The sequence below is a fragment of the Mauremys reevesii genome, linkage group 1 (assembly GCF_016161935.1).
Source record: "Mauremys reevesii isolate NIE-2019 linkage group 1, ASM1616193v1, whole genome shotgun sequence".
In the NCBI taxonomy this organism is placed as follows: Eukaryota; Metazoa; Chordata; order Testudines; family Geoemydidae; genus Mauremys; species Mauremys reevesii.
In genome coordinates, this window is record NC_052623.1 from 278892391 (window position 1) to 279379908 (window position 487518).

Below are 487518 nucleotides of genomic sequence, written 5' to 3' on the forward strand. Positions count from 1 at the left end.
AAGCACAATGTTCTTAGTGACAATGGCATAGAAAATGTGTGCCATTCATTCTAGTACATTTTGCTTACATTATTTGATGTTTTACTTGATGCTTTAAAACACAATCTTTCAGTTGTTTTTAAAAATTTGTCAGTAGACCTCATTAGGAAACACATTGATAATTTTGGTGTATTTAGTCTATTACTGAACGTTTGAAAAATCATGTTATATAACTGTACAGAAAAAATGGAACTAGCACTGACAAAACATGAATAGGCCAGGACAACAGTGTTTGTTTATATATATATATATATATATATATATATAAGGATGTATGTGTAGTCAGCCAGTTAATTGTTACGGTAGGTAAATTTGGTAATAGGATTAACAGCTGTTCATCTCCAGGTCAAAATGATTCAAGACCATGTTAATAGTGATTTGCTAGTTAATACTAACTATGGCCTTGCCTAGGAAAGAGACTGTCTTTCCCCAGACTTATCACTGGTTCCTCTGCTCTGGAGGCTTCTAGTGTTTTTACCATGGTGTTGATTAAGACTCTAGTTCAGGGGTGGGCAGACTACAGCCCACAGGCCACATCCGGCCCACCAGCTAACTTAATCCATCCCTCGAGCTGCGGCTAGGGAGCAGGGTCTGGGGCTTGCCCCACTCCCGTGCTCCAGCCAGGGAGCAGGGGCAGGGGCCACTCCACGCACACATGCCGCAGCTCCCGGAAGCAGCGTCATGACCCCCATCTGGCTCCTATGTTTAGGGGAAGCCGGGGGCTCCGTGTGCTGCCCCTACCACTCCCATTGGCCAGGAACTGCAGCCAATGGGAGCTGTGGGAGCGGTGCCTGCAGACAGGGCAGCGCGCAGAGCTGCCTGGCCATGCCTCCACTTAGGAGCCAGAGGGGGGACATGCCACTGCTTCCGGGAGTTGCTTGAGGTAAGTGCCACCCGGAGCCTGCACCTTGAGCCCCTCCCGTGCCCCAACCCCCTTCCCCAGCCCTGCCCTCCAAACCCCTCGATCTCAGCCTGGATTACCCTCCTGCACTCCAAACCTCTCATCACCAGCCCGGAGCCCCTTCCTGCACCCTGAACTCCTCGTTTCTGGCCCCACCCCAGAGCCCGCACCCTCAGCCAGAGCCTGCACCCCAACCCCAATTTCATGAGCATTCATAGCCCACCATACAATTTCCATACCCAGATGTGGCCCTCAGGCCACAAAGTTTGCCCACCCCTGCTCTAGTTCAACAAAGTGCTTCAAGATGTGCCTAATTTTAAGAATGTAAGCAACCCCATTGACATCAATGGTACTAATCAGATGCTTGAAGTTAGGCATATACCTGTGTATCTTGCTGAATCAAGGTCTTAACCAGGTTTGTCTGATACAATGTTAAAAATATTGGAAGCCTCGAAAGCCTTGCCTACACTCCGGGGCAGCTTTAGGCCATTTCGCCCGATTCCCTGGAATCGGGCCCCGCGCCGGTACCTTTTTAAATTTTTACTCACCCAGTGGTGCTCCAGGTCTTCGGTGGCATTTCGGCGGCGGGCCCTTCACTCGCTCCGGGTCTTCGGCGGCATTTCGGGGATGGGTCCTTGAGTGCTGCCGAAGACCCAGAGCGAGTGAAGAACCTGCTACCGAAGTGCCGCCAAAGACCCGAAGCGCCACCGGGTAAGTACGAATCGGGTCCCGCACTTGCTAAAGCCGGCCCTGCCTACACTACATCTCCTGCTTGGTGCAGATGAACTGAGGGTAGCACTGGTGGGATTTACACACACACACACACACACACACACACGTCCCACCCCCAAAAGATTCCCTAGTGTAAATACAGCCTATGATTTTTTGGTAGTCTCGCTCTAGTTCTGTGCATGGGCTAGCATTACAAAAAATACAACCAGAAGTAACACCCAATTATCTTGACAGAAGGGTCAAAGATGAACCTGGAAGCCAAAATACTCTTGCTTCTCAGAAGCAGTCTCTCAAGATATATTAATTGGGTAGTGTGAGAGAGCCTGCATTGTTCTGTTGGTAGAGGGTTTCAGGTACCAATTCAGCAAGGTACGTAAGCACTTGCCTAACAGAGTAATCCCACTGACTTCAATAGACTCAAGTTCTTAATGTTAAGCACGTGCTTGTCTACCCTGCTTAGGGCCTTAAATGATTAAACTCTTCAGTTGCACATGAAGGGGGTTAAGACTGAGGACCTGCTTCAATTAACTTTGAAGTTCAATGGGATTAAGGCCTTTATTTGGACAATTTTTAAAAGTTTTTTTAAATGAGAACTAAAAAATGGTTAATGTATTAAAATTTTCTTCTCTTGTCATACATAGGGGCTTTTACTTGGTAGTTTCTCAGCAATGCAGCTGTCAGCTGACGACTAAGTAAGTTATGTCTCTTGCAGGTAGTTTCCTAAACACTGTAAGTTTAGCATCACAGTCTTACTCAGGCTGACATACATAGGTGGTGTGGCTCTTCTGGTTGATGTCACAGCGAGGGAGATAATTAAAGCGTTCTATCAGGACAACCACTAAAAAGAAGGGATCAGCTGCACACAAAAATAAATCCATGCCAGGAGGCATTTTGTTAGTTTCATTTTGTTTTGGTGTCACTCCCTCTCTGCAAAATAGAGGTAGCCAGTGGTGCTTGAACAATTTTTATAGTAGGGGTGCTGAAGGGCATTGAACAAAACTAAATCCTGTTTATGATGGAAACCACTTCAAGCCAGGGGGTGCTCCTGCACTCTAGTTCCAGCTCCTGTGAAAGTAGCCTGATAAAAAGTTAATGCATGGCCCTCAGCTAGGGAAGGGGGACACACATTCAGCCTGATGTGGTTTTATGGCTGGCAGCAGAAAGTGACCTCCATCTCCTGATCCACTACACATCTCTGAATGACGGTGTAGAGTGAGAATTGTTTTGAAGTGTTAAAATGTCTTCCATGAGCCAGTTAACTTCTTGCTGTATCAGCTGATTGAATCCAGAATGGTTTCTGAGATACACATCTATTTATTTAAATAGAGCACTAAAAACAATTGTACAAATGAAGCTATCTGGTTATGAAATGAAATAGATGGGATTTTGACATTGTAAACACTAACTTGAATAGTAATTTCAACCTTTCCCAACATATTTGTGCTTTGTGTCATGTGCGAAGACAACTTCTGAGAAGTTCAACATAAGCAATTTGATAAGAGTCGTCAGCCAATCATATTATTTTTCCAAGTTACACTACCCTGTTTTCTCCTAACTTAAACTATCCTTAGCTTCATGGTAGTTTATGCGCAGCATTATTATTTTTAAAAAATGCTTTTAGGAAAACTTCCGTTATTAGGTAGTCTCTCATTATTTTTTAACAATGTCAGTGAAACCTTTTTTGTTTACATTTCTGTGCAGTGTTAGCTACCAAACTGTCCATTTCTGTGCTAGTATTGTAGACAATCAGAAAGTTAAATTGACTGTCTTGTTTTCATTGACCAAGCTAAACAGAACAATAAAAATGGCATAAATGGTTAATGTATTTTCATTTCAGTTTTAATAATTGGAACAATTGGTAACAGATTAGGATACTATATTTTCCATACTAATAACACAAGTTAAGATATTCCTTTTAAAAATATATTTTAACCTGTTTCCTGAAGAATTGTGTTCTAAGATCCATGGTAAAGTATTGATCTAGCATATCTTTAATTCAGTTCCATCAAAGATGCCACATTCACTTTTCATTTGACTATTGTACACCAATCAATTCATGAAGCAAGGGTTGCAAAACCAGCATGGTTTTAAAAACTGGCTATCTCTGCATAAGAGACCTAAGATAATAGATAAGATTGGTTAGAAAATCTTCAATGCCAGTTTTCGTCATGCATTGTACTAATGTATTATTTCTGGGCAAGTAGAGGTTTTTAGGCAGTCTAAGAAAACTTTGAGTTAAAAAATTATTTTAAAAACCATAAGAATGGCCATACTGGGTGAGAACAAAGGTCCATCTAACCCAGTATCTGTCTACCGACAGTGGCCAATGTCAGGTGTCCCAGAGGAAGTGAACCTAACAGGTAATGATCAAGTGATCCCTCTCCTGCCATCCATCTCCACCCTCTGACAAACAGAGGCTAGGGATTAACTTCTATGGATTTATCTAGTTCTCTTTTAAACCCTGTTATAGTCCAAGCCTTCACAACCTCCTCAGGCAAGGAGTTCCACAGGTTGATTGTGCACTGTGTGAAGAACTTCCTTTTATTTGTTTTAAACCTGCTGCCCATTAATTTCATTTGGTGACCCCTAGTTCTTATATTATGGGAACAAGTAAATCATTTCCTTATTCACTTTCTCCACACCCCTCATGATTTTATATACCTCTATCATATCCCCCTAGTCTCCTCTTTTCCAAGCTGAAAAGTCTTAGCCTCTTTAATCTCTCCTCATATGGGACCCGTTCCAAACCCCTAATCATTTTAGTTGCCCTTCTCTGAATCTTTTCTAATCCCAGTATATCTTTTCTGAGATGAGAAGACCACATCTGTACACAGTATTTAAGATGTGGGCATACCATGGCTTTATATAAGGGCAATAAGATACTCTGTCTTATTCTCTATCCCATTACAATACACTTATTAGGCAAGGATTGTTAGCATGTGAGTAACTTTTTAATGAACACTTAAAGAATACTGGGGGGACGGTTCCTGAAAAAGCGTACGTTATATCTCTTGAAATAGAGAAGTGTCGCAAGATTAAAGGCATTTAATGAATTTTTGCCATAACTGCTGTTTTATCATTATTTTCCAAATACACTTTATTTGGAGCCATCCTAATTTATCTGTGCTGTCTAAAAAGTATAAATAGTAGAACCTTTATTTTGTAAATTGAAACAGCTGAAATTCATTGTAAATAGATGTTGATATGCATCAAGTTTGTACAAAATAAATCTGCAATAGTTAAGAGTCTGCTTTTCCATTTTGAATATATATTTTTACAACTCTCTTATTACCAGGAGCTTATGTAGTCCATGATTCCTTGGCTGCAGAGTTGTCAGAATCTTTTATTTATTTAAATTATGTTTCTAGCCCTTATGGTTTCAGGCATCATCTTGCAAAGGTGAACTGAGCACAAACTGATATAGTGATGTGTGGCTGAGTTTTCTGACTGCTTGAAACAATATTTCTAACAGATGAGAATTGTATCATTCATGTAATTTAGGACACTATGGAATTCTTGTGTGTGTGTGTGTGTGAGAGAGAGAGAGAGAGAGAGATTTGGTATTTTTGTCACAGAATGTATTTTGTTGCAGCCAGATGCCCAACATTTTATTTTCTGTCTCCTCCCCTGTTGGAACCGCCTGCAGCTGCCTCCTGCCTTCCAGTTTCCCCACAAAGGTTTGTTACTTGGATCACAGTTCATGCTCCCTCCTATGTTCCATGGAGGAGAGGGCTGGTAAGCTAGTGCTGGAGTCCAGCTTGCAGACAGGGTGGGAATGGGATAAGCCAAAAGTATTGGCTGGTGAGCTGGCCTGCCAGGTAAGTGGAGAATGAACCCCTGAAGCAAGCTGCAAACTACCCCTTCTCTGGCACACAATGGGAGATGGAGAGTAGCAGTTCTGAGCTGGCTGCCTGGACAATGCTGCAGGAAGTGAGGCCTGAGGAATGAAGCCAGGCTACCTGGTGAACACAGTGAAGAAGAAAACATCTTCAGAAATCATATTAGAAAATCCATAATTGAAACATTGTACACCTATGAATTTCTTCAGCTATGAATCACAATTGTGTTTGCATAGGAGGGAGTGGGAGGTGGGAATGAAGGATTTAGTAAATTAACACTGTCACAGAATTTAGTCCTGTTGTGCTGCAGAGTACATGGTGTCCTAGCTATTATCAAAGCACAGCTATTAAAATCCTGTGAGTCTTTAGTGACCGTTTAGCTCTTACCATTGATCAATCCTACCCAAAACAATCTTTATTATAAGTATCTGGTTGATTATATCTGTCGAGTTTTACTGGAGTTACCTCTGTCCTTTAGAAAAAGGACATACACCCATGTCTGATTCCTGTAAATGTCAGGTATAGTAAACAGACTGCAACTAGCTTGTAAACTTTCAATAGTCTTAGGAGGAAAAAATGTGATATATAAATGTGCATTTAGCTTGAGACAATGTGTCTGATCAGAAAACAAGAAGTGATGATTGCAAAGATACAAAGCTAAGATTGTAGCAGTGGGGCATTGGGAGGGGATATTTTCAAGGTAAAGAAGGAAAGCTGAGGGGTTTTAATTCAAAGAATACAGGTAACAATTGCTCACTTTTCAATTACTTCATGCCTTTCTTTCCTGGATATTGATGCTGACTTTATCCAATGAGAAATTACATAAACTGATTTGAGTTTATATAATTTAATTTTATTTATCACAATAGTGACCTAGTCCTGAAGATCCCATTTCTCTATAAATATGGCTGCCCAATCTTGTTGAATTAGCAGGAGGTGGCTAGTGAAGAAAAGCAATAAAGCATGTTATTGAATTAATATTTTTTCTAGGGGTGTCGATTAATTGCAGTTAACTCACACGATTAACAAAAAAAATTAATCAAAAAAATGAATCCTGATTAATTGCAGTTTTAATTGCACTGTTAGAATTACAACTGAAATTTATTAAATGTTTTGGATGTTTTTCTACATTTTCAAATATATCGATTTCAATTACAACATATTATACAAAGTAGACAGTGCTTACTTAACATTTCTATTTTTATTACAAATATTTGCACTGTAAAAATGGCAAACTAAAGAAATCTTGTTTTTCAATTCTCCTCATACAAGTACTGTAGATCAATCTCTTTATGGTGAAAGTGTTACTTACAAATGTAGATCTTTTTATTACAATAACTGAACTCAAAAACAAAACAATGTAAAACTTTAGAGCCTACAAGTCCACTCTGTCCTACTTCTCATTCAACCAATTGCTAAGACAAACAAGTTTGTTTACATTTACAGAAGATAATGCTGCCCACTTCTTATTTACAGCGTCACCTGAAAGTGAGAACAAGCGTTTGCATGGGACTTTTGTAGCCAGCGTTGCAAGGTATTTATGTGCCAGATATGCTAAACATTCATATGCCCCTTCATGCTTCGGCCACCATTACAAAGGATGTGTTTCCAGGCTGATGATGCTCATTTAAAAAAAAAAAATAATTAAATTTGTGGCTGAACTCCTTGAGGGAGATTTGTATGTCTCCTACTCTGTTTTACCCATATTCTGCCATATATTTCATGTTATAGCTATCTCAGATGATGACCCCAGCACATGTTCATTTTAAAAACACTTTCACTGCAGATTTGACAAAACACAAAGAAGGTACCAATGTGAGATTTCTAAAGATAGTTACAGCACTTGACCCCAGGTTTGAGAATCTGAAATGCCTTCCAAAATCTGATCAGGATGAGGTGTAGAGCATGCTTTCAGAAGTCTTAAAAGAGCAACACTCCGACGCAGAAACTACAGAACCCAAACCACCAAAAAAGAAAATCAACCTTGTGCTGGTGCCATCTGACTCAGATGATGAAAATTAACATGTGTCAGTCCACACTGCTTTGGATGGTTATCAAGTTGAACCCGTTATCAGCATGGATGCATGTCCTCTGGAATGGTGGTTGAAGCAGGAAGGGACATATGAATATTTAGTGCATCTGGCACATAAATATCTTGCGATGCCAGCTACAACAGTGCCATGCGAACCCCTGTTCTCACTTTCAGGTGATATTGTAAACAAGAAACAGGCAGTATTATCTCCTGCAAATGTGAACAAACTTGTTTGAGCGATTGGTTGAAAAAGAAGTAGGACTGAGTGGACGTGTAGGCCTTAACATTTTACACTGTTTTATTTTTGAATGCAGTAATTTTTTGTACATAATTCTACATTTGTAAGTGCAACTTTCATGATAGATTGCACTACAGTACTTATATAAGGTGAACTGAAAAATTACTTTTTTACAGTGCAAATATTTGTAATAAAAATAAATATAAAGTGAGCACTGTACACTTTGTATTCGGGGTTGTAATTGAAATCAATATATTTGAAAATGTAGAAAATATCCACAACTATTTAAATAAATGGTATTGTTTAACAGTGATTAATCGTGATTAATTTTTTTAATCACTTGACAGCTTTAATTTTTTCACATAAAATTGTTCTATTAGGTATATCTACCTGGCAAAACAAAAACCTGCAGCAGCGAGTCTCAGAGTCTGGTTCACACTATGGCACTAAAAATACCATCTAGCCATTCAGCCTGGAGCTTGGGTTCTGAAACCTCCCTCCCTCCCTGGCCTGGGCTTCAGAGCCAAGCCTCAATCCAAATGTCTACACCACTATTTCTAGTAGTGTCGCACAAGCTAGAGGCTGTAGACCCAGACTCTGTGCCTCACTGCAATGGGATTTTTTTTCTGAGTAGACAGATCCTTACAGTTAAGGTTGCTGTAGCAATTAACATAAACCTTATCCAAACCATGCAACTGGTTGGGAAGGGGCATCAAAATCCTGGGAGTTATCTTGCCACAACTTTCTGATAGTTTTATCCAAGGATACAATATATTAATACAGCATAATACTTACCTAGATGATCAGTGTTAGGTGGTGGTTTCTTGAGTACCTGCTCTACAAATGCTTTCCCTCTAAGTGGAAGCACTGACAAGTTTAACCAGCAAAGTTATTTCACACTGGTCATCAGTAGCCAGGAACCAGTCCAAAGCACTGGTGGTTGGATGAGTTGTTCCTAGCACCTCTATGAGCAAAACTGGATGAAATTCAGACCACCTACCATTTATCTCTTCATGATATTGCAGATTGTTTGAATCTGCAAGGTAGTACATGTAGTCACAATGGTAGGGACTTAAGTGAGCCACTGAGCACTGACTGTCTGGATTAACCAAGCTATCCACATCTCAAAGCACATCCTTTGATGTTTTGCCCATGCTATAATCAAGGCAAAGATACTTTTGTACTTTTTGATATAACACTGGACTGAGGAGAACTGGATTATATTTACCCTTCTGCCACTAGCCTGCTAAGAGATCTTGCACAGTCATTTCATTGCTCTGTGTCTCAGTTTCACCATCTGTAAAATGGGGATAATGATCTGTCCCCTAAGAAAGCACTTTGAGATCTACTGATGAAAAGCTACTTGTTATTTTGTCTATTGCAGAGGTTCTCAAACTGTGGTCTGCAGACTTCATTCAGGTGGTCTACGAATAGTTCCCTCTAAGGTGAGCGCCTGGGTGGCCGCTCATGAGAGAATGAAGGGCCATCTGCCTAATTGGCTCCGCTAATTAGGTGCCTGGACCCTAGAGAAGACACACATGTAAGGTGAGGTGGTGGCCTTGGGAGGAATAGGGGGTAGGTGGGCAGGGCAGTGGGGTGAGAAAAGGGGGTGGGGGGGGAATTTGGGACGTGCAGGGCTGTGGCAGCCAGAGAAAGTGGTGACTTTCCCCAGCTCCAGAACTGTGGCTGCCAGGGAGAGAGACGTTCTTCCCAGACTCAGCTCTGTGGCTGCTGCGGTGGGGGAGATACCTCCCTCCTTTCCAGCCCCAGCGTCGGGGTTGCTGCAGCAGGGGAGAGAGGGAGATCCTCCTCCCCCCACTTCCCAGCCCCAGCTTGGGGGCTGTTGTGGGGAGGGAGAGAGGGCACATCCATTGCATTAGAAAGGTAAGACTACTGATATTAAAATGAGTTGTGTGCTTTTATTTCTAGAACAAAAAACTTATTAAGGGTTTTTGTTACATAATGCTTTTATCCAAACCGCTTTACAATAGTTAGCTAACGGTACCAACAACATTTGGAAAGATTACTAAGTGGTCTGCTGAGACCCTCAGCAATTTTCAAGTGGTACACGAAAAAAATAATTTCAGAACCACTGGTCTATTGCACAGCTTTGGTATGAGAATTCAAAATATATTTGAGGCAATCATACAGGTTCCCAATGAGATGACTGCCAGGGCCGTGAAGCCATCTTCCATCTTGCTTCACTTCAGACAGGTCAGTTGTAAATTAAGATGACTTGTGGGAATGAAGCTGGGGAAGAGGACACTTTGGGCCATTGCTCTGATGCCTGAGGACAAACCTATTACATCTGACTGATTGGGATGTTCATGTGTTTGGCTGCTCCTTGCACGGCTTCTGATTAGGAGCTGGTGTCTCCTGCTTTGGAGAGCTCTGAAACTGCCCTAGGCTGCATCTGTATATTTACGGCTGCTGTAGTAGAATCTCTATAATTATAAAAGCAACAAAGAATCCTGTGGCACCTTATAGACTAACAGACGTTTTGCAGCATGAGCTTTCGTGGGTGAATACCCACTTCTTCGGATGCAAGTCACCCACGAAAGCTCATGCTGCAAAACGTCTGTTAGTCTATAAGGTGCCACAGGATTCTTTGTTGCTTTTACAGATCCAGACTAACACGGCTACCCCTCTGATACTCTATAATTATAATCTTCCAGTATTTCAACGCTACAGTTCTTGGTGTGGTGCCTTTCACCAGAGGTCCAGCCTTGAGAGCATAGTTCATGAGCTATGGCTAAAGGGAGTCTTGGCAGTATTCTAGCCATCTCTTGGCCATAAGGACATGGGAACAGTGACTGGACAACATGAGCCTGGAAGCAGCAGCCGGAGACCAGACCAGCCCTCAAGCAAAGAGCTGCTCTATAAAGGAGCTAATTCACAATCAGTTAAATTGATAGGCAGCAGGTTTAAAACAAACCTATACTTCCTCACACCGTGCATAGTCAACCTGTGAAACTCGTTGCCAGGAGATATTGTGAAGGCCAAACTATAACTGGGTTCAAAAAAATAATTAGACCTGTCCTCCATGAACTTATCTATCAATGGCTATTAGTCAAGATGGTCAAGGATGCAGCCCTATCCTCTGGATGTCTCTACACTTCTGACTGCCAAAAGGTGGGACTGGATGACTAGGAATGGCTTACTCAATAAATTGCCCTGTTCTGTTCACTCCTTCTGAAGGATAGGACACTGGCCACTATCTGAAAACAGGATACTGGGCTAGATAGAGGCTGTATAGGTCTGACCCAGTATGGCTATTTTTATGTTCTTAATCACATTAAGCAAAACCCAGATTAGGACATGAAGCCATTTGCATACATTTGCCAATTTCTGGACCTTCAGTCCTAACAGGTACATTTGAGGATACACGCCCTACCAAACCAATGATAGAGCAGTCCGTTGGAACAACATTCTCCCTCAGAGCAAATTGGAAAAACCAGGTCAAAACAGGCACTGCATGCTAGCAGGAGCAGTGTGCACCAATCTGAAGCTCCATGGGTAATGATCAGTATAGACCTGGTTAGACCATCCAGTTGGTCGGTCCATGCTGGCTGCCCATGTGATGTTAGAAACAGCTGCAGCTGGAACAGCATTCACATGGCAGGAGGTGGGGTTTTACCTTGGATTGGGGGCTGTGGCCTAAGTACATATGCCACTCTTGAGGGAATTCTTCACACTACTTTAAAATTCTGCATATTTTATCTGTCAAAACAACACAATATAATCATGCCGTTTCAATTATTTGGGTAATTTATTTCAAAATACCTGTCAGCCAGTATGTCTGTAACAATACAAACAAAAAAGATTCAGGAAATGTTTTTTAACAAATAGATTTCTTACTAGGTGTATTAATACAGATCTCTGAATAATAATTCATTTAAACTACAATACAGAAATGTATTTCCCAAACCCCTTAAAACAGTGCAAAGGCTTGGGAGAGTTGGGTAACAGAGGCACTGAAGGAGAAGGAAGTAATTGCTGGGAAGGAGCATGGGAGTGAACCTGGAGCATTGTTGGGTGTGAGCAGGGCCAGATTAACCTTTTGTGGGCCCAGTGCCAAGCATATTTTTGAGACCCCATGGGGGCAGTGGAGCATGGCACGGGGATGGGAGGTTGGTCTCCAGAGCAAGGAGTTGGCCAGGGGCATGGCATGGCAGGGGCAGCCCCACTCTTCCCAGCCCAGTGCACTATTTACAAACCAGTAGTTGCCAGACCTATGCTGGCCCGTCCAGCCCTGTGCTACCAGCAGGGGCGGCTCTACGAATTCCGCTGCCCCAAGCAGGGCGGCGCGCTGCGCCGCTCGCGCTGCGCCGCTCGCGCTGCCGGGCGCCGGTTCCGCGCCTCCGCGGGACCTCTCGCAGACGTGCCGCTGGTCCCGTGCCTATGGTGGAGCTTCCGCAGGCATGCCTGCGGGAGGTCCACACGAGCCGCGGGACCAGCGCACCCGCCGCAGTCATGCCTGCGGGAGGTCCGGTCGTCCCGCAGCTCCGGTGGACCTCCCGCAGGCATTACTGCGGAAGGCCCGCCGGACCCGCCTGCCGCCCTCCCGTTAAAATGCCGCCCCATGCGCGTGCTTGGGTCTGGAGCCGGCCCTGGCTACCAGCGTGCTCCTTCCCCTCAGGGGTGGGTCCATGCCATGCCACACATCCTCCCCTCCGAGCCCAACACCGGAACACACCTCCACCCCCAATTCTCTATAGCCAGAGCCCCCCTAGACCCTACCACAAATGCACAGTGCCCTGCACACCACCACACCTACCAAATGGCCCCCTACCCATAGCCCCGCCACAACTGCCTAGCATCCCGCACAGAAACCTCACTCCCTAGTGACCCATCACACAGACCTTCCCTGCCCCCTCACAGCCAAGCACCCCCCTCAGGCCTACCAGAGACCCATTCTCACATGCCCTGCCTACTGGCCACACTCACTGGCCCTTTGGAGGTCTGGTCCCCAGGACTGGTCCCAGGGTGGGGAATCACTCCAGCCCCTCAGGAGTTGCACAATCAGCCAGGCCAGGGCCTGCCCAACACAGGCTCCAGCCAAGCCCCCCTGCATTGGCTGAGACTGGCCAGGCTTTTGCATCTGTGGTCCCAGGCAGCTCAGTTCCAGGGAGACAGGTGCAGACTCACAGGTGGTGGGAAGCAGCGACTGCCCAGAGCCAGAGGTGCACTGGGGTCAGACCAGGAGCCAGAGAGAAGCTGGCAAGTGGAACCAGGGGGCAGAGAGGATCTCTTGGCTGGCCAGTGGGCAGGCCCAGAAGAGCACGTGATGGTGGGGGAAGCCAGTGGGCTGGCAGGGGCTCAGTGCAGGCGGAGCAGGCTGGGGCCCCTTCTGAGCATGGGCCTGGCTCCATGGTGCCACTGGCACCATTGTAAACTCACTGGGTGTGAGTCATCCAGTACAGAGGGTTTATGGGGGGAGTAGGTGAGGCCTCTGGGAGGGTGTCAGGGTGCAGGAGGTGCTGACCGGAGCCGCTGGGGTCCCTTTTTGCTTGGTCATTCTGGTCAACAACTAGCCACCCGCTAAGCTCAGACCCCAGCAGCTCAGAGGTGAGCGGCACTGACTAATGGCCACTCGCCGGGGCGGCCGGTCACGGCGCTCTGCCCCGGGCTCCGCAAAGCAGGCGGCGCTGCGGGCGCCAGAGCCGCGCCCCTGTTCACGTGGTTTCCCGGCCGCCTGTAGAACCACACGTGTGGGGGACAGGCCCCGCCCAACGACCGCACGTGGCTCCCGGGGCCTCGCCCCTTCCATTGGAGTCCTCGCGCCGCCCGCTCCTCTCGCTCCGGCCTCTTCCCGCTCCCTCCCACCGCCGTCCGCGAGCGGCGCCTGCCTCACGCGCCCCTCCCGGCGGGCTCGCTGTGTGCGCAGGCGCGGGTCGGGGACAGGCGCGAGGAGGGCGGAGCGCCGCGCGGAGCGGAGGGGCGGGGTCACGAACTCTGACCTCCCGGAGCCGCCACCGACAAATAACCCCCCAGGAGAGGCCGCCGGGAGCTGGGCCCGCCAGGTGAGAGCGGCCGGGCCGGCCTGCAGCCGCGTTCCGCCCCTGGGCTCGGCAGCGGCTCCTGCTAGGCCTAGCGCGGAGGCGCTGCGCTGCCTGGGGGCGGCTCTCACCCCTCGTCCCGCGCCGCGACCCGGGGAAGCGGCCCCCTCTCTGTCTGTCCCCGGGCGGGCGGCTCCGTCCTGGCTTCCCCGGGCGGCGGCTCCGCGCCCTCCTGACCTTTCACCTGACAGGAAAAGCTTGTGTCTCCCTTCCCCGGATCCCGGCCGCGCCCCGGGGCCCGCTCCGCCCGCCCGCCCGCGAGTGGGGATGGGGGGCGGCTCCTGCGCCGGGCTCCTCAGCCCACCCGAGGGGGCGGCTGAGCTTCCCGCTTCCCCGCCGGGCGGGAGCCGCTGGGGAGGGCGGAGGTTGGGAGCGGGTCTGGCCCGTTGGGCTGTGAGAGCGTTAGCGCCCGGGTCTCCCCTACCCCGTTAGCGCACAGGCGGCCGCAGCAGCCATTTTGTGTGGGGCCGAGCGTCCCGTGCGGGTTTGACCGCGGCCGCTTGGGCGGAGGAGGAGGCTGGGCCCTGCCTCCGTCCCGTTGCTCCGTAGGGAGCTGTTTAGCTGCAAGCCGGCCTCAGGGGCGCTCCCGACCCGAGCTGCATGGGCCCCGTACTCCGCCCCGGCTTGTCTAACGCCACCTTTCAAGCGACAGGATTAAAGGCCGCGCCAACCACTTTCCCTGGCGGGGTGTGTGTGGGGAGGTGTCAGGCGAAAGCTGCCTCCGCCTCGCCTTTTGTATCCTTCATCACAGAGGAAAAAGCTACTCCCTTGGGTGGGCTGTGAAATGTGCGGGCTGAATATCAACTTTCTAATCGAAATAGAGGACACATTCACTTCTGGTAGCAGCCATTTTACTAGAAAGCGGCAGCGTCGGCCCAGGTGTGTGACTGTGAAATCAAGACTCCTTCAACTTGGAGACCTGTCAAATTGAATGCAATGTTTTTAAGCAAAAGGCTTGCGTGGGAAGGTCTTTGTTTTCTCTCAGCTCCTTTTCTCACTCGTCCCCCATGAACTTAACCTGGTGCTTGCTGAAGGTGCCTGCCTGACAATTCCACAGACTAAAAAGTTCTCTAAGTACAGTACAAGCCATTCACTGGCAGTACTCTTCCCTATTTTGTCCCACCACTGTATTAAACCTGATTTGAAGGCTCTTCATGGGTGCCATGGCAAGCTTCCTTGGTTGACATTCCCACTCAGTGTTTTGGTTAATACAATCAGGCTGCAAATTGATGTGGATGCCAGTGTGAGTTGGACAGACTATCCATTCCCTCCAGCTAAGACACAAGATGTTAAAGCATCGAGGGTTGGTTGATGTAAGTTGTTGGTTCAGATCTGTTCCAGACAAAATAGTAACCAAGATCTGGAGGGGGTAAGGCTTCATTCTATTGATAAATCCCCTGACTGTCCAGGTTTAGTGAAAATACCACCTCACCCACCTTGTTTTTCTATAATTCTGAAACCAACCTGCCTACAACTACACTGCATGCAGGTTTAGTGAAGACTGATATTATTCCTTTTTAATACAGTATGAAGGTAGAATCCTAGGACTGGAAGGGATCTCGAGAGGTCATCTAGTCCAGTCTCCTGCATTCATGGCAGGACTAAGTATTATCTAGACCATTCTTTTTTTTTTTTTCTTGTTCACAAGCTTTATCCACTCTGCATGTATATTGGTACTGCCTTTTCATGATCACAGAGTCAACAGAAGTGCTGATGGCCCTCTTCATCAGCAAGACATCCCATTCAGACAAGAAAATCTTCAGTCTCTCTGGCTCTTCATCCATTCCAGCTACAAGGAGGCCGGCTCCTTCATTTCCTGCTGCCATTGCAGAGATTAATAAGGTTCTGGACCATTCTTGCCAGGTGTTTGTCTAACCTGCTTTTGTGGAATCTCATGGAGATTCTACAACCTCCCCCCCCAGGCAACTTATTCCAGTGCTTAAACACTCCGACAGGAAATTTTTCATAATGTCCAACATTTACCTCTCTTGCTGCAATTTAAGCCCATTGCTTCTTGTCCTATCCTCAGAGGTTAAGAAAAATATTTTTTCTCCCTCCTCCTTGTAGCAACCTCTTACATACTTAAAAACTGTTGTTATGACCCCTCTCAGCCTTCACTTTTCCAGACTAAACAAACCCAGTTTTTTCAATCTTCCCTCTTAGGTTATGTTTTCCAGACCTTTAATCGTTTTTGTTGCTCTTCTCTGGAGTCTATCCAATTTGTCCACATCCTTCCTAAAATGTGGTACCGAGAAATGAACATAATACTGCAGTTGAGGTCTAATCAGTGCAGAGTAGAGTGGAAAAATTATTTCTTGTGTCTTGCTTACAACGCTCCTGCTTATACATCCCAGAATGATGTTTGCTTTTTTTCCCTGGAAATTGTCTTACAAATGTTGACAGGCTCCTGTATAATTGATATAGCAGACTTACTGTTTGCCACTCATTTTGCCCCAGTAGTTGTTTTTTTTCATTATTAGTTGTACCCATTAGTGCCCAAAATGTGCTAGGTGCTGGTCAAGTGCAAAAGGCACAGTCTGTAAAACACATGTATTTTGTAATAACTGTTTCATTTTTGCCAAAATACATTTGTTGAAGCGGACATTGACTTCAATACAGGGGAAGGCTAGCCAGACTTCTTGCCAAACACTAAGGTACTCATTGACTGCATTTTAAATCATGTGTTTGTATCTGGTAGTGGCTACTCTTGAAAGGAGTTATTAGTGCTAATATTGTAGGCAGTGGCACTATTCTTATTTATTTGCATTATTGAAGCATATAGGAGCCCTAATTGTGGACCTGGACCCCGTTGTGCTAATACTTATTTATTAAAAAAAACCAAAATTATAGCTCAACATTTTAGTTAGTTGGAACTGGGCAATTCTTCCACAGAAAATGTTGTTAAAAATGAAATGTGGAACCACTGCAGAGTCAGAAGAAATGACATAGTTCTGTGTTGTCTTTCTGTTTACACTTTTCTTTGTAGTTTTTCTGTTTTGGGGAAAGTCAATTTGGCCATTCTCTGTTGCATTTGCTACATCCTATAATTTGAAATAGCTTTCTGAAGGCAGTGTTTCCTGTCTGAAAAGAGTTGCTATGTATGATTCTTAGACTATTGGAAAGAGACATCATCTTAAATTGTCATCTGTCACCTTAATATCTGAATGTCTCCGGGAGAACAAAAATCCTGTTAGGCCAGTGATCTAACTATTCTCTGTTGTTTTTTTCCCCCCAAGACTCCTGGGGCTGTCTCTTAGCGGATTTATTTCTCTTCTTCTTTTTCTCATTCTTTACTGTTGTAGCTGTGAGAAAGCTAAATCAAAGAAATATGTTTTACTTTTCATTCGGAAGGCAGTGAGTTTTGTGGGCATTTTTATCTTCTCCTTTAATGAGTTCCATAGCTTTGGTCCTGGTGCCAAAAAAGCTGTTGCCTGCTCTTATAAGCTTCACCCTTGAGGTTGAACATCATGGTTTCTACAGAATAGAGCTTTGATGTATGATTCTAACTCATCTATCTTCAGTTAACTCTGATTTTTTCTGTAGATTACTGAAAAGGGGCTATTGGAACTGATGGCTCAATAATAATGGGACTGTAGTTGCTGTTGACAAAGTCTCTGTCACTATTGCTCGAATGTTAAATGTATTTACAGATTATTTAGATTCAAAGTTATCTGTTTCATTAATACCGATTTCCCTATGTAACATAAGATCTAGAGTATTTATAGTAACAAAATGCTGAATATTACATTGCTTAAATTTTGTATGTTGATGTATTTATTTTTTGTTGTTTTACTTACTAGTTTACTGTGCATGCATTGTATTGGTTAATGTGTAATAAACATACATTTTCTCCATCCGATAAAGTTGCTGTAGTTTTACTACGGTTTGTGAAGCAAAGTTGTCACATGGGAGAACAGATAAGCTATGGTCTATATTGATTATTTGATTCTGAAAAAGTAAGACCAATTTCCAAATATAGGGGACTCGTCTGTGTGTCAAGATTCTAAAATAGATTGTCAAGTATATACTTATTCTCCTGGCTTCTGAACCACAAGTAGTTGAGGTTTTGTCGTCTTGATTCTGCAAAGCTGAAAACAAATATTGTACGATTTCACAGCATCTTGTGTATATTTGGTGAAAGAATGGTATTGGTTCTCTCATGAGAGAGAATGAAAACTACAGCTAGTAAATGTGAGAAAAAGAATGCTTTGTACACTTACTGTATAGAATATTTGCCTAAGGAAAACTATAAATTGTCACTGTTTCTTAGCCATGATACTCAGTATATAGTTTTAGATGTCTTCATTTAATCCTACAATCCTGTTCCACCATGTTTACGAAGATTATGGGGGCATTCCACTATCTGCTAAAAATAGCAGTGAGAGATGGGAGGGCATGGCTTGGGCAAGTAGAGAGCCATGTAGGGTATGTACTCGTGCACATACCCCACCTTTCAGGTGTGTCTATACTATACTTGCCTAAACAGTGCCTCAGTGGTTATACTGCTATTTATACTCATGCTAGGGGCTCTCTGCTTTCAGCCCTGCCTGGGGTGGCTGGGTTCCAGGTTGTCAGACCCGCGCCTACATCACCTGTAGCACTTACATCACCTCATGGTGACAGCTCGGGCTTTCAAAGGGAACAACAGGGGATGTAAGCATAAATAAATAAAAAGATTTCGCAGTCCCTTCAAAAGCGTCTGGCCGTCTGGATTTGGCCTGCAGTCCATCTGTTGACTGTAAAGTATATAAGGACCTCTATTTTTTTTATCTTCTGCTTTGCATTAGAAATTCAGATCTAGTCTATCTAGGTTTGTTTGTTTTTCCCTGAAGCTCCATGGACAGCTAAAGAAACTAGTAAACTTGACATTAGACACAAGTGAAACGTGATTGAGGGGGAAATTATTTTTATTCAGGCTGTTTAAATCTTTTTCATTTCCTATTTAACCTGGGAATTACAGGCAAAAATATCTTTTAAATATTAAAAATGCTTGCTCCTTCAATCAAAGGTTGCAAAACCTCAAAATTCAGAGGATAACTGGAAAGATCATATTATGAGCTCTTTGGGACAAGTGGTGTGTGTGTCTTCCTTAATCTTTGTATACTACATTGTGGGCACTACTATAAATACCGACTATTTGTAAGGGAAAAATAGGCAGATATTTTTAGAAAAAACTTTCAATTTTTTTAATGCATAAGAAGCATAAAAAGCACACAGTTCATTAATTGTATATTTTCAAACTAAAAAGTAATTACTATACACATGGAATTAATGAAAATCTATATGGAAGATTTACTTTTTACATTGTTTAGAAAGGAGAAGGATGTCACTACGGAATATAGGGCTTTGAAGGCAGCAGGGAATAAGAGGTAATAGGTTACTTCCACTAGCTTGGAAAAATACTATATTTTAATTCACTGCTTCTAAATTTTTTTTCCAGAGGTGGATTCTTTCATCAATCACCTTCCCTAGCAGTCCTGTTCCCTTATCTGTCCTCCAACTGCAGTGTTTAATATGAAAAAATTAATATCAGGATAGCATTAAAGTTATGAGGAAAAGATGCTTTAATGTGACTGGTGCAGATATAAGCATGATTGCTTTTTCCTCCTCATTTTATACTTACGAGTATCAAATCTCCCCTTATTTCCTTGCAGACCCATCTATTTTAAATGTCCTTGGTTATTGCCATTGTCTGTCTTCATTTGTCTGACTCTCTTAAATGTTGATGTGTGCAAATATGATCATATAGAAATGATATACAAAAACATGAAGCACCGAGGAGAGGTGTGCATAGTTGCTTAAGGAATTTTTGTTAGACCAAAAAATCCCCAAACACCTCTGGTAGTCTTCAGAGTCCTGAATTGGGCTGCTGTTCATAGGAAGTATTACTTTGTGAAGACTCCTTTGCCATTGTGAGAAATGTGGCTCGTTGGACTACAGTTTGAGAACTGCTGGTTTAGATTTTAGTGCTCCTTGAACTTCCTGGTATTAAACTACTGAACTAAGTTTTGCAACTTTTTCAAGGAATGCTTCTGAGGCCACTGGTAAAGGAGATCTATTCTGCAGTGCTTTAGAAATAATAAAAATGAAGCAAAAAATGTAAAACTATATACAGTAAGGCTAAGTTGCATGGAAACACAATCAAGACGATGATGCAAGTGGTAAGAGAGGCTACCAGTGAACTGACAAATGCTGAAGAAGTGCTGGAAGGAGCATTCTGATGAAGTGCTGAACCCTGTAGTTCATCCAGATGCAAGCATTCTATGTACGCTAGATGGACAGGGCAGCTTGCAAGGCAGAATGGATATCAGCACTGAATCACCATCAGAAAAAGAAAGAGAGTAGTGAAGCAGTTAAAACAATGGGAAAGCTGCAGGAATAGACAATGTAATAGTTGAGCAGCTAAAACATGATGGGACAAGTGCTATCAAAGCATTAGGAAAAATACTTAAGAGTCCCGAAGAAAAGCAATCCTCCCAATCCAAATAATTATAGAGGAACAGGCTTCTTATTAGTACCAGGAAGAATGATGAAAGTAATTATTAACAAATTAAGGTCAGTTTTAGAGGATGTAGCAGGCAAGGAACAGTGCAGCTTTAGACCAGGTTGAAGTTGCATTGTTCAAATATACACACTCTGACAGTTATTTGGGGGAGGGTAAGAAAGGGAATTAAAGATGTTTGCTGTTTTCATTGACTTCACTAAGACATTTGATTTGGTTTGGAAGGATGCATTATGGAAAGGAGTAAAATCCTATGGAGTTCCACATAGGATAACTGAAGTTATAAAAGTTACGTATGAAAACTCTCATCGTGCCATAAGAATTGGTGGTAAAGTAAGCAGCTGGTTCAAGTCAAACTTTGGTATAAAATAAGAGGGCCTGAAATCACCATGGCCTTTCATCATGTTCTTCATTTGGATATTAAGAATGGTAGATGAATTCGAGGGTATGACATTGGGTGATCTAGAGTTAAGCTCTTCATCTTATGCAGATACATTTGAATTGATGATGGTACTCTTTCCTACCTTGGAAATGGGTGTAGTTGGCTTGGACTTACAATTACTTTCTTTTCTTGGTACTTATTGTGCCTTGGAAAAGGAACAATAGGTAGAAATGCAGCAGTGGTAAAGTCATAGAACAAATAATATCTTATGTGCACTTAGGAAGCTTCATCTGTGCTGATGGTTCCATCAAAGATGAGGTTAAAAGGAGATGTACTGATAAAAACATTGTTTGGTATGAAAGTGAAAAATCAAACCAATATAACAATGGTATTGTTTTGTGGTCCGGAAGCAGCACCCTTAAATGAAAAACACATCAGAAGGCTGGAGACAATAGAAATAAGAGTTTTTTGGAAGATGGCAGGTGTAAAGTGGAATGATTCTAAGACACATGATGTTAGGAGGAGAGTAGGATGTGAAACTAAGTACGGGATTGTCTGCAGTCAAAAGATTACAGTAGTGGGGATGCTGTATAAGACAAATAGATGATAGGATGCCAAAGAAAATAACGCAAACACAACCAGCATCAGTCAGACTTAGAGGCCAACCCCCAATAAGATGGCAGAACGTTGGATTTGATCAGGAATTTGACCAAGAACAATGGTCAAACCATGGAGGAACAAACCATGGACAGAAGTGAATTGTGATGCTGTACTGCTTGCTCCCTGTGTCTGCAAAGATGCTTTTGAGGGAGGGGAGAGGAGGAGGAGAAGAAACATGCTGCTTAAAAACAGCTTAGAAAAATAAGTACTTAAATCTCTACTTATTTAGCACATTTAATCATAGAGGATCTTAAAGTTCTTGACAAACTATGATGCCTATTTATATATAATCAGCAAATTCAGAGTAAATTATGCCACCCTTCTAATGAGCACATAGTAACACTGGGCACTAATTTAGGAGTGAAAATGAAGAGCAGTGTTTCCGTTTTCAACTGAATTAGGGGATTTAGGCAGAATGATCCATGTTAGAATAGCAAAAAATGTTTGGAGTTGTACCAGCTAGAAGTCAGAAGCTTTGTTTTACATCTCTCATGAAAGAAGGCAACATCCCATGTTGGGCAATTGTTTGATTACTGACTTGGAGTAAAGCAACCATCTACTGAATTGTCATCAGTTCCTGTAGTCCCCATGAGTTTTCCTTGGAAGTCTCTCATTTAAAGAATTGGCTCCATACACAGTTGGTTTCTGAGACCTAATGCAGTCCCATGGCGAGGTATTATGACAGTCCAGGGAAATGAAACAGTCTTTTCACCAAACTTTGCATAGTATTAGCTTTTTGTTGAATGGGTGATAAGCTTTCCTACAATGGTTTACAGATGTCCGAGGATACACAGAAGATTTTTCCAACCATACCTGGTATAGTTATACTGGTAGAACTCCAACTTATTCCACAATAAGAGTCACTTTTGTAGTTTGGCTTAAATCGCTTCTAATACAACATAAGCTAAACCAGAAAAAGACACTTTTATACTGGAATATGAGTGCCCAGACCGGGAGTTACACTGCTATAACTATAACAGTTTAAATTCACACCCTGCCTTATACCAGTATAACTCTATGCCACAAGTCCTAGTTGAAATACAGGTGTACATACAACACTATGATTATTATGTAATATTTACACATCCTCGTAAGTATGTTCCCAAATATTGTAAAACTTGAGCTGTTTAAAGCTTGTAATGTAAAATGATTTAGCTACAGAATGCTACAGATCTTAGGTGACATTCTAGTATAACCTGATGAAGTCTTGTGCGGACTTTGAAGCCATATAATAAATTAGAATTAAGAAAATATATTAATGTAAAAAATAGGTATAAAGACCCAGCTCTATGTGCATGGCTTACATTAATATCAATAGGCATTGAGGGCCTGGTGTTTAGTTTTCTACGGTGTGTTTCCCTCATGGTAAATTTTCATTTACATTGCCAATAATGGAGCATTGTAATGGAAATATTCATTAAACATAAAGCATGCATAAGTGTGTTAATTGTTTTTGAGTTAACTGGTGAATCTATCTTTTCTATCATAATTTTAGAAGTGGGTGTCAGTTGAATGAATAGTTTAAGAAACTCCTGACATACGAGTATCAGCATAGAGAAGGGCATGAGAGAATAAGGATGATTCTTAGAAAGATAGTTTACATTTCAAAAGTCAGACCATTGCATGGTAAGAACATGTGACCATGCTTATTTCTTTTAAGGTAATAGTTCTTTTTAGGTCTTTGCTATATGGCATTGACTGATTTGTAAAGATGGAGAGCCACTGATTTGAATTTTGCTCTTCAACAGCAGAATAAAGGCCCTGTGTCTGCTCAGAAAAATTGCACAATTTTAACTAAACTGAGATAAATGAAGGGTTACAACCCCCCAGTTGTGAATACAGTGATTCTAGTATAAATGTGTTACTACTGATCTAGCTTGTTTGTTTCCTTTCCTGTGTACAATCTATAGTGGTACAACTGCATCAATGCTAGAGGTTGTACCAGTGTAACTATATTGGCTTAAAAAAAAGAATGAACTAACATAGTTACACCACTATTAAAACTGCATGTAAGATTAGGCCTAATGTTATGTTCTCTGGAAGGAACGAACTACTACTGCAAAAGGGCGAAAAGAGGGTAATTTTTTTCAGTCATGTTAGGCTAACAGGGATTTTCAACCTTTTTTAAATCATGCCCCCAACTTTGTTTTGGTGAACAAAAGGGGATTTTCCAGGTAGTCTAGATGGAATTAGGCCATCTAATACATTGATTCCAATAAAGGGGATTCTTCTGTAAATAAATCAGTCCTTTGATCCTGCTGTCTAACTGTGTATAGGTTGGGAAACATTTTAAATGAGAACATACCATAGTATCCACAAAGTTTTCAGGGCAGTATTTCTTAATTTTGGCATTAAAGAGTGTTAATCCGAGGAACAGCCAGGCTAAATTTCAATGGGTGGCATTGCTGACTCCGTGTGCCAGGTTGCAAAGCCTCTCACTCAAATTTGGCAGTCGCACTGGAGGGGTGACTGGGCCAGATTTGAATGAGTGGCATTGCAACCCCATGATTGAATGCGAAAGGTCAGTATGCCCCCCTAAAGACTTTAGGGTCTCCCTCACAGTTAAGAACCGCAGAGCTAACACTTGAAAAACACTTTTAACAAGCATTAAGGGTTTGTATACACAGTAAAGTTATAACAGTTTAACTATAGCAGTATAATTATAGGATTTAGTTACCTTAATGTGTCTTTGAAAGTTCCCACCTTTTGATCATCATTAGTTACCCATAGAATTTGAGACATTAATTTCTTAACTATTTTTACTCTCAAATATAATTTGCTACACCAGTTTTAAACCACTGGTCATGGCCAAAAAAGGTACTATTTATTATTTGTGTTACCATATTGTCTTGCAGCCCTGGTTATAGATCAGAACCCAATTTTGCTAGGTGCTGTACAAACACAGGACAAAAAGATGATCCCTACCCCCTAAGAGTTTACAATGTAAGTGTAAGACGAGGCAACAGATGGATATATACGGTTGGGGTGTTACAAGGAAACACTGAGACAATATTGGTCAGTATGATAAGCAGTGGTCTCGCTGCATAGTCCTAGGAGAATTCTGTGCCAAAAAATTAAAAATTCTGTGCACAATATTTTAAAATTCTGCGTATTTCATTTGTCAAAATAACAGTATACTCATGCCAGTTTCAATTATTTTGGTAATTTGTTTCAAAATACCTGTCAGCAAGTATGTCTGTGGCAATACAGACAAAAAGAAAGATCCAGGAAATGTTTTTATTTGACAAATAGATTCCTTACTAATCATATTAATACAGAACTTTGAGTTTCATTTAAACTACAATACAAAAATGTATTTCCAGCACCCCTCAGAAGCAGTGCAAAGGCTTAGGGAATCGGGGGTAATGGAGAAGCTGAGGGAGAGGGAGAGAGCCTGTGAGTGAACCTGGAGGGTTGTTAGGTGTGAATGGGAGAAGGTATAGAACAGTGTCGAGAGCGGGGGGGGGAAGAGGAGGGATTGTTAGGGAGGTGGGGAGTCTCCCCCATGCAGACCCTGGCTGATCCTGAGCCTCTCCCATTCAGTCAGGCATATCTGTCCCTGTTTCTGTGTGTCCCTGCACCCCCTGACCCCATGTGGCCCTGGAGCCCTTTCTCATTCAGCCCCTGGCTCAATGCTGTCACTCCACTAGCACATGAGCCCATGCCCCAGTCTGTGCCCCACAGCCCTTCTGAACCCCAGTCTGTTAGACCCCCCAGCAGTCCCATGTGCCGTATTCTGTCTCCTAACCTGGCTACACTGGCAGGCCGCTGTGACTAATGCAGCTGGCTGCGAACTGTTACTGCGAGTCAGCCAGCTGTTCTGGCACCACAGCGTCCTATGGGGCGTGAAAGGTGGAACTGCAGCACTTCTTTGGCGGAATGTATTTTCGTTGCGGGGGGAGAGAATTCTGTGCTGGACATGAATTCTGCATGTGTACAGTGGTGCATACTTAATCCAGAAGTAAGTGCACCAGTGGTCTAACTTGTTTTTTGTAGGCATCTCTGCAAAGGAGAATTTTAATGAGGGATTGGAAGGAGGATAAAAAGGAGATATGGGGATGTTTAGGGGGAATTCTTTGCAATTGCGAGGGCCAGCATAGGAGAAAGTACAAAGGAGCTTGTTTGAAAATGCAATAAATGGACAATGGAAGCTGACATCACTGTTCCTTTTATCTGTGGCATTGTTTTAAAAGGCTGGTAGGGGGCAATATGCACATTCTGGAACAAGAAACAATCAGCTATCACTCTAATGTTTTTATTATTAATACAGAAAACAAAATATGTATAAGGCATGCTCTTCAGAGCAGGAAGTATGTCTTAGAAAGCACTTAGCATGTTGTGGGCATGCCTGGAATTAAATAATAGGAATAGGAATAAGAATATTACTGAAAACAAGGAAATTCAGAGTTTAGACTGAAACTTCTTAAGGAGTACATTCAAGTATTTAAGGCCAAAATTCAGATTGTGTAAAAATTCATATTTTGTAGATATTTCCCTTCAAAATACAATAAAGTAATGATTAAAAATACTTCTCTATTACTATTGCTTATTCTCTTGAGAATTTAAAATACTGCTTTCTTACAATGTCAACTGCTTACAGATGCAGTAGCAAAAAGCACAGTTTCTTTAGGGGTGGGAGGGAAGGTGGATGAGGGACAAAAATATCTGAATGATCTAGAAATCTGTCTGAGCAACAGGGTTTTACTTCTCAGTGTAGTGAGAACTCTTCAGGAGATAGGTAGAAAGATTTATTCATGTGAAAGAAAGAGGTGGGTGTTTACTGTATCTGCAGAAGTCATAAGGTTAGCAACAAAGCAGAATATATTTTCCAGTCACAGCGTTTATGTAAGAGAAGAGGCCAGAATCTATAGAAAATGTATGAGGTTATGTAAAGTTGCCTGGTTTAAATAAGGGAGGAAAATGGGTCACCATACACTTGGTAGGGCACCAAAGCTTTGCTGTTGAAAAGCATTTCTATTTGTTAGTTTCTCAGGAGTCTTTGATGGCTGGCTGTTGCTCCCATTGATGTTATAGTTCATGTGCTTGTTGGAAAATTTGACATGAGTTCAGTAGCTTGGGGGGCTTTCGAGGTGAAGTAGGGATCTTCCATTAAGTATTGATCCAGTATTGGCCTGATGCCCAGATTCGTGTATTATTTTCTGTATCAGTAGAGCAGCTGCCCAACAGTACATGTGAAGAAAGTAAAATGCTTTGGAGTGACATTTCATATGAGATAGGAAAGGCAACACTGAGGGTTTGTCTACACTATGCAGCTTTTAGCGACATGGCTGTGCCGCTACAGCCGTGCTGCTAAAACGCACGCGGTGTAACTGCTGTTTGTCAGCAGGAGAGAGCTCTCCTGTCGACAAAAAACTTCCACTCCCAACGAGCGGCGGTAGCTTTTTCAGCAGGAGAGTACTCTTGCCGACAAAGTGCTGTTCACACCGATGCTTTTCGTTAACAAAACTTTTGTCTTTTGGGAGAGTGTTTTTTTTTTTTTTAACATTTCTGAATGACAAAAGTTTTGTTGTTCAGTTGCCAGTGTAGACAAAGCCTCAATGTTTTGAGAACAGTATTTCCCATTTTCAGATAGAAGCTCAACTCGCGTTCAGAATTCATTCACATTGAAAAAATATTAAATTATTCAATAAAAAAATCAGCATTTTTACAAGTCTAATTCATGGATAAAAGTTTAAAAATGCAAAAGTATTATGCTTAATCTGTAAACCTGTATAATAACAGCTACAAAACTGAAATGGTGTGTCTTTTGTTTAATTTATCACAGGAGTCTCCACAGAGTAATTATGCATACGAGGTGTGAAGTCTAATCTAGGTACCATAGGTAAGTTAAAGATGAACTACAATGCTTTGTACATATGTATCCCAGATTTTTCTTCTTTCTTTACTTTCTCAGTACTTCTGGTAACATCTGGTAGCTTCAAAATTGTCTGAAATATTGCTCAGTGTTGCTTCAGGTGATGTTGATGTCACCAGTTGTTACAGGATAAATCTGGAACACTGAACCCAAGACTAAGGCTACCAGGTATACCAACATAGTTATACTGTTATAACCACTTGTGTAGACACTCTTACTTGGGCATAAGGATAGCTTTTTTTTTTTTGTTTTGCTTAAGCTCTTTTCCAATTGACACAAGCTAAACTGAAGAAACCCGCTCTTAGGATATGTCTACACAAGCACTTTTGTCGATCAAGGGTGTGAAGAAAACACCCTCCTGACCAATATAAGTTTCAAAGACAGAAGCACTGGTGTGGACAGTGTTATGTTGGCGGGAGATGCTCTCCTGCCAACATAGCTACCTCCTCTTGTTGGGGATGGTTTAATTATGCCAACAAGAGAGCTCTGCCACCAGCATAGAGCAGCTACATAGGAGACCTTAAAACAGTGCAGCTGCAGTGGTACAGCTTTGCCACTCTAAGGTCTGCAGTGTAGACATAGCCTTGTACTGAAATAAGAGTCTCTATGTGGGGGGTTATACTAGTGTAATTACATTGGTTTAAATTTGTATCTTAGGCTATAATTAAATTTTTCCCATGTAGGTAAGGCCGATCCTGTAAATGCTGATACACATGCATAACTTTATGTACAGCAAGTAGTCCTGTTGATTACAGTGGTACTATTCACAATGAGTAAAGTTAAACACATGTAAGTCTTTTGTTTTATTTGAGCCATAGAGGTGAGTGAACGAGGAATGGGTTTTAATAATTTTTATTTTAGAATATAGTTGAGTTTGTTTAACATCTATATATTTTAAGGGCATTGGGAGTCCCACTGAAGTCAATGGAACTAGAGATGTTCAGCATCTTTTGAAAATCAGGCCACTAATCTTTAGTTTTTTTAAAATTAATAAAATCTCCAATCTTCACCTTTTTAAGAATAGAGTTTCAGGTTTAACTCTGACTTTACTGATTTTTTGAGCCAAATTGTCATATAATTTACACAGCAAATGTACTCAGCCTTAAAATTGTTTTAATCTATCTGGGAATTTTTTGAATTAATTTTAAATTTACTATTTGGTCTCAAAACAGTAACAGTCACTTGTGCAAGATATGCACAGTACCCTTTGATGCATTTCTGTTGGTTGTACAGAAGAAGTTGCTACAATTGACTTGTTAACAAGAATAAAGCTAGGCTGGTGTGATTTTAAAAATGTTTTCTTTGATGTATATAGATGACCTACGGGTGTGGGGTTTGTTTTGTTTTATTTTTAAAAAGTTCAACTTGTTTTTTACATTCAAAATGCAGGTCTTCTGTGCTTTGTTTTTTCGGAATGGCAGAAGAATTAGTAGGGTTAAGACATCATTTACCAACAAAGGTTACATTTACACAGCTGAGGCCTTGTCTACACAAGTTGCTAGTGTAATTTAAATTAGTATAAAATCACACCTTTAGTTATATAAGTATATCTTTGTAGACTGGGCCTAACTAAAATCAGATTGAAAATGATTTTGTTAAACTAGTGCTAACCCCTGTTTAAAATTGGCTAAGAGCAGTTTAGTTTTGTGTAAGGGCTTGTTGACACACAGAAATTTAATTAAATGTGTGACGTTGTGCCAGTTTAGTTAAATGAGTGCAATTTTGTGTATAGAAAAGGACTACATTTACTTGTAAATGCAAACTAAACCAATTTAAATCAGTTTTCAACTAATGGTTGTACAGAGTTCTAGTCGGACTGTTTAAAACTTCCAATGCCTATTTAATTCAGACAGCTGGGAGAACAGATTTTTGTTCAACGTTTCATGTCCTCGCTCCTTCAGAAAGCTTTCATCTTATTCTGTGGTTCGCCAAGGAGAACAAAATGCAAGGACCAACATGACTTGATATTCCTCATATTTTTAAGGATTTTTTTTTCTAAACAAGTATTAAAAAAACCTTTTTGAAGAAAGGGAAAATGTTTCAGATGTTCGTTATAAATCTGAAAATAGCATAAGAAGGGATAGATGGCATGAGCAAGCTTTTTTTCCTTAGTTCACATAAATAATGTTGATACACTAACAAGGAAATTAACAAAAAGCAGTTCATTTCAATCTGTCAGATAGATGGCCGAGGTTGGGGATGTAGAAATGTGTCAGTGTTTGCCAACACCTGAACAATAACCAGAAGAAAAAGCAAATTTATTTTTAAGCTTCTGAGAGAGTGTATTAAAATAACAATGAAAACAAAGTATTAAAAGTTTATCAGTTCCCTCTCCCCCCCCCCCCAGTACTTCTGTTTAGGCATGAACCTTTTAATTTTATTTTCACACCTTTTATTATCCAGCATTGAAGAGAAGCTAATAGAGTCTTTTTTTTCTTAAGGGCAATTTTTTTTTTAACTCCATTGAGCTTTGTCAGTAAACGCCATATTTAAAGAGAGGCAGCTAGCTGCTATATTCTAAAACATTCATGAAAATGCTGAAGAGCTGACTGTAACCACGCGGTTTGCAATGTGTGCCTATATTTCCTCCCTCTTATATGAGACAAAACGATAAGGGTCCTGATGGACAATATTGTCCATCATGTTCTATATAAACTGCCAGGCTGGAGCACATTCCCACTCCTTATGCACAGAAGCCTTAAAACTATGGATCTGATGCATAAAACAGAACATCACTATGACAGCAGCATACCTCCCGGGTCGACTGAATATAATGGCGGACACATTAAGCAGACAGTTTTCCCAAGAGCATGAATGGGAACTGAATGACGAAATAACACATCATATTTTACACATGTGGGGATCCCTACATATAGACCTGTTTGTCACGTCAGCTCTATGTTCACCTGAAGTGGAGCACCCCCAGGGACAGCACTCGAAGAAGAAGAGAAGGTTACTCACCTTGTGCAGTAACTGAAGTTCTTCAAGATGAGTGTCCCTGTGGGTACTCCACTACCCACCCTCCTCCCCTCTACTTCGGAGTACGAGCTAAACACTCCACAGTAGAGAAGGGACTGAAGAGGTCGGGATGTGCACGCGCTAGATGAGGCACCAGCGACACCGTGAGACTGCTATTGTGCATGCACACCCCCGACAAGACACTGCTACTGAAAATCTCCAATCAATGGCACTGGGATGCACCGACACCTGAAGTGGAGCACCCACAGGGACACGCATCTCGAACCCAAGTTACTGCACACAGAGAGGATAACTCACCTCTTTTTTGTTAGGTGCTGTTCTGGCATTGTCATCTTCAAGTCAGCAGATTTATCTCCTTGGTTGGGAACCTCATGCATTTCTTGAAGTACCCTTTTCTTTCCATCCATTCCCATTATTTTTGTGGGACTTAGAGCCTTATTACTGCAGACCAGTGGGTGCTGGAGAGTTTATAGATAGGGTACTCCATCCAATTCCAGATGTTCCCCACTCCTTCTCCATCCCTATTTAAGGACTATTCTCATGATAGCATGCTGCATCAAGAAGGGAAGTCATTTTTAAGTCTCAGAGCTGTGGAAGAAATGCCTCAAGGGGTTTTTATTCCCATCTCTTTCTAATACCCAATTAAAAAGTGAGGCTGGTGTCCAGTTCTTCAGTTGAAACAATTGAATACCTTCATTCCCATGTTCAAGTTCAGAATGGTCTCTAATTTCCTCCCTGGATCCACAAGAGTGATGTGTAGCTCTCAGCCTTCAGAACATCTACTTTTATATAGCTAGCCATCTTGCCCACAGGAAGTACCTACAGTTTCAGGTGGGCAATTCCCATTACCAATAGAGGGTTCTTCCTTTCAGTCTATAAGTAGCACTGAGGGTATTTACCAAATGCCAGGTAGTAGTGGCACCACCTCTGCAAAGGCTTATCTGCCTAACAAAAGACTCAGCACTGTAATAGATCTGGTCATTCAGCTACCGATCCAACCAGACTTTGGTAAGAAGCTTGTGTCTGACTTCTAGGACACATGGCCTCCTGTTTATACGTAACTGAGGGTGCCAGGCTTCACTTTTGATGTATGCAAGAGTGATTGATGTCTGTGTCTTGGCCCATTGGTCATCATCTGGAGATGAAGATGCAGGTCCCACAGGAGTCCTGTCACCATTACACTGGTTGAAGGATCCTCTAAAAGTATGTAAAGGAGTACCCTTCTCTCCACCATGACCATCAGAGACACTGATGACAGGTGTCTTCACTTTACGGTGGGGAGTTCATGTACACCAAGGTCTCTGGATGGCACAAAAAGATCACTTATACAAATGTCCAAAGGCTATTCGTCAGGCTTGCACAGTATTGCTTCCAGTACTGAAAGGGTTAACTGCTCAGATTATGACAGACAAAACCACAGCAATGTTTCATATAAACAGGGAAGGCAGAGCAAGATCCAAGCCACCCCAACACATACATGCACACCTTTGTCAAGAAACTGTGCATCTATATAGAATTACGGCATATGACACAATTACTCTAGTAGCTCTTCATCACATGCCAGGCTTGCAAAATGTTCTGGCAGACCTTAGCAGGAAGCTCACAAGCAATCACAATGACAGGCCCCAACATACATGAAATATTCACCAGGGTGGGGTCAGTATTCCATCAAGGTGGATTGATTTAAATTAATGCAATTTAAATAACTGATTTTAATAAAGATTTAAATCCACAAGCGGGAAACATTAATTTAAATAATAGATTTTAATCATGTTTTTCATTGGTACGTAGTTATTTTCCTAAAGAAAGGTTGGTTCTCATTGGTTGGTAACAAGTAAAATGTGTGTATTTGCAACTAAATATAGCCTTTACACTAAATTTGGTACTTTGGGGGGGGGGCACTAACCAAGAGGATAACCGATCTGAATGCTGTTTGTACGGATTTATCTATGTAATTACATAGTATAATTGCCATGTATTCAGAGTCCTAATTTTTCCTACTTTATTTATGCTAGAAAATGGGGAATGATGCATTTCTTATTTAATAGAAGATGATTTGCTTGTGTTTTATGTTAAGCTCTATTTGGATGGAAATTCAAATTCATTTACAAATGTACAAACAGCATTTTCAGATTGATTTTTACTAGTTAATTAAAACTACCTTAAATGTGCTGGATACATCAGAAAGAAATTAGCAAAACATGTGTTTAATTTAACACTAACTGATTTATTAAACAAGAAAAGGTCTTATTTATTGTTAGTGAAATGAACTGATTGTTCAGTAATGTCCTTCAAGATTTTAGAACTAGGAGATCTCATCTTCTCACTCCTAATTTTTTTTATTCATAGATTGGAAAAGGAAAACAAGCTTTTCTGCTTTTTCAACTCCCAATTAGTGTCTTAATTTTGAATTAACTAATCATTGAACTGAGTCAGTTCAATAAATGGAAGTAAAGAAAATATTCGCTCTGCAGAAGAGGCTAATGCTTTCAAAAGCCAGTTTAGCACTTCAGCAAACTCTGGTTCAATATACTGTGTCAGTGACTTCCACCAGTTCAGTGGGTTGACTTTTTTAAAACCTTGGCAGCAAGCATTGGCTGCTTAACATTATTTTTGTTTTCTTTAAACAATTTTACTGTATTATAGTAAGTTTAGGTCTGTACATAGATTGTCATTATTTAAATTTTAATTTTAAATCGGTTTATTTTAAAAAAAATAAGTTTTAAAAAAAGTGTCAATTTTTATCCACTCTGGCCTCCATAGACCTGTTTGCAATGAAAGAGAACAAGAAGTGTCTCAGCTTTTGCTCCAGAGGCCACTAGTTCTAGGGTTCTCTATCAGATGTGTTTCTGATCCCTTTGGTTCTAGAACTCTTTTATGCTTACCTGCCTATTCCATTGATTCCCAGAGTCATCAGGAAACTCAGATAAGACTCAGCCAAGATGATCATATTGGCTCTGCCCGGGCCAATGCAGTTTGTTTTTCTCAGACCTGATCAATCTCTTTGTTAGATATCCAGTCCCATTATCTCCCAGCACAGATGTAATTTCCCAAAGAGAAGAGCTGATCGTCTGTCTGGATCCATCTTCCCTGTCCTTGTAAGCATCAGTATCGGCTGGTTAACAGCACTGGAGAGTAGCTGCTCTTCAGAGGTCCAGAATATACTTATACACAGTACAGAGAGACTAGAATGCAGTTACTCTTTTGTTCTCACAAAGGAAGACCTATTCAGGTGCATATAGTCCGTACTGATTAGCCGTTGTTCCTGATCTGGGTGAGACATGCTTAAAGGCATATCAGCAATGATGGATACAAGAGGGTAGAGATTTTCATACAATCAACTTTTTAATATCAACCAGAATTCATAAGTGTACAGCTAGGCTCCCTCAAAAGCTCACACATCCATTTCAGCAAACCATCCCTCCCATTCAGGGTCACTCAGTATTCTCACACCCTACAGTAGGTAGATGCCTGAAATGATTTACATGTGTGTACTGTTGAAACAGGGAGCCCCTCCTCTTCCTTGGGATCTCATCCAAGTGCCAATGGAGTTTGAGTAATCACCTTTGCATACATCTTCTCTTTTCTACCTATCCATCAAGGCAGTTTTTCTAGTAGCAGTATAATCTGCTAGAAGGGTCAAAGAAATACAGGCATTTGTGGTGGGACATCCATACACTGCATTTTGTAAGGACAGTATGACCTTGAAGCCTCACCCAAAGTTTTTTGCCAAATGTCGTCTCTGACTTCCATCTTAACCAAGTAATATACCTGCTTGTTGTCTTTCCCAAGGGAAATCTAAACTTTGCACATTTGATATGCTTAAGGTGCTATCTGTCTAGTTAGGACTGAGGTTTTTATGGTGGCCACTAGGTTATTTGTAGCTTATGCGGATAGGGTAAAAAGTCAGACAATGTCGACTCAGAGACTATCTATTTGTATTTCTATCAGTATTAAATTATGCTACAAAATAGCTATTTTACAGCCAATTCCACTAGGGCTCAAGCAGCTTCTTTGAGAAGTGTTCAAATCTTGGAAATTTGTAGGGCAATAACATGTGGTTTCAGAACATACTCTACCCAACATTACTCTGTAGTGGAAGCATCAAGATTTGATGCTAATTTTGGCAGAGTTGTCTTACAGTCATTGGTTAGGTAGATTCCAAGCACGCACCTCCAGTCACTTAAGTCATTCCTTGTGAGTCACCAAGAATGGAATATATGTAGACAAGAACTGAAAGAAAAAACAAGTTACTTGCATTGAATAATCAGCTACTGTAAAATATGTTTTCCATATATACCATAAGTATTCTTGCTAATATGGAGTCATATAACACCTGGATTCTGCATTGGTGAAGGAATTGATTACTGGTTACGGGGTGGGGGGGGTTGCCCTCCCCTTTATGCCTGTGGATGAGAGGCACAAAGACACTCAGGGTACAGGTGCAGCCCCAATGGACACTGCTGACCAAAAGATTCTCATCATGGGCATGTGCACCAAGAGTGGAATATAAATGGACAACACATCTCAAAGAAGCACACTTACTGTATTAGACAACCATTTCTTCTAGTGCACAAATACATGTTTTGTTCAGTACATCAAGAATTAATATGTGTAATGTGAGTGGGCAGTCATTCTGTAAAAAATTGTGAGGTGGATGTAAAAATCAACTGAAACTTTAAAGGGACAATGTCAGCTTAAACTCATATACATTTATTTGCCTGTGTGTTTCTAACAACATTTTAGGTTATTCAAAGGCGGGGTGGAAGGGATTGAAAAAGTAAAAAAATTATTTTTCACATTTATATACTGTTCAGTTCTTGGATTTTGTTGGGACACTAAAATCTCATCCAGTTTCACTTCTAAGTGTTGAAACATTGAGGTTATGTCTACACTATAGAGCTTACAGTGGTACAGATGCAGTTGCACTGCTGTAATATCTCTGGTGTAGCCACTCTATGGCAGCTGGAGAGAGTTCTCCCATCAACATAATTAAACTGCCCCCAATGAGCGGCAGTAGCTATGTCAGCGGGAGAAGCTCTTCTGCCGACAAAGTACTGTGCATACTACCACATATACCAGCATAATTTGTCAGTTGGGGGCGGGGGGGGGGGGGTTCACACCCCTGAGTGACTTTTAAGTTTGCCAACATGTTGTGTAGACCTGGCCTGAGTTGTGATCAGTCCGGGTGAATTTGTATTTGTTTAAAAACTGTTGTTACTGTTTTCTTTTCTTTTTAAGAAATCATAAACTTTTTTGATGGTCTTAGGTTTTATAGAAACTTGTGGGTTTTTTAATAAAATTTAACTTTTGGGCCAATTCTGAGTTAATATTATCCTTCTAAGTTGTTAGATCATTTATGGACTTACTGACTGACTTCATGTATCTGGGACATGAAGTATGCAAACATAAACTGTTTTTTCCCTCACCCCCAACTGAAACAGTACCCAAGGATATGGAAATAAATGTAAGTGAAGTGTATGAGGTGTTTCTTATAGAACTGCATCTGCAAAATAGTAGGGGCAAAAATTGTGTTGTAGTGTCACGCTATTACTAGTCCCATCTTATGTAGCACCATGAATTTATCTAGAACTTTGCAAAAGAGAGTAAGGCCTGCATAATATGTTCTGGCCGTGCACATTAGTAAGAAATTTTCATTGTATATTTATAACTATATTTCACAGCACCACTAATATATTGATCATTCTCATCTGAAGTCTGCAAGTCAAATAATGTTTAAATAGCAGGGCTTCATTTAGTAACATAGTCTCTTTCAAATTTCACACAAAATTCTTTTACGTATTTATACTCCAGAAATATAGGACTTATCCAGAGCACTTGAATTTTTTGTCATTTGCAAGTTCAGTATTTGACCGTAAGCCTTTGCAAAGACAAAAGAAGAACTGTCCACTTCCTTTTCATTGTGGGCTTGGCTACACTTGAGAATTGCAGCGCTGGTGGAGGCTTTCCAGCGCTGCAACTTAGTAACTCTCCACACCTGCAAGGCACATCTAGCGCTGCAACTCCCTGGCTGCAGCGCTGGCTGTACACCTGGTCTGCTTGGGGTGTAACGAGTGCAGCGCTGGTGATGCACCGCTGCTCGTCAGGTGTGGCCACACACCAGCGCTGTTATTGGCCTCCAGGGTATTAGGAGATATCCCAGAATGCTTTTAACTAAATTACTCTCTTTGTTTTGTTATGCAGCCTCTTTGTTTTGTTGTGAACTCGGGGCTCCGGGAGCTGCTTATCTAAAAAACAAACACAGCTCCTGTTTGCTGTGATCAATCTGTAACTGACTGTGAACAATCAAATGAGATAACCCCTGTGAATGAGGCAGGCAGCGGGATGAGTGTTTGCTTGATGAGAGAAACAGCTGCTTATCTGGTCTGCAGGCTGTTTGCAGTTAAGAGTAAGGGGTCGGGAAAATTTTCTGATTTTGCAAGGCAGGGAGCTGATACACAGTGTCAGCTCCAAAAATCCACTCTCTCTCTCTCCCCCGCTCCCTGTCACACTACACCCCACGCCTCTCTTTTGAAAAGCATGTTGCTGCCACTTGAATGCTGGGATAGCTGCCCATAATGCATCACTCCCAACAGCGCTGCAAATTCTGCAAATGTGGCCACACTGCAGCGCTGGTAGCTGTGAGTGTGGCCACACACCAGCGCTTTCTCTACACAGCTGTACGACCAGCGCTGTAACTCTCAAGTGTAGCCAAGCCCAGTGTTACATTGTCTGAGAACAAGTGCTGCTGAGTTGATGGAGGATAATTAGCAATTAGTATTCAGTGTTTGCATCAGAACGTGCCAGCACTGCAGGCCAAAACATCAAAAGGTTTAGAAGACATGTATAAAGTGAAGAAAGTTTGAGCAACTATAGCGTCGGTTTGTAAATATGACTGACATTATGCTTGTTATCCTGGAGGCGTCACTGTGGAAAGAAGGAAGTCAAAAGTCTTTCTGATGGAGGAATAGTGACCCTGGTTTACTCTAGATTTCTTTAAGAATAAGAATGCAGAAGATGTGATAGCTGGTAACCATGACATGGAAAATGTTGATCACTAAATAAAAAGTTTAGCTTTCAGGAAAAATGTATTCGCCACTTAATTTTACTAGGATAGTATCAGAGGAGTAGCCATGTTAGTCTGGATCTAGACTGATTCTTGCCTGCATATTTATACCTGCCTCTGGAAATTTCCACTACATTCATCTGACGAAGTGGGTATTCCCCCACGAAAGCTTATGCTCCAATACATCTGTTAGTCTATAAGGTGCCACAGGACTCTTTGTCGCTTTTTATTAGGATAGTTATAATTGATGTGTAAAAATTGCCTGAATGATTCAATATGAATTTTTCTAATATGCTGTTTTTTAAACTAGAAACTCAATGGAATAAAACTCTCATTTAAAATTATGTGCAATCTCTTGTTCACGTAAACTCTGCCCGCTTGATAATATCTATGTAGTAGGTATAGCATGCTAAAGCTTTTTTAGATATTTAAAATGGAACAGTTAATTTGAAAATCATATTTCTTTTAAAATTTTGTGCATTTCTACAAGTAACACCCAAGACAGTGGATTTCAGTGTGTTGACTCTGTGCATCTGACAGCAATTTGTGTAAAGTAAGTTTCAGATTTTTCCCGTGTATAGTCAGTTTTTCCCTTGAAGAAGACACCCTCAGCCAACAAGAAAAGAGATGGAAATAACTCCTATTTTTATAGGAAGGATTTTAAAAATCAAGGCAGACTGTATAAAAGTGCATTATGGAAGCCTGAATTTTTTGATATTCAATTATTTTAAAAAGTTCAAATTGAATGTTTATATCTTCAAATAGAATTTTGTCTACATTTTTTAAAGATTTTCCTCCTGTGCTACAGTTCCAATGTAATGCCATTTATCTGAGAGCAAAAACTTGACTTTTAAAATTGCAGTCTTATGGGAGTATTTTTCAGATTCTTAATAATGTATCATTCCTTAGAATATTACATATATATTATCTATCAGGAGAGATCCCAAAAGATTTACAGATTATGGATGTGGTTCAGGCACCAGAGCCCTTCATAGCAATTCCATTAACTTCAGTGGGAATTCATGCAAAAAAACTTCTTTGATTAGGTCCTTCTATATAAAGGACTCACTTTTTACACTGAAGTCTAGCCAAAGATGGGATGGCAAATTTGACTAATTTAAAAAAGAATCCAGTTTCTGATTGCCTTTTCAATAGTATGTTCTAATTTTTTTACATTAAAATCTTAAGGGTTCTCCAGCAGGGAAGAATCTGACTGAAAAGTGCAGTCAAATGCACAGTAAACAAACAGTTCTCTAATCTCAGTCCGGTGCATTGTTTTTTATTTGTGGAATCACTTACACCACTTATGGCAACTCATATACTATTTTATTATGGAGAATATTTTATTTAAAACAGAAAACGGCAATGTTTATATAAGACCTATCTTGAAAAACACTGGATTTTGTGATCCAGTTTCACTGTGTGTGTCCAGTTTCACACAGGAGCTGAGACAAGCTATTAATGTTTATAAAGTGAGTTTTGTTTTTTTTTAAATACACACCTGAAGAAGTTTGGATTTGTCTTCACTCTTCCCTCCTTTGAACCTAGTAAGTTTGCTCGTGGTTTAGAAGTGCTTTGCAAAGTGAAAACATGTTTCCATTTTCTTTATTCCCCTCTGCCAGCAGAGCTAGATATGCTAGAGTGCGTGCTGGTGGGGGTGGAGGTTCTCTCACTATTAAAAAAGGAACAGTCTGTTTAACTTCAGGAGTAGAGTTGGCTTGGTCATGATACAGTGCCTCTGGGACAGTGGATGTGATGTGGTGAGATTGCAGCAAGGATATAGGGGAAGTGAGAAGAAATAGCCTTCGTATCTTAAGCTTAGTCTATACACAGTTTTAGTACTGGTATAATTATTTGGTATGGGGTGTGATTTATTTATCTATCTAAACCAAAATAGTTAAACTGATACAATTCCTTGTATGGATGCAATTATACCAGTATAAAAGTACCTAATACTAGTGGTTCTTAACAAGGGGTATGCATACCCTTGGGGGTACACAGAGGTCTTCCAGGGGGGTACATAAGCTCATCTAGATATTTGCCTAGTTTTACAACAGGCTGCCTATAATGCATTAGCGAAGTCAGTACAAACTAAAATTTCATACAATGACTTGTTTATACTGCTCTATATACTATACACTGAAATGTAAGTACAATATTTTTATTCCAATTGATTTAGTTTATAATTTTATAGTAAAAATGAGAAAGTAAGCAATTTTTCAGTAATAGGGTGCTGTGACATGTTTGTACTTTTATATCTGATTTTGTAAGCAAGTAGTTTTTAAATGAGGTGAAACTTGGGGATACGCAGGACAAATCAGACTCCTGAAAGGGATACAGTAGCCTGGAAAAGTTGAGAACCACTGCCTTATACTGTGTATGTGCAGCTTATTTACTCTTCCTGTACAGCACTAGCTATAATGGTGTAAAACACCTCTATAGCGGGGCAACTGTATCCACTCTAGGGAGGTTATATTGTTAAACTATACTAATATTAGTTAGAGCAGTACAACTTTTGAATGTAGACGAGGCCTGTCAGTATAAGTGTATTGGCTCGGTACATAAAGCAGATTCAATTTCAAGTGCTCTATAGACTTTACTTTAGGTTTTGACATTAATTTAAACAAGTGGTTGTGATGCTTCATAACTCTTATGCACTGCACCCTTTTTACATATTGACTAATGTAAAGATATAGATACATGCCCAAACCACCTTTATATATGAACATTTAATATTACATAACAATGGTTTACACTATGTAATGATCTCAGTTTTGTCACTGGGACTACGTTGCACACTTCACACAGATGAGGAGAGCAGACTTGAATCTCAACCAAATTTCTGCTTTTTAAAGCATGCTGTGGCCACTAAAGCGAATATGATATTGGCATCATCTTGTTCCACAGATCTGTTTTCACCTAAGGAATGTCTTCTTTTAATGACACATATACATTTTTAATTACTCCTGTTAGTGCTGCTAAACCAATATAACTTCAGCAGAGGAAGCTGTACAAGTTGACTGGTACAGCAATGGAAACATTGGCTTAGTTCTAACTAAGTTCTTAATTAGACCTTCGGTGGATCAGAATTCATGGTAATGTAAAAGCCAAAGAGAACACATTAGTACTTTGAAATCTTGCTGTGAGCTGTAGTTCTGCTGTAATAAAAAAACAAAAGTAACCTAAGAAAGAAAAATTATATGAAAGCCATTGAAACACAAACATGGAATTCTATGATGCCATTTCTACAGAGTCATGTTTAGAGCATAACCACACTTTAAATTAGTTGCTGGGCTCACTTCAGCAACTGTGGCTATAATTTATTTATGTACATAATATTTTCCCCCAGATATTTTCATCTTTAAGGTTCTAGATGTTAAGAATCTTCTTCTTTCTTTGACAGGAAATTCTGGTGATTAAAGATCATGGCAACCATAGAGGAACTGGCCCATCAAATTATTGAACAACAAATGGGAGAGGTACATATACATATATATATATATATTTAGTCCTATTTGAGACAAGTTGGACAATAAAGCGTAATACTGATATGTAAAAATCAAAACCACAAGAGAGAATGGTCTCTAATGGTCCCAAAGCTCCAGAAGACCCTCCCATAGAAGATTAGCAGGAACCCTGTTCTTGCTATCTTCATGTCATGATGCAAGACTTGCATCTTTGTCAAAGCATCCCCCAAAGAAACTGAGCTAAAAAAAAGTAGCAGTATTTTCAAAGGTAGAAATCATTGACTAAACCAGTGGTTGTCTTCATAGAGCTGTTTAGTCATATGAGGCAGGCTTTCCTCTCTCCTAGATCAAAATTGCATTCTGCATACAGTGCCTGTATATTACAGTAATAGGTGCTTTTAGAAATGTATGAATAGATAGTAAAAATTAGTGTTGTCAGTGTGTGTGTATGTATGAATATAAAACACCTAAGGAATCATTACTATATGTCCTGTTCAAAATCAATACAAGTGTGGTTATAAGAAAAATATATAAAAATGGCACCTGTTTATTTGAAGTTTCTGCTCTTGCTTAATTTAGATTTGTCTTACTTTACAGTCAAGTGAAGTATTCCAGGTGATTTCAGGTTCAATTCATATCAGTTTTAATGTTGAATAGAAAGGTTTCCCTCTTGGATTGCTAATTTTATATATGTTCTTATGCTACCCTCATCTTTGTAGTATATGTGTGCCTTCCATTAAGTGGCATGACTAAAATCTGTTATGTGTGGTTTATCCTTTCTCTCATCCTCTTCCCAGAGGTAGGAGGGTGTGTATGTGAGAGAGATTTTGAGGGGTGTTGGCTTATTTTTGTTTGACGGTACACCCTGGCTACATGTTTATATTAGAAAAAGCAGGTTGATGAAACACATTACACTTTGGAGTGGAAGGTGATGAGGTTTGATCTTAGCAACTGTGGGAGTTTATTCCACAGTCTTGGACCAGCCCCTGAGAATGCTCCATCTCCTGAACAGACAGGCTTTATATGGTAGCAAGTTCCCTTGTGTCTGAGGGATGGAGACGTCGACCTTAGTCTTCATCCAGGTGCTTTAGTCAATCTTTAAGATATCCTGGGCCCAGGCCATTGAGCACCATGAATTGAAGGATTGAGACTTTGAATTTGACTCCAGAATTCAGTCTGTGAATTTTTAAAAATTTAAAAAAAAACTCTCATCCCTGAGTCATCCTTTTCACAGTAGCAATAGTTTATATCCAATTCAAAAACAGCAACAAAAGTCAAACTCATACTCAACAGATGGGGAGAGAGAAAGCCAGCGACGCTGCTTGTCTCTCTCCTTTTCTTCTTCTGTGGAGAGGCCACTTTAATTAGAATAACAGGCCCTATTTGCTCTTCCTGTGACAGAGTTCTGGCACGCTATTCTGTCAGTTCTTGTATTTTAGTTTGTTTAGTAAGAGCACACCTGTCTTCCTTTATCCCACAGTTAAAGTAGAGGAAGGGAAGCAATAGTGCTGTTTTTACCACAGCTAGTAACCTCTTTTCTTAAACTTGTGTGGGTTTGAGGTTTGATTGCTTTGGTGTGTGAAATAGGTGGAGCTTGTTTTTGACCCCTGATGTATTATCAGCACGTCCAAACAGGCTTATACATTGCTGCTACAGATTCCCTTTGTGAAGACAGACTTCTAGCATAGTAAGCAGGTGGTGCTGAAAACATTACTTTCTAGAGGATTTCCAGATACTAATAACTTAACCTTTATTGTCCAGTTTTTAACTACCACTGTTAAAGTTATTGAGAGAGTGGTATTCGTGCCAATATAAAAGAGCCTAGATCTACTGAAGAAGCTTCAATTATGTCTTGATCTCATAGGTATATCTTACCAGTCTGGTGTCTGATGTGACTGGTATGGAGACTGTGCTGTTATTTGTGGCTGACTACCCACTACCAGTGAATGACACAAGTAAAATTTTCTTATGCCCTTTTAGACGAATCATCAGTTTTGATGACATTGATCATAAAGTGATCTACGTGATTGATCATAAAGTGATCTACATGCAGAGTTTTGTGGTAGTTGATGGAAAGGATATTCTGTGGGTTGTTTCTCTGAGAGATCTCAAAGAGTAGCTGAGTATTTGCTCTTCCTCCTTAGGGTCACTTGCATATGAAACTCTATCTTGTTATCTTTCAATGTGTATTTATGGTTGCTAAGGGAAATAGTGAGACAGTTCATCCCTGTACAGATGACACTTGTGTATTTTCCTTTTGTTATATCCAGATGCAGAAATATCTGTTGTTTTTCCAGTGTCTGAAAGAGGTGGAGTAGATGGTAACAAACTGGCCTCAGAGTCAGTGCCAACAGGTGGAGGGAAATACCTTGATGAATGAACTGCGTGCCGAGTACACATTATATTTTTGTGTATGGTCATCTTTGCCAATATAGTTTGGAATTTGGGGATTATATAGAATCCAACGTTGTTCTTGGATTTTCAGGTAGCAGCCTTTTTCATCTATAGTTGAACTATAGGATGCAGCTATTCTCTCTGGTTATACTCATGCAAGCTTGTAACTTGCCCTTGGAAACCATATTTGAAGCTGCATGGAAGTTGAGCCAATATTTCCAATAGCACTTGTAATTCACATGACCATTGATGAAATAATTTTCACTGACTTCACAAGCAAAATCCAGTTTGGGGTATATATGCGCAAAAGAGACCTTTTCTCCCTACTTTTAAAGAATACTGAGGCTATTCACAGATCTGATATTTCATTAAGATACTGGAGTCACTAATAGCAGTTAGGGTAGTAACTAGATAGTAATTATTGTTCATAGAGCATTTTAGAAATGACAGACCTATTAAGAGCATGATCTTTGGAATAGATTGCAATGATGTATTTTGCAAAATCTATTAAATATATGCAGATTAGAAGCAAAAGAAAGTTTTTTTTATTTTTTAAAAAATTCCTAGCTACAATTTAAGATTACCTATGTGAAGCATTACATAGAGTGTACCATCCCATAAATCTTCTGCCCAATACTATCCACTTCCGACCAGGAATGAGGTAGTTCTTATCCCCAAACCATGGTCAGGCATTTCTGCTAGTCAAGAACTTGCAATAGCTCTCTCATAATCTTTGGAGCTGTAAAGTAATTGCATAGTCGTTTATCCATTTCCTCATGTGCTGCCAAATTCCAGTTTCATTTAACATCTGTGAAAGCAAATAAGTATCCACCACAAATATGTAAAACTTGATATTTAACAAATACACTGGTTACACTGTGACAAATAGTATTTGTTTTTGTTAATACATCCATGAACAATAAAAAGTTTCTTTCAAAGGTTTAAACTCATACTGCTGCATGTCAATAATTAGCAGTTTCATCTTCTATAAAGCGTATCTTTGAGAGCTTTAAAGAAACAACTATTTCAGTCCTGGAATAAATAAGTAATTCTGTAGCTACAGCATAGGAACCATCATTGCCAGTATAAGAGAACATAAGGAGAAGGACCACAGAACACTAAAAAGAAAAGTCTAGAGTCAGAAACCTCCACACAAGATATCAGCAAAGCACCATCTGCCTGTAGATTACCACCAGTACAGGTCATTTGGAGGGTATCTCAGAAAATTTTGCCTGAAAGGGGTCTTTTCTTTGCAATCATTATATAAGTCTAAAATATTATTTATTTGTATTCTATTATAGTACCAATAATGAGCCCTCTCATTTCTGCTTGAAATTTCTTCATTGTGGTCTTTAGGCAAAAAAGTATTTTGGGAAGTCTGAAATTAGAGAAAGTGTTTAATTTATTGGAGGCTATAAAGGGGTTTTCACTTTTGTAAAGTCTGACTTTTTTTGTAATGCAGTATTGCGAAAATGAGTTGGTTTAGAAACTTCATTTTTTATTTATGCAATAATCCTAGGAGAAATCTAGTGAATAGAGATATTTTTATTAGACTAGTTCAAATCTTGGGCATTGCTATTAACTATAGAAATGTGAACATCCAAGAGCTCCTGGCAGAGTAATAGACTCATTGATCAGTTTTATGGAGTTTACAAGCTCTGCAGACACACAATAGAATTTGTAAACTGTATCATTTAAATAATTGCAGTATGAAGAGTTTGGAAAATCAGTAGAAATTGTAAACTCCTTAAGACAAATAGTTGTATGCAGTGGTGTTGTGGTCATGTCAGATTTAGAATATTAGAGAGACAAGATAGATGAGGTGATATCTTTTATTGGACCAACTTCTGTTGGTGAGAGAGACAAGCTTTCAAGCTATACGGAACTTGACTCATCCCTTAGAATTTGTACTGACTACTTATGCTAAACCAAGGGTCAGCAACCTTTGGCACATGTGCCAAAGGCGGCACGCGAGAAGATTTTGAGTGGCACTCACACTGCCCGGGTCCCAGCCACTGGTCCCAGGGGCTCTGCTGCCATCCTGGGGTCCTGGATACTGGCCCCACTCAGCCCGCTGCCGGCCCCAGGTCCCGGTCCCCAGTCCCTGGGGCTCTGCTGCTGGCCTGGGGTCCTACCGCTGGCCCCCTGCCACTCAGGTCCTGGCCACTGGTCCTGGGGCCTCTGTTACCATCCTGGGGTCCTGGACGCTGGCCCGGGGCTCTGCAGCCACCCCCAGCTGTGGCCCACTGACCCCAGCCTGGGGCAGTGAGGGATGCAGACAGGGGCAAGAGGCAGCACTCCCACCTTAAAAATTGTTCCAGCGCCCACTGTACTGGGATATTTTAAAGTCCTGATTTGCTGCTTGCATTACTATCACATCACGTGGAACAGCACATTGCGTTTGACATTGTTCGTGCTGTCTGTCACGATTTTTTTTTTCCACTGTAAGTTGAGGGGTACATTTGACAAAACGTCAGCTCCTAAGAGAGCAAAGTTAGATGTCCGTTCATTTCAGCCTTCTTGGACAAACACATTTGGATTTATTCAAAAGAAGGACCGTGCTGTTTGTGCTTTCTGTTGTGAAAGTGTTGTTTGTTGCACATCAAGTGTTTGACGACATTTTCAAATGAAGCATGAGAAAACCTTTCTTGTCAAAGCAGACAAGAGTGAATTGAACAAAAAGGCAGTAGCAGGATATGAGAAGCAAAGCAGTGTTTTTAAAATTCTTAAGTGTAAGTAAAAATCAAGCCACAGAAGGAAGTTACAAGATTGCAAAAAACGGAAACCCATTTACAAATGGGGAATATAAAATAAGTTTTTCTCAGGCGTATGGGAGGTTTTGTTCAATGATTTGACAAATTAAATATGCATATGTAGAATAAAAGAACTGCCTGGCTCTGCCAGAACAGTTGAGAGACGCATAAACGAAATGGCAGGAAACATTTTGAAAAGCAGATGACTGCATTAAAAGATACAGCAGTTTTTAGCATTGCAGTTGATGAGAGCATGGATATAAATGACGTTCAATGTTTGGCAGTGGTTGCAAGATGCTTCCAATGAAATCCAAGAGGAGCTTTGTTGCCTAAAACCCCTGTATGGCACAACAAAGGGGGAAGATATAGAAGAAACTTTTGTAAACCATTTTGAAGAATGAGGAGTTGACATCAGAAAAATATATTGTGTGACAACAGATGGTGCTCCTGCCATTGTCGGAAAACAGAAGGAATTTATAAGGACATATGAATCTTCATCACATCTGTGATGTAAATATCTTATGATGCTAGCTGCAACAGTGCCATGCAAACTCCTATTCTCGCTTTCAGGTGACATTGTAAACAAGAAGCAGGCAGCATCTCCTGCAAATTGTAACCAAACTTGTTTCTCTGAACGATTGGCTGAAGTAGGACTGAGTGGACTTGTAAACTCTAAAGTTTTACATTGTTTTATTTTGAATGCATTTTTTTACATAATTCTACATTTGTAAGTTCAACTTTAATGATAAAGAGATTTCACTACAGTACTTGTATTAGATTAATTGAAAAATACGATTTCTTTTGTTTTTACTGTGAAAATATTTGTAATAAAAAATAAATATAAAGTGAGCACTGTATACTTTGTATTCTGTGTTGTAATTGAAATCAATATATTTGAATATGTAGAAAACTTACAAAAATATTTAAATAAATGGTATTCTGTTATTGTTTACAAGCACGATTAATCATGATTGTTTTAATTGCTTGACAGCCCTAATCATAATTGAATTGTGTCAAATAATTGTTTAAATCATCAAAAGTACTAGAAATAGTCAAAGCCCTGTGTTGTATACATTATACTTGACTTAGTGTATGTGGAACTCTCACCAGTCCAGTTACTGTTGTTTGTTCGTTTTTACTTTAAATTCAAATTATTTTACATTGCCTCCAAATTTTAAATTTGATGTGCTGCAGATTTTTATGCTGAAAATGAGTAAATGACTGGTAGAATTTGTCAGGGGAAAGCTGAGGATTATAACAGCTGAGAAGAGAACAATTGTCACCCAAGGAGATGTGCAAGATGGCTTTGATTTTTTTATTTCTGGGAGGCAGTTGAGGAAAATGGTATTGGAGAAGGGATGCATCATTTCTTTCTCTACTACTTTTGAGCAGAGGCAAGTGCCTTAAAATTTTGAGGGGAGGAGCTGAGTTTCCGTTTCTTAACTTCTTGAATTGTTGGAAGTAAAGAAACAGCAAATTTGGAGACCTGCATAGTACAGAGTGCACACATGAAGTAGGATATCAAAATTAAGATGGTGAAAGGTAAAATACCATTATTTTTTTCCCCTCTCTCTTTACTCTTCTTGTGGTGTCTCTCGATATCCTTCTCTTTTGTTCTTTCTTGTTGTTTCTCCTTTTCACTGCTTTAGCTGACAGCTGAACAGAAATGGACTAACACTGTGCTGCTGCATATAAGCGCTTTCATCAGTTCCACTGAGCCCTTAAGTTAAAAGTGCTTCCATGCAAGAGCATGCCCCTACTATAAAATCATATAGTACTGGAGGGGATTTCGAGAGGTCATCTAGTCCAGTGCCCTGCACTCACGGCAGGACTAAATTTTATCTAGACCATCCCTGACATAGAATGAATATAAACAAATAACACAAGTATGGAGGGACAAAATTAGAAAGGCCAAGGCACAAAACGAGATTAAACTAACTAGAGACATAAATGGTAACAAGAAAACATTCTACAAATACATTAGAAGCAAGAGGAAGACCAAGGACAGGGTAGGCCCATTACTCAATGAGGGGGAAAAACAATAACAGAAAATGTGGAAATGGCAGAAGTGCTAAATGACTATGATTCATTTATATCTGTCCATTCTTGCAGATACCAGCTGGAGCAAACAAAATAAGCAGCTTGATTAAAGTGTATTCCGTATGTGTTGATCGACAATTCAGTTCCCCCAGTCATGTTTTGCCATAAATATATTTCTGACTTTTGGATCCAAAACTGTGAAGTGGCTTTAAAACTATGGAACCAGTAGAACTTTCTAACATACAAAAGCTAGCTAGTAAAATTAGGTTGTACGCTGCTACATTCCCAAACAGTACCAGTGTCTCACTTTGAATAATATTTTGCTGACACATCTGAAGCTTGTCAAACCTTAATGTGGCACAGCAGTATTTTCACATAGCTGTCATTCCAATTATTTATTTGTTTGTTTCTAGATTGCGCATTCCCAAGGAACTGTTACTCAAACACTAATGGATGGGATAGCACAAAGAATACAAATTGTCCCAGCGGATTCAGGTCTCTCTTTACCACAACGCATACAAGTATGTTTAATCTAAAATATTTTGAAAGAATCTGTGAACTACTTTACTCTGCCTGTTTTTGTGCATCCTTTCTTTTGTGAACACTTAATGATCTTTTCTAAAATGTGAAAATTTTACCCAGAGGGAGACGACTCCTGTGTCTGATGGAGCTCAAGGACAATAGGGGTGGGGCTTCACATTGTTTCTTGCTTTCTAAGATGAAGAGTTGCATAAGAAGCACTTACACGAGTGCCTTGTGTGTCACTCTAATGGCTTAGCTACACTTGAGTTAGAGCGAATTAAAGCAGCCCCGGGCGCCCTAGTGGACTACCCGTCCACACTGGCAAGGCACGTATTGCGCTCTGACTCCAGGGCTAGAGTGCTGCTGGTACACCACCTCAGCGAGAAGATTAACACTTGATGCGCCTTGGCTGAAACGCCCGGGCGTCAGTGTGGATGACGTGTTGCATTACTGAGCTCTGATCAGCCTCCAGAAATGTCCCATAATCCCCTTAAGTCAAGTGGCCACTCTGGTCATTGTTTTGGAATCACTGCAGGAATGCAGATATGCCCTTTGAAAGCTCCGTTTCTGACAGCCAGCATGCTTATCTGCCCCGAGACAAAGCAACCATTACTGTGGAATGCTGTGTGTGTGAGAGAGAGGGTGGTGGGGAGGGGAGGTCTGCTGCTGTCTGAACTTACAAGACAGCATGCTGACATGCTCTCAGCCCCCCAAAAACCCCACACTCTCTCCCCCAACATACACACAACAAACTCCCTGTCACACTCCACGCCCCCTCCCCCCCATTTGAAAAGCACGTTGCAGCCACTTGAATGCTGGGATAGCTACCACAATGCACTGCTCTCTGTGGCCATTGCAAGAGCTGCTAATGTGGCCACGCCAGTGCCCTTGCAGCTGTCAGTGTGGACAGATTGCAGCGCTTTCCCTACTGTGCTCTACGAAGGCTGGTTTAACTTAAAGCGCTCTACATTTGCAACTGTAGCCATGCCCATAGCCTCCTTCAGCCAGTAATTGAAATGATGTGGTTGGAGTCCAAGCTGGCTACAAGGCCTCCTCTGTGTTTAAAAAAAGAAAAAAGGGTACCCAGTCTCTACTCCAAGAGTTTACCTGTTGAACACCAAAGAGGTGGTTCAAGCTGTTACAAGGCATAACATGGTAACATTGTTAAAAGGCTCAGTTATTTTTACATTTGGTAATTCAGCAGATACATTTGAAAGGCTCTGTGGTGTATCTTTGGACTTGTAGATCATAGCAAGAAATATATTTTTCTTTATATTATATTATCAATACACCGTGATTTGGCCGACTTTTTAAACCGTATTGGTAGGGAATTTTTTTATTGGTTACACTGAGAAAAATCCCCCACCCCAGTAGAATATCTGATAGTGTGTCCATATGACATGTTCCCCCCTCCTCCCTTTTCACCTTAAAACCCTTTTTGTAACAAATTTTCTCTGTAAGATGTGTCCTATCGCATTAAACACATTCAATTAAAAATGTGGCTGCTAGGGCCATTTTCCTTGCCTGTTGCTCTGACTGGAACGCTCTCTTCACATTCCTCCACTGGCCCTGCTTGTTCCACTGCATTTTGCTTTGTTTCTTGTCCTAATCCTTCAAGGCCATTCGCAGCTCAGTCCCTCTCTACTTGTCCTCTTTTGTCACTTATTACATCTGTTCTTGCTTCCTCTGCTCCACGAACAATACAAGCCTAACTACTCATCTTTCAGCTGTCTCTGTGCTATCTTCCATGCTAGCCCTTGTTCATGGAACACCTTTCTTAATTAATCCATAACCCTCTGCTTCTTTCCCTCTTTCCTCAAAACCTGCCTTTGTTTTTATGCTCATGTAACGTGATGTCCCTGACTTGGTTGTCAGCATTAGAAATTGAACCTGGGACAACCCCTGAACCTACTGCCTGATCTAAAAGACGAGTTCTGTTATCTCAAAGCCTGTAGCAGACTCATAAACCTCTGTTGGTATATGAACCTAGAGGGTCAAGTGGGCTTGGACTTGAGTGGCTAGCCTGAGGCACTGCCTGTGCAGCAATGTGCACAGTGCTGTTTTTAGCACAGTAGCTCAAGCAGAGCTAACATGAATCTGTCTACCCGTGCTCGGAGTCACACCTCCCATCTGTAGAGTAGTCATCCCTGTGTGGTTCATCCACTAGAGATAAGGCTCTGTGTTAGTCATGGAGATCACGGAAGTCATGGATTTTGTGACTTTCCCTGGCCTCCATGACTTCTACAGTGGCTGGTTGCCTGGCCTGGGGGCTGCCTCAGCATCTCGGGCAGCCCCTAGGCCAGGCTCACCAGCTGCTGCTGGGGCAGTCTTCCCCCCACCCCAGCAGCAGGAGTCGGAGGGGGGCCCCTCAGGGCTAGGGATTGGAGTGTGGAGCAGTGCTTACTGGGAGGGGGAGACTTCCCTCCCTCAGCTCCTAGCTCTACGTGTTGCCTCTGCTGGCAGGCACCACCCCCGCAGCTCCCATTGACTGCGGTTCCTAGCCAATGGGAGCTGCAGAACCGGGGCTTGGGGCAGAGCGGAGGCAGCATGTGGAGCTCAGGAGCCAGGCAGGGAGCCTGTCCCAGCCCCACCAACCCTCCCCCACAAGCACCTGCAGCGCCCATCCTAGCCATGCCCCTCAAGCACCTGTGGTGCCCCCTGAGCCGCACCCTGCCCCCCTTTCCCCCCGAGTTTTAGTCAGGGGTGTTTTGTAAAAGTCATGACAGGTCATGGGCTTTGAAGTTTTGTTTACTGCCCATGACCCATCCGTGACTTTTGACTAAAAATACCTGTGACTAAAACATAGCCTTAACTACAGAGGAACAGAGAGCCACACTTTGTAGGAGAGAGTTATGCCTCTAATAAATCAGTCAGCCAGTACAAGTTTGTGTGTCATGTTGGGGGCTTGGTGGCGGGGGGTGGGAAGAGGAGGATTGTGTTTAAAAAAAGTTAAGTATTTTCTGGAACCTTCAAATTATACAGTAGCTATTTAGTGTAGCTGGGTGATGTTCTTTTTCTGTCTCCCTCACCTCTTCCTTTCTCTGGTTTGTCACTCTCACTTGTTGCATCTTCTCTCTAATTAGACTGTAAATTCTTTGGAGCAAGAACTGTCTCTAGTATATGTTTGTAAAGCACCTAGCACACTGGAGTTTCTAGGCATTACAGCAGTACAAACAATAATTGGTAATAAGAAATAATTGGAGCTGGTTGAAAGTAGTTTTTTTCCATTGAGAAATGAAGTTTTGTTGAAATTGAAATGTTCTGCAGGAAAGTGTCAAATTTTGGTAAAATTGACAGGCAAAAGATCAGATGTTTTGTTTTGACTTTATCAGTTTGATTTGTTTTGGTTTTACTTTTATATTATATATATTTTATATAAAATAATGTAATACAATATTAAAAGCTAAATAATGTTTTTACACCCTCGAAACACCATAGAAATGAAATGTTTTGATTGTCCCAAACTGAAATTTTTCAGAATTTTCATTTTGTGAGAAACTTCAGAAATTGTTTTTTAATTGTCAAAATTTCCCATGGGATGGAAATTCTGGTTGCCAACCAGATCTGTAAATAATATGTCAAAATAAAATAAATTGTGTTGAAATAATCCTTTACATTTGAACACATTTATTTCCAAAACCAGGCACACTGAATGACTTATGTATGTCTCTAGTTTATTCATAGGGCAGTTTCACAGATGGGTTAAAGTACTGTCCAAATGGAATCCAAGGTCTCCAAAGAGAAAATATTGTTAAAAAGCAGCTTGAGGCTATAAAAAGCTGCCAAGAGAAATTTAGGCTGGAATACCAGAGAGCTGTGTAAATGAAACATTACATGAGAAAACATATATTCTTTTTCGAGTGATTGCTCATATCCATGCCATGTAGGTGTGCGCGCCGCGTGCACGTTCATCGGAAGACTTTTACCCTAGCAACCCTGGAGTGGCGCCACTATGGCGCCGGATATATATACCAGCCGACCCACCCACTCCTCAGTTCCTTCTTACCGCCCGTGTCGGTCGTTGGAACAGTGGAGCGCGGCTTAGCTGACCTCCACTTCCCTAGCTACTCGTAGTTTCTCTCGTTAAGTATATAGTTCAGATGTTTATAGTTGTAGTTAACTTATTTGTTTGTAGTATAGTATAGTGTATTTATTTCACAGGGGTTCGGGGTTTATCCCTTTCCCCTCACCCAGTGCCGGGTCCGATGCCCGGTCCACAGGGTTTTATAATGCCCGGCCGGCCACAAGCCGATGCCGACAAGAGATCCTCTCCCAAGTGCCTCGAGGAATCTCACCTCACAGATAAGTGCCGCATTTGTGAGGCCTTTAATCCGAGAACAAAGGGGAGCGGGACTTTCGTCTCAAACAGCTCCTGAGGCAGGCAGCTCTTCCTCCTCTGCTCTCGGCACCGAGCGCTGGTTAGTCTTCAAGGAGCGCTCCCTCGGCACCGGATCGCCGGTACCGCCAAGGCCTCTCGGCACCGGCCGTCGCTGGCTCCGACGTCCACTCGGCATGGATCCCTCTCCTGGAGGATGAAGAGGCACAATATCCTTGCTGCGTCCGAGCCGCCTGCTCCGCAGCCGAGCGCTATGCTCAGTCGGATCGCCCGGCACCAATGTCTGCCGTGGCACTGACAATATCCGCACCATTAACTCCGGCCAGGCAAGAGCCGTCGAGTCCGGTGCTGGAAAGCTCCCCGGTACGAACCGTGGTCGAGCTCGCTATGAAGCTGCGTCCGAGCCGCCTGCTCCGCAGCCGAGCGCTATGCTCAGTCGGATCGCCCGGCACCGATGTCTGCCGCGGCACCGACAATATCCGCACCGTTAACTCCGGCCAGGCAAGAGCCGTCGAGTCCGGTGCTGGAAAGCTCCCCGGTACGAACCGTGGTCGAGCTCACTATTAAGCTGCGTCAGAGCCGCCTGCTCCGCAGCCCGAGCGCTCTACTACGTCGCACTGCCCGGCACCTGTACCTGCTGCGGCACCGACAGTATCAGCACCGTCGACTCCGGCCACGCAAGAGCCGTCGAGTCCAGCACCTGAACGCTCCCCGGTGCGAGCTGTGGTTGAGCTCACTATTCCCTCCATGCCGGAAACATTTCCACAGCGAGGGAGTTGATGGCAAGGGCAGAGCCTGCACTGCTTTAACCCCCGGCACCGCCGGTGCGGGTCATATTGTCTATCGGCGAGCCTGTCTTGCTCACGCCACCCTGCGTCGGCATCACAGAGCGGCACCGTTCACGATCGCAGTCCCGCAGATGTTCTCGGTCCTGGTGCCGGCACCGTTCACGGTCCTGGCACCGTCCCCCATATCGGTACCGGTCGTACCCGCGGCACCGATCAGCGTCCCGTTCCCCGACCTGGTACACTCGGTGCCGATCCAGCTCCCGGCACCGCTCCAGGCACTGGACTCACGTAGCCACTCCCGGCGTCGAGCCTCGAGATCTCGGTCAGCCTCCCGGCATCGCTCCGGTCGCAGGTCCCATTCTCGCTCCCGGTACCAGTAGGCCTCACTGTACCGATCCCCGGTGCCACGTCGAGCGCCATGAGCTGGAGAGGGAGACTCTGCCCAGGGCTTAACTTCTCCATGGCCATCCATTCGGATGTGCACACCAGAGTCTTCCGGGTGCTCCAGGCCAGGACCCTGACCCCATCAGTGGCTGCCCTGTACATCTTGGGCGTGCCATCAGGCCAAAGGCCTACCTGTGATCCCATCGAGCTCTGTTCCGTCAGAGCACTGGGTACCAGGGGCGACAGTTAGCTGTCCCCCTCCGACCGGTACGGAGGAAGTCCAGTTCTGCCACCGGATTCCCACATCCCACCGGATCAGCAGGTCGTCCAGGAGCGTGAGCCCACACAGGACCCACTTGCCCCCGGCCTTTCTTCTCCCTCCTCCCCAGATGAGGCGGTGGCAGAAGCGTACTCCTTGGGCCCTCCCCTAATCGGCCTGGGGGCCCATCAGGACCTCCCGAGACGGGTGGCATTCACTATGAATCTCCAAGTGGCCACTATCCCGCCCGTAGGCACGGGAGTCGAATGCATGTGCATGGTATCCTCCAGGGGCGACAGGCACCTATATGTACATCTTTCCCCCTGCTGCCTTGTCATCTAGTCCGTCAATCAGACGCAACGCCATGGCCTACAGGTACCAGCCCCTATGTCCAAGGGGGCTAGGCGAATGAACTTCCTGGGCCATAAGATGTACTCGGCAGGCACCCTGCAACTTTGCGTAGCAAACCAGCAAGCCCTGCTTAGCCGTTACTATGGGCGGCGGTGAGAGAATTTACGGAGTCGGTTTCTTAAATCTCCCGTCAAGAGTTTGATGCCCTTCTGGAAAAAGGGCCGAAGTGGCGAAAGCTTCCCTCCAGACCTTGTTGGATGTAGCGGTCTCCACAGCCACGACTCTGGCCTCAGGTGTTGCCATGAGGCGCATTTCATGGCTCCAGTTATCGAGCCTTCCCTCGCAGCTGCTGCACGCTATACAGGACTTGTCTTTCAATGACAAAGGCCTGTTCTCAAAACTGACCCTAGGCTGCAAGGCCCAAAGGACAGCGAGGTCACTACGCACTCCCTCTCGGCATCTACATGCCGAGGTCTCAGTGCCGACCTCTCCGCCAGCCTCACCGCCCTCACCCTGCGCCTAGGCAAGGACACGGCTTTGCCAGCAGGCGACACTGAGGCAATCATAGGCGTTGATCGGGACCCCAAGGGGCCAAAATCAGGGTCCTCCTAACACCAATCGGGCAAAAGCCTATCCCTCCTCATCCCTCTTAGGGACCCCTCTCACGAGCAATTCCTCTTGCAAGAGGTGCGGGCGCTCCTCACCATCGGAGCTATAGAGGAGGTTCCAAGGACGAAGGGACAAAAGGTTCTAGCCCCACTAGTTCCTGATCCCCAAGGTGAAGGGAGGTCTCAGACCTATCCTACACCTGCGGGAGCTCAACAAGTAATGATATACCTGGAGTTCCGCATGGTATCCATGGGGACCGTCATCCCATCCTTGGATCTCGGAGACTGGTATGCCGCCCTCGATATAAACGGCGCGTATTTTCACGTCGCCACTTATTCTCCACGCAGAAGGTACCCCCGGTCTATGGCCAACTGTCATTCCAGTTTACGGTCCTCCCGGTCGGCCTCTATGCAGCCCCCTGTGTATTCACAGTGTCTAGCTGTAGTCGCCGCCCTCTCCGCCACCGTCGGATACACATGCTCCGTATCTGGACGATTGGCTCATTCCAGGGGCCACCGGGGCCCAAGTTACCTCTAGTGTGGGCGTCGACTAGGTCCTATTCCTGCGTTTAGGCCTGATGATCCATATAGTGAAATCCACCCTGATTCCCACTCAGGGAGTAGACTTAACTGAGGCCACCCTGGACTTCAGTATCGCACAGCCTGCTTACCTACGCCTTGATTTCACGCAATGGTAACCATTGTACAAGGTCTACAGACCTTCTCGGCAACTTTGCGTTGAACTTGCCTAGGTTTCCTGGGCCACATGGCTGCCTGCACGTGCGTAACTGAACATGCCAGGCTTCGCCTCCGTACACTTTAATCGCGACTTACATCGGTGTACCACCCGGCCAGAGACAGCATGGTCATGGTCGCCTCGATCCCCCCGAGCGTCCTAGGCTCCCCCGACTGGGGGTCGACGCCCTTCCTAATGTGTGCAGGGGTGCTGTTCCATCCACCTCACCCTCGGTGTCCCTCATGATGGACGCCCCCATCTCTTGGCTGGGGTGCTCACTTGGGTCAGTTTCCCACTCCAGACCTTTGGTTGGCTCAACAGCTGCCATTGCACATCAATGTCCGGGAGTTGGGAGCAGTCTGCCTTGTATACCAGGCATTTCAGCAGCACCTACAAGGCTGTTGTGTCTCGGTGTTCACAGACAACACAACGGACACCCGTTGCATAAACAAGCACAGAGGAGCACGGTCCTCCTCTCTTTCCAGGGAGCTATCCAGCTCCGGGACTCCTGCACAGCTCAATCAATGGACCTGGTAGCGTCCTTTCTCTTAGGGGTCCGGAACACTCTGGCGGATCGCCTCAGCAGTTCCTTCCTGTCTCTCAAGTGGTTGATTCCTCCGGATGTTATCCATTGCGTTTCCGGAACTTTGCTCTTGCGGGAACAGAACGAGAGAGAAGTTCTGCTCATGCCAAGGCCCCTCCCCGGGCTCGATCTTGGCTGCTTTTCTGATGCCGTGGACGAGCCGTCTGCCCTCCGCTTTCCCACCGCTCCCGCTGGTTCGCAAGGTCCTGCTAACACTCCGCAGGGACAGAGCGCATCTGATCATGATCGCTCCAGCGTGGTCCAGGCAGCACTGGTACACCATGTTGCTAGACCGGTCGGTAGCCAACCGATTCCACTGCCTCTTTGCCCAGACCTCATAACGCTGGATCACGGCAAGCTTTACCACCTAGACCTGCAATCCCTGCACATCTCTGCATGGCTGCTGCGGGCCTAAACCGATCCGAGTTACGTTGTTCTGCCTCGGTTCTACAGGATTCTCCTGGGTGGTAGGAAGCCTTCCACTCGGTTAACGTATCTGCCCAACTGGCAGTTTTCTTTTGCTGCTATGAAACACAAGGTTTCCCCCACAGAGGTTCCGATCCATTTCCTCTTGGATTGCCTATGATCTTCAAACAGCAGCGCCTGGCGCAGTTCATCATTAAGGGTGCACTTGGCAGCCGTCTCTACCTTCCTCCCAAGGGAGAGTGGCCGCTTCATATTCTCACCCTCTGTGGTTTCTAGGTTCCTCAAGGGCTTGGGGCATTTATGCCCCCAGGTTCGCCGCCCCACCAACTCCTGGGTTTTCAACCTGGTTATAAGCAGACTTATGCCTGCTCCATTCAAGCCACTGACAACATGCTCGCTAAGATACCTGTCCTGAGGGACAGTTTTTTCCTTGTAGCCTTTGCATCGGCTGGACAAGTCTCCGAGCTTCGGGCTCTCACAGTGGACCCACGGTACACTATGTTGCATAAGGACAAGGGGCGGTTGGGACCACGTCCGGCCTTCCTCCCTAAGGTGCTGTTGACCTTTCATATCATCCGGGATATCTTCCTTCCGGTCTTCTTTCCGAAGCCCCATTCATTGCGACAGGAGCACATTTGCCCTCCCTAGACGTCCGTAGGGTGCTCGCTTTTTATGTCGAGCGGACAAGCCTTTTTGTACGCCCCCAACTCTTCGTTGTATTGGCAGACCGGATGAAGGGCCTACCTGTCTCCTCCCAGAGGTTTTCATCTTGGGTGACGTCATGCATTTGCACCTCCTGTGACTTGGCCCATGTTCCGTCGAGCCACCTTACTGCTCGTTTCACCAGGGCTCAGGCTTCTTCTGCTGCCTTTCTGACTCACATACCCTTCCAGGGGCTATGTCATGTTAGTACCTGGTCCTCTATCCGGACCTTTGCTTCTTTGGTCTAACTGTCCAGAGATGATGCAGCCTTTGGCTCAGCAGTTTGCATTCTGCAACATCTCACTCCGACCCCACCGCCTACGTAAGGCTTGGGAATCACCTACATGGAATGGATATGAGCAATCACTCGAAGAAGAAAAGATGATTACTCACCGTTGTAACTGTTGTTCTTCGAGATGTGTTGCTCATATCCATTCCAAACCCACCCTCCTTCCCCACTGTCGGAGTAGCCGGCAAGAAGGAACTGAGGAGTGGGTGGGTCGGCTGGTGTATATATCCAGCGCCATGGTGGCGCCACTCCAGGGGGCGTCCAGCCGACCCACTGAGTTGCTAGGGTAAAAGTCTTCCGACGAACGTGCACGCGGCGCGCGCACACCTACATGGAATGGATATGAGCAACACATCTCGAAGAACAACAGTTACAACGGTGAGTAACCATCTTTTTTAAACATAAAACAATGAATAATTTCCATATTTAATGAAATGAATACAAGGGCAGTGTTCAGTCTCAAATTAAGAAATACGTTGTTATCGAACTCTGACAAATTTACAGTAGGGGACTACTGTGTTAAGGATGGACCCCTGCACCCAAGCAGAGCCTCATTGACTTCACTGGAGTTCTGTGCAGTTGCAAGGATCCCACTTGGAATAAGTTGTGGGAATGGCACTTTTCATTATTAAAATTGTCCTTTTGTATAATGCATTTTTCATTTGCCAAATGTTTAAGGAGTAGGGTTTGCAGAGGGGAGCTTTTGTCTAGACTTAGTGTTCTTGTGTAGACATTAAAGTAACATATGGTAGAAATCTATTAAAGTACTGATCATGCAGTGAGATCTGCCTGGACAGATCCTTGCACCCATGGGGAGCCCTGTTCAAGAATTGGGGCCATATTCACAATAACAAATAATTTGTGAGTTAGCAAGTTGGTAACAAAAATAGAGGAAAAAAGCAAACATGCATCATAAAATGCACTTCTGTTCATTTATTTTGTCAGCTGTAATTCTTTATGATGATACTTTATAGCAGTGGTTCTCAAACTAGGGCCACCGCTTGTTCAGGGAAAGCCCCTGGCAGGCCGGGCTGATTTGTTTACCTGCTGCCGTCCACAGGTTCGGCTAATTGCAGCTCCAACTGGCCGCGTGGTTCACCGCTCCAGGCCAATGGGGGCTGCAGGAAGGGCAGCCAGCACGTCCCTCGGCCCATGCCGCTTCCTGCAGCCCCCATTGGCCTGGAGCGGTGAATCGTGGCCAGTGGGAGCCGCGATCAGCCGAACCTGCGGATGCAGCCAGTAAACTGGCCCGGCCCACCAGGGGCTTTCCCTGAACTAGCAGCGGTCCTAGTTTGAGAACCACTGCTTTATAAGATACTGATAAACGTACTTAGTAATGTAAAGTGCCAACCACACCTTTGGGCACTACAGAAATAATGCTGTAGTATATTTTATAACAATAAAATCCTAGCAATAACAAGGCAGCTTTTGTAAATTTTAAGTTTATTACTGTGTGAGAATTGAGGAACATTGCAGATTTAGATAACAAAATGAAAACTTCCCCATTACCCACCACACCTCTCGCCCCCAAACACACATGCACCTTTTAAAAGTATGGAAATAAACTATAAAACTACAGTCAATAAATTCAAATACACTCAGTCTCTTAAATAAACATGATACGCATATTTGAAAAACAATATTAATCCTGCGCAGATTTATAAATGTGTTTGAACTTAATGGGTTGTTGAATTAGCTTTTTCTTTAGAATTCAGTGGTATTTTACTGTATCTAAAGTTTAACGGTTTACAGTCAAGCTGTGTTTAGCTAGATGTGTCTATGCAGGGACGGCTCCAGGCACCAGCACAGCAAGTGCATGCCTGAGGCGGCAAGCCGCGGGGAGCAGCCTGCTGGTCGCTGTGAGGGTGGCAGGCAGGCAGCTGTAGGCGGCATGCCTGCGAGAGGTCTGCTGGTCCCGTGGCTTCAGCGGCAATTCGGCGGCAGAGACGCCAATGGCATGGCACCAGCAGACCTCCCACAGGCATGTCGCCGAATCCGCGTGACCAGCGGACCGCCCGCAGGTGCGCCGCCAAAAGCCGCCTGACTGCCATGCTTGGGCCAGCAAAATACATAGAGCTACCCCTGTGTCTATGCATAGCCTTCATGTAGAAGGCTATAGATCAGGGAGCGCTTCTCTACTCCTGTGCACTCTACTCAATATTACATGGCACCAATGGATGTTCCCCAGCATCACATAGCGTTCTGAAGAGTGAAAAATGGGTACATATGAAAGTGTAAAAAAAAATATATATATATATATAAAAAATAAAAAAATGAAGAAAGTGTATTACCAAGTTTGTCAGAAGATGATAAACAGTACAGTTTAGTGAAGGGCAAGTCAGTGAGGCCCTACTTTATTTAAAAATAGGAAAGAAATGCCATAATGATGATGTTGATCTGTTCTTGATTGTCAAATGAAGAATAAAGCAAAAGAAGTTGTTTGTCAAACAAAGAAAAAAAGGTGGCAAAGAGAAGGGTTAGTGTTCAGTTCTCCTGCTTCAGTTGATTTTTCTGTTTGTGAGTGTGAAAGTGTTAAACTGAGGTATAGTAAATTGAAATAAGATTGTTCCTTGCCCTTATTATTCTAAATTAATGAAGCCAACACTGAAGTGTACAACGTGGGATTAAGCGATGAAGATAACTTATTAAGGACCTACACCTGTGAGGTGCTGAGTGTCACTTTGTGGTATGCTGTATTCTCAACTCCCATGGAATTAAGTGGGAGTGGAGGGAGCTCAGCACTTAACAGGACTGATGGACCCTTAACATTTATATCCATATTTTGAACACTTCATTATTCATAGCTGTTAGGATCTAAGGTTTTTGTTTGGCCCTCTGTAAAAATATGAGCCACTTGCAAAATTGGAATGTGTATTCAGGTTCAGAGTTCAAACACTGCTACAGTTTGGGGTTTTTTAGATTCAGGGTTTTGGCTTGAATTTAACTCATTAAGAAGCCCAGTCCTGTAACCACAAAAGTCAAAGGCAAAACTCCCATTGACTATGATGGTGCAAGATGGGGTGCTAAAAAAACATGAACTTGAAAGACCATAACAATTTGAGATGAATGTATTATCAGATTGTCACAGACCAGCAGACGGGCCAGAAGATTCAGATTGTTACTGCACTTGATCAGAGCACAGCAGGAAAGCAGTTCATCTTAACAAATCATGATGGCTCTACCCCAAGCAAGGTGATCCTTGCCAGACAAGATTCCACTCCAGGAAAGGTTTTCCTAACAACTCCAGATGCTGCAGGTGTCAACCAACTGTTTTTTGCATCCCCCGATTTATCTGCACAACACATCCAGGTAGAGAATCCACTTTATTTCATAATATTAATTCAGATGGGATAGGACAGGGGTTCTCAAACTGGGGGTCGGGACCCCTCAGGGGGTCCCAAGGTTATTACATGGGGGAGGGTCACGAGCTGTCAGCCTCCACCCGAAACCCCACTTTGTATTCAGCATTTATAATAGTGCTAAATATATTTAAAAGTATTCTTAATTTATAAGGGGGTCACACTCAGAGGCTTGCTATGTGAAGGGGGTCACCAATACAAAAGTTTGAGAACTATTGGAATAGGAAGAGATGTTTTTCTTTCCAAATATTTTCTGTGCTGGTTCTATATTTTTAGTCTTTTTGCTGTTTACAGTTCCCTGATAGCAAGACTTGGAGTTGTTGTTTAGAAACAATGAAGAAAATGATTTGTTCCTTGAAAGTTGTTATTTTTAAATTTGTATTTCATGAGTCAGGATATAAAAAAAATATAAATGTGTAGTTTTATTTTTACTTTTCAAGCCAGAACCTTCTTGTTTCAGCTCCTGGGATAGCCTTTTTGTATTTCTGCCTCATTGACTCTCCATCTGTTTTAAAATATCATTTGAATACCATTTTCTCCCTTGCCTTTACTTCTTAATATTTCACTCCTCTTGCTTTCATTTTATTTGGCATTGTAATTGTTATTTAACTGAGTAAACAATTGTTAACTTAGGCCTGGTCTACACTACAAGTTTATGTTGAATTTAGCAGCGTTAAATCAAATTAACCCTGCACCCGTCCACACAACAAAGACATTTTTGTCAACATAAAGGGCTCTTAAAATCAATTTCTGTACTCCTCCCCGATGAGGGGAGTAGCGCTGAAATTGACATTGCCATTTCGAATTAGGGTTAGTGTGGCCGCAATTCGATGGTATTGGCCTCCAGGAGCTATCCCACAGTGCACCATTGTGACCAGCCTGGACAGCAATCTGAACTCGGATGCACTGGCCAGGTAGACAGGAAAAGCCCTGCAAACTTTTGAATTTTATTTCCTGTTTGCCCAGCGTGGAGTGCTGATCAGCACCGGTGACCATGCAGTCCCAGAATCAAAAAAGAGCTCCAGCGTGGACCGTACAGGAGATACTGAATCTGATCTCTGTATGGGGAGATGAATCTGTTCCATCAGAACTCTGTTCCAAAAGATGAAATGCCAAAACATTTGAAAAAAATCTCCAAGGCCATGATGAGGAGCTGAGGCAAGTGTACCAGAAAGCCAAAGAATCAAATGGACGCTCACGGAGGGAGGGGCGACTGACAACTGTAGCCATCCCACAGTTCCCGCACTCTCTGAAAACCATTTGAATTCTGGGCTGAGCTCCCAATGCCTGAAGGATCAAAAACATTGTTGTGGGTGGTTCAGGTATATGTCATCAGTCCGTCCCCCCCCTTCCCCCCCCCCGGTGAAAGCAAAGGGAAAAAAATCATTTCTTGCCTTTTTTCAATGTCACTGTATGTCTACTTGATGCTGCTGGCAGATGCGGTACTGCAGCACTACACAGCAGCATCTCCTTGCCTTGCCTTGCCTTGCCTTGCGGACTGCAGACAGTACAGTATGACTGGTATCAGTCATCGTCGTCCTGTGGGTGCTCCTGGCTGGCCTCGGTGAGGTCGGTCGGGGGCTCCTGGGCAAAAATGGGAATGACTCCAGGTCATTCTCTTCTTTAAGTTTTGCCTAATGGAGATTCAGTCCTACCTGGAATATCATGGCAGCTAGGGGCTTCTGCCTCAGGCTGCTCTCCCAGTCAGCAGCACCGCGCCTACCTCAGCCTACCCCTTGCTAACAATCAGATACTTAGACTTCTACATTTTGCTGTAAATAAAAAAAATTAAGCTGCCGTTTAGAACTGTTCCCCAACATACATATCCTGGGACATTTTGTATTTTACCAGTGTCAACCAAAGGCCCACACACAAATGGAGATTCAGTCCTACCTGTGCTTCTATCCTAGTGCTTATCACAGATTCACATTTTCAGCTATAGGCTGAGCAAGTGCAGAATGGTGGTTCGCTCTACTTTGCTGTAAGCCAACCGCCCTCCCCTCCCCCCTTTGATCTCTGCTTGCAGAGGCAATCAAGTCAGTGTTGTTTCAAATTCATGCATTCATGCATTCTTTATTACTTCATCACACAAATGAGGGGATAACTGCCACGGTAGCCCAGGAGGGATGGGGGAGCAGGGAAGCAACGGGTGGGGTTGTTGCAGGGGCACCCCCTAAAATGGCATGCAGCTCATCATTTCTGCGGGATGTCTGGGGCTCTGACCCGGAGCGGCCATTTGCCTCTCTGGTTCTTTAGTAGGCTTGCCTGATATTCTAGGCAGGACTGACTCTCCATTAGACAAAACTTAAAGAAGAGAATGACGTGGGGAGTCATTCCCATTTTTGTCCAGTCGTCCCCGACCGAACTCACCGAGGCCGGCCAGGAGCACCCATGACAGCAGCAGACGGTACAGTGTGACTGATAATCGTCTTTGCTAACTTGCAAAGGCAAGGGGATGCTGCTGTGTAGCAGTACAGTAGCGCATCTGTCAGCAGCATCCAGTAGACATATGGTGACAATGAAAAAAGGCTGAACGGGCTCCATGGTTGCCGTGCTATGGCGTCTGCCCGGGCAATCCAGGGAAAAGGGTGCGAAATGATTGTCTGCCGTTGCTTTCATGGAGGGAGGATTGACTTACGACATTTACCCATAACCACTCACGACAAATTTTTGGCCCCATCATGCATTGGGATCTCAACCAAGAATTCCAATGGGCGGGGGAGACTGCGGGAACTATGGGATAGCTATGGGATAGCTACCCACAGTGCAACGCTCCAGAAATCGACTCTAGCCTCAGTACATGGACGCACACCGCCGAATTAATGTGCTTAGTGTGGTCGTGTGCACTCGACTCTATACAATCTGTTTCAAAAAATCGATTTTTGTAAAATCGGAATAATCCCGTAGTATAGACATACCCTTAGACAACATGTAGACAAAGGAGGTGGGAAGGACAGGAGAGAGCATCAATGAGATTAAGTGGTGAACTTCAGCGTGTGTTTTGTAGTGTCATTTTTTTTGTATTTTTTTTTTTAAGTAAAGCCCAACAAGGGTAAGTGTCAGTTAGATAAGGTTTAAAGTGCTTCCAGCATAAAACAATTTGAGAAGGGATTTCAGTGGCATAGCTACAGTGGTGTCAGTGGTGTAGTCACAGCCAGACCCATGAGGTTATGGGGTCTCAACCAGACAAGTGATGCTCCCACACTTTAGCTGATTCACAGGTTTGCAATGCCACTCGCTCAAATTTGGCTACACCAACCCTCCATGTGATGGAAGGGCAGCAAGACCAAATCTGATTGGCTTTGCAGTGTAGCACATGGGGACGCAGCACCACTCAGATTTGGTCTGGCCGCCCCCCTTCATGACAAAGGGGTGGCCAGGCCACATTTGAGTGGTGCTGTGAAATTGTGTACCAGGTTGTAATGCCACTCATTGTCCAAATTTGGCCTGTGCCGTGTGAATGCAGTGTGGGCAAACGGGAGCCAGCAGAGCTAATTGGTGGCTAGGATCCGGAGTAGCCTGGGATGGGAACAGACCACAGAGCTGGGGGTGGGGGGTGGTGAGTGGCCAGGAAGGTCACAGGAGTGAGGGGCTGGGGAGTGGGTTGCTTGTGGGGGCTTTGAGTGAGTGGGGAGTGTTAGGGAACTGCAGGGGGAAGGATTGGGGGTGAGTGGGGGATGTTGGTGGTAGTAGGTTGAGTTGTGGGAGGCAAAAGGGTAAGTTGGGGGCTGTGATGTTGGGGGTAAGCAAAATTTCCGATTTTAGAATCTGGAAGGGGGCCCCAACCTATTCTTGCGCCAGGGCCTTGCTTTGTTACACCACTGTGGGATTGAAAGGATAAGAAGGTGGAGGAATGTCAGACTGGGTTAGGGAGCATGGTCTAGTTGTATGAGTAGTATGGAAAGGGGACATAAAGATGGGATCTGGTTGTGTAGCTTATACAGACCAAAAGAATTACGGAGGCAGTGGAAAGAATATTTTACAATTTTTGTGCTTTCACAAACTAAGCATGTAAGGCCTATGAAGTATATACATTTCTCTGTCATTTTCTGTTTGGGCTTGTCTACATGGTACATTAGTGCATACCAACTGGGATGTAAATTCTAGTTGGCATCTGTGTGTCACACACTAATTGGACCATGTGGACCCTGCTGGCACACATTAGAAGTTCCCTAGTATGTGCTGATGTAGTCCTGTTTCAAACAATACTGCATCAGTGCACGCTATGGAACTTTTAGTGCATACCAGTAGGGTCCACGTGGGCCAATTACTGTGTGACAAGCGGTGCACAGTATAATTTACATCCTAGCTGGTACGTACTAATGCAACATATAGAAAAGCCGTTAGTGAAATGTGCAGTAACTACCATTTTAATGGAAAGCTAGCTTTTAATTTTCCATTCACTGGACACGGGGCTTTCATTTAATTCTATAAAAAGAACAGGAGTACTTGTGGCACCTTAGAGACCAACAAAATTTGTTAGCCTCTAAGGTGCCAGAAGTACTCCTGTTCTTTTTACGGATACAGATTAACACGGCTGCTACTCTGAAACCATTTAATTCTAGATACTCATCATGTTCTCTCATATCTTCTCTAACTGCTCTTCCCATTTGCAGTTTTGCACGTTCTTTTATTTTACACCTTCATTTGAAACAGGTTTCCCTTTCCTGTGCGCGCGCACACCATTCCTCTTTCAAATCCTTCCTTTAAATCCACATTTTGTGGAACACCTTTCTTGATTAATTGTTTCATCAATAGTGGCTCTGCATCTTCTTGAATGGCAACTCTTGTTCTGAGTGTCATGTTTGTCCAAGGTAAATTTTGAGCTCTTTGGAGCAGGGACTTTCCTTCCTCTTGGGCCAAATTCTGGAGTCCTTGCGTAAGCAAAACTCGTTATGACATAAATGCAAGTTTTGTCTGCGGAAGGACTTAAGGAATTTCTTGTATGTTATGTATAATACTATGCACAATTATAGCACTAAATAATAATTGCAGCTGAGGTGAAATGAGAAATTAAACTAGTGATGTTTTGTCACTGAGCCAACTTTTTCTTTAAGAATGTTAATGTTAAATTAAAAGAAACTTCAGTGATGTGTAATAGCAGTAAAAGATTAGAGGTAATATCTTAGATGCTGTTGCCAAATAAACATTTACTTACGGGGGTGTGAGAGAGAATTTTCAAAACACTTTTTAGACATTCATGTAACATTTTCATTATTTCTCTTCATAGAATAGGACAGGGGTAGGCAACCTATGGCACGTGTGCCGACGGCTGCACGTGAGCTGATTTTCAGTGGCACTCACACTGCCTGGGCCCTGACAACCAGTCCAGGGGGCTCTGCATTTTAATTTAATTTTAAATGAAGTTTCTTAACCATTTTAAAAACCTTATTTACTTTATAATATATAACTAAACTATTGTTGTATGTAGACTTATAGAAAAATCTTCTAAAAACATTAAAATGTATTACTGGCACGCGAAACCTTAAATCAGAGTGAATAAATTAAGACTCGGTGCCCCACTTCTAAAGGGTTGCTTACCCCTGGAATAGGACTATCGCCTTTCTCAGTAGAGCTTTTCTTAATTATATTTATCTTCAGAGCCCCTGTTTTGATTATGCGAAGCAGGACTGAAAGAATCAACATTCTTATCAGGAAATGGGAAGTTTCAAAAGTGCCTCTAATTTCCAGTGTTTTTAATGGGAATATCAATTCTTTCATTCCTGCTTTGCATTGTGAGATTGTTAGCTAGTTATGCAATCATATTATCCTTTTTAATTGCAAGCAGTGCTTTATTATTATTTATAACTTTTACAGTATCTCAGTGTGCAAGATCTTTTAAAGAACTAGAAAGCTATGATTCCTACCTGAAGTGTTGTTGCTATGAGTCTAATTTTAGACGTGACATAGTGAATGAGGGTAACAAACATCAGATGGGATTGGGGCGAAGCAAGGCAAGTTATAGTAATAACATCACAGTTACTCAGTTTAGGGGCATTTGTACCTCTTGATAATGAGTAATTCAATTAAATATATTGTGTTTTCAAAATATATTTATCATTGGTTCACTCTTCTGAGCATAGTGAAAGAAATGAATGCTAAGGAAAGATTTGAATGGCTGGATGACCAGAAGGCTTGATAAATGTAGTTTTCAAAATATAAGTGCTTTCTGCAAAAATCTTCTCTGGATAAGATTTGTTTTAATACTTTTAAAAGATTTTGATAGTTAAATTTAGGACCCATCCTGAATAGGGATCTGCATTGGTGCAGCAAACACCAACATGCAGTCAACTGCGAGGGCCATAAATGGTAATTGAGGGGACTTGGTGATTCAGAAGATTGGGCCCTTAGTTTAGAGAGAGGCATTTTAAGGATGAGATTAGCTTTTATTTTCCAATTTTTTGAGGTAGAGAGAGAGAAAAGTGAAATAATTTTGTACTTTCTTCCAGATTTTAACAGACAACACTTCCACTGAACAGACCCTAAATAAAGTATTTGATCTCTGTGTCGTATGTGGAGACAAAGCATCAGGTAAATTCTTCAGCAGGACCACTTTTTAAAAGCAGTTTCAAGTTATTCTTCAGAAACAAGTTTTCGCTTTTTTTTCACTGATTTAGTTACGTTTTAATAAAAAGTGGATACCTAATGTAGCTGGACTGTGAATAGATGGGATTTATTAATTTTAGCTTTAATAATTTGCATTTGTTTAAACGGTCCACTTAAAGCAATTTTCATATGTAGTTTAAGCCTGTCCAGGTCAGTATTATATTATACAACTACAGATGCTGACCAATCAAATTACTTGATTGGCTGCAAATGCATTCTTAATTGACTGGCCATTCTGGCATTTTTGTAAAAGAAATGTTGTACAATGGACTTGTTCATTGTTACTTTTAAGTGATTTTTTTTCTTATTATTATTTTAAACTTAAGATATCTGTGAAAAACCATGCTAGTAGTTTATAATACAAAACAGACAATCAGGGAAGACCATAGAAATGTATTATAAAGTGCTCTTAGGAGTTGTTTGCGCTAAGCCGTTTGAGTCATCATTTTTTAAATTGCCCAAACACTGAGGACGCTTTATAATTCCACTAAGGTGTGGGGGGGAGGGTGTGCGCGCGTGTGTGCACATGTATATGTTATCAAAATGGAATGTTAAGGTAAAAGGGGAAAAGCCAAAAAAAATGCCCTTTGCAACAGTGTTACGGGAGTGAACAGATGGAAGTGGGTAATGAAAGTAGGGAACCAAATGCCAAGAGAGCTGTGCTGCCTATCCCAACCTTGTGCCAGCTCTGTCTCTCCTCCCTATCCATGCCTCCTTCTGAGTCTCTGGTATGTGTTAAGCCTAGCAGCATGTTTTCCAGGGTCTTTCAGAGTTGGACTGCACTCAGGCAAACCTCCAAAGGCTCACTAAAGGGAGAAGCTTCCTCTTTAGTAGAGATGCAAGCCCTGATTCTCAAGTATGGTTTGGCTGCAAATTTCCCCCTCTCTCTGTGCACCCTGGAAGGGGACATGGAAAGGGAAGACTTTTAGCCTAACTGCTGTGAGAATTGGCTAGAATTAGTTCCATTAGGGAAGCTATTTCTCCATCTGGCAGTCTGTCTGATTTGTCAGAGCAGGGGAGGCTGAAGGAGGGTTGATAAGGACGGGGGTCATAGAGGCAGCTAGAGTGAAGAGGCTGATCAGGGCCTTAGCTTGGGAACCAGGGAAAGAGCGACAAGGCAGACTGTCTAGAGACTCAGAGAGACTGCATCAAATAATGGAAGTACTCTGCAAAAGAACAAAACTGTCACCCTCCAAAGTGAAAATAAAACTGTTATGGTAAACCATTTTATTTATAAGTATTTATTTTTAAAACAACCATATTTGTAGTGTGAAACTGTATGAAATTTCATGTGTGTGTGACATTTGAGATGGTTATGTTAGAGGGATCCGAAAGTAAGTTAGAATCTCTGGAAATCTCTTCCAGACATCTGAATGGAAGTCTCTCAAGAGTGAATAAAGTACCTATAAAATTAAAGTTTATCCTCTTTGAATTAGTCCACATTTGAGATTGATTTTGGTGAATTATCCTTCTTAATTAAAGGGGCAGCCATGATACTTTCATAATATGTATTTTTGAACATTTCTGTATGGCCTTGCTTTTTAGATTTTAGTTCTGGATTATAAAATTAACAGTATGTATAGTAGCTGTGTCTAAATGACCAAGACTGCCTTAATCTGTAAATGCAGTATTCTTGTAGCCATACTCAGGTTTTTATTTTTTCAGCTAAGCAGGTTTTAAATAATGATTTTAAAAGAAAAATAAAATCTGGATTGTAGGGACAGAATAGCACAATGAGAAAAACTGTGGAAATGTTGAATTTTTTATTGATTTAACACATTTTTTGTTTACTTGCATCACTGAATACTTCCATTATAAAAGATAATTATGGATTTATCTTTACTCCAATTTAAAAAAACAAAAATCGATAGTTTTGAAATGGTAACAGATAGTGTCATCAAGTGAATAAATTTATACTGTCTCCTCTTTACATATACAGTCTTTATGTCATCTTTAAATCATGCAGTTATGCTGCTAAAATGTATGATAGACAATAAAAGAACTTGATTAGAGGGTCACTGAGAAAAATTACTAAAGTATGTGTAATTCAGGTAACTAAGGTAGCTCATCCTAATGCTCTTGGGGAGTGGGGAAGCCAATTTTCGGGCCTGTCTGCTATTGCTAGCAACAAAGACGCTGGAGTCAAGGAGTTAATAAACTATTGGGAAATGGTCATCTTGCGTGAGTGGTTTAAACCAGAGATTTGGTTAGTTTGCTTGTCTGTGTGATTCTCTAGCCACTTGGTAGTATCTTCATATCTGTAACTCGTTTACATAGACAAGGCATGAATGTACTCTTTTAAAGTTATACTCTTTGACTTGTCTAAATATAATTTCTTTTTAAAAGAGGGAAAATGTTATTAACATTGTAAAATTAATGTCCTGACTTATGCTGTTCTTCAACTAGGACGTCATTATGGAGCAGTAACATGTGAGGGATGCAAGGGATTCTTTAAAAGAAGCATACGAAAGAATTTAGTTTATTCATGCCGAGGAGCAAAAGACTGTGTCATTAACAAACATCATCGAAACCGATGTCAGTACTGTAGGCTGCAGAGATGCATCGCATTTGGAATGAAACAGGACTGTAAGTATAAGTAAGATTTATAAATCTGGTAGGGTGTGTGTGTGTGTGTGTGTGTGTGTGTTTTAAAATCAGGCATATATATATATAAAATATAGCAGGCATTCATGACAAGGTTTGTGCTTTGGAGAATATACTGTTATATAGGCATGCAAATCAGGCTTTGCCTTCATTACTGTTATGAAATAGTTAGATCAGCTTCTCTTTAAAGAATTATTAGTCCAGTGTGACTCAAACTCTGAATTTTGGCAGTTTGTCAAAGATGAAATTACCTTAAAAACACACAGAACAGAGTAAATAAGAATAAAGTGTTGTTCCTAGGCAGCAGGCATCCATTTTCTATGATAAATTGTCTGGTTGTAAATTTAGCAGCTGAAGAAATTTTGAATAACTCCATCTTCCCGTCAGTTTGTCCATCAGTTGTGGTAGCAGCAGTTTCTGCACCTTACCTAGTTTGCCCAGCAGAGGAAGGTATCTCCCAGGCAGAGATTAGCAGGCATATATGACTTAATTCTTGCAGATCTTAGTTCCTTTTTAAAATTTCCTTGTGCTGGCAGATTTTAATTATGTACATGCTCAAAGACAATGTAATTTTAAAAGTTACGGATTAATGTGATCATGTTTATTTTTTAATCTTTCCTTTTTGTGACTTATGGTCTCACTACCCTAAAATAGTCACACAAATGGAATCTCAAACTTGTATTAAACATAATGTATTTATATGTAGCATGTAATGCTGTAGTCCGTAGGGGGTAAATGGCTTTAAAGTGGCCAGGTGCATTGGTGCCTATTTTAAATTATGCATTGGGTTGAACCTACAGTTTACTGGGCTGGGTCACCACACTCTTCCATTGTGTAACTCCCTTGAAGTAAATGGAGTTACACCATCTTAAAATTCATGTAACAGAGGGGAGAATAAGACCCTACATATTTTAAGGCATTCCATCTCGTAAACATTTTTAGTATGTGTTTTGATTTTGCAATGACCAAACTAAATTTGTTGTAAGTATATAAGTAGTTATTTCCTCATAAGGAGAAGTTCTCCCTTTGAGTTCTTAAAATGAAGTTGTGTAAGTAAGTTTCCAGTTGGCTTTGTTGTTTGGAGTCAGATTTCCCCATGTGGTAGAATATTTCCAGTTTATTTTAATGATGCCATATTTGTTTGCTTGGAACCAAGAGGTTGAGTAGTTGTGGATTAAATTTCCAGAGGGAGCATAAAAAAGAGACAGTATGACCACTTCCCTAACTGGGAGGGAACATGTGGGCTTAGCAGACAAAAGCTGATAGACTGAGACGATATGAAGCAAAAAAGCCTTCCCATGAGGATCCAGACAGGTGAAAACTCCCTAAGGACCACTTTTAAATGTAGGAAGAAATTAAAATTATTGGCCTTTATGTGTTTGACCTTCAGTCTTTGACTCCTTCAACATAAAAACAAGTGTGTTTATTTATCCAGAGTCATAGCTAATGATTTGTGTGCACTTTTGTTAGTCAATATAGTGTCTATATAAAAACACAAATATATTAAACTGCAAGCTTTTTTATCAGTAATTGGAAAAACAGGACACAATTTCTTAAATACTCTTGTTTGTGATATCTCCATCTGACTGTTCGTGAATTTTGGGTTGTCACCTAATAGTTACACACCATTTTGTTAGCTGTTCAGTGCGAGAGGAAACCAATTGAAGTATCACGAGAAAAATCTTCAAACTGTGCGGCTTCTACAGAAAAGATCTATATCCGAAAAGATCTGCGCAGCCCACTTGCTGCAACTCCAACTTTTGTAACCGACAATGAAACAGCAAGGTACTTAAATAGTGCTCGAGACTAATAGTTTCTAGATCTCAGAAACATCAGAAGACTAAAATTTATACCTTTTTTTCCTTCAGATCAACAGGACTGCTAGAGTCAGGAATGTTTGTAAATATTCATCAGTCCGGAATAAAAAGTGAGCCTACTGTGCTTATGACACAAGATAAGGTATGTGATGACATGAATAAAATACTAAGGCTACATCTACAGTACGAGCGAGAGGTATAATTCCCCAGCTTGCATAGACATACTTCTGCCTGCTTTCATTGAACTAACATAAGTGTAAACGGCAGTGTATGTGTAGTAGTACAAGTAGCAGCAGTGAAGGCCTGACCCAGCTGTGCCAAGTATGAACACACATTCCTGTAATTCTTACCTGTTTTAGAAAACCTGAGACATAAATGAAAAAGAAAATTGCTGGCTGTAGAAAGTCTTATTCCTCTTGCAAGAAGACTTTTTTTTCTAGTATTTTGGACTCTGAGCACAGCAGACTTTTTTCCTTTTTGTGCTGACTGGTTGGTGAACTTAGGCCAGCCACTTTCCTACTTGGACTCGCAGTATGTTAACAAATTTCTTACACACGTGTTTTTGGATAATGTCTCTGAATCATGCATCTTTAATTGCATTTCTGCATTCACGTGCTGATTATTTGAAAATATAAATAAGGTTGGGTGACCTGGAATCCCTTACCAAGGTAGCTATGGCTCTTATCTGAATGCATTTCACAAATACCTTTAGTAGTAGTATTCTCCCTGAACCATGTATACTCTCACAAAACTAAGTACTCTTTCAGAATTCACGACATAGTCTTTGGGGGTGGAAAAGGAACTATAGTTTCTTAAATTCATCTGGAGATGTTCACAGCACTGGACAATGTTGGGGTGTTGTGGTTAACGTGCCTTTTCACTCTTGTTGCGTGAAAGGCAGGTGCAATACCTCTGGACTAGCAAACCAGGGTGGTGATCCCGAAAGGAAACCAGAGGGTGTGTTCCAACTATAGGGGGATCACACTCCTCAGCCTCCCTGGCAAAGCCTGTGCCAGGGTGCTGGAGAGGAGATAACACCCATTAGTTGAACCTCAGATCCAGGAGGAACAATGTGGATTCTGTCCTGGTTGTGGAACAACAGACCAGCTTGTAGCTCTCTCGCAGATATTCGAGGGGTCATGGTAGTTTGCTAATCCAGTCTGTCTGTGTTTTATAGACCTGGAGAAGGCATATAATCACGTTCCCCAAGATGTCTTGTGGGAAATGCTGCAGGAGTGTGAGGTGCCAGTCCCTCTATTCTCAAAGTGAGAGTTGTGATCATATTCTTGGCATTAAGACGAGTTTGTTTAAGGGGAGCATTGGACTCCACCAAAGGTGCATCTTGTCCCCACTCCTGGTTATGATTTTCATGGACAGGATGTGAGGCACAGCCGAGCTGTGGAGTGTATCCACTACAGGTGGCATCTCTGCTGTTTGCAGGTGATGTCCATCTTGCTTCTTCAGACTGTGATCTCCGACGCACACTTGAACATTTTGCTGCTGAGTGTGAAATGGTTGGGATGAGAATCAGCACTCTCCAGATGTGTGTGAGGGGGAGCTGCCCTTAGTGGAAGAGTTAAAGTATCTAGGGGTTTTGTTCACGAGTGATGGTAAGTGGGAGCATGAGATCAACCAGAAGATTGGTGTGGCAGCTGCAGTGATGCAGACGCTGTACCAATCTGTGGTGGCGCAGCGAGAGCTGAGTTCTCGGATGAAGCTCTCGTTTACAGGTTGATCTACATCCCCATCCTCACTTACAGTCATTAACTTTGGGTAATGACTGAAAGGAGGACATTGCGGATACAAGTGGCAGAAATTAGGTTTCTCCTCAGGGAGGCTGGGCTTACTGTCCGAGACTGGGAGATCCTTGGAGTAGAGCCACTACTTCTCCAGATCAAGAGGAGCCAGCTGAGGTGGTTCAGACACCTGATAAGGATGCCCCGTGGGAAGCTTCCTTTGGAACTCTACCAGGCATGTCCCACTGGGAAGAGGCCCTGAGGCCGACCAGGGACACACTGGAGGGATTTTATCTTCTGGCTGTCCTGGGAACTCCTCAGGAGGAGCTGGAACCTGTTGCAGAAGAAAGAGAGGTCTAGTCCTCCCTACTCGCCATGCTGCCGCCATGACCCTCACCAGGAAAAGTGGCATAAAGGAAAAAGAAGTTGTTTCTTAAATTTAAACAAAAGACAGATCAGACAGCAATTCAAACCCATTACACACTCAGTTGTTAAGAGATAACTAAACAACATGCTTCTTCCTCATGGATTTTTTTAGCCTGATTTTTCTGTGTTCCCACTTTCATCTGAGTTCTGTTGGTTTCTTCATTTACTCTAACACTTTTTTCTTTCTTCAACTGATGTCCAATTTCCTTATTCTGTTCTCATGCACTTTACCCTGCTTGCTGCATCTGGCAAAGGTCTAGTCAAAAGACTTCCCTTAACAGACAGGTCAGTGAAAACGAGAGTATGAATAAGTAATTAAATAAAACGTGGCATACTTGAGAGGACAGCTTTGTTTTTGCCTGCAGGTGTGCATGCTCTTTTCTTAAAGTGATTTTTAATGGGGAAAAGGTTGCTTGCTGGCCGGCTGCCTACCTTAAGCTACTGGCTATCTTGTGGGCTATTTAACAGCAAAATCAAGAAGTAAAAAGAGAGTATATCTTGTTGTAGTGATATGGCTTCTCTGCATGCTTAGGCTGACATGACTTCTCATCCATTCCTTCTTCATAAACATCCTCCCTCTACTTCTGATTGGCTTACAAAACTGCAGAACATACCAGGGAGGTTTTACAAATGAAATGCAGAAAAGATCATATTCAGTTACATAGCCCAAGTGCCAATGGGTATTTGAACAGTGACTCATGGTGGTAGAGACAATAATTGTTATTTATTAGCTACACTTTTACAATTAATCTGTAATTTATCTAGAGGATCACAGTGATGGGCACAATACAAATAGAATAATAAATGAAACTACCCTGAATTGTGCACCCAATTTTCCGTTTACATTTTAATATATATTTGTGCCAGTTTCACCACTTTCCCCATATTTTTTCATCTTTTTCTGCGCTGTACATTCAATTTAGACTCTACACCATTCCAATGCTGTGTTGTACATCATACCAGATTCTATATATACGTACTATTTCTGTGTTGGTTACACCAAAGAAGAGTTTGCTGAAAGTAGCGTACTACTGCTTCGAATTATTCTCAGTAACTAGATGTAGTGTATGTAGAAAATGTGTTGATATAACATGTATGGAGGCCCTGTATACTATAGAAGAGTGACCCATTGTTGACCCCAGGAGGGTTAGTGGTTAACAAGATTGTTGTAATGAGCCATAAATCCAGAGGCTTTATTAAGTTCATGATTTTTAGTGTCTTGTTAAGTAATGCATATAAGCTCCCAGGTTCATCTTTGAAGGTGTTGTGCGGGTTTTCTTTGAGGTTGAGGACTGAGAGGTCAGATGTGGAGTGATCATTTTATGAGACATGTTCACCCACGGGAGATAAGAGTGTTCTTTGCTTTTCTCATTTTTCTGTGTGAGCTCATTTGAGAGCATAGCAATTGTCTCATTCTTCTTCGAGTGATGGTCCCTATTGTATTCCACTGATGGTTTACACATGCTCACCATGCATCTGGAGCCGGAGAATTTAAAAGTGGTAGTGTCCGTTGGTCTGCGCATGCACCCTTGCCTCACCTTAGGGTTTCGGTTGAGCTGTTCTGTGTGCGGAGGTAGCCAATCTATGGAATTGGTTCATCACCCACAAGATCCTGCTATCTGCAGCTTATCTTCTGGGGACTCAGAATGTGATTGCAGACTCTCTCAGCTGCAGATTTGTGTCTGATCATGAGTGGAAACTCCACAACACTGTAGTAAGCAACATCTTGGTTCCTACCAAGCCAAATAGAACCGCTTTACCTCCTGGGCCCAACAGAAAGAGCTTTCCCCAGAGGAAGTGGAGAGTCCTCTTCTTTTGGATTACCTCCCATTCTTAAAAACACTGGGGTTCACCCTCAAAGCCCACCTAGCAGCAATTAGTGCCTTCCACCCCATCCCCCTCCATGGAAAGGCACTGTGTATTTACACACTCATTGAGTGCTAGATTTTGGAAAGATCTCATCAGAACTTTCCCACATGCACAATCTATCACTCCCCAGTGGGACCTCAGCCTCGTTCTATCAACACTAATGAAACAACTCTTTGAGCCACTGGGTTTGCTTTATGTCCCTTTTTTCAATCCCAAGTTTCTACCAAAGGTTGTATCCCAGTTTCATCTGAATTAACCCATCCACTTACCTGCTTTCTTTCCGAAGCCTCATACCTCGGAAGAGGAATAATGACATCACTCCCTTGACCTCCAACAGGCTTTGACCTTCTAACTGCAGAGGTCAAGACTGATCAGGAAGTCTCTTAGATTGTTTATCAGTGTAGTGGAGAGATTTAAGGGGCATGCAGTCTCTACACAGAGAGTCTCCAGTGAATTCTGGGTGCATCGCACTGTGTTATGAGTTGTCAGGACTGCCTCCACCCATGGAGATGAGAGCCCATTTCACAAGAGCACCGGGTTCAACCACGGCCACTCTCCATGAAGTGCTGCTTGGAGACACATGTAGAGCAGCCACATGGAGTTCAATACATACCTTCGCTACACATTACACCATGGTGCAGAACTCTGTGAGGGATGCCTCATTTGGTGCGGCTGTCCTCCATTCAACCATCCCATCCTAATCCTTGCACCCTCCTCCAATTTAGGTACTGTTTATTAATCACTCTGCGTGGAATACAATAGGGACCATAACTCAAAGAAGAAGAGGTGGTTACTTACCTGTAATTGGAGATTCTTTGTGTGGTCCTTATCTGCATTCCACTTCCCGCCCTCCTTCCCCTCTGCTGCGGATCTCTTGGATTTGCGGTGGAGAAGGAACTGGAGACACGGTCGGTACACCCTACCCTTTATCACCTCGTATGAAGCCATAAGGTGAGGCAAGGGCGCATGCGTGGAACAACGGACACTACTACTTTCAGATTCTCTGGCTCAGGACACATGGTGCTCATGCATAAACCCTCAGTGGAATACAGATAGGGACCACACATCTTGAAGAACCTCCAGTTAAACGTAAGTAACCTCCTCTTTCACCCATATAGTTGTTGTTTAAGGTATTTAGTGCACTAGATGAGGTATACCACACATTGTGATAGGCATATGTAGGACCCATGGGTCTTGTAAGGAGTGTTGTGGGGAGTATTGTTCATCGTAGCAGTGTAGCTATGTATGAAGGTTGTGCATCTGTTGCTCTGGCGGGGTCTGGTGCCGCTTTGAATGTGTTCGTCCTTGTCTATTGGGAGCTTGCTTCTGATGATGAGCTTGGTGACATTTGGGAATTGTTTGAAGGCCAGAAGAGGGGGTTCAAGAAAGATTTATTTCAGGATGTGGTCCCTATTTAGTTATTGTTTAATGAAACCCTGTATGGGCTCCAGTGTGGGAGACAGGGGACAACTAGGGGTGTGTGGGCAGAGGGTGTCCCACCACCACAGATATTGAAGCAGATTCTCTTGGGGCATATCCCTAATATCCTGGGACCAACATGGCTGAGACAGCACGGCAAACAAACCAAATAGCAAGTCTCAAGAAAGCTTTCTGCAGTTGTGCTTTTATGAAAGACTATGAAAATGCAAATGCTGAGCAAGTTTAAAAAAATGTGTGACAGAAACAAATGGGATTTATAAAGCTGAGAAATCTTAGGCACTGTGCAGTTCAACAGTATGAAATACCAGTAATTTTGCCAAGTGAAGCAAGGTCTTACACTCAACTTGATGTTTGCTGTGTTGCTGAATCTGTGTTGTTCCCAGGATATACCTTGTCACTCAACTTGATTGTATTTCTCTGTTTGGATGCAACGCTGTAACTTTTGAATGTTGCATCCAGTCATTTTGGAGAATATACTAGGCATCAATGGGCAAAATCCTGTTGATTTTGGTGAAAACTGAGGAACTGAAAGAGGGAAATGGGGGGACACATAGAGCCCCTTGCATCTGGTTAGCAGACCCAGCAGCTTTACCACCTCTGTAATTGTCCAGGGATCAAAGAACTGGTTGATGGCAGCCATTAACACCTTCCAGCGTAACAATCTCAGCTCTTCCCATCCTCCCAGTACAGTTTAACATGTTGACACCCTTAATGACTTGTCTCCCAGACAGAATTTTTTTATATAATAGTGGGGATAGGGTGGGCAAAGAGGGGCACCCAGACACCCTGGCTGGTGGGAGGGGGGACAAGAGGCAGCGCAATGGGGGACCCTAGCATAGGGATGGTTACAAGGTCTTCCAGAAATAGGGGGAGCTGGGAGGATGGAACATCACAGGGAGCTTGGGGGGGGAATTGAAGGGATGCAAGGAGCCCCTAGTGTGTGCAATGAGCTTGGCCTAGAGAAACTAGTAAGTGTGCCTGTCCCCCATCCCCTCCCTCCCACAGTTAAGAATAATTTAAAAGCAGCAGGTCTTTCCATAATTATTGTTGCTTTTTGGAGTACTGTTCCCATAAAAATACATGTCAACTACTATTAAAAGTTCATTTTTGAAAAAATTGTTTCAAAATTCTTCATTTTAATTAATCTGTTACTGAAAGCAACTTAGTTTTCATGGGTTCTGTTTGCAATTCCATGTCTTCATTTGTTAGTGTGAAAGCTGAATTTTTCCTTTACAGAGTCAGGTTCTGTCAGTGTGAAAGGATTAAAGCTATCCTTTTTTTCCCTCCTAGGTTGAGGCCTGTCAAGGGGATTTAAGCACACTGGCAAATGTGGTAACATCATTAGCAAATCTCAGTAAGTCTAAAGACATGTCTCAAAGTAGTGCTGAGCTGTCTATGATCGAAAGTTTAAACAACGGAGATACATCATTGTCTGAACTTCATCAAGAAGAGCAAGCAAGTAGTGATGTTACCAGGTAAGGCATGCTACAGTATTTAAATTTTAAATATAATTCTTTTTGGTAATCTCACTCAAAGCTTACACAATCGAACAATGCAGACAGTTCTTCAGTAAAAATCATTACAATAACATACTGAACTTGTGATGAAGAATAACCATACAGAAGATGCTAATTGAGTTCTGAGTAAAATTTTGCAGTGAAGTTCCATTTAGAAATAAATATGAGTAAATTATATTTGTGTTTGGAAAGAATTTAAATGTAACCTTGGTGGCTGATTTATATTCCCATGATTGTCATAAGTAGTAGGCCTTGGCCATATAGTATATACGATATACTCTTTTAATACTTTGTTCCACATAGGAAAATGTATTGTTCTTAAGTCCCATCTACACAGGCAACTGAACATTGACAACTCCAGTTCAGTCACCTGGAATGCTCATAAAATACTTTCTGTCCATAGAGAAGTGCTTCATAGATCTTTTCAGTATTATTACAGTGGCATTCACTCAGAGTACGTCTTACAAATCCTTTGCCTGCATTGGTTTTAATTTGAACCTTTTCAGTACTAATGTAAGTAGGATAAGTGGGTAGTACAGCAGTACTGGTCCAGTTAATCCTTCCACCACAATCTTGCCCACCGTTTCAGCTCAAGCATTTACAGAACAGCAGCCAAGGTAGTATACATTCACTACATACTATCCATCCTGTACGCTCAGGGCCAAAAATTACTGTATTACACCAATGTAAATTTGGAGTAAATCCATTGGGATAAACTAGTTTAGCTCCAATTAATGCAGCTGAGGATCTGGCCCCTAGGCTTTAGTTTGCTTTACTCTGTATTTACTCTGTTGTTGCAAGCAGAATTTATGTACACCTACCTCTTTCAGTATCTTATCTAATTCCCATTGAAGTCAGTGTGTCTCTTTCCATTGACGTCAACAGGAACCTCATAGGACCCTCAATCTGTATACCATATGAGACAAGACTTTGGAGAATATAATAGTTTATGATGATGTACTTCAAGACTGTAATGTACAAATGCATGAGGGGATAGAAGTAAAATAGCACAGACAACCTTGACATTTCCTTACACTTTTCAGTGCCTAACTTTGCACCCTTTAATGTTATCGAACGTATTTTTTTTTTAATTGCAATCTATATAGTAAAAAGAACAGGAGTACTTGTGGCACCTTTTATTTTTTCTCCTGCTAATGATAGCTCATCTCAATTGATTAGACTCTTCCTGTTGGTATGCATACTTCCACCTTTTCATGTTCTCTGTATGTGTACATATCTCCTGTCTGTGTGTTCCATTCTATGCATCCAAAGAAGTGAGCTGTAGCCCACGAAAGCTTATGCTGAAATAAATTTGTTAGTCTCTAAGGTGCCACAAGTACTCCTGTTCTTTTTGCGGATACAGACTAACACGGCTGCTACTCTGAAACCAATCTATATAGTGTATATTAATGAGCAAGATGGGAGAGCTTTGACCTTACTTAATACATCATTCCGTCTCATAAGTCATCAAAAGGGAGTTTCCCTTCAGATAATGCATATTAGAGGAAAAATTGTTTCAAATGTAAAATTGAAACGTTGATCGAAAGCCATGTCTACACTAGAAAGCTTCACTTGGTAGCATTTCTGCTGACATACAGCTGCCAATGTGGCAATTTCCATAGAGCACTTGCGCACTTGACTGCCTTTAACGGTGCAGTGCATCCTCACAGTGAGAGATTGTATCAGCAAAAGTGCTTTGCATTATGAGTTAGCATCCAAATGTGTCCCATGCTACCATCAGCACATTGCCTTCTGGGATATTTTGGAAGGGTGTTGTGGGATACCAGCACTCCTCTAAAGGAATTGTGGGAGCTTGAGGCCAAGTTTCCACAGTTCCTTCTGTTCTATCCCATAGTTTTCTTGTTTCGTGCCATTATAAAAATACACTCAGTTCCTCATGCTGGTTTTCAGTCTTTCTGCCATCTTGCTGGCAGAAGCATGGATGCTGAACAGATCAGTAGAGTTTTCATGTCTATTTTAGAGACAGGTGCCTGATTCTTCTGTATTCTTCAACAACTACCACAGCAGCTGGCTGTGCAGCTATAAAAATGAGAAAACTGAGGGGAGGGATGATGCAGACAGTGAATGAAAATGTGTGTGCTGAAGGGATTTACTAACCAGCTGCATATGGTGAAGTGATGCTTCTGGGTCCATGAAATGAACACCGAGTGGTGGGATTGGATTGTCATGCAGATCTGGGTCAATCAGCAGTAGCTGCAGAGCTTTTGGATGCAGAAGGCCACATTCCTGGAGTTGTGTGTCAAGCTCATCCCAGCTTTGCAGCAAAGAGGAAAAACAGGGGCTGCCGCGCTATGGAAGCTTGCAACCTCAGATTGCTATCAGCTGGGAGGCTACCTGTTTACTGCTGGAAAGTCTATGGTGGGGGCTGTCATCTTCCAGGTGTATAAGGCCAGTAAGCATATTCTGCTGCCCGGGATTATGACTATGGGCAATGTACTGAAAATAATAGCTGGATTCAGTGCAATGGGCTTCTCAAACTGGTGAGGCAGTAATAGGACACACATCCTGATTCTGGGCACCCCGCCCTTACTTCTGAGTACATAAACAGAAAGAGATATTTTTCCCTGGTTATGGAAGCTCTAGTGGTTCACTGGGACATTAACATAGGATGGTTAGGGAAGGTGCATAATCCTCACGTTTTTAGGAATATAGTCTATGTGCAGAGACACTTTTTCCTGGACTAGCACATTCACGTTGGTGGGGTTGCAATGTCAACTGTGACTCTCAGAGACCCGTCCTCCTCTTTGCTTCCCTGGCTCATGAAAACATACACTGGGAACCTGGACAGCAACAAGGAAAGATTTAACTGTCGTCTGAGCTGGTGTAAGATGACTGTTGAGTGTGCATTTGGTAGATTGACAGGATGCTGGAGATGCCTTATGACTAGGTTGCATGTTGTGTTTTTCGTAGTATTTGTGAAGCAAAGGGAAACATTACCAGCAGGGTGGAGGGGAGAAGATTGAAAGACTGCTGATATTGAACAGCTAGACAATTACAAGAGCCCATCAAGGTTTTGTATGGCTAAGGGGGGGGTGTCTCAAAAGCGCATTTTAACTGCATCCCGTAATCCCAGCGTGGTGGTTTGTGTTAATTTGTCACTTAATGATTTAAAGTGTACTTGGCTTGTATATTAATTTTAAATGGATTCTGAATGAATTTTATGAATCCAGTGATGGAGGTCACAAAGCTGCTTTGCAAGACAACATAAATCTTGATTTTGGCAAAACAAAATTTTGAACAGTAATAAATAACAAACATGGTTCTAAGAACATTTAAAACCATTTAAAAAGAAAGTGCAAGGTGCTGACCGTTTTTGTATGAATCACAGACCAGTGTACATACAGTCATAGAAATACTCCTTATTTTCCACTGGGGTTGAAAGCAAGGGATTACTGTGACATACTATGCCGATGCCTTGGCGAGGGAGTATTTATGGGCCAAGCTGTGAAAACAGAATTGTCCATGTAGTGCAGTGGCTGGTGGGGTGTATAACACTTTATAGCATCTTCCTTTGCTGTCTCAGGAGCTGCATAATGTCTTTTGGTGGAGTTACCCATGCAGCTTCTCATACTTGTGCCTTTCCTCCAACATGCACTCCCTCCACTTTCTTGTCTTGTGGGCCACAGACTCTGGGCTCCTGAGGAGATCTGAGCATGTTCTCCCCTGTCTTTCTGATCAAGGTCAGTCTTTTAGCAGGTGTGAAGGGGGCCACTCTCAATGATACCCCAGCTGATGCTGCTGATAAACAAGACACTCAGACATTCTTAGAGTTAAAGGGTTAGCAGGTAGGAAATAAGTGAGAAAATTGCCTAAAATGTTGCCATAACGATATTCATGAAAGTATGAAAAGGGTCAGACTTGCTTTAGGGCAGCATGGTGAGTATATTGGGGGCACTTTTCAAACCTGTAGCCATGAAGGGTTGGGGGATGGTCTGTCCTATGTCTTGGGTAATACATGTAGGGATAGTGCAGTAAATATTGCTAAACTTATTACAGGCAGTGGTGATTCTGGCTGATGTATCACTCATGAGGGTACCAAAGGCCCCGAGGAGGCAACTGCTCAAGGTCCATATGCTGCCATCCTCTTCACACCAACACTGCTGCAGGAGCTTGTTATGGGGTGGCATGGAAAAGTTTCCTATCATGGTGGAAGAAACAAAGCATCCCTCCTGAGAAATGTTCAAGCAAAATTTAAATCCTACAGTACCTGAAAACGTTGTTGAGATTGTGCCAAATGATAAGAGATTTGTTCCAAGATCAACCAAAAACTCCAAAAGAGGAGAGGGTAGTCACTGCTGCCTAGCTTCTGCAAAAAGCCAGACCCCATAAGCCAGCAACAAACCATCTCTCCCTCTTTCTACCCTTGCATTCAAGCACCGCATGCAAATAATTGGTTTTTCATTTGAATTTTAAGATTGGAATACCACAGCACTGCATTTTTCTTGTTGATATTACCTGTTAACCATCCAGTTTTAGTCAGAAAAAATCATATAGTCTGAATAAATATTTACTGGATTGCTTCTAAGGATTATTTTAAATGTTCTGTGTATTTGAATTGAATGCTCACGTGTTGGTTTCACTACATTTTATTTTCCTGCTTGCAGTGCATCGATTTATATTACTAAAAATCTGTCCACCCTGGCAAAAGGATACATATGGGAAAGTTTTTGTGTTGCTTATTTTATAGTGTTCTCTCTTATTTTTTGCCTATGACTGCCAGTGCATGTTGTTCAAATAAACTGTTTACTTCAAAAGGCTTCCTTTGTTTCTTGCCCACATATGTTCAGCCACCAGTTTTAGAGGCGGGGATGAGGGAGGGGAGTTCCAAGACCGATTAATAAAGATTTTTTTTTTTTTTAAAGTGCAGTATACCTACCTGAGCTTTTTACCCCTTTCTCAGTGGGTTCCTCCTCTGAGTTAGGCAGGGTTAGGTTTAGCAGGCTCTTGAAGAGCTCCTTGTTCTATTCAGGGATTGCATCTTCCACATCCCCCTCCACTGTGAACTTTTCATCGCTGTGTATTGCTGGTGTTCTTTTTTCTGGCTCTTATGAGGTGTCCACTGTCACTCGAAGGATTGTCTGCCCAGTATGGCACCCAGAGCCACATATTTGCAGTAGGTGTGGGAGGGAGCTCCAGATTTTCCGTTGGCCTTCTTTGCCTATTGGTGGTAGGACTGCTGCAGTTCCTTCTTTGCCCACCATTGCTGCTTTTCCCTGTCATATCCCAGGTTTTGCATCCCTTCTGCAAATGTCTGAATAATATTTATTCCTGCAGCAGTTCCGCAGCTGGGTTTGCACTGCTTTTTCTTTCCATAGGTTGAGGAAGTCCAGGACTTCTTTCTTAGAACAGGCTGCAGTGCAAGCTTGCCTGATTCCCTGCCCTCATGCTCCCGTTAGCTGCAGCTTTACCATAGGCCTTACCTGTGTGTGAAGGCAGAAAAGGTGGGCCAGTAGGAAGAGAAACATTTCCAAAACATGCTGAAGATTTTAAAAGGGAGTGGACTTTGATCACTGTGACCTTCAGGCAGCAGAGTTCACAACTGGGACCAGAACAGTGACTGTGGCAGGGAAAGGGTCATTGTGGGATTGTTTCTGGAGGACTGTTTGTACCAGTACAGGTAATGCAGCATCCACACGGGCATTATACTCATAGAACTGTGCCAGTACAGGATTTATGTTGTTTTGTGGGACGTGATTTAACTTGACTAATAGAAAGCCGGGGTTTTATTGACAGGACTTAGAATTGAGCATGAATTCACCCAAACATGAGTTAACATAAGGCAAACTTTACTGGTAAAACTTAGTAGTGTAGATCAGGCCTAAATCTCACATAACTTCTTCCAAATATTACACAAACTTATTCTAAGAGACTCCTAAGTATTTACTAAAGAAAGTGAAGGTGAGGCATTTCAGGAAGGCAAACTGATTTTCTAGTCATTTGTTCTTTCTGTATCTTCTGTTGGGTATGGTACTCACAGATACAAAATATAATCTTTACTTTCCTGCAGTAAATTTAAGCCACACTTTAAATTGCCTTTGTCTAATTCCTTTCATGTTACAGTTTAGTCTATCACTTTTGTTTCCTAGCTGGATAATTGCCTAATTGTCCATAATCATTCTTCCCTACTGCTTGATTAGATCTATATAGCCATCCATGAGTGAGGGAGATGGAAAGGAACTGAAATTACTCAGTATAAAGGAAATCCATACTATGCGTAAACGACTCAGAACACATCTTGTCTTATTTAATGAGTTATGATTTCATTTTTTTTGTCCACACTAAAAATTTATTCTAGATGTTTCTTTGGAACTTTATCTTGCAGTCTTTACTCATGCTAGTAAATGTTGGAGATAATGAGACTTCCTTCATGAACAAGGGCTACAGGACTGGTCCTTAGGGCAGGGGTTCTCAAACTCAGGGTCGTGACCTCTCAGGGGATTGCGAGGTTATTACATGGGGGGGTCGCGAGCTGTTAGCCTCCATCCCAAACCCTGCTTCACCACTAGCATTTATAATAGTGTTAAATATTTTAAGAAGTGTTTTTAATTTATAAGATGGATTGCACTAAGAGGCTTGCTGTGTGAAAAGGGGCCACCAGTACAAAAGTTTGAGAACCACTGCCTTAAGGTATGTCTGCACTGTGATTAGACACCCGCGGCTGACCTGTGCCAGCTGACTCAGGGTTGAGGGCTGTGTAATTACAGTGTAGACATCCAGGCTCAGCCTGGAGCCTGGCCTCTAGGACCTTGTGAAGTAAGGGGGTCCCAGAGCTCAAGCTGGAACATCTACACCCGCAATTAAACAGCCCCACAGCTTGAGCATTGGAATCCTAATCAGCTGGCACAGGCAGCCACGAGTGTCTAATTGCTGTGTAGACATACCCTTAGGGAGTAAGGCTTGTAAAACTTGGCTTATTGTTGCAGAAGGAGTTGCAGTGTAGGAGGGATAAGGATTTCTTTGGAGATAAACATTTAATGTATGAATATTGAAGCCTTATTTCCTTTTCTAAAGAAGGGATGATGGGTGCACACTCTTCACCACTACGCAGCCCAAACTGAAGTGGGCAGGAGAGTTGAGGCAGATCAGAGAGCCCTCAGGACTGCTTTGGCTTGCTCTTCCTGACACCATGTCTGGCAGCAGTAGCATTATTTAGCTCCTTCATATAGACAGATGTTTTGATAGGACTCTGTCTCTGCCTTAACTCTCCTCTTTGTGGCAGCTGCTCCATCGCTTGCTAAGTATTTTGGATGGAGAGGTGAAGGCTAATTATTGTTGTGTTAGCTGCAAGGAGCCCTGAAAAGGATCCCAGTGGTGGCAGCCACTGGGCTACTGTTCCTCCCTCTTCTCTCTCTCCCTCCTCCTCCCCCCGTCCCCTGCCCGCTGCCAGGGGGAAGCCCCAGGGATCTGCTCCGTGGATGTTCTAGCAGGAGGCAAGGCTTAAGATTCCCAAGGATTCTGTGCCCACAAACCTTCTCCCTTAACTTCTCCACCCCCCAATATTTGTGTTTAAAATAAAGCTTGTAGCAGGCAAAGTAAGGTGTGGTGCTTTAGCGATTTTCAAATTATCACACTGGGGAGCAAAATGGAATATATTTGGAAGTACAAGCCTATACAGACTCTGTCTAGACTGAAGCCTACACTGAGCCAAGATTTTACATTTTCCTTGCTTTTGCTGTATAATTTGACTGAACTCATAGATAACAATGTCTTCTGATAGGGCATTTGATACTCTTGCGAAAGCACTAAACCCAGGAGAGAGTGCAGCATGTCAGAGCTCTGCAGAGACTGTTGAAGCCAATGTACATCTGATTGGTGGAGAAACAAGCATGAATATCGTTGAAATAGAGGGGCCGCTTCTCAGCGATGCACATGTAGCTTTCAGGGTATTTTATATGTTTTTAATGTTTTTAACTTATAACCATTAAAACTAATTCCTTAGCCATTTTAAAAGTTCAAGAATTTGGTATGTACTGTATTTGTTTATTTGTTTGAATTTCTTAAGGAATAACCATGTGTACTGAAACATTGTCATTCATGTTCTGAGGAATGCACTGCTTTTGTTCAATGGTTAGCTACTTCTTGTTCAGGAAAATTAACATCCCTCCTGAGTGTTTTTGCAGCACAGTTTATTATATAAACAGCACCATTTGCTGCGATCTTCCCTGTAGCTTATTTCCCTCAAAATCAGTTTGTAATCCATGCTAGGGGATGTCTTCTACGGCACTCTGTAGTTACAAAAAAACGGAGATTCGTAAGTATTACAGTGTGCCATACATATGAACTCTTGGCATATGAGCCAAGTAAGCAGGATTTAGAACTGAGGCTCTGGACCTCATTTGTGACAGGACTTCTCCTTTGCTTACCTATCTCACTGCTTTAGGATATTAATTGACTTTAACCAAGCTCAGTGGTTTGAGCATTGGCCTGCTAAACCCAGGGTTGTGAGTTCAATCCTTGAGAGGGCCATTTAGGGATTTGGAGATTGGTCCTTGTAAACGATCGTGCCGGGGCTCGACCCTCCTGAGGGCAGGAGGGGAGCCACACTGACTCACTACACATCCTCTGTTGATCGGGCTGAGCAACAGTACACGGCTGGAGGAGGCTCAGGCCCTCTGGTGCAGAGGCTGAGCAGCAATAAACAGTACAGGGAGCTCAGGCCCTTTGGTGCAGGGCTGAGCAGCAAACAGTACAAAGTGGCTCAGGCCCTCTGGTGCAGGGGCTGAGCAGCAAACAGCACAGGGAGCTCAGGCCCTTTGGTGGCAGGGGCTGAGCAGCAAACAGTATACAGGCCCAGATCCTTACACCTGAGCGTTGGGTGAAGGGGAAAACTGCCACTCGTGAGTGGGGTGGCAGGGGGGACGCAGGCCCACCCACTCCACTGCATCCCAGCCCGGGGCCCTAGCAGCGGCGATCACCGCTGCAAGTCGGTGGGGTCCTGACCGCAACACACCGACATGGGCTCGTGTGTGTCTGCAGCCTGATTGGGGTCGGCTACCCCCGGGCTACTTCCAGCTTCCCCCTCAGGGCCTACCTCGTACGTGGCACCAGGTCCAGGCCAGTCCACCAGCATAGGCTCCTCTCGACCAGGGCTTGGTGGCAGGTCCGGCAGTCCTCGGGGAAGTCCGGCCAGGCGTGCTCGGGCGGCTCCTCCGGGTAACAGCAGGGACAGGGAGGCTCAGACGGCTCCTCCTCGTAGCGGGCATGGGGGAGTTCCAGCGGCTCCTCCCAGTAACGGGTGTGGGGGGGCTCTGGCAGCTCCTCCTTGTAGCGGGCGCGGGGAAGCTCCAGCCAGTCAGGGCAACTGCCTCGAGTCCTGGAGGGTTCCCGGTCGAGAGCTCCTGCCGGCACGTCTGCTCCCTGCGGCGGCTGGGCCCTGACTGAGCTCTGGCGGCCGGCCTTTATACTTCCTGCCCCGCCCCTTGACTTCCGGGGGCCAGGAACAGGCGGCGGTGGCTCCACCCACTTGGGTGTCTGCAGGGGCGCTCCCTCTGCTGGGCAAGAGGGGAGCCACACCGACTCACTACAGCCCTGCTTTGAGCAGGGGGTTGGACTAGATGACCTCCTGAGGTCCCTTCCAACCCTAATAAATTATGATTCTATGATTGTAGTTCTTTTGCCATTTTCCACAACGTTTTTTGGGAGAGGAGCCAAATACTTCATATTTTTATTTCCACTTTATGAACCTATGGAATTTCCTCCATCTTTTCCCTCTTCAGTTCATAGCTACACTTGAGCAAATAAAAAGACTGCATATGTGAACATGTGAACAGAGCATTGCATTGGACTTTGTCAGCGCACTCTTTGGTCACGCTTGTAAATACAAATCTAATGCTAAACCTAGAACACAGTTTCTGCGTTTTAAAATGGTTATCTTAGTGAAAACTATTTTAATTCTATTAATTTTATTTATTTATATATATATATAGCCAATTAATCTCTGGAAATAGAACTACTGCATTATAATTAAATATCCATTTTGGGTCAAATCCTGCTGCCCTTACTCATGCAATAAACCTGTTGACTTCAATGGAACTATGTGTGAGAGTCACTTGGGAGGCGTGGCCATTTATGTTTAATATGAGCAGTGCTAGGATATCAGGCAGTTTATATATGGTGAATATCAGGTGTAGCATGTTAACATACTAAAATAGTATATTTATTTGTAAAATAGTCATTTTAAAAACTACAAACCAAAGAATTTTTGTAAATATTTCCCCCCCTAAAACTAATAAGTTTGGCAATTCCACTAATTTTTCTGGCCATTTATTCTACTCCTCTGGGGCAAGCTATGGAAAGGTATGCTACCTCCCAAATTTGTATTTTTTTTTATATGTATAGCTATAAGTGTAAGCAATTGCATCAAAATAATCCCGCTGACAGTGCTTCTTCTAAAGTATCAGTCTTCTCAAAAATGTCTCAGAAGATTGCAATGTAATTTACTTGGGATGTTCATACCTAAATTTTTCAAATATATGATCATCTTTATAAAATGTGGAATTGAAATGAATTTTCCCTGTTTCTTCAGTGCTCTGTAATTCTATACAAGTTTAACAATTGTGGCTAATATTGAACAAAGGCAGTCATGCAATTTATTTCAAGGCTGGATCTCATTCATATTATTTTAAAAATACACTACTTTCCTTTTTTCCTTGCAAGACATTATGTCAAAGACTAGTTTTTTCTAATTAAATTTTTTAACAAGAAATAAGATCACTAATTTTACAATTCCTTTTTGTATCAGCTCACCATGCCTTCTCCGATGCCTGAGTACCTGAATGTTCATTACATCTGTGAATCAGCCTCCAGACTACTCTTTTTGTCCATGCACTGGGCACGCTCCATTCCTTCCTTCCAAGCTCTAGGGTGAGTGTTCAAACATTCTTTGATATAATCAATGGACTAAATAGACCATTTGTCCTGGAATATACTCTGATATCAAGGGAATATTGAAAAACATAATCCCAACTATACATTCAAAATGATGGGGTCTAAATTAGCTGTTACCACGCAAGAAAGAGATCTTGGAGTCATCATGGATAGATCTCTGAAAACATCTACTCAATGTGCAGCAGCAGTCAAAAAAGCTAACAACGCTAGGAACAATTAGGAAGGGGATAGATAATAAGATTGAAGCTATCATGCCACCATATAAATCTGTGGTACACACATACCTAGAATACTACGTGCCGTTCCAGTCTCCCCATCTCAAAAAAGATATGCTATAATTGGAAAAAGTACAGAGAAGGGCAACAAAACTGATTAGTAGTATGGAACAGTTTTCATATGAGGAGAAGTTAAGAAGACTTATGTTAGAAAAGAAACAATACGAGGGGGGTTATGATAGAGGTCTGTAAAATCATGAATATTGTGGAGAAAGTGAATAAGGAAATGTTATTTACCCCTTCACATAACAGAAGAACCCGGGGTCACTGAATGAAATTAATAGGCAATAGGTTTAAAACAAACAAAAGGAAGTACTTCACCATTATAAAGCACAATAAACCTGTGGAATTCATTGCCAGGGATGTTGTGAAGGCCAGGGTTCAAAAAAGAATTAGCTATGTTCATGGATGATAGGTCCATCAATGGCTATTAGCAAAGATAGTCAGGGATGCAACCTTATGCTCTGGGTGTCCATAAACCTCTGACTGCTAGAAGCTGGGACTGGACGACAAGAGATAGATCACTGGATAAATTGCCCTGTTCTGTTCATTACCTCTGAAGCATCTGATACTGATCACCTTGTCAGAGGATAAGATACTGGGCTAGATGGACCATTGGTCTGACCCAGTATGATCAGTCTTACAGTCTTGTATTAGGTTTGGATTATTGTCAACTTGTACTATTGAAAAATCACATTTATATTGGTTTTTCAAAAATATCCCTGACAATATGTCTAAACAATTAAATTAATTTGTGGAATTGTTGAGTACTCTTCATTAGAAACATTAAGTGTAAAGTAGGCCTGTTGATTAATCGCAGTTAACTCATGCGATTAACTAAAAAAAATTAACCGCAATTAATCTTAGTTTTAATCGCACTGTTTATAGAATACCAATTGAAATGTATTAAATATTTTGGATGTTTTTCTACATTTTCATATGTACTGTATTCTGTGTTGTAATTGAAATCAAAGTATTTTTTTTTTATTGCAAATATTTGCACGGTAAAAATGATAAAAGGAATTTTTCAGTTCACCTCATACAAGTCCTATAGATCAATCTCTTTGTCGTGAAAGTGCAACATACAAATGTAGATTTTTTGTTGTTGTTGCATAACTGCACTCAAAACCAAAACAATGTAAAACTTAGAGCCTACAAGTCCACTCAGTCCTACTTCTTGTTCAGCCAATCGCTAAGACAAACAAGTTTGTTTACATTTACAGGAGATAATGCTACACTCTTCTTAAATTTACAGCGTCACCAGAAAGTGAGAACAGGCATTTGCATGGAACTTTTGTAGCTGGCATTGCAAGGTATTTACATGCCAGATACGCTAAACATTCGTATGTATGCCTCTTCATGCTTTGGCCACCATTCCAGAGGACATGCTTACATGCTGATGACACTCATTTTAAAAAAAAGTGCTAATTAAATTTGTGATTGAACTCCTTGGGGGAAAATTGTATATCCTCTGCTCTGTTTTACCTGAATTTTGCCATCTATTTCATGTTATAGCAGTCTTGGATGATCACCCAGCACATGTTGTTCATTTTAAGAACGCTTTCGGTGCAGATTTCACAAAACGCAAAGAAGATACCAATGTGAGATTTCTAAAGATAGCTACAGCACTCAACCCAAGGTTTAAGAATCTGAAGTGCCTTCCAAAATCTGAGAGGGATGAGGTGTAGAGCATGCTTTCAGAAATCTTAAAAGAGCAACTCTCTGATGCAGAAACTACAGGACCCAATGATGAAAATGAATATGTATTGGTCTGAACTGCTTTGGATTGTTATTGAGGAGAACCCGTCATCATCATGGACGCATGTCCCGTAGAATGGTATCTGAAGCATGAAGGGACATATGAATCTTTAGCACATCTGGCATGTAACATTGTGCAACACCGGCTACAACAGTGCCATGAGAACACCTGTTCTCACTTTCAGGTGACATTCTAAACAAGAAGCAGGCAGCATTATCTCCTTGAAAATGTAAACAAATGTGTTTGTCTGAGCAATTGGCTGAACAAGAAGTAGGACTGAGTGGACTTGCAGGGTCTAAAATTTTACATTTATTTTTGCAGGTTTTTTTACATAATTCTACCTTTGTAAGTTCAACTTTCATGATAAAGAGATTGCACTACAGTACTTGAAAGGTGAATTGAAAAATACTATTTATTTTGTTTTTTTACAGTGCAAATACTTGTAATAAAAATAAATGTAAAGTGAGCACTGTACACTTTGTATTCTGTGTTGTAATTGAAATCAATATATTTGAAAATGTAGAAAAACATCAAAAATATTTAAATAAGTGATATTCTATTATTGTTTAACAGTACGATTAATCACAATTAATTTTTTTAATTGCTTGACAGCCCTAGTAGAAGATCATTGCATTGCACTAGAAAATGAAAACCTATGTTTGGTTGTTGGCAGAGGACTGAACTTGTCTATGCATACCGTCATTTCTTGAATGAGTCACCTTTTAACATCTCATGATTTCCTCTGGTACATGAGTTGCGAGTAGTGAGATTGGGCTCAGCCTGCATTTGCAACTGGGATGCAATGGTGATGTGAATCACCAAAGAAAGGTAGAAAGAGGCTGATACACAGCTACCTGTGTGTCTTGGGCATCAGATATTGTTCTCCTTCTTTTGCAAATCAATTATTGGTAGTCACTGTACCATTATTAACCTATTCTGGAAGATAGTGAGAAGTATTAGTAACGTTTATCAAACATTGAGAAGGGTGGGCGGGGGTTATTGTAGGACATGGCAGTTACCAGAAATAAATTGTCTCTTGCCACTAAAAACAGTTTTTATCATGCTCTTTATATTTTCTTAAGAGCTTGCACTTTGTCCAGCAAAATCCATTAGCTTTCTATTTCTTAGCTCTGATATAGTTCATGTAGTTCTGCATGACATGAGGAAATGCATTTAATTCCAAGACAAAGAGAAACAGCTAGTGTGCACTCTGTAACTTTCCTGTCAGGTGTCATTTTATGAGACAGAGTAATTTCAGAACATGCTCTTATAAAAATAAATAAATAAAATAAAATGGTTAAAAATACTACAGCAACTATGGGAAAAAATAGAGAAAATGCAAGTTAACCTTTGCCCATACATAAGTCATATTGGTTTCTGCTCACATCTAAAATGCCTTGGATAAATTCTTTGTGATTAACTTGCATGATGTCTCCATTTCCCCTTTGTGACTAAATCAAATATTGAAACAGCTGTTGACTTTCAACTAAATTTATTTAAAAACATAACATGCCAGCTTTCAGGTTTTTTAAAAAAGGCCTTCAGCCTGCCATTCACCATCCTCAACACAGGAGCCATTTGAACTTCTGTCACTGCATGTAAATATTGTTTGAAAACTAGTGTAAACCCTGAGCAAATTAATGTGATAGGACATGCATTGAAAATTTATCTAATGATGTCTATCAGCTTGCTTGTGCTAGGGAGGTCTAGAGAGACAAGGTGGGTGAGATAATATCTTTCATTAGACTTGCACCGAGCTTTTCTTCACGTTTGGGAAATGTACTCAGAGTGTCATAGCTAACTATAAGGTGGAACAGATTGGTTAGCATAAGTAGTTAATTTCAAGGTGAAGTGGACCATTAACACTCTTCCACTCATGGGGGGCGGGGAGAAGGGAGGAGACATCAGGGGCAGTTGTTAGTGATTTATAGATTGTTGCAATAAGCCATAAATCCAGTATGTCTATTCAGTAGATGATTTTTAGTGTCTAGCAAAGTTATGAATTTAAGCTCCCAGGCTTGTCTTGAAAGTGTTGTGCAGGTTTCCTTTGAGGAGGAGGACTGATAAGTCAGGTATAGTGTGATCACTTGGTGAAAAGTGTTCACCCACAGGTGATACAATGTTTTTTCTTTTATTGTTTTCCTGTGTGAATTCATTCAAGAGTGTAGTGATTGTCTGGTTTCACTCTCATAGGTATAATTGGGGCATTTAGTGCACTGGATGAGGTACACCACATGTTGTGATAGGCATGTGTAGGACCCATGGATTTAGAAAGGTATGTGGGGGTGGGCGTTGGTCATTGTTGCAGGGGAGACATGTCTGCAGGTTTTGCATCTGTTCTGGCAGGGTCTGGTGCTACTTTGAGTTGGTTTGTCCTCTCCTGTCTTTGCTGCTGCTGCTGCTGAGCTTGGAGAGTTGGCAGGTTGTTTGAAGGCTAGAAGAGGGGTTCAGAAAAGATTTCTTTCAAAATGGGGGTCCCCATTGAGTATGGATTGTAGTTGTTTGATGAGGCCCCTTATGGGTTCTTGTGTGGAGAGGTAGTTGAGACTTACACAATTGGTGTGCAATTGGAGGGTGTTTTATTTCTGTATTGAAGCAAATTCTCTGAGTATTTGGGTGGCCTGTTCTGTAATGCAGACTATTAATTTTTAGTTCTTTAAAAATAAACCAACTTCTATACAAACCGGGGAATTTTAATTCTAACATGCAAATAAAAATATTTTTGATCTGGGTCTTCATTTGTTGGAAGTGGTAGTAATGGCTAAACTAGATTAATTGTTACTATTTGTACTGTGCTCTGCAGATGTGAAGCCCTCTTTAATTGCAAGTAAACAATTTCGTTAACGAAATTTTTTTGTTTCTTTAAATAGGCAAGATAACAGCATATCATTAGTAAAAGCCTGCTGGAATGAACTTTTTACACTTGGTCTTGCACAGTGTTCACAAGTGATGAATGTGGCAACTATATTAACTGCATTTGTTAATCACCTGCATGGTAGCTTACAGCAAGGTAAGATGCATCCTGCCATTTTTCAGGGTGTAGATGGGGAGTTAATTAACAGCATGAGTTAAATGTCAGTGCATAATTTTTATACTGTGCAGAAGTTTACTAGTTGTCTGTGAATTGTTAATGGGAATATATTGTGTACACAGTTGAATGGCCACTATTGAAATAATAATGTAAAGTCCATGAAAAATGGGGAAAATTTTAGCAAACCTACAGAAGTCAGTCACATTTAGTAATAATAAAAACTATTTTAATGTGTCCCCTTCCTTTTCATTTTCTCTCTCCCTCACAGAAAATGTTTATACAAATAATCTAATTAAAAATGCAAAGTTCAATAGGATATGCTCAACAACCTCAAGGAAAATATGTGCAGTCAAAATTGACGTGCGTCCTGCATTCGGTCATCAGTCTCTATAAAATTGGAAGTCTTGCTGTTTTGTATGGTATAAAGCAAGACTAAATTCTGAGTTTTAGTAGAATTAAGATTTCACAAACTAAACAAACTTAGTGGGCAGTGTGTAGCTTATATGATTTGAGAAGTGAAAGAGTAATAAGTTGCAAGTTTTTAGCAGTGAGGGCAATTAATCATTGGAACAGCTTACGAAGGGTTGTGGTTGATTCTCCATCACTGGAAATTTTTAAATCAAGATTGGATGTTTTTCTAACAGAAAAAAGGGAAATTCTTAAGGCTAGAGTTTTCAAAAATTAGTGCCTACTGTTAGGGTCCTAAATGAGAGGCCTGACTCTAAAAATTGCTGTGCATTCAGTGATCTTCATTGATTTCAGGGGAAGCTGCTAGATACTCAGGAATTTTGAAAATCAGGGTATTTACTCAGAAAACCAAATTTAGGCACCATTTTTTGAAAAATTTCCCCCCAAAAAACATTCTTCAAAAGAGATCTTTGCTTTACCTGCAAAAATCTTATATCCCTCAGGGCTGGTCTGCACTACACAGTTAGGTCAACATAAGGCAGCTTATGTTGGCCTAATTATATCAATGGGAGGAAGGCTGCAGTGTAGAAATTGACATAAGTGCTCTACTACACCAGCATAACAGTTCCACCTCCACGAGAGATGTAAGGTTGATGTCGGTGTAGTTTGGGCCATGCAGTATCTGTATAGACACTGCATCCCTTACATCGGCTTTCTTGTCAGTTTCAGGGCAGAATCTGTGTCCTGTAGTGAAATTGATAAGAAAGCACCTGCTGCCCTGGAGAGCTGGGTGGCTGGACCCTACTCCCAGCTAGGAGCTGGGGTGAGAAGCCCAGGTGAGCCATGAAATTGACAAGGTTGCCCAGCTCCAGGTGGGGAGAGGGCTGGACTCCACTCCCTGATGGCGAGAAGTCCTGGGCAGCTTTCCCCTGCTCCTGGTGGGGAATGGGACGGGGAGGGACAAGACGCTCCAGGTGACTTCAGGAGCAGGGAGCAAGGAGGGGGCTTCCCACAGGGAGCTTGTGGCTCAGTCAGGCTCATGGCAGGGAGCTGCCAGCAAAGCTGAGAGACCAGGCTCTCAGCTCCCCACACTGCCCCTCGTAGGTCAGTGGAAGCACTCCTGGTGAGGATGTGCACCACTGACCCAAGGAGGGTAGCGTGGACCTGCACCACCGCAGTAATTACACGGTGGGTTTGCAGTGTAGACGTACCCTCAGAGGTATCAGGTATAAGCCCCTTATATTGAAACGTCTTGTTCCATGGTACTTTGTTGTTCAACTCTACCAAAAAAAAAAAAAAACAGGGCTGTAATTGCTTGTGAGATACACATAGCATCTCAGTCTTTGATACTTTGTCCTTCATCACCATTCTATGATTTTTCTATATGTCTAAAAAGAAATAGATTTGCTTTAATAGTTTTAAAGTTATAATAGTTAGATTGGGGCTCAGGTTACTTTAATTGTTCTAGCATGGGCCAGGCTCTTGTGGTATTAAACTCATAGATCTCTCCAGAGATTTCCTTATATTCCTCCTAGTAGTGTTAGCTCTAATACCCCTAAATGGGCTAAGATTTTCTATCTAGATCTTGAATGTTTTGTATGTCTTCAACTAGCCGCTTGGTTTGGATTCCTAAAAATTAACTCATCTCACTTTTTAAAAGGGAAAGTAATTGTGCTACTATCCAAAAAACCTTCCCCAGTACAGTCATGTATTTAAAATGATAGTTTAGGAATACAGCTAAGACAGGCGTGGGGTGGATCCTTTTACAGACTTTGATTCTAGAACATTTGGATCCTAAAATGGAAGAAGTGCTCTTTAATAGATTTGGTGCTGCTAATGCTTCTGTGATGAGTGAGCATGGAACATGACTCTTATGGAGTACATCTGCAGGGGCGTAATACATTCAGGGAATTCCATTTACTAGTATGTAATCTTCTTCCCCCTTCTGGTGATTAATATTTCAGGTGCCAGTCCACCTCTGATCATTGGACTCTTTAGTAGGATTATCAGACTAATTATGAAGTGTGTTTAAATAAATAAATATAATATTCATTGGCCTGTAGTTTTTTCCTTCAGAAGAAGAATATGGATTCATATTACCAGCTGTATGAATCATTTAGAAATCAGGATTAAATTTATCCAGAAAATCCATTCTGCATTTTTTTGTACTAATCTAGATAAGCTGTCTACAGATAGAGGAAAACTAGTGATGGAGCATATCTTCAAACTGCAAGAGTTCTGTAACAGTATGGTTAAGCTTTGCCTAGATGGGTATGAATATGCTTATCTGAAAGCAATCGTCCTCTTCAGTCCTGGTATGTAATTATTTTTAACTTAAAATTTTCTTCTTTTCTGTGACAATTGAGATCTGAGTATTTACAGTGTATTTAAAAGTTATTGTATTTTCCAAAATCCAAGCTTTCAGTTAAGGTGTGGGAGAGAGTGATTTTGTATGCAAGTTCATAAATTTCTGACATTTTAGTTCTGTAGCTGCAACAAATGTGTGAACCTGTTTTTATTTTAATTAGGTGCTAATTTAAAATCTAAAGGACCTCTTTCTCCCAGTCTACCAAAGGTTCCATCTTCACTGAGAATTTTAGGCATTTCTCCCAAAGTTGCGGTAGCACCAGTGCAGCTCAGCAATTACTAGCAACACTAGAAATGATAAGGCAGATTGACCAATGGTTTTTACCATCATGTTCTCTAATTCTGCTTCTTGAGACTCAGTTGGAGAGGGGAGAGACTGGAAGGAAGGCTTAGGAGCACAGTTCGGGGATGACATCAGATAAGTAGGTGAGGGGCAGGCGGGACTAGGAGATTGGGACAAAAAGCCTTTGAGGGAGGGAGACTGAGACAGGATTGGGGGACATAGAGATCAGATGAGGAGCTTGGGGGCGAGGGTGAGGAGAGAGGGGTGTGTATTAAAAGAATGTTAAGGTTGCAAAGTCAAGTATTCAAAAGTTAGAAAATGTGAGAATCATGGTTGCCTGTGCAACCTTGATTTAGTTGCCTTGTGCATATGTATTATGATACAGTCTAATTATATGATCACATACCATTTTTTCCATAGGACACCTGCCGCATTCAGTGCACAGGGTGGACCTGCTCTGGAGATGATTCAGTGTTGTGTAGTAAAGGATACTGTTGTCTGTAGGACTCCTGCCTCATTTGTTGTGGAAGTTAGAATTGATGTAGTGAATGAAGCAGGGGATAGCAGGAAGAGAAAGGATAGTTTCATGGTTAAGGATGTTGTATGCTGTCCTAGAGAATGGGATTCTATCCCTGCCTCTGTTGGAGTTCCAGTGTGGTGGTAGACAGGTCACTTAAACCAAACTTTTCACAATTTGCCACTAATTGTGTGTTCCTTATTTTCTGGAGGCCCAAAATGAGACCATGGGGCCTGATTTGTGGAAGTATTGATCACTCTCAGCTGCCACATAAGACAATGGAAGGTGTTCTTTGAATGTATAAACTGCTATGTAATGCTTTGAAAAATCAGATTCTAGTTACGTCAAATGGGCATTCAAAATTAGTGGATACTTCTGACCTTAATCATTCTGTTCCTCAGTACCCCATGTGTAAAATAGGGGGTAACACCAATCCCTCATCTCGCAGGGAGGCAGTGAAATTAAATTAAATTAATGTTTGTGAAATACTCAGATAATATAATGATCAGCAACATAGAAAACCTCATGAAGAAATAAATAATTCTGTATTCAGAGCCAGGGTTTGAATAGTGTTCAGTAAGTAAGGAGCAGTGAGGAAGGAAGTGGCACACATTGAAAAATGAGGATGAAATAAAATATTGAGTAGCATGGTCTATCATATTCACTGTTTGAGGCAGAGGTCCTGTGGAAGTAATGTTTGATCAGGTAATTAAACACTGTATCATACTACATATACAGAAGGGGGGCAAATTAACCTTAATTCTGGCTTTTCCTAACTTTTGAGTGCTTGACTCTTCTACTTTAACATTCTTTTAATGTAGTCTTTTGTGTGCAATTTGATTTACACCAAGATATTATCTCTTGACCCCAGGATTTTCATCCATCGTTTACAGATCCAAAGATATGTAATAAAAAAGAAAATAACAAAAATTGCTATATGGAAACATGATCTGCCAGGTATTTTTCTGTATTTAGAGCAGTTTTTTTCTCTGATATTTGCTGAGCAAGTCTGCAGTCTGTTCATTTTCTCATAAATGTTCTAAAAGCAACAATAACAAGTACGTCTTCTCTTTGCTCTATCTTTCCTGAAGCTGATATCCGATAGAGCTGAATTTTAAAAAGTCACTAAATCCCCTTGGATACCGCTCTGTCAGTAGTATCATTATTTTAGCATCTATGCTAATAGCATTATAATTTGTATCCTCTATTTGCATACTATTTCTGTGATAGTGAAGGCTTTGTTTTATTTCAGTAGATTGTGAGTCTTGAGGAATAGATGGCAGCTGCTGTGTAGCCTTTACTATGCCGTATCTATGAACACAGACAATAAAGGCAACTAAAAATACAGTGATTGTATCTGTTATACAGTACCTCATTATATATTATTTAAACACCAGGAATTCATTATACTTAACCATTCATCATTCAGACTGGAAAACATCCTATTTTCATGTTAAGGTTTTTCCACTGTCTTCAGCCTATCACACCCAACACTACATACACACACAAACAGGAACTGGAACACTGAGTTCAGGAAACAAACAGGAACAGGAGGTAATAAACAGGAAGGCCCCCCACTACTTCCCTTCCACACCAATCATCATACTGTGCCTCTACATTCTTCATGATGTTACCTATACAGAGCCCCAGTGTAGGAGTCACATGCCTAATCATGGAAGCTTTTCAGACAGCAGATGGCAGTTATGGGATGCACTCAATTTCCTCAAGTCCAGCGTTCCACAGACAGCACATATAAATATCCTCCCTCTTCAAATTCCACAGTCTGCCACCTGGAGCAGTGACAGAACCAAACTCTTCCTTTTCTCTAATCTTACACGTGCAAATCTAGTTGTAAATAGTTGCACTGGTAGAGTTAGGTTTAAGGGGTTTTTTCACTTGTCATTTTATATATATATAAGGTCTCCTTCGGCCTTACTTACAATGGGAGACCCATCTCAAAGAATGGGATTTAAAAGAGATTCCTCTTATCTCACAAAGTTCTGTACTTCAGATAGGCATGAAAAGGTCCCAAAGTACCATAAGACTGGACTCTAGAATCTGCTGCTACAAAAGGCTTTGGTAATGCAAGAGTCTGATAGACCTTCCTTAGACAATAAGCCTTCCTTAGTGCTAATGCCTACCATAAAATCCCAGGCTAATGAAGCACGTTTTCCCAGCTAAAGACCTGAATTCTTCAGATGGAGCCAAAGTAGGCACATCTTCTGGCACTGGTCATTCTAAAAAGCTGTACTGTGAGAGAAAGAGATGCTCTGGCAAGGATCCCACAATGAATCTGCTCCAGGTTGTCATATGGAAGGGCCATTGTTGGATCCATGGTTCCAGCCTTTTCCAAGATTGGTGCTCTAGATTTCCCAGAACTGAGAAAACCAGGTACTTTCCCAATCTGCTGCAGCTCCACCTCAAAGGGAACTTGGTTTAGGTGCAGGAAAACTTTTAGAACCTTAGTTGTCAGCCTGGACAGTTCCAAAATTAAAATTTTACCCAGTTGTCATCCATACATGTATTGGGTACCTTGGGGCTTTTGATCCTGTGGTTCCCTTCCTCCTTAAGTGGCCTCTGTGATGAGATGATGGAAGACCAACATCTCCCCCCCCTCCCGCCCCCTGAGGGAAGCCTTCTCCTACAAAGAAGGTGACAGCCTCTTCAGAGATCCCTGGGATTCCTCTATTTTAAATCTTCAAGAGTGGTATTTGTACCTGATTTGAAATCAAATGCATTCTCTCTGAGGAGCAGGAACTGGTGAGGCAGTCCTAGGAATTCCTCTTCTGTGAGTTATGCCAAAGCGTTTCATGATTTGGTGGGTAGAATGGCTGTGATATTGGTATTCCACTGGCAGTTTTGTCTAACAAGCCACACACATTTTTTGAAATCCTGGAGTACAAAGAGAATAAAACAGTCCTCCTTGTCAATGAGCTGGTTAAAGAGGTCTGGAATCACTCTTCCTCTGCTGCTTCTGCCTCAAGGAAGCCAGATTCCTTATACCAGGTTACCAGTGTGGGTGTCAGTTATTTTTCCAATATTTTACTCTGGGCCAGTTGTGAATTCTGCTGTAAATGACAAATCTAGAGTTGGGACAGAGTCATCAAAACATGGGTACGGAGAGACCAAATTGCTAGAGTTATGGCAAAATAAGATGTTTTGGTCTAGTCCAGAGCTGTTACTTGAACCCAGTATGTTCCCCAAACCAAGGAATTTCTGGTCTTATACCAGAAAGGCTAGCTGTCCAAAAATTCTCTGGCGGCTTCATTTGATATCATGGACACTACAGCCAGGTGTTTGGCTATGGCTATCATGTTGAAGAGAGATTTCAGGCTCAGGAATGATGGTACCAGCAAACACAGAGACAATCTGGGAAGCACTTTTGTTTTCAGAAGAGAGAAAAGATGTTCTTTTCTGCCTCAATAGTTTCATCTACTGGTGGCACTGCATGTTAACAGCAAGTTTGGGGATGTGCCAGAGAGCCGCCTCTTACCCCAGTCTTTTAGGATTCTTTGTTCCGGTATTTACAGGCATGACAGACCATTTCTTCATGTAGCTGAGTCCTAAAGATCATTGAAAGGGGTACTCCTTGGAGTTCATAGCATGACAAAACTTGGTCTACCTTCCATTTCCTTTTCTTTTCTTTTCTTTTCTTTTTTTTAATTCCTCTCATGAAAAACTAGTGGGAGAAAAGGACATATTGGAAATGAAAACCACCCTGGAAGAAAGGTACCAGAAAGAAGTTCCAAAAGTAAAGGCCTACCCTGTTTTGAGCTCCTTATATTGAACAGGGGTACCGAAGGAAAATGACTGAAAGGTACCGAAGGAAAGTAAAATTATCTGTTTTCTCAAGGGAGCATAATCCTTGCTCTAGAATTTCAAGGCTGATTTGTGTCCTTGATATTTAGTATGCTTGCTTTTACATTCAGATAAGAACCACAAGAAGTACCTCAGTTTCGTGAGAGGTTCAGCAGTTGGCCCCATGGTATTCACCAAGTGCTTGATGGTATCTGCAACTCATCTGACTCATCAAAAGTCTTCCTGTGGGCACAGCTGGCTCATAAGAGCCTAGTCTTACAGAGGGGTAGTCCATGCCTTGTGGTACACTTGCTTCTCTGTCAGAAAATTATTTATTTACTCTCCCAGTGTTGATATATCTTGCTCCAACACAGCAACAAGGTGATGCAAACATGCCTCAACAGCTTTTACTTGACAGCATGACTGCTAGGTTTTAGGACAGGATGGTTTGTCCTTGTCTGAAGAGATCAAGGCAGTGGGAGTGTAGAAAACATTTCACTGGGAAGTTTTACACTGTCAAGTGGAACAGGTTTTAAACGTTTGCTCAAATGCCAAAGGCTTGACCTAGTTTCCTGTGTGTTTCCAGTTACTTTCTCCTGACACTTGTGTTGTCAGAAGTATCCCTGGAAGTCTTTTCTAACTGGAAAGGAATGTTCATCCAGTCAAGTTATGAACTAGCTGATGTTTGTGCCTTCAATGTCTCAAGGCTAACTGACCTAGTGGGATGGCAGCTTCAGTGGGAATGTATTACACTATGCCCCTATCTGAAATCTGTATGGCTACTACATGGAGTTCAATTCATATGTTCACAAATGGCTTTTCTTTCCACATGGTATCAAGAATACACGTTGGTATCAGAGGGCAGTGGTTTAGTCATTGATGAACCAGCAAAGTGCCTCAGCCTGCCTTTTTAGGGATATCATGACTAGCTAACCTCCTGTAGCTGGGCTCTGAAAGTAATGTCATGAAGGAGAAAAAAGAAGTTACTTCCATTAGTAACTCGTGTTCTCAAAACACGTTTCCTCTATGCAGTCACACTTGACCTTCCCTTCTGCTGTTTACTTTGGAACCATGCTTTATAGATGGCTTATGGAGTTAAGAAATTGAGGGATCATTAGACAGGACAGGATGTTTATACCATTGAGCTATGAAATGTTGGGTTTGAGGGAATTGTGGCACCTTCCAACCCAATCCGAACCTGATGGCACCTGATTACAAGTGTCGGGTTCAGACTGGGTATAAAAACAACTTGATGTTCTCTGGGTTGGCTCAGGTCATCTCCAATCACCTCTTCCTGCCTGTGGGATTGGTGCAGTGGTGGCTGTGTGTTGTGTTGGCTGCTGTCACCTCACTCCAGAGCACGCACAGGAGAGTCAGGCAACAGCGGCTGACAGGAGCGGGGCATGCAGCTGCCGCTGCACTGACCTCGTAGGCAGGAGGTAGCTGCAGATGAATTGCAGGCACCAGGGAAGGGGCGCAGACAGCGCACAGCATGCCAAGCTCACAGGACAAGGCATCAGCACTGACTCAGGTTCGGGGGGAACTGGCCACCCTTCAGGTGTGCAGAGATGAACCAGTGCGGGGAGCAGACAGTGGGCTGGGAGGAATTGGTCTGCAGGAGAGGGACTGGGGGGCAATTAGCTCCAGCAGTTCCAGAGAAGAAATAAAGTAAAGAAAATGGAGTCTGGGATGGCGGCTAGGCTCCCTGTAATGTTTAAGCACACAACTGTCCAATGAACTGTCAACATATCAAAATAAGGCTGCTATGTTCTGTTGCAACACAGTAACTGGAGCCAAGGTCAAATGTGAATGAGATTATGTACATAGTTTTACACATGGCAAGAACAGCATTTGCTTGGACTACTAGAGCAGTTTAATGTATTCATCTGAGCAACTTAAATAAAATAGATCTCTGTCATCTAAGAAAAGAATCCAAATAAGGGGAGGTGCCCAGCATCAGAATTGTCAGAAAACACCCAGAAGTTGCCACAGTAGCAAAGTAATTAATTGGATGGTTGCCCCAGATGGGCTTTGTTGTTTTTGTTTTGTGCATCAGAGGAGGTATAACAATATAAATTGTGTTTCAGATCACCCAGGTCTAGAAAATGTGATACAGATTGAAAAGTTTCAAGAAAAGGCTTACATGGAGTTCCAAGATTATGTAACAAAAGCATATCCAGATGATACTTACAGGTATGTAAATTATATACATCACATGCTTGATTTTTCTTTCATTTCTTCAGAGCTTCAGTTATTTTGATTTGAGAAGTATTTCATTTTAAGAAATGTGAGAATCAATCAAGTGAAAAGTGTTGAAAAACCTTAGTCCCACTCTTAGTCACTGTATGTGTATGACTTTGTTGTTACTTCCAATAATTTTCAAAATAACTTAGTGCATTATACATTTAAAAAGTTAAACTTTATGAAAATGTATTTAATGTTTTTAAATTGTACTTACCTGACTCTTTGAAGCCAGGTCTTCCATTTGTTTTCTTTTGCCTGCTGCAGGCCTTAGCAGGTTGTGCAAGCTACATATATTGAAATGCCTGTTGATATCTGTTTGCACTAATGTCAAAGATGTGACTGGTTATAAATTAAATACTGGATTAATTTAAAACTTGATCTGTCTTCCATACATACAAAAGCTTAATACTAGACCTCCTAAGAGCTGAGCTTTTATTGAACCATGACCAAAAGTGTAATCCTTTATAATTTTTTTCTTATTGATAACAGGCTAACATCAAAAGGAAGCCTCGCTTTGCCTATTAAACTGTAATTCTCTTTTGCCAAACCTGTTTTTCAGGCTATCTAGGCTTCTTCTCCGATTGCCTGCCCTCAGACTGATGAGTGCTACCATCACAGAAGAGTTGTTCTTTGCAGGACTGATTGGAAATGTTCAGATTGACAGCATCATCCCATATATCCTAAGAATGGAGACAGCAGACTACAACTCTCAAATTATTGGTCATTCTGTATAAAGATGGAAAACAAGGATTCTATGCTGTGGTGACGTAAATGTACATCACCATGGTAGTTATGGCATACTGTCTCCAAGAGATGGCAAGAAGCCTTCCCCAGCAACTTTTAAAAAATTAAAGAAGGCTAAAATTCCTCCTTTCCAGTACATTTGGGAAATGCTGCAGAGTGTCTTGAGGGATACAGGATGACTTCCTTTTTTCTTCTAGTTTTCAAGGACTTGTAAATTATCTGGCATTTAATGAAAATCAAAAATTATCCACCGTATTTTTGTAGATAGATGAACCTGGAATTTTGTTTATGAAGTCCAAAACGAATAAGAAAATCCAGCCTGGTGAAGAAGAGTGTTGACTGAATTAAGGTGTCACTAAATTTTAGAAAAAAATAAATTAACCTTCTTCTCTGAGTTGTGTTTTCAGTGTTTTGCTATAATTCATTCTCACTGATACAATGGAACATGATGGTCAGAAATCCTAAAAAGGTAAAAATATTTCAGTTGAAGTGAGACCTTTGTAATCAACTTCATTTTTCTTTCAGCTACTTTGTAAAGAGCTGAAGTTCTTGTTTTATGAAGTAGTTGGTACCATGAAAAGGGCAGGGAAATTATAGAGAACACACAGATTTTTTTTAAAAATATTCTGTTGATACCTCGATGCAGCGGATCATAGTCCACCTCCATTATTGGCAATAAGATTGATGCTATTCTGGATGTCAAGAGTTTAATATGTTCTAGTGTTGTATATTGGCAGATACTAGCTATTTGTATTATACAGTGGGAAACTGACTAAGAATAAACTATTTTCCAAAATAGTTTATTACTATATCAGATTTCTGTTGTATTTTTCTAACTAAATAAGTTTCTAGTACTGATTGAACCTAGAGTACACTTTGTTCTGTGCCTGGTGGGCATCATTCTTCTATTTATCATGACCTGAGGCCCTATAATGCAGGTTCTTCTATTCTCTCCACCACATTCTCTCTCTCCCTCAAGGTTTGAATAAATCTTTTCACTTCTTGTAATATAATGTCATGCTTCTGATCAGAAGCTGAGTTTTCTTAGTAGGAGTAATCTTAAACAATAAAACAGATAAATGAATAAAGGGATTTTTATTTTTATATTCATTTTGTTCATTTACCAGCATTTATTTTAACTGTTGCAGTTATTATTGCACTTTGGTGTCTTATGGGCTTTTTTAAGGAGTGAAGCTTGCTTTGAAGTTTACTGCCGCTCAGATAAATGTACCAGCTTTAATGAGTTTCAGTTCAAGTCCATAACTTTTTTGTCTAAATAGACACATTTTTCTGGTCAACAGTGTCCACAGATTCTCACATCATTGCCATTCTGATTGTTTTCGGTTTCATACTGTTGAATAGCTTCTGCTGTCTTCAGTTAAATTTTTCTGAGCTATGTTGATGTTGGATAGAAGGCTGGCCAATTTCTTTCCCATTTTGTTACAGTCCAGTAACATCAGTTGACCTACTACTGAAAATTAAACTCTGAAAATTACTATATCATGGGCATTAAAGGTATTTTTAAAAAATTCTCTAGCTTGACAAGTTTTTTGGGGATGTCCCCCACAACACATACTTTATTTATTTTCAGCATTCAGTCTTTATGCAATCTAACTAGTTTGCATCTAGTCAAGACTTGTCAACCTATGGTCTTTACCAGCCAATAAAGAATGGCCTCTTTGCCAGTTGAAGGATAACATTATTTGCAACAGATTTATAACTTTGATTTAAGGAAAAAAATTGATTTTTAGTATAAACCGTTTGAATGGAAAAGTGAATAGTTTTGTACATTTCAATTAAAGATGGGAGCACTGTTCTAAATAATGAACTGAGTAGTTCAAAATAATTTTTTCTTAAAAATATTTATTGTACAGTGTGCTAGATTATGTTTCTTACTGGTACATTTCCTGGTACAGCTTAAAGTTACATTTTGAATAGTTTCAAAAGAACTTCATTGTAATGTCAGCTGCATTACAAACCAATCCTGTCCTCTTAGTACATTTGTTCTGTGTCCTCTGTCTTTAGTGTCACTGAAAGTCATTTGTTTGTCATTCCATCCCCACATCTACATCTTACTGGTAGTTCAGTTTTAATATAAGCATAAGAATGTCACAGTGATTGTCTTGCTGTTGTATAAAAGCTACTGTAAATGTCTTGAAACCTGACTAAAATTGTAAATTCTATTTTGGCTGTATTTTTTAAAATAAATTGTAACTTTTTATTATAGAATAACAATTGCAATTACCTATCAATTTGTAGTATTTTATATGAATTGATAAATAGACTGTGACAGTGTATTCAATTTCTTATAGGGTGTCTGGGTACACTATTGTAGTGCAATGTAATATTGTCAATAAGAAGACATTGGGACAATGTTAGTAGTTTGGTATTTCTAACTTTGCCATTAACACTTAGTTTCTCTATCACTTAGCTGTTAGCTTATGAGTTTGCATACATAATATATCTGATAATTTATTGTAAAACTTTAAGCAGTATCCTTTGCTTTTAAAGCACTATACATTGATAATTATAGAAACGTGCCATTATGAGTTCTGATAATGGTTCATGTCACAAATTATAATTTATATTTCAGGATGTTTATTCAATGCCATCAGAACTAAAAGACCGGTGAATCAATTTTGGATAAGAAGTAGGACATTGCTGGATTGGAAGATTTTTTTGGTTTAAGACTGTATTACAAATTACAGCAGCAATTCTAATTTTGGTCTTGGTTTTATCTCAGTTTTAAGTGTTCAAGGACACAATAGTTCTTGGAGAAATCATTAAAAGGTCCCATATTTACCATTGTGGAATTGGCCTCTGGATCCATCTCTTGTTAAAGAATTTAGCTTCTCACTGGTAGCTAAAAAATTAAACGTCTTTTACATTGCAACCAAAAGACAGTCTTCTGAATGTAAACTAATGTGGTGTCCACCAGTGTGTGCTGGTAACCTGAAACAATAGCCCAAGGAAATAAATGGCAATTCGTTCCGAGGAGCGTTAAGTCTGAAATATAGTTATGACAATATAAGTGTCAGAGCTACCTGTTTCGCTGCCCATCATCTTTGCAGAAACATCCAGTTAACGTGTTTATTCCTCATTTGTTGGGAACAGTGGTGGATGTTGGCATTTGAGTGGGTTGCCTGATTGCAAGAGCAGGGAACAAGGAATCTTACCCCAAAAACAAAACTAAAGCTGTGGCTCACTCTGGCCCCAGTGCCCACCTGATCTCAACCCCTGCTGCCAGGTCCTGTTACCCATCCCTGCCTATCTCTATACCTTATCTTTCACCTCTGCTTCCTAATCCATTTTCCCTCACACAGCTTTGTGCTCACCTAAGAAGGGAAGATATGAGTCTGTCAAGGAGCTTTAGGGAAAAGAGTGAGCCTCTGGTGAATCATAGGAAGCTTGTTGGAGTGCAGCTTCTCTCCAGCTTTTTCTCCTCTGACATATTTCCTCCCTCAGCAGAAACTCCACAGTTTCTTCCATGAGATGGTCTGTGTCATACACATCCACTCTCCTTCTGTCCCTCCCCTGCTTATTCATACTCCCCCTAACACTTCCCAAAATATTTTCTACATCCTCCCCATCACATGCACCCTGCTTTCTCCATGGGCTCACTCCTGTTTCTCTAATACAATACACACACAGCCCACACCAAGCCATGAATGCCTCTGGACAACTCTCGTCCCCCCTCTGATCTTCCTCATACAGCCCTGCTTCCCTTATCCCCAAGCACTTAAATGCAAAGCCGTAGCTTCAACCTCATATTTGTTAATTTACAAATAACACATCACAGACTTTTTCACTACATGCATGCCCATAAGAAATATATCGTTGTCTGAAGACAGTTACGGTTTTGCGTTTCAATGTAATTGTTAGATATTGGATGTGTGCATTGTGGCGTGATTCTGTGGTGGAATTGAAAAAGAGTCTGTTGTACATCTCTGGAATTTGTTGTTATGCTTGAGTATTCTAATGTTTGGGTAACGTTAAAATTGAAGATGCTGTGGCTGTTGATACTGGCTTAACTAGCAATTGTTCTGATTTTTAGTGATTGGGTTGTTAGTAAAGGTTGCTCAGATTAAATTCCTAAATTAACTACGAGTGTGGGGATGGAGTGGGAGATAATACAGCTCATTTCATTTATAGCAGAACACATGAATTGGGTATAGGGATTCTCCTTGTTAAATATTCTGAAGCCTTCAGATAGTTGGAGTTTTGGATAATTGAGAGAGCCAAACTGCCAGGCCCGAAAGCCTATCTTCATACCAGCTTCCATAATTAGAAATTATTTGATGATACCATTAGATTAGCAAGATAATGTGATTGAGATAATACTTTTTATTGGACTTAATTCTATTGGAGAGAGAGAGAGAAGCTTTCAAGCCAGACAGAGCTCTTTTTCAGTTCTGGAAAAGATACTCTGAGCACCACAGGTAAATGCAGGGTGGAACAGATTGTTTTAGGATTGCCAGATTTCTAATGCCTGAAAACCAGACCCGCTGCCCTGCCTCTTCTCCCAAGGCCCTACCTCCTGCTCTGTCTCTTCCCTCGCTCACTCCTCTTCCTTCCCTCCTCCCCCTGTCATTTTCTGCTCTCCCTTTCTCCTTGCTGGAGCCTTTCCACCTCCCTCCCCCACCAGCTGGGCTCCCTCCAGTCAGCGCCTCCTGCTTGGGAGATGCAGGTATTAAGTGGCCCCAGCTGAGCAGGGGTAGTGCAGGTTTATGACTTGTTGCCTCTCTTTCCTGCAACTGAAGATGGGGGGGGCTTATGCCCTCCCCCTGAGTCCCTGGGCAGTGCAGAGAGGGGCCACTGCTTTGCCTCTTCCCCCATATCAGCCCAGGAGGCTGTCCTGGTTGTAGAAAAACCTGGTGGTCACATGCGGCCATGGTGGCTGCATTTGAGAAACGCATCTGTTCCACTCTGCATTTACCTGTGGTGCTCGGAGTATCTTTCCCAGACCTGAAGAAGAGCTCTGTGTGGCTTGAAAGCTTCTCTCTCTCTCTCTCTCTCCAACAGAATTTAGGCTATGTCTACACTGCACTTTTGTCGATCAGGGGTGTGAAAAAACCCACCCCAACCAACAAAAGTTTTACTGACGAAAAGTGCCGGTGTGGACAGCACTTTATCATCAGGAGGCGCTCTCCCTCCGACAAAGCCCCTCATTGGAGTTGGTTTTATTTTGTCGGCAGAAGAGCTCTCTCCTGCTGACAAAGAGCAGGTACACTGCATACCTTACAACAGCACAGTTGTCCCACTGAAAGTTGTGCAGTGTAGACATAGCCTTAGTATAATACAAAATATTTCCCCACCCATCTTGTCTCTTTAATATCCTGGGACAAACTTGGCAACAATTACACTGCATACAACATATTATTAGATTGGCAGGCAAACCCAAAACTGCTAACTCTGCAGCTTCTGTTGTGAAAAGGTTAGATGCTCCACAGGACTGAAGCTCATTCCCTGTGGAGCTGCTTAGAAATTGTGCCCTGCTAAACTGCACAAGAGCTCTGAGATCTAACCGTGAAAAACAGTGAAGCTGTGTGTCTCATGTTGTGGCTAGTGGAGTTCTCGTATTGGAAAGTGAGGGCAATGGGGCAGAGTTCTGTTTTGAATTGGAACCTTAAGAATTTCCAGACTACCTGACACATGATTTTAGAGCTATCAGTGAAGTATTAATTATAATTTTTCAAATGTTTATTTTTAACATCCGATCCAAAGTTTATGACTTTCAAACAATTGTTTGTTTAACTACAACATTCCAATTATGTTTCAAATTAATGACTGTATTAAACAACTATCTAAATGCAGTTTTTGGCATGGAAATAGATTTATGTTTAATGATGCCTACATATAAAGGGATTGTGTGGCTTTAATTCATGTTTGTAAAAGTACATTGAGATCTTTGGATTAAAGCTACTGTAATTTCAAAGTGTTACTTGTAGAGTTCTTTGAGTTCCTATCTCCCACAGGTGAACCCTTCTTTTAGATCTAATGTGCCAGCACATTTGTATAAAATAGATTTGGAAATACACCACTACCTCAATATAATGCCACACGATATAACACGAATTTGGATATAACGCAGTAAAGCAGTACTCCAGGGGAGTGGACTCCAGTGGATCAAAGCAAGTTAAATATAACACGGTAAGATTTTTTGGCTCCCAAGGACCGAGTTATATCAAGGTAGAGATGTATAATCAAAAGTGATCTGTTTTAATTTAAATTTGCATGTAAATTTGTTTAACCACTGCAACAAGTAAAAGATGCACAGTATATTTCTTTCATGTACTGGGCTCTTCCACCCTATTATTTTTGAGTGTTATTTGCTGAAATTGTTTCTAACCACCATAGCAGCAAGGGGCAAAGTGCTGTGTCTGCTAGCATCTGTGATGAGTTTAAAAACAATCCTGTCAGTTCCATTGTTAAACATTTATATAGAAATAAAGGGGTCACTTGTAAATATTTCTACAGTGACAACTGATTCTACCTCTCAGAAGCCTCAGATACAGGTTTATGAATAACACAGGGTTTGGGAAGACTTTGTCTTTCCAGAAATTTTTTTTTAGGTTTTTCCATTTTTTTTTTTTTTTACCTTCTGCGTCACTCAAATTCTTACATGAACATATTTGAAAGGTTTTTTTTAGATACTAGAAACATTAGACTTTAATTTCAATCTTTGAATAAATCCACTTCACTTTTTAAAACACAGACAAATGACAAGAACATCAAGGTTCTTCTTCGAGTGCTTGCTCATATCCATTCCATGTAGGTGTGTGCGTGCCGCGTGCACGTTCGTCAGAGACTTTTACCCTAGCAACTCAGTGGGTCGGCTGGGCACCCCCTGGAGTGGCGCCACCATGGCCGCGGATATATACCCCAGCCGACCCACCCACTCCTCAGTTCCTTCTTACCGCCCGTGTCGGTCGTTGGAACTGTGGAGTGAAGCGTAGCTGACCTCCACCTCCCTAGCATTCTCTCTATTCTCATTGTGTATATAGTTCTCTAAGTTGTTAATTTAGATAGAGTAGTTAGTTTTAGTTGATTAGTTACAGTTTAGTTAGTCGGGTTCTGGGCTTAGGCCCTCCCCACCCCGGGGCCGGAGCTCATGCCCGGCTCTCCGGGATTCAAGCCGTGCTCGGCTTGCCATCGCCCGATGCCGACTGGGGATCCACATTCCTCCTGCTTGAAGTGCCTGGGGGAGTCGCACTTAACAGCTAAGTGCCCAATTTGTAAGTCGTTCAAGCCTCGTACAAAGAAAGAGAGGGACATTAGACTTAAACAACTCCTCATGGAGGCGGCTCTAACCCCTCCGTCCTCGGCACCGAGCGCTCCCCCTTCGGAACCGAAAAGCGGCTCTTCGGCACCGGGCCGAACCGGTGCATCATCTACTCCTCGGCACCGGACGCCTGCTTCCAAGTAAGGCCACAGCCGCTCGCTCTCGCTTCAAGCGAGAAGGCCTAAGACCCCTGCCGACCCAGCACCGCCCGTGGTGCGGCACGAGGGCACGGCTCCAATGCACCGGCCTGTGCCTGCAGCCACGGCAGTGTCTGCTGAGGCGTTGCCGTTGACTCCGGTTCGCCAAGGGCCGTCGAGTCCGGCACCTATCTCCCCAGCACCCACCGCGGTTGAGTTGATCGTCCCATCCAAGCTGGAAGTCTGTGAAGTGGCGAGGGACTTGATCGCGATCTCGGATGCGGCAATGCCGCCACCCCCGGCACCGCCGGTGCGGGTAGTCCGATCGCTTGGGATCGCTCTGATCCGTCCACCTTCAGTCGGCGCCCCGGATCGGCACCACTCCCAATCACGGTCCCGTCGCTGTTCAAGATCTCGGCACCGTTCACGGTCATCCCGCCGCTCGCAGTCCCCTTGACACGACGCCGGTCGGACTCGTGGCACCGTTCCCGTTCACCGTCGTATTACTCTCGGCACCGTTCCAGGTCCCGGCACCGCTACCAGCACCATCCCACTCGGAGCCGCTCTCGACGCCAAAGCTCTCGGTCACGGTTGACCTCCCGGCACCGTCCAGGTCGCAGGTCCCAGACCAGATCACGGCACCGGAGTACCTCACGGCACCGTTCCCCAGTGCGCAAAAGCACCAGGTCGGTGGGAACATCTGCCCAAGGCCTATTTGCTCCACCATGGCCTTCTCGACACCCCTCAGCTTCGTCCCGGGCGGGTAGCCTCCACTCCCAAGATCGGGAAGCAGATGTGCTGGAGGCTTTATTCCAGGACTCCCACTCTGAATCTCAAGGAGTTCAGCAGTGGCCTTTTTGGACACCTTGGGCTTACCACCAGGCCCAAGGGGTTCCCATAGTTCCATCTCGGACGGTCCCTGCTGAACGTCGAGCCCCAGAGGCAACAGTGAGTCGCCCTCCGCCAGCTGGTACGGATGTTCAGCCGCCTCCTACCACCGCCTCGCCTGAACACCTGGAGCAGGAGCCCCAACAGGAGGAGCTCATCCAGGAGGTCCTCCGACCTGGTGGTTCCTCTTCTTCCTCACCGGATGAGGCGGTGGCGGGCGCGTCGTCCACGAGCCCGCCCCCACTGGACCTTGCTGCGCATCAAGACCTCCTCAGACGGGTGGCACTCAACATTCATATCGAGATGGAGGAGGTTGCAGAGGTCGACGACCCGGTCTGCAGCATTTTGTCAGCAGACGCCCCTACCAGGGTGGCTCTACCCTTTATCAAGACCATCCAGGCAAAAAAGGATAGGTTGTGGCAAACGCCAGCTTCTATTCCGCCGACGGCGAAAGGAGTCAAGCGGAAATACATGGTGCCATCCCAAGGGTATGAATACCTTTATATGCATCCGCCTCCTTCTCTGGTCGTTCAGTCGGTTAACGACAGGGAGCGTCATGGCCAGCCGGCCCCTGCGCCAAAATCTAAAGAGGCCAGGCGTATGGACCTTCTGGGCCGTAAGGTATACTCGGTGGGCACCCTCCAGCTGCGCGTAGCCAATCAGCATGCCCTGCTGAGTCGTTACGACTTCAACACCTGGACAGAAATGGACAAGTTTCAGGAATTGCTTCCTTCGGATTCCCGCCAGGAGTATAAAGCCTTCCTAGCAGAAGGGAAAAAGGTGGCAAGGACCTCCTTGCAGGCTTCCCTTGATGCGGCGGATTCCGCGGCCAGGTCTATAGCGACCGGAGTCACCATGCGGCGCATCGCCTGGCTCCAGGCCTCCACTCTTCCGCCCGAGCTTCAGTACACCTTGCAGGACTTGCCCTTCGAGGGCAGTGCCTTGTTCTCGGAGAAAACTGATTCTAGACTCCAGAACTTAAAAGATGGCAGAGTCACGATGCGCAACCTGGGTATGCACACTCCCGTAACCCAGCGACGCACCTACCGCCCTCAGCATTTCCGTCCGTACTTTGTACCCCGACGGGGTCAGGATTTCGATAGATGCCGAGGGCGAGGAGGCCGTAGGCAGTATTTGGGCCCTCAGTCCGGCCAGAATCGCAGCTCCTCTAAGCCGCAGTCGGACCCGAAGTCGTCCTTTTGAAGGCGCGCCCAGGGGCAGCATACCTTTTTCTGTCTTGGATCCTTCCCCCCCGTTCTCCAACCGCCTCTCTTATTTTTTCCCGGCGTGGTCCCTCTTGACCTCAGATGTCTGGGTTCTACGCACTGTAAAGCACGGATACCACCCCCGCCTTTCTGCCCTCCCTCCCAGTCCCTCTTTAGGGACCCCTCTCACGAGCACCTCCTCTTACAGGAGGGCCGAACGCTCCTCAATATCGGAGCGATAGAGGATGTTCCACGGAACGACTGGGGCAAAGGCTTTTACTCCCGTTATTTTCTCATTCCAAAGTTAAAAGAGGGTCTCAGGCCGATTCTCGACCTAAGAGGCCTCAACAAATTTCTAGTAAAGTTAAAGTTCCGCATGGTCTCCCTAGGGACCATTATCCCTTCCTTGGATCCCGGGGACTGGTATGCTGCCCTCGACATGAAAGACACTTACTTTCATATAGCCATCTTTCCTCCACACAGACGATACCTCCGCTTCGTGGCGGGCCATCGCCATTTCCAGTCTGCAGTCCTTCCCTTTGGCCTCTCCACAGCACCTCGAGTCTTCACGAAGTGCATGGTGGTGGTGGCCGCCCACCTCCGTTGCCAAGGGCTCCACGTGTTCCCCTACCTGGACAATTGGCTCCTCAAGGGGGCCTCTTGAGAGCAGACCGCGGAGCATGTGCGAGTGGCATCGGCCCTGTTCACGAACCTCGGCCTGTTGCTCAATACGGACAAATCCACCCTGGTTCCCACACAGAGGCTGGACTTCATAGGAGCGACCTTGGACTCCACTCTGGCCAAGGCCTGTCTCCCTCAGCCAAGGTTCCTGGCGTTGACGTCCGTTGTCCGCAGCCTTCAGGCTTTCCCTACGACCTCGGTCCGCACCTGCCTCTCTCTGATAGGACACATGGCGGCGTGTACGTTTGTCACCAAGTACGCCAGGCTTCAGCTCCGCCCGTTTCAAACATGGTTACACTCGGTGTACCGCCCGGCCAGAGACTCGCTGGACACCCTGGTCACCGTTCCATTGAGTGCGCTTCGTTCCCTCGACTGGTGGCTGAACCCCTCCACAGTCTGTGCGGGGCTGCCCTTTCACCCGCCCCAACCGACGCTGTCCTTGACGACGGACGCGTCTTCTCTCGGCTGGGGAGCCCACCTAGGTCATCTGCGCACCCAGGGCCTGTGGTCACCAGAGGAGCTCTCTCCCTCCACATAAACATGCGGGAGCTCAGAGCAGTTTGCCTAGCCTGCCAGGCGTTCCGCAGGCCTCTGTCCGGCCGTTGTGTCTCCGTCCTTACGGACAACACAACGGCCATGTACTATATACACAAACAGGGCGGGACTCGCTCCTCCCCTCCTTGTGCAGAGGCCATCCACTTGTGGGAATTTTGCCTGACTCATGCGATCGACCTGGTGGCCTCCTTTCTCCCGGGAGTTCGGAACGCTCTCGCAGATCGGTTGAGCAGATCCTTCCTGTGCCACGAGTGGTCCATAAGACCGGACATTATCCACGCGATCTTCCGCAAGTGGGGCTTTCCCCAGGTGGACCTCTTCGCGACACGCGCGAACAGGAAGTGCCAAACGTTCTGCTCGTTCCGGGGGCACTCCCCAGGGTCGATCTCGGACGCGTTCCTCATCCAGTGGACGCACCACCTGCTTTACGTGTTTCCCCCCTTCCCTCTAGTCCACAAAGTTTTGTTGAAGCTCCGGCAGGACAGGGCTCACCTGATCCTGATTGCCCCAGCATGGCCCAGGCAACCATGGTACTCCACGTTGCTCAGCCTCTCGGTATCCCCACCAATCCCCCTCCCCCTCTGCCCGGACCTCATAACACAGGAGCACGGGACTCTTCGCCACCCGGACCTCCCCGCTCTCCACCTCACGGCGTGGCTCCTGCGTGGCTAGACGCCTCTGAGCTACGTTGCTCCGCCCCTGTGCAACACGTCTTGCTCAGCAGCAGGAAACCTTCCACTCGGTCCACGTACTTGGCCAAGTGGAAGCGCTTCTCGTTATGGTGTGAGTCACGTACATTGGTACCCATGGAGGTTCCCGTTCCGGTCATTTTGGACTACCTGTGGTTCCTTAAGCAACAAGGCCTTGCTATTTCTTCCCTGAAAGTGCACTTAGTGGCCACATCCGCCTTCCACCCTGGCGAACGTGGACACTCGGTGTTCTCTCACCCAATGGTCATTAGATTCCGCAGGGGGCTGGAACACCTCTACCCTCCGGTCCGTCGCCCCGCCCCTACCTGGGACCTCAATCTGGTACTGAACAGGCTCATGGGGCCGCCCTTTGAGCCACTGGCAACCTGTTCTCTTCTCTACCTTTCGTGGAAGACGGTTTTTCTGGTTGCCATTACTTCAGCCCGCAGGGTCTCTGAGCTATGGGCCCTGACCGTAGACCCTCCTTACACGGTCTTTCATAAAGACAAGGTGCAGCTAAGGCCGCATCCCGCTTTTCTGCCTAAGGTGGTTTCGGCCTTTCATACCAATCAGGACATCTTCGTCCCGGTCTTCTGCCTAAAGCCTCACTCATCTCCCCAAGAGCAACGCTTACATTCCCTAGATGTCCTCAGGGCACTTGCCTTCTACATGGATCGCACAAGGCCCTTTCGTAAGTCCCCTCAGCTCTTTGTGGCAGTAGCTGACCGTATGAAAGGCCTTCCTATCTCCACTCAGAGGATTTCCTCGTGGCTGACAGCATGCATCCGCGCGTGCTATGACTTGGCCCATGTTCCGGTGGGCCACCTCACGGCCCATTCCACAAGAGCTCAGGCTTCCTCGGCCGCCTTCCTGGTGCACGTGCCGGTCCAGGAGATCTGCAGGGCAGCAACCTGGTCATCGGTACACACGTTTACCTCACACTACGCTCTGGTGCAGCAGTCTAGAGACGATGCCGCCTTCGGTTCGGCAGTTTTGCACTCGGCCACTTCTCACTCCGACCCCACCGCCTAGGTAAGGCTTGGGAATCACCTACATGGAATGGATATGAGCAAGCACTCTAAGAAGAAAAGACGGTTACTCACCGTTGTAACTGTTGTTCTTCGAGATGTGTTGCTCATATCCATTCCAAACCCACCCTCCTTCCCCACTGTCGGAGTAGCCGGCAAGAAGGAACTGAGGAGTGGGTGGTTCGGCTGGGGTATATATCCGCGGACCGCGGCCATGGTGGTGCCACTCCAGGGGGCGCCCAGCCGACCCACTGAGTTGCTAGGGTAAAAGTCTCCGACGAATGTGCACGCGGCGCGCACACACCTACATGGAATGGATATGAGCAACACATCTCGAAGAACAACAGTTACAACGGTGAGTAACCGTCTTTTCTTCTTGTGTCTGTTGGGAAACCATGTGAAAACTGCAGAACTGTCTTAAAACCCTAGAGGTAAAGTAGAATGGGTGGAGTCATTTGTTTGGAGAAATGGCCAAGGTTAATGAGTGGAATTAACTGTCATAAGATATTGAAGAGTGAAATGAGGAGAGTTGTGATGTTTATAAGGGACTTGGTTTGCTAGACTTATGAACGTTCAAGAGGGTGGGCAGGACATGTGATAATGTTTTATTTTTCAGTCTTCAGTGTGTTTGAAGATAGTTGTTTCTCAGTCTAGCCAGTAAATATTAAAGATTAATACTGCAAAAGAGACTTTAGTGATTGCCAGATATCACAGTGAGAATTTATCTGAGGGTATGTCTACACTACAAGAGTAGTTCGATTTAACTTAGGTCGAATTTGTGTATCCACACTAAGGACACTAATTCGACTTTGTGAGTCCACACTAACGGGGCAAGCGTCAACATTGGAAGCGGTGCATTCTGGGCAGCTATCCCACAGTTCCCGCAGTCCCCACTTCCCATTGGAATGCTGGGTAGAGCCCCCAATGCCTGCTGGGGGAAAAATGTGTCGAGGGTGGTTTTGGGTAACTGTTGTCATTCAACCGTCACTCCCGCCCTCCCTCCCTGAAAGCGCCGGCGGGAAATCTGTTAGCGCACTTTTCTGGTCAGTGACAGCGTGGATGCCACAGCACTGCGAGCATGGAGCCCGCTGCGATCATCGCTGCACTTATGGCCGTTGTCAACTCCTCGCACCTTATCGTCCACCTCTTCCACAGTCAGCTGCTGAGAAATCGGGCGAGGAGGCTCCGGCAGCATGGTGAGGACATGAAGTGTCAGAGTGGCACAGACCTCTCTCAAAGCACGGGATCCCGCGCCGCGGAGATCATGGTGGAAATGGGTCAAGTTCATGCTGTGGAACAGCGATTCTGGGCCCGGGAAACAAGCACGGACTGGTGGGACCGCATAGTGCTGCAGGTCTGGGATGAATCACAGTGGCTGCGAAACTTCAGGATGCATAAGGGCACTTTCCTTGAACTGTGTGACTTGCTGGCCCCTGCCCTGAAGCGCCAGGACACCCAGATGCGAGCAGCCCTGAGTGTGCAGAAGCGAGTAGCCATAGCCCTCTGGAAACTTGCCACGCCAGACAGCTACCAGTCAGTAGCGAACCACTTTGACATGGGCAAATCTACTGTGGGGGTTGCTGTGATGCAAGTAACCAACGCAATCGTTGACCTACTGCTCTCAAAGGTAGTGACCCTGGGAAACGTCCAGGTCGTCATAGATGGCTTCGCCGCGATGGGATTCCCAAACTGCGGTGGGGCTATAGATGGGACTCACATCCCTATCCTGGGACCAGCCCACCAGGCCAGCCAGTATATTAACAGAAAGGGCTACTTTTCAATGGTGCTGCAAGCACTGGTGGACCATAGGGGACGTTTTACCAACATCTACGTCGGGTGGCCGGGCAAGGTTCATGACGCACGTGTTTTCAGGAACTCTTGTCTGTTTAGACGCCTGCAGGAAGGTAGTTTCTTCCCGGATCACAAAATAACTGTTGGGGATGTGGAGATGCCTACAGTGATCCTCGGAGACCCAGCCTACCCGCTAATGCCCTGGCTCATGAAGCCCTATACAGGCGTCCTGGACAGTGACAAAGAACTCTTCAACTACCGGCTGAGCAAGCAACTACCGACTGGTGGTGGAGTGTGCTTTTGGACGTCTCAAGGGGAGATGGAGGACCTTACTGACTCGCTCAGATCTCAGCGAAACCAATATCCCCATTGTTATTGCAGCTTGCTGTGTGCTCCACAATCTCTGTGAGAGCAAGGGGGAGACCTTTATGGCGGGATGGGAGGTTGAGGCAAATCGCCTGGCTGCTGATTACGCTCAGCCAGACACCCGTGCCATTAGAAGAGCCCAGCGGGAAGCGCTGTGCATCCGGGAGGCTTTGAAAGCTAGGTTCCTCAGAGAGCAGGGTAACCTATGACTGTCCAGTTTCTTTACAGAGAAGCTGAACCTGCCCCTGTTTCAGTTACTGTTGACTTTTTTCTGTGGTTACATACCCCGTTCACCAGGTTTCCCCCCTTCCAATAGACGTTTAAAAATAAAGTTAATGGAACATTGTTAATTAACAAAGTTTTCTTTAATAATGAATTCACGTTAAAGGGTTCAAACAGGGACGCAGACTGTGGTGGGTACGGTGTGCAGTGATGTACAGACCGCTTCTACACTCGAGGAATGACAGGCTCCTGCTCCTACAGCGGTCTCTGGGGGGAGGACGGTTACAGGAGGGTGTGCAGGAAGGGGTGAGGGTGTGTGCAGGAAGGGTGAGGGGTGTGTAGGGTGAGTAGGGGATGAGGGCTCTGGCTGGGGCTCAGGGCATTGGAGAGGCTCATGGCTAGGGTGGAAGGGCATGGTAAGGGCAGCCTGCCTTGCCATTTGTGGATGGCAGGCGCTAGGACCCTGGGGCAGCATACACCTCCCAGACTGACCTGGGGCAGCAGACACCTCCCAGAGTGACCCGGGTGCCTAGTGACTGCACTCTGTGTGTGACCTGCTGTTGATCCTGCCCCCATGTCTGTACCCTGGTAATGGTGGCTGTCCTATGCAATTAACAAACCCCTCCCCCCCCCTTCACACAAAGTCTTCTGCAAAGAAACATGACGGAAACAGTACTTAACAGCAAACTATTTTTAATACTCAACTACACAGTTGGGGGATGAAACTGGGATTTGGGATTGGGTGAGCCAGGAAGGGAAGCACTTCTCAAAATTTAGGGAATGAGAGCTGTTTGGTACATGAGCGCTCTGCTGGGGTGGAGTGACAGTTTTCACGACCCCTAGTGCCCCTCCTTCTTGTTATTTTGGGTGAGGGAGGGACAGGACTTTGTGGCGGGGGAGGGCGGTTGCAGATACAGTGCAGGGGGGCTCTCTCCTCCTGCCTGCGGTCCTGCAGAACATCCACAAGGCGCCGGAGCATGTCCGTTTGCTCCCTCATTAGGCCAAGCAGCGTTTGAGTCGCCTGCTGGTCTTCCTGCCGCCAACTGTCCTCCCGTTCGCTGTGTGAGCGCTGGTACTGAGAGAGGGTCTCCCTCCACTGGCTCTGCTGGGCCGCCTCGGCTCTGGAGCAGGCCATCAGTTCAGCGAACATCTCGTCCGAGTCTTTTTCTTTCGCCGCCTAATCTGCGCCAGCCTCTGTGAGGGGGATGCCGGGGCAGGTCGGGAAACAGCCGCAGCTGTGTGATGGGAAAAAGGAAGTGATTTCCTTGCAAAGATACATGTTTGCGAACACTGAACACAGTCTAGTCTGTCTCTGTGAACAAGACCATACACGGCACCTATCTCATGCGCTCTCAGGACAAGTTCGAATTTTCGGCCTTCGCTTTCATTGCCTGGGGTCTTGCACTGGAGATCAGACAAGCGGGGCAGGACAGCAGAATCCGTGTAGCAGCCAGGCATGGTAAGCCGTAAACTTTAGGCTGCTTAAAAGTTAATGTATAGCAGTGCCCTCCTGCTGCAGGCAATCCGGAAAGCATAAACTCTGACCCTGTTCCACCCCCTCGCGGCTGTCCCCGGGAAAGATCCCTGTATGCTTCCCCTCTGCAGCCTCCACCACGTGGCTGTTAAACGACGCTTATTGTTATGCAAAGGAAAAGTAAAGCATTCCCAATAGTAACATTACACTAATTCCCCTAATTAGATGCAGCAGTCGCCGAGCGAGATCACCCTGAGGCGGGTCACTAAGACAGACAGAGAGCGCATGCTACGTGAAACCCTGCACAGACCAGGGCCCTATGCTGCCATGCTCGTGGAGGCAATGTTCCCACAGTACCTGAGGATAGCCTGGCACGGAAGAGTGTGCTTCCACGGAGCACCCAATAAGGCACCTCTCCCCAGGAACCTCCTGCGGAGGCTTTTCGAGTACCTCTACGAGAGCTTCGTGGAACTCTCCCAAGAGGATTTCTGTTCTATCGCCATATGCATTGACCTTCTTTTCATATAGTTTTTATTCCTGTTTTTAAAAAAATAAATGTTTACATGTTTATAGCACTTACCGACTAATCCTTCCCCTGATTCAGAGTCCGGGTTAACGGCCGGGGAGGGTTGGTAGGGGATCTCTGTGAGGGTGATGAAGAGATCCTGGCTGTCGGGGAAATCAGTATTGTAAGCGCTGTCGCCTGCCTCGTCCTCCACAAACCCTTCCTCATCTTCCCCATCCGCGAACATCGCCGAGAAACTGCCCGTCAACACTATCCCATCCTCAGAGTCGACGGTCACTGGTGGGGCAGTGGTGGCAGACCCACCGAGAATGGCATGCAGTGCCTCGTAGAAGCGGCATGTCTGGGGCTGGGCTCCGGAGCGTCCATTTGCCGCTTTGATTTTTTGGTAGCCTTGTCTCAGGTCCTTGATTTTCACGCGGCACTGCGTTGCATCCCGGCTGTATCCTCTGAGTGCCATGGCTTTGGAGACCTTCTCGTAAGTCTTTGCATTCCGTTTTTTGGAGCGCAGCTCCGAAAGCACAGACTGATCGCCCCACACAGCGATCAGATCCAAGACTTCCCGGTCAGTCCATGCTGGGGCCCTCTTTCTACTTTGAGATTGCATGGACCCCTCTGCTGGAGAGCTCTGCATCGTTGCCGGTGCTGGTGAGCTCGCCCCGATGTCCAACCAGGAATTGAGATTCAAACTGGCCAGACAGGAAAAGGAATTCAAATTTTCCCGGGGCTTTTCCTGTATGGCTGGTCAGAACATCTGAGCTCGGACTGCTGTCCAGAGCGTCAACACAGTGGTGCACTGTGGGATAGCTCCCGGAGCTACTAAGGTCGATTTCCGTCCACACATAGGCTAACTCGACATAGCCATGTCGAATTTAGCGCTACTCCCCTCGTCGGGGTGGAGTACCGAATTCGAACTAAGAGCCCTCTAGGTCGAACTAATTAGCTTCCTGGTGTGGACGGTTGCACGGTTAAATCGAATTAATGCTGCTAAATTCGACATAAACTCCTAGTGTAGACCAGGCCTGATTTAATGTGCCTAAAGTTAGTGAGTAGGAAGTAAATAATAGAATGTGCAGAAATAATAGCCCAAACAGATAATGCTAAAGTCACAGTCTCTAGAAATTTGATTTTGTATCCCAAATCTGGTTGTGAAGGAGGTTGTGTCACAGTTTGTTGTATCAAAATCATGGAGAACTGAAAACATAAAATTACAGAAGGTAGAACACTCCAGAATGTTAATTTTAACAAGACCAATTGTTAAGTTTACAATTAACTGAGCATACTTTTAATACATTCAGATTGTTTGATGAATGCTTCATAGGAGGCTTAAATCTAAAAATGCAAATAAATTGATATAAGTGTATTAGTTTCTGTGGGAACAAACAATATGGGTCTCTAGTTAGTGGAGTGGGCTCTTCAGTGCTGTGTTCATTTTTCAGAATTGGAAGCGTAAATTTTGACAATATTTCATCTTTTTGTTTCAGGAATCACTATGCTTATAAACTAAGGCTTTGTCTACACTAGCACTTTTGTTGGCAAAACATTTGTCGGTCAGGGGTATGAAAAAAACACACCCGACTGACATAAGTTTCACCAACAAGAGGGCCAGTGTGGACAGTGCTATGTCCAGCAGGAGACACTCTGCGACTAACTTAACTACCACCGCTTGTTGGGGGCTGGTTTAATTATGCTATCTCCCGCCAGCATAGAGCAGCTACACAGGAGAGCTTACAGCTGTGCAGCTGTAGAGGTACAACTGTGCCACTGTAAGTTCCATAGTGTAGACATAGATCTTGGATCTGCTGGCACGGTGGGGAGAGGAGGCTGTGCAGAACTTTGATACCTATGATCAAATTTCTGATGGCTTGTTGGATAAGGGATATGAATGGGACACACAGCAGTGTCATGTGAAAATAAAGGGGCTGAGGCAGGTGTACTGGAAGGCAAGGCAGGCAAACCATTGTTCTGGTGCTGCGCCAAAGACCTGCTGCTTCTATAAGGAACTGAACACCATCCTTGGCAGAAACACTCCCCTCCACTGCCAAGAGCCCCATGGATGCTTCTACAGGACTGGAGGTGGATGAGGAGGTCAAGTTGGAGGATGATGTGGAGCACATGGCAGAGTTGTCTGGTGGTGCAGCGAGTCAGGACCTTTTTTCCAGTCCGGAGGGATCTAGCCAGTACCAGCAGTCTGTCTCTGGCGCACATGATGCAGGAGAGGAGAGCTCTGGTAAATGATCTTTTTGAGTTGATGCTGCTTCGTTACATGAGGTAGAGCTGTCCTTTGCTTTGTATATTCTAGAAGTGGGTGAAGGAATAAAAATGTACAAAACTAGCTGTGTTTGAATGTGCTCCACATTCCCCTGTATAGCTAAGCAGTGGCGTGGAACAGTGTGTTAATGCACACCAAGATTTAATGGGAATCCTCCAGATAGATCTCTAGGAAACTTTCCTGGAGGTATTCGCCAATTCTCTGCTGAAGGTTCCTTGGTAGAGCTGCTTTGTTCCTTCCCTCATTGTAGGAAACTTCTTCGAGTGCTTGCTCATATCGATTCCAATTAGGTGTGTGCGCGCCGCGTGCACGCTCGTCAGAAGATTTTCCACGGCGAGGGAGCTGATCGCAATGACAGTCTGCGCTGCCTCAACCCCTGGCACCGCCGGTACGGGTCATACAGTCGGTCGGCAAGCCTGCCTTGATCAGACCACCATCTGTCGGCACCGCAGGGCAGCACTGTTCACGATCGCGGTCCCGCAGACGTTCTCGGTCCCGTCACCGATCCCGGTCCTGACGCCACTCGCAGTCCCAGCACCGTTCTCCTTCTCGGTACCGGTCGCACTTGCGGCACTGATGAGCGTCCCGTTCGCCGGCCTGGTACTCTCGGCACCGATCCAGCTCCCGGCACCTCTGCAGGCACCATGACTCTCGCAGCCACTCCCGTCGTCGAGCCTTGAGATCTCGGTCAACCTCCCAGCACTGTTCCGGTTGCAGGTCCCGATCTCGTTCCTGGTACCGGTATGGCTCCTGGTACCGATCCCCGGTGCCGAGCAGAGCGAGATTGGTCAGACAGGGAGACTCTGCCCAGGGCTTTTCAGCCCCTACATGGCCATCTCGACACACATCGGTGTCGTCTCATGCAGACAGTTCCTATGCTCAGGACCGTGATTCCGATGTGCCCACCAGACTCTTCCAGGAGACCCAGGCCCAAGACCAAGGCCGTCATCAGTGGTCATTCTGGACACCTTGGGCGTACCACCAGGCCCAAGGTGTACCGGTAGTTCCGTCTCGCTCTGTCGCATCAGAGCACCGAGTGCCAGAGGCTACTGTTAGCCGTCCCCCTCCAACCGGTACGGAGGAAGCTCCAGTTCAGCCACCAGACTCCCAGATCCACCTGGAGCAAGAGGCCGTCCAAGAACAAGAGCCCACACAGGACCCGCTTATCCCCGGCCTTTCCTCTTCCTCCTCTCCAGATGAGGCGGTGGCAGGAACATCCTCCTTGGGCCCTTCTCCAATCGACCTGAGGGCCCATCAGGACCTCCTGAGATGGGTGTCACTCAATATGAGCCTCCAGGTGGAGGAAGTCCCGGAGATAGAGGACCCGGTAGTAGATATCCTGTCGGCTGACGCACCCACAAGAGTGGCTTTACCGTTTATCCGGACAATCCAGGCCAATGTTGATACCATCTGGCAGTCTCCAGCCTCTATCCCGCCCGCTGCCAGGGGAGCTGAGCGCAAGTACATGGTGCCCTCTAAGGGGTACAAGTACTTGTATGTGCATCCTCCTCCCTGCTCCCTCGTAGTGCAGTCTGTCAATGAGCGGGAACGCCATGGCCAGCAAGCGCTGGCTCCAAAATCAAAGGAGGCTAGGTGTATGGACTTACTGGGCCATAAGGTGTACTCGGCAGGGGCCCTACAACTCTGGGTGGCAAACCAACAAGCCCTGCTTAGCCGCCACAATTATAACACCTGGGGGGCGGTGGGCAAATTTACAGAGGTAGTCCATCAAGACTCCCGTCAAGAGTTTGCCGCTCTCTGGGAGGAGGGGAAGAAAGTGGCGAGAACTTCCCTCCAGGCATCGTTGGATGCAGCCAGGACTCTGGCCTCGGGTGTTGCCATGAGACGCATTTCATGGCTTCAGGTGTCAGGCCTCCTGCCGGAACTACAGCATACCATACAGGACTTGCCCTTTGACGGTATAGGCCTGTTTTCTGAAAAGACTGACCCTAGGCTACAAAGCCTAAAGGACAACAGGGTCATTATGCGCTCTCTCGGCATGCACACGCCGGTGACTTAGCGCAGGCCTTTCCGTCCCCAGCCTCATCGCCCCTACCCTGCGCCTAGACAAAGACAGGACTTTGGCAGAAGGCGTGGCCGAGGCGGTCGTAGGCAACAGTCAGGACCCCAAGGGGGCCAAAATCAGGGTCCTGCCAAACCACTAGCGGGGCCAAAGCCAAACTTTTGAAGGCACACCCAAGGACGGCGTACCAGTTATTACCCAGGATCCGTTCCCTCCCTTTTACAACCACCTCTCCTTTTTCCTCCCTGCGTGGTCCCATCTAACCTCGGATCATTGGGTCCTACGCATGATGGAACTTGGGTACCACCTCCAGTTTATTTTGCCTCCCACCCTCCATCCTCGTCCCTCTTCAGGGACCCCTCTCACGAGCAATTCCTCTTGCAAAAGGTGCAGACGCTCCTCGCCATCGGAGCTATAGAGAACGTATTTTCACGTCGCCATTTATCCTCCACACAGAAGGTACCTCCAGTTTGTGGCCAACCGTCAACATTTCCAGTTTACGGTCCTTCCGTTTGGCCTCTCTACAGCCCCAAGAGTTTTCACAAAGTGCATGGCTGTAGTCACCGCCTCCCTCCGCTGCCGTCGGATACACGTTTTTCCGTATCTAGACGATTGGCTCATTCGAGGGACCTCCGAGGCCCAAGTCACCCATCATGTGGGCATCGTCAAGGATCTATTCCTGCGTCTAGGCCTGATGATCAATATAGAGAAATCCACTCTGATTCCCACACAGAGAATAGAATTCATTGGGGCCATCTCCAATCTTGCCAGAGCCTGCTTACCTCAGCCTCGGTTTCAGGCAATGGTAACAATTACACAAGGTCTACAGAACTTCCCAACAACTTCGGCTCGCACTTGCCTCGGTCTCCTGGGTCACATGGCTGCCTGCACGTTCGTGACCAAACATGCCAGGCTACACCTCCGTCCCCTCCAATCGTGGCTCACCTCGGTATACCACCCAAGCAGAGACAGCATAGACATGATCGTCACGATCCCCCCGAGCATCCTAGGCTTCCTCAACTGGTGGTCGACGCCCTTCCTGGTGTGTGGAGGGATGCTGTTCCATCCGCCTCACCCCTCGGTGTCCCTGATGACAGACACCTCATCTCTTGGCTGGGGTGCTGACCTTGGTCAGTTTCGTACTCAAGGCCTTTGGTCAGCTTAAGAGCTGGCCTTGCACAACAATGTCCGAGAGCTGAGAGCAGTCCGCCTTGTGTGCCAGGCATTTCAGCAGCACCTACAAGGCCGTTGTGTCTCAGTGTTCACAGACAACACAACGGCCATGTATTACATAAACAAGCAGGGAGGAGCACAGTCCTCCCCTCTTTGTCAGGAAGCCATCCAGCTCTGGGACTTCTGCATAGCCCAATCGATAGACCTGGTAGTGTCCTTTCTCCCAGGTGTTTGGAACACTCTGGCGGATCGCCTCAGCAGATCCTTCCTGTCTCACGAGTGGTCGATTCGTCCGGACATTATCCATTCTGTTTTCCAGAAGTGGGGCTTTCCCCACATAGACGTCTTCGCTTCTCGCGAGAACAGGAAGTGCCAAACGTTCTGCTCATTCCAAGGCCTCTCCCCGGGCTCAATCTCAGACGCTTTTCTGATGCCATGGATGAGCCATCCGCTGGCGGTACGCTTTTCCACCATTGCCGCTGGTTCACAGGGTCCTGCTAAAACTCCGCAGGGACAGAGCGCACCTGATCATGATCGCTTCAGCGTGGCCCAGGCAGCACTGGTACACCATGTTGCTAGACCTGTCGATAGCCAACCCGATTCCCCTGCCTCTTCGCCCAGATCTCATAACGCAGGATCACGGCAGACTTCACCACCTAGACCTGCAATTCCTGCACCTCCCAGCATGGCTGCTGTGTGATTAAACCGATCCGAGTTACGTTGCTCTGCCTCAGTACAAGTGCTCCTGGGTAGTAGGAAACCTTCCACTCGGTTAACATATCTGGCCAACTGGAAGCGTTTCTCCTGCTGGTGCGAAACGCACAATGTTACTCCCACCGAGGTCCCGATCCATTCCATCTTGGACTACCTCTGGTCTCCCAAACAGCAGGGCCTGGCGGTATCATCATTGAGGGTGCACTTGGCAGCCATCTCTACCTTCCACCCAGGAGAGAGTGGCCACTCCGTATTCTCGCATCGTATGGTTTCTAGGTTCCTCCAGGGCTTGGAGCGCTTATACCCCCAAGCTCACCGCCCTGCCCCAATCTGGGACCTCAACCTGGTTTTAACCAGACTTATGACTGCCCCATTCGAGCCGCTGGCAACCTGCTCGCTGCTATACCTGTCCTGGAAGACAGCTTTCCTCGTAGCCATTACATCGGCCAGATGAGTCTCCGAGCTTTGGGCTCTCACGGTGGACCCACCACCGTATACTATTTCACAAGGACAAGGTGCAGTTGCGGCCAAATCCGGCCTTCCTCCCTCAGGTGGTATTGGCCTTCCATATCAACCAGGATATCTTCCTTCCGGTCTTCTTTCCGAAGCCACACTCATCGCGAAGGGAGCAGCAATTGCACTCCCTAGACATCCGTAGGGCACTCACATTTTATATCGAGCGGACAAAGCCCTTTCGTAAAACGCCCCAACTCTTCGTCGCAGTGGCAGACCGAATGAAGGGCCTACCTGTCTTCTCCCAGAGGATTTCATCTTGGGTGACGTCGTGCATCCGTACCTGCTATGACTTGGCCCATGTTCCATCGAGCCACCTCACTGCACATTCCACCAGGGCTCAGGCTTCTTCTGCTGCCTTCCTGGCTCAAGTACCCATCCAGGAGATCTGTCGTGCAGCTACCTGGTCCACACCTTTGCCTCACATTATGCACTGGTCCAACAGTCCAGAGATGATGCAGCCTTTGGCTCAGCAGTTTTGCATTCTGCAACATCTCACTCCGACCCCACCGCCTAGGTAAGGCTTGGGAATCACCTAATTGGAATCGATATGAGCAAGCACTCAAAGAAGAAAAGACGATTACTCACCTTTGTAACTGTTGTTCTTCGAGATGTGTTGCTCATATCCATTCCAAACCCACCCTCCTTCCCCTCTTTCAGAGTAGCCGGCAAGAAGGAACTGAAGGGCCGTTGGGTCGGCAGGGGTATATATTTGGCACCATGGCGGTGCCACTCTAGGGGGTGACCCAGCCGACCCACCGAGTGTTGCTAAGGTAAAAATCTTCCGACGAGCGTGCATGCGGCGCTCACACATCTAATTGGAATGGATATGAGCAACACATCTCGAAGAACAACAGTTACAAAGGTGAGTAACCGTCTTTTTCTCTGTGCAACTCAACAATCATCTGTGTAGGGACCAAAGCGCACACAGGCAAGCAGCATATGTACTGGGTCTGAAGCTGCACGTGTGCAGGAAATGCACCCAGGAGTGAGATATCTGCTTCAGTGGCACCTGCCTGTGTATGGTGGCAGAATTTACTATATCATTCCTAGTTGCCTGCACTGATTCCCTGCGCCATCTTGAACACCCAACTCCCCACCTGAGCTGAACTCACCATGTTTAGGGTGTTCACTGAGGTGTGCTTGCCAAGGGACAGTGAGAAAGTGATTCATATATTAAAAGAGGTGTATTTTACCATAATGATTCAATGCGGCGTGTAAACTAGCAATCATGCTTCTGTGTATTGTTTCTTGTGCTTCTGCATATGTGGCCTTCAGGGGAACCTCCTACACACTAGTGGAGTGCTTCCACTAGATAAGGTAGTGATGAAGGCAGAGCAAGCAGGACATGTTCCAAGAGGTGCTCCAATCTTCAAAGGCTGAAAAAAGAGAACGGAGGGAGACCCTGAAGGACAAATTTAAAATAGAAAGGCAGGACAGAAAGAAGAGTGAGGGAGTGCATTGTAAAGGGCCAGGAGCAGATGATGATGGAGCAAACAGAGATGCTGAAGTCTCTAATCACACTCCAGGCAGAACACATGCGTGCTCACTCCCTGGCACCAGATAGCTGGATTTACACACAGCTATGAGAGCCCTGCATTGTTATCTCCCTTTCCACTAAGACTTTTGTGAGTGTTAATTGGTATTTAATAAAAACAAACTCTCTGGAAGATAATCAATCTTTGTCTCCTACATGTGGTGGTTGCTGCTGGTAGTAATACATAGTGGCAGTTTCATCATTTACTGACTACAAATCCTGGTCAGGACTCATAATTTTCATGCAAGCCTCATGTTAACAAAACATGGCAGAATGCTGTATAGAAAGACACATTACAGGTGCTCATTGTCAAAATGTTGCCTCAAAGCCTCCCCGATTCAAATAGCCCTCTGTGGTGCCCTCTAATAGCCCTGGTATCTGTCCTCTCAAATTCAGAAGTTGGGTGATCTGCCTCGGCACTTCACCCTGGGGGAAACTTTTCACCCTGAACCTCACAAATATTACGGAGCATGCAGCTGCTATGACCATGGGAATGTTTTCCTCATTTAGGTCTAACCTGCCATAAATACAGTGCCATCATGCTTTTAATCTGCCAAAGACACATTCTATGGTCATTCTGCATCTGCTCAACCTATTGTTGAAGAGCTCCTTGCTGCTGTCCAGGTTTCCTGTGTAAGGCTTCATGCACCGTGGTCGTAAGGGGTACAGTGAGTCTCCCAAGATCACCATGAGCATTTCAACATTTCCCACTGGAATCTTCTGGTATGGAAAGAAGGTCCCTGCTTGGAGCTTTCTGTACAGGTCTGTGTTCCCGAAGATGCATGTGTCATGCACTTTCCTGGACCACCCTGCGTTGTCAGTGAAATGCTCATGTTGATCCACAAGCACCTGCAATACCATAGAGAAGTACCCCTTTCTAGTGATGTACTCCACTGCAAGATGGTCAGGGGCCAAAACTGGAATATACGTTCAATCTAACCCCTCTGCAGTTAGGGAATCCCATTGTCACAAAGCCATCCACTATTTCAATCACATTGCCAAGAGTCACAGTCCTTCATAGCAGGATGTGATTAATGGCCCTGCACACTTCTTGTAACTCAGCCCCCAGCATTGACATCCTGACTCCATACTGATTTGCAACCAACTGATAGCAGTCTGGATTTGCCAACTTCTACACAGATACATGCTTCTCCACCAAGAGGACAGCTCTCATTTTGGTGTCCTTGCACTGCAGTGCTGGGTCGGCTCTGCATACAGTTCCAGGAAGGTGGCTTTCGGCATCTGAAAGTTCTGAGCCACTGCTTGTCATCTGATACCTGCATAATGATGCAATTCCAGCACTCAGTGCTTGCTTCCTGAGCCCAAAAGCAATGGTCCACACTGTTCAGCTGCTCTGGGAATGCCAAAAGTAATCTGGTGTTGTTTCTTTCCATAGTACACAGCAGGCCAGGCAACTCTGATTCCTGTTCAGATTGGGAGCTCATGATGTAATGCATGACCATCCGTGATGTGTTCATAAAAGTGACCACACCTACTAAGTAGAGAGCAGTGTGGGATCCATCCTTTGGAGATGGGCACATAATAAACAGAAGCCATTGGAAAATGTTGGGAAACACAGTCAAAAGCCCATAGAGTGCTGTGACGGAAAGAACTGTATCATGGGACTTTGAGCCCACCCCCATGATGCACTGTGATCCTCTCTACCTTCCCACAACTTCTAGCTGCCGAAGGTGGTGAGTAGCACAGTGGGGTAGCTACTCACAGTGCACTGCTCTCACTATCAATGCTAGAGCACCAGGGCTGGCTCCAGGCATCAGCTTATCAAGCAGGTGCTTGGGGCAGCAACTTGGGAGCAGGGCGCCACTTTCAGGTATTCAGCAGCAATTCAGCAGAGGGTCACTCACACCTGCTCCGAGCGAAGGATCTCCCGCTGAATTGCCGCAGATTGTGATAGTGGCTTTTTTTTTTTTTGGGCTGCTTGGGGTGGCAAAACCCCTGGAGCCGGCCCTGTAGTGCACTTCATGTGGACACGCTCTGCCAACAGAAGCATAGTGTGAAAATGCACAAGCAATATCATTATACTGCTTTTTGATTGTCGACTTAATTTGCGTTAACAAAATTCTGTAGTGCACACAAGGCCAATTCCTACATCACCTACTACCTTGTTCTTTCTCTCCCTAGCTGTAAAAATAAAGGGATTTCTCATGCTGAAGAAAGTCACACCAGTTTGTGATAGACATTTTAGCTCTGAACATCTGTCATTGTATGACACTGACTATGAATATTGCATTCTACTGGCATCATGCTCCAGGTCTAGGTAAGCTCTTCTGTGCCCTCTGCTTAAACTCTCCTTATTCTGGTTTCTAAACAAAGGCCGGGAGCGCGCAGGTGCGGTAAGCAGCTGAGATCAGCCCTTAGCATTGGCATCGTGTGGTTATAAATCATAGGGGCTGCAAAGTAAAAAAGCTCCTGGCGCTGGGGTGACGACAAAGCTGGATGCCCGGGGCAAAGGCAGCCCCACCACGGCCTGGTTGCGGATGGATAAAGATGAATCTAGGGACTGATACAAACATTACCGTGAGCAAAGAGAGGCCTCAGCGGGCTCCCAGAGCGCCCAGCGCTGACGGGACGGGAGGGCGTAACCCCACCGGCCTAGAGCTGGGCGGCCCCGGCACCAGTCGCACCCAGCTGAGTCCGCAGCCCCGCCCGCCCGGAGGCGAGGCCCCGCCCACCCGGTGAGCTGAGGGGCGGGCGGCGCTGTCTGTGCGAGCCGGAACTGCCGGTTGCGGCTGAGCCCGGCCCGGCGGCGGCCGCCAAGATGGCGGAGTACGTGCGTGTGCTGAGGCGGGCGCTGCAGGAGCTCTGGGGTCACGGCGGCCTCCGCGGCGCCTTCTGGAAGACAGTCAGGTACGGAGCGCCCCCCCTCCCCTCCCGCGCCTGGGGCCGGCACGTGACCCCCCCGCCCCCCGGGAACGGGAGTGACCTTGGGGCAGGGAGACCCCGACCTCTGGTGCCCAGGGAGCGGGGCTGTCACACCTCTGCGGGCGGGGGGACTAGAGCGTCCTCCTGGCTGCGGGGGGCCCGTCTGTCTGGGGCGGGGGCTTCCTCGCTTTGGCTTCAGGCTCTCCTCGCCGGGGGAGGCAGGTTTGGTTGTGTGGCTAGTCTCTCTGTTCCCGGGGGTGGGGTTTCTAGACTTGTTACCGAGCAGCCTTGAAGTACCTTTTCCCTCTCTCTGTCCCCCAGCCTGGGTGAGTAACTCCTTTGGACTGGTAAATGAATTGTCCTGGTAAGGGAGGGTAAGCGAGGTCTGTGTTGTTGCTACTATAGTTTCCTACTGACTGCAAAGCTTCTTTGTGGTGTTTCCTGCCTTGAGTGCCCCGTTTTCCTGCCTAGATGACCTATCGAGGTCCCTTCCAGTTCGACACTTCTTGGCTATGTCTGAGCGACAGCTTATGTCGCTCGGGGATGAGTAAATCATCCTCCCGAGTGACATAAGCGATACTGACATAAGCGCCAATGTGGACATAGCCATAGAAGTGTAGGACTGGATGGGACCTCAATAGGTCATCTAGGCTGGAAAATGGGGCACTCAAGGCATACTGTTGTAAGCATCAAGATAGGGTCCATTAGAGTCAATTGTCTTCTGTCAGGTATAACAGTACATTTTCTTTCTTCATGTGACTTCATAGAGGAGAGCACTGCTGTAAGAGTTGCCACATGGCCCCAGCACCTTTTAAACAGTAGTTGATAGATAGCAAGTGTGCACGATTCCCTTGAACCCAACACTTCACAGACCAAGTCTATAAAATGCTTTGATGAAACAAAACAGGAGTACTTGTGGCACCTTAAAGACTAACAAATTTATTTAAGCATGAGCTTTCGTGAGCTACAGCTCACTTCTTCGGATGCATAGAATGGAACACACAGACGGGATATTTATACATACAGAGAACATGAAAAGGTGGAAGTATGCATACCAACAGGCAGAGTCTAATCAATTGAGATGAGCTATCGTTAGCAGGAGGAAAAAAACTTTTTGAAGTGATAATTAAGATGGCCCATAGAAGGTGTGAGGAGAACTTAACATAGGGAAATAGATAATTGGTGTAATGACCAAACCATGGGTCATTTAAGCTCATGCTTAAATAAATTTGTTAGTCTGTAAGGTGGTCAAAAAAGCAAACAGGATGTTAGGAATCATTAAAAAGGGGATAGAGAATAAGACTGAGAATATATTATTGCCCTTATATAAGTCCATGGTACGCCCACATCTCGAATACTGTGTACAGATGTGGTCTCCTCACCTCAAAAAAGATATTCTAGCACTAGAAAAGGTTCAGAAAAGGGCAACTAAAATGATTAGGGGTTTAGAGAGGGTCCCATATGAGGAAAGATTAAAGAGGCTAGGACTCTTCAGTTTGGAAAAGAGAAGACTAAGGGGGGACATGATAGAGGTATATAAAATCATGAGTGATGTTGAGAAAGTGGATAAGGAAAAGTTATTTACTTATTCCCATAATACAAGAACTAGGGGTCACCAAATGAAATTAATAGGCAGCAGGTTTAAAACAAATAAAAGGAAGTTCTTCTTCACGCAGCGCACAGTCAACTTGTGGAACTCCTTACCTGAGGAGGTTGTGAGGAGTCCTGAGGAGGACTATAACAATGTTTAAAAGGGGACTGGATAAATTCATGGTGGCTAAGTCCATAAATGGCTATTAGCCAGGATGGGTAAGAATGGTGTCCCTAGCCTCTGTTTGTCAAAGGATGGAGATGGATGGCAGGAGAGAGATCACTTGATCATTGCCTGTTAGGTTCACTTCCTCAGGGGCACCTGGCATTGGCCACTGTTGGTAGACAGATACTGGGCTAGATGGACCTTTGGTCTGACCCGGTACGGCCTTTCTTATGTTCTTATGTAAGGTGCCACAAGTACTCCTGTTTTTTTTGCGGATACAGACTAACACGGCTGCTACTCTGTAACCTTTGATGAAACAGTTTTTAAAAGGCCTGACGGACATTCGCAAGTGGGAGCCTACTGATTCTCGAAACTTGAATTTGGTAACAAAACTAATAGGAGGTTCTTTCGGGTCTTGCTTTCTGTACCACCTCTTAACAGTATTCATTCTGTTAGCCATTACCCCTGCCAACATGATCAGAGAAAGGGTTCTGACAGCCAGCCTGCCTTATGCAATACTCCATAATGTTCAGGCCTCCAGCTTTCTGACTCAAATTGTATCTTTCTTAAAGGTTATCACTGTCTTCTTTCCTTCCTTCACAGGGCCTTAAACTTCCTGGGTGTTTTAGCTACTATTAAGACAGGACTAAGCTGTTTAGAAAGGCAAAAATGATTTGCGGCTTTTGGAGAAGTCTGTGTCCAGCCATTTCAGCTCAAAGATAAAGTGGCAAAATGAAGCATTCACTGCTGAGTACCTATTTAGTGTTTTTGTGCCTGAATATCTTAGGACTCATTCAACTAGGGGAATGGCAGTCAGTGGCATGCATCTGAAATGTTCCTTTATCTAAAACCTGTTGGCCTGCTACATGGAGTTTGGTTCCTATCTTTATGGATCATTATTTTCTTAATATTGCACCAAGAGCACAGTGTGTCAATTGCTATCTAACTAATAGGGCTCATCAGGAAAGGTGTAAGGATCTGTGGGGCTAGAACTTGGGACTGTTGGTCCCTGAGTGACAGCTGCATCCAGTCGATGGGCTGTGAGGCTGTTGGGGCCAAGCTCCACTAGATGTCATGCTCACAGACATCCTAACTGGCAGAGCCTACCATATTCCCTGATTGGCTTAGGCACACTATTTAAGGTCTTGAGGAAACACCTGCAGGCTATCTGGTCAACTAGGCAGATCTCCATTTTGCTGCTGCAAATGGACCCTGCTGTGTATTCCTGATACCTTGCCTTACTCATGGTTTTTGGCCCCAGTCCTGCTCTTGAAACCTGGTCCCACTTCTGATTCCTGGTCCCCTGCTCTGCTCCTGACATCTTGCCCTGCCTCTGTTCCATTAACCCTATTTTAAGCTGGCTCACTTAGCTCCGACCAGTGCAGCTCATTGACCTCAACTCCAACCTGATCTTATGGTGTGACATTTGAACACGTTGTTGTTTCTTGCCTTGATTCTCTAGACTGAATTTGGACCATGTCCCCTTTAACCCAGGCCCCGGCCTTGACCCGTGCTCTGTAGCTGGATCCTCACAGATGGTCACTGGTAGCTGGTGATCTGTAGCCGGTCTATATGCCATGGACAAGAAAACTGGATGATTTGCCCTCACTGAGCTACTCTGATGCTCCTCCTCCCTTCCTCTTTTTGGAAACTATCTTTAAATAAGGCTTCTGGAGGTGGAGAGGAACTAAGTCAATTAGAAGGGGCACCCAATAACTGCAGGCTGTTGCTCTAAAAAGGTTCCAAGGATGCCTGGTTGTGCCCTCCACTTTTACAGTGTTGTCTCCATGGATGCAGTCTATTCAGTGAACAGGGAAGTTGTGGAGATTGAGTCTTTTTGAGTTAAAGGTGAAAAGTATTGGAAAATGACTTCTAAGCTCCATTTTACCTAAAATAGATTTTCTATGCAGTGATGGGGTAATTATGTTCTGAGTAAAATACTCATGCCTGTCTCAAAGTAAAATAAAATTAAAACATGCAAATCTAAGCCTAATACAGTAATAAAACTGAATACAGATAAAATCTCACCCTCAGAGATGTTTCAATAAGTTTCTTTCACAGATTGGACGCCTTCCTAGTCTGGGCCCAATCCTTTCCCCTAGTACAGCCCTTGTTCCAGCTCAGGTGGTAGCTAGGGGATTTCTCATGATGGCCGCCACTTTGTTCCGTTATACCCACTTATATACCTTTTGCATAAGGCCGGAATCCTTTGTCCCTCTCTGGGTTCCCACCCCCTACTTCTCAATGGAAAAGCACTAGGTTAAAGATGGATTCCAGTTCAGGTGACATGATCACATGTCACTGTAAGACTTCATTACCCACCTGCCAGCACAGCAGTATACAGGAAGACTTACAAGTAAAACCGAGTCATCTACAGACAATTGCCCTGGTTAATGGGAGCCATCAAGATTCCAAACCACCATTAATGGCCCACCCTTTGCATAATTACAATAGGCCCTCAGAGTTATATTTTATATTTCTAGTTTCAGATACAAGAGTGGTACATTTATTCAAATAAGATGACCACACTCAGTAGATTATAAACTTTGTAATGATACCTTACAAGAGACCTTTAGCATGAAGCATATTCCTGTTACATTATATTCAGACTCATCAGCATACTTTTATAAAATCATATAAAGAGCAATGTCACAATGATTATCCTGTTTGTGTTCATGTATGATTTTTGTATCTGAAGTTATAAATATTGACTATGTATCTGTATTACAAATGTAATTACGTTTGGGTAACATCCACTATGCAAAAGGCTTCCAGTCTAGAGAGCTGGTTGTGAAGGGCCTATTCAGGGTAAAGGGCCTTTGGGGAAATAATAGGCCGTAGGAGAAGCTTATCCCCCACCTGGTGAGCCTTCCTGAGTATGCTCCTGACAGCCTATGAGTAATGGCTACTATGACTCAGCAGGGCATGCTAGGGAATGTGACCAGACCACATGACACTGAACTCCATTTTGGTACCTGTATTTTTCCACAAAATGGGCTGGGAACTGAGTTTGGAACAAAGGGTTCCTGCCATATTGAAAAGCTATATAAGGCAGGGAGTGGCGACATCTCTTGGCCTCGCTCCCCACACAAGAGAACTCCTGGAAATACCTGAGGAACAAAGACTGAACTAGGCGAAGTGCTGGTCCTAGGCTAAAGGGATTTCTAGCCTGTGTATGGAAACTTGGTGGACTGCTTGTATCATCAGTGAGGGTGAGAAATTGCTAATTCAAATTCTATCTATATAAGACTTAGTTTGTGGTTTTTATTTAATTTCCTAGGTAACCTGCTTTGATCTGTTTACTATCACTTACAATCACTTAAAATATATATTTCTGTAGTTAATAAACTTGTTTTATGTTTTATCTAAACCACTGTGCCTTTAAGTAAAGTGTCTGGGGAAAATCTCAGCTCTGTGAGCAAAGGCTTTTGCATATCTTTCCCACATCAAGGGGAAGGCAAACTTTATTGCGTTTCCATTGTACAGATCCCTGTGAAATGCAAGATGGTATAATTTGGGTTTATACTCACTCCAGTGGGAGGGTGGGGGGAAATTGGCTGTCTTTTGAGTGGCTTAGGTAAAGCACTCAGGTACCTCAGTTGGGTGTGTGGCACCATCTGCTGTTGGGTGATACAGTCAGGCTCTCTAGGCCGTTATCCCCAACAAAGTAGTTTGAGGAGGGGCAGCCCAGCTGGGTGGTTAGAGAGGCACAGCAGTTACCACAGCTCCCAGACTGCACCCAAGGCATGACAACCCATCACATATTGTTCCCAGCTTTTGTTGCAGGTTGCGATGCCTCCCCTCCACCTCCTCCCTTCAAGGGATAGCTATGGAAAGATGAGAGGACAGCAGCTCAGATTTGGGAAAAATGGCAAATAGTAAGGGGCCTCATGGACTACCATTTCTCTCTTTCTACTCCAATGTCTATTGGTTGCTCAGTGGATACCAGTCAAAACTTGAACCTGTTAGACATTTACCTTTGGCAGTGATATTTTTCCCAGTGGTCAGGGACTTGACATTTCTAAATGGGGGAAATTTTCACCTGGGAGAGTGGCCTCCTCACTATTACAGGCTCTTCTCAGGCAGCCAAGTCAGGGCAGGCATCATCTCAGCCCCCTCCTTTGGGCATAAAAACTCTCAGGTGGCATCAGGCCAACAAAAAGAAAACAGATCTGAACTGTCATCCAACATCCTTAGTGTTCACAAGCAATGCTAATGTAGATGGATAATATGGTCCCTCTCAAACTAAAAATTGCACAGCCTAAGGCACTGTCCATGAAGTACAACAGGAGAAGATACCTCTTTGCAGGTGATATCTAGTGTCATCGTTACAGAGCTGCTTCACTCCTGACCCCTCTCTGGTCTCTGAGTGCCTCCCTCAGGTCTTGGGCTTTGTCCCTTCACCTCAGGGGGCAGAATCCCACGTTTCTCCCACTCTTGAACAGAATCCTGGGCTACTGCACCCTAAACTATCATACTTATCCTGCAGGTCCAGCTGGGCTCAGGCACCTGCAGTTCCTCTCTTCAGGAGAGCCTATGGTTTGTGGAGTAGTGATCCAAAACATCCCTCTTAAAATAAAGTACTTTTTAATCTTGATGGAAAAAAAGCAAAGCATAGCATGACAGAGAGTTGATTTTAAAAAGGTTTAAACACCTGGAAAGTCAATCATAAGGTTGGATTAAGAATGAATACCATCAAACACAAGGTCTTGTCTTAGAATAACATCAATAGAAGGTAGCCAAAATGAAAACAAGTGGTGTTACAGAAACAAAAATCCAATTCTTACTGGAGCCTTTTAGGAATTCTGATCTCATACACAGGTATGCTTCAGTGATCCAGAGTTTGAGATACCTATCCAGTAATTCGAGGTACCTCCTCCACTTTACACCATCTCATCTATTGGCAGAGGTCTAGTTGCAGTTGTATAGTCTCCACTTCCACAACTGGTGAATGCACAGAATAAGATTTATTTATTTGGGGGGGGGGGGGGGGAAAGAGACATGATTTTCCCAGTTCAGTTAAGGGGGTCAGTACCAGAAAGAGAGAGCACATCAGCTAGAATACAATGATTTATTGAGGTTTCAAAGCACTGCTCCTGCCATGAGTACCAGACCTGTTCTGGTCGTGACAGTCATTGTCTGATAGGGTTTTCGTAACTGTGATCAACTTTACCTTAGCGAAGAATTCTCCAGTCTCAGGCAGAGCAAAATTTCCTGTCTCTGTGCAGTGCCACCAAGAGGGTGATGAATTCCAAGATTTACATGGAAGAAGTTAGATTAGCAGAGCGATTGCTGGACCCAGAAATATCTTACCATCATAAGTCAACTTGGGCTGGTGATCTATCTCATTGTCTCTGGAAACCAGTAAATAACACGCCTAGTGGCTTCTCTGTGTCAGGACATAGAATATGAGGTGGTGAATGGCAGCTCTCAGAACAAGAAAAAAATATGAGGGGCAAGCAGAAATTGTGTTGATGCCTTTCTGACTCTGGTCTCAGGCCTGATTAACCTGCCATTGGATCTTTGGATGCCTCTGAGTCACAGAGGTGGTGTTATTGCAAGATTAGTCCTCCATCCAGGACCACACAGGTTTAAATGTATACTTGAAGGAAGTGATTATTGTTCTTACATAACCTAAAAGAGAAGTCAACAAATAACTTATTCTACTGCCTGGTGCAAAGTCCATAGTTAATTACCACATATAACTAGTAAAATAATAGTTTTGATTCCCCTGGGAGGGCTTTATTGTGGGTGTATAAGAATACCCAAACAGGTCAAATCTCTGTAGTATAACGTTCTCAGCATGTTAAAGAAAAAGAAGCTTTTGTACAAATCCGTGCATTGAATACTTCCTCAAGTCATCAGCCATACTAAACCACCGCAAAATCATAGAGCATGACTTTAGAACCTCATTCTTCTCGCAGCACTACCCAGAAGGAACCTCTGCATTAAGTGGTGGTACACTTCCTATTCATTAGAGTAGACCGTCTAATGGCTACTATCTCCAGTCAGACACTTTTTTTTTTTAATTTGAAGTTGAGGAGCTTCTTCTGATGAGACCAATATTGTATTTTTAATTCTGATAGTAATTACACCTTAGTAACTAGGAGAAGATCAAAATTATATGTATATATTTAATATCCACATTTAAAGGTTCCTTCCTACCCTCGGAGACACATTGCTATAAAAATACTATTGAAATTGATCTATGGACCTTAGCATAAAGAATTGGAAACTTTATCTGTGCTTACCTTAAAATTTCCTTTCTTTGAGTAATAAGATCCACGGATCAAGCCAACTTGGAGGCAAATGGATCATCAGAACAGAGATGGAAATTGACATCCAAAGACTTGGATTTGTTGACAGGTGGAATTTACCATCCCCTGAAGCAGAAGAATTTTTTTCTCTCTCAAAGTATATTTAACACAATTTTTAATTGGGGAAAGTAGATTTGAATTATTCTGATTGTGAAAATTATCTCACCTGGAGGAAACTTCAGGGGCAGGGCATTCCCCTGTGCTAATAACTGACAGCTCTGCTTCTGCCACCAAGCTGCAAACAGGCTGAAGAACTGATTGTAACAGATTTGTGGATATTATTACTTCAAGAAAGGAATCTTTCAGATAACCACAGACAAATTTTCCTATTTTGTATGTGTATTAAAAGAAAGCTAATTTTTTTTCATCCGAATCCTGTGCTCTTAAGTGGAAGCATAACCTTAAATTTAAAGTACTAATTGATAGAGGCAGGCATTTAAATAGGTATTTTAGTCTGGTAAATTTGGTTCAGTTGTCTTGTAAAGCTTTCTGGAGAATATAGAAAGTGGCATACTTCGAACAGACATAGGAAACATTTAATTGCATAAAACTAACACTGAGTTTAGCAAACAACCCCCAATTGTTGGACATTGTTTCAACATGGACTGTGTGCTATAGAAAAATCAATTTGCCACGTAGGGTCCTATTGCTGACCTTCTTGCAGCATACTTTTATCCATCTGGCCTATATATTGGATCGGTAAATCAAAGGTGTAAATCTAGAAGATTAAAAACAAAAATTGTATCATGAAATTTTTCTCTTCTATGAACAAAAGGCTGAACTGAGTTAGGTGAAATATTTCAAAGATTTTTTTGAGGCAATTCAATACTAATTAAAAGAATTAAGCTGCTTCAGCATATGTCCTGCATGTCTGATTCTTGATGACACCTTATTAGTGTGTGGTGTTTTACAGCCTATAAACATGAAAGTTCTTTTTGTGATTCTATTTAGCAGCATTCAAAGATAAGGGGAAACTAAAAATGTTCAGTTTAAAGGGAGTGGTATGTCACTGCATGTGGGAAAACACATCATGGTATACTTCTATTAAACATGGAATTTGTTCCCTCTGGGTATGCCTGATCATCTGTTGAACTCTGAATGCCATTTTAGATATTGTTTCACTGCAATTTTCAGTTTTTGATGAAAAACGTAATAAAATGATAGTTTACCATTTTAAATCCAAAATTACTCCTTTCCACTCAGCAGTTAGTTGTATATTTCTATAATCTATCTGCTGATTTAAAAAAAAAATCTCACTAGGCTCCTGAAGCTTATTGTTCTGCTAAATAAAATGCAGGAAGTTCCTTAAAGTGATACTGTCCGTTTAAAAGCACACTTCCGTCTGAAATTTTATTTCCTGTGTTTTACAAGCACCACCTAAAACAGCTATAACAGAAAGCTTTGTTTGTGAATAAACTCTCAAATAGCACTGTACTATGCACAACACCATTTCTTTGAATTTGCTAATATAGTAGGTTAAAAAATTAACCAGATTAAATCAATCCTTCCATATTCCTTCAGTGTCAGCAACTACAACACAAAGCAAAATGACTGCATTCCCCAATTTTTTGAGAACAAAGCTTCGTATAAATCAAAACATTGCATATATATAAATAGGTACTCTAAAAATCTTAAAATGAAAACTAGGTGCCTTGAAATGTCACAGGATTAAATTGAAAATCTAATAGTGGATCTCCCTAATGGCAACTCCTGGCGGTCCTAGTAATGAATTGTATTAAACCTTTGGGATCCCTTTTTCACTGACTGCCATACATTTTCTCACTTCTTGGACAATACAGACTTCCAAGTATGTCAGATAGCAACTATTGTCATCTTGAAAAGGGCAAGAAACTTTTAGACAGAAAAATGAAATTGTCCCTTTAACCTGGGTTTAAAGTATTTAAGGACCCAATTCTGCCCTCACAGAGTTGCTGCTTCAGTTGAAGAGAAGGCTGAATAGGCTTGTGGCAATTACAACAAAAGTTGGTAATTGTAGCCCAGACTAATCCCAGACGTAATTCCACGTAAATCAATTAATTCTTATGTACTGCGTATGTAAAAAAAATTTCAGTGAACCAGTTCTGAAGATTTTCTTGTGTTAAAGGTGTGAAGTTTTTCAACAAAGTTATGGAAAAGGTGATAGTCACCATGTTTTCACATGTTCTGGAACAATACTGTGAACATGAAGATGGGACAAAACCTAATAACTAAACCATTTAACAGCAATTGGGAGTACCTAATTCTGACAATCATTGTCAGCACCAGTGCATTTTCTTACTGTGAATGGGTCCATTGAGGCTAAGATTGTTTTCAAGGCAGCACAATGAGACAGTGACAGAGATGGGACTAGAGTTTAGGAGCTTTTGGCTCCCAGTTCTGTGCTTGGTTCACTAGAACTCTCTGTTTCCATGATGGAACACATCAAGTTATAGTTCGATGCTAGTCATTCTTAACATGATACAACATTATCTCTGTTTTAACACACAACCAAATAAACAATTAAGAGTAGATGCACTTTCCTAAAACCAGGTCATATAATTTAATATAGAATATAAGTCACTTTATCTTCACTTGGAAGCCAACTACTTTCCATTGAAGTTTATATCAATACCTTTAACTTTTTTCCCACCATTTTGCATTTCATCATGTAATTAAAGATTGTATCATAGACCTACAGCACAGACTTCTGCTACTTCAGGTACCAGACTAACTGATAACGGTATATGTGGGGAAGCTAGTGGGGCGAGTTGAAGCAGACGTTTTTCCAATGGATTTCACAGCTATTTGCTGACAGCAGAAGAATTTTTAATCTTGGGTTCTATTCCACATTCTGAGGGGAGTGGTTCCTAGTGGTTATAGACATACTTGGCCACCCCTCACCTCACCCGCACACAGACACTTCTGCTTCTGGTCTCTCCAACCTGTGTTGTCTTGGTACCTCCTTCACCCTTGCCACCACTCCACGGACCTGGTTCTAGTTTCTTCTGTATTCCAGTCAGGCTGTTGCCTCCTCCTTGCTGCCTAGGTACCAGCACTGGGAGCAGTGAGAGCACTGGAGAGAATCTCCCTGTTCTCAGTTTCTGTACCTGTCGCCATAGTGGCTCCTGGCTGCAGGAAGCATTTACATAGAAAGTTCTGCTCAGCCTTTGGCTGTAGCATACTCCAAGCAAATGGAATCTTTTTGTAGAATTTAACTACCAAAGTTTAGCAAATCTCTACTGCACATGTGTGAACTTAAGATTTTTCAGAGGCTTACAACTTAACCAAAATTGGGTGGATATTCACTAGTATGGCAGAAGGCATATCCCTGCCAAATTTCAAGTCCCTGCTCCAAAGCATAGAGCTTCTCAATTAAACATTTGAGATGTTTTGAAATTGGGAAAATCCTATTTTTCCGTAATTCTTCCGAGAAATGCCTGAGCTGTTTTTACAGAATTTTTTGGAAAAATTCAGCAAGGCAGACTCCCTGCTTGGAAAACATCAGCCCATACAGTTAGTTTGACAGAGTTTTAAGCCACTGAGAGCCGGGTCTTATTATAGAAAGTGTCAGTGTAAGTGATTGTAGTAAAGAGGAAATAATCAGTGAAGGCATGTCCCAAACTATTTAACTAGTGTTTGTGATTTTGATCTGAACAGTATGCAAGCCCTGCATTCACTTAAGTATTACTATGCTGGTAAAATGTACTTATGTGATGAGATTTGAAACCAATGTCTTGGCTAGTTGTGGCTCTTAAAGATCACATGGTAGTTTTCATAAGACATGGAAAATGAACCCCTGGTGTCTTTGCTATATTCAAACTCTGCTACAACCCTTACAGATTCAGGTAGATACAGTATTTTTCATGTCCTCCTAAAATGTTGTGTAGTATTGCTCTTTGCTGTGTAACAGTGGCATTGTGTCAGAGTTGGCTGCACTCTAATGGATGGTAAAGTAATTCCTGCATTCTAACAGATGGTATAGTCCTGCAAAACCCTACTTACAGCTCTTCCTGTGGAAGTCAGTGGGATTATTCCTATGATTAAAGACTACTCATGAAATAGACTACAGGCCAGATCCTGCAAACCATCAGTCTGAGTTGCTGATGTGCTTTGGGATCATTCCATTTTAAAGGTACTTCACTGTATAAATAGGTGTTCTAAATTCACCTAATTGTAAACTATTTTTACTGTATTCTAATAAAAGATAATGTTATTTGTAATTCCTTCCAACTGAAATGACTGTCTTGGGAATTCACAGGGTCAACGATTTGAAGGTCGGTACTCTAGTAGGTGTTGACAAATATGGAAACAAATACTATGAAGACAAAAAGAATTTTTTTGGTAAGTATACTAAACTGAATATCCTAGTAACTTCATATGGTTTATCTAAATTCTGCTCGTGAAATGGAAATGAAATGCATTGCCTGGGTTCCTTATGCGTGATTTGCGTGTATTTAGGAGACCGCTCCCCTAATTCAAACACTTTGCAAAGAAGTTGAAGCTGACATCATAATTGGCAGATTTAAGCTAATTGGGATACCTTAACTGTGAGTTTCCATTGTTTTAAAATGATTGGGTTTCTTCTTTAATTTTAACTGTGAACGTTGTGTCTTTTTAATGTTTTCCCATTCCCTTAAGAATTTTTATCCTTAAGATACTGATATGTACACTCTCAACTTTGACTTCTCGTTAACCTTTTTAATTTGGGAATATTTTTATTTAAAAATAGTCATAATTTGGGATTGTGGGAAGGAGTAGTTTAGGGAGACATTCTCCTTTCCTCTTCATTTCTCTGAGATCTGCAGTAGGAGACCCAGGTGCCTGTGTACCTCCTAGGCTTCCCTTCTTCTGAGGGATTTTTATCTTTTGAGAATCTCTTGGAGAGGCATAGTAGTTAGGGCTCTGCTTAGGTAAGGTACATCCGAAGACTCACCAGGGTACTGAAGTTTGTGGGAGGAAGGGTAAAAGTCCACCTCTTGTAAGCATCAGTCTCCTAAACACCCAGGAGGTTTATGGAGACTCCTTGAGTGCAAACAGTCCAATTGTCTTCCCATGTACAGCCTCGGTAGAATCCTCTTCCCCAAAGAAGCCAAAATATGCTTTTTTAGGACTTATCTGCATATTGAGGTTTTTGGGAGAGGAGTGGCCTTTGATGAGCTCCCTAAGGGTTTCATATAGGCTGACCAGATAGCAAGTGTGAAAAATCAGGACAGGAGGGTGGGGGTAATAGGTGCCCATGTAAGAAAAAGCCCCAAATACCGGGACTGTCCCTATAAAATCTGGACATCTGATCACCCTTGTTTCAGATAGCTCTCTGGCCTCAGAAAACCCACAAGAAGGGGGGAAAATGCCCTGTCATCATCCCCACAGTTCCAGCCCACTGCTATGTTGAGAGCCCCCCCACCCCCAGGCCAAAAAAAAGAAAGCAGTAGCTAGCTTAGTCTCATGATGGTTGGGTTCACTTTTTGTGTATCATAGAGGTACAGGAGTGTGTAGGTTTGTCTACAGTAGAGTTCTTGAATTGGTGCCAGTTAGCTAATGTGTTTGTAAAGTGTCCTGACATTTACAAACACTTGTTCTAAGTGCAAATTCAGGTGGTTTACTCTGGGTGATTGACAATCAATTAATGTGAGTTAAAAACTCTAGTGTAGACAATTAGCAACCTCTCGTTTGCCAGCAAAGAATTGCCATTAGCTAGCAGGGGCTGCAGCCAGGGGTGTGCATTCCTTTGCTGGCTGCAGCCCTGCAAACTTGCCTGCATGAAGGCAGTAGCAGGGAGTAGTGCTGCAGCCCAGATGCTGGAGCTTTCTACAGGGAGTGGAGGCACCAGGGTCCCACAGAGCTGCACAATACTGCTCCCTGTACTCTCCTGAGTTTGGGGCTCAGCACATCCCAGCTCTTCCTTCCTTTGGTGCAGCCCAGTGAGCACAGGGAGAGTTACCATGCGGCTCCAGCACCTGGTCTGCAGCCCCGCTCCCCATTACTGTCCTCCCCACAGCCTCCCCTCCCAGCACGCAGTGCACTACCTCCTGTGCGGTCCCTGTGCACAGATAGGCTTCAGGGACTGTAGGCCGAGAAGGAAGCATTGGAAAGGCTGAGCACCAAGCACAGGCAGGTTTGTGGGACTGCAGCCAGGGAAGGCATGTTCTAGCACTTCCTTCCCTGGCAGCTGCAAAACCTGCCTGTGGTTCGTCCTAACCAGCTCAGAGGACCTGCATTCACTTTTTTAGTATGTGTTGGTGGGGCCAAAAATATTCCTGCTTTAGGGCCCACAGTGGGCTAGCCCCACCTCTGGTCCTAGTGCTTCCTTCTCTGGCAGCAGCCCTGCAAAGCTGGGGCCTTTCTTCCAAAGAATGTTCTTAATAAGCAACATGTCATTGCCAACATCTGAATCACATTAACATTAAAAGCAGCAAAGAATCCTGTGGCACCTTATAGACTAACAGACGTTTTGCAGCATGAGCTTTCGGGGGTGAATACCCACTTCGTTGGATGCAAGAAGTGGGTATTCACCCACGAAAGCTCATGCTGCAAAACGTCTGTTAGTCTATAAGGTGCCACAGGATTCTTTGCTGCTTTTACAGATCGAGACTGAGGGTATGGCTACACTTATGGTTTGCAGCGCTGGTAGTTCGCAGCGCTGGTCATCCAGCTGTGTAGGAGCAGCGCTGGGGTGTGGCCACATTTGCAGCATTAGCAGCGTTGCTGGGAGTGATGCATTATGGGCAGCTATCCCAGCATTCAAATGGCCACAACGTGCTTTTCAAAAGAGGGGGATGGAGTGGGGTCTAGTGTGACAGGGAGCGGGGGGAGAGAGAGAGTGGATTTTTGGAGCCAACACTGTGTGTTTAGCTTCCTGACTTGAAAAATCAGAACATGTTTCCAACTCCTTAGTCTTAACTCTTAATTGCAAACAGCCTGCAGCCAACACGACTCCCCGCTGTTTCATTCCCTCCCTGCCTGCAATCTCATGTGATTGTTTACAGCCAGGTACAGATGATCACAGCAAACAGGAGTTCTGTTTGTTTTTTAGATAAGCGGCAACTGCAACGGCACCGGAGCTCCTCCGCACGGAGCTCGTTCACAACAAAACAAAGAGAGGCTGCATAACAAAACAGAGAGAGTAATTTATAAAAGCATTCTGGGATACACCTTATACCCTGGAGGCCAATCACAGTGCTGGTGTGTGGCCACACTTGATGACCAGCGCTGCAGCACCAGCGCTGGAATCCTTATTCCCCATGCTGAGTGAGGTGTACGGCCAGCGCTGCAGCCAGGGAGTTGCAGCGCTGGAAGTGCCCTGCAGGTGTGGCCACTTACTAATTGCAGCGCTGGTGGAGGCTTTCCAGCGCTGCAAATCGCCAGTGTAGCCATACCCTAACACGGCTACCCCTCCGATGATTAACATTAAAGTCAATGCAACTGGATTGGTTCTCACAAAATGTTGTTAATAGAAGGTTAAGATCTGATTTGCTATTAACCAGAATCTACTGTGCCTTGTGTGAGTGATTGGAAAGAGAGCAAGGCCTTGAGAGGGGTGCAACACAGAAGGAAGGATTCTCCTCCTTGGGGTCTGTGCAGGAGACCTGGGAAAAGAACAATTTGGCTCCTTGTCCTTCCCAGTCCTACATTTAGAGTTGCTAACCAGCAAATCTATTTCCGTTTTGAGATCACTAACTGGAGTATCTCTTCTAGAAGGAAGAGTATGATGAAATAAATACATCACTTCTTAACGATAGAACGATCTGAGTAACCTAGTTTACTTTGCATTGGCTCCTGATACCATTAAAGTGTTTTTTCTTTTTACTGAAAAATATTCATCAGTTGTTAAAGTTAATGACTACCTTGCCCTGTAGGTTTGTAGATGTTTACTGAAATTTTTGAAGTAAAATTTTAATTTTTTAAGTCACGTTAGAAACACCCAATAGCTAGAATCTCTCTTAGTTTTAGTAGCAATTTTTAAAAAAAAAATTTGTTGCTGTGCTTTTGACAGTGGTAGGTTAACAAGTCTTCCCTGTGTTTTGTCATTGTTTTATTGGTAGTGTACTATATGTGTTCTATCCAGATTGTCACTGTATAGGATAATAGGAGTCAATTGTAGATATTTTGTTCATGTACAAAATAGATGTGTATTTTGATTTATGTATTCTGGCTTATTTTTTTATCCTGTTTTAATAGGAGAGCAGTGGCCAGGAGCTTACCTCTGAAGACAGAGCTGCCGCCAGCAGCAGTGCAGAAGTAAAGATGGCATGGTATCGTATTGCCACCCTTACTTCTATGCTGCCGCCTGCAGAGCTGGGCCCTCAGTCAGCAGTCATCACTCTCTGACTGCCCAGCTCTGAAGGCGGCAGCAGCACAGAAGTAAGGGTGGCATGGTATGGTATTGCCACCCTTACTTCTGTGCTGCTGCTGCTGCTGGCAGGGCGCTGCCTTCAGAGCTGGGTGCCCGGCTAACAGTTGCTGCTCTTCAGACATCCAGAGCTGAAGGCAGCGCAGAAGTAAGGGTGGCAATACTGACGCCCCAAAATAACTTGTGACTCCTCTGCAACTCCTTTTTGGGTCAGGACCCCCAATTTGAGAAATGCTGGTCTCCCCTGTGAAATCTGTGTAGTATAGGGTAAAAACACACACAAGACCAGATTTCACGGTCCATGACGCATTTTTCGTGGCCGTGAATTTGGTAGGGCCCTAGCAATTAGTCATTCACTTGTAAGAGTTCCAGATTCACCCATTTAAAAATAAATTGGAAATAAATACAGTATCAGTGGAAATAACCCTTATGTGCAGAAAATCCAGAAAAATAAAAGGTTAATATGGTTGTGTAAAAATATACATCTATACTAATCCCAGAACGTGTGTTCATAATGGTAAATAATGTTTGTTAGCAAAAATAAGCAAATAATAAACAGAAATGATGCTCACGCTGAAACAATAGGCAGTTAGCAGCTCTATGTAGGTTGCTCTCTGGCAGAAGCTACAACCTCTGTGTCACTGAATGTCCAGACTCACTGTGACCTTTGGTTTCTGGCTCTGGTCTAAAGGGGACATGTCTATGGCAGCCTCCACTCCTCCATAACTTTGCTTAGGTGTATGCGCTGAAGGTCTTGGCAAGATGGTCTCAGGGATCTGAGAGAGACATAAAGGCCCTGGAGCAGCTACCAAGATTTCCAAGCAGCTCTGTTTAAGGATGGCCTGCTTGTCTCATGTGAGAGTGGCTCTAGAAAAGGTGAGGTGAATGAGCCCTACCTCATTGTTTGCATCCTGGCTCAGCTGTTTTTATAAACAGAATTGCTTGCCAGAATATTTGGACTTTGAGCCCTGGATTTGACTTTGATTTGAATTCTGATTTGAGGAAAATGGCCGTGTTGAGTAATGAGTTTGCATGTTTCAGAATTGATATTGCAGCTCTTCTGGAAACTTGGCTCTTACACACAGGCTTTATAAGGGAGAAGAACTATGCTATTTCCTGGCATGGCAAACCTGAAGGAGTAAGGAGAGAGTATGGTGTAGGTTTTGCTATCAGAAATGAACTTAGGTTATTATGTGAAGGTCAGATTGCAGTGTCCATGTGTATCATGACACTTTGCATTAATCTAGATTTCATCTGTGCATACACCATGCTCTGTAAAGAGTGATGGTGCCATTGAGCAAAAATAAAATATTGCCACTGGTGAATTGGGGTTATGTCTGTACAACATGCTATTGAACTTTTAACTATAATTATCTTTCATTTTTTTATTTTGGGAATAATTATTTTTAGCTAATTCAGTGTTTGTCAAATTTAAGGTCGACATAGATGGGTTGACTATACTACTGAAATGAATGGCAAAAATACATACTGGGAAGTGGATGGAAGCATGGTGCCACCGGAATGGTAAACCAACTAGTCTAATAATATTCTTTTTGTGTGTGTTGTATGATTGCGTATTGCAAATTCTTCGTGAAAGTCCTTCTGGCCAGATTTTTATTTTTAGTTAGAAAACTTCTTAGTTTATGGGTTTGAGAGCACAAAGAGAGTGACACTACTGAGTTCCCAGGAGACTGTTTCTTTAGAAAAAGGGTCTCCCTTCATGAACCCAGCCATGTCCCCAGTCGTCTTAGCCCTCCAGAACTATGGATCCCCAAACATGCAAGGTTATGGCTCTTACAGGAACCAGGAGTATCAAGGGGGCACATGTGATTGCAACTGAAATAACTGGTGCAGGGGTGGCCAACCTGAGCCTGAGAAGGAGCTGAAATTTACCAATGTACATTGCCAAAGAGCCATAGTAATACGTCAGCAGCCCCCCATCAGCACACCACCGTGTCTCACCCTGCCCCGCTCCCAGAACCTCCCAGCCACTAGCAGCCTCGCCGATCAGCACCTCCCTCTCCCTCCCCGCACCTCCCAATCAGCTGTTTTGTGGCGTGCAGGAGGCTTGGGGGCGGGAGGAGCAAGGGCATGGCAGGCTCAGGGGAGGGGGTAAGAAGGGATGGAGTGGGGGCAGGGCCTGTGGCAGAGCCAGGGGTTGAGCAGTGAGCACCCCCCAGCACATTGGAAAGTTGGTGCCTGTAGCTCCGGCTCTGGAGTTGGTGCCTATACAAGGAGCCGCATATTAACTTCTGAAGAGCCATAGGTTGGCCACTCTTGAACTAGTGATAACTGAAGTGACATAGAAGAGTGGATACTACTACTGGGTGTACTAAGACTCAGGTTAAGGCCCCAATCCTCAAGCCGGTCCATACAGTCAGACCCTTATGCACATGTTAAGGCCCCGGTCCTGCAGGTTGCCTCATAAGACAGACCCCTGTGCCCACACAGAACTCCACTGAATTCCAGGGGGGTCTGCTTAGGTAAAGGAGGCTTCCCATGTGGGAGAGCTTAGAGGTTCAGGGCTCAACTTGTTAAATGCCTTCTGGGACATGTAGGAGCTTCTGAAAGTCAGAGGGGGCAAGAATGGCTCTTTTACTCTGGGAGCACTTAACACAATATGTACCCTATTACTGATTGGGGCCTATAGGCAAATAACTTAAGCTTTAAACTTAATCTCCCCTCTCTCCAGGCTTCCATCTTCTTTCATCCCCTTTTCAGTCAAAAGCTGAGGAGAATTTATGTATGCATGGAGAGTCCAAACTGATTTTTAAAAAGTTGTGCATATGCTAGTGCTTGAGTCCTTAAAAAAGTAAAAAGAAAAAAAAAATAAAGTGACTGAACTCAGGGCAGTGGAAGGCCTCAAAGTGGCATTGGGGGAGTTGGGAGTAAGATTGGGGCAGTAGGGTAGCTGGGTCAGGACCCAGAGAGCTGGGGGTGATTCCCCATAGAGCCTGTCCCATCCCCACCTCCTTCCTACCTGTGCCTAGCTCCTACTCCCGGGAACTCTGCTGTCCAGGCATCCCTGCTGCACAGCTATATATCTGCCCCAGGCTCATAGTGGCTCCAGCCCTTGCTCCCCTGTCTTGTCCTGGCTGCAGTATCCCTGGTGTGCCCTCCATTCTCTTGCCACTGAGCGCCCCATCCTAGCTCCGGCACCATCATCTGATGGCTCATAAAATGCTCTGGAGCTAGCGAGCCCAGGACCAGCAAAAGTACCAGTATGCTGTACTAGCTCACCCCAAAAATCCCAGAACACTGTTCCGGAGTGTTCTGGCATGATTTGAGTTTTGTGTATGTGGTTAACCTCCTGAGGAATAGCTGCATTAAAATTTTGTAGGGTGGGGAAAGCTGGATGAAAAAACTCATTTCCCATGTACACAGTGTAAATTTTTTATTAGGTTTCAGTTGGGTAATTGTATTTTGTGTATATATCAAGTAAAACAGCTTTAAACCTTATTGAAGTAATGGAAAACACAGTCGTACAGCTAAACGCCATAATGTCACTGCTATTTTTTTCTTCTATCTTAAAATAAAATTTCAGAAGAGTTAAATGCAAGAACTTACACAGTGCAGTTTTACGTTTTCAAATTTGAACATGCAAATTTGGGAAAAGTGAAAATTCAGATAGCAACATTAATTCAGTCAGTGTGTATGGAGTATTTTAAAATACTAGTAAGAATATTTAAATTGTATACTTAACATATTATGTCCAATGTGTTTTGAGTTAATGTTTCTATCGGAACCTTAACACAAGTCTGGAAATACAAATGTGCACCATAAAATTGTACAGTATTAATGTAGGGTTTTGCATTTAATACAAAACAATTAAACCAACATTTCAGGCTAGATCATTTAGTCCATAATCTGCGACATTTCTGATCAGCTACATCACAAATGGAAGATAATGTTCTGGGATTTGCAAACATGAGGGCAATTTTTCTGCAAATAGAAGTCATCTATTTCAGATCCTATAGTTGGTTTTGAAAAATGGGCCAAAAGTAGTTTTTTTGTTAGCGCATAAATCAGTTGTTGGCCACTCTTGATAATCTGTTTAATAAATAATTTGCTGCGAGCAAAAGTTTTGGTATATCTCACTTTTGTATTTACTGATGTGTACTTTACCTTGTTGGGTATACTGATCCTTTTGGTTATGAAGGCAGCTTTGCTGAAGTCTCTTTCCCATCTCTCCCCCACAAAAGGAAAAAGGATCCTGCATCCCTGCCCTTGCTGGTTAAGGCACTGTACCACCAGTCACCAGTTCACTGCCTCTTATTGAGTGCAATGATTACCTTCATTTCTCTCACTTAGGCCATGATTCTGCATCGTGCTCTGTGTAGAATCGGTGAACTGCCCTTGCAGATCACAATACAGGATCAGGGCTGTAGCTCTCTATTCTACTGGGAAATACAATGCTCAGAAGAATATTATTTGAGCCAAATCTCTGCGTTGCCTGGGAATCCCTATAATCCCCAGGTCTGAACCAGCACTGGACTGAGCAACCTGGCCTGGACCCAGCATTTTACTGCTATGTCTGACCCTGGCATTCACAAAGGCATTCATCTTTACTCTCACCAAATTGACCTTATCGTGAGCACCTGTGCAAGGAAGGGGAAACTGGTGCTAACTTTGTTCGCTGTGGGCTAAGTAGTGCCTCTGCATCTTGTCATAGTAATACGGGTGAGACTTGTAAGGAGAACAGGACTGAGAAATTCATTGCTGACTTTTCTGGGACTGTTAGTGCTGCTCTGTGTTGGACTTCATCTGTTTCATTTGCAGCAGAGCAAAATATATATGTCTGCTTCATATGCAGAGAGTGATGAGAACTAAATTGTTTTGAATAAAATAAAGATGATCTGGAATGTAGGTTTTCCCCTCACTAGCAATTTCCCCCATATATAATGGTACCACCAGGCTGAATAATCTTTCTTCTTAAATATTCAGCTTCCTAACCTATTCGTAATGTGGTCTGCCTGAGAAGGGTCATCCTCGTGCTTACATGACTTTCAGTTTTCTGTTTTTCTTATTCCTTCAGTACTGTTATTCAATACTAAAATAAGTATCATGCACTGTTGCCAACATACTAAAGAGTACAAAGAACCAATGTTTGTAGTTTAGTCTAAAATGAGATGTTGTCTGAATAGAGATTAGTGACGACACCAAGGTTGCTCTCAACTGGTACCTCTTATGATGACTAGAACTGAACATGTTATTTTTATGGATTCCTATTAGACAAACCTGAAAATTAAATTTATTCTGGCAGTTGTTTCCAATGGGCATATAAGTATAAATGTCTTAGTTGCTTCCATGATATCTGCTCTGAAACTTCTCATTATGGTTCTATAGCTGTGTAGAACTTGTATTGGTACAGCCACTTTGAAGTTTTATGCTTGTATTAAATCTGCCCTGAAATGAGAACTTTTTGTGTCGGGGGCTAGATTGCACAATGGGTTGGGTGATGGGTCATGAGAAAATGAGTTTGATGGTCTTGCCCCAGTCGCCATTTGTGCATGTCACAAAAACTACTGCTTTCTTAATTAGGCACGATTGTCAGCCTTTGTTGAAAGAAATGCCTGTGAGTGGGTAACTAGAGAATTGCAGACAAGGACTAAAGTGTAGTGGCAGAGCGGTGTAGGCAATTTTGCCGAGTACATGCTGATACCAAGCTGGTTTGAAGTCTGTGCCATCTGTTGCTCACTTTCACAAGCACTAACTTCACTCATAATTTTATTGTTTTGGTTTTCTTTTGTAAAAAAAATTACTTTCAATGGAGGGCACATTTTGATATGCTGAACATTCTGTGGGTTTCTGAATAAAAGTAATAGAAGATACTTTTTTACTGTCTCTTGATATATAAATTCTTTTTTTCATTGCATTGGATTGCCTGGTATTATTGCCTAGTGTTTTCCTCATCCACAGTCCTAATCTTTATATACATTTTTTTTGAGGGTGTGGAAATCATCTTGCTGAGTTTTAGGCTTTCCATCTACTCCTTCATCCTGGGCCACTCCATTCAGTTTGCCTTTTCATTAGCTGTAATTGCATCTTCTGAAGGCAAAAAAGTTTACAGTAGTGTATTGCTGCCTCATGTAGTCTATACATCTCTATTTCTAGATACAGGAAGCATGATTTAAAGATTGCTTGTCCTGGAATGGTCAGTGGTATTATCTGAACCTAACCACTGATGTGGTAGAGCAACATATTTCCAGTTCCTCAGCTACTGTCAGCATATTTAACTTAACCTTGTACACTTTGCCTTTCATATATTTAAAGAATATCACAGAGCTATGGTATTGCCTGTATTTAATGTTTACCACTACTTGAATGATTTATTTATTTATATATGAAGTTTTATACTTTAATTGTACAAAAGATTGTTGCTGTTCATGTATTAGTGTGTATAAACTGTAATTACAACCAAAATGGGGATTCTGATGCTAATATAAATTACCCCCTTGGGATTAATCAAATAATTTTACTTTAGCGCTGATAACAGGCACCTCTGATTATCACAGATTTACCAGCAAAGCAAAATATAACCAGCAAATTAAAATAGGCTAAATACATTCCAGAAATGGGCCAATTAAGAAAATAGGCTAGGCACATACATCTGACTCATTTCTAAATGTGATTTAAATTATTTAGTTTAGATGTGTTAGAGTTTTTCTTAATTAAATATTACACCTACCCTGTGAATGCCTGAATGTCAGTTAATATATCTGGCTTATTTTAAAAACTGTATCTGAATGTCAGTTGACTGTTTGATTTCTTCACTGAGTTATGGAATTGCTTTCTGCAAATCACCAGAAGACCTTAAAGCTTGCTGGTTTTTAGCTGCTAAAGCACAGTGCTTCCATTTTAATAGGACATCACTGGCATTCTACCTTTTCTAGTGTGCTTTCACTTGCTGCAGCAAAAGTCCCTAAATTGAGTAATGCTGTATCAGTTTCAGTGCATTGCTGGCATAATATACTTGGAGTAGAATAAGATTTTGAAAATTTCAAGGGATCTGAATATAGGGAGAGACATGGTGAACCAAGATGGGTATCTTTCTGGATTGTCATTTATTACTGTGCAAGGGCTATGAACACACCAAATAGAATGTAAAGAGATGATTGTCATTTTAGTTGCTTTGTTCCCCAGCTATTTGAGAGGTAATCTCTGCCAGATGCTTGAGAAAACAAATACCACTTCAGGCATAGGGAAATAGGAATGTGGTGGGGGTTCATGGTATTTGGCTGGAATAAAGTCAGAAAGTTCAAACAATATTTATTTCCTCTTGGGATGGTTTTGGAGTTGAGACTGAGGTTAATTATGGATTTGTATGGACTTTAAAATGGAGTGTCTTAAATTATGGTGGTTGTTTTATGCACATTTTAGAGAAGGGTGGGTAGGCGAAAGTTATCTATGTAGTTAATGTATGTTTGTTACTAACCCTGCACAGTGTCATGCTGCGTTTTCCTGTGCAGACATAGTCTAATTTGAATAGACTTTCTTTTGCTGTTTGAGATCATAATCTGAATTTTTCTCCAACTATTCGAGTTTTGCTGATTTTTAGAAGGAATGATGTGCTAGTCTAAAATTAGAAAGGGTCTCTCCCAATGCAGAATTGTCCCTATTGTGTATGCAATAGAACTGTCATATAGGTGTCAGGTTCCTTCCCCGATCTACTGAAGTTTATCAATTTCAAGATTAATCTGAGTTTGGAACCCTACTGGATTTTTATTTACTGTTTCCTCAATCTGAGGAAACTAGGTTTATCCTAGTCATTTGGTAGAAAAATAATATTTTCTTAGGATACAATAGTTCCATAGATCAGAGTTGCAGTCTTGTGTTTAGGTAGAATTTATATGTCATCTAAACCAACAATAGACAAGCTAGTAGTCCTGCTATTGCAGAATTGTTTTCTTTTACTACATATTTTAGTTCACTGTACAATCTAATATAAAATATTATAAGCAGTGATGCTCTTATTGTTTCTCTGTGGAAATAGTTTCCCCAAATATGATAGATTCCTGTTAGGAAACTTGTATGTAACAGATTTTTCTCTTGTGCTGTTTCTGATGAGAGACCCTGTGGCTTGAACTTAGTCTGCCGGAAGATTCCTCTATTTTGTGGTACTTCAGTGACTCACTCAGAATTCCATACCATTTTAGGTACATTTTTAAAAACTGAAGTTTCATAACTAAATATGAGTGATTTATTTTGTTGTTCAGTTCAATTTTACTGAGTCCCTAAATTTTCAGTATGTTAGTACAAAAGTCTGTGGCAATAAGCAGCACTGGGCCTTTTGGTATCCAGGAATGTGTGGAAGGTGGTTTAGGATTATGCAATAGGCATATTCTATCTCTCTATCTAAGGTACTTATGTTGTCCCCACTACTACAGTGAACCTCCTCATAGCCCTCCCTAAGTGTCCATATTGTCTTTGGTTCACAGACCTCCTCCGGCTCTCCACTCACGCTCTGCTCTGCCTCTGCATGCACCCAAGCCTCCTCGGGGCCACTCCAACACCCCAAACCCAGGCCCGCTCCGCCTCACAGCTTGGTATTTAGATGGGCCAAACACATAGACATGGCTTGCTCCTCCCCAGTGTGTAATATCCTCACACAAAGCAGGCAAGCCTCCACCAGGGACTGTTACCAAGCAAAATGGAAATGATTCACCTCCTGGGCTCACTGCCACCAATATTCCCTGGACACTATATCCATTCCTATCATACTGGACTACTTCCTCCAACTCAGAGTGTTGGGCCTCTCCCGCAGCTCCATACCAGTCCACTTGGCAGTGCTCAGTGCTTTCCTCCCCCCAATAGATGGTGCCTCCATCTTCACACGCACAGCCACTTTGTTGTCTTCTTTCTTCTTCTTTTTCTTTTATGCCACGTTTCCTGGTGAGGGTCGCGGCAGCAGCATGGAGAGTAGGGAGGACCAGACCTCCCTTTTCTCCACAGCAGGTTCCAGCTCCTCCTCAGGGATTCCCAGGCCAGCTGGGAGATATCATCCCTCCAGTGTATCCTTGGTCAGCTTGGGGCCTCCTCCCAGTGGGACGTGCCCGGTAGAGTTCCAAAGGAAGCCTCACACAGAGCATCCTTATCAGGTGCCTGAACTGCCTCAGCTGGCTCCTCTTGATCTGGAGAAGTAGCAGCTCTACTCTGAGGCTCTCCCGGATAGCCGAGCCTCTCACTCTGTCTCGGAGAGTAAGCCTTGCCCCCTGTGGAGAAACTTCATTTCCGTCGCTTGTACCCGCGATCTCGTCTTTTCGGTCATTTCCCAAAGTTCATGACCATAGGTGAGGACAGAGACGTAGATTGACCTGTAAACTGAGAGCTTTGTCTGAAAACTCAGCTCCCACTTCATCACCGTGGCTTGGTACAGCATCCGCATCGCTGCAGCAATGCGCGGGTCAGTCTCATGCTTCTGCTTACCATCACTTGTGAGCAAGACCCATAGATACCTGAACTCTTCCCCTAGATACTTGAACTGAATCTCGCCTGGATTAGGGATACCAGGACCCACCCCTGGAGCCAGGCCTGGAGATGGTGTTAGGTGAGTGTCTGGTGTCCAGGCCACGCATATAACCTGGGTAGGCCAAACCCGAAAAGATTACATGGATCTGCTCCATTGGCTCACCACCCACGAGGTGAAGGGTAAGGGTCGGGTGCAATGCCAGGATGACAGCAGGAAGGATGGACCACGAAGGATTGGCCCTCTGCAATGGAAATCCAACCACTGTATACTTCCTAAAAGGTCTGCTCCACATCTTTCCACCAGTACCTACCCCATCTTGGGACCTTAACATAGTTCTTTTCTGCCCTCACGAAACCACCCTTTGAACCCCCTCAGTGAGACAAGTTAGTGAACTGGCAGCCATGATGGCCGATCCCCTTACACCATCTTCCACAAAGACCAAGTCTCCTTGCGACGGCAGCCAATATTCATTCCTAAAGTGGTGTCTGAATTCCACTTCAACCAGTGCATCCACCTCCCCGTCTTCTATCCCAAACCCCATACCTCCCACAGGCACAAAATGTGACACACTCTCTCTTGACTTCTGGTATGCACTAGCTTTCTAACTCCAGCCTTTTATGTCTCACCCAAGCTCTTTGTCGCTATTGTCAACTGTTGCAAGGGCCAAGCCCCCTCCTTGCAGCAGATCTCCAAGTGGGTCTCCCATTGCATTCACAAATGCTTCATGGTCATCAAATGCCTCTGCCTCCTGGAGTCACAGCACATTCCACGTGGGCACATGTATCCACATCAGCCTGCCTCATGGACATGCCATGGCAGGACATTTGCTGGGCATCATCCTGGAGCTCCGTCCATACCTTAATGTCTCACTATCCCATCACCTGACAGCGGCTGCAGATGCGGCCATAGGCCACTCCGTACTACAGACTATACTTTCTCATGAGTCCTCGCACCCAGCTCCACACTGATTGCTGCTCATTACTCACCCACATTTGGAATCCATATAGGGACCATCATTCAAAGAAGAAGAGAAGGGTACCTACCTGTAACTGGAGGTTTTTTGAGATGCGTAGTCCCTATTTGGATTCCAATACCCGCCCTCCAACCCCTGCTCTGCTGTGGACTACACTGCTTAGCGATAAGAGGGATACTGGAGCAGTGTCCACCCATACAGCCTCTCATAGCCTCGGCTGCGGACACAAGGGTGACACAACACACATATGGGTCAACGGACACTGCTACAAAATTGCTCTGGTGCATGGCGTGCACTTTTTGTGTGCATTTTGGAATCTAAATAGGGACCACACATCTCAAAGTCCCTCCAGTTACCTCCTCTTTTCCCACTTTCTCTCCCATTGCCCCTCCTCCCCCCCGAATTAATTCTTCATAATATACACACAGTATGAACCTATCTGTACTCTTGCTCTGCTTCTCAAACTTCTGATGAAAGAACCCTTCAGAAACATGAGGAATTGCTACTTTGCTGTAAAACAGCTGTTGCTGCTGGAGTCTTCCAGAAAACAATGATAAAACAAGGGATGGGAGAGAGATGTCAAAGAATGAAAAATATTTTTTTTCCAAAATAGGAACTGTGGAGTTTCATCCATTCACTAGCTCCACAAAAAAAACCATGTTTTGTGACTGAATCTGACCCTACCGCAGTCCTATTAGCTGCCATGGTTACCACCTTATTATGGTACAATAGAATAGTAGATTCTACTAGCACAACAGAAGTGAAAGGAAAATGGAAACAAGGAGGGGGGAAAATGGTAAATGCAGACAGAAGCCATCATCAGTTAATCCTAACAGAAATAAGTGTGGTGTCAGTTTCATTTCTCTCTGTTCTCCTCACCCATAATTGTGCAAAAACAGGAAAGAGTAATTGGAGATGATCTCTTTTCTATCCCCTTTCACAATAGTCAAAAATTAAAGCCCTGATTTCCCTCCATTACAATATTTAAGTTTTATTAATGCATTGTAAATATGATTCACACATTAGCTTTAATAAACAGCTAGCTGCTCTTTTATCTTAATGCAGAATTGCATTAAATGCCCTATCATTGTTAATTTTATTTAATTTCTTGAGAAAAATGGCATGGTCTTTTGAACCCATGCAGGGTGGTATCTCAGCCTTGCAGTCACAAGTACTATATTAACAGTGTTATGTAGTCTTAATTCCTGTTTGACCACTTGTATGTTGCATACTTGGCTCTTACCTCTTGTGGCTTCACTTAGAATAAATATTTAAAATTAAGGATAGTTCAATGTTCTTTTAAAATTTAAAAGAAATGCTACCTGATATTGGAGAAACTTGACTGTTTTTAGCTCTTCAAATATCTGTTTCTCTTTCATCCTTAATTAATCTAAGCAGAGGTCTAGAGGCTTGACTAGCCCTAGGCTGCTCTGCAGTATGCTGCTTCTCTTCTAGTATGTTTCAAGGAACTGTCTCAGCTTTTTAAAGCTTCTGTTTTCCCTCTTGAATCTCCCTCTGTCCCTTAACTTATCCATTTCTAATGCAGGTTTAAAGTGATTAGTCATTTCTAGGTCCTTTTATATTGTTTCATGTAGAAAACCCATCAGGAAAGAATTTGCACAGATATCTGGCTACATCTGGGGTACGTTGTCCATTGTAGTTCATAAAGAGTTTTCCTTGAGCTTCTGGAAATAGTGTGTGCAAGACTTTTGTATTTCAAAAGATTATTTGAGGAGAGGTCTTCCCAAAGTAAACAGGGTGAGTTATTTTCCACTTTTTCCACAGATTAGCCTAAGGGATTCCATTAAAGTAAAAGCCTTGCTTGAGACAACAAAATTAGTCATCTAAACATAAGATAGTGTGTCATTTTGGACTTACTTGTATAGGTTTCATGACTGGGCTTTCAAAGGAAAACTGCAGTGATTGGTTATAATACCTTTAAACACTTAAACAAAAATGTACTGAATAAGATAATTGAGCTTTCAAAACAGCTTGTAGAAATAACTGTTTGTGCTTCAGTTCTTCTATAACTGCACAATGCTGGTGTCTTTTTGAGGGCTAATGTTTTTCTTTATACTTCCAAGCAGAAAGTCCGTTATGGTGTGGGTTTTTAAATCATTGAACTTAAGTGTTAAATTTGAACTGTAAAAGTTTCATGTTGAGCTTCCAATATTTCCAAATATCCAGGTAGCCTAGTAGAGATTTAATTATTTTTAAATATATTTAATATATTTTTAAAAGACTTTACTGATTTACTCCTTGATTAAAGGAACACTGCAGTAAAGTGAAGCTCAGGAATAGGGCAAAAAACAGGTTTTCCAGTTTTCTGTGGACTGAGTTAATAGACTATTCCATGAGTTTATCAGACTATTAAAAAGTATGCTTATCTCTCACACACACAAATGCAGATGTTAGACACTATGCAACTTTTAAGTGACACTGTCAGCTTGAAATCTAGTCACTTTAAAATGAGCTAAAGTAGGTTTCTTGTATTCCACCTGTCCAAGGCTCTCTGCCAATATTTGTGGTTTTACAACCACATTCCAATCACTTTTTTCACCTGTGGCTATGCAAAATTCCCACAAAGATGTTCAAGAAAAGGAAAGTGACACACAACACTGTTAGATGCAAAGTAAATAAACTGAAAAATATTTTTTAATTATAATATTCTTAGGGGTTATTACTCATCACATTAGGTTAAAAACAGTGTGACTTCTATGATGACTGTACACTTACCATTGTCAGCAGAGCTGAAAAAATGAAAATATTCTGAAAGGTACTGATATTGGAGAGCTTTCAGATGAAAACTTGACAGTTCCTTTCCTGTGACATAATTCAGGAACTGCCAGACCTGGACTCAATTATTTTGCTTGTGATTCCAGAAAGAATGATGGAGTCCTTTTATTTTTTTTTCTTCCCCTCTTTATCTGACCATGATAGAGTACTGAAATAATAATGTGGTGTTTTATTCAATACAACCTAATTAACTGTGTCCACAAGTTCATATACATTAAATATGGCAGTAAGGAGAAAAAAAAACATGAAACGAAGTTCAGCACCTCGCTTGTTTATCCTACTGTCTAATTCACTATATGGACAACCAGCAAATTAGAGTTTGCTTAAAGCTGTGAGGCAAACCCACAGCCAGACCAGGGCTGCTCACTCAGCTGCCCACGGGGGGATACTAGTTGTCAGCTCCTTCACGGAGCCATGAGCACAGGTGTGTACCTGGTGCAGTTCACAACCTCCTCTGACACCTGCCCTACATCTGCATCGGGTGTACCAGGTTGAAGCCCTTTTTCCGACTCCTCCAAAACCACCTCCTCGGGTCTGGCTGCACGTCTCCGTACACCACCTGATCCATGCACACCCCATCCATGACCCCATAAAGGCATGAGACCTCCTCGTCAACCTCCTTGTGGCCAAGGTGGCATCCACCATAACAGGAAGCAGAAACTGGATGGGGAGGTGCTCTGTGACTGCGAGGCCTATTTCCGATCCTCCCTGAAGTCTCCTCTCCAGGCAGAGTTCCTCTGGGCCATGTCCACTGGCTCCCTAGACACCTTCGAGGAGCAATGAGTGCCGTCTGGGGTTCTCTGCTTGGTGTTCCCCCTCTGGCTCCCTCCTTTTAAACCTGTGACCCTCACTCCCATCCCTGTTTTCTCATTTGTTGTCTCCCAAATTCACTTAAGACCTGAGTCCGGTAGCTCCTCCCCTTAGGTTGTGAAGGGCGGGCTTGTGCCCGCCCATTCCCCCGGAACTTCAATAGGTACCATGACTTGCCCTCCAACAGAGCCTGCAGTGACTCATCTCTCTGGCATGCAGCAGCCTATCCCCGGGCAGGGCCTGGATCAGATGATCCCCAGGCACTGGTATTTCTCTGACCTCACCAGAGCTGCAAGTTAGTCTGTGCAACAGCACTTCTTAGCCAGGAACCCTCTTGCTGACTCGTAGTGTTAAACTCCCTAGGCTTCCAACCCGCCCTTGATCCAGTTCTAGCCCAAAACTTATTCAGTCTTGCCCATTCCATACTCAGACCAGGGCCGCCCAGAGGATTCCGGGGGCCCAGGGTCTTCGGCGGCGGGGGGCCCTTCCGTTCCGGGACCCGCCGCCAAAGTGCCCCGACCCCTGGGCCCCGCCACCGAAGACCGGGCTGCGCTTCGGGCGGGTCCCGCCGGCGGTAATTCGGTGGCTGGGGCTCGCCGCGGCGCCGGGCACTTCGGCGGGTCCCGAACAGAAGGCCCCGCCGCCAAGACCGGGCTGCGCTCGATGGCGGCGGGTCCCGCTTCTCCCCGCCCGTCCCGCCCGCCCCGCCGCCGCTTCTCCATCCCCCCCCGGCCGCCGCTTCTCCATCCCCCTGGCCCCGGCCGCCGCTTCTCCATCCCCGCCTGGCCCCGGCCCCGGCTTCTCCCCGGCCCCGCTTCCCCCGGCCCCGGCTTTCTCCCCGGCCCCGGCCTCGGCCTCTTACCGAGCGCGTCGCCGGCAGGGCCTGAGCTCCGTCCCGCTCAGAGCCGCGTGGTGAGGGGGCGGGGCTGTGAGCTCCACGCCGAGCGGAGGCAGCTGCCCCGCCCTCTCCCCACGGCGCTCGGAGCGGGGCTCAGGGGCTCGGTCGGAGTCTCGGCGCTTGATGCGCGGAGGCTCCTGGAGAGGGGCGGAGGCGGGAGCCTCCGCTCTTCTCTTGGGGGCCCCTGCGGAGCCTGGGGCAAATTGCCCCCCCCTCTGGGCGGCCCTGACTCAGACCATGCACCAGCCCTGTTATTAATCTGCTGTAGCCCTTCACCCTGCTGCTGACCCCTCAGACTGACTCCCACACAACTTTGATCCTGATTTGGCTTGTCTATGGACTGTGATCTCGGTTCTGACCCATGGCCTCTCTCTGACCTCAGTTTCCACACAGCGCTCAGCCCAGTCCCGACTTTACAGTCAGCTTCAATCTCTGAACCTATTCTTGACTACAGCTCTAACCACCAAGCCTGACTGCCTTGAACCCAGAGCCTGGCAGTAGCCATCTCAAATTCACAAACTAGAAAAAAAGGATTTTTCTCTGGTTGTTATAGTAATAATAGGTGTCAGTTAACTCTAGAGCATACAGAACTTTCAGTCAGAAGTATAACTTTCAAGTGGATGGTTTTCCCTTAGGAGCCATTGTCTATATTTAAAATAGGCTATTACTTGCCCTTGTTTAACATCTTGTTACAAAACTGGAGGGAAGACTAATTTTATTTTTATTCCATTAGCAAGGGCATTTAGAAATGAGGGCACTGTTTACTGTACCTTTACTAGAAATTTAAAGAATTTTCCAATCAAATTCCAGCCATTTATTCATATTGCAATTTTTAATCTCAATTTGGACTCTTTAGTTAAGAGTATGACTCTGACATTTTAGATAAGTTTAACCAATTTTTCTAAAAAATAGATTTTAATATCTTGTATTAAAGAGAGAGGAGTTTATTTTAAATACATTGGCTAAGAGCAATTTGGCTGAAAAAAGTCTCTTAGCTGAGAAGCATTCCCCAAAGCTGCAAATCACTACAGGGGGATGAACTCAATTATATAAATATTACTTTTTCCATTCCCTCCTAGTTTGATCCTTTTTGTGATGCTGCATAAAGAGAAATGGCAGAGACTCAGGTTTGACTGCTAAATATTAGTAGTGTGACAGAGATCCGTAGCTTTTTGAACAACTGGAACAGAAGACATTTCATATTTAGGTCAAGTGACAGCTGCCTGGCAAAAATCTCATTAATTCCACATCAGAAAGCTTGCCAGCATGACTGATAATACTAAATGTAATATCTACAGTTATGACAAAATTCAGTATGAAAATATATGTTCAGAATTAAAGATTTTGGGGGGACAGGAATAGGGACAGAATAAAAAACAAATGTTTATACACTTCTGTCTTTTTCCAGTAGGTTACTGCTGAAAATTTTTCACTTGCTTAGATTAACTTAATTTGCACAAAGGAGGCTTGGTTTTATAGGCCGGGCCCAGGGATAAACGCTAATAACTTCATAGTTACTCAACAATAATTTTTCTTTGAGAATCCATATACATATTCCACAGCTAGTGATCATGTGTCCAGTGTGCACACATCTGAGAACTTTCAAGTTAGCAATGCCTGTGGGGGCAGTGCATGTGCTCTTCAATCCCTCATGTGCTCAGTAATGCTCTAAAAGGCAGAGCCACCACCCCTACCTTCAGTACTTTCTTGCCATGATGGTGTGTGTCGGAGCAGCTCCATTTAGATCCACTTGCCTCTTTTAATTGGCCGTGTGAGTTAGTCTTTTGGGGACTGTCGAGACCCCCATTCGTCTACAGAACTGGGATCATCGTCAGTTCTTCATGGCAGACAAGAAGTCCCCAGGCTTAGAGCACTGCCCATCTTGTGAGGCTGTTATGCCTCTCCACGACAGCCACACGAGGTGTCTCTTCTGCCTCAACGAGAGACCTATATTTTGAACCAGTGCAAGATCCGCAGATCCTTTTTAAAGTGGACCCAGAGTTCAAGGGAATCTCACTTGAGGCCCTTTCTGCTGGAGCAGTCCATGCATCCAGATTCATCTTCTCAGATTCAAGCTCTCACCTGAGGCTTCTTTGAAACGGCCCAAGGCACCCTTTGATTCTCCCTCCGTACTGAGGAAACACTGGGACCAGCCGGACACTGATGAGAAGTCCTCAGGAGAGAAGAAGCACAGAATACCTTCCCTAAGTTCGGATGTTAATCACGAGATTGTCCTATATCAAAGGTGCTTCAAAGCTGAGAAGAAGCTCTCTAAGCACAGGAGCCACCATGACCTGAGATGACCCAGACATGCTGCAGGTCTCACCTACCATTGTATCAGCCAGACTGGCATCACTGGTGCCAGCTTCACTTTGCAAGGCACTGACAATAGCACAAGCAGGACACAGCCTCTGCCTGCCTCCATGGCCCAGGGTCGGAGTCTCCCCCTGCATACATATGGAGGCCTCCTGGTCCCTTCCATGGTCCTAGCACTATTGCCAATGCCACTATCCAGATTCCTGGCTCCATTTTCACCTTCAGGAAGATCTTCGTTCCCTCAGTGTCACCACTGCTAGGGAGACAGCTTCCTGGGCAATGACAGTTGCATTTGATGATAGTTTTCGTCATGGCTGTTCTAGGCAATTTTGAGGGAGGCACAGACCACAAGCAAGGACCTGCCCTTGAAGGATTGCTTTTTGACCGGACAGGTGAGGTATGAGGTTGCTTAAAGACTGTAGGGCCATACTCAGATCCTTGGGGGTCTATACTCCAGCCATCAAGAGACAGCACTTCAGGTCTCAACAGTTTTACAGGCAGGCCCACTGCTATAACTATAGACCACCTGAGTATGCCAAAAGAGGCAGAAGGCTTCAAGGAAAAATCCCTCAGAAGGGGCCACCACATCCCACTGTCCCTCCTCTGTGTTAAGGCAGCAGATTTGACTCCATGCTCAAGGACAGCATACCACTCTCTACCCGTCCCTGGCCTCTCCCTTTTTTTTGACAACCATCTGGTGCATTTCCACCACATTTGGTCCAGCATCACTTCAGACAGGTTTAACATTGGACACTGTAGAGAGAGGCTACACAATTCAGTTCCTCTCCTGTCCCTATTTGGGGATCTATCTCACAAGAGTTCTTTACACAAGCACTTCCTGAGATTTGCAATAAAAGATTATCATTACCAGTACCAGGCGTTGCTGTTTGGGCTCTCAGCAGCACCCAGAATGTTTATGAAATGCGTGGCAGCAGTGGCAGCCTACCTCAGAAGGACAGGTGCCCAGGTATTTCCCTACCTCGATGACAGGCTAGTCAGAGGTCACTTTGAGCCCCTGGTTCAGGCCTTTACTCTCTCACTGAGAGGAGGAGGGAGCGACGGTCTCATGTGCTGCCCCCACAGGCACTGCTAACTAGAAAGTTCTCTCTCTGTGCACTGGACAATGTGATCTCCAGATGTGGAATATGTATACAGACAGCACACCTCAAAGAACATCCGTTACTGTACAGTAAGTAGTCTTTTTACATTAATCATATTATGCAGTCAGCAAGCATTTGTGAGGAAAGGTTGTGTTTACGTCAAATCATTATCCTGTTACCGCAAAACTACTTATTATTGTACTTGAAAAATAAAGGAGGCTTTGTAAATGGCATTGTAAACGGTTATGCAAGTACAGTAGTTTGTACACAGTCTTTTGATATTATTTGAGCCCTGTAAAATCTCCTCCAAATAGAAAGCTTTTGGGTTTTTTTTATTTGTACTGCCTGCCTAGAAGCAAGTGTTAGGCATGTACAAACCTATAACAAAAATGTTTTTTACCCAAAAGAGCTTATAATCTAAATTTTGAAATGAGACAACAGATGAAGGGAGCACAAGGGAACATTGAAACAGTTATGGACAGTGGAGTAAGCAGCTGACACTGCACCCCATCTCCTTAATCAAGAGTTTTGTAGGCATCATAACACAGGTGGGTTTTAAGTAGAGATTTAAAGGAAGAAAACTGATGATGTAATTCTGCTTTTAAATGCTATTTCATCCAGACATTTATTATTTTTAGTTTCTATTTATATTAAAACTAATAAGGATGTCCAAAAATAGTTTGATAAATGAATTGTAATAGAAGGTACTTCAAAATGCTGTTCAGAAAATATCTATATAGCCTCACAAAGGATACTTATTTTAATTCTAAAAACCTCAGTTATCACTGGTTTTTAAATGTAGTGGAATCAGTTCTTTCTAATCCAAATGTGATCTGAAGTCTGTCCTGCATTTTAACTGGTGGAAACTAGAAGGTAAACTAACAGAAATCAAATTATTAAAAATATATTCTGAATGACCACTTACTACAGCATGGTGTAATATTTCAAAGTGGATTTAAAATCTAGTATATTCTCAGTTGTTCTGTAATGAACTCTTATCCATCTAATTGACTATTTGATAGGAGTCTTTAGCTGAATACCATGAAATATGCCTTTTTGAATATATTAGAATAGATTAAAGTTGTAAGGCCTGAGTTCTAAAAATAAAAGCCAGATATTAAAAAGCTTCAGAGAAAAACTTTCAAATAAGGAAGAGGATTTATTATAGGAGATCATATAGAAACTTTTTAATAACCAGTATTTATTTTTTTTCCTCTTCAGGCATCGTTGGCTTCACTGCATGACTGAAGACCCTCCAACTACTCATCCACCAGAGGCTCGTAAATTCATTTGGAAGAACCACAAATTCAATCAGAGTGGCACTCCTGAGCAGTATGTCCCTTTCTCTACAACACGTAAAAAGATACAGGAGTGGATCCCACCTACAACCGCTAACAAATAATTGAAAAGCCTGACTTGCCTAAAACTAGGTTCTCAATGTAAACTGTACCTTCATTGTTTGGTTGGTTTAAAATAAAAGCCTCTGACAAAAGTAAAAGTTTGTTTTTATTGGGATTGAAGAACATTTTTACAAACAAAAATAGGAAGTGTTAAAAAAAAATGTGGGTAAGAGGACAAGTAAAGAATACAGTGTTACCTTTATTCAAATATTTTTATCAGATATGTTCATGTGCTTTTTTCCTCTCTGTGGTTTTTAAATAAACCTTACTTTTCTAGTATTTATTACATCTCACTGTAGCTGGGACAGTCATGCCTCATCTTTATAATATCCAGATAGATTTGAAATACAGTAATGTTCCTATGAGGCTGAACGTACAAATAATGCAATGGGGCAGGATAAGTAATAATGGACCATTTCCAAAACTATACCTAAGTAGTGCTCCCAGGACTCATTTCTAGGAAGCCATCTCTTAAAAAATAATAATAATTATATTGCAAGTGAGAAAGGAGTGCCAATAAAGGATCTTAGCCTTTTCTTTACAAATACTTTTGGTATTCTACATATATGTACACGTGTGTGTATACACACACATTATGCTATAGCATGTAATGTAACAATATAAAATATTTTAAAACTTCCACAGTAATCTATATGGTGGAAGTTCATCAGGAGGAGAAAGAAAGGGCTGAATTAATGGGACAAATTTTCATATGCAGACACTTAGGCTGTAATTTACATGTATGTATCCACAAATGTGCATGCAATGCAGGATTTTTGGACTAAGCCTTTACTGACTGCTTTTGAAAATTTGTTCCAATATATCTACATACATTAGTGGTCATTACATAGATGTCCCAGGGTATTGTCTGCTTATACATGGAATATTGTTTGCAGTGTTGTAGCTGTGTTGGTCCCAGGATATGAGCGAAACAGGGGTGGGTGAGTTCATATCCCTTATTGGACCAACTTTGTGAAAGAGACAAGTTTTTGAGCTCCACAGAGCTCGTCTTCAGATCTGGGAAAGGTAATCATAGTATCACAGCTAAAGGCAAGGTGGAACAGATTTTTAAGCATAAGGAGTTAATACATTGCAAGAAAATATTCAAAATGAAATGGTCAGTTAACACATTTGTAGTCATAGGATGGGTGTGTGTGTGTGTCTGTGTGTGTTTATATATCTTCCTAGTGTATTTTCCACTGCATGCATCTGATGAAGTGGGTTTTAGTCTACAAGAGCTTATGCCCAAATAAATTTATTAGTCTCTAAGGTGCCACAAGTACTCCTCGTTGTTTTTTTTTGTTGTTTTTTTTTAAGATGGACTATGAAATCCTTAAGACATCCACCACTGCGGGGACAACTATACAGTCCCCGAAATCCAAACACCAAATAGTGATCAAATCAGCAGACAAAAAGGCTGCCATCATAGTTCTCAACTGTGATGACTGTCAGTGAGGCAAACCAACAACTTGGACACCACCTACTATAAAGAACTCAAAGAAGACACCACACCACAATTCACCCAGGAGTTTAAGGATATCACTGATTACAAGCCCCTAGTTGTTACCTACCACCCAATACTGGAACCCACACTCATCAAACAATTACAACCATATGTGAGGGGGACCACATCCTGAAAGAAGTGTTTCTTGAAAACCCTCTTTTGGCCTTCAAACAACCCCCTCCCCCACTCCCACCAAGCTGATTATCAGAAGCAAGCTCCCCACAGTCCAGGACATGCATTCAAAGCAACCATAGGCACCAACTCCATGTGTGCTTTGGGACTGGAGCACCCACAGGGAAAAATTAGCAGGTGCTCTGCACACATTGGCAGCCAAGCTCCCACCCTTCCCCGAGTGTGTCATGTCCCCACTTCTCCCCTTCCCCCTCCCAGTGCTTCCACCCCCCTTAGGACTTTCTGGGAGGGAGGGGGACGTGGCGTGCTTAGGGGAGGAGGCGAAGAAGGGGCAGGGGTGAGGACTTGGGGGAAGGGGGCGGGGCTGAGGAGGGAAAAGGCAGGGTGGGGCAGGGACTTTGGGGACGGGGTAAAATTGGAGTGGGGCAAGGGCGGGGCAGGGCAGGGGCAGATGAAGGTCCAGAACCCACTGGGCAGAGGGGAAATCGGCACCTATGAAAGTGGTGCAAAATCTTTAGCCATATCTCCACTGCTATGATGATAGATACACACACATGCACACCTTTCAAGATCCATGGATCGTACACAAGCTTATCACAACATGTGTTGTACCTCATCCAGTGCATCAAATGCCCCAACAACTATGTGGGTGACACTACACAATCATCACACTCTTGAATGAACTCTCAGAAAAATGAGAGGGTGTTTATCACCTATGAGTGAACACTTTTCACTCTACATCTGAACTCTTCGTCCTCATCCTCAAAGAAAACCTGCACAACACCTTCACAAGACAAGCCTCTGAGTTTAAATTCATAACTCTGCTAGACACAAAAAATTGTGGATTCAGTAAAGACACTGATTTTATGTCTGATTACAATAATTTGTAACTCACTAACTCTTTGTTCTATGACTGCAGAGGTGTTAATTGCCCACTTCATTTTTAATGGTTTCCTGCAACATATTTTAACTCCTCATGCTTAACTATCTGTTCCACATTGCATTTAGCTGGGACACTGAGGGTATGGCTACACTGGCGAGTTGCAGCGCTGGAAAGCCTCCACCAGCACTGCAATTAGTAAGTGGCCACACCTGCAGGGCACTTCCAGCGCTGCAACTCCCTGGCTGCAGCGCTGGCCGTACACCTCACTCAGCATGGGGAATAAGGATTCCAGCGCTGGTCATCAAGTGTGGCCACACACCAGCGCTGTGATTGGCCTCCAGGGTATAAGGATGTATCCCAGAATGCTTTTATAAATTACTCTCTTTGTTTTGTTATGCAGCCTCTCTTTGTTTTGTTATGAACAAGCTCCACGCGGAGCTCCGTTGCCGCTGCTGCTTATCTAAAAAACAAACAGAACTGTTTGCTGTGATCATCTGTACCTGGCTGTAAACAATCAAATGAGAGGCAGTCAGGGAGTGAATGAAACAGCGGGGAGTCGTGTTGGTTGCAGGCTGTTTGCAATTAAGAGTTAAGACCAAGGGGTCGGAAACATGTTCTGATTTTTCAAGGCAGGAAGCTAAACACACAGTGTTGGCTCCAAAAATCCCCTCCCTCTCTCCCCCCGCTCCCTGTCACACTAGACCCCACTCCACCCCCCTCTTTTGAAAAGCACGTTGCGGCCACTAGAACGCTGGGATAGCTGCCCATAATGCATCACTCCCAACAGCGCTGCAAATGTGGCCACACACCAGCGCTGGCCCTGCACAGCTGGATGACCAGCGCTGCAAACTACCAGCGCTGGAAACCGTAAGTGTAGCCACAGAAGTTAGTCCAGTAAATGATAGTACCTCACCCACTTTACCTCAGTAAATGGCATAAGCAAACTCATATCCTGGCACCCTCTTCTCCCCAAAAAGGAAACGTTTCTCCTAACCCACAGCTGGTACGTTAGATGGTGGTAATGAATAACCAAGAGAACCATTTTAAACCCAAAGGCGTAACAAACTCAGAAGAACCTAAACTAATTGAAAAGGAGGATATAGACACTGTCCATGTAGAGTGGTGCTGCTCAGCTAGTGCGGCATGACCCAAAAATGGGCCACAAGGGAGTTCCTACTGGGTCATATCCAGCTGTTGAGAGTAGTAAAATATCTGGATCACTAGAAGCCCAGGCAAGGGACTGAAGGAGCATGACCCAAGTCCCACTATTCTTTGTACTTTCAAAGGATTGTGGAATATGGTGAGTCTTGGGCCATCTTCTTACCCTTTTTTTTTAAGTCACAGATAAAAACACTAAACACTGAGTGCAAGTGTTAATGAATTTGAGGTGTCAAAATGAAGAACTGGTCACAGAAGAGACTTACTGGGATTCTAGAGATGAAGGAGCCAGCATGGGGAAGATGTGTGCATGAGTGGGTACCCTGTATTCCTGGATGTCTCCTCAACCTGAGCCCTCTTTCCTGCTCTCAAAAGCATATACTAAAGTACAGGTTTGCAGGACTGCAAATAGATTTCTGACCATTTTTATTAATTGTGAGAGGGTAATGGCACCAAATGGAAGGAAGACTGACAGGAGCACATTATCCTCCCAGCTGGTTCCATGAGGGAGTACCACTCATCCTACAGTATGAATATTTGTGCCCTCCTTTTATTGTCCATTGCATCAATTTGGGCTGTGAGGTTTTAATTTTCCTTGGCTAAGCTTGCTCTTGGAGTGCTGTTGCTTAGTGTAAATTCCAAATCAGATTGTTTCTTGTGCACATGTAAGGTATTCAACGGTACTGTGTCTTATAATGAGTCAAATCTTTGTGTAATTAGCTCTGCTTTTTGCTGTCCTACTGGAGCTTTTAAAAGCTCAAATCTTTATCGGGGTTAAGAGCTGAAACACAGGTCACAGGTGATGTAACAGCTTGTCCTAGTGCAAGTGTAAACTGAAAAGCTTGCTGCTCCATAACCAGCTGGCTTATTCTGTTCCTTAAGTGTTGTGGGTTAGATTCACTGTCTTGTACCTTGTGTTCTAATTTTCTGAAGTGTGCTCCACCTATTTTGCACTGTTGTAAATGATTGTACTAGGTGCCGGCTCAGTTCCCTGCTGCTTCATGTGTGACCTTGGCAAGTCACATAGTATGCCTGTGCCTCAGTTCCTCCTCTGTGAGATGGGGGATACTAGTACTTCTCTGGCTCAGAGGAGTGTTCCGGGGGGCTCAGGTGCTACATTAATAGGCGCAATATAGGCATTTAGACAGGGCAAAGATGAATCAGGCCCTGTAAATTGTTCAAAGGAGAAATCAGGAGAGTGAAATGTTCATTTTGGTACCTAATACTAAATTCTGATGGGGGGGATAGGGAAATCTTTTGTGCTGTACTTCAGCTTCTCACTGCTGGGATAAAAAAGAATGACAGTTACCAGGCTGGGAGATAAAAACAACACTTACAAAGCTAGGGGCTCTTTGCGCTGGTACATTAACAAGGTGTCTCCAATACCCTGGATAGCTGATATTTCAAGAAAAGGAGCGAGTCTCTAAATAGTACTTCAGTTACTCACCCAGATAATGTATTAAGTATGGCTTTATGCCTTGGGGAGCCAACTACATGGGAGAGATCAAAGTAACAAATGCCAGCAGACGCATACTCACCAGAGCTTTCCGTCTGCTGAACTGTCAAGCCTCAAACTGCCATCCTCCAACTCTGTAAGTATACCAAAGAGGTGAGAGTAGCTCCTTCACACGTACGAGGCAATACTAGCTCCAGATTCCAAAGCAGCCTCCAAAGAAGAGATCTTGCTGGGACAGCTGCTTGCGTGTGACCTTTCCACATGAGCTCTTACCATGTGACATGTTCATTTAGATCCAGGGTTCTCAAACTGGGGGTTGTGACCCCGCAAGGGGTCATGAGGTTATTACATTGGGGTCACAAGCTGTCACCCCCAAACCCTGCTTCACTTCCAGAATTTCTAATAGTGTTAAGTATAAAAAAAAATGTGTTTTTAATTTATAAGGGGGTGGTCACACTCAAGGCTTGCTGTGTGAAAGGGATCATCAGTACAAAAGTTTGAGAACCACTGATTTAGATGGACAGTGGTCAGGAGTTCTTTTTCAATACAGTGGCTGGTAATGGGAACGGCCATGAAGATTCTCCTGTGTTAGAGAGGCCAAAGAAAGGAAGTTCTGATTACTTCCTTATTGATTATAAAGCACTCTCATTGGTTGAGACTAAATACAGTCCATGTACAGTATTTAAAGTTTCATAACCACAAACCTATTTAAGAACCAGTCAACACCACTCCTCAGACTGCCTCAGTGACATAAGGCATTCCTCTATCTGGTAAGGCAGAAAAGAGAGACTTTATCATAACATAAGAATTATCATTCACTGGCTGAAAAGAAGGCATAGGCTTACCTAGCATATAGAAAATCAGGTAATCAGAGCAGGAGCAATCCTTCTAGGGATAGATGTAACAAGTTATTTTGTATCTCCAAAATATTTTAACACTAGTTCTGCATAAGAAAGCTATGCAAAAGCCTTTCACATTTTACACATTCATAAAATGAACAAATTTTATAGGGTAATTTATTACATTATTAATCTAAGCAGATTGCCTTCAAAAACACCTGCTAAATTTTTAAGTGCATTCTGTAAGGAGTTCATATTAAGAATTTTACTACAAAATCTGCTGTTTAAGTTAAACTAGCACAAATATTTAACTGCATTTAAGCAAAAAAACACATGTGAAGGGACTTCTGTTTTGCATTAATCTGTAATGCCTAGATCAAAGCATCTGTGTATTTTATTCTTCTTCTGTGCACCAACTTCATGGTCATTCAACTAATTTACTCTTTCCCTTCACCGTTATATGTATTTGCATATTGGTTTCAGGCCTGGTTACTGTAATGCTGTTATCATACTTCCATAACTCAAGAGATTTTTAGTTCAAGAAATAATGATCCATCAAAACACAGCTTATATATAACAGAATTGAAATTTCATGCAGTATACCATTCAGATACAAGACTATTAAGAATAGTGATCCACCAAAACACAGGATGTATGTAATAGAGCTGAAATTTCATGCAATATCCCATTCAGACACAGGCCTATTGATACAGTGTAGCTTTTCAAATAGGCTAACCATCCTTATAAAGTCAATGAGGCAACAACAACAACAACAAAATCAGCATTAACTCTGCCCTTGGTGTGCTTCCCTTGTGTCCTACAGCAAAATGAGGGCCAGAGCGTGCCATACGATCTTAGCAATTTTTAATTAGAAGTAGCACTGCTTCAGAACCATTGGTTGCTATAATATTGATGTTTGTACCTTTGCAATTCACTGAACTGTTTCGCTTCTTCATTCTTTTCCCTTTGAGAGTAAAATGCCAGTGCTTGACAAGCGTGAGCTCTCTCTTGTTTGGGGATGAATGCCAGAGAGGTTCTTCCCTCCATGAAGCAATGATGCTCCAGACAAATGTTGGTCCTACTAGGATGTTTTTATTGTTTGGTATCCCTTCATCTGGAGCCTCTGAGCATTCCCATTATAATCCAGACTTTGTTCTTTCTGATTCTGCCTTGATTGTGCCAGTAGCACCTGCTGACAGCCACTGAGCAAAACACATGAACACTGGGCCTTCTGTCCCCACAATTCTATAGTGCCTTCATGATGCTGCTAGCCCCTGCCAGCACGAGAAACTAGAATTCAGAGTTGGCTTCTGAATCTGGATAACCAGTAGAATAGTGCTTTGCGGGGCCAAGTTTGAATAACTAGTATGATGCTGTGCCCCATGTTCTTCATAGAGATATTATGATATTATTATGGCATGACTATGATGTACTTTATGCAATATAGGTCACATGAGATATCATTGAAAAGGTTATGATTTACTGAATATGAGTATCCTATTTGTATGTATGTATCATTTTGGTATCTGAAGTTAGGAATATTGTCTATGCATCTATTACAAATGTGTTTACACCTGGGTAACACCCACTAGACAGAATGCAATCAGTCTACTTGGCTGGCTGGGAAGGGCCATTAGGGAGAACAATAGGTCTTAGAAGATGCTAATCTCCCACCAGGGAGCCTTCTTGAGGATGCTACAAACAGCCTCTGAATCCTGGCTGCTATGGCCCTACAGAGACATGTGACCAAGTCACCTTGTACTGGACTTCATCATAGAATACTAGTGTTTTTCCACTGACTGGGCCTGGGACTCAAACTGGGAGACAAACAGTTCCCGCCATATGCAAAAGCTACTTAGAGCAGGGGAGTGACATCATTGTGCTGCTTCTTCACTGACTCCCTGCCCAAGATGACTGCTGAAAACACCTGAGAAACAAGGACTGAACTGGGGGAGAGGGTTGAACGCAGGCTAGAGGGATTTCTAGTCTGTCAAAGGAACACCGGGAGTTTTAAGCTGCAAGCAAGTGCAGCTTGCCCTCAAGAATCTCTGCAAACTGCCTAAACCAACAATTAGGGTGAGAACTTGCTACTCATATCTGATTTCTTTAGTATATTAAGCTTAGACTGTGTTTTTATTTGCTAGGTAATCTGCTTTGATCTGTTTGCTGTCCCTTATAATCACTTAAAATCTATCTTTTGTAGTTAATAAACTTGCTTTGTTTTATCTAAAACCAGTGTGTGGAAATTATAACTGGGGGCAAAAAGCTGTTGCATATCTCTCTCCCCAATGAGGGAGGGGGTGAATTTAATGAGCTTATGCTGTACAGTCCCCTGTGCAGCACAAGACGGTATCATTTTGGGTTTACCCTATACAACTCCTTCCCACCTTGTGTTTCAGTGGCTTCCAACTAGCATTTGTCTAGTTGACAGGTAGAAAGAGGATACATTGCAATGTAAACCCAGGGTTAGTAGAACTCAAGTTAGCAAACTTTGGGTTTGTTGGTCTAGGGCTTGAGCGGCTATACTCATTTGTAACCCCAGGTTAGGAATTATTGAACCCTGGGCTCCAGCATCTACACTGCATTATGCGGGCTCAAGTCCAACCACCCATATTCCAGACTTCCTATTGCCCTTCCAAAATATGGCTAGGCTAGCCCATTTTTCGCGAGCCAGTGTGAACAAACTTGGCTGTCCACAGGACAAAGAAAGTCGGCCCCTGGAATTGTGGGGTACTTTTGTTGGACTCCCGGAGCTAGGGTGACCAGATGTCCCGATAAAATCGGGACCATCTCAATATTTAAGTGTTTGTCCCGCGTCCCAACCGATCTTTGGTCGGGACGCAATCGCTCTGCTGGCAGCACTCGCCTTTTTTTTTTTTTCCCCTCACTGCTCTGCCGGCAGCACTCGGTGTTTTTTTTTTTTCTTTGCCAGTGGACTTCCCCCTTCCCCCCCCATGTGTCCCGATATTTTCTCCCTCTCATCTGGTCACCTACCCGGAGCCCAAGTCTAGTGGGGATGGTGTGGCTCTGGGAACCTGGCTTAGCACAATTTGTGTGTAGATGGAAGGGGAGTTTAGGCATGAGCCTGACTTTGAATCCTGGACTTACATGCAGTGTAGACACAGCCAGAAGAGACTTTCTAACTGTCAGTTATCACACTCTGTCCAGGATATGAAAGAAGAGATGTTTTCTTTAGCCTGCACATCATAGCGATTCTGCAATTGGAACTTGTTAAACAAGTCAGAGTCAGAAAATAATGCAGTTCTCTCACCACACTTAAATCTGCTGTTCACTGCCAATAGGTATAAAAAAGTCAAAACTTACTTTTGTCACTAAAGTAAGCCGATATGATGTAGAACATGTATAGTGAGCATATCCATTGTGCAATATGCTGCCATTTGTATAACTAGCAGAGTTAAATAGGTACTTTAAAGCTTCTTAATGATCTCATTTCTGACAAATACATAGGAAATCTGGATTCAGTTTTCTAATATAAAGGCTCTGTCAAAATCTCTTAAACATTCAGTTTTTGAGGAAAAAAATTAAGGCTTTGAAAAGGCAGTCTCTACTGGCTCAATCTGGTTTGCTCTGAGAATTAGAACCCTAAGGAGTATTAGAAAATACATCTAACAAGTCCATCTGTATTCTATCCTGTCATCAAGTCAGAGACCATGTTAAATTAAAAATTATGGGCTACTGGGGTTGCAAGTTAGCAAAATTTGACAGTGTATTTAAAAACAAAAATTAACAGTATTACAAATATTCCTTATCTGCTAGCTGAATATCTTACTTTGTCTCAATTTCTGCTGTTTACTCTTTGCATTTTCCTCAAGCTGAATAACTTTCCCCTTTGAATATAGTCAGTTGCAATATCAGGCTCTCCATGCTGCAATATATTAGTTGCAAATACCACAGGGGGATGTGAATTTGTTGCATTCGTATTTTATTTTAAATGGTTTCCAATGGAATTTTTTTTATTTAGAAAAATCTCTAGGAAGCATTTCTATTACTCTGAGGATTTAATGTGGATAAATGTAAAGTAATGCACATTGGAAAAAATAACCCCAACTGTACATACAACATGATGGGGGCTAATTTAGCTACAACGAGTCAGGAAAAAGATCTTGGCATCATCGTGGATAGTTCTCTAAAGATGTCCACGCAGTGTGCAGAGGCGGTCAAAAAAGCAAACAGGATGTTAGGAATCATTAAAAAGGGGATAGAGAATAAGACTGAGAATATATTATTGCCCTTATATAAATCCATGGTACGCCCACAACTCGAATACTGTGTACAGATGTGGTCTCCTCACCTCAAAAAAGATATTCTAGCACTAGAAAAGGTTCAGAAAAGGGCAACTAAAATGATTAGGGGTTTAGAGAGGGTCCCATACGAGGAAAGATTAAAGAGGCTAGGACTCTTCAGCTTGGAAAAGAGAAGACTAAGGGGGGACATGATAGAGATATATAAAATCATGAGTGATGTTGAGAAAGTGGATAAGGAAAAGTTATTTACTTATTCCCATAATACAAGAACTAGGGGTCACCAAATGAAATTAATAGGCAGCAGGTTTAAAACAAATAAAAGGAAGTTCTTCTTCACGCAGCGCACAGTCAACTTGTGGAACTCCTTACCTGAGGAGGTTGTGAAGGCTAGGACTATAACAATGTTTAAAAGGGGACTGGATAAATTCATGGTGGCTAAGTCCATAAATGGCTATTAGCCAGGATGGGTAAGAATGGTGTCCCTAGCCTCTGTTCGTCAGAGGATGGAGATGGATGGCAGGAGAGAGATCATTTGATCAATGCCTGTTAGGTTCACTCCCTCTGGGGCACCTGGCATTGGCCACTGTCGGTAGACAGATACTGGGCTAGATGGACCTTTGGTCTGACCCGGTACGGCCTTTCTTATGTTCTTATGTAGGATTTATAAAAGCTCAGTTTTTTAAAATGTAATTTTTTCACAAATGCAAATTTGATCTAATAGCATCACTTTAAATTGTGCAGTAGGTACCTTACATCTCTTCAAATGGGGTTGTTTAAAAAAAAATAAAAAAATAGAGGGCAAAAAAAATCATTCAGCATATAGTAAATAACAAGAACAGTTAATACTTTTATTAACTGAATGAAGAGTTAAGCCACAGATATTTTTTAATTTAGACCTGATCCAAAGCTCATTGAAATTAATCAAAAGACTCCCTTTGACTTCAGTGGACTTAAAATCAGACTCTTATTTTCTAGTGCCTATGTGGGTAGAAGTTAGATCTGGTAGCCCCCGTGGGACTGGGGGCAGGGGCAGCAACGAGCATTCTTGGTCTCTTGTTTATTATTCATTGTCTCAGAAAATAGATTCCAATGTTTAATCTATTTTAGCTACTTCGATGACTGCCTTTACCATGTCTGAGCTCCTCACAATCTGCAGTGTATTTATCCTCACAACTCCTCTCTGAGATAAGGAGTATTACCCCTATTTTATAGTCAGGTAACTGAAGCACAGAGAGGCTAGGTGACTTACCTAAGATCACATAAAAAGTCTGTGGCAGAGCAGGGAATTAATCTCCTGTTTTAAGAGAGAGAAGCTAGCACCCTCATCTCTTGATCCTTTTTCCTCTCAAATGTAGTGAGTTACTCCTGAGTTTGTAGTAGCTGTAGGGGTTTGATACAAAATCACGGCCCCTACCATATTTACATGTATTTAAATGTGCAATGCATTAGTTGTGTAACATCTATAATCAAAATAACTGCATCTGTCTCCAAAATTGATTTAGACTTATTTATTTGGGTCTTAATGCCTAAAAAGGAATGCACAGACCTAGGCCTGAGTCTCTTAGTCTAGAACCAGGTGTTATTCTTAGAAGATGACTGTCATAATTCTTAGTACCTAATAGTCCACAGTATTTCTATTAGTTCTGCATTGCAGAATTACAGACTGCAGTTTCAAGGCTGAGAAATAATAATCATAGCAGTTGATTATCTCTGCTGTTTTTAGATGCTGTCATGGCTACAGAATAGAGGACAAGAAGTAATGACATAATTCAGCCATATGTAATGGTACAATACTTGCTGCTTTGTTAGTATATGCTGCTTTTATTTTCTTCAGATTACATTGGTGTCCTATAAATTACATTTTTGGTTCTGATTATGGAAGAGAAGTGCAACCTGGCTTTCAAAAATCTCACACCAAAATAACTAGTGTTTCCACTATACCAGTAGAGTAGTTGGCTTCTCCATCTCTCTCGTGTGTATACGGAATCATTTACCATTTGTTTTCTTTAATTTTTACTGTAGATTCATTTATAAAATGGGCAAAATAAATTGAGTAAACTTACTGGCTAATCATCTAAACAAGCAGCAACATAATATTGTATATAAATATAATTGTATTATGTAAAAAAGTTGTAAACGATGGTGTATCAATACAAGCCTAATTTCAATGACAGCCTTTTACCCATCTGTCTGACACCACACTGGGCAAAATTAATGCACCATTATTCACACCCTCTTGTCATGCTGCTTAATTACAGAGTATAATTAACTTTATACTTTGTGCAATTAACAAAAGAAGGAAGCAAACAACTTTCATTATCCACCATTTGCCGCCTAGGATCGGACGTCTAGAAGATACAGTAATTTAGGCATTTTCATGCATTATAACTCAGATAGGGCCATTGGTGTGTATGGCAATTTATAGATAGATACAGCATGGTCTCTTTCACGAGGCACTTACCACTATGAATATATAAACTCTCAGATATCAGAGGGGTAGCCGTGTTAGTCTGGATCTGTAAAAGCAGCAAAGAGTCCTGTGGCACCTTATAGACTAACAGATGCATTGGAGCATGAGCTTTCGTGGGTGAATACCCACTTCGTCCGATGCATGCTGCAACATAATATATTATAATATATTATATAGTGGGTATATTATAATACCCACTATATAATATAAACTCTGTGTTAATTTGTAATGAGATTCTGCATCTCACTCTCTCTTCCCCCATCCTCTTCCCTGTACCCAATATAGTAATGTTGCAATACCAGAGAAGTCCCAAGTCTGTGCAGGTACAAAGTAAAGTTCAGAGGGATATACACATTGGACATCGATATCATAAAGACACCATTGTTCTCCCACAGAGAATGTGTATCACTGCCCCCTCCTTGATAGAATGCCTGATCTGCTTAAGCATCTGGTTGTCTTTCAATAGCTGCACCCTACAGTGGATATATGCCTTAATATTACTATATAAGGCCATTGTCTCACCTCTGTCTTTGCATAGAACACTCACTGCTGTTAATGTATCCCAGAAATCCTTTGCTATAGGATGTGGCAAATCAATAGGAATAAAGGCCCAGCAGTGTGTAAATGTTGAGTTTTTACATTTTACTATTTCATTCAGCTTTGTCACAGCTTTTTATATGACGTTACTTGCTGTTGCAGGCATCCTGCATCTTTCAATTCTAATCAAATCTGATCTGAGAGAATGTGAAAAGTGGAAAACTCTGTAGTAGGATTTGTAAGATCCTGAAGACAATGAAGGGAAACTGCATTACAATATATTTTCTCCATCGAGGGGAAGGAATATCTTACAGAACCTGCAGAAGGTTCCACAAAATACTAAAATATTTCATCAGTGAAGACTATAGCAGACAATGGGTAGAAAATAAAATGCAGATTAGACCCAATGGCTCTGTACTGATTTCATATTTTAATGGCTTACTGAAGCAGGGGAGGGGAATCCTTTCCAGCCATTTTTTGCTCAATCTTCATTTCCTCTGTCCTAAATAGGATCTGCAATAACCTGGGTAATTTCACTTCCCCACTCCCCATCTCATAACGACCTCAGTATTTTTGTTGAAATCCTATTTTATAATTATTTACAACTATACTCCAGTGAATCACAACCTAGTGAGCCTCACTAAATCCCATTAGGGGCTAGGATACTCACTGTGACTTACTGAATCATGCAAGTTTACTTTTCTAGGTACTCATGCAGTGCTCCTTGCTGTGGTATCTGAGCACCTTACGTACTTGCAGGGAGAAAGGTCGGTAAGGTAATCTTTTTTCATTGGACCAACTTCTGTTGGTGGAAGATACAAGCTTTCAAGCTTCACAGAGCTCTTCTTCAGGTCACTTGCATGTACTTTGCCCTTGCACAGCTTGTCTAATTAAGGCTGATCTGATCTCTGGTTCTCTTCCCCCTACATCCTGAGCTCCTGGGAGGTTGTATTATTATTAATTAGCATTAGGGGGCTAAGAGGAAGAAGTGAGATTTACATTTTGTCTTGCTGCCATGAGACTGGTGACCATTCTAATTTCTTGTATAAATGAGTTCTGCTGCTGGACCACAGCTGGAGAAAAGATTCTATCTCCCATCCTCACTAGTTTCACTGGCACCCACTGTATTGAGCAGAGTACTGGGGTAACTTACTCTTGTCAACATGTGTTAGTTTATAGGGAGGCAACTGTGTACTGAACCACCTAGAGTTCTCCCATGGTCTGTCAGCCTACATTCTTGGGTACAGTACACAAACCCCAAATCTACATGTGAAAATGGCACTTGCGCAGCACTTTCAGTTGAATCAGAAGCCTAACTATCAGACAAGTACAACTGCCATGTGCATGTTCAAATGATGATGTGTGCAAGATCATAGGCACAGATTTAGAGTGTTCAGACATTTGCCACTTAAACTGTGTAACCCACTCAGAGCAATACTCTATCTCTGTGTAATGATGGTTGGACCACAGCTAGAGGTTGATGAGCCTGCTACCTTCTTGGCCAACAGAGCTGGGTCTGCTAGCTCAGACAGCAGAAGCTCATTATTTAGGTACAGAGGTGCGAAGTTAGGTCCCTGTTGATCACCCACCCAGGAGTACTGGGTTACAAGTGCAAAACAAAAAACGGTGTGGAAATTACAATGTGTATGTGATTCTAAGAGCCCCTCAGTGCTGCTGGCACTGTTCTATTCTGTAACAGCAACACCTATCAGGTCTGACAAATTCACTACACCTCACACACTGCTTTCACAGGATTTACACAAAACAGGTTGTGTCAGGTGTCTAATAAAAGCTTGTGTCTCACTAATCCTCATAATCATTGCGAGAAGTATGTACGGATATTTAAGGAGTTGCGTATATGCCCTGAAAATACATTTTAGAGTCTGTGTCCTACACAGAATTGACAAAAAGGTTGTGCCAGACAGAAGTGATGTATGTTCACTTGGCTGCCTACATTCATATGTAGATAAAGCATTGTAAGTCAGCATAATGGAAGCCCATTTTGCATGCAGAATCAACATGAGTATGTGAAAGCAACATGGAGCCAGCACACTAGGAAAGAAACCACAGGGGTCATCCTGACTCTGGGACAAACCAAGGAGAAGCAAAAGGACACATCTATATCTTTCACTGAGGAAGCAAAAAGGACAGTGTTTTTTGCATTCATGAAAGTTGGATCCCAGCCATGTCGGTTGGTGATGCTGGGAGATTGCTTTAGGTGAGAATTACTTTAGACAAGGATTATAGCCTTTTAAAGTTGCATTTAGATTCTAAGAAGCATGTTATATTTGGTGTTTAATGTAACCATTTATGTTTTCATCATTATCCTTATTCACTATTTCCTAATTCTTAGCCTTTGATGATAAATTTAGGATTGTTTTCACTATAAATGTATCTCAGTGCTGTGATGTTATAAAGGACCTGATCCTGAGTTGTACCAGTCATGCAGTGTGTCTATTGTTCCCTTTGAGACAGCAAACCTGGTAATTTCTGTGAGTGTTCAGTGACAGGGCTGGATACTACAGGGGACAATTTCAGAGGGGTTCAGAGGGTGGGGCACACCTATTGTTACCAGCAAGGCCAAATAAGGGCTGGCAGAACCGTGAGGAGATTAGGTGGCTAACAGACAGATGGTGCCAGGGAGCTGATATCCTGCAAAGCACAAACAGGTCTCTTACTGAGGCAGTGGGATAACAAGACAACTCACAGTCTGTGTAACTGGGGGCACCATTTCTAAACTTGCTAAGCAGATCCTGGAGATATCACCAGACACAGCAGAAGTATTGGTATCAAGGTAGTCAGAGAAGCTGCCAGTTTGATGTGAGAGGAGATTGCTTTCAAGGGATTAAAGCTATTGACTTTTCTCTTTAACTCTGTAATGTGCCTGAGAATGCCTCATCTAGTTTAGCTTATGAGAGGTATCTAGAAGTGTCTAGAAATGTTAAATGAACAATTTCTTTAGTTTAAATTACATTGTCTTTTTTTTTAATAAATCTTCTTTTTGTTAAGATACCGTGATTCATGGAGTTTAAAGTCTGAAGGGACCATTAGATCATTAGTCTGGCTTCCTGTATATATCACAGACCATTAAATTTCATCCAATTACCTGTAACATCCTCCTCAGTTACTAATGGACTGGTAAGTACTTCATCATCCTCATATGACACAAGCATATCACCATACTGCTTTCCAAATACATGACAGAAATATTTATTGAACACTTCTGCCTTTTTGTCATCATCATTAATAATTTTACCATATCTCTCGAGGAATGGGTCTATACCACTGCTAGGATTTATTTTGTTCCTAATATACTTAAGAAACTCCTTCTTATTGTCCTTAGCCCTGCCAGCTGCCATGCAGACATTCCCAAAGAGCAGAGAACCCCATTACCTCTCAGGAGAGGTGCTGAAGGGTAAAGTGTTTATAGGCCCTGTACCACCCACTCAGTCTTGGTGAGGGGGCATGGACAGAAGAGTCCACTCCCTGTGATTTGTGTTGCCTTCAGGCTGCAGTAGGCACATGTAACTAAGGAGGAAACAAGAATTGGAGCAAGTAGGATTCACATATAGGCTTCTATTTACCATCAATCTTTAATTTTTTGTGAGGTGGATCTGCAGCACCCTGCCTCAGTTCCCCCTTCACTTGGGGCTCTTCAGTAACTCCACAGAGCATTATTTGCCCAATAACAACACCCCTTCTTGGGGATCCAGTTTTATTAACAGAGTTTTCCAAATAAAACACAGTCTCCCCCCAAGGCCTGTCTGTCGTCAAGTTTCCAAGTTGGGTACAGCTTTTCAGCCCTTCCCTTCTGCTCAGTCTCTCCCCTTAGCCCACCCTGGGCTCCTCCACCAGTCCCTGCTCTCTTCTGAGCATTCATTGTCAGACCTTCCTACCTTCCCTCAGTAGAAGTTCTCCTGCAGGGGTCTCCTGTTCATGGCAGCCTCTGCCCCAGCTTCCTCTTTCTGTTTCTTCTTCTTCTTTGGTTTTGTAGCATAGCAGACTCACGTCCTGTGTCTATGACCGCCATGCAGTACTGCCCTAGCCCTTCCACACAGGGTCTCCTCCGTCTGTACAGCAGCCCCGCTGGAGGACAGGGCTGGCGGTGGTACAGCCGCACCAGAGGATTATATCAACATCTTCAACTGTTGGGCATACTTGGAATTTTCCCCCTTTTGTTTTGTTTGCCCACATATGACGCCATTCCTTTCTTAGCTCATTTTTTATTAGGTCTTTAAATTCCGGTTTGCTAAAGGGGATTGCTAGGTTAACTCGTTAATGATTAATAGCACTTTTTGTCTGTTTGTCCTCCAGTTCGTTGCCTGCTATCCCTACATGTGCTGGGATCCATGCTAGTATTATGGTTATATCCAATTGCACCAGTTCGGTTGTTAGCAGTAATATTTTATTCAGAATGTAATTTCTGCTGTCAGACTTACCATTGTAAATTGCCTGAAATTTTGATAAGGAATCAGACAGGATGGTCACAGCAGCTGGCTGCACACCTAAAGCCGAATTTAGTGCTAGCATAATTCCTGTCAGCCAGAGACAACCTATGTCTGCGAATAGTGGAGGGGCAGAGTGAGGGCAGCAGCCAGCTTCAACAGTGTTACTGAGCATGCTCAGTCCGTGTGAGTATGTTCAGTACAAGCCAAGCAGCAAATCTGGGGTGGCACATGAAACCAGCATTCTCCCCCGCACACACACATACACACACCTCGCCTCTGCTGTCAGCTCAGCTGTAAAGACTGAAAAAAATTTGTTAGTCTTATGGCTTTGTTGAGTCCAACTGAAGGCATGCAGAAAGCTGTTCCTGCTCTTCCTGTTCCTTCCTCTTTGAAGCAGTCTGTATATCTTTGGCAATAGTATCACCACTTCTCACAAATGTCCTGATTTGCTATCTCGTATATTTATCATTCTTCTCCTTTTATTTATGTCATTATTCCATGTCTATCTTGGGGGGGAGGGGTTTCCAGTGATAGAGTATTTTCCGATAGCTATAGATTTTGGTTTCTTTCAATCCTTTCTTTCCATTAAGATCTTTTACCCACTTCTGTACCCTATTTACATGAGGAGTTTTGAGTTTTTGTCCTACCCCAGCTCAAAAGGTTAATTCTACACGCTTCATTCTATGAGTAATGGGCATTTCACTGGGTGCTATCTGTAGTACACACAGAGGTGTTGTAATGAAGACACCCCTGCAATACGCAATGCCTGTGCTTAGATATAGTCTAGTTTTCTTAGATTTGTGTTCGCTGCTGACCTAAAGGCCTAATTGGTCTAATTAGCACTTTGTATAGCATTACACCATTTTCTTGTCTGCTCCACAGGATGTTTCAGAGATACTTTCAAGTAAATTAATTCTCCCTTTGCACTTTATCCTTATTTTCAGTGTGGTCCCACCAAGTGAGCATGTTATCAAATATCACATCTAAGAATTTGTAATTTTTCACTGTGGTCTTCCTGTTCCCATCTGACTCTTTATAGAGACCAACTGCTCTCTATCAAGCCCATCAAGAGGCTGTTAACGAGGCAAAGGTGGGCGGGACCAGTTCCTTCTTAAAAGGCCACGTCCACCTTGTGACACTACACAAAAGCATATGGAAACTGGTACAAATGTGAGTCCAGAATAATTTAATGTGCTATGGGAAAAAATTTAAATGGGCCAAAACCCACATTCCTTAAATTTTAACTTTATTTAAATCTTGATTCTCAGTCAACTGGGAATAGTATACAATAATTCGGGCTATTCTCCACTAGGATTTTAGACTTTTAGTTCATGGACAACTTTTTAATTACCTTAGTGCAATCAAGCTACCTGTAGTTTAATGTTTGTTAGTGCAGCTCATTTGATTGGCACTCATATGACTATCTCAAAGCACTATGTAATGCACAAAGTAGTTAAAATGAGAAAATTACTTAGACCAAGGGCATCCAAACTTAGCAGCTCCCAGGGTGGTATTGTTGGGGAGCTACACCCAATTAGCACATTGTGGGGACCACTGTGGCTGCTCTCACCTTTCAATAGGGAGGCATGATGCACAAAGACTGAAGTTCCTAGCATGTGATGTTCCATCTTGACCCAAGCAGAATCCAGGAGGCAAATGCATGACCAATGGAGTTCTTCAATGCATTCTTAGGACTGCCTTTGGCAAAGTCATCTCAGATCAAAATGGAACACTGCATTCTGGGACTTGCAGTCTCTATCAACCACACTTCCCTAGTAAAGACAAGACAGGACATGAGTTTATTTGACTCAGGCCACCCGTGCCTATAATCTAACCATGATATTAAATGTGTCCCCTCTGCAGGAATTTGTTTAGGAATGACAAAAACTGTCCCCCACTTTTGGCCTTTCAGTCTTCTCAGTGCTTTCCAGCAGCTCCTGACTGTCAGCTTCGGCAGGATCACATACTCTGTATTTCAATGACTTCTAGAATAATTTATTTCACCATTAATTCCAAATAAAAAGAACAATATATTTACAAGCTGACACAGCCAACTCTTAAATACCAATGCAGTTAACACAAAAAAGAGCTGATATTTGAACTTTGGGGTGGTCATAGCCATCGATAAGGACTGATGCCATTGGATTGTTTTGGAGGAAACATGAAAAAAGTTACAAGCAAATGGAAACCTCACTTCATGGTCTCTGGCTGTCTGCTTAAGTTTATATCAGAACTTAAAGGGACATGGTCAAGCTAAAAAACACTTTTTCATCTAAAGTATTTTTCCTACTATTGCTTTACTCCCCCAAAGATCATTATAATTAAAAGAGATTAGAGGGGAGACTGTTCTTTTTCTCTTCACACCTCCCCCCCAACAAGCTGCTGTTTGTGTGTTTGACAGCACTTTGTGTGTAGTCAGTTTCATTGTTTTGTTGAAGGTCAGTTGCACTTCTGGTCTCATATTCTAGCCTGATGACATCATTCTTGTGCGCACCTGGGGGGGGTGCGGGGGAAGGAGGTGGAACCTTACACTCACACTCATCCCCAGTGCATGCAAGAGGGAGTTCACCAGTGCCATCAGACAGTACACCACTACCTCGATATAATGCGACCCGATGTAACACAAATTCGGATATAACACGGTAAAGCAGTGCTCCGGGAGGGCGGGGCTGCACACTCCAGTGGATCAAAGCAAGTTCAATATAATGCAGTTTCATCTATAATGCAGTAAGATTTTTTGGCTCCCAAGGACAGCGTTATATCGAGGTAGAGGTGTACCTGCAAACAAGCATGTGCACAAAGAGGCAGGAAATGGGCCTGAGCATATTTGATGTTGCCGCTTTCAGGCCCACTTAAAAGACTTTTAAAATAAGCAGAGATGCAAAGATACCCTTATTTTTTTTTAAGGGATTTTTCTAAAAAATGCCAGGACATATTGTTTGACTGATGCTGTATCTGAAACATGCTTTTTAAAAAAATGGAGAAGCAGCAAAGAATCCTGTGGCACCTTATAGACTAACAGACGTTTTGCAGCATGAGCTTTCGTGGGTGAATACCCACTTCTTCGGATGCAAGCCATCCGAAGAAGTGGGTATTCACCCATGAAAGCTCATGCTGCAAAACGTCTGTTAGTCTATAAGGTGCCACAGGATTCTTTGCTGCTTCTACAGAACCCAGACTAACACGGCTACCCCTCTGATACTTTTAAAAAAATGTGTCCCTTTCACAATGTCAGCTTGGCAGTGTCCCTTTAATAAAGCCTGTACCTGCTTTGCTATCACCACATATGTTTTTTTCTGCCCACCCTGACAGATACATCACATAGTGCTGCTGTGACTATTTGCATGAGACAAGTGTAAAATACGTCATTGAACACACACACAAAATCCACCCTTTGCACCTTCATTCAACCCCCTACCCCATTCATGCCTTATCAGGGATAGGAGAACATCAAGGGTAGGCAGGGGGAAGCACCACTTTTAAACAAAAATAAAATCAGAGTCCACAATTTTAGGGACTGGTTACAATTTTTCTTCATTCTATGATAGTCTTCAGATTTTAAGATTTCAGTTAAGAGAGAAAAATTTAAGAGCCTAATTCTCTTCTTACATAGTTTTTTATTTCCTTTATTTCAATGGAGTGACTCCTGATTTACACCAGAATAAATTGCTGGAGATTCAAGCCCTAATTTTCTGCTTTAATGTTCCAAAGATGCGGCAAAGGATATAGTTTTTGGTGGCTTCATAGCTAAAATTAGATCTCATTCATACATTATATGAGAAATCACGATGCTACTTCCAAAGAAAGACAGTCATATTTTAGTACCCTTTTGAGATGTGTGTGTAGTAACTCCACAAATAAGACTATGAACCAGAAACCCTAGCGGTCATGCTCTAGGAAGCCCTAAGGGGAAATGAACTGTGACTATATTTCTTTTTAAATGGCATGGTGATTTTTCACCTGTTATAAACGTAATCCTAATTCAGTTGTTGGTAGTTTCACAAACATAATACTTCCTAGCTGACTGTCAAAATTCCTGCTAACTGTACGTTTAAAATACGTTTCATACTTTTCATGAAACTTTAGGACCTGATTTTTCAGACACACCCGCCTAATACTGGTGCAACTCCACTGCTCTTAAAGGAATTATTCTGTATTTAATGTGTGAATGAGGCGAGAGCAGAAATCAGGCCTGTACTGTCTTGCAGACACTTCCAAACCAACCAAATAATACATTTCACCTGTCTTTGACCATGATAAATATTAATATTCATTATCCCCAACTCTGTTTCATGCATTACTGGTGTTCCAAATTATGAGTTTAATGGAGAGCCCAATAGCAGTGTAATTCAGTATTTTTCATTTAGAAAGTATGTTGCAGCTGACGTGACTGTTCCCTCGCCGCTCAACACTTTTATTTTTTAGTATGTTTGGTGCTTTCAAAAAGTGTCTTATTGATAGATCTGGAGCTTGCACTCTCCTCTGTTTATCAGAACAATATGTGCTCAATAGGGTAGCAGCACTATAGGTTGCTGACCTACAAGCGTGCCCCAACTCAAACATGGGAGACTCACTTCTAGTCCCAGTCTCCTCCATGGAGTTTACTCCTTGGGTTTTCAGTCAAGGCTGACAGTAAGGGGCCAATTAGTATGATCTTTTTTGAGGTAGACACCTCCGCACTAGGAACTGTGCTGAGACCACCAACTCATTGTACTAAAGCCACTGAGCAGCTGTCTGATGGTAACAACGGTCCATCAGTGCTGATCTACTCCATAACTGAACCAGTAGAGTGAAAGTCTTTCTCACATTACCAATCCCCCAAGCCAATCAGAACCTCAGACTGCTATTTTTGTCTAATTATATGTAGTAATGGTCATCTGTTCCTGGATTGACATCCTATCTCAGGATGTGCCTTTCGCTTCTTTTCTCTTACTGGCCATAAAACCACAAAAGCCAAATCATAATAACACAGGATGCTACAAGCGATTTATCGGAATTTGTTCAGGCCTGGAAAATAGAGTAAAGTGTGTAGAGCAATTGTTAAAAGTAAGATTAAAAAGCACAGGGCAGGACCCAGGACGTTTAACTTACTGTTCTAATATTTGACTTATACTGTGTATGTTACCATCTTACATACATAAAAATTAACTTTGTGCCACATCCTGTGCTATGGACAGCAGTTTTGCTTTCCGGGTAGTAAATGTAATAGAGCCAGGAGAGTCAAACCCATTTGATAAAGCCGTCCATGGCATTCCATTGTACTGCACGTTGCCTCTACACAGCCTAAATACCATTGGTAGCATGCTGGGCTGAGTTAAAGGATATAATGATGCCAGCTAATAAGTAGCTCTTGTCCAGGCTCTCACTTTTAAGACATTGATATTTTTAATGTTTCTAGCTGGTTGCAATTCATGTTGCTCAACTTTAAATGGAAACAAATTATGTTGCTGAAAGACCTTTTATAATATTTAAGATTTTTAACTTTGCATTGGGTGACTGTGTGTTTGTGATGAGTAGTCTGGCCTTTAAGGGCAGAAATGCCTACTGGTCAGTCCTCCCTGTTGCATGACATGACCCTTTAAGAGTTTGAGATACAAAAAGCCTGAGGAGATAGGGGGAGAGAGAGACTGGGTATCTGGAAAAAGTAGCATTTAGAAAGAATCCTGTTACTGGGACCTGGAGTGGGGCAGGCTAACCCTCTCACTCAGGGTATGTCTACACTACCCACTGGATCGGCAGGTAGTGATCGATCTAGCTTGTCTAGTGTAGACACGATAAATTGATCCCCGATCGCTCTGCCGTTGACTCCTGTACTCCACTGCGGCGAGAGGCGGAAGCGGAGTTGACGGGAGAGCGGCGGCGGTCGACCCCGCGCTGTGAGGACACGAGGTAAGTTGACCTAAGATACGTCGAGTTCAGCTATGCTACTCTCATAGCTGAAATTGCATATTTTAGGTTGATCTCTTCCCCCCCACCCCCCAGTGTAGACCAGGCCTTACTCAGCAGGGAATGCTACATTCCTTTCTCACTACACTGAAGTTTTTCTATTTCACTGGAATCTGCAATGTGACAGGTCTGTTTGATCTGGTACTGTGTATTTGTATTTTCTCCTGTGCTGTGTGGTATGTCACTTGTAAAAATTGTTAGCTGACATTGCGGGGGGGGGGAGGGGTTATTCTTGAAATTTAATGAGACATTGTCACCTCGAAACTGAAATGATTTCAGAAATGGAGCTGGAAGAGGAAATGTGTTTTGGATATTACACTGGCTGCTGAGTGCCCTGGCCAACTTTGATTTTTACAGTTGCCTTTTCCTATTGTTTGAAATGTTTTTTCTTTGTGTTGTTGAGGAAGGCAGAGGAAATTGACTAACAAATTGGAAGAATCGGTTTTGGACAAGCTTGTGTCTTTGGCCTTGGAGGCCTAGTACAGCACCCCTATGAAGTGTCTGGTCTCTACTGCCTAATAAGAGAGAAACCATGTAAAATCATTCAACAAATCACTAAAAACAACACATTAGGATTGCTCATGCGATTAAAGCTATGTATGTGCTTAAGGGGTTTGCTTGATTGGTAGCTATTTCCTAATAACAGCTAGATGCTGATGCTTAATGCTGTTATTAACATCACAGTTGCTGTGTTATAATAATTTAGATCTCATCATGACTTGCTGCTCATTTTCAGATGGGTACAGTAAATGAATCAAGACAGCTATCATTTATTATCATTCCCATCTTTTTCATCAATTTCTCTTGCGTTTTACTGATGACAGCAGCTTCTGTTCTGTTCTGGTTAGGTTCTTATAGCCCTGCAGATTCTGGTGTATAACAAAATGACAACAAAATGGGTTAGTGAGACAGTACATTTTTGCATTTATTTGTCCTACAAATGGACTTAAATACATATTTCTATGTTCATGTAATGTTTATTTCGCAGAGCTCATCAGTATTTTTTCTGCTTAAATTAGCTTCAACAAAAATATTTACTTAAATGTGATATTTTCTTTTTCTCAACAACAGGCAGATCCAAGGAATGAAAAGTCAATTACATAATCACTGGTAGACTGTTGCCCTTTATTCTGGATTATTAACATGTTTGCTAACTCCTCTAAATTCCATGCAAAATAGATAAGCAAACAGATCATTTTAAGCCAATCTAGCTGTCTATGAGTGAAGTAACTGTAACGAAAAGCATGTGTATGGAGTGGCAAGTACCATTGCTTTATCTCCTGCTCAACATAATCAGTTGCAGGATCCAGGACAAATGTAACTGGATGTCTGAAAAGCATTCAATGAAGAGAGAGGTTTTAATGCAAAGGGTCTTAGTGAAATTAGAGTTTGAGGATAACTTATTATGATGGGTTATCAGCTATTCATGCCAACACTATATGCTATTTCTATGTGAGTAAATATTCTTTTTCCCTTTACATTCATGTGATTGCTCTGCTTTCCCTACTGTATTTTGATGGCTATCGATCAGGGGTTTGTAGGTGAATGAACACAATCAGATTTCTGAATGGATGATTTGTTTTATTTATGATGGCTAAGGACTGCAGGAGGCATCTCTTCTTGAGCAGTTAAAGATCACAGAGTCTTGTGCTACAAAAGTCAGGAGGAATGAATTGTAGCATCTTTTCTGTGAGTAGGTAGATTTAAAAATCTCCATTTAAAATATGGGCACTCAGTCTGGTATTTAGATGTGTTCGTAACAATGCATCTTCTCAAAATAAGGCTCTAGTTTTAGTCTTCATACATGAAGCTTTGGATTGGCTGCAATGGGAAACTGTATCAGTTACTGATAGCAGAATTTGGTTCTATAGCTCTAAAATGGTCAGACAAAGTGGCAGCAGCAGCAATAAAGCCAAGTCAACAATTAGCAGAAGGGTGAGAGATAGCAGACTTATTATGGTCCTGGGCTTTCATGGGTGAATAAAAGGATCAACCCCCTTTTTTTTTCTAGACCTACATCACGAAGATTGCAATAGTATTGCCAAGAACAAACACTTGTTTGCTTTCAACAAGCATTTACACCAGAAACTTGATTGTAAGAGTTATGCTCATCCATTCAGGAAGAGAAACAATATCATGTGACTTGTGACCAATCACTACTAGTCAACGTAGCTTGTATTCCAGATTTCCAGTAACGTGACAGAGTGAAAGAAATTCATGAAAAATATTGTCACAATTGTGAATGTTTATAGAAAATAATAAATCGAAAAGGGCTAAATTAGAATAGATAATTCATTATGAAGTTGCTTTGTTCTAACTGAAGCTATGAGTATGAATAGCAAAACAACTGAGACCAGTACCATACGTTGAAATACTACAAATGTTAAAAAATAGCTGTTCAAAGCACCATGGTGCCATTTACTAACTAATCTTCACTTCACTATTGTAAGACAGGTAGTTATTACTGTCCACATCTTAAAGGTGGAGAATGGGATTGGGAGAGATTCAGTGACTTGCCCAAATTCGCACAGCAAGAGAGTAGCAGGACTGGGACTCAGCCCCAGCTGCTCATGGATCTTAGTCCTGTGTTCAGCCCAGGAGAAAAAGGACCTAATTTCCCAAACTACCACTGATTTTGTTTTCATTTGTTCAATCAGTCAGTAGCTCACAAGCAAATTAAAATACAGTTTGTTGATACAGATAATATGTAGTATGAACTAGGGGGAAAGAATAAATCAGTTTAGTAATAATATCCTCTTTTAAATGTTTTTAGCGTTTGGCTCACCTACACATGATTGGAAATACAATAATTCACTATTAATAAGTTATTGAATTGTCAGTCTTCATTGCTGTTTAGTCATTCTAATAAAGGAAATTGTCGGCTTTTCAATCCTAGTTTATAGACACATGCCTAATCCCATCTCTTTGCTTATTTAAAAATAAACTAAGTGTGTGTGCGCGCTTGTGCATGCAATATAATTTGAGCATCATAAGTGTTCTCTTTCTGTGTACAGAACATAGAACAAGACGAGGGTCACTGCCTTGAGACTCTAACAAGCTAAGCACGTGTCTGGATTAGAAAACTTGCGCTGCTGTAATTAAATCAATTTAAAGAGGAATCAGGCACTGTTATGCCTTAAGAAGAGTGTCCACACATAGCGTTACTCAGTAATAGCTGTTCCTGAATTACTCCATGTGTAGACAAGCCCTAAGGGTGTTGCAGGCTGTGGTTCTACGATATAGAGTGAGTGCAGCTTTTGCTCTCAGTCCATCTTGTACAGAGAGTGAGTGTCTAGGGCAGGGGGTAGGCAACCTCTGGCACGCGTGCCGAAGGTGGCACGTGAGCTGATTTTCAGTGGCACTCACACTGCCCAGGTCCTGGCCACCAGTCCGGGGGGCTCTGCATTTTAATTTAATTTCTCTCTTAAAAAAAAAATTTACTTTATTTACATTACATACAATAGTTTGTGTATTGTCCCCAGCAGCAGGTATATGGGGGATCTTGGAATTACCACACGGGTGGTGGGGTAAAAATAACTTTAAAAAAAAAAAAACAAAAAAAATTCAATGATAGGGTATGGGGTTTTTAAGGTAGTAGACAATTGGGGAGGGGTTTTTTTGTGAAACAGGGGGGGGTCAATAGAGTGGATACAACACAAACAATTAACAAAAACAAAGTATAAAAAAAACACAGGTAGCTAACAATTTAATGTAAAAAGGTGTGTCAAGCAGCAATATAACCAACTACAGTTATAAAAATATAAAAAATATATTTAAATTTTTTAACAAAAATGTACAAAAATGTGGTAAAATGGTAATGAGGATCAGAGAGGAAAAAGATCAGAGAGGGTTTTTATTATGCTGGGGGGGGGGGGGGGGGAGAGGAGAGAGAGAGAGAGAGGGAGAGAGAGAGAGAGAGAGAGAGAAGAGAGAGAGAGAGGAGAAGTCAGAGGAGACAGAGAGGAGAGGGAGCGGGGTTTGAAGGACAGACTTAGATTAACCACAAACACAAAAAAATCTTATCTATTCTCTAACTTCTACTAGACTACACAAACAAAAAAGTAACAAACACAAAACAGCAAATCTCTACTCTCTCTAACTTACAGAAATAAATGCTAACCCTAACAATACTAACCTAACTTAACCTAACTAGGGTGGCTCTATAGGGTGTGTGGGGCAGCAGGTGTGTGTGCAGCAAGCAGCTGCCAGGGATAGAAGGGAGGGGGAGGGGCATTAGGAGCTGCAGCAAAGGCTGGAGAAGCAGAGAGAGAGCAGAGAACAGATGCAGAGAAAGGAGTTAACTCTGGAAAGTCTGTTGAAAAAGAAAAGCCAGCAGCCAGCACAGGAGGGAGGTTAGAGAGAGAGAGTTCTTCACAAGGCAGGAGCAGAGCAGAGGCAGCAGCAGCAGAGGTAGTTTCAGAGGGAGGCAGAGAAGAGAGAATCAGATTCACATTAGAGGAGAATTCTCCAGGCAAAATTGTGTTTGAGTGTTGGGGGGAAGAAAAAAAAACAAAAAAAAAAACAAAGGGCTCAGGGAGGACTCCTAGGCTCCAAAGACCCCTAGCTGAAGCAACCAGGTGGCAAAAAGGACCTTCTCCAAAAATCTGCTGGTTAATATGCAGACTATATAGAGGCACTTTAGGTAGTTTCCCTCCTCCCTCTCTTCTCCTTCTCTTGGAGAGGAGAGAGCAGGGGAAAGTCTTCAGGTGAGTGAGTGGAGTCAAAAGTCCGCTAGTAGTCACAGGCAGCACTGACTTACATATGCTCAGCCAATTCTTGGGCAGTGCCCCCTACACCGAGCCCAGGTCTGAACAAAGGAGGCAGGGGCCCACCCCCACCTGAGCAGAGCAATGGCTACGGTTAGTCTGCAAAGGCCATTCCACTGAGCAGGGCCAGGCTATGACTTTTGCTAGCCCCATGGCCGGGAGGGGCGGCCACACAGAGAGGAAAACAAAAAAGGAATGCAGCAGGGAGGCAGCTGTAACAGACAGTTATATATTATAGACTTATAGAAAGAGACCTTCTAAAAACATTAAAATGTATTACTGGCACGCAAAACCTTAAATTAGCGTGAATAAATGAAGACTCGGCACAGCACTTCTGAAAGGTTGCTGAACCCTGGTCTAGGGTCTTAAATAGTCATTGGGCCAGAGAGAGTGAGAATGACTCTATAGCTCAGTGGTTAGGATATTCAAGTTCCCGTCCCCCTGTTCCATTGAGCAGTTATTTATACACAGTGGAACAGCTTCAGCAGGAGGCGGAGAGAGAGAGCCCTGCTTCAGAACAGCCCGTAGCTCTCGCTCCACCACTGAAATCAACCCAGAATTTTTAAAAAGATGACAATAGCTGCACTTCACACAAGCAGTCAATACAAAAGAGAAAACAACAAGATTCGTATCAGAATATTGGAAAACACAAATAACCCTCTCACTGGAAAAACAACCAAAAAGGTCATTGTCAAGATCACTTGTTTCTATAGTGCTGTAAATTTACACAGTGTTTTACAAAACAAGGAAGACTACTTGTTAAGAGTTTGCAGTCTAACCGAGAGATTGTCCTGGGATATGAGGCCCAAGTTCAACGGCCTTCTTCACATCAGGCAGAGGGGGAATTAAACCTGAGTCCCCCAAATTCTGGGTGAGTGCCCTAGCTACTAGGTGAAAAGTTATAACAGCAGTGTAGGTGGCACCTCCTCCGCTGGCTCCAGCTGGTTTCATGGGTTTATGGGTGCTGTGGGTCTGAGCATGCCTACTACGTAGTCAGGAGAATGCCTGCCTTGAGGATCCCCTGGGGCACAGGCATGAGATTAAGCCCCCAGGCACTTGACTGAGGCAGCTGGGTGCATGCTCACTTGGCAGAAACTTAGGGTACATTTACCTTGCAAAAAAACCCACATGGCAGAGCCCAGGGCAAGTGACTTGAGCTTGCGTTGCCAAGCTAAAACGTGATAGTTGGGCACCTAAGTTCTTTTATGCATACCGAAGTCCAGGTAAGAGGTTATAGATAACTTTGTCATGCATGCAATGTACAGCACACATGGCAAATAGGTGGAAAGTGAAACTTTGTATTTCATTGAGTATGATGTTATGTTTAAATATGTCACCTATACTGGACAGGCGAATGTTTGAAAGACCTCCCACAGGAGCTGAAATTCACCTAGTGCAGAGAGCCAGAACAAGGTTCCTACCCCATTTACTTGGGTCAGCTTGAACTGAGGAAGGTTTTAAGGGGCCCTTAAGGCCTTGTGCTGACCCTCTGCCAGGGGGCGAATCACCACTGGTGAACAAGGAGAAGGAAGAAATTCCATACATTGAGGGGTAGCATGAAAGAAGGCATTGAGGCTTGGTCTACATTTTAAAGTTTTACTGGCATAAGCTATGTTGGTTAGGGATATGATTATTTGCCAGTATAGATAGGCTAGTAAAAGCCCTAGTGCAGACACAGTTATATCAGTATAAAACTGATTAGGGGATTCCAGCATAAGCTATTCTGGTATCAGCACTTTTTTTATAACTATGTCTACACTAGGAGGGTTTTGCTGGTCTAACTATACTGGTAGTGGTATAATTAAACTGGCAAAGCTTTCTAGTGTTGCCTGAGATGAGAAGGAAGCACGGGGAAGCCCCAACAAGAAGCTTAAATGGAATTTGCAGTGTGTTTGGGGTTTTTTATAGATAAACTCTTAAACGGGCATTTAAAAAACATATGTGAAAAGTAAGTCAGACTGTCTCTCTCTCAGTAAACAAGCAGGGAGTGTGCTTGTTTACATTGTTCTTCACTTAACCACTCTTTAACAAATGCTTGATGGACACCCCCCTCCCCCAAATGTAAAGACTTTAAAAATGTAACACTCTCAAAGAAGGTGATGGTTATGGTTCACCTGCCACCCTCTCTGCACCATCATACCCCTTTCCTGCTTGGATTTCTTCTCCAGTTCTCTGGAATCTGTTGCCCTGCTCTGATTTTTGCCCTAGATTGTAAACTCTTCAAGGAAGGGAACATGTCACCTTAATTGTTTTCCAAAACACTGTGTAAATTTACAGTGCTATAGAAACAACGATGATCTGACAAAGGCCTTTTATTTTTCTGGTGAGAGGATATTTTTGTTTTCCACCATTCTGTTGTGAATCTGGTTGTTTTCTCTTTGGTATCGATGCAGTGTAGATATTAGTCATATTGTCATCTTTGTTTAATTCTGGGTTGATTTGATTGGGTGGACAGAGGTCTTTGTTCCCATAGCAACATTTTTGTATTGAGACTTGCAGCAAGAAGTCTGGTTTCAAGTGTTTTGATTGTGGCTTATAATATTGTACTTGAAAGGATTCTGGAGCTGGGTCCTTTTATGAATGTATGTCTTTCTTGTAGCATGTTGCATGAAAGAGATAGACTTTTTAAATTGTTTCACTTATATGCTGAAACCTGAACCTGTTAATACAGTGCAAACTATATGGTTTCGCTTGAATACTCTCTGTATAATGGATATGAGGAAACAGCCTGGTGGACTGGCTGTTACTTGTTTGATCAGATGCAAAAATTTTAATTTAGAAATGACTGATATTCTAATGTCACTTTAATGTGAGTTCACCCTTTAGGGTTAGCTAGGAAAAGTAGTGAGCTTTTCAGGGTAGCTTAAGTGGAGTGGAGGGGTGTGGAAACCAGTTCAGAAGGGACTGAGAAGACAGTTGTGGGGGAGAGGAAATCTACCTGAATAGACAGTATGGTCTATGGCCTTGGAGGTAAAGGGGAGGAGAAAGAGGACTAGGACAGTCATAGGCTAGTTCCAGAGGCTGGTGGGATCAGGGGAAACCTTTTTCAATACAAGAGAGTGCTTGAAGCCAGAGAGAAAAGGAACCACAGGTGAGACCAAAGCAAAAGGAAGCATCATGGCCCCCTATGTAAGGGAGATGTGAGACCTGGGTTCCATTTGTGGCTCTGCCACTGTCTCTGCATAAGGGCAAAGCAATATTATGTATTAAAGGCCAGGAAAATGGAGGGGTGTAAAGTGGCATGGGGGAGATGGAGGGGAAGAAAGTTCTCTTTTTTTAAAGTTTGAGGAGAAGAGGAAACAGCAGATTTTGGAGGGAGTCTAAGGTAAAGAAAAGTCACTCACGCCAGAGAGAGACATCTCTTTTGGGGGAGACAACTAGTGTAATGGCAAGGCTAAAGCTAGCGGATTGTAGGGGCGGGTAGCATAGCATGACAGCAGAGGAAAGGATAGAAAGCATAGCACTGACATATGGTAGCAAGAGGAGGGAGGAAAGGAGATAGCCAAGCTCCACACCGAAGTCAGAATGGTTGGCTGGCTGAAGATTGGGAAAGGAGTAAATGACAGAATGGAGAAGGGCTGGGAAGTAAATTATGCTGATGGAGAGCTACAGAACAACATCGCCGAGAGAGACTGGAAAGACAACAGTGTTTGATAATGTGATGTGGTTCCCAAGGTGCAAACTGAGCCCTCCACGCCCACCAACCTGGGCAGCATCTCACACTGTGATGCTGATGTCAAGCTACAAGCCTCTGATGGGCACTCTGTTTACACAGCCATCCGCAGGCAGGGACACACCCAACTGAACTAATCTCCTAGCCACTTATGAACCATCAATAGGGAGGCTTCAGCCAATTCCCCCAGCTCCCCAGTCTTACAACCCAGAACTGTACCATCTTGCCCTGGTCATAAGCCTGGCCAGTGTAAGCCTGTTACTGTTTGCCACTTCTTCATAGGAAAGTGGACATGCACCAGCCTTTGTAACCTGAGCTGAGATTTCCCCCAAGCACTTCAACCAAAACACACTGGTTTAATAAAATATAAAACAGATTTATTTAACTACAGAAAGATAGATTCTAAGTAGCAGGCATATAGATCAGTGTTGGTTACCTAAGAAATAAAAATAGAAACGCAGCCTCAATTCTAATTTAACAAGATTTGAATCAAGCGGTGTCTCACCCTAATAGATGGTACAAACAGGTTACAGTTCCTCAATACACAGACTTGATCACTTTCCAGCCTCAAAGTCAAGTTCCCCAAGTTCAAAGACTTTTTCTTGCAGATGTTTTTTCAGGTGTTGAGATGGGGCAGGTGTGTGTGTCTGAGGCCAAGTGATTGTCACTGTCTCTCATAGTTTCTTCCAGTTACTAGAAAGATCCTTGCTGTGATGTGGCTTAGTAAACTCCCATGGTGTGCGTTTGTGCCTTCTCCAAGAAGCCTCGGGCATAGTGGATTGTGTGTTGATGGCCAGTCAGTTGTTAATATAATGTTCAGTAACACACACAGCAATACTTCACTACTTCCCATACAATGATAGCACATACAATCCAACGGGATATTAACGTTCAACAGATCAAGACTTTTAAAACAATACCGCACAAGGCACATTTTCTACAAAACATATCAATTACATGACAGTGGTGAATATGGGGGTTCCAGGGTGTTACTCTGAGGTACAGAGTATCAACCCCCCCATTAGTTTACTGCAGAAGTGTTAGTCACTGGCTCATGCGGAGGCAGTGTGCCCAGGCTCCTCTTTAGGTTTTGACCATACAACTCCCAAGTGTTGCTAAACATTGTAGTGTTAGCCACTGTACTCTTGCAAAGTTCTGTGCACCTCTTAACACTTTGTAGATCAGTCTGAAGATCTCCAAAGTTAGCAAGTGTGCCTCCTCTGGGTTGCATCAGTGCTACATTGTTAACCCTTCTGCTTTTCCAACTCGTGATAACTCAATGCAGATATTAGTGGTTTCTAGAGCGCAGGTATCTTGGTATTTAGCCATCAATGCCATGAGGTGTGGTGTGTATCAGTTTCCCGTTCCACCGAGCAGATCAGGTTTATTATGGTTTCTCTGTGCCAAGCTTCACACCTGTTTACAGATATTAGCTGAGAAGCAGCATTACTCTAAGGCTTATTAACACAGGGTGTGTTCTTATTTACCACTCCTAGCATGTCCAAAGCTTTTCCCAAAAATTGTGTATATTGCACCTTTTCATAGGATTTACCATCAGTACCAAATTCTTTGTTGTAAAGTCTACCATTAGCATTAAACTTTTTATCATGAGATTTATCAGTAACACCAAATCCTTCATCATAGGTAGGTGTTTCCAAATATTTTTATTGTGTCACACCTTCTGTTTAGACAGTCTGGTTTGTTCAATACCCATTGTGTCTTCCAGCTCCTTCCTGGACCTTAGCATGTGTTCATTTACTCATTTTCTTTTCTTTCGGTGTCCCCTTCAGTATGTATTCTCAGTCCAATCATATTCTTGAGGCTTTGGCACTCTAGGGTCATTAGATACTAGATACTCTAGGTAAGGATGTAAGGGGATTCTGCATATGGGCTGGCCCTCTGTGGAGCTCTCTCCCAACCCTCAGAGCGCTGCACATGTAAAAAAATCCTCTCCCCTGATCACTATTTCCAGTACTGGGACCTTCCCCATCCCCTTCCTAGAGGGTTGAGATCTGTGCTCTCTGGGTTAAGAGTTTCTACTCGTTGGTCAGATATACCTTTTCCTAGCAGCTCTCTCTCAGCTACTTTGTGTTTTACCAGCCGGGGGAAGACCCCTCCCCTCTGCCAGCTGGGTCATTTGAATTCTCACAAAGCACCACGACCTGGAAACTTCCTGGAGTCAACCAGTTCCTTGGCTATCACAGGCATGGGAGCCGCATCTTGACTTAAAGAGACACAGTTGCTTTTCACAAGCATGTCAGGACCAGCGTGTCCTGGAGAACTGGGACCTGGAGTGGGGTACCCTCTGTCACTCCATTCCCGAAAACTCTGCTATATAACTGATCCCCTGCGGGAGGTCAGTTACACAGTTCCCATTCTGTACCTGTGCTCCAGGCTGCATGTCTGGATGCACAGGTACTGAATCAGCCACTCTGTCCTTGGCTTCCTCTCCCAAGTGACCAGTGAGGAGACATCCAAATGCTCCCACTATTCCTTCCCCAGTTTCCTTCTCTGAGCCCCCACATTTAAGACACATCTCTCTATGCTCCCTAGAGTGGGATCAATGCCTTGTTCAGCTGCAACGTGGTGGCAGCTAACAACCTGGACAGTTATCTCAGTGATAGGCACCCAACCATCTTCCCTTCCTGAGATATTGCCTTCAGCTGCACTGCAGTTGCTGGTCTCAATCTCCTCCACACCTGGAAGCATGCTGCTTCACCCTGCTGCAGAGGAATCAGAGTCTTTCTCCCTTTTCTTCAGCAATTCCTGGGACTACCCTTTTCCTCAGGGGTCCCAGCATAATATTCCTTCTTGCTGTGGGCAAACACCTTAAAAGCCTGAGCCACATGCAAAAAATAATTTCCAATAAGCATGTCAACAGGAATATGGTCCACTACTCCCACTGTTAGAAACCGATGGTTTAGCAAGTATATTATGTGCATTTTGGCCAAAGGCACAAGAATCCTGACACCTCATACTAACAAAAGCTCTGCCCTTTGTCCTGGCAATATGTCACCTTCTTGAATTATGCTCTGCTGAACCACAGAAATTTCTGCACCTGTGTCTTCCCATCCTAATTATTCCTTGCCATTGATCTTGACAACCTTAATGTGCTCCATGTCTCGTTCTGCAGAGGCTAATCCCACAAAAGCAGTATGATAAGTGCCAGGCACTTGTTAGGTTTCTGTGTTGAGGACAGCAGAATTAACATGGGCTATTGGTTGCTGGCTTCCTCCCAGCACAAGGGGATTTATTCTTCAGGTGATCAGTAGAATTACAGTGATAGCACCTTTTGGACTCTTCTCTTTTCACAGGAGATTGGGGTTGGGGATTAGAGGAATGGTTTTGGGGAGGTGAGTGCCCAGCTGCCTAGTGACCCTCCTTTTTCCCCACAGGTAAAACAGTGACCCTGCTTCCCACCAGGTTTAAACCCCTCTTTCTGTGGTTTACTCTCAATGGATGCCTGGGTCTGCTCAAAGTCATCAGGTAGAGATGCCATCTCATCCACAGTTTTCACCTTTTTGTCCCATAGACACTGTTTAATGTCATCTTTACACATGCTTAGGAAATGCTCCTGAGCAACAAGGTCAAACATTTCTTCAAAGCTTGCAACCCCTTTTCCCATCAGATCTTTCATCCTGTTTACATATTCCCCATTAGTCATACCAGCATTTCTCTTAAGATGCCTAAATTTCACCCTATATGTTTCAGGGGTAATCTGAAATTGTTTTAAAACTGTTTATTTGAATTTAGCATAATCTAAAGCATGCTGAACTGGGGTTTCATTTAATATATTCAGAGCTTTACCAGTTAACTTTGGAACCACCGTGGGGATATTTTTGTCTTCAGGAATCTCATGAATCACATACATTGGTTCTGTTTTTCTAGTAAGTCCATTTGGGGTTTTGGTCTTCTCTCTCTTTCCTCAGGCTCCTTGGTTTTCAGTTCTAGGGCACACTGATGTGCTGCTGCTTCTCTGACCGTCTCTACTTCCTTCTCCTTTAAGTCTCCTAGGTGAGCCTCAGCTGCTTTAGCTCCAAGATTTGCTGATGTTCTCTCTTTTTCTGCCACCTGAAGTCTGTACAGCTCTAACTTTGCAACTTCATCACTCTCTCCCATCTTTCTGCCTTTTCTGTTGCTACCTCCCTTTCCCAAAATAAGCAAACAGAAAACAAACTTGTAACCTTTCTGTTTGACTGTTCTGAGCCACCATGCTTAAAGTCTCACTTAAAATCTTTACACCAGTGTATGAAGTGGAAATCTCATTCAGAACAACAAGCTGTGCTTTTCACGCTACTCTCTGTGGTGGCAAATATGGGGGTTCTAGGGTGCTACTTTGAGATACAGAGTGTCACAGGTAAAGTCCAGGGGAGAGAGTCTCAGCTGGTGAAAATTGTCATTACTCCATACAATGGAACTATGACCATTTCCATTAGCTGAAGATCTGCCCCAGGTGAGGCATCTCAGCTAGTCAAAGCTCAGCTCTGGCCAACCAACAACGAGCTGTGGTGTTGCTTGCCACCTTTCACTATTGGCCCTCTCCACCCATGACACCCACATTCTACCTTCATCCACCCGTTCTTGAAGTAAGGAGTAAGTGCTTAGTTCTTAGTCTTTTTGTAAAAAATCCTCTTTAGAACCCAAGGAAGCCGCAAAGAATCCTGTGGCACCTTATAGACTAACAGACGTTTTGCAGCATGAGCTTTCGTGGGTGAATACCCACTTCGTCGGACTTGCATCCGAAGAAGTGGGTATTCACCCACGAAAGCTCATGCTGCAAAACGTCTGTTAGTCTATAAGGTGCCACAGGATTCTTTGCTGCTTCTACAGAACCAGATTAACACGGCTACCCTTCTGATACTTTAGAACCCAAGTGATGCTAAGGGCATGATAGAAAAGGCACCTGTGTTTTAACGAGCATTTCTGTAGAAACAACAGATGCCCAAAGGTCTGTGACCCACAGCCACTGCAGCTGTTTTTATTCCTCTTAATTATTCTAGTCATTCCTCCTAATTCTTTTACAAAAGTGTTAATTGAATTAGGCTTATCCAGGAAACCATCTGTAAAAGGGAGGCAAGCCCCTAAGTGACAGAATGTGCAGCAGAAGGGAAAGTGTGTGTGAGAACTCGTGTCAGAACCAGTAATATTTAGGGAGAGGCGCACATGTAGTCCAACAACACTATTGTGGATAGGTCAGTGAATGGTCAGATAACAGGTGGCATTTTTTAAAGCACCTAAGTGACTTTGGAGCACAATCCCATTGAATTTCACTGGGACTTGTGCTCCAAAGTCCACTTCAGTGCATTTGAAAACACCACTTATCTTTAACATAGTAAGGTTTTGACAAAAGCCTTTACTTTAATTGTTTACAGAAAGCAAGCAAACATCTCAGATGGGAAGAAAAGTGTCCTGAACCAAAGAGGATTAATACATAAACTGATAGGTTGCAGCAGATGATTCATGAGGAGCCAGCCATCAGCATCCCCTAATGCAGAGGAGCCAAGAAGCAAACACCTCAGAGGCCAGTCTTGACCAGACCCAATGAGAGCAAAATAGTATTAACAACCTAAGATGTAATGAGATGGGTCTGGGTCAGCATGAGAAGAGAAGCCCAGAGGATTTGACTGATCATCTATCACCTAAACATGGTGTCTGTGTTACAGTATTACATAATAGTCTGTGATAACCATCAAAGAGGTCTAATAGATTATGAAAAATGAGCCTTAAAGTAGACTGACTAGTCTAATTAATCAGTGTTTGGAAGGAGTTTTGTTAATCTGAGAAAATGAAAGATGACCATTATTTAATACTTATATTATGCCGTAAAGTTCTATTCAGCATGAATGTCAGAGTCTGGCTCAGTACACACAACTTATCATCCTCACTCAAAAAATAATGGCCTCTTCCCTCTTTTCAGCAAAAACTTAATAGGAGAGTGCTGTAATGTTTCCTACTGTGAAGACTTCATTTGCTATATAAAATACATTGCAGAGCACTTACTAGTTCACTGGTATTATCAGTCACTTAAACAAAACTGCTCGTCAAATAAATGAATAAAATACATTTCATAATGATTTGCCCTGACTTGTGTTGTGTGTTTTGCTAGACCACAAATTTGCAGAATTAATTAAATTGCAATAGGTCTCCTGTGTATTAGTGAAATTCTGCTGTAATACATGATGCTGAAATTATTATTATAGAGAACACTGGCAGACACTAATTTAACTATACATTCCTTTATTAAATCCAAAGGCTGAATATTATTTCTCTAAACATGTCTAAAAGGCTAAATAATAAGCAATTACTTATTACTAAACAGTAACAGACATTCATAAGTATTTGATCAAGATACCCATGAAGGGACTAAACCCAGGCATGCTTACGCCAGGTTGGTAGGCTCCAACTTGGTCAGGTAGGTATTAGAAATGAACCCTTCAAGCACTAACCCTTTTATACCTTGTAACAAACAGCTGGAGTAATTGCCAATTGATAACTTTAGCCAAAAACCAGAATTGGGGTAACTACTCTTTCAACATGCACATTCCTCCTTTATTATGAACCATCCTGATAACTGGGGTTGCTCTTCTATCTTATCACTTACCTGTGATACCTTATCACTTTCAAATCCAGTTTTTCCTAACTAAGCCATATTCTTTCCAGGCCTTTCCATGATTGCTGAAAGGCCTGCGCTTTACATGAGCTACAAAAACATGTATTTTTATTTTTAAACTAATTCAACCTTTGTATTACTTCAACTACAAAATGTTTTTCTTCCTTCCTACACATGGGAAACTTTATAGCTAACTATATTACAGGATGAGACATGCATCATGCGGGACTGTGATGATACAATGCATTGTTACGAGTGTTTGACAGCCGTCTAAAATGCTTGCTTCTGCCCTTCCAATGCATTGACGCAATTTGTTACTTCTATCTTCCACCATCAGTAACTGGGCATTTGTATGCACATGATGGATAAGCACTGATTAGACCAAATAAGCAATGATTCACAGCCATGCACTGCAGGGCGAGAGCCACAACCTTTAATTATCATTTGAATTTATTTTTTAATCAAGGCTGAATATCTTTCTAAACTTCCAGATGAATTACTATTTTAACTTGAGAACTTTTAACTCAGACAAAAACATTATTGATAGTAAAAGATGTGAACTGTTCACTAAAATATTTTCAAGTTGTATTAGGTGCCATTTTTGTTGTTGTTAAACTCTACATTTCTGTAACCGTTTAAGGTCAGAAGGGACCAATAGATCATTTAGTCCAGTGGTTCTCAAACTTTTGTACTGGTGACCCCTTTCACATAGCAAGCCTCTGAGTGTGACCGCCCTTTATAAATTAAAAACACTTTTTAATATATTTAACACCATTATAAATGCTGGATGCAAAGTGGGGTTGGGGGGGGGAGGCTGACACCTCACGACCCCCTCAGGGGTCCCAACCCCCAGTTTGAGAACCCCTGATTTAGTCTGATCTCCTGTATATCACAGGCCACCACCACTCAATGCTTGAAATTAGGCCAAAGTATTACAGCCCCCAGGAGACTAGACTATTATGTGCCAGAGGCAGAGAACAGGAGGGACTGAGCTGCACCAGTGCCTGAGACTCCTGCCATGGCAGGGAATTCATTAAGTGAGCTAGATCCTGATAACCTTGACAAGTGACCTGCACCCTACTCTACAGAGAAAGTCTACTGCCAGTCTGATCTGGGGGAATATTCCTTCCTGACCCCACATAACTGTGTACATAATAAAAGTGATTTGTCTCTAGCTGATGGTGAAATGTGAAAACCTTTCAGTGCTTCTTGTCAGCAGGGACAGGCTGGGCAAAGGAGTGCACAGTTTTAGTTTCTATGGTCTTGACTCAAGAAGGTACTTAAGCAGGTGCCTGGCTTTAAGCCTAGGAAGTTGCCTTTATCAGGGTGCTTGACTTCAGAGGGACAGCTCCTCTTAGAAAAGAGATTGACAAGAAATGAATATTGGGGGGGATCCGCTTGAAGATCAAAGCTGCACTGAATGAAAATGTTTAAAAGGCATGAGATCAAGCTGCTACTTCTGTGTTTATTACTATTTAATATTCTTAGCCTTTGCTACCCAGTTTCTGTCCTACTTTAAATATTAACAGCTGCTCCTGCAGGGGAAAAATGGGGAGAGAGAAAGAGTACAGTTTATTTGTGGGGAGACACTGTTTTCTTAACTGATGAGTCAATTAGATGCAGCAATGAGGGACTTATAGGCACCTAGATACACGAAGCAGAGGGGTGCTGTGCTAGATATCAGAATGAATAGATACATACACACAGGGTTGGCTGCAGTGGGGGGAAATCTATTGTTAAAATAAACCAGGGATGTGTAGCATTAGAAGGGCTCTCCTGAGTCATTGAGTCCAGTCCCCTGCTGTCATGAACAACTCTGTCATATAATGCTGTTCATAAAGTTATCAAGCTCCGTCTTAAAACTAGTGAGGTTGATTACTTGATTAGTGCTTGCAGTTGGCTTTTCTTCAGAGCCTGTTGTGTAGAGCTGCACTTTCACTGCCACTATATGGGAAACTGGGAGTGGATGCTGATGCACCTGTGTTAGGAGAGAGGTGCTATTTTGTCATTCTCACATAGATGTTTGTGGAATTCTCCAGTAATGTGTCAGCATCATTAGAACACTGGAGGGGGAACTCTCTGATCAGGTAACAGTGAGACTTTAATCAAAAGCCCCCCTTCTTGGCCCCCTGAGAAGACATAAACATGTATTTCCAATCCAGTCCATGACCATGCATGAGCATAGTTAAACATTAGACTTAATAGGACAAACATACAGGTAATATAACTTTGTAAGAAACAAGCCCAAAGTTCCTAACACTGTGCCCATCACTGAAGCTTCTGTAGGCATCTTCGTAATGTCCATTCTATGCTCAGGGAAAATACCCATTGAAAACATCTTTCTAGGTTATGGAGGTATTAAGGTAAAGAAGGTCCATTGAAATCAACCTGAAGTTTTAAATTGCCTCTTTTCATAGATCCCTTGCAAAGCAAAGTACTAGTGTTGCCAATATGGTTCCGTGATCTGATCCCACATTCTTTCCAGCAGGGCTGGCCCTAGGATTTTTACGGCCCTGTATAAAATAAGAGATGAAGCCCCTCAGCAGTGGGCCTGCTGCCAGCAGCACTTTACAAGAGGAAACGCAATCAGGCAGCTCCTATCCATCCATAACCCTTCCCCTAGCTGGCTGCCTTTTTTCTTAGCTAACCCATTCTTGACCCTAGTTCTTCTTCTTGCAGCCCCCCAGGCTCCAGCTGGTGCTCACTCCACCCCCTTCTCCTCTATTGCTCCAGCTGTTCTACCTGCCCTAATCACCCCTAAGGCACCAGCTGTTCTCTCCTTCCAAATCCAAGCTGACCCCTGCCAGGCGTGGCCAGAGGCAGGTCTCAGGTGGCTGGCTGATGATTGGAGTGACTGACTGCATAGGATCTTGGTAGCTACAGCCTTGGGTGTGATCTGGGTGAAGGGGGAACTGAGTGCTGCCCTGCAAAGAGAGAGACCCTGCAGCCTCCTTCCTGCTAGATCCTCAGCTTTCCACGAGCATCTGAGCTCCAGCTGCCGCCCTACTACACCAGCGGGGCCACCCTGGCTGCGGGAGAATGGGCAACATCTCCGCACGGGGCTGGTGATCTGCGGAGCAAAAACGTGGATCTGACTGCAGCTCCATGTCCTTGGGTCCCCTCGGCCCTGTGCTTAGAAGAGCCTGGTGGCTGCGTGGTTTCTTCTCTGCTGCTTGCTTGCTGCTGTAGTGTCAGGCTGGCCCAGGGTCCTAGAGCTATGAGTTAGTGTTGATTGCAAATAACGGCACCCTGCTTGCCTGGGCACCTGCACTGGGTACCACACACATGTGCGAGCAGAGTGGGCTCTGGGGGCGCAACTAGAGACTCCAGTGCCTGGGGAGTCAATGTGTGCTTGCAAGATCCCCCTGCAAGAAATGTGCTGCTGTTGTCTGGCCAGGGAGTGAGAGGCCAGGAGAGCACATCACCTGTGCAAGGAGCTCGGCCCAGGCTGCCCAGCATGCTGCGAAAGGTAGGAGTGCGCCCTGCCCCTGGCTCAGCAGATCGCTGCAGGGTAGGGAGATCCCTGGCCCCACCTGCAGAGGAGTCTGACTGACTGGGCACCCGCTGACTACCGGCAGCCAACAAAAAGCCAGCTCCTGCCCAGATCGGACTGACATGACACCGGCATCACAGCTGTTGGTGCTGGGGAGGGGGTAGATGCAGGACATCTGTGCGCTCTGCCCCTGTGAAACGTGCTCACCGGGATCCTTTGGGCCGAGTACTTCTTTACACGCTGAGTTTCCCTGGCAAGGCGCCAGCTGCAGGCAGCCGGGGGGCGGGAAATCTCATGGCCCTGGGGAAGAAGAAGCGGGAGCGGCCCCACGCGCGGCTGTGAGCAGCGCGGCTCCCCCACCCCCAGCAGCGAGGCTTTGCCCGGAGCGGCCTCCTGGCTGCCCTGTGCGGGTCTGGCCGCTCGGGGGCTCCAGGAGCCCAGCTTGAGCCTCTGCCGGAGTCGGCTTCCCAGGTGTCAGCGTCTCGGGCTCGTCCGCTCTGTTTAAGGGGGGCACAGGGGGGAGGTGTTGTCTGTACACGCAACGAACTCGGGAGTGGAGGAGCGGCGTGGGGACGGGGCTCTGCAGGATGCAGTTTAACCTCGGTTCAATGCGGATCCCAAAGCACCGGCCGGAGTTACCGCACCGTGTGTGTCCGGACTAGTTGCTGGGGGGGGGTGTGACTCCCCCTTGCCGAGCTGTGCTCGCCAGCCCCGGGCCTGGATGGGGAAGTGTAAGTGGGGGCCCCGTGGGGGCGTTTTAGGAATCGCAAAGACGAGCTTCCCCGGCTACTTCGCACTGGCTGAAGTTTCTGCGCTGTAGAAGTGTTGCGGAAGCCCTGGCGCGTCCGGCTCCGGGCAGGATAATGAGTCCGGGGGGTGGCGGGCCAGACCCCCCAGCCCTGGGGCTTGCTGGCGCTGGTTTCCCATAGCCGGCCTGGGCACAGGCTTCCTGAGCGTGCTGAAGCGTAAGTGCCCCGCTGCCTGCTCAGGTGGGGCTGGGGGCAGAGAGCTCGTTAAGAGGGGGCGCCTCGTCCCCTCACCTTTGGGCAGGAGCCGCAGCGCCTCTTCTCAGCTCCCCGCTCTGCATCCAGCGCCGGGCACGCGACCAGCCAGAGCAGGGCCGCCCCGCTGGCTGCTTTAACGGGGGCCGGGAGCGGAGCGTGGCCAGAGGCTGCAGGGTCAGTGGGCTGGATTTAATGGGCTCCCTTCTCGGTCCAGCTCTCTGAGGCCGCAGCGCTGCGCCCCAGCCCCCTGGAACCGTTGCTGGGCTGTTGGGAGCCTTGGTCAGGGGGGGATCAGTCTGTGCGAGTTGTTTCCCGTGTCTGCTGGAGCACGGTGACCACCATCAACCTCGCAGGCCAGCGACTGTGCCTGTCTGCGGAGCAAGAGAAGGTGAGCAGGACAGAGCCTGAGCAGTAGCAAATCACGTTGTTTTCATAGCAGCCCTGGTCTTACAATGTGTCACTTCCCTCTGGAACAGCAAATGAGTTGTGCTATGTGAAGGGGGGGGGGGTGAGACAAAAAGCAACCGGTTAACCTGCAGTGCAAATGTCCCCATGCTAATCAGGTGAACCAGGGAGAGTTTCTCTACACTGCACAGTTAATCCTAGTTTTAGTCTCTCTCTCTCTCTCCCCTGCTAACTATCCAAACAAAAACATCTGACCTGGGTTCAGAGATGCTTTAAGCATTAGAGTAGCTTGCCTGGCAGGAGGTGTGGGTGAGAGCCTGGCTCTGCCTTAACTCAGGTTAGTAACCCATCCACTCTGCAAGGAGGGCCCAAACTGAATCACTCAAGTGCTGATAGTCCTCCAGTGCCTTCCCATATTCCCAGTGCTCTGAAACAAGTGTGTGTGGGTCTCTCGTCATCTGGGAGAGGAGGATGGTTAAAGGGTGCCCTGCTGAGACCAGCTTGATTTTGTATTTATATATTTGGCCAGGCCTGTGATCCCTCGGCACCCCCATCCTCTACTTTAAGCACTGGTAATTCCCCTGGAAGGACAGACCCATTCTCCTGCAATTGACCCAACTGACTGAGAGAGATTCCTAGAGCATCTTTGCAAGAAGAACCATGGAATATGCCCCCATGGTGCCTATAGAAACAGTGAGGACCCAGTCATGTGGGTAGGACTTTGTGGGGATACTCACACCCAGGCTAGGCTCAGTTTGGTGCTCAGACCTGGGTGCCAGTCACCTGTGTTAACTATGCAGTGTAGACATAGCCAGAGGTTTGCTTAATGTGAACTCTCCAAAATCATCAGAGGAATTAATACTTTATAGATCTAGTTCCCTACTTAAACTGGGAGATTCACATTGTCAGAGATGAAAGTGTTGAGGGTCACTAAAGCCATCGTAAACCCCCAAGTCTGATGATAGTGAAACTTTCCCACTCACAGCTGAAGCCTCTTCCAATTAATTCCTTTTAGAATTTAGTTGCCATGACTGCAGGTACTGAAACTGATGTTACTTTTGCAGGGTCTGAGTCAGCTTGGCAGCACATGCTATTGTTTATGGCATTTAGGAAGCTTGAGAATGTGAAAAGGGCTCTACCTCCTGGCCCCACAGCTGGCTAAAAATCTTACTATAAATGGGAGGCAAATCCAGCTGGTCAAGGGCTTGGTGTGGTGCGATTGGAGTTGGTGAAAGCTTCTCCTGTGAGTGAATTGCTGGGCAGCAGAAGATAAGGTCTTGGAAGCAGCCATCTGCAGGGAATGTTGGTGCGTGGTTTTTCTTGCATGCGTCTGTTGTTTGTTGCACAGCCACAGATTATTTCATTGTTGTAGTAGTTTATGCATGAAGAGATTTCAGGAAATTGGACAGTTCTCCATTCCTCATGCTGTGCAATAGATGCTTGCCAGCTAATGCCATTTACTTCAACGTGCACACAAGGCATTTTACTGTTAGTGGAGGAGGAGAGAGGTATGGAAGAAAAATGTGCAGGTGTGAATTGCAGCTTGATGCTGCTGCATGGCTTTCCTCTCTTTTGGGCCTGAGCCAAAGCCTATTAAAGTCAATGGGGTCTTGTGATTTGATAATAGGGAGCTTTGGATCAGGCCCTTACAGCGCTGAACTTATTTTTCTCAGTTGTCCCTCCTCATCAATGCAAGTGTAACTCTGGGCTGTCCCAAGCTGGAGTTCCCGTACGTACTGCAAATTGGTTACATCAGGAAGCTGATGAGTAGATCTCAAAGCCCAGATGGATAGGATTCATTCCTCTAACAATGCTTTTTGCACTTCCTTGTTTCCTCATTCTGTGGTGCTGTCGCATGCTGTGCTATGCATTTAGGCCTCAGTTAATGTTATGCATTTAAGCTTTGGATAACTACAGCACCTAACAATAGCTGAAGCTGCAAAGCAGTCCACTGAATTCAGTCATTAAACCTTCTCTGTTTCTGCTGTGCAGGGATGATGACAGTATCCCTGTGCCTTCTCTAGCCCTTCTCTCTGTACTAGGCTGGAGTTTGATGGTTGCGCTCAGTCTGGCAGTGCATAGCCTCAATCATCTTGTTTGTTTTGCTTTGGCTATCTATTTTCATTGTTTGTTTTTTACTTTCCTAGCTTAGGGCAGTTGGCACATTCTGCTTCACTTCCTTCATTCTGAAAAGGCACCCTCCGCTCTTACAGAATCCTGAAATGTGCCAGTAGTAACCTATTTTACAAATCCCTCCAGGGTGCATTTTGTATCATTAAAGTGTGGCTCATGGACAGATTGGGCAAGAGAGCTCTAAGAGAAAGCTGACTAATTCTAGCCTTTCACTGTGATTAATGTGGAGTAATTAATTCATTTGTTGAATTTCTTCTTTCCTCCGTGCCCCCCCCCTCCTTTTTCCTAAGAAAGAAATGCAAGTTTAGGCCCTTGACTTTAAATTGTGAATATCAAAGTCCAGATCCTGGGTTTGGCAAAGTGAACTGCATGTAGCACCGGGAGGAATTATGGGTGAAAGGTGTCTGAGTCCCCTTTCTACGTCCCTAATTCTGGGGCTGCCCATTTGGGGGTCCAAAGGCTGTTCTCAGATACTTTTGCAGGACTATCCTATTCTATAACATACTCCAGTCACTGCCCCTCTCTCTGCCAGACTGCTCCAGAATTATCTCTAAGGTTGTGACTAGTTTTATGTCACCTTGCGGGGGTCCACTATGACAGAGGCAGCTATGGGAGTGGCATAATTAGGGAGTTAATGTGGGCTGAGACTCTCGTCCTAAAATGATGATGCCAATGTTCTGTAGTGACAAAGGTAATAATGAACAGCTGTGTGAAGAGCCTTTCAACAGATGTTAATTGTTTTTTTTTTTTTAATAAATACTTTTGGTTCTAGGGTGTGGTGTTAGAGGAGAGCTTCCTTTGGAGCTTAGGTGGCTTCATTGGCTTTCTCTCCTGGCTTTAGGCTGGGATTTTTTGGTGTACTTTTTTTATTTTTATTGTATTTATTAACAGATCTGGTCTTTTAGAACAGAACTCCTTGTAAAACTTGTTTATCTCTATTAAGATTGTAAAACTTAGTATATAAATTGGCCTATGGAAGTCCCCCTGCTACCAGTCATTTTCTTTGTTTGTGATATTGATCACATATTGTGGTTGCAGCTTTTCTTCTTAATTTCCCTCTTCTGCCTTGTCAGCTGATAGTCAGTCTTCCATTGTCTTGGGCTTAGATCCAAAATTCTGCTTTTCTTACATTTAGATGCATCTGCCCATCCCTGTACTATAAATTAATTTTAAGGGGAGTTGGGTATCACTGATAAAAGAAAAACACATTAATAGAATTTTAATGTAGTTAAGTGTGGGGACCATTTGAGCCATATGTTCTCCCACACTTCAGTTGGTGTCTGTCAACTTTCCATCACTTCAATTAACAAAGCAATCTCTAAATGTTACTTATAGAAGGGACGGTAAGCCATTTTGTTTTATGGTTGTAGTGAGTAGTTCTTCAAATTCCCTCAATTTTATGTATATTTGCCATTTTGTGGGAATGGGGTGAAAAATGTCTAAATTGTAGGTATTGATGTACTGAAATCTTGGTGTTTGTGTTTTTTTTTTTTTTTTTTGCAAGTTGCATTTCATCAGGTGATCTAAATATATTGTCTCTAAACAGTAGGCTGAATTTTGATATACCTGTGAGGTCCCAAATGTCAAAACTTCCCAGGCTTTGGGTTTGAATTCTATATTCTCTACAATGGTTGTTAGAGGTGATGGTATAGTTTATTTAGAAAATTAAGCCCATACCCAAGTTTCTACTGTTGCTTTCATAAAAGGGTGGTTATATTCATTTTATCCTATGGGATTTCTTTATCCGGGAATCATGTAGAGTTTGTTTGCACAGCAGTGAACTTGTTCTATCTCTACCCACTGTTTACTAGGGTTTGGTGTTACACGGTAACTTAACTTTCTGGTCTGACTAGCTTGATATTAGTGCTTTAATGTGTGGTAAAGTCTCCCTTTTGCCATGGCCTTTGAATAAAGCAGATTGCTTAACTCTGGGTTTCTAATTTCCCCAAATTAATTTATCATAGGTTGCTATTGATCTAAGAAACTTTCTGGGACTAAAACTGGAAGAGTTTGGAAAAGGAAGTTAATTTGGGATAAGAGATTCATTTTAACTGCTGCAATTTTGCCTAACCATGAAATTATATATTTTGACCATTTTTCAGATGTTTAGATTTTTCTTAATCAAAGGAGTATAACTAACTAATATTATATATCTTGGTATCTTTTAGAAATGTGTATTCTCAGCTACCTCATTGAAGTCGTTATCTATTTGTATTTGCTCTTTATATCTTTCTGTAGGTCAGAGCCCACACCTATATCCAGGAGTTGTGATTGTCATAACTTATTTTAAATCCAGATACTCTTTGCCAAATTAAGATGACCTCTTGCCGTTCTAGTAGTCTGTGAGGTGGATTTATAACAAATACTATGGCATCTTCTGCACATAACACTAATTTGTGTTCTCTGTTTCCTATTGTAATTCTATTTGCTAGGATTATTCCTGATCAACTGGGCAAATGACTTTGTTACCATAGCAAAAATAAGAGACAATAAAGCACATACTTAGTATGCGCCTTTAAGAAGGGGGAACATTTTCTGACATCCATTTACTCTTATAGTAGCAGCATATGGGTTAGAATATTGGACAGAAATGCAGTTTTGAAATTTAGGGCCTAAGCCAAATGTATCTAGAGTGGTTTTTAAGACCTGTTAGTTTATTCTGTCAAAAGCTTTTTCTGCATCTAGTGATAAATTAGGTGGGGGCTTAATAGTAGAGTCTGCAAAGAAGATCAGGTCTAAGACTTTGAAAATTGTCCAGTAGCTAGCTGCCTGTTTAGTACAAATGCTGTCTGGTCCCTGTTGATAAATATTTTTTTCAGTCTATATTAAGATATTTGCCAGAACTGAAGCATAATTAAATCAAAATTTAAAAAAATTATATTGGCCTTGTTTTGCAACTGTCACGTGGCTGACTCATTCAATTTGTGATCCACTATAATCCTCCTTTTTCAGCAGTGCCACTGCCTAGTCGGTTATTCCCCATTATGTGTTTGTGCATTTTGTTTTTTTCTTCCTAAATTGTTGTACTTTGCACTTGTTTTTTTTAATTTCTTCTTGTTGATTTCTGACCAGTTCTCCAATTTATCAAGGCTGATTTGAATTCTAATCCTGTCCTTCAAAGTGCTAGCAAGCCTTCCCAGTGTAGTGTCATCCACAGACTTTATAAGCATACTCTCCACTCCACTATTCAAGTAGTTAATGAAAATATTGAAGAGTACTGGACCCAAGACAGATCCCTGGAGTATCCCACTAGATACACTTTCTATCTGACAGTGAATCATTGATAACTGCTCTTCTTGAGTACAGTTTTTCAACCACTGGTCCACCCACCTTACAGTATTTTCATGTATACCATATTTCCTTAGTTTCATTATGAGAATGCCATGTGGGACTGTATCAAAAGCTTTACTAAAATCAAGGTGAATTGTGTACACTGCTTCCCTTCCCTCCCTCATCTGTTACACCAATAACCCAGTCAAAGAAGAAAATTATATTGGTTTGGCATGATTTTGTTTTTGGCAAATGTTAGCTATTTTTTCTCGCCCTTTTATCCACTAGATGCTACAAAGTAATTGTTTAATAATAATTCTAATAGTACTTCTAAGTAAACTTTTTTTAATCCTATTTATGATTGCCAGACATCCCCAAGGGACTTTCACTTCCTTATTATTTCAACACTTTTTTTCATACAAACCACTTATTATTTTAGTCTTTTTCTCCGTCTGTTATTTCTAACCCACCAGCCAGGCCTACAGTCAAACTGCAACATAATGAAATGCTTGGCACCTGTTTCTTTTTTTAATTGAGAGGCTCTTGTGTAGGACAGTGTCTTGTCAACAATGAAAAATAGGGATCAGGGTGGAAAAGTGATGGGGCAAGCAATGCTAGATTCTAGAAGAAGTGGATCCAGGCAAATCTAGATATTTTTGATGGTAACGAACCACTGTGATTTCTGATATACTGCAGAGATTTTCAATTTTGGAAGCCACTGGTGTGTGTAACCTGGGAAGGAAGAATGAGCAAAAAGCCTATCACCTCAAAACATTTGCAAAGGTGGTAGAGGAAGTATTGTCTACGTCTTCAGAAGTGATTAGTAATGTTGAGTACCTCATCGTCTGCGTTCTGAACTCGGGACACTTTAAAGGAGCCTGATTTTCAGAGGGTGGATGTGTCCTGTATTTCTGAAAATCAGGCTCCTTTAAGGTGTTCCAACCTGGGCACCTAAAATCACTAGTGACCTTTGAAGTATTATGCCTGTATAATATTTCCAAACGATGCCTAGGAATGAGGCAGTAGCCACAATCCTTTCCTAGATGCCTAAAGACTGGTCGTATTAGTTAAAGCTGATGTAGTAAGCATTTCACAAGGATTTCTTATGTTCTTTTTGTGTATAACACACACACTTGTCTGTAATAAAGACACACGTATATCAGTTCTAAGTATTTCTAAGACCACCCCCCATCACGTTGATATCTAAACAGTGTGAAACTGTGGACCAATTTCTTGGCTAGCCTAAATAGATCTCCACTGATTTCAAAGAGGTACACCAGTTGAAGATCTGATTCTTTACATTCCATCCTCGCCTACGTCTGCCCCAGTTCCTGTAGATTCGAGCCAGTCCCAGATAAATATACCAAGAAAAAAATATTGAAATGGAGAGAGTGCTGCCTCTGCTCCACCAGCCAAACAAACTAGTCGGTGTTCTCACTAATAGTCAGGTCACTCAGTGAGTGATGCTAGATGGAATTAACAGAAAGAAGTGGAGAAACTGGGTTTTCCAAGCAGCCACAGAAAAACCAAATTCTTGGTCCTTGCTGTTCTCATTTCTTTGAACTTTTCCCCCAGCTTCTTTCACTGGATGACCTACCTCTCTGAATTAAGGTAAATTCAGCTAATTATAGGCCAGTTTGTTTAGCTGAGGCATGCAGTCCCCAGAACACCAAGCTGCATTTTGGATTTAAATTCTCATTGGCTACTGCCTCCCTGTTTGGCATTTTTCCTGTGTCTCTCTCATTTGTTTTCATCTGAGAATGGAAAAACCTGTTTGCATAGTAAATTCTGTTGCAGCAATTCAGCCTGACAAGATGTCACCAGCTGATGACTGGTATAGATTAAATCCATTCTTAGAAAAGAGATTGACAAGAAATGAATATTTGCGGGTAGGAGGAATCCTGTTGAAGATCCAAACGGACTGAATGAAAATGTTTAAAAGGCATGAGATCAAAGTTGCTACTTTTGTGTTTATTACCATTTAATATTCTTAGCCTTTGCTACCCAGTCTCTGTCCTGACTACTTTAAATATTAACAGCTGCTCCTGCAGGGGAAAAATGGGGAGAGAGAAAGAGTACAGTTTATTTGTGGGGAGACACTGTTTTCTTAACTGATGAGTCAATTAGATGCAGCAATGAGGGACTTATAGGCACCTAGATACATGAAGCAGAGGGGTGCTATGTGATATATCAGAATGAATAGATCTATACACAAACCGGGTTGGCTGCGGTGGGGGGGAAATCTATTGTTAAAATAAACCAGGGATGTGTAGCATTAGAAGGGCTCTCCTGGGTCACTGAGTCCAGTCCCCTGCTGTCATGAACAACTCTGTCATATAATGCTGTTCATAAAGTTATCAAGCTCCATCTTAAAACTAGTGAGGTTGATTACTTGATTAGTGCTTGCAGTTGGCTTTTCTTCAGAGCCTGTTGTGTAAAGTTGCACTTTCACTGCCACTACATGGGAAACTGGGAGCTGATGCTGATGCACCTGTGTTAGGAGAGAGGTGCTATTTTGTCACTCACATAGATGTTTGTGGAATTCTCCAGTAGCATGTCAGCATCATTAGAACACTGGAGGGGGAACTCTCTGATCAGGTAACAGTGAGACTTTAATCAAAAGCCCCCTTCTTGGCCCCCTCAGAAGACATAAACATGTATTTCCAATCCAGTCCATGACCATGCATGAGCATAGTTAAACATTAGACTTAATAGGACAAACATACAGGCAATATAACTTTGTAAGAAACAAGCCCAAAGTTCCTAACACTGTGCCCATCACTGAAGCTTCTGTAGGCATCTTCCTAATGTCCATTCTGTGCCCAGGGAAAATACCCACTGAAAACATCTTTCTAGGTTATGAAGGTATTAAGGTAAAGAAGGTCCATTGAAATCAACCTGAAGTTTTAAATTGCCTTTTTTCATAGATCCCCTGCAATGGAAAGTATTAGTGTTGCCTATATATAATATTCCGTGCCTCCAATTCTTCTCGGACAAAAGGCTTCCTCCCTCCTCCCCCCGGACTCTAATTTGTTAAGGTCCCAGCTTTCCCATCCGTCCTGCCATTCTTTTTCTCCACAGCTCCAGTCACTGGTAACGGGTCATGTGCTCTGTGCAGCACTTTCCTTTGTTCCCTCTGCCAAGGTTGTGCATTGCGTAAGTGTGTGTGTGTGGGGGGCCAAATATCTCCCGGGATTTGAAGGAAGCAGTGGTAGCCGAGTGAGGAAGGCTAGGGCTATAAAGCAGTAGCTCAAGAACAGAGGTGATGGGTGCTATCAAAAACCTGTAGTGAGAATAGAAAAGCAAGTCCCTGTGCTCTGCCTTATAAACAGATTGTTCATGCTGGACAGTTACTGCTATGTGTATGATGGCCTTGAGCTGGAAACTGGGTAAACTGGCTTACAAGGGGCATCCTAAATATATCCACACCAACTACTATCCTTTTTTTATGGGTCCAATTCTCTGCTCCACTCCAGACTTCTGTCTGACCTTGGGTAAATCACTTAGCCCCTCTGTGCCTCAGTTCCTCATCTGTGAAATGAGGATGCTACAGTAACTCCTCACTTAATTGCTGATCAATTAGGGAACATGTTCACTTACAAGAGAGCATTGCACAACTTTAATGTTTGGCAGCCGCCTGCTTTGTCCACTGCTTGCAGAAAGAGCAGTCTGTTGGATCGAGCTGGTGGGGGCTTGGAACCAGGGTGGACTGGCAGGCCCCCTCAGCTCCCCACTCCCCTAAGTTCCCTGTGTGGCAGCCACCCAGCAGACTATCAATTGCTGGCAGTTCAGCTGTCCCTCCTCCCCCCTGCCATGTGCTGCTCCTACCCTCTGCCCTGGAGCTACTCCTGGGAGCCTCCTGCTTGCTGTGCATGGGGAGGGGGGGGTGCGCTGATGTCAGGGTGTCCCCCCGTCCCCCTGCTCCTTTACCCCATCCACAGAGGAGCGGGGGATGTGACAGGGCTCAGGACGGAGGAAGCTTGCTGGCAGAAGCTGCTGTCTCAACTTGCTGATCTACTTAAAAAGGCAGTGTACTTAGAGTCGGATCAGCTTTCTTAAAGGAGCAATGCATGTCTCTCTCACACACATGGTGTGTGTCTCCCCTCCCTCTATTCCTGCTGCCTTGTAAAGTGTGAGGCTACATTAACAACAATGTGTTAACCCTGGAGGGCTCAGCCAAGTGCTAGTTCATCATTTAGCAGTAAGGCATCCCCTGGGAACTATCCCACCCTCTTACTCCACCACCTCAACCAAGCTTCACCATCATCATTGCTGTGTACGGTATTAAATTGTTTAAAACTTGTACTGTGTGTGTAATGTCTTTTGTCTGGCAAAAAAAAATTCCCTGGAACCTAACTCCCCCCCCCACACTCACACTAAGCAAATCCAATTTCCCCATAAGAATTAGTTACACTTTTCAGGAACATAACTACAATGTTAAGCGAGGAGTTACTGTACTACTTATCCACCTCACTGATGATGTGAGGATAAATGCATGAAAGATAGTAAAGTGCTTTGAGATCTATTGATGAAAAGCATTATATAAGAGCTAGGTACCATTATTATTTAAATCTACATGCTAAGAATTGTTTTCCTATGGTTCTGGAGTAAAATTTTCAAAAGTGACTTAGGCCTAGATCAGTGGTTCTCAAACTTTTGTATTGGTGACCTCTTTCACATAGCAAGCCTCTGAGTGCAACCCCTCTGCCCCCCATATAAATTAAAAATATTTTTATATATATTTAACACCATTATAAATGCTGGAGGCAAAGCAAGGTTTGGGGTGGAGGCTGACGGCTCATGACCTGCCCCATGTAATAACTGCATGACCCCCTGAGGGGTCCTGACCCCCAGTTTGAGAACCCCTGTCCTAAGTCCTCTAAGGTGCCTAAGTCCCCCATTTAAGTGCCATTGAGGTTTTCAGAGCCACTGCTGAGCTACCTAACCCTGTGGGTATCTAAGTTTCCACTGCTTGGCATTTGCAAAGCTGCCTAAGCCCTGACACTGCTCCATAGCTAATGAGCAGCTCTGAGCCTGAGCTCAAGCCGAAGGCCCTGAAATAGGATTCTCAAACTAGGCAGGGGAATGCCTGTTTTGCCAGGGGGCCCAATCCTGTAGGTGTGCTCTGAGCACACCTTAGATGTGATACCTGTCAGAAGCAGCAGGAGGGCTGGATTCAGACCATTGAAACTCACCTGCACAAAAGATGGCTGGAGGCACTGGGGAAATGCATCGAGCAAGTGTGAGAGAGGTATCAAGCAGGAGAGAGAGAGAGAGATGGCTTTGGCTGCTAGGGCATGGGGTACATAAGTGGTTGTGACCTAACTTGAGCACCTAACTCCAGGTTGGGGTTATCAGTTGAAGACCCCAAGTGGTGAGAGGTACCTGTCTCTGGCCCATCAGCCAGGTGCACCAATCAACCACTTAGTCACTTAAGCCCTTCTCTCCTCACCCATCTCTGGTAGTTCGCTCCTGGCTAACTTAAGCAGATCTTCATTCAGCTTGCTGGCTTCTGAGGCTCCCTTGCATAGGAACCTAACTCTCCCCATGTATTGTACACAGAGCCTGAGTGTCTGGCTCAGGGCTGAGGAGCCCACTAGGCAGCTGAGCACCTAGGGGTTAGACATTGCATTGCTGAGTGGAGCAACCCCTAAGTACCTTTTGAGGCTCTGGGCCTTAGGGTTGTAATGCCTAACCCCTAAGTCACATGACTTTCAATGAGCCTTGGGCCACTTGGACTGAGCTCCTCAAAGGTATTTAGGTGCCTAATTCCCATTGGTTTCAATATCTTTAAGGATATGGGTGTTGTTTTCAAAAGCACCTATGTGACTTGTTACTGCTGGTCTCTCCTTACCTGCTTGCATTGCTAGTAAGGAAGCATGGGGGAAAGTGAGGGGATTAAGTGAGCATTTCCCCTCTCTTCCTCTTTGTTGTGATGTAAAGTGGTGTCTCAGAGCTTTCCTAGGGCCCACTGAACTTTGTTCTATCTGTTTGTTTGGCTAATGACAGTACAGTCAAGTGTGCGCCTCACCTGGTTCAGTGAGTGGCTCAGCTAGGGAAATGTGTAACTGGTCTAGAAGAGCGTACAGTAGACAGAAGAGGTGGAAAGGTTCTGAGGGAAAATAATAAGTAGGTGCAGGAAGAAATAAAATCTGACACCTATTGACTCTGCATGGCTAAAAAGTCAAGGAACTAAAATGTTTTAATGATTTTAAGTCAGCAGATATAACTGACTACACAGGTAGCATCTAGATCCGTTGGGTAAGAAAGTGCCATTTGCACAGGTTTCTCAGAATAGAACTGCACTCTCAACGGCTGTGTCCCCAAGCAGATTTAAAGCGCAGGACACATGCAGGCCTGCTAACAAAAAGTCAAATGCACCAGCCAGCATGGCTGTGCCAGCACTCTGGGATGTCCCACTCAGTGCAAAGGGGAACCTGAGAAGTAGACTGTGAATCTCAGTGATGACTAGGACCTGTGTTTTCTGGAAATTGCTGATATTGCTGTGGTTTTTTCCCAAAATTATCTTTCATTTCTGGAATCCTCTATTCCTTCAGATTTTCTACCTTGTGCTTCAGCCATTGGAGCTGTTTACTACCGATGCCAAAAATGGTTAAGCCTGAGGATAGAGTTAAAGAATTTGGCAGCACTTGAATGCTGGGATAGCTGCCCATAATGCAGCACTCCCACAGCTGCAAAAAAATGCTGCATGTGGCACCACACCAGCTAGCTGTGGTGTGTGTGTGGCTGCCAAAGATGTGCTGCATGTGGATGGAGGGAAGTTCTTTTATAATTTGCAGCACAGTTCTTGATCATGGTAAAAAGGATTGCATAGTCGACCACATTAAAGGTCTGTGGCGTGTTGTAGCAATAGAGAAAAGAAAATGAAGGGCAGAGAGAGGTGACATGACAGCAGCAAAGCAACAACTCACAATTACTGGTTTGCTTGCATGACCCCATGAAAATCAGAAATACAGGGAAAAGTTAGTACAAGACTGGGTGGAGGCCTGTGGCAGTGCAAACATCCCACTAGAAAAAACAGACAATCCCAAAATGCGAGAATTCCTAAATGAGCATGTACAGAATGGGGGCTGTGTCCTGCCAGCAAGTACACTGAGATGAGTCCATCTTTCCCGTGTCTTGAACTAAACAAGCAACAACTGATCACTGAATTGAAGGATCAGCATGTAATTGTGCATGAATATGCAGACAGCCTAAACTGGTATATTGTAATACAACTGATGAAGTTTCAGAAGATTGCCTAGCTGCTGCCAAGCTTGTAGAAACTGTGGAGTTAAACTTATCTACTCTACAGTTGCACAAGCTGTTGTAAAGACCATTGTACAACATGAAATTGACTTTTCAAATGTAGTGGCTTATGTGACAGAAACTGTCTTTGAATGACTTTTGCATGTACTTTGCATTAAGTGGCATTTTAACCAACTGAATTAATGTGATCAGCTGGGCACACATTACAGCTTTACTAGGCAAGTGCTGGCACTGTTTGCATACAGAAGTGGACCATCTGTGTGCTCTAATGAAAAAGCTGTTCTGCAAACCCCCACTTATACATGCACTTTTCAGAGACTACTTTATCGACCATGGAGTTGAAAGCCCGACATTACCTTCGGAACTGGCTGTAACAAGATGGAATACTTGGTTTAAAGCTTTAAACCATCTCAGCCCTCATATGGAGCACTACAAGAGATTTGATGCTCAGGATGTCAAAGTGGAGGACACCATAGCTGGTTTAAAGGAGTTAAGTGTTCTATTGCAGAGTGAATCACTTGTGGCAGATTTAATCCAAGTGGAAGCAACTTCACTTTTTCAGACACTACTTATGTTTAAATCGTGGTCGACGTTACCAATTGAAGTGTGCAACTTTGCATCTGATCTGCTGGCAACATGTCAGTACAAAGGACAGAATGCTCTGGACAATCTCAAGTGTCAAGTTTTTTGAAGTTGTGCAGAGAAGCTGCAGCGATACTTAAATACAAACAGCCAGCATATAGTGTTTTGTTTTAACGATGTGAGAATCCTTGATCCCAAGCCAGTTTGTGTACTCTCACAAGTTCATTAACTATGAACAGAGTATTCCCCTGCTGAGTTTTGTACCTGATAGTGAGTGGGCAGTTTACTTGAATGTTGCAAATGAACTTCCTAGTACCGATTGACACTTCTCTCTCCAGTTTTAGGAAAAGCATGGGCAAATGTTTGCCAAGACTTAGCTGGATTGCTTGTGGTGTTCTGGCAATCCTGTGCTGATGCTGAAGCCAGTTTCTCCACCTTGGGCAAGTGTTAAGCCTGCAATGTTACTGTATGTCATTGGAAAATATGAAGCATGTCCAAATGAGTTTTAATGTGTCCTAAGCATGTGTCAATGAATATTTGTATGCTGATTCAGGGCTGAAAGATCAACTATAGACATATTTTCTCTGCGTCAACTCCAAGAAAAGTGCAGAGAGCAAAACTTACCATTGCACATTTGCCTTTGTGGACATAACCAAAGCATTTGACAGTGAGCAGAGCAGGTCTATTTGCAATACTAGAAAAGAAAGGATGCCCACTAACCCTGTTTTAAGTCTTATACATTAGTTCCACAACAACATGAGAGCAACTGTCCGAAGTAGACCCAAACTGGACAACTTTGAGATGTGAAGCAAGGATGTGTTCTTGCCCCTACACCCTTTGGAATTTTCTTCTCGGTACTCTTGAACTGTGCATTTAAGGACATGAGAGATGGAGTGGATCTCCACACAAGATCAGATGGAAAACTCTTCAACCTGTCATGACTTAAGTCAAAGACGAAAGTTTAAAAAGGTGCTAATCAGGGAACTTCTATTTGCTGCTGATGTTGCCCTTGTGGTCCACAATGAAGATCTACTACAGGAACTCATGGACTGTCTTTCAAGTGCTTGTCAGGCATTTGCTCTCACCATCATCATTAAGAAAAACAGTTGCATTGGGACAAGGGGGTTCACAAGATCCTTCAATCACCTAGCTAGAAGGGCAAACCAGCTAGAAGTAGTCCAAAAGTCCAGCTGTTTAGGTTCTACAGTAACTGCCAACCCCAACCTCTCACTGGATGAAAAAACTAAATGTTCACATTGGAAAGGCTGTCACCACCTTTAGCAGACTGACTGAAAGAGCATGGAACAACTCAAAGCTTACCATCAAGACCAAAATGCTAGTGTACCAAGCTTGCATCCTTAGCACTCATGTATAGTAGGGAAACATGGACAACTTATGCTCATTGGGAGAAAAGTTTAAACCATTTCCACCGACGCTGTTTATGCCACTTTCTCAACACCAAATGGCAAGATAAAGTCACCAACACAGAGGTTCTTCAAAGGGCAAACTTATCAAGTGTGACAGCTCTGCTCAAGTAAAGATGACTGTGCTGGCTGGGCCATCTGAGTAGGTTGGAAGACTGATGCATACCCAAGGACATGCTATCACAGGGAACAAGAACAACAGGACAAAACCCTGGCTGGAATGATTTAGGTGAGGTTGGTCCTGCTTTGAGCAGGGGGTTGGACTAGATGACCACCTGAGGTCTCTTCCAACCCTAATCTTTTATGATTCTATGATATATCCCAAGCTTTACTATAAAGTCATGTGCAAACGAGAGATGAAGGAATTTGGAATTGATCTTGACCGATGGTCACTTGCCAAGATTTCCCATAACAAGTGGCACCACTGTCTCCATCAGGGCATCAAAGTCCATGACAGGAGCTGGCTCCTACAGCTTGAAGAGAGAAGAGCCTGTAGAAAGCAAGCAGTTCCCCAACCAAGATACATACATTTGCAATAACTGCCAAAGATCATGCAAATCTTAGATTGGACTATTCAGTCTTACGCAGCTCTACATAGTATCACAGCCTCTGCTTGAAGTGGGGTGGAGTGTATTGACCTTAAACTGAACTTTATGGTCCTGTACAAATTATTTGCAAAATATGTAATGAGCTGATTTGCATGAAATGTCACACATGGAGCTGCACCAAACTTGGCAGCTGTGTGAGAGCCTTGTTGCTCTGCCCTTAGTTCTGGGCTTGTGACAAAGCCACAGTTTAGCCCAAAAGATGCAGCTTGCTGGAAGAACATTGCCTCAGCAAGAAATTAATAAAAAGCAAACCCTTCAAATCACAGATCAAAAAGAGCAGGAGTGGCCCAAGGGGGTGGGAAGGGGGGAATTGCCTCCTTTACCTGGAACTGTTGATAGCCTCTACCAGATCATGAAATTGCAATTTCATGAAGTCTTTTTGTTCCTGTTAGCTAGGAAGGAGAATTGGCTGGGCTGAGGGGCCCAATGAGGAGAGTTAGTGGGTTCAGCTTGGGATAAATTCCTGATAACTAGCTGACATCTCATTATTTTTCTCCTGTCATTCCTTCCTGAAGTAGTTAGCAATTAGAGCAAAAATGGACTCCCTCACGTTGCCACTTGAAGTAGCTACTTGTGCTGAGAGTTGAAATATTTTTGACTGTGTGAGGTTGCTGCCCATCACCTCAGAGGAGAAATGGATCCTCTTCTTGAGAGCACCAGCTGGCGTGGCCCCGGGACGAATGAGTAAAAAAAACCCTCCAACTTCATCCCCAAGCAGTTCAGCTCAGATCAAACCAACAGAGTATCTATTTGGCACTTTAAGAGGATAAGTGGATGGTTACCTTGTTTCTGTTGTGGTAGAATTAAGCCTTCTAACAGCCAATGATATAGATCTCTCTCACTACTTGTTACTGCTGTTTATGGGAATGATCTGTCTCTTGAGTAAACATTGAGCTTAGCCTGTAAGCTACTCTTGACAATGCATTATTGTAGGGGAGGCAGGATCGTCTCGTGGTGGGGCTGGGAGTCAGGAGATGTGTGTTCTGTTCCCAGATCAGCCACTGATCTGATGTGTGACCTAGGGCAAGTCCCTCCAGCTGTTTCCCCTTCTCCCTTTGTCCTGTCTTGTCTGTTTAGAGTAGAAGCTTCCTTTGTGCTTATACAGTGGAGCCCTGAGCTTGGTTGGGGTTTACAGAGTCTTCTGTAATAGAAAACGTTTGGCTGGCCCTAGTTATTTTTGTCAAAATTGATTTTCAATGGAAAATTGGGTTTTTGATTAAACAAATATTTTTGCTTAAAGTGCCTGTTATCTGTTGAAAGTGATTGACCTTTTGGTCAAAGAACCAAAAAATCCTCCTAAAGCTGAAAATAATTGAGGGGGGGAAAACTTTTTTGGGTGAAAAGTCAAAATTTTCTGTGGGGAGGGGGGAAACTCATTTTCCAGCCCTCTCTCCTCATAATACTCAATAGTTTGATTCAGACAATCTCCATTTTTGAAAACCGGTTAGTGCCCACAATATTTATTTCTTACTGGCTTCAAACACAGGTGATTATCAGGAGTTCACTTCCCAGAGCCTCACTAGTTAAAGGTCTTTTTTCATATGGGCTATACACATCTACAAAGAAGCTCTTTTCTTCTGTCAGTTTTTTCCTTTTTTTGCTTGTGTTGTCCAAAAACAAGTTCCTTCATAAACTTCAATTATCTTTCCTCTTTGTATGGCCAAAGTTTCCAGATAACACCACTAATAAAAATTCATTAATATTTAAATGAAGTGTCCCCTACTGGCAGTCCTTTGGTACTAATCAGAATTCAGAGGGATTTCGTTTAAAGCTGACCTGCAGTGGAATTAAATATACATTTACAACCTTTTTATTTCTCCACGATGTATAAAGGAGGTGTAGTGAGGGGGAGAATTTCTCTTTTCTTAACTTTAGAAATTCAGGTCTTGTGTCTCTGATTTTCCTTGAAGACTCCATGGCTGCTGGATTTTGGGGGCTGTGCACTGGGTCAGTTTCTTGTTGGGAACAGAATTAGTTACATTCAGGGAAATTTTCTAATGTGATTTATTTATTCACCAAGTGTACACAAGTCTGTTTACCTTGAACAGAGATGACAAAAAACAAACAAAACTGCACACAGGCAATTCCACTTGTATAAACCCCAGCTAAGACACTACTGTGTCCAGTCTTGCCGCCAAGAAGCAGTGTCCTATCTCAGCTCCTTGGTGTCTGTGTGTTTTTTTTCTCTCTCTTGCTGCAGGCACAGTGTCTGGTCTTGGGTCATGCCCTGCCCTGCCCTCTGGGAAACCCCTTAGCCCCAAGGCTGGTGTACATATGAAGCTAATTGTTATCCATGCCTTGCATGGGTTAGTTCAAGCATCCCTTGCCACAAACCTTCCTTTGGCTCAGCTGCTTTGTAACAAAGGGAACTTCTCAGACCGGTTCTACTATAACCAGTGTCCATTAGTGCCAGTTCATCTACTCCTAGCCATCCAGACAAACCAGGACTTTTTTGTCCACTGCAAAGTTGACTCCAGTGTTGCCCTTAACTCAAGTCTAGTTCACACACAAACTCTTAACTTGACTGTGGTTGTGCTTTTAACTCAAAATGATGAGACCACCTGAGTTGTCCTAGACCTGAGTGCTGCTAATGTGACCACTCTGTAGTGTGGATCCAAGCTAGCATCACATGAGTGCTGCTTAGCCTCCAATCCCTTACTATAATTTTCCCTGTGTACCCAGAAGGGCTAGATAAGTTCTCACAATTCAGTGGGAGAGAATGTATAGAGTGGCTCAGGTTACTGCATTGCAAAAATCATGGGGTATGAGTAAGGCTACGGTTTAGTCATGGGTTGTTGTTTGTTTTTTTAATAAAAGTTAGAGAGGTCACAGACAATAACCAAAAAGTCATGGCTAGTGACCTGTCTGTGACTCTTACTAAAAATGCCCCTAACTAAATCTTACCTGCTGAGGAGGGACAGTGCTCCAGTGGATGATGATGCTCCTGGGGGTATGGGGCAGCCCGTGGCCCCTGCTGCTGCTCCTCCAGGCTGTGGTGGTCTTGGGCACTGCTGCTGTTCCTGGACCACTGCTGTTGGGCAGCGTCTGAGACCAGAGTGTTTTGCAGTGTGGCCATTCTCACTCGAGCTAGGCTAACTTGACTGAAGTAACTTGAGTTCACTGTACAGTGAAGACACACCCATGGAGTGCTTAACCCATACGCTCCCTGTAATGACTGTTCAGTGTGCAGGGGTGGCTCCAGGCCCCAGCACGCCAATCGAGTGCTTGGGGCGGCAAGCCACGGGGGGCGCTCTGCCGGCGCCGCAAGGGCAGCAGGCAGGTTGCCTTTGGCAGCTTGCCTGCGGAGGGTCCGCTGGTCCCGCGGCTTCGGCGGACCTCCTGCAGCCGTGTCTACGGGAGGTCCAGAAGCTGCGGGACCAGCGGACCTCCCTCAGGCAAGCCGCCGAACGCAGCCTGCCTGCCGTGCTTGGGGCGGCGAAATGCCTAGAGCCACCCCTGTCAGTGTGACATAGCAGGCTGTGTCTTCTCTCTAGTCCCCCTTGCCGATGGACACTTGCCAGTGGTGGTGTCTCCTGCTGTACCCAGGTCACACTTTAAGTCCATCCTTTCCAGGGTAACAAAGCCCAGCAGAACTGACGTCCCAATGTCCTGACAAAAAAGGGTCAAAAAGGACTTTGACCCTTCAACTGAGTCCTGTGGTCCTCATACCCTTCTCTCAGGGTTTCCCGTTATATGTATGACCCTCTCAGATGCTTCACCCCACTTCTCAGGTGGCTGGGGAAGGAATCTAGGTTCCAGCCTGGGGATCCTATAGCCAGCAGCCAAGATCTTATTGCTGCCTTTCTGGACTACCTTGTGTCATAGCCTTCCGCCCCACAGCCTCTCTAGATTCACCCTTCTCTCAGGCCAGGACTTGCAAGGCTTTCCTCTGCAATCCCCCAATAAATCCTAAACCAAAAGTGTAACTTAAACCAACTGCTGCCATCCTCAGGTTTGTCCTTTTGTGCCTATTCCCTGGCTCTGTTCCTACACTGAATGCCTCCCAGGGCGCTCTCCCTGGAAATCTGGATCCTGCCCTTTTATCGGGGCTCACCACTCTGCTCCCAGTCTCTGCTTTGTCTTCCTCCTGACCTTCTGTCAGACTTCTCTACTCTAGAGAGCATCCCAGGGCCAACCCTTCCCGGCCTTCCTCTTTGACCCTGCTGGTCTCTCGCTCATCTCAGAGTGTGACAGTAGAGTTCCTTTCTTTCCTCCCTCCAGCCCGGGGGCACTGAGTTATGTGGGCCCATGGGGCCAGATTGGAGCTGGTGTCTCTAAAGAGGAAAGGCCCCTGGAGCAGAGCTGGCCCATCTTTGAACTCACAGCCTGCAGGAAGGGGGAAAGTAGGGGTTAGAGGGGAAGATTGGGGTCCCACTGGCTCAGCACTAGGATGCCCCTGCCCAGGAAGTCACCACCCTCATCCTATTCACTGGTGGTGCCAGACCTATATGAGAACAGGTGCTGGCAGTGGAATTCAAGTGGGCTGGGGCTCGGTGCAGCAGACTGGCCAGCCCCTCGCCATCCTGCCTGTGGCCATCAAGAAGTGGCTGCACCAGCCCAAGGTGAGATCGTGGGACTCCAGTGCCTACCCCCCTGGGATGGGCTGTCAGGGCCCCAGCTCCCTGGGGCTCCACATTCCCCCTTTCTCTCCCAATGGGGGCTGGAAGGACCCCCTACCCCAGTGTCCTGCAGGGGAATTCTCTGTGCTCTCCTGTGCTCTCACCAGGGATGGCAGGGATCCCATGCCTTGCACCTGAGTAACTACTGAGTGAGTTGGGGTTGGCGGGTGTGTGGGGGCAGGCGGGCCAGCACCAACTGGTTGCATCTGTGACTTGCAGGGACTCTTGGGGTTGTGGGGAGAGACTGAACTAGTAGTGCTGGGATGGGCCCCAAGTCTTGCCCTGTTTAATAGGTGCACTGCTGGGCCATGTGGGTGCTAGGCTCTCCCCTGGCCATGGAGGCTCCAAAGACCCATCTTGTGTACCCATCAGCATGGCTGCATCAGTGGTAAAGGGTATGGCCACAGGGCTCTCTGGCTTAAGGGCCCAGGTCTGAACCAGATATGTGCCTAGCCTATCCCTCCACCTGGGACCACAGAGGAGCTTGTGTGCTCACCCAGCCCAGGGCACAAGTGCCATGCAGTGCTGTCCAGGTTACCCCCTGGCCTGGGTCTCCTGACAGCACCCAACCTTCCTAGGCAGGGCCAGGGGGCATGGGAATGGCCAACAGGCTCTTGTGGGGACACCCTGTGGGGCTTGCAGATGTGCTCCCCCACTCTGGCCTCCCCAGTGCTGGGGCATGAGGCTCTGTATTCACCCTGCTGAATTGCTGGTGACTCCTTCCATTGGGCTGAGGAGAGGCAGGCACCACTGAGTCCCTAGCTCATGGAACTTCACATTCCAGGGGCTGGGCTGACTTGTCCTGGGGGATGGAGCCTGGCACTGACCCAGTGATCATGGCAGGAGAGTCTGAATAAAAGAGAAACCATCCTGCTATTGACCTCACCCTGCTGCCTTCCCACGGGACTCCATTTCTTGGTGCTCTGGGGGCCTTCCTTTAATCAATGTGCTAGGAGAGCTCAGAGAAGAGCATCATTCCTGATCATAGGACTGGGCCAGAGCTATGGAGGAAGATATTAAAAGAGCAAGTCTAAGAGGTGCCTACACATGCCTGAAGAAGGTAAACACCTCTACTCCCCTATCATTACTTACTGGATGGTGCTGGTTTGCACGGTGATGAACATGTGGGCGAAAGCTCTCATTGAAACCTGCGACTTGTCATCCACTGCACCTTTCCTTTCTTACACCTGTGCTGTGGGCTTTGCCCCAGAGCCCTACCAAAAATTATGAAAATCCGTCACCTATGCCTGCAGCCCCCTTCTGCTTTCAGCTTTACTCCTGGGGGAATTCTGTGCAGAATTCATATCCCCTGCAGATTTCTTTGCTTCCCTGCAGAAAAATAACTTCTGATAGGGGAGCAAAGGGAAGCCACAAGAGCAGTCATGCGCCCCTCCTTGGCAGTACAGCAGGTCAGTTCAGGCACTCAGAGCAGCCAATAGAAATGTAAATTACCACCGGGAGTGTGTGAAGGGGTGGGCTGTCATGCATGAGAGAGAGAGAAAGAGACACTGTCCCTCTCGCTCACTATTGCAGCATGCTCGGCATGGAGGGGCGGGACTTCAGGGTGTGTCTGAGGAGGTAGGCATGGTGCAGGCTGTCCCCTCAGGCAAAGCAGAGTGTAGCAGCCTGCCCACTTAGTGAATTGTTCCCATTGCCTTTGTGAATTCCCCCCAGGAGTATAAGACAGGTGTAAAAGTTTTAAGGCTCTGTAGAGGAGCAGACTCACCCCTGCGGCACCTCCTGCTGGTGTCTTCCGGGAATTAACGCGATTCAGCTCTGGAGCGCCCTCTGCAGGCTGATCCACCTGTCTTCTAGCCCCCATGTCCTTCCCTGGACCCAGTGCCCTTTTACATGGGGTGCTGCCCTCTGGCAGTAACCCCTTTCTCTCAGGGTCTCCCCTCCCTGGGGACCCCCCACCCTCTAACCCCACCTTGCCTCAGTATATGGCTACTGCCAGTCATTGTCTAGCCCCACACCCTGTGGCAGACTGCAGTATCAGCCTACTCATCACTGGCAAGGAGGGTTTGGACCTGCTGCCTTGGCCTACCCCTGGGCTGCCCTCTGCAACCCCCAATACCTATTAGCCCAATGCTAGGCCGCAGCCTGGGGCTTTCCAGGTAGGAGCTCCCCCGCTCCTCTGCCTTTCCCCAGCTCTGCTTCACTCAAATATCTTATGTCCAGCTCCCTGCAGCCAGAGCCAGGTCCATCTCCCTCTATACCTATTGGGTTTCTGAGAACTGGGCGGGCGGAAGCCCGCCCAATGCTAAAGGATCCCCCCCCAGCCTAAGGGGAGGATCTACTGGACCTCAAAAACCCAACTGATTCCAGGGGACAACTAATAAAAGAACAGGGACAGGAATGCAGTCAAAGGGTCATAAGAAGGGAGCCTGACGGGGACACCGAGCAGAGAACCCCGGACAGTGCCCACTGTTCCTCGAAGGCGTCAAGGGAGTCAGTGGACGCTGCCCAGAGGAACTCTTCCCGGATACGTGACTGGACAGAGGATCGGAACCAAGCCCCACAGTCACAGGAGTCTCCATTGGCCAACCTCCTCTCCCTGGTTGCGTAGATGGCCATTTTAGCCAGGGCGAGGGGGAGGTTGACCAGGAGGTCCCGTGACTTTGTGGGGCCACGGATAGGGAGTGCATAGAGAAGGAGGTGAGGGGAAAAGTGCAGCCAGAAACGTAACAGTACGTTGGTGAGGAGCCGGTATAGGGGCTGCAACCTGGCGCACTCTAAGTAAACGTGCCAGGGTCTCCTTCGTGCCGCAGAAGGGGCAGGTGTCTGGGACAGGGGTAAAACGCGACAAATACACGCCTGTGCTCACGGGCACCATGAAGGAGCCGCCAACTGATATCCCCGGCGGGCCTCGGGACCAGGGTAGAGTATAGGCTGGCCCACCGGGGCTCCTCACCCTCGAGAGGTGGCAAGAGGTCCCGCCACTTTGTGTCTGGGCGGGACATGAGGGTGAGGAGGTGAAGGGTGTGGAGCACGAGCGTGTAGAGCTGCTTCCTTGGCGTGGTTTGGAAGCGGACCGGCTGCAGATCATGCCGGCTTGCGGAGAAGGGGCGGGAGGGCCGGTCAGATCCACGGGGCAGGGGCCTGATGAAAAGGTCCGGAGGGTTGAGGGTGGGAGGGGCGTGCCCTCTCGCAGGATCCGGTCGAGGTAGGCCCGAGCAGTGGGCGGTAAAGCGGCCTTCACCTCCTGTAGTACGTGCCAGGGAGTACAAGATCTGGAGAGCCCCATACGCCGAGCGAGCGTTAGGGGATCCAGCCAGTCTCCCCAATTGTAGTCCAGGAGGTCTCCGACCCTGGTAGCTTCTGCCAGGACCAACCTCTGGCGCACCGCGGGGGACTCCACCACCTGCACACGAAGCTGGAGGTTGTGAAGCAGGGGCTCTGCGAGGAGATCTGCCCCCTCAGTGGCCCCCACGGACCTGGTCACTGAGAACAGCTTCCAGGTCCGGAGGAGATCCTGGTAGAAGACCGGCAGCCCAGAGAGGTCTTGTGGAAGACCCCTCGGATTGAGATAAAGGAGCTGCCGGTCGTATCCATCTCCCTCTATAGCTAGAGAGAGACTGCTGCTTCTGGCTTCTCTGCCTTTATAGGGCCAGCTGAGTGTTTGGGGCATGGCCCCAGCTGCAGCCACTTCCCCCAATCAGCCCAGCCTAAAAGCTGCTTTCTCCAGCCACAGCCCCCTCCCAGGGCTATTTTTACCCCATCAGGGCAGGAGTAGAGGTCCACCCTGCTACAGGCTCCTTTAAATGGCCAGAGTGGTGGAAAGGACAATATGGCCTTATAAATGCTTATGGTGCTTTAGTGATTAGAACTGGTCTAAATTTTTGGACTGAAACAAATTCTTATCAAAATGTGCTCTGTGAACTTTTTGCTACTGACCTTTCTGGAGATGGTCAGTAGCCAATATAAATTGTGAGTTTGATTTCCCAGCCCTCACTTGCTCTTCAGTTGACAGTGACATAACACTGAGCATATGGTTGCATATATTTATTGACTAATAACTAGAAATAAAGGGTCAAGCTTAGTTACATTACTATTAGGCAAGGGGGGTTGGAGATTTCCTCCAGTGCTCCCCACTCTCCATCCATTGTATTGTAGTTTAAATAAATTACCTAAATAATTGAAATCAGCATGATTATATTGCCTTATTTTGACAAATAACATTTGCAGAATTTTAAAATGTGTGCAGAATTTTTAATTTTTGGTGAAGAATCTCCCCCCGTGGAGTATTACTTCTGTTTGTACTAACACCCAGCTCCTTTCCCAGCCCTGGCATTCAGCATTAATTCAGCCTGGCCCACCCTCCAAGTGCACCTAGGTAACATAATTGCCCTCTCAGGCTTACATTAACTTTTTGTGAGCCTGTGTCAGCTACAGACCCCATCACACCCTCTTTTTACTTTTTCTATGGAGAGTTTCATATTGAGTACTTCTATATCAATAACTGATAATACGCATATTAACATTACTTATTTTGTATGACATAGTTATTAATCAGCTTCATTTGCAGCAAGGGAGGTTCAGGTTAGATATTAGGAAAACCTTAGAGTGAAACACTGGAACAGGTTACTTAGGGACATTGTGGAATCCCTGTTACTTGAGGTTTTTAAGCACAGGTTAGACAAACACCTGTCAGGGATGGTCTAAATTTACTTGGTCTTGCCTCAGTGCAGGCGGTCTGGACTAGGCGATCTCTTGAGGTCACTTCCAGCCCTACATTTTTATGATTATACATTGCTATGTAGATAAATACTAACAATAATGTATGAAGATAGAACTTTTATAACCAAGTATCTCTGAATGTTCCAGCGAACTCCTTTTTGACCACAGCAATGTTAAACCATAGTGTGCAATTCCTTCCTTCAAATAGAATATTACTGTGCAAAATAACCAAGCCAGCAGCAATGCTAATATTTGCAGAATTAATTAAGTCCAGGTTTCCTCTAGATGTGTATATGTAATCTTTGCTGTCAAAGGGAGTAATTGCTTGTGAATCAGACAAGAAACTTTGTAAATATGTTTAACACCTTTCACTATAAATTTACTAATGTGAAATATTAATGTTGTTAGTTAAACAGCATGCATAAGAACAGGGAGCTACAGACAGGGTTATAAACAAAAATAGTAACGGTAGCAGGGGGGAGATATGAAGTGGGGCTTTAGAGCTGTGCTCCAGCTCCACTCCAGCTCCAGGCAAAAACCTGCAGCTCCACTGCTCCGGAGCTGCTCCGTGCTCTAGCTCCATGCTCCGCTTCAAAGCCCTGGTATGAAGGGGAGATAGGTGTCCAACTCTCATGAACTTGCAATAAGAATTAAGTGTGTATTTAACTTCCATGTTTGCCTTTGACAATGTCCCTGTAGATATTTAGAAAACTTTAATTCACAATTTAGAGAAATTATTCTTTAGCTCTCATGAGTGGTGCCAGCCTATTTGATGGTATTGATGGGCAGAGTCCACCAAAGCAATGGAAAGCCTGCCCCTTCAGGTGACAGAGGGGCCAGATTGACACCACAGACTGAAATCCCTTATTTACCCACAAAACAGAAGTTGTATTAGCTGTAATAGTACCAGTCCCATCTCGCCAACAAGCCTTGACCCTGACTAGGAGGAGCCAGGTGTTGGTTTGAAAAGGGAGTTCAGTCTTCCTGTTGAAACTGCCGACAGGGACGTCAGTTCTGGTGATGGTGGTGTAATATTTTAGGAGGGGGCACCAGTCCACCAGGAATTGTACTGACCTCACCAGCTCATTTCACAGATGCCACAGGCTACCGGTTAGTGTAGTCTTTGGGTACTACTGACTTGGGCTATTGCGGCAAAAAAGCCATGGAAAGAATGATGTAGGCAAAAATGAAGGCTTATGTGTGCACTGTAGTTTGAATAATGAAGATATTAATGGCATTAGATGGCTGAAAATTAAACAGGAAGAAAACATCCTTTTTTATTGGAATGGGTGTAAAGTCATGTGACATTCCAACTTAAATTTAAGGGCCCTGACTCCATTGAGACCAATGGAAAGACTGTCACTTATTTCAATTGGTTTTGGATCAGCCCTAAACTAGTGTTAGTAATTTGTTTGCTGTCTAGGGCCATCCTCTGGCAAAGAAATGCATCATGCATTTTATAATTTATACACTGGAATTGTTCGGCATAAGCCCCATTGCAGAAAGAGCACAGTAATTATTATTAGAACTGCGGTAGTGCCCAGAGGCCCCCATTGTGACTTGGGTCTCATTGTGCTTGGCAGTGTACAGACACATAGGAAGACCGTTGTCTCTGTCCTGAAGAGCTCTCGGTCAAATGGGTAGGTGTAATCTGGCAAATATAATGGGTTCCCAATGACAAGAGTAGAGAGACATTAAAACTGCATGGTAAAGAGAGACACTTTACTACCTTTTATTAAACAATAGTAGGCCAGGGAGCCTAAGACCTGTGGGGAATCTGAACGCTAGAGCCTGCAGTTCTGCGGATATCCGCGGACCATGTTTGCGGATCATGGATTGGATGTGGATACAAATTTTTGTATCCGCGCAGGGCTCTCCTGAACAGTTTTTTTCAGTATAGTGTGTGTGTGTGTGTGTGGTGTCATTGGTATTTTAACTGCTCTAATAAGAAGTTAACAATCTAAAACACTAATACTCAAAGCAACAAACCAGGCAACATTGCAGTGGCATTGTAGAGTGGATACTTGTCTTAAATAAAAGATCTGATAATTTTTTTTTCTCAAAGGCAGAGATGAATTACAGGCAGATGAAGAAAAACTCAGACCTTTTAACAGTAACCTTTGTATTTTGTTTAGTAAGCTGACTGTATATAACAGAGAGAAGAGATACTGGCTTCTTCAGGAGCTGTAACTTCCCAGGGATATGAAGACAGGAAATGAATCATTCTGTTCCCATATTGTCTGGGATTGGTCTAGGAATACACAGCCTTTTCCCTCTAGGTCAGTAGTTCAGGTGTAGCCATTTTGGTATTACCTGAATGTTATCACTCCTTGATGAGAGACTTGTGGCTCCTGTGAAATGAGTTAGTGGATTTGGGGCATTTCCTAATGTTCATATTACAAAGACTAGCATCACTACTTGCATCCTTGTTGTCAATCTCAGTAGAGAGCAGAAGGAATAAATGAATGTGGCAACTTTTGTTCGTTGCCAGATGGTGCCATTACCTTGCTAGGGCTGGTTGTCTGCAACCTCCCTTTCCCATTCTTGACTCCTTGATGATGCGTGCACACACATCCACGTGGTTCAGGACTCCTTGATGATGCGCACACACATCCACGTGGTTCAAGTAACATCTCCTTCTTGGGATTTGACTGATCAAACCACAACACTCAAAAGACATGCAGGAGAAAACAGCATCAAATGGCAGCGCATGTGACAAATATGTAAGAGACTCAAACTCAACTTACTGCTGTGTGTATCAATTAAATTTAAACTGAAAACAATATAAAAATGAAACATACAAATCTCTAAAAGAAGCAGATGTTATTCAGTCAAAAGAAGAAAAAATAATTCCCTGGAGCTTAAATGCACACCCAGGTTCTGTTCATTTGTAATTCAGGTGTTCAGTTTAAAATGGCTCTGTTAAGCACTTTAGCTTCCTTGGCACTGATAACAGTTTCTGCCTCCTCTGGCATTTTGAAAATAGATACATGACCTCTTATTTAGCTGCTTACAAGACATCTACAGCTTTCCCTGAAGATATCACTTGGTGTCCAGGCTGATAGGTCTAAATATTGATCTGCCTTGACTGCTGTCCTATAGTGTAGATCTTAGTTTAACAATTTTAGAGCTGTCATTTTTTAAGTTGTGCTTCTTGCTAAGTATGCATTAAAAAGGCTTGTCGTGATGTGACACTCACTGAAAAATCCTACCTTAGCACTTATATGCTATAGCGCTTTTCATTTTCAAATTGCTTTGCAAGCATTAACTAATTAATCCTCATAACACTGCTGTGGAGCACTGTATTTTACAGACAGGAAGGCAGAGGAAGTGGGGTTAAGTGATTTGCCTAAAGCGACAGAGGGAATCAATGTCCGCATCAGTAGTTCTTGAATCTTAGTTTCTTGTTGAGTCAACCAGACCACGCCTTTCTATGGCCCTGATTTAGAAAAGCAAGTAAGCATGTGCTTTACTTTAGGGATGTCTTCCTGAATCAGGGCCTATGACACCAATGCGTCCTGGAGTAGTTAAAGTATCCTACGTGGAACAGCTGTCAAGCGACTCTATAAGATTAAGCATAACAACTTTTCTCATAAATTCACAGAATTTAAGGCCAGAAGGGACCATTAGGTCATCTATTCTGACCTGTATATCACAAGCTTTGTCTCCTTTGGAAGGGCCCAATTCTGCAATGTGTTGAGCTCGATTCAAACTGAGCACTCTCAACTCAGCATTTTATAGGATTGTCCCCTAAAGAGAGCAACAAGTATTAATTTAGATGAAGCTGTCTTTCCTTTTGCTTTTAAACTCCTGTATCAAAGAAAGACAGTGCAGATCTGCACTTGGTTTGGAAAAGTTCTGATACCCACCGAGTGGTGGAAACTGGATAATTAGATTCAATTTAATATTTAATTAAATATTCAATAATATTTAATTCTCTCTTTCTCTGTTAAATCCATTTTATTGTGAGCATATTGTTTCATTTAACCAAAGCTGAGACAAGAGTGACTTATCCAAATGTGTTTTTTCTGGATCATATACACTGGAATAAACTTTGTTTTCTTATCAATAGTTGTTAAATCTTGAATGGTATAAAGTAGCCAGAGATTAAGTAAGAATGAAATCTTTGATTCTTGCAAGACAAATGCATGGATTTAGGGCACAGATAGGACTCAGAACAATCAGCTTTATTTTCTGATCAAGTTTATGGTTTCTGAATGCTGACTCCTGAGGTACCTGTGAAACCATGAGACTAGGACCATCTAAATGGCATACCACACACCATTTTTATCCCCACTATGTTCAATCCCCATCACAACTTGTGGCCCTCTAAGGACTTCAGGTCTGTCTCAGCTGGCCCTGTTTCTAAGTCTTGGCCTTGAAAGTATTACCTATCAAGGCAAAAATGTGAAGATCTGCCAGGGAGGTTGTTGTTAAACTCAGTTGCTCACAGGAGCTAATTTTCAGAAGCTCTGAGTGTAAACAAATACTTTCTTCTTCCTCCTCCCTACTGCATAAATCATTAGCTAATAATCTTTAGCTTTGATCATTGCAATCTCTTCTCTCTCAGTCCTCTTGCATCTGGTTCCTAATGTCCATCCAGAATGATGCTCTGAAGATCATCTCCAGCCACTTCAGCTCAGATTGCCCTGCTCTTAGATTTGGTTTGGTGCCTTCCTCTCCATTTTTGAGATCGAACTTGAGCTCCTTGTCCTCCTTCTGCAAGGCTCTGTACAACTCTGCCTGGTCAGTTTACTTGTTCTCCTCTCCCTTGCTCCTTTAGTCCCTCCTAAATCTCTCTCAGTTGCTGCATTTGTCATCTTCTCCAGCTCTTGGCTTCGCACTATCTTTCATGCCATCCCTTTGACTTGGAACAACCTTTCAATCTGTGTGCCACTGAGCCATGTCTACACTAGCACTATGTTGGCAAAACTTTTGTTTCTCAGGGATGTGAAAAAAACACCCTCCCGAGCAACATAAGTTTTGCCGGCATAAGTGCTCGTGTGCACAGCGCTACGTTGGCAGGAGATGCTCTCCTGCCATCAGCTATCACCACTTGTTGAGCTGGTTTAATTATGGCAACAGGAGAGCTCTGTCCTGTCGGCATAACATGGCTGCATGAGTGCTCTTACAGCAGCACAGCTGTAAGTGTAGACATGGCCTGGTGTGATACTTTCCCCCTCCTTTCTTTCCTTAAATCCCACTTCTTTCATGAGGGCTCCCCAAGTGGCTCTCCTTGCACCTTCACAAATTTTTGCACTTTGACTCTCATGCGGTGTAGTGTGTGTCTCTCTGAATTTCTGTTCTGTGCCATTGTTGTGGATAACCTGGTGTGAAACACCGAGCCAATGTCTCCAAAGTCTTTTAACAGCTCTAACTAGAACTTCGGGTAGGCTTGTATCCTGCCCACATAGCCCCCTCCTAAAAACCAACCAAACAAAAACCAACTTTCCAATGTGTGTTATAGGGCTACTGTTACTTAGACATTCACACAATCTATTATCTGAGTAGCTTTAATCTTTTCCTTCTCTTTCTAGCCTTGGTCCCATCTATATGGAGTCGGGTCTTTGAGTTGTTCTCCATTGCAGTCTGTCTTGAAGCAGTTCCTTGGACACTCTGCAGCTAATCAAATCCTGTTCTATGACATCCATCCATCTAGTTTTTGGTCTTCCAACCCTTCTCTTACCCACTGGTTCCAAGTTTAACACCTTGTTTCTTATCTATCCTTTCAATCTTCTTTTCATATGGCCAAACCATCTAAGCCAGGATTCCCTCCAATTTTCTATAATTGGTACTACCTTCACACTTCCCCTAACTGGTTCATTCCAAACATGGTCCATCCTTGTAACTCTCAGCATCAATCTAAACATTTTCATTTCTGTTGTATTCTAGGTCTGCTCCTGCCTGTTACTCAGTGTCCAGCATTCAGAACCATACAAAAGTGCAGGCCTAATTACCATCTTGTAGATTTTACTGTTCAGTTGATAAACATTCTCCAATCACTCTGCTCACTTCTCTCTGTTTAGTCTATGCCTTTCCTGTTTTGCTTATAACTTCACCACTGAGTTCACAATTTTTCTGTATTATCGAACCTAGGTACTTGAACTGCTGCGCCTTTGGCAGTGGCTGGCCTCCCAGATTTACAGACTTGTCACCTTTCTGAAGAGTGTCATCGAATCTACAGACCATGTCGTCCGTTGTATTCCTTCTGCTTTTCATGCCATTTCTTTCAGATACGCACCTCTGTGGCACTGCATCCCATATTCTTCATAGTGATATGATGATGATTATGATGCATTTTATGCAAGATGGGTCATGTGAGATATCATTGGAAAAGTTATGATTTGTTGAATATGATTATCCTATTTGTATGCATATATCATTTTTGTATCTGAAGTTATAAATACTGACTATGTATCTGTACTTCTGTAGTTACACCTGGGTAATGCCCGCTTAACAAGATGCTTTCAGTCTAAATAGCTGGTTGTAAAAGGCCTATTCAGAGTAATGGGCCATTAGAAAGAACAATAGGTCTTAGGAGAAGCTTATCTCCCACCTGGGGAGCCTTCCTAAGAAGGCTCCAGACAGCCTCCGAGTAATGGCTGCTGTGACTCTACAAGGACATGTGATGAGATCACATGATGCTGGACTCCATTTTGGGATGTGAGTATTTTTCCAGGTTTCAGAGTAGCAGCCGTGTTAGTCTGTATCCGCAAAAAGAACAGGAGTTCTTGTGGCACCTTAGAGACTAACACATTTATTTGGGCATAAGCTTTTGTGGGCTACAGCTCACTTCATCAGATGCATAGGCTGGAATATATAGTAAGAAATGTATATACATACAGAGAACATGAAAAGGTGGAAGTAGCCATACGACCTGTAAGAGGCTAATTAAGATGAGGTATTATCAGCAGGAGGTATTATCAGCATTTTAGACAGTTGACAAGAAGGTGTGAGAAACCAAGCTTTGGAACAAAGGGTTCAGGGGTGTCTCCAGGCACCAGCATACCAAGTGTGTGCCTGGGGCGGCAAGCTGCGCGGGGCGGCCTGCTGGTCGCCCAGGCTGCCTTTGGCAGCGTTTCTGCGGGAGGTCCGCCAGTCCCACGGTTCTGGCGGCAATTCGGCGGCGGGTATGCCGAAGGCGCAGAACCGGCGGACCTCCCGCAGGCGCGCTGCAGAAAGCCACCTGACTGCTGTGCTTGGGGTGACAAAATACATAGCGCTGCCCCTGAAAGGGTTCTTGCCGTATGCAAAAGCTATATAAGGCCGGGAGTGACATCATCTGTGGTTCTTCACACACACACCCCTCCCCCCAGAAGACTCCTGGAAACACCTGAGGAACAAAGATTGAACTGGAGGAAGTGCTGGACCCAGGCTAAAGGGATTTCTGGTCTGTGTATGAAACACCTGGGGATGTAGTAAAGCAAGTGCAACTTGGCCCTTGAGAATCTGCAGCCTGCTTGTATCATCTCTTAGGGTGAGAATCTGCTAATTCATCATCATCTGGCTAATATATTAAGCTTAGTTTGTGTTTTTTGTTTATTTGCTAGGTAATTTGCTTTGATCTGTTTGCTGTCCCTTGTAATCACTTAAAATCTGTCTTGTGTAGTTAATAAACTTGTTTTTGTTTTAATCGAAACCAGTGAGCTCTGACTGGAGTGCTTGGGGGAAAATCTCTGCTTGGTTATCACAAATGTGCATTGCTCTCTTCACATTGAGGGAGAGGCAGACCGGGTGTTAAACACATATACTGGCCAGATTTGACCAGGGCAGGATGGTACTGCTCTGGGGTCCCTAGGCTGGGAGGCTGGTGGTGAGAGATCCTGCGTGTAACTTTAGCTGGATGTGTCCCTATCTGTGTGAATGCTGGTGAAAGTGCAGGCTTGGAGGGCTTTGCAGCGTGTCACAGCAGTACAGTGTGAGAGGAAGCCCAGGCTGGTGGGTCAGGGGACTCAGTGGTACCCCAGTTCCTGGTGGAAACCCAGGGGGGAACCCGTCACAACCTCCATATCTCTAAATCTTCTTTTGCTTTCTCTTTTATCTCCCCCATGAACACATCATCATCTGCAAAAAGCATGCACCAGCATGCCGCTCTATGGATGTTTTCTGTCAGTGCATCAGGTGCCAACACAAACAAAAAGAGGTGTAGGGCCAAGATTTGATGTACTGTGACTCTTACTAGAAACTGCTCAGTTTCTCCCCATGGTCTTCTGTCTGCAGTAACAGTACCCTCCTCGTACATTCCTGGATGAGGTCTGATACAGTCTCCAGGTATTTGTTTCATTCTCAACCACCACCAGATGACTTCTTTCAGAATATGTTCATAAACCCCCTCAAGATCAATTAATACTATGTGCAGTGTGTTCTGCTTTTCTCTAGATTGCTTGTGCAACAATCTTAATGCAAAGAGAGCATCCATTGTTGCCTGGCCTGTCACAAATCCAAACTGATTGTCACTGATCTAGTCTCTTACCAGTAACTTTCTCCCAGATCTTCATTGTGAGCAGCTTTAAAACTGTTACAAATATATGGCTACTTAGACTGTAATGGCTATCACTATACTGCACCATATGGCAGAAGCCCCTGCTGTTTGACTGAAAGGAGACTCTCTGTTAGTTCCTGCAGAATAGCGTTTATGACCACAGTTAAGGCATTCTGATTCTGTTGACTAGAAGGCAGTGGTAAGCATACATAGCTGATTCATTACTGCATGGGGAAAAAAATCAAATTGGATCAGTTTAATATAGTACAAACTGTATTTTGCGTACATTTTGTAAACCTCAATTATCATATGTCCTGGGGGACAGTGAATAAACTTGGATAATCAAGGCTTCAGAAAATGGAGGGAATATTCAATGTAATGAATGAGCATTGGGGTTCCTGACCCCGTTTCAGATGACACCAAGGTTTGGAAAATCAGAGTGATTCTGTATTTGATTTGAGTCTATTTATAACATTTAGCATGTGGGCTGTTGTCCAATCCACTTTACTAGAACCTGACAGGAAAAAGACTCCTAAGAACTTGTGATAGGTCCAGCTGCTTCTCACTGCAACGGCCTCTCTTCAGTTAACTATGGTTGGGAATAATGATTAGGGAAAACTGACAGCATGATTTTCATGCAAATGTATTTGAAGAGGTTAGTGCCCTTGTTATCGTGCTGAGTGGCTGGCTCTTAGACCACTAAAATGCTAGATTTGGTAGTGGCTTTAGCATACTCTGAACAAGGCATAGTTTAATATGAAATCCTCAAATTTTTGCAAAGGATTAGAGATTAAAACTCCAGGATGGAATCCTTTTCTGCTTATTTCAAGTAAACCCTTCTTGTTCAAATCACTTACTGCTCTCCCAATTAATTTTGGGACACAGTCAAATGTAAACACACACACAAAAAAGCCTGGTCTACGCAAAGAGGTCATAGTGGTATAGCTTTCATTATATCAGCGAGAACTGCTGTGTGTCCATATAACCCACTGGTGGATGTGTTACAGCTCTGCCTCTGTGCTAATCCAGAGAGGATGAGAGTTGGTACAGCCACCAGCTGCAGAGGCTTTGCTCTTTAGCTCAAACTGTTTATGCTTTTAGCTCTGGAGTTCCCAGGTTCAGTCCCCAGTGTGTCAGCCAAGATGGCGAATCATTGTCAGATACACATGCAAACTTTCTCCAATCTGTGGCTCTCTGCTTTTAAATCAATAGAAGTTACTCTGGTTCACAATCAATGTGACTCTGTCAGTGGGAGTTAAATCAGTTGAGTGCGAAAGTAAACAGGAACAATTATATGAGGTCTGTCTCTGTTTGGTGGGCTGGTCCCTTTGATCTCCAGATCTCCTTTTGGACATATATCAGTCTAGACCAGTGGTTCCCAAACTGGGGTTTGCGAATTGTTACAGGGGGTTCTCAGGAAAAAAATCCCTCGGGACTCCGGGTAGCACAGGGCCAGCATCTCGGAGCCCCTGTACTTCCAAGAGCTAAGCAGATCAAAGCAAGCATATCTATCACACTGCGGAGATTAAACTTCAAGACTCCTTATAAGAAATGGAAAGGGAGGTGGATATTTTTTTTGCTGTTTTTAAAATTTAAATAGGCAGCTAGTGTTTGTTTTTAAAATTATTATGAAGAACAAATTTAAGCTTTGTTGTAACATGCGTTGTTTGCCTGGACTGCTCAAGACCTGAATGCTTGTGTATGAGGGACTCTGAGTTGGCTTCTTAAATATCTTCATGGTGTTTCACATCTGATACTCCTTGATGAAACATAAGAACCTTGTCTTATAACAGGCTTATTCAAAGTGATACAAGCTATGAAAGTGAGATCTTGGAAGAGTGTTGCCGTTTTCATAATGTAATAAAAATACTGTAATGATTAATAATAAATAGTGTTTAATAAGCATGTCATAAAAATAAATTTTATATTTCCAAGACCACTGCTTTTATAATTTATGCTGAGGTAAGGGAGAAAATCCCTGGAAATATTCATTTTTAGGAGGGGGTTCACGAGACTTGACACTTTAGTGAAAGGGGTTCAAGGGTTGTTAAAGTTTGGGAACCACTGGTCTAGACAGCGGCTCTCCAAGTGCTGACAGGAATGGCCAGTCCAGCTAGTTTCTCAGGTTTGCTACCATCCACTCTGTCTTGAGCAACAGCTCTAGCTGTTATAGATGACAGTAAAGTTCATTAGTTTGCTGAACCTCTCCTGCACCCCCACGCCAAAAAATCCACCGTGAATATTAGCTTAAATACAGCTACTGCGGTGAACTCCAGCATGGACACCGGGCTAAATGTTTTAAAATGGTTGGCCACAAGAGACAGTTGCAACACCTGTAGGCTGCAGGGTTTTTTTTTTATCGCAAGGAATAAAGAAGAAACATTAAGAAAAACCAAGCTGAAAGGATGGGCCTTGAGAAAATAAAAGAAGAGAACAACATTTTTTTTAAATGGAAGAACAAGAAAGAGTGGTAGATGAAGGGAGACCAGAGGAGCCAGTCCAGCAAAGATAGAGATAACGTAGCTGTTCTGAAAAATTCTGAACCAATCTTGATCAGTTACTTGTACAATTTGAGGTGCATTGCAAACTTTGCTTACTACTATCCAAATTACATAGTCAGTTCCTCGGCTGGTGCAAACTGGAGTAGCTCAAATGAATGTGAATTAATGTTGAATCAGCTGAGGAGCTATGTATTATGGAAGAAGGAAATGATAAACAAAGTCTGCAATGTGCCTTAAATGGTACATGTTTAACTTAACCACAAGGGAACTATGCTGATCTGATCCTTGGCATTCGAAGTAACACATTTGTCACATGGAGCTTGTGAATTCAGCAATAATAGCTTGGCAGCTTCTACCAGAAATTGCTTCTCTCTTTGCTTGACACACATTTTATATGGCTGACATTTCCCTTTCATCCCAACAAAGCTTTGTATAAAATACTCACTGCTTTTTGTTATGGAATGGATTTAAGCTGAAAGGGATGTGTCTCTGTAAAGCAAATAAAGATGTTCCCGGTTACCTTTTGATAAGAACAATCTTTCAATAAAATCTCCTCCCTTTTGGAGAGTTTTCTCATCCTGGTCCATGATGCTTTATGGGTGTAACTCAAACACACAAATCACTGGGCACAAAATAAGGAGATAGCCAGTAGATTATGTAACCGACATTTCAGTTTGGTGTCTGATAAGTGACTTTCCATGAAGATTCATATGAGCTACTGAAGTTTATAAACTTAGGTCTTATAGGCATTTGTAGGTATTTTAACAAGCCTGTGGCCGCTTAGGATTTCACAGTTGTCACTCTGCTGCATACCGTGGCAACTCAGATACTCAATAGAGAGACCAGTGGTAGAACCAAAATGTCCCTGCGTCATAGGCATAGGGCCTTACCACTTGAGCTAAAGAAAAAACGTCATTAGCAGTAGAGGGCCTATGGCACACAGGTGAGCTGCTCTGATTCTGCCCAGAAGAGGGCAATTGCAACGTATAATAACGGAAATGGATTTACCCCTGTACTATTTGTGAAAAACTGGATTTGAAATTAAAGTATGTACATTATGTCAGTGGCTACTTTGGGACATTCTTGTAGGGTTTGGTTTTTATTTTTTAAATTTGGACGTCATTTGAATGTTGCTAGCATTTTAAGCATGTAATTTCATTTTATTCTTGTTTGGATTTCATGCAGAGGAGTTTGACACTTTCTTTTTAAGTACATTTTATTAAGAGTCAGTAAATCAGTTTTAACCATTCATGTTCACTTTATTGCTGAATGTTAAAGAGACAAAGGAGATTAACCTTTTCAAAGAAGATAGAATTTGGCATTTTCTTTTAATGGTGGGGTTCATTGTATGAACAGAAAGAAACACTCTCTAAAGGGACAGCAGCTGTCTGGATTGCATCTGATGACAGAACTCCAGAGACTCTTGTACTAGCGTGTTCAGGTTAAAAATAGCTTCTAGTGTTAGGCTGACTCCTATGTTTTAGAGGTGGTTGCTGGTCAAGTATTCTCCAGTAGGATCTTCCACACAGAATCCTTTTGAGTTCATTTTCTTCACCCAACAACCCCCGATTAAACTTTCTTTAAAATCTTAATGATGATTCCAGGGGTGAAGTGGTGGCTCACTAGCAGGGGCGGCTCTAGACATTTCACTGCCCCAAGCAGGGCAGCATGCTGCGGGGGGGCACTCTGCCGGAGCCGCGGGACCAGCGGACCCTCCACAGGCACGCCTGCGGGAGGTCCACCGGAGCCGCCTGCCGCCCTCCTGGCGTCCGGCAGAGCGCCCCCCGCGGCATGCCGCCACAAGCACGTGCTTGGCGTGCTGGGGCCTGGAGCCACTCCTGCTCACTAGTTCTCAAACCCTCTACTAGCTGTTTATGGCCAAGTTTAAAGGTACTGATTACCCACTGGTTCAGCTGACTTCAGCAGGTCCTGCAGATTCTCAGCATCTCTAAAATCAAGCCATGCACACTTCCCTGCAACTGCTCCTACGGAGTGCTCACCACTGGAGTTTTGCCCGTTCTATTTATTTTTATGTTTTACAAGCACTTAGTCTCTACACAGGATGACAAGACTCAAAAACCATGTAGCTTTCTTGTTAGCAAGTGTTTCCTTGATCTGACAGAGCCTTGTAATTTCTGACACCTAAACTGTGATCTGCTTCCAGCCTAATTGCACCATCAATATACACCCCCTGCTCATTTTTTTTCTCAAATGCATTAGAAGTCTTTGCACTGTTCTTAAGAGAAAGATGAAACTTCCATTTTAAAGAGGCACTGCTTTGAAAGCTTTTTTTTGTCTAGCCTAAAAACACAAACACACTATTTTTCTGTCTCTCTCATATGCATTGGGGAAAAGGGATTAAGCATGTGTTGCAGGGGATGATATAGAGTGTATGTTTAAAGGCAATAAGATGATGAATTTTAACTTATTTTGCTTGAGAGTTCTGTTTTGACATGACATTTTAATTTTTCAATATAATTAGTTGTATTTGAAAAAATGAATTCAATGGAAACTGATCTCGTTTCATATTCTGGGGCTAATTATTGTGACTGCTGCAATCGGTGTGTGGGGGCAGGGTAGCCTTAAAACACTATACAATTAACATTACACGGACCTTTATGCTTGCAGGGACTCTATTGTAGGATTAGTGCCTGACTTTGATGGGGCTTTGTGTGGCGGGGAGGGTCAGTCTGTACAGTATTGCAGTATTGGAGTCTAAGAGGCTGGGTGCAATATAAGGCTTTATGCTCTAGATATCTCTGAGCAGGGCTCCAAACACGGTGCTGTTGAGTACTGACTGCTAGATTGTCCCCTTTCATAGAGGCCTGCTGTGGTCAGCAGGGGTGCATTAGGATAGGGCCTTTAGATGCCTCTGTTTTTGACCTTGTGCAGCAAACCATGAGCATAAAGACTGCTTTTGCAGACTCCTGGGGAGACACCATAGTGGAAGCTGGGTTGACTGAGAGAGGGAGGGCAAGGAACCTCCCTTCCTCTGCAAGGTCTACAAATGCTAACCCATATTAGTCTATTGCCATATCCCAAAGAGTTTCAGTTTATAAAAGGAATAATCCAACTTGATACCATCCTCTGCATCGGATGGTCTATCCAGTCTGATCTGCGTGTGTATCTTGTATTACCAGCTCTCTGGGATTTATGTCTTGTAGAGAACTACAGGCCCAATCCAAAACCCACTGAAATCCATGGAAAGTTTTGGATCAGATCCTTAATGCACTGAACAAATAAATAGTAAAACTGTTAACTTGTTGGGAGGTTTGAAAGGGTGAGAAGAGGTCTGCCAAGTGATCAAGGGATGAGGAGTTGGCTTCCAGGAAAATCCATGCAGCATTGGATTGGGTAAAGACTAGTGCCTTAAAATAGGAAACGGGGAGATTGCAGAACCTCTTTGGAAGGTACAATGTATGTTACTTTGTTCCCAGAACTCCTGAAAGGAAAGTCCTCCCCTCCCCTCAGCGTGTAACATTGCCCTGTCCCATAGGAGGCAAGTTGGGCTATCAAATCAAAAATCACAATCACAGTGGCACCAGGCTCTCCTTGGGCCTGATCCAAAGCCCCGTGAAGTCAATGGGAGGCTTTCCATTGCTTTCAGTGGGCTTTGGATCTGGCCTTTACACTTTTTTAACCCACTATTCTGCCTGTGCCCTAGTTTACGAACATTCCTATACAATACACAGCGGTATCTCAGACATGGTCTGAAATCAACCCCCTGGCCACCAGAGCAAGAGGGAAAATAATAGAAAGAAGGGGAGGGATTGGGAAACTGTCCATAAAAGGATTTTGCTCTGCAAAGTGGATTATAGAATGAAGTGTTGGCAAATCCCCGGTAGACACATAAAAATGTCAAGAAATCCAAGGAAATGCCCATACTTAAATTACACGAGCCTCATTATACACAGCCCTTCACACCCGACCAATAATGTGTTGCGAGCACTTCAAAAAGGGAAGGAAGGGCTGTCACAGCACAGGAAGGAGGGGAAAGATGCTGGCAGTTGATCTGAGTGTCCACTGGTGCAAAGACAAATGTAAGTAGCTACACAGTGTAATACCCGGGAACTCTCACTGCTGGTTTCCAGGCTCAGCAGCAGAAATACTGAATTATCTACTGTCCTACAGACACATGATGCACAGGTAACTTATTCGATAGCTCATGCTGAATGGCATGTATGAGATTGTGTAGCGTTTAATGTGATTTAAGAGGGTAGTAAAGCTCTAACATGCTGTTGCTGCTAAAAGAAACAGACACCTCTTTGTTTTGTTAATCATAGTATTCTACACCTAAAGGAGCTCGGAAGGGGGCTGTAATGTTTAGAGGCTGATTTTTATGTCTGCATCAGCAGCATTAAAATGCAAGACGATGCCATAGTCAGTCAATACACACAGGAACAGTTCATTCGTTAAGTCTACTGTTGTGTATCTAACTCAGTCAGACTCACTATCTTATTACTATAGAGTAGTGGTTCTGTTTTCAACGTTGGATGGTAATAATCAAGGGGAACCTGAATACAGAATGGAACATACTCAGGGTAAGTGGCTGCATGTTCTATTTAGTACTAATTAATCACAAAATAACATTTGAAATAAATATACAGCATGTGAACATCAGCAAAACGCTGAGGAGAGCTGTGTGTATTGTATTTACATAGGGAGAAAAGCACCCGATAGGATTAAAGATGTTGCTCTCCATTCTTTTTCCTTTCAGAAGTTGTAGTGTCAGCATGAAGATATAATTGTGTGTTTAATTTTTTATTTTATTTGGGCCCTGATCCAATCCCCATTTTTGAAGTCAATGGGAGTTTTAATTAGTTTCAGTGGGCATTGTATCAGATCCTTTAAAGCAGATATCTAGATTACAAATATCTATTTTAATTTTGCTAAACTTCTACTGCTGTAGCATGGAAGAAAGCAAAGCTTTAGCTGAAGAATTACAATGCAGCTCTCTGTTTTCAGCAATGAAATTTAACTGGGTTCTTGCCTATAAGGTTTCTGCCTTTGGTAAGAACTGGGATTGAGCCACATAGTTCAGTTCCAGGTCCAGATGCCCCCAAAGATCCAGGCTGGCTGCATTTGGAGTTCAACTCCGTATAAAGATCAGCCACAAAATTTGGGCCTAGCTCTGAATTTCCATAATGTTGGTCTGAATTTGGATCATGGTTTGGTTGTTTTTTTTTTTTTGGTTTGAGATCAGGTCTGTGTTGTTCACAACTGAATCAAACCCTCGCTCTGTCACCATAAAACTTTCCTCCTGTTTGTCACTTTGGTCACTGATGGCTAAGAGTGAGGAATAACATGAGACAGGATCAGGGCCGGCTCCAGGCACCAGCGCAGCAAGCAGGTGCTTGGGGTGGCCAACAGACAGGGGTGGCACGTCCGGCTCTTCAGCGGCAATTCGACGGTGGGTCCCTCAGTCCCCCTCGGAGGGAAGGACCTGCTGCTGAATTGCCACCGAAGAAGTGGCGGCGGTAGAACTGCCACCAAAGTGCCACCGATTGCAGCTTTTTTTTTTCTTTTTTTTCCTGCCGCTTGGGGTGGCAAAAACGCTGGAGCCGGCCCTGGACAGGATGTGCAGTTGCTATGAGATGCCCGAAAGCCTCAGGTGCATGGAGAAACATAAAGGCAAAGGCCATGTGCCTCCAGTGTGGTTCCCTGGCTAAGAGCAGACTTTGGAGTGTGATGCTCTACTGAGAAAATGCATGGTTAATTTGTGTCTTAAAGGTGCAAGGGATGCTAAATCCTCCAGTGTCACTGAAACGACATCTTTAGCTTAGGTGCAACATTTGCTTTGTGAGGTCCTTGAAATAGCCATCGCCTGGTCTAAAACTACTCTGACACTCAAGAGAAACGCCAGCTGTTTGTGGGAGGGAGAGGAAGTCTGCTGTGAATAATCTAGAAAAGGGATTTTCCCCCATTCAAGAAGTAATTCCCTTGAGTTGCTGAGAGCAGCTTTAGTCCAAAATAAGCTACTTCAGAGGCCTCCCACAGCACATGCTGCAGCTACCCCTCCCCCACCAGCCCAAAAAATGTCCCAGATTTCAGTAGGCACTGGAGGACAAGGTAATAATGAGCATTTATAGAGCACTTCCCATTTTCAAAAGGCTGTGCACACATTCACTAAGAGAACACAAGCACAACCAGCCCTCGCACCGTGTGTGAAGTAGGCAAGGAAGGTGCTGCTCCCCCGTTTTCAGGTGGTGAAATCAGGGGTGCTGGAACACTTTGCCTAGTAGCGGTGCTGAGAGCCATTGAACCAAACTGTAAACCTTGTATATGATGGAAACCACTTCAAGCCAGGGTGTGTGGAAGCACCCCGTGCATCCCTAGTCCCAGTGTGTCGGAGAAAAACTTAGTTCTCACTTATTTGTTTGGGTACAGCAAAGTCAGATACTTTATTCTGTTTAGCAGCTTCAACAGGGAGAGAGTGCACTAGGACCAGGGGCGGCTCTAGGCACCAGCGGGCCAAGCGCCCGCTTGGGGCGGCATCCTGGGGAGGGCGTCATTTGGCTCCGGTGGAGCTCCCGCCGGCATGCCTGTGGCAGGTCCATCGGAGCCCGGGACGAGCGGACCTGCCGCTTTCTTGCGTGCGGGGGGTCCCGTCTTCCCGCGGCCCGGTTTGAGCTCCGGCTGGATTTAATGCGGAAGGTCCGCTCGTCCCGGGCTCCGGTGGACCTGCCGCAGGCATGCCGGCGGGAGCTCCACCGGAGCCAAATGCCGCCCTCCCCAGGATGCCGGAGCCGCGGGAAGAGGGGACCCGCCGCGGGACTGGGGAAGGGCGGCGCAGCGCTCCGCGCTGCTTGGGGCAGCCTACTTTGTAGAGCCGCCCCTGACTAGGACATAGGGTCTCCCCTTCCTAGACAGGTCTCTCAACAGATAAACAATTACAGCAGCATTTATACTTTTGTTACAGACAATAATAAGCAACAGCTGCATTTTGTTTATACATAGGTCATCCTGATATCTTGCTTTTCTCACTTAAGAGACTCCAGTCTACATTTCGTATTATCTACACATTATCTATACAAGGTAAAAACAACTTCTCACACAGTTCTTTTCCACTCACCTCACACAATCCTCGCTTCTACAAATCTTGCGTTATTAGGGTTACAGTTAGCCTAACTCTTGCTAACAGAGACTGTCATGCATTAAGATGCCCTACAAATCCCTGTCAGTTCTTTCTCTACTTCCACAAGTGCCTGTGGGTGAAATTGAGTCAGAGGGATGAAGGGACTTGGTCAAGTTAACAGTGGCAGAGACAAGATTAAAAATTTAGGCATCCCTGACCTCCCAAATGTGGCTTTGCTCTGGGCCACACTGCTCCTAAGATCCCTGTGTTTCTTTAGGAATCGCCTTTTGAGTGAATTTTTTTTAAAGCTTCCTGGTTTATATTGTGCTATGTCCTTACGCACCAGAAGAGGCCACTATAATCAGCAGTCGCTAATCCCCTCCCCCTACATTTGTTTAGTAACAACATGGGCTGGAATCTCTGCCAGGCTCAAGCCTGCCCATTCACTAAAATAGGTTAATTTACCAATTCCCTTCTCTGGCTAAGGTTTGGTTTAGATTCTCAGGTGGGGAAGCGGATTCTGGCATGACTATGGCACTTGATGGGGCTAGTAATTCAATCACAGTAGGGAAGCACTTACCCACTGTTATAAGTGTTTTGAGATCCTCAAACAAAGGCCTTGGCTACACTTGAGAGTTACAGCGCTATTAGTGGCTTTATAGCGCTGTAAGGGCTTGGCTACAGTCGAAACTCCAAAGCGCTGCCGCGGGAGTGTGGTTGTGGCGCCAGCGCTGGGAGAGAGCTCTCCCAGCGCTGCAGGTACTCCACCTCCCTGAGGGGATTAGCTTACAGCGCTGGGGCACTGTTTACACTGGTGCTTTACAGCGCTGTAACTTGCTGTGCTCAGGGGGGTGTTTTTTCACACCCCTGAGCGAGAAAGTTGCAGCGCTGTAAAGCGCCAGTGTAGCCAAGGCCTAACTCACTCATCGTCCACACTGGCAAGGCACATACAGCACTGTATTTCCCTGGCTACAGCGCTTCTTGTACTCCACCTCCACGAGTGTAAACGGGGAATAATCTTAGTACGCTGTAACGGACCTCCGGAAGCTTCCCATAATCCTTTTAAGTAAAGATTACTCTCTTTGTTTTGTTGTGATGCCTCTTTTTATTATGTTGTGAACTCCGGGCTCCCAAAGCTGCTTATCAAAAAAACAAACACAGCTACTGTTTGCTGTGAATGAGCAGAGGCAGGCAGGGGGCTCCCTTTGGAATGCCCACAGCTAGTGTTTGCTTGAAGAGAGGGGGAGGGAGGGGGCTTGAGGAGAGAAGCGGCACGGCGCGGGAGGGAGGGAGCGGGGTCCCTTTTGGGGAGGCTGCTTATCAGCTGCTGTTTGCTTTCAGTGAGTGAGAGAGGGGTGGGGGAGGAGGTCGGAACTTGCAAGGCAGCTGCTGACACAGTGTCGGCTCCAAAAATCCACTCTCTCTCTCCCCCACGCTCCCTGTCACACTCCACTCCCCCCTCTTTTGAAAAGCACGTTGCAGCTACTTGAATGCTGGGATAGCTGCCCATAATGCACCGCTCCCAGTGCCACTGCAGATGCTGCAAATGTGGCCATGACAGTGCGCTAGTAGCTATCAGTGTGGACAGACTGCAGCGCTTTCCCTACTCAGCTGTACTGAGACAGGTTTAACTCCCAGTGCTGTACAGCTGCAAGTGTAGCCATACCCAAAGGCATTGGGAATAAATGGAAGGAGGTGACTGTGTTCAGATCCAGATTAGATATAGGCTGCGTTCAAAGCCTAACTAGGGCTAGCGTTTGGATCTGATGGTGCAGAATCCTGGCTTATTGTGCATGATTGTTGGTCTAAAAGTACAGCTATATAAATCTACCAAGATCACTCCAGCTTTCCTTTATTGTGAACAGTGGAAATGGTGTGAGAGTTTTGCCATTGAGGTCTGCATCTGAACCAAATCTGGAAAACAGCAATGTTAGATCAAATCTACACTTAAAAGTACAGGGTTGGGATAAGATCTGGGGATTCCCTACCCTGCCCCTGGAATTCAGAAGAGAGAGGCTCAAATAGCAACTTCACGGACTCCAGCCGTGCAGAGTGGTGTTATTGTTTTCTGCACCTGGCAAGGAAACTTATGGACACTTTCAATTTTTGCTTCATTTAGAAAACACCACCAAAAAACTCTCACACAGTATTTCTGTTGGAAAAGGTGCAAGTGCTGCCAAGTCATCAAATAAATCAAAGCCCACCAACTGTTTTCTTAGAATCTGTGTAGGTTTTAGTGTGATTCAAGAATAAATAACTAAATGATGTGGGTATTGCCTAAGGTTATTTGGTGAGCTGCAGGACAACTGCACTAGCAGAGAAGTTAAGCATATTTATTTCTGCACAGAAGGTGCTCAGTGGTTAGCCTAACACTGCCAGGGCCCTCTCTTGCTTCTGATTACTGTTGTTGTTGCATGAGCTAATTTCTCAAGAACTGGGTCCCATGGTTGTAGGTGCCTGCAGGCAGAGTAGCAGGTGCCCAGCTGATTGCTGCTGGTTGTCTGCCCACCTGTTGGGGTGGGGTTGGGATGGTTGGGCTGCCTGATCTTGTGTGAAGATCAAGGATTCAAGAATGAGAGAGGCTGAAGTTCGTTGGTTGGGAGGACCTTGAAATTCTTGTGGGTCCAGGCCTCTGGATATGATTTCACAAGAGCACTCCTCTGTACATGAGATCAGAATATGGATGGTTGATCTGTGGTTAAGGCTCAGGACTGAGAGTGCAGAGACCAGTATTCTACCCCAAGCTTTGCCACAAACTGCCTGTGTGATTTTGGGCAAGTCACTTAACCTGTCTTTGCCTCATCATCAATAAACTGGGGAAATCAGACCCCCCACCTTCCCCCAAGGTGCTGTGAGGGTAAATTCATTAAAGTTTGTAAAGCACTTTGAGTTGTTCAGAGGGAAAGTGCTATAGAAATGCAAAATGTTGTTTATTATCTTGCACACTAAAACATATTTTTCATAAATACTTCCTCTTTAAAGGGATGCTTTTGTTAGACTCCAGTTTAAAATAGGGCACCTTTTTCGCATGCCCTTTAAAAGGTCTGTTCTGCTCCTCCCTTGATGTTTCTAAGGACCCCTTCAGAAAGGGAGACACTGACTGGACAAAATGCTGTGAAATGCACCGAGTAAACTGAAAAACAGAGATGGTCTTCTGTGCGGCAAACATCTCTCACCTCTGGTAATCTTCAGTGTCACTTGTAATTGTAGCAAGTACAAAATTTTCAGACAGAAGAGTGATTTCCCCCCCCCCCCCCAATTATGGTGTGTAACTGGCAGGAGACCCCGTTCCTAAACAGTTGCTGAACCTGGTTGAAGCACTTTTAGTGTGTCTCTAGGATTTATTGATTTAAATAGTACATTTGACAAATGGGGGGAGACGTAATCGTTATTTATACCTTTAGCATGTGTGCTGAGTCTGTTCTGTCTCTAGATCATTTACTTTGGCAAACGTGATAAATACGGGCCCACAGACATGAAGATTTAGTGGGAATTGAACATGACAAATGACAAGAAAATAAGGCTGTATGCTGCCATTATGTGCACCAACATACCTTGTAAAAGTAGCTGACGTACTTTAGATGTGTTTGCAAGTGCAGGGATTAATTTTACAAGACCTACAACATTAGTAGCCCACAGAGCAGAAAGCAGATGTAACGTAGACCTACAGAAGTTTAGACATGAAGCAGCCTTAGCTGTGAAGATGAATTAAGTTTTTGGAAGATGCAAAGTGCTATTTAAATGCGAAGTCCTTTTATGAACTCCATTTCATTGTGCCTAGATAGTACAGCAAAGGTGGATACTTGACATGGGTTAAGTGACATGTCCTGTCCTTACAGGGACTAGCAATCCATCCTATGGGTTTCAATGGCAGGTGAGGGAGGGCACACAGCATCCTCTGGGTTCAGATTGCAGGGCTAGAATTGTTCAAGAATGGCATCCGATTTGTTGGTACTTCAGGTTTGTTGGTGTCCATCTACTGTGTCTCAAATTGGGCACCCCCATTCAGAGGCCAGTTTAGAAAATTTTGGCCTAAGCGTTCAGCTCTCTGTTGGCATGTTGGCAACGAATTAATGATGTGGTTGCTTGTGCATGTTTGTTTTAGACCCTTAACATTTGTTTTAATGTCACATTGATGGTTTCATTTATCACAGCAAACTGACTTCACTTAGAAAATATCGGGTCCCTCCCTCAGCAGCAAATTAACCAACGTCTTAACTAATTAAAATCATTTTATACAAGCCCTTGGAATGACACTTTGCAGAAAAAGATTGAGCCTCATGTGGTTGGAACGTATGTTGGGGATTCCCATCTGCCCTCTGAATGCAGTTCTCAGAGCACTAACCAAGCACCCCTAGAAAGTAAGAACATGTAAAATTTCTCTTTTCTGAGAAAACTGGCTCATCAAAATGTTTTTAATTGCAGTGTCGCTGTATCAGCGTGATGCATATGCAGTTGTGGTAGAATGAAAGTAATGTTTGCCATATACAGCCTAATGAGCCGTACAGATCACAGTGCAGCGTAACAATGAAGGGGCAGGGGGTGAGAGGATGGGAGGGAACAACGCAGTTTTCTGAGTATAAGCTCATGTGCTCAGGCAACAGGTTAACTATGTTCATCTTGTAATTTACATGTTACTTGTGTGTTTAAAGTAACAATGCTTTGCTTTGTAATTTTCCATTCTCTTTTGGGTGGAGGAAAGGATGAAATGGAGGAAATAAGTGTGATCATGTGCATCGCTTTTTGTCTCTAACAATAATAGACTGCAAGGCATAGAGCAGCCTGAGTCTCTTGGGGACAGCAAAAAACTAGAGCTATAAGATGAGTCTGAAACAAGGCAATATCTGGTGAGAAGGCATCTAACCTTTTCTCCAAGTCCTAAAATTCAGATTACAAACTAATTCAATTCCATCCTTGTGCAAAGAGAGAACTAACATTTCTGGGAGACCACTTTAAGCCTGGGATCTATTGCTGTGTTTCTGGAAAGTAAAGCTTTAAAATTAGTAGCAACAAGAGGGCTTGTAGTTTTTCTTACATTCTCCTCAAAAGGCACCTAAAACCTTACTCAAGCCAGAGAACCAAGGTTGTTTGGCTTCTGATTTCATCTTCCTGAATTATTTTATCCTCATATTACAAACTGTTACCCCTCATGCTAATTGGCCCAGATTTCTCAGCAGTAAGTTTGAAAAGCAGCTGCAGAAAAGGGGTGACCATTTGAAAGAGAACACGGTGAGGATTGGTCTACACACAAAGTTTGCACCAGGTCAGCTAAAGGCATGATTCTATAGTAATTGAATTACACTGGTACAGCTTTGTGTGTGGACACTCACAAGTGCAAGGTAAACCAATGGGAGTGTCCACACAGTAGCTTAACTAAGGGCATGTCTACAGTATGGGTGCTACAGTGGCACAGGTGCAGCAATGCAGCTATGCTGCTGTAGTATAGACACTCTCTACATTGACAGAAGGGCATTTTCCTTCCATGTAGATAATCTACCTCATCAAGCGGTGGTAGCTAGGTCAACAGAAGAATCCTTCTGCTGACCTAGCCATTCTGTACCAGAAGTTGGGTCAGTTTAATTACAGTGCTCAGGGTGTGAGAAAAATTCACACCCTAGAATGACATAGCTAGGTCATTTTAAGTGTAGACCAGGCCTGAGTAATTTTTTTAGACCAATTTAAACTAAACGGGTGCAACTTTCATGTGTAGACTAGCCCGAAGAATGTATGTGCAAATTGTCTGGAATAGGCAGATATATACAGAAAAAGGCATAAAATTAACATACAGAGCCTAAGCCCCCACTGCCTTGTGGACTTATTTACAGCTGTGAAGAATGAGTGTAAAATTCAACTGCTCTGATGTGGTAGTATTTTTCACCCAGTTTACACCTTACACATAGGTGTAAATGACCATGTGAGATGCATGAAGCCCCCAAATTCATACATTCTCGGAGTCTCTATTGCTCTCAGCAGAAGGAAGCACGCTGGATTGAGTTGGAATTTTTCCATTCAGACACAGACCTCCCCATTCTGAATTTCCAGACATCCGGATACAGCACCTGATCTTCTGAAGGATGACAACAAGGAAAGAGTTGGGGATGGGATATGCTTGCAGGGCCGCCCAGAGGATTCCGGGGGCCCGGGGTCTTCGGCGGCGGGGGGCCCTTCCGTTCCGGGACCCGCCGCCAAAGTGCCCCGAAGACCCGCGGCGGGAGCCCCCCGCCGCCGAATTGCCGCCGGCGAGACCCGCGCCCGGCGCAGCCCGGTCTTCGGCGGTAATTCGGCGGGGGGGTCCCCGCCGCGGGCCTGCGGGGCACTTCGGCGGCGAGTCCCGGAACAGAAGGGGCCCCCCGCCGCCGAAGACCGGGCTGCGCTTCGGCGGCAGCAGCAGCGGGTCCCGCTTCTCCTCCCCCCCGGCCCGGCCCCGGCCCCGGCCTCTTACCCGAGCGCGTCTCCGGCGGGGCCTGAGCTCCGTCCCGCTCAGAGCCACGTGGTGAGGGGGCGGGGCTCTGAGCTCCACGCCGAGCGGAGGCAGCTGCCCCGCCCCCTCCCCACGCCACTTTGAGCGGGGCGGGGCTCAGGCCCCGTTGGAGCTCCCAGCCCCGCCCCTTCACCACGTGGCTCGGAGCGGGGCTTGATGCGCTGAGGCTCCAGGAAAGGGGCGGAGGCGGGAGCCTCCACTCTTCTCTTGGGGGCCCCTGCAGAGCCCAGGGCAAATTGCCCCCTTTGCCCCCCCCTCTGGGCGGCCCTGCATGCTTGGCTTGGAAAAAATGTCGCTCAGGTGACTACTCCTTACTTTGAGACACTTCGGTCCTTTACAAGTTTAGATCAAGAAATGTTTCACTTTGAATCTTTTAGGAACAGAAGTCAGAAGAGAGAGCGAGAGAGAGCACTCTTTTAGTCTATAAGGTGCCACAGGACTCTTTGCTGCTTTTACAGATCCAGACTAACAGGGCTACCCCTCTGATACTTGACACTCTTTTGTTGTTATAAGCAGAGCTCTCAGAAGGTGCTTGGCTTTGGAGTCACCATGCCTTGCTTGAACATGAAATGGCTATTAGCAGTGGTCTGAGGAATTAGGTGAACTTTAACTTTTGCATTATTTATTTAACTTTCCAATTCCATTTGTCAAGGGATAAAGATGAACCTTCCTCCCCCACACCTTAGAATGCATTTATTCTAGGATTGGGATGGAGCTCTGCTGGTGTCCTCAGTTTGCTTATAACAACAGATATGAACAAGGACCCTGGGGCATTAGTTTGTTGTGTGAAATGTGCTGCCCTCTGCAGAATTTAAGAATGCCCAACAGCTATTTTGACAATCTCCTTAAACCAGTCTATCTCTTTCCATTGCCCCGTTTGTTGTGAAGGTCATCTCTTGATTCTAGATAAGTGCATCCCAGTTTGAGCAAAATATTCCCCTGGTACGTTTTTACACACTTTTTCAAGCAGGCTAGTAGCATTACTTGACATTTGCAGGCAGCCACGTGGGTGATCCTGCTGGACTTTCCGTCATGTCTGTTGAATGCCAGACAGTCTCATCTCCTAAAATCTCAACTGCAGTAACATAACAACACCTGTCTTTGTGTCCGCTCCTTCACTGAGTTCCAAATCTAATACCTGTCGTTAGGGAGAATAACAGGAAGAAAATGAAGGTTGCTCCCTGTCATCTCTAAACCACAGTAAGGGGGCGATGTGGTTCAGAACGTGTCTCCTTTGTTTAGATAGGCAGTTACCTAATCTCTCTTATCTGCCTCATCTCTGCAATACATTATTACTACTGATTATGGGTAGACCACTGCAAGTGTGCTAGATGCCTTACAAAAATACTATTATTATTATTTGTTTGTATTACGGTAGTGTCCAGAAACCCCAACTGAAGTAGGGGCTCTGTTGTGCTAGGCACTGTACGATACATAGTGAGAGACATTTCCTGTCCAGAAGAGATTACAGTCTGAACAGACAAGATTGAGAAAGGAGCGGGAAGGGAAATAGAACCACAGAGAGGTAATGGGACTTGCCCAAGGTCGCAGAGCAGGTCCGTGGCAGAGCTGAGATAGGGACAAGGTCCTTATCCTGAGGCACTTTCATTCATAATGGGTAAAGGTCAGCAGTGATACTGTCTCGTAAGGAGTCAGAGCTAGATGAGTGCACATTGCCCTGCTGAAGCTTAGTTATTCGAGGGCAGGTAGTTGCCTCACACCAGCTATTAGGAGATTATCCACCAGAATGCTTGCTTCTGTAGGAGTGCCTTTTCTCTTCAGACTTTTTATAGTGGAAGGAAGATGAGACAAAACAAGGGGAGAAGAGGAAAGGAAAACAGACTGTTATGGGGATGAGATGATTAAGGGCCCTGAAGGTGAGGACAAGGAGTTTGGGTTCGATGTAGTAAAAGAAAGGGAGTGAGTGACAGTATTCAAGAGGTGGAGGGGGGGCTGATGTGGCCGGCACACTAAGGGAGATGATTTTAGCAGTGGCACTTTGGAAAGAAGTTGGGAGGACAGGGATGAGGAGGTTCTAGTAATAAATGGATGATGACCAAAGCGTGGTACAATATGGGGGTCTTTATCTGTTAGCATCCCCTTGTGGTGGGTCAGGGAGCTACATCGACTTGGCTGTGCCCCCCACTATGCCAGCACACTCAACTCTACATTTGTCAAGTCCTCATCAAGGACCGACCCCTCCCGGCCGGATCCTCAGTAGTCTCTATCTCTTGTAAGATAATGGGGAAGTGGAAGTTCCATGGCTCCAGTAGGGGCTAATCAGCACTAGCTCCCCTGACTTTAGAAGGCTTTTCTCTCAGGGGCACTGGGTAGGTAGGGGAACCCAGGCCTGCCCACTCCACTGGGTTCCAGCTCTGGGCCCTGGTTTGGAACAGCCAGAACCAGTCCCTTGTGGTTTCTTGAGCCACTTCCTGCCTCTTTCTTCCCCAGCCTCTTGCCCTGCTTCTCCCTCTTGGCTGGGCAGAGTCTCACCAGTCTTCTGGAGGGATCCTCTCTGCAATCCCTCTGTCTCTCTGGCAGCCACAACATCTGCTTGCCTTGCAACCTTTTGGCAGCCCCACAGCAGCAGCATAAATCAGCTCTGGCTGAGCAGGCAGGCAGTTGCTTTGTTAGCATGGGTATATAGTTCCCATGACACATGGGCAGGGGCCTTCGCATCAGGAACAGAGAGGAAAAGGCAGATTTTGGTGGTGTGCAAGAGCTTGGATGTTGGGAGAGATGCTGAGAACCATACCAAAACCAACTCCCTCTTCCATCTCCCCTCCCACCCTCATTGCACGTGTGAAATCAATGTCTGGCTATTTAAACATTGTCTCTGGTAGATTATTTGTTCGTGTTGCACCTTGAGTGTCTTTCTGAGGATCGTGGAAATATAATATAAAATTGTGATTACATGAAAACTGTCTTATGCAACCTCTCAAGGAGCTGATAAAAATTGATTCCTTAATTGAGGTGACCTTTGAGTAAAGGGGTAGCAGAACTGTACTTAATACTTGTGAGGACACTTTGGAGTTGCCTCACAAGGGTAACCTCTGTAATACTATTGTTGTTGTTTAAAAATAATACCCGGGTGCCCTGATCTTTGAGTCCACTGTGGTGCTTGATGCTGAAACAAAGGGGGCAGTGAACAGAAGTTGCTGGATGTATGTCATGTTTGCTCTCCACCAATCCCAAGAGCTGCTGTGGGCCAGCAAATCTGAATAGCCTTACAGCTGCTCCAGCTTAAGCTAGCTGGTGATAACCCACCTGGGGCCTTTCCGCCCACTGAGGGTCAGGAGAGCACAGCATGCTTTGGCCGCACACCTCACGCCCACCCAAGTCACACCGCTTACTCAGGAGAGGGTGGCATGGAGCTGACTAAACAGGTTTGAAGGCTTTTAAGGAAATTCCCAGCTGTCTGGACAAGGCAGTTTTATCCTCTCTGCACGCTGTGTCAGGGACCAGGCCCACGGTATCCAAAAGTGAATTTATTGAGATGCCAGGAAGATGGCGGGGAAGATGCTCTCTTCTAAGATATGTAAATTGTTTTCCTAATTCTTCCTCATTTAAAAGTGGCTGTTGATAGACTATACTGAAATGGTTACATCTTCCATGGTAGAAAGTACCATTCCTTCCTGCTTGCATGAATTGCCAGCCTTGGAGAATGGCACAGTGCTGGCTTTTTAGAGAAGCAGGTTAGAATATTTTGTTTGGAAAAGAATTTTTTTTTTTGCGGGGGAGAGAGGATGAAAAGAAAATCAGCCTGACTCAGTTATGCATTTCAGTGACCCAAAAATCTACATTTTTATCTTATTCAAAGGTGCTTGGCTGCAAAAAGACCTATACGTATAGTTTTCTAAAACTTAAAAAGGTTCATCTGGAACTAAGATGTACTAAAAACAAAACTGCAAGACTTTCAGCAAATTTGAAGCGGAAGTCAAAAATCCTTATCAGCTTGTGAAGCTGATACTGATTTATATTCAAGTGGAATTTCCTAGCCTTTCACAGGGTGTCTGCTGATAAACACATGCTTTTGACTTTTTTTCCGCGTACACTATCACTCTAGTCTGGTGAGTAAATTCATGCTGGAACCTATTGTTAATACTTTCAGTTGCAGCACGATTTTGCCTGCTGAGAGACACTTCTACTCATAGCAAATATCTTCAAATCGAGATTGTTTAGTTTCCACTGGAATGAGATTTTTTTCTACGTCCCTTCAGACTGTCGGGTTTTAGTGAGTTCAGCTCTTTTGTTGCACTCTAAAAAGGGACCTGTTTTTTTCCATTCATTATTTTCCCCAAGCCTATTTCTCTGGCACTGACACAGGGACACACACAATCTTCCTGTGGGTTTGCTATAAGTCTTCTGGAGTGAAACAAGCTTAAACAGACAACTTAATGCTGCAGCTTTTGTCACATGAGTAGTCTCTCCTCCTACAAGTAGTCCCTTTGACTTCAAAGATAATGGTTGCAGAGCTGGGCTCAGGTACAACAGATTAATTCTTGGATCTGCACCAGCATATGCTGATTCCCATAGACTCACGGGCTCTAAGGCCAGAAGGAACCATTATGATCATTTAGTCTGACCTCCTGCACATCGCAGATCACAGAACCTCACCCACCCACTCCTGTAGAAGGTCCATAACCTCTGGCTGAGTAACTGAAGTCCTCAAATCTTGATTAAAAAACTTCAAGATACAGACAATTCACCATTTAGTTCATACCTGCAAGTGACCTGTGCCCCATGCTGCAGAGGAATGTGAAACACGCCCCACCCCACACGATCTCTGCCCATCTGACCTGGGGGGAAATTCCTTCTCGACCCCAAATATGGTGATCAATTAGACCTTGAGCATGTGGGCAAGACCCATCAGCCAAACACCTGGGAAGGAATTCTCTGTAGTAACTCAAAGCCCTCCCTATCTAGTGTCCCATCTCCAGACATTGCTGATATTTGCCAATAGCAGTTGTGGATGGGCCATATGCCATTGTAGGCAATCTCATCATAGCATCCCCTCCATAAACTTAACAAGCTCAGTCTTGAAGCCAGTTATGTTTTTTTGCCCCCACTATTCCTCTTGGGAGGCTGTTCCAGAACTTCATTCCTCTTTTGGTTAGAAACCTTTGTCTTATTTCAAGCTTAAATTTATTGATTGCCAGTTTATATTCATTTGTTCTTTTGTCAACAATGGCCCTTAGCTTAAATAACTCCTCTCCCTCCCTGGTGTTTATCCCTCTGATGTACTTCTAGAGAACAATCATATCTCCCCATAGCCTTCATTTTGCTAGGCTAAGCAAGCCAAGCTCCTTAAGCTTCATCTTGTAAGGTAGATTTTCCATTCCTCTGATCATCCTAGTAGCCCTTCTCTGCACCTGTTCTAGTTTGAATTCATCCTTCTTAAACATGGAAGACCAGAACTGCACACAGTATTCCAGATGAGGTCTCACCAGTGCCTTGTAGAGGGGTAATAACAACACTTTTCTATTTCCACTGGAAATACCTCACCTGATGCATCCTATGATTACATTAGCTTTTTTTCATGGCTGCATCGCATTTGCGGCTCATAGTCATCCTGTGTTTGACCAATACACCCAGGTCTTACTCCTCTGTTGCTTCCAACTAACAAGTCCACAGCTTATACTAAAAATCCTTGTTATTCCCTAAGTGCCTAACTTTGCACTGTTAAGTTTTATCCATTTCTATTGCTCCAGTTTTCAAGGTTGTCCAAATCTTCTTGTATGATACTCTGGTTCTCCTCTTTATTGGCAATAGCTTTTAAATTGGTGTCATCCACAGATTTTATTAGCACACTCCCACTTCTTGTGCCAAGGTAATGAATGAAAATGTTAAATCAGACTGGTCTCAGGACTGATCCTTGAGGAACTCCCACTAGCAACCTCCCTCCAGCCTGAGAGTTCACCTTTCAGCATGGTCTATTGTAGTCTCCCCTTTAACCAGTTCCTTACCCATCTTTCTGTTCTTGTATTAATCCCCATCTTCTCCAGTCTAACTAAATAATTTTCCATGTGGAACTGTATCAAATGCTTTACTGAAATCCAGGTAGATTAGATCTATTCCATTTCCTTTGTCTAGAAAATCGGTTTTATTCTCAAAGAAAGAGATCGGGTTGGTGTGCATAATCTACCTTTTATAAAACCATGTTGTATTTTATCCCAGTTACATTATCTACAGCTACTGATGTAGATCCTGCCACAGAACGTCAGTGGTGGAAAGTCTGTCAGAACAGTAGGCCAGTGAAGCACAAAATGGCCACAACCTGGCCTCTGCTAGAACTACCTGAATGTGGGACAGGGCTGCTAAAGAAGATGATTATTTACAAACCTCACTTTCCACTATAGGGACTCATATTGGAACTTAGAGCTGCATCCCTCTCCCAAACAGAGGTCAGGTGACAACAATGCTGCCTACTCCTTCCTGAGCAGTTGTTTTTGTTGGGAACAGTGATTCATAGTGAACCATTTCTCTGGAATGCTGCCTTAAAATGGGAGTCGATTCATTTCTGGCTCATCATGGATTAGAAAAACTTGGCTGTAGCAACTGGTGAGAAAACACTACCTTTGGCAGTTTCTGCGATTTGACAGGAAAACAGACCAATCATTCATCGTGTGAGAAGTCACATGACAGATGTTTGTTACTTAGCATGGCTTTCAAAACTCAGCATGAAATTGAATAACTTAGTTTTTAAAAAATTACTTTTCATGAAAACACCTTGTATTCAAACTTCACAGTTTTTAAAAAATACAGAATATAGAAACCACCATATGAAAAGTAATACTGAAAGGCCTACAAAGCACAAACATTTATATATATATATTATATAAAAAAAATAAGATATGAGCATGTTCACAGATTCATGCATTCTGACAGCCATGTCCTGTTCTCCAATGTGCATGCACTGCTCCTGTATATTTTTAAGAAAGGGTGTTTATTTAGAAGAATAGCATAGATCTGAAGATACATAATAGGACTAATTAAGGCAATATATCCTAAAAGGCTATTGCTGAGAAGCCACAGATGTCATTCTTTGCAGATCTGTGTAATTTAATATTGTCAGATTATTTTAGTCCTTGTTCCAGTTAAGGCTCGGATTCAGCAAGATACGTAAGCATGTGTGTGACACTTTATTGGGGTGTCCAGAACTGTAAATCACCGTTACCCCTTTGCCTCAGCATAAAAGGGATCTGCTGGTGCTAAACGGAATGACAACTCCCTGCCACTCCAGTTTGTTAGCCAGCCCCACAGATTCCTCGGGATCCCAACAGTCCTAACTTTGCCTTGCAGGTCAACCCATGGTGCACTTCAAAGCTCCCAAGCTCTCCAGAAGCATCTCCCTGCAGCATCTAGCCCATCACTGCTCATAGAAATTACCAAGTCTGCTGTCTCTAAAGAGACAGTGTACACACCAGATTGCTTAATTTAATTAGATATTGACACACTTCTGCTTAATGTAGCGGTACTGAGATGTACTTATGGTAAAACAACGAGCACTGGGATTTAAATGATAATAAGCAAGAATAATAGAGACAGAAATGATTACAAATAAAACAAAAGGATAACACGCTTCTGAATGACTAAAACTTAAGACTGCAATCCTTGACTAAAGAGAAGTCTCTCACCTGAAGCAAACTTTCAGCATCACCCACCCACACTGCAAAGCATTCACTGTTGAAAGATGCAAGGAGAGATGGCCTCTCTGTCCCCTAAGTGATGGATAACTATGATGTCTTTTTGAGGAACATAAGGAGACACAAAGTTTATTGTCTTTGTCACCAGATGAACCCTTGTGGTTCAGACTCAAGTGTCTTCCCATGCTGATTTCACATCCTTATGTTAGTTTGTTCCTCCTGTTCATTTTCAGTGCCAATGAGCTGCCCATTGGCTCTGTCATCACCATACTCAGTTTACATTAGAGACAGGGAGATAACTATCTTCCCCCTTGTCTGGAAGAAAAAAATCTGTTTTTCCCCTTTGTATGGTTACAGACTTTAAAGCATAGTATCAGTACGTATCCATAATTCCTTTTATAGTGTTAATACATTTCACAATGATAATTAATGACCAGTGTGTCACAGGCTTTCATTAGATATCTCACGTGACATTCTTTACAGATAAATATCATGACAGCAGTGTGATAGGTGTAGTGAGTTTGTCAGGCTTGATATGGGTTGCTGTTACATGACAGTGATCCCTTTGCCAGTGGGCATTTAGGGGCACAACATACCGGTACATAACTTGTTAAGCACATGAACAGTCCCAGTGACTTCTGCTAAACTACTCATCGCATCCTGAAGTACCTTGCTGAGTCAGGGCCAGAATTGTTCCATAGTGTGCCATTCATATGGGTTCATAGACTGGCTTCCCAAAGCCTACCCCAACTCAGGCAGCACAGCCACCCTGCTTCTGCAGGATCTGGGGTCCTCTGCAGCCATGAAAGAGGAGACAGAACGTGCCCTCAAAGTAACCAGCTAGAATGGGATCAGAGGGGATAACATTACCTTTATTTTCACAAGTATTTGTGTATTTCATTGCATGGAAGGGAGGTGTATTTAATTTCATTCTTTGTGGAAATCTCTCCTAGAAGTAGGTAGGTCTCAGGTAGGGTGTGTGTGTGTGTGTGTGTAAGAGCTTGTTCTTTTCTATTTAGCTAATCTTTAATGACTGCTGGGAGAAAGTCTTTGCTTTAGTATGTTTTATTTTTCTGGTTACATACTGTATTGCTTTCAGAGTTACCTTTTGACACATTGTGTGAGGTATTACATAAGCAGAGCACGGAGTGGTAATAACTGAATGGAAAAAATAAGCAGACTTGGGAGATCTGGAAAGTGCAAACACAATTTTGAGCTAAATTACTAGTCTACTGTTTGGAATAGGCAAAATGATATGTTTTGGAGTAATTTCCTGGTATTCAAACATACATTGGAGGACTCCTGCTATTAAAATATCGACTTCATGTTTCAATTGAATAGAATCCAACAAATGTTTTGTTCCAATTTTCCTTATTTTAATTCATACAAAACTCTGTTTCATGTCCATGTAAATGATATATATTCTGTAGTGGTTTCCTCCCTTTACCCTGTTTATTATTCTAGGTTTTATTATATTTAGTAATTATTAAAAAGGTTTACTACCTTTCTGCAGCATAGGGAACAAGAAGACCGCTGTTTCCCTGTGTTATTCTCACCGAGTTAATTGCATCACTTCATAAATAAATTCAGTTAATTGAGGATGTAGTGTGACATTTTATATTAGAGAGACTGCTAGTCTAGTGTCTCAGCAAGCACATAGATTCTGCTGCTCAGACGGAATTACAAATTTGGTTCAGGCTCCTTGGTATTGGTTGGTTCTGCTACAGTGTTAGTAATCACGTACAGCTGAGCATGCTCATGGATCTCTGGTCTTGCTTCTTTGCAACAGGAAAAGACTGGAGGGTAGAAAGACCTTTCGGTACCTCAGTAGAACTGTGCCAGTGTGTGTTGCACAAAAAATGGTTACTATAAAGTGGGAAATAGCATCAGTGGGGGAAAGACTACAGTGGAATCAAGCCTCCCCTCCATCTCCAATATCTGTCTTGTACCAACTAACCGAAAGAACATACAAATTCATTATTAACAGTACTGACTCACCTGTGTGTTTGTACACGTTTTTGTTAGGCAATGTTTGTAGCATCTCTGCATGCCGGAAACCATGGAAATTAGAGGGGCACTTGATTTGCAATGTAGACAGTTTTAAAAAAATGTGTTAAAAGTAGATTCCGGTACTCCTTTTGCCCCCTGATTCTCCTGACCCCTTTTTTGGTTTTACAGCCACATTTTTCTGTTTTTGTTCCATTAATCTTTGATGTTATAAGTAATATTAGCAGATTTACAAAAAATTAGAAGTGTGAATTTTAGTTTGGCAGTCTTTAAACACAGTGCAACAAACTCCTAGTGATGTTGAGTGGATAGCTATTGTCCTAATTCTTGCCAGGGGTGGCTCTAGGATTTGCGCTGCCCCAAGCACGGCGGCACGCTGCGGGGGGCGCTCTGGCGGTCGCCGGTCCTGCGGCTCCGGTGGACCTCCTGCAGACGTGCCTGCGGAGGATCTGCTGGTCCCGCGACTCCGGTGGACCTCCCGCAGGCATGCCTGCAGATGCTCCACTGAAGCCGCGGGACCAGCGGACCCTCCTCAGGCACGTCTGCGGGAGGTCCACCGGAGTTGCCTGCTGTCCTCCCACGGGATGCCGCCCCAAGCGCGCGCTTGGCGCGCTGGGGTCTGGAGCCGGCCCAGATTCTTGCACAGATTTAGCTTACCTTTTCTAGCCGATTTCTTCTACCTCCAATGTTTGGGTGCGGCGTACTGTATTTTTTTTCCAGCTGTAATCCTTGTGAAATATTGTAGATTTGGCAGATACTCAGAAATATGCTTGCCGATATTCCAAGTAGTGTATGCCTTTCATTTATCACTTTGCAATTAAACAAAGTATTGCAGAACGTTTCTTCAATAACCAGTAGGCTCAAAAAACAGAACAAGAGAATTTCCTTGTTGATCATCTTGGGTTTAAAAATTGGACACAATGAAAACTGTGGTGGCAAAGAAAACAATTGAAAGTTCTGTCATTAAGATACTTAATAGCACTAGTTTTCAAAATCCCAGAGGGCAAGCAGACAAATTGGAATTCATTTCACGATAGACTTTTAATTTGATGCTACTGTTGGTGCATTTAGTGCTTGTTATTGTAGTGGCTTTCAAATGATGAAAGCAATGGTGTGTATTGTGCCTTTCCACCATCTGCCATAACTCAGGCATTTGCTCTGCACGTGTCACTGTTGAGAGGACATTGCTGTGAATCATTGAAACGAGATCTGTACGCTCCCCTTGCAGGGTGTTCGCCACGTCCCTCTTGATCCTTACAAATCCTGTGTCTTTTCTTCTCTGTTCTGTTACTCGCTTCTTCTCAAAGGGCTTACATCACCCAACCTTCCCTACACCTACCATCGTAGACAACTACTATGTATTGTATGTGATGCCATATGGTACTCATATGTCCAATCATTCCAAACTCTTATCACTGGTTTGCTTTTTTGATGACTACCACGCAGTGAATGCCTTCATATTTGAATTAGGGCTCTGCAAAATGAGAGAATAGTGACCATCAGAACAAAAATTCAGTCTATGGCCATACATATGTAAAACATTATTATTTCCCCATATGTATCCACATTGTTTATCTATAAAAAGTCACAGGAAAGGTACCTGTTTATCGTATTTACTGATGTTCTTTTTTCCATTTTCTGTTTCTGCCCACATTGGTTTGTAAAAGGATCTCTCTAATATAAAATCAATTGTAAGTTCATTTCCTATCGTTGATCAGAACTGTATTGGTGACAGCTATATTTTAAATACAGTATTTATGACTTGTTAAAGGTTGAAATAATTTCCTTTGCCCATTTGATGAATTGAATCAGGTTGTTTTTTTCCCCCCCAGCCCAAACATGAATAAATAAGAGTGGAAGATAATAGGAATCCCACTGTAACCCCAGCCCTTCATCACGGCTAAAATGTTCTGTTGTTGGCTTTATCAGGTGTTCTCATCTGAAGGAAATAAAGTAATGGCTTCTAAACTAATCTACGCGGCATCTGGTACAATACATGCCCAAAGACTGTTCCTACTGGAAGTGCTGTGGCCTCTGTGTTCCCTCTGGATAAATTTCTTCTCCTCATGTTTATAATAGCAAACAGAATATGGCCTGTTTGGGCACATTCCCTCTGGCACCACAGGGCAGGTGATGGGGCTATAGGCTACAAAAGAGAGAATGCAGCCTGTGTATCTACAAACTACAAAGGGTCACACCCTCTTAGTTCCCCTCCGACCATACAGAGGCGCTCTTCCTATGCATTCCTCCCAGTCTACCCTCCTTAGCTTTAGTAGTTCAGCCCATTCCATCATTGTGCTACCACTGGATGGGAGGGCAGTGGCTGCATTTTTATGGAGATCCCTTACTGGAAGAGAAGAGTCAATGCTCCTTTGAACAGGAGTAAGTATGGAATGGCGTTGAAATGAGGAAATGCCAGATAGGGCAGCTCTTCTGATTACTGTTGCCTGATCTCACCCACTTTTCTTGTGGCCCATCTGTCATGCTCGTTTTGGTCCTGATCCAGGGAGTTTTTCCATTGATTTCAATGTTTGGATCAGGCCCATATTGCAGAGGAGCTGGTGGTAGATCTGCAGGAGTAACTTTCTGCACAGCCCCCTTTTCCTCTTAATGAGGCTGGTGGAGGACAGGGGTCATAAGCACTATGCAGACAGACTGATCACGTTTTACTGGGCATATCTACATGACTTGAAGGTTCTGTGATATTTGCTTCAGGGCTCCCAAGTAAATAAATGTTCCCCTGGAGAGCCCAGGATGGCAACAGAAGGAGGAGGGAACATGATATAAGAAATTGCTTCACTTCTTCACAGCCATCTTCCTTGATGAGGAGCCCGTCAGCACCACACTTTAACTGGCCAGAGGTCCCTGATGAAGTGGTGATTTATGCCCTCCAAAGGCCAGATGTATCCTCTCCGAAGTATTTCCAGACCCAAACTGCCCAGCTCTTTACAAAATGTTCTGTTTTTCTAAAGAGTGGAAGTTTAGTGAGCCTAAAATGCAGGTCTTTCTCTGCACATACTGCAGAGCATTGTAGGATAATGACAAGGCTACTTAATGAACCTGTTAACTGTTTTGTATACTAATGAGGCACAATAAGCAAGCAGACATTATTCTGTGTTGGGCCCCTGTGAATTCCCCATGCCTCCTTAAAGGCATTTGTTATTTCTTACTGCAGTTCTGTTTCAATTTGAATATGCTTGGTTGATACTGATTTACATTTAAAAGAGAAAGAAGCCTCTCAAATCTCCTTTGGTGATCAGTGTATTAGAATTGCCGGTGACTGTGTTTGGATTCCACAGGACTTTGTCAAAGGAGCAGCCAGGAATGGTGGTGGTTTTTAAAATGATAGCAGCTCTTTTCCCAGTCCTTTAGCTCATTCTTGTTGGCTCTGTACATTTGCTGCTCTCACTCCCCATCTTCTCTCTCACCTTTTTCTCCTGTAATTTTTCTCTCCCTATCACTTTCCAGCAAGCTCTCCTGCCCTCTTTAATTCTAATCTCCTTGCTTTTGGCCAAAAAATTCTGGCTCTACATTAAATCTATCACAGAGAGAGCAGCTGAGAGGACTGTGAGGCCCCATCATGCTGTTAGTTTTGCGTGCATAACTCCCATTGAAATGAAGGGTGTGGGTAACTGATGGGACAATCAGACCCATGAGCTATACTGTCAGTTCTGATATTGATTGTCCCTGTGGCCTTGGGCAAGTCATTTAAATGCTAAGCGTCAGCTTTCCCACCTGTACAATGGGTACAATGATACTTCCTTAGCTCACAAGGGTGGTGAAAGTATGCCAGGTTCTGATTTCATTGACAGTAGAGTAAACCTAAGGCCTTGCCTACATTAGGGCTATAGAATTAGTCAGGCTACATTAGTGTAGTTGCACCAGTGTAAACCGTGAATTGGACCAATACAGCTTACCCTGCCTTAAAGCAGAGAGAAGCTTCATCTAGATGAGTCTGGGTTTACTGTGATGAAATTTTATCTAGACTAGTGATTTTTACCAGTGGTGCCACACCAGTGGCTAAAGCATCTACCCCAATTAAATTACCCTGGATTTCCACTGGCAGTAAGGAAATCGGAATGTGGCCCAAATGTTTAACTCACAAAGCACTGTGGGAGCATGAAGTTTGATTATCTTAGAGGGACATGCACATTAAAGTCTACAAAAGGGTAAAACCAAAAGGCAATTCACAACTGAGAGTTTCAGGTTGATTCGACCTGAATCCGAATATTTTTGTTTTGAACTCAGCTGAAGTGTTTTGTTTTGAATCAGTTCAGCAAAACATTAAATTGTTGTACACCTCTACCTCGTATAACGCTGTCCTTGAGCACTGCTTTACCGTGTTATATCCAAATTCGTGTTTTATCAGCTGGCGTTATATCAAGGTAGCGGTGTATTTCCTATCCGTGCACTGCCTCCTGTGAGTTGTAGTTCAGGCACCCATTCTCTCATATGGGCTGAGCTTCCGGGAGGATGCCATCTCCCATAATGCAATATGGGGACTCCCCTCTGACTCTCTGTGTGGTGTATCATGGGAGTCGTATGACTTTGGGTGCCTTATGAGAAATGTAGTCCAGCCAGGGAGCCTGGCCCATAAGGGAGAATAGTAGTATCTGGCTCCTGACTCCCAGGAGGTGATGGCACAATGGAAAAATGCAATTTAATGTTAAATTCACTCAAAATGAAGTGTTTCAGGTCAGTTCAACAAACTAAAGTTAAATCATTTGATTTGGGAGTGTCAAAATGTTTTGTTTTGATTGCATATGTTGAAACAAAATATCAAAATGTTTTGTTCCAATTTGAGACAAAATAAAATATTGAAATTTCCTGCAAGAGAAATTCCAAATTTTGTCTGCTCTAAATGAAATGTGGGTTTAATCAACAACATATTTGATTTAGATATGTCGGATAGAAAATTTTGAATCTGTGGAAACTGCATTTTCAGTTGGAAAAAGAGATTTTAAGTGAGTACATGTAATGAGTCAGAAAAATCAGAAATGGTTACAAAATAAATAAAGATAAAACTCTTACTGATACCTAATTTAGCAAACTATATTAGATTCAATTTAACAAACTACATTCAATTCAAAGCCAAGTTTTCTCACCACATGCTTTCAGTAGTCTTACTGATCAGGCTCTTTAGGTCATGACCCCTCCACCAGAGTCCAATGGCAGTTTCCTTTGTCTCTTCAGGAGCAGTAAATGCAATGGGAAGGGACAGAGAGAGAGGGGTGCCTTACTGTGTTTGTCCCTCCTTTTTATAGTTTCAGTCCCACTCTTGAAAAACATTTTCAGTTGAGAATCAGGAGCCAAAGAGTCTACATGGAAGGATGTTCCCTGTTTTGTTTTGTTTTTCATCTGTTTGAACTTCGCCTTCCCTTCTTGCTTGACTCTGGTTACTGCTTAAATGCAAATTAAGCAGCACACACATTTCTTTGTTTAGGACAGATCTGTTTGCCAACTTCTGTTTGGGCAGGGCTGTGGTTTGGAACATGTATTAATAATACCATTATAGGGGAATCTTAGAACTTCACATGCAATGTTGCCACACATTTTATGAGCACAGTACTGACCAGCAAATTATGAATTTTTAAATGATACCCCACAAAGCATACCTTGTACAAACTTTGTTACAATAGTGTGTAGAGTGTGAACACAGAGGTATATTCTGTCAGAAGACCTACCTAGAACTCTAGGTAAGATAGACATGTATGCAAATCTTTTGTTTGAAAACCCTTTTTCTTTTATGTTATCCTTTGTTCCTGTAGTTAAGATCAAACAGTACTTTGTTTTAAGAAGGATGTCTAGGGTCACTGTATTATGCACTGTTCATAGACTGCTGAAGTGAAGAATTGCAGCTGGATCTGCTGCACAAGCATGATTGGTACACAGGGTACTGTGACCTAGGAACTGGTCTAAGAGTGGGAGAATCACAGGATTCCACATTGGAAAAATAAAGGCCTGAGGCCAAGGGGATAGACTCGGAGAGATGAGAGAGAGGTCAGGGATGCTCCTGTTACTGTGACAGAGTAGTTAAAAGAACACACTCAGTGTAGGTGGTTCAGTTGACTTATTTAAAATGATTCCAGTTAAAGACAGAGCAACTTTTAAATAGTATGTCCTGAAATTAAAAGAAAATAAGTAATCAAGATTTTCTTTCTGTTCTTTGGATGCTTAAATTTTTTAGCCAGGCAGAAACTGAGTAACGATAAAGGGGGAACAGTGAAACAGACTGTATTGGTGCACAAAGTGCAGTAAATAAATGTTCCTAAGTAAACCAACTCAACAAAACATTGTTTTCCCACTAATTTTCAGTTTTAGTGATCTTGGCTGTTAATTGTAACTATGGTAGGTACACATTTTTTAGCATTGTGATTTATTTTTATTTATTTTTTTCGGTAAGTTGCCTTTAGAATTGCAATAGTCCACCGGAGAACTTGGAGTAAATTTACAGCACAATTTGATAAGCCCTTTAAAAAAATAAGAGTGAAGAGAGGGTAGAAAGAGTCGCATCATTTAAACTGAAAAACACCGTCCAGTTGTCTCAGACAGAGCACCATACAGACCTGGGTTCTGTTCCTGCCTCTGCCACAGACCTGATGGGTGACCTCAAAGATTAATAAATTCCAAGGCCAGAAGGGAACATTGTAACCATGTGGTCTGACCCCTTCTGCAACACAGGCCATAGAACTTCTCCAAAATAACTCCCAGAGCAGATCTTTTAGAAAAACATCCAATCGTGATTTAAAAATTGTCAGATGGAGAATCCACAATGACCCTTGGAAAATTGTTCCAATGGTTAATTACTCTCCCTGTTAAAAATTTGCATCTTATTTCCAGTCTGCATTTGTTTAGCTTCTACTTCCAGCCTTAGATCATGTTATATCTTTCTCTGATAGATTGAAGTGCTCATTATTAAATATTTGTTCCCCATGTAAATAATTATGGACCTTGTGCAAGTCATTTAATCTTTCTGCCCCTGATCCTGCAAACACACACATGCTTAACTTTACTACCATGAGTAGTCCCATTGAAATGAATGGAGCTACTCATGTAGTAAAGTTAAGCACATTGGAGTTTGCAGAATCAGGGCATCTGTACCTCTGTGTCTCTTCCCACCTATTGTCTTTGTCTATTTAGATTACACAGATCTTCAGCAGAGGGACTCTCTCTCTCAGTATTGCCAACTTGCAGGATATTGTCATGAGTCTTGCAATACTTTTTTTTCTCTAAGCCCTGTTTTCCAGCATCTTGTGATTTAAGTGAGAATCTTAGCTTTCATTTTAAAATAAGTACATTTCTAGCCCTCATGATTGTAGAAAAAAAGCATGAAAATGTGAACCCGAAAGGCTCAGAAACCAGGAGAGAAAGAGAGAGAAACCCCAAACAGCCCAACATTTAGTAGTAGTATTCTGTTCAGAGGTACTTGTAACTGCTTTGGTCACAAACCTCTTTGATAATTGTTGTGGCTGGACATACCCTTCAATTAAGAAAATTATCAGCATTAATAACAAACCCTGTACCTAATACAAAAAGGGTTTGTGAACCTGCCCAGGAATTTTGGAGTGGGTGAGTGGAACAGTTTTGCTGAGGGATGTGTATGCAGGCAGAACACGCTTTTTATCTTTGCCTCTCTTTCTGTTCTGCAAGTAAATCAAGTGGCAGCCTGTAAGCATAGTCAGGAGCGGCGCCAGGGTTTCTGGCACCCTAGGCAGAATTCAGGGGGTGGCATTTTGTGCTCTTCCCACGGGGCAGGCGGGAGCTTCCGGTTCCACTCCCATCGCGCCGTCGAAGAAGGACCCTCCGCCGAAATGCCGCAGGCGACAGCAGCAGTCATTGAGCTGCTCAATTGCCTGCCGCTGTTTTCCGTGGCACGTCGGCAGAAGGTCCTTCTTCGGCGGCGCGACGGGAGCAGAACCGGAAGCTCCCGCGTGCCCCGTGGGGAGCGCACAAAATGCCGCCCCCCGAATCCTGGCGCCCTAGGTGACCGCCTAGGGTCACTTAATGGAAGCTCCGGCCCTGAGCATGGTGTGACACTAGAAAAATCTAGAGAAAAAGCTTTTGGGTTTATTGGCTAAAGAGGCTTGGGCCTATAAACTAAGGGTATGTCTACACTGCCTGCCGGATCAGCAGGCAGTGACCAATCCAGCGGGGGTCGATGTATTGTGTCTACTCTAGACACGATAAATCGATCCCCGAGCACTGTCCCGTCGACTCCTGTACTCTACCCGCAAGAGGCACAGGCGGAGTCGATGGGGGAGCGGCAGCAGTCAACTCACTGTGGTGATGACACCACGGTAAGTTGATCTAAGTACGTCGACTTCAGCTACGTTATTCACGTAGCTGAAGTTGCATAACTTAGATCGATTCACTCCCCCACCCCTCAGTGTAGACCAGGCCTAAGAAACTGCTCCTTTTTTTTTTTCCTTTGTTCCTCCTGCTTTCAGAGATGCAGGACTTTGTATGTTCCTTTGTAAATAAACAAGACTGCATCAGAGAAAACACCAGACTCCATCAATTTGTACTTCCAACTGGAACATCCCCTGGGCCCCAAACTTAGACTGGCCACTCAGGTCAAACAGAGGCAACCTTATGTAAAATCTCATGATTTTTAAGCCAGTCTCATGAATTTTGGGGGCCTGATTTATATTTATTTTAACACATTGGGCTGGTGATATTGGTCTCTTACTATGTATTTGTACAGTGCCTAGAATAAGGAACCCAGTCTTGGCTGGAGCCTTTACTCTACTGTAATAAAAATACTGACGTACTGACATGTTAAGATTGCAGTAAAGTTAATTTAGCTTTAGTCTTGTGCACCTGTCTTGACTGACTGAATTGTTTGGCTGTAACTAAACTACTTACAGTACTTCTAGTGAGAGAACCTTTGCCACAAGCAATAAGGGTAATTTCCTGGTCAGTAGGGTCAGTCAAAATGTTATTTTTTTAGTGTTAAATAAATGGCAGTGCCTTCTATTCTTTTTCCAAGCCTCCGAAATAAGTTGATTACACAACTTGTTTAATGTCTCACACTCTATTATGCAATCTGGCAGTACCAATAACAGCTTGGAGACTTCATGAATTGTTTATGAAGATTTTGCATTGCTAAGCTATTGCTTAATAAAATAAAAGTTCCTAGGCTGAAGAAAAATAGTTTATTTGGAGAATAATAGGACAGATGCCAGAAAGATACTTTTGAGTAGTGCAGAGACAATAGGCATGTAATCAGAGTGTTTCCTTAATAGAAGATACGTTACAAAATACATTGTAATGGATATGGTTTTTTAGTCAGGCTCAAGTCACTGGTTTGTATGACTGTGATTGACATGGGAATTCAGCATCCTTTAAGGCAGCAGTTACCTTATTATTTCCATTTCTATGACTAGGTATGATATAAAGTCACCTGGATTACAGAACTTGGAACCTAAGAACTGCTATGATTCAAAGGTTAAATGGTTACATACTTATTGTTAGCAACAACACAGAGAAGTAAGTACCACCTGATAGAGGGAAAAAATAGGAACAATCCATATCTCCTAAACTAGGGTCTTTAGTGTAGTCCGGGGTTGCCAACCTTTCAGAAGTGGTGTGCTGAGTCTTCATTTATTCACTCTAATTTAAGGTTTCGTGTGCCAGTAATACATTTTAATGTTTTTAGAAGGTCTCTTTCTATAATATATAACTAAACTATTATTGTTGTATGTAAAGTAAATAAGGTTTTTAAAATGTATAAGACGCTTCATATAAAATTAAATTAAAATGCAGACCTGCCCTGGACTAGTGGCCAGGACCCAGGCAGTGTGAGTGCCACTGAAAATCAGTGTGCCGCCTTCGGCATGCGTGCCATAGGTTGCCTACCCCGGTGTAGTCTCTGCACATTTTTCCTTCACCAGAACCTGCCCTACTCTACCTTCCCTCTGCTAACTCTCTGCTTTTCTAACTTCAAGAAGGTTCCCAGGCTGCTCTGCTTTTAAAGGCATACCACCCTATCACATACTCTATACTCTGTTCTCCCCTGTTCCAGCAATCTGACTTGACAATGTTAAGTATCAGTTTAATACATATTGATTTGTTTAAGGTGCTGATTTTCACCTATAAAGCCCTTAGTGGCTTAGGACCAACCAGGGAGATCAGTTCTTTCCCCATGTGATACTGCTGCACTTGGTTCTGGTGTAAGTGAGAGGAGGCTGCTATCTGTCTAGGTACTTTATCTCGCCCTTATCACCATGTTATGGGATCATTTATCTTCACAGGACCCTGTGAATAAAGAAGTACTGTCTCCATTTTACAGATGGGCACTGAGGCACAGGGTTGGTTAAATGACTTGCCTTAGCTCACACAGGAAACCTGTGGCTGAGCCAGGAATTGAATCCAGGTGTCTTGAGTCACAATTCAGTGTTCTATCTTCTGGAGCATCCTTCCTACCCAGGGCATTCTCTGAGCCCCCGTTAGCTTTGGAACCCCCTTCCCCCACTTGGTCTGAGATAGCCAGAATCCAGTGACCTTCAAGGGATGCAGCAGCACTCCTCTTACTTCTCAGCATTTGCCAGTGGGGAACAATGACAAGGGTGGTTAATAGAGAGGGAGGACTGTTCTAAAATGTCTGGTTATATGGGATGGAATTGTTCCATTTCCGTAGAAGGAAAGACTGTGCATAATGGAAGGATTTTTTTTATATTTGCATTAGGGCTGTCGATTTAATCACAGTTCACTCACACAATTAATTAAAAAAAATTAACTGCAATTAAAAAAATTAATCACAATTAATCGCACTGTTAAACAATAGAATAACAATTGAAATTTATTAAATATTTTGGATGGTTTTTCTGTATTTTCAAATATATTGATTTCTATTACAACTCAGAATACAAAGTGTACAGTGCTCACTTTACATTATTTTTTATTACAAATATTTGCACTGTAAAAATTATAACAGAAATAGTATTTTTCGGTTCACCTCATACAAGTACTGTAGTGCAATCTCTTTATCATGAAAGTGTAACTTACAAATGTCGTTTTTTTGTTACATAACTGCACTCAAAAACAAAACGATGTAAAACTTTATAGCCTACAAGTCCACTCAGTCCTACTTCTTATTCAGCCAATCGCTCAGACAAACAAGTTTGTTTACATTTGCGGGTGATACTGCTGACTGCTTCTTATTTACAGTGTCACCTGAAAATGAGAACAGGTGTTCGCATGACACTTTTGTAGCCGGAGTTGCAAGGTATTTGTGCCAGATATGCTAAACATTCATATGCCCCTTTGTGCTTTGGCCACCATTCCAGAGGACATGCTTCCATGCTGCTGATGCTCATTTAAAAAAATAATGCATTAATTAAATTTGCGACTGAACTCCTTGGGGGAGAATTGTATGTCTCCTGTTCTGTTTTACCCATATTCTGCCATGTATTTCGTGTCATAGCAGCCTTGGATGATGACCCAGCACGTTTGTTTTCAGAACACTTTCACAGCAGATTTGACAAAACACAAAAAAGGTACCAATGTGAGATTTCTGCGGATAGATACAGCACTCAACCCAAGGTTTAAGAATCTGAAGTGCTTTCCAAAATCTGAGAGGGACGAGGTGTGGAGCATGCTTTCAGATGTCATAAAAGAGCAATACTCAGATGCAGAAACTACAGAACCCTGAACCACCAAAAAAGAAATTCAACCTTGTGCTGGTGGCATCTTACTCAAATGATGAAAATGAACATGCGTCGGTCCGCTCTGCTTTGGATCGTTATCGAGCAGAACCCGTCATCAGAGGATGCGTGTCCACTGGAAAGGCGGTTTAAGCATGAGGGGACATATGAATCTTTAGCTCATCTGGCAAGTAAATGTCTTGCAATGCCGGCTACAACAGTGCCATGCAAAAGCCTGTTCTCACTTTGAGGTGACATTGTAAACAAAAAGCGGGCAGCATTATCTCCTGCAAATTGTAATCAAACTCATTTGTCTGAGCAATTGGCTGAAGTAGGACTGAATGAACTTGTAGGCTCTAAAGTTTTACATTTGTTTTATTTTTGAATATAGTTATTTTTTGTACATAATTTTACATTTGTAAGTTCAACTTTCATGATAAAGAGATTGCACTACAGTACTTGTATTAGGTGACTTGAAATATACTATTTCTTTTTTTGCAGTGCAAATATTTGTCATAAAAAATATAAAGTGAGCACTGTACTCTTTTTGTATTCTGTGTTGTAATTGAAATCAACATTTTTGAGAATGTAGAAAACATCCAAAAATATTTAAATAAATGATACTATATTATTGTTTAACAGTGCGATTACATTTTTTAATTGCTTGACAGGTCTAATTTGTATTATAAATTACACTAAGGGTGCCTAAGAGGAAATGGGTAGACACTCCTATTTATTCCAAATAAATCAAATTAGGATGTGAGGTCACCATCAACAGCCCCATGCATTAGTGTTAATTGATGCTGTGCTAGTCCATCTAGAGGTAGATTATACTGTATAGTATTAATTTTGTTTGGCCTGAAGCAGGTGGCACAACGATAACCAGCTAGACAGGAAATGCTACTCTCTGCTGTCAAGATATTACCATTGACTGGAAACCCCATTAGGGTACCTGACAGGAAACAGTGCAGGGGAAATGTCAATTTTCAATCCAATTAAAATGAAGTCTAGGAAGAGGTGGAAAGGGCAGATTAAAGATACCACTGAGAAAAAATCCACTGACTATGGTTTAGCTGTCTGGTGCGGTTTGTGTTGAAGGTACAATTTGGGATCGGTTTGTGACCAACATAGTAACTAGCACAATTTTTAATGCAATGCAATAGCTAATACATTTGCTTCCGAGAGCTGGTTTTATAAAATGGGGAAGAGGCACAAGAAGTCCTTGATGTCATCAATAAAAAGATAATCAGTTCCTTAGTAGTATTGGAATGGTTATTAATTAGAACTAACTTATTGAAGCTGGAGTTGAGTGGGTTGGGGGAGAACCTACACGCATACCTAGGACTATCACGCCCATAAGCAGAGGAAGAGGGAGACAAAGTGGCTGCCCTTCTTTGGGGTCTGATTCACCAAGGCACTTGTGGATGTCCCTAACTTTAAGCATGTGAGTATCCCCAGTGAGGTCAATGGGATTACTCACGTGCTTAAGTGCCTTGCTGGATGAGGGCTTTAGAGCTTATTTTCTCATTGACTGTGCAAGCTGAAGAAGTATACTGTGCAATGCCACTTTTCCTGTTTAAGATGAGAAGGACCAGCGCTAAAGCAAAGTGACAGGCACAGTTTTTTTATGAGTATTCTTTAATAATACTCAACGTTTGCACCTAGCAGACATGAAACTAATTAACCAAGAAAAGAGTTGTCATGAGGTTCTTTGACCTGTGATATGCAGATCAGACTGGATGACCATAATGGTTCCTTTTGGCTTCAAAAGTCTATGGATTCTATTAATTTAATTCATTGGTTATCTTTGTTTTTAAAAAAAGGCACTGATAACTTTAGATCTGTTCTTATTGAGAAAGCTCCTTTTGATTTCCCCATATAATTATAATTACTGCACAGCACCCAGGGCCGGCTCTAACTTTTTTGCCGCCCCAAGTGCCCAAGGGAAAAAAAAAAAGTGCCGCCCCACCGTAACACCCCCCCCTCCCCCGAGCGCCGCGCCGCCCCGCTGTAACAACCCCTCCCTCGAGTGCCACCCAGCCGAAACAAACAAACAAAACCTCGAGCGCCCTCCCGCCACCCGAAGATTGGCTGCCCCTTACAAGGTGCTGCCCCAAGCATGTGATTGGTCGGCCGGTGCCTGGAGCCGGCCCTGACAGCAGCAGATAGCAGTTTTGAGCTTTGCTGTTTTTCCAGAAAGGGCAGGGGAGTCACACAAGGTATGGTAAGTGGGAGATTTAAATATGTCAGAGTACCTTAAAAATCAGGAATCGAACAAATAAGGCTGTATATACCAATATGGACATGGAGAAGGGCTTTTAAAATGTTACTCCATCATATGGGGTTATGGTAATTGTGTGGGACTGGGAATTGCCAGAACCCATGACCAAGGTCCATGTGGTGCCACAGTTCCCCACAAACTCCATTAGCTCCCATGATATAACAAATCTGGCTTTTTAATGTCTCCAAGCATCATTTGTGACACCAAAGTAACACAAGATCTGGCCATCGCACTGAAACTTATTTCCTGGATGTCCAGAATATTACAAGGCAAAATCTTATGACCTCTGGTAAAACATAAAAGGATCAATTTTGGGGACATTTTTCCATAGGTTTTTTCAATGTCAAATATTGAAGTTTGTGAATAATAGCGTTTGTGGCTTTATTCAGATATCTGCAGGATTCAAATACACAGTCCTAATGAAGAGTATATTCCTGAAGCAGAAACCCATCAGGATCAAACTGTGAAAAAAGTTAAGTCAGAGGAAAAAGGCATAGGAGCCAGCTTCGGCTGTAATCACCCCATGAGCCTCTCCCTCCTCATTTATAGGAGCATTCATGAGGAAGCTTCAAATCAGACTGAGTGCCGATTGTATCAAGTGAAATTCTGAAATCTGTATTCAGAGCCCCTTGCCGCCTCCTGAGTTAGGTCCATTTTTAGCTTTAGAGTAATGCAGTGCTCGTATGATTTATTATACAAAATGTTCTGCCAGCAGAAAGGATCAAGAGTAGGTGGGTCCTTTACATTTGTTATCTAATTCTTTTGAATAGTAGAGGCTATTTAAAAAGCCTTTTTCATTTGTGCACCAAGGCTTTACATTTTATACTGGAACTGAAATAACGTGTGCGAAAGCTACATGGATAGGTGCTGGGGGTGCTGCCGCACTCCTGGGCTTGAAATGGATTCTATCATATACAGGGTTAACAGTTTGGTTCAGTGGCTCTCAGCACCCTTAAAAATTGTACGAGCACCCCCGGCTATATGACCCACATCTCCACACAGATGGTGAAATTTTAGCAACACTTAAGTCAGTGACAAAACTCCCATTGTCTTCAAGAGAGCCAGGATTTTATCTATATTATCCTCATTACCAGAAATCTTGATGCCCACCCAATGCTACATGAGTGGTCAGCTGGACTTTTCTAATCTACTATTTTGCTCCTTGTCTATAACAAGCATGGTATCGAGAGGGGCTGAGGCTGGCTGAATATGTATCACCTTCACTGCTGTTCTGCCAAATTTCCCCCTTATTTCCCATCTGCTATTTTAAAAGCATATTCCATTGAAGTCACTAGAGCAGTTATACAAAATCAGGTTTTACTGTTGTCAGTGGAGGTTCATGTATGCTAGATCGGGCCCTGTATTTCTAGAGGGTCAGACCTGGGGACTGAAAACAGGTACAAGGGTGAAAGCTGGATGTAGAGTCAGGACTGCACCAATGGCAGTGCTGAAAGCTGGGTCCAGGGACAGGCTGTGGGTCAGAGCCCGGGTCATAAGAACATAAGAATTGCCATACTGGGTCAAACCAATGGTCCATTTAGCCCAGTATCCTGTCTTCTGACAGTGGACAGTGCCAGATGCTTCAAAGGGAATGAGTAGAAGAAGGCAAAAGTCAAGTGATCCAGTCCCTGTCATCCAGTCCCAGCATGTAGCAGTCAGAAACTTAAGGATACCCAGCGCATGGGGCTGGATCCCTGACCATCTTAGCTAATAGCCACTGATGGACTTACCCTCCATGAATTCATCTAATTTTTTTTACTCCAGTTATAGTTTTGACCTTCACAACATTCCCCTGGCAACAAGTTCCACAGGTTGACTGTACCTTCTGTGAAAAAATACTTCCTTTTGTTTGTTTTAAACCTGCAACCTATTAGAGTCATAGTCTGTAGACAAGTCAAAAGAGGATCGGAGTTGGCGTCTGGATGCAGGCCAAAGGTCACAACCGGGTCAGAGTCAATCCAAAAGCCTGAGGGTCAGGAGGCGAGTGCAGGACTGGAGCGGCTCAGGAATGGGGCTGGAACAAGGATGGGGCAGGAATAGAGCCAGGATGGAGGCCAGGATGGAAGCCTCAGGAGTCTGTAACATCACAAGGCAGCAGGGTTCCTAGTTGAGTGGTGCTGTTGCAGCTCTGGCAGTGAGAGTGAAATACCTGTGCCTGGGGATCACCTGCAGTATTGCCAACTTCATGAGATCAAAAATCATGAGTCGGACCCCTAAAAATCACGAGATTGGCACAAAAATCATGCGATTTTTTTTTAAAATTGCATTATGTTTCTTTAGGTCAGTGTCTTGCTTTTTAACTCCCCCGCCCATCCCATGGGTGTGTGCGTGTGGCAAGTAGTGTTGCCTGCTCTCCATGTATTGGATACGGTAACTTGGCCCCTGCTGCAGGAGGTCTTGCCCCCACATCTGCCCCTTTCCTGCCTGTCAATTAATGCTGTTCCCAGACCTCGTCAGTTCTGTTCCCACCCAACTCTGCTCAATTCAGCTCCCTTCAGTTCAGTCCTCCGGCCCCATCATCACTATCCCATCAGTTCAGCCCCTCTACCCTATCGACACCCACTGCTCTCAGTTCACCCTCCCAGCACTTACCCCATCAATCAGCCCCCACCCTCCTTACCCCACCCCTCTGCAGCCCCCAGGCCATAGTTCAGCCCTCCCTGCCTCACCTCTACTCCTCTTGTAGCCGGCATTTCAAGGTATTTATGTGCCAGATATGATAAACATTCATATGACCCTGTATGCTTCGGCCACCATTCCAGAGGACATGCTTCCATGCTGATGATGCTCGTTTAAAAAAAAAATGTGTTAATTAAATTTGCAACTGAATGCCTTGGGGGAGAATGGTATGTCTCCTGTTCTGTTTTACCCACATTCTGCTATATATTTTATGTTATAGTTGTCTCGGATGATGACCCAGCACATGTTCGTTTTAAGAACACTTTCACAGCAGATTTGACAAAATGTAAAGAAGGTACCAATGTGTGATTTCTAAGGATAGATACAGCACTCAACCCAAGATTTAAGAATCTGAAGTGCCTTCCAAAATCTGAGAGGGACGAGGTGTGGAGCATGCTTTCAGATGTCTTAAAAGAGCAACATTACGATGCATAAACTACAGAACCTGAACCACCAAAAAAGAAATTCAGCCTTGTGGCATCTGACTCAGATAATGAAAATGAACATGTGTCAGTTGGCTCTGCTTTGGATTGTTATTGAGCAGAACCCGTCATCAGAGGATGCATGTCCACTGGAAAGGTGGTTTAAGCATGAAGGGACATATGAATCTCTAGCGCATCTGGCATGTAAATATCTAGTGATGCTGGCTACAACAGTGCCATACAAAAGCCTGTTCTCACTTTCAGGTGACACTGTAAACAAGACATGGGCGGCATTATCTCCTGCAAATAGTAACCAAACTTGTTTGTCTGAGCGATTGGCTGAACAGGAAGTAGGACTGAGTGGACTTGTAGGTTCTAAAATTTTATATTGTTTTATTTTTGAATGCTGTTGGTTTTTGTACATAATTCTACATTTGTAAGTTCAACTTTCATTATAAAGAGATTGCACTACAGTACTTTTATTAGGTGAATTGAAATATACTATTTTGTTTTTTACAGTGCAAATATTTGTAATAAAATACTCTAGTATGAAAATGAAATATGGGGCCAGGTTCACTCCGGTGGGAACTGAGGGTAGCTACCAGTTATAAGATCCATGCTGATGGAGTGGAGTACATAAAGGCAGCAGGAGGACCTCCACTGTGTGTTTCTTTCTCCCAGGCATTTAGGGCCATCCTTAGGCATATGCAGCTTACGCGGCTGTGTAGTGCATCTGAAATTTTGGGGCACCCCTGGGTCTTTGTGTCCACTAGGGTGACCAGACAGCAAGTGTGAAAAATCGGGACGGGGATGGGGGGGGGGGTAATAGGCGCCTATATAAGACAAAGCCCCAAATATTGGGACTGTCCCTATAAAATTGGGACATGTGGTCACCCTAGTGACTTGGGCTGTCCTTAGGATTTATGAGGCCCTATGCAGTATTATTAAACTGGTGCCCCTAAGCCCAGAGATCTGGCACTCAGTGTTCACACTTGTTATTGAAAAGTTTTGTATTAAAGTTGAAAAAACAGAAGCAGACATAAGATAAAAAATACTGTAGGACGCCTCGTTGAAGCCCATATTTGCAACACTTCCAAGCAAATGCAGCGGTTTGTGCTGTAGAGACTTCACTATTTTCCTTCTAATTTGAACAAAATAAATCCAAATCTCCATTTAAGGTGTCCCTAGCCCCCATTCATAACGTTGTTTTTGGAGCTGCCAATTTTGGGCATTGATCTACCATTTCATGTGTTCCATGTTAGTAATTGACTCAGTCTTTAATCTTTTATTGTACATTTTAAGAATTGGCCAGTGAGACCAACTAACTGACAGTGACTTAAATGTACAGAAGACAATGTCTATGGTGAGCAAAATGTTTATCCTAAATGTATGCAACAACACTTACATTACACCTTAGTGAATTCTGAACTTAGAGAAACAGACTGGATCATCACCAGCAAAGAAAGCTTCTATAAATGATTAGGTGCATAAATAAATATCCTGGCTCTTTGTTCAATGGTAAATCAATAGACTTTTTTAGACTCTTAGAGATGGTTGAGATATGTTGAAGCGTTTATCTATAGTTTTAAATTGTAATACAGTTTTCTCTTCACTTTACCTGCTTTAATATTTGACCTGCTCTGATTCCCATGTAACTGTTCGTCTTTCCATTTGTCTTGCATGCAATAAAAATAAAATCAAAATATTACTGTTAGTGGAAACAAAATGGGATTTATTTCCCAGGAGCTAAAACACATCCCTGGATTGAATGACCTCTTTAAATTATGTTTCAGCAATCGCTCAAGGTACAGTAGTAGTTGCTAATGCAATAAACCATTGTAATAGGGGTAGAAGTGTGTGTGTTTGTCTGAGAGAAAAGGATGATAATTGAAAAAGAACAAGTTTCTCTCGAGTCATTTTAATGTCACCGAGTTGTTGCCCGAAACAGATTGATTGTGCTTGGCTGATTCTTTAAAGCATCCTAAAACAATGGCAGCCGGAGTAATTTCTGTGGACATTTGAGGAGTCCAAATGACAGAGAATGGCTGAGAGAAATGGAAGAAAAATCAGGAGAAGACTAGAAGTATAAACCACATGAATGGTTACATTTGACAGAAAGATATGTTCTTTTTGAATGCTGTTAGGTATGCGGAGCTGGGAGATCTGGACTGAGTTCCCTGCTTTGCCACAATCTTCCTGTGACCTGGGGCAAGTCACTTATTTTCTGTGTGCCTCAGTTTTCCATCTGTAAATGGGGATATGTAAATGTCCTCATAGGGGTATTGTGAGGATAAATATAAACATTGTAGGGTGCTCAGATTCTATGATAATGGGTGCTAGCTGAGAACCTAAAATAGGTAGATAAATGTGCAGAAGACACTGGGAATAGCACAGGGCCCGTGAGGATGGAGACGGATGTCTGGGCTTGTGATAGGGTTTGTAGAACCTGTTTCCTCCCCATACTCGCTTTTATGAGGCGTGTGATGCCACCTGTTGGCCAATCCCAGAGTTTGTTAGACATGCCAGGATTGACCCTTGGGAGCCCCTTTTGCTGACAGGCAGCATGAAGCTGCCCAGGGAGGATTGTATGTCCCTCTACCCCCACCCCACAATCGGGGCCAGTGGGGAACTCCAACATCTTATTTCTCTATTGCTGTGAGGCTTCTGTATTTCAATGTAGTAACTAAATAATGAATGTCACATCTGACGACTTGTGGATACAGAGAGTATAGCATCACTGTAATGCTGTAGCAGTTGTTTCTTGTAGAAAGTTTGAATGGGGTACAGGCAAAGTCCCTATACTGAAGCAAAAAGGAATAATCAGTTTTCACTGGCTAATCTTTGTCTCTGAATGAGGAAATACCACTTACCAATTAATAGTGTTTGTTATATTTACTCACTGCAGCATAGTGTCATTTTACACCTACTCAGACTGTTTTCTTTAAAATGGCTTCTTGCTCAAGATAGCTGCTGACTAGGGATGATAGGCTGAAAAGGGGATGAGGAAGTGAGTTACATGCATGTGGAGGAGGGAGAGGATGAAGTAGTGCTTCAAAAAGAAATGATAGGTTTGATAGCCCCACAGTCCAATTTGAACCATCCTTAGGTCTGGAGTCCTGGCTTACAGGTAGCATGTCAGTTCTGAGCTGAATACATGTGGGTAAGAATTGTCCAGGACCTCTTGGGAGGAGGGCCCTGGTACTCATGCACAGAAAAAGCATATGGTCACTTTTCCTTTGAAATATCATCTAAATTATACTGCACTTTGCTGTTGTGGTTTGCTTCCAAATGTAGCTCTGTAACATCACGGCACCAAATGAGAACCGGTACCACGCAGTATTATCCTATCAAAAGAATTTGGGAGAAGCTCATATCCCATAAAATAACAAGCTATTAGGTGCTTCCTTGTTTAAAAAATAGCTACATGTGAAGTGAATGAGCAATCCTGTAATATATCTTACACCCACTGCTAATGAGGGGGACTCACTTTCTGAGTCTACAGGATCAGGGAACTACAACAGGCAGGCAGTCGCTCCTAGAGAATGCTACATGTTGTCTCTGGACCACTGTCTGCTTTGAGGGGGGACAGAGTTTTTAAAGGTATGTAGGTGCCCAACTGCTACTGAAATCACTGGGCAGGTTCCTAAATACCTTTAAAAATCTGGCCCTAAGTGCTTTGCTGTATTGGACCCAGAGTGCTTAGAACCTTGCAGGATCAAGCTCATTGGGCAGATGTAGGCATGATTACCTGAAGTGCTCCGTGCCCAAATAAAGATTCCAACCCAGAAAAGGGGGACAGACCCAATGTGCTGCCTGGATAATGGGCAGCCCTTGCATATCATCATGGAATGATGCATGTTAGTTCCACCTAGCACCCACTAGGCAGTCACAGGTCATTTTCTTCCAGATGCTCTTCGTAGTATGCAATCCCAATGGTGCACAGTGGAGCTGCTTTGCTTTATGCCATCTCAGTATTATTATTTGTTAAGCACCAAAAGAGCCTTCCTTACTTCGGGTTTTTATTCATGTTTAGGAAAGGAGCAAACGATTGCAATTCATTTCGCACTGACCGTGTCTCCGTATTCTGGGCCCAGGTTCACCTTTCTCCTAGCATGCCAGGCCTGCTGTGCACATCCGAGCAAAACTCAGTTCTCAACGGGAGCATAGCAGTACTTTGTACTTTGCACTTCTTGGAACTGTGTCTAGGTGAAATTCTGTGGCTGTTATGCAGATCAGACTAGATGATCCCAATGACCCTTTTTGGCCTTAAAAATCTATGAATTGATGAGAAAGTTGCACATGAGGAACCACATGACAGGTGGGATAAATAGACCCCCTCCAGGGGACAAGGATTACTAAAGGGTTTCAATTCTCCTTCACATTCTTCATTGGTTTTCTTAACGGGAGTGATTTAGGAATGAGACCTTGAACAAATTCCTGCAGCTTGTGCATTAAAAATATGCAGGTAAAGAGGAGGCTATAAAAATTGTAGAGAGGTTGCCCTGATTTGTAGTTGGATACTGAACTTTTATTTAACCTGTTTTAATTATATTATCAACCTGGCTTGCCCATCACTTCCTACCATGCTTTGTAAAGCAACTCCTATTGGGAATAGTGAGTCTGTAACATTTACATCAGTTGCAATCCAGTTTCTATCAACCACTCCAAGAGCCTATGAGTTCAGCAGTTTGGAAGCTTGGGTTTAAAAACAATAGGGTGCTTGAGATCAATCCTGGGGGATAAGAGTTCAATGGATTAGCACTTTAGGCTTTTGCTTCTGAGGATTAAGATTCAAATTGTGCTTTAGGTCACACGTTTGGGAGTTTCATCCTTGTCTCAGTTTATGCACATCAGAGAATCATGCTATGACTAGTGACCTCCATTTAAAAAAACTAAAGGAATAAAAATCAATGCAACGCATGATATGCTTTCCCTAAAAGACTGATTCTCATTTACACTAAGGCCTCTTTTTACACTTCTCTGGCAATTTAAAGGAACCATCAGATTGATGTAGAGGAGCCTTAGTGTAAACAAGAATCAAGCCAGTGATTTAGTTTAGCCATAAGTCACTGAGTTCAATTTCATTCACTTAACTAGTATGAAAGAATAATTCCTTTCACGGCAAGAATTTCTGGGTGAATTGTCCAGCCTACGTTATGCAGGAGATCAGACTGGTTGCTTGCAATGGATTATTCTGACCTTAAAAATCTATGAATTATGATAGTAAAGGTGTGACTGATCACGACTGGTAGACTAGCGTCAGAAATACTTACATAGCGTGTAGCCTTTATGTCTGGCTCAAACCAGTATTTTACCGTAAGGAGCCATTTTGAGCCCAAGAAAGGATAAAATATTAATACAATCCCTTATTGCTTTCCCCTCTAGTGGCTGGAGTCTTGTATAAGGGGCAAAAAGTTTGACAGTTTTTAGCAGGTGTAAACTGTCTTTTTAGGAAAGAGGAGAAATTTGGTTTAGATGGTTTTGAGCTGTTGAAGATTTTTTAAAGACAAAACAGGGCATGCAGCGCAAGAGAAAGAAAAGGATAGCAAAGACTGAGAATGCAGCCCCTGTCGCTGATATTCACTCTCAGGGCTTGGCTACACTTACAAGTTGCAGCGCTGGTGGAGGCTTTCCAGCGCTGCAATTAACACCCCGTCCACACTTGCAGGGCACAACCAGCGCTGCAACTCCCTGGTTGCAGCGCTGGCTGAAAACCCATCCGGGTTGGGGTATAAGAGTGCAGCGCTGGTGACACCAGCGCTGCTCAGCAGGTGTGGACACTCACCAGCGCTTTACCTGTCCTCCAGGGAATAAGGAGCTATCCCAGAATTCCTGTTCAGCCACTCTGCACATCAGTTTGCACTCTACTGCTCTTGCCTCAGGTGACCCGCCCTTTAAATGCCCCGGGAAATTTAAAAATCTCCTTCCTGTTTGCTGCAGCCAGGTGTGGAGTGCAATCAGTTAATCAGTTACAGGTTACAGGTAACCATGCCTCCACGCGGCAAACGAGCCCCAGCATGGAGCACAGGTGAATTGCAGGACCTCATCAGTGTTTGGGGTGAGGCGTCTGTTCAGGCACAGCTGCGCTCCGGCCGTAGGAATTACGATATCTTTGAGCAGATATCAAGGGACATGCTGGATAGGGGCCATCAACGGACGCACTACACTGCAGGGTGAAAGTTAAAGAGCTGCGGAGTGCCTATTACAAAGCCCGAGAGGGGCATCGCAGATCCGGATCCGCCCCCACGACCTGCCGTTTTTCGTGGAGATGGACAACATACTTGGGGTGACCCCACTGCCAATCCCAGGGTAACGATGGACACTTCTGAGCAGGCTGGGGACAGGAGGAGGAGGAGGCTGCGGGGAGAGGAAACCGCGAGTGAAGCTCCTGGGATGGGGAAGAAACCGCAGATTCCTGGAGGCATGCAGCCAGGAGCTCTTCTCAAGCCAGGAGGAAAGTACCCAATCGCAGCAGCAGCCAGCAGTTGCAGAAGGACAAGCAGAGGAGCGGTGTACCGGTAAGCGGCTTTTATTTTCTGGGTGGAAATGTTTCTGGAGAGGAAGGGGGGTTATGGATGCATGCATGGCAGCGTCTAGATGTGGAATAGCCCGTTGATGTGGTCTATCACGTCGCGGTAATCTGCTTCAGTTATCTCAGCAAAAGCTTCATCCAGAGCGTGGGCAATATGCCTGCGCAGGTTTATAGGCAGAGCCACTGTGTCCCTTGTCCCAGTGACGGTGACGCGTCCGCGCCACTCTTCGGCCAGGGGGGGGGGGACCATTTCTGAACACAGGCACGCCGCATAGGGTCCCGGGCGGAATCCACATTGCTCTAAAAGAGCCCCCCGCTGTTCCCTAGTGACTGCAGTAGGGAAACATCTTCCAGGATTAAGTCCTGTGAAAAATGTTGGGAGACTCTTTAGTGAAGAGATAGGGAGATAAGATCACCCCTGCATCTGCATCTTCACTCAACCCCTCTAGCACTCCAGATTACCCGAAGCAACCAGCTCCCCTCTCACTCAAGCCCCACTCCTCACTCACCATTTCGTGGCTTCTGTTGTGTTTTCCTTTTGGGATAAAGAATGCAAGTGAGAACTTGCAAGTGAGAACTCCCTCAGTGTAACAATTCATGTCTGGAGATAGTGGATACAATGCTGCCCGTGTTAAATGTTGTCATTTCTGTGTGTACAGTGACCTTGACTGGACTGCCCAGATGTTCAACATCACAGAGGCTTCAAAATTTGAGAAAAATCCCGAACGAGCAAAGAGGACATGCTGAAAACTGTTCTTCAGCACTCTGCTACAGAGAGAAAAGAATTGAAGGAGTGGCGAGAGAAAGAAAGCAGGACCCGCAAGAGAAATGCAGTGGCCAAGAGGAAAAGCACGGAGCGGCTGCTAAGCATCCTGGAGCGCCAAGCGGAGTCTATAGAGTCACTCGTTGCCATGCAAGCAGAGCACTACCGTGCTACTCCCCCACCCGCCCGTCCTTTGTGCCTTGTGCCCCAATGTCAGCTCCAACCACCTTTCCCCAGCATCCAGGCTCTTACCACCACCAGCTGCCTCCAACACCTGTACGTTCCCCAACCAGCCCTGATACCTACCACCACCCTTACCTCTGCATTCAACCCCATCACCATGCAGTATATGCACCCTGAAGTGCAGGATTCATTAAACAGCAATCCAGACATGGCATATGCAAACTTGTGACTGTACAGTTCACCAACCCACACCCTTGCCCTCTTGTGTTAATGAAATGTTGTGTGTCTGTCTGTCTGTCAAGGAAGTTTTTCTTTTCAATAAAACAATTCTTGGCTTTGAAAACAGTCTTTATTATAGCAGATAGTGAAAGACACCTTAGCCCAGTAAAGAAAGAGGCACTGCAAATCATATTATTATTATGGATAATAGAATAACAGTGTAAGCAGTGCAATTCACTCCCATGCAAGGCAGCAAACATTACTGTTGGCTTTCAGCCTCAAATTCTTCCCTCAAGGCATCCCTAATCCTTGAAGCCCTGTGCTGGGCCTCTCTATTAGCCCTGCTCTCTGGCTGTGCATATTCAGCCTCCAGGACTTGAACCTCGGTGGTCCATGCCTCACTGAATGTTTCACCCTTCCCTTCACAAATATTATGGAGGGTACAGCAGCGCTTATAACCGCGGGGATGCTGTCCCCCAAGTCTAGCTTCCCATACAAACATCTCCAGCGAGCCTTTAAACGCCCAAAAGCACACTCCACAGTCATTCTGCACCGGCTCAGCCTGTAGTTGAACCGGTCCTTGCTCCTGTCAAGCTTCCCTGTATAGGGTTTCATGAGCCAAGGCAGTAACGGGTATGCGGGGTCTCCAAGGATCACAGTGGGCATTTCGACATCCCCTACTGTGATCTTCCTGTCTGGGAAAAAAGTCCCTGCCTGCATCTTCCTGAACAGGCCACTGTTCCGAAGATGCGTGCATCATGCACCTTTCCAGGCCAGCCTGTGTAAATGTCAATGAAACGCCCGCGGTGATCCACAAGCGCCTGGAGAACCATAGAGAAATACCCTTACGATTTACGTACTCTGATGCGAGGTGGGGGGGGTCCAGACTAGGAATATGCGTCCAATTTATCGCACCTCCACAGTTAGGGAAACCCATTTGTGCAAAGCCATCCACAATGTCCTGCACGCTCCCCAGAGTCACGGTCTTTCTTAGCAGGATGCGATTAATTGCCTTGCAAACTTGCATCAAAACGATTCCCACGGTCGACTTTCCCACCAAACTGGTTCCCGACCGACCGGTAGCTGTCTGGATTTGCCATCTTCCAGATTGCAATAGCCACCCGCTTTTCCACCATCAGGGCAGCTCTCAATCTTGTGTCCTTGCGCCGCAGAGTGGGGGCGAGCTCAGCACACAGTCCCATGAAAGTGGCTTTTCTCATACGAAAGTTCTGCAGCCACTGCTCGTCATCCCAGACTTCCATGACGATGTGATCCCACCACTCAGTGCTTGTTTCCCGAGCCCAAAAGCGGCGTTCAACGGTGCTGAGCATTTCCGTGAATGCCGCAAGCACTCTAGTGTCACACGCGGCAGACAAATCCATATTGATATCATCGTCGGACTCCTCACTGTCACTTTGGAGCTGAAGGAATAGCTCGACTGCCAAACGTGTTGTGCTGGTGACACTCATCAGCAGAGTCCTCAGCAGATCGGGCTCCATTTGCCACAGAAATCGCGATTCACAGAGAGTAACAGAAAGACACTCACAATGGCGCCAAACGCTGCCGGAATGAATGCTGGGATGTGAAGCGATGCACCACGGGGCGCTGGCAAACAGGAAGCGGAATGACCCGCACACTTCCTTCCCCTTCCCACAATACTCAGCGCCAAAACGGCGCCAAAACGGGACGAGGTGTTCTGTGGGATAGCTGCCCACAATGCACCTCTCAATACAGCGCTGGAAAGTGCTGCAAGTGTGGCCACACTGCAGCGCTGGTAGCTGTCAGTGTGGCCACACTCCAGCGCTGGCCCTTACACAGCTGCATGAGCAGCGCTGTAACTCCCAGCGCTGCAACTTGTAAGTGTAGCCAAGCCCTGCTGCTACAAAGTTGTAGGCACAGCCCATCAGCCTCTCTCTGAGATCGGGCAGACTTTTACTGGTCACAGGCTGTTTAAGGCATCACTTTTAGCTCAGATTCTGGTCACAAGCTCACAGTGATGTTGCAAAGGGTGGAGACAATTTGGCCACTGAAGCCAGGCTCCTGTTAGACATAAGACAAAAAAGAGGAAGTTGGGACAGGGGGCTTGTCTACACAGCACAGCAAAACGCACCACAGGGGTGTGATTTGTAAAGCGCACTAATGTGCTATACTCTAACTGCCACATGTAGACCCTGCTGGCCTGCTCTAAAAAGAACCTTGTTCCTGTGGACCTAGAGCAGTTGGAGCACAACGCCTTAGAGCACTTTACAAATCTGTGCCACGTAGACAAGCCCAGAGGAGAAATAAGGTGGAGAAGGAAAATGACACACTAAAGAGAGGGTAGAGTTGCCACCCCTCCAGGATTGTTTTGGAGTCTCCAGGAATTAAAGATTAATCTTTAATTAAAGATTATGTCATGTGATGAAACCTCCAGGAATACATCCAACCAAAAGTGGCAACTCTAGGACAGGGTGACAGCCGGAACCTCCGATTTTCATTTTAGAAGTCCAGGATTTAGCTGAAGCTGGTTGATATTGGGTGTGGTTTGGTTCCCTCTCTCTGGCTCATTCTGGGTAGGTCAACTTTCAGTATCAGGATGATGAAGGCTCAGTGGTGTCATGGTGAATCACAGGGTCCCAGGAGACAGTGGGAAGAGGAGCAGCCATGATGGTGAAACATGCCCCTTCCCATGCTGCCATTCCTTTGGCTCTTTTAGTGATGACCCCCTCCCCCCAAGATAAAGATGATTCAAATAGGGGTAGTGACCTCATCTCATTAAAATTAACCAGTCATAACTCATTTTGGTGATTTCAACTATAAAAGTTTCCTCCCATTTCTAGAATCTTTTAGTTCCTTGTTACGCCAACCCTGTTTGCCAGAAGCCTTGAAACAAGTTTTTTTAAACATGAACAATGCAATTCGTACTGTTCTTTCTATTTCCGGCTTTGGCTTGCTTTTATAATCAATTCTATATAATGGCCTGAGTTGCGCTTTTGTTACCTTGGACACTTACAAGCCTTGGCACAACACCCTAATTTATGTGAGGAACAATACTGATTCATGTTTTCTTAAAAATCGAAAATAATAATAAAATGCAAGATCTAAGCAAACGTGTTGGGTATTTTGCCAAATTTGGGATGGCAGTGTGTGTGATTACATTATTTCGTGGCTGCTCTGTGGTAGAATGCTCAACCAACATTTGGTTAACTTTTGTTTTTTTATAGTTCCTGGGTCAGATTCAGCTCCATGGTAATTGCATTTTTACGCACTGGTAGGTTTTGATGTCTTTGAGCAGGCCATTGTTGTATTTACGTATTGTTTTGCTTTGCTACAGAAAACCCAGGACTAGCCCTATATTGTGGCCAAAAGAGCTGATGTGATCCTTGGATGCATAAACAGAGGAATCTCAAGTAGGAGTAGAGAAGGTATTTTGCCTCTTTATTTGGCACTGGTGTGGTCACTGCTGGAATATTGTGTTCAGTTCTGGTGTCACAGTTCAAGAAGGAGATTGATAAATTGGAGAGTGTTCAGAGAAGATCCATGAAAATGATAGAAGGATTAGAAAATATGCCTCGTAGTGACGACTTAACAAAGAAAAGGTTAAGATGTGACTTGATTACCATCTTTAAGTACAGATATGGGGAACAAATATTTGATAATGGGCTCTTCAAGCTAGCAAAGTTATACAAGAGCCAGTGGCTGGAAGTTGAAGCTAGACAATTCAGACTGGAAATAAGTTGTACATTTCTAACAGCGAGGGTAATTACCCACTGGAGCAATTTACCCAGGTTTTGGTGGATCCCCCATGACTGGCAATTTTTAAATCAAAATTGGATGCTTTTGAAAATATATGCTCGAGTTGAAAAGGAATTGTTTTGGGGAAGTCCTATGGACTATGTTATATAGGAGGTTGGACTAGCCAATCTGGCCTTGGAATATATGAATCTATGAAACTAAGAGGTAAAGTAAGAAAATCATAGAATCCTGTAAATTAGAGATGGGGAAAAAAAACCTGTTGGGTCATATTATTAATCTCTGACAATGCAGGATATTTCCCTGTGGTATATTCTATGGTACTTTTCCAGTCTAATTATAAATCAGGCAATGAAGCGTTCATCAGTTGCTGTAGGAAACTATTTCACAGTTTAATGGACCTGTCTGTTAGAAATATTCCTGGACATTCATCTTCAATTTTCATTTTCTCAGTTTAACCCGTTATTCTTAATTATACCCCCTTGGTGGAAAGCTGGACTGTATTCTATTGGAAACCTTGCAGAAACTTCACAGTGATTTCTGAGGGCATCAGATTGCCTCCTGGAGGTAGCTTGTAGCATTTTTTTTTTAAGCATTGTCTTAACCCTTCCCTCACAAAGATTTCCCCAGATTGTGCCATCAGAGCAAGAGGAGTTTCTCCCTGTAAAACAAGCAGGGGATTTGTTGATCAAGCCCTGTGTATCCCACAAGATCTGCAGGAGGCCTTTGCATGGAGACTGTGTGCCTCTGCACCAGGTTACTGATGCAGAACACTTCCTCATAACGCACAGTAGTGGTGTCATGTTGGAGTATGTGGCTTTGAAAATAGAGTAAGATAAATCAAAAGAATAACATTTGTTTATTGATTTAATTACTTAGAGGTTTTTCTGTGATGCTTATCACCTTTAGTATTTGTCCCACAAACAATCAGTGCATTTACCCTCATAAGGCCTTTGTGAGGATGAGAAGTATATTAATGCCCATTTTACAGCTGGGGAAGCTAAAGTATGGCAGCGGACTAGCCCAAGGCCACACAGGAAGTCTTCATCAAATCCAGGAATAGAACTCAATTTTCCTACCTTCCAGTCCAGCGCCTTAATTATAGGGACATCTTTCAAGGAAGTCCAGGCCATTGAGGAGAAGGGAACTTAATTCTTTGCATCCTCTTTACTGCAGAGGATGTGAGGGAAATTCCCACACCTGAGCCATTCTCTTTAGGTGACAGATCTGAGGAACTGTCCCAGATTGAGGCATCACTAGAGGAGGTTTTGAAACAAATTGATAAATTAAACAGTAATGAGTCCCCAGGACCAGATGGGATTCACCCAAGAGTTCTGAAGGAACTCAAATATGAAATTGCAGAACTACTAACTGGAGTATGTTACACTTAAATCAGTTTCTGTACCAGATGACTGCAGGATAGCTAATGTGACGCTGATTTTTAAAAAAGGCTCTGGAGGTGATCCTGGCAATTTCAGCCTGATGAGCCTAACTTTAGTACCAGGAAAATTGATTGAAACTATAACAAAGAACAGAATGATCAGACACAAAGATAAACACAGTTTGTTGGGGAAGAGTCAAGGTGGCTTTTGTAAAGGGAAATCATGCTTCACCAAGCTACTAAAATTCTTTGAGAGTGTCAACGAACCTGTCGACAAGGGTGATGAAGTGTGTCACGGGGGTCTAATGGAGGTCACACTGTGAGTGCTAGTATTAGGTAACAGAAAGAACAGGAGTATTTGTGGCACCTTAGAGACAAATTTATTGTAGCATAAACTTTCGTGGGCTACAGCTCACTTCATCAGATGCATGCAGTGGAAAATACAGAAGGAAGAGACGCGCGCGCGCGCACACATACACACACACACACACACACACACACACACACACACAGAGCGAACGTGAAACAATGGGTGTTACCATACACACTATAAGGATAGTGATCAGTTAAGGTGAGCTGTTGTCAGCAGCAGAGAAAAAGAACTGTTTGTAGTGGTAATGAAAATGGCCCGTTTCCAGCACTTGACAAGGAGACTGTCCAAACTGGACAAACACTCCCAAACTAGTGGTATATTCTATAGTTAGATTTAACCAAACCAACAGTATGTGTGTGCTCTTGGGTCACTTTATTAGCTCACCATAAAGCCACTGACAGTCCCCTTAGCACTCCAGTCTCATTTACCACCCAGCTCCACTGGACTACTGTGATGAAAGGTTATTAAAACCAGAAATCACTACACTTTAGGTTCAAGGGTGCTGGAACAATTTTCATAGTGGGGGTGCTGAGATCCATTGAACCAAACTGTAAATGCTGGGCATGATGAAAACCACTTTAAGCCAGGGGGTGCGGCAGCACCCCCAGCACCTCTAGTTCCAGCACCTATGATTAGGTTACTCTCAATCCCAAAGGATCAGTCACTCACCCCAGGTCACCAGATGCTCATAATCTCACCAAAGATAAAGCTGCCAGTTAGTTACTTCAGTAACTAAAGTTTATTAGCTAAGAAAGAAATTAGAGTTATTCAGAGGTTTAAAGCAGGTAAAATGGGGGAGGGATAGTTCAGTGGTTTGAGCATTGGCCTGCTAAACCCAGGGTTGTGAGTTCAATCCTTGAGGGGGCCACTTAGGGATCTGGGGCAAAATCAGTACTTGGTCCTGCTAGTGAAAACAGGGGGTGGACTTGATGACTTTTGAAGATCCCTTCCAGTTTTATGAGATAGATAGGTAAATACATGAATTAAAGCTTGTAAATCTAAAATGCTAGCAGGGATGTTATATCTGCTAGTTTTTTATCAGTCTCTCTTGATTTTCCCAAATAGTTTTGGGTCCCTCAGACTTTTGTTCAGAATTTTCCTTGTCAAAGGTAAATTATTCCAGAGATGAGGTAGGAAAGAGGTAATCAGGGGCCTTTGTTCTTTCCTTTTATATCTTTCCCCCTTTTCTAGAAAAATCCTGGCTGTGCCATGGAGTTAGGTCTTCATTGGCTACATGGTGGGTTACACAGCTCCAAAGTCTACCTGCTCTTCCACCAGCCCTTCATTTGAATTGCAAATCTTTGCCTGCCTCTTCTATGTGGAAGTGATGTAGGAGGTGTCTCTGGGACTGACAAGCAGGAGTGTTTGTTTATAGATCTTTTGTTACTCTGGAAGAGCTAGCCTGTGGGCATTTCCCAGGCTCGCAATTGGTTTGAGTTACAACCGCATAGCAAAATTTCATAACTCCATACACAACGTTGAAACACACCTTATAACTAGATAATAATACACCGCACGTTATAATTTTTCCAATGATACCTTACAAGGCATACTTTGTACAAGATTTATCACACTTTTGTAAAAGTGGCAACCATATTACTGTAAATAAATAATAGGAGATATACCAATCTCCTAGAACTGGAAGGGACCTTGAAAGGTTCATCAAGTCTAGCCCCCTGCCTTCACTAGCAGGACCAATTTTTGCCCCAGATCCCTAAGTGGCTTCCTCAAGGATTGAACTCATAACCCTGGGTTTAGCATGCCAATGCTCAAACCACTGAGCTATCCCTCACACAGTATGTAGTATCACAAAATGGATATACTATACTTGGATTTTCAGAAAGTGTTTGACAAGGTCCCTCACCAAAGGGTCTTAAGCAAAGTAGGCAGTAAGAGGATAAGAGAAAAAGTCCTCTGACGGGTCAGTAAACTGGTTAAAAGATAGGAAATAAAGGGTAGAATTAACAGTCAATTTTCACAGTAGAAAGAAGCAAATAGTGGGGTTCACCAAGGATCTGTACTGGGCCCTGTGCTGCTCAACAATTCATAAATGATCTGGAAAAATGGGTAAACTGTGAGGTGGAAAAGTTTGCAGATGGTACAAAATTACTCAAGATTGTTAAATCCAAAGCATACTGCAAAGAGTTAGAATAGAATCTCACAAAACCAGGTGCCTGGACAATAAAATGGCAGGTATTTGGTAAAGAGTCCTGTGGCACCTTATAGACTAACAGACGTATTGGAGCATGAGCTTTCGTGGGTGACATGCATCCGACGAAGTGGGTATTCACCCACGAAAGCTCATGCTCCAATACGTCTGTTAGTCTATAAGGTGCCACAGGACTCTTTGCTGCTTTTACAGATCCAGACTAACACCACTACCCATCTGATACTTGACAGGTATTTGGTGTTGATAAATAGAAAGTTATGCATATTGGAAAACATAATCTCAACTACACATACAAAATGATGGGATCTAAATAAGCTGTTACCACTCGTGAAAGAGATTGTGGAGTCATTGTGGATAATTCTCTGAAAACTTTCACTCAGTGAGCAGCAACAGTCAAAAAGGTGAACAGAATGTTAGGATCCACTGGGAAAGGGATAGACAATAAGACAGAAAATATCATAATGCCACAATATAAATCCCTAGTATGCCCACAGCTTGATTACTGAATGCAGTTCTGATTGCCCCATCTCAAAAAAGATGTATTAAAAATTGAAACGGTACAGAGAAGGGAAACAAAAATGATTAAAGGACTGGAACAGCTTCCATACAAGGAGAGATGAAAAAAACTGAGACTGTTCAGCTTGGAAAAGAGATGATTAAGGGGGGAATATAATAGAGGTCTATAAAATCATAAATGGTGTGGAGAAAAATGAATAAGGAAGTGTTTTTCACCCCTTCACATAACACAAGAACCAGGGGTCACCTAATTAAATTAATAGGCATCATGTTTAAAACAAACAAAAGGAAGTACTTCCTTACACAACATACCAACCTGTGGAACTGATTGCCTGGGGATGTTGTGAAGGCCAAAAATATAAGTGGGTTCAAAAAAGAATTAGAAAGGTCCATCAATGGCTATTACGCAAAATGGTCAGGGATACAATCCCATGCTCTGGGTGTCCCTAAGCCTCTAACTGCCAGATGCTGGGACTGGATGACAGGGGATGTATCATTTGATGATTACCTGTTCTGTTCATTCCTTCTGAAGCACTTGGCATTGGCCACACTTGGAAGACAGGATATATGGACCACTGGTCTAAGACCAACCAACTTGGCTCTGGGACTTCTGGATCTTAATACATGAGCCACCACTGCCTGAGCTAGAGGATGCAGCTTTCTTACCGATGGCTGTAGCAGGCTCATATCTCTCTAACACCGGAGCGGGACAAAGTGACATAATGAGTAGGCATATCTTATAAACATATTAGTAATTTTGCTTGCATGGATAATCTCATGGACCACAGGGACTAATCATGTGAGTACAGTAACACAGGTTGACAAGCATTTGGAATCATAGAACATAGGGCTAGAAGGTACCACAAGGTTCATCTAGTCTAGCCCCCTGCCAAGATGCAGGATTTGCAGGACTGAGTCCAAAATGGAGATTGTGCTGACCATTTAAAGTCCAAAAATCAGACTTTCTGTAAGAAAAATGTTCTTAATAAAAGAGTGTCATTCACTGCTGTCTGTCTGAGCTCTCAGAGAAGCAATATTCCACTGAAGGCAGAATTTAAACATGTTGTTTTAGACACAGTATAGTTCTTTCTTATGCTGGGGAAAGGGCATATTGGGCAGGATGCAGAGACAACCAGCAGGCATTGTTCAAGCTTTAGTGGGAGAAGAGGAGGGGGGGAAGACTGGCATTTATTCATTATTTATCTATTTTTGAATTTAATGAGTAGTTCTAATTGTAATCAATCTCTAGTTAGAAAAACTGGCATATGATAACAGGATTAGATCTTTAGGAAGTGCTGGGTTTTGGTCAATAGAGACATTAGGAAATGATTACTTGAGCATTGCTAAAATGTTGTTGGGTAAATAACACACAGCAATGCTATTTCCTTTATTCAGATGAGCGGTTCAATCATTTTGACTAATGCAGCCCATTTTGCATACCCTGCTGTGTCCGGCAAAAACCTGCTTTCCCAGGAAATATTAACTGTGTGTGTGTGTGATTAGACCGACACTGTGAAGCCACAGCCACTGGATGGGGATGCGGGAATTTAAGGCATGGTTTTGTGCTGATTGTGGCTCCTTTCCGAACCCAGAGGGAAGTGCTCTGCAGGTTCCTCCCGGACCTGAGCCGTAAAGGGGCATTCCAGAGCAGGGTTAGCACACGGGGTTAGGGCAAAGGGGCATTCCAGAGCAGGGTTAGGGCACAGGGGGAATAACCCACATACTTATGCATGCACACCCCATATCGGGCAGACAGATTACTCCTGCTCATGACAAGCAATTGGCATGGGAGGCGGGGGAGGGCTGCAGCTAGCCAGATGACAAGCAAGTAAATAGTATGTGCCTGTTGGAGGGCGTCTGCTCTGGAGCCAGAAGAGGTACTGCGTACACCCCTCTGCATGGGCAGTGTGTGTGTGTGTGTGTGTGGTGGGGGGGGGGACTACCCTGCTGCTTCCCCACCAGCTGGGGGTGGAGAAGGGGAGCAGAATATGTGCACCAGGATGGGCAGAGACTAATTGTGACCATCTGCTGGGCAGCTCTTTGTGCCCTCCCCCATGTAAGGCAAGGGAGTAGCCAAGTACAGTCTAGGTATAAATGGTTCCTTTCAAGCCATCAGCGAAGCTGATCGTTCATCTCTTGGCTTTCCCTCAAACCCACCCCATTGCTCTCCTTCTTTCCATCACTTCTAGGTCCACATGCTCTGCTGTCAAACCCCCAGTGGTTCCATATCTGTCCTTTAGGGTTGCCACCTCTGAGGTACAAAACCCCAGGCTATCCAGGAAGATGCTGAGCCCAGAACATTGGACATTTGGCAGTGTCTGAGCACCCTTACAGGTTTCCCAGGGCAGCTCCCTCAAAAAACGGACAATCCTGGGAAAACCTGGGCAGGTGGCAACCCTTACGGCCCTTCTGCTTTTGTTTGTGTGTTTTAGTCCCCTGCCTTGTGCTCTCCCTTTTCCTGTCCCCACTCCACATTTTTCTCTGCTTCCATCGTCTCCTATCACTGTGTCTCCTGTTTCTATTCTCATGTCCTCCTCACAGTCCTCCTTCCACTCTCCTGTATCTCTTGTGCTCCCCCTTTCTGAGGTGATTTAGTGGGGAGGAGGGCACCTGCTGGTGTTTGCTCTTTGGTTGCTGGCTCCCATACTCTGCACCAGTGGTAAATGACATAGCTCCACTGAAGCCAGTGGAGCTCTGATGACTTGTACCAACTGAAGCTCTGCCCCAGTAGGAGACAAACAGGGCATGGGAGTGGGGCAGCCGAGAGAAAGCATACAAATAAGGAGTCAGCTAGAGGCTCCCAGCAGCAGTGGAAACATGACCCCAAATGTGGGCAGGAGAAGACGGTTTGCTGAGAGCTTTTTGACCATGGCTTCAGTGCAGCACGTCCAACACTTGTTTAAGTGGGGGTCTAACACTGTGGTAGAATCTCCTAGGGCTTGATGAGCTATGGAAGCTATGAATACAGCTTCCGTACTAGGTACTTTAGCACGAATGCTGCTGTGAAGAACTTTTCAAATAATAATATGCTGCAATTTCACTAATGATTTAAAGAGGCTCTCTCCTGGTCTCGGAGTATGAGATGGAGATGGTGAAACCGTCTTCACAGTGGCATCCCACAAAGTATTTGCTTTACAAGTACGTCTTGTTCCTGGCTCATTCCAGAAATCTGCTCTTTGCTATGCATTCTAGCCCTTCAGCTCTGCTACTGTCTGTCTGTAATTAGTACCAATGTTACACTGTCGCCATTGTGTTAGGCTTATTGGTTGTCTATTTCTGGGGATGACGTTGGTCAAATTTACATTGCATAACTTGTTTCTGATTTCATTAACAGGCAGAACTCTGGGTGTAAAATAACTGTGTTTAAGACTATTGTAGAACCATTTAGATGCTGGTTAAAAGATATTTAAGTAGAAATACACCTCTTCCCCAATATAACGTGACCCCATATAACACAAATTCAGATATAACACGGTAAAGCAGTGCTCCGGGGGGGCAGGGCCGGGCACTCCGGTGGATTAAAGCAAGTTCGATATAACGCGGTTTCACCTATAATGTGGTAAGATTTTTTGGCTCCCGAGGACAGCATTATATTGAGGTAGAGGTGTACCTGAAACAGAAAGAATAGGACACTCCCTTTCCTGCTCAGTTTGGGCATGTCACAGGCACAAGATGGGAGGGCCTGGAGCAAACATGGCATGGGCATCTCAGTGCCCAGAGCAGTTCTGATGAAGGCAGACATTTCAGAGCTAATTTAGTGGAGTTGGAGACAGTTGCAGATCCTGTAGTAGGGTCAGGTAATGTGTTCTTTCTGGTAATTTCTGAGTTTCTATTTAGACCTAAGGTAAAATATTCAAAAGTCCCGTTGTCCAAAGAGACTTAGGAGCCTAAGTTTCATTGAAAGTCAATAGGAGTTAGACTCCTAAATGCATAAATCGCTTTTGAAAAGAGGATGTAGCCTCCTAAATTGCTTAGGTGCATTTGAAAATGTTATTCCCTATTGCATACAAAGGAGGGCAGTGTTTTAATAGGCCCTCCATTTGTTGAGCATCTTACAACTAAATTTTGGGAAATTTATTGTTCTTTCCGGTTTTTGGATGACTAAAGCAAACACAAGGGCCTGAGTCTCCGATCAGTCTCTCTGGTGTGAATCAGGAGTAAGTGTTTAAGTAAGTGGAGTTACACCAGTGTAAAATGGGCATGACAACAGAATCAGGCCAATATTCAATCAGATCTTACCAGTTTGACTCTGTAAATAGATCTCAGTTAATTTTAGGAAGAATCTCTGAATTTTAATTCTCATATGATTGTTTTTTCTTAGTTGTCCTTGATATCTTTTCACTGCATTCATTGAAAAATATGGAAGCTATGTGGTGGCTAATGTAATACTATTAAATTTCCCTCATTATTATTGGGATTTAGAACCTGACCAAAAACCCCTTGAAGTAAATGGAAAAAACTCCCAGTGACTTCAGTGGGCTTTGGATCAGGTCCTTCGTTATCAAGCTGATAGTTACCTTAAATAGATAAGAGCAAGTGAAGCAAACACTCTAACCTAGCTGATAAAAGACCAAGTGTATGTCATGGAGAGCTACGTTAATTTCCATGTGCTTACATTAAGGATGAATTTTACCAGTTTGTCTACCTCACTGCTGAAACATGTTCAGTTTCTTTGGGGATGTTATTTTGGTTAAAGATTATTCATATCTATTTTCTCACTGTACTTTCAGTGCTTAATACCTTTATCAGGAAATGTTCTCCATACAAGATCACAATATCCTTCCACACGAATCCATCGGAGCCCCTCAGACAGGCTGTTCCTGGGGTCTGCTGTCTGAGCCTTGCCAGCACTCAACCTACATGCCATGGAAAGGGTCTCCATGCTGGTCCTGCATAGGCTGGTGTAGAAAGCCACTGTGGGGGTAGGCTAGGAGAGAGGCTGAAAACCCACATTTATGTGGATCCAGTGGTACAATCCCTAGTTCCGAGGGACTGTGGTCATTATTCTACTCCATAGACTGATATCTGTTACTAAACATGTAAAAAACCCAACACAATTGGAAAAGAAGCAGTCCAGACATATGAAGATTTAGACACTGATTTTGCAAGCCTTCCTGATGAGGAACTCTCTTTGAAGTGATGGGTACTTCCTCACATGAAGCTTTGCAGGGCTGATCTCAGCTCTTTCTATCTATGACAGCAACAGTTTGGCCATTTAAATGCTCAGGATAAACAGAGACATAATTAGGGCAAAATTAGTTACTCCTCCCTAATTCACAGTTCTCATGTGTATGTTTAAGAACCCCAAAGTGGACAAAGTTGAGTGGTTTTTAGAGCTGAGTTAAAAAATGGTGGTGTGGATGGAGCACAGAACTAGAAAACACAAATTCTGGGTTCCAGCTCCAATTTTGAAAACTGACTTCCTATATCACCTTGAGCATATCACTTAATTTACCAGAGGGATTAGGAACAGCATCAGAAAATAATAAAACCATATTCATCTTGGAAAAATGACAGGTCTAGAGCAAAATAATCTGGAACAGTTTTGGTAGGAGACAGAAACTAGGGAAGAAGAATGCTGAAACCGATATAGGAATGATAGTGGACAAGTCTGCAATTAATATTAATAATTTTTTAACATTAGCACCCAGAACCTTCAATAATAATATATCAGTACTTAGATTTTTCTATAGCATGCATCACTGTATTATCTAAACAAGATAGGCAAAAATTAGCTGACTAACTCTCAGGAGTATGAGGCTTAATTAATTGATGTTTGCAAATAGCAGTGATATCCTCTGCTAAGAGATGCTATAAAAGTGAAATTATAATTTTATTATAATTATTTGGCAATTAGTTTTGAGAATCTTTTTTGGGTGTCATAAGTCAGTTGACCTCCCCAACACACAGACACACACAGGCTCTCTCTCTCTTTTTCCAGGTGGCAGTACATATGTTAAGTGTTCATGCCCAGTAACTACTTTTCAGAAGGAACTTTAGTGGCATTTATAAAGTTGCATTGCCGGCAACATCTGTTGTTCGAGGCATGAGTTCACTCTGATAGGGAAGATGACAGGACACCAGCCCATTTGTAGACGGACACTGACATTCTGCATCCTCCTATCAGAAGGGGAAATGTCTTCTATGATAGGAGCAGCTGGAAGTAAGAAGAAAGGAGAAAAATGGAAAGGATAAAAATTTAGTCTGAGAAAATGGGGTCGGAAAACTCTTAAGCCTCTAGCTGCAGCAATTGCTGCCTGCCTTATCCAAGAGGGAATCTCTTACAGCAGCAAATATGTGAAAGTAATAGCACTAATAAAGCTACTATCTTTTACACACTTGAGTAAGGCCATGGAATGCTAATGCATTTGCTTGCTAGAATGAAAACCTGCATGACTTAAAAAAACAGGGACTGCCAAAAGGACAGAACAGAAATGTTTATCAAGCCAGCTTTCCTATCTCTAGTTACTTGTACAGCTGCCCATTTACAATAAAGGAGAAGAAAAACCAGCCGCAGAAACTCGTTTACTCACTAAATATAAGTGTAGATTCATTTTTCTTAAACCAGTATTTAGCTTCTCTGGTCTTTGGGAAACCACAATTAGTCTTTTTCCAGGAAATGCCACTGAGCATCTCCCCATCATAGTTTCCAGTGGTGTGTGTTTAAACACATGCCTTCCAGTTTCCTGGGGCAAAATCAGCCTTCTTGCAATCCATTTGGCTTCACTGTCTTGCTCCACTTGCATCCCTTTCCTGCTTCCACCTGGGCTGAGTTTGTCTGTCTGTTGCTAAGCTTCTCTAAATTGTATACCACTATCGTGGGTTAGGGGATTACTCAGCATTATGCTGAGTAATCAGATGACGAGGGTGCTGGTGGTAGAACTGTGTGTGATGCTGGCTGATTGCATCATGAAGATGTTTAAACTCTTATGCCGTGGCTGTGGCAAAGGAGAGTGTGAGGATCCACAGCACTAGAACCTGGGCCTGCTGGTCCCTGAGCAACTGTTACATCTACAGCACCGCCTGACAGCTCTGGCAGAGCAGCAATTGGCTCTGATCCTTGTGGACCCAAGCACCACAGGATGTGCCCCATACAGAGGGCCTGATTGGCTGTGCTCCCAAGGTGCCCGTGTGGCCCAGGTGCACTACCTAAGCCTGGTAAGATCACCAGGAAGTTGTCTGTGCAACTAGGTGGATCCTCAGCAGTCTGCTATGACACACCCTGCTCCTTCATCTTGCTTTGGTTCCTGGCTTCCCAATCCACCTCTGATCCTGGCTTCCGACTCTGGCTCTGACTGTTGGTATGGTTCCCTTTTTCTGGCTCTGACCTTTGGCTCTCTGGCCCTACCCATTAGGCCGGGATGGGCAAACTATGGCCCATGGGTCACATCCGGCCCATGGGGACCGTTCTGCCTAGCCCCTGAGCTCCTGGCCCAGGAGGCTACCCCCAGCCCCTCCCCTGCTGTCCCCTCTCCCCCGCAGCCTCAGTTCCCCCACTCTGCCTCTGGTGCAATGCTCTGGGCGGCGAGGCTGTGAGCTCGTGGGGCAGCACAGCTGGAGAGCCCGGCCTGACCCGGTCTCTGTGCTGCGTGGTGGCAGCATGGCCTGGCTCCAGCCGGGTGGTGCGGCTGTAGAGCTGCCAGCCACTGGTGCTCCAGGCAGCATGGTAAGGGGGCAGGGAGCAGGAGGGGTTGGCTAAAGGGCAGGGGAGTTTGGGGTGGTGGTCGGGGAAGAGGGTGTGGATGATGGTTGGGGGTGAGGAAACAGGGGGCTGAATGGGGGTAGGGGTCCCAAGGGGCAGTCAGGAAGGAGAGGGGATTGGATGGGGTGGCAGGGGGTAGTCAGGGGACAGGGAGAAGGGGTGGTTGGATGGGGCAGGGTCCCGGGGTGAGTTTGTCAGGAACGAGAGGAGGGGTTGGAGGGGGTGGCGGGGGGTCGGGGGCAGTCAGGGGACAGGGAGCGGGGGTGTGTGGATGGGGCAGGAGTCCTGGGTGGGAGGGGCAGATAGGAGGTGGGGGGCAGGCCACGACCTCCTCCCCTAACCAGCCCTCCATACAATTTACAAAACCTGATGCAGCCTTCAGGCCAAAAAGTTTGCCCGCCCCTGCATTAGGCCCAATTCCGGGTTCATTCACTAAGCATGACTGCACCAACCTCAGCTGTGACAAAGTGATTCTTTGCTTTCACCATAGCAGCCACATAATCTCAATATCCAGCTGATTTCTCCTGCGTGTCTGACAGCCTGTTTCATACTGGCTGTATACTTGGTGGCCAATGAGAGTTCCTCCCATTGTGAGGGCCTTGCTAGTCATTTTGAGGAGAAAATAGCTTGGATTTGATTGAACAGTCTGTGTCCATGGAGGCAGAGTATGTCTCATGCAAGGAACAGATGCTACAAATTCTCTCTTCTGAATTTTAGCTAGCTAGGCCGTGGAGGTGTTGGAGGAATTTTTTGCCAGAACCTGGGCTTATGTTTTCTTGACTGGGGAACGCTAATGTAGAAATGCTGGGCCCAGTGCTAATGGAGAGTCTCAGCATCTTCCTGAAGAAAGGCAGGCTTCTGGCTTCACGTGGCATGGCTGTGACGGAGCGATTCTGGCGGGACCCAACTGAGAGTGCCAAATCAGGACCAATTGCTTAAACTGGGCAGTTACAGCTCTAGGCTGGGGTTTTTCCACCTCTAAGGCAAACCAAACCAGCCAGACAAAAAGGACTTTGGTCTCACCCCACTGGCTAACCACAAGTCACACAAGCAATTTCCTTAGACACTCCAGTCTCCCAGTATCACCACCAGTGCACTCGTCCTGGGGATGAATGGTTATGAAAACCAACATCCCAATAAAAGAAAAAGGTTCTCTCGATCCCAAAAGACCAAGCCCCAGACCCAGGTCAATATACACATCAGATCTTACCCACAAATCACGCTGTTGCCAATCCTTTAGAATCTAAAATCTAAAGGTTTATTTACAAAGGGAAAAAGGTAGAGATGAGAGGTAGAATTGGTTAAATGGAATCAATTACATACAGTAATGGCAAAGTTCTTAGTTCAGGCTTGCAGCAGTGCTGGAGTAAACTGCAGGTTCAGATTAAGTCTCTGGAACATCCCCCGCTGGGATGGGTCAACAGTCCTTCATGCAGAGCTTCAGTTTGTAGCAAAGTCCTTCCAGAGGTCAGAAGCAGGATTGAAGACAAGATGGAGATGATGCATCAGCCTTATATAGACTTTTCCAGGTGTAAGAATCTCTTTGTCTTCACTGTGGAAAATTACAGTGAAATGGAGTCTGGAGTCACATGGGCCAGTCCCTGCATACTTTGCTGAGTCACAAGGCGTGTCTGCCTTCTCTCCATGGGTCAATTGTGTAGCTGATGGCCCTTAATGGGCCATCAAGCCAGCTAGGCTGGGCTAACATCCGCTTATCTGGGACACTTCCCAGAGGCAGAGCATAATACAAAATACAGACAGTACAGAGCCAATACTTATAACTTCAACTACTAAATGATACACAGATACACAGACATACAGACAGCATAATCATAACCAGCAACCCAGAACCTGGTCTTAGACACCTTATATGACCCCCTTTACTTAAGATTTGGTGCCACTACAGGACCTTGGTTGCAACCCATGTTCTATATGGTCCCAATTTATATCAATAACGTCACAATGGCCTAGGCTCCAGAAGCTATCACTTGACATTGACAATCTGGCCTACTATCATTCTGTGTTAAATATAGCTTTGGGGTTAAGAGTTTTGAAATGGCTGTGATCAGATAACTCTCACAGTATCCAAATGCCTCCAGTTTCCTTGACTCGTGCTAATCTGTATGTCAGCCTGGATATGGTGCAGAGACTGTGCTAGTAGAGCTGTCAGCTGCCTTCAGTACTGATGACCAGGGAGTGCTAGTGACATACCTATGCACCTTGAGGAGTGGATGAGTTTGCTTGCAAGTGGCTTCCTTCCTAGCTCATGGGAGATCCCAGAGGGTAGTGTTGAGCAATTGCTCCTCTTCACCAATGGGACTGTCATAGGGAGTTCAGCAGGGTTCTGTCTTCTGGTGCAAAGTGTATATGAGGCTGTTTGATAAGCAAGGAATGCTTGTTAGTGGGTTTCAGTATCTTCAAAATGCATGGCACACAGCTGTATATTTCTGCCTCTGACAGCTCAGATGGTGCAGTTGAGCACCTCTTTCAGTGTCTGCGATTGGGGCATGTCTGGCTGCATCTCTGTCTAGATAATACAGAGTTAGGAAAAGCAACCAGAAGATATGAACATATCTCGGCCCCTCTGACTGAGGGTGGGTGTTTGCCCACTGTTTGTTACTCGTGGTCATAGCTTGAAACTTTGATTGGACTCTCAGTTATTGTGGCTAATCAGCTTTCAGTGTTTGAGACCTGTTTCATTTGCATCTGCCAGAAGGCGGTGACCTTTCCTTTCCGACCTTGTTAGCATGATTCATGCCTTTGTCATCTTGAGACTAGATTATTGTGATGCATTATATTTGGGGCTGCATCTTAAATCCATTCAGAAATTGACGCTAGCCCAGATTGTGGCAGTCCACCATTAAGTGCAGTATTGCTGCAAGCATATTGCCTTGGTGTTTTGTTATCTGCACTGGCTGCTCCTGGCTTTCTAGGTGGAGTTTAATATATTGGTTTCAACCCTAAATGGTCTGGTATTGATCTACTTGAGAGAGACCACCTGTCTTCCCACGCCATATTGACAGTTGAGAAAGTAGACACACCAAACAACTATGAGTCATTTCTTAGTTAAACCATGGCCCTGGGTGTATTGGGATGGTCTGCTAATCATTGAGACAATACAAAGGGTCAAGCTTGTTGCTGTTATACTTTAACCTGTGCAACTGTGTGTGCTATGTAGCAATGGTCAGCTCTGCACTCTAGCAAGAAAAGGTGTTAAATGATTAATTTGCTGACAGCGTGGCTGTTCTGTCCCGTGGTGAGATCTTTGTGCTCCACATCAATAACTTCCCATTCAGCCAAGTCAACAGGCTTTTTAGAGATAATACAGTAAGAGTTCCCTTTAATGGCATATTATTTAACTAATATTGAATTACATTCTGAGAGTACATGAGGCATGAATGGATGCAGCAGTTTAAATAAAGGCACGTAGGAATTGCCCCGTTGGATCAGACCAGTGGTCCATCTAGTCCAGTCTCCTGTCTTCTTCAGGAAGGTGTAAGAAACTCTGCAGTTGGCATTTATTAATGAACCCACAGAGAGAGTTTCTTCCTAGCCCCCCTGAAGCTTGAAGGCTTATACCCCTGACAAACCTCGTTAAATGTTCTTAAATATTATTTTTAATTTATGCTTTTATAACTGGATGTTCTGTTATCCATATACCAGCCTAATACTTTAGCCCCAGAAATGCTGTTGGCTTCCCTGGTGAATGTGACAGGTTGGCAGGTGCCAGAACCCAGCATGAAGCTGCAGTTATTTGTGCTGACTCATGCTGGAAAGTGGGTCCTGTTAGCTCTGTCTCAGGTAGAAGATGGGTGGAGCATCTCTGTGAAGTACAGAGAACTATAGATTGGAGAGGGGGTGGGGGTCCTTCAAGGAAAACCCCAAGAACAGACAAACTCAGGAGAAAGCTTACACTGAGATTTGTTTTCTTGTTATTTATGTTAACAGTACTTAACTTATTCCACTTCCCGTGACATATCCCTGTGAGTTACTGAACTGAACAGGCTCTCAGAGCACAGTGATACCTGTGTACTGAGGAAGTTGTCTAAGGTTGAGTGACAACACCTTTGGAGCCTGTTGTTTTTAAAGGCATCAGTTAATCATACCTGGGCTCTGTTAGCAAACAGATTCAGGGGGTGAGTAGCATCTGCCACACCTTGCTGTGTAACATGCTGACTCTGAGTCAGCTGTTCAACCTGCTACACCCTTCACAGTAAGGGAGCTGATTAGAAACATTTTAAACAGTCCAAGTGAATATAATGGGTGTCCCAGGTACTTAGTGTAACCCAGCCTATTTGACTGCCAACCACAAAGGACGTGAACTTTCTTTGTTTTCTCTGTTAATCAGACTTTTTGTTTATCAGCAGGTATTACTTGCTGTGTTGAGATGTACTGTGACAGAGGAGGTACTACTTGTACAAGACGTGGCATGTGCAGCAGTGTACAGGCTGTCCATCCATAGTAAACATAATACGGCATTTAATATCAAGTTCAGTGAGCAAACTTGGTGTGGACAATGAAAAAATGAGCAGTCAAACAACACAGGCATAGGTGTAGGTATCCAAGAAACAGTCAACCTAGTCTGTGAGATTAAGGGCAGATCTACACTACCGCTCGTATCGATGTAATTTACATCACTCAGTGTGTGAAAAAGCCCCCCCCCCCTCCCAGTGACGCAAGTTACACTGACCTAAGTGCTGGTGTGGACAGCGCTACGTTGGTGGGAGACACTCTACTGCTGACAAAGGTATTGCCTCTTGTGGAGGTGGAGTAATTTTATGCTGATGGGAGAACTCTCTCCCATGGTCATAGAGTGTCTTCACCAGATGTGCTACAGCAGTGCAGCTGCATCAGTGCATCTGTGCCAATGTAGCGCTTCTAGTGTAGACTAGCCCTAAGATTGTTTGGAGAAACCAGGGATCCCAAGCCCCAAACTAGTCCTGTGCTGTCCTTGAATTGCTTGTCTACTGTAAGATGACTGTGCCATTGCTAGTTAATTTGCTGGGATGCTGATTCAGTTAACAGCAGGAGCCAAGTTATTTAATTCATCCCCTGTTGCTGACACACACCAACTCTTGTGGAAGTAGTTTATCAAGGAATTGTGATGAGCACCAAGGAGAGGGAGAACTCAGACATGAAGGAGATCAGGAGGGTGACCATTAGTGGAACTATTTATGGAAGAAGTGGACTTTGGGGAGAGATTTGAAAGAGGAGGGGCTGGCTGCTTGTTGCACCTCTTTAGGGATCATGTACCAGGAATGAGAACACAAGGGAAACAAGAGTGGGAAAAGGATAGAGTGGGAGTAGATGGGCATGAGGGGTTGTCAGAGGGAAGGGAGCAAGTGGGAGCTGGGAAGGAATTGGATCAGTGTACTCTGAACTGGATGGTGAAGAGTCTAGAAGGCAATGCAATGAGTTGGAAGCAGAAGACAAGTGTTAGTGAAATACTTAAAGAAGGGGAGTGACATGGTGAAAGCAGCAGCCATGGAAGGTGGGTTTGAGGGCAGAGTCAAGGAGGCCCTAGAAGAGCAGGGTCCAATATTTAGCTATTAAGAACCTAGTTAGGTTCTTATCAGGTGCTCATCACTATAGTGTCTACGCACACACTGGCATTTGAGTTAAGGCAAGAGATGGCCCAATTGTACACTGAGATTTGGTGGAGAGGCTGGAAGGAGAGATTGCAGTAATAGTGCAAACAAAAGCTTGGATGTGTGGGAATAGGAGAGGGAGAGAGACTGCTCTGGTGGTTAAGGCATTGGATGGGGATTCAGGATATGTTGGCTCATTATCCAGTTCTGCCACAGACTCTCTGTGGGACACTGGGAAAGTAATTTCGTCTCACTCTGCCTCAGTTCCTCATGTATAGAATGGGAATAATACCACCTCCTTTCTGCACAGGGTATCATGAGGATACATTCATTAGCACTTGGCAGCTGTTCAGATAGTACAGTGAGGGGGCCATTTAAGTGTCTAGATAGAGTATTCAGCTCAGGATGTGGCCTAAACTGAAGTGTGAAGGAGTGGAGTTCTGATCCTTTAGTGATAGAAGTGATGTTTCCTACTGTTTGTTATATAACACCCATATGCTGTGGGGAGGCTAGAGAGATTGATCCCCTGGAATGGGTACACTGTGTGTAGCTGCAGTGCATGTTGCTTCACCAGGATCCCAACCTTGACATGGAGAAGACAAATATCCGTGTGTGTCCAGTCTTGGCCTCACTAACAAGGTTGAAAATTAATGGCACGTAACAGTGGTTGTTTTTTGTGATGTGGACATTTGTTCACTAGGAATTGTAGACCCACGATTTCCCACAGAAAGAATAAGACAGGAACTTCTGTTTTTCTGAGAGAAAGAACTATGCTGGAATACTCTGATACTGAGCACCAAATGGTGAGTCTTGAATCCAAGTTAAAGAAGTCCCTAAAAGATCATTACAGCATCCATTGAGCCATGATTGTGTTATGACCTCTGACTTACTATGTCCTAAAGCATATTCCTCTCCTAAATGCACAAGGAGTAATCTCCATCCTTTTTGATGAAGATGTTTTCCAATGTCTGCTTGGTGTTATTGAAATGAGCAATTATCATATAAACTGCTGTAAATGAGGCAGTCTGTTTAATGACTGAAGAGCAAAGAAAAAAAATATACAGCTAATCTGTACCCACAATGCATGTGTATTATGTTATGATATTTCAAGGTCCTAGATTCATTTGGCATATTTTTAATTAAGGTCTAACATTGCACTGTGCTGATACCCCAATTAAGTTGGACTGACACTAATGAATCTGCTAAGTGCTTTTTTTATATAAGATATTACTATCCAATTGCTGTGGGCACAGAATGAGCAGGAGAGCTCGAAGGAACATACGCAGTTGCACTGATAATTGTGCCTTATTGGTTTTACATTATCTAAGGGCCTGATCCTGCAAGGTCAAATCACTGAAGTTAATGAGAGCTGGGGGGCCCTAAGAACTAGACAGGGCCAGGCCCACAATGAACAATCAAGTATTTCAGCTTTCTAAAACCATCCAACATTGTTCATTGTCAGTGAGTACTTAGGCAGTACTGTCTGCTGGTTAGAGCAGAGAACTGGCAGTCAAGACTCTGGATTGTATTCCTAGCATTGCTGGAGCTTTATGACCTTGAGCCAGTGACTATGGCCAATATTTAAAAGCATTTACTAATTTTAGGTGTGTCAGATTTTGGGTGCAGCGTGTTATATACCTTGGGCCTGATTTTCAGAGGTGTTAAGACCCCTCAGCCAGTACTTCCAACTCAAGTTCCCCAAAATTATGAGTCAGGCCACAAAAAGTCATGAAATTGACATACAAGTAATGAGATTTTGAAAAATGGATTCTTTTTCTTCATTATCTGCTTTGTGAGCCATTAGGTTACCCTCAAGTCATGCTTCCAAGGTTTTCTCTGCAACCATGAAGGCTATAAATGTATTTATTTATTTTAAATGAAAGCTGCAATTTTCACCTAATAACATCACCCCAAAACCGAGGCTTTAAGCAAGATACCAAATATCATGAGATTTGCAATAAAATCATGAGTTGGCAACAGAGTGAGCTATATCTAAAAGTGGAAGTGTCACATTGTTACACGGTAAGTCCCTCTTTAGGATCTGCACATTAAAGAGCGACAATCTCTTTAGGATATACACCCAATTCCCAGTAATGTAAATGGATGAAGTTCTGCCCCGGTACATTTCCAAGGCCCAAGCACTATGGAGCTGATGTAGTTCCTCTGTATTTGGACGAGGAGGAGAGCAACAAGGATGCCTTGAGCAGACCCTGGGCACTTTTCTCCAGGACAGTGTAGAGGATGGCTTTGGAACAGGGCAGGAAACAGACTGGGGAATGGCTAGTGGATCAATGACTGTATGGAATCGCTGACCTCAAAAGCCCTTTTTTCCTTAGAGGCCTTGTGTGAGATTTATTAGGAGATAAGATACATAACAAAGTAGGGGAGTTACCACACACAGGTTTTTGATAAAGTGTGGAATGAACTTAAATTTGACAAAGTTCAGTCTAGATCAGCGATGCAGGAGGCATCACACTGTGAAATTTGCACAAACTCCTCGCTGTGTCTCACTGTCTGAAAAGCATAATGCCATACATTTTCCTCCTACCTTGTGGGAAATGAAAAGGCTGGTGGCCAGCAGAGCCATATGTTTGACAAAAGCATTCCCTCTATTTCTTGGTCTCTGCACCTATTAAAAAAGCAGATCTGTTTCTCTCCTTTTGCCTTGCCCCCTCTGTGAGGAGTGGTGTGGCTGTGAGGAATGGGCCTGGGAATCACAGGCTCCTGAGTCCTCACCCTAAATATCATCAATTCACTGCATGGCTGTGGGAAAGCACCTCTAGATGAATGATGATGTGGGACACCCAACATTAGAGGCTGCTTCTGAAAACATGGGCCTCAGTATTCACATTTTTTAAATAAGGCTGTTAAAATCCCTGTGAGGTGGATAGGTAAGTGTTATGTTGGATAGTTATAACTTCTTATTGCAGAGCCCTTTGCAGATGCTGAGAACGGTTTAAAGAGCTAAGCATCATTATCCAACTGCCCTTCCTGTCACAAAAACTCCACTGGCCAAAGTGAGAGAGAATCAGGCTTCTACCCTAATGCATAGAAAGAAAACATTTTTTTCATAGTGTGATTATGCTGCTTGTTGCTTGTTCTTGTCTGACCCAGTCCCTAGCACTAGACAAAGAATCAATGCCCTCTCACCTACATGGACTGAAAGAGTTCCACAAACCTTACCGACTATAAGAAGCTCGGATCCTGAAAACACTTATGCATGTGTTTTAAGTTCTTATTGAGTTTAATGGAACTACTCGCATGCTTAAAATTAAGCACACATGTAAGAGTTTGCAGGATCAGGACTTCAGCTGGGATTGTAGGGCTACAGACCAGAAGAACGTTGCTTCCTGCAGTGTCTGGTACTTTATTAGACCTGTAGGCAGACTCCTTGTTGGGTTGGCTGGTCAGACAGTAGCTTGGGTAACATAGGCACAGTGTCACGAGACATTGGTTATACTGAGATCCTCTCCCTATCAGGATGTCTGCTGCCTCTGTACAACCATAACCAAAAATGGCATGTGCTTGCTCACTGCCTATACCATAGACACTACACAATTTGCATGATGGCTGTTCACTAGGATATAAAACTAGTACTTTGTTTAAAAGTGGTAGTTTAGTTTTCATAGCTAGTTCCATAGAATTCGTTACTCAGAATGGATAAGCTAGTAATAATTATCCATGACTCTCCTGTGATAATTACTACTGTAGTTCACAAAAATTATTTCTGTCTAGAGGCAATTTAATCCGCTATTACTTTCTAACATACCCTGACACCATCTTCTAATGTGGAGTGTTACCACAAAACCCTTTGCAATCCGAATATGTAAAAGTTTGATGCACCAGAGCTGAATAGTCAATGGACACAAAGCTTTGGAAACTACAGATCTAGTGCATTTACTTTTAAATTTGTTTTCTACAAATATGGTGCAACTTATAGTAATAAATGATTGATGGCTCCAGTAAAGTCTGCTGGGATCAGGATAGTCTGTGCGGTGTAAGCTTTTGTTTGGAAGGACCAGAATGGAAATGAGTTGTCTTTAGAGTAGGGCTGTCGATTAATCGCATGTTTAACCGCGATTAACTCAAAAAAGTTAATCGTGATTAATCACCGTTTTTCTCCCACTATTAAACAATAGAATACCGATTATTAAATATCTGGAGCTAAATATTTGATACGTTTCCCCAGCTCTCTGAAACTTGTAGGCAATAAAATAAGGTTAAAATTAGGAAGGGTTTGTGTGGAGACAGAGTTTATTCACAGTAAACCACCACAAATGTCTCAATTATTGTAAAATAAAAGATAATTAAAAGGTCTAAAAGCTCCCAACTTTAAACTCTGACAATAGTGGATTGATTTCTTAATGTCCCTGGTCATCCTTTTTGATAATTGAAGAAAAGCTAAACTGTGGTGGATCTGTATGTCTACATATTACTGTTACTCTTGATAGAAAACGGTGTTAACAGTTAACAAAATGGGAAGCACTTCGTTTCTCATAATTGAGAATATATTTTTAATATAAAGTCTTTTTTGTCACTTATGATCACCTTTTACTTTAAAAATATGCTCACCTTGAAGTTCTGGATTTGCAGGGATGTAGAATGGTCACTTACTTTAAAATTAGACCACTTGCATATGATGAAGCCATACATTTCTTTGTCAATGTGTAATGTTTACTCGTATAACATAAATGCATGATAAAAGGCCTGTCAAAGAAATGTTTTTTGATTGGGCTGAATACATTCTGTATAGATACATATGCCACACTGATTTGTTTTCAAAGATATCACAGTTTTTGTCTATGGAATAATTAATAGCATCAGCTGCAGCTTAAGCATTAGTCACAGTGATTTAGTCTTGTCAGTAATTCTGTAAATAGGGGCTGATTTTGATCTTACTTAAAATGGTACAAGGACGAGTGAGGTAAACTGGTTTTTAAAAATTGGTTAGAGGTGGGAGAGTGAATGAGTCCTGAGGCTGAATTTAGTGGGCAAACTTCAGAACAGCAAAAAGTTGGAGAGGACATACCCTCCTCCCTCCCCGCCCCCACCTCTGTGGTTGTACCTAGCCATCCATCAGAGGAAATGATGTTCCACTATTGTAAAACCAACATAAGTTAGAGAGCTGAATCAGATCCCTACTTTCAACACAGGCCAACATTTTCAAACAGAGTTATCTAAAGTTGGGCATCTAAATCCATATTTAGGAACCTAAGTAAAAAATAATGTGATTTTTAAGAGGTGCTGAGCACCCATAGCTCCCATTGACTTCTAGAATGAGGATCGGCACCTCTGAAAATCATGGTGCTTTTACTTAAGCATTTAAATGGGAATTCAAATTATTAGTATTTATTTATAATACTGTGGTATCTAGGAGCCCTAACCATGGAGCAGGAGTGCATTGTGTAGGCTCTGTGCAACTGCTGAACAAACTGACAGTCCCTGCCCCAAGGAACTTACAATCTAAGGCTTGGATCCTCAAAGGTATTTAGGCGTCTAACTCCAGTTGAAATCAATGGAAGTTATAGACACCTCAATACCTTTGAGAATATGGACCTAAATGCCTAACTTTAGGCACTTTCTATTGAGTATTTTGGCCACTGACTTATTTCTGGGTGTTATCAATACAAGCAACATGCTGTGTTGTTCTAACAGCTCCATACCATGAATCAGTCAAACTGCACACTTTTTTCCCAAGACTTCCAACTTGGGGCAGGGGGAGTGTGGCAAGTTTGTTAATGTTGCTTAGAAGTCTGTCTGCAGTGTACAAACATGCATAACTTAAAAAGGGTTTGACATACTGGCTTCCCTTCTACATAGGGAAACATGCTTTAGTATGCTAAGAAAACAGCAGCCACATCTCAGAGGGCACATCCTATTATAAATTGTAGTTTGAAGATACCCAGACCAGAAGAGCATGAATTTTAGCAGAGGTCAGTTATCACCACTTCTAGGATTTTTGCTGCCCAGACACACCTGAAAATGGATGCTCAATGTCTACTATCCCTGGAATATCAAATGGCCACTATAATTATTTTGCTGCCCTAGACAACCGCCTGTTCTACCTGCATGATACAATAGTCACTCATCTCTGCTAACGTAAGGTAAATCTAACTTATTTTTCTTTCGGCTAAGCAGAATTTCCTCTTTTCTCCCTTCCCATCAGTGAGTCTTTGATCTGATTTCTTTTGAAATGAGCAGTTGCAATAATAGGAATCTAAGATGCCCAGATTTGTTATACTTCACTTAATGTTTGCAGTCAGGAAAAATAGGATCAGTGGCATTATGCTTTCAATTAGTTGTGGGATGACAATTGAATTTACCAGAGTAGACTGTCTACAAGACAAAATGTTTTCCTGAATTCTCATTTGCATGGAAGGAGGAGAATACCCATAGGTGGCAGTAGTACAGAAGCAACACTTTTGTGTGTGTATATATGGTATTCGTCTCTTGTGTAGGTTAGGCATTTAGGCTTGAGTAAACCTTCAAGTTAGTCTTTCTTTACCATTTTAACTTACTGACTTGGTTTATTTGTTTTTGAAGACCAGGGCATGTACTCCCTGATGCTTTTCTGATTCAGAAATCCAAGTGCCAAGCTCTCCAAGGCTCTAGCGTTATCTATGGTGGCAGATTATTAGAAATTTTTGGAAATTGTATGCATGAGCATCTATCACTTCAGCATATGGAGCTATAGGGTTTTTCCCCTTCACGTTGATACAAGCTTTCTAATGCTGGTATCAAGGAAGTTTTGTTTTTTAATTAGTTTTAATTTCTTAATAAGTGCAGGTGCAGTAACAATAGTTTATTGCAAACAAAGATTCACTCAACATACTGGAAGGATAAAGAACATTATGTACATTAAGTAAAGATAACTCTTATTAATACCAAAAACAAAGGGCTGGACTGCAGCCTTTGCTACTGCCCTTTCACGCTGCTCCTGTGTGGAATGGCATCCTGTGAAATTTCTGCAGTGTAGGGTCTATGCGACAGGGGGCCAGGAACACAGTTAGGAGTAATAGAGCTGGGGCATGTCAGAGGTCAGAGGTTGGTGTCGTTTGCTCTCCAGGCATTCTGGACTGCAGGGTAGACTATAGGCAGCTATACAAGGTTGCTGTAAGTTACAGCACCCCTGGGGCTTCTCTAAAAGGTCCTGGGAGCTGTTCTGGACCACAGGTCAGCCCAGAATCTAAGAGTCACATAGGTTGCTTACAGCCACCTTTCCCCTCTCCCTGCTTGGGTTATACCCTTTGTGTTGCACTTCCCAAGAGGTGCTGCATCAAATCTGGCACAAGGTGTTCATTCTATGTTCACTTCATTATTAATTATTACAGTGGTGCCTAAAGGACCAGTCAGGAGTGGGGTCCCCTGTGTGCTAGGCACGGTACAAACACGGAGCAGCAGATAGTCCATCTCCTGAAGAGCTTCCAATTACTCTTCCTTTCCTCATCCTTATTATTACTTAAGCAGGTACTAAAAGTTAGGTAAAAATAGTAGCAAGAAAGAGGAAATGGACAAGTTAGTAGGAGCTGAGGCGGCTGTTTTTTGCCATCCCAAGCACGGCAGTCAGGCGGCCTCTGGCGGCATGCTTGCGGGCGGTCCGTGGTCACGTGGATTCGGTGACGTTTCTGTGGGTGATCTGCCGGTCCTGCGCCTTCAGCGTCCCCGGCACCAAATTGCCACTGAAACCATGGGACCAGCGGACCACCCGCAGGCGTGCCGCTGAAGGCAGCCTGACTGCCGCCCTTGCAGTGATCGGCAGGCCACCCCTGGCATGCGCTTGCTGCGCTGGTGCCTGGAACCGCCCCGGTAGGAGCAGAAGAAGAGACCGAGATAGAGCGAAGGTAGAAAAAAGAAAAGTCGGTAAGGAGAGGTATGGCCGTCTGGGTAGAGAGATGATGTAGCTGTATCTTGTTAGGTGTTATTTATGGCCTTATGATATAGTACAGGGGTCGGCAACCTTTCAGCAGTGGTGTGCCGAGTCTTCATTTATTCACTCTAATTTAAGGTTTTGCGTGCCAGTAATACATTTTAATGTTTTTAGAAGGTCTCTCTCTATAAGTGTATAATATATAACTAAACTATTGTTGTATGTAAAGTAAATAAGGTTTTTAAAAAGTTTAAGAAGCTTCATTTAAAATGCAGAGTCCCCTGGACCAGTGGCCAGGACCCGGGTAGTCTGAGTCTGAGTGCCACTGAAAATCAGCTTGCGTGCCGCCTTCGGCATGCGTGCCATAGGTTGCCTAACCCTGATATAGTATCTTGTAGAAGCTCTTGGAAGGAAAAAGATTACTTTTCCAGTGAGTTATTTTCTAAAAAAGAGTTCATGGAATAATAATCAAAACACATTGACACTATGATGTAAAGTATTAAAAGTATAGGCAATTTACTATGCACTGTTGCTATTTGTTATTATGGACAACATTTTCAATGAGGGGATGGTTCATAAGTGTAATACTTCTGATTCTTAATCACTGATAAATTACCTACTATTTAATCCTGGCCTTAAGTATTTCTTTCTGCAGTGTTTCCTGAAGTTTCTCACCAGTCTCAATAACAGCAGCAATATAACTATTCTTTTTTGTTGTACTTCATTCAAGGCAAAGGAAATAGGTTTCTGTACACTCAGCCATATATTCTATTTATCTCTTTGGTTCTATAGTTACTACTCCAGCCCTAATGGTTCCTTCAATTTTTGTCACAATTTTCTTCATGAATTATAAGTAAGGCTACGTTTTTGTCAGGGATATTTTTAGTGAAAGTCAGGGACAGGTGACGGTCTTCTGTGAATTTTTGTTTATTGCCTATGACCTGTCCATGACTCTTACTAAAAATAGCCCTGACAAAAGGGGCACATGAGTTCAGCACCCACTGCTACTGGGGCTACTGGGTCCCCTACCACTGCAGTGCATCCCTTCACCCCCAGGAAGCTGGTAGCTGAGGGTCCCCCAGCCGCTGGTGGGGGCTGGGCAGCTGCAGAGGCCCCCTACGGCCCGCTCCAGCTTGACAGCTAAGGGGAGTGCCTGCTGAGTGCCGCAGGGTCCCCTGACCAGGGCGAGTGCTGGGAGCTGCGGGGCAAAAATGTCATGGAGGTCACGGATTCCGTGACCTCCGTGACATAATCGTAGCCTTAATTTTAAGACAGTACATAATGAACAGTTTGAGATAATCAGCCACTCACTTCCATCTTTGGGTAGAACAAGAGTCAACTCTACAGAAAGTGATAGATACTCTCTTAGCAAGTGATTGTTGCTGAAGGATTTTATAATGTCAACAATATTTAATCAGATCATTTGATATTTTAACATTTAAAGCAAAAATCGTTTATCTTTATTTGAACATTGAAGCATCTGTTACTTATCCTCTCTAGGTACAAATTACATTGATGCTTTTCCTATTATATTGAATCTTTCATCTTTGAAAAGAGGTGTAAAATCAGTCACTTCATAGCAGTGGTTCACCAAATATCTGATCATCCATGATTTTATGCTGCCTCATCGGAATATACATGCTTAACTCTAAGCATGTGCTTAAACAAATAGTGAGTGCTTTGCAGAATAGGGATGGACTTAATTACGTGCTTAAAGTTAGGTAGTAACAGTATTGCACATCATCTCGTTGTTCATTCTGCTTGGACGTTATATCCCTTCCCTCCCATCCTGTGTCTGTCTTGTGTTTAGATTGTAACCTTTTTGAGACGCAGACTGTCTTTTATGTTACGTGTACCATACCTAGCACAATGGTGTCCTGATCTCATGTGTGATCTCAAGGCATTACTGAATTTAAATAACAGTAGCTGCTTAAAGAACAGGAGTACTTGTGGCACCAGAGACTAACAAATTTATTTCAGCATAAGCTTTCGTGGCTGCTTAATGGGGCAATGCAGGTTGTGTAGACTAATCATATAGAGTTCTATTTACTGTGGTTTATTTACAATGGCATTAGTATTAATTCCACAAGAACAGGGAATAATTTATCCAGTGATATCTCCAGTTGCCCCCAGTGTAGCCATCTGTCCAGAATATTATTTCCTGGGCATGTCCAATTTAGGTATTCCAAGTGCCCTGCTGGCTGATGGTAGTTTGCAATAAAGAACTTTTGCAGTAACTTAGTCACTGTCCTAAAGTTACAAATCCTGATAACTGAGAGGAAATTGTTGATTCAAGTTTCCTGTAATTGTCCTCCCACTTTAATTGGCAATGTATTTGACTCTCTTCTGTCCCCCTATCAGCCTAATAACTGAGACCATCCATATGACACATGAATTGACTGACTAAATTGAATTGGTCAAGGAAGAAACAAACTCTGTGTTAAATGTACAGAATGCCATTTGAAATAACCAAGTAACTGCAGAAACTAAATACATGTGTGAAATCCAATTGTAAATGAAGCCAGACTCTTTGTGAAGTGGAGAGTAGCAGCTCTGAGGATTCTGTGACCTGCCTTGCCGTTTTGGTTATTTGCATTAGTCATCCTGACAGCCGAAACCCAAAATTCCTAACTTTCTGATTTTGTTCCTGAAATGCTTTTAAATGAAATATCATCATCTGCCTGACTTGACAGAGTGATCATGAGCCCATGATGACAAATTCAGCATGGCACAGACTGGTGTTTATTTTGGTGTGATTCACTTGTACATGACTAGACTTGTGTGATTAGCAACCAGGTGAACATGTTTTCCATATGAGGAACTTGGGTGTTATCTCCCCTTTCTTCTCCCAATACTTTTCCTGCTCTGTGAAGGACCCAGGTCTTCAAGGTGCTGACCACCTCCTGTAATTACTTAAGATAGTTAAGTCAAAAGCAGAAGAGTTACAAAGGGACCTCACAAAACTGGGTGACTGGGCAACAAAATGGCAGATGAAATTCAATGTTGATAAATGCAAAGTAATGCACATTGGAAAACATAATCCTAACTCTACATATGAAATGATGAGGTCTAAATTAGCAGTTACCAATCAAGAAAAAGATCTTGGAGTCATAGTGGATAGTTCTCTGAAATATCCACTCAGTGTGCAGTGGCATTCAAAAAAGCTTAACAGAATGTTGGGAATCATTAGGAAAGGGATAGATAATAAGATTATATAGCCTCTATATAAATCCATGGTATGCCCACATCTTGAATATTGCGTGCAGATGTGGTCGCCCCATCTCAAAACAGATATTTTGGAATTGGAAAAGGTTCAGAAAAGGGCAACAAAAATTATTAGGGGTATGGAACAGCTTCCACGTGAGGAGAGATTAATAAGACTGGAACTTCTCAGCTTGGAAAAGAGACAGCTGAGGGGGGATATGATAAAGATCTATAAAATCATGACTGGCATGGAGAAAGTAAATAAGTGTAATTTACTCCTTCTCATAACACAAGAACTAGGGGAGAGCCAAGAGAGCCCTGCGGTTCCACAGATACCGATTTATATCCGCGGATATCCTCATCCGCAGATATAAATTTGTATCCGTGCAGGCTCTAAGTATGAGGACATTTTATTATAACTTTGAACCCCACCTGGAACTGGGGTACCACTGAGCCCTCTGACCCACCACCCTCTCACACTGTGCTGCTGTGACAAGCTGCAAAGCCCTCCAGCCTTCACTTTCACCAGCATTCACACAGATAGGGACACACCCAGCTGCAGCTACACACAGGCTCTCTGACCACCAGCTTCCCAGCCTGGGACCCCGACCTTGGTCAAATCTGGCCAGTATATGTGTTTAATACCCAGTCCGCCTCTCCCTCAATGTGAAGAGAACAACGCACATTTATGGTAACCAAGCAGAGATTTTCCCCAAGCACTCCAGTCAAAGCTCACTGGTTTGGATTAAAACATAAAATAAGTTTATTAACGACACAAAATAGATTTTAAGTGATTATAAGTGATAACAAACAGATCAAAGCAGATTACCTAGCAAATAAACAAAAACGCAACCTAAGCTTAATATACTACATAGATTGGATATGAATAAGGCTAAGATCTTGTCACAGATACTTTTAGTAAAAGTCATGGACAGGTCACAGGAAATAATGAAAAATTCATGGAAGCCCGTGACCTCTCCCTGACTTTTACTTGCGACTCCGAGCTGCGGGAGTCCCCCTGTCTCCTGCGGCTGATGGAAGCTCAGAGGGTTCCCCCTGCCACCCATGGAGGCAGAGAGCTCCAGGGGTACCCACTGCTGCCCACGGTGGCGGAGAGTGGCAGGGAGCAGCAGGGATCTCCCTGCCTTCTGGGTGGCGGGAGGGAAAGGTGTGTCCCCTGCCACTGCAGTGGCAGGGAGCTGCCAGGGTCTCCCCCTGCCGGCGCTGGCTGAAGTCATGGAGGTCTTTGGAAGTCATGGAATCCATGACTTCCATGATCTCCGTGACTAAATCGCAGCCTTAGATATGAATAGCAGATTCTCACTCTAACTGATGGTACAGGCAGACTTATAGATTCTTAAGGCACAGGCTACACTTGCTTTGCAACTTGGAATCCCCAGGTGTTTCATACATAGGCTAGAAATCCCTTTAGCCTGGGTCCAATACTTCCCCCAGTTCAGTCTTTGTTACTCGGGTGTTTCCAGGAGTCTTCTGGTGTGGGGAGTGAAGAACCACCGATGATGTCACTCTCTGCCTTGTATAGCTTTAGCATATGGTGGGAACCCGTTGTTTCAAAACTTGGTTCCTACACCAGTTTGTGGAAAAATATTGACATCCCAAGATGGAGTCCAGAATCATGTGGCCTGGTCACATATTCTTGTAGAGTCATAGCAGCCATTACTCAGAGGCTGTCTGCAGCATTTTCTGGAAGGCTCACCAGAATGCCTATTGTTCTCCTAAGGCCCATTGTTTTTCCTAATGACTCATTGCCTTGAATAGGCCCTTCCCAACCAGCTATCTAGACTGAAAGCATCTTGTCTAGTTGGCATTAGCCAGGTGTAACTACATTTGAATTATAATATTACTATGACAAATATGGGGTGCAGTGTCACAATAACGTGTCTAACGACTTGGAGTTTAGGCTTGGGGATTAAGGAGGGATAAACATTTGTAAATTTCATGAGAGGGAGTTCTGCTCCGATGCTCTGTTCTGCTGAGCAGCTGGTAAGATTCCCAGGAGAGAGGCTTCCTTCTGTCATCCTCCAGAGATGTACTAGAGAGGGACTCTCTTCTGTAAACCTCCTACAGTTTGTGGGAAGAATGTTTTGGTGGTTTCCAGGCAAGTAGTTGCAGATGATAGAATTTATACATGCGCTAACCAATTTAAGTAGGGTTACCATATGTCCCATTTTGTCTGGGACAGTCCCTTTTTTAAGTCCTGTCCTGGCCATCCTGGCTTTTGGCAAATGTGGGCATTTGTCCCGTTTGCTCTTCCCAACTGATCAATTTGGCAAGAGCAAACGGGACAAATGTCCACTTTTGTCAAAAAAGTGGGGTGCAGAGGAACATGCGGGGTGATGCCAGCCCCGCACAGAGAGGGAGGCAGGGCTCAGGCTGGAGGCAGGCAGGGTTTGAGTGAGCAGTGATGCCAGCATCAACCCCAAGGAGAGAGGGGCTCAGGCAAGCGGCTCAGGCTGGGGACGTCAGGGACGGGGGGAGGGGAGGGAGCTCAGGCCAGCCCTGTGCAGTGTCCTGTTTTTCCCTTTGGGAAATATTGTCACTCTAAATTTAAGCCATCACAGCTCTGAAGTCCTGGCATGTGAAGTGCTGACTCTTTTTTGTATCTTCATTTTCCATCTTCTTTCTTTTAAAAAAAAATATTCTAGGAAACGGCACGTAAAAAAACGGTTATAAGAATGTTACGGTTGCATCATTCAACATTCAAATGTCAGGAAGGTAATACAGTGAAGGCTGCATTACAACCATTGTGCAAAGATGCTATGATATTGTCTTTACTTAATCACATGTAAGATGCACATTTTTTCCTATGGTCTTTGATAAATGAACCTTGCAAAGGAACAATGTTACAGACCTACAACTTTGAGAAATGTGTAAAATTAATGCCTAATACAGGGGATTAGAAGTCTGGATTTTACACATCTGGAAAGTACTGGGCTAAAAGACGTTCTGAACAACAGAAATGCAGTAGGTGTCTGCTATCAGTGCAGAAAGACCCAAGCACAGAGGGATGAGAGGGCAATGTACCTTGGCTCTTCTGAACCCAGTTAATTATCTTGTTGTTCAGGGATCATAATGGGGAAGAGGATTGGAGAGCTGCTTTCTTGCTGATCTTGAGAGAAAAGTTAGCAGCAGACCCAAGAAAGCAGAGAGATATTGTGTGTGTGTGCGTGTGTGTCTTTTAATTTCTTGAAATATATACTATGTGACTGGGCTTTTCTCCCTCTCCCTCCCCCCACATCTCTCTGAGACATTTTAAAAACCCACAAGAGACTTTAAACTGTAGATAATTATCCTAGGCCATATAGGTGTGTGTTCTATAAATACATTCCAGTTTATCTGAGTTTTACAAGATGGGCGAGGGCAAGCATAGGGAAGGAGTTAGGGAGTATGTATTTTTATCTTCCTGGTAGCAAGATTTCTTATGGAATCTAACAGGATATTTGTGTGTTCTTCAGGCCTTTTATCAATACACAAGAGTGAGCTATCACACAGAGTCTGTTCTATAAATGTTCATATTAGTCCATCCCACAGTCCAGCTGAGCTGTATTCAGTGCTGGGCCCAAGAGGGGTTTAAAGTCACTTTGGCACTCCACATGGTATCCCCTCACCCCAAATTTAGGGTGAGCCTTGCACTGCTCCATGGTGTAAAAGGGATGTATTGGGGCTGAGGGTCTGGTTCATTGTATGTAATGTCATGTCTGCTTTGAGACACTGTGGGGGAGGAGTGATGGTGTAATCCTCTGGGTCTGTTACCATGGCACAGCCATTGTGTGTGCCCTCTGCACTCCTTCTTACAAACATCACTTCTGTAGGTATAGTGGGAGAATCAGTGCCCTTCTGAGCATCAACCCCACATCCGCATAGCAGAGGGGAAAAAGCTCACCCTTCGGATCATTGCTGCAGGTCTCCTACCTAAATCTAAATAGTTCAAGGCCCCTATCACTGGCATATCCAAGTGCTGTACATATAAATCCATTTCACATTTAGTATATCCTCCTGTGATCTCATCTATAGCTTGCCTTGATTGCAGGAAGGATTCTTTCTCTTGTCTTCCTACTCTTGCCATCCCTGTTGGACATTAATGCAGATATTATTGGGAGGAAGGCTTTAGTGGGGCTTGAGCCTGACCTAAATATAGCCTGTCCAGGGTTGAATCCAATCCCCTTTCACGTGAAGTTCCACAGCTGAGTCCTGCACTGAGCATACTCTGTCCTCAGTGCCTGAAGTCTGAACCTGGGTTTCAGTAGCTGCAAATCACTGATGATAAGGTCTCTCTGAGATTCTGTAATGCAGTGAGTCATCAGAACTTAGAAATTGCAAAGTACCACAAAGAGAAAAGTGGGGACGGAGGAGAGGAAAGCAAAAGTTAACACCCAACAACTCAAGAACATGTACACAAAGGGAGGAAATCCTTTAGAGTTAACTGCTTCCCAGAAAAGCAGAACTAGCCTCTGCTAACCTCTGTCATGGAACAGCGGGGCCATCCCACTGAAAATTGTGTTCTGCTTGTGTAGAACACGTCATAAGCACATTATCTAATAAATATAATCACCCTATCTCAATATTGGCAGCTAAATAGTAAAGGGAAATCTTAAGCATGAACGTAGAGTAAGTTTCATAGCACTGAAAAGGAGGGAGTCCCACTAGATATACCCAGGCTGTGTTCCTGATATTCCCAAATTCTTCTACAATCTTCTTCTGAGACTAGAGAGAGTCTAAACTTTCCCAAAGCATGGGTGGGGTGGGAATTTCATAACCAGGACTTTGGAGCAAGCCACAGAGTGAGGGCCCACCTAAGATGTTTAGGGAGGGTAGGGTTATTTTCATTTAAGCTTGCAAGGGGTCCTTTCCTTTTTTGCCTTTGCTCTCTAACCTATATTTATAAAGTACTAATCACCATAGTATTAACGTAACACCATGTCTATACATTTGTAGCAGGTTTGTGAAGAATCTTGACCTGCCTCCTCTCTTTACACTTATTCTGTCACTATCGATGTGGACCTCTACTTGTTTCACTTCCAATGCAAACTCCCTGGGGTCTGTAGGAAACTTTTTCGGAAATCGCAGAAAACTAGGGACATATTTGGTTGTAATAGTCTGTGATTTCTTTTAAAATAGTCCCCAGCCTGGGAAGTCTGTATTTCATTGAAGTAAATGGGAACTATTGAGTGCTCAGCATGTTGGAAATCAGGCCACCTATTTAGGTATCTAAATATAGATTTAGAAGCCTAATTTTGGACAGCCACTTTTGGCAATCTTGGCCCCCTAGCTCTGGGACTTGCACCAAAAAATATTGAGAGCAGTAGTTACAATGTCACTATACATTGTCAGTGTCTTTGACTGATTTTCAGTCAGCACGTCTTAAGTGAATCCAGTTGTTTTGTTTACTTGTGAACTGTAGGAGCTCTGAACTGTCATCTGGTATATGAGTATAGTGTTATTAAGGAGGCACAGTGGTGGTTTCTTGTCACACAAACTCCAATATCATACATGAATACTAGGTTGTTCTAGGTTGCCTAATAAATGTTGCAATAATTTTGTATCTGGGTAACTCCCATAACATATGTATTTAGTTCCAAATATCCAGTTTACATCTCTAAAACACATCTGTTGTTCTAGGGCAGGGATCGGCCCATCAGGGAAATCTGCTGGTGGGCCGGGCTGGTTTCTTTACCTGCAGCATCTGCAGGTTCGGCCGATCGCAATTCCCACTGGCCGCGGTTTGCCGTTCAGGCCAATGGGGGCTGCGGGAAGCAGCGTGGGCCGAGGGATGTGCTGGCTGCTGCTTCCCGCAGCCCCCATTGGCCTGGAATGGTGAACCGCGGCCAGTGAGAGCTGCGATTGGCCGAACTGCAGATGCTGCAGGTAAACACACAGTTCTGGTCTGCCAGCGGATTTCCCTAATAGGCCACGAGCCAAAGGTTGCTGATCCCTGTTCTAGGGTACTTAACACTTAGGGTTTGTCTACACTGGCACTTTACAGTGCTGCAACTTTCTCGCTCAGGGATGTGAAAAAACAAAAAAACTGGCAAGTTTCAGCACTGTAAAGTGCCAGTGTAGACAGTGCACCAGCGCTGGGAGCTACGCCCCTTGTGGAGGTGTTTGGGTTTTTTATAGTGCTGGGAGAGCCAGCGCTTTAACGTTGCTAGTGAAGACATGCCCTTAGATACTGTGATCAGTGTATTAGCCATGTCTATGTAGATGCTGATACAGGTATATGTGGTTGAATACAAATTTTGCCTCTACTAGAATACGAAAGATATGAGATGGTACAATTCAAGGGACTGATATGAGGATAGGGAAGCTCTTGGTTACTGGTTCAAACCTAGTTTGGGACAGCAGTAGCCAGAAAAACATGACTATTTAATGGGTCTTCAGTGGCTTATGTAAAATGGTCCCTGCTCAGTTCCTAAGGGGAAGATGAGTGTCCATATGAAAAGAGTCCTTCATAATATGGGACAGGACACAGCAAAAATGTTCAAAAGCATGTGGCCGGCCAGAGAGGAGAATGTTGAGGCCAGCCACTGGGGGCTGAATTTAGAACAAGGACCTGGGTAGAGCTGCCAGGATGGGTCAGGAGACGATTGTCAGGGATCTGCTGGGCTGGGGGCAGTTAGCGAGATGAGGTGAAGGGCAGAAAGAGTCTGTTGCAGGAGGTTTATATTGAACTAGTGGGGCCCATCACTTCTGTGGATTGGGGCTCCAGTTATCTTTAATCCTCTCTGGGCACGCTGGCAGGAAACTGTAGGGAGGGTTCCTTTGTATCTCTCCACTGGGTACATGACATGGGGAGATTGCCTGCCCGGGCAGGCAATCTGGAACATTTTATGAGCATGAAATTCCAAACATAATTTTTTCAGTTTGCAATTATAAGGTCTTGTCTATATAAGAAGCTGCACAAGCTTATTTAAATTGATTTTAAATAGATCTACTTAAACCAGTGCGAACACTCCTCTAGATGCACTTAATCCAGTTTATCTTGCATTAGTAAATTACCAAATTAAGCTAAAGCAGTTTAAATGCATCCATACTAGGGGTTTGCACAGATTTTAACTAGCTCAGTTTAAGATTGATTTAGTTAAACTGGCACTGCCCTTTTCACATAGACAAGGCCTATATTGAAAATAACTATCTTCTAACAGTATTCTCCCAGCTCACGAGGAGATTTTAATTTTATTTCCCCCCACTCCATTAAAAAACACATACAGCTGTGGTTGTGAAATTGATGCCAGTTAAAGAAATTTCAAACCCAGGGTGCTTTCCAAAGTACTTTGTAAACAGAACCACAGAGGTGGGATATTGAGGGAAGAACCAAATGGGAAACAAAGTAAAATGTAATTTATAGGAACTACCGTGTATCTTTATCCTTATCCTGGTGCAACAAACTTGATTTTTGTTATAGCAGATAAATGAACCTAGAACATGGACATGGTACACTCCCCTATTAACCCACCCCACCTCTATTAATTAACATGTTCTCATGGGATATCCCCATTAAGATGAACCAACTAGTTTACAATGGATTCTTGCTCAAGAACGAGTTTAAAGCAGCATGTGCTACCACAGTTTGCATTACAGTGTGCTAGCAGAGGCAGTTTGTTCAATACATGCCAATATACATATGTATCTTGTAATTTATATAAAAAATTACTGGCATTTACTGTAGAAGGCTTAGTAATTGGATTAGCTCTCTCTGTTCATATGTTTTTAAATTCCCTTGAAAACTGCTTGCTGTTCAAAAATATTCCAAATTCCTGATGCTGTTACAGTGGAGTCCAGACAAACCATTTGTGATGACAAGCAATTTCCACCATTGAGCCTTCAACAAAAGAAGAGTTCACACTAGCAACATCTTGTACTTGAGATTACTTTCAAATGCAGCCATCTGAGCCCCCCCCTCCAGTTTCTTCACTCCTTCAGACAAGCTGACAGAACTGAAATTAGTGTGGAAAAATCTGTAGGAAGAGATAAATTAATCTGGTATCTTCTGCATAAACATGTGCATGACAGTAGTCCTGGTAGTGGCTTGGGGGACTCTGTTCACAGAAATATAATCAGTGCTTATTTATAGGGACAAACTAACAGCGCGGAGGGAAACAGGCATGAAAGTGACACGTCGGATGGTGTTTGAAAGGCCCACAGTATGCTCCTGGTGCTTCAAGAGAACACAATGTGCCACAGAATCAAAGGCTGCAGAAAGAGCAAGATTTAATATTAATGGAATACTGGAATCCATCTGCAACAGAAGGTCATTGCAAACCCTTCATTTAGCAATCTTAGCACTGTGGGCTTGTCTGAAGCCTGACTGAATTTTTTTCCTCTTCTCCTGGATTTGTAATGGAGTAGAAAGAAGACCGGAGAGATCAGCTGAGAAAAGTGTAAGCTTTATAGCCATTGGTGCCACTATTACAGCCTTCAGTGAGAGAGAACTCTCAGAAAAATAGCAGATGTGTTTGTAATAAAAGGACTTATGTTTTCTTTATGAACCTCACCCTGAAGGACCAATTGGCCCTGGACTAAGTCAATGTCTTGTAAGCGCAATTATCTCTATAAAAAGAGAGTGTGACAGATTTAAAATCTGGAAGATAGAAAAGGGTCAGAACTGTTTGCACTGTGATCTTTCTAGGCACCAGGGCCGGCTCTACCATTTTTGCTACCCCAAGCCACAAAAAAAAAAAAAAAAAAAAGCCCCAACTGCCGAAGCAAAAAAAGAAAAGAAAAAAGCTGCCTGGCCTGTGCCGCCCCAAGAACAGACGGAATGCTGCCCCTTAGCATGTGCTGCCCCAGGCACGTGCTTCCCCTGCTGGTGCCTGGAGCCGGCCCTGCTAGGCACAGCAGAATCTAACAGGGTGTCCTCTTCTTTCTGAGATTAACGTATTTATCAAAATATTTGCAGAAACATCACACTGTCTCTGCAAAATAATGTAAAATTCAAAATACCGTAGGTAGTTCTGAATAAAATGTCTAGGTTTTTTTAAAATCCATTGTAGCTGGTATTATAACTAGCCCTGACATGGTTTACATCATAGATAAGCACAGAGAGAAATCTAAAAGTATTAAAAGAACTGTATGACCTACAGGATCAAATACAACTGTGATGTCCCATGACACTACCAGTGACACAGAGCCTTAGGGCTACACCCACAAAGGGACTTAGGCATTGCCATGGAGAGTGTTGCAGCGATAGCTTTTATCCACAGTATTGAGCTGGGCTCCTGTGCTCCCCGATCAATGTATGTGGAAAGCAAGGTACCCACAAAAGCCAGCAAACCGAGCCAGGAGCTGCCTAAAATAGCCAGTGGGAAATGGTGAGGAGAGGGGTGTGGCCTAATCCCTGCTGCTGAAGGAGAGTTAGGTGCCAGTCTCCACTTGGTGTTCTCATCCAGGAACCCTCTCCTGGAGTTAGGTGCCAAAGCCAGGAGGAGGTGATGGTGGTGCCTCTTTGATAACTTTTAGCCCCATGGAAAGAGCACTCTCCTGGGAGAGGAGAGACCCAAATTCAAATCCCCACCTCTGCCTGATGTGAAAAAGGGTATTAAACCCAGGGAGTGTCCCAACCACTGGGCTAAATGTTATAAGGCAGACAGCACCACCACCACCACCACCACCACCTCCTGCTTTGTGTGGGGTAAGACGTGCTCTGAGAATGCCTTCTGGCTTGGACCCTGCACAGGAAATAAGCAGAGGAAGGCCCAGTTTGAGGATCCCTCTTGGTCTTAGGTGCCCAAGTGACTACCCAGAGGTGGCTGTGTGCATGCTCACTGAAAGAAACTTAGGAGCCCAGGGGACTTTAACCATGGAAATTTAGGTATCTACAGGGTTAGGCAGTAACTGAGTGGGATTTTGAGGATCTGAGTGGCACCTAAATGTTGAACTTAGGTGCCTGTGTCTCTTTGTGGATCTAGCCCAGGGGTAGGCAACTTATGGCACAGGTGCCGAAGGTGGCATATGAGCTGATTTTCAGTGGCACTCAAACTGCCTGGGTCCTGGCCACCGGTCCAGGGGGCTCTGCATTTTAAATTTAATTTTAAATAAAGCTTCAACATTTTGAAACCTTATTTACTTTACATACAACACAAGTTTAGTTATGTATTATAGACTTCTAGAAAGAGACCTTCTAAAAAAGGTTAAAATGTATAACTGGCACGCGAAACCTTAAGTTAGAGTGAATAAATGAAGACTTGGCACACCACTTCTGAAAGGTTGCCCACCCCTGGTCTAGCCCTTAGCTATTAGTGGATTATCAGATGACCTCAATAATGTTGTTGTGGATTGTAATCCCTGATATTGCATCACAGTTCAAATATCTATCACAGAGCATTAGAGGAGTTTGACCATTCCAATTAGAAGACTAAACCCTCCCGCCTTTTCTGTGGTAGTCCCAGAGGAACCAGACGGGTTCAGCAGTGAAAGAGAGTGAGGCAAGGTTTGGTGATCCCCACACAGGGGTCTGTGTACCTCAAATACCACAGAGCTCTGTATTATGAGGGCTCCCTTGTATATGGAAGAAGACAGTGTGGGGAGTTAGGTTATTGGATACATGAGTACATGGATCCACTGGATATTCTGCTTATGGTGGGTTTTGGGCCACACCAGCCAGAAGAGCTACTGTATCACTGAGTCTGTAGTAGCCACCTCAGTGGTTTTCATGCTACTCTATACTCTTTACAGTCACCTCAAACTAAGAACCTAGCTACTTGGGCTCCATGCTAGGATTTGCCCTTTAGTAAGATTTATTGTGTGGCTACTTCTTTAGCAGCCCTCAAGCAATGATGGCATAAAACTGAATGTAGTGTAGGATGGGACCCTTTTTTTCCACAAAGAAGGTTTCACTGTAGTCTAGTCTTCCTCCTCTTTGTTTGCTCTAACAATCAGATATTGTCTACTCAAGCTCCCAGACGGTTCATTGGGAACTTTCCTAGTGGCTTTTAATTTAATTTTAATTTAACTTTTATTCTTTTTTCTGGACTTTTAAATTTTGACATTCACTGATTTTTCTCCAAATATAATATGACTCCATAAGTATTGGGATCAATCCCAGGGATATATGCTGAATTTGTTGATTTTATTAAGGATTTTCAATTATTTATTTTTTTTCAGCCTTTTCATGTTGAATTCATTCTCGTATTTCTTCATTTACCCTTCCTGTTCAATCACCTGCACAGTTTACTAACTTTCAGTCTTTCCCTTCATTAGCATGCACAGACTCAGCTGTTTATTCACAGTGATGGGTGTGTTTGGGTGAAGACTTGCCTTAATTAGTACAAAATGATGCAGAAATATAAAATAGTGTTCCTTGACTTTTGTGATCCACATTTCAATTAATTCTTGGTGCTCTCCTCGGAAATGGAAAAGCTCAAGGGACCATTGTCAGTAGAGGGATGCAGGGTGAAATTACAATGAAGAACATTTGGATTCTTTAGGCAATATGACATAGAAATCTCCTACATCTCAAAAGGAGGAGACCTGAGCATCTCTGAAAGCTAATAATTCCTCCAAAATCAACTTCATACCGCTCAGTAATCATCTCATTAAGTTAGTCATGTTCAGCATCTGCTTCCTTTCCCTGTCATGTTCCTCTAGGATCTGTTTTGAGGCTTCTTCTTTTAAGTATCTATATTCTTCCAAATGATCAGTCATAAGGAAACATTAGTTGCCCTTTCACTTGTAGGCAGATGACACTCAATAGTTCTTCCTCCTATCCCTTATTGTGTTGTGATTTCTCCTATGTCTGCCCTGGTTTGCCCTAACAGGTTTAAAAATTTTATTAAGAAGATGTTTAAATAAAAAAAAATGGTACAGAGTATAAGCATAGAAGTTTCTGGTTATCAGGAAATAATGTACGGATTATCAAGAGGTGCAAAGTTCGGTTTAAGATCGAATGGCGTAAGGAATACATAATCTGCAATATCCGCAATTGGGGGTAAAAGGTTAACAAGTTGAAGTACAGACATTGAGATATGAGGGTATGTTGTTCATATAATGGCTATGTTCACATGAGGAGTATAATAAGTGGATACGATGATGAGGATGGATTGACCCTCATTTGTCGAGATTTAACGTTCAGTGAGTTTATGGTCCAACGTTCAGTGAGTTTATGGTCCAGTTCATATGGTTCAACGGATAAAGTCTCTTGGTCCCTTTCTCATAGTCGATGCACAATGTAGCTCCGGCTTACGCCTCCTGGTACTGTCGGTGGCTGGTCACTTGTTTGGTGTAGATGTCCCTGGACCATTGGCTGGTGTCTGAGACCACGAGGCGCCGCATGAGCCATGCGTAGCGTCGACCGATCCCACAGGTCCGCAGCACACATTCATTGCAGGAGTCCCAGGTGCGCAGGGCTCTGACAATCAGGGCGTTCTATTAAACTGAATCTGAACACAATGGGAACTCTAGTTATTAGCTCCAAGTGGTGGCTGAGCGAATGCTCCCATCTTGGTGATTCTGTTACACAAAGTAGTACCGACTTGAGCCTCAAATATAAAATATCTGGATGCAGTTATGTCTTCATTTTTATTAATGGACATGCATCTTTGGTCTACTACTAGAAGCTAATTTTGATGTGTACAAATCATCTTCAGGCTGAGACTATTGCTCAGCAAAGTAAGTTTAAAGAATTACTGACAAACACCTTTGTTTTATTTTCAAGGCTAGATTGCTGTTGTTCCTTATCTTTTAGAAATCCATACTGGTATTACAACTAGGATGCAGTTAATTAAAAAAACCCAGCAACTCGCCTACTTATTGGAGCATGGCAGGCTGCGCACATTGCCTGTGTTCTAATAACTGTGCACTGGCTTCCTCTTAAATCTTGTGTGTGTTTTAAAAGTTCTTGAACTTGCATATATGGATCTGTATAGCTGCTGGCCCAGTTTATCTAGTCAGTCGTTTGTCTCTTTAAGTTCCTGTTAATTGTGATTAGAACCAGAAGGCTATTTGGTTTGCTTCAGTCAGTGGGAGCTAGGGCACTCAGTAGTTTATGTGCCAAGTTTATGGAATTTTCTTGTTTATAATTTGGTAGATCCCGTATGTGCCATCATTTTAAGGCAACTGGGATAAATATGTTCACGAAAACTTTTAATTCTCCCTGTATGGTGTTAGTTAAATTATGTTGATTTGGACAGCGTCCTTCAATGTTGTTGTGAAGCATACTATATCAGATCCACCTCAAATTTAAACCCTGCTCATTTCAGAGACTAAAACCAGTGTTGAGTAATTGGTTCCAGCTGTGCTCTCAGTTAATTGCGTGTGTACAATCAATTGTCTTCAATCAGTTTAGTGGGACAGAATTTGGCTCTTGATATATATTAAATTTATCTCTTCTTGCACAGTCAACTTTACTATAGATACAGAAGAGTCAATGTTTAATGATTGTGCAAATTGTCATTGGCTATGAGGCCTAAATTGTTACTAGTTTGCTCAAAAGGGCTAGAGAAGTTAGTGGGTGTTCAAACTTCATGTATTACCAAGACTTACTAAACAGAAACTTATCAATAGTAATTGAAGATGCTGTGAAGATCCTTAGCTGATGTCAATTGGTGAAGCTCCACAGAAGTCAATGGGCGTAGGCCAGTTTTATATCACCAGAGAATCTGATCCAATGACTATAATTACTAAGAACCAATTCAAACTCTGTGTGTATTAATTTAGATGGCATATATGGGCTAAAGGTGTTAACACAAATCATTCACTATCCAACATTAAACAGTTTTAAAGGCGGTTTCGGATATGGTATGCAAAGTCCTCAGCCTGCTTAGTACTATGGCAAACCCATCATTAAACATCCTTTCAACCTTTTATTAAAGTTACATAAGCCGTTTATAAGCTGACCCCTCCAAAATGGATAGGTAAAAATAGTAAAAACTGTACGATCCTTTCATAAACCGACCCTATATTTCAGGGGTTGGAAAACTTTGGCTCCCGGCCTGTCAGGGTAAGCCGCTGGTAGGTTGGGACGTTTTGTTTACTTGGAGTGTCTGCTGGTATGGAGCCCCTCGGCTCCCTGTGGCCGTGGTTCACCGTTCCCAGCCAATGGGAGCTGCGGGAAGCGGCGAACCATGGCCACGGAGAGCTGAGGGGCTCCATGCCTGCAGATGCTCCAGGTGAACAAAATGACAATGTATTAGATATTCAATTCAATTATTCCATAGCGTTTAAAATGATCAAATTTTGGTGTAGACCCGTTTATAAGCCGATCCCCGCTCTTTGATGCGTCACTTTTTTACCAAAAATATTCAGCTTATGAACGAGTGTATACGGTATTAAGTAAGGATTTCATTTTAACAACACCCCTTGTTCCCTTTCCCTTTAGCTGGAGAGAGTTTTTAGAGCATGGGTAGATTGGAGTCTCCAGGGCTTGGTTTGGGTGCGGCACTCCGCCTGCATATTGCACTATGCTGAAGCTATACTCCAAGTGGTTCTCTCTTATCTACTTGTAAAATGACATACTGTAGTGAAAATACATATGTATATGAAATATATACAAATAAAGTCAATAGTGAACAAAGACTAAGACATCTTCCACAGTGTATTTAATATATGTTTTGTTTTTAACTTCTTGAAATTTTCTAAATAGGATCTGTTTAATTCCTGGGATTGTAGGTACTCAGATATTATGGTAATGGATGTGATATAAAAAGCTAATGAAGTTAGCATTTTCTCACTGATTTACTGACTGCTTGGTTGTTAATGAATACTGGGCTGCTGGCACTGTTTTGCTAAGGAATATTGAAAGATTAAGAGAAAAACATGTTCATACAAAGAACTACAGTTATAAATGGATACAGTGGACCAAATTCCTGAAGTCTTTGGGGGGATAGCCATTGGCTCAACAGGAGTCTTGTCAAAGTAAAAAAGAGTGTAAGGATTTCAGGATTTGGGCTCTAGGTATGAAATAAAAAAAATATGTCCATCAGTAAAATAACAACATGCCCTATTGTGGGATAGAGGGCAAGCTTTAGGCCTGCTAACTGAATATATTAAAATCACTGCATGACTTTCGGTGAGCCAAACAACATCTTGTTCAAAGCAATGATCACAATTTATTTGTTTTTTATTCTGATCTTAAAGGAGGATGCATTTAAAGCTATTTAAATGTTTAGGGACAAAGTTTAATTTTAAAATGTTTATTCTGTTGCCTTGTCTATGTTCAGTGCATGGTAATGTGAGCATTCCCTGCTGGTCAACTCATCTGCCTCTTTTCCACATCAGTGAAACTGAGTGGCATACAGTTGTGTCTTTGACTTCATTATGATTTTGGGTAGTGGGCCAACAATGCTTGCATAATCAGAGGAATTTTCCAGCTCAGTAACAGAGAAGGAATTTTTATACAGATTTATTGAGACATCTCTAGAAGATTACACAGATTTAGAGAACAGAAGTACATGATTCTCCTGCTAGGTCACTTGTTCTGGAGTTATATGTAAAGATTTTTTTTCTTAACTATTCCAATTCATTCTTATAGTAATGTTTTAGATTTTTATTGTGCGGCTATACATGGCTTTTGTCCCCAAACTAGAAAGCTGTTTCAACTGTTAGCTCAGATGCTTTATTTCTGCAGACTCAGATTGACAGTGTCCTTGATGCCTCAAGAATCCCTGTTAGTTGTCTCCTCTCTATTCTATAACGTCAACTCTGTCTGCATGAGGACAAGTGTTCTCCCAGACATGAACTCTGATACTGAGTTACTCATCAGCAGAGCTCCCTTCAGAAGTTCCATACCTGTTCCTGAACATAATTCCATCTCAACTCATAAATCTTCAGATATAAATAAGAAAATAGAATTTGAATATGCCAGACCTGTATTGAAGTTCTGTTTGGAAAAGTCATGGAAGAGTGGCTCTGTTCTATGGTTGGTGGTTTCTGATACTCATACTTGTACACTTTCTAATAAATAAAACCAAGAAGGCTTCAATGATGAATGAATTGTCATTCTCCTTCTCCTCATCGGCTCACTAATCATTACAAGCATAGACATTATGAACCTTTGAGTAGGAAAGTATCCCCCACATAGGGCTATGATAACTGAAAACCATGAGGCCTGATATTCAAAAATGTTGAACAGACCTACTGGGAGAAAGTCTGCACAAGATATTAAATTTTGGTTTTGATTTTTTTGACAAAAGAATTTTTTGGTTACTTTTAGTTTTCAAACTCCAAAACCTGTTGGGTATTTTGTCGAAAATGTTGAAGGAAATGAAAATTTTCATTTAGAAAAAAGGCTGATCTTTGTTGAAAAATCTTTCAAATGAAAGATTTTTGATCAATTGTAGTGATGAACGTGCAGTTGAGGTCAATGGGAGATGTAGCTGCTCAGTAACTCTGAAAAATCAGGTTCTTGTGTATCTGAGATAACAGAAACCAATAGAGCCACTTGAGAGCCAGAACTGGCACCACTACACCAGAATTTTCTGTTAAACAGGGTGGATAAAAATCAATGATTTAAAAAAAATAATCGGATTCTTATTTTTAAATTGGATTTTTTTTGATAAAATGCTTTTTGAGGAAAAAACCTATCTAAAGATAGGATACATAATTAATTAAGATACATTATAGCTCAAAGATCTCATCATGGAATAGAGATTATAAATTCTAATTCTGTAGTATGATACAATATATTCATGTAATGTTTAAGAAAAGTTTTGTAAATGAGTTCCAATAGTTCATGGATTAGGGACCCAATCTTATGGGGTTCCACAGGCTTCTGTATAGATTATTTAGGTTAATCTTTCCATCTACCCAATGGGACTCAGTGCTCAGTCTAGAAGACACCATCAGAGATGCTTAGTTTTGCAGTTCTCAAACTGTGGATTTGTGTCTCCAGAGGTAACATGCTTGTTAACAGCAAAAATGTTTTAAAATAAATAAATAATATATAGCAGTGAGAAATAACAGACCTCAACCCTATTGGCCCTCTGCAAATATCTGTACACAAAATCAGTCCCTTACCTCTCTCTACAAGTGCAAAGTTTCAAAAAGTTCAATGAATAGAAGATTGTTGGGGGTGGAATAGGTCTGGACAAGGAGAAGAAGTCTGGAGGTAAATGTGAGAAGCGAGGGACATATGCTTGTTTTGTTAAAATATTATGTTTGCTGTTGAAGAAAAAAATCCAGAATACTTAACATTGTTGTTTTAGTTAAATAAAACAATGTAAATGTCTGTCTGGTGATGTTCTCCTAATACAGCGTGGCAAGAAAATCCTCCAAATATTAATGATTAACCCGTTGAATTTGAGATAGTTCAGCTCCCAATGACTTCATAAATATCTGCTTCAATTACCTTTGGTAAATGAAATAACCAGTCATTTTCTGATATAGCTGTAAAACTAATCTGAAAAGTTTTCAAAATAAATCAGTTTAAAAATGTATAGTGTGTACCTTCTAAATATGAAACCTACATCTATCTCTGAGTTGTGAAGAATATGTATTAAGATTATAACAACCAACAAGAATGCACTTTTATGTAGAAAACCATGATTAAATCGAGTCTTCCTGACTAGTGATTTAAATAATGATTTAAATCAATTTGATTTAAATCAAATCCACCCTGCTGTTAAATGTACACCCAAAAATAGTTTGTCTTTTGAATAGTTTGTATTTCTCTGTTTATTATGAGTTCTACTGCGTTAAAACCTGAGAATGACATATTGTATTATTTTGGCAGAATTTGTAAATGCCCTGTAACAAAGAAGCCTGATTACTTAATAATTCTGTTTTTCTAATCACTCCACTAATTACCAAACCTCAGAATATGATGTGTCCATAGGCTGTTATCCATCTGGCTGTAGGATTTTCTACTAAACAAAATTCATGATGACAAATATATCAGTGCCTGTAGGTGCTAATCAGCCTATGTCTTCAAAACAGGAAAGCTGATGCATTCAATTTCTCCTTACAATCTTAATAAAAAAGAAGTCCAGAGGGGGGTGTGTGTGTGTAATATATTAGTTCTTAACATATGATCTAAATGGAATAATTTGACTGGCCGATCTATAATTAGATTTACCAACTTTGTATTCATTTACAGGCATGTACATGCAGGATTCTTGTTGAGAATGACATTCTTGTCTACAGGTCTTGAAAAATTTCCCAAAGACCTATTACATTTGCATGCCTGAGGTGGTTACAAAAAATGAGATGGGGAGCTGCCCTAGCAACATCAGCAGCAATGCCCTAGTGAGAAGCTCAGATAACAATGATGATATTTGTAATAATATAATACATAGCTCTTATATAGTGCTTTTCACCAGCAGATCTAAAAGTGCTTTACAAAGGAGATCAGACCAGCCTCAATCCAGCAACCAAAGCTGTTGGAGGAAGCGAGGCATATCTGTCCTCCAGAGCTCCATCTTTGGCCTTTGATAAAATTGAAGCCCCACACATTCTGGCCTCAGAAGGAAGAAGGAGCTTTCTGTCTTGTCTCACTCCAGAGCCTCCTGACTGCTGCTAGATGTCTCCTATTCTATCACTCCCCAGGAGCGTTCAGGCTTCTGTAAAAAGGGGTGGTTCTCCACTACTCTGTCTCTCTTAGGCCTGGTCTACCCTTAAAAGTTTTGCTGGCATAGTGCTGTTGGTTAGGAATGTGAAAAAAATCATACCCTCTAGTTGGCATAAAAGTGCTTGTGCCAATATAGATTATTTTGGTAACTGGCATAAAATATATTGGCAAAAGAACCCTTTTACTGGTATAAGAGGCGTCTCCACTAGTCCACTTTCTAATGTAGACAAGGCCTCAGGTTCCTGGTGTGAAATCCTGACCCCAGGGGGAAATTATGGACTTCAATGGAGCCAGTATTTCACCCCAGGTTGTTGCAAGTGGCTGCTGAAGATACTGAAAGTTGCTCACAAAATACAAAGGGGGGGGAGGGGGAAGAGAGAGGGAGGAAGAAGAGATCTTTACTATATTAGATCTCCTAAAATTCAGTGGTTGTGCAAGAACTAAGTGGGGCAGGGGGAGGAGAGAAAAGCAGCCCTGACTTTTTATAGCTTAGTAACTTTTGTTAGCTGTGCAAATAACGAACTAACTACTTACCACGGGACTGAAAGGCACTTTTTTCCCTAGCTCCCATGTTTTCCTCAGTGGAACCACCACCAGCAATGTTTGAAACATTTGTATTCATTTCTCTCCTAAAGACCTCCTCTTTGGCACAAAGGTTCGTTTACATACTTCTATGTTTTCCTTTTCCTGCTAAATTTAGTTCAAAAGGCAGCTTTAGATCTCACCAGCAGCGCTGAAATAGAAGGTTAGTCAAGAAATACTGCTTTTATAAGCAAGTTCAGGAAACATGACGCTTTATACTTGAGACAGATCAAAAGGACAGATCCAGCTCCTGGACCCACACATGGAGAGTGTCTCCCATGAGCAGATCTTCCCCTTCTCAGAAAGAGGAATTTAGCTACCTGCATGCCGCCATCATTCACCACCTCCTTGCCCATGCCAAGACTCTGCTAATACCTTTGCATGCAGTCTAGATCTGGGCTGGAGACTGCATGTGAAGAGTGGGTTGGACAGGACCCTGGTCTCCTGTTGATCCCCTGAGATCTACCAAGTTTGGGGGCTAGTCCAACAGACTTTTCTGTGTAAGGGCATGCCCTACCCGCCATGGAATGATTGTCTGAGAGGGAACCATGGATATTTCCTTCCCCAGAGCCTACTCTCTCAATGCTTTTAATTGGAGGGGATAATCTGGGTTGATGTTCTTAACAACAGCTAGAAGTCACTGGTAAATTGCAGTAAACTGAGGATGTTAAATGTATTGAGACTGTTAACTCCACTTCATCAAGAAGGACGTAATTTTATACTGTTAGATTCCTAAGCCTTGCATATCAAAAAAGAACTCTTGGAATTTCATATGAGCCTTCAACGGGGCAAAGAGCCAACCCAAAACAGCACTGGATTAAATTTTAAATATAATAAATAATTCATAGTCTCATGATTATTAGTATTGTGTTTAAATGTCATTTCCTCTAGCTGAGATTTCTTTTGGTTTCTGTCTAAAACCTTTATTAACTCCTAGGCCATCTAAATATAGGTTACAGTGCCAGGGTGGAATGAGGCAATATCTTATCACTTACTTTGTGGTGAACCAGACACATTTTTAAACCTCACTAAATCTAAGTCTATGTGACTCTGTCAATCAGAATTATGGTCCTGCTTCAGCAAAGCACTCACACGTTTCATTTTAAGCACTGGAGTAATCTCATAAGAGTACTCATGTGCATTAAGCTATGCATGTTTATAGGTATTGTGGGATTGGGCCCTTAATAGTAAGTGAATTTGTCGTGGAAATATACAGAAACATAGAGTGAGACCCTGGCCTTATTAAAGTTATTGGCAAAACTTCCATTGACATCAGTGGGGTCAGGATTTCACCCACAGAAACTTCCTTGTACATGAAAGTAAAATAAACTTAATTCCAATAAACAGCCTTGTAAAGGCCCAAAGAAAACAATGCAAAGCATCATATTAAATAAAAAAATACGATAGGATTACATAGTCATGGCTCAGATCCCTGTGGCAACTTTATTGTAAATTGCAGAGTTTGGATGAGTAATATAGAATAATATTGTGTATTTTTAAAAGGCATTTGTTTGGGAATGGGATGGAGGAAATGACCTCTGTTGCTCAAATTAACGTTATATTTGCATTGGACTTTAATTATGCTTTCTACCTGAAATGCACATTTGGAATTATTAGAGTATTACAGAAAACAGGCAGGACTGGGCTTCTGTATAGTTTTCCATTTTGTTGATGCAGCAAGAACAAATTGTCCGAAGGGGAATCAATAATTGCTTTGGGGGCCACGGACCAGATTTGCACATCATCTGCAGACACACAAATCTGGAGTAACTCTTCTAATTTCAGTGCAGCTACTCCCTATTTACACAGGTGTGACCAAAGCAGAATTTAACCGAAATCTTTTTTAGTTAAATTAGCTGTAAAGAAAACTGTATCCTGCATCTCTGAGATACAATACTGCATTAAGAATGGCTCTCCTTCATTTGAGACACAAATTTACTTATCCCCACACAGACTGCTGCTGCTGTTTTTTACTCTAGCTTTAAAAAGTCATGAAAGTCAGGTTATTGGGAACTTTATGCAAATTAAACATAATGGATGTGCATGTTGGCCTCTCCCCTATTAATAGCTATCGTTTCAGGTCCTTATCACACAACTCAGAGCCCCATGTGACATGTTTGGGCCTTGGCTGGTTAAGAGCTGCAACTGATGAGGGGCGGATAGAAATGTCCTGTTTTTATTATGCTGATTTTAAATGGGCTATTAGACATATGTATTTAATGGCTCATTAAACAGCATATTAGCCTGCTAGCTTACATACTTGACATTGCACTGTGTTCATGTCATTTTAAAGGAGGGCTTTCATACCAGAGTGAACTAAACTTGGAAGAGAAAACTATACAATTTGTCATTGTTATGCTATACAAAGCACACAAGATCTTTATAGAGGAGAAGGCAAAAACACTGCATTTATTGAAAATACGACAGTTAGCATATGCTTTTTAGTCTCTCTCTCTCTCTCTCCTGCCAGTTGATGTTTATAGTTACCAGTCTGTTGTAACTTGATGGCCAGTTAGATTGAGCACGAGTAAGGAGCTGGGCTCTTGTCGGTCGCGATCCGATGCTCCGAGGCTTTGCAGGACTGAACCCAGAGTTCCATGGCAAAACACCCCAGCTTTATAGTTGTAAATTCCCATTTGAGGCCATGCATTTTGCAATGTCATCCTGTAATCATTAGTCCTTAAGTGGTGTTAATCTTGGGGTTTTCTGCTGTTATAATTTGATGGTTATTGTCAGGCTTCCCATCGTTATCTCCTATTTGTTGTCTCGCCTTCGGGGGGTGCCTGCCTCACCTCCGAGGTGCTGCTAACATGTTTAGCATCGGTTACAATGGATGTTTTCTGATTTTCTCCTGGTTTTTCCAAGTCTCTCACTTTTTCTTGACCATCTGGACATTTGTGATGGCTTTTACACCTTATCTTTTCCTGATGCATGCATTCCTCATGCACACAAACAATCTCTTAAAGTATTTCATATTCAGCAGAATACATTGTAAATCAAGCCTTGCTAAATCTTAGGGCTTGGCTACACTTACAAATTTGCAGCGCTGCAGCAGGGTGTGAAAACACACCCTCTCCAGCGCTGCAAATGGCGGCGCTGCAAAGCGCCAGTGTGGTCAAAGCCCCAGCGCTGGGAGCGCGGTTCCCAGCGCTGTACGTTATTCCCCACACGGAGGTGGAGTACGGACAGCGCTGGGAGAGCTTTCTCCCAGCACTGGCGCTTTGACTACACTTAGCGCTTCAAAGCGCTGCCGCGGCAGCGCTTTGAAGTGTAAGTGTAGCCAAAGCCTTATAACTAAAACAATTCACACTGAGGCCTCAGGCCCTCAACGTTCCTCTAATCTCCTTAACATAGACACAATACAAGATGCTGTCTCTTACTTCCTAAAACCTTAAAACAAAGAAATGTATATTTAACTAGAGTGCCTAATTTGTAATACATATAGGAAACCATAGCAGACATCATAACTTATCCTAAAACAAAAGGGTGACCATAATCAGTCATAAGGATTGTTCTGGTTTGTCATTCCTTTCTGCTATTCAAAAAGAGTGGCTGACAGGATAAAATCAAATCATACATTAATTCTCATAGTACAATTATAAAATCCTGCTCCTACATCATCAATGTTCCCTTTGTTAGTACTAAAGGAACTTGGGTCTTATTCTCCTGTCACTTACTCAAGTGTAAATCAGGAGTAACTCCATTGAAGCCAGTGGAGTTGCATCCGTTGTGCACGACTTAGTGAGAGGAGTTTCAGGCTCATTTATCTTGCCAGTAATTTCCCTATCCCCTCACAATCCAGTGTCATTTTCTGGCTGACTTGCAAAGAAGTCCTAATACTGTGTTTCACATCATTGTTTATTGCTATGGAAATAATTGATGTCATACATTTACTACTATATTATTTATGCAGTTCCATGGTACTTTGAATTTGACATTCCCTGCCTAGAAGAATTACAGTCTAAGCCCCAATCTTGGGAACTTTTTGTGTAAAGTTAAGAACGTGCCTAAAGGGAAGTCTACAATACAAAATTAAGTCGATGTGAGTTAGGTCGACCTAGAACCGCCAGAGTGATTAAATTGGCTCTTTGTGTCCCACCATCTGTCGGTGGTGCGCGTCCTCACCAGGAGCACTTACATTGACTCATGGGGGGGCAGGGCTCCAGCTAACAGCCCCCCATGGGGCGGCAGGGCTCGGGCTGTCAAAGGCAGCAACAGGCAATGTCAGCTACACAGTGTCTATACGGACACTGCATCGACCTAACTACATGAACCAAAGAGTTACGCCCAGGAGCGCCGCCAGCTTTTTTGCCGCCCTAGGCAGCGGAAGGTCCCGCCCCTGAAATGCCACCCCTGACAGAGGTGGCGGAAGGTCCTGCCCCCGAAATACCGCTGATGACCGGGGTGGCCGAAGATCCGGCCGCCGCGGTCGCCACCCCCCAAATGTTAGTGCCCCAGGCAACCGCCTAGGTCGCCTAATGGGTTGCACTGGCCCTGGCTACGCCTCACACGGAGATAGAGTGATTAGGTTGGCATAGTGGGTGAGTTAAATTGGCAGGAGGAACACTGTGGTGTAGATGCCTTACGTCGACCTAACTCTGTAGCGTAGACCAGGCCTAAGTGTTTGCAGGACCATGGCCTAAATTCCAAGCCTTCTACATTAGTGTGGCTCTAATGCTACAGTCTTTTAGTGGTAGGGTGTGTGCAGGGATGTGCTGTTGTTCAGGCGTAATGCCTTTGGGAGCTCAGACAAGAGTTGCCCCCAGCTTCGTCATTTGAAAGGTGTCATGTGCATTTCTCCAAACCTTGGGCAAGCTCAGATACCTATTGGGGAGGAAGGTCTGAATCCCACTGGGGAACCTAGCATCATTGCTTCCCAGGAGCAGTTCTTGTGCCCAGGGGCTACACTAAGGTTTTTGTTTGTTGGTCGTTTTTTGTTTGGGCTAAAATGTCCCATTGCTACTACCGCCAGTTCAGCTCTGCCAATGGTAGCAGCAGTGGGAGTGCTAGTGTAGACAGGATTCCAGGCATGTGAAGCACAGTGCCATTTAACCCTGCTCAGAACAAGTCTACATTTCAGTGTTTATAATGGTAGTGGGTGCTGGCACCTGGTCTGCACTAGCACCACTCTGACTATTGCTACCACTATGGGTAGCAACAGTGGGGAGTTATTTAGCAAAAATATCCCATAGGAAATAAGACCAGGGAGCACAAGAACTGAAATTGTGACAAGGCCTACACTGGAGCACAAGGGGTGGAGGGCCGGAAGGGGGATGGCTTCTTTCACTGTCTTCTGTATCTTCATGCTCCTTCCGCACACCTGAAGAGAAGTTAGGCACAGTCCAATTGTATGAGTTTACTACTGGGTCAGATAGACAATGGGCACTAAGAGCTCAAACACTCATGTACACAAAAATTGCTTTGGTAAGTGGAAAACACAGCAAGAGATTCTTAATCCAAAAAAAGCCTGAAAGGAAATAGATGTAAGGTTTTAGTCTGAAATATCTGAATTTTCATCAGCATCACCATTCCAGAGCAACAAAGTGATTAGTAAACTTCACTCTGGTTTCATGGCAGCTGGACTGTGCACTGGTAAAGAGAATATCTCATTTCCAGTGGGTGTAAAAGGCTCACACTTTGGCAGATACAAACTGGGAATGCTGCTAAGGCAACATGCTCATGGATAACTGGATGTATGGTTTATTATATCAATCTGTAACCCAGTAGCCCCTCCACCCCTTTTTGTCCTTTGACTACAAGGATGTTAATGGGCCACTTCAACTTGAATGGTCCCTTAGGCTATGTGCTAACTACTTATGCTAAATTATCTGTTCCAAGGCTGTGGGAGCCTTCCCAAAAGTTGGGTGGCCAGGGGACCCCGACCCTTGGCCAAGCGGGAGCAAGGCCAGAGAGCCCACCCCCCCACACACACTTGGGGGGGGGGGGGGCTGAAAGCAGCCTCCTGCCTGTGTCTCTGCCCTCGGGGTCCCTCACCCAGGGCAGGTGGAGGGACTCAGATTCCCCACAGCTGCCCACGTGGCTCTTACCCTGACCTGGCTCCGGAGTCACAGCCTGGCCATGATAAGAGCCGCACGGGCAGCTGTAGGGAGCCATGGCAGACCCTCGACCTGTCTGCGGGCGGGGGGGCCTGAGGAGAGCAGCCCTCAGCCCACGTCCCTGCCCCCTGGGCCTCCCGCCCAGGGAAGGTGGATGGTCCACAGCTCCCACACAGCTCTTACCATAGCTGGGCTGTGGCTCCGAGCCCCGCCCCTCCGGCCGGAGCCAGGTTGGGGAGAGCCAAGCGGGCAGCTGTGGGGAGCCATCGTGGACCCTTCACCTCCACCTGCCCTGCACCGGGTGGGGAGCCTGGGAGGCAGGGACATAGGTCAGGGGCTGCTCTCAGCCCGTGCCCGGGCTCCCCTGCCAGGCTTCACGTGGGTCTGGATGGGGGCGGGAGGGCGGGGGAGGAAGTGGAGGGGAAAGGGTGAAGTCTGCCCTAGCAAAAAGTGGACTGGCCAGGTCCGTCCACTTTCCAAACACTGATCTGTTCTATTTTGTATTTAGCTGTGACACTCTGAGTACCTTTTCCAAACCTAAGAGCTCTGTGTAGCTCGAAAGTTTCTCTCTCACCAACAGAAGCTGGTCCAATAAAATATATTACCTCACCCACCTTGTCTCTGTGAGTCCTATATCATTACACTGAGTTCCATTACCTGTCTGACTAGAAGTGGCACTGATAGACTCCTTCACATAAACTTTTTGCTGGAGATGGTTGCTATAGCTGATGACCTTTTGGGAAAAGGCTTTTGAGTGCATGTTAAAACTCATATGAATACTCAGTACTCTGTGTAGGGAACAAAAGTTCCCATTGTGGGAAGAGAGGAGACCTCTGCCTTTTCAATGATTCTGCCTCTGCCAATACTGGATACTGTGCGTAATATTTCTTCTGCCAACAATAAAGTACTGCATATAATAACACTTTTCATCCATTGATCTTAAAGGTCTTCACAAAGTAGGTACCATTGTCCCCACTTTACAGATGGGGTAATGAAAACACAGAGAGATCAAGTGATTTGCCCAGGGTCAAACAGCTGAAGAGGTAGGAACAGAACCAGTCCATCCCCATCCACTGGATCACCCTGCCTCCCATTTTTATAAAGAGAATCTTCTGCTGCCCCTCCAGCTACTTTGTGCTCCAGAGGCAATACAAAGCAGCCAGAGCCAGGGCTGAAAATCTGCCCTTCTCTGTGTAGAAATACTGATTGCGGGTTCCCACTTATGTGCCTTAATATCCCTTTAGTTTCTCTAAACATGCTGCATGGCATTTGTAAATCCTACTCCCATTCCCAATTCGCTTATTTTTAAAAGGTCACTTCTTGAATAGACGAGAAAAGCAGTGGAAGTGTTGGGAGTTATGAATTGTGGATAGTGTCAGTACAATATTGACAAGGGAGAAAACTGGAAAAGGATGGAATTGGAGTGTGTCTTTGAGAACAGTAAGTCAGTGAATGCTTATGAGAAATTTGAACTTTAAAAATGATATGATGGATGGCTAGGATGATTTCACATTGTTTTCTCATAAACTTAACCATACAACTGAATTTTATAAAGTAGCTGGAGAAAACTACAGGAAGACAAGAGAATTTATCTACTGGTCACCAGTACTATATATGCCACTTTTAATCTGACTTCATATTCTTTAAGTGATGTTGCCAATATCAGGACAAAAATGGACACACAGATTTACACTGATGTGAATATACAAACTGAGAAATGAAGTGTGGTTTCTGAAATGCAGAGAGAACATTTCATGGGGCCGTGAGAAATTCTGTGTTCGTTTAACTGCTATGTTAAAGAGATGTATCTCTACTTTAGGGGTGGGGAAGGGACATTGCACAAAGCAGGGGGAGGGGTGGTTGGAAAGGGTTTTTTTGTCTGTACTCAGCCAAGAAAAATTAAATATATTCAGTGACCATACTGTAGGATAATGGAGTCCTGGTGTTTATGCTATAGCCCATGGAGAATGTAGTAGTACATTAGTGAGAGTAGGGGAGGGAGAAGGAAGAAAGAACAGCATTAGATTGGCTAGAACAGGGGTGGGCGAACTATGGGCTGCATCTGGCCTGCCAGCTGTTTTAATCCGGCCCTGGAGCTCCCGCTGGGGAGCAAGGTCTGGGGCTTGCCCCGCTCCAGCGCTCCAGCTGGGGAGCAGGGTCAGGGGCCACTCCGCACAGCTCCTGGAAACAGCAGCATGTCCCTCCTCCAGCTCCTATGCGTAGGGGCAGCCCAGGAGGCTCAGCTCCACATGCTGCCCCCACCCCAAGTGCCACCCCCGCAGCTCCCATTGGCCAGGAACCACAGCCAATGGGAGCTGCAGGGGTGGCGCCTGCGGACGGAGCAGCACGCAGCAGAGCCACTTGGCTGCACCTTCATGTAGGAGCTGCAGGGGGGACATGCTGCTTCTGGGAGCTGCTTGAGGCAAGCACCGCCCCTCCCCTGCACTCCTGAGCCACCTCCTCGAACCCCAACCCCCTGTCCCAACCCTGATCCCCCTCCAAACCCCTCATCCCCAGCCCCACCCAGAACCCTCCCCCCCCTCCCCTGCACACCCCCCACCCTACCCCCGCCCGCCGCGCCCCCGTGCCCTCTGAACTCCTCATTTCGGGCCCCACCCCAGAACCCACACCCCCTCCTGCACCCCAACCCCAATTTCCTGAACAGTCATGGCCTGCCATATAATTTCTATACCCAGATGTGGCCCTCAGGCCAAAAAGTTTGCCCACCTCTGGGCTAGAACCTTAAATGGTACCTCTAGACTTGCTTGCATTATGAAAATATAGTCTGCAACTTGCCTCCTCCTTCCATCTTCTTTCAAATGGAGGTGATGCAAAGAACTACTTACTAGGTCTGATTGGTAATCATGCCTTTAATGCAATTTCTAGGTCCTGTGGAGTTAAACACATTATTCCGTCTCCTCCTAATCCCCTTTACCAGAAACACTGCTTACTTTGTGCACGCATCATTCCACCAACGAACACTGCCTGCAGCATGCACGTGTTATTTATTACTTGTGTGGTGCTGCCCTGTCTCCCTCTTTGGTGGAGGGAATTGTAGGTTCCATCATTTTGTGGCCTCTTCAAACTTTTCCATGAACTAGGAATAGAACAAGTTCTATATTGTTAAATAGTCTGGCACTTGAAGCCTTCTGTATGTCCCTTCTCCAACTACTTATCTCCCAAACATTTTGCTCAGTTGAATTTGGGAAGAATATAAGGTCCTGCATGCTTCTGAAGAAATGAAGGGGACTAGGGAATGTGGAAGCTCCTTCTTTGGATCTGTAAATTGCATAGTCTGCTTCAGAAATGCATGGTTGTGGACTTTGCTATGAAAATCTGGGAACTAATGCTTCTTCCATTCTTTATTGCCCCATTATTAATTATTATTGTATTACCATAGCACTTAGGAGCCCCAGTCATGGAGCAGGACTGCATTGTGCTAGGAACTGTGCAAACACAGAACAAAAAGACAGTCCCTGGCCCAAAGAGCTTTGTCCCCATACCCTAAACCAACCCCCCAAACATGTTTTGGATAATGAACCTTACTTCTGTGTTTATGTTGAGGACCTGAAGAAAGCCAACACTTATTTTAAAGCATCTGCACAACAGCCTTCCAACTTCAACTACTGCCTTTGTCTTACAGCTACATAAAAGCTGCTGAGTGGAATGGCAGATAAGCACTTATGTACAGTTATACTGGATGATTTTGCCTACATGAATAAATCTATGGAGCAAATTGTGCTCCCTTTACACTAGAAGACCCACTGACTACTGGATTTGGCCCGATATTTGGAGATAACTGGAAAAAAAAAAGTTGTTAGAATAACAGAAGTAAAATCTACCAAAGGAGTGAGTTCTAGTTCTCTTTTTATTTGAGACTCAGAATATTTCCTAGTATTTTACTACATGAAAACGAACTAGGCTCTTGTGTCACATAATTAACCCTCAACAGCAAATCTTGTTTCATACACAATGCTACTGAATTTCAGGTTTAACAAACAAAATGTAAAATGGGCAATAAATCACTCAAGGGTGTGTGAGTTTAATGAGATGTATATGTGTGCAGGCCTCAGGGGTGCTGTTCCCTGAAGCTTGAGAACAAAGGTGGTGTGACACCAGCCCCAGCGCCAAGAAGTGCATTCACATGCATTTCATGAGAACTGAATGTGAAATCCTGCTCTTGTTACTACAGTGTGAAACTGAAACAACTCCAGATTTACACTAGTGTAACTTGGAGCAGAATTTGATCCCTGAACTGTTTAATTATTGCACTTAGGAGGGGGAAAATTGTAAATGCCTCCTGCAACATAAATGAGTAACTCTACAAAATGCTTTTATTTCTACATTGCTCCTGTTGTTAAGGTATTAGTTTAAATGTATTCATCTAATAGGGTATTCAAAACACTTCTGGACTAGGTATGCTATACTTAGATGTCACTGGAAAGTATATTTTCCTTATATTTGCATAATGCTTGCAGATTTATTCCTGACTTCCATTTTCTATTATATGTAAAGATTTATCTCCATACAGGTAATGTACAGTGCTGATAAGAAAAATATCAATGCAAGTTGGGTGCCTAACTCAACTCCTTTGAAAATCTGTGCCCTGTTTATTTTGTAGATTTGCTAGACCCTATAAAGCAGGTGTTACGTTAAAAGGAATGGCTCCTGAGTGCTCCACAGTGGTGGCACTGAAATGTTCAACAGAACTCAGTGTTGCCAATGTCAAGAGATCAAAAAATCATGAATCAGGCCCTCAAAATCATGAGATCTTAAAAAATAATAAATGTCAGATTCTTCTTATTTGTCTTTGCCATTTTTTGTCCGCAACCATGAGGGCTTGAAACTTAACTACTTTTTTTATTTTATTTTAGTGAAAGCTGAGATTGTCACATAATCACTGGCCTTGAGGAGCTGGAGCTTTCAGAAAAACTCCAAATATAGTGAGAGTTGACAACACTGGGAATGTGGTGTTCTGACCTTAGCCCATCTGGAGAAATTACCACATAGTACTCTTTTTGAAGGGAGACACAGAGGACAAAATAGTAGCTGAGCAAGAGTTAGGGTATAGCTACATTATGGAGACTACACCAGCCTATGGTGCTGGAGCTATACAGGCATAACCCCATAGTGCAGAAGCAGCCCATGCTGATGGAAAGGGTTTTTCTGAATCTGTGGGAACACCACCCACCTCCCCAAGCAAGAACAGCTGTGGGCTGTTCTACACTAGAAAGTTATGTAGACCTAGCGACATCATTCAGGGGTGAAAAATACACACCACTGAGTGGTGTAATTAAGCCTAACTCCTGGTGTAGACACTGCTAGGCTGGCGGAAGAATTTGCCCATCTACCTAGAGACCACCTCTCGGGGAGGTGGATTAACTACACTGACGGGGTGTTGCTGTAGTGAGTGTCCACACTGAAGCGCTACAGCAGCATACCTTTTTTAGAATGTAAGAATGGCCATACTGGGTCAGACCAATAGTTCTTCTAGCCCATTATCCTGTCTTTGCTTCTCTCCACTATGAAAACTGACTGTTAATTCTGCCCATTGTTTCCTATCGATTAACCAGCTACTGATCCATGAGAGGACTTTCCCTCTTGTCCCTTGACTGTCTATTTTGCTTAAGAGCCTTTGATGAGGGACCTTGTCAAATGCTTTCTGAAGGTCCAAGTAAACTGTATCCATTGAATCAGCCTTGTCCACATGTTTGTTGACCCCCTCAAAGAACTGTAATTCTTGGTGAGGATGATTTCTCTTTATAAAAGCTGTGTTGACTCTTCCCCAACAGATTGCCTTCATCTATGTGTCTGACAATTCTGTTCTTTATTATCGTTTCAACCAATTTACCTGGTAATGAAGTTAGGCTTACTGGTTTGTAATTGCCATGATCACCTCTGGAGCCTTTTTAAAAAATCTGCATCACACTAGCTATCCTCTAATCAGCTGGTACAGAAGCTAATTTAAGTGCTAACCATCAGGAATTCTCATGACAAATTTTTGGTGGCCTCAGAATGTAGCCACCAACTCCTGCTGGTGGCCACTCTGATACTTTTCCCTAAAATACTTAACTTTAGGAAAAACAAATATGCACATATACACATCCAAAACATTGTAATTTATTTATTGCTAGCTAGTATGTTTAAAAACTGATATCACTTTTCACAGCAGACTTGCTAGCTAGTAAGTCTGTTGTGAAGTTTGTGCTATTAGCCCTAACACAAATTAAGCACTGGATGGCAGAAGGGGGAGGCAGCGGGGCCCTAGGGCATGAGGAGATGGATTGGGGGAGGGAATGGGGGCCAGGGGTGGGGAGTTGGAGCTGCCCCAGGGTTGGAGCCCAAAGCCCTACCATCCCCAGGAACTCACTGGCCACCCATTCCTCCAGCATGGTGCCCCATGTGTCTTCAAAGATGGTGCAAGGCGCCAAGCCCTGCTGGTGGCCCGAGCAACCAACCCCAAGGTGTTGCATCCAGGAGCAACAGGGGAGGGGTGGGTGCCACTGATTCTCTTCCCCTCACTCCCCCCGAGGCCCCAAGAAAAGCTACTGGTGACCACATGCAGCCATGGTGGCCACATTTGAGAAACGCTGTTACATACCCTAATTAGTAGTTCTGCAATTTCATATTTGGGTTCCTTCAGAACTCTTGGGTGAATCCCATCTGACCATGGGGACTTATTACTGTTTAAATTTATCAATTTGTTTCAGAACCTCCTCTAGGGACACCTCAATCTGGGACAGTTCCTCAGATTTGTCACTTAAAAAGAATGTCTCATGTGTGGGAATCCTCCTCACATCCTCTGCAGTAAAGACTGATGCAAAGAATTCTTTTAGCTTCTCTACAATGGCCTTGTCTTCCTTAAAGGATGATCTTATAATTAAGGCACTGGACTCTATGGCAGGAGAACTTAGTTTTATTTCTGGATTTGATGTGCACTTTCTGTGTGGCTTTGAGCTAGTCGCCTGCAATACTTTAGCTTCCCTCATCTGTAAAATGGATATTAACATATTTCTTGTCTTCACTGAGGTTTTGTGAAGGGTAAATGCACTAATTGTATGTGGGACAATCAAATACTAAAATTGATGAGCATCACCGAAAACCACCTAAGTAATTACAGCAATAAACAAATGTTATTCTTCTGATTTATCTTACTCTGCTTTCAAAACCACATACTCTAACATGACACCATTACCGTGCATTATGAGGAAGAGTTCTGCATCAATAACCAATTTCACACATGCTTCCATAGTGCTTACAAATTGATGCAAGTACAGAGGAACTCTCCCATTTGTCATCATGGAGTTGCATCTTTATTATTTATAGCTACAAACCCAGGGTTTAGACAGGAGATCAAATAGTCTTTAACGAAATTGTTCAAAGTACTGAAGAGCACTGATAACAATCAGATTTTTTCTCACTCATTTGCTTAATTCTGTTTCTTGCTAGCTATTAAATAATATTTTTGTTAATACAAAAGGTGAAAAAGTCAACACCCTTTAATAGCACTAGGGAGAGACTTCCAGCTGGGAATGTAAGGAGACTTGGCCCACAGAAATGTTGGGACTATTTGATTCCCTTGATCCTAACAGTTCTCTTTCCTGTATTTGTATGTATAAAATGAGCAAATCTGGCCTGACATTTGTTGCAAGAGAAAACACAGAACCCCATTATACCCTTTTTACAGTCACTTCTCAGCATATAACTGCTCTTTTAAGAGGTTTCTGGAGCTCTTATTTAAACAGATGACATTCTGCTGTGTTGTGGGGCTGAAATGTGTGGAAACAATAGCAACACTAGTGATAATAGTGTGATTTATAGAAGAGATAGAAAATAAACATCCTAATCTTTTTTACGGGGGAAACTATGTATGGTAAAAATAATCCCCAACCTTTTAAATGGAGACAGTCTTGGGCATACCTGCTCTCAATCCACACACGCTGAATTTCCCACTGAAATTATCTCCTGGAAAGATGAGCAGAGTCACATCACTGGCAGAATAAGAACTCTGATTTATGGAAAGTGAATGCCATATGGCACAGTTCCGTCTCATTTCATATTTTGTAGCTCAAAGAATCATATGACCATAACATCAGCTGACCCATAACATCAGCAAACTCGTCACATTAGCTATCCGCCAGTCATCTGGTACTGAGACTGAGTTAAGTGATAGGTTACATACCATAGTTCTGCAATTATATATTTTACTTCCTTCAGAAATCTTGGATTAATATTATGTGGTCCTTGTGACTTGTTACTCTTTGATCAATTTCTTCCTAAGCCGCCTCTATTGACACCTCAATCTGGGACAGTTCCTCAGATCTGTCACTTAAAAAGAATGGTGCAAGTGTGGGGATCTGCCTCACATTCTCTGCAGTGAAGACTGATGCAAAGAATTCATTTAGCTTCTCTGCCTTGTCTTCCTCAAGTACCCCTTTAGCACCTTGGTCATCCAGTGTCCCTACTGAATGTTTGGCAAGCTTTCTGCTTCTGATGTAATTAAAAAATGTGCTGTTCTTGATTCTTTTGCTAGTTGCTCTTCAAATTCTTTTTCAGCCTGCCTAATTATACTGCAGTGCAGCAGCTGTAGCCTTTCTAGTGTGGACATACACTATATTGATGGACGCATTGGACATTGGTGGACACTTACACCTGGAAATTAGGTCGGTAGAACTACCTCATTCCACACCCATGCGCGACACAGTTAAACTGATCTAACCCGGGCTGTAGACAATGCTAGGTTGACAGGAGAGTTCTCCTGTGACCTAGCTATGGCCTCTTGGGGAGGTGGAATACCTGTGTTGATGGGAGAATGCTTGCCTTTGGTCTAGGTCAGCCTAGGTGGTGATTGGGGGAGGGAAGGGGGAAGCATTGGCCCCTCCCCGGGTCTACAAGTAGGGGTTAGGCCATGCCCCCCTCTGGAGCCACAAACGCTGGAGGAGCAGACAGCCGGTGTGAGTGGCCAACCTTCCTGTGGGCAGTAGGGCTCAGGCTTCCGGCTTCAGCCCTGGGGTGGCAGGAGGCAAGCTTTGGCCATGGGGTGGCAGGCTCTGGCCACTAGGCTTCAGGCTTACCACCACCCTCATCGCCTCTGGCCCCTGCTGCCTCCCCTCGCTGCTGACCCATCCTCCCTACCCCCTCTCCATCCAAGGCTTAATTTGTCCCCCGGCTTGCCAGGGCTGAGTAAGTCTGCTGTGAAAAGTGATATTTGCAAAAGAAACAATAACAACAACAAAAAAAGACAACATCATAAATAATATATGGAGATTTACCTATCTGATAGAACTGGAAGGGACCCTGAAAGGTCATTGAGTCCAGCCCCCTGCCTTCACTAGCAGGACCAAGTACTGATTTTGCCCCAGATCCCTAAGTGGCCCCTTCAAGCATTAAACTCACAACCCTGGGTTGGCCAATGCTCAAACCACTGAGCTATCCCTCCCCCCACATGCAAAACACCTTATTTGTGTTTCTATTCTGTTTAGGTCCAGAAAAGAATAGGGATGCCTGTATGTTGTTGTTATTGAGTCTGGGGGGAAAAAACCCTACGTAAATACATTACAATGATTTGGACATGTGTGCATATTTATTTGTTTTTCCTGGAGTTAATTAAGTTTTTTGGAAAAATTGTCAATTGCAGCAAGACCTGGTGGCTGCACGCTGAGGCCACCAAACAATGTATTGTGAGAACCCCAGGTTAGGGCATGTGTACAGGGAAGCGCTATGGTGGTGCTGCTGCGGTGCTGTAAGTGCAGCCAAGCCTTTAGCCCTGAGAGGGAGAGGAGAGCGGAGGGCTTAGCTAGTACAAGTCCTGTCTAGCCAGTGCCTCTCACCCAGGAGCACTAAACGGACCCCCAGATTTAAACGGGCTGAAAGGCAAGAGCAGGGCAGTTTTGGTATCTCCCCCCCGGTTGAATGAAACGGCGGAGAGACGCGAATGACACCGGGAGCAGAGCGAGGGCCATCGCCCCTGCCTTGTGCAGGCTGAGCCTCTGGGCTGCCCGGGAGCCGCACGGCGACACGAGCCTGCCAGAAAACAGGGGGTTGGGCCCCTTTCAGCCAAGCGCCGGTGCCTTCCCCCGGGAGCCGCTGTCTCGCTCAGCAGCGTCCTGCCCCCGCAGCCTCCGGCGCCCTGGCGCTGGGAATGAAGCCCGGCGCTGCTGCGGGACTGGTTTGCCCAGGGAGCGGCCCCAGCGCTCTCGGCGCCCCAGGCAGGGGCGCGGCTGCCGGAGGGTTAACGGGGTTACGGGCGGGGGCAGGAGGAGCAGCTGCCGGGCGTGTCCGCCGCTCGCGCACCGGGCTGCAGCCAGGGCGGGAGGAGGCAGAAGCGCCGAGGCGGCGAAGCCGGGCTCCCCTGCTCCGGCGCAGCTCCCGGGGGCGCTGCCGGGGCTCGGGCTGCCCAGGGGGGCGCGAAAGGAACAGCCGCTCGGGGGCACCATGCCTGGAAGCGACACCGGCCTGCCTGTGGACAGGACTTACTCGGACCCGGAGAGGCACCAGCGCTGCAAGACCCGGGTAATGCCCCTCTCGCCGCGGGGGCTAGTCGCCCACCCGCCACTGCAGCGCTCGGCTCTTCCGTAGCAGGGGCTGCCCGGCGTCCCGGGGGGCTTGGTCCGGCCGCCCTGCGGCTCTGGGTTGGCAGTGGCTGGCCCGGGGGTTCCCGTCAGGTGCAGCGAGCTGCGCGGCTTGGGGGCCGAACCCGACCGCTTCGGCCAGGGTCCGGCTCACCTCACATTTCAGCGCCTCTCGGCCCGGAGCAGCGGCTGGGTGCCTGGGCAGAGAACGCGCCTGGCCCGCTGCTCCATCGCTCCGCGCCGGATTGCGCTGGCGGTGGGGCACTGGTGGTGGCTGGAGGTTAGTGGGAGCGCGACGGGTGAGGGATTCAGGGCCGGCGCGTGACACGCTTAGTTCCAGTCCAAAGGTAACAAACCAGCTTGTTTTGCTCCTCCCGAGGACTAAAAGCCGCGGCCGTTGTGGGGCTCGCAGCTGTGTATTTTTTTTGAAGCGAGGGCAACACAACGAGAGACTGAGGAACTGCCATGTAACAAGCCCGCTGCAGCTCTGTGTAGCGTGTAAGCAGTGGCAGCGTGAGCCTTGCATTCAGATGTGCTTTTGAAAACATGCTCTCGGTTGAAACCTGGACCAAAACGTAGGTTCTCTATTTTTAAATAAATATCACAAAAGAGCTATTTCGATGACTATTTTATTTAACCTAAAGGAAAACTTTTAATAAACTTTCCCATTCAGTGTTTAGAACCCAAACATTGCTTCATTGCTGTGTTGCGTAAGAAACTGAAACTGAATGACTGTTGACAGACTGTAGAAACTGAAGTTTAAGATAAATTCACTAAAGACACTAGCTCAAGCTGAGAGTAATGGAAAACAACTACAAAACGTGAACAGAGAACTGGCTGTTTAATTCTTTGAATATTAACTGTTCATGCTTTTTCATGAAGTTGATGGATTTCCATACAGCTAAATGCAGTGCCTTGCATAATGACAGGTTTCAGAGTAGCAGCCGTGTTAGTCTGTATCCGGGGAAGAAAAAAAAAGGAGTACTTGTGGCACCTTAAAGACTAACAAATTTATTTAAGCATGAGCTTTCGTGAGCTACAGCTCACTTCTTCGGATCCGAAAGCTCATGCTTAAATAAATTTGTTAGTCTTTAAGGTGCCACAAGTACTCCTGTTTTTTTTTCCGGATACAGACTAACACGGCTGCTACTCTGAAACCTGTTCATGCTTAGACACCCCTGGGATGTCTCCCTCAGAAATTGGTTAGGTAATACAAGCAAAGGCTCTTTTATTTCAATCTCTGTTAAAGTGAAGATCTGCAGAGCAAATTATTTCTCTACAGTAGGGAGAAATTATTACTGCTCACTCCATCTCCCCCTCCCTCCGTTGCTCGTTCTCCCCCATCCTCCCTCACTCGCTCGCTCATTTTCACCAGGCTGGGGAGGGTCCCTTTTCGACCTGGTGTTTGATTGAAAACTGGACACCTGGCAACCAACATGCTAAAATTACTTCTAAGAGGGTTGGAGCAATATATTTATATACTATAGATTCCATGATGTACAATTTCATTGGGGGCATTTTTCTCATGGTGCAGTGGAGGTTAGATTTGTCTTGTCTGATTATTTTGTGTCTTTTTTTAAGAGACTGCATGATATCTGCATGTACATGCACCTGTTATATTAGTGATCATAATATGTGTGTATAATTACATGTCTGACTGCACTATGGATGGGTTTGGCTAGTTTGTGTACAAATTTCAAATCTCCAGCTACCTGTTCAGTTTAAGCAGGTGAAGTACTCTCTGTGTTTATGACTCTGGTTAAGCAAAAGAAAGCAACCCTGCTCTTCATTGTATTGTAATTTCCTCTTGCTGGCTCTGGCTGTGGGCAAAAATAGCTGTTCTGCTTTCTCTCTTCTACTGAGACAAGATATTTAGTGCTTCAAAATAAATGAGCTTCACAGCTTGAAGTACTTGGATTATTTATCTGTGGAGGAAGACTGCTTCCTTTCCCTATATAGAATGCTAGTCTTTCTTTCCACCCCTCCCATCTCATTAAATGGCACTGCTAGACAAGAGATAGTGTGCTTCAGATTGTTTCTGCATAATGAAATGTTTTAAATTAAGTAACCTCATTCACTGTGGCTTTTACTGTTGGTATGCTATCAGCATATCATGGCCTTTGCACTATAAATTTGACACACGTTATACATAAACCAACAGTATTGATGTCTACTTCTTTGTATAGCGTTGAGCAAATTAGTTTTATACCTTCTAATTCTTTTCTTTCTGGAAGGTAAACATGGTATATCGCTTAGCATGATGACAGAAGAAAACTTGTGTATTATTCTTGATGTGTCTTGATTTATTTGTGAATTTAAACTGAAGTCTCTTCAAACCGGCAGATTGACTTAATAGCTCGAACAAAGCAGCATGACCAGTTTTCAGTATTGCCAACTCCAGGTGTCCAAAAAGAATGAAATTTCTTTTTTATTTGCATTCTGATGGCTTAAACATCAGGGTTCATATTTTAAAGCTTTTCTCTGCAACCATGAGGACTAGAAACTTACTTTTTTTAAAATGCAAGCTGAGGCACTGATCTAATCACATGACTCTAGGAGCCAAGGCTTTAAGAAAAATTCCCAATATAAAGAGACCTGTGATAAAATCAAAAGAGTTGGAAAAAACTGAGTCTTGTGTAACTGGATAGTTTTATGCATCATATGGCTGGAGGTTGGAAAAACTCTGCTCTCACTTACCTAGGACAAGTAGTTTTATCTGGATAAGTGAGCTGAATAGCTTCTGGCTCATTCCCTGAGAATTGGGAAAGGAAGGAGCAGAGTAGTTCAAACTCTGCTATCCTTTAGCTGGAGGGGTTGGGGTGAGTAGGAAGCAGAGCAGCAAGCCATGCTGCTGCTTTGTAGTGAAGGAGGGTCATTTCTTCTTTTATGAGAAGGGGAGTGGGAAGGAAGAGCAGAGCAACTGAAGCTGTATCAAGATGGTAGAATCTCCGGAAAGGGAAGAAAAGTAATTTTTAAACTTCACTGTAGTTAACACGCCAGAGGCTCTTCCTCCATTTCAGTTTCTACCTGAGACCACGTAGAGAAGCCGTCAGACCTCTTTGGCTTGCCTGCTAGCTAAACAGCAATGACCCCAAGCTGGGGGGCAGTCCCATTTTCTATACAGTCAACACCATCACAAAGATCCCACTGCCTAAAAGAGATGAGCACTTGAATGAAGAACAGCTGTCTCGTTCTTGTCTGGGAAAATTAAATTGATGCTGGTCAAGAAGACGCAATGTTTTGAAGAACTAGCTAGGCCACTGTTTTCTCCTCCTTTCAAGGTGTCTTTTCCTCCCTAATTCATCAAAGAGGTGCAAAGCTTCAGGTTTCTGCAGAATTTAGTATCCGCATCAAGAAATTCTGTTTGCTAGGAGACTTTGCTCCATCCACCCCAGTGAGGATCTGGCCAAAGCAATCTATGCATTCATTGCTTCCATACTGGATTGCTGTAATTCTGGGGCTGAAGGTTGAAGTGATACAGAAACTTCAAATTGCACAGAATGCAGCAGCTCACCTTCTCAATAGGAAGAGCTGCTATAGTATGTCATCCCTGACTCTGAGCTCCACACCCTCCACTGGCTGGTTCCTACTCCACTTCTAGGCCTTGGTTAAGATTGTGGTCCATCATCAACTGCATCTCTATCTGTAATCCATTAAAACAACTGAAGTCTTTTGGAACAATGCAGTTAACAAAAGCCAGGCAAAGAAGTACAGGAATTTCTCACTTAAAGTTGTTCTGGTTAACGTTGTTTCGATGTTAAGTTGCTGATCAATTAGGGAACATGCTCGTTTAAAATTGTGAAATGTTCCCTTCTAATGTTGTGTGGCAGCCACCTGTTTTGTCCGCTGCTTGCAGGAAGAGCAGCCCGTTGCAGCTAGCTGGTGGGTGGTTGGAACCAGGGTGGACCAGTAGCCCTCCTATCAGGGCTGGCTCTAGACCCCAGCACGCCAAGCGCGCGCTAGGGGCAGCATGCTGCTGGGGGCACTCTGCCTGTCGCCGGGAAGGCGGCAGGCGGCTCCAGTGGACCTCCCGCAGGCGTGCCTGCCGAGGGTCCGCCGGAGCCGTGGGACCAGCGGACCCTCCACAGGCACGTCTGCAAGAGGTCCACCGGAGCCGCGGGACCGGCGACTGCCAGAGCGCCCCCCTGCAGCGTGCCACTGTGCTTGGGGCAGCGAAATTCCTAGAGCCGCCCCTGCCCCCTATCCGCTCCCCACTCTCCTAAATTCCCTGTGCAGCAGCTGTCCCGCCGCCTCCACTGCCATGTGTTGCTCCTGCCCTCTGCCTTCGAGCTGCTCCCAGAGACTCCTGCTTGCTGTACGGAGGAAGAGGGGGGCTAATGTCAGGGTGTCTCCCCCTCCTCCCTGCTCCTGCACCCTGCTTACCCCATCTTCCATAGAGCAGGGGGGAGACACTACAGAGGGAGGCAGTAGCTGCCATCTCAGGTCTCAGCAAGCTGATTTAATTAACAAGGCAGTGTACTTAAGCCTGCGGTCAGCTACTTAAAGGGGGAATGTACTTTTTTTTTTTTTAAACACACAGGTTGTGTGTTTCTGCCCTCCCTCCTTTCCTGCTGCCTTGTAGATTGTTGTGAGAGTTAACCCTTGAGGGCTCAGTCAATTGCTAGTTCATTTAGCAGTAAGGCATTCCCTGGCAGGGGCGGCTCTAGGTATTTTGCTGCCCCAAGCACGGCAGGCAGGCTGCCTTCGGCGGCTTGCCTGCGGGAGGTCCCCGGTCCCGCGGATTCGGTGGCATGCCTACGGGAGGTCTGCCGAAGCCGCGGGACCAGCAGACCCTCCGCAGGCATGCCGCCGAAGGCAACCTGCCTGTTGCCCTCGCGGCGACCGGCAGAGCACCCCCCGTGGCTTGCCGCCCCAGGCATGCGCTTGGCGTGCTGGTGCCTGGAGCCGCCCCTGTTCCCTGGGAAATATCCCACCCTCTGACTTCACCACCTCAACCAAGCTTCACCTCAACCAATCATCATCACTGTGTACCAGTATTAAATTGTTTGTTTAAAACTTATAGTGTGTGTGTGTGTATCTCTCTCTCTCTCTAGTCTTTTGTCTGGTGAAAAAAATTTCCCTGGAACCTAACCCCATCGTTTACATTAATTCTTATGGGGAAATTGGATTTGCTTAACATTGTTTTGCTTAAAGTCGCATTTTTCAGGAATTTAACTACAATGTTAAGTGAGGAGTTCCTGTACCAAGAGTCTCATTGCTTCCACAATGTCCTTCAAGACAATCCTTTTTGGAAAAAAACCCAAACTTTTAAAGCATAACCAAATAGGGATTGCCCTACTCAGTCATATCAATGGTCCATGTAGTCAGATGCCCTGTCTGATTGACCAGTATCAGATGCTTCATAAGAAGGTGCAGGAAACTCTAATTACTGTATTTCCTGCCCATAAGTAAAGTTTTTTTGTTTTTTGCCTTAATCCACATCAATTAGTGGCAGGTTTATAACCTGAAGGATGAGTTTATCCAGTGCTTAATTTGTAATGAAAAAGTTGCCAGGGCTCAAGCAATTTGGTGCTGGGGCTCGAGCAATTTTTTTACATTGATAATTGATGCAGCAAGCCCAGAAGTGCCGGGACTATGAACTGCCAAGCCTAGAGGTGCCTGGGCTCAGCCCTGGCAAGCCCTATCACAAATTAAGCACCGAGTTTATCCCTTCTTAAAAAACGTAAATCGATCTAATATAACTGGATGTTCTCATTACTTGTATAAATGCCATGTGGTTATTTATTTTATTATTACAAAAATTCCTTTTCTCGCCTAAGTCTACTTAGGAGTCCCCTTCTTTTTGCATTATTAGAAAAGGTAAAAAAAGAAGCATTTGATCCACCTTTGCTGCAGTCATTCATACTTTTTATGTTCTTCTCTCATGATCCCTTTCATCCAGCTCACCTCAGTCTTTTTAATCTCTCCTCATATAGAAGTCTTTTGTGGCCTCTAATCACTTTCTTTTCTAGATCATCTGTTTTTCTGCTACATCTTTCCTTTGGAATCGCTAAGAGAGTTGGAGGAGAAACATGAAGAGACCTAAAGAGATCAGAAACACAGGGAAAATGCAACAATATGAGATTCAGCTTGGAAAAATGCAAGCTAATGCTGCTGGAGCTAATGAACTACGTTTCTGTACCTGGCTTGGAGATAGGACCAGTAATATGATGTCTGGTGTGAAGATGGAATGGGGTCTGGGGTGAAGTAATGTTACACACATTTCATAGCTATCACAACAATTGGAATGAAATTAATACTTGGTGTAACTCCATTTAGTTTCAGTAGGTTTATGCCTGGGTGAATGTGGTTCACTGTGTTAAAACAATTAGTAGATATTTACTACAGTTCTACAGTACCTGGTGAATGACATGTTGTAAGTATCAGAGCTGGTAATTCCATATGTTTGAATGTTCTCTGCCCATATTCTTAACTAGTGTACATTTTAAAGCATTACTACATATCCAAGTGTTATGTTTTTAGGCCTTGACTAATGTTCAACCCACATTTTTTTTCTTATCAGCATTATTTTAGCCATGTTTTAAGAAACCATTGAGGACACATCATACCGTGTGTAATGCTAACAAAAATTATAGCAGGATGGTACTGGAGATTCAAAAACTTTTTTTTTTTAAATCAATGACAAGTGTCTGCTTTTAAAAATTATTTCAAACAAGTGACAGTTTTGCTACAAAATTCAGATCTGGTTTTCAGACAAACTCAGGGTTTTAGATTTGGGGATTTACAGCATTTGATATAGAGAAATGGATCTGAACCAAAATCCTCAATGGAGCTTTATGCTACAGTAGCATAACTAGAATGTACATTTTCTGTTTATGATCAGTTTAACTAGCTATTGTAGCTCCACTATCCACGCTAAGTGCAGTGCAAAAGTAAACTGCATATATGGTGAAAAGGAAACCACACTTTTAACGTGTTTAAGTTTGATAGTCTAAGTTAATAATAGATACACAAGTTCTTTTACAAGTGCATTTTCAGAGTGCTGGATAAAATATTTTTTCTGTGATGGTAACATGAGGATTTACAATATAATCTATACTTTATATGTACATTTTATGAAATGGTATATTGACAGTGTCCCTGTAAATATCAAGCTATTTCTAATGAAAGTATTGTAAAAGAACCCCTCCAAAATATTTTGTATCCAGGCTACTTGAGCATCTGTACAAATGTTCCTACATTAGGGGAAAAAAATTCAAGATAATGTGATGAGCAAAACACTATTCAAGCCTCCTTAAAAGCTGATATGGCTATCATTATCTCACAGCATCTCTGAAGACTTGGGTGCCCTGTCCTGAGGTACACCTCTACCCCGATATAACGCTGTCCTCGGGAGCCAAAGACTCTTACCGCGTTATAGGTAAAACTGCATTATATCGAACTTGCTTTGATCTGCCGGAGTGCGCACCCCCCCCCCCCCGAGCACTGCTTTACCGCGTTATATCCGAATTTTTGTTATATCGAGTCACGTTATATTGGGGTAGAGGTGTACTATAAAATGACGGGATGCCTACTGCCAGGATGCTAGGAATAGGAGGGAAAAAAAATCTAAAACTGCAGGGGAAAAAAAAGAAAATATAGCTAGGATAAAATGAATGCTTTTTGTTTTAGAGGATGCTCCTAGCCAAACACGGATATTTCAACAATGTAATAGGAGAGTTTTCTAAATTGCTGACTTTCAAAACATTTTTAACTGAATACTCCAGTAGAACAATATTGAACAGCAGGGAGCTGACAAAGTAGATTTCTTTTGTATCCGTTCAATTTCCAGATTAAATACAGCTGAAATAATAATGGCTGCTGTTATTAAAAAAAAAAAATTGCTAAACCAAGTGAAATAAGGTAGGGTGAAAAAATTGTTACACAGTTCAGTATGTATTTTAAAATGTTTGCCTGTGTCTCAGTGTACTACTAGTTTATGCCTCAGTCCTGTGATCTGTGCAAATAGATCCTTGTGCCCACACATATTTCGGTGGTAGATTAAAGGCCACTGTTTCCCCCCCCCCCCCCCGACAGACACCATTGCTTCTACGAAGATGATTGCAAAATGGAAATGGGGACCAGAGTTCTCTTCGAAGTTTGAATGGATTTTTGACTGAGCATTTTTGAACCTGGGTAGATGTGTGTGAACTACGCTTTGGGTCGCTGCCAGAAAATTTTGCACAGCTCTAGCCAAAACAGTGCAATGACTCATTCCTGCTGCTATGCCCCTCGTGGATCCTTGTTACTGTGCATATTGCTTGCAGGATCAGGGTCTAAGTTAACTAATTTAAACATAGTAAAAAAGATGTTTTGTGTACACACACACACACGCTTGTTTTAATTATTTGGTTTGATTCTCTTGGTTTAGTTGGTTTGGGTAACTTTTAGAAGGACGCTTAATTTGGCAGCCTTGCAAAAGGACAGTTACTCCGGTGGGATGCAGACTGTGAAGCTGATTTGATTTGTACTGCTGTTCAGGTTATAAATCAAATGGGCACTGCTGGATATCAAGTTTCAGCATCTTGACACAATAGGCAAATGCATTGCAATCCAAGCCTGACCTCAGTTTGGGGAGATGTTGAAGAGGGAGTGTAATTGGAGGGAGAGCTTAGGAATCATATGGTAGAATGAATGAAAGCATTGATACTTTTGGTATGTTCAGATAAAGTAATTTGTAACTTCCATTAGTGTTGTTAATTAAACCTCACATGTCAAAATATGCAAAATAGCCTTAAATCAAACTTTAATACGTTTGAAAGCACCATTTTTCTTACTTTGCCTATTGGTAAAATTTTGATGATAATTTATGGGTGTATGAAGGAATTAATGTTTACCAACATTTACTGATAAAAATCTAATCCTAAACCTAGTTTTGAGTCAGGAAACCTGGGTTCTTCTATTCCAAATCCTTCCACCAACTGGCTGCATGGGCTTGAATAAGTCAGTGACCTTTGGATCTTGCTTAGCCATTTGTACACTAGGATTAGTAATGCTTATGTGTCTTTATTTGATATCTCTGGATGAGAGAGGCTGTGTGAGTGCAAAGTATTATTTGTATTATTATGTTATTGATTAAAAATAACTAAGGACCTGATCCAATATGCACTGAAATCAATTGGGGTCTTTTCATTTACTTCATTGGTCTCTGAAACAGGTCCTAAATGAATATATACAGCCTGTTTTCATAATTCTGTCCTAAATCAGTAGACTATAGTTGTAGTATAATAGATGTATCCTTGTAAAGTTTCATCTGGTTTAAGTCCAAGGGTTGGTGTTAAACTTCTAAAGGAGTGATCTTGTGTCAGTTTTGGTCCTAAATCGGTGTGGTGTTTGATAACTAAATTGAATTTTTTTTTTAATCAAAGATAGTGTTAACAGAAACAAAGAAATGTCTGGGTTGTTTTTTTTTAATTGACATGGTCCTTTGAAAGTGTCTATCCTTTTAATTGCTGACTAAGGACTAGATCTACCAAACACTGTATGTGTCCGTCTTTACTCATTTCATGTAGTTCCACTGAAATTAATAGGACTGTGCATTTCAGTAAAACTACTGACATACATAAAGATTTGCAGGATTGGACCCTAAAACAGTAATTAAGGGAAGCTTTCAAATGATGTAGCAATTGTCTCTCATTCAAGAGGACAAGTCACACAGACTGAAAGTGAATTATAGCCTGTAGATGACATTAAGTCAAGTATGTTGACTTCCATGTGTTGGACTTAAAAGTCATTGCAGTTTTTTGTATGCACTAAGGATTTATTAATTTAGTTAGTCTTGGGATTCAAACAAACCTTCAGGACAGGATTGACACATTTGAGATTAATCCTACTTCCTTTTTAAAAAAAAATAGATTTATTTAAACACGTAACAAGAGATTACAGGAAAAATGAGGTGGGAATGCTTCAGTGTCATTGATTTAAAAAAAATATCCACAGTGGATTTGTAAGTGTGCTTCTGATATCTCAGTATCAGAAATACTATGATGGGAGGGACAAGTCATCGGGGTTGGCCAAGATGACTTGTATTTCTGGATTTGCAGCATTAACTTTTCTATTTCTATTCTAAATTATGTTACATTTCATACAAAAAGTATGAGCTAGCGCTTAATGTAAAATACACTGTCATATATCAGTGTCTGGTCATGTGAGTGCCACAAAATAGAAACACTTTAAAGGCAGAACTGGCACTAACATTTTCTAATTCAGTACAGTCTATCTTGGTAGCCTACAGTGCAAAAAATATACCTAGGGCAGCTAAAGATGCATTATTTTTCTCACTTGGTGGGAGATTGGCTTATTTCTCTTCTGGCTTAAATCAATGGGAGGTAAGGCTATGGTTCATCAGACATGCTAAGTAAGAATTCCAGTGTCCATTAAACATGTTTCAGCAGTTATAGTAGACAAGACGCTTTGGTTTAAAATTGCAGATAGCCAAGAGGAAAGAATTGAAAACCTGGAGCTACTTAGTAATGAACTTGACCCCATTCTAAAAGGGCTCAAAAACTGAATGAACTAGAGTTGTAATCTAGTTGATAGCAGTCCTTAAAGTAGATGCTGTGAAGAAATTATAGAATTTTATTTGCAGTGAAGTATAAAGGTGCTGGAGAGGGATGACTTCAGTCTCACTTGCAGTGTTTAGGCTCCATGTATCATCTGAGACCTCAAGCCTCTTTGTGACTCTTGGAGAACAATGAGCAAAATTATAAAATTGCCACATGAACCATGGGGTGGGAAAGTAAACATTGGTGTAAGAAGCTTTAGCTGCTCTTTGTTTTTGGAGTTGGACTATTCTGCAGTAAAAACAGAAGAAATAAAATATTGCACATCAGCATGAGCAAGACTAATCAAATCCATTAAAATGTTAAGCAGTAAGACATACGTCACATAAATCCAATAACTCTAGTAGCAGTTCCATTTTTCTGGCTCTGTTTGCCAAACCATTTCTTCCTCCACTTGGGGCTGTTCTACCTTGTTCACTAGAAATTTGCAGTATCTTGGAGTGAAAGGGGAAAGATACTTATATGGCTGGCCTTTCAACTCTACTGTCAGCCAGCCAGAAAAGGCCCAACTATGTTTCCAGGCCCATATTTTTTTGCTCTCTCTTGACCCACTTGGAATAAGCAAGAGGTGTTGCAGTCAGCAGCACTTCAAAGCAAGTGTGGAAAATGGGGACCTGTATACAGTTAGGCTTATTGTACAAAGCTGAAAGTTCAGTCTTAAGGGCAGACATGGAAGTGTCTTTTTGTTTCCCTTTCTGACCCCACACACATGCAAATAGAAGAATAAAATTGTAATAGCTGCTATCTCTACAGTTACTGAGGTTTGTATGATGTACATATTATTGCTCAATATGCAAATTAGCTCATTTTTGTGACTTGTACTGTCATGCTAGGAGTTTCGGTTTCATTCTTACTGGAGACTGCATCAGGTTTCTTGTTGGTTCATGTCAGGACTGTCCTTAGCTTTCTCTGCCAGACCTGCAAAATATTTTGTCACTTGCTTCCTTACTCCCCCCAAAAGCTAATTTTCTGTGCAACGTTACCCTCTTCAAAAAATGACTGACTCTAGTCTGCCATGACCTCACACCTCACAGTGCATTAATGTAAATAAATGATCTGTTTGTTGATTTCATAAATGACAGAAGTATGTGCCCCAACCGTCCCGCCCCAAAGGAGCTGGCAGCCACCTGATATGGTGAAGTGGATAGCAGACATGTGTACTTTGGATTGCATTCAGCTCTATCATACAAAAGCCCAGCAGATAGTACCCCCTCACACCTACTCAGATACAAGTGGAGTAGCACTCCTGTGAGTGGTGGTCATACAAGCAGTATAGCTGCACCAGCATCAGGTATCTGCATGTGTTAATGGCAGTGTTCCTTGTCCACACTAAAATAGTAAATACTTTGCTAATGGGATTTCAAGTAGCATTTTCTACAGAATATTTTAACTGGCTTATTGCATAGTTGTTGAGCACTACCAGCAACATTTCTGTATATCATCTTAAACTAAGATATCCAAACAATTTTGACGCAGAATTACAGAAATTCCAGATTAAAACAACAACTGTGTTTCTCTGCTCTTTCTTTTCTTCCTTTCTTTGCCTGTCCCCATCCCTCTTGGCCCTTTTCATCCCTTCAACTTATGTATCCATCTGTCTTTTCTTCCGCAATTCTTTCTTTGCATTTACACTCATGGGGCAGAGCAATAATAGGGTAAAGCAGAGAGGAGAGGCACTTTCATTCTGGCTTTATGGGTCAGACTGCAAAGCAAAATTGACTCTTGTACAAAGTTGTGGAACCTTCTATTGCTCACCAAAAGGAGACAGCCAGTCAGGAGCTCTGCCTGGCTCAGGGAGAGCCCATTCCGCCACCCAACACTTTTGTTGAACTATGTGACTTAAGTAGGGGGCATTGCTGTGCTGACAGATGCTCGGCTCCTGTGCCTTGCCTAGCAGGTTTTTCTACTACAGAACTTCAGTTAAATACCAGGTAGCGTTATATATATTTGCATGAAATATGTGGGTTTGATTGTTTGTTTTTAAAACCTGATGCTTCAAAAATTTCAAGAGTAGGCCCCTGCTCCACCCATTTTACTATTTTTCTGCCTCAGATTTTTCTACTGCTGAAATCTGAATGTTGTCATCTACCCCACCTAATATTTCAGACTGAAGTGGGTTTATACAGAGGGGTGTTGGAGAAGGAGAGGGCCTGTTGTGAAGAGTGACAGAAGAGTTGCAGTACTTGTATAACAAACTTACTAAGGTTTGGCTCACTGTCTTAATTGTTAATTGACCTAAGCTCCAGTACCTAAGCTCCAGTATCTTATGACCAGTCAATTTCACCTTGACTCTAATAACTGGTTATTTCAACCCGTTTCTGTAGCTGACTTGTCCACAGGCAGCAAAAAGTTCTGTGCCTCATTGAGACGCCACTTTTGCTCATCTGTGTTCTGGGATTAAACAATCCTCCTGGGAGACTGAGAGAGTGCAGTGGGTCTTCGCTGTTAAAGCACAAAAGCTTTGTGTTGGAAGAAAGGTTGGTAAGGTGATCAAGTTGCATTGGTATTGCTGTTTTTTATTGACGCAGCACCGTTAGTGTCCATGTATTTACAGATTTTAAAAAAGACAGGTCCCTAATTAAAGGAGCTACACTCTCAACTAGACACAACATAGAAAGGGATGCCTATAGGAAGGTGCAGGGGAGGAGGATGCAGGAGGACAAAGTTTACATAGCTGAAGGTTCCTGAGGCACGCTCTTTGTATAAATATCTTAGTAGTTCCATTTGGTTACAGTTTTATATGTAAAAGTGTGAAGACAGTGTCCAGAATTTCCACCTACGGTGAAAGTCAGTGATGGAAGGCCACTTGAGAGAACTCATCACTTCAGTCACACAAGTTCTGGTCGTCCAATTGAAAGATGCTGTTGCATGCTCCTTTTTAGATCATTTTATTCAGTGTTTATGTTGTACTCTTGATTCTCAGAGTAAGAATACATTAGTGTTGTTGTAAGTTTCTGCTCAGATCAGATCAACTACTCCTGCATAGACACGTTGACATTTAAATATAGTTTTGGGGTGAGGGAAGGAGACTCATTCTGCCCTTCACCTTCCATATTTGGGTCAAATAAATGTTCCAGAGTTGTTAAAATCTGGAGGTGGTTAATTTCTGGAGGCTAGTTCTCAAATTTTATGGTACAGTATAGATCAGGGGTTGGCAACCTTTCAGAAGTGATGAGCCGAGTCTTCATTTATTCACTCTGATTTAAGGTTTTGCATGCCGGTAATACATTTTAACATTTTTAGAAGGTCTCTTTCTATAAGTCTATAACATATAATTAAACTATTGTTGTATGTAAAGTAAATAAGGTTTTTAAAATGTTTAAGAAGCTTCATTTAAAATTAAATTAAAATGCAGAGCCCCCGGACCGGTGGCCAGGACCTGGGCTGTGTGAGTGCCACTGAAAATCAGCTCGCGTGCCGCCTTCGCGTTGCCTACCCCGGTATAGATAATATTTTTGTGTCAGCTTTCTATATGGTGGCTTGTAATTTTTTGTGACAATACTTGGTGAACTGCAGCACAAATTCCTATTGTTAGAGAGAAATGCTCTTCCTCTCTCCCCACCCATGTTACCCTGGCAGTGAGAGAACACAAAGGTCACTCAATGTTGTACTATTTCCAGAGACTGCAGTCATCGCAATGTATTTTTAAAATGCTAAAATAAGAACCATAAAAATTTAACTAAGAAATTGTCGGAACATGAATTTAAAAATAACTGTAAGAAGGAAAAAATGGAGGTTTGTGTGTAAATAAGTGTGTTCAATTTTTGTACCTAGTCTTTTGACACATTCTGTATTAGATTTCTTAAATAAACTTCTTGTATCTGTAGACTGCCCACTGACAACTTGAATTTGTTATACTGAATTAAATTTTGCTATTGCTTACATCTCATGCAAACCCATTGACTAGTGGAGTAACATTGACACAATATTTATTAAGAGAAATTCTGACTCCAGTTACATCCCATATGCTCTGTTAACTTTGGGAATTGTGGTGTCCTCAGAATAAACTAAAGCAGAATTTCTTCCACAACAGTAAAAAACGTTTTAATAACTGCCTCTGAATGTTTATTAAGAATATGTTGCTGTATGTTAGTGATAAATATTTTATTTGGAATGTTAATATACTGGTGACTAATAGACTGGCTAGACAGAGAAATATATACTCTGTTACTAAAGGATATTTGGTATGAAATGTAAACAAGAAGAATCGAGACTCCAAATAGCTTTTAAGAAGTCTCTTGTCATATCTTTAATATGTGAATCATCATATCAAGTGTGTTCAATGCCACATAGTTGTAGATGTCATATGACTACTAGAAAATCTTTCACAATATTAGTATTTGAGATGTTTTTAAAATTCACCTCAGTTATTCAAGTGTATCTTTGTTACATTATGAAAATATATATAAGTATACCAGCAAAAAATGAAAGTAGTAATTTATTTTCATGTACTAATTACTCCCCACTAATTTTTGAGAGGTTTTACTTTTATATCAGTAGTTTCTGGCATCGTCTGTGGCTTTGTTTAATATACTATGGAGATTCAGTACCCAACACTCTGACTTTCTCTGCTGATTTAAACAGGAGGTGGCTTCAGTCTCTGTTATGATTCTCTCTCCTAGGGCAGAAGGTCTATTTGTAGTTCTTATCTTGGCAGTTGCAAAATAATTATTTAGGGGTTATTTATATTCATAACAGTACAAAGTGATTTCAGTCTAATACCTCTTTCCTAACATAGAAAAATTAGCAGTATCATGGCAGGGGCTTTTGTAATTCTTTTTTCTTTTAAAGACTGAAAGTATTAATCATATTATTACTAACACCCTCAGATTTGCAGGGAGAGACTGAGTAGGTATGTCTACATTGGCAGAGTTACAGCACCGCTCAGAGAGCATTGAAGGGAAACCGCTCTTGTGTGTTCACACTGTCAGCTGCCTGTGCAGTAGCGTGTTCACACTTGGGGCACTTGCAGCGATATTTGGAGCAGTGCATTCTGGGCAGCTAGCCCACAGATCATCTCTTCCTCTTCTGTTGCTAAGAGTTGTGGGAAGGCAGAGGGGTCATGGGGCATTCTGGGTCCTGTCCCAATGCCCCATGATGAATTGCTTTGCATCCCAGCAATCCCTGTGCTTCTGTCCACATTTGGTGCCATCTTTCTACTGTTTGTGTACTGTGCGCTCTGCTCTGCCTCTGGTCTGCAGGAATGGATCCTGCACTGTTGACCAGTATGCTGCTCGCTCTGACTAATACATCATGAGTGGCTGTGGCATTATTCCTTAAACTACAAAGGCAAGAGGACTGCGACATTGATCTCGTCATGCGTAGTAGCTATGACACAAGATTGCTTGTTGCTTTCATCAAGGTGCTGACCACAAGCACTGGCTGTTGGGCTAAGTTCCCTCTAAGCTGTGCAGCTGCCTATTGAGCTCCGCACAGGGGCTCAGGGCTGTGGCAGAGAGAGAGCTCTCCCCCGCCACGGACCGGCCACAGGAGAGGTGCCCCTCCCCGCCAGCCGCAGGGCAGACCTGCTGTGGGAGAGGTGCCCCTCATCCCCGGCCTCACCCCAGAACCCACACCACCATCACCCCAATCCTCTGCCCCAGGCCTGAGCCCCCTCCCAAACCCCTCATCCCCAGCCCCACCCCAAAGCCCGCACCCCAGCCAGATCCCTCACCCCCCACTCCCGCACACCAATCCTCTGCCCCAGCCTGAGCCCTCTTCCACACTCCGAACCCCTCGGCCCCCACCCCCACCACATGAATTTTGTTATGTGCACCAATATGAAGGTGATGTCACACATCAGACACAGGTTTGATACAGGAGTGGGTGGGTGAGATTCTGTGGCCTGCATTGTGCAGGAGGTCAGACTAGCTGATCATAATGGTCCCTTCTGACTATGATTCTATGTCTATGATTCTATGATTCTGTCACCTCCATATTGGTGCACATAGATGTAAAAAATTAGCGGGAACTCCGCTGGTGGGATCATATTGTCATGCACATCTGGGATGATGAGCAGTGGTTGTAGAATTTTCAGATGAGGAAAGCCACGTTCGTGGGACTGTGTGATCTCGCCCCAGCCCTGTGGCACAAGGACACGAGAATGAGAGCTGCCCTGCCGTTGGAGAAGCGTGTGGCAATTGCCTTGTGGAAGCTGGCCACTCTAGACTGCTACCGATTGGTCGCTAACCAGTTCAGAGTGGGAAAGTCGACCATTGGACTCGTGTTGATGGATGTGTGCAGAGCCATTAATTGTATCCTGCTCCGAAAGACCGTGATTCTGGGCAACCTGCGTGACATTAGGGAAGCTGATTTGTGCAAAGCCATCCACAACTGTGGAGGGGCGATAGACAGGATGCATATTCCAATTCTGGCACCAGACCACCTAACCACCGAGTACATTAATAGGAAGGGGTATTTTTCAATGGTTCTCCAGGTGCTTGTGGATCACTGTGGACATTTCATTAACATTAACATTAACGCAGGCTGGTCTGGAAAGGTGCATGATGCGCATCTTTTGGAACACTGGCCTGTTCAGGAAGCTGCAAGCAGGGACTTCCCCCCCAGACCAGAAGATCACCGTAGGGGAAGTCGAAATGCCCATTGTGATCCTGGGAGATCCTGCCTACCCCTTAATGCTGGGGGCTTATGAAGCCATACACGGGGCACCTTGACAGCAGCAAGGAGCGGCTCAACAGGCTGTGCAAGTGCAAAATGACTGTTGAATGTGCTATTGGCCGTTTAAAGGCCCACAGGTGCTGCTTAAATGGGAGGCTGGACCTGGTCTATGACAATATTCCTATGCTTATAACCACGAATCACTCTAATTGTGTTGGTTTGAAAGCAATCTTTATTCTATTAATTGAAAGCAAACACAGCCCTGTAAAGCAACAGGTAATTTTCTTAAGCCTTCATATTGCATCGTCTACACCAATCACAATCACCTCCTACCATTACAAGCACTGCACTCCCAAGCACAGCAACAAATATTAGTGGCTTTCAGCTTCAAATTGCTGCCTCAAGGCATCCCTGATCTTTATGGCCCCGTGCTGCACCCCTCTAATAGCCTGGTCTCTGGCTGCTCAAACTCAGCCTCCAGGCGCTGAGCCTTAGCGGTCCAGCCCTGAGTGAAGCTTTCACCCTTCTCTTCACAAATATTATGGAGCAGCTGGGACTGGACAGCCTTCTCTCCCCAAATGCTGATGCGGTCCAGCAGCTCGGCGTTGCTCCAAGCGGGGGATCACTTGGTGCGTGGAGCAGGCGTGGTCACCTGGAAAGATGCACTGAGACCACTGCACATGTCACCGAGCAAACAGGAAGGGGAATTTCAAAATTTCCAAGGAATTTACGGGGTGCGGATGATGATTGGTCACCTGAGGGTAGGGCAGTAGACTTCAAAGCGATGACCAGAAAGGCAAGAATAGACATTGTGGGACACCTCTTGGAGGCCAATCACAGCGCTGTAATTGACCAGCACCATAGCGCTGTACCCCTGGCACAGAAAGTTGTACGCCTCTCAGGGTGTGTGGAGTGTGTGTGTGTGTGTTTGTGTGTATATATGTATATAATATATATATATTTTTCCCCAGCGCTGCAACTGTGCAGTTTCTGCGCACTAAGTGGCTTGGCAGTGTGTACACCTCGGGAGGTACAATCCAGAAAGCTGCTTTACTGTGCAGAAACTTGCCAGTGTAGACAAGGCCTAAGTAATCTTTTTACACTGTACTCAGCCTTTTATCCTTTAAAAAGGGAGAATATGACTTGAAATGATAGCTGTGTAGACACCTCATGAGTTATGTGGAATTTTAAATATTGATTAGTCTGTTGAAACGCTTTTGTAGTGTTTTCTATCTGAAAAAGCAAATAAAAATTAGTGAGTTGGAAATATTGCAATCTTCTGGTATTTAAAGATAGAATATTTTAATAGATTTCTGACTGCCAATTTAGTCTCCTTATTGTGTTTTTTTCCTTCAGAGTCAGTTTCTTTGTGCATATTCATTATGATTCTGCCAGAATGATGCATGATCTGTTTGTTGTAGATATTCAGATCTGTTTACTATTGTCCATTCTTTATGTAATGTAACTTTGCTTGGGAGAAACATATATTAGGTTCAAAGCTTGACATACTTGGGAGCCAACTATTACAATTATTGTCTTGGCTCAAAAACTGCACTACACAAAAGTGATCCAATCAATATGTCAGTTAAAAATTTACCAGTTTGGATTTAAGGCTGTCACTGCTAATAGCAGCAAATACTGATTTGGATGAGTCTATATGGAGGGAGTGGGAGGCAAAGAAGCTAAAGACACCATTTCAGTGGCAGGTGACTTACTCTATTTTTGAAGTCAGATTTTTTTTTCTTTTCATAAAGCTTCTTTGAGGAAATGCCTTATGTTCTCCAACCACATTTAATTTGTTATGCTTTTTCAGTACTGCATACAACTGTCTCCCGTCCCCATCTCCTTGCCTTGTCCCCTTGGGAAAATGAGAATGTACTGAGCAGAAACATGACGAATGGTGACTGTTGTGTTGTAGGAAGTCATACTGACCTTTTAGGTCGAAATTTTCCTTTTTTTTTTCTTTTATAGCTGTATTGTATCAAACAGCTGGAGCTGTTTAAAATTAATTTAATTTTGACAAAAGATCTGCTTTTGAACCCCAGTGAAATAGATGCTACATGCTTGCAGCAGTTTCTACAATTATTTTTTTCCATTTCTGAGAGAGCTTTCATAGACATTTTAGCTGAGTGACTTCACTTTATTCCTCCAGGAAGGAAGAGGTTGGGAAATGAGGATGGAGGGGGACGTGGAGAGCAGGAAGGTAAAATTAATTGTCATTAATAATGGTAGTTTGCAGCCCAACAAAGAATTTTATTGCCGTGTTAGTTCAGAGAAATTGCCTCTAACTACCAAATTAATATGACTAACGTAAAGGCAATTGCTGTAAGATTAAAAACCTTATTAATAGGGCTTTTCTTTTGAAAACTAAGTGTTGCTGCAATGACTGGATGTGCATGTTGCTGTGTGTGACCCAATATATTCAGCCAGAAGTTTCTTGTGCTGAAACTTCAAAATAGCCTACAAAAATTATAGTTCTGGAAATGCTGATTATATTGTAACAAAAAACTCATGGTATCGTTCCATCATAAATTGTTTATGGCTTAATAAACTGCCTGACCAAAGGTTATATATAACCCATAATAAACTCTTCTAAATTGCACTGTAGAAATGTGACTTGGAAGGCAATTCCTTCCAATCCTGTGTAAGGTTTCATGAAAGTATGATATATTTCGGACTCTTCAGGCAGTTTTATACAACCTTCAGCCCCAAATATTCCCCAGCAGCTCCTGCAATGGGTTTTTGTCACATCCACCTGGAGGGGTGCCAGTGCACACAACACCTTCCATGGTGCGTTGGCACTGGAAAGCTACAGAAAATAAACAGGCTCATGCACTCTGGGAAACAAACAGTAGATCCAAACAGAATACTGTCAGGAGTTCTGCTTGGAATATAACTTCTGGATGGGAAAATAGAGGCAAAACTTTGGAGGGAGAGTAATAGGTATCAGTGTCTTGGATAGAATTTAATTATCCTAGGTGCGGGCTTGCTCTTACAAGCTGACTTCAGTTGCTGGGTTGATCCCTCATGATTAAGGTTACGATTTAATCATGGGTATTTTTAGTAAAAGTCATAGGTCACGGGCAAGAAACAAAAAATCACGTCCTCTGACTTATAGCATAAATACCCCGATTGACTCCGTGGCACCAGCAGCCGCTGTGGAGGGAGCCCTCAGGACCTGCTGCCCAGGGCCACCCGAGCAGTGGCCGGTGCGACTGGCCCCAGAGCCACCTGCTCGGGTGGCCCTGGGATCAGCCATACTGGCCACTGCAGAAGTCACGGAGGTTGCAGGAAGTCATGGAATCCCGTCCCCCAGGAAGCCCTATCCATGATGTCCTCTGCAGGGCTTTGGAGCAGAGCCCAGAGCTGGAGCGCAGAGCAGCTCTGGAGCAGTGGAGCTGCGGTTTTTGCCTGGAGCTGGAGTGGAGCCGGAGCACAGCTCCAAAGCCCTGGTCCTCTGCGCTTCTTCGGAACTAAGTTCCAAATATACCGTACATAATCCCCTCGATTTTTTAGATTGCCTCTCTCCTGGATCCCTGTGACGTTCCCCTCTTGTGTTATCTGGACTGGTGATCTGCTAGGTCACTCCAATCCTTGATTCTGGGAGCCAGCCTTACCCTGCTCTGCTGTGAGAACCCCCACTCCTGGGCTGTTCATGCACAGCCTCTGGCATGTAAGCTGTTCCTTGGATTGTGCAACCAAATCACACTAGCCAATATCTCCAGTCCCAGACACAACCCTAGGAACCTCTGTCTTGCAGTGTCCAGTTATGCCCACTGGACACTGCAAGCTTATGAGTTTGTCAGTTTAACAGAGAAACTGATATGTACCAGGCTTGTTATCCCAACAAGAGTTTCTGACATGCGTCAAACCAAACACACTGCTTCAGGTAGAATAACAAACACATTTATTAACTATGAAAGATAGATTTTAAGTGATTATAGGTCAAAGCACAATAAGTCAGATTTGGTCAAATGAAATAAAAATAAAACACATTCTAAGTTGATCTTAACACTTTCAGTGCCCTTACAGACTTAGATGCTTCTCACCACAGGCTGGCTGGTTGCTCTTCAGCCAGGCTCTACCCTTTGATCAGAGCTTCAGTTGCTTGGTGGTGATGTCTGTAGATGGAGGTGGAAGAGAGAGGAAGAGCATGGGAAACATCTCTCCCTTTTATCATGTCCGTTCTTCCCCCTTGGCTTTGCCCCTCTTTCCTCCTCCCTCCCCCGCCCCGTTTCAGAGTCAGGTGAGCTTTACCTCATCGCAGTCCCAAACTGACTGAAGGAAGGGGGATGACTCACTGGAGAGTCCAACAGATCCTTTGTTGCTGCCTAGGCCAATGTCCTTTGTTCCTGTGAGGCTGGGCTGGGCATGTTCCATACATGCCCTGATGAGGAGTGAACTGTCCCTCTGCTCTTGGAGAGTTTTTGCATGGGCTTGCTTTAAGCCATGAGGACACATTTTCAGCCTCATAACTATCTACATGAAATTGTGGCACCTTAAAGACTAACAAATTTATTTTAGCACGAGCTTTCGTGAGCTACAGCTCACTTCTTCGGATGCATAGAATGGAACACACAGACAGGAGATATTTATACATACAGAGAACATGAAAAGGTGGAAGTACCCATACCAACTGTAAGAGTCCAATCAATTGAGATGAGCTATCATCAATGACCCAACCATTACACTAATTTGAATCTATTTCCCTATGTTAAGTTCTCCTCACACCTTCTATGGGCCATCTTAATTATCACTTCAAAACGTTTTTTTTCCTCCTGCTGATAAGAGCTCATCTCAATTGATTAGACTTTTCCTGTTGTTATGCATACTTCCACCTTTTCATGTTCTCTGTATGTATAAATATCTCCTGTCTGTGTGTTCCATTCTATGCATCCGAAGAAGTGAGCTGTAGCTCACGAAAGCTCATGCTACAATAAATTTGTTAGTCTTTAAGGTGCCACAAGTACTCCTGTTCTTTTTGCGGATACAGACTAACACGGCTGCTACTCTGATACATGAAATTATAACCTGTAACAATGATTACTGTAACATTACTATAACAACAATGTTCAGTGCATCATGAGCCTTCCGAAGACACCCTACATGACAAACTTTGCATTAGATACCACACAGCCATAAGGATGAACGTGGGGATGCTGGGTATTCCCCCGAGGTACAGAACGTCACAATCCCCTTAAATGATTTACTTAGAACTCAAGTACTTGTTAAAAACTCCTGTTGGACTATGGGAGTTCACACCTCTTTTTCATGCATTTTAAAAGATATTTGGAAACACCTCAACTATCTTAATATTTGATAGAATATTCAGTTATTGGCATTCTCAAAATTTGCAATCTGGAATACCAGGATACTGGCTGTGTACTCCTGGATCCTTCTAGTACACGGGTTCTCAATCGGGGGGTTGGGACCCCTCAGGGGGTTGTGAGGTTTTTACATGGGGGGTTGCAACCTCCACCCCAAACCCTGCTTTGCCTCCAGCAATTATAATGGTGTTAAATATACAAAAAAGTGTTCTTTAATTTATAAGGGGGGGGGGTGTCGCACTCAGAGGCTTGCTATGTGAAAGGGGTCACCAGTACAAAAGTTTGAGAACTACTGTTCTAGTATGACTGTCACCAGTAAAATGGCTAACAATATTGGCATTTTAAATGGCCACAATAGTTTTTCAAAAGAATATGACAGTAGGAAAACCACACGTCTCCATGCTGTTGTTAGTCTGACTGCAAATTAAAAGGCAATAGTGAATGAGTTTATGTTGTGGAATTACCAATTTTCTGTTTTTTCAATTGAAGTTTAGATTCTGGAGAACACTTGAAATACTATGTGTCTAACCTGCATAGCCTCACAATTCACATATTTTTCACTCCCATAGATTGTGTTTCCAGCTCATGGTTTAGGGTAGTAATCTCTGTTTGCTAAATATTCAGCCTATGTAATTAACAAATCAATATGTAAACCTCAATTTTATTTAATGGTACCACAGGTTGGAATACATTAGCTGAAGTGCCTCTTGTTAGCTGGCCACTGCTGATGTCTTTGGGCTTTACTGAGAAGGCCCTATGAATGGGAGGATGCTGCTTGAGTTTATAGCTTGTAGGTTCAGATAATTGACCACAGATTATAGTAGGGTATTTAATTTTTAGCAAATGCATACTTGGCCATAGTGCATACCACTTTGTGTTAAATCACAATGCTACAGAAGATTATTCATAAAAATGTTCCTGAAGCATTCAGTCTCTAGACAGCCAAGTAATTTTTTTTTTGTCTCTGTGGTTTCTGGCACAGATCTGGAGATGTTTATGGGAAACAAACACAATAACACAAGTTCCTTGTATTTTAGTAGTAATCACTGATAGTGATAATTCAGTTAACTGATTATCCGTGATATAATGTGGGATGTCTGACTTCTGATGTGTGCATACTATATCACTAAACTGTCATGTTTGCTGTTAGTTTCATTTTAACCTTTTTGGTGACAAATCTGAAAGAAGGAACCACCAAAAATAGGATGTTTTATAGAACTATTCTCTTTTCCTAATCTGTGGATGAGTTAGGGCTCATGAAAGAACAGAACTGTTCTAACAAATCTATGTTTTGTACCTGCTTTCTGAATTTCATTCCCAGAATATTTTATACTTGCTGTTCTCTAATATTTTCTTCATTCAACAGAGGCATTTAATTTTGTTTCTGGCTGCATTTTAAAAAACATTCTGGTATTTGATTAGATAGCATGGTAGAGTTCATGCTTCTGTGTGTGAACATGCTTGAGGAGACAAATGAATGGTAATTGATGATCTCACTCAAGTATTTGGAAATTTTTCCATGCCACTAATTGCTACTCAGTTTGGTAGAACTATTTTAGCTTAAGCAACTCTGGATGCTACTGCCGAAACTCTAGATTGGGGTGCCTGGGCAGAGCTAAGTGAGTTTTTAGAATGATTGGTTCTAATGCATGCCATTAATAGTTCACCCTCAAAAGCACTGAAGGAAGAAAATCATTACATTCATAAAAAAATTAAATGAATGTTCTCTTTTTTTGGAGTGGACTGTTACATACTTGATGATAATAAAGTGTTAAATGTCTGTATTAAGGAAACTGTTAGCAGAATTGGTGGCTTTTTGGCTCTAGAAGCCATTTTTCAACACCAAAATGAAGCTGGAAGCATCAAACCTTAGGCCTAAAAGCTATGACTGTGTCTATAATTTATAAACTCTGATATAGCAAGCCCAACTCAGAACTTTCCTGTTATCCTCTGTAATATCTCAAGTATGTGACATACAGTGGATGTTAAGCAGGAATGTTCAGTAAAATAAATCAGCAAAGAGTGTGAACCGGTTCATGGAAGTACTTTTGCTGTTCCTTGATTAGATTATAAAGTGCTTTCATTGGTAAGCTAGTACATCTGGCATAATTTTAAATAATATTGAATGCTTAGTCATACCCACCAATGGTGTTCCAAATGGCAGGTTAGGGTTTTTAAGTTAGGAAATGCATACAAAACCAGCCTGACATTGGCAGGCTATCGTTACTTATTTCTGAACTAGCACAAACAAAATTTTGCTCTCTTTACCGAACTGAAAATATTTCTCTTCAGCTTTGTGGAGTTGGTTTATATACCTGTTTAGAAGTAGCTGAAAGGCACTGCTTGAGTTGCAGCTCAGACTGAGCTGCACATGTTGAGAAAACAATAGGGTTTTTTTAAAAACAAGATTCTGTCCACCTACACGCTTTCAGTGTGATACACTATGCCTTGTATGTAACACCTGCTATTACGAATAGGAGTTTATGCCTGTCAGTTTTAATGTGGTGATGGAAATGTCCTGAAATATGATGGCAATGTGTGTGCTGTTTTCCCCCAGATAGTCACTGGTCTACGTCAATGGTAACAGCCTACTTATTCTAGCATTTGTTGCTCAAGAGGAAGAGGTCTGTGCTGTGGGTGTGAACCTCCAGTAGTGACCTGTTCACCTCCCAATCAAGCAGGAAATGCAACATATACTGTTCCAGAGGGGCCCTAAGTCACCACTGTCACGGTGACGCTCTGTTTCGTTCATGGTCCAAACCATCTGAACTGTGCCTGTCTGCCACTACCCCTCCTGCCTTGAGTGTTATGCGAGATTTGTCAGGACAGGGTGTGAGTCGTTCTCATTGCCCCCATGGCACTGATCATTTTCCCAACATTTTCTGATCTCCTGATCCAGGGGAACACCAAGATCAAGCATCCCAGTGCACTTCCGCTTCATCTCGGAGCCTGGTTTTTAGATGAGCATTGTCCTTAGAGCGATCACGTTTTGAAGCTGTACAGAACGTCCTTTCTAATAATAGGAAGGATTCACTAGAAAATGTTACCTAGCCAAGTGGAAGCGTTTTTCTGTCTGGGTGTATTAAACACATACTCCCAGAAGCTGCAGATGTTACTTCCATTCTGGACTATATTCTTTTCGTAAAGACAGCAGGTTTGTCCATCAGCGTTTTATGGGTCCACTTGCCAGCAATCAGTGCACGCCATCCACCTGCAAAGGGCTACTCGATCTTTGTGCACCCACTGACTAGCAGATTCTGGAAAGGCCTAATCAGAACCTTTCTGCCTAAGAACTAGTACATCTAAGCTTATGTTAAAAACAAACAAAAAGCACTACAGCTGCAACGATGGAGCTATGCTGCTGTTTCTTAGCGTATGTGCAATGTGCCTCAGGTGGCACATGACCAGGATTCATCACTAAATTTGGTCTGCTGATTGGATCATTAGCTTCCCCAGTTCGGGTTGGGTACTGACAGGGAGTGCAATGTGAATGCTGATCCATGCCCTCCGGAGCTACGCTGCTGCTGCAGCATTTTAAGTGTAAACAAGTCCTGAATATGAAGTCCTCAAAGTATTCTAGTCCTTTCCTTTCTTTTATAGATCATACGCATGTGATCATAAATAACTGTCAGTTTCCTGAAGCCAGAATTGTTTCTGAATGGCCAGTCATCTTATTGCTAATATTGGTTGAGTAGCAAAGAGCAAGCTATTTTCCTTATATGCTTTTCACTAATTACTGCATGTACTGATTGATTTTCAATTACTGCAAGCTTTCCCAACTACTTAAATGGTGGCAAAGTAAGTTTTAATTTGCAGTTTAATTTATGCTGTTGATATTGCAGGAGAAGGAGCCTGTGTCAATGTCCATAGTGGACTTCTCCGCAAGACTAACATTTCTTTGAACTTTAATGTTTCTGCATTAAATACAATGCAATGCATTTGTTGGTTGAATTAGATTACACTTGTATTTGAGAACTGAGTGAAACATACTGATTTTAAACAAAAACTATTCCTACTTGTGCACAGAGAAGTGATAGACTGAATAGCTACACCAGTAGCTTAGGGTATATAATACTTAGCACTTTAAAGATACAAAGCAAACTAATGCTGAAAGTGTATGAAATTCTATCACTTAAGTCTTCCTCTAAGATAGCAAAAGCAAAGTAACTTCATGCCCTATAATATGGCTTTTGATTTCCAGTAGTTACCATTTCCGAATGTTTTCAGCTTCAGAAACCAAGCCCTGAAGGGGCAGACAATAGAGAGGCAAAAAAATGTAAGATTGTTTCTTCCAGCATTCAAGGCCGATTGAGTTGTCAAAGCCTGGCATGCAGTATACTGCACTTGGTTTACACAATGGTTCATGTTTCTGCAACTGCATCTTGCTATTATTGGAAGCTTCCTGCAAAACTGTTTTCAGTAAAGTCGCTGCTGCTTTTATTGTAAAGTGCACAGGCAAAAAAGAATGGCACAGTGCTTGATCAAGCATCCTGTGAGAGACCTACACTAACCCTAGGAAAGACATAAGAAAGCTTGTATGCTTTAATAAACATAAGGTTTTCCCTCAAACTCTCTCATACTAGGATGGAAAGTATCCCCTTACCTGTTGGCCAAAAGCTTGGTTTACAGGGGACTGTGAGAGAGTAGCTGGCCTTTTTAGAGGAGATGGTCACAGCGCTGCCTGTGACTAATCAGCTGCCTCCCAGCTGAGGCCATGTTGCTGGGGATTATAAAATAATAATAATTGGAGATATACCAATCTCCTAGAACTGGAAGGAACCTTGAAAGGTCATCGAGTCCAACCCCCTGCCTTCACTAGCAAGACCAATTTTTGCCCCAGATCCCTAGGTGGCCCCCTCAAGGATTGAACTCACAACCCTGGGTTTAGCAGGCCAATGCTCAAACCACTGAGATATCCCTCCCCACCCAAATAGGATATAGGATACCTTGAAGAGCTCAGCTGAGCTCCAGGGAACAAGTTGATTCCTGTGAGAGTCCGCAGGTCAAGGGAAGGAACCCAGCTGTTAAGATATTTCCAGGCAGATGGCCTGGGGTGTGAGAACTGCAGGGAGTAAAAAAGCTCCCTGGGGCAGGGTACTGGCTGAGAGGGGCAAGGGAAAAGGGTCTGGGAACCGTAACTCATGTTGGCCAAAGGAAATATTTTGTTATTTACCAAAGTTTCTGTTTAACCAGTAAATTGTGCCCTAAGGCAAGGGCCTGAAACAGACGGTGGTCTGGCAAAGATCATTTCTATACTGGCGAACTAGCGCATTGGCATATGGGGAGAGACAGGTATTTTTTATTATGTACAAAGAGCATTTCATAACCCACCCTCCAATCCTGCATAGTGATTCTTCAGTCTCTCCCTGGTAAAGAGAGCTCCATTCCTGGATGCCATATGGCATCTACTGAAATGAGTACAATAAGGGGGAGTCTCAAAAAAGCAGAGAAGTTGAAGAAATACTAGTCTAGTTTTTGACCTAAAATAGCAGAATCTGTAGGTATGGTGTCTAATTCAGAATGGTGTCTTATCTGAATCGATCCTAGGAGCTTCTTCATGTCTAAATCTGTGTAATTAACACTACGTGAGCCAAGAGTCTTCAGTTGTCTGTGGCACCTCAATACTTCTTTTCTCTTTCACCTGGCAACAGCTCCTTGGATGTTCACAACAATGATGGCACTAGTTGCACCAGCCAGCCTGTGGGTGGGAGTTTACATAATCCCATATTTCATCTTGCTAATAGTGCCAAGTAGCTTGAAAAGGCAACGCTGGCAGTAAAGAGAATATGGGTCATGTTCTCGCACTTGAAACTTGTGACCAGTTCGAAAGAGAGCTCTTTTACCGCCCTTCCACTGCACACCAGTGACAGAAAAATCAAATCTCTGTTGAACAGAACACTGAACTGAACTATCTAAATGCAGGATTTGAGAACCTGGTGACTGTATTTGGACTAATGGCATCCTGCGAGAGTCCTGCACTGTGGTAAAAAATTCAGTTGAGATGATTCAAGCCGGTCATCGGGGGAGGGGGGGGGCAGGAATCCACAACTTTCACTTGTAAAGATTGCTTTAAAATTGTCTGTTGTAGTGCAGATGGGAACACTTCAGAAGGTGATCACAAAGGCATCTTGTACAACTACCAGAGAATATTAACTGCAAACATCTTTCAATCTTGCTAGACCTGTTCATCACAAGGAATGTTGGCAGGCTGCCTGGTGTGTCAGTAGTGATTTTGAATACTAAGTCCTTTCAGATTCCACACACCTGCTGTAATAGGCTTTTGATCAGCCAATCTATTTAGATTTTATTACCTTGCTATGTGCAAAATTCTGTTTGATATCACGTTGATATCTAGGTAATTTGGTCCCAAGTGCTTTATGGACCACAACCAGTACCTTAACTTCCTTAAAAAGACTTCCTTTAAAAAGTGGAAGTCAAATCCTAGTGAGGCAAATAGAAAGGAGCACAAACACTGCCAACTTAAGTGCAAGAGTGTAATAAGAAAAGCCAAAGAGGAGTTTGAAGAACGGCTAGCCAAAAACTCCAAAGGTAATAACAAAATGTTTTTAAGTACATCAGAAGCAGGAAGCCTGCTAAACAACCAGTGGGGCCCCTTGATGACCACAATACAAAAGGAGTGCTTAAAGACGATAAAGTCATTGCGGAGAAACTAAATGAATTCTTTGCTTCAGTCTTCACGGCTGAGGATGTTAGGGAGATTCCCAAACCTGAGTTGGCTTTTGTAGGTGACAAATCTGAGGAACTGTCACAGATTGAAGTGTCACTAGAGGAGGTTTTGGAATTAATTGATAAACTCAACATTAACAAGTCACCCGGACCAGATGGCATTCACCCAAGGGTTCTGAAAGAACTCAAATGTGAAGTTGCGGAACTATTAACTAAGGTTTGTAACCTGTCCTTTAAATCGGCTTCGGTACCCAATGACTGGAAGTTAGCTAATGTAACGCCAATATTTAAAAAGGGCTCTAGGGGTGATCCCGGCAATTACAGACCGGTAAGTCTAACGTCGGTACCGGGCAAATTAGTTGAAACAATAGTAAAGAATAAAATTGTCAGACACATAGAAAAACATAAACTCTTGAGCAATAGTCAACATGGTTTCTGTAAAGGGAAATCGTGTCTTACTAATCTATTAGAGTTCTTTGAAGGGGTCAACAAACGTGTGGACAAGGGGGATCCAGTGGACATAGTGTACTTAGATTTTCAGAAAGCCTTTGACAAGGTCCCTCACCAAAGGCTCTTATGTAAATTAAGCTGTCATGGGATAAAAGGAAAGGTCCTTTCATGGACTGAGAACTGGTTAAAGGACAGGGAACAAAAGGTAGGAATTAATGGTAAATTCTCAGAATGGAGAGGGGTAACTAGTGGTGTTCCCCAAGGGTCAGTCCTAGGACCAATCCTATTCAATTTATTCATAAATGATCTGGAGAAAGGGGTAAACAGTGAGGTGGCAAAGTTTGCAGATGATACTAAACTACTCAAGATAGTTAAGACCAAAGCAGATTGTGAAGAACTTCAAAAAGATCTCACAAAACTAAGTGATTGGGCAACAAAATGGCAAATGAAATTTAATGTGGATAAATGTAAAGTAATGCACATTGGAAAAAATAACCCCAACTATACATACAACATGATGGGGGCTAATTTAGCTACAACGAGTCAGGAAAAAGATCTTGGAGTTATCGTGGATAGTTCTCTAAAGATGTCCACGCAGTGTGCAGAGGCGGTCAAAAAACAAACAGGATGTTAGGAATCATTAAAAAGGGGATAGAGAATAAGACTGAAAATATATTGTTGCCCTTATATAAATCCATGGTACGCCCACATCTCGAATACTGTGTACAGATGTGGTCTCCTCACCTCAAAAAAGATATTCTAGCACTAGAAAAGGTTCAGAAAAGAGCAATTAAAATGATTAGGGGTTTAGAGAGGGTCCCATATGAGGAAAGATTAAAGAGGCTAGGACTCTTCAGTTTGGAAAAGAGAAGACTAAGGGGGGACATGATAGAGGTATATAAAATCATGAGTGATGTTGAGAAAGTGGATAAGGAAAAGTTATTTACTTATTCCCATAATACAAGAACTAGGGGTCACCAATTGAAATTAATAGGCAGCAGGTTTAAAACAAATAAAAGGAAGTTCTTCTTCACGCAGCGCACAGTCAACTTGTGGAACTCCTTACCTGAGGAGGTTGTGAAGGCTAGGACTATAACAATGTTTAAAAGGGGGCTGGATAAATTCATGGTGGCTAAGTCCATAAATGGCTATTAGCCAGGATGGGTAAGAATGGTGTCCCTAGCCTCTGTTCGTCAGAGGATGGAGATGGATGGCAGGAGAGAGATCACTTGATCATTGCCTGTTAGGTTCACTCCCTCAGGGGCACCTGGCATTGGCCACTGTCGGTAGACAGATACTGGGCTAGATGGACCTTTGGTCTGACCCGGTACGGCCTTTCTTATGTTCTTATGTTCCATCCACAAGCTAATTTGAAATCTATACTGATTCTGGAGTGCTGTCAAGCTGAACACAATCTGGAACAGTGCTACTGTATGGGACTTACCAGGTCCTGTAATGAAGGTGAATACATCTTCCTCTTCTATGCAGCCATGATGAAAAACTTTGAAAAACCTCAGTACAGATAATCCAGTTTTGGGAAAAGATTTTCAACACCAGTGCTCTAACCAGATAGTACAATAATGTGGTCAGGCGAGTACCTAGATAGCCTTCAGTAAATTAGATAAGGGAACAGGTCTATATAAATAGGCGACCTATAAGAATGGGTCCAGGGAAGATGCCCCTCTATTGATAGCCGAGGATGAAAGTTCATTATAAAGTCCAGCTAAGCCACTGACGCAATTAGCCTGCCATTCAACTGACAGATTTCTTAGAACTATTTGGAAATACAAATACTGATTCCATTAGCCTCAGAGAGTGAACAAATAAGGGCTTTACTCCAAGCAGATGAGACATGCCCTGATCTTAAACTAGAGTAGGTATTGGCTGGTCTACAGCAAAAAGTAAAATTCTTAGTCCCAGACCAAACATGGGATCCAAGGAGTGGCCAAATGTGTCAGCTGAGCCAGAAGCCATTTGGGGAAAGTCCCAGGATGGCAATGAGATGTTGTAGATTCTGTATTAGTCATGACTCCAAGTACCTTCATTTATTTAAACTTCATAAGCATCCCTCCCAACTGTACATCAATTAAAAAACTATTCCACATACATCTTTTAAAAAATGTGTTTGCACACGTAATAGCTTGCCAATACAGGAAGCTGAAGGCTCATTGTGAGGGGGAGGAGGAAACCTCTTTACCAAATAGCCAAAAATGATTATATAGGATATGCTCTGTGTAAGAGTAAAAACGTTTAGAGTAGACCGGCAAAAATGCTGACTGTAAAGGTGCTTAGAGGTAATACTTGTACCTGTATATATTATATTCTAGTGATTTCAGGACCTGAGACCTAGATAAATTTGAAATCTGAATATTCACTTCTGCTTATCAAACCCCCAAATATCAGCTAAATGCGAAATAGTCTTAACAAGCTTTTTCATGAATTCCTTCAGTATCTGTTAAAGATCTTTTAAGGCTGTTAGTATTTGTTCAAGATAGATGGATGTTGAAGATTGTTTTGTTTGTTTGTTTAAATACTTTTGAATATTTTTTTTCTTAGAGCTTAAAATAAATGCATTGGACGCTAACCCTTACAGAACCTTTATTTATTATGATAATCCCTTTAAATAAATTTAAAAAAAAAGTAAAAACCCATATACCAAATGGGGAAATTAACCAGGAATGAATCTGATATCAACATGGATTTTGGCTGCTAATACTAGAATCATATAGCAGGAAATCCTTTTTAAATGAATGCTTAGAAGAGGGAAATCTATTCAAGGACTAAATTCCAAGTGTATATAATGAGTTAGATTAATTTACCACCTTCATCTGTGGTGTATTTGGCTCAACATTATTATTTGTGCCATACATGTTCCTGAATGTCTTTATTAAAAGATTGAGACCCTTTTTTGAGGTTATTAGGATGGTAAAACCAAAGTTTCTGTTCATAAACAAATATATTCATCTGGCAGGAGAATTAGAGCAAATCTGCAGGAAAGGAGAGGGGAGTGAGTCTGGATTTAGAAGTTTTAATCTCAAGAATATAAAAATTGTTAATTTCTCTTTTTCTCTGTAAAAAGAAGAGGCACCATACTTCTTTTATGGATTTATTGCTTTTTAAGAGGGGGTGGGGGAAAAGCACTCTTCATTCCTGTGGTTCTGACGTTTTAAAAAATGTGTTCTATGTGTATGCAGAAATACTTGCTAAACTATTTAAAAACAGTGTAGCAAATACTTAATCCAAACTTTTTTTAAGGGAGTTCCTGTATTACAATGGTTCCCAAACGTTAACAACCTGTGAACCCCTTTCACTAAAATGTCAAGTCTTGCAAACCCCCTCCTAAAAATGAATATTTCCAGGGATTTTCTCCTTTACCTGCATATAAATTATAAAAGCAATGATCTTGGAAATATAAAATTTGTTTTTATGACATGATTATTGCACACTATTTATTATTAATTATTATTTATCATTACAGTATTTTTTTTAACATTATGAAAACGGCAACACTTTCCCAAGATCTCACTTTCGTAGCTTGTATCACTTTGAATAAGCCTGTTATAGAACAAGGCTCCTATGTTTCATCAAGGAGTATCAGATGTGAAACAGCATGAAGGTATTTAAGAAGCCAACTCAGAGAGTTCCTCCTACACAAGCATTCAGGTCTTGAACAGTCCAGGCAAACAACGCACGTTACAACAAAGCTTAAACTTGTTCTTTATAATAATTTAAAAAACAATACTAGCTGCCTATTTAATTTTAAAAACAGCAAAAAATATCCACCTCCCTTTCCATTTCTTATAAGGAGTCTTGAAGTTTAAATCTCCTTAGTGTGATAGACATGCTTGCTTTGATCTGCTTAGCTCTTGGAAGTCCAGGGGCCCCGGGCTGCTGGTCCTGTGCTGCCCGGGGTCCCTAGAGAAAGCTCTGTCCACCATTAGGGAATTTTTTTTCCTGAGAACCCCCTGTAAACCCCAGTTTGGGAACCACTGCTGTATTACAATAAATTCCTGTATTTTGAATCTATTAAAAAAGCATATATGTGCAAGAGAAAAGTGTAAATTTTTCCACGAAGTGTTCTGCTATAATAGCTTTAAATGTTGGTAATAAAACTAAGTGTATCAGTGCTTCTGCTCCCCAAAAAAGCTGATGGACTGAAGAACACTCCCATGAAATGTCACCTCATTAGGTACCTTTTGAAAGAGCTTTATAATAAGCTCAGGGTTGTTATAAAGAGAAGAGTGTGTATGTTGGACCCCATTATGCTAAATTAGACCTCTTTGCACCAACTCAGACTCCCCTAGACCTACCTCACCCACTTTGCCCACATATTGAGCAGTCTACATTGGTGTAATATACATTCTGAGTAACCAGAAGATGCAAGTCAAAGTAGTTACCACCCTACTTTAAATTATAACTTTTTACAGCCTTCCACTTCATCAATTTCTAAGTTGCATTAACATAGACTCCTTAATATAGGGATAGAGTGGGTGTAAGATGTGTGTCTAAAGGAGTCTAAATATGAAAAGGTCTAACTTACACCATCTTTTGTCACTTTTAAATTCGGCCTTATTTCACAGCAATATTGTGAAAGCTTGTAAATACAACATTTTAGATTTCAACAAAACATTAGCACCCTATATATGCTTTGTAGTAAATTCTATAAATAATGGACTGAAGTTAGTTTGGAGTCTTAACCATAGTGCTAACAGCAGCTGTAGTTATAAGGAAAAGGCAGTGCTTGAGGCAAGGAATTGTCAGCAACACCAACTTGTGAAGGAGCTAAGGTTTTGTTTTCTAAGATAACTATGACTTACACAATGTATTCACTTTTTGGTAACTTATTTTAAGGAGGACATCTGGAGAATGCTTTTCCCATAAATAACAAATTAATTTGTCTGAAAATTGTAAATAGTCTAATTAATAATTCAAATCATCACATGGGAGCCATATTTTTGAAGGCTTAATGGGGGAATGTTTTCATCTGTTCAGAGAGCTAATGTGAGATCTATTGATCATCGTTTATGCCTTGAAAAATACCTAGTCTTCTAGTTCCATCTTTGGAAATAGGATTTTCTTTTCAAAGGTCTCGTGGCTTCTGTCTGAATTTAACTTTGTTTGTTTGCTACAGGAACCAGCAGCATATAACTCCGTGAATGCATTAATTATTCAAATCCTGGTGGGAAGTGGGGGTAAAGCATAACCATAGACTATGTGACTTTTATCTGTGTCAAGATCACAACAAGGGCAATCAAGGCCCAGGGTCTGAGCAGGGGCAAACCTGAGGCTGGGAGTAGCAGAGGAGTTCATCAGGGCCTCCCAGAGGGGGGGCAAGAGGGGCAATTTGCCCTGGGCCCCGCAGGAGTCCCCATGAGAGTTTTTCGGGGCCCCTGGAGCGGGGTCCTTCACTTGCTCTGGGGGCCCTGGAAAACTCTCACGGGGCCTGGGCCCCCGGAGCTTCTTCTGCTCTGGGTTGTCATCGGCAATTCAGCAGCGGGGGGTCCTTCTGCTTCAGGACCCACCGCTGAAGTGCCCTGAAGACCCACGGCAGGGGGTCCTTCCACCCCGGGACTCGCCACAAAAGTGCCCTGAAGACCCACGGTGGGGGGTCCTTCCGGCTCTTCGGCGACAGATCCCGGGGCAGGTCTTCGGCGGCGGAGGGTCCTTCCGCCCCGGAACCCGCCGCCGAAGTGCTGGGTCTTCACCCCAGGTCCCCTGAATCCTCTGGGTGGCCCTGGAGTTCATAGGTTCCAAGTCAGGATGGATACCAAGGGTCAGAATCTGAGTCAGATTTCAGGGTCTGAGCCAGGAGGTGAAATTCAAATCAAGTTTAGGTCAAAGCCAGGAATTCAGCAACAGTTGTCAGAGCTACAGGAGATCTGTGCTAGAGACTTCCTGGAATGCCGGTTGGGTTTATACAGGACAGGAAGCCAATCAGGAGCCAGGAGGTTTGTTGTCCCTCAAATCTTTGAGGTGGAACCTCCCATGGTGGCCTGTCTCCCCGTCTTTTCCCCCCCTACACACACACCTTGGGTCATGGGAAATGGAGTGCAAGCTAGTTTCAGCTGCCCCTGGGTAGCATCCTGGAGATGTCAGCTGGCTGTTAGCTCTGCAGGCCTGGGTTCTAGACCTACAAAGCTTTGCAATCCGTTTTCTTTGCTGTTTAGTTCTGCATGTACCTTTCCATCTGTTCAGAGAACAAAATACGCTAAAGGATGTTATTTTGTATTACTCTCTGTAAATTGTAGCAATAACATGCTTATAAATTGCATACCAAAGCCACTCCGGTGATGCAAAGCATGTCCTTATGGATGGTATTAGTAGAAGTGGACCCAGGATGAAAAAGAATCTAGTCCAGCAGTTCTCAAACTTCATTGCACCGTGGCCCCCTTCTGACAAAAAAAATTACTACACCACCCCAAGAGCAGGGACTGAAGCCCGAGCTCGCCCAAGCCCTGTCACCCTGGGCAGGGATGCCAAAGCTGTCCAGTGGCTTCTGCCCTGGGTGGGGGGCAGGTAACCTTAGCTCCCTGGCCCTGGGCGGTGAGGCTTGGGCTTCAGTTCTAGGCCCCAGCAAGTCTAACACCAGCTTTGGCAACTCCATTAAAATGGGGCCGTGACCCACTTTGGGGTCCCGACCCGCAGTTTGAGAACCTCTGATCTTGTCAGAAGGTTCATAAGAGGTGAAGGCAGGCTGGGAACAGTTTGGATGAGATGCTGATTGTGGCTTCATTTGTAATCCGATCATATTGTTGAATAGACTGCTAACATCTGCACCTTTAAACTAGAAAAATCTGATAGGATTTTTAATACATGGGTGCCACTGGAAAAATAAATGCTGGACTGGCTACGAAGAGACATCAAAAATACCAAATGCTTGAAAAATGCTCAGTCTTTCCCTTGAATGAATCTTGAACAGATGGCATTTCTCATTTTAAAAACATACCGTAAATTAAGTATTGAACGGCATTAACAAGTGCATCAGGCTTAAGGTAGCATTCAGTATTTTGCTACATGCAATGTCTTATTTACCATACATCAAACAAGAAACCTGATATATAGTTTTGATAACAAAGGTGAAAAATTGTTCCCTTAAACACAAAATATATCTGGAAAACTTTACCTCTACAGGAAGCACAAATTCCCACTATGTATGTTTACAAGTATGTTTTTTGGTGGTAGATGATATCTATAAATAACCCCATGAGCCTGTTTTTGCTATTAATAACCAACTTTTCAGTTTCTTTTCAATAAATGTGGATTGGGGAAGGATTTGACTGGTCTTAACCACCCCATTTTTAAACTTTAAACGGTCAGCCTAAGGATGCAACCAGGGATATTACAATGAGGTGTGTATATCTCTTGGATCTATAAAAGCCTTCCTCTGTAGCGTGGGGCACAGGTCACTTGCTGGAGGATTCTCTGCACCTTGAAGTCTTTAAACCATGATTTGAGGATTTCAATGGCTCAGATATAGGTTAGGGGGTTGTTACAGGAATGAGTGGGTAAGATTCTGTGGCCTGCGTTGTGCAGGAGGTCGGACTAGATTATCATAATGGTCCCTTCTGACCTTAAAGTCTATGATTATATGAAAAGCATTTCAACAGAGAGCAAGCCTCTCAGAGTCCTCTTCCTATTTTTCTTACTTTAACTTCCCTTCCTCCGTGGTCTTGTATCATGTTCTTTCAGAGGACACTGTGAGGTAGTTAATGCTGCTGCTTAATCAGCCATGGGGCCTGCTTTTAAAAATGCCCACTCCCTCTTCAAAAAATGAGAATTCCTGAGGTGAGTGTGTTTTCTGTATCTCTTCTTCCTATCCCCAGCCCAGTTGGCGTGTGTGTTACACAGAAGAGCACACATTCACAGAAATACTGTTGGGACACCTAAGCAAATGTCTTTTAGAAAAACACCATCACCCCATTCCCCTTTCTCTTTACACTGAAAGTATCGAGGGACAATTGGAATAATACTTGAAAAAAAAAATCTAAGGTATTTTGGGGCATGGAGTAAAATGGTTAGCCATGTTCCTTGGTTTTCCTTACTATCAAATGTAATACTTCCCTTTAGACTGTGAAATGAAAGTGCTGTGCAGGGTGTTTCAGCTTCCTACACAACTTCCCCAGCTTTGTGCTGATATGCACAGTAGGCTGTTAGCACAACAGAGGGTTTCTGCCTTTCACAGGGCTGGCACAGTTAACTTTTTTAACTGTTCGCTTTAACTGAATTTGGTCTGAGGCAGCATTTGTTGCAAATGGGGATCAGGGCTTTGTCTTGTCCTCCGTATTGTATCTATACAGCCTCTGAAGCTGCAGAAGGATGTACTGGTGGCCCTGAAGTTGGCCAGACTATTTACAGGAGACATCTTCCCTGGAGGACAGCCAAAAGCCTAAATCACAAGCAAAAAGGGAAGTAGGGGGCACGATGGGGAGGTGTGCGGGTGCTCATGCCAGGGAGTGCTCTGCCTTGCATTGCTTTTTCTAGATCTGTGTTCTAGGCCAGTGGTTCTCCACCGGGGTACACGTACCCCTGGGGTTAACACAGAGGTCTTCTGGGAATACATCAACTCATCTAGATATTTCCCTAGTTTTACTACAGGCTACATAAAAAGCACTAGTGAAGTCAGTACAAATTATAATTTCATACGGACAATGACTTGTTTATAACTGCTCTATATACTTTACACTGAAATGTAAGGACAATATTTATTTTCCGATTGATTTATTTTATAATTCTATGGTGAATGAGAAAGTAAGCAATTTTTCAGTAACAGTGTGCTGTGACACTTCTGTATTTTTATGTCTGATTTTGTAAGCAAGTAGTTTTTAAGTGACGTGAAACTTGGGGGGGTACTCAAGAGAAATCAGACTCCTGAAAGGGGTACAGTAGTCTGGAAAGGTTGAGAGCCACTCGTCTAGGCTTTCACAGCCTGTAGGTGAAAGTTAGCTTTCTGCATGGCCACAAGAGTGCAGATGGATGTGTCTTGAATCAGCTTCTATGTGGACAGGGGCGGCTCTAGGAATTTCGCCGCCCCAAGCACGGCAGCACTCCGCGGGGGGCGCTCTGGCGGTCGCCGGTCCCGCAGCTCCGGTGGACCTCCTGCAGACGTGCCTCCGGAGGGTCCGCTGGTCCCGCGGCTCCGGTGGACCTCCCGCAGGCGTGCCTGCGGTTGCTCCACTGGAGCCGTGGGACCAGCAGACCCTCCGCAGGCACGCCTGCGGGAGGTCCACCGGAGCCGCCTGCCGCCCTCCTGGCGTGCCGCCCCAAGCACTGGGGTCTGGAGCCGGCCCTGTATGTGGACTTCCCATTCTCTTTGTCTATTGTCTAACCAAGAGAGCAGTGGTTGTGGCAGGTGCCCATCTCCTCTCTACTACTTCCCTTGAGGCAGGAAAGCAGTAACTAGAATTGACATCAAAAGCTACTCTGAGCATCTTCTATTGTTCTCATATACTTGGCATAGAAATTGAGCTGGGTGGAGTATGTGACTCAGTTCCTTGGAAGGAGAGTCTTCAGTAACTAGAGGGAGTAGACTAGTAGCATCTATCTTCACTTTAGAAATGTGGTGATGGTAGTGTTTTTATTGCCACTCTAGAACAGAGCAATCTGTATTGCTTCATAGCCAGGCTGGAAACAATTTGGGGCTGGAGAGAAACCCATATTATCTTCCAACTTGGAAATCGTCTCTTCATCATACTGCTTCGTATAAGTCAGGTTACCCATCGCTGTGGAATTCACAATACATAGTCCTGGGGATTTAATAAAGTCTACCTGATTTTGAGACTGTGCTATAATAATTAAGCATTATGCTATGAGCTGGCACATCAAAAATCTTTTCAAATAGAAAATGCATGGATTGCAGAGATATGGGGGTTTGGGATTTTGTATCATGTAGAATAAAAGCTTACATTTTAAAATGTTAAGTTTATCTATAACTGTTGCATATGTAGTCTTGTGGAAATTGTTGCTACTGTTGTACTGAGCCAGATTAGTCCAGGATAACTTTAATTTCCTGTACGCTTTGATATGAATATTTCCATCCAAACAGGTATCAGCATGTATTGTCTGCAAAGATTTACAGTCTAACTGCTAGGTAAAATACATCCCAGATAAACAGCAAAATAATAGAATTATTTTAAGATAATAAGAAAAAGAACATACAAGAATTAGTAAAGCCAGCACAAAAACGATAGCAGGAAAGATATAACTGAGGTATAAAGCACTACAAATTTGTCGATGCAGATTTTTATTTAAAACTCACTCTGCTGCAACATTTTAATCATTTGTATAAGGAGCGTGTTGAACAGAAAATCTCATTTTACTAACAGACTGTTTTTGTTAATTCAAATTGAATAGTGTGTGTGTGTATTATATATTTAAGTCTAAGCTATAGTTAACATTGCATATGACATCAGTTGGCTACAGTAGGCATCTGAATAAAGCAAATCTCTCTCTTAACTCAAATAAGATTTGCCAGAATATAATTTGAAGAATTCCTGCTCCCCTTTATCAGCATTGTACATTACCTGAGAGGAACTAGGTATCTCATCCTGGGACAAGGTGCAATTAGATATTGTGTAATATAGTCTTTTCTGATTGTAATCCTGAATTATTCTTTTAACTAGTATGGCCTCTGGAGGACTAAGATGAAATCACCAAGATTTCCTTTAGGACATTTAGATCTAAATTAAATTGTGATCCTAAAAATTAAAGACTGGCCCTTAATCCTCTCCTCCCTCCTCCAGTTTTAATGAAAGCAGAATAAATCAAAGAGCTTTTAATATGAAGGGTCAAACGCTCATAGCACTTACCCAAAGGAAAGGCAGTGATGCCAATACATGCTGCAAACTGCCATACATGTCTGTCTCTGTCCTAGGCACCACTTACTACTGCCATTGGTATTATTACATTTTTTTATTGACCCCCGCTGTCTCCTACAACAAAGTCTTTGACCAAACCTACTGTATGTAGAGCCAACTTTTATTTAAAGTATCTCTATGTAGGATGGGTTTCATATTGTATTAGTACAAGATACTTCTGTGTTTATAATCAGAGTGTGGTCTTTGGCTCTGCCCCCTGTTGCTGGCAATCTCCTAGATAAGCGTTTGTTTAACTTTACTGCTTTTAAAAAGCTTTGTTCATTACCAGTGTACAAGTACTTTGCCAAATATGCCTCAAGGTATTAAGTCTGTGGGTAGTTCCTTCACTGATAGGTTCTTACACTGCACCTATCACTGTAGATCAGGGGTAGGCATCTGATGGCACGCGTGCCAAAGGTGGCACATGAGCTGATTTTCAGTGGCACTCACACTGCCTGCGTCCTGGCCACCGGTCCGGGAGCTGGAGCTCGGCATTTTAATTTAATTTTAAATGAAGCTTCTTAAACACTTTTCAAAACTGTATTTATTTTACATACAACAATAGTTTAGTTATATATTATAGACTTATAGAAACAGACCTTCTAAAAACGTTAAAATGCATTACTGGAATGCAAAACCTTAAATTAGAGTGAATAAATGAAGACTCAGCTCACCACTTCTGAAAGGTTGCCGACCCATGCTGTAGATTCTGAGCACCTTCCAGTAGTGGATTTAGCAGCATGAGTAATATCTCACATGTGGTTTGTTCGTGCTCTCATCCGCTCCCAAGGGGGAGAATTGTGTATGCAGGGTGGTGGTGTATTTTGGTAGGAATTTTTCTCGGTTGTTTGGGGTTATTTTGTGGGGATAGACGGGTTGGTGGTTTTTTTTGGGTGGGGGGTTGGCAGTGTTTGGTTTTGCTAGTTTCTGTAGGGTGGATTTGTTTTGTTTAATGTCTGTGTTTTGTTAGAGAAAGAAAAGTCAAACAAAAGGCAGCTTGTTCTTGGAGCAGAAGGTGGTGAAGTTTGTGATGGTCCTTAGTTCCTGGGGAAGTTCATTCCACCCCTGACATTTTAATCCTAGCCAAACATTATAGATGGATAACTTTCAGTTCACAAACCTCCATATAAGGAAAAGTCTCCCTTGATTTGCTAGTAGGGGTATGTAGTACCGCATAAGGGATACAAAATTACTACTTCAGCTTGTTTTGAAACACTTCAAAGGTTTTTGAACTACATTTTAATAGCGGCCATGAACCTACATTTTTAATTTTTTCCTGAAATTTAATTAGAGGCTGTTGTTCAGCCAATTTTTTTTTAATCCCTGAAATTTAAATAAAATGAATGCTGTCATAAAATTATATCCATGTCAATACAAAATTACTTGAACCTTTTCTATAATGTAGACCATTTTATAATTGATTTTTGCTTTTTAAACTCTATCTAATAAATCCCACTAATTGTGGAATTGTCCTGTTTCATGGATTAGATCATTTAACTGTGGAATTTTAAATTTTCATTAACTGGGTGTATCATTTTGACTTTTCAGCTGGACAAGTCTCCTGTATTTTTAGTCTCTAATTAAAATGAATATATCTTATTGATTTGTAGTTTGTGAAATGGAATTTTTAGTGGACTAATGCAGTAGTGAAGGTTATGTTAGTAGATGTGTAGGTATTCAATATTTGTTTTAATACAGATTAGTAAGAACAGAGTCAAACTGATGGCAATCTATTGATAAAATAAGAAATGGACTGTGTTTTGTGGTGAAAACAGGGAAGGGGGGATGGATTCCAACAGTTTTAGTCATGCATTGTTACAGATGAAATGCCACATTGCAAGGCATAGCATTTTCAGTGATTAACTTTCTGTACTGGGCTTAATTGGATGCTGCCCAAAGGATTTGGTTTATCAATATTAATTTAAAAACAGCTAGCAAAATGCATTATTAATAAAGAATATATATGATAAAATGTTATCAGCAACCACATGAAATATATTTGATCTTTGGATAATGGATTTCTAAAATGAGAGCTGTAGGAAGCGAAGTCATACTCTGATAAAGAACCAATCAGGATTCCTTTTCTTTGTCAGAGGCTGTCAACTTGGTTGTCTCCTAAAGTCATTCTAATAGCTGTCCGTACATTTTAGAACATCGTAAGGGGACAAAAACAGGCATTAATAATTAATTTTCCTGTATTTAATATGCTTTTCACAGAAATTAGTACCAGCAGGAACAAAAAATCAGAATTCTTTCGCTTAAAAAACAAAACAAAAAACCCCAAAACACGTTTGGTTTTTTTTTTACATAAACTGCTGCAGAGTCAACTTTAAAGTGTTGTTTTTTTCAGCATAAGGTTTTGTCACTTTGTGAACTCATATTTGGTGTAGAACTATTTTGAATTGACAGGTTGATATTTGAAAATATTATCTCACAAACCCCAGATTCACTAGAAAACACACTTGCAATTTTTTATTTATGTATTCATTTTTTGAGAGTCTGGCTTTATTTGATAGTTAAATATTTATGTTGTTATTTTATTTTCTCCAGTGCAGACTGCATTACACAGTTATAGGAGTGTTTTGCATATGCATTAGTGTACTTCTTTCACAATTCGGAGAACTGCCCTAGTTCAGCAGTTCTCAACCAGGGGTCTGGGGCCCTTTGTGGGGCCACGATCAGGTTTCAGGGGGCCAGCCAAGCAGGGTTGGCATTAGATTCTCTGGGGCCCAGGGCAGAAGGCAGAAAGCTGAAGCCCCGCCACCCAGGGCTGAAGCCAAAACCTGAGCAGCTTAGCTTTGTGTGGCCCCCTGTGCAGGGGCGGCTCTACGAATTCCACCGCCCCAAGCAGGTCTGCGTGCCGCACCGCTCGCGCTGCCGGGCGCTGGTCCCGCGCCTCCGCAGGACCTCCCGCAGACGTGCCGCTGGTCCCGCGCCTACGGTGGAGCTTCCGCAGTCATGCCTGCGGGAGGTCCACACGAGCCGCGGGACCAGCGCACCCGCCGCAGTCATGCTTGCGGGAGGTCCGGTCGTCCCGCGGCACCGTTGGACCTCCCGCAGGCATGACTGCGGAAGGTCCGCCGGACCCGCCTGCTGCCCTCCCGTTAAAATGCCGCCCCACGCGCGTGCTTGGCACGCTGGGGTCTGGAGCCAGCCCTGCCCCTGTGCCACGAGGCCACGGGTAATTACCCTGCTTGCTACTCTCTAAAGCTGGCCATGGCTTTTATATATAGAAAAATAGTTGTGGCACAGGTGGGCCGTGGAGTTTTATAGCATGTTACAGGGGTGGAAAAGGAGATGCTCAGAAAGAAAGGCTGAGGACCCCTTCGTAGTTGTTATAAAGAATAAAGATTTTATTGTTAGGAATCCTAATTGTAAATTATTCTTTACTGTGACACCAAATTAGTTCAGGAAGTTACCACAGTGGAAAACCTATTTCATTGCTGTACAAGGTTGTCTTTCAGTATTTCTTTAAATATTTTCAGTTTTGGCTAGTATTTTTATTTTGTAAATATGTCATCTATATTAACTTTTGGTAACAAAGACCTGTTTTGTTCTGGAGGAGAGAAACTTAAGGAAAACTGATTTTCTTGGGAGGAAAGTCTAGCTTTATAATCTGATATTTTTATTTTGATCTTAAATTAGTAAAAGAAGCACATAAGATGTTTCCAGTTAGAGAAATGTAAGAAAGAAAATCCTGATTTTGTTCTGCAGGAGGCAAAAGGACAAATCTTGGTCTCTTTGAAGTCAGGGAGAGTTTTGCCATTTATTTCAACGGAACTAGGTTTTGTCCCAGATAATTTAGTGGGAGTAATGTTAATAAGAAGATCGAAAACTACTGTCTTCTTCATATAAAGGCACTGGCAGGGATCAAAAACCTATCTTAAAACTTAGTAGCTCAAGGACCGAACCCACTTACTTCTGTGTATGGGGTGTGATGTGGGAAGAAAGAGGAGACCAGAAATATGTGTCATCTTCTTCATTACACACCCAAAACCATGCCCTCTGCAATTCAAAAGAATAAACAATCATGGATTGTTTTTGCATTACGATTAAGTACAGTAACACACAATCAATCAACGTTGGGTTTTTTAAATTGACTTTAAAATAACTACAAAAACAATGAAAGGAGGAAGACATTTAAATAAGACAATCATCACCATTACATTAGACTATACTATTTTGCATCCAGACAAAGACAAGTCTGTTGACTCTAGCTAGTTTCTGGCTTTCTTTTGTTTTCAAATTTGACACAGGAAACAGTCAGTGTAACTGTAAGGTCAGTGTAAATTAGTTTCAAATGCAATGTTAAAAACATTGTTTCTTCTTTGAGAGCTTGCTCAAGTCGATTCCATTCTAAGTGCGCATGCGCCCACGTGCATGGTCGTTGGAGGTTTTTGCCTTAGCGGTATCTGTAGGGCTGGCTGTGGCTCCCCCTTGAGTGCTGCACTCATGCATCCGTCTGTCAGGCACGGCCGGCCCATGCCCTCTCAGTGCTTTCTTACTGCCTGTGGTGGTTAGTCAAAGCACCTTTCCTTGCATAGCAAGGGTTAGCAGTTTCTTCTCTCTGACTTCGAGCCTTAGGGCCTTGTAAATTGTTGTTTATAGTAGTTAGAGTTAAGTAGATGAAAAGTGTAGTTAGGAATTAGAGTCCCAGGGGGACTTCATCCCAAGCGGGGCATGCCCCAGTCTCTGGGGTTTAATCCCTGCACGGACAGTAACAGGCCCATGCCTTTAAATGACCCCCACAGCAGCTGCCTCAAGTGTTTGGGGGAATCACCATGTGAAGGACAAGTGTCGTATTTGTAAGCATTTTTGACCGAGGACTCAGAGAGTGGGATTTCATTTCCGGGCTCTCCTCCTGGAGGCTCCCCTTTGTCCGGCTTCTGACCCGTCCCACTAAGACTCGCCTATTGCCTAGCACACCCTTCCTAATCCCGAAAGCAAAAGAGGGTCTCAGACCAATTCTGGACCTGCATTGCCTCAACAAGTCTCTCAGAAAGTTGAAGTTCCGGATGGTCTCCCTGGCCTCCATCATCCCCTCCCTGAATCCAGGAGACTGGTACTCCAGCCTCGACTTATTTCCATGTTCCAAGGTCACAGATGTTTCCTCTGTTTCATAGTGGGCGGACGCCATTTTCAATTCACGGTGCTGAAAACATGAGACACCATGAACACTATTTTTCTCAACTGGGAAAAAATGTAAATGTTACACTTATGATAGCGTTGTCAAGTTTGATTATACTTTTATAATTTTTGTCAACAGTTGATTGTCTGCACAACATATTTGTTTAAATAGTGTATAAATTATACTCAGCAGCTGAATGAGAAACTGTGTGCGGGAGCTGACCCGCTCTTACCTGTGGTGCCCCAAATTTTTGGGTGCGCTACGCAGCCGCATATGCTGCGTATGCCTAAGGACGGCCGTTGGGAGAACGTTGTTTCCTCACTTTTGAACAGTGCTCAAATTACAGGGGCACTTGGTGTGGAGTACTTTAACTATGTAACCTTAACATGCTCTTAACACTGAGCTAGATTGCCTTTAGGCATCGCCTTCACCACCCCAATAGTAGCCCTGGGAAATATTGTGCCTCAGAGACATCTCTTTGAGGCTCAATTACCTCCCACCATCTTCCTTGCCTCAGGGAAGCAAATAGTAATATGCTGCTTCCCTATATCAGAAACAATTTCTGACATTCCCTGTGCTGGCAGAGCCAAGGTTTTGCCCTCTTCCCATCCCTTCCTGCCCACTTACTCTTATGCGCACAGGGCCCACTTTCTCCTGCATACCTGGACCCAAGGTGCAGGTAGCCATGTATGGTGTGTGTAAGGGGTAGTCAAATAGTTTTAGTCCAAGCCCATAGTCTTTATGGCATTTGCATGTGTTGTAATGTAGGGGTGTGTCTTAATATTTTGAGCATTTTAATGTTACTATAAAGTTATATGCTAGCATCAGACGAGGTGCTACTAACCAGCAGCTGATAATGTTGGGTTCTTGAAAGCGTTTTGGCAGAATCTGAGCTGCTTTGCAGCTCTCATTATAATTGTACACAGCTGACTCAGGGCCCAGGCTGCTAGTGCAGCTCCAGTTTGCTGTTCTCAGCAGGTTGTGATGATACAGAATGAAAGGACAGGGTATAAAACTTTACAGAGTGCAGACCTGATTTGATCCAGTGCTGCCTTGAAAAGTAGCTGTTTGCTGTGGGTTGTGCTGGGTTTATTGCTACTTCTAGGTACACTGTGCATGGATTTTTAATCTAATAAAGTTATTTAGGATTGCCTACAGTACTAGTAAGATAAGCTTGCATACATTTTATTATTATATGGGATATGCATGCTCATTTTTTGGACTTGCATATATTGTTTACACTTTTAGACTAGTGACTATCTTTTTTACTAAGCTGAAGCTCTTGTGTTGCTGCATAATATGATAGGACCACTAAAACCCATCATCATGCCTTATTTGCTGTGTCAGTTAAATCTACACAAATCTAGTCCCTGAAAGAACATATTGTATTTAATCCTGAAGTACAAGTTTGTGGTGAATATGGAGCAGCTCTATAATAACTTCAGAATATTCTGTGAGCTGGTTATTGGGGTGTTTACTTTTTAGTATATGGGGATAAATATTGGGATGTTTACTATAGGACTCTGCTGGGTTAAGCTAACAGGACTGCTGGGGAAACAAACAAGAGGGAAATCAATGACTCGGAGATAAGATGCTCCAAGAACACTTGACAGGACAGTGGAAGAGCAGTTGTCCCAGAGGAGACTGACTCTCAGCCTCCTGTTAGAGTTGACCAAAGTGGTTTTGGGCAGCAGAACCAAAAGCCCAGGAAACGGAGAAGACAAGGCCTACTGGCTGGATGAAAAGTGACTCTCTCACACCACTGTTTGCAGAGTAGACCTACCCTCAGAGTGAGAGAATTGCATGTTTGCACCTGAGGAAAGGTAAAGGCATGAAGCCTGACACATTGCGGGGTTGAGGGGTTGGCAAGGGAGGGAGAATTGCAGCTAGCCCTGGAACAATTACAATGTTTTGCATAGCACTGAAATTTGACATCTGCGTTTTATTTAAATTTGCCAACTCACTAATTGTTAGCTATTCCACCTGTCATGTAGCTTTTGCAGATTTTTAGACAATTCAGTATATTATATAGGATATGAAACTGTTTTCACCTGATTAATGAACTGTATATATCTGCAATTCTTTTGAGAGCAGACACTTGTATTTTTTGAGCTTCCTTTGTTGATCCAGTGTGAGGAGAAGGGAGTGAAGGAGAGGATAAGCAAATGACTCACTTCATGTGCGGAACAAGATGCAATTGTTTGTATTCAGGATGTGCTGCTGCAGAATTAAAACAAATCAATCTGCTTGATGGAATCATTGTTCTGTTGTTTATAAATGAAACCTTGCAGCAGCATCAAAGAAATAATTCATGCAGACCAGTCATGGTGATTCTATCCAGTTTTAAAGTGATTTTAAAATCTCTAAATGGTAATGCTTCTGGACTCCACAGTAGGAACGAAACTTTAAAGGCCCCTGTGGCGGAGAGTTGGGGCTTAAAGAAAAACATAAAATAGCACAAGACTAGCAATAAAATCTAAAAAGTTGGCTACAGTGCAGAACAGGCACATTGCATGATTTTTTAGGGAATAGGGAAGTATTTGTGTAAGTAGAGGGTGATGAATCGGAGTGGGGAAAGGCTCTACAAACCAGAGAATGGGGGCAGTGAGGAAGGCGGGAGGACATTGGCGCTGACTCTGGGTGCTAAATTAGCAGGTGCTTTGCATCCACCAGCAGCCAAGCTCCCCTCCCGCTCGCTCACTGGCAGCCCCGCCGGTCAACTTTTCCCCTTCCCCACCAGTGCCTCCTGCCCACTGTGGATCAGCTGTTCTGTGGCATGCAGGAGGTGCTGGGAAGGAGGGAGAGGGATGGGAAGAGGTGGAATGGGGACGGGAAGAGGCATTGGGGAAGGGGTGGAGTGGGGGTGGGGCCTGGGGCTTAGCTGGGATTGAGCACCCCTGGGGAAAGTTGGAAGCCGACACCTGTGTGGGAGGAAGATAAGCCTATGTTGTCACCACCATTTTAAACAGGCAGAAAACCCAGCATGATTTTCTGTCCAACTTTAAAAGGGTTTGAAAATTGCAGGTATATAACATTTCACTTGGCTCTTCAGAGATTTTTTTCACATTGCACTGGAAAATTTAACTTTTTAAAAAAGAAATCTGTTACTGAATGGAAAAAATCCATAAAATCTAGTGCGGGGGAGGGAAGTGTTTCTCACAAGTAGTAAGAAATGAGCAAGATAATCGATTTAGAAAAAGGAATACAAAATGTCTTGTATCAACTCTGAGAGCACACCCACACATTGAGGCCTTGTCTACACTAAGGAGTTTTGTCGACAAGTCAGCTTTCGTCGCAAAAAGGGTGGAGGTGTACACACTACAATGTTCCTTCCACCAACAAAACTCTCCTGCTTTGCTGACAAAATAAATCCACCTCGACGAGAGCCATAGAGCTTTTTGTGGCAAAGTGATATTGACAAAGTGTCAGTGTAAATACTTGGCTATGTTGCTGTAAATGGCCTCCGGCAGATGACCCACAATGCCCATCCTGACCGCTTTGGTCAGCGGTTCAAACTCCACTGCCATGCACCCAAGCACACAGGCTTCTGCCCCTCCTCCTTTAAAGGCCCAGGAATTTTTGAAATTCTACTTCCTGTTTGCTCGGCATGGACAGCTCATATTGCATCTTCCCAGCTGAACATAGTGGCTCCATGTGGCAAACAGTCTCCCGCTTGGAGCACACCTGAGTTCTTGGCTCTGCTGGCACTGTGGGGAGAGGAGGCTGTGCAGTGCCAGCTGCGCTCCAGCCGTAGGAACTTCAATACCTATAGGGAGATGGGAGGAAGCTTGGGAAAGAGAGCAGAAGGAAACTGGCTGCACAGGAGAGAGGAAGAAAGAGACTGTCATTTGGAGGAGAAAGCCATGTGAAGAACTGGGATCCTGAACTCCTTAGAGCAAGGGTTCTCAGACTGTGGGTCGGGACCGCAAAGTGCATCGCGACCGCATTTTAATGAGGTTGCCAGGGTTGGCGTTAGACTTGCTGGGCCCCACGGTTGAAGGCGAAGCCCAAGCACCTCCACCTGGGGGCAAAGCCAGAGGGCTTCAGCCCTGGATGGCAGGGCTCAGGTTACAGGCCCCCCCACCTGGGGCTGAAGCCCTTGAACTTTGGTTTTGGCTCCCCGCCCTGGGGCAGTGGGGCTTGGGCTTCCCCTCTGCCCCCCCTGGGATCCTGTAGTAATTTTTGTTGTGAGAAGGGGGTCGTAGTGCAATGAAGTCTGAGAAGCACTGCCTTAGAGGACTCTGCCCTAAGCCCAAAGAATGTTTCAGAATGGTTAGAAAACTGAGGTAGGGAAATTCACACAGGTACAAAACTTGTCTGTTTGCTTCCTTTATCACATGTCCCCAAAGAGGTGAGCTGTAAACCCAGAGTGCCCCCTAGGTTGGAGCTCTGGGAAAGGGTGTGCTTTAAAACAACTGAGTGGGGGTCGAGTGCAGCTGGCCTGCAGGATCCCACTTCTGTGAAAGGGTAACTGACAGAGACAATGCCTGGGAAGTGTGCCACAGAGCCCAAGGAAAGAGGCAGCACTGCACCCTATTTCAGACCTAGGGAAGCTTAAGACCACACAGGTCTAACTTGTTGGGACCCAAACACAGCAGCCTAATGAGGGGGAGCCCAATGAGGGCTGTGTGTGATACTGATGTTGGAAACGTAACTTCAGCTTTCCTGATGTGTCCTTGCTTACAGCCTCACAAATGGTAATGTTGTATTAAAACAATAGACTGGCTGTGATATGACATCAAGAGGAACAGGTTCCATACATCAGGGCCTCCTATGACAACCACCCCTCTCATTTTCCTGTGTGGCCACAGCTCAAGCTATGGACCTGTCAGAAGGTCTGCATAGTGCAGTATGGACAGGTTTGCATGGCGGTGAAACTTTGGTCCAACAATTTTAAACCTAGGCTTATAATGCAGTGTGGATGCTTAAACATGGGTTTGGAAAGACCGAGTCCACCAGCCTGTGTCCCACAGATCTGGGCTTGGAGTACAGTGTAGATATGCCCTGAGAGTATGTCTACACTGCAGAAAGACACCTGCAGCTGCAAGTCTCAGAGCCCTCGTCTACAGACTCAGATTTGAGGGACTTACATTATGGACAAAAAAATAGCTAGGTAGATGGTCCTGCTCAAGCTCTGAAATGAATCCGCCCCCCCTTTGGCATCAGAGCCCAAGCGGGAATGTCTCCATGGCTATTTTTAGTGCCATAGTAAGAGCCACAGTCTGTAGACCTGGGCTCTGAATTGTGGTGCCGTGGGTGTTTTTTGCAGTGTAGACATACCCTGAAGGGCTAGCTTCAGGTTTCTGCATCAGAGACTGCTCCAGTAGACTTCAGGAAGAACAAAGGACTTGAAAGACACAGTAAGAGGAGGGAATTGTGAACTGAGCATATTTGATAAGGAGATCTCTCGTTGACTTTTTGGCTTTGTTTCCACTAGTAGGGGAAACCCCCCAAACTACCTATAGGCTGTGCACACAGTCAGTCTATGGAAAGTATATGCACTCATCCCTGTTTCTCCATTCTCTTCTTGCGCTTTGTTTCACACACCTCTAAAAATATCATTTTAAGAAAAGACCGATGCTGTTTGAGGCATGAACTGTTTTTTTGCCATGTCCCTAATACAGTGAGACCCTGATCTGATTGGACAACATATAGGCACTACTTTAACACAAATAATTCCCCATTGCCATTTTTGTGGCACCAGTTTTCAAAGCACAAGCAGATGTCTAAAAACAAATGCACTTTATTTACATCAGGTTGCCTCTTACCCAACCCCCACTTCTCCAAAATGTGTTTATGCTAGACAGAGGATATGCATATTAATTGTTCGGCCAGTATTAAAGTCCTTAGCCCTGTACCTGATTCAGTGTTCTGAACAGCTGGTCTAATGTCCTCTCTGGATTACTGTACTTCAGCCCAGGAAGGGCTCACGTGGGTAGTCCAGGAAAGGTCTCTTAGTGCGTAAAGGCTGCGTAGGTGCTGGAACTAGAGGTTTTGGGGGTGCTGCCACACCCTGGCTTGAAGTGATTTCCATCATATACAGGGTTTGCAGTTTGGTTCAATGGCTCCCAGCATCCCCATTATACAAATTGTCCCAGCACCCCTGAAAGGCTGCCATCTGGCCTGCTGGGCTGTTTGTTTGCTTTTTATTTATTCTACACATTTTAAACAGGCATTTGCAGACGCCCATCCAGTGCTCTGTTGAACTCTGGCTTCCCCAGCAGGAAAGGCCCTGGCTGCTCAGCTCCTGGACTATAAATCTCTAAACCTATCTTAAGCAGTGTAAATGGTACAAATACCTCTCGACTAGGCTTTTTGGGGATGGTGTGTGGTCCTTCCCGCCACAACATAGCACTGTTCCTCCCCACACCCCCACCTCTCTCCCCCATTCTCACACCTCACCCCGCAAAAAACGCCTAACGTTTCCGTTAACAGCCATTGCATGAGTCTGAGTCTCCTCAGGGAGTTAATGGGATGTGTGTCTAACACCACATAAGCACAGTAGATTCCTTCAGGCTCTTAGCTAATGCTTTGCGTTCCTCATTCTGGCCTAGTGCCACGTCTGTCTCAGGATTGCTTCCTCTGCTGCTCAACAGCTCCTATCCCAGTTTCCCATTTACTGCTCTTTTTTTAGTCAAGACAGCATATTTCCACTCCTTTCAGACCGCCCCCAGGTAGCCTTTTTTTTTTTTTTTTTAAGGGCTCTCCTTCACTGATGCAAGACACAAATGGTCCCGATATGCTCCTTGCATGGGTTAGCATGAAGGTAACTGGTGCTGCCACTGCCTGCAAAGGTGACTTGCTTGACACCTTTTTTGGCTGATGTGAACCCTCACTCCGTAGTTGCCTGATTTGTCTTTATACCTTCCTGACCTGGTAGGGAGGGGAAGGCACATAGCATAGGTAAGAACTGAACTTTGTGACCATTAGCTGTTCCAGCAGTAAGGGACATGAGGGAGAAGAGACCTGATTCAGGCTTCTATCCAATTATTGCGAAATATTTTTAGAACACTTTTGTACTAAAGGAAGTAAACACTATAAAGATTGTAGTCAGAACCACCCATTTCTGGAAGCAATGTACAGTTTGTGCTGGATAACTTCAATGACAAGTCTGACTTGTGTGTGTATGTGTGGTTCACGGACTTATTTTAGGATAACTTTGTGTCAAGGGTTATTCAAAAGTGATTTGCATTGTTTCTGGAAGCTAATATTTTATACTAGGCTTCCCGCCATCCCCTTTGTTGATTTAGCCAGATACAGTAAATGCTTCTGATCAGACATTCATTTATGTGGGCTAGTGGACTGACTACATAAACGCCTGAGTTATAATCCTGATTCTGACACTGATTCTCTGTGTGGCCTTGGGCAAGTCATCTAATGTCACTGTGCCTGAGTTTCGGCACATGTAATATTGGAGATGCTTATCTGTCACAAAAGTATTGTGAAGATTTATTAGCTATTGTTTGAAAAGTGGTATGTAAAGCTAATAAATTATTTTTACTGTTAGTTATAATGTCTAAGACCATTCTGGAAATAAGATCTTGCATATCAGTGACCCACCTTAACAGTGTAGTATTTTTATCACAATTTTTGGATGGAACATTGAACCGCTATGTGTGGAATCTAAGTTAATATAAAATGGGATTGGCTTAATAGAGCTGATTCTCCTCTTGATGCAGATATGTAATTATTATTAGCATTCTATGCAAGCACGAAGGGAGTAAATATTCCTGTTTGATTCATTAAGTATATTGCTCAATATTTTTTCATGTGAGCAAATTGGTGAGGTGCTCAGATACCACAGTGAGTGGACTGGCATAAGAACCTGAATAGACTGCCAGTAGTGAATGGCTCCTATCATAGTCCAGATGTCTTGGGGTACCTGCTTGTGGTCAGGCCTGGCGCTGAGGTTTAGGCCTCCCTTGATTTCCCTGCACATGGGATATAAACATTCAGGCAGACCTTCAGGTCTCTTTATTTGGAAGGTCTCTTTATTAACAGGAAAAAAAGCCAACAAAGTATAAGCAAAACCTCTACCCAGGATCTTAGGCTGGGAGACCGAGTCAGTTTTAGTTTCTGCCCCACATGAGTCCACTGGTCATCTCTTTCCAGTGTAGGAGCAGGATTTTATATTTGTACTATCAGAATTAATGTATGATTTGATCATCCTGCCAGCCACCCTTTTTGAATAGCAGAAAGGAATGACCCTCTGGGACATTGGTAGAGATGCATCTGACAGACTGCCAGTGTCTCTACTGATGTTCAGTCAGGGACAGATCAGAATAATCCTTATGACTGATTATGGTCACCTTTTTGTTTTAGGATAAGTTATAATGTCTATTATGGTTTCCTATATGTATTATAAATGAGGCACTCTAGTTAAATATACATTTCTTTGTTTTAAGGTTTAGTAAGTAAGAGACAGGATTTTGTATTGTGTCTATGTTAAGGAGATTAGAGGAATGTTGAAGGCCTTGGCCACAATGTGAACTGTTTTGATTACAAGATTTAGTAAGGTTTAATTTACAGTGCCTTTCTTGCTCAACATAAAAACTGCTGTATACCTTTGAAGGTCTCTGTAAAAGACTGTTTGTGTGAATGAGGAAGGCCATTGTTATAGCCAGATGGTCAAGGAACAAGGACTGAAGAGACTTAGTGACAGAGAACCATCAACGTGCATCCATAATTAAGGAAGGGCAGATTGAGGACCCTGAGGTGGAGGCTGGCACCCCTAAAGACAAGACAATTGATTAAATCAAAACCAGGACAGGATGGTGTTTTGGAATGTTAACATCAAAAGATGTCTCCAATTAAGGAGTAACTGGTCACAAACTGACACAGAAACATCCATAGACTTCAACAGAGAAAAAAAGACTAAGACCAGGGTGCTTGGCCATGGGACTTTGGGTTCATCTTGCCACAACTCTAGGAGCATCGGATCGCGACCAACAGAACCCGGCTCCCCTCTGCTACCAATCTGGTTGGCCACTAGATTGATCCAGACTCTGGACTGGTAACTATAAACATCAACTGGCAGGACTGTGTGCATTGTGTGTGTGTGTGTAAAACTGAAAAGCATATGCTAACTGCTGTATTCTCCATAAATGCGGCATATTGCCTTTTTCCCTGAAAAAGATCCTGTGTGCTTCTTATAAGCATAACACTAGGCCTATTACCACTAGGGTTTTCTCGACTTAGGCCCCTTTCTCTGGAGTTAGATCTCTTGCCTTTACCTGGGTAAGGTCCTCCTCTGGGTCCAACTCCATGGAGACCAGTCAGCTGCCGCTCTTCTCCAAGGCAGCACATTGTGCCTGGCAGGCTGGGATTCCTACAACTGTTTGGGAGATCCTTTTGTTGAGACCAGGCTGCCTTGGCTGCCTGTCATCTGTAGCTCTCCTTTTAAGAATCTCCTGTCTCCAGAAGTACACCTTCTAGACTCTCTGCTCTGGTGAGCTCTCCTGATAGCTTCTTTCCTCAGAAGCTTCCCGTTTCCTTGGGAGTTCTTACCCTAACTAAACTCAGATAACCTTTTTATCAGGTCTGGCTGTCATTCACCAATTAACCTTTAAGTAGTCATCTGGGGCAGTGATTTAACCTTGGTGGTCCTGCAGAAGACAGTCACAAGCAGGCTGAACCCTGATTCCGCTTAAAGGGGCCAGTCACCCTGGGACATCAACCGTAACCAAAATTCTTAACAAGAAATAATATCAGAACTGTGCTCTTTGCATTCTTAGGACTACTTGTCCCAAAACATAAGTATCAGTGTTACACTAGCTGCTTTTTATACTCCATCAATTCATAGAATATCAGAGTTGGAAGGGACCTCAGAAGGTCTTCCAGTCCAACCTGCTGCTCAAATTAGGACCAAACCTCAGACAGATTTTTGCCTCAGATCCCTCAAGGATTGAACTCACAACTCTGGGTTGAGCAGGCCAATACTCAAGCCACTGAGCTATCCCTTCCCCCTTTTGTAGTAGACAATGCTTGCAAGTCTAAAAAGGCATACAGTAGTTGGAAAAGAGCGATTCTGTTCACACTACATGAAGTTAAGTAGCCAAACCCTTTCTGTGCTATGTCCCAAACGAATTTTATTTTTTATTAATAGGCATTTGTATTGCATGTTTCTTACACAGGATCTTGAATAATTGATTCTTGCATCATCCATTCATATTCCTATAGTGGCAAAATGCAAGAAAGGCATACGTAAAAAGCGCTAACCATGCATGAGATTTATCTAAAAGCAGTTTTGCCATTGAATGCTCAACAAAATGCCCTTCTGTATGGATGAAATAAATGTCATACATGAGGAGAATTGACTATGCAAGGCTTAGTGTTCTTTCATCAGTTCTATTGTCACGGGGCAACTTGTGCTGTAAGTGCAGTGGGGGACTAGGCTGAACCTACTACTCTTGCTTTCATTGATGGTCTAAACTGCCAAGACTAAAGCCCAGCTCTTCAGAGATGAAAAGGTCAATGTACTGCAAGTAACCCCTGGCATCCATTCTAGTTCTTCCTCTACATGCTATTTTTAGTGCTAAAATGCATTTATTTTAACTATTCAACTTTTAAAAAGCTGAATGCTCGTTTATCTCAGCAGTGAATTAAATGCTTGCCAAACTCTGTGTGGTTTATGGTGCTATGTAGAAAAATACCCAAGGCATGACATTCAGAACAAAAATACAATGTGAGGACTTGGGGGAAGGAAGGGGGTGGTGATGGTGAAAGGGTTGTCCAAGATTTACTACCTATCACAGGGACTGTTTAGAGTCAGTACGAATGCCTTTAACTTATTTGGACTGGAGTTTTTTCCCTCCAAAGCTAGCTGAAGACAGGCTGTATTTTCTGGCACTTTTTTTAAATGAAGACTTTATGTGATGCATGGGAAATCCATTATGGCCAGTATATTTGAAAAAAGCAATCTCTATCAATTGGATGCTATGGCTGATTCAACAAAGTGCCCCCACTTATATCACAGGGGATATTTTGGTGTGATAGTGATCAGATATATGAAAATGTTGTCCTGAGATAAATCCTACTTCACTACTCCATAGTAATTTTATATGAGAAAATATTGTACTACTTATGGAAACTGAGGCTGTTTTGATATGCTATCTAGATTATTAATCAAGCGTTAGTGCTCTGGCCAACTCTCATCATCAAGTGGCTTAATCACTATTCATCTACTTTATTACACTTCAGGAGAATACTTACCAAGTTCAATGTGCAAAACAGCTAAGCGATTACAATTGAATGCAATCATAGGATTCCAATACTTCAGACACTCTTCTTTTCTTGAGAGTTGTGGGGCATTTAAATCACACACTGCCAGGCTGATATTAAAATATAATCAATTTAGCAGAAACAAACCAGTCATTGGAAACCTTCAACAAACTTGAAAAGTCAGATGGGTGTCCAGTTCTCTCTGTGATGGCTACACTGAAAGCTAATGGATGCTATTGGGTCTGACTGTAAATTGGGGCTCATGCTGTCACTAAAGCTTACTGAAAATTGCAAGACACCTTCATCTAGATGAGTAAGAACAAGTGTTTGTTTGATCAGTTGGGTCCATAACAGGGCTTTAGCTCAGTAAAACATATTGGATAGTACAGTGAGAGATACAGAAAGAGAGAACTTGACCACTAATAAGTGTCTATCCAGCTACAATGGGATGTTTACCATTCATGAATGATATAAATCTTTTGATAATAGAAAATCTAAAGGGAATGTTTCCTGATGCTGGTAAGTATTTTTGTGTTTAAAAAAACAACACCCCGCCCCCCCCCCCCAACCTGGCTTTACCTATAATGTTCTGGTTTTGATTCTTCGTATTACTTTTACTTTTTTTAAGCAAAAGACAAGCTACTTGGTTGTCATTTGTCAACTCAAGCATGTATTTTCATACCCATATTGTACATGGCTGAATAAGTAGCATGTCTTCGCGTTCTACATTATTTAACATAACTTGTGAGAAATACTTTAAAATATGTTCAACACATATTGAACTCGTAAGTTACTTTCTGACCAGTGTTTGATATAAATAGTTTGATGGGAAATCCAATTTTGGGTAGAATTGAAATATAAAATAGAAACAGCTGTCTTCAATTTGAATTTTAATCTCTTTTCAGGTGGAAAGACATGACATGAATACTCTGAGCTTGCCACTTAACATTCGCCGTGGGGGTTCAGATACCAACCTCAACTTTGATGTACCCGATGGGATCTTAGAATTTCACAAAGTCAAACTTAATGCAGATAGCCTGAAACAAAAAATTTTGAAAGTTACAGAACAGATCAAAATTGAACAAACAGCCCGTGATGGAAATGTGGCTGAATATTTAAAACTGGTGAACAGTGCAGACAAGCAGCAGGCCGGACGTATTAAACAAGTCTTTGAGAAGAAGAACCAGAAGTCTGCTCACTCCATTGCCCAGCTACAGAAGAAATTGGAACAGTATCACCGAAAGCTCAAAGACATTGAACAAAATGGATCCTCCAAAAGTTCCAAAGATATTTCGAAAGATAACTTGAAGGATATCCATCCCCCTTTAAAAGATGGCCATGGCAAATCTCGTGCCAGTGGCCAAGGTGCTGAGAGCAGCAAATCGGGTGTGCCAGGTGTCTCCTTGACACCACCAGTGTTTGTTTTCAGCAAGTCAAGGGAGTTTGCAAACTTGATCCGAAATAAATTTGGCAGTGCTGACAACATTTCTCACCTGAAAAATACCCTGGATGAATTTCGTCCAGAAACTAGTTCCAGGGCCTATGGTGGCAGTGCTACTATTGTGGCTAAACCAAAATATGTTAGTGATGATGAGTGCTCAAGTGGGACATCTGGCTCTGCAGATAGTAATGGGAACCATTCCTTTGGGCCTGGTGGGACAAACGCTCTGGACAGCCAAGCAAAGCTTTCCATGATCTTGGAGGAACTGAGAGAAATAAAGGAGACACAGTCCCAATTAGCTAATGACATAGAGAATTTAAAAGCACAGTTTCAGAGAGACTATGGTTTTATTTCTCAGACATTGCAGGAGGAAAGATACAGGTATTTTCTTTTTCTGTTCTTTTGAAGTGGCTTTTGCATGGCTATATGAACTGATTCAAAACTATGTGATGAATTTTTTTTTTAAAGGTGAACTTGTGTTCAGTAATCACTGTCAGGTACCAAAGTTCTTGATTTCTTCTGTTAACCTAAATTTGTGACAATACTACTTCACAATCTGATAGAACTGATAGTTCTGTGCAGTTGTCTAAGGCTTTTCTGGAAAGCTTCGTTATCTGATACTTCACTGACATTACATTAAGTGAATATTGCATACAATTAGTGCCGGTGCTGTCATCGCCAATGGACTGCTCCTGATTTATTGTAATTTGGTGCCTAATAAGTGGTGTCTGATGTAATAGAGCTTTACAGTTGACAGTACTTCCTTATTAATGAGCCATTTCCTGCAATGTGCTATGGTATATGTTCTCAACCACATTGTTATGGGACTGTGAAGTTTGAAGACACAGTGTAACAAAGTATAGAGAGATTTGGTTTTAAATACTTGAACACGGTGTGACAGGTTAGATCACAGAAACCCCCCTGGGAGCTGCCAACTGATGTGCCAAGACTACCTCTGCTCCTATCTTCCCTGCCAGCTCAGGACTCTAGCACCCTGTCTTGCTGAGCCAGACACTCCAGTCTGCTCCAACAAATACCCAGGGCCTGAATTACTTGCCCCAAAGCTGCAGGTTTACCTGAAAGCAGCTCACAAAAGTGTGCTTGTCTTTAACACTCACATGCCCAACACCCAATGGGGTCTAAACCCAAATAAATCCGTTTTACCCTGTATAAAGCTTTTGCAGGGTAAACTCATAAATTGTTCGCCCTGATAACACTGATAAGAGAGAGATGCACAGTTGTTTGCTCCCCTAGGTATTAACACATACTCTGAGTTAATAAGTAAAAAGTGATGTTATTAAATACAGAAACTAGGATTTAAGTGGTTCCAAGTGGTAACAGACAGAACAAAGTAAGTCAAGCAAAATAAAATAAAACACGCAAATCTGTGTCTAATCAAACTGAATACAGATAATCTCACCCTCAGAGATGCTTCAGTAAGTTTTTTCTCGGACTGGACACGTTCCAGCCCTGGGCACAATTCTTTCCCCGGTACTGCTCTTGTTCCAGCTCAGGTGGTAGCTAGGGGATTCTTCATGATGGCTCTCCTCTTTGTTCTGTTTTACTCCTTTATATATCTTTTGCATAAGGCGGGAATCTTTTGTCTCTCTCTGGGTTTCCACCCCCCTCACTGGAAAAGCACCGGGTTAAAGGTGGATTCCAGTTCATGTGGCATGATCACATGTCACTGTAAGAGCCCAAGCCTTCATTCCTCCCAGCCTGTCTCACAGGAAGGCCTGCAAGCAAACAGAGCCCCAGTCAATTGTGCTGGTTGATGGGAGCCATTAAGATTCCAAACCACCATTAATGGCCCACACTTTGCATAATTACAATAGGCCCTCAGAGTTATATTTCATATTTCTAGTCCCAGATACAAGAGTGGTACATTTATACAAATAGAATGATCACACTCAGTAGATTATAAGCTTTGTAATGATACCTTACAAGAGACCTTTTGCATGAAGCATATTCCAGTTACATTATATTCACTCATTACCATATTTTTATAAAACCATATAGATTGCACATCATCACACACGGCTTCCTTGTGGGCTCATTAGCTGCTTGGTAAACTCTTTAACATCCATTGTGGAGTGTGAGTTATGTTCTGCAGTGTATCAACACCTGGTCCCAGAGACTAAAAGCAGACACAAGGTAAATTTTTTTAAGGTGACTAGTGACTTTTTAGATGCCTCAATTTTTGAGCTTCCCAGCTTAAGATACCTTAAAGGATCCTGCTTTTCAGAAAGAGCTGAACACCTGCCCTCTGAAAATCAGGACTATTTAAGCTCTAAAGTTTAGGCATCCAAAGTAACTAGTCACTGTTGAAAATCGTGGCCCCCTGAAACATATGCAGAACATCCCATTTGTCATATTAGTCATGATAATAAGTGTATCGGTTAATGAGATCGATATAGTTTCTACTGTGCTAACAGATGAAGCATTCATACAAACACAATACTTATTAAAATTTCCTTGTGTAGTTCTCCAAGTGTAGGGAAGGCAATTTATTTCAGTTTGTTTATATGGTGGGGAAAACAAGATTTGAATTGTGATCTGAAAGGAGGAAGAGCATGAATTGGATACACTTATCCACTGAGTTATTTTTATATTGCAGTATTAAAATGCCTTGGTCTTTCAAACATTGTTCTGTTATTTCACCAACCAGGAGCATTTACAAAGAGCTTTCAGCCTCCTGAGTAAGTCCTTGGGAAACTTCCCCCCAATCCCTTTCATTACAAACCAAAGTGGTGGTGACTTGAGATACAAGGAAAGATTACTTTAAAGTACAGATGCATTCTAACATGGTGTAACATCATTTGTGTAGAAGGAGCTAAATTCAGACTTCTTTTTTTCCTGAAAAAGGTATGAACGATTGGAAGACCAGCTAAACGATCTGACAGATCTTCATCAGCATGAGACTGCAAACTTGAAACAAGAGCTAGCCAGCATAGAAGAAAGAGTGGCATATCAGGCCTGTGAACGGTCACGAGATGTTCAGGTATTTTATAATCAACTTGTTACATAGCCTAGACATTTTGCAAAATTTGGAATAATGTTTGCATTTAAGGAATTTAGGCCCAATTTTTTACCTAACTAGAGTGAAATCTTGGCCTCACTGAAGTCAATGGCAGAATTCCCACTGAAGTCAGTGGGGCCAGGATTTTACCTGCTAGTGTTTCATAATTGAATGAATAAAATCCTGTGGATTCTATATGGTGTCTTACATCTACTGCTCTGTCATCACTAGAGGAATAAGGAATCTACTGCTCTAATGTAAAATGCTCTGAAATGCAATAATTTTGCTTTCCCTGCTGGCTCTGTAACAGCAGTAAGATAACCCTATTCCCAGCTGTGTGATTAACATAAAATAGTGTCCAAACCCTTTCCTAGCTGAATACTAACATAGCATGGCAGAGCCCTATATACATTTTGAATTTATTGTAGAAAAACGGTATAGTTGAAAGCTGACTGAGATCCCAAATTATTAGTAAAACACCCATGTAGACTTGTGAATTATAAATACAGTTTAAAGATGAACTGAGAAGTTTTTAACCTATCAAGACCTTTTGTTCCCTGTGTTTCTCCTGCAAGAGTTGTTCACTTTATTAATGCCTAAAGTAGTGAAAAGAAATTGCATTTCTTGTATTGGTTTATGTTTTTAGTGATGAGAACTTTACCACAGTCAACTAAACACAGTAAATAAAGTAGAAGATTTTAAACAGATTTGTTTTGGAAAGTATGTATTTATTTACTTGTCACTTACGTTTGCACATATGTTGGGTTAATAATTGTGTGGGGGGTTATTTTTATTTAAAGAGCATTTAGTTCACCTTTAAACAACAGCCAGATATATACATTTGGGTTCAGAACAAAAGAAACATCAAATGAGAAAAGACCAAGTCAGTAAGGGATGGGGAACTTAATTTCAAAATATAGACTAGAGATCCATGTACAGAAAGTATAAAATGATGATTGAAGAAAACAGTAAGTCTGAGTAGCTGTGTTTTTGAGTGCAGGACATTTCCTAAAGATTAATGGCAATCCTGGGGTCTTGGTTATCCTCTTTTCCCAGATGATCGGAATTTGTGATTTATTGTATAAAAGAACAAGTTGGAAAGTGAATTATAATTACAGTATTATTTAAACAGCTAAACATTTCTGCATTGTACTTGTTACAAGAAAATATTAAGAGGACTGTATCTCCATTTAAGCTGACATATTGATATTTAAATGATATAACTGTAAGCAAAGTTAGGCTGCAGAGTGGCCAGTGTGACTCAGTTTTATGTTCTCCAGAGACATGCGTGCTCACAATACATTTATTACATGGATCATTGTACAGTGGGTGGCATTCAAGAGAATTAAAGTGAATGAATGGAGGTATAAACCTAATGGGTCCACATTGCAGTTGATTTAATTGGTGTCACAGCAAGCCACCAGTTTCAATGGTGTACGCGAAGAAACTAATTTTGGTGCTGGTTTGATATAGTGAAATTACCATGGTAACAGCTTACCCAGTTTTTCAGCTCACCAGAACAACTTGATCCTCTCTAGTCTGGCACCCTCAGGTCCTCCTCCTCCCTCCCAGAGCTCGAATGCCGTGAATCAGCTGTTCGCGGCACTCCGGAAGTGCTGGGAGGGAGAAGGAGATGGTAAGCGCGGGGACGCCGGTGTGTGTGAGGCACGGGGGGAGAGGGGAACTTGACACTGGTGGATGCTCAGCACCCACTGATTTTTCCCCGTGGGTGCTTCAGCCCCAGAGCACACATGGAGTTGGTGCCTATGCCGGACCACAGATGTTGCCGGACCAGGGAGTGCCAGGTTAGAGAAGTTCAACCTATACATTCAGAAAACATGAGACACCATGAACACTATTGTTCTCAACCAGGAAAAAATGTTACACTTATGATAGTGTTGTCAAGTTTGATTATACTTTTATAATTTTTGTCAACAGTTGATTGTCTGCACAACGTATTTGTTTAAATAGTTTATAAATTTATACTGAATGAGAAACTGTTTTGTGTAGAAATGTAGCTGACTCTTATTTTCCTTTTTGTCTTCAGGAAGCCTTGGAATCTTGCCAGACTCGGGTTTTTAAGCTGGAGTTCCATCAGCAAGAACAGCAAGCGCTGCAGTCAGAAACTGTGAATGCCAAAGTACTCCTAGGGAAGTGTATAAATGTAATCTTGGCCTTCATGACTGTCATTTTAGTGTGCGTTTCTACCATTGCAAAGTTTATAGCTCCTATGATGAAGAGCCGTTTCCATATCATCTGCACTTTTTTTGCAGTGACTCTGCTTGCAATATTTTGTAAAAATTGGGATCACATTATCTGTGCCATAGAAAGGATGATCATACCAAGATGAATCCAATAGTCCGGATCTTTCATTTTTTTAAAGAAATGTGTGTGTACAAACTACCAAAATTTTTTATTTTGCAATTTAAACATGCAGACTGGATGAAGGCTATAAAAACACTTGAATGCTAAGGTGTAAATACTTCAATTTATACTCCGTGGCAGTTATTTGCCTGTTCAATTATACTGTATGTAATTGGCTAAATCTATTATAAACTGCTCACTGGTGTAAATCTTCTGCCTTAATCTTACCAGCTTTCCACTTTACAAACCAGCACATCTACAAGAGGTCATGCTACTGGTGGTGTAAGAAACCTGAAGTGTATTGTGTCATTAACTAGAGTGAGGAGGAGTAGTGATGGGAGTGCATTATAATAAGCATGTACTTGCACCATTCCTATTGGATTAATTCAGTTGTCAAGCTTCCCATATGAACCAGGATAGAATGGCTAGCTATATTTTACAATATTAGGAAATACCAGCCATACTTATAGTATTTCCTAATGCTAGATGATTTAACATCTGTGAATTAGAAACTGGGAAGGTGCTTAATTACAATCCAGCACCGTTTTCTGATGTTTCTGCCAGTAGGCCCTTACTCAGACAGATTCTTTAAATGTTATACTTTCCCAACAATTTGATATGACTAGAGTCTCTTGTGATACAGATTAGTAAGTATTGTATCCTAGAGCTATTCTTTATCATGTTTAGGAAATATATAAATGTAATAACATGCCTCCAAATATGATACAGTGAATGAATTATAAGATCACAAGGATATCTTAGAAGAATAAATAAACTAGTAACCAGTGCTGATGCCACTATGTTGACTTCAGTACCTCTTCTGGTCATATTTCAAGCTTTGCAGATTGCAAAGGGAGAGCACATAAACAATTGTTTAACTTTTTAACAATCAGTTGATAAGCTCTCCAATGAACATGAAATAGATAACACTAGGCCCCAAGTTGGAGTAGGAGTTAGTAATGCTGAAGGAAATTGGATGCCGAGAGGTTTTTCTTCCTCAGGGTTCCACAGGGGATGTGCAGGAACCACCAGGTCAGCAGGGTTGGGAAAGAATGTAAGTTTGTATTATTAGAACTAACCGTGCAATGTCTTTTGTGAGAAATTCCTGAGAACAGTGTTTTAGACATCAGACAATAACACCACTATGAAACAGGTAGGTTGTTTTAAATATAATTTATTTTGCCTGCTCTAGAAACTACAAAATGTTTTTCTTGAAATCCTTTGTTTCCTGGGTAACCAGATATGATGTAAAATAATATATATGAAATAAAATACCAAGATTCTCCTCCACTCATATGTATCCAAAAAAATGACACGTCTGGTTATTTAATTTAATATTTAGTGCTGTTTGCTCTAAAGATATGTTGTCATGACAGCATTATTGTTTCTTTGGTCGCAGGGGTAATTATGCTTGAATTTTAATCAAGTGCAATAATTTGTATGGAAGTCTTTAGAAATTCTTACATGGAAAAAAGGGAAAAGCACTTTGTCCTTTCTTCACCATAACATGATTTATAATTAATCTAATAGCTTGCTGTGGCTTCAGGGGCTGAACAAAGAGCATGGTTAATGATGTAAATAATGATATAACCGAGACTTTAGAAAACTAAATTTTAAAAAAAGTCATTAAAGAAATTCTGATATGTGCAATGTTTTTTAATATAGAAAGGAACAGAATCCGGAAGGATTGTGATACTTGACTTGCTGCAGGCACAGGAAATTAATCAAATAGAATACACCCACTTTTTCCTAACTGGACCTTGTTCAATCTTCCAGAGGAAGGTGGAGGAAAATAAAACAAAAACTTGCTGATAGTGGCATGACCTTCCATACCTCAAACTTAACAGTCAGTTTAACACTGTATATGTGAGCAAGAATTGCCATATATTCATCCAAATCCATTTATTCTCAAAGTCACTATTGGTATCCAAGTAGTTAGTCCTCTTTTCCTTGATTTCTGAAAGCAAAGAATTCCAAACACTGATGACCCTTCTGAGGGGGAAAACAGTCAGTGTTATATCTAAAGTTTACCTTTTTCAATTTGCAGGCAGGTCTTTGTGTGTTCCTGTTGCTGTTTAGTTCAATGGGATTCTTATTCCCAATTCTTTTATGATGCCCATTTAGGTATTGTTTGGATATATTGCATTAAAATTTCACCCCTAACAAGTCCACCCACTCATAGCTACCTCATTTTTCCAGTTTAATCTCCAGGCTGTGGAGATTACAAACTGTATCAGTTGAAGAGATTAAACAGATCTTTGAAAAACTTTGAAAAAACGTAGCTGCTCCTTTCTGGATTTACTCCAGAATTTGTACATCCTAACAGAGGATTTCCGTTGTTTTGTTTATATACTCTTTTGATGCAGCTTGGGAACCTTTTGGCCTTTACTGAATTAAACAATAAATTCCCATCTTCATTGCAGCTAACATGAATATTAAGTTCTTTTGTTGTCAGTACTTTCCAGTTCTTTAGCCAGCAATTATATTTTAGATTCAAAATCCTTTATGACTTGTATTAAAATCCATCAGCCATTTTATAAACCATTCCCCTAATGTATTTAAATTTTTCTTACCAATTTATAACTTTAAATCTAAAGATGAGTTTGGAGGGGATGGACCTAAAAGGAAGAGCCCCCGTAATGACTCTTGACATAATATGCTAGTGACTTCTCTTCATTGTAATCCATTGCCACCCTTTTTGTATCCTCCATTTAATCATTTTGATATTCAATTTATATACCTGCATTCCAGGCTGGACAATAGAAAAATCAAGCATTGATATAGTACTTTTGTTAAATGGCTTACAAATGTCTACATATATGTAATATGGATGCTACGTGTCAGTAGCTTTACTGAACTCAGGAAAACCATTGTTTAGTTTAGCATAATTTAGATACCTTTATTAATTTAACCTCGCTGATTCCAATGTAAAAATCTTGAATTTCTGATCCATTCTGACTGATCTGGCTCTGACAATTTCCAGGATCAGGACATAACAAATTAAGCCTCTTTAACTATGCAGAAAAATCTGTTACAGCCATGCTTTGGGAATACAAAGACATCTGTACTCGGGTAGAATATGGTAACTACTAACAAGTGATCTCCATGTAAAATGAGAATGTAATGGTCAAAGGAACTGTTTTACACGTGACTGATAAATCTGGCTGACTCCAAATCAGAAATAGCGAGGTCTTACATAACAGATGCAGTACGTTACCATATTGTCTTTGTATTGGAAATAAAACACATTTAAAAATCACAAGACATCTCTAAAGTAAGAAAAAAGAAAATGCTTCTAAGTGCAAGTTAATACAGCCCTAACCACTCTGTCAATCAGGGACTTTCATCTTTTTAGGTTCTCTTCTGAGCTCTATCTAAAACCATACCAATGTTCCATTGGCTGTCGCAACCAATAGCAATTTCAAGATCTTTCTCCATGAGAACTGCTCAGATTTCTTTATGGATCTCACATCTTCTGTCAAGTCTCCCCATCTTCTTCCCTTCTCTTTCCCTGCTGCTGTCCCAGTCCTTTGGTAATCTTTCCCTCATGTTCTATTTTAATATAAATTTAAAAAACTAATTAAAAATGCTTCAAGATACCATATTTTTCCTCATTTTTACTTCAGTAATTTGCATATGTCCTGTACTACTTGCTGACCCCAATCTTCACTTTCCCAACTCTTCCAACATTTTGTAATTTTTTTCTCCTTATGTACCCTTATCTGTGGTAAGCCAGGGTGTCTAACTTGTGTTAAGGAAGTGGAAGGTAGCCTTTAATATGCTCATGGCACTCAATCCCTTTAAGTGCGCCAAACTCTTTGAAACTCCCTCTCCCAAAATATGTTGAATTCTTTTCTCTAGCTGATTCTGGCTGGCAATCAAAGAACCACTTCATTTCATTATGTTATGATCACTCTTGCCAAGTGTATCTTCAGTCTCAAGATCGTTAGAAAGTTAATCATAATTGGTTGGAACTGAATCTAGTAACCCTAGTCATTCTGGTTAGCATCCTGACTGCTTGAGAGATAAACACATCTTTGAAAGCCTCAAAGAGTTTGATGGTAGAATCCATACCTGTTGATTCCTGGAGAGTTAATTTCCCATGACAGTTACCTTCACTGTTAGTTTCACTGTTAGCTACCTTTCTAATTTCAGCCCATTGATCCAAATCAAGGGGTTTCTTTAGGGCTTCCCACACAAACCTAGTGAAAGATGCCCACATAAATTTAGTTCCACTGTTGTCCAAAGTCACTGATACTACTCTGACTGGATACTATCCTATTCAATTTCTTCCTGCCTTATATACTATAAGTTCAGTCCTTCATGTAACCCAGTGGTGCTTCTTGTTTTATTAAGCTCGTTATACTAGTTCTGGCTTTTCATAGATAGCTATTGAATCTGGCCACTGCTTGTTTAGTATTAAAATGCATAACATTAAGAAGTGGAACCGCTACTGGAATACTCTGTCCAGTTCTGGTGTCAAAATTTCAAGAAGGACGCTGATAAATTGGAGAGGTCACAGAAAGAACATTGAGAATGATTAAAGGGTTGGAAAACATGCCTCACAGTGAAAGATTCAAGGAGCTCAATCTGTTTAGCTTATCAAAGATAAAGTTAGGGGGTGACTTGGTCAGTCTATAAGATCCAGATGCTTAATGTATTTAGGCTCGTATTCTATTCTATATAGGTTTTCATACCATGCACATCACCATAGTATCTGAGCACCTTCCAGTAGTGCATTAAGCAACATGACTACACACACCTGTCACATATTGTTTGTGTTCTCATCCTCTTCCCCAGAGGGAGAAGCATGTGGAGTTGAGTGTCGTGTTTTGGTAGGGTGGGGTTTTGTTTTGTTTGTTTGTTAAATATAGCTGTTGCTATGTGTTCATGTTTGAGAAGAAAAGATCAAAGAAATGTGCCTTGCACTTGGAGTGGAAAGTGACAAGGTTTGTAGTCCTGGGGGAGTTTATTCCTGTCTCACACCATCCCTGGAGAAGGTTCTGTCTCCTGCATAGACAAGCTTTACTCTTATTGTTGAGAGTTGCATTGTGCCAGAGGAGTGAAGTTGTTGACCATGGTCTTCGTCCCAGAACCTTTGGTCTTTTAGGTATTCTGAGCCCAGGCCATGGAATGCTTCGAAGATAAGGACTGAGACCTTGAACTTGATTTGAAATTCTATGGGAAGCCCATGTAGGGAGCAGAGGACAGATGTGATATGCTCATAGTAGTCTGTGTTGCTGAGGAGAGACGCACTGTAGCATTTTGTACTAGTTGGAGTTTCCTAAGTTCCCATTGATTTCAGTGAAAGTTAGGAGCCTAAATACCTTTCAGCATCTTTGCATAAGTACCTATATTGAGAACAGAGATTTGATAATAAAGGTCTCTTCAACCTAGCAAAGAAAGATATAACATGAATCAATGGCTGGAAGCTGAAGCTAGACAAACTCAAACTAGAAATAAGGTGCAAATTTTTAACAGTGAGGGTAATTAACCCTTGGAACAATTTACCCTGGGGTGTGGTAGACTGTCCATCATCAAAAGTTTTAAATCAAGATTGGATGCTTTTCTAAAAGCTTTGCTGTAGTTCAAACAGGAATAAATGCAGGAAAGTTCTATGGCCTGTGTTATACAGGACGTCAGACTAAGTGATCACAATGGTCCTATTGGCTTTATAATCTATAATTCACAAAAATTTGCTAAACAAGCTCAAAATACTAAGAGGATCCAGAATAACTTAGTGTAAAATTTTTCAAAAGCACCTAAGTCCTATTTTCAGACGTAACATGCTCTGAGACATAGGCGCCTAGATTTTATATTTATTTTTTTTAATAAGGCAGCTTTATAACTTCTTCCATATAAACAAATATATATTCATAGTCAAAACTTGAAATACAGTACTGTAAACACAGACAGGTTTTTAAATGAACTTTGAATGCCAACAGAATGAGCTTAATCTGGTAGTGAAGCAGAGTTCAGTTTAAAAAATGAACATTTTACATTAAAATAATGTAAGGGAAAAAGAAAATATTGCAATTTACTGAATTGCTTAATCACCCTTGAAGAACAAAAAGCACTATAAAATCCAGTTTTGAAGCCAGTAAAATCTTGTCATCTGTTTTCTAAGAAATTAGAAGACAATGTACATACAGATTGCATGGGGACTTGATTGAATTGTCTTGTAAATTTGATTTTATTGCATATGTGTGGTGTACTAAGTTGTACTGTTGGTAGAAAGCGCTTTCTTTCAATGAATCTATCTCCCTTCCTTTTTTGTAAGGTAATGCTGACTAGACAGTACCAAAGTGTTCTGAAAGCTATTTATTTTTATTGACTGAAAATATTTGTGTCAGCATGTAACCTTTGTATTTCGTATCACTTTCATTTTGTGCAGCATGGTGTAAAAATGCATCTATTAATGTATGTAGTGTATTTGTATATTTCTTGGTGTGGTCATGATTGCTCAAAGGTGCCATTAACATTTTTTTAAAATAAAAGTATTTTAAATTTAATTTGCTGTTAAAAGTTCATTTTCTTACAACTATCATCTAATTAGTCAAATCCACCTCCGTATAGTGCTTTCTCTGTCCCTAACTACATTTATTAATGGAGAGCATTCTCCAGTTTCAAAATAGATGAAAACTATTCAGATTTTGAGTGCTATACCCTGTGGGTGTCAAAAATTGAGATCTTGGATTTTATTTACAGCTATGGCTTGGCAGTGGTGTAAAGGTCAGAGGAGGAACCACTAGACTTTTTTTCCCCCAAATTCAGTGTGAACATGATATATGGTGAGTTGGTTTAATTTTATCAAGTGTTTGGAGTCATTTGGGACTTTCTCTGAACAATTGAAATAGAAGCTTGAAGTTTGTTTGTTTATTTATTCTAGTGTCAGAAAACAGGTTTAGGCACATCACCAAATATTACTACTGTTGAGAATATATTCTTAGAATGTTCATATTAAGTATAACAATTCTTAATTAAAAAAACAAGTGCTCATGAAAGGTGTTAGACTGACAGCCTTTGGCACTAAGGTCATGTATATCCAGACCACATACAGCACAGACATAAGCAGTACCAGCAGGCCATTTTGCTCTGTGGCTGTGCATCAAACCTGCTGTTGAGGAAATGGGATAAAATCGTTTTCATGTCCAATCAATTGCTTCCCCTTCTAAGTAATGCCAGTTTTAGTGCTAGGTTTTGATGTGAATGCTGGGTGCTTTAATCTTTAGTAAAGAGATCAAGGCTAACTCATTTCACAAACTGTAGGTTGTCCTCAGATTGTAATAATTTTTGGTTCTTGCTAATGTTGGCTGGATGCATGTTGGTGGCCCAGAGGAAAAAATGCTCTACATTACTAACCGTCATACTTAGCCCTCATAAAGGGTTTTATATGCTTGTACACATATAGCACCAAATTCAACTTGTTGAAAATGAAAGAGGCATCAGCACTGGGGTGGTACAAAGCATTGATTTGTGTAATGGTAGCACAAGGAGGCCAGGGCCCAATTGTGCTAGGCAGTGTACAATGCCATCCTGTACAAGGATGAGGGTCCTTGCCATGGAAGAGTTTACAGTCCAAGACAACAGTTCGATACAAGAAACAGACAAGAGTATATATGAGGAAATAATGAGATGATGCTGGTCAGCATGATAACCAATGGCTACAGGAAACAATTGTCAAGTTTTGGTAGGCATCATAGCAGAGAAATGTCTTAAGGGGGTATTTGAAGGACAACAACGTAGTTATGCAGATATTTACAGAGAACTCCACCCACACATAACAAGGTTACATGTTGAAAAAGTATTTAAATGGCCAATGTAACCTGGGTTGTGGAGATGTCACTGAGGTCAGAATGTGGTGGGGCTGATGATGATGCACGATTCTGGTCCCCTTGATATTGACACCGGTCCTCCCACTTCAAACACCAGTCTCCGGCAAGGCAAAAAGAACCGTACTTGACCTTTAGGTAGAATGAACAGGGCTGACAAAAAATCTTTTCCTTTTAAACTGAACATGTTTGATATGGAAATCGAGAGTAACAAATATGGAATCCCCTGAGGCCTTTTTTTAAACAGTCATTTTTCTGAGAACTACACTTTACAGTCCTATAAAACTACTGTGCTTTGCATCCAAAACAAAAATGTTAACTTTTTAAAACAAAATCTTTGTTGACTTTGGAAAAAAACTCAATCTGTATTCATGTTGTTGCAGTATTACAACATATTGCTACAGATTTAATGCTTTTCTCCCTAAAAGCTCCACTTGTTACCATTTTGCTACTGAAATTGTCAAGATATTTATCATAACCTTATAACATTCTATATAAAATCATACATTTTTCACATGATTTAATCTAAAGAGAAACAAATATTCAACCATTTTTCCTAGACTTATTGTTCTTGATCTTTGGGAAATAATTGTCACACGTACTAGCCTTTTCCATATCTAGGATCACAGCAACCTCTAGCGGAACTAATTGTAACTGTAATTTTTTATGCAGATCTATAAAAACATCCTGGTGATATTTAACTTTGTTTGTTTAATGGGGCTAGGAACATAAATGAATCACTCTTTGTGATATACAAAGTAAAGCCTTTTTTTTATTCATTCCCTATTGAAAGGAAATGCATTACTAGACTGGAATGATTAAGGACTCTTCTTAGTCAAAATAAATCTTTCAAAATATGTTAAATATTTCATCAAAAGTACTTGATAACTGTTTTGACTGCTCTTACTGATTCATAAAATAGTATAAGTCCATTCAAATATAAATGAATTGGCACTATTAAGAATACTGTGAATGTATTTGTTCTTGTTAAACAGTTGTGTAATGGGGTACTGGCATTAGTAACATCCACCTGCCTTTATGATCTGGAGTTAGCATTGTTGAGTATAAAATATGATGTATAGCTTCCTCCTTATTTGTCTGAAGATGATTATTTAGAAGAGTTAGACACTGCAATTGTCAGAAACTGCTTCAAATTGTGTAAATTTACTTTAATTACAACCATTTTTGTATGTTTTATTATTCCCTTCTCTTACCCCAGAAGCACATCATAGGAATCAAGGGATTCTGGGTCTGAAATTTGGTATAATAGCTTGAACTTGTTTTTCAGTGTTGTCTGCAATGCATTTTGCACATTCAGTTTTGTTGTTCTGCAGAGGAGTTACCATGAACACAGGCATACAGCAGTTGAGCACTTTCACCTATTTTCTTTCATTGTCAAACACTTCTGCAATATAAGCAGACCCAGAAGAGCAAATATACCTTACCGTGTATACTATATTTAATGCAATAATTAACTAGAGCAGTGTTTCCCAAACTTGGGACACCGCTTGTGTAGGGAAAGCCCCTAGCGGGCCGGGCCGGTTTACCTGCCGTGTCTGCCGGTTCAGCTCATCGCGGCTCCCACTGGAAGCAGCAGCCAGTATGTCCCTCGGCCCATGCTGCTTCCAGCAGCTCCCATTGACCTGGAGCAGTGAACCAGGGCCAGTGGGAGGCGTGATCAGCTGGACCTGCGGATGCGGACCGACCGACCAGGGGCTTTCCCTACACAAGCAGCGTCCCAAGTTTGGGAAACACTGAACTAGAGGTATATACTGCAGTACTGCTGGAAGTGCCCTGTTGGCATGACCTTGCATGGTGCATATGAAGTAACACGGGGGAGGGGGGGGGGCGCACCGTTTTCAAGAGCTTGACCACACCCTGGTGGGGATGGAGTGGGGCACTCTTCAAAAAGTAGGGTTACCATATTTCAACAATCAAAAAAGAGGACGAGGGAGTCCTGCCCCCATCCACTCCCTCCCACTTGCTGTCCCCTGACTACCCCCCTCAGAACCTCCAACTTCTTGTCCCCTAACTGCCCCCTCCTGAGATCTCCCCCACCCTAACTGTCCCCCCCCCAGGACCCTACCCACTACCTGTCCCCTCACTGCCCCAACCGTTATCCACACCTCCACCCCCAGACAGACCCCTGGGACTCCCACACCCCATCCAACCACTCTCTGTCCCCTGACAGGCCCCCCCAGAACTCCTGACCCACCCAACCCTTCCCCTGCTCCCTGTTCCCGACTGCCCCCTCCAGAACCCTCCTCAACCCCCCCCTTACCCTACCCCTCAGAACAGCCTGTCGGAGCGCACAGCTCGGTCCCCGCCCCCAGAGTGCCGCGGAGCAGCCCCCTGGCCAGCAGGGTCGGGAGGAGCTCGACGCCCGGCAGGTGTAGTGACCGACACTGCTCCCGTAGAAATGGGCCTGTCGGCATTTGCTACATCAGGAAGCCGTTTAATACAACAGCAGCTTCTAACATCGATAAGTATCGGAATGTGCTGCCGGTGGCACAGTCCTACGGGGCACAGTATCCTTCGCTACACCGAAGCCCCCTGCGAGCGGCACGATCCGGCCGGCTGCCCTATCAGCCGCACCCTGCTCTGCATTGGGGGGTGAATCCCGGACATTTTTAGATATTTACAAATTCCCCCGATGCTATTTTTAACCCCAAAAGCCACAATGTGGTAACCCTACAAAAGGGCATCACGCCCCTGCCTGATACCAGGCAAAATCCTGCTCTGGTTTGTTCCAGTACCGGGCAGGGCCCAGGCCAGCCACGAGCCCCGGGGATAAAGCCAGACCAGCGGCCGCCTTCCTCTGCACCCCTACAGGGGGGAGGGTGGCGCTGCCTCCAGCGGAGCTGGGGTGACCCGACTCCTGGGTGTAGGCGGTGCCGCGGGGGGCGGACTGGGCGCTTCCCCCCCTGGAAGGGGCAGTGCGGGCGAAAGGCTGGCGAGGAAAGCGGCGCTGAGCCGCCCTTGCGCTGCCGCCGGGGCCAGGCGGGGCGAGGGGACAGGAGCCGGGCGCGCCCTGGGCAAGGACACGGGAGCCGGGCGCGGACAATGGAGCGACCAGGCAGCGCCAGCCGCGGCAGAGACGCGCCAGCCCAGCGCCCTTCCCACTGGGGGCGGGGCCCAGCGTTCGCGCGCCCCCACCGCGCCTCAGGCGCGAGCCGGTTTCCAGGGCTCCCTCGCTTCTCCTCGCTCAGCGCTTCCCGGCCGGGAGGCTGCACTTCCGCGTTCCCACGAGGCTTAGCGGCGTCAGCCTGATTGGGAATTCCGGGACGCTGACGGGTCCCGAGCGGGGTCACAGCCGGGCGGTATGGGGAGGGGGCGGGGCGGACGGCTACCGCGGGAGGCGAGGCGCCATTTTTAAACCCTCTTGGCGGCTGCTGCGGGTGAGTGAGGGGGTGGCTCGGGCCCTCGCGTGGCGGTGTCCTGGTTGTCCCGCAGAGCGGTCCGGTCCCTGCCGCGGACGGGGCTCGGCGGTTGGTTCGAGGCTGGCGAGTCGCCGTTCTCTTCTCGGCCTGGCCCCGCGCCTGCTTCCCCCACCCCCGTGCCTGGCGCTGCACAGGGCCTGGCCCCAGGGCTCCAGCCCCGGCCTGACAGGCGGCGACTTGTCCGGTCCGGGGTGAGCGGCACAGAAACCGGCTGCGCTGGGCGCTGCTCAGCGGGACAGGGGGGCACGTCTCCCTCCCGTGCTGCTGGAGCCCCGGGGCTGGGCGCCGCGCCCGCCGCGGGCTCCTGCTTCCACCGCTCGCTTCAGGGTGCGAGCCGCTCACGCCAGCTGTGGTCGCCTGACGGGAAAGGCCCCCGGGCCTGTGCATCAGCCCAGAGGGAGCGTGAAGGCGAGGACCAATGACTTGGCAACCGGCGAGAGAAAATCCTGTCAATGGTGACCTGCGAGTCACTGGGCGTTGAGTCCGCTCATCCGCCTAGGGGTGGATACAAATCTCATGCATGTTTGGGAAAATGGCTTAGCCCCTGTAACGAGTCCGAGAGGTTACATCAACACAACTTTGTTGGTTGCAGTCGCTGTAAGGGACGCTTATTTTTCTAGTGTAACCGAAACTAGGAAGTTCTCTAGCGTATATCACTTTATCAGCACTATTATAGTTATCTATTGCTTCTGTGGTGGCTTTAAATAGCTCATTGCTAGCTGAGAACCATACTTCACACATTGTTAGGAAAGAAGTGGGGACTGCTGAATTGAGATTGGCGTCTCTCTCACAATATATGTAAGAGATTTATGAATATTTTCCAGAAGGGGTGAGGTAATATCTACCTTGTCTCACTAATATCCTGGGAGGACAGGGCTACAACTACACTGCTTACAACAATGTATTGATCTGTGTCAGAATTCCTGAGTTAACTGCATGTCCAACCTCTTTGTGGCCTCAAGACACCCCACTTAGGTCACAGGCCTCTGGCATTCATCTTTCTCTGGGTGAAATCCCATGATTTGCTTCCTGCAGATTAGGGCCTTAGGGTGCAGACCTTTGCTATTTTTTGTGATCACCTCATTAAGTCTGACTTCAGTTTAACACCTGCATTTCTGTTCTCTCAGGCCAATGACGTTATCCAGTAACCAGCCAGCTTTCATAAAGCGAAGTACTATTTATTCAGAACAAAACCTTTTAACAGAAAACATATCTTAAAGCAATAAACAGCTTATATCAACTGACATACTAGGTGGTCCTCCATCTTCCATATGGAGACCCTCGTAGGCTTAAAATATTTAAGATCCTCCCACAGGGCCTGTGTCAGTTCTTGGGTGGTATCCCTGTCCTTTCTCAATCAGGTCAAAGGCTTTCTGCTAAGGTCTTTGAACCAGGTGCTTTTTCCCTAGGAGGGTGAAACTTCAAAAAGACTTGTTAGCTGGATTGTTTCAGTCCTGGAGATTTGCATTAATTACTCCCCATTGTCTTTAATTCTTGCATGAAGCATTCTTTATCAGACCCATTTAGCCAGGAATACAATCACTAACAAGTCCATACAGATACATATTACATTTATAAAGTTAATACAATAGTATTTGAATATTCCACAATTCCATAGTATTATGTCTGTCCCTTCTCAATATAATAGGTGTATATAATAGGTTCCATAGCATCTGTTATAAAATATTTATGTAGGTATTTCTACTGCATTCCTCACTGTGGCATCTAAGAAAGTTACAGATTTTAGAAGTAAATACAGTATACCAAAGAATCTCCTGTATATCTCTCCATTTGCTGTTCCTTGTTGGTGGGTGGGTGTGTTTGGTTTTTATGGGAAAGGTAGGTCAAATCAATGACTTTCATGGTGGTTCTAATTTCTCCGAGTAGTGAGTTCCTCAGTCATTAGTATATTGCCAGAAGATCTGCGTTTCCTGCAGCAGAGAGTCTTATTCTTTTAGGCTGATGGTAGTACTAATTCACAGTAACACAGGTGTACTGAGAGACCATGGGAGGTGATCACAGGGAGGTAGTATTGGCTTTGCATTCTAGAACACTGAAATAAGTAGGTAAACAGATTATTCTATACATTATATGAAACTACTGTTAAACTTTACACTTACAGTAATAACTGAAGGAGAGGGTGGTAATTTTTTTTTTTAATGTCTGATACAATTAGCTGACACAAGGCAGAGTACTACTTGTCCTGTTCTGCGATGGCCAAAAAATTATGTTCAGCCTTGTTATCTAACTTCATTGATCATACGAGTGTTCAAATATGGTAATATTTTGTAGGTTAGACCAGCTATTTAAATTTTATCTAAATTTAGGTTGACTTACCATCGTTACCATTTACAACTGTTAGTAACAAAAATTCTATCAATATATTTTTAAAAAACAATGTTTTTAAATAAGATTTTTTTTTTTTTAATGAATGGTGATATGGTGACTTAAAGGCCTGATATCTCTGAATTTGCCAGGACTTGAAGCAAAAGTTGTAGTCCATATTAAAAAACAAACAAACAAACAAACAAAAAAACCAGACACATTCTAACTCTCTGTTTAAGTGAGAGGGACAATAAGGGACAGAATTACGGTGGTTGGAAGTTTAGCAGATAACTTATTCACTTTAGCATTTTATTCTCCTCTCTAACATTATTTTAAAGTTAGATATTTAGCTTTTTAAAGGGACACATACACTCCTACACCCCTTGATCGAAGAATCAACACTCATTCTTATGGGTGTACATACGCAGGATGATATAGTAAAAGGGTGTACATACGCAGGATGATATACGCAGACATGAATTTGGGATGGCTGTTTTAGTCAATCACAACATGCCATCATATACTCTATATGCCAGATATTTTACAGAAAAACTATGTTTAGAAATGCTTGAGTTTTAATTTGAACTATATAAATATTTCATATTCCTCTTTTTTTAAAGTTAGATGACATTAGTTATAATAAATTAAACTGTACAATCCTCAGCGAGAGAGAGAGAAATTATAACTAATTATAACTCTCTTTAAAAAAAAAAAAATTCCCAAACTCTGTATGTATTATCTAATCATGTTGTGGATTTAATGTATGATATATGGCTATAAGCAAGTGTCTTCCATTAGCTGGAAGTGATGCTTGCCTTACTAATGTAGCCCTAATAAGGCAATTCAATATTATCTACTTATCCAAGAGTGAATATTGCCTGTCCTGGAGCATGCACTAATGTGATTTGGTGAAAGAAATACCGTGTTGGGGTGGCAAAGGAAAGAAACATTTTGGCATATTTTTTTTGTTTTTAAAATGGTGATTTTGGATGCGGACAAATTGGAGAGAGTCCTGTGGAGGGCAACGAAAATGATCAGGGAGCTGTGGCACATGACTTACGAGGAGAGGCTGAGGAAGCTGGGATTGTTTAGTCTGGGGGGGGAGAGAGATTCGATAGCAGCCTTCAACTACCTGAAGGGGGTTCCAAAAAGGATGGCGCTTGGCTGTTCTCAGTGGTGGTAGATGACAGAACAAGGAGTAATGGTCTCAAGTTACAGTGGGGGGAGGTCTAGGTTGGATATTAGGAAAAACTATTTCACTAGTAGGGTGGTGAAGAACTGGAATGGGTTACCTAGGGAGGTGGTAGAATCTCCATCCTTAGAGGTTTTTAAGGCCCGGCTTGACAAAGCCCTGGCTGGGATGATTTAGTTGGTCTTGGTCCTGCTTTGAGCAGGGGATTGGACTCGATGACCTCCTGAGGTCTCTTCCAACCCTAATCTATGATTCTGTGATTAGATTGAATGTTAGAAGTCACTGACAATGGATTAATCAGCAGTGTTTATTAAATGGTCAAAGGTGCATGTTATATGCAATTTAGCACTTGGATGGCAACTGTGTGTACTTATGCAAGTCACTAACTTTAATGGCACAATGTAAAAGTGTTTTTAAAAACTGATAGCTTCAGACTTTTATGCAGGTTTTAAAATCTACCACAAGATGTCACTGTAATCTAAAACAGGGTTATTTGGTTAAATAGGTACCACTTACTGTTTTGACATTTAAAAAACCTGTTTTGTAAACTATGCTTCTCTTTCCTGTTCTCAGAATTGGACCTTCTCAATATCCAGTTCTTCCTTATGAAGTGTGTCACTGCAGGTGAACACTTTAGGTGCTGTGTGCCTTCTCAAGCCATGGAGCATAAATAGCAAGAGCCATTAGAACAGGGGTGGGCAGACTTTTTGGCCTGAGGGCCATGTCAGGTTTCCTAAATTGTATGGAGGGCCAGTTAGGGGAGGGGTCGTGGACTGGCCCCCACATCCTATCTGCCCCCCCTCCCCCAGGACCCCTGCCCCATCCACACACCCCCGCTCCCTGTCCCCTGACCACCCCTGGATCCCCGCTGCCCCATCCAACTCCTCTCATTTCTGACGGCCTCCCCTCCGGGACCCCTGCCCCATTCAACCACCCTTTCTCCCTTTCCCCTGGCTGCCCCCGGAACCCATGCCCCTCATCCAACCTCTCCCCCCCCCCGCTCCTTCCTGACTGCTCCCTGGGACCCTACCCCTATTCAACCCCCCTGTTCCCCTGCCGACCGCCCCGACCCCATCCACGCCCCGACCCCATCCACACCCCTTCCCCCTGACCACCACCCCGAACTCCTCTGCCCTCTAGCCAACTCCTCCTGCCCCCTTACCGCACTGCCTGGAGCGCTGGTGGTGCTACAGCTGCGCCGCCCAGTTGGAGCTGAGCCGCGCTGCCGCCGCCACCACCACACAGCACAGAGACTGGATCAGACTGGGCTCTGCAGCTGCACTGCCCCAGAAGCTCACAGCCCTGCCGCCCAGAGCATTGCACCAGCGCCAGAGCGAGCAAGCTGAGGCTGCGGGTGAGGGAGGATAGCGGGAGAGGGGCCAGGGGCGAGCCTCCGGGGCCAGGAGCTCGGGGCTGGGCAGGACAGTCCTGTAGGCCAGATGTGGCCCGCGGGCCATAGTTTGCCCACCTCTGCATTAGAAGGACTGTGGTATTTTGTAACTGAGGGTATAAAATTTTCCATTTCCCAGCTCTCCCTCAGTTTCTCTTTTTTTGATGGCTGGTGTTTTCACAGAACCTCCACCTTGTTTTATTTGCTTCAGTTTTAGGCTCGTTCTGCTTGTTTGTGTGTGGTTTTTCTGCTCAAGCAAGGTAGTCGTCTTGACCAAATCTTTTGGGAGACTCAGATCCATTTTTTGGAATTAGGGATGTTTTGCTTATTTGCTTGTTCCTTATCTCTGAAAATTGCTTTCTCAATTCTGACGCCTTTACAGCTTGGGACTTGGAATTTAGTTTCATGAGAGTACAGATCTGAGTCACAGTAAAGTTGCGTTTTAATGGTGGCCACCATAGTCCTTTTCAGATGGAAACTCTTGGCTTGGAAATTCCTGTGTGTGTTGTCTTGGCTTTCTTCATTTGGAAGGTCTGCCTAAACACTCTTTGTAGCCCTCAGAATTTTGATCTGTTTTTGACCACTTTTCCTTACACAGATATTGATGCACCTATTGAAAAATATTATGAGATTGTGCTTGTAATCGCTACCTGGTCCTTATTCTTGCTCTTGAAAAGCCTGGATTGAAAAGTAGATTGCTTATTCAGAGGGTTCTTCAGAATTTGTTTTCCTGAAGGATTAGTGCTCAGAATTGGAAAAGCAGAGGCAGGGAGAACAGTCACTGGAAGAATAGTCATAGTCCTTTTCCTCACTGGATGGCTCAATTCTAATTTCTTCCTCCTCTGGGCAAGTTTGGACAAGACAAGGCAAAAGTAAAGCCAGTCACTTCCCGCACTTTGCCTACATTAGCACTTCAGCTGTTACCAACACTACCCTCATTATTAGTAATGGTGGGAAAAAATTCAGGAAAGAAATTAACATCAAGAAAGCCTTGGATTTCATACCATCTATTTTTGTAATGTATGTAATATGGCATGTGTTTTTTCTCTGTGTGGGAGGCATATGATTTTTGGGTAAGGTCTTGTAGATTGAAACACATTCTTCAGGATAAAATTGTTAGCATTAAAATAGATCCACAAGAGTTTAGTGAATGTTGGAATGCTAGAAAATGAGTTACGTGTAAGGCCCTAGTTGAATTGTGGGATGATTGTCAATAATTGTGGCTGAGTTGTGGATAAGAAATGGAAAATTGCAGAAAAGTAATAACAGACCTTTATAAATTGTAGTAATTTGGAAAAGCCAGAGAAGACCTATTTGTTTAAGAAATATTTGCTGGAACAATATAAACACTCAAGTATTATGTTATGTCTGCTAATTTTTTTGATGATAAGACATTTTGCTGCAACTATATTGCTGTCATTAATGTCCAAAGCTGATAGCGGGAGACTAATATTGTGAGATCTGTAATTTCTGCAATATCACAAATTACCGGTAAGTAGGGCCTTATATATAGTACTTCAACTATATTTGAAAACAAGTTAAAGTATTTGCTGTAATGATACCTAGAGTTTAGGGAATGGAATCGGAGTGAGGGCAATAAAAATATTAAAAAATAGAATAGCAAATAGAATTAACTTTAAGACTCACACATTGTCAACACTGGGATTTTACTCCCCAGTATAGCTGCACCTGTGGCTAAAATCAGAGTAGCCAATATTAAGGAAGTTATGAAGCTTTGTAATATGAAAGCATAAAATAGTGTGTGAAGCCTTTTGAACCATGAATGACTATTACTAATTAGTTGCACTTGTGTTTGTAACAGGTAATTTGGCCTCCTGGGATGCCATCAAGAGAAAAGGTGGAGGGAATACTTCTGAAGGTGGTAGATTTGGGCTGAATTCATTTTTACCTGGTTGTCAACTCAATAATATTTAGCCAGGATGGATACTTTCACCAGCATACTTCATCCAATAAGTGGAAATAATGATCTTGTTGGTTCACAAGAAGAAATACAAAAACTTTTAATTGATGAAAGAATGCGGTGTGAAAATCATAAAACAAATTATCAAACTCTAAAAGCAGAGCATACAAGGTACAGTATTTTACATGTCTGTTTTCCTTATTTTGTTTGAGCTGTTAAAATCTAAAATGGAAGGAAGGGTTTTTGTTTTTTTAGCTAATTATCTGTCTGACTTTAATTTGTAGGAATAGCAGTACAAGTGTATACTGGATTCAGTCATGAGTTCTGTAAATTGCTCCATTGAGGAAGGGCTTTGATTGTTAAAATACTCAGTGTCCAATAGAAATGTACATTACTACTCATTTGTGCTTAAGGACAAGTTTGACTGTTAGTTTTCTAAAATAATACTTTGTTATTTACACAATAACAATTTAAAGGTCTCAACATATGCGAGATGAGGGTTCTGAAATATTCAGTGTATCTGTAAATATGAAGTAATTTCAAGAATTTAGAATAGTAACCATGTCAAATGTATTTTGGGGGGAGGGCGGAAATGATACCTAGTAGATATTTTGTCAGATTTGATGTCTTTTTACTTTTGCTTCTGTACTTCTGTTATTCTGTAACTTCAGATTTTTCTGCATAAGAAAGATCTGTTTTTAGAGGGTAAAGGGGCAGCCTTAGTATAAAATAAAAATACTGTATATTTTGCAGGTTACAGGATGAGTATATGAAATCACAAAATGAGCTCAAACGGTTGTTAGTTGAAAAGCAAACCATCCATGACAAATTTCAATGTCTTCTTGCTGAACTCCGAGGGGAATTATTAGATAAAACTAGGGAACTAGAAGAACTGAAGATGCAGGTGAGACAATGGTTACTAGAACTTGATATGAATTTCTGTAGAAACATTTCTGTAATATATCTTTATCAATGTATTGTGTGTTTTAGCCTTAGGTTTTCTTTCTGCTTGTAATTGGATCTATTACAGCCATGTCCTCAAATCACAAATCCTCTTGTAATTTTACTGCAGGAGCACAAATGAAATGACAGTTAAAACTTCTGGTACCATTTAGATCTTCTAAACTCTGTTATCATGCATTCCATGAATAGTAGTCTCTATCAGTCTCTTGAAAAAGTGCCACTGATGGCACACTCCTTCTTTACGATGTTCTAGTACAGGGGTCAGCAACCTATGGCACGCGTGCCAAAGATGGCACGCAAGCCGATTTTTAATGGCACGCGGCTGCCTGCTGGGACTCTGCATGCCATTAAAAATCCTGCCAATGTGGCAAGCTGCAGAGTCCGCGTGCCCAGGCCAGAGCGTCTGGCCGAGCGCAGCAAGCTGCCGGCCCCTCCTCCGCCTTCCCCTGGAGCCTTGCCGCCGTGCACGCAGCGCTCTGGGGGCCGGGGCTGCGCGCTCCCGCAGGGCAGCGTTTGGGTCCGTGGGAAGGGAAAGACATTCCCCGCTCATCCGGAGCCCTGCTGCCTCGCGCGCCGCGCTCTGAGGGGCGGGGCTGCGCACGTGCGGCGGCAAAGCTCCAGATGAGCGGGGAGCCTCATGGTAAGGGGTCCGGGGCCGGGGGGGTTGGGTAAGGGGTGGGGGCAGTCAAGGGACAGGGACCAGGGTGGGTGGGTGGAATCCTGGGGAGGTGGTTAGGGGCGGGGGTCTCTGGAGGGGGTGGTCAGGGGACAAGGAGCTGGGGGGGTTTGGATGAGTTGGGAGTTCTGGGGGGGGCTGTCAGGAGGTAGGCGTGTGGAGAGTGGTTGGGGCAGGCAGGGAGCAGGGGGGCGTTGTATGGGTCCAGAGTTCTGGGGGTCCCATCAGGGGGCAGGGAGCGGTTGGATGGGGCATGGGAGTCCAGGGAGTTCTGTCTGAGTGCGGGGGTGTGGATAAGGGTTGGGGCAGTCAGGGGACAGGTAGGGGGTAGGGTCCTAGGGGGGCAGTCAGGGGACAAGGGGCAGGGAGGCTTAGATAGGGGGTGGGGTCCCAGGAGGAGGTAGTCGGGACAAGGAGCAAGGGGGATTCGGGGGGGGTGGGGCAGTCACCCAGCCCTCTGCCCTGAGCCCTGCACCCCCACACAACCCCTGGCCCCTGCCCTGAGCCCTATACCACCCAGGCCTCTGTTGACTCCTTCACCGCCCCCCCATGACCCCAGCCCTAACTCTGGCACCCCCACACATACCCAGCCCCCCTACCCTGACACCCCCCCTCACATGCCGCCAGCCCCCTGCCCTGACTCTTGCACCCCCCACATCCCCAGTCCCCCCACATCCCATGCACCCTGCACATCCCCACCCCCACCCTGAGCACCAAACGGGAACTCCTGCACCCCCACTCACGTTCCCACCTGCACCCCTCACACCAAGTGGGAGCTGCCCAGGTAAGTGCCCCCACACCCAAACCTCCTGCCCCAACCCTGAGCCCCCTTCCTCATTCTAGCTCCTCGCCAGACCCTTCACCCCCAGCCCTGTGCTCGGTCCACTCCCACCCTCAGCTCAGTGCAGAGAGAGGAAGAGAATGGGCCAGAACCAGGGAGAAGGTAGGTACCCATGTGGGCCGGGCCGGGACCCCAGACCGGCAGCGGGCTGAGCGGGTCCGGTAGCCGGGATCCCGGCTGGCAGGAGCTGGCGGATGGAACCCCTGAGTGGCAGTGGGCTGAGCCACTCAGCCCACTGCCGGTCTGGGGTCCCAGCTGCTGGCCCCGCACAGCTCGCTGCCGGTCTGGGGTTCTGGCTGCCAGACCCTTCCCAGCTGGTCCCGACCACAGGCCCCACTCGGCCCACTGCCGGCTTAGGTGAACAGAACCCAAGACCAGCAGTGGGCTGAGCGGGCCAGTGGTATAAGATCAACATTTTAATTTAATTTTAAATGAAGCTTCTTAAACATTTTGAAAACCTTGTTTATTTTACAATACAACACTAGTTTAGTTATATAATATATAGACTTGTAGAGAGAGACCTTCTAAAAAACATTAAAATGTATTACCGGCACACGAAACCTTAAATTAGTGTGAATAAATGAAGACTCGGCACATCACTTCTGAAAGGTTGCTGACCTCTGTTCTAGTATTAATAATGTCAGGTTCTCTCCTTTTTCGGGGATCAAAAATTAGTTAGACTGGTTATGAAGAAAATTAGGGAGACACATATCTCTTCCCTGTGTCAATAGTGCAGCTGGGATTCTGCTATCCTCACTGGGATTTCAGTCAGCTTATGCAATGCATTAGGCCCTCTTGCTCTGTGAGATGGTGACACAAAAAGAAAAGTCTTTCATCCTGTGAATGAAGACCTACTGAAGGGAGAAAATTAAGCTTCCATTTTCCTTCAGCCTCTTTTCTTCCTCTCTCATCTGTTGTTTTTATGAACTTTTATCAGCAGTGCTTGTTTTCAGCCAAAGATACCACTTCTGCAATTTGTTGACCGAGAACATATTTTCCCTATTGCTAACCTCTTTAGTCAGATCGGTGCCTCATAAAGAAAGCTTTTTCACCTGTGGCACTCAAGGTCTGAACAGGTTCTGGGAAGAAGCATATGAAAATGCCACCATTCATCATTTGTCTTTTAACTATTCCAGCCTGCAATATACTGCTTGCTTCAGCACATACATTGTACTTGGTACAGTGGGGTTAGCTAAAATTCAAATTGTGCAAATCACATGTTGACTATCAGGATAGTCTTTGAATGTCGATGACATTTTCAGTAACTATTTATCATTTCCTCACAGCTTGGAAAGACTAGAGTTGACTTTCCAATGACTAGTCCGTTTTGTGACCAGTGTTGATCTGAAGGTATTTTGGTAGTCAACGGGAAGGTTTCATGTTAGCTATTCAGCTGCCAGTGAAATAACTTTCTAGCATTCTTTTTGAGCAAACCTTCATCTCCTGTATTGAGTCCTCTTCTGCAGATCAACATTTGCCTCAGGTCCTTCACTTACTTTTTGCCTGTGGTATCAGCCTCCCTGCAGTGGGATGGCTTTGTAATGATCCTGTTCCTGTCCAATCTACTCAAATAAGTTCTTCTTTAGTTTCTTTTACAACTGCAATCTGCTTGTCAGACTCCAAGGGTTTGTGTGATCCAGCATGACACATGAATCACAAGAGCTTTCTAGTTAACATAAAAACATAAATTCTTAGGAATTTAACAGAATGTGGTCAGGGAAAGGCAATCCTGTCTGATTGAAAATTCTAAAGATTTTCTGTCTACCCACAGTTCAGTATACTCTGAATGAAGAAGAGAAGTCTTTTGATGCTGCTTCCAGAGCTGATCTTCAGGGTCTGAAGCACTTCAGGGAAGGGGCGGCTCCAGGCCCCAGCACGCCAAGCGCGTGCTTGGGGCGGCATGCTGCGGGGGGCGCTCTGCCGGTTGCCGGGAGGGCGGCAGGTGGTTCCGGTGGACCTCCCGCAGGCGTGCCTGCAGAGGGTCTGGTGGACCTCCACCAAAGCCGCGGGACCAGCGGACCCTCCGCAGGCACGCCTGCGGGAGGTCCACCGGAGCCGCCTGCCGCCCTCCTGGCAAACGGCAGAGTGCCCCCCGCGGCATGCTGCCCTGCTTGGAGCGGCGAAATGTCTAGAGCCGCCCCTGCTTCAGGGGCCCAGAATGGCAGAAGAAAAGTGGAACTTGTCAGAGGCTTTGTTCTTATAGGAGGCAATTGAGAGTTGGTGCAGGGAGCTCCTTGACCATCCAGCATCTTGCCATGTTGGATTTAAGCCATTATGGTCTGCTTTTCTATAAGAATTCTAGGGGCATTTGTTCTTTTGTTTGTAGGACTCAAGTTTTTTTTCCTGTCAAGGTGGAGAGAGTTCTTAAAGGCAGGCTATTTAGTTAAAAAAAATATATACTTTTTTTAGTGAATTGGCCTTATCTGTTGGCATATTCTACTAAAATCAAAATGGAGATATTTTAAACACTCTTCCCACCTCTTTTCCCAAAATTCTGTTTGTTTTAAGTAATAATGCCACATTTCTCTGGTTCTGCAGCTACCACTGAAATCCAGTCAAAATTCAATGAAGGGTTCAACCTGTTGCCAATCTGATTTGATATATGCAAAAGCTAGACACCAACAGAGGTTCAAAAAATTGCTATAATTTAAGAAATACTATATCTCAGAGCAGGATAATCTGTATTCTTTAAAAACAAACAACAAAACTCTTTTTGGGCCTTAATGTGAGAACTGTAACCAGAAATCTTTCACTCTTCATCAGGAAAATGAGAATGCAGTAAGACCATGCCCAGTGCACTTTTCTGAGGGCTTTTTCTTTTCTGCCCTCGTCTGCTTATGGATGTTTTCCTGAATCAATTCATAATTTTTTAATCTAGTAATAAAGAAAAGAGAGCAAATCACTGAAAAAGCAGAATGAGAATGGGAAGAAAACAAGTCCTTCACTCTTTGAGCATTAGACTTGAATTACAGCAATTAAGGAAGAAGGCAATAAAAAAAGGTAGTGAATGTACTGTAAGGATCCTGAGTGTACCTTATCTGAAGAACCTGAAAGATGATGTAGTGGCTGGATTTATTTCATATATATTTAATATCGTTAACCTTTGGAACGTTAAATTTTTCCCTAGGAAAGCACATCAATTATAGCTGAATTGATTAGCTTTTTATGAAAGCAGGAAAAAATTAAAAATAAATTTTATAAATGGCATATGTTCATAAATAACTTTTTTTTAAATTGTATGTGAAATGTTTCATTGCTCAACATTTGTTTTACAATATGAATTGCTTAATATGTCTGTTGTTTGGTTAATTATTCTACAGTACATTTGTTTACATCAGGTACTAACTCCTCAAAAGCTTGAGTTGTTAAAAGCACAAATACAACATGAATTGGAAACCCCTATGAGAGAACGCTTTCGGAAACTAGATGAAGTAAGTAGTAAGACGTATTTAACTTCTCTTTGTCTAGCTTGGGGGAGGGCTTGTTTGGTATTTTGCTTGGCATAAAAATGACTTATGAAAAGATCATGGGGAAATTCCATGGATGATTCATGAAATAAAACAAAAGTATTAGGTATTTACTTTTATATGTTTATCTACTTCTGTGCTTGAGTGAATCTGTGTTCTACTTCCTAATTAATTTAGGAGGTAGAAAAATACAGAACAGAATATAACAAACTTCGTTATGAACATACCTTCCTCAAATCAGAATTTGAACACCAGAAGGAAGAACATGCACGTATTTTAGAAGAGAAAAAAATAAAGTACGACTCTGAGGTAGGAAGAGAATATGTAATATAAGTTAAACAACTGTAAAATTGAAATATTTGAGGTATTTATAAAAATATTTTTTTAAGGTTTTTGTCATTTTAGTGTAACTATTATAATTTTGTCATCTTTTTTTGTATTCTTGTAATATGTTGGTTATCAGAATACTGTCAGCTCTCTTAAATTTTTGTCATGGTCTGGTCCATAACAATTTACATCAATTTGTTCAAGATATCTTATAGAAATATCAGTTGTCCTATTGCAAATAATAGGCTTGTCTTTAAATGACTGCCAATAACAATGTTTGCGAACCTTTTTTATTAGCGTTGAGAGATTTAAATCGATCAGTACATCTTCTTCAGTCCTAACTTAGTAGCTCAAATAGCCTAAATACAAGTAAATATAGAATTTGTTCTATATCTGATGACTAACCCAAGAAAAGGGCAGCAGAAAATACTGAGGTGAGCAGGAAAACTTGTCCGTTTTCAAATTTCTCAATATCCTTTTGTCTGCCATTTCTGAAAAAATGTCATGATCTCTCTCCTATTGATCCCTTAACTTGTTTCAAAATTTGTCCTCACCTATGATTTAGCTCTTGGATAAACTATTTAATGATCTGTTTTGTTTGGGGCCAAGTTTTCAAGAAAGAGTCTAAACTGCAAATGCAAATATATGCACAAGTAAGTATATAATTACCAGTTGCACCCCTGCATGTACCTCTTGCATATTATATTTAGGTGCTTACCTCAAAATTTAGTCCAAACTGATATTTATTCTGAGACATGCAATATGTAAATCAGTTATGTGCACAATCAAGTCTTGAGACTCAAAATAATTCACGTCTTCTGTTTTATCAACTTTTTAAGATTCAAGAATTGCTGGTTAGCTTTTGAAGCTCTCTAGTTTTAAACCTACATTACTGTTAGAATTATAGGTGAAATTATTCCCATACTCTCCTATTGCAGAGACTGCTTTGCTTTGTTTTCCGTATAGCTAAAGCAGGCTCTGCATTTCTTACATCTGCTGTTGGCTGTCATTCTTGTCAATTTCATGGATCCATGCTGGAGCCGTGAAATTGACAAGAAAGCTACAGGGCGGGTTGGAGGCTCCTGCTGCCCAGGGCTCCCTGCTCCCAGCCAGGGTGCACCCTCCCCACACAGAGCCCGGTTTCCCCCTGGTGGCAGGGAGCAGGAAATGGAGAGCCCAGAGGGGCAGCTAGGCTCTCAGACCCCCACCCCCTTCTTGCCCCTTGTAAGTCAGTGGAAGCGCTCCAGGTGAGGACGCACACCACTGACAGAAGGAGGGTAGGGTGGACTTGAACCACCACAGTAATTACATAGGTCAACTTACCTTTCTAGTGTAGACTTAAACTCAGGGGAAGTTGTCCCAACTGGCAGGCTCTTGAGGGAGGGACAATCCTTCCTGCCATTGACTGAGGGCATTGCAATGAGACCCTGCAGCTGGCAAAGGCCAGCTGACTTGGGCTTGCGAGGCTCAGGTTAAGTGGCTGTTTAATTCCGGTGTAGATGGCCCGAGCTCTGGGATCCTTCCACCTCACGGTCCTATAGTCCTTGCTCCAGTCCGATCCTGAACACCTACACTGTTAAACAGTCCCTTAGCCTGAGCCCTGTGAGCCCGTGTCAGCTGGTTCGGGCCAGCCCTGGGTTTTTAATTGCAGGCGCTGACAGGCCTACTTTTGTCCCCTGCACAGCCAGCAGTCTGAAGTCTGATTGTAGTGGTTCTGTGGATCTTATTACTCAAAGAAAATAAATTAACATTTAAATGCAGAAAGATTTCCCTGTTTAATGCAAATTGCTGATCTTTTCCTTAATTATCAACTTGGGTATTATTTTGGTGACTGACGGCTAAATAATGTAACAGTTGTATATTTTTCTGTATAACGATTAGATAGCAAGACTGGATAGAGATAAAGAAGAACTGCATAATCAGCTGCTTAGTGTTGATCCCACAAGAGACAATAAGCGAGTGGAGATACTCCTAAGAGAAAAGGCTCAACTACATCAAAAATTAAAAGGTTTAGAAGCTGAGGTAGCAGAACTAAGAGCAGAGAGAGAAAATAGTGGTGTGCAAGCAGATAATGTCCAAAGAATACAGGTACGGCAGTTGGCGGAGATGCAGACTACAATGAGATCTCTGGAGGTAAGACGTTTGTTCCCAGGGGAACACAGGAAATAAATTTGGAAGTTTTTGGCCAGTAGGCTCTGGTTCCATGGACATGCTAAAGAATTAAACAGTTTCATTTTCCGAACTTACTCTCTACTTCTGATTTTCTTTTTAAGTCATTACTTCTCAAATTCTGCCATAGAATGGGCTACATCTTAACTGAAAGATTCTCACAGACCATGTCCCTTCTCACCCACAGTTCTATTTGCAGTCACTTAAGATGCATGTGTGAACTGCAGTTGCTTAACTGGAATTTAATATTGCGATAGTGTGTGTGTTAATTGTCTTTAATACAATAAAAGTTTTGTCCTTTTAAAAAATGTTAATTATATGTTCTACTTTTGCTCTTCATTTAAGCAGCCCCACTCACTTGTTGTGGTCATGTGTTTTCTTCTTGCTTGCCTACCACATGGTACTCATGTTTCCTGCACATGTTGCCACAACTTCCTAGCTTCCTTTTCTTGTCCCCTTGCACATACTTCCCTACTGTAAGGTTCCATCTATCCTACTTCTCTTCTGTACATGCTTTTCAGGTTTCAGTTCTCCACTGAACATTCCTCACTGGCTTGAGGGCTTCCGTCCCATTAATGGTTCCTGTTTTTCGCCTGTTGGCAGCTCCAGTCTGTGGTGGCTTTTCTTCCTACTGTGGAGCTGCAGCCCATAGTCAGACTGGCTTCCTTTCCGTCTTACTTTTATAGGTGCCCAAGCTCTTCACTGCAATAGTTTGTCCAGACGTCCTGATTTTATAGGGACACTCTTGATATTCGGGGCTTTGTCTTGTATAAGCACCTATTACCCGCCACCCCTTGTCCCAATTTTTCACACTTGCTATCTGGTCACCCTACACTGCAGTGAGCTGTATCTCTGTAAATGCAGCTAGAAACAAGGAAGAACCAGCACTAGATGCCTGCCATATTGCTGTGGATTACCATCAAGTAGTCCTGAAGACCACAACTTGACAAACGCTGCTGTAGATTTTTTTAAAATGGGCATGGCATATTAAAGACCTGTTAAAATGCACTTCAGTATACCTAGATCTACTCTAATCTTAATTTAGTAATTGTTTAAATCTTATTGGAGAAAAATAACTTGATTGAAGTCAATAACCTGGGTTAAGCATCTACTTGAAATTTTACTAAAGTGCTCTCTTCCAGCACCACAAAATGCAGAGTACTGAAACTGTTATTTATCCTTTATGATGTTGACTTTACAGTGGTACACTGAAGGTGTTTTGTGCTGGGGCATGCGTCTACAAAAGCCTTTTTGGAGCACTGCTTGCAGACACACGTCCTTACAGCCTAACAGTTTACTGTCGGAGGGTATAAATACCTGACTCCTCTAACCAAGCTTCAGGTCCTCTTGCCTCCAGAAGGCTTAGGGGTGTGAGGGGTGCATGAGAGTCTGTGGGGGCAATGTAGTTGGAGAAGAAGTGTTACTCTGAGTAAATTAGCGAGACAACATCTTGTACAGCAAACCTCTACTAAATATAAATTAAGGCTATGTTTTAATCACGGGTAGTTTTAGTAAAAGTTATGGACCGGTCAGGGGTAGTAAAAAAAAATTCACGGCCCATGACCTGTCCGTGACTTTTACTATATAACCCTAACTAAAACTTGGGCCGGGGGGCCGCGAGCTCTCTGGGGGGGGGGGAGGGGTCGGGACCCCTGCTGGTGCTGGGAGAGGGAGATGGCCAGCAATGCGTGGCCTGGGACTCCCCCCAGGGCTGGCAGGCTACCTATATGGCTCCAATCATTTTGTCGCTGCAGCTCCTACGGGGAGGGGCAGCCAGAGGAGCTCTGTGCACTGCTCTTGCCACAGGCGCCAGCTCCACAGCTCCCATTGGCTAGGAACAGCAGCTAATGGGAGCTGTGGGGGCAGCGCCTGTGGGCACAGGCAGTGTGCGGAGCCCCCTGGGCCTTCTGCCTAGGACGGGGTGAGCAAACTTTTTGGCCTGAGGGCCGCATCTGGGTATGGCAATTGTATGGTGGGCTATGAATGCCCAGTGGGAGAGGGGGACTCTATGGGGTGTAGCATGGGAGGGCTCTATAAGGGATGTTACCGAGGTGGGGGCAGGGGGGACTCATCGGATGGGGGATGCTCTGTAGGGGTGGTGCCGGGGACTCCTTGGGGCCCTGCCGGCAGTGACACCACTGCCATGGGTGGAGGCACCCTAGCTGGGATCGGTGCAGCCCCTGGGTGGTTTCTAGACTCTCAAGGGTGGGTCTGTAGGAGACCGGGAGGGGATTGGGCGAGCTGCTGCATGTGGGGGCTGCTGTGTAGGGGTGAGGTTCCGATCCCGGAAACAGCGTGGTGAAGTTGCTCCTGCACAGTGTGGCTCTACGTGCCGGAAGATGGTGCTCATCAAGGGAATTGTGAGTCGGGGGGCTGGGGAGCACTGGGCGGGCAGAGCGGGACAAGCCCCAGACCCCACTCCCCAGCAGGAGGTCGAGGGCCTGATAAAAACGTCTGACGGGCCGGAAGTGGCCCGCAGGCCATAGTTTGCCCCCCGTGGCCTAGGAGCTGCAGGGACATGTCGGTGGGAGCCCGGGAGCGCCCCCGCACTCCTACCATACTCTAGCCCTAAGCCCCGCCCCACACACAGGGCCGGCTCCAGACCCCAGCGCACCTAGCGTGCGCTTGGGGCGGCATTTTGCCGGCAGGGCGGCAGGCGGCTCCGGCGGACCTCCCGCAGGCATGACTGCGGAGGGTCCGCTGGTCCCGCAGCCCCGGTGGATCTCCCGCAGAAATGCCTGCGGAGGGTCCGCTGGTCCCGCGACTCCGGTGGACCATCCGCAGGCATGCCTGCAGGAGGTCCACCAGAGCCGCGGGACCAGCGGACCCTCCGCAGGCACGTCTGCAAGAGATACCCCGGAGCTGCAGGCCCAGCGACCGCCAGAGCGCGCCCCGCGGCGCGCCGCTCTGCTTGAGGCGGCAGAATTCCTAGAGCCACCCCTGCCCACATGCCCAAACTGCTGCTGGCCCTGAGCCAGCACCGGCTGCTGCAGAAATCACGGAAGTCACTGAATCCATGGCTTCTGTGACCTCTGTGACAGACACGCAGCCTTACTATAAACATGTAATATGTAAGCCAGTAGTGCCCAAAAAGCCCTAATCAAGATTGGGACCCTATTGTTCTATACAATGCACAAATCATATCAAGAGATAGTTGCTGCTCCAAAACGCTTCTAAATACTTTTTTTATTCAAGGCAGAAAAACAGTCAGCTAAGCTCCAGATTGATCGCATTGAAAAAGAACTACAGATGAGTAATGAGCAGAATACTGTCTTAACCAGCAAATTACACAAAGCTGAACGAGAAATCAGTGCCTTGGCCACTAAAGTAAGTGCTTTTGTGGTATCAGCAATATATTTTCACATCTGGTTTCAAGCTGAAGGAAAAGGCAGTTTCATCTGACTTTTTAAAACCATGTTTCACTTTATTTTTAATGTAAACTATTTTCTGCCCTTTCAAAGTCTACAGTATCCATAATAAACGTTCTTCAATTATAGCTGGCAGGATAGATATGGAGTCTGTAATGCTAGAGAAAAACATGATCGCTGTAAGTGTCTTTGGAATCTGAGATTTTGATCCTTATCTCATTCTGTGGATTTTTGTTTGTTGTTTTTTTATGATGTGCTTGAAGAGCCACATTAGGACCATACTAGATTTTTCCAACCGCTAATAAAATATGTCTGGTGTTATCAAATAAGGGTTGTGATTGCTTACTTTAATAAATATCATCAGGCTATAGTAATAAATCTAAACAAAGTTGCTAGAACTTGAAATGAAAAAGAAAATTGGATTATCAAGATTTAGTTTCTGGTGATTTTTAAAATAATTCTAGCTAAGAACAGTGTTACTTGTCTAATGAATCATTCATTTTATAGACTGAAGTAAAGAACTCTGTGTTTTTGTATTTTCCTTTTCTCATGGAATTGCTCTAAAAAGTGCCCATCTGGTAACTTTCTTCTAACAGTCAAAACAACTTAATTTTCCAGAAACATTATTTGACTTAATGTTAGCTTTACTTCTCATTTGTATATCAGAAAATACACTCAGAATTCTAGTCCCAGAGAAGAAGATGCTTGGACAGACATTATTTTAACAATCCTCACCGCTTCTTCCCAGTGCATCTTGGAGAGAAGTCCATTGGAAATAATAATACAAAGTAAACCTTAGTACCTTCAGTCTGTACTGGAGAGATTGTGGTTAGACTGCCCACACCATTTCTGAGATTGCCCACAGATCCGCAACTTCTGATCACACACATACAATACTATGCAGAATACCTTCAACACAGGTTTGGTTCTGTTTTTTTTTAAATCAACAAACAAAAACTGAAACATTTATCTATTGCCTTTTGGAACATACCCCCCAAAATAATAAAGACATCCATTCAAAATATTACATTATTTAACAGCTGTTGTTATCACCATAGTATGGCTCAAAAAGATACCTAACACAAGAAATGTGAAAGATGTAACAAATCACAGTCCAAATTTAACAATCCCAGAACTTGTTCAAGATGTACTCACAATACAAATCAACCAAAAAGACAACCTCAGCCCTGAATTACATTTTCCCAGGCAAAATGATCCTAACCTTCTGTAGGAAGAGGACAAAACACCAAACAACCCACATGCCTACTTGTGTAACATGCCACACCTAGTTCTTATTTATCTAATTATTTGATCTATCTAATTATTTATATTATAGTAGCATCTGGGGATCAGGGCTCCATCAAGGTAGGCATTGTATGAACAAATAAGAAGAAAGCCCATGTCTTGGAAAGTGAGTGCCAGGTAACTTAAAAAAAAAAGAAGAGAGAGCGAGAAGAAAAAGTTAAAACAGCCTGGTCCTTCTGTCCCTTTTGTGTCTTGTTTGCTCCCCATCAGAAGCTGTACAAGGGGTATGGAGCCTTGGGATTGTGTTAATTTTTGTTCCCTGTAAGGCCGCAGGAGTGCTAAGGAATTTGACTAGAGAGTACTGTTTTTGGAGAGTAGAAACTTCCACCTAAGCAGGTCTGCTCCAAGAATGTGGGCAGTAAGTCCCTCCAGCGCTGTGCTCCCCTCCCACTGTGCATCCAGACAAGCTTATTTCAGAACACAGGTCCTTTGAGTGCACAAGTGATTTATGTATCCTCCTTGGGTTTGTGCCTCAGAAGGCTCCTTAAGTATTTGCTGAATTGCCCTAAGATGTTCTCAACTTCATATTTAAGCATCCAAATCCACAATGTAGTTACTTAATAAGCTACTGTGTCATTCTTAACCTTTTACAACTTGTAAGTGCTAGCAGATTGTAATTACATTTGTCATTGCAAATGGATTTTCATTATAAGTGCTTTCCTCTAGATATTTAATTCTCACTGACCATGTAATTACTGTGCAGTAAGAGCCTAAACTATAGAAAGTTTCATGTAGGCAGTAATTGCCTTTAGTGATTTGATGTCCTATTTAAAACTTGTTTTTATGAGGCAGCTTTTATGCATTACAGTTTCAGAAAAGATGCATCTGGTTTCAAATTATTTTAAAACTATGAACAATTGGATTTTTAAGAAAGTTGTGTAGCAAGCTATGATTTCTAGATGCTGTAAGTTGCTGTCAGACTGAACTGAATAGGGACTTTTTCAGTGGAATTATTATTTTTCCTGTATTTTTGTATCACTTCATATTGTTAGAATCTCTGTAGCTTCATTTTGGCTAGAAGTTGAGGAGGTTTAAGCCAGGATGGAAAAACATGAAAGCTAGAGTGCTGGCAGATTGACGTAAAATGGAGAAAGCATCAAGGTCCATAATACTGGACCAATGTCTTAATGAGGCACTTCAAGTGAGCAGCCTTCTAAGCACAAGCTGCACAATTTTGGGACATCTGCTTGTAGAAGTGTACGCTTCAAAATATCAAGATACCACATTTTGTTTAGAAATCCAATCTGTCTCATTGGGTGTGCAAAATCACAGTAAATAAAAGAGCACAAGCTTTTTCTAAAAAGGAAGCTTTCCAGTCTGGTGCTTGTAGCTGGCTGGTTCAACATGACGTATTACAACTCTAGTATATGACACGTTGGTAACTGGTTGAGTGTCTGCTCTGAGTACATCTTTCCTATGGTGACGTATAGTGCAGAATTAAGCATGTGCAGTAACTCATATTAACAGTTACTTGTAATTTATCCAAGAATTTCCAGTGTCTTCAATTTAAAGGATTTATGGAAAGAAAATGGCAATGGAGTATAATTTGGGGAGTGACAGCGTATTAATAGCCTTATTGTTGCTAAGCGGATATGGGATATATAGATGCTTGGATGCTTGGTTACTCTGAAGTGGCTATATGAAAAACAGTGGATGAAAAGAATTTTTCACAAAGTGTATTTTCTAGAATAAGCATGGATTGCCATTGTTTAAAGTATTTTCTGTAAGGAAGATGCCATATGACAAGCTTGGATCAAAATAATTTCTAGGGTATATTAGTGATTTGGTTTTATTTTCTAATTAACAGGTAGATGAACTTAAGCATTCACACAAATTAGAAGTAACTAATGTCAGACTGGAGGCAGCAAGAGCCAAGAGTGAGGTAGAAAGAGAGAGAAACAAGATTCAAAGTGAAATGGATGGTAATGTGCAATTAGTATCTAATGGTTTCTGTTGTAACCTGCAGCTCCTACCACACTACAATAAAAATTAACCTCTGAAGAAACACATTGACTATCTGCACTACAATAGATAATCTGAAAATGAATTTGCTGTCTAAAAACATTGTCGTATCCCCTAATCCACCAGGTGTAGAAGCTGTGTATGAATTACTCTCATTTTATGTAAATTTATGAACCCAGGACATATCTTAGCATAATCTGTGCTAATTCACACATTTAGATAACTTGCCTTGTCAATTTTATTGAATATTGCCAATTGTATAGTCAGTTTCTTTTTCTCTCTGTTATAATTAGTGCTTGAGCTAAGGGTTTAATGTCTACAGAAGACTGACAATGGGACCTCCTGTATTCCATGATTCTGCAGCTATAAAATTTGCCACAGAGTTAGGCTCAAGGATCTAGGCTTTCATCTGAAGAAAAATGATTGTTTCTAGCCTTCATGGTTTTGAAGAAAATCTTCCAAAAACAGTTGGAATGTAATCAGTGCATTTGTTATCTGCCTGAATAGGTTGACAGTGTGAAATAACAGCTTATAGGGGTGTGAATGCCAAAGCTTCCTGGGGGCCATTTAAATATCAAGACAGTTAACTGTTTCACAGCTGATCATTTTAGCAGAACATTCACTTTATCCAACAATCCCAAAATATATCCCTCATTTTCCTGGATGAAAAAAAGAAGCTGTCAAAATCTCTAGCTTCCTCCCCAAAGTTCTAGGAATATAGTTATTTGCTATCAATACAAAAATATGTAGTCTATTGAAAACTGAAAAGACCAGAACAAAGTAAAAACAGTTAATTTTAATATTAAAATAATGTACTTACTTCATTATTTATTTTGATATTTCATTCTACAAACCCCTTCACTTTTAAACTTACCTGAAGCTGTTGCAGCATTTTCAGTTTCTTACTGGATTGCCTAATAAATCAAGGGTCAGGTCCATCTTGCCATTGAGTACATGGGCCCTGAATATCACATTAGTTTTCTCATTTCACTCTTCTTCTTACAGCCATAGTATTTAATCATTCAGAATCACGTGGGGCAGTAACTTTTCCACTACTTTTGATGTTTCCACAAATCTGTTTTCCATTGTAACTGGTCTCTGGTACATTAGAATTTTAGGTTTTCAATATAGTCAGTATTCTTCCCAATTCCACTCCAGCTTGTTTTAGTGAATTAAAATAGGGGATATTCTCTAACTAGATCATTAAAGTTCCATTAGTGATTTATTATTAGTTTCCCATCAACTTCAGCTTGTATTCTCTAAGTATAATGCATTTGTTCACTTAACTCTTCCATATCCACAATGGAAGGTTTTATCCAGGGGCATTTGTTTAACTAATATGGTTGTTTACTAAATCTAAATTACAGACTCAGTTCTTAATCCAAGTCTGTGCTGCTTATTTTAGTATTTTTAGAAAAATATTTAGTCATGATTACATAAGAATTAGTCTCTAAATGTGTTTTCTATTTTAAAGTATTTTTATTTAACAGTAGTAAAAGCCTTGCACATTTTATCTCATTAAAATGATGGAATATTATGGGCGAGTGAAAAGTGGATTCACAGTTCCATTTTATCCGTGTTTGTAAAATGATTTTAATACTTTAAATATTTCATCATGCTGATGTATATATTGTATGAAACAGGATTGCATTCAGACAATGAAATTCTCAAGGTAGCAGTTGAACGCCACAAAGTGCTTTTAGTAGAAAAGGATCGTGAGCTCATTCGTAAAGTACAAGCTGCCAAAGAAGAAGGCTTTCAAAAACTTGCAGCATTACAGGAAGAAAAGTATGTCCACTTGTTTACTGCTCTGTTTTTAAAAAGGGTAGGGGACATCATGACTTAACTTGTTTAATGTTATATTCAACTGAACATTTTTGTTATCACTTTGTCCTTGTGTAAATATTGAACATTGTTTCAGGTTAGAACTTGAGAACAGATTAGCTGAGTTAGAGAAAATGAAAGTGGAACAAGATGCTTGGAGGCAATCTGAAAAGGATGAGTATGAAGAGAAATTGCATATTATGCAGCTGGCAGAAGAGTCTATCAGAAGGGAGCTTCAGAATGTTAGGTAATGTTATGTGGGTTTTTAAAAAACCCTTGTTTAAAATATACAAAGTGTGTGTTTTAAAATAAATTTTTTTAGCTTCTTCATATAAAAAGGAAAACAAAGAATTAATAATAATTTAAAAAACAAAGCTCAGAGGAGTCATGGGTTACAGAATTTTAAGCAGAATATCTTCCCCCCCCCCAATAAATGCTGTTTAAAGTAATTTTTAATTAGTTAAATGTTAAAAACTGATCTCTTGGTGGCTGCTGGTTCAGGCCCACAGCCCCAGAAACCACTCTCTTTCCGTAGAATTGAGTTTTTTGTGAACATGTGGCAAATCAAGAGGCCTAATTTGATTGCTCCTACTCTGTAAGCACCTTGTTCTGTACAAGTTTTAACTTAAAAGTTGTCAAAGTTCTCAGTGGATTTCTACAACTGTTTATCACATCCACATACCCACATGTATAAACCCCAGTGTCAAATCAAGGATATATAAAATCAGGCAAATCATTGGAATCTGACATTAGTGTAGTCTAATCATACAGTAGAAACACAACTTCTTATTTTATAATTGATGCAAGAGTGTATTGTTGAGTATCAGCCTTTCAAATGGTTAAACAGACTTATCTGTTTAACTACTAACAAGCTGAATAGTTGTTTTAGAATAGTTACATTTTAATTAGACAAAAATAATTATACCTATATTAAATTTTAGGTTAAAACTTCAACAGCAAATTGTACAGTCTGAGGAGTTAGAAAAAGAGAAAAGTGAAAATGCTGATCTTAAACAGGTAAGAGTTTGTATCATACTGTGATATTTTACTGTGAATGGTCTTCATCCCTTTATTCATTTAAAGCAAAGAACTCTTACGTTCAAAGTGAAAGTTCTTTCTTTTCAATGCTCTTTAAAACTCAAAGGGCAAAAATGGATAGCGGGACGGTCTTTTCTGAGCCCTTATAAATGGAATTATCACAATCTTTTGCTTCAGCTACTTATTTCTCTTTATGTAGTGTAAGGATTTCAGAACTCAGAATGTTGCTGGTCCTTTGGTCTAATAAATACTGTTAACTGGAGATCCAGCTTCCATACACTTATAAACTGTTTCTCGGTAATACTTCGTATTTAAATTGCACCTTTCACCCAAGATACTTCAAGTGCTTTACAAACATTTTATAGATTAATAAACTCAGGTGAAGTGGCTTGCCAGAACTGCACCATGAATTGATAACAGTGTTGAAAATACAATCTTAAGTCTCCTAACTCCTGGGTAACTAATGAACCTGACAGATCCTTAAAGAAAGGGAGACTGCAGTACAGGTCTGTCCTATCTTAGGCGCATTTAACATGTGCGATTTCAGCTTTATGCGGTTGGCAAAAAGAAGGGGAAAAAAACAAACAAAAGAAGAGAAAAATAACAATTTAAATACAGTTTCTGTAGTGCGGGCGATTTGTCCTGCCATTACACTCAATGTAATTTTGACTATACGTGATTTTCGCTTTACGTGCTGACTGTGGAATGTAACCCCAGCGTAAGATGAGACAGACCTGTACATATTTCATGCTTCCCTAGAATCTAGTTATGGATCTGTGTCTTTGAAAAAGCTGGCTACTTATTTAGCCAGAGTGAATTTACCAATCACAGTTTCAGCTGACAGGGAAAATAGGTAGATGTCTACAGTGAAAAAGACCAGTTAAGAGTGAAGATATTAGTAAGTATCTTAAAAAAGCCCACCTCATACCAAAGACAGTTTGGGTGGAATTATCAAAAATGTTTAAGTGTTGGCCAAACTGTTCCTGTGAAATCAGGTAAAACTTATTTACTTCAATGGGAGCAGAGTCAGACCAATGCTTAACACTCCTGAAAATCCCACTTATTAACTTGATGAGTGAGTGAGTTCTGTGCCAAATGCTCTCTTCCAGATAATCATAGATTTTTTTTAAATTATGGAATATCAAGGTTGGAAGGGACCTCAGGAGGTCATCTAGTCCAACCTCCTGCTCAAAGCAGGACTAATCCCCAGCCACATTTTTACCCCAGTTCCCTAAATGGCTCTCTCAAGGATTGAGCTCATAACCCTTGGTTTAGCAGGCCAATGCTCAAACCACTGAGCGAGCTAGCTAGCTATCCCTCCCCTCCCCAAAGCATGGAAGGGAAATAAAGCTCAGGTTTGGTTACCCAGGGATCTTCTAACGCAAAAGACAATACATAATATTTTTCACAGTTGCCACTATGAAACAGAGTTAAATTTAGAATTCTGGCACTTACCTGAGCTCCAGTTAGTTACCAGATTTAAATGTTGTTCAATACGCCAAAACTCCTTCAACTTACTCTGCTCTTGTAAAATTTCATAACAGCATTGTAGTTATGGGTGAAGAGGCGCACATATTATGTGCTCTTGTCTTCAGGCACATGTAACTTTTCCCCAGAAAAAAAATCTCTTTGGACTGAAATTTCTCATACTTGTTTACAGTCTGGAGAAGAGTCTGCTTTTTGTTTGTTTTTTAGAGTTTGAGGAAAATCCATTTAGTGATTTTTGAGTTAATTGTCTGGCAAAATGTGTGTTCACATTAAAGAAAACTGTTCATCTGTTCTTTTGCACTTGCAGCTGACATGCAGGGGAGTGTAGAAGTTGTACTCCCCTTGACAGTCATGTAAGGTTGGGCCACAATCCTGGCCCTTTGTATTTTGGATAATTGACTTACTTATTCTGTTAAATTTGTCTGTGATGCTTCAATATTTTATGAGTGTCAATGTCTCACTGCTGGGCTCTGTAATTTCTGCAAGAGCTCCAGCAAGGGGTACTAACGAGTAATGACTTTTGCTTATGCTATCTCTCCCTCCTTGTAACCTCAGAGGAAACCTCCTGCCTTATCCACAGAAAACGTATTGTAAAAGTTCCAGAGAGCAGACAAAAAAGACATACATACTACAAAGACATAATGGGACAAATGGCCAGACACCATGGCAACTGCCTCCTCCTCCCTCCCATTATCCCAAACTACTTGTCACTTGTTCATATTTTCCCCCTCAAATAAAAACATCTTTTTCTTTGGTAGCAAATTCATGATATGCAACTCCAAGTGGCTTCACTTTCTCAGTCTGAAAATGACTTGCTCGACTCTAATCAAAAGCTGAAGGAAATGGTGGAGAGATTAAAACAAGAATGTCGAAATGCAAGAAGTCAAGCAGAAAAAGCTCAGCTAGAAGCAGAGAAGTATGATTTACTTTTTTGTCTGTTTAATTTTTTTTTCAAGCTTGCATGTAGTTCTTTAATAGTATTTCTCACCATTGCTATGGCTTACCGATAATATAATAACACCCCTCTTTGTCCAGATCTTGACTGTATTATGAGAAAAATGAGAATTCTTAGAGTGTGCTTTTAATTTCAACTTCCTGATGTAAAAATGGATTTCTGTCTTGTGATAACTTTAACAATATGACAGGTTTCAGAGTAGCAGCTGTGTTAGTCTGTATCCGCAAAAAGAACAATGAGTACTTGTGGCACCTTAGAGACTAACAAATTTATTTGAGCATAAGCTTTTGTGGGCTACAGCCCACTTCATCGGATGCATAGACTGGAATATACAGCAAGAAGATATTTATACATACAGCGAACATGAAAAGGTGGAAGTAGCCATACGAACTGTAAGAGGCCAATCAACTGAGATGAGCTATCAGCAGCAGGAGGAAAAAAAACTTTTGAAGTGATAATCGAGATGACCGATAGAATAATATGGATACGCGTCCATTTTCTGTTCACAATTGACCCTTGTTGAAATAAGAAATATGTATGGGATTAAATTCTGGTCCCATTGAAGTCAATAGCAAAACTGCCATTGACTTGAGTGGGGACGGGATTTCCCCTATGGCTTCTGTTGTAGCAACTTTTGCAGTGGATAAAGGCAAAATGGCTTGTTTCTATATTTGAAAAGGGTTTGTCACTGCTCTGGCCAGTCTCCACTACATTCTAATGTGGCTCCCAGAGGTAAAGGCAGAAATTTGTCCTCTGCACATAATTTCTGGAGTATCAGAAGGCTAATCCAAAGAAAAAGCCTGTGCAGCCATCTGTTTTATTGGAATCAGTCTACAAAGTTAGCCATTTTATTTGAATTAAGCCAATAATGAAGTTATGAATTCAAAAGTCCAAATTTGCAGAACTTCGAGAGCAGTTCAAATTTAAGTTAGATACTTCAAACATATGGTTCAAGAAGGAAAGAGTGGGTGAAATAAAGTGTATATGTCAGAGATCCTAGAGGCTGACATTTATTAAAAAGTATTAGTCCAGCGTTTTGTTTACACCACCACTCTTTAAAATGTTGTTCTCCTAGGATGTTAGAAGACCGACGTGTAGAGTGGTTGGAAGAAAAGCATAAATTTATTCAGCGCATCACAGAAAGAGAAGAGAAGTATGACCAGGTGAAAGAGAAACTACACCGGGCTGCTGTTGCTCAGAAAAAGGCATGTTGACTCTTATTACTTAAATGCTTATGAAGAGAGAGAGAGCTCAGCTTTCAATTTATGCATGCAGAATTATTTTTTATATTGACATTTTAATGGCAGCATCTATATACATTAGAATGGCCCTATTGGGTTAGACCAAAGGTCCATCTAGCCCAGTATCCTGTCTACCGACAGTGGCCAGTGCCAGGTGCCCCAGAGGGAATGAACAGGTAATCATCAAGTGATCCATCCCTGCCCATCCTGGCAGCCATTGATGGATCTATCCTCCATGAATTCGTCTAGTTCTTTTTTTGAAACCTGTTATGGTCTTGTCCTTCACAGCATCCTCTGGCAAGGAGTTCCATAGGTTGACTGTGCGTTGTGTGAAGAAATACTTCCTTTTATTTCTTTTAAATCTGCTGCCTACTAATTTAATTTGGTGACCTCTAGCTCTTGTGTTATGGGAAGTAGTAAACAACACTTCCTTATCTACTTTCTCTACACCAGTCATGATTTTATAGACCTCAATCATATCTCCCCTTAGCTGTCTCTTTTCCAAGCTGAAAAGTCCAGGTCTTTCCTCATACGGAAGCTGTTCCATACCCCTAATAACTTTTGTTTCCCTTTTCTGAACCTTTTCCAATTCCAATATACTTTTTTGAGATGAGGCGACCACATCTGCACACAATATTCAAGATGTGGATGTACCATGGATTTATATAGAGGCAACGTGGTATTTTCTGTCATATTATCTATCCCTTTCTGAATTATTCCCAGCATTCTGTTTGCTTTTTTGACTGCCGCTGAACATTGAGTGGATGTTTTCAGAGAACTATCCACAATCATAGAATCACAGAGTTGGAAGGGGCCTCAGGAGGTCATCTAGTCCAGTGGTTCTCAAACTTTTGTACTGGTGACCCCTTTCACATAGCAAGCCTCTGAGTGCGACCCCTTCCCCCCTTATAAATGAAAAACACTTTAATATATTTACCACCCTTATAAATGCTGGAGGCAAAGCAGGGTTTGGGGTGGAGGCTGACTGCTCACGACCACCCCATATAACAACCTTGCGACCCCCTCAGGGGTCCCGACCCCCAGTTTGAGAATCCCTATCTAGTCCAACCCCCTGCTCAAAGCAGGACCAATCCCCAACTAAATCATCCCAGTCAGGGCTTTGTCAAGCCTGACCTTAAAAACCTCTAAGGAAGGAGATTCCACCAGTTCCCAAGGTAACCTATTCCAGTGCTTCACCACCCTCCTAGTGAAAAAGTTTGTCCTAATATCCAACCTAAACCTTCCCCACTGCAACTTGAGACCATTGCTCCTTGTTCTGTCATCTGCTACCCCTGAGAACAGTCTAGATCCAGCCTCTTTGGAACCCCCTTTCAGGTAGTTGAAAGCAGCTATCAAATCCCCCCTCATTCTTCTCTTCTGCCGACTAAATAATCCCAGTTCCCTCAGCCTCTCCTCATAAATCATGTGCTCCAGCCTCCTAATCATTTTTGTTGCCCTCCGCTGGACTCTTTCCAATTTTTCCACATCCTTCTTGTAGTGTGGGGCCCACACCTGGACACACTGCTCCAGATGCGGCCTCATCAATGCCAAATAGAGGGAAACGATCACGTCCCTCTATGATGTTAGCCTTCTTGGCAACAAGGGCACACTGTTGACTTATATAGCTCCTCGTCCACTGTAACCCCTAGGTCCTTTTCTGCAGAACTGCTGCCTAGCCGCTCGGTTCCTAGTCTGTAGCAGTGCATGGGATTCTTCTGTCCTAAGTGCAGGACTCTGCACTTGTCCTTGTTGAACCTCATCAGATTTCTTTTGGCCCAATCCCCTAATTTGTCTAAGTCTCTCTGTATCCTATCCCTACCCTCCAGTGTATCTACCACTCCTCCCAGTCTAGTGTCATCTGCAAACTTGCTGAGGGTGCAATTCACACCATCCTCCAGATCATTAATGACTCCAAGATCTCTTTCTTGAGTGGTAACAGCTAATTTAGACCCCATCATTTTATATGTATAGTTGGGATTATGCTTTCCAATGTGCATTACTTTGCATTTATCAACATTGAATTTCATCTGCCATTTTGTTGCCCAGTCACCCAGTTTTGAGAGATCCTTTTGTAGCTCTTTGGAGTCCGCCTGGGTCTTAAGTATCTTTAGTATTTTGTATCATCTGCAAATTTTGTCACCTCACTGTTTACCCCTTTTTCCATATCACTTATGAATATGTTGAATAGGACTGGTCCCAGAACAGACCCCTGGGGGACACCACTATTTACCTCTCTCCATTCTGAAAACTGACCATTTATACCTACCCTTTGTTTCCTATCTTTTAACCAGTTACCAGTACATGGGAGCACCTTCCCTCTTATCCCATGGCAGCTTTCTTTGTGTAAGAGCCTTTGGTAAGGAAACTTGTCAAAGGCTTTCTGAAGATCTAAGTACACTATATCCACTGGATCACCTTGGTCCACATGCTTGTTGACCCCCTCAAAGAATTCTAGCAGATTGGTGAGGCATGATTTCCCTTTACTAAAACCATGTTGACCCTTCCTCAACAAATTATGTTAATCTATATATCTGACAATATTGTTCTTTATTATAGATTCAACCAGTTTGCCCAGTACTGTAGTCAGGCTTACAGGCCTGTAATTGCCGGGATCACCTCTGGAGCCCTTTTTAAAAATTGGTGTCACATTAGCTATCCTCCAGTCATCTGGTACAGAAGCTGATTTAAATGATAGGTTACAGATTAGAGTTTTTAGTTCTGCAATTTCACATTTAAGTTCCTTCAGAACTCTTGGGTGAATACCATCTGGTCCTGGTGACGTTGCTGTTTAATTTATCAATTTGTTCCAAAACCACCTCTAGTGATACCTCAATCTGGGACAGTTCCTCAGATCTGTCACCTAAAAAGAATGGCTCAGGTTTGGGAATCTCCCTCACATACTCAGCTGTGAAGACTGAAGAATTCATTTAGTTTCTCTGCAATGGCCTTGTCATCCTTGAGAGCGCCTTTGAACCTTGATTGTCCAGTGGCCCTACTGGTTGTTTAGCAGGCTTCCTGCTTCAGATGTACTTAAAAAAAAATAAAAAAATGCTATTACTTTTTGAGTCTTTGGCTAACTGTTCCTCAAATTCTTTTTTGGCCTTCCTAATTGTATTTTTACACTTCATTTGCCAGTGTTTATGCTCCTTTCTATTTTCCTCACTAGGATTTAACTTCCACTTTTTGAAGGATGCCTTTTTGCCTCTCACTGCTTCTTTTACTTTGTTGTTTAACCACAGTGGCTCTTTTTTGGTTCTCTTACTATGTTTTTTAAATTGAGTATACATTATATCAATATTCTCATTTAATACGAGGCACTCTAGTTCACCCATTTTATTATTTTGTAATTTATATATATATATAAAATAGCAAAATATATCAGGTGTTTTAAGATAGGCATAAATTCATGTATTTGAGATTACAGTAGTTGTAATATGCTTTATAGAAGCCAAACATGTTGTTCAGTTAAATATTTTTTTGTTATTGGTGAGCTTGGAGATGGACCAAGATAGATGCCAGTAGGATGACATTTCCCTTTTTAGTAACATCTATTTGGTACATTGTTCCTCCCCAAGCAATTATCTGCTACACAACCAGGGGTTGGTAATACTGTTAATGGAAATATTGAATTTTATATTTTTGTTTCCCCCTAAAATTGCATGTTCTGGAACAGCTAGCATAAAAGGAGAAACTGGTTATTAATTTTTCCAAGTCCATGTGTTTTAGACCTTAATAAAGCATTAGTTAGTAATTTTAAGCACCATAAATATATAATACAGGATACCTGCATCTACTTTATAAAACAGAAAACAGGTGTCAGTTGTTTAACATTGATGTCGCCATCAGCAAGTGATGTCAAAGAGGAAATAAAATCTACAGTTTCTAAGGTATTATTTATATTCTTCTTCGAGTGATTGCTCCTATGCATTCCAGTTAGGTGTGTGCGCCGTGTGTGCACGGCTCCTCGGAACATTTTTACCCTAGCAACTCCGGCGGGCCGGCTGGGCGCCCCCTGGAGTGGCGCCGCTATAGCGCTGGATATATACCCCAGCCGGCCCGTCCGCTCCTCAGTTCCTTCTTACCGCCCGTGACGGCCAGTTGGAACAGTGGAGTGCTCCGTTTACCTCCACAGCCTTAGTGTTCTCCGTTTGCGAAGTGTATATAGTTGGTTAAGTTAGTTAAGTTAGTTACATAGTTTAGTTAGATATAGTGTAGTACGGGAATTAGGGGGGTTCGCCCCTCTTCTTCCACAACTGGTGCGGGCTCATGCCCAAGGCACCAGGGTTCAAGCCCTGTTCGGCTTGCCAGCGGCACATGCCGATCGGGGACCCGCACGACTCCTGCCTGCGCTGCCTCGGGGAGTCCCATTGGCCAGACAAGTGCCCGATCTGTACAGCGTTTAAGCCATGGACTAGAAAGGAGCGGGACTCTCGGCTGAAGCAGCTCCTTATGGAGTCGGCGCTTCGCCCTGCCGTGCCGACCCCGGCAGCGCGGAAGTCTTCCTCGGCGCGCAGCGCACCAGCGGCCCCGAGCCGGTCCGGTACCAAGACTGTTCGAGCTCCACAGCTGGCACCGGCGTCCCAGCACCGTTCCCTCTCTCCGGCGAGGAAATGGAAGACGGCGCAGACGGCCTCTAAGCCTCCTGCACCGGGACCGCTCACCCAGCCACCTCCGGCACCGACTGTGGTGGTGCACAAGCCGTGCACGGTTACGTCGACTCTGGCACCCCAAGAAAAGCGGTTGAGTCTGGTACCTCCCTGCTCCCCGGTGCCAACCGCGGTCGAGCTACCTCTCCCGTCAACGCCCGAGACCTTCTCGACGGTGAGAGCTCATCGAGCTCACAGAGGCACCGAGCCTCCGGCCCCTGGCACTGCCGGTGCGGGCTGTTCAGTCAGCGGGCAAGCCAGCTATGATGCGGCCCCCGTCCCCTGACAGACGGGATAGACGGCACTCCAGGTCTCGGTCCCGATCCCGGAGACGGTCGCCGTCACGCCGATCCCGGTCCCGGCACCGATCACCATCGCGGTACCACTCCCCGTCTCGGTGCCGGTCGCAGTCCCGGTACCGCTCAGCATCGCGGTACCGGTCGCACTCCCGGAGACGCTCCCGGTCCCGGTCACCTGACCGCCGATACTGCAGGAGGTCCGGCTCCCGGTACCGTTCCCAGCACCGTGACTCCCGAAGCCGCTCCCGCCGCCGTCGGTCAAGATCGCGGTCGAGCTCCCGGCACCGACACAGTCGATGGTCCCGCTCTCGCTCCTGGCACCGTGATGACCGGCACTGATCCCCGGCACCATCCAGGGACAGACTGGCGGCATCGACGGCGCAATCTCTGAGCGCCTCTGCCCCCCCCATGGCCCTCTCGCCAGCCCTCAGTCGCCTCTCAGGCGGGCAGCGGTGGAGATCTCCGGGCCGACCCCCAAGGCCAGGACCATGGACCACAGCAGTGGGGCTTTTGGGACCCCTGGGCCTACCACCAGGCTCAAGGGCTCCCCTTCCCCGCGGGCTCCGAAAGCAGGATGCTGGAAGCCACGGTTAGCAGGCCTCCCCCATCACCACCGGGTGAGGCCCCACCGCCACCTGTTACGGCGGAGCATGCTGTGGCCGAAAAGGCTTCCCACCCCGTGGAAGACCCACCTCCAGAGGCCGTGGTCCAGGGTCTGTCCTCGTCTTCGTCGCCGGACGAGGCGGTGGCGGGGGCTTCTACAGCGGATCCCCCTCCAAGTGACTTGCGGGCCCACCAGGACCTTCTTCGCCGGGTAGCGAAGGCTATTGACCTCCCCGTGGCGGAGGTCGCTGAGGATGATGACCCGGTGACCAATGTGATTGGAGCTGAGGCCCCACTGCGGGTGGCCCTCCCATTCATCTGCACTATACAAAAAAACGCCACTACCATCTGGCAGTCACCGGCGTCCGTCCCTCCCACCGCTCGCGGAGTCGAACGCAAGTACTCGGTTCCTCCCACCGGCTACGAGTACTTATATACGCACCCGACTCCGGACTCCCTCGTGGTGCAGTCCGTCAATGACCGGGAGAGACATGGGCAACCAGCTCCGGCGCCAAAATCTAAAGATGCTCGGCGCATGGATCTGTTGGGCCGGAAGGTCTATTCGGCAGGGGGTCTCCAACTCCGGATTGCCAACCAGATGGCTCTCCTCGCTCGCTACACCTTTGATATTTTGGTGTCCCTGTCTAAGTTTTCGGAGCTGATCCCAACAGCCTTCCGACAGGAGTTCTCGGCCCTCCTTGAGGAGGGCAGGAAAGCCTCCTGGTCCTCCATCCAGGCCGCTCTGGACTCGGCAGACTCAGGAGCCAGAACCCTGGCCTCAGGAGTAACCATGAGGTGCATCTCCTGGCTGCAGTCCTCCACCTTGCCGCCCGAGGTGCAGTACACCCTGCAAGACCTCCCCTTCGACACTCAGGGTCTCTTTTCGGAGAAAACGGACTCCAGGATTCAGACCCTCAAAGATGGTCGAATCGCCATTCGCACCTTGGGTATGCACACACTGGCTACCCAGCGGAGGTCGTTCCGGCAGCAGCCATACCGACTATTTACCCAGGCCCGGTCACGGCCTTATAACAGCCGCAGAGGCAGCCTAAACCGCCGTAGACCGTCGGGTAACAGGCGCAACCAGGCCCAGGCGCCTTCCAAGGCCCCTCAAGGGCCCAAGCAGGCATTTTGATGGGACGCCCGAGGGCGGCCCATCAGACTCTCTTTACCGGATCCTTCCCCCTTATTTTGCAACCGCCTTTCCCACTTCCTCCCGGCGTGGTCCCAAATAACAACGTACAACTGGGTACTTCGTACAATCCGGTATGGTTACCGCCTTCAGTTTGTTTTGTCCCCTCTTTCCCACCCACCTTCCCCGTCCCTCTTCAGGGACCCCTCTCACGAGTATTCCTCTTGCAAGAGGTCGAGACTCTGAGCTTGGGTGCCATAGAGGAGGCGCCGCACGACATGCAGGGCAGGGGATTTTATTCCTGATATTTTCTCATCCCCAAGGCGAAGGGAGGTCTACGACCTATACTAGACCTCCGGGAGCTCAACAGCTACCTGCTCAAGCTCAAATTTCGCATGGTCACCCTGGGGACCATCATTCCCTCCCTGGATCCGGGAGACTGGTTTGCCGCCCTCAATATGAAGGACGCGTACTTCCATATCGCGATTTACCCTCCCCATCGACGCTACCTGCGCTTCGTGGTCAACACCGCGCACTACCAGTTTGCGGTGCTACCCTTCGGCCTTTCCACCGCGCCGAGGGTCTTTACCAAGTGCATGGCAGTGGTTGCCGCAGCCCTCCGCCGTCGTCGCATACACGTCTACCCGTATCTCGACGACTGGCTGATTTGCGGGCCATCCCGACAGCTGGTAGCAGATCAAATGGCCGAGATACTGACCCTGTTTCGCTTCCTGGGCCTTCTCATCAATGCCAAGAAGTCCACTTTAACTCCATCACAACGAGTGGAGTTCATCGGAGCAGTCCTGGACTCTGGTTTGGCCAGGGCCTGCCTCCCTCGACACCAGACGATGGTCTCCATCATCCGGGACCTGCACACCTTTCTCACGACAACGGTTCGGTCCTGCCTACGCCTCCTGGGCCACATGGCGTCCTGCACGTTCGTGACCGCGTACGCGAGGCTGCGCCTTCGCCCATTTCAATCTTGGCTGGCGTCGGTGTACCGTCCGCACCGCGACCCTCTGGACATGGTAGTCACGGTCACAAAGCCAATTCTCGGTTCGCTCAGCTGGTGGCTGGACCCAGAGGTCGTGTGTGCAGGAGTCCCGTTCCGCCCTCCTCGCCCATCCGTCACCCTGACCACGGATGCCTCGGCATTGGGATGGGGGGCTCACCTGGGCGACCTCCACACCCAGGGCCTCTGGTCGCCCCAAGAGCTCTCCCTCCACATCAACGTCCGGGAGCTGCGAGCAATCCGCTTGGCGTGTCACACCTTCTGCGCCCATCTGCAAGGGCGCTGTGTGGCGGTGTTCACGGACAACACGACAGCGATGTTCTATGTGAACAAGCAGGGCGGAGCCCGCTCCTCCCTACTTTGCACGGAGGCAATGCGCCTGTGGGACTTATGTGTAACCCACTTGATTCACCTGTCAGCGTCCTTTCTTCCAGGAGTGCAGAACATGCTAGCGGACCATCTCAGCAGGTCATTCATCTCCCACGAGTGGTCCCTTCGTCCGGATGTGGTGCTCACAATTTTCCAAAGGTGGGGGTTTCCCCAGATAGACCTGTTTGCCTCCAAGGAGAACAGGAAGTGCCACCGGTTTTGTTCCTACCAAGGTCGCTCCCCGGGCTCCCTGTCGGACGCATTCCTCTGCTCCTGGACGGATCACCTCCTCTACGCCTTCCCTCCATTCCCGCTCGTACACCAGGTGCTACTCAAGCTCCGGAGGGACAGGGCCCGCCTAATACTCGTCGCTCCGGCCTGGCCGAGGCAGCACTGGTACACCCTGCTGCTCGATCTCTCCGTTCGGGATCCCATTCCCCTTCCGTTATGGCCGGATCTCATTACGCAGGACTTCGGCAGACTCCGCCACCCGGACCTACAGTCCCTCCATCTTACAGCTTGGTACCTACGTGGTTGACCCACGCGGAGCGGGACTGTTCGGCGGCGGTGCAGCAAGTCCTGCTTGAAAGCAGAAAGCCTTCCACTCGCTCCACCTACCTCGCCAAATGGAAGCGTTTCGCGCTTTGGTGCGATCAGCGCGGCCTTAATCCCTTCCTAGTCCCTATCCCTACAATCCTGGACTACCTCTGGTACCTTAAGGAACAAGGACTCGCGATCTCCTCCTTGAAGGTACACCTGGCAGCCGTGTCCGCCTTTCGTCCATCCATAGGAGGCCGGTCCATCTTTTCCAACCAGATGGTTTCCCGCTTCCTTAAGGGCCTGGACCGCTTGTACCCGCCGATACGACGTCCTACCCCGGCCTGGGATTTAAACCTCGTTCTGGCCAAGCTTATGGGAGCACCCTTCGAGCCCCTGGCCACGTGCTCCCTGCTCTATCTCTCCTGGAAAATGGCTTTTCTCGTCGCTATAACGTCGGCAAGATGAGTTTCCGAGCTCCGTGCCCTAACGGTGGGTCCACCATATACCGTCTTCCACGGAGACAAGGTGCAGCTTCGACCACACCCGGCCTTCCTCCCTAAGGTGGTGTCGGCCTTCCACCTCAACCAGGAAATCTTCCTTCCGGTCTTCTTCCCGAAGCCGCACGCCTCACCTCGTGAGCAACAGCTTCACACCCTGGATGTCCGCAGGACCCTCGCTTTTTATATCGAGCGGACGAAGCCCTTCCGGCGTTCGCCCCAGCTGTTTGTAGCGGTTGCTGATCGCATGAAAGGCGAGCCGGTCTCCTCTCAGCAGATTTCCGCCTGGGTGACGGCATGTATCCGGACGTGCTACGAGCTTGCTCGCGTGCCAGCATCCCGCCTCACCGCTCACTCTACGAGAGCACAAGCCTCGTCTGCCGCCTTCCTCGCCCATGTTCCCAGCCAGGACATCTGTAGAGCGTCCACCTGGTCTTCTGTCCACACCTTCGCTTCCCACTACGCGTTGGTGCGGCAATCCAGAAACGATGCAGCCTTCGGCTCAGCAGTCTTACACTCTGCCACGTCTCACTCTGACCCCACCGCCTAGGTAAGGCTTGGGAATCACCTAACTGGAATGCATAGGAGCAATCACTCAAAGAAGAAAAGACGGTTACTCACCGTTGTAACTGTTGTTCTTTGAGATGTGTTGCTCCTGTCCATTCCAGACCCGCCCTCCTTCCCCACTGTCGGAGTAGCCGGCAAGAAGGAACTGAGGAGCAGACGGGCCGGCTGGGGTATATATCCAGCGCTATAGCAGCGCCACTCCAGGGGGCGCCCAGCCGGCCCGCCGGAGTTGCTAGGGTAAAAATGTTCCGAGGAGCCGTGCACGCGCGGCGCGCACACCTAACTGGAATGGATAGGAGCAACACATCTCGAAGAACAACAGTTACAACGGTGAGTAACCGTCTTTTTCTAAACAATGAGTACATGGTGAGCTTATCTAATTTGCCTATCAATTTGGCATTGTCTTACAAGACTGAGTAGCTGTTTCAATTTCCCAACAGCTGGTTTAGAATTATCTATAACCTACCCATACAACTGGATACTTTGTGTGTTGCTGCTTTACCTTCCTTTATGGCATGTTTCCTTCAACACCGGGCATTTGGGGATTCCAAGCCTCTTTTTTGGTACATTACTTTTCTAAATCAAGGAAAGGATGGAAAGCAAATGTATGCTTATGTTTTCTTTCTGCCATTTTCAACAAAATTACATCTCTTCATAAGAAGCAGCAAAGAATCCTGTGGCACCTTATAGACTAACAGACGTTTTGCAGCATGAGCTTTCATGGGTGAATACTCACTTCTTCGGATGCAAGTAGTGGAAATTTCCAGGGGTGTGGAAATTTCCAGGGAGTGAAAACCAAGGGAGGAGAAACTGGTTCTGTAATTGGCAAGCCATTCACAGTCTTTGTTTAATCCTGAAGTGTTCTCCTACAGGTTTTTGTATATTGCCATTCCTAATATCTGTTTTGTGTCCATTTATCCTTTTCCTTAGAGACTGTCCAGTTTGGCCGATGTACATAGCAGAGGGGCATTGCTGGCATATGATGGCATATATTACATTGGTGGACGTGCAGGTGAATGAACCGGTGATGGTGTGGCTGATCTGGTTAGGTCCTGTGATGGTGTCACTGGTGTAGATATGTGGGCAGAGTTGGCATCGAGGTTTGTTGCATGGATTGGTTCCTGAGCTAAACCTGTAGGAGAACAGCTATACAAAAACCTGTAGGAGAACACTTCAACCTCCCTGGCCACACAATAGCAGATCTTAAGGTGGCCATCCTGCAGCAAAAAAACTTCAGGACCAGACTTCAAAGAGAAACTGCTGAGCTCCAGTTCATCTGCAAATTTGACACCATCAGCTCAGGATTAAACAAAGACTGTGAATGGCTTGCCAACTACAGAACCAGTTTCTCCTCCCTTGGTTTTCACTCAACTGCTAGAACAGGGCCTCATCCTCCCTCATTGAACTAACCTCGTTATCTCTAGCTTGCTTCTTGCTTGCCTATATAAACCTACCCCTGGAAATTTCCACTACTTGCATCCGAAGAAGTGGGTATTCACCCACGAAAGCTCATGCTGCAAAACGTCTGTTAGTCTATAAGGTGCCACAGGATTCTTTGCTGCTTCTACAGAACCAGACTAACACGGCTACCCCTCTGATACTATCTCTTCATAAGGAAATGCTAAAAATTATGGAATTTTGTAACTGAAATGCAAATGCAAAGTAGATGTGTCAACTGTTTTGATCATTTTGATCAAGTTACAACTTCTAAGTGTTCAAAATGTGTGTGTTTGACAGAGAAAGGCTCTCAATGACAATAAACAAAAGAGGCTGCAGGAGAAAATAGAACTCTTGGAAGCAAAGAGGGAAGAACTAGAAACTGAAAACCAGGTGTTAAACAGGTAATAAAATATTAGATTTTGTTTTAATTGGTCCTTAGAATTGTAAACCAGTTGTTTTGAGGTATTTTGTTTCTAGATTGATTGGTGTAATAATTCTGTAAATGAATCTCCTAAATGATTTGATTTACCATTACAAAATATTTGAGATGTGTGTAACTTACAGGTTAGTCACCGGGGCCCAATCCAACTGCATTCTTGTGGGAGACCTCTGCTCCTGCATGGAGACCCATTGAAGTCAGTGTGCTGTTGCAGGATAGGGCTGTTGGAGCTATTTTTGTACTAGGAGGCCACCATACTCTTGAGAATTAACATACAAAATCCTCTTGTTAAACACCACCATGCAAATAAGTTATTTCCTTGTCGTGGCTTTAGCAGTTGAAAACTTGGTTGTAGTAGATTGTTAGAATGTCAATGAAAAGTTGAATTAATACTCCAAGACAATTAGATTTTTCCAATATTCCAAATATATTTAAAGTACCGAGGTTTAAATGTGAGATATTTTCCCATTTGAAGGGATTTACTGCACATGAAAGTGAAGAAGCGTAAGCTCAGCCTAAAGTGGTAGGTGCACCGTACAACAGGCTAGAAATAAGTTTTCTAAGGTGACTTTAAGGGCAAACTAAATTGTGGTGTCCAACAGGAAATATGGTTGCCTTAATTTGGTTTGTAGACATCCAAGTTATGTTTTTAAAAGTGTAATGAATTCTGATAAAGGTTTGTTGTAGATCCTGCTCACAAGGACAAACAGCTAATCTGGCTTTCACTTAAACAAATCTTTGGGTATCGATTGCCTGACATGTCCATCCAGCCAGGGTTGGAAATGAAACACTGATCTCCCATCTTTCCATCAGTGCTGAATTTGTATTTAAAAAAAAAAAAAAAAGGTGCTGGGGCTCAAGCAATAACGATGGCCTCCCTCGCACAGCATGATCTCGTGCACCACTGACAGAAGAAGTGCTGGGACTGCACCTCAGCATGAAAAGAAGTGCAGCGGTTGAGCCCCAACACAAATTAAGCTTTGCTTTCCTTGTAAATTCCTCTGAGCTGCAGCTATGCCCTGTACTACACTTCACAGAGAGGAGATGCACCATTAGCTACTATACTTTCTTCTTGATATGTAGAGTAGGGAGCAACTGCCTGAATGGAACAAGAGGATGATTATATCAAGCCAGTGGGCCAAGAAGGCAAATTATGTTTCTTGTCCTGCTCAGTGACATTTACAAATAAACTGCCAAGAGAGGCTGACTTTCATCCTGTAGTTGAATGCGCTAGTCAGTTAACAGATAACAGGGTGTACACACAGTGATGTTCAGTTTTCTTATGCTAGTCAGACTGAGCAGATGGCAGCAGGAGGCTCGCATCAGAAGGTTCCATCGCAATCAGATTTTGGACATTTGGGGAAAGAGGAGAAAAAGATAATATGACTGCACCAGGAGTCTCTTGAGGAGGAGGCTTGTTAGACTGGGAAGAACAGTGCTGAGAGAAGGTTAAAACAGATAGCAGGGTACAGTGTGTGAGACTAGCAGTATCACAGACATGCAGGTAAGCGGCAGTAAAGAAAAGGAAAAATAACAATAACCCAGAAGGGTGTAAGAGAAGCAGACTAAAATCTTCTTGGAAAGATACGGCAGTTCCTGGTTCTTCCAGTGCCTTTAGAGCATATGGAGGGTCTGACTCATCTTTGATTTAAATATTTTAAAAAACAGTCTTAACTATAGTGCTACTCACTACTGTGAACAGTACATTAAAATCTGAATTTATTTCCCTGCTGTTGAGTAAATTCTAGTCTGTGAGACTGTAGTTTATATCGTTGGAGGTGTAAAATGGACTTCCCAAACATTTAAACACAAATAAAGTGCTTCTCCTTGTTCTATATGGGCTATACACGTCCATCCTGAAGCAGCTCTTTATTGGGACAGTGTATAGCAACGTGTTAGAGAGAGATGTGTTTCTGTGATATGGTACTCTTAAGCATTCTGAGCAATACGAACACCTTATTTCATAGACAGAATGTTCCCTATGAAGAATACACTCGCCTTCAGAAAAGACTAAAGGATTTACAGCGCAGACACAATGAATTCCGGAGTTTAATTCTGGTTCCTAACATACCATCGCTCAATCCAGTCAGTGGGATGTCATCTACCTTAGTTCCTGCGCCTGAAATATCTTTTCCCCATCTTCAGGTGGTGATGTATTAAATATTACTCAGATACACATTTATTATTTCATATACCTTAGCAAAGGATGGAGTTAGTTGCTAACCTGGGACATAAATAGTGGTTACCAAAGTAAAGTTTCTGCATTAACAGTTTAGGCTATTAGTACTTCAGATGTGAATCCCTTGCTTCATTTTTTGTTATGCAGTTGCCATGTGGTGGTGGTGGTTTGTGGGTAACATTTAGAGCTATCTGGGCAGTCTGTTGTGTTGTATTGAGAAATGTTTTCCTTTTTGTGAAAGTGCTCCCAGCCCTGGAGCAGTTACAATGGCCACAAAGTCAAAATTTGTAACAGGAAATGAAAACACCACAAGCACAGTTATAATTCTGCTGCACCCTGCTAGCAACTGCTTCCCTTCTGATTTCTCAGATTTACACATCATCTGCTACTTGCCCCATCCCAGGCTCCAGACTGTTTTGTCCCTTTTCTTATGGTCCCACCCCCAGCTGTGAATCTAGTCTCGAGCAATTCACTGGCTTCGTTATTTGGAAGAGTGGTGTAGAAATGAGAGCCTCATCTGTGCATGGGCGCAAACTGAGGGTAGGTCTACACACTGCAAAGGAAAACCCGGGGCACCTGGGTCAGTTGACTCGAGCTCCGGGCTAAAAATACAGTGTAGACATTTAGCCTGGGTTTGAGACCCTCCCCCATTGCTGGGGTTCAGAGCCTGGGCTCCAGGCTGAGCCCGAATGTCTACCCTGCTATTTTTACTCTGAAGCGTGAGTCCTGCAAGCCCGAGTCAGTTGACCCAGGCTCTGAGACTTGGTGCCATGGGTTATTCTTCGCAGTGTAGATGTACCCACAGAAGGGAGATTCCAGTGGCACTTCCCTGCCCCCAGGATCAAAGAGGTGTTTGGTGAATGTGGATACTCCCCTTCAAAAAACAGGACAAAGTGTAACAGGGAGAAGAGGCAGCTCCCTCTGCCTCCCTCCGACCATATAGTTTGCTCTTCCACTAAGAGGGTGCCCTGGTATTGGCTCCTGCCTGTGTCCATCTGTTAGGCTCTGAAGTGCACTGCCGAGGGAGCGACTGTCATTCACGTGCACATTCCCCACTGCTGTTCATGTCATGAACGTCAGGGGCAATGCTTGAAAGCAAATAGAATAAAGACTTTAACAAAAAATGTTGTTTTCACATAAGGTAACTTTAAAAGCACTTTTATTTAAAACAAGTAAGTAAAGGGGACAGAGAATAGGGGACAATGTCTCTGCAAGTGTTAACAAAATGTAATGTTTTTGTGTTTTTTTTTTTTGCTGTGTCCCGAACTCCAAGGAGGAACAGCATCAAAGGGAGCTCTCCCTACTTCGTAAGCGGCTAGAAGATCTAGAAACCACACAGAGAAAACAGCTGCAAGAGCTCGGGCCACGTGGAGAGCGAGTTAGGCTGGGAGTGGACAGTGACTCTGGTAGAAGCAGGATGGTGGAAGAGGATGATATACAAACCGAGGACTCCAAATAAAGCCTGCAGGTTTTAATTACCACTTGACTTCACTACGTTTTCCTTGTGTAGGGTTTTTGAGTGCTTTGCCAAAAACATATTTGTATGTGCCTCACATTGGAAGAAAGGATGAAATATAATCTACATAGTTTTGTATTTTTGATGGAATGCAGTAAGTTTAGTCAAACTTAGATATACAAGCAACCTGGAAGACAAATTTCTCAAAACATATGCAATGATCGAATTGCACAAAAAATGATTCTTTAAAAAGAATTGTCAAATTTTGGGTTGCATTTTAAGCCATTTAGGGGGGAAAAAAAACTTGTTTGGAAAAATCCCTTGGAATAACTGTTTGTTCAGGGATTTTTCCCTGCCCCGCCACCCACCCACCCACTCAGCTTTTCTGTTACTGTGAAATTGTGCTGTGTTGCTAGCACATTTTTTCTTAAAAAAACCAACCATGATACGGGATCTGCAAAGAGATGGAGGAGGAAAATAGGTCACATTTTGGACAAAAACAGGACCATAACAATGTACCTTTTGTATTTTTAATATAAAAAATAAAGTTAGGGGAGAACATGGCTATGTTACAATCAAGGTTTTTATCAAATGCTGCATTATAGATGAAGTATGAATATTTACCTTTTATATCGTTTAGAGAAGTCTCAATTTGTATTTAATATATTGTCTTTGTTTACTTAAACCTGATCACATCTATTTATTCAAGGTTTAATATATTTTTTTTAATTCTCTGTCGTCTGGTATTTGTTTTTCATTCAACTAGAGCACTGGTTTGATATCAGGAAACTTATAGGAACTGAGTCTTTTTCTCTGACCCGATGAGAGTTTAAATCTTTCTGGTAGTGCTGCAATGGTTCTCTTTCCTATTTCATGTGCCCACAGCCACTTCCTGGAACATGACACTATAGCATGAACAAGCACATAATCTAGTTCTTTAATAGTTAATACTATTAGCTAAAACAGATCCCTTTATGTAAAGTACTACAAAGATACGCAAAAGAGTGGTTCAATCACAGGAGTTAACACCTTTCCTTTAGCATCTGTCCAAACAGGGCCAGCTCTAGGTTTTTTGCCGCCCCAAGCAAAAAATTTTTTGGCTGCCTCCACCCCATCCCTGGGCCTCCCCCCCCCCCCCACACCCCTGCCGCCCCAGCCCTGGGCTCTCCCCCCAACACACACACTCCGTGCTGCCCCAGCTCTGGGTTCCTCCTCCTCTCCCCCCCACCAGTGCACGCACACGCACCCTGCTGCCCCAGCCCTGGGCTCTGCCCCCTCCACCGACACTCCCTGCTGCCCCAGCCCTGGGCTCCCCCCAACCTGCATCCTCCTTCCACCCCAGCCCTGGGTCACTGGTAACTTGCTCCCGGGGTGAGTTCATTCAGCAGGAATTTTGGATGTGCACAGAACACAGACAGGATTGGTTCCCATATAGTTACAGAGCTGCAGTAAAGTGGAACAATTTTCAGCTTGTGTGTTTGGAGGATATCTGGATGCATATTATAAGACTGTCCTCCATAAATGAGGAAAAGCTGAGGTGCCTTTATTATTCTTTTGTTCCACTCTCTGTTTCTATAGGGAATTTGCCAGTGCAATATCACTGTCTTCCTTTTAAACAAATACAACTTTAAAAAAAGGCAACGGCTGTTGAAAATAGCAATTCCAGTCCTAATAACCACTGGGAAGCATTTCTTGCTCAATTTTATCCTACTTTTTCTACAGCAAGTTACAGTGGATCAGTATATTTGATTTGGGAGAAATGAAGCAACAGCTGCCCAAACTGAGCTTGAGCACTCCTGAATTTTGAGGTGTTCGAATCTGGAAGGTAGGTGCTAGATTCCATTTCTGAATATTAGCTAAATCTGGAAAGGAAAAGTCAATTTCTGCTTCCATGGCTCAGAAGTGGAAATCCTCCTTCATGCCTAGTACTGTATCTAAAGCTGCCAAAGTCCTCTAGTAGGCCTCCCCTCCCTTACTTTTCATTTTAAATTCTAGTGGGATCCACAGGGCCGGCTCCAGGCACCAGCAGGTGCTTGGGGTGACAATCTACAAGGGCCCGCAGTCCCTGTGTTTTTTGCCTCCAACCAGCGTGCCGAATTGCCGCCACGGATGGCAGGGGCAGTCCATGTGCTGTTAGGGCGGCACGCGCATTTCCGCAGGGCCGGCAATTTGGCGGCAGCTTCTCTGTTTAGCTGTCCACGGCGGCGCAGCTTCTGTCTTCCGGCGGAAGACCGAAGCTGCACCGCCGCAGACAGCTAAACATAGAAGCTGCCGCCGAATTGCCGCCCCCAAGAAGCTGTGCTGCCGCAGACAGCTAAACATAGAAGCTGCCGCCAAATTGCCGCCCCCTCGGAAATGCACGTGCCACCCTAATGGCACACGGACTGCTCCCGCCGTCCGCGGCGGCAATTTGGCACGGTGCTTGGGATGGCGAAAACAGTAGAGCCAGCCCTGGGGATCCACATACCTCCGTTGCTAGGCTTCAGATAGAAAGGGGCACTGTCCATTTAGTCCACCCAATTCCTCTTTTGAGGGTTGCAAGGTGAGGTCACACCAGTATCCCTAATCCAGTCTGGGGATGTCTTCTGAAGGGGGTATCTGGGCCAAAGCTGCTTTCTCCTTGGGCACACTTATTCCCCCATTCACAGTGCCACCCCACTCTAGCAGTGAGCTCTCGTTTCACAGCAAGCTGCAGCATAAGGTTTCAGCTACCATACTCCCTCCCCCTCCCTTCCCTGTTGATAGCAGCCAAGGGAATGCTGGGAAATGTAGTTTTTTCCCTGCTCCAGGGGTGGCTCTATAGGCAGGGATCTAACAAAGGAACTACAGCTCCCAGGCTGGAACCCTGCTGCTGCCACCCCTACAAATGGGCTGCCCCAAGAACCTGCTTGCTTTGCTGGTGCCTGGAGCCGCCCCTGTATCCAAACTCCCCTCTTCTCTCCACCCCCTGCATTTCAGCTTCTCCCAGGAGTGCGCACATTTGAACACTACTTCTTTTGAGGAAAAATCTAAAATTTCACATATACTTTCTAAAGAAAATTAATAAGCTGCATTTGTACGCCAAGCAGAGTATGGTAATTGCTTAACATAGTGGAAGTTGTTTCTAAAATCTTTAGAAGTGATCTGGAATAATATAATCCTTGTTGGCGCTGGAACTAGGTTTCCCAAATTTAATGCACATTAAAATGTGTGAATATTAGTGCACAGTGATAAATATTCAGATATAAAATGTAATTGGCAGAAATAAAAACGTACACTTTAACCTCTCCCCCCAGCTACATTCTATTCAGTAAAAAAAAGACTTCATTGTGGGAGTGACCAGTACATTGTCAGAGGGAATTTACAGAGTCTGGGTGCCTCTGTGGAGCCTGGCTCCTGTATGGGAGAAGAGAGGGCCATAGCAGGAGTAAGGACAAACAGTCTCTCCCCAGGTTTAGGGGGCCTTTCCCCAAAGACCCTGGTGATATAGGGGTTTGGGAAGCCAAACCCATGTTCCTCCATTGGCTCTTTATGCCCTCATCTTAACAACACTTGATGGAAACCCTGCAAGGTAAACCTTCAGTTTCTTAAACACTGCCACCCTCTATCCCCTTCTGTGAACTAGCACAAAGCATGTCTTAAATTGCCATCCTAACACTAGCATTTAAATGGCCTTTCTGGGCATTGACCTCAAGCCTTAGGACACTGAAAACATAGCGCTGCTCCTCAGAACTGCATTGCTGAACTCAGGATAAATCTACTTGTCCTGCATTCTTCCTGGCAGCTGCTACCTCTCTTGCACTGGGAACACGCACAGGGGATTTCCCCCACCTCCCCCTTCCTATACA

The 487518-nt window shown here is 43.4% G+C and overlaps 4 protein-coding genes and 1 long non-coding RNA gene across 19 annotated transcripts; all 5 read left to right on the forward strand.

Annotated features, from left to right (window-relative positions):
• The first annotated feature begins 13525 nt into the window (after positions 1–13525).
• Positions 13526–111566, forward strand: NR2C1 (nuclear receptor subfamily 2 group C member 1). 8 transcript variants are annotated; one of them, XM_039495826.1, is made up of 16 exons: positions 13531–13804; positions 27170–27226; positions 40708–40783; positions 48372–48479; positions 61021–61251; positions 67751–67832; positions 70314–70493; positions 72149–72296; positions 72380–72470; positions 79090–79274; positions 87055–87208; positions 90079–90200; positions 95129–95268; positions 97875–98012; positions 104750–104855; positions 105466–111563. In XM_039495826.1, the coding sequence occupies exons 3-16, from the start codon at positions 40730–40732 to the stop codon at positions 105638–105640; spliced, it is 1914 nt and encodes a 637-aa protein (XP_039351760.1). In that variant the 5' UTR covers positions 13531–13804; positions 27170–27226; positions 40708–40729; the 3' UTR covers positions 105641–111563. The 8 variants fall into 8 exon arrangements, with proteins under 8 accessions (XP_039351781.1, XP_039351791.1, XP_039351760.1 ...); XM_039495804.1 differs by having other exon boundaries at positions 13533–13804; positions 87055–87220; positions 105466–111562; XM_039495812.1 differs by lacking the exon at positions 13531–13804 and adding an exon at positions 14285–14719 and having other exon boundaries at positions 87055–87220; positions 105466–111562.
• A 21618-nt stretch (positions 111567–133184) lies between these two features.
• NDUFA12 (NADH:ubiquinone oxidoreductase subunit A12) lies at positions 133185–169868 on the forward strand. The gene is made up of 4 exons (XM_039520706.1): positions 133185–133591; positions 145917–145999; positions 151445–151532; positions 169592–169868. The coding sequence occupies exons 1-4, from the start codon at positions 133503–133505 to the stop codon at positions 169770–169772; spliced, it is 441 nt and encodes a 146-aa protein (XP_039376640.1). The 5' UTR covers positions 133185–133502; the 3' UTR covers positions 169773–169868.
• Positions 169869–204588: 34720 nt separating this feature from the next.
• Positions 204589–207876, forward strand: LOC120380486. The gene is made up of 3 exons (XR_005587781.1): positions 204589–205108; positions 205243–205333; positions 207220–207876. It is a non-coding gene; the product is annotated as an uncharacterized LOC120380486 (long non-coding RNA).
• A 5358-nt stretch (positions 207877–213234) lies between these two features.
• Positions 213235–430434, forward strand: TMCC3 (transmembrane and coiled-coil domain family 3). Of its 2 annotated transcripts, none has more exons than XM_039495994.1 (4): positions 213235–213342; positions 422870–423786; positions 426271–426406; positions 428472–430434. In XM_039495994.1, the coding sequence occupies exons 2-4, from the start codon at positions 422885–422887 to the stop codon at positions 428772–428774; spliced, it is 1341 nt and encodes a 446-aa protein (XP_039351928.1). In that variant the 5' UTR covers positions 213235–213342; positions 422870–422884; the 3' UTR covers positions 428775–430434. The 2 variants fall into 2 exon arrangements, with proteins under 2 accessions (XP_039351928.1, XP_039351927.1); XM_039495993.1 differs by lacking the exon at positions 213235–213342 and adding an exon at positions 364446–365060.
• A 9504-nt stretch (positions 430435–439938) lies between these two features.
• Positions 439939–484425, forward strand: CEP83 (centrosomal protein 83). 7 transcript variants are annotated; one of them, XM_039496190.1, is made up of 16 exons: positions 439939–440018; positions 446790–447059; positions 447642–447792; positions 452707–452799; positions 453013–453144; positions 455044–455295; positions 458527–458658; positions 461812–461926; positions 463610–463754; positions 463888–464037; positions 464732–464807; positions 467075–467232; positions 468347–468476; positions 479915–480018; positions 482024–482201; positions 483509–484425. In XM_039496190.1, the coding sequence occupies exons 2-16, from the start codon at positions 446908–446910 to the stop codon at positions 483692–483694; spliced, it is 2154 nt and encodes a 717-aa protein (XP_039352124.1). In that variant the 5' UTR covers positions 439939–440018; positions 446790–446907; the 3' UTR covers positions 483695–484425. The 7 variants fall into 7 exon arrangements, 6 of the variants coding, with proteins under 6 accessions (XP_039352124.1, XP_039352135.1, XP_039352159.1 ...); XM_039496201.1 differs by lacking the exon at positions 439939–440018 and adding an exon at positions 440051–440251; XR_005586600.1 differs by lacking the exons at positions 439939–440018; positions 483509–484425 and adding exons at positions 440298–440657; positions 481346–481560 and having other exon boundaries at positions 482024–482150.
• The last annotated feature ends 3093 nt before the right edge of the window (positions 484426–487518 follow it).

Excerpts from the sequence above, each read along its gene's own strand:
- NR2C1 (XM_039495817.1), top strand. The coding sequence starts at position 40,730 with ATGGCAACCATAGAGGAACTGGCCCATCAAATTATTGAACAACAAATG. Across the intron at positions 40,784-48,371 it reads TTGAACAACAAATGGGAGAG|ATTGCGCATTCCCAAGGAAC; the intron begins GTACATATACAT and ends GTTTGTTTCTAG. Across the intron at positions 70,494-72,148 it reads ATTTGGAATGAAACAGGACT|CTGTTCAGTGCGAGAGGAAA; the intron begins GTAAGTATAAGT and ends CCATTTTGTTAG.
- NDUFA12 (XM_039520706.1), top strand. The coding sequence starts at position 133,503 with ATGGCGGAGTACGTGCGTGTGCTGAGGCGGGCGCTGCAGGAGCTCTGG. Across the intron at positions 133,592-145,916 it reads GCCTTCTGGAAGACAGTCAG|GGTCAACGATTTGAAGGTCG; the intron begins GTACGGAGCGCC and ends GGGAATTCACAG. Across the intron at positions 146,000-151,444 it reads AGACAAAAAGAATTTTTTTG|GTCGACATAGATGGGTTGAC; the intron begins GTAAGTATACTA and ends GTCAAATTTAAG.
- TMCC3 (XM_039495993.1), top strand. The coding sequence starts at position 364,461 with ATGAAACGGCGGAGAGACGCGAATGACACCGGGAGCAGAGCGAGGGCC. Across the intron at positions 423,787-426,270 it reads TTGCAGGAGGAAAGATACAG|GTATGAACGATTGGAAGACC; the intron begins GTATTTTCTTTT and ends TTCCTGAAAAAG. Across the intron at positions 426,407-428,471 it reads AACGGTCACGAGATGTTCAG|GAAGCCTTGGAATCTTGCCA; the intron begins GTATTTTATAAT and ends TTTTGTCTTCAG.
- CEP83 (XM_039496190.1), top strand. The coding sequence starts at position 446,908 with ATGGATACTTTCACCAGCATACTTCATCCAATAAGTGGAAATAATGAT. Across the intron at positions 453,145-455,043 it reads AAATAAAGTACGACTCTGAG|ATAGCAAGACTGGATAGAGA; the intron begins GTAGGAAGAGAA and ends TATAACGATTAG. Across the intron at positions 468,477-479,914 it reads CTGCTGTTGCTCAGAAAAAG|AGAAAGGCTCTCAATGACAA; the intron begins GCATGTTGACTC and ends TGTGTTTGACAG.